The sequence below is a fragment of the Ambystoma mexicanum genome, chromosome 3q (assembly GCF_040938575.1).
Source record: "Ambystoma mexicanum isolate Mex_15411 chromosome 3q, UKY_AmexF1_1, whole genome shotgun sequence".
NCBI classification, from domain to species: domain Eukaryota; kingdom Metazoa; phylum Chordata; class Amphibia; order Caudata; family Ambystomatidae; genus Ambystoma; species Ambystoma mexicanum.
Window position 1 is genome coordinate 1,251,429,112 of NC_090926.1, and position 576,716 is coordinate 1,252,005,827.

At 49.2% G+C, this 576,716-nt stretch overlaps 1 protein-coding gene across 6 annotated transcripts; it reads left to right on the forward strand.

Annotated features, from left to right (window-relative positions):
* Positions 1 to 31,165: 31,165 nt before the first annotated feature.
* Positions 31,166 to 443,028, forward strand: KANK2 (KN motif and ankyrin repeat domains 2). Of its 6 annotated transcripts, none has more exons than XM_069604240.1 (14): positions 31,166 to 31,364; positions 33,523 to 33,583; positions 289,562 to 289,706; positions 365,558 to 365,673; positions 369,656 to 371,455; positions 380,275 to 380,469; positions 390,810 to 390,912; positions 391,528 to 391,752; positions 394,324 to 394,411; positions 394,701 to 394,920; positions 403,791 to 403,933; positions 406,735 to 406,935; positions 425,683 to 425,781; positions 439,561 to 443,028. In XM_069604240.1, exons 4-14 carry the CDS (start codon positions 365,637 to 365,639, stop codon positions 439,606 to 439,608), a joined length of 3,159 nt encoding a protein of 1,052 aa, XP_069460341.1. In that variant the 5' UTR covers positions 31,166 to 31,364; positions 33,523 to 33,583; positions 289,562 to 289,706; positions 365,558 to 365,636; the 3' UTR covers positions 439,609 to 443,028. The 6 variants fall into 6 exon arrangements, with proteins under 6 accessions (XP_069460341.1, XP_069460342.1, XP_069460345.1 ...); XM_069604241.1 differs by lacking the exon at positions 31,166 to 31,364 and adding an exon at positions 32,319 to 32,493; XM_069604242.1 differs by lacking the exon at positions 31,166 to 31,364 and adding an exon at positions 32,538 to 32,655.
* Positions 443,029 to 576,716: the final 133,688 nt, after the last annotated feature.

Consider the following 576,716-nt stretch of genomic DNA (forward strand, 5'->3'; position numbering starts at 1 on the left):
GAGTGGGCCCTGCCTAGTGACTTTTGCTCACCTGTGACTTTATTCTTCTTTAAGCCTATTGCAAGTGCTCTGGACCTTAGAGTGGTGTGTCTAACCCATTTCTGCTTTTTCTCTCCCTTTCTTGGAAACTACTAGAGTGTCATCTAACGTTAAGCACTCACCTCTGTTTTAATTAAGTGGTGTTTACTTAGAGTTGTCTAGATAGGAGAAAGGATTGAATCTACTTTCATTATAACTGTGTTGAAGTGCTTTTACTATATTTTTGCTAGAGTGTTTTTAACTTATGTGTATTTTAAATAAATAACTATATACTTTTGAAACCAAGCTCTGGTCAGTGTTTGCTTGTGCTATTGTGTTTTGGTACATATTGTGTATACTTTACATACTGCCTAACTCTTCTTGAGAGAAGTCTGACTGCTCAGCCACAGCTACCCGGTAAATCTGGGTGGTACAGACTGCTACCAAAGGGGTTTACTGCTCTACCTGTAGTCTTAAATCTTTTGCAGTGTTCCCCAAGGGAACTGCACAGGTTTCTGCCTAACACTGGTGTACAGCGGTGGGATTTGTATTGAGTATACATTTTATTGTGCTTTAGATACCTTAGTGCAACTAACCACAAAGCTTAGCACTGAAAAAGTAAAACCTCTAACATGTCAGTTATAGAAAGCTATAGTCAAGAGTCCCTTGCAGCCAAAACTGCTGATTGTTTAAGAGTGCTCTGTAAACATAAGGATCTCCTGACTAAGGGCAAGAAAATGGAGCTGATTGAAAGATTGTTAGCTAACCAAAGTCTGGGTGATGGTTCAGAGGAACCTACCACTCCAGCAACTGTAGATGACAGTGTTGAAGTTAACATGGAACAAAATGTTGATGTTTCTGAGGAAGAGTCAGAAGAGGAGGGTGAGGCTGTTGTAACTGTCCCCCCTAGGCCTCTGCCTGCTCTACCTGCTGTGCCTACTGGACCTTTACCAGGTCCCACATTTAGTCCTCAGTACTTTGAACTAGAGAAAATGAAGCTAGAATTGGAGTATAAGAAACTGAATGCTCAAACTGACAAAGAACTAAGGCTAAGGGAAATGGAGCTCAAGTATGACTTAGAAATGAAGAAATTATCTGTTGAGAATGTTTCTCTCTCTGGCTCCTCTAGAAGTTCCAGTCCTAAAAGACCCCGGATGCCTAAAGAATTGGTTGGTATGTATGAGCCTAAGTTGGATGTGTTGGATTGGTTGTCTCTGTTTGAATATAATCATGGGCTCCAGAACATCACAGGAAATGACTTACTCACCTGGTTGTTCTCTAGGCTTCCCCCTGTTGCAACTGATGTGGTAATGGAGATGGGGGAGGAGGATAGGAAGGACTATGAATGTGTGAAACTAGCTTTGATAGCTAGGTTTGGGAAGACCCCTTCCCAGTATCTTAAGAGGTTTAGGAACCTCAAAAAGCATGATGGTACCCCTTGGGCTACCTGGGTGAGTGAATGTTTGAAAAACTTAGAGGGATGGATTAAGGGTTACAAGGTGAACACTTATGAAGGTATGAAGAATCTCTTTATGTTGGAGTCAATTTATGATGCCTGCTCTCCTGAGCTCAGACAACACTTGGCTGATTCCAGGGAATTGGATTCCCGGAAACTAGCTAAGGCTGCTGACTTGTGGGTTGCCAACAGGGCCACTCACAAGGATTCTGGGGTAACTCAGAAGAAGGATGGGGAAAAACAGTCTAAAAAAGACTCCAAAGAGAATTCTAATAATTCCTATCCCAAAGAGGGCCCCAAACCACAAAATAACCAGGGTAAGCCACATGGGAAACCTAGTCAGGCTACTGTACCTTCTGGCCACAAGCCAGAAGGAGGTCAGAACAAGCCACCCTTCCAGAGAGCATTTGGACAATGCTATGTCTGTCAGGGTACTGACCATATCAAAGGAGATCCCAAGTGCAAGGGTAAACCTGCAGGGATCAGCACAGTCTCCTTAGCCTTCACTCCTGAGGATGAAGTACAGATGGCTAGTGCCCACTTTGAACTCTTTGCTGAAGAACCCTTGGGTCTTCAAGCAACTGTAAACTTAGAGCCTATGGGTCTGGTTAGTCCCCAGAATAGGGTTGTGTATAACTCCCTACCTGTTAACTCTAAGGTGTATTATGTGGACAGTGTTCTTGTCAATGGCCAGGATACTCCTGCCAGGAGAGACACTGGGGCCAGCAGAACAGTAGTGGATGAAAGCTTCTTTCAACCTGAGGATGTGGCCAAAGCACCCAAAGGTCCCACTAAGATGTCTGGAGGCCCTGTCCAAATGGTTCCTATTCTACCAGCCCTCATTCAATGTAACAACATGACAGTAAGGATCCCTGTCAGTGTTCAGACTGAGGTACCTGGGAAGGTCCTGTTAGGGAATGACCTAAGAACTCTAGGAGTAGTGTCACATACCCCCAGGCCTCCCAGTATGGAGAAGCAGAACTTAACCAAATTGGCTAGGAAGGCTACCTTGAAGGACCCTTCTAAGCCTGTGGGACCCTCTACTGAGAACCCCACTACAAGCCCTGGTGTTAGTAAGTTGACCTCTAACCCAGGCACATTTCAGGATAGTATGCTAGGAACATGGGCGCCCCAACCAAGCTCCATCATTGTTCCCCTAGTCTCAGAGTCTCTGACTCCCCCTGCTTCTGAGGAAGAGGTGGATAGACCAACTAGGCCCCTATCTAGACCCGAGAGAACTGGTAATTCTCAGTGCTGGTGGAAAACCAGAAAAGAAAAGTCTAAGGCCAAAAACCTTCAGACTGTTGGACCTTCTACTGAAGACCCCAACTCAAATCCTAATATTAGGGGGGAAACTCCTAAAATAGGTAAGGGTAGATCTAAGAGGAAGGGGAAGCAGGTACATTGCCTAACCCCAACCCCTCCAACCAAGAGGCCTAAGACCCAACCTGCTCCCACAAGAGAGGTGGTGAGGAACCTTGGAGGCCCCTCTAGATCTAAGGGAATCCTTTATAAGGACCCCTTCAAAAAGCCTAACATAGGTTCAGAAGTTGTCCCAACTTCTGAGGGACTGGTCAACCAGATCCCCTATAACAAAAAGACTGATGTTCCTCAAAGGGTTTGTAGGTCCTTTAGCTTGCAAAAGAAAACCTTTGAGTTCTCCCTTAAGCAAAGGTCAAGGTGTCACCATCAAAATGCTGATGGACTCTCTAGGATGTATATCATCGACTAGAGGTATGAGGTTCATCCAGGAGTGGATTAAATCCTCCTGTCCCTTAGTCTGGGGGGGGCGAGTGTTAGGGAGAATTCTCTGTTTAGGCTGAATTTCCCTACCTAGTGAGTCCCCCAGCAGCTTTGCTGGATTTCTGGGGTTTAATTTTTTCTCCTGCCAAGAGTGAGACTCTTTTACCCTCACTCTTGGACATGTTGAACTGTGTTATCTTGGTTAAACCTTGTGTTGAATGGGCTATGGGGTCTTTTACTCCATAGGGCCTCATGTATTTTTGTGGTGTGGGTCACACAGCACCCTCTGTGCCGTGACCCAGGGGTGTCCTAGGGACTCCCCAACATAGACTCCATACCCTGGGACTGACTACTGTCTCCCAGGGCATGTAAAGTCACCAAAGACTTTGCTAGTCTTGAATCCTGAACAGAACCAGTACAAACCATCATATTGTGGACGTACTGGCTGGGGCAATTCGATTGCCCCAGGGTCTGTTAGTCGAGGGGGCACGTCTCCGTCCCCCCTGATCGAGTTTTGGCTGGTGGCAGTGGAAACTACTTTTTATATTCAACCGCGAATATTTCCCTATGGGATTTCCCATTGTTTTAGGCTAACACATTTAATTAATTATTTACGGTAGCCTTAAACATACCGCCGGTTTATATATTTATTTTTATAACTCCGGTTGGGACTTTTTGCCAAAACTTGATTCTAAAATGGCGTTGGTGTTCGCCTCTGTAACTCTGACCCAAAGTGGAGCCCTTTGTTCCACTTTTGGCGGGCTTCTCCACAGAAGCCCTCCAAAGTGGTGCCACTCTGTCTGGGGTACTTAGGAGGGGTGGAGGGGGATTTAGGCACCCTGGACTGAGTTACCTTGGTAACTCAAGTCGCACTCCGTCCTGATTGGCCCAAGTGGTGAGCCGCCCGGCTCACCACTTAGCCTGTTTGAGTGACAGCTAGGCTGGGTGAATGGGGGTTTGCTGCATAAAAGCAGGGCTTTGGGGACTGGGACTTCAGAAGTCGCCACAGGACCAAGAATCCGACGAGGGAAGAGCTGAGCCGACCTGCTTCGACGACACCACCCGGTGGAGCCCTGCTGAACCGTCTCACCACTTTTTCCCGACGACCGAGGAGAACTCTTAACGGAGTGGCTCCTTCCCTTGACTGGTGGGGACAACCAGTTTTCGCCTTCTTTCCGTTCTTTGAGGTATCTCGTGGCCGCCTTGCCTGTGCCAAGCACCCCGGCAACCGGAATACCACACTTTACCCCCATACCGCGAAAGTCGGTACCAACCCTTTAACCGGAGGACTCCGCGGCTGGTTTCTTCCCGGGCAGTGCAACGACCCTCTTCTTCTGCTCTTCAGCGAGAACTTCTTCTCCCCTGACCGACGTCGAGCCCTGCTGCCACTGCCTGGAACAACTGCCACCGCTGGAGGATCCTTTCCGCTTAAGGTACTGTGTTCTGCCTGGCTTCCCTTGCTACCGACTGTACGGGGTAGATTTAGTCCCCGGCTTCCGAACCTGGGAGTGCCTGGGACACTTTGGCTAAACTTTCTGAGCCACTCTAACCTCTTTTTGACTCTTTGCAAGACTTTGAATCTCTAACTAACAGTGTGATCTTGGGCACATTTTCGCTCCGGCTACTCTAAGAGTGGGCCCTGCCTAGTGACTTTTGCTCACCTGTGACTTTATTCTTCTTTAAGCCTATTGCAAGTGCTCTGGACCTTAGAGTGGTGTGTCTAACCCATTTCTGCTTTTTCTCTCCCTTTCTTGGAAACTACTAGAGTGTCATCTAACGTTAAGCACTCACCTCTGTTTTAATTAAGTGGTGTTTACTTAGAGTTGTCTAGATAGGAGAAAGGATTGAATCTACTTTCATTATAACTGTGTTGAAGTGCTTTTACTATATTTTTGCTAGAGTGTTTTTAACTTATGTGTATTTTAAATAAATAACTATATACTTTTGAAACCAAGCTCTGGTCAGTGTTTGCTTGTGCTATTGTGTTTTGGTACATATTGTGTATACTTTACATACTGCCTAACTCTTCTTGAGAGAAGTCTGACTGCTCAGCCACAGCTACCCGGTAAATCTGGGTGGTACAGACTGCTACCAAAGGGGTTTACTGCTCTACCTGTAGTCTTAAATCTTTTGCAGTGTTCCCCAAGGGAACTGCACAGGTTTCTGCCTAACAATAACTGATTTCTTTTCACGTAGTCGTAGTGAAAGTGAGGGGGATGAGCCGCTGATTATTACATTAGGTCCCCCCCCCCAGTTTGGACCCCTCCATAAGGATTCTTCAGAGAGTGGGCACAAAGGCGACATTCTCCTGGAGAAAGTCGAGCGACTGCGGAAGCACAGGTACCTAAAGTATTGCGGGAGGATCCTTGACCGGATGGATTCCCTGACTGCGGCTCCCGCTCTATATCAGTCTCCAGAAGAGAATGGGCATAATGAGTCTGAGGATTATCCCATCCTCTCAAGTTCAACGGAGTACTCTCACCATCCTCTGAAAGAACGGAGTCCTCCCGCCATGGCCGTACTTAATTTTGTGCTAAACTCCTTAGAACGAGTCTTTGAACTTGTGCGTGACGGAGTAAAAGCTCACATTGTACTGGGGAGACCCCCGGCCAGTCCATAGAGCCGAGGTTTGCTCCGGAGTACTTTAAGACGAGATAGCTGCACCTTTGAGATAGATGGGGGTGAAGATTTATTACTCCAACACCAATCAATAAGGACAACTCAATAGTTTGGCAAAGGGAGTCCGTTTAATGACAAGTACAAAAAATGGGGAATCATGGAAATCAGCAGTGATGCGATAGTCCGTCTCGCTTCAACTCCAATGAACTTCATACAAACAGTGACATTTATACTCAAAACGCGTCTTAATCGGACGTGTAACACTCAAAAGTTAATAAACATTTCTATTGGTTAGGAAAGGGTAACTTTATTATAGGTGCTATATCTGTATATGGTAACGGAGTGAGGGTATTGGGTAAACACTGTCAGGTGGGCATCAAAGCCATTCCTTCAAAAATGACTACTGTAGACGTCACTAAAAGTACAACGTCTCATTGGTTCTACTAACTACAGGACCCTAGATTATTTGGTCCATTGGGATTGAGTTGGCATCAACCCATGCATATCTTCCACGTCCCTTAGCAGCACTCAGAACGGTCAACCAGGTGCGGGGTGCCCCCCTCAGTTATCTAGCCTTTCTCCAATTATAGTTACAATCAATCATCGCTTCAGCAACTATGTGTCAATTATCTCAATGTGGTTGGCCTCGAAACTGCATCTTCTGTCTGGAAAAGTTCCGATATCTTCTGCTGGGGCGGATGCCAAGCGTAGGTGTAAACCCATGCTCTTCTCGCTCGGCTGGTCATGTGACTTATACACCATGAATTTGTCTCGTTTCTCTCAATTTCTGTATTTGATTCTTATTTAGCTCAGCCACCTGCCTACGCCTCCTTATCTCGACCTTTCAGAGACAGGATATTCTGTGCTTACGTTTCAATTATACGTAGCTACTGTTCCTCTTCTTATTAGCTTGACCTTGGCTCTTCTGGCACGAGTTGCTCTTGCTGAGTTTCGATTCAGCCATCTCTTCTTGGTTTGCTAGAATATGAATCTCCGATCATTTGGCCTTCAGTAACCTAGGTGGATTCTGCTTCATGGTGCAAAGTGGACTCATACTTATAATACTGTGCTTCGTTTTGAGGTAGATTATATACAATGGTGCATGCCGCGCTATTCTTCTACTTAGCATAGCAAGCTGTACTGTTTTCTTTGCCTTCTTGCGGTTTCAAGCGTATGTACGCTCTAGCCACTCGGCTCTTGTGAAGAGAGTGGATGTGCTTAATAGTAAGATTCCAACTCAAGACTGTCCTATGTTGTGTATGGATTCGGCAAACCAATCATTGTATCTCAATAATCCCCCTCAAGAGTTTTTGAATGAATCTTCTAAATTAGGGATGATCTTCTGAAGGGTGGACCATAGAGACAAGCTCAGCTTGAACGATCCCTAGCAAAGGTAACGAAGTGGAGGCTGGAATTTGAGATGAAGGTCTCCCTCTTGAAAATCGAAACCATTTTGGAGGGAACAAGAAAAGTCATTTAAAAGGAGTTACACGGCAGCATTAAAAAAAAAGAAGCAACCAAACAATAAAATACACAAGAGTTCCTCCTTGAGATGTATTTGATCCATTTGATCCATTAACTCAACAGAGGTACAGGAGAAGTATGAGCAATCAAAGAACGGGTGTAAACCGGTCGACTGTATTCATTTTGCTTACAGCTTAACTCTCTTTTTGTTTTGATAGCTTTCTATCACTTTTAGGTTCACAATCCCTTTTCTCATCGTGTTTCGTCTCTGTGTCATTAATGGGTCATTTCTTCTATCTGTGAGTCTGTCCGAGTCCTCGTGACGTCACCATTCGTCTTCAATTAGGACTTTTTTGGTTTCCTCTGGGACGGTACTTAGGCAATCTTCATTTCGTCTCATTTGCTGGTCGGGTGTTCTCAGTGGATACCTTAATGTCCATGGTTTTCTGGGTATTGGTACTTCAATAGGTGTTGCTCTTCTGATAGGTACTGGATAGAGCCCTACTGCGGCTCTCTGCTGGTTTATTTGCTCATCATTCGTCACATATTTTGGTGTGAACGTTCTGGTACTTCAAAATGGGCGACTTTCAGGTCGGGCTTTATTTGGGAACTCCTCTACAACACATTACAACTAACGGACATTAAATGCAATATGGATCTTGTAGTGAATCAGAGCCAGAGGACGTAGCCGAACGCCAATTTCCTCCAAGCCGAGGAGCCTCAAAGAGCAGAAAATAATACACGGCCGGGACTAGAGTCCCTCATCTCAGGGACGGCTTGGCCAGCAATTCTAAAAGTTCAGTCCCGCTCTAGCCACTCGGCTCTTGTGAAGAGAGTGGATGTGCTTAATAGTAAGATTCCAACTCAAGACTGTCCTATGTTGTGTATGGATTCGGCAAACCAATCATTGTATCTCAATAATCCCCCTCAAGAGTTTTTGAATGAATCTTCTAAATTAGGGATGATCTTCTGAAGGGTGGACCATAGAGACAAGCTCAGCTTGAACGATCCCTAGCAAAGGTAACGAAGTGGAGGCTGGAATTTGAGATGAAGGTCTCCCTCTTGAAAATCGAAACCATTTTGGAGGGAACAAGAAAAGTCATTTAAAAGGAGTTACACGGCAGCATTAAAAAAAAAGAAGCAACCAAACAATAAAATACACAAGAGTTCCTCCTTGAGATGTATTTGATCCATTTGATCCATTAACTCAACAGAGGTACAGGAGAAGTATGAGCAATCAAAGAACGGGGCTAACCCCAGAGGGATTGCTCCCATATTTAAGTTGACAAAAAAGGTGAAGGCAAAGACGAAGCTAACACCTGATTTGTGAACAGGGATTAGTGCATCAATATGTGGTAGTCTGCAAATATTGGCGTAGACAGGGTAGGGCCTCAGTAGGCAAAGGCCTCCAAAATCTGTAAATGCCCACTCGCTAGTGCTGTTTGGGCATTTATAGATGTTAACGGAACTTCGATGGGCCCAACGACATTAGATTCGGGCCCCACTTTTTAGACAATCCTGGCCACGCCTCTGGTCTGCGACATGAGTGCACCTCTTTCAGGAAGGGTGAAGCAACCATCAACTTCCCAGGCCTGTCGGACGGATTTGGAAGTAATGACTATGTCTGAGATGGTGGAGAAACAGGAATCGATTCTTCTTAGGTTGCCTGAGCAACCTACTAGCGCTCAAGCGTCACAGACAGAGCAAAATAAGGATCCCGAAATATGTATGTGACAACAAATTAGTAATAACCCATTGCAGGGTATCAAGAGGGGTCCTATCTTTGCAAACCAGGCCTCCTCAGAATGGTCCTTTACTTCTCAATCTTTTCAGACAGAGATAAGCAATGACTCAATATTTGGCATAACAAAATGACCATCTGGCAATTCAGTGCATGACATTTTGAGGGGTCTCCATAATGTAAATCAGTCTTCGCAGCAATCGGAGCCCAGGTCCTTTGATAGCCAGACAGGCCTGCACTCTGTGCTCGAATGACAACATAAGCATGATCGAAGCTGGACCAGACCTGCTAATGGAAGTTTTAATGGAAGTGTGGAGGAGGAAAGAGGCGCCTTATTTTGGAAGCAATGTTTCCGCTTGAAGACCAGATTTGTCTGAACAGGAAAACGCTGCTGTCTATTTTCAAAGGGGTTTACAAACTTAGCTATATTATTTTCATTTAGTTTCGTTTAGTTTATTATTTGTAGAGTGCACCTAACCCTGAAGTATCTGGGCTCTTGAACGTAGTAGGTTGTTACAGGTACAAAGACAAGGAACATTTGAATGGGCCGGTGACACGTGTTACGTATCGGTCAGCAAGCCGGCATAGGAAATGTATACAAAGAGGATAATACATATATACAGTTGCAGTTAATTAAGAACAACATATACAGGTGAAAAGCAGAGTTATAAATGAGCAGAGTTGGAGACGGTTGGTACTATGTTAAATATTAATTTTGCTGGGCAAAGAGCCATGCTTTTACTTTGGATATAAAGGCCCAGAAGTAAGGTTCGGCCCTGAGAGCTACAGGAAGGGAGTTCTAGAGCTTTGCTGCTAGCCCCGGAAAGCTGTGTCGAGGAGGAGCCAAGTACCCCCACTCCACCTGCCTCGCCTACATTACCTGAAAAGTATGAACCAAAGTATGTGATGTATACTACACCAATAAGAAAGCAAGAAGATGAGCAACGACTCTGTGCAGTACCCATAAGAATACCTATACCTAAGAGAATATGGGAAGTAAAGTACCCATTAAGGAAACCATACCTACATCCAAGACAATATGATGGCCATTTGAATGCGATTCCCGATGAAACAAAAAACTGAATGACCAAGATGAATGGTGACGTCATACGAAACTGAATTAACCCCATATAGAAGATAACCAGATCAAAGAGGCAGACGATTTATGAAGACTGTAGAGTTATGCTCGGAGACAGGTGGATGCTGAAACAACAATTTAATCACTGGTTGAAGGATAGCGTTATGTTTAAGGGAATTACTATCAAGTCCTCCCGCTTAACTTCACCGGTGTCTTGGTCTTCCAAAATATAACGACGTTAGTCCTGGTCTGGTCTTATCTTGAGGTGTCCGGATAGGCCCACCACTCTGGTTCTCCCCTCTCTCCTTTCTCCGTGTCCTGTGGAATGAGAGCAACCCATTAGTTTGGTTTGGCGCCCTTTTATCATAACAGGAGGTTTCAAACCCCCTTCAATCACTGGGAGCCTGGGCTAACCCCCTTCTCATTGGTTCCTGGGACGTTGTCCCGCCTCCCTTAAAGGTTGCCGCCCCGGGCTGTCGCCCTTCCCGTTTCCCTTGAGGTGGTGAGGGTTCACGTTGGCCATGCAGCCGTGGCCGCGTGGTGTAAGGACGCATTCGGACGATGGGCGTCCTTCTCCAGCCACATGAAGTCCTGGCTCCATCAGAAGGAGCACGGAGGCGGCGATCCGGTTGCTGCTCTCCTGCGTCCCGGCACCACCGCGAGCACGGCTCCCCGTTCCCCGGACCGGAGCGGAACCCAGGTGAGTGTTCCGCGGGCCCGCCGCGGCTGTCCGCAGAGGCTTCTCTCGCGGCTTCGCCGCGGCTGTCTATATCGGCTCTTTCCGCAGCGTCGCCGCGGCCGCCAGCAACGCGGCTGTATGCGGCGGCTTCCCCCTTCCTTGCTATACCGGGAAGGGCGGGCATGGATAGGAGGGCGGGTATGCCGCCAGGGTGTCCAGCGTCTCCGGGCTCGTGCGGGTTGAGTGCACGCCGCGGCACCACCCGAGGCATGACTCCACACATCCCCATCCCGATCCTAGGCCGTTCGGGCCAGGGTGAGCATCTAGACAGATAGTCCGCCACTAGCTGGAACCTGGCAGGTCTGTGCAACGTGATGAAGTCGAAAGGCTGAAGGGAGAGAAACCAGCGGAGAACCCTCTGGTTAGTGTCCTTATGCTGAGCCAGCCACTGGAGGGGGGCATGGTCGGTATACAGGGTGAACCGGCGACCCAGCAGATAATACCGGAGAGAGTCAACGGCCCACTTGATGGGCAAGCACTCCTTCTCAATGGTCGAGTAAGCCGCCTCGTGGGGCAACAGCTTCCGACTGATGAAGCACACCGGTTGTAGATCCCCTCTGGTCTCCTGCGACAGTACAGCTCCTAGTCCCTGGTTGGAGGCGTCTGTCTGTAAAAAGAAATGTTTCTGGAAGTCCGGACAGCAGAGGACCGGGTTTGACGTGATCTGTCGCTTCAGGTCCGCTATGGTGTTCAAGGCACTTAGGTTGTTGGTCAGATTGGGATTTCCCTTGAGCCTTAACGCGTCTGTCAAAGGTGCGGCCACCGAGGAGAAGTCAGATGTGAATCTCCTGTAATACCCGATCAACCCCAGGAATACTCGTATTTGTTTCCTGTTGGTGGGAGTCGGTATATCGCGTATAGCCTGGGTTTTGGACAACTGAGGTTTAAGCACTCCCCCACCCACTATGTGGCCCAGATATTTGGTTTCGTGGGTTCCCATCGTAGTCTTCTTGGGGTTGATATGTAACCCTGCCCTCTGTAAATCAGCTACTACTAGTTCCAGATGGTCCAGATGCGACCCCCAGGATTGGCTGTACACGACAATGTCGTCCAGGTAAGCAGCAGCGTATCCAGCATGCGGTCTTAGTATGATGTCCATCAGCCTCTGGAACGTGGCGGGGGCCCCATGGAGTCCAAAGGGTAGAACCTTATATTGGTATAAGCCTTGTGGGGTGGAAAGGGCAGTTTTCTCCCTATCCTTGGTGCGCAGGGGTATCTGCCAATAGCCCTTGGTTAAATCCAGAGTACTTAAGAATTGGGCTGCTCCAAGGCCCTCCAGTAGTTCGTCCATCCGAGGCATTGGATAGGCTTCGTATCAGGACACTGCATTTAACTGTCTGTAGTCCATACAGAAACGGACCGAACCGTCCGGTTTAGGAACGAGCACTATGGGGGACGACCAAACGCTGACAGATGACTCGATGATATCCATCCGTAACATTTCATCCACCTCGGATTTAATGATGTTCCGCCTGGCTTCGGGTATCCGGTACGGTCTAAGCCTCACGGGTGGTCCGGGGTCCGTTTTGATTACATGTTCAAGCACGTTGGTTCGTCCAGGTAAGGAGGAAAAGGCGTCAGCATAGGGGAACAGCCTGTTCCTAATGTCCGTCTTCATTTCGGGGGAAAGGGTGTCACCCCAGTTGACTGCATCCAGGGTATGGGGAACGGTGTTCAGGATTTCTTCCGATTCGGGTTCCTCGATGCTCACAAAGGTGCCCAGAAGAGGCTCGTTCCATTTTTTTAGAAGGTTGATGTGATAGACCTTTTCTGGGGTAGTTCGATCGGGTTGTTGTACCCGGTAGGTCACTGGGCTTAGTACATCAATGATCTTGTAGGGCCCTCTCCATCTGGCTAAGAGCTTGTTGGTGCTGGTAGGCAGGAGTACCAATACCTGGTGCCCTGGGCTGAAGGTTCTCATCCGGCTCCCCTTGTTGTAATTTCTTTCTTGAGTTGTTTGGGCATGACCAAGGTTGTTCTGGGCCAGTGTACGTAATGCGGTTAGGTGTTCCTTTAATTCCTCTGTATACTCGGTTAAGGACACCTCTTCCGTGGCTTCCCACTCCTCCTTAACCAGGTCTAGTATCGTCCGAGGTTGTCTCCCAAACAAGAGCTCGAAGGGAGAAAAACCGGTGGAAGACTGTGGGGTGTCTCTTAACACCATTAACACCAGGGGGATCGCCCGATCCCAGTTTTTCCCGGTTGGTCCCGTCACCCTTCTTAGCATTTTTTTGATCGTCTGGTTATATTGTTCTACCAGCCCATCAGTTTGGGGATGGTATACTGAGGTTCTCAATTGTTTGATCTGAAGCTGTCCACATATTTGTTTTAGGAGGGTTGACATGAAATTAGTGCCCTGGTCGGTGATTATCTCGGAGGGTATCCCCACTCGGGCAAAGAACGGGATTAGTTGGTCGCATAATACCCGGGCCGATGTTCCCTTTAGGGGAAAGGCCTCTGGGTAGCGGGTGGCGTTGTCGACTACGACCAATAAGTATTTACAACCGCGGCTGGCTGGTTCCAGGGGTCCCACTATGTCCATGCCGATCCTCTGGAATGGGATCGAAATGAGGGGCATTTTCTGTAGTGGTGCCTTGGCGGGTAGTACCCCGCTGGTAAGCTACCAGGTGGAACAATTCTTGCAATGTCGGGCTACCTCCCCGTAAATGCCAGGCCAGAAAAACCTCTTTAGAAGATTTTGTTGGGTTTTAAGGGAGGCCATGTGACCCCCACAGGGATGATTGTGGGCCAGTTGTACTATAAGACGGTGACTCTTCGGTAACACTAATTGTTCTTTTACGGCGTCATCGTCACCCTTATACCTCCGGTATAGGAGACCATTGCGTAGAAGGAACCCTGGGCCACTGGCTAGGTTGGGTTCCCCTTCCCGGGCTGCCCTTTCCCTGGCCACACGTAGGGTTGGGTCGGTTAGGGTCTCTCCCCTTATGGTGTCCTCGTTATCTTCAAGCTTCCAATCGATGGGTCGGGTCATATAACTGGCCTGACACCATGCCATCCGGGTCCGCCTTTTCCGCCCTGGTAGGGGTTCCCGGGAAACAGGGTCCGTTCCCGTAACATTGGATTCGGCGGGTACTTCTCTTCCCTTAGGTCCCTTAAGGTCTGGTTGAAGTGGGGAAGGTCAGTCCCAATTACCACTGGGGTGGGAAGACTAGGTAGGACGGCAACCCTCAAGAGAGTGGAGGTTTCTTTTAAGTCAATCACTACATCCTTCATTGGGTAACACTTGGTGTCCCCGTGAATGCATCGGATAGGTACCGTTACGTTAGACAAGCAGGGAGAGTTACTCACGGTTGGTGATATGGCCGTCTGCCTGCTGCCGCTGTCCAAGAGTGCACGTGATGGTCGGCCGTCGACCCGAATGTCCACCACATAGGGTCCCAGGATGCCCTCCTCGTCTATTGGGTTCAGGTAACCGATGTCCATGGGTTCAACCGGTCTTCTCCTGGGACAAAACCGGGCTATGTGGCCCCACTCGTTGCACTCATAACACTGCGGTTGCTTGTAACCAGGTGTCGGCATTGGGGCCTTCTCTTCGCTTCCTGGTCTCTTGTCCTCTGGTCTCCTGGTGTTCTCGTCTGAGGGTTTCCACCTGAAGGGTAGGACTCGGCTACCCCTAATCACATGGGGGTCGGAAACCGGGATGGCAATGCGGGCTGATACTCCTGTGGGTGGTAGCCGGAAGTGACCTGCCTTCTGATACGCCGACGCTATGTCCACTGCTTCGGTTAGGGTGGGCCGATGGTGCTGCCTGACCCATTTCTGCATTTGCCCGGGCAGGGCTTCTATGAACTGTTCCAGTATGATTTTATCAAGCAGGGGTTGGTTAGCTGGGTTTGGAGCCAGCAACCACTTCTCGGCTAGGTCTTTTATCCTATAATACAGCTGGCTTGGGCTTTCCCCAGCCCTGAGTCTGGCTTCCCTTAGCTGGATCCGGTATGCTTCATCATCCAGTCCTAAACGGTCTAGCACTGCGGCCTTGATCTCTCCGTACGGCGTATTGCCGTTGGGGTTTACCGCCTGGTAGGCGCCCTGCATCACCCCAGATAGAAGGGGGGCGACATACTGACCCCACCGGTCCGGAGGCCATTGCGCGTTCCTGGCTATGCGTTCGAAACTGGTAAAGAAAAAGGCAGGGTCCTCCCCGTCCCTATACTTCTGCAGGAGGGCCGAGGGCACCAGTGGTTGGTTTCTCGTATTGGCTACTGCATCCGTGAGACGGGTTATGGTCTCATGCTGTTTGTCCTGCGCAGTGGTCTGTATAGTACCCTGCAGCTGGATGGCCTGTTGAAAGGCTTGCCGATCCGCAGCTGCTTGTTGTGACTGTAGCTGCACCATCTGTTGCAATTGCTGTTGACCCTCTGTCAGGGTCTTTATCAATGCCTCCATAGCGCTGTCAGAATCCCACCTTCGTCGCCAGTGTAGAGTTATGCTCGGAGACAGGTGGATGCTGAAACAATAATTTAATCACTGGTTGAAGGATAGCGTTATGTTTAAGGGAATTACTATCAAGTCCTCCCGGTTAACTTCACCGGTGTCTTGGTCTTCCAAAATATAACGACGTTAGTCCTGGCCTGGTCTTATCTTGAGGTGTCCGGATAGGCCCACCACTCTGGTTCTCCCCTCTCTCCTTTCTCCGTGTCCTGTGGAATGAGAGCAACCCATTAGTTTGGTTTGGCGCCCTTTTATCATAACAGGAGGTTTCAAACCCCCTCCAATCACTGGGAGCCTGGGCTAACCCCCTTCTCATTGGTTCCTGGGACGTTGTCCCGCCTCCCTTAAAGGTTGCCGCCCCGGGCTGTCGCCCTTCCCGTTTCCCTTGAGGTGGTGAGGGTTCACGTTGGCCATGCAGCCGTGGCCGCGTGGTGTAAGGACGCATTCGGACGATGGGCGTCCTTCTCCAGCCACATGAAGTCCTGGCTCCGTCAGAAGGAGCACGGAGGCGGCGATCCGGTCGCTGCTCTCCTGCGTCCCGGCACCACCGCGAGCACGGCTCACCATTCCCCGGACCGGAGCGGAACCCAGGTGAGTGTTCCGCGGGCCCGCCGCGGCTGTCCACAGAGGCTTCTCTCGCGGCTTCGCCGCGGCTGTCTATAGCGGCTCTTTCCGCAGCGTCGCCGCGGCCGCCAGCAACGCGGCTATCCGCGGCGGCTTCCCCCTTCCTTGCTATACCGGGAAGGGCGGGCATGGATAGGAGGGCGGGTATGCCGCCAGGGTGTCCAGCGTCTCCGGGCTTGTGCGGGTTGAGTGCACGCCGCGGCACCACCCGAGGCATGACTCCACAAAGACCAAAAAAGTACTAAGAATAAGTGCCATCTTGGAATCACGATGAAGAGACTTATGCCATAAGCATGATGAGGATACTTAGTTTAAACATGTACAGATGCAATGAAACGCAAGCAGCAAAGCAATCATGAAGCTAGCCAAAAGCTTATAGTGAATAGATTGCGGCAAGCGCCAACATATACATATATACCTCATAGATATATATGGATTGAATAAAGAGTGAATGTTCCACTACGTATATAGCAGTCTTGAACAACGAGGAAGGCCTCAATTCAGTGTCGCAGTTACAAAAGAAAGTGAATTAAACAGAATATATTTCAGCTAAGGAGTTGGATGAACCAAGAGAGCTAAGGTCTTATCAGAACTGGAATTGGCTGACATTGGATACAATTAATGTGAAAGAACAGAAGCTCCTGTTCAAGAAGGTCAAGTGAAAACAAAAGACGTCCGAGGACTATTGGAGAATTAAATCAAATACACGAAAAGGCTCAAATCGTGGTGACCTCTCACGTGATGGAAAAAAAGTTGGATGCATGAGAAGATCACACCTGCGCACTGAAGCTAGACAGTACCCATACTCCTTAAAAAATCCCAGAGAACAGTGCAGACTCAAGGCCAACTTCAAACACTAATTGATACTGAACCATTGAGGTGATGATGGAGTGTACTTTTAATTGGTGGAAAGCTGGTACAAGCTCACCCGCACCTGGCTGTTCAGTCTGCATGCTGACGGGGTTAGAAGCCAACCAATTGTAGAGGACCATGTAGTTGGGGGTCCTATAGTTTGTGTATCCAATGGGACGTTGTACATTTAGTGACATTCATAGTGGCCAGGGAGGGAGGGCTTAGTTGCCCCACCTGATTTTAAGTATCCAATTATTTCTCTGTTACTCCATATAGATATAACACCTATGCTTAGTTATTCACTTAGACCCAATCCCGCTTCCCGAAAGGTTTTAGAAGTTTGCCACATACAAGGTCATTGGTAATGACGCAGGTCAACACGTCAGCTATAACCAATTTTGGGTTTAAGTACCCAGCTTTTTTATGAAATGATCGAAAGTTGAGTATCGAGCGATTGCTGATGTTCGCTGTACTCCCTGTTTTAGTTACTTGCATTAAAACAGACAAACTTTTGCCAAGCTATTTGAGTCGTCTGAATTATTGATGTATGAGCAAGAATCTGAATCCCCATCCATCTCCAGGATATTGCTACTCATCTTAAAGGGCTGGAAGTCTCCAGTTCACTTGGTTGCAGAGATTGATGGTTAGATAAGATACCATCGGCCGCAGTGGTCGAAGTGGGCAGGAGCGATCGGGAGCGGTGCTCCTCTACTTCTTTCAATTAAGTTTTACCGTTCCTATACTTTTATTTGAAAAACAAACTGTTCTGGAATGGTTTCGTTTTAAAATAAAAGTGTAGGAAGCAGTTAACTTGCACTTTCAGTGCAGTGAACTGGACGTTCCCTTAGAAAGCAGGTGCATGTGTTTTGCGGTTTGTATTGTGCATGGGAGGAGGTATGGTGATGGGGTTTGTGGGGAGTGGTGCAGGCCAGTAGGGAACATAGTTCCACTACTTCTTTTCGTACACTTCGACCACTGATCGGCCGTCAACATAAGTGACTTTAGGGTCTCGGCAATATCGCACAACCTTTTCCATTCGGCTGACAAGACGTGAAGCTCCCTGTAGATCGTGGTTAGAATAGGACAAAAACCTTGCAAGGATGGTGTGACTGGACCCCTATTTTAATTTAGGAACCCCCCCACATCTATGCGAAGTGGATCGGAAAGCAGCTCAAAAGGCGGTAACCCTGAGGGTCTGAAGACGAAAACATGCGAACGGTGAATGAATAAGACCAAAGACAATGGCAAAAGGGATGCATGCGTAGTAAATAACGGAGAGTAACGGAGGGAGGCGGGATAAAATATAATGCAAGAGTAAGAGCGTAAAATATATGTATATGGGGAAAAGATATTGACTTGAGTGCTGCAAAGTTAAATATGAGGAAAATAGTCGCTCTGAGGATACGCCCTGTTCCTAGACTTTAAAGAGTGCTAGCAGAAGCTTTAATTCAGAGCCCCCTTTACGAGGGACATATAGAAGACGAGAATAGTTTAAAGACTTTCTTAAGGGAATTGGCTTAAGTTGCCGGTCAAGTTTGTCTGTTTTGTCTTATGTGGTTGAAAAGTGTGATGACGTCAGGTTTGAAAAAATAAATGTTTTAAGTGATAGAGAAACGAAAGATTAATTGAAGAGCCTAGGGGGAGGGGGGAAATGTGGCGTTTAAGCAAAGGCCCAAACAAACATAATCGAAAGGCCCACTGGAAAAAGGACCAGTCAACCTTCCCAAAACCTTCCCACTGAAAGTTGGCCCATTAAGGCAGACCATGTGGATGTGTTTCTGCAGTTGAAACCAAGAGAAAGCTTTAAAAAAAAGGAATAGGGGTCTAGATTGGAAAGGCACATTACATTGCTGGCTGAGAGATAAATGCACCATTTTCACTGAAACTGCCACCCATCAAAAGGTGCATTATGACAACTCAGACTCACTTTTTAGCATGAAAAGGAATAGCAGAAATAAACAGCCCTCTACTTTCAACTGTCATATTTAAAAAACAATGCTGTGTGATGTAACGGTTTTATGACACGGCACACTCCAGCCAGGGACTTCTTCCACTGTCAATGAATGTGGCACACAATAAAAACGCCTTTTGATTTTTATTTCAACCCTGGGTTCTTTATTGAGAAGGCCACCAACCCGTCTCACACCCACCTTAAGAAACACCCCGTGTCGCAATGGACTATGAACTAAGCCAGTGTGTAACAATGAAATATTTATTAATTTTAGGATTCAAGGACAAATCAGAGGAAAATCAAATAATAGGGCAGCAGCCGCCACTGTTGTGGCAATACAAATGCAACAATCTTACAACACAGTTAATTCAATATTCCTAACATAATCTACATAAACCTTTAATGGAAAACAGAAGCAAACAGATGGCTTTCAAGTTCAGCACTCCCCCCTGCAACACTCCCCCCAAACACCTGCTAACTCAATTCTTAGTGGATGGAAGTAGTGGCAAGGAGTCAGTAGGAAGAGGGAAAAATCGAAATGGGAATCCAGCCCACCACCCCTTGATGGGAGGCCAGAAACTAAATTGAAAACCTTATTTAAGAGCAAAATGGCATACTCGGATTTTACTTATTATTTGTGCATCAGTTTACAATTGCTGGGGGATAGCTAGGGCAGAAATGTGTGTTGTTGCACTTAAATGGTAAGGAGGCTTACAGACTACTGAGCAGGGCACCAAGGCAATGTGAACACAGGTAAGAAATAGATTTTGAGAAAAAGACGGAATGTAAAAAGGAACACACGCGGCAGAACAGCAATACTTTTCTACACAGAACTTGTGATGACAGACAGGCCCAGAGGAGGGCTGAACTGTCAAAATCGAAAATCGTTTTTTAGGATCAGAGACACAGGCACATAACAGATAGGATTCTGAGGGAAGGGGCTTACTCTTACAAGGATGATAGTGTGGGTTTTTCCTATGGGAAATGAAAATCGGAATTTATAGAAAAGCACAATGCACAGGAAAATTTGGTTTTGCTGCACTAGACTATTTCTGTTGATATGATATGGGATTTCTAACTCTCCTATACACAAGTGTTTCAAGGTGCGACGAGGCGGGGGGGGGGGGACAAAGGGAGACAGACAACGATCCTACTAGGCCAGGTGTCATTCAGATCACGCAAGTGCAAGGGTAGGGGCACTGGGAAAAGTGCAGGGGAAGGGGAGAGGGGAAGTGCAGTACATGGTTAGTAGAATACAAGATAAATAATAGGGCCAGCTGATGGCAAGTGCAAGGAAGTGCGATACATGGTTAGTAGAATACAAGATAAATGATAGGGCCAGCTGGTGCCAAGTGCAAGGCAAGTGCCGGGAGAAGGGGCTGTAGGATACAGAGACAGTCCCGTAGTGCAGGTAGGCAGTGCAGGGAAGAGTGGCTGGGCCAAGGACCGAGATCGGTGAGTGGCCCAGTTGCAGATTCAGTGCAGGTTCAGTGATTTTAGCAGGGGAGAGAGGGAGAGAAAGTGGAGGCAAAGAGGAAGGTTTTGAGGTGCTTCCGGAACCGGAGATGGTTCTCCTCAAGTTTCAGGGAGGCAGGAGACTATATTTTAATGGCTATGATTAGTAAAAACACTCGACAAAATTGTTATTTTCGAAAGGCAACAATAATGGACGTGAATTTTCAATGGGGAAATAAATTGATTTACTTCAAATGATACTAGGGACTTACACAGATAACTGAAAGAACTAGAAAAGGAATGTGCTACCGGACCTAGATTAACACAGATTTTTCTATGGAAAAGGTGAACAGATGATACTAGCAAGTCGAGATCTTCAATAGGATTTTCTAAGAGATGTAGGATTCAAAAGAGGGGGTATGCAATATGGGACTTTCAATGGGATTTTCTATAGGATGCAAAATTAAAAAGAGCTGGATATGAAGTTTATGGGTACTGGGTGATGTGATACTTACAAGGTTTTGGGACTTTGGAGGTCTCTGGACAGCGTGGCCAAGGGATCTGGTCACGGGGACAGCGGGGTCAAAGGATCTGGTCACTAGGACAGCTGACTCTCCTGGATGGGGTCAGCTGGGCATGGTCTGATCTCTGTGGATAGCGGGGTGGGTCAGCTGGGCATGGTCTGGTCACTGGATCAGCTGCCTTTCCGCCTTTCTCCCTGGATGCTTGTGCATGTCTGGATCTTGATGGGTGGTTCTGCCTGGAGCTGGATGGGTGGTTCTGCCTGGATGGAATCAGTTGCCTCTGGATCTGGTTTTTTGGTCTGCATATCCCTTGTGTTTCCCTGTCTCCCCCTTAAATAGCCAGATCATTGGTGGACAACCTGGGGGGTGGAGGGGGTGTACCCTGGACTTACCCCTTTGCTGAAATAGGGCAGTCTCCCAGTGTCCCCTCTTTTCGCTGGGCTGATTGGTTCAGGGGAAATGACATTATTTTATGTTTGTGCATTTATGAGTTTCTTTGTATCCCCAAAGCTACTTTTTATGAAAATGATTTATGGAGCAAGACTTCAAATCTCTACTAGTCACCATCATGAAAAATAGATATGCAGATTCGATATGTCACAGGGAATTGGACAGTCCGAACGCCAACTCTGTGTGATGTTGCATTGCCCTTTGGCACAATTACGTCATTTTCATGAACAGCGTAAAATTCTGCAAATAGCTACACAAATGCCCACCAATATCTCACATCTTTTCATCAAGTTTCATGTCTGTGCCATTTATAATTCACCCCGAAATGCATTTTTCCTGCCCTTCCAGTTCACCAAGTGGCAGAAGCATGCCCTTGAAAAAATCCCATGAAATACTGGCTGCTGGGAAAAATGTTTTAATATACAACCGTTTTTAAAGCCAATGGGCTGGATTAGTCACTGTGTGGGTGTCCTGCAACTCCTACAGCCAAATTGTCTTCCTCCTGGATCAGCTGGTACAAAGGACATCTTGGGAAATGGGTGCGGAAGGAAATCGCACCTCTGTGTCAACACTGGGCTTTGTCTTGTCTTTTTGGGCATTCCTGCCTACCAGTCCAGCAGAACCAATAATTATCACACTGTCCGTTCCAGCACATGTCCTTGCAGCATCGGTTCACTGGTAGGTGCGAAAAGTGGGAGGCAAGCCTTCCTGTCAAACTGGTTTGACTGGAATTCCTGGCCCTCAGCCAGGCTGATTGAAGTCTGTGGGGGGAAAAAGATATGATATGGTAGGTTATTTATAACGTGCTTAATACCCAGAGGTTTCTAAGCACGGATGGAGGGATCGAACCTGTGTTGCTCCGTGTCATCTTACTTCCAAGGCAAGCACGTTGCGCCTGAGCTATCTTCCTGAGCATAATGTACATGGGTTTGCAGCCCCTCCACGATCATTCTGTGCAAGCCCCAGCTGTCATTTGACATTTACCTTTAAACAACATTTTTGCTTATTTTCCAAAAGCAAATTCGCACATGTGCCGTTTTTTTTCTTTCTAGTTACACATGCGGTTCTATAAATCACAGGACTGTTTTCCCATTAATCTTTGGTAGTGCTCTTTGATGTACTGTTAGTTCATGGACACGCAAGGATTCTGTAAAGAATTTTGAATAGGAAAAGAAAGAGAGCCACGCTACGTCTTTCCTTTGCTCCGATTTGATTGCAATGATTTATTTCAAAGGAAAACAAAAGCTGTGTTCGCGTGAAAACAGAATTCTTTGCTCTTCAAGTATTTTGTCAATAACATAACGCCGTTCTGCAGATGTGTAATTATTGCCATACTTCTAGGCAATCAGATGAAATACATGAGGATGGCTGAGTTTCAATCTAGTGCATCACTTTGGAGTGTTTAAAATGGAAAAAATAACAAATTGTAATGCCGCCTTGACTGCTGGACGCAGCTTTTAGTTTTCACATGGCAGAACAGCAAAAGGTATCCGTTCTGAATGCAGGTCATTTTTCATATGATTGAAATGAAATGAGGCAAATGCAGCCATTCCTTGGGTGGCAGTTTGAAGCTCGCCACATATGTACCAATTAGACAAAAGCACAGTCGTCATTGTGGTCTTATTTAAATGTGGCTTTTGATGGGAAGGGGGATTCTGCGTTGGGCCTTAAAATGTACTCCACAGTGAAAAGAAAGAAGAAATCCACTGATGCATAAGCAAAGTGAACCATGATCAGTAAAATACAAAGTATTTAAAGAATAAAGGCTGATGTTGGAAAATGCAATATGTGAGTTCATTTCAGCCAAAGACAATCGGTGGGTCTCTGGGCAGAATCTTAAAATGTCTTCCCCCACTAGAAGCCTGTTGGCCTCTAGATCTGGAGAGGGAATTCCTTTGAAGCTCTTGCATCCCAACTATTTACAACTGCAATAAAGTGTGACCTGCCCTTAATGGTGTTCAAAACAAACTTCCTCCGTTGCCAGACCTGTTGTCTCTGAAGGTTAATTTCTATGCAGGACAAATGGCCTTGCCAGTGCGTGACTGAAATAAAAACATGAAGAAATTAATTAATGAAAATACAGGACTCTGCGCCAACAACTCAAGTTGAGTTAAATCTTAGATTATGCTTTATTGATCATCCATGACCTTTTACCTGCCGACGCGTGTGACTGTTTGTATTCCAGGAACTGATTGATATTGGGGATTGCACCCCGTTACTACTACATGGACAAATAGTCATAAGAACTGGTTACATCAAATTTCGGCCCGGATTTGAAAAAGGCTCAGTGGAGCCGAAACATGTTATCAATTATGGGCTCAATGGTCATGGATGATCAATAAAGCATAATCTAAGATTTAACTCAACTTGAGTTGTTGGCGCAGAGTCCTGTATTTTCATTAATTAATTTCTTCAACGTATGGGACGGTTAGGCTTTTTACCGTCCTTATACAGTTGACCTGCGACTTCATTGACCGGATTTTGAAACTTTTAATCTTGCACGTATAACTATCGGGATTGTAAGGAGTCGCCCTGGTGGAGCAAGGTTTTTCAAAGCCACAGTTTTTCAAAAAAAAAAAAAAGAAATAAAAACATGGTCTGCAATCAAGGGAAGCTGAACTCTGGAACAAAATACAAGAAAACAGAAGGTTTTTGTATCAAAACGGTAGTCAACTTCAGATAACAGGACAGAATGCCAGATGGAAGCATGGCTTTGTGACATCAAAAGGACCGGCCTGGCTCATTATCTGCAGTGGGAGATCTCTGTATAGCCGATGCATCCCAACTATTTATGACCTGCAGCCCGCCAACTTCAAACAACAAAGAAGCTAATGGATTTTACCCCGGCCTTATGAAAACCACAGTCCAGGACGCTCTGGTCACTTCCTGGCGAAGAATAGAAACTGGCCTGAAGAAAGGAGAGCTAAGATTTGCATACATGTGAGGATTTCCCATTAGTTTAAAAGGACTATCACAATTGTTGCCTTTTCTCAGCAACCACAAATCGCACTGCATCCATTTATGTGTCATGTTTAAGATAATTTGAAGCTAATTTTGTTGAAATTAAATGTATCCACATGAGACTTATGGTAATAGCAGGCTAAGTTGGTGGAGGGTAAATTAGGTATTTGGAGAGTAAATTGCATGTTCATAATTATCATGCTTTTTGTATAAACGTAGAAAAATGGACACATGCCCGCACAGCATGGTGCAAACCCGTCTGTCATTTTATGAAATCCCCCATGATTAGCTGAAGCAGAATATATATATATATATATATAAAAAACAAAAGGGAGGACTGGAATCCATTCTGGGGCGCAGCGGCACTCCGGCTGTGCTCGTAATGAAAAACTCAATCTTCCCAACAAATCCACAAACAGTCAGTGTTTGCCGTGCAGCCAAAAGCGTCCTTTATTAATTCAAAGTACATGGACAAGGAAGGCAGCAGCAGTTTAGCACAAAAAAGGAACGACGCGTTTCACCCAACTCGGGCTTCGTCTGGTATGTGACAGGGAGAGAGGACTGCAATATTATAGACATTCGTGTGTAAGTCCCTCTTCAGTGTTTAGCACTTGGGTGGGTTAGCTAGTGAAAAACAAGCAAACGGCCATATTGGAACATTATGAATGTTACTGCTGTTCTCTATCAATGCCCATGTTGGAATAATGCTAATGAGAAGTCAATGTTTTTAACGTTTTTAACTTACCCTGAAATCCTCCCTAAACTGGATTGTCCCAAGTGGGTTAAAAAGGGATGATTTATATGGGATTTAAAGTTATACATATGATCCGTTCGAATATCCGCCTTTGGCATTTTCTTTTGTGCTGACCAAGTTTCATCTTCCGAGGTGGATAAGTTGGATACTCGGTACTACACATGACATTACAATAAAGTGCTATGTGCTTTCGGGGTGCATATTATAAAACTACACATGATTCATATATATTAAAGTGCTATGTGCTATGTAAACAAGGATGAACTGTTCAATGATAAAGTGCTATGAGCTATCAAAATGCATATTATGAAACCAAGTATGATTGACACATTGACCTATGAGGCTGTGTGTTACCCTTGCGGGTTTCTCTTTAGTATGTCTATGTCATCTAGGTTTCAACATTTGTGAAAAGAATATGTGATGGTCAAGACATATTATGTGTGTTCTTAATAATATATATGGATCTGAATCTTGAAATTAATCTATTATGACAATGGAGGCTGTGTGTTGCCCTCGCGGGTGCCTCTATGGTGTAACTAGACCAACCTAAATTGTGGCTTTCTAGACAAAAACAAGAAGGGACTTGTGATGTTTGTATCCTGATCAGAGCACAGACAGTTTGTTACCCTTGCCGGTGTCTGGCTCAGATCAAACAATAGGATAAGATCATAATTATAATCTAAAAGAGGGGTAACAATAGTGGGTACACAAACTGTATGTTACTCTTTCCTGTTATTTTAGTGACATCTCTAGTGTATTAAAGTGCATAGTGCCATCCATTGGAATAACATCTCATAATTAAAAAGCAAACATATTTAAATAAATAGCCCACGGTTTCACAAATAGAGTCATTAGATGGTAATAAAACAACAAAGGGTTAAAGATTAAAATGCAAAATGTTGGATGAGACAATCATATGTTAAAACCTACACGTTTTCAGCATTTTGATCACAGTATCTTTAACATTAAAATTGTCACCTTTTCCCTTTCTTGATCTCGTTAGTCATATTTTGAGGATCACTACAGCCCATAAGTATTCTTAAAATTTCCATAAAAATCACAAATTTAAAATTGATACATTTTGCATACCAATGAAAGCAACACACTTGGTCTATAAATGCATATCATTCTCTCCTATTTTCCAAAGAAATGTTTTATATGAAGCTAAGATTTTAAAAAATGTATACTTATTGGAAAAATCAATAAAAAATAGGTGCAAAAAACTGCAATCTGATGTGTGGGCATCCAAAACGTACATAGTGTACTGAAAACCTTGACTTATTGTTTTTGCACACCGCCTACAGAAAAATAGAAATTAGTGGGAAAGTTTCACATTCAAAAGACCTGGAATAAGCAAAGATATACATACAACACAGTATAATAATCATGATAATCATAGGATTTAAGATCCCAGGAATACATATAATTATTTGTCACGATTGTGACCTCCCGGATATTTAGTGTTAAAATCTACTATATATCTTGATTCCATTTGTCTCAATGTCTGCAATCGGTCCCTTCCTCTTGGATGGATTCCCACTGAATCAATGACAAAATACTTAAATGATCTAATGTCATTTTGGTGAACCTCTTCAAAATGTTTGGCAAGTGGATCGGACATGTCGTGATTCTTGATTGCACGTAGCTGTTGAAATATTCGTAGGCTGGCTTCCAATTTTGTGCTGCCAATTTACCATAGATTACATGCACACGTAATCACATGAATAACAAATTGTGTGAAACACCTCAGATCTTGTTTGATCTTAACTTCTTTCTTAGTTCGAGGGTGTAAGAAAATGTTGGTGTTCATTGGTGTAAAAACCTGATAGTTTTGTAAACCCGGCTGTCATTTTATGAAATCCCCCATGATTAGCTGAAGCAGAATATATATATATATATATATATATATATATATATATATATATATATATATTGAAAAGACAAAGAGGAAAAGGGGAACCGCACTCTCCGCGGACAGAATAAAGGTGCCCAAGTGAACAAAAATAGCACAGTTCACAACGTAGGAATGGTCATAAATTTTATTTAATGGGTAATACAAAAATAGAATAAAAACACGGCCGGAAAGGCAGCAGCAAAAACAGAGGCAGGACGCCCAGAGGCAGGACCCACACACAACGTGTTTCACGCTCAACTGAGCGCTATACACACACATATAGACATAGAGCGAGAGAAAGATATATATATATATTTATATTATGGCAATTACTAGTGCAAAGTTTTGCCATGTAGCTGATTTCTGGCTAAAGTTGACATTTATAAAAAGGGGGAATTTCAAATGGGAGTTGCAATATTTCTGTTGTAGACTCCTGAACCAATCCTTAGACAGAGGATAGGTCTGGGGGTTGGAGGAAAATGTGAACGACCAATCAAAGGTGCGAGAATTCTTGTAGGGAACTGCCCAATATTGAAATCTTGATGGTGTCATCACTAGTGTATAAAGTGGATGCACTATGAGAGAAGGGGGAGCTGCTAAAAAATGACCAACTGTAGAGCTGATTCAAAATATTACCAACAGAAGGAGCTGCAAAAATATTACCAAGAGGGACATCTGCCCAAAAATGGCAAAAGGAGATTTGCTGAAGTTCTGTCTGGTTGGAAATATTGCTGGGGAGACTAGACAAGCAGAGGCTGTGATTCTTCACTTGAGCCAGAGAGAGAGAAGTGTTACTGTATATTCATTTAATTAATTCCCCTTTGGCAAAACACTCCGGGTGATTTTTGTTAACATTTGAAATTAACAAAGCTCTTTCCCAGTGTACACTTCTCAGAAATAGCGTGTTTATCTTCCTCACGCTCACCTGCTGATGATGTGGAGTAGTCCGATTCTGATGGCTCAGCTGCCGGGTCGGATTTCTTGCTTCGGATGGAGCCCTTCTTCTCGAAGAGATAGGGTCTGTTCCGGGAGGTAGCCACTATGTCCAGAGGATGTCAAAACAAAGGGACAGCAACAGCCCATGCAATGGGAAAAGCCTCCTGGCACAGAAACCCCTGTAGTAGGTGGGCTGCAGCGTTATCAACAGTGAGGATCTGTGAAGCAGTCTTCCCAGAGTCAGAATGAATATTGAAATTCCCCACAGGGGCAGCAGAATGGTAAGCGCTGCTGACAAAGGAAGGCCAGAGTGAGCTGGGAGAAGCACTCAGAGGGGGGCAGCAGCAGGATGAGGAAAAAAGGAGCAACAGAGCTGAAGAGAAGCACGGGAATGAAGGCAAGCAGGGAGAACAGGAGCAGGAAGAGGGACAAAGGAATGCAGGAGTGGAAGGCAGAGGAGAGAGGAAAGTACTAGCAACTTACGCGTAGGACACAAACAAGGGTTGCAACGCGCCGGCTGCATGGAAACAGTGAACTAGGTAGAACGGAGGGTGGCCATATTGCAAATAAGCTAGACCGCAACTCGTGCTATGGCACCCAGGCATGGAGGAACATTACAATGGCGGTGCGTCCATCTATCCCAGAGCTTCCAGAACAGATTGGTTATGATATATATATGATAGGTTATTTATAACGCGTTTAATACCCAGAGGTTTCTAAGCGCGGACCCAGGGATCGAACCTGTGTTGCTTCGTGTCGTCTTGTTTCCAAGGCAAGCGCGTTGCCGCTGAGCTATCCTCCTGGGACGAAACACTGAAAACTATAGTCTGTAATATAATTGGGTAATTCTATTTTTCCTGTTAATCCCGACATCTATAATATATATTTCCTGTTCACCGGCCTGGTTCTTGGCTCATTGGTGGCACAGGGGGGAAGCATGGGCATAATTTTAGGGGGGACGGGGGTCTTTGTCCCCCCCAACTTTCATGGCACACTATTTTGTCCCCATTCATTTCAATGGGGCACCTTTTCTTCAGAGGTCATGTCCCCCACAACATTTTCAGTAAAGTTTCTCCACTGGGGGGAAGGGCATCAAAGGGGCAGGAAATGTGTCTGAAATAGGGCTGAATAAAGAATTGACGTTTTTTGTGTGACACCTTGATTGGGGAGGGAAGGAACTCCCCATGTTGAGGGTGGCTTCTCCATAAACTGTTACAGTATATAAGGGGGAAACTAGGACTACATGTTCCAGAATGCAAATTTAAAACCAGGACTGGATTATTTAAAACCAGGACGGGCCTAGCCACACCTGATTGGAATTGGGCATGCTGGCGTTTATAGTGCAGCTTGAATAACAGAAAACTCCAAGGAAATACTTGGCATGGGCCGATGGTATCGATCGTCCTTTGTGATTGGACGCCAGTAGGGCTACTGCGGCCCGAACGGTGATGTACTGGTCTTTGGACCGGTCTCGCTTGGAAATAGTTTTTAACTTTATTTATTTATTTTTTACATTTGTAAAGCGCCTAAGCCCAAGGGCATCAGGGCGCTGTTGCAGACCAGAAGCATTCAATGCTTGGTAGTACATGAGTAAATGATACAGGTGGTAGAGGGGTGTGGTTGAGATGGAGAGCCGGGTTTTCAGGGCTTTAAATAAGGACGCAATCGTGTGATGTCATTAATACCAGAAGAGCGGACAATACCAGCGCTGCCGAATTGAGCCTTGGAGATAAAAAAAAGTGGGGCCGTTCCTCTACAATCCCTGTTTGAAATGATCCTCAGAAAAGAGTTGCACGCCTCCTCTCTGGGGCTGAAGTCTTTAGAGCGGGTACATGGGGGCCCTGCTGTGGAGAGCAGCATTAAACCTTCCAAAGGGGGGTTCCGTTTACAATCCCAAGGCGTGAATCAGGTGCGAGGAAAGTGCGACCTTTTAATCCCGCCAGAAATTTTCCGTTTATAAATTAACTAATATCTGACAGCTGGTGAAAGTACATAATTAGAATGCTGCTTTTCGAAGGGCGGGGCCGGGACTCGAACCTGCATCTGACTGCCTTTCCTTGATAGACGCGTTGCCCCTGAGCTATCCTTCCGCGCGAAGTTTTGTCCTGATGGTATCTGACATGGACCTGACTATTGCTGACCCCATGCTGAACCCGGGCAGGGTAGGGTTAAGAAAAGAGTGTGTGCCTGGGACTGGATTGCGAATCGGGCGAGCGGGGGATCTGAACCATTCTTTATTTCATCGCGCGGGTCCCCTGGAGAGGCGCTGGGAGCCCTGGAAATCAGAGGCCATGTAGGCGCTGTGGGTCTGCAGCGGACACACTCAGATGTGTGATTATTAAATGCACGGAACCCCAGGGGGTCTGCCTGCACACGTTTGGGAGATGTTGGTCGCCCCCCCAACCCCCGGCCCCCGCCCCAAGTCTCCGGTGGCGAGTTCCCGAATCCTTGTATGCCTGGTTGCCACCCAAGAGTGAGTGAAGTCGGAGCACGTGTCCAGCGCACACTGGGAACCTAATCGCCGCCTTTAGGTACTTTCTGAAGTATCCATGATCGGAGCCATATCATCCGCTGAGATTAAAAGGAACGCATCTTTTATTGCCCTGCTTTCCTGAACGCCTTTTTCGTTACCCCGAGGGGGAGGACTTTTCAGCGCCCCTTCACACCCCCAGTCCGCCCTGCTCTGAGTGGCCAGCAATGTCCAAAAGTAGCCCTCTAAAATAGTGTTATTAGCAGTAATACTACAAGGCAAGAGTAATTATTAGTTCTATGGAAGATATTTCTAGTATGGGCTGATCAGATGGATATAAAATCCGGTGTGTAACCCCAAATCCCTAATCACAGAAGCCATCGCCATCACCACTCCCCTCCCGCCCCCCCCCCCCAGCAGCCTCCAGATACGGGCACGCGACCCCAGTGTCTGGAAATAGACAGGGCCGGTTCCTGGATTTATATTTCCATCTAGGTAAACGATCTCCTGTTTCTTGGGAATCCGAGAGCATGTGAGGAGGGGGGTCTGCTGTGTGGATAGCGCCCGGAAGCCCCGTTCTGCGCACCCTGGGCGCTACATACTAGCTGAGTATCCGCCCCTGCTTTACACAGGCCCGGTGCCTGGCTGCAGGGTCGCTCTCGGGGCAGACAGAGCCCCCCCGTGTAGGCTTTCCCCTCGGCCTCAGGGCTGCTTTCATGCGGAGCTCTCCAGTGTGTCTTGAATAAGGTCCAGACTGTTTAAGATAAACACTGTGTGCCCCCCGGATTGGCTCTCGCGGAGCCGGCTGTGGTTTCCTCTCGAGGGAGTGGGGGGGGCTCACATCTGGTTGCTGGACTCCCCCCCCCCTCTGTTAATGGCAGTGCATGGGGCACACACCCCACACACACACACATGCGTGTGTTTTTGATGATAAAACTTTGTACTTTACTTCAACTGCGGGATATGAGAGGGTAAAAAGACACCTTTAAGAATCGAGCGTCAAGAAGGAAGAAGGATTGAGGGAAAGACATGTTTCTTAGATGAAGTGATTCACCCCCTGGCCCTTTAAGAGGCAGCGCAGCTGGGAGTGTCCCTGGCTCCCCGGCCCCGCTCAGAGCTGGAGTAGGATGGGGTGCAGCGCCAGAGCTGGGGAGCCGCTGGACCAGGCGCAGCAGCGAAGAAGGTGAGACCAATGGGAGGCTGGTGCTGAGCTGTTAGGCATCAGCAGAGGAGACTAAAAGGGGGGTCACAGGAGCCAGGGAAGGCGAGTTGCTGAGCTGGAAGGAGGGCTGCTGCTGAGCTGTTAGGCATCAGCAGAGGAGACTAAAAGGGGGGTCACAGGAGGCAGGGAAGGCGAGTTGCTGAGCTGGAAGGAGGGCTGCTGCTGAGCTGTTAGGCATCAGCAGAGGAGACTAAAAGGGGGGTCACAGGAGGCAGGGAAGGCGAGTTGCTGAGCTGGAAGGAGGGCTGCTGCTGAGCTTTTAGGCATCAGCAGAGGAGACTAAAAGGGGGGTCACAGGAGGCAGGGAAGGCGAGTTGCTGAGCTGGAAGGGAGGCTGCTTGCTGCTGCTGCTGCTGCTGAGCTGTTAGGCATCAGCAGAGGAGACTAAAAGGGGGGTCACAGGAGGCAGGGAAGGCGAGTTGCTGAGCTGGAAGGGAGGCTGCTTGCTGCTGCTGCTGAGCTGTTAGGCATCAGCAGAGTAGACTAAAAGGGGGGTCACAGGAGGCAGGGCAGGGAAGGCGAGTTGCTGAGCTGGAAGGAGGGCTGCTGCTGAGCTGTTAGGCATCAGCAGAGGAGACTAAAGGGGGGGTCACAGGAGGCAGGGAAGGCGAGTTGCCGAGCTGGAAGGGGGGCTGCTTGCTGCTGAGCTGTTAGGCATCAGCAGAGGAGACTAAAAGGGGGGGGGTCACGGGAGGCAGGGAAGGCTAGTTGCCGAGCTGGAAGGGGGGCTGCTTGCTGCTGAGCTGTTAGGCATCAGCAGAGGAGACTAAAAGGGTGGGTCACAGGAGCCAGGGAAGGCGAGTTGCTGAGCTGGAAGGGGGGCTGCTTGCCGCTGCTGCTGAGCTGTTAGGCATCAGCAAAGGAGACTAAAAGGGTGGGTCACAGGAGGCAGGGGAGGGAAGACGAGTTGCTGAGCTGGAAGGGGGTGCTGCTGCTGAGCTGTTGGACTTTCGAAGACGAGGGAGACGCTGGTTTCGGGTGCAGCCGCGCCGTTAGGCACCATAGGAGCGGGCATAGCCAGGATGCCGTGGAGCTGCAAGGGGAAGGGTGCTGACGTGCTGTTGGTCATCTAAGAAAGGCAGCGTAACGGGTAAAGTGTGCAGCAGCGTCCTACTACATCAGAGTAGCGGTGCAGAGAGGAGTGTGCGAGGGCTGGGTGCTGCTGGTCTGTTTAGCATTAAAAAAGTGGCAACGAGGGTTAACGTGGAGCTGACCTGTTGGACGCGAGAGAAAGGAGAGGTGCAGCCTAACGGTTAGTCAACAGAAGCGAGGGAGGGGTGTAGGGTTCAGTACAGATGGGGGGATATGAAAGCATGGGGGGCAGTTGCTGTGCAAGGGGGAGGAGGGAGATAGAGGGGGCAGGATGCTTCCGAGCTGTTTGTCATCACGGGAGGACAGGAGGGGAAAGGTGCTGCATGCCTGTTAGTCATCAGGGAAGGACAAGGGGGAAAGGTTCTGCATGCCTGTTAGTCCTCAGAGGACAGAAGGGGAAAGGTGCTGAATGCCTGTTAGTCATCAGAGGAGGACAGAAGGGGAAAGGTGCTGCATGTCTGTTAGTCCTCCGGGGAGGACAGGAGGGGAAAGGTGCTGAATGCCTGTTAGTCCTCAGGAGAGGACAGGAGGGGAAAGGTGCTGAATGCCTGTTAGTCCTCAGGGGAGGACAAGAGGGGAAAGGTGCTGCTTGTCTGTTAGTCCTCCGGGGAGGACAGGAGGGGAAAGGTGCTGCATGCCTGTTAGTCCTCAGGGGAGGACAGGAGGGGAAAGGTGCTGAATGCCTGTTAGTCCTCAGAGGAGGGAGCTCGGAGAAGGCACTGCCTAACTCTTGGAATAATGAACGACAGAGAGGAGTGGGTGTCGACAGATAAGGCGCTTCGCTTCTATATAGCGCTTAACCTTCATATGCCCCGACAATACCCCCACTCCCATTTCGTGAAACCCGCAATTAATCCGCCAACTTTCGGATAACTGTGCCCCCCTCTTTGCTGACTATGCGCAATGAATAGGGGACGGACCGAAAAGATATAATTTGGGGCGGGGGGTGACGGTGCATGTCGGGGACCGTCAGAGCTCATTGAGGCCGGAATGTGATGCGCCCCTCCCTCCTGTCCCCCCTCCCCAGGAGTTCACCGGAGGAGGCCAACTGTGCGGCTGCTGCTGTCCAAGGGGGGGTCCGCCGGGAGGTAAGTCGCTCGCCAGCCACTCGGCCTGTGTTCATTCTTGCACTCTTGTGGTGTTCAAGTGACTGTCTGCCTTTTTGTCGAGGTTCCGCAAACCCCCCCCCCCCTCAACGTACCTCCTCCCCCCCGCCCCCAAATATTGTGTTTTGTTGTATTTTAATGTTTGGTTTTACGGCACACACTGGCGCATTTCCATTGCCTCTGTAATGCATGGGGCATAGCGCCTCTGCACCGCTATGCTTATGATGTAGGCGCTTTTTCTGGAGGTAATGCCCTGCACCTTATGTTCAGGGCGTGGATGATAGCTCAGGGGCAACGCGTTTGTGGCAGAGCAGCGCAGGTTCGAACCCCAGTCCCGTGCTTAGAGGCTGGTCCATGGTATTAAGCGCGTTATAAAAGATTAATTTGAGAACTATGGAGTTGTGTGACACATGTGCACACAGATTTGAAAATAGTTAAAGTGCTACCCAGAAACGGGTGCACTCTGCAAACTTTGTTTCAGGAAGAAACAGTGGAAAGGAGCGACTTTTGCCATGCAGGGTCCATTGCAGCCCAGGCTCCACCTTAACTGTGGGCGCTGCCTTTACAGTTAAGGCGAGTGTCGTGAAGTAGTGGTGTATTGCCAATCAAGGTGTGCTTTGCTTGCATCCAGGAAACACTTCATGTGTGCTGAGTCTGGGCTTAGCCTTATTCTAGCTCCTATGACTGGCACAGACCAGCTAAAGAACGGTGGTGTGGAAGGTTGCCCAGAGCAGTGCCAGTGGTTGAGATTAAGTCCAAGCCTTCCACCCATCACTTGCATTTGCTTATTGTAGCTACTAAACAGAACACTTTTTACAAAAATAGTTTTTTTTATTTAATGTGTGCCCTTTTTATTTTTGTGTTGGTCTGCTCTTTCCGGCTATATTAGCTGCAGAAAGATATTTCATGGCTATGGTGTGTACGTGTTGTTCAGAAGGCCTGTTGCGTTCGCTGTCGCGCCGCGCGCAGTGCACGCGCCCATACGATCATTCTTGCACTTGTTCTTATTGTGGTCCAGGGTTTCCCGCCACTGGAGGTGGGTGACACCCAACATATGATTGATGTTTTTTTTTCTCCACCCTCAATATGTGCTTCTTGGGGTCTCCAGACACCCTGCGACTGGATTTATCTGTTACTTTTTCACCCAGTACGCGTGCATTGGTGACTCTGAACCTACTGTGCATTTGCACGTATCTCCAGGAATGGTTTTGAAAAGTGAATATCTCGAGTGCCCTTGCATTGTGTGTCCTTGCTGCGTATTGCTGTATACAGTACACCGCGCACTTGGTGGCTGCGTACATTTGTTGGTGTTGGGGTCTGTTTGTGTGGATGTGTCTTTTCTGCAAAGAGTGCATTGTTTTGCTGACTTGGACCGCCTGCCTAGGACCAAATATACCACTACCATGTGTTTTCTTGAAAAGTGAATTTCACGCGTTTGGTCGCTCCACTAGTTCAAGGAAACGTCATCTTGGACAAACTGCAGAAAAAAAGCCATCCTTTTTCCTGCAATCATTCATGAAAGTTCACCAAAGTTGGCATGACTTTTTGGGCGTAATCAGCTCATCTGGTCCCCGGGGCACATTCTGAGTCCCCCTAAAGGTGCCAGATGGAAAGCACTGCCATAGAAGTATGTGCTCCATTGCAACACATGTTGTCCACAGAATAAGGGGTCCCCTTGGTGGCGGAGAGAAGCCCCAGCGATACCACGCCAGAAGCGTTCCTGAGAATGGGGGTGTGAGACACTGCTTACAAGTGTCTCACCCGGAACCCACACCCCAAACACAACAGGGCACTTTGTGTGTCTCTAGTTTACTGAACAGATTTTAGATGTGAAAAATGGAAAACTCCGTTACTAACTAGACCCTTTGGGTGCCTTTTCCCACTGCTGGAGGGGGGGGGGATGATTGGGTCCTGGGACTGCAGGCCTCGGCCTCTATATATACTGTTGCCTGCTCGTGAGTGGTGTCTGTGTGTGTGTGTGTGTGTGTGGGCACACCCACACACGCTCGTAAGCTCAGAGCGCCATTTGCACAGTCAGGAAAGGCTGTATGTTGTCTCGCCACATGTGTGTGTTTATATTTAAATATAAAGGGAGAGTGACAGAATGCATGGATCCTTGCCAGTTACTGTTTTGTGGGTGCACCAATTTCGATTGGGTAACAATAGTATTGTATGTAAATATGCCATATGTAAAGCGCTTTAGATCAAAGCACTATATAAGAAACAAATGATCATACTACAGTGCCATTGTGGGGTTCAGTTGACACAATGATAAACCACGGGTCCACTAGCCAAGCAGGTCTGAATGGTGGCCAGAGCCCCCAGCGGTCATTATGGGAGGATAATGCCCGCTTTCCCGCTGTATGTTTTAGATTCCATATAATTCATCGCAGCCCCTTGCCCTGGAGCACCCAAACGTGCACCACAGGGGGGAGGGAGGGGGTTACGGATAGCGTTTTCCAAACGTGCCTTCTTCCAAGCTCGAGTTGTGAGGGGCAAGGGGGCTTCCGGGTGGGGGCGCAGGGAGGGAAAGGGCTGCAGCAGCGTGTGCCGAGAAGCAGTCTGATCGGTTTTCCGCGTGTTTGGCGCTTTTCCTGGCCCAGGCCTCTCTTGAGGAAGAGGAGGGTGGGTTTGGGGAGGCCTGGCTGGCCCCTTTTTTTCCTGCTGACCCGGCTCCTTCCTCTCCCAAGACAGATGTTTGTGATTAAGCCGGAGCCCCGGGACGCCTTCAAAGCCTCCAGAAGTTCGGGGCTTCGGTCAGAACCTTTGCCTGGTCGCCGGGGAAAGAGAAGGGGTCTAACCCCTCCCCCCATCCTTGGAATGGGAGAGTTGGTGTTATTTTGGGGGGTGGGCTTGGTGAGTTATACTTTGTAATAAGATCCTGCTGCTGGCTATATAACCGCCCCCTCGGAGTTCTCATTTCGCCGGCGGATTCCTGACATATTCCAACATATTAAAGCAGCGCCGGGCCAGGGGGGCGGTTTAATCACGTTTCACTCGAGCCCCATTTTACGGGTTTTCATTGTTGATGCTGTGTACCTAATTCCGTGCGGATGTGCGTGATGTATGCTGGGAAACCGTGGCTGCTTCTGCTCTCCTGCCACCGAGGGGCCATAATGGCATGTTAAGGACTCCAGTCTGAAGGCCAAGTGCTATGTAAAGGTCCGCGGACCCTTATGGTACAATGGGGCTTCACTCTTATTCCTTGAAGCCGAATGCGAAGGGGCAGCCTGGCTGGCCTAGTCACCCCAGAGACCCTACCCGCATGCGCACAGGCCCCCGTGCACGACCTCACCAGACAGCACGTGACACCACATGACTCCATGCACCAGGAAATCCTTTTGCAGGCCCGCGCTTTGCTTTAACTTCAGTTCGTTTTATGCAATAGAAGGGACCCACGACTACAACTCCCAGAATGCAGTTGGCGGAGAAAAGAAAGCCCAGGACTTTGGCATGCATAGATTATATCCAATGCCTGGCAGTGCTGTTCACTTCCCCCTTTGCCTGACCTTGGGATGTGACGTCATTGGCGAGGTCACATGGTCTAGTTATGATCACTGGCAGGGAATGGCTGCCGGTCTGCTTTAACCCCCACTTCCAGGGTCATGACTGCCACCTTGAAGGGCACCGGGTTCAGTTTAAGTGCCTGGCCATGGCACGCACATAGTGGCCAACATGACCCATTCCGGTCTGTAGGTGCTTATCCAGTCCTGGTGTTTTCTTTGCATTCTGGGACTTGTAGTTCTGCTTTTCCGATTATAATACTCGAGCTATAAGTGCCACAGTGCAATAAAAAAACCCGGACTGGATGCCCACCTACAGATTGGAATGGCAACTATGCCCACAGTGTCCAGTCCAGGGCGTGCCCCGTGTGTTCCACTCGGCGCGTGCAGGTCTGATGATGTCGCCCCCGGGTCTCTGGCTCCGTGGGGGATGGGGGGGGGGCATAAATGCAAACAATCCCATTTTTGGCGTACGTTGCATCTTTCAGAATGCGCGCCGACTGGTCGGTACTTCTCACCAAAGATGGTATTCGCGAAGAAATCCGGTGTAACTCGACACTGTGTCCCACTTCCAGCCCAGGGATGAAAGAGGCCTGTTTGGGGTTGCTGACTTTGCAGCGGGTGTGGTTAATCACCCCACAGGGTGCGGGCTGTGGGCCACCGGAGCCCCGCCCTCTCAGCCCCTCACTTCTCTCCCGACCCAGAATCTCCTCTGTTTGGAGGGGAGCCTAGAACTGTGTCTCGTGGCCTGGCTCTGCCCCTCCGCATGTTTTGGACTACGGCTCCTATGATCCCTCACCATTGACAGTGCTGGTTAGGTGGGATGGGAGTTGTAGTCCAAAACATCTTGAGAGTGAAAGGTTGCAGACTCTTCTCTTATTAGCCGGTAAGATAGCTCAGTGAGTTGAGCATTCGCTGCTACAATCTTATGTTGATGTGCATGTCGCAGGTTTGAATCCCGTGAAGTCCAACTCAGCCTTTCATCCTTCCGAGGTCGATAACTGAGTGCCCACTTCGTTTGGGATGACTCAGCGTGGAGGTGTAAGCGCTATAGAAATAAATCATTATGTAATGTAATTGTCACTTGTACAGCGCCTTTCACCATTGGTATGGCCTCAATGCGCTGTGGATGAACACCCTCGGGAGACAGAATCCAGGCATGGGAAGTTTGTTCTAGAATGCGTGTCTGCATTTTAGCCAATACGAAGGTTGGTAGGGGTGGCCAGGTCCCTGCTAGTCACCCATGTCGAGCAGGCAATCATCTAACAAATCATTATTGAACTAGTGTGAACGCCCGTGTGCACGGGCCTAGTGCGTGAGGAGAGAGATTCTCAGAGTGTCAATACTTATGTGGTACAATTGGTTGCATTTCTAAGGCAACAGCTCCCTCTAGCAGTCACAACAGGCAAAGCGGGCAGTTTCTACTGCGCATGACTGCATCGGACAAACATACATCTGGCCTTTTATTATAACGTATGATTACATTTTTCGATATTGAGTCTTCTCTAATTAAATGCAAACAAAACGGGTTCTTCTCACCCAGGAGATGTTGGGATTGTCCTCATGCCCGGAGTCTTTGGAGTCGTTGGTGCCCGGTGTTTGGAGCAGTAACTTTTCACTGTTTACATTGAAGTGGGCGTGCTCTGCTTAAAACCTGACTCGCGGAGTCAAGCAGAGTCTTTGGAGTGTCTGGAGACTCGGAAGTTCGGAGCCCGGAACTTCAGTGTCCAACATGGCCGCCCCCTGTGTTTGTAACAAACTGAATGGCCTCCCTCAACCGATATCTGCTTCTACTCATCTAAAGACGCGTGCTCAAGTGCGTCGAGATCTCGCATGGGAGAAGAAACACGGAGACCGAACTGAAATGAAGGAAAAAGCCAAGAGTGCATTACAAGCGCCAGAGGCTAAGCTCACCTGCCAGTGTCGGGGGTGTTTGATGTCACCAGCATCGCCTTCGCAGGCTTTCCAAGTACGTTCATCTCGGTGTCTGAGTGCACCTCCTTGCGGCTGATCTAGGCCACTGAAATGCACTGCCGCAACCTTGTTCTTTTGTGGTAAAGCTACCGAGTTTACTAACTCGGGAACACGTTTCTTCTTCTAGTTCCTCTGACCCGTTGCTCGACTGCTCATCTGTGATGACCCTAGACGCTCCTAATGCTGTGTGCGCGTCCGATGGACACTCAACAGCATACTAGACTGGTCGAAAGCAGGGGCGCTGCTAGAGGGGGGCTAAGGGGGCTGTAGCCCCTGATCTTTTGGTCGTAGCCCCGGATAGAATCTCAGGAGCTACAGTCAAAAGGCTAGCTAGCCCCCAGTCCCAACAGTACCGACATCAGCTTAGCCCCGGGTCTTTTCCAGACCTAGCAACACCCCTGGTCGAAAGCACAGGGAATCACGAGACCGCACATGTAGAAGACTCGAGTAGCCCAGGCACATACAACTACGATCCAGCCTAATGGCGACACTCTCTCGAAATCACAAGCACTAAGAAAGGTACTCCTGAGTCCCCATGTTGCGTGTCCTTGCCTGGCGTGCTGGGGATGGGCTCTTGGTCTGGCCTCTGCAGTCCTAAGGATACCTAAGGAGAAGACTGTGAACACTGGCCACCCTGCCTCTGAATACCGCTCCCAAGGCTCATTGCCTCTCACAACAACCACAGAAGCACTTCGGCGAAGGTCTCTCCTGCGCAACGTGATGCTGAGCCCGAAAAAGATGACGTCTTTCTTGCACCCCTGCTCGTTGCAATGAATCAAGACTTAAGCTGCAGATTTTGTTCTCAACACGAAGAAATTTGAAACACCTGGTCCTGTTTTGTAATGCTATCCAAGCCCTAAGAACAAAACGTCTATCGACATTTATCGAGAGTCACAAACACTTGGCAGTGAGGACTGCTGGCAAATGATGATCTATGGACGAAACAGAAAACGAACTTACGCCCTATGGCTCTTTCTAGAGGACCTGAAAGAGCTCTTAGCTATCACATCTAGCGGACTTGAATGACTGTCTGGCTGGAAGGAACTTGTTATACCCCAGGGGTGGGTTTTCGGCACTTACAATGTACTCTGATGTCTTGTACATATGACAGAGTACAACCAACACTTTGTGAAATGTTTGGGCAAAGAATAGAAGTCTGTTCTTTTTTTCTTTCTTTCTTTCCTCTATGTAATGATGACATGTTTTTAAAGGTTTATTGAAACCAATAAAAAGAGATTGTCCTCATGACCGGAACAGGTGTGTCCAGCCCTGTCCCGCCGCCCTCATCCACTCGGAACGGATCCACAGCTCACTCAGGTCTTCATCACTCCAAGCCCCTTTACCTATTCCCATCGTCCCGGCGACACGTCTCCGTTATAGCGGGGTAAGTTGCCTATCGCAGAGTCCAGTTTTTCGGGATAGGGAGTTTTTGCCGCAGACGAATTCTTCGTCGAAGTAGATTTCGGCAAATTTTCCGCAAATATGTGGGTGGGTTTATTAGAATAATGTAGGCGTGTTAAGGGGGAGACTGTGGGGGGGGGGTCTCCCCCGCATATATTTGCAGCAAAATCATCCTGTAAAAAAAAAAGACTATCGAATACCATGAAAAAGATTCAAGCAGATCCCATAGAACCACTGCAGCTCCATTGGAGGTCTGCCTCAAGACCTTTACACGCAGCCAATGGCTGGGCTCATTGACAAAAAGATGCAGGTTGTACGCGGAGGCCGCGCAACGTCAGCACGTGCCTCCTTTTGGGTTCCCTGCAGATTTGCCAAGGCAAGTGCACAAGCAAAGAGTAAATTAAGGCACAATCACCTTTACTCTTCACTTTTATTACGTTTCTCCAAAAATAGCGCCTGTGAATGACGCTTTGCAGAGGCAGGGGCAAACCAAAGGGGAATTCCATTCCTTTCCCACCTGCGTGTACCTCTCCAGCGGGTGTTCCACAAGGTGCTCTTCCAAGGCGGAGGAGGAAAGCGGGGCAGAGACGCAAAAACCTATGCACTGGAAGGGGACATACATGGGCTGGAGCACGCGCTGAAGGCATCAACGCATTCGCTTTTACGCTTTGATTGTGAGATCTGCCTGTCTTTACAATCGCCCCCGATGTCTCTCTGGTCCCGGCTTAGCTGACACCTGTCAAGCAGACCGGTGCTTGAGCTCTTCCTGTCTGCCTGCCATAGACATGGAAAAGGGACTTAGTCCTTTTCCACAGGCAGAAGCCATCTTTCTTTAATTACATTTTTTTTCATTTTTCATTGGGAGATCGACTACGCTAGCATTGCCGATCTCCCGATGAAAAATTAAGAAAGTAATTCTCACCCTCGGTAAACCCCGGGGTGCGAATAGCTTTCATGCCCTGCCAGGAGGGCAGACATGGCCTTTAATGGCCCACAATCTGAGCTGAGGTGCCTTAGCTTGGGCTGGCATGCTGTTAAAGTCCATGGCCGCCCTCATGGCAGGGAAAGAAAGTCATAAACCGTCTCTATCCAGAACATTCTGTCCCAGGACACTTTCTTTAGGACATCTTTCCAGGATGCTCTCTCCCAAGACAACGTCTCCCCAGGTAAATGTCTCCCAGAACGTTGTCTACCGGGACAATATCGGCCTGTCAGATATCTCCCAGTACAGTGGCTCTCCAGGGCGAGCTCTCTGTGGCAATGTCTCACCTGGTTATTCTGATCCAAGACACTCTCTCTCAGACCATATATTTCCAGGACGTTCTCTCCTGGGATGTCTGCTCTCCAAGGACACTCTCTTCTGGTATGATCTCTCCCAATAGGAGCTATGCTAGTATGATATCTCACTGGGACGAACTGTCTCTCCCAAGCAAACTGCCCCCCAGGGTAATAACTTCTCTCCCTGGGTAACCAGGCTGGCCGTCTGACCGTGGGTGGACGTCTGACGCTGTGTCTCTTTGGAGTTTGGAGGCAGGTTCTTGAACTAGTGACAGTTGTCCTGAAAAGAGATTGAATTCTAACCAAAGTCTGCAGTTCTTTAAGCAACAAACAGATTCTCTCACAATGGATGTGCTATGAATGCAGTTTGCGGGTTTCCATGTGTTAATATCCCCGTAAAAATATCGCAATACAAAAATATCGCCATATTTTTGCGGCGATATTGAGCCATGGACCCTGTGGGGGACACCCCCGCAACCCCTGCATTATTTTTAAATTAGTGGGGGCACATCCGCAACCCCGCTCCCACAAAATGATCCCCCTCCAAAAATATTGCCTATGGCGAGACAAACAACCATATGTACGGCAATATTTTTGGTGGGGATAACATGCACCAACCTGCCACCTAGCAACTGAGGCCAATTTCTCCCCTAAAGCATGTGGGGGGATCACCTCCTTCCTCAAAGAGAGGGCTATGAAAGTCTCCTCGGATTCTGCCTGTGCCAACCCCTATCACATCCAATGGGGTGTTCCACAGGGCTCCTGTATTGCCCCTACGCTTTACAACCTCTTCACGAGGCCGCTGTTCAGCCCCCTTGACTCCTTGTGCATCTCATATACCAACTATGCGGATAACACGCAGGTGCTCATCCCACTTACGGGAGACTTTGATGCGGATATGAACACACTCGCCGCCATTTACTCCACCATCCAATCATGGATGGCAGATAACTGGCTCTGCCTTAACACTGAAAAAACGGAGCTTCTGCTTATAGGGTCTCCCACTACTCTTGGCAACTTCGACATGCAGTGCACATCCTTTACCATTGATAATATTCCTATCAAGGTCTCGAACTATGTCAAAACACCGGGAGTCTACTTGGACTCAGATCTGACCATGGATAGACGGGTCAATGCCATCGCCTCCTCCTCAGCCTATTATTCAAAAGTGCTTAACGCAGCCAGACTCTTCATATCCCGCCAGAACTGCCTCACCATTGCTAGGGCGATTATTGGTTCAAGGCTGGATTACTGCAATGCCCTCCTCGCAGGAGGAAAAAATCTGGCCAAACTCCAGTTGGTTCAAAACATCGCCCTTAGGGCGGCCACAGGTACCTCAAGAAAGGACCACATCTCTGAAGTGAGGAGGCAGGTCCACTGGCTCCCGGTCAAAGAGAGAATCGTCTTCAAAACCCTTACCCTTACTCACAAATGCCTCCATGAGCTCGCACCCCTGTACTTGTCTCAGAGAATCACCAAGCACAGCGCCACTAGACCCCTGAGGGTGGGCTCTTCCAACATGATTCTCACACCAAAAACAAGGAAAGCTTGTGCAGGGGGGTCCAGTTTTCCTACACTGGCCGCTGCCCATTGGAACGCACTGCCTACTCATCTAAGAATGAAGGAGTCACACCAAGCATTCCGCAAATCCATTAAAACTAAGCTTTTTGTATAAAAGGTAAAATATATATATATATGCACCTCCCTGTATAACTGCCGTACTGCTTTCCTACGTATGCTTGTAACTATGGTCATACTTGGACTTCACTGACTCTGTATCTGGAACTAAGAAGAACTCTGGTTCCCCATGAACATTTTAATCAAAACTTACTACAATTTCTTTTAACAGCGCCTCGATGCCTCCAGGCTGCAAGTGCGCTTCACAAATGCAAATAAATAAATGTAGGGATACCGTTTGCAGTTGCACTAATCAGCTTTAGTTCATATATCACCAACCTAGGTCACTTAAAAAAAAAAGTTAAGAAACCGGCATTTTCCGGTCCACGAGTAGATCGTCTATGCATCACTGACTCCCAGTCACCACATGTGGTCCGTTTATCCGTGTGACGTAATGTACGTAATGTATAGTCATTCTGCTCAACCCTTGCTGTTCTCCCCCACCTCCTATCACTCTTTCAGCCAGCCGTTGCAGTGCACCATCCCTCCAACATCACGGACCACTTCGACTCTTAACACCCTCAACTTTCACTGCTTGCTATCACAGAAACCTGGCTCTCCCTGTGTGGCTCTGCCCCACTAGCAGCTCTCCAGACGGACCCTGCTACCATTTACCACTCGCCCTGACCTGTTGGGAAGGGTAGTGGTGTGGGGTTCCCTATCAATAAAGCCCCCAACACTGCCCCTCTACCCCGTTTGACATCGACTCTTCCTCTTGTGACCCCCGGTCCTCTGAACTCATCCCTCCTACTCCTCGCACTGTTCTGGCTCTCTATCGACCCCACCGTCCTCTGAACTCCTCCCTCCTACTACTCTTGCTGTTCTGGCTCTCTATCAACCCCCCACCCAGTCCTCTGAACTTGTCCCTCCTACTCCTCGCGCTGTTCTGTCTCCATCAACCCCATGGTCCTCTGAATTCATCCCTCCTACTCCTCGCACTGTTCTGGCTCTCTATCAACCCCCCACCTGGTCCTCTGAACTCCTCCCTCCTACTCCTCGCACTGTTCTGGCTCTCTATCGACCCCACCGTCCTCTGAACTCCTCCCTCCTACTCCTCTTGCTGTTCTGGCTCTCTATCAAACCCCCCCCCCAGTCCTCTGAACTCCTCCTTCCTACTCTCGCTGTTCTGGTCCTCTCCACTCCTTCTTCCCTGATATGAAGCTTCTCCTTGAGTCACTTCCTACAAACACCCCCTTTGTCACTCTGGGGGACTTTAACTCTGAAGCCACCGCCTTGAATTTAAATCCCTCTAATCTGACCACTCCTACTCTCCCAGCCCCCACTCTGGTAAGAACTATCTTTGACCTTGATCTTCTCTGTAATTCACTCTCCTCGGTCATTGACCCCGTCTGCCTCTAATCACTCCACTGTCCACATTCACTTCTTGGTCCCTCCACGTCTACTGCTCTTCTCGCCTCTTTGAGGACACTGAGGAAATTGAGGAAATTGAGGCAGGTCCCTGTTGCCCCTCTCCTGTCTCTTCCCCCCATTAATGCCCCTTCCATTGACCCTGATCTCTTTGACTTTCACTATGACCTTATAACTCCATTTCACCAACGCTATCCTACTTGCACATTCACACCTTCCCATCCCCATCCTCGGCCTTGGATCACCTCGGACCCTCGAACCAAACATGCATCATCAACTACAATGCTTGCGCAAGTTACAAAACTGCTACCTTACTCTTAGCCTACACACATTCCTTTACTGCCCTAACCTCTGCACTGGACTCTGCAAAATCCTCCTACGTCACAAACCTAATCATGTCCCTTCACAATCGCCCCATAAAATGTTATCTACCCTCCAATCGTTGCTCACACCTCCCACGGCAATATCCATCGCTTCCTCCCTTTCAGCTTATGACTTTGCTCACTACTTTTCCTCTGAAATCTGTGAGACAGCCCTCCTCTCTCCCCACCAAACCCTCAACCTATCCACCGCCTCCACCCAACACTTCTGCTCTCGACTTCTTCTGACCTACCTCTCCACCCATCTTATGCTCCTATCTACCATTTTCTCCCCAAATGGTCAAAGTCTTGCTCTTACCACTCTGAGCACTTTAAATTCTCTCTCCCTGCTGGACTCTTCCCTGCCTCCTTCAAACCTGCAACTCTCTTACCCCTATTGAAGAACCCTGCTTCTGACTCAAACGTCTCAGCAAACTATTGCCCAGTTTCTCTCGTTCCCCATTGATCAGACGTCCTTGAGTAGGTGGTCTCCAACCACATCACTAAATCCCTTTGAGTACAATGGCCTTGGAGACCCGCTTCCGTACTAAACACTGCACTGATGCATGTCTCCAGCTTTCTCTCTGATGCTCGCCACGCTAAACGCTCTTCTATAGGCCTCCTTTTGGACCTCTACGCCGCTTTTGACACTGTCGAACACTCTTCTCTCCTCTGCTCCTCGCTCTCCAAAACCTTGGGTTTCCCATATCTGCTCTTACCTGGGCCGCCTCCTACCTGGAAGGCCACTCCTTTTAAATGTCTTGGAACTCACACGTATCTTACCCCACCCCTTTCCCTGTCAGCGCCCCCCCAAGGATCAGACCTTGGACTTCTGCTCTTCGCCCGCTATACCTCTGCTCTAGGGAAACCTATGTCATCCTTTGACTTTCACTCTCCCCTTTTTGCTGATGACGTACACATTATTTTCTCAATTTCCTCCTTCACTGCAGGCGTCTCAGGGCACAATAAGAACTGTCTCACTGCAATTCATCACTGGATGGATCTCTGCTGCCAGAAGTCCTCTTCCTGCCGGCTTCCAATGCCCTTACCTCTCCTATCAAATTCCTGCCTGTCCTTCTTGCTCCCACACCCAAGGCTTGTGATCTTGGTTCCTCGTTGATAGCAACCTAGAGTTGCAACGATTCATCACTACCACTGTCACTGCTGCTCGTATTAACCTCCTCAACATTCTGAAACATTCTTACTCGCCACTCTACACAATCTCTAATCTCTGCTCTTGTGCTCAGCAAACATGACTACTACTCAAGCCCACTCCTAGGCCTCCCTCCAACTCCTCTCCCTGCTTCTTCCCTCTATACAAAGTGTTGAACTTGGCTACCTGCCCTCTCTACAACCTACCCAGACCCTCCCCCACTTCTACTTACCAACAAGATGCTGGCCAGCTTCTCATTCTCCACTGCCCTCTTTCTAAGTCCCTGCTCCTAGTCTGCAACGCTATCACTCTTCCTGCTCCTCAGCACCTGCCTGATTGCATCGCAGCCTAATCACCATCTTGAGCCTCCTCTGCACGGTCTCCCCGACCCATACCCCCCCCAGTGCCGCCTCTCATCGCAGGCTAATCACCATCTTTAGTCTCACCAACCCGTACCCCCCCCCAGTGCCGCCTCTCATCGCAGGCTAATCACCATCTTCAGTCTCACCAACCCGTACCCTCCCGGTGCCTCCTCTCATCGCAGACTAATCACCATTTTCAGTCTCACCGACCCGTGCCGCCTCTCATCGCAGACTAATCACCATCTTCAGTCTCACCGACCCGTGCTGCCTCTCATCGCAGACTAATCACCATCTTCAGTCTCACCGACCCGTACCCTCCCGGTGCCACCTCTCATTGCAATCTAATCACCATCTTGATCCTCCTCTTGTCAAGACTTGTCTTCTATCAGCTCCAGACTCAGACTCACTTCTACCCACTGAACCCTCTCTTACTAAAACTGGAGGAGGATCGTCTTTATCTAGTACCAGCCCTTTACCTGAGATTCTCCCTTCAGTAGCTTCTTGAATACTAGTCATTTTAACACTCATTTCATCAACTTTTTTATTTAAAAGAACATTTTCATTTATCACAACCCTCAACTCATCTCTCAACCCTTTTATCATTTCCTCTATTGCTTGCATGGTGGTCTAATGGGGTCTCAGCAGCTTGGGCAAAGTTAATTACTTGGGCCTTTCATTCTGTCAGGACCTGTCTTCTATCCAACGCGGAAGCTGCTGAGCCCCACAGACCCACCAAAGCGTATCGTTCTCAACTAACTTATAAGAACAGTTGAGTCTGTGACACCCTAGGGGGAAAGGGGAATTTGGATAACATAACAAAATCAGACACTGGAACTTGAACTTCCTTCAGGAGGTTAGCATCTGCATAGTGAGAGATTAACAGGTTGAACAAGTATACGTCTCTACATCAATATGTCATTCAAAACTCCATTAAATGACATTAACTTGGATTACCTGATAATCCTCTGCAATTGCCAAGAGGATATACATATATATAAATAAATATTTATTGTGATTGTATTTGTTTTCTCTGGTGAATTTCTCTTTTAAGGATTTATCATACAAAAAATGTAATAGTTCAGCAAGTGTTTGTCTTCCTTAATGATAAATGTTCACCATTTAAATCTACATGAGAAACTCTTCTTCTTTCAGGCTCTCCTTGAGACTCACATTTTTCAAATGAGGGAGTTCTTCAGTTTGCCTTACTGTTACAACTTAGAAATGTCCTGTCTTTCAGAATCAGAAGGCTGGAGCACAAGAACCTTTAAAATTAAAACTGGAAAGCGTTAATTTCCGTTACCAAAAACTGTTAATGTTGAATTCACTCTGAGATGTTTCTTTGTTCATAAATTCTTACATCCAGGTAAATTACAAAACTAAAGAATTGTCACTTGTAGTTGACATTAAATAGACGTTCACAAAAAATAGTATTGACAAAAAGGAAAGTCTCTGTAAATAGCTGATCTGTCGCCACGCACGCGCAAAAGCGTTCACAAGGGAAGAAGACAAACTAAACACGAACTGATAGTTTGTTTAATACAGACCGCGTAGCTCAAAAAAATATTTAGGCAACGGAAAACTAAACAAAATTCAAAAAGCGCTTACCTTATCTTCAAAAATAGACCTGGAGAGGACTTACACCTTGCTTTCCCTTCTCCGTCGCACGCGGATGAATCCAAACAGCTCCGACTGCTTTACCCGCGACTCAAAAAATGCAGCCACGCCAATCCCAACACAACGAAAGGAAGATGAAAGATTCACCTAAGAGTTAAGAGTTATAAAGCTAGTGTAACAATCTATGTTCTTTTCAATTCCAAAGGAACGGTGATCACAGTCCTTCCTGCAGATATCAGATAAACAACAAGACAACACTAACCTGGTCCAGTAGGAATTTGTAGAGCTGAATGGAAAGCTCACCTAACCTCCTCTCCCCGCGCCGGAGAAGCCCAGGTCGAGGAGGGGAAGTCAGGGAAACCCTTGTGGGGGAGAAAACCCTGCCGTGCCAGGAACTCGAAAGAAGCGATGGGCGAGTCTTGATTCCCCAGGAGTGACTTCGGGAGTTGGACTTGCTATCGCGAATTATCCTGATGAGAGAAACCAGGTGGTGATTAGAGAAGGGAGAGATTGCGGAAGTAGAACTCTAGTGAACGATATACCTTTAATTCTGAATGTCTGTTGAGGAGATGTAGGACGGCTTGCACGGAGTTTGTAATCTGTTCAGCGCGTTGGAAAAAGTAACTCCCTGTCCATGCTGAAGAGACTGAAGGATGGAGAAAGGTTAGTGATGGAACGAATGAAAGGATATGTATGCTAGGGGGGGGTACGGAACTATACGTACTGAAGAGTGTAGAACAAATGCCTCCGGTGTATGTGTGTGGAGAGCTGGTAGGGCGGAGGACCAAGGACAGAGGAGTCTGACACTGAGAAAAGGAGAGACGGTAGAAAGATTACAGACAAGCGGAGTCTTTGGATAGTAAAGAGAGCTAGCCTAGAATAACGAACTTACGGTGCGTGGCCTCTGAAAACAGTAGCAACGCGCTGGACCGAAGACGCCGCCGAAGGAAATCCATTCTGCGAGGTTGGGGGCGGAGTCATCCGACACTCCCGGATTCGGAAGGCTGGTGCGCTGCTTTTCCTTGCTACTGCCATGTTGGAGGAAGTAGAGGCGATGCATGAAACTCGTCTCCACCTGTGCCAGAAAGACCACGTGAGCCGCCCCCTAGAGGGAGCGGAGGGAGCGGACGTGACAGTATGCCCCCTCCGAAGGGCGATGAAACCCGGCTTGCCAGGGTGTAGCCGGTAGAACCTGCGAACCAAACGGGGAGCATGAACCGCTGAGGCGGGTTCCCAAGAACGTTCCGCCTGAGAATATCCCTTCCAGTCTATAAGGAACTGTAGCACCCCTCTTCTATAGCGTGAATCACAGATCGAGGAGACTTCGTATTCCGGTCCTTCACTTGTCAGGACTGGAGGGGGAGTTCCCTTCTTAGACACATGGAATCGGGATTGTACGTCAGGCTTCAGCTGAGAAACATGGAATGTAGGGTGTATGCGCTTCCAAGAAAAAGGGAGACGTAACTTGAAAGCAGCCAGACCCTTATTTTCAAGAACCAAAAAGGGTCCAAAGTATCTCGGCGACAATTTTGAAGGTTTCAAACTCTTGGGGAGATATTTACCCGACAACCATACCTTGTCACCAACTTGAATGGAAGGTGTGGGACTCCGATGCTTGTCGGCTTGTATCTTATAGCGTTCATGAGCATCCTTCAGAGCTTCCTGTGCATTTCGATGTCCTTGTTGAATGGAGGCTATTAACCCGTCTAAATCCGGATACGGAGTAGCCGTGGGAACAGTTGATGGGTACACCTCCGGATGAAATCCAAATGTACTAAAGAAAGGACTAACACGTATGGTGGAATGTACCACATTATTATAAGCAAATTCTGCTATAGGCAGTAAAGCCTTCCAATTATCTTGTAAAGCTGATATGTAACATCTTAGATATGCTTCCAGGGTTTGATTTAAACGTTCCGTCTGGCCGTTGGTCTGATGGTGGTATCCAGAACTGAGCGCTCTTGAGATCCCTAGTAAGAGACATATATGTTTCCAGTACTGTGACATGTATTGTGGTCCTCTATCCGAGATAATGACCTCCGGTAGTCCGTGGAGCGAAAAAATGCGTTCCACGAATACCCTGGCCATAACAGGTGCAGATGGAACAGATGGGAGAGGGATGAAATGCGCCAATTTGGTTAAAGAGTCTATTGTCACCATGATGGTATTACAATCCTCTGACCTTGGTAGATCCACGATAAAGTCAGTTGATATTATTTGCCAAGGTTTCGTAGGAATTTGGGTAAGAATTAGTTTGCCAATAGGAGGAATCCTTGGGGTCTTGGTTTGTAGACACACCGGACAAGACGCGACATAGTCCTGTACATCCTTGCGAAGCGTCGGCCACCAGAAGTGCCGTTGAATCTGTTCTGTAGTATTGAGAGTTCCTCTATGCCCGGCTGCCTGGAGTCATGACACATTTGAAGTACTTCTAGTTGTAGTTCTTGGTCGGGAAGGTACATCTTGTCTTCCTTGAAAAGAAGACCCTGATCAGCAGTAAATCCTAGTTCTCGAAGGGTATCGTCCCGATCCAAGTCCAGATTTCTTGTCCTTAGTGCTATCTTTTGAAGAAAAGAATGGACAACAGGCACTGTGACCAGGTTGGGAAACATAGGTTCTGGCTGAAAGGGAGCTCCTTTTCGTGGATTACTGCGGGATAAAGCATCCGCTTTGAGATTAGTCTTGCCCGGTATGAAAGTGAAGGTAACCCGGAAGGGTGAAAAAAAATGTGCCCATCTAGCCTGTCTACTATTGTTGGTTTGGGCATATTGCAGTGCTCGGAGGTTGTGATGGTCGGTTCTTATTTCAATGGGAAATAATGCTCCCAAAAGTAAATGACGCCATTCTTCAAAGGCCCTCTTGATCGCGAGCAATTCTTTCTCGAGAACCGTGTAATGTACTTCCGCCGGGGACAGAGTCTTCGATAGGTAAGCAATGGGTCTTTCGAACCCCCTGTCGTCCGGTTGTAACAGAACCGCTCCAATACACTGGTCTGAGGCATCTGATTCCACTATGAATCTGTGAAGCTAATCCGGCATTGCCAAGATAGGAGCTCTAGTGAATAAGGCTTTTAGCTCCTGAGTTTTATTTGTCCATCGAAATACAACCCCTTTCTTTAGCAGATGAGTGATGGGATGTGTGAGGGAAGAGAAATGAGGAATGAAGCGCCTGTAGAAATTCGCGAAGCCAAGAAACCGCTGTATTTCTTTAACTGACTTGGGGGCTGGCCAATCGAGTATAGCTGACACCTTTGAGGGATCCATGGAGACTCCTTGATCGGACAGAATATACCCTAGATATGCCACTTTGTCTTTATGGAATTCGCATTTCTCTAATTTACAAAGAGATGGTTCTTCTGTAGTCTGTGTAAGACTTCTTTAACATGAATGACATGGTCTGAAAGGGTGGATGAAAATACCAAAATGTCATCTAAATAGACAATGACAAAATGTAGGGATATATCTGCAAAAATGTGGTCCATAAACCTTTGGAATATTGCCGGGGCATTGGCTAATCCAAATGGCATTACACTATATTGGAAGTGACCGAATGGTGTCCGAAAGGCGGTCTTCCATTCGTCCCCTTTTCTTATGCGGATGAGGTGATAAGCACCGCGTAGATCCAGTTTAGTGTAGAGTCTAGCTCCTCTAAGCACTTCCAAGATATCCGGAATAAGCGGCATGGGATACTTGTCCGGCACTGTGATTTTATTTAATCCTCTGAAGTCAATGCAGGAACTTAACTCGGACGTGTTTTTCTTTGGAATAAAGAAGAGTGAAGCCGCTGCAGGAGAGGTGGATTCTGTGATTAAGCCACTTTCTAGATTTGTCTTCAGATATTCTTTCAGTGCCTCTTTTTCCTTGGCGGACAATATGTGCATGCAACCAAAAGGGAGAGGACTATTTGGAACCAGATCTATACAACAGTCATCTCTGCGATGAGGTGGTAATTCAGTGAATTCTGTCTTTGCAAAGAGCTGGTGGAATTCCTGATATTCCTGGGGAAGAGTGTTTACTTCGTTAAGAATCCTATTTGTGACACAAAAAGACTCTTGAGAGGGCTTGTTCTTGGATGTGGAGGCGACTAAGTTATGGCAGTTGTGAACACAATGTTCTGACCCCAAAAAAAGAGTACCAGCTGTCCAGTTAATAAAGGGGTTGTGTAATCTCTGCCATGGCAATCCTAAGATTACAGGATAATGCGCAGTCTTGATTAAATCTAATTTCAGGATCTCTTGATGTGCCGCTATTGTCATTGTGAGAGGAGAAGTGTGGTCTTTTATGGGACCGGAAGTAAGAGGGCTACCGTCCACACTCTCAACCGGGATCATTAACGCCTTGGGTACTTTTGGAATCCCCTGTCTAGTAGCAAATGTGTCATCTAAGAAATTTCCTGCGGCTCCGCTATCGATAAGTGCGGGCACGTTTTCCAATCTTGTGCTACCCCAGGCTAGCGTAACTCCAAGTACTATCACCTGGTTTTCCGTGGATAGATCCTGTTGAACCCTGGGAATGCTTTGAAGGGAACTAGTAACTCTGGAACCCTGCACCGTTGTTCCCCTTACGGCCGGGTGCTGGCGTTTCCCGCCTTCCTAGAGGGAGTATGGGGACATTCCTTGACCGAATGAGAGCTATCTCCACAATACATACAAAGTCCCTGAGTACGCCTTCTGGTACGTTCTTCCATGGATAAAGGGCCTCTCGTATTCCCAATTTGCATCGGCTTCTCGGAAGGAACTGGTCTAATAGGAGACAGGGTCCCTTCGGTGGTTTGTCTGCTCTTTCCTTTCTTTCTTTCTTTCTTTCTTTCTTTCTTTCTTTCTTTCTTTCTTTCTTTCTTTCTTTATTTCTTTCTTTCTTTCTTTCTTTCTTTCTTTCTTTCTTGCAGTCTATAGTCTAACTGCATAACCAGTGAGATGTATTCTGCCATATTATGTGGACGTGGGACTCGGGACACTTCGTCCTTTAAATCCTCTGAAAGTCCTCTTCGGAATATGGTCATCAAAGCTTCATCGGCCCATGCCGTGTCAGAAGCTAGTTGCTTAAAGCGTGTGATATAGGTAAGGAGATCCTGACTACCCTGTTTAAAATCCAATAACCTTTCCTGTGAGGCAATGGTTATCTCCTGTCTCCCAAACATACGCTTTACGCTGTTGCAAAAGGCAAGGTAGGAATCGAGTATGGGATTGTTGCTGGTAACTAAAGGAGTGGCCCAAGCTAACGCAGCCCCTGACATTTGGGCAATCATATGGCCCACCTTGTCTCTGTCTGTCGGGAAAAAGGCTGCCTTAAAGGCGAACTGTACAGAACAGGACTCGAGAAACTCCTTGACTGCATGGGGATTACCATCAAAACGTCCTGTGGGTAATGGGCCAGGAGGTACTTCAGAGCTATGGGCTGCTCGACCCACCTGTTGCCTTAAGCCGGTATTCTCTAGCTTCAATTGCTGGACCTCGGTTGACAGGGACTGAACCGCTGCCATTAATTGTTGTATTTGTTGGTCCATAACGGATCCTCTGACTCTACCAATAAAGAATGTGAGGCCGATATAGCCTTGAAAATATCAGGCGTTGCTAACTGTAACAATCTATGTTCTTTTCAATTCCAAAGGAACGGTGATCACAGTCCTTCCTGCAGATATCAGATAAACAACAAGACAACACTAACCTGGTCCAGTAGGAATTCGTAGAGCTGAATGGAAAGCTCACCTAACCTCCTCTCCCCGCGCCGGAGAAACCCAGGTCGAGGAGGGGAAGTCAGGGAAATCCTCGTGGGGGAGAAAACCCTGCCGTGCCAGGAACTCGAAAGAAGCGATGGGCGAGTCTTGATTCCCCAGGAGTGACTTTGGGAGTTGGACTTGCTATCGCGAATTATCCTGATGAGAGAAACCAGGTGGTGATTAGAGAAGGGAGAGATTGCGGAAGTAGAACTCTAGTGAACGATATACCTTTAATTCTGAATGTCTGTTGAGGAGATGTAGGACGGCTTGCACGGAGTTTGTAATCTGTTCAGCGCGTTGGAAAAAGTAACTCCCTGTCCATGCTGAAGAGACTGAAGGATGGAGAAAGGTTAGTGATGGAACGAATGAAAGGATATGTATGCTAGGGGGGTACGGAACTATACGTACTGAAGAGTGTAGGACAAATGCCTCCGGTGTATGCGTGTGGAGAGCTGGTAGGGCGGAGGACCAAGGACAGAGGAGTCTGACACTGAGAAAAGGAGAGACGGTAGAAAGATTACAGACAAGCGGAGTCTTTGGATAGTAAAGAGAGCTACCCTAGAATAACGAACTTACGGTGCGTGGCCTCTGAAAACAGTAGCAACGCGCTGGACTGAAGACGCCGCCAAAGGAAATCCATTCTACGAGGTTGGGGGCGGAGTCATCCGACACTCCCGGATTCGGAAGGCTGGCGCGCTGCTTTTCCTTGCTACCGCCATGTTGGAGGAAGTAGAGGCGATGCATGAAACTCGTCTCCACCTGTGCCAGAAAGACCACGTGAGCCGCGCCCTAGAGGGAGCGGTGGGAGCGGACGTGACAGCTAGATTACTACAATTTAGCGCAATATCAACACGCGCAACAGGAAAAAAGAACGCATGTTAAAAACAGCATCAATGATAACACGCGCATAAAAACACTGCGTGTCATTAACCTAATAGTCAAAAAAGATAAAAATCTAAATAAACTGGGTAAAAAGGAACAAAAAATGAAATAACTTTGAAAGAGTTTTACTTTCCACAAAGACTCCGTAGTTATTTATAGCTCTGGTTCTTGAATTTTCAAATTGCTGAACTTTTATCTTTCTCTGCACTGAAACGGATTCTTCTTTCCAAAAGGTTGAGATGAATCAAAAACTGGATACTTTAATAATACGTTTCTCTTCCACAAAGGTTTAAGGCCTAAACTAAGGAGATCACAAAAAACATGACTTGTACACAAGAATCCCAAAATGAAAGGCAGTTTAGAATGTTCAAGTTTTGCCTTTGTTTTCTCTCAACCAATCATGGCTCTGGCTCCTTTCCACCACCTTAGCTTGGGCTCCCAACTGCACTCTGGAAACTAAAGTTAAGGCCTACCCAAATAATAGAACGAAACTAGTCATAAATAAAATATTAAAACTTATTTCTTTCTCAGGGACCTACATTTGTTTATTATTCTTTATTTCTCGGAGACCTGCATTTGCCCAGAGACCTGACACCTCTGCACTGTCTCACCGACCCGTACCCTCCCGGTGCCTCCTCTCATAGCAGCCTAATCACCATCCTGATCCTCCTCTGCACAGTCTCACCGACCCGTACCCTCCCTGTGCCTCATCTCATTGCAGTCTCATCACCATCCTGATCCTCCTCTGCACAGTCTCACCGACCCGTACCCTCCCTGTGCCTCATCTCATTGCAGTCTCATCACCATCCTGATCCTCCTCTGCACAGTCTCACCGACCCGTACCCTCCCGGTGCCGCCTCCTCATAGCAGTCTAATTACCATCCTGATCCTCCTCTGCACGGTCTCACCGACCCATACCCTCCCGGAGCCTCCTCTCATTGCAGTCTAATCACCATCTTGAGCCTCCTCTGCACAGTCTCAACGACCCGTACCCTCCCTGTGCCTCCTCTCATCGCAGACTAATCACCATCTTCACAGTCTCACCAACCCGTACCCTCCCGGTGCCTCCTCTCATAGCAGTCTACTCACCATCCTGATCCTCCTCTGCACGGTCTCACCGACCCGTACCCTCCCGGTGCCTCCTCTCACCACCGCTTTTCTTAACGCTCGATTTAAACTTCACTAATTTGCCAAAGAGGGAGCTGCCCCTGTGCCCTTCCTACCCAACCCCCCCACTACCTCCCGTGATGCTTGATAACATCATTTTATATATTTATATGGTGATCTTTAGTTTGAAGCACTTGCCCCCCTTTAGGTAAATGGCCCCCGTTTTCTTGTGTGTTTCTTTCTTTTGTCCCTGGTCTATGCCCCCCTTTTTCACACCACATAAACTGGCTCCCTAGGTCTCCGCTTTGTGCGCTTGCACAGGCCGCCTTTGTGGGAACGCCTCGGCCATGCGTTATTGTCAATCATTTCTGATGAAATTCCCATCCCTGTTCTTCAAATAAATACATATATAAAACTGCTAGGACCTGTTTGTTAGAAGGGGAGTACACCAGTGGAGGGAAAGCTGAGCCCTGTTTCTGAACTCTATCATGGCGGCCAAGATTGGCTGCCAACAATACCTCTTCTCTCTATGCTGTGGTTGTGCGGGTATTGGAGTGGAGTGTGATGGTCATTTACAGTCACCCTCATGAGAAAGGTAGGACCATGCCCATCACAAGCACTGCATGGGCACCTGGCCTTAAATCCATGATACGCGGGGATGGCCACTTCCTCTGATGCTACTTCCTGTGACGTCATTTCCCGCTGCCTATGCTAATGAGCTCTGCGCTTCTGCTTTTTATGATTACGATGTCTTCCCGTAGAAAAATCTCTGTTGGTGGCAGTGCTTTCATTGCGCAGGCTCCCTCCCTCTGGAATACTGTCCCCAACACACCTGCTAAGGGAGTGAATCGCGCACTCTTGCAGCAATGCGAGTCGATTAACTTCTGTCCCACCCGTCTCGGCCACCCAGGTGCCCAATCCAATCGAAGGGGCTAATGATACTCGATGGAAGCGGCCGCCCCACAGTCTGCACCTTCTTCCCATCACAGTTTTTAACATCCCTTCCGGTGACGTCATGAAATTGACCCTGCTGGGGATTACAGTCTCAGAGCTTGGCCTGTTTTTCTAAAATTAGATCAAATCTCTTGTAGGTTCATCCTGGGTATAGGGTCTGGCAGTGCACAGGAGAGGGTGGGGCCTCATCCCCAGGGACCTTGGCCTTGTGACCTGCAGTCGGCCATTTTAAGGGATTTCTTTTGGCGGTACCATGCGGAGGGCTCTCGATCTCCGCTGGCTGACATCTTTTGATTGTCTTGACGGGGCAGGACTAAATTGTGATTTTCACTATGATATGATATAATAGGTTATTTATAATGCAGAGGTTTCTAAGCGCAGTCCCGGGGATCGAACCAGTGTTGCTCCATGTCGTCTTGCTTCCAAGGCAAGCACGTTGCCCCTGAGCTATCCTCCCGAGACTATGGGAGGGGGGGCAGAAATTCCCACACCAAGTGAAGCGAGGGAGCCGTACCAAACCCCATGACCAAAATCACATTTTACAGCACATTTAGAAGAAGGAATTGGAAAAAAGACCTAGGATTTACAAGCAGGTCTAAACGTATAACTTCTCAGCAACAGTCACCCAACCTGCTGAGTTGTCTTTGCAGCGTTCTGCTTTAGGATTCCCTACTTCTTCTGCAAACCGCCTTGGCTGGTTGCAATCAAGGCTGAGGTGGGTCTGCCCACTTTGAGGGGAGCAGCACGTGCTCGTTTTGATTCATGCCAACACTTCACCAAGCCTGAGCCCAGCGGGGGGTGGGGGAGGCAGGAGCTCTACTGCACCCAGCAATGTGGGAAGAGCCTGGGCTTGCGGAGTCTCTGTGGGGAAAAATGACACTCCTGTCCCCGTCGTTAAGGGAGAAAGGGGGGGCTGCTACCCCTGCCTCCCCCACCCCCCCCAAGGCTTCATCTGGCTGCATGCTGGGCAAGGGGACTGGGTACATAAAAGTGGACCCAGTATCGGGCAGGCGGTATTGCAAGACCAGCACAGCTGCCAAGTGACCCTGTGTTACATGAAACGCCTTCAACCAGTACTGGCTTCCCAACCCACAACACTTTGCATTCTGGGACTTGAAGTGTCTATATTCCCACAACAGCCACAGACCTTCAGATGCCTGCACGCAAAATGGTGTTGGCTGAAAAACCAGGACTGGATGAAGGTTTCCATTCGACACAGCTTCACTTGGAAGTTTGTAGAGTAAGTCAGGCCTTGGGTGGCTGTCTTCCATGTGGTCTGACCCTCCCCACGCCCAGCAGCGGTTCCAGAGAGTGCTCTGTGTAGGCACTGCAAGGAGGGACAAGAGGTACTGTGTCATAGCGGGGAGGGAGTGGTGTGTCGGGCCTTGGGTGGCTGTCTTCCATGTGTTCTGACCCTCCCCAAGCCCAGCAGCGGTTCCAGAGAGTGCTCTGTGTAGGCACTGCAAGGAGGGACAAGAGGTACTGTGTCATAGCGGGGAGGGGGTGGGGTGTCGGGCCGTGGGTGGCTGTCTTCCTTGTGTTCTGACCCTCCCCAAGCCCAGCAGCGGTTCTAGTGCTCTGTGTAGGGAAGGTGTACTGTAGTACTGTGTCTTAGCGGGGAGGGGGTGGGGTGTTGGGCCTTGGGTGGCTGTCTTCCATGTGTTCTGACCCTCCCCAAGCCCAGCAGCGGTTCCAGAGAGTGCTCTGTGTAGGCACTGCAAGAAGGGACAAGAGGTACTGTGTCATAGCGGGGAGGGGGTGGGGTGTCGGGCCTTGGGTGGCTGTCTCCCATGTGGTCTGACCCTCCCCAAGCCCAGCAGCGGTTCCAGAGAGTGCTCTGTGTAGGGAAGGAGTACTGTAGTACTGTCATAGCGGGGAGGGGGTGGGGTGTGTGTAGGGGGACGTGTGCCGGGGCAGGGGTCGTGTGCCAGGGCAGGGGACTGTGTGTTGTGGCCTAGGAGCCATCATGGCGCTGTGCACCAGGGCAGCTGGCTGGGGGCCAGCAGGGCCAGGAGTTGTATGCAGCAACTACTGTGTACACGGGCATGGTGCCAGCCGGGCATGGTGCCAGCCGGGCAGGGGCCCACCTCTGACATTCCAGGCAGTCCAGTTCCGTCACATTCCTGCTGCATTTTTTCCGCAATTTCATTGAAGTGGCTTCGCAGGTGGAACACTTCTTTCGGTTGCGTTTTTTAATACACACGGGTTTGGTGCCTGGAAAGCCGCTTTCCATCACAAGTGCGCTCTCCCAGAGTCTGAAAGGGGGTTAAACTTCTAATAAATTAAGGCAAAAAGGAAAAACAAACGAGTTCCATAAAACGCATACATAGTGTGACGTGCAGAACGCAATGCAGACGCTGGCACAGCCGAAGGACGCAGGCGCACTCTCCCATTGGCTGACTTCAAAGCAGAATGCAGACACCAGCGCAACAGCGACACCCAGTGGCCGGTCTGAGTACGGCATTGGCTGAGGTCACACCTTGTCACTAATTCAGCAGTACCACCTTGTGGCCATCCAAGTATTGCGTTGATCGGGGTCCCAAGCCATATGGACCACCCCAGCGTTAAGGTTTAGTGCCCAGGAACAGTGTGGCATTGTCAGAGGTTCTAAAGCCCACAACAGTGACACCTAGCGGCCATTCACAATACGGCATGTACTGCTGTCCTCAGAGCACGCTCACTGCACACTGGTGCAGCACTGGCACATGGGGCCAGAGTCTCCAAAAGTGATGCGATGAGCTCCTGCTTCTCATCACTTGCGGCAAAAAAAGGGAGCACCCCAATAATTCAGATATCCCTTTTCATCCATTTTGGGCATTTGCCCAAATCAGGGCGGTGTTTCTCTGCATTCTGAATTCACAAACGGGATGTGCTTTTAAATGTGCAGAAATGAGTCGCGTTTCCCTGCATGTGCTGGCAACAGGTGTAGTGGAGTGCGCAAATCAGGGCGGGGTCATTTCTGGCCTTGCCATGCATTGTTCCCTTAAGTGTGACCGCCACGGCTCAAACCGCGGCTGTCACACTTGCATTTCCGTACCCCGAACAAGGGTGAAAATGCATGGGTTAAACAGAGATGGGTGCTTTAATGGCCTGTCTCTGTGAAAAGCGCTCCCAGCAAGCACATGGTTGCTGGGAACCAGTCATGCATTGCATGCGGAAGGGCTGGCTGCTGCATATTTGCGCTCCTGTCCACCCTATCCTGAAATTCGCTCGTCACCTTTTGAGAAAAAGGTGACCGGCGCTTTTCTACAATGGGCGTAACTACAAAAATAAATATACTCGGAATCAGGCCTTTTTTTTTTATTTGCACTAATTTTGGCGAATCTGGACCACTGTGTCCGGTGTGAGGCACCGGATCAAGCAGCCACACGTGCAGCAGTGACACCCATTGGCCAATCCTTGTATTACGCTGCCTGGTTCCCTGGAGGGAACAGAGTGCTTCTCAAGGAGTCCTTTACCTAGCGGCTAGTCCAAACATTGCAGTGACTGCATTTCTGTAAGTAGCCTGAGACCGGTGTGCGAGCCAAAGGCGGTATCGAGTCGCAGTGTGGCATTTTCTGAAGGGTTGGAGGTAATGGCCATGTAGGAAGCAGTGGCATCAAGTGGCCAGTTAAAGTATTGCAATGGCTGAGGACCGGGTAACACTGCTAGATGGCAGAGCAGCACTGTTCACTCACAGTATGGCCTATTCTGTGCCACTACAGTGGCACCCAGCGTCCATTTATAGTATGACATTTTGGGAGGAATCAGAGAGAGCAGAAACTAATGCAGCAGCGACGCCTGGCGGCCATTTGCAGTATGGCATCGAATCACGTCATAATGTGCTGCGTGTCTGGTTCTTACACACAGGAACCTAATGGCAGCAAAGCCACGAAACTGGCGAGCGGGACTTGAGGGAATATTACCCCGAACGCTCTGGAAATTCCACCAGAAACCGCCTGTTGGAACATTCTAGAAATCACTAGCAGCTTCTGCCGACAGTTCTTTTAAGTTCCGTGGAGTTTTTCCACATAATCACCCAAGACACCCAGTGGCCAGCCACTTCGCGAATAAAAACGAACTGTGCAGTTTAATGTTCCCTTTCTGTTGAAAAGCCAAATTCCATGGAAGCTTCTAGAACTGTGACCCAGACTTTTGTGGAGTACCATGGCATTAATTTGTTATTGGTGATTTGGAAGTAGTAAATATTAAAGCACTGTTTACAGAGTGCGCTTGTGCATTATATGGACTATCACCCCTACGGGCTGGCCTCTTTACCTTTTCAACATGCAGATACAGCGCCACCTAGTGGCGGGACCAGAAACTACATCCCACAGTTCTTCAAATCAACACGCCTGTTTCGCGCCTTGAAAGACTTGTGTATAGGCGCGTTATAAATGCCGTATCCTATCACAACACTCTGTGCAGTGCGTTACTATGCCTCCGTGCTTTTGGCCACGCCCCTATTTGGAGTTTTACCCTCCCCAGTACCCATTTTTCCCACTGGTTTGGCCTTGACTTGAACCTCCAAGACACAGAATGTTTCTTATGTCAAAACAATGGGACCAAAATGAAACCAGCAAAGAAAAGTGTTGCAGAGGAGGGGTAAGAAAAAGCCCTCGGCAAAGTAGAGGCCAGGGGGCCTGTATGCCAGCCAATAATATGGCACTTGGCTAGGTGTCCAGGATCCATTGGGCAAAATGTAAAACCTGGTATTTTACGAGCAGTGGTGGACGTGTAAAATAAAGACCCAGTGTTACCCCGGGCTTAGCGCGGAGGGTGGGGTTCAGGGGCTGGGTGGGCAAGCTCTGATTGCCCCTTTGCTGGCAGCCTCCATCGTCCGGAACAGGTGGACAGATTCCTTGGCACCACTGTCTGCAGTGGGACACACTTGTGAGGGATGCTTGGCAATCACAGACGTGTTACCCCCCAACCCCCCGATTAGGGAGCGTCCTAGGTGTTCTGCCCCTCCTCTCCTTTCATCGCCTTCAGTTCTGTTCCTGTATGCCTATGGATGGGAGTTCGGGGGCGCTGGCTAGGCAGGGGACCCGGGGGCCATGGCTTTGCTCAGTGCAGGTGGCGGAGGGAGGGTTTCTGCTTTTCTGAGAATGAAAGAGCAGCAGCTTGGCTCTTTATTAGTTCTATAATTGACTCCTGATCCATTTTCAAAGGCTTCTCAGCCATGTACTTCCAAGCACGAGGCATGGTTATAGCGCAGCCTACTGTACAGGTGAGGAAGTACAGCCTGTAATTGCCCGTATTTAACATTCCGTGCCTGCAGAGCAGAGTAGATCCCCTCAGTGGCTGGGTCGAAAGGACATTTAGAATCGGTCAGGCACCAAGTGGACTCCTCGGAGGACGCAATGCAGGTTCTTTTCAGACGTTTTATTCAAGACTATGTGCAGGTCCAGAACGGGAAAAGAAAGTCTTCTCAACTCAGCCGGCATCCCTCCCCAGTTTCGATTTTCAGAGCTGTCCCAGGGGACTCCTGTCCGAGGGACGTCCTCAAGATATTTCAGATACTATTGGTGTTGAGTCTCACTTTGGCTATAATGAGTCCATGTTGTCAACTGGCGCTGCAGCAGGCCAGGGGGGTTTCTAGGAGCTTGGTTGCCCATTTGTGCTCCAGCACCTTGAAGCGTCCTCTATGCGCTAGATGGAATTACCAATAAAGATCTCAGACCAAATAACCGGACAGACTCAAGGAATATGGCAAAGTGCTACTTCAGGGTCAAATGGCAGAGATCGGACTGCTGCTTACACACTCGCACACAAACTTGATTACACAGGGGCCTTATACCCCAAGATGTGTCGTCTATGACATCATCCTACATGGCAAACTGTAAAACCTATGATATGATATGGCATTTATAACCCGCCTATGCACAAGTGCTATGAGCGGGAGGGAGGGATTAGTGCACTATTTGCTGTCTGTTATCTGTAGGGCACGCCTCAAACTACCTCTAAATACATAAAATAAAGTAATATGCCCCAAGCGGCGGGGGCATTACCAACTCAGGTAATGCCCCGGGCCTTAACGAAGGCCCCGGGGTATTACCAGAGTCGGTAATGCCCCCGCCGCGAGGGGCATATAGCTATTAGTAGCCCGGCCTGCAAAAACTGCGTGACCGGGGCACTAAAAGCTTTTGTTTTTTGTCCCGAAATGCTGTGCAGCGTTTCTGGGAAAAAAAAGAAAAGACCAAGAAAATGACCGCCGGGAAAGGGAAAACTGAGTCCGTTTTCACTTTCCATGGCGCCCATCGGGAGTGGACACACTGGAAACGAAAGCGTTTTCAGCGCGTCAGCGCCCAAGAAAAACAAGAAGGTAAGTGCGGTTGAGAGGGTTCAAGGGAGGGGAAGGAAAAAAATGAACAACAAAAAAAAAAAGGTACCTGGGTCCCCGGCGGGTGACGATGGAAGCCTCCAGCCATGTGGAGGCTCGGAGCGGAGCTGGCCCGCTCCGAGTCTCCACACAGCAGGAGGCTGCCATCATCCCCCACCGGGGACCAAGGGATAGAAGGTAAGTGGGGTGGGGAGGGCAGGGAGGAGGGAGGGAAGGAAAAAAAAAGCTTACCTGAGACCCCGGCGGGGGGCGAAGGCAGCCTCTCAGCAGTGGGGAGGCTTAGAGCGGGGATGGCCCCACTTCGAGCCTCCTCATTGGCTGAGGGGCTGCCACGCCCCCCACCGAGGACAAGGCAGCTGGAATCCCAGCCGAGAATCGAAGTATTCTCTGCCGAGTAAGGACCCGGCGAGAGCCAATTAGAATGCGTATTGCATTCTACTTGACTCTCGCCGGGTATTAATACTGATTATAGCGGATAAAATGGCAGCAGATTGATCTATGCAACATTGTATAGCAGGTTGCCCCATAGACCCACTGATTGGTTGGCATCCCACCCAACCTTGGACTTTTGGCTCACTTAGCAGCACGTAAGGAAATTGAAACCCAGGTGCTTGAGTCACGTCAGATTACTCCCCACTTTCCCAATTAGTCCATCTCTCATCAGACCAGCCATGAGGCAGAGTTTCCCATCTGTAGTTGACCTTGTAGCCCGCTCTCTATTCTGGGACATTCAAGGGTGTGTAAGCACACCACTATCTTCATCCAAAGCCTAATGAATGGCCTTTGTTTTCGACTTCTCAATCGCATGTGAAGAGACCACTAATTTGTCCATTTCGACCTCTTATTTACTGCTATTTGATGTAATTATACTGAGTCTCATTGCTCTTCTTGACCTCGAGAGACTTGCTCACTCTACCTTTTGCAGACTGTATAAACTTTTAATTATCCAATAATTGGCTTTTGCAGATATTTTCTTCTTTAATCTAAGAGAAAGGCGTCTCGCCCATGGCTTATTCATCTGGCTCCCTTTGCAGCTATTCCTTAAAATAGCATTGTTGATCCCAAGCCAGTACAGATTCCTCTTTGTTTTGCACATAAAGCTGTTCTTCCAGCGTCTCCTGACTCTTCAACCCTGGCCTGTTTCGGAGGTAGCTGAATTGAATCTTGACATGAGCTGGCATCCATTTCCAGTTATGGCCGCCCTTGTCATGTTACATATTCCTATATAGCAAACGTCTGTATGTCTTTTCTACCTTGTGTTACTGCGTATTTACACTTCTTGGTCAGCAAGTTAATTTGTCTTCGTTTGTATTTGTGATTACTTTATCATTTTGTACATTTTCCTCTTATTACGCCAGTTACATCGTCTCTCTTGTATTTTCGTATCGTTTCAGTATGGCTTTGTGTATTTGCTTTATGACATCACTCTGCCCTCATCAGGTTTCACTCAGTACTCCATGATGTCCACCGGTGCGTGCTCCCAGTGCGAGGGTACATTCTGTACGGCTGTCTGAGTGCATATTGTCTCCTATACACTCGATGCTGTACAGGGAAAACACATGGAGTCCCATATAGGGCTCTTCTCCTACTGTCCCAATATGACGGCGGTGAGGGGGCAGGAGTTAGGGATAATGCACCCACCTGCTCCTCTACACATTTGTTCAATTTTTTGTCATGTGGTCCAACTGTGTTTTAGTCCCCAACTCACTGCTCACTCGTACCTTTGTGCCTCACTACTGGTAGTGAATGGCTCTCGGGCTGGCTGTCGGTTAATCTCCTCCGTGACTTGCGACCTTTACCTCCCCCCTCCCCCCGCTTCTCTTCTAGACAAGAAATGGGCCTATGCTGAGTCACTGTCTGTTACTCTCCCTGTTCCTCCAGGGGGGGGATTCCTTCTCCTTTCTTGCAACTACTTCTACTTTTCCCCATTTACTCACCCTGCCTTTCCAAATGCTTCTCCAGCTACAACTCCTCCTCCCCCTCTGACGCACCTCCACCTCCACTGTCTCCTCTCCTCCTGTATCTGAACCTCGTCCTCCTCTTACTCCACTCTTCCCGCAACTGATTCTACTCCTCCACTGATGACTCCTCTCATTCTGCAACTGCACCTCCTCCTCCCCTCCTGACTCCTCTCCTCCTCCCACTCTGATGCAACTACTCCTGCAACTGCACCTCCTCCTCACCTATTGACTCCTCTCCTCCTCTGACGCGACTCCTCCTGCAACTGCACCTCCTCCTCCCCTACTGACTCCACTCCTCCTCCCCCCTCTTAATCCACTCCTCTGATGCGACTCCTCCTGCAACTGCACCTCCTCCTCCTCCCCTACTGACTCCACTCCTCGTCCCCCTCTACTCCACTCCTCCTCTGATGCAGCGACTCCTGCAACTGCACCTCCTCCTCCCCTACTGACTCCACTCCTCTGATGCAGCGACTCCTGCACCTCCTCCTCCCCTGCTGTCTCCACCCCTCCTACTTTTGCTCCTCCACTGCCTCCCTACTCCGCTTCTCCTTGTCTCGTCCATCTTCTCCATCCACTGCTCTGCTGCTCCAAACATCCCCACCGTGGTCTCCCCAGGCTACCCCTGTAACCACCTTCTGCTTGCGCTTCCGACTGATGTATGGGAGCTCTAGACATGAATCCTCCTTCTCACGTGATTGGTGGTGCTACTGCGACTTCCTAGCACCAGGTGTTTGCTGATTGGCTCCCTTCCTGCAAAGAAGTGGGCCTCTAAAAGGCAGGTCCGCCATCTTGGATCTGTCCTCCTGGCACATTCATGCTGGCTCGCGCGCACGGAGCCCTGAGTGGACCGTTCCTCCATCTCCCCTTGTGGCAGCGCCATGAAAGCCTTGGGAAAACCTCTGATTATTCTTAGGTTGCGTCAAGCACCCCAGGAGCACCGCCCCTGGATCTTCAGACACCGTCTTTTTCAGTGTTCTCTCCCATAAAGGGAAACCTTGGAGAATAGGATGGTCTCCAGCATTGCGCCACCCAGAGCTGTGGGGGAGTCCAGGGGACCCTTCCCATAGTAGGTTTCACAGGGAAACTTAACTAGCCCAGAATCACGTGCTGAGGGGAAACGGAAGAAAGACCGGTCTAAACAGACTGCACTTTAACCTTCCACTGCCAGGAGTTTAATTCTTTCTTTGCCAAATCAGGGCACTCTAATGGTTCACGCATACTAAGGGGGAGCAGGGCTCAGGAGATGGAAATATGTGGAGTTATGGTAATAAACTGGACCTCTGCGGGGTGTGAGTGGGTGCTTGCCCTGCTATGTTCTGCTTAGAGGAAGGGAAGCTGGAGTTTGGAATATCCTTAATCTTCAGCCCCCGCAGCCCTAGTTCAGGATGCCGATTCTGTCTCGGGTCTTCGTGGCGCTCCAGAGCGATGTGTGTCCAGAGTCTGTGGACTACAGACCGTATCCACGGTTTGTGATAGGGTAGCCAGCCACTCCCTTCTTCCCCAAGGTATTGCCCCACTTGGGGCACAAACTTAAGAGCTTGTCGGGACAGTGTGTTGCCAGCCCACCAGACATTCTCCGAACGTGCCACCCACTCAGGTGCCAGCCTGGTGCTCCTAGAGGCTCCTGGGCCTGAACGCCCCCTCCACAGGTCTCGCCCCACACCCCTCCTGCCAAGCTACACATGGGACCTCTCCATTATCGCACCCCAAGACTGATCGCCCCAACATTGTATTTGAACACTGTTGGAGGCGCGCAGTAGAGCGTTTTCCATCGCTGCACTGGGTTTGATGTACCCATACCTAATTAGTTCAATCCAAATGCCAGTGCCAATGTTGCCTTACTTATCCAGTCCACTCTACATTGGCTTCCGCTCCAGGCCAGGTTACTGTTCAAGACTGTATGCGTCATCTACAAAGCAGTCGCAAGTAGCCACCCACGTACCTGGCGGCTAAGCTCCACATATCTGGTGGCACACGCTCCTTATGCATCAAATCGACCAACCGGCTTGAATCCCAACTCGTCCAAAAAGAGAGGGCCTGCAAACGACCCGTCTCTTGCCATGCACCCACCCTCTGGAACTAGATTCTGGTGTTGGCTCGGGACGCCACCGCCATTCAACAATTTAAAAAATCTTTCAAAACCTGGCTCTTCAACAACACCTGACCAAGGACTAATTCCAATGGATGCACATACCGCGTAGTGCAGCGATACTATTAAAAGATGGCAGCCCAAATGCTCGCTGCCTACACTCTGCAAAGCGCTCCGCTGCTCTCGAGCTCGATCTGTGCTTTAAACAATAACATTATTTTAAATATCCTTTTTTCTCCAATAAACACTATAACGGCAACGGTAACAGTGGCGCTACTCTGAGGTGGATCACCACTGGCCCCCATCCTTGTTGGCATCCTTACGGTGCCGCCCCTCCTTTCAGGCCCAGTTCACTATTGGTAAAGCAGCCTTTTCTGGCATCTGTGGGCGTGTATTGGGAGATTTGCAGGGCAGCCACATGGCCGACTCCACATGCAGTCCACAAGCCCCACGCTATGGGTGATGGGACGATGACGTTTACTATGTAGCGCTTCATGCCAGATTCCTCCTGCTTCTTACTGACTTCATAGCCGGTGTTATTAACTAACTGGTACTAACTTTATCGACCTCCTGAAGGATGAATTTCAAGACCCCCCCTAGCCTCCTATTCGCTGGTTTCTGTCCACGGGAGAGTCTGCTAGTGATGGCTTCTTTAAGGTGAAGACATGGGGATAGAACACATGCCGGGCCTGGAGCGGGGACGTAGGCGCAAAGCATGCTGGGGAAAACGCTATGTGCAGCCATTTTGGTTGCTATTGTAATTGGTTATTTATTAATAACAAGTGGTTTCTAAGCGCGGACCTGGGTACTGGAACTGTGTTGCTCCGCGTCGTCTTGTTTCCAAGGCGAGCCCGTTGCCCCTGAGCTATCCTCCTGCGTTATGGTCTCTGGGTCACCTTAGATGAGGTTTAGATACAGAATTTGGCCCAGGAAGCGTGTACACGCACAGCGGCTCGCTGCCTTGGCATTTGCAGGTTCTTGAATATTTGGAGCTGTGCAAGCGGGTATCTTTACTTTGCCTTTCTTCTCTGCCGGTCTTCTTGCGTTGCATGGCTCTTTGGTCCTCGTTTCATCTGGTACATGTTGTCCTCTTTTATGACAGGCTGTTGCCTGCGTCAAGGCGAATGGATACTGGAGCCCCATTCGGCTCCAGTATCCATTCGCCTTGACGCAGGCAACAGCCTTGGAATTCGAGCATCACTGCATCTCAACCATTCGGCCATAATATGTGACATTCCGTCTACATTCCGAACACATATTACCCTTTGCCTTGAGAAGGAACTTTAAGGTTCTAAACACATGTCGGCTGACCACTTTCTAGACTATCTGTCTACTCTATTTTATTGCATCTCAAGTGTAAATTCTTGTAAACACAAGATTCTTTGAAAACCAATCACAGCAAGGTATCCAGGAATCTCTACTTTCTATGCCATTACAGAACATCCTCCTGCCACCCCCCCCCGCCATTACACAACACCCTCCTGCCACCCCCCTGCCATTGCACAAAACCTGCCCTGACATCCCCTCTGCCATTGCACATAACTCCCCTTCTAACCCCTCTGTCACTGTACATAACTATCCTGCCAACCCCCCCTGCCGTTGCACAACACCCGCTCCTGCCACCCCCTCTGCCATTGCACAGCACCCTCCTGCCACCCGCTCTGGCATTGATATGATATGGCATTTATAACGCGCCTACACACAAGTGTTTCAAGGCGCGACGAGGCAAGGAGGCGGAACAAAGGGAAGACGGAGACAACTATCCTACTAGGCCAAGTGACATTCAGATGGCGCAAGTGCAGGGGAGAGGGGTGGGGGAAGTGCGGGGGGAAGGGGAGGGGGCAGTGCAGTGCAGTACATGGGATAAACAATAAAAGTGCGGCCAGCTGGTGGCAAGTGCAAGGGTAAGTGCAGACAGCAGGTGTCCAAGTGCAGGTAGGGGGACTGGAGGCTTACAGATACAGACCCAAGTGCCAGGGTTGCCAGGGGGAAGTGCAGGTATGCAACTGGCAGGGAAGGGACTTGGGCCCGAGATCCGAGGGTAGCCAGGTGACCAGTGCCGTATCAGACAGGAAATAAGCAGGGGAGAGGAAGAGAGAATGCAGATGCAAAGATGAAAGTCTTGAGGTGCTTCTGGAACCAGAGATGGTGATCCTCGAGTTTCAAAGAGGCAGGGAGGCTTTCCAGAGGGAGGCTCCAGCCGAAGAAATAGATCTACCACCAACCCGTTGCTTGGAGAAGCGACTGACCCTGAGGGAGTTGGAGGCGGAGGAGCGTAGAGCTCGAGAAGGAAGATATTTACGAATCGAGAGTTGGAGGTATTGAGAGTTGGAGGTTTTGCACATCACCATCCGGCCAACTCCTGCCATTGCACAACACCCTCTTGCCACCTCCTCTGCCATTGCAGCACACACGCTCCTGCCAACCCCTCTGCCACTGCACAAACATTCATTTGGATCAGCATCTCTTGGGTTGAACTGAGAAGCCCCCCCCACGCACACTGAAAGTGGGCGTGGCGAAGTGCATGCCCGTACTATGCACGCGGAAGAGAATGAGGGTTTAGGAGGATCAGTCACCACAGAAAATGTAACTTTATATAGAAACCCACATGGTGCGCAACCAATAACCCCTTCTCCTCTTCCTCCTGGACCTGGAACCCAGCTGTTGGCTTTAGGTGCAAACCTCCCCTGACCTCGCCTTAATAATCTCTTCAACCCCAGACCCCCAACTCTGCTTTGAAGGTGATGTAAGGATGAAAGGCTTGGGGCAAATGCCAGAATTCCAATCTGCGACGGGCAAGTTAATGATGCATCTCTGTCGCCCTTACTTTAATGCATGAACTCGGTGAGCTATCTTTCCTGGATTAACACCTGTGATCTACACAGCCCCACTGAGCCATCCTACGAGCGAGCGAGGCTGGTGGCACAGAGCCGCTCCCGCCAGCGCACTGCCCCCCCCCCACCAAGCTGCAGGAGCCAAACTTCATCGTACCTTTGTGGGCCTCCAGCAATATCAATGCTCTAGTCCAGGTGTGCTGGTGGTCCCTGGAATGCAGAGACCCCTCTGCCACCCATATCCGTGTATGGGCCTACCCATGTATTGCCTCCTGGAAGCTCACAGCCCGGGTACTGGGACTCTGGGTTGCAGAGACCCCTCCGGGGTGGTAACTCGGCCTCATCACAACTGCTTTGGGTTTGGGGCCCATTCCGCTCGAAACAGTGCGGTTTGGAAAGTTACAGCTCTCCGCGCAGCGCACAGACTGCTTTCCGCGTAGTCAGGCGGAGGGTGTTTGTCTTGATCCAGGAAACGAGCATAAAAAGGCATATTCTTGGATGGCCATCAAAGAGGGGAATTCAAGAACTTGGACTGGAAGGGTCATCTTCTCCCTCCTGGAAGACAGTGGGTCCCTCCCCTTGGTATGTTCTGTACTGCTACTGGGGAGTAGTAGGTGGCTCACTCCCTCTTAGCAATGCCCCCGAAGCCCACTTCCTAAGGAAGGCACTTGACAGTGGGCTCATGAGGCCTGTGCCCAGAACATTTGGAGGTTGTCCTATTTTGTTTTCTGGGACGAATACAGCGCTATGCAGAACCCCCAAAACCTGGAGGACATTAAATCCCACCTGTGCACACACCTCTTGTCTGTGCCCGACTAGCTGTGTCCATGGGACTCTTCAATGTCACCCCCGCTTGCAGGATCCACCCCACTCCCTAATTGGTCTAGAATAGTCAGACTATGGTGCTGTTTCCCCTCAAAATCACTCTTGCGTCAAGGAGTGAGGCACTTGGGCTCCCCTCTCCGACCAGGCAACCCCAACTGCCCCCTACGCTTTCAGTAGATCTTTAAACAAGCATTGGCAAAGCCAATAGTTTTTGAATCTGGATAACTTTTTTGCTTTATACAGTTATTTATTTTGACTATGTATGGCATGGGGAAAATGAAGTTGTTTAATTCAATTTTATTTCATTGTTTTCATCTATGTTTTATGTAAAATATGTTGTATTGATGTTATGATATTATGTGTAAAGTTTATTATGTAAACTAAATCACATTAAATAAATAATAATGTATACAGTTCTAGGCATGAAGGCAGCAAATGCACACAAACACCAATGATTTACTTTGAAAATTCCAAAATGAGTTAGTGTTTTTTCGGGCTGCAAAATTCTGATATCCATGCTGCCTTATCCTGGAGGGTGTGGCTTTGAGGGTAGGATAGCTCAGGGGCAACGTGCTCGCCTTGGAAACAAGACGACACGGAGCAGCACAGGTTCGATCCCCGGGTCGGCGCTTAGAAACCTCTGGCTATTAAGCGCGTTATAAATTACCTATCATATCATAATCTGAAGGCGCTTGAGCTTTATAATTGTTCTTTACTAATGCGCTTAATACCGGAGATTGGTTTCTGAGCGCGGACCCGGCATTACTACTGTATTGTGTGCATTGGGCATTGGGCAAAACAGGGCCATTTCCTCAGCATTAGACATTGAGCAGCACATGCGCATTGCTGCAGCACTGAAACCCCTTGCGGCTCGAGCGTGGGTCTCTTCTGCAAGGGGGGGGCTGTCCCATTTCCAGTGCATCCTGGACGGTGCCCATTGCAATGGCGGAAGGGGGGGGGGTGCTGCTGCTTTGCAAGTGGTGGGTTGAAGAGCTGCAAGCGTGTTGGCCAAGCGTTCTGGAGTACCTGCCCTGAATTCAGTCTAGCCTGATGTGGTCTGGGCTGGAATGGCTGGGACGTCTCTGCTGTTTGCAGGTGTGGGCTGGAATGGGAGGGATGTCTGTGCTGTTTGCAGGTGTCAATCTGGTGCCTTGTCTGTAAAAAAACTGCTCGTGGTGTTGCATGCGTCAGTGTAATGTGGTATTGAAGGGCCTGCTGGGGGGGTGGGTGCACAGCGTGGCAGTTTGGCAGTTTGTGGACCGGTATATGGTGGAGCAGATTGGGCCAAGCTGTGGGGCATGTTGAGTCCATACTTAGGGGAGGAAGACGTGCAATGGCTGTAGAGGGGGTACACACCCAGTTGGGTGCCACTTTTGTTGTGGGTTATTTCTGTGACCAGTTGCTTGATGTCCATGGAATTGAGCCGTTCAGGTGGAGTCTCAGTGGTTTTCTTGGTGGCATGTGGGTGCCGGCCTCACAGAAGGATTTAGTTGTCTTGTTAATGGCTGCGGTTTCTGTGGTGTAGTCATGTGGCTTGTTGTGGCTGATGGATCAGGTAGAATGTAATCTTGTGGTGGCTGATGGATCAAGTGGAATCTTGTGGTGGCTGATGGATCAGGTGGAATGTAATCTTGTGGTGCCTGATAGATCAGGTGGAATGTAATCTTGTGGTGGCTGATGGATCAGGTGGAATGTAATCTTGTGGTGGCTGATAGATCAGGTGGAATGTAATCTTGTGGTGGCTGATGGATCAGGTGGAATGTAATCTTGTGGTGGCTGATGGATCAGGTGGAATGTAATCTTGTGGTGGCTGATGGATCAGGTGGAATGTAATCTTGTGGTGGCTGATGGATCAGGTGGAATGTAATCTTGTGGTGGCTGATGGATCAGGTGGAATGTAATCTTGTGGTGGCTGATGGATCCGGTGGAATGTCATCTTGTGGTGGCTGATGGATCCGGTGGAATGTCATCTTGTGGTGGCTGATAGATCAGGTGGAATGTCATCTTGTGGTGGCTGATGGATCAGGTGGAATGTAATCTTGTGGTGGCTGATGGATCAGGTGGAATGTAATCTTGTGGTGGCTGATAGATCAGGTGGAATGTAATCTTGTGGTGGCTGATGGATCAGGTGGAATGTAATCTTGTGCTGGCTGATGGATCAGGTGGAATGTAATCTTTTGGTGGCTGATGGATCAGGTGGAATGTAATTCCAAGCAGTGTAAGATAGACACAGAGACCTACATGAAGGCACACAAGATACAGAAGCCACCAGTCATCAGGCACGTTGGGCAGCTGCATGCACTCACGCAAACACACTCTCTCTCTCTCTCTCTCTCTCTCTCTCTCTCACACACACACACACACACACCCTCGCACATGCTCTAACATGCACTCACACATGCTCTCTCTCACACCCTGTTACACACGTTCTCTCACATGCACTCACATGCACACACTCTCACTCTCGCTCCTTCCCCCTCTCTCCTTCCCTCTTTCCCCCTCGCTCGCTTCCCCCTCAACCCCCTTCTTCCCTCCTCTTCCCCCTTCCTCTCTTCCCCCCTCTTCCCACTCTCTTCCTCTCTCACTCTCGCTAACTCCTTCCCCCTCTCTCGCTCTCTTCCTCTCTCTCACTCACTCTCACGCTCTCACTCTCACTCTCGCTAACCCCTTCCCCCTCTCTCGCTCTCTCCCCCTCTATTCCCACTCTCTTCCTCTCTCTCACTCACTCTCACGCTCTCTCACTCTCACTCTCGCTAACTCCTTCCCCCCTCTCTCGCCCTCTTCCCCCCTCTTCCCACTCTCTTCCTCTCTCTCACTCACTCTCACGCTCTCTCACTCTCACTCTCGCTAACCCCTTCCCCCTCTCTCGCTCTCTCCCCCCCTCTTCCCACTCTCTTCCTCTCTCTCACTCACTCTCACGCTCTCTCACTCTCACTCTCGCTAACTCCTTCCCCCTCTCTCGCTCTCTTCCCACTCTCTTCCTCTCTCACTCACTCTCACGCTCTCTGTCACTCACTCTCACGCCCTCTCACGCTCTCCCCTCTCTTCCCCCTCTCCCATAGATGCATTGAGCGCTGGGCGCAGCAAGTGGCGGAGACTTGGCAGTTGAGTGCAGGGAGGGAGCTGTCTGGAGATTGAGCCAGCTAGAGTGCTCCAGGTTGTGACTGCCTTGAACTTTAGCTTCATCGTAAAAGGCCGCTCGAGAGATGGAGGCCCCAGGCACCCACTTTCCTTGGCACTCTTCGTGGCTAGGCTGCTGTGCTCGGGGGCCCCTGTGCCCATGAGGGCAACCTACAGCGTGTGTCGGGCGGACGCTGGGGGCGTGGCTTGAGCGCATCATCTTTCCATATGGGGGTATTCATCATTTGGGTGTCCGAGGGTGGCCTGCACCTGCTCCCTCTGCTTGGGCAGTGTCCCGGCAGCTGGGTGCTCCCCAGGAGTGGGCGGAGCCTACAATGATTGCTTATGGGAATTCAGAACGAACATGGACGCCCGAAGCACGGAAGGGTGCAGCGCTCTCATGTGCTGCACTGGGTCCCGTCCTAGCAAACAGAGGACTGCTTGGCCAAAACTATTGTGGGGATCAACTGGTCCTTTCCCTGCACTCATGCGCCCTAAAAAGGGGTTCTCGACACTTGTGGTTTAGGGGCCGTCCCGGGGTGAAGCGGTTCCGCCCGCTGCTGTGCACTGCTCTGTTACTCCCCAGACATGTGCGCAAGGCATGACCTAGTACATGCATGCAGCTTGTGTGTGCGTGTGTGGGGGGGGGCGGGTGTCAACATCCGCTCCAACTTTCTGAATCCACCCCATGTCTTCAGGATGCACTGGTTGGCTTGCCTTATGGTTTGGGATGGGACCCTTCTGCCCTGAAATAGAAGAAAATAAACCAGCCAAAAACACACAAAGTGTGGAGAGCAACTTTTTGTGCTATTGCCATATTCTGCTATGGGACCTTCCACACTTTACAAGACCGTTTCATTTAATGTCAGGAATTCTGTAGGGCTGTAGTGGGAACAAAAAACACACGGCAACCACCTGTCAAGCCAATATGTGTTATACTAAAATCGCATAGTTGTCAAATTCATCCATTCCAATATGTAGGTGATTTTCTAGTCCTGCTTTTTTTCCTTTGCATTCTGGGACTTGTAGGTCTGCTTTTCCTGTTATCAAACTCACACTACAAGTCCCAGAATGCACATAAAAAACAGGACTGGATGAGCACCTACAGATTGGAATGGATCATGTTGGCAACTATGAAACTGGTCTAGAGTAAATGTTGGGATTTGAAAGGAGGGAAAGGTTCGAGTGTTAGAAGATACCTTTATTTTCAAAATCCACGCCAGGGTTTTCCAGGACTGCTGTGCCAACTCTTCTACTTTCTTCTCTTAACCAACATTCTCACTAAGAGCCGCCCTCGACTCCTCTCAACGCCTTGATCATTTCCCCAGGACCTCCACAGTGAAGTGAGTGGCTTCAAGAAAGCGCGGGAGGACTTGGTGCTTGGCCTTTCACTCTGGCCCAGGGAGCTGGGCTTTCTGCAACCAGTTGAGGCCCAAACATGTTGTCGGCAACCCCGTTTCGGCGCTTCACCCATGAAGCACACTGGGTTTGTTTTTGTTATTCTGCAATGGCCCCACCCAAAATAACGTTGTTTTTTAAAGCTTTCCAGCAGCGGGAGGCGGTTGAAGCGCAGATGTGTGGTGACTAAGATTACACAGAGGGTGCTCTGGGGGCACAGGCTGTTTGCGGATAGCCTCGGGCAGTCCATGGAGGGCAGCTTCAGGGGAAATATGGGGTGGAGTCTGGGAAAGCGGTTTGCTTTTCTCTGAGAGGGGAAAACCCTGTCGTTTCTGGCACCTCTCGCACGGACACTCCATTTGATCCTTCGGGGCTTTAAGTGGTCCGGGGCTAGCCAAGGCCAAGCCTCGGCAATCTCCAGAAATGGCTCCCGAGCCGGGGCCCTTCCAGGTCCCACCCTGACTAGACACAGCCATGCCAACACCTCGGGCAGCCCGTGTAGCCTCCACACTCTCCGACTCTTTCCCTGCCCTCCCTCGCAACCCAGCCTCCACACTTTCCCACTCTTTCCTCCCTTATACCCCAGCCTCCACACTCTTCCTCTCTTTCCTCTCTTGTACCCCAGCCTCCACACTCTCCCTCTCTTTCCCTGCCCTCCCTCGCACCCCAGCCTCCATGCTCTCCCTCTTTCCTCCCTCACACCCCTAGCCTCCACACTATCCCACTCTTTCCCTGCCCTCCCTCTCACCCCAGCCTCCACACTCCCCCACTCTTTCCCTGCCCTCCCTCGCACCCCAGCCTCCACACTCTCCCTCTTTCCTCCATCGCACCCCAGCCTCCATAATCTCCCATTCTTTCCTCCCTCGCACCCCAGCCTCCACACTCTCCCACTCCTTCCCTGCCCTCCCTCGCTCCCCAGCCTCCACACTCTTTCTCTCTTTCCTCCCTTGTACCCCAGCCTCCACACTCTCCCTCTCTTTCCCTGCCCTCCCTCGTACCCCAGCCTCCACACTCCCCCACTCTTTCCCTGTAAGCCGTCGCTTATGGATACTCTCCGTCTCTTTCCCTGCCATCCCTCGCCCCCCAGTCTCCTCACACTCTCTCTTTCCTCCCTCGTACCCCAGCCTCCACACTCTCCCTCTCTTTCCTCCCTCGCCCCCGAGCCTCCACTCTCCCTCTCTTTCCTCCCTTGCACCCCAGGCTCCACACTCTCCCTCTCTTTCCTCCCTCGCCCCCCAGCCTCCACACTCTCCCTCTCTTTCCTCCCTCGCCCCCCAGCCTCCACACTCTCCCTCTTTCCTCCCTCGCCCCCCAGCCTCCACACTCTCCCTCTCTTTCCTCCCTCGCCCCCCAGCCTCCACACTCTCCCTCTCTTTCCTCCCTTGCACCCCAGCCTCCACACTCTCCCTCTCTTTCCTCCCTCGCACCCCAGCCTCCCCACTCTCCCTCTCTTTCCTCCCTTGCACCCCAGCCTCCACACTCTCCCTCTCTTTCCTCCCTTGCACCCCAGCCTCCCCACTCTCCCTCTCTTTCCTCCCTTGCACCCCAGCCTCCACACTCTCCCTCTCTTTCCTCCCATGCACCCCAGCCTCCACACTCTCCCTCTTTCCTCCCTCGCCACCCGCCTCCACACTCTCCCTCTCTTTCCTCCCTCGCCCCCCAGCTTCCACACTCTCCCTCTCTTTCCTCCCTTGCACCCCAGCCTCCACACTCTCCCTCTCTTTCCTCCCTTGCACCCCAGCCTCCCCACTCTCCCTCTTTCCTCCCTCGCCCCCCAGCTTCCACACTCTCCCTCTCGTTCCTCCCTTGCACCCCAGCCTCCACACTCTCCCTCTCTTTCCTCCCTCGCCACCCGCCTCCACACGCTCCCTCTCTTTCCTCCCTCGCCCCCCCAGCCTCCACACTCTCCCTCTCTTTCCTCCCTCGCACCCCAGCCTCTCCACTCTCCCTCTCTTTCCTCCCTTGCACCCCAGCCTCCACACTCTCCCTCTCTTTTCTCCCTTGCACCGCAGCCTCCACACTCTCCCTCTCTTTCCTCCCTCGCCCCCCAGCCTCCACACTCTCCCTCTCTTTCCTCCCTTGAACCCCAGCCTCCACACTCTCCCTCTCTTTCCTCCCTCGCACCCCAGCCTCCACCCTCTCCCTCTCTTTCCTCCCTCGCCCCCAGCCTCCACACTCTCCCTCTCTTTCCTCCCTCGCCCCCCAGCCTCCACACTCTCCCTCTCTTTCCTCCCTTGCACACCAGCCTCCCCACTCTCCCTCTCTTTCCTCCCTTGCACGCCAGCCTCCACACTCTCCCTCTCTTTCCTCCCTTGCACCCCAGCCTCCCCACTCTCCCTCTCTTTCCTCCCTCGCACCCCAGCCTCCCCACTCTCCCTCTCTTTCCTCCCTTGCACCCCAGCCTCCCCACTCTCCCTCTCTTTCCTCCCTCGCACCCCAGCCTCCACACTCTCCCTCTCTTTCCTCCCTCGCCCCCCAGCCTCCCCACTCTCCCTCTCTTTCCTCCCTTGCACCCCAGCCTCCACACTCTCCCTCTCTTTCCTCCCTCGCCACCCGCCTCCACACGCTCCCTCTCTTTCCTCCCTCGCCCCCCAGCCTCCACACTCTCCCTCTCTTTCCTCCCTCGCCCCCCAGCCTCTCCACTCTCCCTCTCTTTCCTCCCTTGCACCCCAGCCTCCACACTCTCCCTCTTTCCTCCCTCGCCACCCGCCTCCACACTCTCCCTCTCTTTCCTCCCTCGCCCCCCAGCCTCCACACTCTCCCTCTCTTTCCTCCCTTGCACCCCAGCCTCCACACTCTCCCTCTCTTTCCTCCCTCGCCACCCGCCTCCACACGCTCCCTCTCTTTCCTCCCTCGCCACCCGCCTCCACACGCTCCCTCTCTTTCCTCCCTCGCCCCCCAGCCTCCACACTCTCCCTCTCTTTCCTCCCTCGCCCCCCAGCCTCTCCACTCTCCCTCTCTTTCCTCCCTTGCACCCCAGCCTCCACACTCTCCCTCTTTCCTCCCTTGCACCCCAGCCTCCACACTCTCCCTCTCTTTCCTCCCTTGCACCCCAGCCTCCACACTCTCCCTCTTTCCTCCCTTGCACCCCAGCCTCCCCACTCTCCCTCTCTTTCCTCCCTTGCACCCCAGCCTCCACACTCTCCCTCTCTTTCCTCCCTCGCACCCCAGCCTCCATACTCTCCCTCTCTTTCCTCCCTTGCACCCCAGCCTCCCCACTCTCCCTCTCTTTCCTCCCTTGCACCGCAGCCTCCACACTCTCCCTCTATTTCCTCCCTTGCACCGCAACCTCCCACCGTCCGGCCCTCCGTGTTCCCGCCTCTCGCGTGGGCGGGCCTCTGGCGCTCCACGTGGCTCAGGTTTCTCGCGGCGCCCTTCCCTCATTCCCTGGCCTGGGTCCTCCCGCATGGCACTGGTCTGCCGCTGGGCTCGTCTCTCCATCTTCCCTTGTGTTAAACCGTTTGATGTTAAAGGGACAGTGCCCTTCCCTGGCATGGACTCTGGACCGACGAGGCTGGAAGATAGCTCAGACTGTTCAAGCTCCAGTAGTAGGACCCTTGGCTCAGATCTTCCCCAAGTAGGCCACCTTTTTATCCTTGCTAGGTTGATAAAAGGAGGACAATGTGGTGACCTTATAATAATCCCCTTATTTGTGTAGTACATTTGTGCTAAATGGAACGCCCTTGTTCTGAACCGGGCCTTTCAACTATTTCATTTCAAGGCGGCCGCAAACTTCATTCATCCCCGCCCCCCTTCAACCGGATCAACTGCCCCCATATTGGCAGTCTTCCCATGAAGCAAAATACTTCTTTCATTTAGTTCATCAAATGTGTGTTTTGCAGAGTGCACATTACATGGTTTCCTGCCATCAGACTGTCAACCCTCTCAGGCCTCTTGCAGCAAGTACCCAGCAGAATCCACATCTCCTTGTTGCCTTTCACTCTGGTTTCCTCTCCATTCGCATCTTGCTGACCTGATGGCTTTTCAGTGGTCATTTAGTATTTCAGCTCCCTGCCCCGCAGTCATCTGCAGCCATTAAACCCGCCCGTGCATTCCTTTAGCTCTATGCACCCACAGGTGTTACAGACTAGTTGCCTCTGCCATAGGGAATTGGGGTCTTCTCAACTTCTTGAAATGGGCCCCCACGACCCCCGATTCTCCTATTCCTTCAGCAGGGCCAGTTTACTGGTGGGAACATACTAACCTCAAGGTTCAAATCGCAGGTTTCGCTTTAGGCCGGCATCCGGCAGCGGATGATAAAAGGCGGGCCCGTTTTAACCAGATGATAGGAGTGCTGCAAAGCGTCTTTAAGCTATGCAATGTACGTTTCTTGATGGTGGGCCAACAGGCCGCCAAAAGGACCCAACAAATAATTCTTTCATAAAAACGACCAGCGTTCATTTCAGATGTAAGAAGAAAAAAAGACATTTGGGGAAACCTTGCAGACATTAGTGGGGATGACTTTGTCACAGACATAGGGTCTGGATCATGGGATTTTTTGCACAGCTGAAAAATGACTTTGCTCTGCCGACATACACCCTGATTCATGGAACTGTGCAAAGTGTATTTTTGCAGTACAAAATGATTTTGCACTGACTTTTCACTGAACGAATAAACTTTGCACAGCTCCATGAATCAGGGTTTGTGTCGACGGTGCAAAGTCACTTTTCAGCAGTGCAAAGTCGCATTGAACCGCGCAAAGAAGTTCACGAACCGGGGCCTTAGTCTTTATAAGCAACGCGCCAATGCTTTGCACTTGTGCCACGCGCCCCAAATGTGCCGTGTGCGAGCACTTCTTTCGTGTTTCCGGTATGCACGTAATCTGCCATTTGGCTGTAAAACACAATGCACTTTATGTAGAAGCGCCTTATACATGCACAATGCATGCAAATAAATAAATAAATAAGGCTGGCGGCCTCCGTGCTTGCCGCGTGGGCCCTGCCTGCTGCAGTGCTGCAAAGCCTGATGTTGGGAATCCAGCTACTTGACTTGAACACAACGCCCCCCCCCCCCCTCACACACACTCTAGCCCCTGCGCTATTCCGGTAAAGGGGGGTGAGGGGGGGGTTGAGGTGTTTTTAATCCACTACAGTGTAAGTAGGAGGAGACACTTGAAAGTGTGTGCTCTGTTCTGCTGTCTTTCTGGTGTGTCTAATGGAACACAGGCCTGGCGAGGAGGGGGAGAGGGGACGGGGGGCGGGGGGGGTGGGGGGGGGGTGTATGTGTAGCGCCCGTCACTGCATGAGTTGTGCAACGCAGTCTGGGTTTTAAGGGTGTTCCTGAAACCGGGGGGCTGCTTTACTTTAGCCTTAGACGCCCCTCCTACTGTTTCCACGAGACGTCACTGCCTCGCTTCCTAAGGTTGGGGGAGGGGAGGCGGGGGTGAAAGGGCAGGTCCACCCCTGTGACTGAAGATGGGATGGGGCGGCACTGAAGCCTCGCGCAGCCTTTTACACACACCCCCAGCGGGAGGTCGCGGCCCCCCACCACTGACCCCACGCAGTCCTCTCCATCCAAGACACCCTGCGCCCAGACACGCGACTCTGGGGTGTCAAAGATCTGGGCACCTCCCTGCCATACGCCATGGCAGCGCCCTCTACCAAACCCCCCCCCCCCAGTCACCCAGCGGCGTCACACACCTCAAACATTCCCAGGCGGACGGTCCTTGCGTCTGCCAGTGCAGACATGGAGGGTCCTCCAGTCCCGGGCAGCGGTGCCACCCGTCACCACACCCAGAAGAGCCTCCAGGTGCACTCACCACAACCATTCATCTAATCATTCATGCGTTCCAGCCGGGAGGTGCCTCAATGGCGCGCCACTGTCAACTGTGCCTCCAGGCGCAAACCTCTCAGAGGTGCCTCCGGGCGCAAACCTCTCAGCGGTGCCTCCAGGCGCAAACCTCTCAGAGGTGCCTCCGGGCGCAAACCTCTCAGCGGTGCCTCCAGGCGCAAACCTCTCAGCTGTGCCTTGAGACGCTCTACTATCAGCGGTGCCCCAACCACACCACTCTCAGCGGTGCCCCAACCACTCCACTCTCAGCATTGCCTCCAACCACACCACTCTCAGCGTTGCCTCCAACCACACCACTCTCAGCGTTGCCTCCAACCACACCACTCTCAGCGTTGCCTCCACCCACTTCACTCTCAGCGGTGCCCCAACCACACCACTCTCAGCGCGGTGCCCCAACCACACCACTCTCAGCGCGGTGCCCCAACCACACCACTCTCAGCGGTGCCCCAACCACACCACTCTCAGCGGTGCCTCCATTCCTAGTGGGAGGAACCAACAAGCATTTACACACCCAAGTGGTGCACCCAATTCCCCCAAACTGTCCAGTCATCACCCGTCCGCATGACCCCGCTGGGCCCTAGAACAGGGGTGCACGAGGGTGCCGAATGTACCTCACATGCTGCCTAGCGTGCGCCGAAAAGTAAATGTGGGTGGGGAGGGGCGTGCAGGAGGCTTTGTCAACCCCCAATTTGTATTCAACACCTGGAAAAACAATAGGAATTTGAGGTGCACCTGTATTTGTATTTCAAACTTAAACTTTGTACAACACATTTTCCATTTGTATAATTTCTTTGCTCTTTTGGTAAAACATTCAGGAGTCCCGCTCCAAAAATGCAACGGGTGTTACTGTATGCTAATTAGAGCCCCTGCAGAGGCTGATGGTTCCATCACCGTCTTCGGCAATAGGAAACTGACCCGCCATGACCACCCAAGCAAACGCCATGCCACGTGAGCTCCCAACCATATGCCATGTCCTATGACCCCAACCAAACACCATGTCCCGTGAACCCTCCATGCAAATGACATGATCCCCCTTACCCCAAACGCATGCCACGCCCCATGACCCCCCAGAGCAAACAACATGCCCCATGACCACCCACCACGCCAAGCAAACGCCATGCCTCATGACCCCCATCCCCAACCAATTGAAATGCCCCCAACTAAATGCCATGCCCCATGACCCTCCACACAAAAGTCATGACCCCCTGTGGGGTATAAATGTAGCCCCAGAATGATATGAACTGGGAGGCCAAGCAAGGCCACTACTCCGCGAGATTAAAGCTGGCTGATGGATGAGACCCATTGGAACATGCAGGCCAGTCCAACACATTTAACTTTCCAACATGGGGCCTGTAAAATCAAGTAAATATCAAGGCTTGGTACCACCAAAAATTGGATCCGCCAGTCACAAGATTTAAAGATTTATTCTGCACAGATTCAAATATCAAGGCAGATAGCTATCTGGTTCACAGCACCTCACAGTATGTACCAGAAACACTGTGAGGGGAGTGAGTTCTGATCATCACAAAACATGCAGTATTTATGCAGAATCCTGGTAATAGCTCAGCCCATCTCCAAGCTAATAAGTTACAAATGTGGGTTTGTGCCCAGTTCACATGGCAAATACAACAATATTGTCTCTACATACTTCAAGTGTTTTCCAGCCTTCAAAATATAATGGTTACAACTTTGTTCTGTCTGGTCATGTTGGTTTATGCAGCTTAGGCTGATCCTAGTTTTAAGAAACAAATTCAATAGCTTATTGTTAAAGGTACACAGTTATAGTTTGTCTAACATTCAGTTCATGGCTAAAACTATTGATACAGAAAACCTTTAAATTAGAGTTCACTTTAGCTCCAAGGTTCCTTAAACATACTGACAAACTTAGTTGCCGTCAGCTTTGTGGATCTTTAGCTTTCCAATGTACACAGGATTCCTTCAGAAACATGCAGCATCAGTTCACATTCATTGTATAACGCTGTTTGTGAGAGGATGAGGTCTGTAGACATAGGTAACACTTTGAATGAGAGTTTGTTCTGACTGCAAGGTCTTGTTTGCACAGGACAAATTGTTTGCTCTGCCAGCCCTAGTGTTGACATAGGCTCAAAAGGTCGATTCTGCTCTAGCAGCAGAAAATATAGCTTAATCATTACTGGAGAGTGAGCAGAAATTGAATCCAAGATGGAGGACTTTTTCCAAGATGGCGCTTGAAGTCAGTTCTAATTCAGAACTTTGCAACACGGTTTTCCCTATAGAGCAACTAGGCTTAGGCCAATATAAAGCAAAAGGAGGCACTAATATTATTTCCCTTTAACAAACCCTCCTTTTGGCCTAAGCCAAGTGCTAAACTAAAACTAGTCGCTCTACGAATAACTCCAAGTCCCAATGTCCATACATCCTGAATCACATTCATCAGATATATCAATCGCCATAAGGTCTGCAGCAGAAATTTCCTTCATCACAAATTCATTAGTCATTCTTTCTGGTGCATGTACTTTTGATCCTAGCGTTCCCACAGCCTGTGCACAACATCCCCCCTAACATTGAGCATATGGTAGGAAGACATTGTATACAGCAACAACAGAACAACAGAATACCCAGAATTGTCAATAAGACCGAGAGAGGCTTCCTTCCCCAAGATCGTAAGAAGTCCCAGAAACAAGCACTAAGATCCCAATTTCCCTCGGGAACATGCACTTCTGAACTTAGGACATGCAGATTTTGTATAGCCTTAAAGATGGTTGGGGAGGAATCTTGTACGAAAACACAACAAGCGGACCCCACTAATTTACGTACTCCACCACGCTCAGCCAGGATGACGTCTAATGCCATCTGGTTCTGAAGGGCCACTAACCCTATTGCTTTCTATTCTAGAGTCATGTTATAGAGTATATCAGTGGTCCGGTTGATGGTTCTCTCCAGTACTCTCGCTAGACTTCTGATATCCTCTGAGTTCAATATTTGCCCCCAAAATGCTATGAAGGATTTAGCTACGTCACCCAGAACTTGTGCTGAAGTATCACCATTCTCGTCCCGCCTTGGACGAGCCTTTGAGATTTCTACAGTGCTAGCAATGAATACCCCGGCCAACAGAATCCCTAAATAATAGGTTCCCTGCCAATCCCTGGGTAACCATGGAAATGCTACATTACCGCAAACAAAGTAGACAGGTTCGCCTACATACAAAGGTCTGTCCTCACTAGTCAAGTTTGCAACGTTGGCACAACCCTTGAAATCGCCCATTGACTGAGTACCATTCCTCTGTATGCAGAAAGAAACTGAATCGGGGCTATGGGTAACCGTATAAGAAGGTGGCGTGGCATCCCTATTACCTATAGGGGCCATCTTAAATCAAATCAAAGATTGAAAAGGTCAGGACAGTCTATCAGAAGGCCTAAATGAAGCAATGTTAAGCTTGCTCCTATTTGCGAAGAGTGAGCATCCCAGTGGCGTTAGAACTCGTCTTTTGAATTCATTCCAATTTGTTGCATCGAAGTTCCCCGAGATGCTATCATTCCATCGGCCAAAGAATAGTGCCCTTAAAGAAGCATAACATGCAGTAGTAAGAGGTAAAGGATGAATATACCAGCCCAACCCTTTTTCCCCATGTTGCGGTAAATGAGAGCAGATCCAACAATTAGACTTGTTCAAAATGGCATGAGTTGCATTCATTATAAGCAGTAGAGTGTTATTGTGGTAGCTCTGTCTGTGTTGAGAGTGTCTAGGAGATAGAGTGTGCAGATACATGAAAGGTGTAGATACAGTAGGTACATTCTCAGTAGGCAAGAATGCTTTGAGCGGATGTACTTCTTCCATAAACCAAAAGGCGATTACTACTATAAACCCAGTTAACATGATTATAAGAAAACAATACGTCTTGCAAGACCATGTATTAGATTGTCCATTGTCTTTGCTGGCCACACAGTCATTTGTTCATTCCATACGAGCAGAAGCAATAACAGACATTTGTTCCTTTGAAGCTCTTTACAGATAAAGTTCTGCGAAAGGAAAACACTGTAGTTCGTTTGCTGGTGATCTCCTGATCAAGCGTTTTCTTAGTCTTTCCCTATCCCCAGCCACCTATTTTTCCTTCAATACAAAAGACAGGGCGAAGGACAAGCCCTATGATGATTTTCCTGTTGGCACAGCCGAACCGTGCAGTAAGTCTAACTCAGTGGACGCAGATTGTACCTTGTGACTCCTGGTACAGTGTGATCTGCGAACAGCGTGTCGTTGCTTCCTGATGGAAGTGATGAATTTACAGCAGAACCAAAAAATAATGAAGAAGGATCTGCAGGAGAGTGTGGAGATGAAGCAGCTGTTTCCCCAGGCCCCACAGGCTCAGGGAGTGTCTCAGAAGCACTCTCAGTACTGCTCAATGCTGAATGATTGCCGGGAGCAGAGCGAGTACGTTTCTCCTTATTTTCTTCGTCGTGTGGCAAAGGGAAAGGTATCCTCTTGACATGCGACGCGTAGATCCAGTGTTTCTTGCCAGCTACTCGTATCGCTGTCTGTGTGGCCAGGAGGACCTGGTAGGGCCCTCTCCACCTCGGTGCAAGACAGGATTCTCTCTCAAACAATTTAGTAAGCACCCAATCGCCAGGTCGGATGCTGTGACCTGGCCCCTCGTATTTTGCTGGGAGGGCTTCTCGCACCTGTTGATGAATCAAATACTGGTTTTTAGTCAACTGGTAACAGTATTCGGAAAGAAGTACATGCTCTATATCCCTCAGTGCCCTTGGTTTAGGGAGGTACCAAATGTTAGCTGGCCTACCCATTACCACCTCATATGGGGAGAGCCCAGTCCTAGTCTGTGGGGTTGTCCTCATTGACAGTAACACCATCGGTAAGGCGTCCGGACATTTCAAATTGGTGCCGGCACACGTCTTAGCAAGCTTGTTCTTTAAGATTCCATTGTGTCTCTCTACCAATCCAGCACTCTGAGCATGTCTGGCCGAATGGAACAGTTTATCGATCTGTAATCCTGCGCATATCTGTAGAATTACAGCAGCGATAAAATGTGGACCATTGTCCGACCAGATGACCCTTGGCAAACCAAACCTAGGAAAATATTCCGTAAGCATGGTTTTCGCCGTTGTCATTGCTGTGCTATCTTTTACAGGAAAGGCTTCAACCCATTTACTAAAAGCGCAAATAACAACCAAGACATATTTCAAATTATTACAACGCTCCATTTCAATAAAGTCAAAGTGGATCACTTCAATGGGGACAGAAGGTGGACCAAAACGACCCCTTGGTGTCGATGTGCCCTTCCTTATATTGTGCTGTAGACAGACCATACAATTCTGGACAAAACACTCAGCAGTTTTTGGGATGTTAGTGTTTACCCAGACATTTTCTAACATTTTGTGAATTTTCCTAGCACAGATGTGGGTGGGACCATGAGCCATTCATAGTAATATACGCATCTGGAAGCATCCATTTTCCCTCTAAACTATCCACCCAACACCCATCATCATCCAACCTCGCCAAGCCCTCAGCCCATATCTTGGTTTCCTCTAGAGTGGCATCTGCTTGGATATGTTTTATAGATTCAACTCCTTCATCTATGGTACAGACATTTGTGACTTCCCTTGTAGTATACATTTCTGAATAGAGATCAGTTGCAGTTTGTTTGGTTATCTGGTCAGCAAATGCATTCCCTTTACCTACATCATCTATGATTTTCTGATATGCTGCGCATTTCATAATTGCTGGCTGAGTGGGAAGTGCAAGAGCTGAGAGTAGCTGAACTATCAAGGTGCCATATTGGATTTTGGTACCATGTGAGGTCAAGAAACCCTGTTCTACCCAAAGTCTGCCAAAGTTGTGAACCACCCCAAAGGCATAATGACTGTCAGTATATATATTTATGGTAAGCCCTTCGGAAAGTTCACAAGCTCGGGTCAATGCTATAATCTCTGCGGACTGCATGGAGTTATGCGTGATTCTTTTGGTCTCTACAACTGTGCTCAATGTGGTGATTGCATAAGCAGCCGTGGATGTACCATCCGGAAGTTTGAAACAGGAGCTATCACAAAACAGTTCCCCTTGTGGATTGTTCAAAGGAGTATCTTTTAGATCAATTCTGCCTTTTGTCTCTTGCTCTGTGGTGTAAAGGCAGTCATGTGACTCTTCGTCACTGCAAGCAGTACCCTGTGGGAAAGGTAAAAGTTCATTTTGTATTTTGAGGTGCAGTGTAAAAAAGATCAATTCGTATCTCGTTAAGCGTGCGGAGGTAAGGTGTTGTGGTTGCATTCTATTTAATAGAACGTCTACAGAGTGAGGTACCAACCAGGTTAAAGCATGGCCTAGGACCATACCCTCGCTCTGTTTTACAGACGCAGCAGCAGCAGCAGCAGCAACAGCTCTCAGACATCTCGGCAAAGCGCATGCAACAGGATCAAGGGCGGAGGAAAAGTAGCCGCATGGCCTATTCTCCCCCACCATGTTCCTGCATTAACACAGCCAAAGCACATCCATCACGTTCATGCACATACAACTCAAAGGCCTTTTCATAATTTGGTGTGTCCAAAACTGGTGCTGAAAACAGTGCAGTCTTGATCAAATCTAAAGCTTTCTGGTGTTCCAAGTTCCACGGCAATGGCAAAGAAATGCGCTTCTTTGTCAAATCAAACATTGGTTTGATCACTAGTGAGAAGATTGGGATCCACTGTCTACAGTAAGAAGCCATTCCTATCAAGGCTCTGACTTCCTTCTGTGTATTTGGGACAGACATGCTAGAAATGATTTTAATCTGTTCAGGCGTCAATCTTCTTCCCTCCTTTGACAGGAGATAACCTAAATAGGTGACCTCCTGTCGCCAATATTGAAACTTTTTCAGTGAAGCTTTATGTCCATGCTTTTCTAGGTGAATAAGCAACAACACGGTGCCTTCCTTGCAGGCACTTTCTGAATCTGCAGCTAAAAGAAGATCATCGACATACTGAAGCAATGTGCAAGTGACAGGCAACTCGAGTGTATCAAGCTGTTCTTTCAAAAGCCCTACTATAAATGCTCGGACTTTCCGTGTACCCTTGTGGCACACGGGTGAATGTAAGCAAGCGTCCCCCTAAGGTGAACGCGAACAGGTATCTGCTATCCTTGTGTATAGGAATGCTAAAAAAGGCAGTCTTAAGATCTACAACACTAAAATGAGTAGCAGAAGCTGGAATCATTGTTAAATCTTTGTCACATCAGGTACAATAGGAAATTGTGGAGCAACAATCTTGTTGATAGCGCGTAAATCAATAATAAAATGAAAAGGAATTGCATTATCACCTTTCTTATACACCGGTAAAATCAGACTATTGCACAAACTACCTACAATTTCTTCAATTACCCCACGGTGCACAAAATCCGAAACTATACACATCAAAGCTTGCTCACCATCAACCAAGATCTTCTACTGAGGAATACGTGGCAACTTTATTCCTTGTTTCAAAATGATTTTGACAGGCTCAATCTGTAAAACACCGACATCATTATCATCAATCGCCCATGAACACTCGATAACGTCACTAAATTCCGGTGGCAAGGGTCTAGTCAGAAAATGTGAGACAGAAAATTGCTGTGGTGAAATTGTCATACGCACTCCATCTGAAGAAAAATAAATTACTGCATTTAATTCCTTCAACAGATTCAACCCCAGCAAGTACCAGAACACCCTACAGAAATATTAGTTTGCCCTGACAATGGAATGTCTGGATCCCATGAATGGTCAATGGAACACTTCTGTGCTCCTGTATCAATCAAAAATAGATGTTTCCTATTTCCCACTATTATTTCAATGTAGGGACCTTTCTGATTAACAAGAATAGGTGTCGGTTCCAAACCCTCCTTCAGGCAATCCTAGTGAAACAATATATCATCAAAGGGAAGGTCGTCAGAGAGGTATGCAGTAGAAGGATGATCAAAAATGTTTCTATTATCCACACTCGGTGACTGATTGTCTTGCAAAAAGGACTGAGGATTCTGAGAAAACTGGCTTCTACCAGGACCCCCTAACCCAGGGCAGCCTCTGGATAGTCTACCCATGATACCATATGTGATATTCAACCTCTGCTGGAGGGTCGGGCATTGTGCTCGCCAATGACCCTCTTGTCTGCAATAAGCACATTGGTTCGTGTGTACAGGACCCAACGGCATATTACCTTGTGGAACATACTGACCCCTAAACTGCGTACTACCTCTTCTAGGACCTCTAACAATCTGTTGCAACAACACCTTAGTTTTCAAGTCCCCCTCTTTCTTTTCAATCCTTTCCTTCTCATTATTGACTCGGTTTTCATAATACTGAGCCATATGCAATACTTCAGACTGAGACTTAGCTTGCCAAGCGCTCTCAGAAGTCATAATTTGTGACTGGATGTCAGGTAACAATCCACACACAAATTTGTCCACAAATAATCGTTTTCCAGACTCTGTGCTTAAATCTTGTCCACTAAAATCTGAAAATACTTGTTCAAACCGATTAAAGAATTCGGTAGCACCCTCAGATCTTCCTTGGACACAAGCAGTAAGTTTGTCCCAAGCAATCCTTTTCTCAGGAATTAAGGCTTTCAGTTTTGTCACTATTCTATCAGGCAAAGTCAGTATTACCTGTGGGGGTTCCTCACCAGCTTGTCTATCTCCATCTTGTCTAGCCATATTATCCCTTGCGTCCCCTAACCCTGGTACATCATCTACTGTCCTAATCTGTTTCCACAAATCAATGGGTAGGAGCACGGGAAATAACAAATCTATATCACTCAGAGTCAATATGGACGACTGTAAGACAGATTCTATCTCTTTATAAAACCCAGTCGGATTCTTTCGAATATCTGGGATAGATTGTCTGATGGTGTTCACTTCCTGTCTTGAGAACGGGACGTGAACAAATTGCGATACATAATGTGCAGCATCAGCTGGAACCTCAACGTTTGGGACAAATGTCGGAGGAACCTCTCTCATAGGCAACTGAGAAGTAGGAAACTCAGATCGCTTACTGAGCAACAGAGCTAAAGGAGTGTCGGACGCAAAAGCTCTCTTATAGACATTCACTAATTCTGCGGGACAACAAATCTTTCTTTTTATACATTCATCCTGCAGGTATTCTACCATGACCTGTATCATTTTCCTCTGCATTTCTGTCGTATACTGACTATATGTGTCATATACTTCTACGGGAGATATCGACATGTCTGAAATCCATCTAAGTGCATCTCTTGTGCAAATTCAGGTTCCTTGACTCATCGATTTACAAAGAGGAAGGAATCGTTTCTGTACAAACTTAGCGCCCAAATTATCACCATCTATTTCATCATTCCGCAACCTTTCTAACTCCCTTCTATACTCAAAAACCCTCTCAACGTGCTCATATACTTTCCCTTGTGGGATATCTTCATCATTCAGTTTGTTCCACATTACAGATAAATGAATTCCCAGCCCTTCAATTAAGACATTTTTCTCAAGAAAACTTTCTAGATTAGTGAGTGCAGCAAAAACATCAGATTGTTCCCCCTTCTCCATGCACTGCCTAGCCCATGCATTCAGACCTCGCTTTCTTCCCTTAGACACTGTATTACGAGTCACAATTTTCGATTCCGCTCCCTTATCAACTACAGGCAGAACAGAGCCACTTAGAAGAGAAAGATTAGACAAATCTTGTACACTAGGTAATGAAGATGCTATCACTGGTGTCAAAGACAAATCTACCAAACCCATAGCAACAGGCAAGGGTGGAGGTACAGGTAGAGGAGCTATGATAGGAGGAGGAACAATAACTGGAGGAAGAGGAGCAATAGGAGGAATGATAGGAGGAGCAGGAATTGCTACGGGAGGAGGAACAACAGCAGGAAGAGGAAAAATACAGGAATAGGTACATAAGGAGGTGGCGCAGTGGCACCAGGCCTCCGTTCATTTAGAAGCTTGTCAATTAACGCATCAGATGCATGAAAATCCTTAGACGGGTACATTTTCTGAACACCAAGTTGGGAAGCTCTATCCATATTTCTAACTGACTCTCACTGTTTTTGTTGATCATACAAAAGCGCTTTCTCAGCGTTCGTCATATGTCGGCGTGCATGTTTCTCTCTACTTTTAAGCTGCTGCATAGCTTCTCTTTTCCAATTTTGTAATACATCAGACGCTGCAGGTCTGGCTTTTTTCTTTAACAATATAGATTCTAAATATTCTATGCGAGAAATCTCAAATCTACCATTGATTGGCCACTGATGTTCGGAAGCATGCCTAGTTTGTCTGTGCCAAATATCATTAAACACTATACTACCAATGCCGTGCATACAGTACATAGTACACGCCGGCGACCCTTCCTGTGGTGCCGAACGGCCAAATTCCAAAGATTGTCTGTCTCTGCGGAGTAATGCCATGAAACAGGCAGAACATTTCTCAGGCATATCAGAATACTGGCGTTACCTGGTCAGTAATTGTACTCGCGAGGACAATGCGCCAAATCAAACATCAGGATACTTAGGAATCGGGGCACGACTCACCTGATTTAAAGGACAAAGGGAAGTCCGATCGGATTACTTAGGACAACAAAGGACCCTCGTCGCTGGCGATTCCGGCAAAAATACCACCTCGATATGGGGACCCTTGTCAAGATGCCATCTCGGACTGCAAGCTCACCGTCCAGGGATCGGGCCGTGCAGTACTGTTGAGGTGTTGCGTCTCATCCAAGAAGGGGCCCCCTTTCTCACCGTCTGATCCCGGTCCGATAGCCGCGTCAAATCTTCAACGAGATGGCATCAATGTTGAGGGTGCCTATTCGGGCGCCATCTTGTAAAATGAAGTAAATATCAAGGCTTGGTACCACCAAAAATTGGTGCCGCCAGTAACAAGGTTTAAAGATTTATTCTGCACAGATTCAAATATCAAGGCAGATAGCTATCTGGTTTACAGCACCTCACAGTATGTACCAGAAACACTGTGAGGGGAGTGAGTGCTGATCATCACAAAACATGCAGTATTTATACAGAATCCTGGTAATGGCTCAGCCCATCTCCAAGCTAATAAGTTACAAATTTGGGTTCGTGCCCAGTTCACATGGCAAATACAACAATATTGTCTCTACATACTTCAAGTGTTTTCCAGCCTTCAAAATACAATGATTACAACTTTGTTCTGTCTGGTCATGTTGGTTTATGCAGCTTAGGCTGATCCTACTTTCAAGAAACAAATTCAATAGCTTATTGTTAAAGGTACACAGTTATAGTTTTTCTAACATTCAGTTCATGGCTAAAACTATTGATACAGAAAACACTTTAAATTGGAGTTGACTTTAGCTCCAAGGTTCCTTAAACATACTGACAAACTTTGTTGCCGTCAGCTGTGTGGATCTTTAGCTTTCCAATGTACACAGGATTCCTTCAGAAACCTGCAGCATCAGTTTACATTCATTGTATAACGCTGTTTGAGAGAGGATGAGGTCTGTAGACATAGATAACACTTTGAATGAGAGTTGGTTCTGACTGCAAGGTCTTGTTTGCAAAGGACAAATAGTCTGCTCTGCCAGCCCTAGTGTTGACATAGGCTCAAAGATCGATTCTGCTCTAGCAGCAGAAAACATAGCTTAATCATTACTGGAGAGTGAGCAGAAATTGAAACCAAGATGGAGGACTTTTTCCAAGATGGCGCTTGAAGTCAATTCTAATTCAGAACTTTGCTATGCGGTTTTCCCCATAGAGCAACTAGGCTTAGGCCAATATAAAGCAAAATGAGGCACTAATATTTCTGTTTAACAGGCCGAGTGAATGCGAAAAGTGAGCCTCTCTCAACATTACAAAAATGGGTAGGCACCCAGGTGAAGAAAGGTGTGCCTAGAACTCAGTACTGCTGAATGTGCCCTGTGGATTCCAAAAGGCATGTGTTGCTGCAAATGCAGACTTCATGTAAAAAGAGAAAAGGCACATTATGACTAAACACACAGCAGCACAATGTCTGGGACTCCCAGACATTAAAATGCTGTGCATTTGGAAAATAAAAAAAAGAGTAGTGACGTATATCTAAAAGCGAAGCCAAGTGACCTATTTCATTTGACACAAACAGAAACACTTCCTTTCCTACACACAAAATGACACTATTGAAAAGGAAAGGCCTACTTGGACACCGGTTTTCCATGTTAAAAAATGACCCATGTGTGGGCAATTCGGAATAAACACTCATGTCTTTTTGTTAGGCAGAATCACAGTTATGTGGTAGCAGTGGCTGAGCAGCCAGACTTATCTCAAGAGTTGAGTGAGCAGTAGAACAAGTTACACAAAGGACGAACTAATACAGTGATTCAAATATACACTTACTCAAGGTTTCTTGGTAAAAGAATATACATTTATTTACTCAGTCAGTTCAAAAACATTACACTAGCAAGAGCAGCTGAATATCCACACTAATAAACCACAAGAATCCAACCGGTAAGTAAATGAACAAGTTTCGCTCCAAATGAAGTGGGAGCAAAATGGCACTTCAGATACTTAATAACGGGGGAGGAGGTTGGAGACAAGGTTATAAGAATAGACAGCCCAAATACATTCATAGGCAGGGCAAGGGTTTCAGTTAAATACAACCAGCAATTCTTCTCAATAGGCCTGGGCCAAAGTCAATGGTTCAGAGTCTTTTGTATAAGATAGCACAGTTCTGGTATATAACGGTTAAGTCTTTGCCACAGATTTTTAAAGGATTTGGCTAGGCAAAATGTTTGACAAATGTTTCGGGAAGGACAAGCCTTCGGAGTTGAGGAAAGTTTCATGCACTTTCTCGATGGCCGAAAAGATTTCCGGACCGCGTTTGCACAGTACCTTGTCAATGAAAAAAGCTGTAGCTGAGGCAGTTGTTCCTGGCTGTTCAAGCAGATCTCGCTGTTCTTGAGCCTCAGTCGTGGGGACAAGGAGGACGTCGGGAGGTTCCTGCACTGCCCAGGGAAGAGGCCAAAAGCTGTAGCAAGAAGTTGGTTTAAGATGTGAGTGCCTTAAAGTCCACGAGCTGGTTTCCTTCCCTCTGGCTATCAGGTTTTCAACAGCACTCTGATGAAAATTCGTCCAGATGGGGACGGTGTCCAGGTGGCTTGCGAGTTGGTTGTTCCTACCAAACTCAAGGGAAGAAGTTAACCTTGAAGGGCTTCTCTGTCGTCCGAGTTTCAGGCAATTCGGACCTGCAGCAGGGCTTCACCGGTCATCCAGGAGTTGCAGCAGTCCTCTTCCTTCCTCTCCTCTTTGGTTCTTTCGTTCCAGTGGTCGACTTTGCTTCCCAAGTCCCAGAGACCTGCTTTTAAACAGTTTTCCCCCATTCATTCCAGCCTAGCTGTCACTCACACAGCAGTGTGGCTGTCCTTGCCAGACAGCCAGCCAGCCAATCACGCCAGAGTGTATTCAGGTCTCCTAGAAGACTAAGCACAGGGAGTTTCGGGCACCTCCCTCACATCCTGTCCACCCCAGACACCCTGGCGCCAGAGGATGGCTTCAGCACTGAAGCCTGCCAAAGGCCAACAAACAAAAGGACCAAACCTGGTTTGACGCGCAGAGACAAACACAAGAAGGACCTTTCCTAAAAGAAATGGCAAAAAAAGATGACCGGAGTCTGTTTTTACAGATAGGTCTTGGGCGCCATATTGAAAAACATGGTTGACCCGATTTTGAGCTACCTTTGTTCGCGGTTGGGAAAAATCATGGTAGTTTGATCTGATCCACTGCCACCAGCCATTTAAAGTAGGAAAGGGTAACATTTGAATGTTACATGAGTGTTTTGACTCGGGGGAAGCTAGGCATCCCCTCCAGCACTCTATAGGAAGATAGTGTGTGCTGGGTCAGTAAATTTAAAGAGACTAAAGTCAATTTAACTTTACCTGCTCTGGGAGACAGTAGTCAGTCCCAGAGAAGGTATTTAAACCTTGGGGAGTCTGAAAGACACCCAATTGCCACTGCACGGAAGGTGCTGTGTGACACTCAGAAAAAGATGATGCCATGGAGTTTGTTTATAACACCATAACCAAAGTACACAAAAGTAAAACACACCCAAAATGCATGGAAGTGTGGGGAAAAAAAGGCTCACACTCTTCCCAGGTAGAAAAATCGAATCCTAGAATTCCAGCTAAGTTTCTGGAGGTCTCAAAAGGTAAGGGAAATTGGCACATATTGAGAATTATCCCTAACACTTTTCAACTGTTAGATTAAGGATATATATTTACACATGGAAAGAAGGCCCAAATGCAATGTATGGAAATAAAATGGATGACCTATAAAACACATTTTTATTTATTTATTTAAAAGGACACTGTTTTCAGCTTGCAAATGTGATTGTAGCTTGTTTTGCAGTATCCCCATGGAGCTGCTAGACAGTGTATCTGGATCTCACTTTTTGAGATCAAATCCATGGAAGGGGTCAGATAAGAGAATACCGGCCGGACCTTTCAGACTACTTTTACAATCCCAATAAACGGTGCCTGGCTTTAAACAGGCCTAATGGACTAAATTGCCAGCTGGAATAACATGGAGCCAAGCAGATGTCCAGGTCATGTGACTTTGGAGAAATTAAACTGCCTGGGTTTTCTGAAATGTGAAAGTAAAGGCTTTTTATATTTTAAGGTGTTTATATGGAATAACATGGTACTCAATTTCCCTGATAAAAAGAGAATTGCGCGTCCCATTAAGCTCATCCATGACTCATATTAAAGATCACACAACGCTTGTCAATTCTATATAAATATCAACATTATGCAATGTGTGTAATTTGAGCTGGAGATAAAAATGGGTTTGTGACACTTCTATAAATGACAGAAATACAAAACTTGGTGAGCTGATAGGAAGTAAAAGTAATGTGTGTTTTGGGAAGTTTGATATTCATAACTATTTGGGTGCATGAATAAACTGTAAAAAAAACAACGGCTTACTTCAGGAAGGTCATGCCATGGTCAAAGTAGTGTCCACAGACCCGGCATAAATCGCTGAATCAGAACATATATATTGTATGGGGTTATCTGTTAATTGAAGAAAGTTGTCATGTTGTGACTTTCTGAGAGAGAAAAATTCAACTTTAAATGTCATTTTAAAAAGATGCTTTTCTCTCCTCCCCTCATTATCCATAATCTAGACCTCCTGAAAACCTTGCCCTATCGGCTGGCAGGGGCCGGAATACAGAGGTGGAGAAGAAAATGAATGTCCAATCCAATGCGTCGGAAAATTCATAATGTGAATGTGTCATTGGTGCTATATAATAGCCTTCTGGGGTGGCCCGCATTGTGAGAAGGCATGTAGGCGGTGGCACACATAGGAAAAGGACCACAGAAAAGTCAGCAGGAGAAATAGCATATTTCCCCACTACCCTCTTTGGACTCGGAGCCCTTCTAGTTGCCAAACCTGTGAGTCTCTCTCCTGAGAAGTAAATGGGCCAAAAAACCTATGCAATCGGAATGCACCCACCCAGGAGGGTCTACAGCCACAATCCAGTCCCCTGTTCCTTGCCAGAAGAGAGCTGAGCATTTGCAGATCAGCCTAATAAAAGACAGGTCAGCAGTGAAATGCCAGGCAATTCTCTGAACACGAGTAACAACAACAACCCCAGGAATGTGGTTTGGCCTTTGTGGGTTTTCCAGCGCAATGCCAGGGGTTAAGATTCATTCTAAACCTTCCAGCCATCACCTCTTTGTTTTGCTTTGGGCCTTGGTGGGTGTCATCTTTGAGGTGCATCTGTGAGCTGCCTCAGAGCACAAAGAGCGAGGGGTCCACACCTGGAATGGATCTACTGGGCATGCGTGTTCCATAGAGGGTTGCACTGCTTGGATGGCCTTTGCTATTGTTTCAAGCAATGAGGTTTGACTCGAGGGTATGTTCCGGCTAGGGCCACCTTTCATCGGGGCTCTTTCACTGAGCAGAGAGAAGACTTGGCAGCGTCCCACCCATGATCAGACCACCGAAAGCCCTAGCCCCAGCCATCCAGTGGCGGTGCAGGCCCCACAAACCATGCTGGTGCCCTTCATTTCTCCAGCAGTTTGTGGCGTGTCCCCAATACACCAGTGGTGACAGGCAGGGGAAAAGGCTGGGCTGCTGGTGCCCGCACACGTCGGGGCACACTTTGACACTCTGGTCTCCTAGACCACCCAGAGGGTGCGAGGGTCGGCCTCATGCGGGCACGCAGCTCCCCTTGTTACCACCACCCAGCAGGTGCGGCTACCTGGTTGATCCTGCCAGTAGCATATGCTTGCCTCAAAGATTAAGCCATGCACGTGTAAGTACACACGGCCGGTACAGTGAGGCGGCGAATGGCTCTTTAAATCAGGGATGGTTTCTTTGATTGCTACATCTGTTACTTGGATAACTATGGTAATTCTAGAGCTGATACATGCCGACGTGCGCGGACCTGCTGGGATGCATGCATTTATCTGGGCTGCTTCAGCAAATCTGCTTAACCTCTGGACCATTTCTTGTCTCTGTGATGGCAATGACACTAACGGATGTCTGTCCGATCAATCTTTGGTGGTACTTTCTGTGCAGATCATGATTGCCACAGGTAACTGGGAATTTGGGTTTGATTCCAAAGAAGGTGCCTGGCAAACGGTTACCACATCGAAGGGAGGCAGCAGGCTTGCAAGTTATCCACTCCCTACTCGGGGAGGGAGAGATGAAATATAACAATTGGAATGAGTACACTTGAAATCCTTTAATGAGGATCCATTGGAGGGCAAGTCTGGTGCCAGCAGCCACGGTAATTCCAGCTCCAATAGCTTATATTAAAGTTGCTGCAGTTAAAAAGCTTGTTGTTGGATCTTGGGAACGAGCTGGCGGTCTGCCGCGAGGTGAGCTATCGAGTCCCTCGCTCTCTGCACCTTGATACTTCAATACTCCTGAGTGTCCTAGGGTTCAAAGAGTTTACTTTGATCAAATGAGCTTCTTCATACCATGTCAGTTTCTAGGAATAATGGAAAATGAGTCTGGTTCTATTTTGATGGTTTTCAGAATCGGGGCAGTGATTAAGAGGGACGGCCGAGGCAATTGAATTGTGTGGCTGTAGTAGTAACTTAGGGTGAAACCCCAATCGTTTCAAGATGTACACAAGTGTGAGAGCCCCTCTGATGAAGGTTTCATCCATAGGATGGAACCCACCCAGGAGGGCCCACGGTCACATTTGAGCTCTATGTACCTTACCAGAGGGGAACTATATATAACAACCTGTATCTGGTTACGCCACAAGGACAGCCCAGCAGCTTTTACGCCCTCTAGTTCTACTAGGGCAGGTTGTAGTACATTGTGGTTGCCCTGGGACAGTCCTAACCACCGCCATCAAGCGCTAGACAGCCATGAAAAGCCCCCCTGATCTTGAGCCTGTCTTCTGACCACTGATTCTAGAACCCGGGGTATCAGGACTTCCACGTGTGGCAGCTCTTCAAGAACCAGCGTGGGAGCCTCATGGCACTAGGACGCAGTACCTGAGCTCTGTCCTTAGCCGGGAGGACTCCTACACAAACAGCATTAGAGCTCCTTCCCAGCTCGCCCAGTACCAAGCGGGTCAGTACCGACGCCAGTAATGGTCGAGTACCTCTGTGTGCCCTAAGGAGCTTTGTGACCCCATGAAATGTGATCAAGCCCATTGTCTCCAGTTGTGCTAGAACTGTTAGGCGCTAAAGTGTGTTTGTTTAAATTAAATAGGTAGCCTTATCTTTTCTTATAAGTGCAGGAAATGGGCCGAAACAAGAGGGAGCGGCGTCACAAACCTTTTATTGCTGTTACTAATGTGGTAAAGTGGATCTTGCTCACCCCGCACCCTCCCCTTCCAGGGCTGAGCGCTTCAGTGTTGGACCACAGTCGCGTAGGCAAACTCATTGCTGATGTCTTGTTTTCCTAGGCCTTCTGCATTAGTAGCGCTCGGAGACCAAACTTGGGCCATCTAGGAACTAGACTGAGGGAAACCCCGTGGCACATCACCGATGCACCCGCAGCCTACACCTGAGAGAACCCGATGTGGGTCGAATGTGGCGACCACTTCACTGAGGCGGCGCATACACGGGCAGGGGGCGATTGGTGGCTGAGTCGTGGTTGTAACTAGAACCCGCAGCCCCCCATCCCCCTGCTCTGGCTGTTCCCGTACTCCTGGGCCTGGCTGTGTTCCGGTTCCAGACCGCGTCCTCCTAGGCTGAGTAGTGTGGGTTCACCTTGCTGCTCTTACCAGATCCCTACCTAATAAGTTACAGACAACTTTGTGTGTATGGAAAATTTGTAGGCCGTAGGCATTTTTTATTTTTCTTACAGAAAATCCATTATAACAAACATTACATATACATATGCTTTTAGGCACATTGTGTCCAGTTCCGAAGATGCTCAAGGCTCCTTCTGAGTCTTTGTTATTCCTGAGCCTTCGTTCCTGGGCACATGCCGCCTACGACGTTTCTTGAACCGTGTACCGAAAGAGTACTCGGCGTTCCTTCCTCTTGCTTATTCCTTCTTTTCTTGGACCGTGTACCGAAAGAGTACTCGGCGTTCTTTCTTCCACTTTGCACCATCTTGTACCGTGTACCGAAGGAGTACTCGGCGTCCTGGCTCCTGCCTGCACACCCCCACCTCTTCCGTTTCCTTTTTGCAGGGTGGGTTGGGTGGCAACGTTTTTCCTTTCCCTTCTCCAGGTACCAAGAGCATACCCGAGAGAGGTGAGCTCTTACCTGGTTTGTGCCGCCTCTCCTTTTCCAGGCTTACTTATACCCCCCCCAGCCTTTTGTTCCTTCCTGGGGGCGGCCGGGTTACCCCCTGACCTCCTGTTGTTATATTTCGCACCTACCCAGGTGCTGCTTCCTGCCCTTCCTGGGCCTTTGTTTCTTGTGGCGCCATTCGGACGCCCCTCCCTACACTTTCGCGCCGTTTTCCCCCCACCCCGCGCCTAAACTCCCAGACCCTCTATCGTTCCGCATTTCATGCGGCCTGGGTCATAGGCTGAGTAGTGTGGGTTCACCTTGCTGCTCTTACCAGATCCCTACCTAATAATAAGTTACAGACAACTTTGTGTGTATGGAAAATTTGTAGGCCGTAGGCATTTTTTATTTTTCTTACAGAAAATCCATTATAACAAACATTACATATACATATGCTTTTGGGCACATTGTGTCCAGTTCCGAAGCCGCTCAAGGCTCCTTCTGAGTCTTTGTTATCCCTGAGCCTTCATTCCTGGGCACATGCCGCCACCCCTGAGAGGGTGTCCTTTACACCCACTCAGGTCCCCCCCAAAAGCCCCCTACCTACAGCCTCTTGCTTGGAGAGCCCTAAAAATGTTGTTGGAAAAAACCCCCATCCCCACCTTTGATAGTTGCACTCCATCTTGGTGGAACATGTCTGGGTTGCTCCAGTGTAAACCATGTCTTATGAAGTGTAGACCTGTACTCTTGCAGTACTTCTCTACTGATTTGTTTAACTTTTTCCTCGCTGTCTCGATCGCATGTCTCTTTTGTGCCCCATGCCAGATCCTTCTAGGTATTATCTCTGACATAAAAATCTCTGTCTTCCACCAGCTGCGAGCCAAGCTATGCAGTGACTCGCAGATCTCTCTTTGCAATTTGCCCCTGTTCGTGCTCACCAGATCGTTCCCCCCTAAATGTATAACTAGGTACTCGGGGGGTTCCCTGTAACCTATTAAGTCCGACAGCATGTCGTGGATGTCCGCCCAGTGCATCCCCGGGAGGCCCCACCATGACGTGATTGTGTTCCTGAAATGTAGTCCTTGATTTACCTCTTCCAGCCACCTGCCTGCCCAGGTCACAAAAGAGTGCCCCACTATCCAGGCCGATTTGTAGGGTCCGACCTCTGTGGAAACGGGGGAGATAAATATTATATCAGTTCCTCCCTTATGTATCTCTTAAAACATTGCGATTTCCATCCCCCAATTCGTTTCACCCCCTTCGTCCCCAGGCCCCCCGCCCACGCAGAGGTTGCTGCCCCTATCCGGAAGGAGTGTGTCCCAAACTCGGCTGGATCCCATCCCGCCTTTGCCACTGCCTGCTTCAATACCGCTTGAAACTGATACCTGCTGAGCGTGCGGCCGTCCCTATGTATCAATAGCTGCCCGTCAGTTTCTGGTCGCAGCTCTAAAAATTCCCTGGTGATGCATCTGGGACAGTGGTCCTTCTCTCTGATGCAATTGAGATCTATCGCTCTCCCCTTCCCTGTTTGGTCTGTCTTAGATTTCCTTAGCATTATTGACATACCTTTGTCGCCCATACTGATATCTTTCCTTGCCAGGCCGTCTCCCGCCATTGTATTCCTGGCCACCAGTTCCCCTATTCTGAAAGCCCCGTAGGACGCTAGCGCGAATGCTGCCCTGAACAGCGCAGTTTCGTATGTGCTGCTGCATATATTAGGTAGCACTTTCAGTAAAATGATCAATTTCCCAAAATTGACCGGCCTTCTGCTATCTGGCTTCTTCCCCTCTAGCTTCGCCCATCCCCTCATCGCATACTTTATCTTATCGCTGTCAGTCGGGTCCGGTATGCCCGCCACTTTTGCGGTATATGCCACCGCCGCCAGATGCGCTGCTGCCCAGCTTTTCTTTTTACCATTGGCAAATGGCCCCTCCAGGAATTCACAGACTCCTTCCGTTGATATTTCATCCACCACTTTTACACCTCTTTCCAACAACACATCTTTTACCATCTTTGCGTACCGCTTACCCGTCTTGTATGTCAGGGCATTCCTGGTCAGCTTGTCGATGACCCTTTCTTTTTTCCACTCTTTTTCCACCACTTTTGAGTCGACCTTGAGGCCAACCGTGCTTTCCTTTCTAGTGCCTTCAACGGGACCCATGCCTTTCGTGGCGTGGGCGTCTTTTCTTTGTCGGCGTCCGGTCTCTGCTCTCTGAATCTCTCCCACTGAAAACGAGAGATTGCATCAGCTACCACATTTTCCTCTCCTGCGATATGCCTCACCCTTATGCATGTATTTAACATCAGGCTTTCCAATGTGATTGCCCTCATCAATTCCAACACTACACTGCATGATGCACTTCCCTTGTTTAACACATGCACTACCGCCATGTTGTCCGAACATACCGCCAACTCCTTATTGCTTAGCTCCTTCCCCCATGCGCATAACGCGACCCATATCGGGAAGAGCTCTAGTAGCGTTATGTTCTTCATCCATTCCGCCACCTGCCATGATTCCGGCCACTCATCTGCACACCATTTTCTCCCCAGTATTGCTCCAAAACCAAAACCACCGGCTGCGTCAGTGAATAACACTCTTCTACCTTCTTCATTCACTGGCGAGCGCCATATCACTGTACCCCTGAAGTTCACCAAAAATTCAGCCCAGACTTCTAAGTCTCTCTTGATTCCTCCTCCTAGTCTGACCCTGTGGTGCCCTTTGGTAGCACCTCTTGTCTTCAGCTCGATCCTTCTCTGGAAAACTTTTCCCTGCGGTATGACTCTCCCTGCGAAGTTCAGTTTCCCTGCCAGTGCTTGTAACTCCTTCACGGTTGCCTTGTTTCTTCCTCGTAGCTCCCGTATTGTTTTGATTAGCTCCGTCACTTTGTCCTCTGGGATCTGACACCTCCCCTTGTCTGAGTCGATCTCTATACCTAGAAACTGGATCACCTGTGTTGGCCCCGTCGTTTTCTCATCTGCCAGAGGAATGCCCCACTCACTCGTTATTCCTACGAATTTGTCCAGTGTTGCCTTGCACATGTCTGCCCCTTTGGGGCCAACAAATAAAAAATCATCTAGGTAATGTACCATCATGGACTCCCTCATCTCTTGTGCCACTGCCCATTGTAAGAATGAACTCACCCTCTCGAAATATGCGCATGGGATGGCACAACCCATTGGGAGGCACTTGTCGATGAAGTACTCCCCCTCCCAGTGCATACATAGCCATTTTTGTGATCCGCTGTTGACTGGCAACAGGCGAAATGCCGATTTGATGTCTGCTTTCGCCATCCATGCCCCTTCCCCTGCTTTTCTGACCAATTCCACTGCGTCTTCGAAATCTGAGTACGTTACTGTTGCTTCGCTCTGCGCGATGCCGTCGTTCACTGAGGCCCCCGGGGGGTAGGATAGGTGGGGTATCAACCTGTATTCCCCTTCCTCTTTCTTTGGCACCAGCCCTAACGGAGAGCACAATAATTCTACAAAGGGTAGGGCCATGAATGGGCCCTCCACCCTCCCTAGTTCTACTTCCTTCATGATCTTCTTGGTCACTATCTCTATGTTTTCTCTTGCTGATTTCAGATTCCTGGGAATGTCCCGCACCCCTTGGCCGGTGAACGGGATGTTGAAACCCTCACTAAAGCCTTGCCTGATCTGCTCTGCCGCTTCTTGGTCGGGGTAATCTCGGAGCCACTTTTCCATTTTCTCGATCTTTACCGGCGTGGCCCCTTTCCTGTTCCAGTTCCTACTTCCGTGTCTCGTCTCTTCTGCGGCTCGGAGCTGCAGCCCTAGTGCACTTGGAACTGCTGTGGTCTCCCTTGCATTTCTCGCATTTGTGGCTGAATTTGCACTTCCAACCCCAGCTGCATGGTACCCCTTTTTCAAAGCTCCTGCATTACCCCGGTTCTGTCCGAGCCGTGCTCAGGCTCCCACTGCCCCCCCCTTGTGTTGTTGGGGGCAGGCTGCTCTGCCATCCTCTCTGTTGCCCGAAATTTCCGCTCCGAAAACTCCGCTCTCTGTATTGGTCGTAACTGGAGTCGTATCTTCGGTTACTAGATCTGTAATCTGTCTTGTAATCGCTCTGCCAGTACTGCCTTCTCTGCTGACCACCTGTATTCCGCTCCTTGGAATCCCATTTTTCTTTCAGCACATTAAAGATGTAAAGGTTGAAATTTTCTTCGTCCCAACCCATGTCCGGGAAGCAGTCCATCTCTTTATGAAACTCATGGTCGTACTCTAGCCATGCGTCCCCCCAAACGCTGTGTGGACCTTCAGCACCCTCTGTTGATAAGCAACTAACGCTACCCTATCCTCCGGAAATTTCTGTAATATGATTGTCGACATTATTGTAAAGGCCGACATCCAATTATCGAAGTTCCTAACTACTGGCCCCTTTTTGAGTAAACTCTTTTCATCCTCTTTAATGTCTTCGACTGCCACATTCATCCCCCTTTTTTGACAATCTAATAACGTAAATATATCGATCAACTCTTTTCTCCAAATGTTTTCCTTTACTTTGTCATTTATGTACCAAGCCATCGCTTTCATTGACCTGCCCTGTGCATCTTTACCCATAGTTGGCCTGCCATACTTCGTCATGAGCGGTGCCCCGTCCTCTACCGTTACCGCCGTTGTTGTTGCCCCTGCCCCTATGTTTGGGCCTACCGTCGTGCTTTGCAGCGTCGCCACAATTGGGGCTCCTTGTGGCACTGGGACTACTGGTGTCCCTTGCGGTGTCGGGACCGGAACTTCCTTGGGCTCAACTGGTGCCCCCTGTGGGGTAGGGACCGGGGCCACTTTGGGTTCTATCCCTGCCCCCCCTACCCCACTCCGCTTTTCCTTGCTCACCACTCCTTTCCACTTTACCCAAGCTTTTAAATGATCCCTTTCTTCATCCTCACTGCTGGTTTCCTCTGACGAATTACCCAACCATCCTTCCTTGCTCTTCTCCCTCGTCTGCTGTTCCTGTCTGGGCGACTTACCCGAAACCGTGACGCAATTTTTTAACATCTTTACTATTTTATTCCCAATATTATTATTCACAGTACCTTTCTTTTTTTCTTTTCTCTTTTTCTTGCCCATCGTGTCCGTCTCCTCCTCCGTTCTCCCTGTCTCCGTTCTCCCCCTCTTCTGTCCTTGCGGCACTTCTTCCTCGCCCTCACTGCTGCTGTGTTTGATGAACAGTAGGGGTGATGCTGCCTTCGCCCTTTCTTCTTTCTACATTCCATCCAGCACCCATTGGGCTCCATACTCCTTCTCTGCTTTTCTTGCCCAGTCTGAGAATTCCCGGGCCCTCTTCGCTCTCCCATCCGCCATCTTTCTCGTCTGAATTCTGCCGGTTCTGGCAACTGCAACGATTCTCGGTTGTCGCGTTAATCTTAAGTGACGAACGCTGTATAAACTGCGTGCACCCGCAAGAACTCTGTTTATTGAAGGGTCGAAAGCGCGTGAGCCCGCAAGAGCAAACGTTTTTCCTTTCCCTTCTCCAGGTACCAAGAGCCTACCCGAGAGAGGTGAGCTCTTACCTGGTTTGTGCTGCCTCTCCTTTTTCCAGGCTTACTTATACCCCCCCGGCCTTTTGTTCCTTCCTGGGCGCGGCCAGGTTACCCCCTGACCTCCTGTTGTTATATTTCGCACCTACCCAGGTGCTGCTTCCGGCCCTTCCTGGGCCTTTGTTTCTTGTGGCGCCATTCGGACGCCCCTCCCTACGCTTTCGCGCCGTTTTCCCCCCACCCCGCGCCTAAACTCCCAGACCCTCTATCGTTCCGCATTTCATGCGGCCGGGGCCTGGGTCATAGCACGCGGGAAGAGGCGAGTGCGTGGGCTGGGCCCAGGGCCTCTTGGCGCTCTACGCGCCCGCTGACTCAGCCAGTGCGCTGAGCGGATCGTGTTCGCCCTCCTCTGCCAACGAAAGCGGGGCACTTTCTCGCCGCCTGTTTCGCATTAAGCCACGCACCTCGCTTCCTTCGCGCCCCTCCCTCTCTCCGTGAAACGAAGCTTAGTCAGAGCAGCGAGACCCTCCAGAGAGGAGGGCCTTATCGGGGGATTACGGACCGGCCCTTCTCCTGCCAAAGCTGGCCACGGTTTTATAGACTGCGCCCCTGGGGCCCGGCTGAGCCGGTGTGTCATTGGTGACTCACCCCTTCCTCCCAAAGCTATCCAAACATCTTGTAAATGTTGCATTAAGTACAAAAGTTTTTTTTTTTAAACAAGCTGCTCCAAAGCATTAAACTTACTGCAGGGAGGGCCGACGGGGGGGGGGGGGGCTGCAGAGCTCAGACTCAAAATGAGTACAGACGCAGAGTCAAAGTGCACTCCTGGCAGAGAGTGCGGTAACACCGTGAGTGAAGGGGACCCAACAGAGAGAAAGGCACGGTATACAGGGAGAGAGAGAGAGAGAGAGAGAGAGAGAGAGAGAGAGAGAGAGAGAGAGAGAGAGAGAGAGAGAGATAGTTCATGGAAGAGCGTGAGAGGAGAGGGGTGCAGTAACACAATAGGCACAGAGAGAGAGACATCCCCCCGTGCCTCCATCCTTGCTGCCAGGGCCTTATTATATGGGCGCATCCCCTCCTCAGTGGCCCCTGACACTCCATCATCCCCTGTGCCTCCATCCTTGCTGCCAGTGCCTTATTATATGGTGGTATTCCCTCCTCAGTGGCCCCTGGCACCTCATCCCCTGTGCCTCCATCCTTGCTGCCAGGGCCTTATTATATGGGCGTATTCCCTCCTCAGTGGCCCCTGGCACCTCATCCCCTTTGCCTCCATCCTTGCTGCCAGTGCCTTATTATATGGTTGTATTCCCCCCCCAGTGGCCCCTGACACTCCATCATTGCTGCCAGTGCCTTATTATATGGTGGTATTCCCTCCTCAGTGGCCCCTGGCACCTCATCCCCTGTGCCTCCATCCTTGCTGCCAGGGCCTTATTATATGGGCGTATTCCCTCCTCAGTGGCCCCTGGCACCTCATCCCCTGTGCCTCCATCTTTGCTGCCAGTGCCTTTATTATATGGTGGTATTCCCTCCTCAGTGGCCCCTGGCACCTCATCCCCTGTGCCTCCATCCTTGCTGCCAGGGCCTTATTATATGGGCGTATTCCCTCCTCAGTGGCCCCTGGCACCTCATCCCCTTTGCCTCCATCCTTGCTGCCAGTGCCTTATTATATGGTTGTATTCCCCCCCCAGTGGCCCCTGACACTCCATCATTGCTGCCAGTGCCTTATTATATGGTGGTATTCCCTCCTCAGTGGCCCCTGGCACCTCATCCCCTGTGCCTCCATCCTTGCTGCCAGGGCCTTATTATATGGGCGTATTCCCTCCTCAGTGGCCCCTGGCACCTCATCCCCTGTGCCTCCATCTTTGCTGCCAGTGCCTTTATTATATGGTGGTATTCCCTCCTCAGTGGCCCCTGGCACCTCATCCCCTGTGCCTCCATCTTTGCTGCCGATGCCTTGTTATGTGGCTGTAGTCCCTCCTCAGTAGCCCCTGGCACCTGATCCCCTGTGCCTCCATCTTTGCTGCCAGTGCCTTATTATATGGTGGTATTCCCTCCTCAGTGGCCCCTGGCACCTCATCCCCTGTGCCTCCATCTTTCCTGCCAGTGCCTTATTATATGGTTGTATTCTTCTCCTCAGTGGCCCCTGGCACCTCATCCCCTGTGCCTCCATCTTTGCTGCCGATGCCTTGTTATATGGCTGTAGTCCCTCCTCAGTGGCCCCTGGCACCTCATCCCCTGTGCCTCCATCTTTGCTGCCAGTGCCTTATTACATGGTGGTATCCCCTCCCCAGTGCCCCCTGGCACCTCATCCCCTGTGCCTCCATCTTTGCTGCCAGTGCCTTATTACATGGTGGTATCCCCTCCCCAGTGGCCCCTGGCACCTCATCCCCTGTGCCTCCATCTTTGCTGCCAGTGCCTTCTTATACGGTTGTGTTCCCTCCTCAGAGGCTCCAGGCAGAGGGGTGTTTAAGTACCCTATTTTGGGCTTTGGGTGATTAGACCACCCTGCATTGGCGTTAGGGCATAGGCTGGTGGCAGTGTTCAGTTAGTTTTGGCTTCACCAGTGGTGAAGGCTAATTCATCACGTTGGGGTACCTGTGTACGTTTGTGGTAGCCATAGTCCTACTCTTCCATTTAGTTTTTGGTGCTTACTTTGTTCAGGGAAGCCATGAGGTAGGCCTAATCTAGCTGTTGCGCACACGTGGGTTCTTTGTGAGCCCACCCATGCCCCATGTATAGTGGTTGGCACTGGTGTAGACCACTGGTGCGTCCTCCCCTGGGGCTGAATGCTGCTCGGCATCTTCTCCCAGGGTGGAGGAGTCCTGCTCGGCATCTTCTCCCTGGACGGAGGAGTCCTGCTCGGCATCTTCTCCCAGGGCGGAGGAGTCCTGCTCGGCATCTTCTCCCAGGGCGGAGGAGTCCTGCTCGGCATCTTCTCCCGGGGCGGAGGAGTCCTGCTCGGCATCTTCTCCCGGGGCGGAGGAGTCCTGCTCGGCATCTTCTCCCGGGGCGGAGGAGTCCTGCTCGGCATCTTCTCCCGGGGCGGAGGAGTCCTGCTCGGCATCTTCTCCCGGGGCGGAGGAGTCCTGCTCGGCATCTTCTCCCGGGGCAGAGGAGTCCTGCTCGGCATCTTCTCCCGGGGCAGAGGAGTCCTGCTCGGCATCTTCTCCCCGGGCGGAGTCCTGCTCGGCATCTTCTCCCCGGGCAGAGGAGTCCTGCTCGGCATCTTCTCCCGGGGCGGAGTCCTGCTTGGCATCTTCTCCCAGGGTAGAGGAGTCCTGCTCGGCATCTTCTCCCCAGGCTGAATGCTGCTGCTGTGCGTCTTCCCCCTGGGGCTGAATGCTGCTGTGCGTCTTCCCCCTGTGGGTGAATGCTGCTGTGCGTCTTGCCCCTGGGGCTGAATGCTGCTGTGCGTCTTTCCCCTGGGGCTGAATGCTGCTGTGCGTATTCCCCCTTGGGCTGAATGCTGCTGTGCGTCTTCCCCTGGGGCTGAATGCTGCTGTGCGTTTTCCCCTGAGGCTGAATGCTGCTGTGCGTTTTCTACGGGGGCTGAATGCTGCTGTTCGTCTTCCCTTGGGGCTGAATGCTGCTGTGCGTCTTCCACGGGGGCTGAATGCTGCTGTGCGTCTTCCCCTGGGGCTGAATGGTGCTGTGCGTCTTCCCTTGGGGCTGAATGCTGCTGTGCGTCTTCCCATGGGGCTGAATGCTGCTGTGCGTATTCCCCTGGGGCTGAATGGTGCTGTGCGTCTTCCCCTGGGGCTGAATGCTGCTGTCCGTCTTCCCTTGGGGCTGAATGCTGCTGTGCGTTTTCTACGGGGGCTGAATGCTGCTGTGCGTCTTCCCCTGGGGCTGAATGCTGCTGTTCGTCTTCCCTTGGGGCTGAATGCTGCTGTGCGTCTCCCACGGGGGCTGAATGCTGCTGTGCGTCTTCCCCTGGGGCTGAATGGTGCTGTGCGTCTTCCCTTGGGGCTGAATGCTGCTGTGCGTCTTCCCATGGGGCTGAATGCTGCTGTGCGTCTTCTCCTGGGGCTGAATGGTGCTGTGCGTCTTCCCCTGGGGCTGAATGCTGCTGTCCGTCTTCCCTTGGGGCTGAATGCTGCTGTGCGTTTTTCTACGGGGGCTGAATGCTGCTGTGCGTCTTCCCCTGGGGCTGAATGCTGCTGTTCGTCTTCCCCTGGGGCTGAATGCTGCTGTGCTTCTTCCCCTGGGGCTGAATGGTGCTGTGCGTCTTCCCCTGGGGCTGAATGCTGCTGTGCGTCTTCCACGGGGGCTGAATGCTGCTGTGCGTCTTCCCCTGGGGCTGAATGCTGCTGTCCGTCTTCCCTTGGGGCTGAATGCTGCTGTCCGTCTTCCCTTGGGGCTGAATGCTGCTGTGCGTCTTCCACGGGGGCTGAATGCTGCTGTGAGTCTTCCCCTGGGGCTGAATGCTGCTGTGAGTCTTCCCCCGGGGCCAGTGGAGTAACTTTGCTGAAAATGTTGGGGGGACCGGGGTGGGGTGGAGGGAAATTGGGTGTTGGCTCTTAGGGATCATTTTGGCCAGATTGTTTGATAAAATTTGGTTGAATGGTAGATTTGACTGAATTTGGTCACCCCCATTAGTTTGAAGCCGAAGATACCAAACATAAAGAGCCGGGGTGGCGGGGGTGTCCCCTGCTCCCCATGTTCAGTATTTTTGACTTCAGTGGTTGCAGAGGTGTCCCCCACTTCCTCAGCATTGGTGGCAGGGGACCCAACAAAAAAAAAGAATAAGGGACCCTGCAGCATCAGATCCGAACCGCGTTAGATGGATGGATCTGACCCTGCAGGGTACAGGAGAGGCAGCGGTTGGAGAAAAGGTAAGTAGGGGGGGGCTTATGAGTAAACTGGCGGTTTGGAGGGATATGGGTTTGGTTTTGTGTACCGAGGTAAAAATGTATTCGCAGCGAAAATGACTACGGTCAATTTCGCTGTTATTTTGTACCTCGGTCAAACAACCTAAATCCCTGAGGGATAACACTAGACTACTACACCACAAAAGTACATTGCTGACGTTCTGTTATAACTTTCAAAAGACTGGTGGCCTATCTTTAAAATTCAATTGGGCCCCCACACATCTTCAGCCAGCCTGCCATGCACCCAGTGACACAACATAACATTCGCAAACTTAATCCCAATTAGCATACGAACAATGAATTATTTAGAATTCATTCAGACACAAAAGCCAACACACATGCTTGCATACACTCTGACTCACACACAAATGCACCCAGCACCTCCATTGACATACACTGTGTGCACACATTTATATGTACATATCCAGTAACACATGGAAACAGTGGTGCAACATCCATTGAGCAGACTACACTTTATCACCCCCTGACCCCTGAAATTGTGGACTATGTTGACTTGACCTAGCTGAGCTATGAAGCCATGGCCGAAAGGACCAGATTCCCTGGAATGTCAGCAATTCCCTTGATTTATCCTTTCATTCAAAGGCAGAAACCATCGGTTAATGCAGTGCAGTGGGTGACCAAGTATAATTGGTATAGATTTTGAAATGCCACATATCTACAAACCTGGGTACTGCACAGCACCTTATATGTGTACGTGCTGATAGATTCTTTCTAAAAGATTCTGACTGATTAAAATTAAGGTATATTTTCCTGTGTTCAAATGGCTCCAAGCAGTGGAGTACCAAGCGGGAGAGGCAGGGGGTCAAGCTGCCCCCTGTGGCTCTTTTAAGAGCCAGACTGGGACATTTGTCATTGGGACACCTCTCCTGTTCAGCACATCAAAGAGGGCACCCAACAGCAAAGGTGTCCCGCTGGCAGGACAATGTGTGTTGAGCAATTCCTGCTCAGCACGCTCATTGTCCTGGCAGCAGGACACCTTACCCTTTGCTAAAAGGAGAGGTGTCCCGCTGCCAGGACAATGTCGCAAGGAGCTCCGGGCAGCAGAGGGTCCTCACATTGCTCTGTATCAACAGAGTATTACAATGTGAGCGATTAGGCACTGGTGGGAGAGGGGTAGGGAGGGGTACTATTAGCAGGGACTTTTGTCCCCTTAGAAATGTGCATGTGAGGGAGTGATCAGAAGTGAGAAGTGAGCATAATTCTGCAGGCTTTATGAAATAATGATTATTGCTTTAAAACCCAAGGAGAATTTGTTAGGCTCACATTAATCTGCATGATGCTATTGTGACTTTGCATGCAGGATGGGGAGAAGAAAACTAAGGTCATATTCCCATTGCTCAAAATATTTCTATGACAATGTATTACACGACCACAGTAGTGGCCGTGTAGTTACGGTTAAGTTGCTGTTTCCATAGGAAGAGCACTTTTTTGGGCGGCTTATAACTTCGCTCCCCCTGGACGAATCCTCACCAAACTTTGCAAAAAAGGATATGGGCCACTCTGAATTTTTTGCAAAGTTTGGAGATGTTTGGTGCAGGGGGGCAAAAGTTATAGGGGGGTCGCAAAACGTCTTTTTTTTTCCCATAGACTGAATGGGCAGGTACAGGGGCTTGGTCCAGAAAGCGTGCTTTTGTAAATTTGGTGACCTTACGTGCAGTACTTTTCTTTATAATTATCAAAAAGTAGGTCAGAAAAAATTAGTGATATCTATGTCCGCTCCACGGTCACACTTCCCTGTTCGGTCCACGAACAAGATACTGATTGGCTAAGGTGCTGGCGTCATGACCGCGGACACGCAATGTCTCTGCCCATTGGCTGCTGCGAGACGTGTTCTGCGTTAGATTGTTTGGATGCGCCCGACATCTTGGATCCGCCGAAAGCGGAGCAGCAACCAGCGTACACATGCTCTATTTATGAAACTCTTGCTGTGTCACAGAGCATTGGGAAAGGTTCAGAAAGTAAGACATGGGTGGTCAATGCATTTGTTCTGGGGGTCGGTCTTCATGATGTAATTTCTATGGACACCTTGTACGCACAGAAGATGTGGGGTGTAATAACGATAGCACTTCAGTCCATGCAGTGGACAGGAAACTTGTAACTGTTGAAAGCACACGCGTAGTGGTAGCCAACATTGAAATTGACAACATGCGGTGAATGCATTACTTTTTCCGATGGCTATTATATTCATTAGTACGCCGCCATGGGTGTCAAATGCTACAGCGGTTGTGGCCAGGGCCTAGAGTCTTGGATGCATGGCCGTTGGCCGAAGGCCTTACTTCCAAGACTGTAGGCCCTGGCCACAACCACCGCCGCACGTGCCACCCATGCATACACCCGTAGTATTGCATTTGAATTGACAAGTTGTGGGGAGTGCGTGCAGTCTTGGGTGCATGGACAAAGGCCATGCACCCAAGAACAAAGGTATAAGTACTAGACGTGGAAGCCACTGCACACCCATCCCATGTAAGATCTACAGACCTACAGCTAGGAGGGAAGCCTCTGGGCAGAGGTACTGAAGGATATCACACCTATAGAAAAACTACCACTACCACACATCACTGAGGTGTTTGTGGAGAGACCCTGCACTCTTGGGTGCATGGCCAAAGCCCAGTCATAGCAGTGCACTTACAAGTCAATATGGGTGTGGTGTAATGCCCTAGTTGTGTTGACACCCTAGTGTCTTAGCCTCATGGCTGCAGTCGATGGTCCGAAAATAAAATGTATAAGAAGCTAATTTACAAGGCGCATGGTTTTGACATGCAGCGATGGTTGTAGCTAGGAAGTATACTCCTTGTACCTTGGACGTAAGATGTAGATGGTAGGTTATACACCGAAGATGCAAGGGCCAGCCTACAGGCACTGCAGCATATTAGTACCATAGATTAGACGTGCAGATTTGCATGTGTAGCAAATGACTGCCAATATACTTACTCCTTACTTTGTTCAGAATGGTCATACAATTTTTAACTGCTTATCGTACTTGGCAGAAGTATCCTTTTTTCCATTTCTGTGATAACAGAAAAAGGTATGTTAGTCTTTGTATTTTTAGAAAATGTACTACATTGCATAATAGACAGTGTACCTTTTTTTTTTTAAACCTCATATTTAGTTTACAAACCAGTGTAATGTGCATTGCACGCAGTTTCTGTGTTTGCTTTTCTAATCCTTGGGTCTGGGGAAAAATATCCTTGTCGGATTTAAAAAAAAAACTTTATTTACTATAGTACTAACTACTTCCTTGTTTCCTTTGAGTGTTTCCTTAATCTTTCTGATTAATGGTATGTTTGTTGCCTTTCTGCCGCTTTTTAACAACAGTTAGATACCTGTAGGCGTATTCTACCTGTGCATTTGTTCCCAACGATCTGTCATATTCATTTATTTGTGTCATTCTTACATCCTCTTGGGTAGTTAGATACCTGTTGGCGTATTATAACTGTTTTTAGTCTTTCACATAATTTTTTGGCAATCTTGAAGTACACATTATTTCGTAAGTTTTGGCTTTAAGAACAATAAATACGCATTTGTTAGGTTAGCTGGCAACCTCTGCTTTAGAGTAATGGTGCTATCATTACATTCAAACCATCCACAATTCTTTTTAATGTATGCAGTGTAGTGACCTGCATTGGTTGTAGCTCCTGCATGGTAGATTATACCTACTCTAGAACCAATCCTGAGAGGTGTACCAGGTATTCGGAAGCGCTTGAGCTTATATAATTAGACAATATAGATAATTTAATTTCCCAAAAGGACTGCAGCACCCGTGGGAACAAGTGTACACCTCTTTTCCACTTATCAAAACACATGGACTAATAATTGTTCCACAAAAATCATGCAGCATGTAACAGATGGATAAAGAAGCATGAGACCATCACGACATTTATTCCATTTCAATGATACATCACCAAAGTGATTAGCAGTGGATACTCATCGACAAGACTTCCCAATGGAGCTTTGCTTTGAGAAAGACCTGTGAGGTCGAAACACGTGTTGGCATATGACTCTGCTGATTTTGGGCATATGACTTCGGGCACATGACTCTGCAGATTTTTGTACATGGACTTCGAATCTAATTAAAGAAATATTCTAATTAATTTCATGATGATTGTCAAACATGATTAGCACATCAGTTGGCTATGACTAAGTTGAATGCTATAAGACAGCGCACCCGACTGTGGAACAATTATTAGTCCATAGATTATACCTACTGTTGTAAAGGTTTTCTTTCCAAGTGACACTTGACCGTGTGTGAATCCAGTCAGTTTGCAGTTGTTTTTGGTGCCATCTGCATTATAACGTAGAAGCATAAGTATTATGTACGCACTATGTGATTGTATCAGTAATGTGGAGCAATTGTCTGAAATGCAAATAGTGCATAATCTGCCATGGTTTGCATTTTGTACAAGTTGTTGAAATGGGATGCTCTCACAATTTGGCATGGAAACATACACAAATAGCTCATTTGGGATTTCTTCCTGTATCACTTTGCTACAGAGTGTGCATGTATGTTTCCACATGTACGAAATCTGGAAGATTTCATTTACAGTTATGCTTTAGTTTTCCAATACTAATAGTATGTACATTAGAAATTCTTGTGGATCTTCTTGTGAGTTCATAGTGAATCTCATCATTCCAGCACAGTCGTTCAATTGTTGCCTTACTCCATGAACACTGTGTGTTGTCAGGATTGCTTGTTGCATTTCTATGCAGCACTAACATTTGCAAACACAATTGGTCTGTATAGTGCAGGTAAATATTGTTAACAATTGGTAGCAATTGAAAAAGAATATGCATTGCTACATTTGCATAGCAACTTACCCCACTTTCATTTGCAAATTTGAATGGTCCAGCAAGTTCTGTGTTGAGTGCATTTTTCAGATTTTCTGTTGCTTCTTTGCTGACGTGCCTGGTTTACATTCCCTAATAGGTTCTTCTATGTTTGCGGCAATTGATGAAACTTTAGCTTCTTTTCTTATCTTTGAGGAATTTGCTGTTGGATTCTGTTGCATTTCTGTTTCATTTACTTTTCTTTTACCACGTTTCACTTTATCTGGAACAGGGTATTGTTTCAGATGAAGAGTGTAGAGTGAACGCAATCTATTGTATTCTAGAATGCAAGGAATATCAGCTTTGACTTTACTTGCATCAAAGTTCATTAGCAACAGACCGTCAAGTGTACGTAAGCATGATAATGCTACGTAGCTCATGCCTTCCTTAAACACTGTCTTTCCTATATCTATTAATGCTTTGTCTAGGGTACGACCTTGGGATTTATGAATTGGAACTGCATATGCAAGAGTTAAAGAAAATTGCTCTCTACGTACATACATGTCTTTGAAGAGAAGGAATAGAGTCATTGAGCGCCCTATCCTTTTCACTTCTGAAAGTTTATCAAAGCGAATATTGACAAACTGAATGTTGCTATCACGTGGGTATGATTGAAAGCCAACAACTGTGCCCAGTGCTCCATTAACTAGCCCTTGCTCTACGTCAAGGTTACGTTTTAAGCATTACTCTACAATTTAAGGATAATTTCAATATTTTTTCTAACCCAGCTGTGTTGGAGATTGAATTTTCTAAACTATTTAGTCTTGTTGTGGCTTGCTCACACCTGGGTACTGCCATACCATGTACGTCTAGTTTGTCTGTGGCGCTAATTTCTATTATTGGTTGCATTTCTTTATTTAACATTGTTTCATTGAATTTGAAACCGCTTGCAAGAGTTGGCATTAAGGCCATACAATTGACATATTTGTGCGCTATTTGTTCCATAACATCAGTTGCACATGCATTATCGCCATAAAGTGCATGTATGTGCCAGTTTCTCAATACAACTGGTGCTTCTTGCGATAGTACACCAACTCTAATAATTTTTAAGATGTTGGCCTAAGTGAGATCTGCAGATTGCCGCATGTTCTCAGTTAATTCTCTGGATTGGAAATGTTGCCAAAGGTTAAAAGGTTAACATTACCTATGCTACCAACAGTTTTCCGGCAGAGTTTGTGGCCTAACTTTTTAAAAATTGGTTCACCTTTCACTGGTGTCAATTGTAGAAGATCTCCGAAAACGATAATGTGTTTCCCAGCAAAGAGTTCTTCGTTGTTACTTTTAAGTACTTCTTGCAATCTAAGATGAATCAAAGCCAACATTAGGTTGGAGACCATGCTCACTTCATCTATTAGTAGCATTTTCATTTGTTTCAATACTCTACGTAATTCCATTGCAGCTTCTGCAGAAAGTTGGTAGTAGTCTAATTTATTATGATGCTCTACTGGAAGCAGTAGTAATTGGTGTGAAGTGACACCGCCTATGTTGTAGGTAGCTAAACATGTGGGGGCCGTTACAATAGCTGACAGTTTGTTGTTTGTCAATTGTTGGAGGAACTTGCTGATGATCTTGATTAAGAATGTTTTCCCTGATCTAGCTTCACCACTGACGTACAACAGTATAGGTTTGTAATGTTGTCAGGTACAGTCTTTATTTTCGTGCTGTACACCATGTACAATTTGTTTTGTTACGTCTTCAAAAATGGTGCACTGATCGTTGTTAAGTATTGCTTGTTGTACAGTTAAGTCTTCTGTATCTTCTTGATACTGATACATGGTGTTTTCAACTTCTGCCACAGCTACTTCAGCCTCATTTGCTATTAGTGGTTGTCCTAGTGGTTCTTGACTTCCTGTTACAGAAGGTTGACTACTGTCGGAAGAGTCCTTATCTAGTTGGGCCTGAAGTTCTTCTTCCTGTTGCTGCTCATTGTGTACCATTGTTTTGTACTGCGTAAAGTTCACATTGGTGATAGCGCTTTCATTTGCTTTGAAAGCATCTTCATAGCAGTCATAGTTACCTAGTATGTCTTCCTCTTTTCTCCATGATTTGAAAAGTTGTAACAGAGACATGTAATATAACTCTTTCTGTTGAGGAGTTTTTTATGACAATTTTACATGATGAATGAAGCTTTGTTTGGTAAGTTTCACTAGGCTCCCTTCACAATCGGTCTCTCTATATCTACGTTTGCTTTCATCAGGTTTTACATTATTTTTGTATGAAAAGTTTTGAGCAATGTGGTATAGACACATGCTTTCCAGAGTGCTACTCCTGTTCGGATAGTATGTGTCCAGTAAATTGTTTTTTAGAATGTCTTGGCTGTTGGGATCATTTCTGGCAATTGCTTCTATGTCCTCATATGATTTTAGCACTCTTTTTCTAGATTTTGCATGACCAAGACTGAGCCATACTATACTGTATGATTTTCCAAACAAAGCAATACCGGTTAACAGATCTGCTGCTTCATAGGCGCCACATTCTCTATGAGAGAGCATTTTTATGCCTAGGCTGTATGATTTCTGTGATAATGTTTCGTCTGATGCTAGGTCATCCCAGAGGTCTTGAAGCTCTGTTTTTTTCTGCTTTTGTTAAGTAGGCTGTAACATATCGTGCAACAGCAGTTGAATTGTCTGCAATGTACTGCACATCTATGTTTGCATTCCATAAGAGGGCAATGATTGCATTTTAATCATTGATATATTTTGATTCTTCCCTTCTTTTTATGTAATACGTGTTTTTAGGTGATTTACCTTTAACACTATTTCGCACTGAAGACATGAAGTTGTTTACTTCACCTGTTTCTGTAACTGGTCTAGGGAAACCAAAGCGGTATTTGGTGTAGTATTTACCTTTATTTTTGTTTCTGTGGTGACAATATTTCCCACATTTGTGTCTTTGAAATTGTAAAATCTGCCCATGCAGCTCATTATGTGTCTGTTGTGAAGGGATTTCACAAGTGACATATTTTTGGATAAACTGCAAAACAGTGCTATCACTGTCGTGCCCAAACATCAGTGCACCATTGATCCATAACAGCATGTGAATATGTGGTGCTCCTCTCACTTGATATTCTTTTCTCCAAAAGAAGTGTTGCACTTCTCCAAGGGGAGGAACAGTTTTATTGCAAATAAAATGTAGCATGGCAATGAAACGATGATGGAAATATCTTGACACATTGACTGGATCTAGAGACAAAGTTCTCCAGGTGTTAATATATCTATGTTGTTTTTGTTGCTGTTTGCTATGCGTAGGAACTCATGTAAATCTTCCCATGCATATTCTGCACAACTTAGCGTAACAAACTAAGTCGGTGGCCCCAGGTTTCTGATCATACAACGCACGTCTCCGTGCCGTTGGAACCAGTATTCCTTTGTACCATGCATGTTCGCAAACAAATTTGTTATACTTAATTGTAAAACCCAATCTTTTTCCTGTACCTTTTGTATTAACTGCGTAGCTGACATATTTTGAAAATGGGTTCCAGATTTAAGAATGTGTGCAACTCCGTAACATAGTGTTGCTAGTTCACTTTCATAGAGTAGGTGAAATATGTATTCCACATTTTGTCTAAATCTGGGATCTTGCGAATACATTCGTAATGAGCGGTATCCTGATGCCCCAATCGGAGTGGGTCTATCATCGTATCTTCCACCTTTGCCAGTAGGAAATAGCAGTGGAAAAGCACGTACTTCTATACTTTTTTCCCATATTCTCATTGGTGACCCATTGGTTTGTCGCATTTGGTAAGTTTCTAGTGCATCATCTTTGCTTTCATTGGTATGCAATGGATGGATTGTGTAATGTTCCAAAAGAGTGGATACTGTAGCAGGATCCAGAAGTTCGAATTGTCCAGTTTCTCATGGCTCTTGAATTATTTCAGTTGTTTCCCTTAAGCTTTCATCAATATTTATTTCCTTGTAGTACTCATTATTCTCTTTCAGATATTGCAATGCTTGTCTAACTTTGTGTAAGTCCACTAATTGTTGCCAAATTTTTTTGTCCTTTGCTTGTTGGTACTCCATTTACCAAGACTATTAAAGAATGCTGTATTGAACGTTCCACTCCTAGAGTGTACATTTTTTGTTATATCTAATGGCAAATAAACTACTTCGCCACAAATGCCTTTCACCAATTCAGAGGAAGGTAATTTTGCTGTTTTTGGATGAAGGCGTATAATTGCTTGAAATGGGTGAACTGTTTGAATTATTATGCTCTCATACAAATTGAGCTGTTGCAAGATTTTTGTTAATGGAAACAATTCTAAATTATTTGTAATAGCACGTGAAGGAGTGTGGTTGTTGTCTAATTTTGAAGTACAGTAACTGCAACATATTAGGCGTTCAGTTAGTTCATATTTGATGTCTGCTAAAAGGTTGAGAGCTAATTCAAACCACTTAGATTCTTCATTGTCTTCTATTGTGTATGCTATGTCCACATTTTTTGTGTTCCTTTTGTAAAACGTTCTGCAGCAACACACACACACATGGTTTGGAACTTCCGCTGATGACCTTTTAAATTTTACTATTTCCTTTCTGTATGTGTGCAATAGAAGGTTGCTATGTGCAGAATTGTTGCTAATATGTTCGAAAACTGGTGCATTTTGTAAGTGGCTCTCACTTCCAAAATACTTTCTCTGAATACGGTCAATTTCTTCTTGTAAGTATTTGGGTGTACCATGCAGAAGAGTGGTATTTAAATTGCCTAATTCTGAAGCTGGACTTTTTGCATAGTATATTTTATACACTAGATTTCTTACATTGGAATGATGTATTGATATTCTTTTGATATCATGGAAGGTGCTTTTGCAAATAGGCCCAGAAATGCAGGCTAATGAATGTCCTTTTAGTCCTGTGTATTTCCGCACTGGACAAATATCTATATTTTGCAGCATTTTCCTTTTACTTTTGTCTTTACCTTTTACATATTGATTGAGGAAATGACGTAAAGATTTGAAAGCTTTGTTTGGAATGGCACACATTTAGGTGCACACCCATTTGTATACTGGACGGTGTGGTTCTGCTGAATCGCAAGTTAATTCAGAGTTTTCAGGGGATACTTTTGTAAGCAGTGTTTCTTGTTCCATGATGGTAGTATTGATTTTCTCATACCCTCGTCCACTGCTATGGATGGCAATTGTGTTTGTTTGATTTTGTTTGTATGCTTCTTCATTAAAATATGGCTTTGACTCCATTCACCACCACAAACATGTAAGAAATTATTTTTGTTCACATTCCGTTTATTGCTCAGTTTCTTTTGTAGTTTGGTGCTTAGTTTTGTTAGTGCTTTCATCCTATTTAAAACTAATATGAACAGCTTCCTTTTGAGAAGGATTGCACTGTCCACAAGTGCTTGTAGAATTAACTTGCTACGGTACGTTTTAAGGGGTGAGGATGATTTTGGTCCTCTTCTTAATAGATTCTGAAGGACTCTGTGACTAAACATTTTTGCTAAAATACTTTTTACTATGGGTTCTTCTTACACTATCAGGACTATTAGGAACATTGTTAGCTGTACTGGTAGCCGTTTTCTTGGACAACATTTTTGTGTTTTGTGACACATTTTGATGGAGGAGGTAAAGTTTTGGTAGTTGAGACTTCCTTTATTTTGCTAACCAACTGCATTAGCTGGTTTGTACCAACATTTTCTACAAACTCTACAACAGGTGGATGCTTACATTGGGCACCTTTATTTTTATTTGCTCTACTTCTGCATTCCTTTCTAAAGAGTTGCTTTTTGGTAGGCATTCTTTGGTGTCTGTTGACAAACTTATATACTTTGGTCTGTTGTCCAATGTATGTGTGCAGTGTGCATGTGGGCATGAGTCTGATGGGGAACCTCTTTGTCATGGTGTGTCAACGTGCATTGAACGCTTGCAATGATTTGGTAAGGCTACTTTACTGTTTGTATACTAGTACAATGTGCTTTAGATGAGAGTACAAAGTGGGCTACTTGTGATGAGAATCATTATTAATAACCGAAATGCCATAAACTTTCTACAGCAACTTCTTTTCACAATCTAACCTTCTAAGGATTACGTATGTTATTTGAGTACCAAACACACAGGGATTTGTCAGCCATTCCGCCTGTTATTCTTTGTTCTATAAATGGATATTTGTAGGTAGAATGGTTTAGAAATCAATGCTTGCTTTGGTGCCCAAAATAAACAAATAACCCACAAAGCCTCTTTAAGGAGTGATTACAATATAAAGGTTGTACTGTACTTACTTTTTTGTGCAAGATGACCAGGTTTCTTCGGATATGTCGTTTGCAGTGTAGATGCTGTTGATTCTCAGGAGAGTAGTCTTCACTGCGAATGAATTAAAAAAACAAAATCAATTACTTTGTGTGTTTGCAGCAGTGATGATACTGCAGACATTACTTGTGCTTCTTTCGTCAGGGGAAAGAACTTTCATATTTCAACCCAGTGGACGTGCACATTTCACTTCACTCTGTGCAGTCTTTGCATGGTACTTGCAATATGGTACTTGAAAGTCCTTCAAAATAGCAAAAGAATGTATGAGTATGTAAATGCCTTGTTATTTACAAGGTGTACTATGCATAGGAGAGAGGTTTGTAAGTGATATGGCATAGTACTAGATGGGGAAACATTTTCTACTTGTAAATTAAAAGCACGATGCCGAGAAATCGGGAGTCCCTCGGAAGGGAATGTCACCACCGCAATCGGGAGCGCTTACTATTCTCATACAATCACATTGCAAGTAGCATTACTGTAGGCCATACAGAGTACACAACTCCGACATTTTCACATACTAAATTAGTTCCGCCCTAAATAGGCATGCTTGCAATGTATGTACAGGTTATGCAGAAGACAGTAAGCAGTTGTGCGGTTTGTGAATGACAAATCGGACATCTTGCTCTTAAAAGGGGGAGCGCTGTTATGTATTCCCTATGCACATTTAGCGGCATTATTTTGTCTAAATTAAATCATAACGGTTCCACATGTTCTCTGATTAAAATATACATACTTGTACTCTATACTCATGCATGTGCACATGCATGGAGCTGTACGTAGAAATTCACAATACTTGCACAGTAGCTTGTGAAGTAGGTGCTTTGCTATGATATGCAACTTCCATTCAGAATCATCTACAGTAATTTTGAAGTGCGCATTGTTGATGACGGAGTTAGAATTAGCGATGTTCAATATGATTGGTGGATGGTTGTGTGACTGCTTAGTTGTGTCCAATGAGGGACTGGCTTTGGTACCGCTGTAGAAAGGGTGGAAGGGCTGGGTAAGAGTTACGTGCCGCACATACGCAACGCTTGTCCGCGGGTAGGGCATGTCACATACAGGCTTCTACAGCAAATCCTGCATGGAAAGGCGACTGTAGGCATCAGCCAATCAGATGTTCACATTACTCTTTTGTGTCAAAAGACAGTGTGCACACTGAAGATGGCAGAGGTGGAGAGGGGTCAGGGTTTTGGTGCTTGGAGACCTTTTTGTGCACGGCTTACAACACTATGCCGAGAGTAGGCATGTGGCACACCATTTCGATATGTGAGGAGTGGAGGTGATGTGGAGGGCTGACACTGGTGCCAAAGCTGCAGCAATTCTGCAAGTTTGTAGAGACATGCGTAGAATGACCACTCCTCATGTGGTAAGTTTGCACTACGGTGCTTGCCATTTGGGATACCTGAATTCACGTACTTTGCTGGCAGATTTGGTACAGTTGGTTGAAGCACTCATGACCATCTTCCCAACAACGAAAGTAATTTTTTCTGCTTTACTCCCTAGAGTACAATGGAACAACAATTCTATTTTGTGTCCAGATCAAAGTATTGGGAGGTGTATCTTCGATCGCAGCATGCATGCATTCATGCTACGAGCTGGTATGTTTTTTTGCAGCCACGATAACATTGTTCCAAGCAATGTGGATTACTTTGAAGGAGATGGTGTTGCGCTATCTTCTTTGGGAAATGCGATGTTCTTTTGGAACATAAGGCTTGCTTTAGAGAAGTTCCAGTAATGTTTGCAAGAGTAAAGCAAGGACAAAAAATACAAAAACATAAATAAAATACCAGATGTCTGTACGGTATCTGGCCCAAAAATAAAAAAACCGTCTTTCTTCAGAGGCTACCTTAAAGGGGAAAAAGGGGAATAGTACTTTAATGTACCGTCATCACGCTCTGATCCTATACATGTCTGCGAACATGGCGGTAGTTTGCAGCCAGCACATATCACCAACGGGGATTCAGGGGTGGAGACGCATGCAAATGAGAATGAGCGGAGCTAGGGATTGGTCCATAAAGTTCAGTTGGTGTGTTCTGACCGACGTACTTTAGTAAGACCGTCTTCTCCCTCACAGGAGACCACACATCCATGGCTTTCCATGCTCGAAAACAGATTATCTGGATTTTGGGAGACTCATGGATACATTGGTTGAAGGTGCATGCAGAAAGCTGCAGTTTATCTGCAAATCTCAGATTTCCTCATGTGGAAGTGCACTGGCATGGCGTGCGTGGCATGAGATGCCTGGACTTGGTATGCCTCTGTCTTACTTTACTGACAGAGTGTCCTCCAGATATACTGATCATTCATTGCGGAGGAAACAGTTTAGGCCATGTATCTGGAATTTCTTTGCCATTTGCAATGAAGGAAGGACTTGCGAAGCTCATGAACATGTTTCCAAATTGTCAAATACTTTTTTCCCGTATTGCACAAAGACAAATATGTCTGCGTTCTTCTGCGTTTGGTCCACAAATGGAGAAAGCGAGACGCAATGTGAATAAAGCTGTGTGTGCCTTTTAAGAGATGTTGGCATGTCCACTTTCCACAATGAAAACATTTTGTTTCGCGGGACTTTCATTTTCCGCAGAGATGGAGTCCACCTCACATATGCTGGCAATCAGATTTTTCTTTGCAATGTACAAAATGCATTGCGACCTCTTTTGCAAGCACACTAACCTATCTGACAACCCGTTTTCACCAATGCAGTTTTTGACCCACACAACACACAACCGAAAGGCTCTTTTCAGAGCCGCCACTTACTCCCAGCGTACACTTCATTGTGTTTGCTCCGCTTGCACGCTCCCTTTTTTCCCCTACGACTGTCCGCAAACTTTTTCAGAACTCTGCAGGGGTCTACGGCTGTCACTTCATAGTTCTATTGGTGTACTGAGAAAGGTGGCTCTGAAAAGAGCCTTTTCTGTAATTTCTGCTGTTTTTACGTTTATTGCTTAACAGCACACGGCACACTAGGAGAAGAGGCCAAAGGAGGGTAAGGAAGGGACACCAGCCACAGGGATAAGAAGGGGCAAGTGAACAGCGAAACATATAGGGTGAGCTTTATTTAGGTAAGGAGCAGTTCTTCTGGTGCTCTGTGACTGCAGCCTTAAAAACACTTTGAAAACTCTCCCCCCCTGCAGAGTACTGCATCACAATCCGTGCACACTACTGTCACCTTTGAAAGATAAGGGTCAACATCAGTGATGTCATCAATGATGTCATCTTTGATGTCCTGGGTGTTAGTCGTAGCAATGCATGTAGATGGTGCGAGTTATGGTTGCTTAGCTTACTATGATGGGGGAATGTGCAGTGGTTTTTGGTTTCACTGTGAAGTATAACATTACTTTAGTGACATTTTTTTTACTGAAAGTACATATATATGTATTACAGGGAACGAACGAAAAGAAAGGGGCTAAACAAGTGATGTCGTTATTGATGTCATCATTGACATTTGAGATGACCTCTTTCATGGTCTGGGTGTTAGTGTTAGCAGTGCACAGGGGCGGTGGCAGGGATGGGGGCTTAGTTTACCATAACTGTCGAATTTCAGGGGTTTTTCGGTTTTAATTTGAAGCATAAAGGAGAGGTGGAAAGTATTTTTTTAGTGAAGTGTACAGGTTTTTGTTAGGGCAATTTAACCATAATATAGTGTATGTTTAGTTTACTACGAAAGGCTGGTTTATTATGCAATGTGGTTGGCTTCCAAGGCATTGCCAAAAATAATGATTTAAGCACATGAAATGTAAAGCTAAACCTTAATAAATATCTATATCAACTAAACCTGGAACGATGTGCGCAGTCGCTTAAATTGTCCACATCCCAGTTTCACCATTTAACCAAGTGTGTGATCCTGAGCAAATAATTTAATCACATTGTGTCTTATCTTCAGCTCTGGGAGTGACTCTGATTCACTTCAAAGCTTATGTTAATGTATCATGCTACTATAATGGAAAAGCCTAATGACTATAGAGTTGCTCCACATATAACAAAAGTGCAATTTAGGTATTTTGCACCACAACATTATTTGTCACTTGGCTTATTTATGGCAACTTATTCTAAAGTCACTTTCATGGGGCCTCCAAGTATCAGACTGCTGATGCTCCTTGCAATGTCCTTTTCTGTGAAGTCACTTCTGTTGGTGCCATCCATTGGCAAATTAGGAGGTTTGCATGTATTTTTCCTCAGATGGCTTGGACAGAGCTCTAATAGATGAGTTTCCTGCATCTGGAATGATCCTGCAGTTTTATTTTTGTTGTTGTGTGTTAAAATGCCATCTTCCACTAATGTTACCAAAAAAAGTAGATTGGGGTGGGGGTGGGCGGTTTGGGGTGCCAATGAGACCATGTGGAATTCTACACACTGCATTTCATTGCTACCCCCTCCTCCCCTCCACTCTTACAATGCTGGCTACTCCCCTGCTTAGTTTGGTAAGTGAAGCATTATTTGGTGCCCTGTAACCTGAACCATGACACCCATTTACTAATTTGCACCAAACCACCCTGAAAAAGTTTCTGCAAAACTCGAAATACTTTTTGCCAGTTTGGTGAAGATTATTTTTGGCTGCAGGGGGAAAAGTTATACAAGGCTCCCAAAAGTGTGTTTTTAACACAAAATCCCATATGGTTCCTTCTGCACACCTAGAGAAAAAACTGCTTAACAAAGGTTCACCATGTTTGGAAGCCGTATAGCACTCAAATTAATTTCAGAGAATTTGCCGAGTACCACAGTTTTGGGTCACAGTCTTTCTGAGCTTGACTCTTTCCACTCTACTTGGGGAGGGCACATCTTCTGCCAACTTCATTTCGAAATTAGGATGGTGGTGCTTTAGTAGCATCTGAAAAGTGGCAAGACTCAGTTTAGCAGCACTGCAGAGCTGTGGCTTGCCACAGAGAATGCACCATTTGTTATGGTTAGTGTGTCTTCATACCTGGGGCCTTAATGTGTACTGTGAGCTCTGCTCACATTGGCCAAATGTGACACGCACCCTCACTAGGGTCAGCCCGAAGCCCAGCCCCCCAACAAACACAAACACAATTTCTTTAAAGTACCTCTACTCTGCTATCAAATGCTGCCCGGGCTACGTCTCATGTTACACCGACCTAACCTCTTTGCACTCACGCACCTCCAGACAGAAACCAGCAAGCTGAATGAGCTTCCTAGTTCCTGTCTGTGTGTCGCACGAACACAGACGGAAAGCGATTCTCTGCGCCGCGGCCCCTGGAAGTGCTGCTGCTAGCGTGGCAGCACAGGCGCCAGGCCTGCAACAACCCAGTTCAGCAACCTGGCTGCTGACTTTCAGTCAGACCAGCCAGGGTGAGGGACTGAGCCATGCAGGGCTTCCCAGCCCTGAATGTGTTGCAGCGCGGCTGGCAGGCATCTCAGCACTATGTAATGAGACAGCGTAAACCTTGCTGGGCAACCCAGCCGGGCTCGCGCGCTGTCCAATTGCATAATTGATGATTGCGGCCCCCCTGACCTCCCTCCAAAAGTTGTGGGGGACAAAAAGGCATGCCATAGAAGTAGGGGGGGACAAAACCCCCTTTCCCCCCCTATAATTACACCTATGCCTGAGGCTGAATACTGCTGTGCATTTCTCCCGGGGCTGAGTCCTGCTCTGCATCTTCCCCTGGGGCTGAATCCTGCTCTGCATCTTCCCCTGGGGCTGAATCCTGCTCTGCATCTTCTCCCGGGGCTGAGTCCTGCTCTGCATCTTCTCTGGGGGCTGAATCCTGCTCTGCATCTTCCCCTTGGGGCTGGACCCTGCTCTGCATCTTGTCCCGGGGGCTGGACCCTGCTCTACATCTTGTCCCGGGGCTAGACCCTGCTCTGGATCTTGTCCCGGGGCTGGACCCTGCTCTGCATCTTGTCCCGGGGCTGGACCCTGCTCTGCATCTTGTCCCGGGGCTGGATCCTGCTCTGCATCTTGTCCCGGGGCTGAATCCTGCTCTGCACCTTCTCTGGGGGCTGGATCCTGCTCTGCACCTTCTCTGGGGGCTGGATCCTGCTCTGCACCTTCTCTGGGGGCTGAATCCTGCTCTGCACCTTCTCTGGGGGGCTGAGTCCTGCTCTGCATCTTCTCCCGGGGCTGAGTCCTGCTCTGCATCTTCTCCCGGGGCTGAGTCCTGCTCTGCATCTTCTCCCGGGGCGAGTCCTGCTCTGCATCTTCTCCCGGGGCTGAGTCCTGCTCTGCATCTTCTCTGGGGGCTGAATCCTGCTCTGCATCTTCTCTGGGGGCGGAATCCTGCTCTGCATCTTCCCCGGGGGCTGAATCCTGCTCTGCATCTTCCCCTGGGGCTGAATCCTGCTCTGCATCTTCCCCTGGGGCTGAATCCTGCTCTGCATCTTCCCCTGGGGCTGAATCCTGCTCTGCACCTTCTCTGGGGGCTGAACCCTGCTCTGCACCTTCCCCTGGGGCTGAACCCTGCTCTGCATCTTCCCCTGGGGCTGAACCCTGCTCTGCATCTTGTCCCGGGGCTGAACCCTGCTCTGCATCTTGTCTCGGGGCTGAACCCTGCTCTGCATCTTGTCCCGGGGCTGAACCCTGCTCTGCATCTTGTCCCGGCGCTGAACCCTGCTCTGCATCTTCTCCTAGCGCTGCTGGCTGCTGCACCTGCCCCTGGAGCTCTTCTTTTGTGTCACCTCTACTCTTCTCTGGGTATTTTGCTGCCGGATCTACACCTGTGCGGTAGAACTGTGACCTACCTCCTCTGCCTGTTGACTTTGTCCTGTTTAGGTCTATGTGGACCATTGCACTCCCATGAATTGCTTCTAGGGTGACTGTGGGGGCACTTGCCGGCGCCGGGACACTTCTTGCACCCAGTCTGCGCCCGTGCATTTGAGAGGTAGACTGCACCTTGGCTTGCACCTGTGATTGTGTGTGCATTTTTCAGGTCATTCCTGGCTCTTCTGCTCTTGTGAATTCCTGGTTGCACTGCAGCTCTTTATAGAGACTGCATCTGTTTTACCCTAAATGGGGGAATGCCTTGGTGCTGTCACACTACCTTTGGTGGCTTTTGGCTCTGTGGTGAATTGCCCCCCCCCCCGCCATCTCCACCCGAGGCTGCACATTGACTGTGAGGTGCACATTTGCATTTTCCAAATATTATGGCCTAGAGTTTTGGGGTCACACTCTTTGGCATCTGGGGTCCTGTAACGCCTGTTAGTAACTGTTTTATTTCTGGTTCCCTTCTTTTCCCACCCCTTTAAGTGATATGATATGAGAGGTTATTTATAACGCGCTTAATACCCAGAGGTTTCTAAGCGCGGACCTGGGGATTGAACCTGTGTTGATCCGTGTCGTCTTGCTTCCAAGGTGAGCACGTTGCCACTGAGCTATCCTCCCGAGACTCCTTGTCTCTATATGTGATGTGTCCATCGCTAGATGGTGAATATATAATATAGGGCAGGTGTGTGCTGCGCCCTTTACGACCATGTACTGTTTGCATACTGTAATGGTCTGAGAGGCCACCCTCAACACAGGCAGTTCCTTCCCTCCCCAAGCGGAGTGTCACACAATAAACTGTTAATGTCGGTTCTCTATTCAGCCCTACCTCAGCCCCATATCACGCCCCCTGGAACCCCCCCCCGCCCCTGAGCTACCAATGAGCCCAGAACCAGGCCGGTGTACGGGGAACATATTGGTATTTATTTGGAGGATTGATAATGGAGTTCACACTAAACGACACACGCCACCTTCTCTGTGACTCCCAATGAAACCTCTTCTTACAAAAATAAATCACACATCTTGGTTGGGAGCAACGCAAATCACAATACTCTGCTTTCCACAGAGTTCACTTGGACAAATAATCAACATTGGTCATTGAGCAAAATCAGTTTACCTATGCAGTGCTGTGCAATTCCCATGTTCCTGCGCGCTTAACAGGCTAGCAGTTTACCTATGCAGTGCTGTGCAATTCCCATGTTCCTGCGCGCTTAACAGGCTAGCAGTTTACCTATGCAGTGCTGTGCAATTCCCATGTTCCTGCTCGCTTAACAGGCTAGCAGTTTACCTATGCAGTGCTGTGCGATTCCCACGTTCCTGCTCGCTTAACAGGCTAGTAGTTTACCTATGCAGTGCTGTGCGATTCCCATGTTCCTGCGCGCTTAACAGGCTAGCAGTTTACCTATGCAGTGCTGTGCAATTCCCATGTTCCTGCGCGCTTAACAGGCTAGCAGTTTACCTATGCAGTGCTGTGCAATTCCCATGTTCCTGCGCCCCTTAACAGGCTAGCAGTTTACCTATGCAGTGCTGTGTAATTCCCATGTTCCTGCGCGCTTACGCGCTTAACAGGCTAGCAGTTTGGCCTACAGATTTGTGCAGATGCGCATGGCAGTTATTATTTCACCCACACCTATGCTTTAAAATAAACACAAGCTGATTTAGCAGTTTGTTTTTCAGAACCCCCCCCCCACTTTGGTCTGTGTTGGGGAAGTCAGACAAACGCTGAAATGATTTGGGAATTTTGGATTTCAGACTCCTCCCGCGCTCCCCCCTCACCTCCCCCCACTTACAGGCCTGTATTGGGAAGCTGGAGAGAAAGATTGAGGAGGTTTTTAAGAATTCTGGATTTCAGACCCCTCCCCCCCACTTAAAGTCCCATGTCAGGGGGGGGGAGCTGGCAGTTTAGGGATTTTTTTTAGGTTTAGTTTAGGGACAAAGACACCCCTCTTCCTAAAAAGTTGCAGTTATCAGGAAAAACTAGGATCACCCACTTACATTAGTGTATAGTTTCAGCGCACAACAGGAATGAGCTTTGTTCATTTTTGAATTTTTGAGACCGCGGGTCTTATCATCCAAGGCCACACCGTGTGCCACACGTCGAACACACACACACACACACACACCACACACACACACACACACACCCACCCCCCCCCCCGGATCGGTCGGCAGGGGTTGCTGCTTCCGCTCCGCCCTGGGATCTAAACGGATTGCCCTTTGATGCCCTATGAGCCTGGCGAAGAAAGGCCCACCTTGCCACATTGCCCGGGCACTGCCACCATGGGGACCAGGGATATCCCACATCACACTCCTAGAAGCCCATCTTTCTTGCTTAACAGCCTCGTTCCTCTGCCTCAGGCCACGCCTACAAATCAATCCTACACAATTAAATACGAATAATGAATATTAATTTCATTAATTCCCCTTGGTAGAACCTTCTTGTGTAGGATTGATTGGTAGGCGTGGCCTGAGGCAGAGGAACGAGGCTGTTAAGCAAGAAAAATGGGGTTCTAGGAGTGTGAGGTGGGATATCCCTGGTCCCCATGGTGGCAGTGCCCGGGCAATGTGGCAAGTCGGACCTTTCTTCGCCAGGCTCACAGGGCATCAAAGGGCAATCCGTTTAGATCCCAGGGCGGAGCGGAAGCAGCAACCCCTGCCGACCGATCCAGGAAGGGGGTGGGGGGTGGGCAGGGTATGTGTGTGCGTGCGTGCGTGCGTGTGTGTGTGTGTGTGTGTGCCTGCGTGCCTGCGTGCATGCGTGCATGCGTGTTTTTCTTTTTCGTGTGGGCTTGGATGATAAGACTCGCGGTATTTACCCACCAACCGTCAGGGGGTGCCGACACGGAAGTGAAACCTACACATCATGGAAAGTGCCTGCAGACAGATAAGCAGGAGGTGCGGGGGCACCCCCACACAGGACCACACTGCTGGCAGTCAGGGCTGGCACAAGCTCGGTGCCAGGGCCAGCCGGCGCCAGGCCTCATGCTATGGCCAAACTATTTTCCAAGCTTTAGGTTTACACCTGTTTATTTTGATGTGTTTCGGTTAAATTATTCAACCTTACACCAACATGCACACATTAAAAGAGAAAAATATTCTCCACACACAAGTTAAACAAAAATATCAAAACAGTGTGCATGCATACTTGAAACACGTGTGTGTAGGTGTGCTATAAATGTCTTATCATATCATAATTCTCTAATCCATCAAACTGAAAGGCGTACAGATCCCTCCAGGATGACATTCGCTATATATCATCCTATAAAATGCAAAGTGAAAAAGGGAAGTAAAACAAAAGAGAAAGAAACTAAAAATGAACTGTTCCATGAATATCGGTCCCATGGCTCCCAGAAAGCTCAGGGCTTCTAGGTTTGGGTCTATTTGACCTAAATATTAGACCTAATCACATCTGCTCACATTTATTTAATCTTTTTTCAGTCTAAAATGCAGGAGGAAGCCCCCCCCCCAACTCGCCTTCAACCAAATCTATCTCCTTACCAACCCCATATATATTTAATTAAATTTGACCCAAAAAAAGATCAAAACAAAATTTGATCAAATGTTTTAGGTGAAATGTTTTCGGGTCAATTATGCTAATAGCTGCTGCTCTAGATTGTGGTGTTTGCTGACCACTCTCCAGTCTTAACCAAAGGTTCTCCTGAAGAAGGGGCTGCTTGTCCTGCATAAACCTACCACACAGCTGGACTCTGGGGTCATGGAAGCCTGGGCAGTGCATAAGGAGGTGTTCTCTTGCTTAGACCACCCTCCAGCATGGCATGGCATAAATACACATTTTCTTAGCTTGTTTCTCACAGGAGCGTACTGACCTCATTCCACCTCTTTTGAGGCGTTTCATCCTGAACCGGAAAAACTGTTCCTGCCAAAATGAGTTTGGGGTTTGGGAATCTATGAAGATATAAAGGTAGTGCCGCTAGTTGTAGTGTATCTGAAAGCGAGCATTGGCAACATCCAAGGTACAGGGCATTATAATACTGGAGAAGCAAGCATTGGCAAAGGCCATGAGAAGACCACGAATGGTAGTGTATCTGAATGCGAGCATTGGCAACATCCAAGGTACAGGGCATTATAATACTGGAGAAGCAAGCATTGGCAAAGGCCATGAGAAGACAACGAATGGTAGTGTATCTGAAAGCGAGCATTAGCAACAGCGAAGGTGTGCAAGGCATTATAATGCCCGAGAAGCGAGCATTGGCCATGAGAAGGCAACGAATGGTAGTGTATCTGAAAGCGAGCATTGGCAACCGCCAAGGTGCCAGGCATTATAATACCCAAGAAGCAAGCACTGGCCAAGGCCACGAGAAGACAACGAATGGTAGTGTATCTGAAAGCGAGCATTGGCCACGAGAAGACAACGAATGGTAGTGTATCTGAAAGCGAGCATTGGCAACAGCGAAGGTGTGCAAGGCAATATAATGCCCGAGAAGCGAGCATTGGCCATGAGAAGGCAACGGATGGTAGTGTATCTGAAAGCGAGCATTGGCAACAGCGAAGGTGTGCAAGGCATTATAATGCCCGAGAAGCGAGCATTGGCCACGAGAAGGTAACAAATGGTAGTGTATCTGAAAGCGAGCATTAGCAACATCCAAGGTGAGGGGCATTATAATACTGGAGAAGCAAGCATTGGCAAAGGCCATGAGAAGACAACGAATGGTAGTGTATCTGAAAGCGAGCATTGGCAACAGCCAAGATGCAGAGCATTATAATACCGGAGAAGCAAGCATTGGCCATGAGAAGGCAACGAATGGTAGTGTATCTGAAAGCGAGCATTGCCAATAGCGAAGGTGTGCAAGGCATTATAATGCCCGAGAAGCGAGCATTGGCCATGAGAAGGCAACGAATGGTAGTGTATCTGAAAGCGAGCATTGGCAACCGCGAGGTGCAAGGCATTATAATGCCCGAGAAGCGAGCATTGGCCACGAGAAGACAACAAATGGTAGTGTATCTGAAAGCGAGCATTGGCAACCGCCAAGGTGCAAGGCATTATAATACTGGAGAAGCGAGCATTGGCCATGAGAAGGCAACGAATGGTAGTGTATCTGAAAGCGAGCATTGGCAACCGCCAAGGTTCAAGGCATTATAATGCCCGAGAAGCGAGCATTGGCCACGAGAAGACAACAAATGGTAGTGTATCTGAAAGCGAGCATTGGCAACCGCCAAGGTGCAAGGTATTATAATACCCAAGAAGTAAGCACTGGCCAAGGCCACGAGAAGACAACGAATGGTAGTGTATCTAAATGTGAGCATTGGCAACAGCCAAGGTACAGGGCATTATAATACTCGAGAAGCGAGCATTGGCCAAGACCACGAGAAGGCAACGAATGGTAGTGTATCTGAAAGCGAGCATTGGCAACAGCGAAGGTGCAAGGCATTATAATGCCCGAGAAGAGAGCATTGGCCATGAGAAGGCAACAAATGGTAGTGTATTTGAAAGCGAGCATTGGCAACCGCCAAGGTGCAAGGCATTATAATGCCCGAGAAGCGAGCATTGGCCACGAGAAGACAACAAATGGTAGTGTATCTGAAAGCGAGCATTGGCAACCGCCAAGGTGCAAGGCATTATAATACTGGAGAAGCGAGCATTGGCCATGAGAAGGCAACGAATGGTAGTGTATCTGAAAGCGAGCATTGGCAACCGCCAAGGTGCAAGGCATTATAATGCCCGAGAAGCGAGCATTGGCCGAGAGAAGACAACAAATGGTAGTGTATCTGAAAGCGAGCATTGGCAACCGCCAAGGTGCAAGGTATTATAATACCCAAGAAGCAAGCACTGGCCAAGGCCACGAGAAGACAACGAATGGTAGTGTATCTGAATGTGAGCATTGGCAACAGCCAAGGTACAGGGCATTATAATACTCGAGAAGCGAGCATTGGCCAAGACCACGAGAAGGCAACGAATGGTAGTGTATCTGAAAGCGAGCATTGGCAACAGCGAAGGTGCAAGGCATTATAATGCCCGAGAAGCGAGCATTGGCCATGAGAAGGCAACAAATGGTAGTGTATTTGAAAGCGAGCATTGGCAACCGCCAAGGTGCAAGGCATTATAATGCCCGAGAAGCGAGCATTGGCCACGAGAAGACAACAAATGGTAGTGTATCTGAAAGCGAGCATTGGCAACCGCCAAGGTGCAAGGCATTATAATACTGGAGAAGCGAGCATTGGCCATGAGAAGGCAACAAATGGTAGTGTATCTGAAAGCGAGCATTGGCAACCGCCAAGGTGCAAGGCATTATAATACTGGAGAAGCGAGCATTGGCAATGAGAAGGCAACGAATGGTAGTGTATCTGAAAGCGAGCATTGGCAACCGCCAAGGTGCAAGGCATTATAATGCCAGAGAAGCGAGCATTGGCCACAAGAAGACAACAAATGGTAGCGTATCTGAAAGCGAGCATTGGCAACCGCCAAGGTGCAAGGTATTATAATACCCAAGCAGCAAGCACTGGCCAAGGCCACGAGAAGACAACGAATGGTAGTGTATCTGAATGTGAGCATTGGCAACAGCCAAGGTACAGGGCATTATAATACTCGAGAAGCGAGCATTGGCCAAGACCACGAGAAGGCAACGAATGGTAGTGTATCTGAAAGCGAGCATTGGCAACAGCGAAGGTGTGCAAGGCATTATAATGCCCGAGAAGCGAGCATTGGCCATGAGAAGGCAACGAATGGTAGTGTATCTGAAAGCGAGCATTGGCAACAGCGAAGGTGTGCAAGGCATTATAATTCCCGAGAAGCAAGCATTGGCCATGAGAAGGCAACGAATGGTAGTGTATCTGAAAGCGAACATTGGCAACCGCCAAGGTGCAAGGCATTATAATACCCAAGAAGCAAGCACTGGCCAAGGCCACGAGAAGACAACGAATGGTAGTGTACCTGAATGCGAGCATTGGCAACAGCCAAGGTACAGGGCATTATAATACTCGAGAAGCGAGCATTGCCAAGACCACGAGAAGGCAACGAATGGTAGTGTATCTGAAAGCGAGCATTGGCAACAGCGAAGGTGTGCAAGGCATTATAATGCCCGAGAAGCGAGCATTGGCCATGAGAAGGCAACGAATGGTAGTGTATCTGAAAGCGAGCATTGGCAACCGCCAAGGTGCAAGACATTCTAATACCCAAGAAGCAAGCACTGGCTAAGGCCACGAGAAAACAACGAATGGTACTGTATCTGAAAGCAAGCATTGGCAACATCCAAGGTGCAGGGCATTATAATATCGGAGAAGCAAGCACTGGCCAAGGCCACGAGAAGACAACGAATGGTAGTGTACCTGAATGCGAGCATTGGCAACAGCCAAGGTACAGGGCATTATAATACTCGAGAAGCGAGCATTGCCAAGACCACGAGAAGGCAACGAATGGTAGTGTATCTGAAAGCGAGCATTGGCAACAGCGAAGGTGTGCAAGGCATTATAATGCCCGAGAAGCGAGCATTGGCCATGAGAAGGCAACGAATGGTAGTGTATCTGAAAGCGAACATTGGCAACCGCCAAGGTGCAAGGCATTATAATACCCAAGAAGCAAGCACTGGCCAAGGCCACGAGAAGACAACGAATGGTAGTGTACCTGAATGCGAGCATTGGCAACAGCCAAGGTACAGGGCATTATAATACTCGAGAAGCGAGCATTGCCAAGACCACGAGAAGGCAACGAATGGTAGTGTATCTGAAAGCGAGCATTAGCAACAGCGAAGGTGTGCAAGGCATTATAATGCCCGAGAAGCGAGCATTGGCCATGAGAAGGCAACGAATGGTAGTGTATCTGAAAGCGAGCATTGGCAACAGCGAAGGTGTGCAAGGCATTATAATGCCCGAGAAGCGAGCATTGGCCATGAGAAGGCAACGAATGGTAGTGTATCTGAAAGCGAGCATTGGCAACATCCAAGGTGCAGGGCATTATAATACTGGAGAAGCAAGCATTGGCAAAGGCCATGAGAAGACCACGAATGGTAGTGTATCTGAAAGCGAGCATTGGCAACAGCCAAGGTGCAGAGCATTATAATACCGGAGAAGCAAGCATTGGCCATGAGAAGGCAACGAATGGTAGTGTATCTGAAAGCGAGCATTGGCAACAGCCAAGGTGCAGGGCATTATAATATCGGAGAAGCGAGCATTGGCCACGAGAAGACAACAAATGGTAGTGTATCTGAAAGCGAGCATTGGCAACAGCGAAGGTGTGCAAGGCATTATAATGCCCGAGAAGCGAGCATTGGCCATGAGAAGGCAACGAATGGTAGTGTATCTGAAAGCGAGCATTGGCAACATCCAAGGTGCAGGGCATTATAATACTGGAGAAGCAAGCATTGGCAAAGGCCATGAGAAGACCACGAATGGTAGTGTATCTGAAAGCGAGCATTGGCAACAGCCAAGGTGCAGAGCATTATAATACCGGAGAAGCAAGCATTGGCCATGAGAAGGCAACGAATGGTAGTGTATCTGAAAGCGAGCATTGGCAACAGCCAAGGTGCAGGGCATTATAATATCGGAGAAGCGAGCATTGGCCACGAGAAGACAACAAATGGTAGTGTATCTGAAAGCGAGCATTGGCAACAGCGAAGGTGTGCAAGGCATTATAATGCCCGAGAAGCGAGCATTGGCCATGAGAAGGCAACGAATGGTAGTGTATCTGAAAGCGAGCTTTGGCAACAGCCAAGGTGCAGGGCATTATAATATCGGAGAAGCAAGTATTGGCAAAGGCCATGAGAAGGCAACGAATGGTAGTGTATCTGAAAGCGAGCATTGGCAACCAACAAGAGAAGGCAAAGCACTGTATGTTATGAGGAAGAACACACTGGCAAGAGCCAGGAGAAAGTGCATTTTGAGCAACCAAGCCATTGTTCAGTGTCGGGAGAGTCATCTTATCTTCATTATTGTCTTGTCTTCAGATCATATTCAAAACACACTTCTTCTTGGGATTGGTTGTACTAGGTCCTGACGTCAGTACATGATTAAACATTGGTAGTGAAAACATAATTAATTGCTGGCAATAACTGGCCTAAAACCTTTCACTTTAAGTATGATTGCACATGGTTCTACTGACGTATTTTGGAAAATAGAGACAGGTCTGCTTAAACAGGCTTTTTCTTTGAACCACAGATAGCCATCTCCATGCCACTGACTCCTAGCACCTTAATTTAATTTTAATTTATTTCATGCTCCCTCTGATGACATGGAAAAATACTTAACTGTCGGACCCTGGCCTCGGGCCTTAGGTTAACTACCACCAACCAAATGACTAATCCCCTCTAAAGATTTTAATACAAACGGCCAGATAACACCTGTTCCCTGGCAAGGACTGTGTACCATGCCCTGTTTGTGCAACCTTGTTACTAAATGACTATTCATTTTCCCGTCAAGAATGTCCCTGCCACTTTAGAATGACTGTGGAGAAAAGCACCCCCTGTATGAGTTTGTGTTTGTGTTGCATTTGCATTTTGATATTGCATCTTCATACGTGATTTATATGGATTTGTGACACTATCCCAGTTTTGCTGCATATAGCCGGTCCACTAGCACAGCGAGTAGAGCGCTCTCTTTGACATCTGTGCATAGCCTGCTGACGCAGGTTCGAATCCCGGCGGGGCCAAACTCAGCCTTTGATCCTTCCGAGGTCGATAAATGAGCACCACACACCATGGGTAGTAGTAAGCAGCGCTCAGATGCCTGAGGGTTCGTAGCGCTATATAAATACAAATTATTATTATCCCCCTCATGCCATCAGTATGGTGTGCGCAACAGGAATCCCTCGCAATAGAGGGGACCCTCCTTGACCACCCCGACATTTGCACCTAGGCCGAGGAAAGCACCCATAAAGGACTTGTGTTTATACTATAATAGACTTTTATGTGTTTTGAAGTCAAGAAACAGAAGCGTCTGTGAACGAGTGGTAAAGAGCAATGGCATAAGGGCTGGGAAGGGTCCCAAAGAATTGTGAGGTTGTGAAAAGCTGGAAGATTTGAACCGTCGGGGAAGGGAACCCCTGTGCCTTGTGAACTGTTCTGAACTTGGGGAGGGGAAGCTGATTACAAGCCAAGAGCTGGAAGAAGCTCTGCACTTTACTTTGAACACTATTCATTTTGATGCTGACATCCCTACACATTGTATACAGTTAGACGTGAGGGCAAGTGTAGGTTTTGGACACAGACAGACATTTGCTTTGCACTTCCTGACACAGACTGTCGTTAGTTTATTTGCGGTAGGGGAATCCCACCTTAGCATAGAGCAAGTTAGGCCTTACTCCATCCCATATTTTGAGTTAATAAAAGTTTATGGAGAAAACGTGAACCTGCTGTCTGTCGCTACTTCGTGATGCCTTCACAGTCCTAGCACAGCCTATTCAAATGTCTTAATGTCCCCTACTACACACCATGTTGCTACTGGCATTAAGTGTGTGCAAGAAATTGTCCGGAGAAAATATGTCATGCTTTTCTTGTAGCATGGTCTCTTCAAACAACATACTCGATTCAGTAGTAAGACCTTAAATATTATAGCCTCTTTTTTAACGTTAAGTGCTGTTCACACTTACCACTCAAGGCCTGATTCATGGAAATTGATGCAGAAATCCCACAAGGGCTGCGCACCGAGCAGGCCACTGTGCGCGCACCGAGCAGGCCACTGTGCGCGCACCGAGCAGGCCACTGTGCGTGCCTGCGCACTCAATGAAAAATGCGCACCCCGCATGTTCATGGAATTCACAGATCAAAGTAACCATATTAGCAAGTGGTGCCTGGAACGCCCCAGACACGCCCACATGCAAAGCATAAACAACCAGAACAGCTACCTTTTTGAGCGCTCCCCCAGGCACGAATACACGCAGCCTTCAAACAGTGCATGGGGGTCCCCCGTAACCAGACCTGCGACTCGGGAACCCTTTGCGGGATCCCCAGCAACTGAACCGGCACCCTGACATAATGCGTAAAAAAAAAAAAAATCATAACTCGCCAAGAACTCGAGAAATCTGCTTGCGAACCCCCTTAAAACGTTCCTTCACTCTGCTATACTGCTTACTTGCACCCCTATGTTGCATCTGAACCCTGATTGAGTACACGCACCCCAAAATTTGAGATGCAACCCCACCTGCCCGCTGCAAATCTTATGCGCAAGTGTACTTTATGTCTGCCTTCGGATGGCGGATCAAATGAATTCCTTGGGTGGCCATTTCCCAGCCGAGACATTGCGTGATTGAGTCCATGAATATGTCTCGTGCCGCGTAATTCTGAGCATTCGAGAGACTACCTGCAGGCCATCCCTCGGAACGCCCACTTTTTCGCAAGTGCTTACCATTTTTGGTGTTCCGACCTCTTCCCAGCCCTCTGTGCAAGCCATGCCCACGCTCTGCTTGGAGTCTTGCGCAAGGTACTCGACGGCTCGCACAGATATGCCGAGACAGCGCGAACTCCACATAAGTCCGGGAAAAGTACCACGCATTCGATTCCATGAATCGACCAGGGTGGATTTGCGCACACAAGTACCCTATTTTCCATGCAGATAATTCCATATATCGGGCCCAATGTCTTTAAACAAAGACTAGTTGGTTTTCTTACAATTTAAGCTCAACTTTGCACTCAGCATGTTATGATTGCCAGCCTCCGTAGGGATTACTTTAAAGTGTACACACTTTTCAAACAGTTCCGGTGATAGTACGAAGTAATCGATACAGGAGGACATGGTTCCGTTCTTCCAAGTCCTTCTAGCCGGGATATCTCCCCGTATATTCCCACTCCTGAAAAAGATAACCATTTGTTATAGCTGAGAATCTTTCTCCGAGGCTTATCCCCAAGACATCCCTGCCTCCCGGCGTGTCCGGCCATACAGTCGGAATTGAGATCCCTTGCAAGAATAACGATTCGATGAACTTTATCGATTCGCTTAAGTTTATTTTCGGTCAAAGACATAAAAGTAATGTGACAAGCATTTCATAATCGCAAACAATTTCATAGTACATTATAAAATCGGACACAGACACTAACGCACTTCTCTCTCCTTCAGAAAACATGTGATCACATATTTCTACTGAGTCCGATTTGGGTGGCACAGAGGTCCGGTAGATGCTCACTGTACCAATCGCGATGGATGATGTATTTCCCTTCATGTGGCATTTTAGGACCAGCAAGCCATTGGCCACACTCGATAATAATTTAACCCGTTCTATACAGGTGTTTCTGAGCGCTGTCCGGGGTGCGTGTACTCAATCAGGGTTCCTATGCAACTTAGGGGGGCGCGTCAGCAGTGTAGCGGGGTGCAGGAACATTTTCATTTCCCGAGTTACGTTTTTTAAATTTTTTATACGTATGTTGTCGGGGTGCCGGATACGGTTCTGGGGGACCCCACGTAGGGTTCCCGAGTCGCAGGCCTGCTTCCGGGGGACCCCCATGCACTGTTTGAAGGGGGCGTATATTCACACCCGGGAGAGTGTGCAAAGGGAGCTGTTCTGGTTGTTTATGCTTTGCGTGTGGGCGTGTCGGGGGCGTGCCGGGCGCGACTTTCGACTACGGTTACTTCCAAGAATATGGCCGGCCTCCATGAGTTTGCTTGGCAAATTGTTGGACAGTAGACTCGCCTGTTGAGCCATGGCTCTTGCAAGAGTATGTCACTGCTCTCAAATATTTTTTGGGGGATGCCCCGTGATTTACAACACTACTGGAACCTTTTGTATTGAAAATTGGAATGTGCAATGCCTTCAATTTGGCCTCTGGTTTGATTGATGTGTGTGCCCTTAATATAGGCGCTGGCTGCTTTGCATAAAACCAAAGTGCAGTTTGGGAACCTAGGAATGGCCGCATGTTATTAACCATGCCTGGTGGTGGCTGCTGGAGGCTACATCGGGGGTGGGGGAGGAGGGGGGTTCCTAACCCTCACTGAGCTCGGAGGGCAAATACCGGGCTATGAAACGAAGCGAGTTATCAGTCCCAGGCGCCCAGGGCTGGCACTGGGTGGGCACGTCGCCCAGTGCAGGCCGTGCTGGCGGAACATCCCGGGCCGGGCGCCAGGGTACATTATTTTGGGTAATGACAGATGGTAACATTTCGCCAAAGGCCGGGCGTGGCGGGCAGGGCTATAACTGCAATAATGGCAGGGTGGATTGGGAGCGAAAGAGGCCCTGGAAATCCTGTTCAGAGTGGTCCTCACATTACACTTTTTCAGCCAGCCCAAGCCTTTTGCTACGAGAAAATTCACAGAAAAGAGACCCAGGGGGCAGAGGCCCGGCGGGATCGCTCCAGTGTTCCCTACAGGCCAGTCCACCCCTGCCCAGGGTGCAGAGGCCCGGTGGGATATCTCCAGAGTTCCCTGCAGGGCGTTCCACCCCTGGGTGCAGAGGCCCACTGGGAAATCTCAAGAGTTCCCTGCAAGCCGGTCTCCCCCCTGCCCAGGGTGCAGAGGCCTAGCAGGAAATCTCCAGAGTTCCTTACAGGCCAGTCCACCCCTGTCCAGGGTGCAGAGGCCCGGCGGGATATCTCCAGTGTTCCCTACAGGCCAGTCCACCCCTGCCCAGGGTGCAGAGGCCCGGTGGGATATCTCCAGTGTTCACTACAGGCCGGTCCACCCCTGCCCAGGGCGCAGAGGCCCGGTGGGATATCTCCAGAGTTCCCTACAGGCCGGTCCACCCCTGGGTGCAGAGGCCCGGCGGGATATCTCCAGTGTTCCCTACAGGCCAGTCCACCCCTACCCAGGGTGCAGAGGCCCGGTGGGATATCTCCAGTGTTCCCTACAGGCCGGTCCACCCCTGGGTGCAGAGGCCCGGCGGGATATCTCCAGAGTTCCCTGCAGGCCGGTCCACCCCTGGGTGCAGAGGCCCACCGGGAAATCTCCAGAGTTCCCTACAGTCTGGTCCACCCCAGGGTGCAGAGGCCCGGCGGGATATCTCCAGAGTTCCCTGCAGGCCAGTCCACCCTTAAATAATGGCCGACATCCGCCGCGGCTCTCCTCTTATTCCCAGGACTGGATCGAGGTGCACTGGGAGAGCTGGACGTGAACCTAACTGACAGGTTGTGTTGAAGGACGATTCGAGATGCACACGCAGAGTTGTGTGTGGGGGTCTCGGTGCTGGATGGGTAGAGGTGTCTCCGGGTGGTGTGTGTGTGTGTGTGTAGTCGTCAGAATTGCCATGAGTTTTCCAGGGCAGTATTGATGTGCACTGGCACAGCAGTGTGTGGGTATCGGAGCTGGATTGGCAGAGGGTGTACAGGGCACGCTCTCCCAAGTAAGGGTTCCAGCTGGGATTGTCTGTCTCTGGAAACCTCCTGTCCGCCGCCCCCATCCCCCACTCCCCACCCAGCCCCTGGCCCCAGACGCATCCATCATGTCCTGGTCCTGGGGAGTATGTTCTGAACGGTGCCAGGGGCAGGAAGGCCCCGTGTGTTTATGAAACCTGCTATTCGTCATGGAGGCTGAGTCAGGGAGGAGTGGGGGCTCTGGGGGTGGAAATATGTTCCTAGGTTTGGGGTACTTTAACAGAACAGTCTCTCTAAGGAGGGGGCCGGGGGCGGATCATTGTGAGCAGCCTGCAGCTGTGGTGCCGGAACACTAGTGACATGTGACATGCGTGAGGACATCATCTGAGCACCAACGTGTGGACTGAGCAGAACCCCTGCATTTACTGCCAAGTCCAGCTTCTGCTCTGGTGCAGCGGTCCCCCACTACACTAGGGTAGTAGAGCCTCACAGACCATGTCCAGCTTCTGCTCTGGTGCAGTGGCCCCCACTACACTAGGGTAGTAGAGCCTCACGGACCATGTCCAGCTTCTGCTGTGGTGCAGCGGCCCCCACTACACTAGTGTAGTAGAGCTTCACGGACCATGTCCAGCTTCTGCTCGGGTGCAGTGGCCCCCACTACACTAGGGTAGTAGAGCCTCACAGACCATGACCAGCTTCTGCTCTGGTGCAGCGGCCCCCACTACACTAGTGCTGTAGAGCCTCACGGACCATGTCCAGCTTCTGCTCTGGTGCAGCGGTCCCCACTACACTAGTGCAGTAGAGCCTCACGGACCATGTCCAGTTTCTTCTCTGGTGCAGTGGCACCACTACACTAGGGTAGTAGAGCCTCACGGCCCCATTACACTACACTAGTGCAGTAGAGCCTCACGGACCATGTCCAGCTTCTGCTCTGGTGCAGCAGTCCCCCACTACACTAGTGCAGTAGAGCCTCACGGACCATGCCCAGATTCTGCTCTGGTGCAGCGGCCCCCACTACACTAGTGTAGTAGAGCCTCACAGACCGTGTCCAGCTTCTGCTCTGGTGCAGTGGCCCACACTACACTAGTGCAGTAGAGCCTCACGGACCATGTCCAACTTCTGCTCTGGTGCAGCGGTCCTCCAGTACACTAGTGCAGTAGAGCCTCACAGACCATGTCCAGCTTCTGCTCTGGTGCAGCGGCCCCCCACTACACTAGTGCAGTAGAGCTTCACAGACCATGTCCAGCTTCTGACCATGTCCAGCTTCTGCTCTGGTGCAGCGGTCCCCACTACACTAGTGCAGTAGAGCCTCACGGACCATGTCTAACTTCTGCTCTGGTGCAGCAGTCCCCCACCACACTAGGGTAGTAGAGCCTCACGGACCATGTCCAGCTTCTGCTCTGGTGCAGCAGCCCCCACCACACTAGGGTAGTAGAGCCTTAGGGACCATGTCCAGCTTCTGCTCTGGTGCAGTGGTCCCCCACTACACTAGTGTAGTAGAGCCTCACGGACCGTGTCCAGCTTCTGCTCTGGTGCAGCGGTCCCCACCACACTAGTGCAGCAGAGCCTCACAGACAATCATGTCCAGCTGCCGCTCTGGTGCAGCGTCCCCCACTACACTAGTGTAGTAGTCTCATGGACCATCATGTCCAGCTTCTGCTCTGGAGCAGCGGCCCCCACTACACTAGGGTAGTAGAGCCTCACAGACCATGTCCAGCTTCTGCTCTGGTGCAGTGGCCCCCACTACACTAGGGTAGTAGAGCCTCACGGACCATGTCCAGCTTCTGCTGTGGTGCAGCGGCCCCCACTACACTAGTGTAGTAGAGCTTCACGGACCATGTCCAGCTTCTGCTCTGGTGCAGTGGCCCCCACTACACTAGGGTAGTAGAGCCTCACAGACCATGACCAGCTTCTGCTCTGGTGCAGCAGCCCCACTACACTAGTGCTGTAGAGCCTCACGGACCATGTCCAGCTTCTGCTCTGGTGCAGTGGTCCCCACTACACTAGTGCAGTAGAGCCTCACGGACCATGTCCAGTTTCTTCTCTGGTGCAGTGGCACCACTACACTAGTGTAGTAGAGCCTCACAGACCATCATGTCCATCGACTGCTCTGGTGCAGCAGTCTCGGTCTCCACTATACTAGTGCAGTATAGCCTCACAGACCATGTCCCGTGCTGCTCTGGTGCAATGGCCCCCACTACACTAGTGTAGTAGAGCCTCATGGACCATGTCCAGCTTCTGCTGTGGTGCAGCAGTCTCCACTATACTAGTGTAGTAGAGCCTCACAGACCATCATGTCCAGCTGCCGCTCTTGTGCAGCGTCCCCCACTACACTAGTGTAGAAGTCTCATGGACCATCATGTCCAGCTTCTGCTGTGGTGGAGCAGTCTTCACTATACTAGTGTAGTAGAGCCTCACGGACCATGTCCAGCTTCTGCTCTGGTGCAGCGACCCCCAATACACTAGTGTAGTAGAGCCTCACAGACATCATGTCCAGCTTCTGCTGTGGTGCTATGGACTCCACTATACTAATGTAGTAGAGCCTCATAGACCTTGTCCCCTTCTGCTCTTGTGCAGCGGTCTCCACTATGCTAGTGCAGTAGAGCCTCAGGGACCATGTCCAGCTTCTGCTCTGATGCAGCGTTCTCCACTCCACTAGTGCAATAGAGCCTCAAGGACCATGTCCAGCTTCTTCTATGGTGCAGCGCCCCCACTACACTAGTGTAGTAGAGCCTCAAGGACCATCATGCCCAGCTTCTGCTCAAGTGCAGTGGTCTCAGTCTACACTATATACTAGTGTAGTAGAGCCTCATGGACCACCATGTGCAGCTTCTGCGCTGGTGCTGCAGTCTACATTGTACTAGTACAGTAGAGTCTCACGGACCATTAGGTCCAGCGGTCTCAGTCTCCACTGTATTAGTGCAGTAGTCGCAGCCTCTCCCGCTCACCCGCCATCTTCCCACCTACGACTACACACATCAGCCAGCTAGCCACATACTGCAACAGCCTGGCCTCTGCCACAAGTTAATTCTGCATTCTGTCTTGTCAGGGGGGATTTTCCTCCCCCATGTTAGTTTCAGTACTCTACCTGGGGACCAGGCCTCACTGCTTATCCATACCAGCACTATAAATGACCAGCAAGCCTTATATAGGGCCTGGGTGGCTCCCCCAGTTCCAGCTTGTCGCAGCATATGTGAGGTTTCCACGGAGGGACAGTTGGTAGTAGAAATCTCTTGGAAACCACCATTGGTGTCATGCATCTGTTTGCATGGGCGGACAGTTTTGTGTACAAATGTCTTTAGCAACTACAGGGCTTCTAATGGGCGCCAGTTTCTCAATTTACAGACAGCCACTCTCTTTGATAAACCCTCTGTGGCTGTGGAATCCTTGTCCGAGTCCGGCCACAGTCATTTAGTAGTGTTGTGGTAGCTTCGGTATTAGATCATTGGTTTAGAATGTGGAACGTAGGGACGTAAGGGAGGTTCTGTGAGGGACGTTGTAAGCGGAGGTCCTGGGCATGTGATGGAAGGAGCTATGACTATAGCTGGTGTATTAATAAAGAAACGTGCTTATCATACAGAATCCGTACTAACTTCAATTTGGCGACGAGCTCCAGCGGAGCAGACCCACGTCGTGTGTCTGCATCGGTGTTGCAGAATCTGGGAGAAGCAACATCAGTTTCACCATTTCTCTTGGTCCTACACAGGAGCGCTGAGCGTACAAGGTAGGCACACAGCAACAAAACAGGGGCCCCACTCGTCCATGCAGGGACTCATGTGTCCTGAATATTGGGAGAGTAGTTGCAGATGCGTGCTAAACGCATAGGGAGCAACTATTGAAGGCCTCAACGTCGAACTGAAGAGATTTGAGGAAAGGACCTCAAAGCATCAATTTACACAATGCCATCTTGGAAACGGCAGAGAGTGATAATACTCAAATTGCTCTTCCTCAGCCCAGTGGGGAAAAAACAACATGTTGTGGTGTGTAGTTAACAGGAGTTTACACACATTATTACTGTGGCAATGCAAGGAATCACAGTACATCCCCCGGAGAGTTTCCTCCAAAATGTGGGACAGCCGACAGCACCATGGCCGGAATGGAGGGAATATTGGCCCAATTATATAAAGACAGTAGAACCTGATGATCTTGAACAACTTAGAAGACAACTTGATAACTATTTTGCACCGGAAACTAATGTAGCCATAAATAGATTTAATTTTTATACCATAGTACAGAAAGAAGAAGAAACGGTAGAGAAATATGTTTCAGCATTGGAGAAATTAGCATGGACCTGTAGATTTGGTGCTGGCATAACAGAGGAATTCATACAAGATCAAATAATACACACCAAGTAGTCAACAATCCAGGACAATCGGTGGATAGTAGGAGATCCATCTTTACAACAAGCACTGGCAATTGCGAAGAGGACTGAACACACTTGGAGATGTTCCAAAGAAATAATGCCAACTACATGTACATGAGAGTCAGCGCGCGAATATGTCATATGAGGAAATTGATAAACTAACTGACACAAGAGCAACTACTTTAGGCTTTTCAGCAGAGGAGGCAAATGAAATCCTGGGGTTGATCAAGGAAACCAGCAGCACACTAAATGACACAGATCCAACCAGAAGGATAAAACAACTTGAATACACCATCAGAAAAACAATAAATCGCAAATTGCATGCAGTGACATTGGGTCATTATTACAAAGCACAAAGGATCCCAAGAGGCTTAAGAATCGGACTGAAGCCAACTCTATGTAAGGAAAGCAAAGAATTTGTGCAGAAATGGGAGCAGATCCTCAATAAATGTTCACTCGATCTGATTTTACTCACAATTAAAGAACTGTCTGTGAATTTACAGTCTCTGGAACAAGAGATACAAACTTTATCTGCAGAAATCACAGTACTTACAAGTAAGGAGTCATTAGAAGAAATACTCGTGGACATTAACTCAAGACTAGAGGGATATAAAACAGATTTAGAAGCAAGAAAAATAAGAAAATTCAGAAGGGATACGTTTGACTATCTAAGAGACGAAGTCTACACTTGGGCAGACAAATTTCAAAATCAACCTCAAAGATCACGCAATCCTAGCCCTAACTCGGAGAACAGCAGCTCAGATACAGACTCCAATAGAGACGAAAAGGCTGCACAAACCGAGCACCAAAGAGCAGAAGGAGGAAGTGCCTCTAGTGGGGCTACTCCCAGTACTAGTGCACCATCACGACAAATGTCTTTTTTAGACAACCAACAAGGAAGAAACGAACGAGGAGGGGCAAGAGGAAAGGGCACCAGAGTACAAACAAGACTCCAAGCACGAACAACGTAGTAGTGAATATCTCAAACAGAATACTTACAAAACAAGAGGAAGATGTTCTACAAAAAGGTCTAAAATTTGTACCGACTTATCACACCAATTTTTTCAATACTAAAGTGGAGCTACACAAATTGACCAGAAAGCTAAAAAGTTTTTTTTCGCAGAAATGGAGAATAGTAACTTTACACCAGAACCACCAGACTTAGTTGATTCAAACCAAAGAGCACGTTTTCTCCACCAATTAGTGTTCCAGCAATAGATATCTTTGATAAAATGGTTACAGCAGACCTCAAAAAAATCAAATATGGAGCACCAAAGAACAGGAACCTCAGTAGGGGAGAGATGTCAATTGTTCAAAATCTATATTCTGATGAAACGATCACTATAAGACCAGCCGTTAAAGGTGGTGCATTAGTGTTATTAAACACCTCAGATTACGAAAAAGAATGCAAGAGACAACTGGATAATCATAATGTTTACGCAAAAATAGATCACGACCCGACTATGGAAATACTAAAAGATTTAGATGTACTCCTCATAAAAGCAGAGGAAAGAGAGATGATCACAAGCAAAACTAAGGCATTTTTACCTAATTTGAAACCCAACATACCTCATTTCTATTTGTTTCCCAAAATCCATAAGAGTCTAATCAACCTACCGGGAAGACCAATAGTAGCAGCGACAGGCGGGATACTGCAACCACTAGGGACATATATTGACTTCTTTCTTAAACCTTTAATACAGAAAACGTCGACATACGTGAAAGATAGCACACACTTTCTTAACATCATAGAAGAAGTTCAACTGACGGAACATGACATCCTTTTCACCATAGATGTGGTAAACCTCTACATGAGTATCCCCCACGATCTGGGACAAGAAGCCGCCGAGTGGCTCCTTTTACAGGAAGAAGAGATAGGAGCCGTAAAAGAATTTATCTTGTCACTTCTTTCCTTTATTTCAATGAACTCTTACTTTGAATACAAGAAAGAATTTTATATTCAAACTTCCGGCACGGCTATGGGTGCCACAATGGCACCAGCATACGCAAATACATTTATGTATCAATTTTAGATGACCCATATTTTGCAAAAACCTGAATGGCAGAACAAGTTGAAAAAATGGGTAAGCTACATAGACGACATTTTTGGCATCTGGCAGGGAACAAGAGAATCACTTGATGACTTTATGATTTACCTAAATGGTATTTATCCTCGGATTCAATTTACCTCAGAGATTGGAAAACCGGGCATACATGATCTGGACATCCGGGTTAATGTACATAACCAATAGATCACTACCTCACTGTTCACCAAACCCACCGACAGAAATAACTTATTACGCCGCATGAGTTTCCATCCACAGAACACCCTGAAGAACTTACCTTATGGACAAATGCTGCGACTTAAAAGCATCATCAGTGATGAAAGAGAATGTGAACAAGAACTAGAGAAACTAAGTAACAAACTAAAGGAAAGAGGATATCCGAATGAAGATTTACAGGCAGCAAAACAGAAGGTTCAAAATATAACAAGAGCCAGTACACTTGTCCCAAAGGACACAAAACAATCTCCAACATTGGTATATGTGTCGAAATATTCTTCTCAAAGTATGCAGATTAAAAGATGCATAAACAAGCACTGGACAATACTTACGAGTGATGAAAGAACTAGAAATCTCTTTTTAGAGGCTCCAACTTTTGCGTACCAAAGATCGAGTAACCTAAGAGATCTACTTGTAAACACAAGGGACATTAGAACCAAAAGGAGTAAGTCAAAGAGAATAGGAACATTCCCATGTTAAAACTGCAGCAATTGCAATAACATCATCAAAGGGGGACTAGTCCCGCACCCATATACAGGTGAAAAGATTGCAATAAAAAGCTATGGAACTTGTAACACTGAAAATTGCATTTATTGCATACGTTGTCCATGCAGACTCTACTATGTCGGAAAAACTGGATGGAAATTGAGAATCCGGATGAATGAGCACAAGTCGTGTATCAGAAACAGAAACACTAATTCAGCAGTGGCAAGACACTTTAATGAGAAACAACATAATATCTCTCAAGTCAAGTTTCAAGTCTTGGAAACATTGGAAAATACAGACTCCAAAATGAGGAGACAACAAAGAGAAGCCTACTGGATAGATCGCCTAGAAGCCTTAGCACCGCGAGGACTCAATGAAGAGTTTGATCTCAATTGCTTTCTGTAATAATGATGTAACAGTGCATGCTCACCTAATCATGTGAAATACAATAAGATTGCAATGTTATACGTTTAACATGTCACAAATATATCATTGGCAGGTTTACCATGTTTAACGAAGGGGTCATTTTAGACTCCAATATCTCAGTCTTGAGAAGACTGTAAAGGATATTGAGGAAAAAGAGTTTCCCTTTCCATTTCCTTTTTTTGACTACATACATGTCTAAGTATTGATAGTGTATTAAGATATATTTTCATTATTTCATGATTACATCAAGAAGAACACAGACGTGACACATGTACCTCTAGCACAATACTTGTCATAATATTTGTTATTTTACAGCCTTACGCATTAGCTAGCCATTACACATCTACAACCTGTCTTTGACAGTGTGCAAGCCTAATGGCAATATATGTAACCTAAAGCCACATTACATGACATCATCCTTTACTTACACTTACTAGAATTCGAACACTACAGACACGGCAACTTATTACATAAAATTATAGCTTGCGGCTCTAAAATGCATCACGCGTATTTACTATGAAGACCTATTGCCCCAACCAACATGGCCGACACGTAAGTGTACGTACGGCCATATTGTTTTTCACGTTGCTAAGGACAACCATACAAACCGCGAACAGCACACGCCGTTCGCAGTCGACACAGCAGGACGCTGAAGCTGCACTCCAGGTAAGCCGTATAGATTGAACAGATATACGCGATCCAAGATCGCAAGATATTTTAAGTGAATTAGTAAGATTAACAAGAGCAGAAGCTAATAGAATTGCTCTCTTCATACTAGGCAGCGTTCGCTTGAAGATAACAACACGCACACAGACCGCGTGCATTTTGAATCTTGGCAATCAGGTTAGTGACAAAAAGCACATCACTCTAAGCATAGGCAAAAGACTTTTGAATGCGTTTGATGTCGTGAAGAATCACTTTTGGCACAATACGGGTGACATTGCGCATGAAAATAAGGCTATACTGCACTCAACTGAATGAGATGGTGCCAAAGCACATATGTGATTACGTAAATTAGAATTTATTTAAGTAATTATGCGATTAATCAAAATGGAATGTCATGGCCTATAAGGTATAATCATTATCATTTTAAGTAAAGTATGGGAATGCTTTGCTATGTCAGGAACACATGTAATGATGGAATCTGTTTCTTTTTCTTTTCTCTTTGTTCTCGCATTTTTGTTAAACATCTGTTTGTCCTTGTGGGCGCCCTGTTTAATTTGGCATAATTTGTTTTTTCTTGACGCACGATGCACTGTCGAATTATAATCTGATAATGTGGCGTGTTCTATTGAATGTGGATATTGCAAAAATTATAATGTGTGCAACACAGTAATACCCTGGCTCTGAAGAAGGAAAACTCCGAAATGCATTAGCCATACGGGTTTCACATTTTGCCTCATTCTTCAGCAATAACTTCATTGGTGGAGTTTAAACCAATGAAGTACAAAATAAGTTTCAAGAAGCTCTAATTTTGAAAATTAAATCAAGAACATAATGTTTTGACAAATCATCAATGTGTGTCTCATGGTTTATTGCAAACAGAAAGAAACTGACTAAATCCCAAGTGGGAAACTGGGGTGTGCGGCCCACACCGAAGGCATACATGCGTAGGTCTTTTCTCTCCAACTACATGTACCAGCCACGATTAGCAGTAGTCAAAAAGAAAAAAGAACCACATAATGAGAAAGAAGATCGAGAAAACCAGTGAGTTTAATTCCAAGAACAAGAGCCGAAAAAGCAAGTTTTGGAGGAAAACAAAATATTTCCATGAGAAACGCATACATGAGACAAGATGGCAGTGACGGCGGAGATAGATGTTTTAGATGTTGACGAATAGGGCACTACGCATCATCCAGACATTGTACAGTGATTGACAAGATATGCACAGCATGTCAAGGCAGAGGACATATTGCTGTAGCATGCAGAAGCAAGAAAAGAATATCAGTAATCTAAGAAGATTCAGATTCCGATGAAGAGAGGGTAGTAGTTGTGCGTGCTTCCAGAATAAGTAATGACGACGATTTAAAGTATCCTAATTGTGAAATAATAATAGAAAATTGGACGTTGGAGTTGGTTGATGGTTGTTGGCCGTATACAATTATCACAGAAAATAAGTGGTGACTTTTAACCTCAGAAGGTTTATTTAAAAAAAACGTAACCTGTCAGATATTCAGAACCCAGGAGGGTTTGAAAGGTCAATGATATATTTGATTGGATGTTTTACAAACAATGTGGAGTTCAAAGGAAGCTCAGCCGAGATAAAAATATATGTGGCCAAGAAAGGAGTAAATGTTTTAGGGTGGAAAGACCAAGCTAGACTTAAAATTCGCTTGGATCCCTGCGAAAGGGAACCTGTGCTGTATGTAGAAGAAAACAAATGGTGTGGAGACACCTGAAAGACCAAAGAAATATCGAGGCTTAGTACCACAAAATGAAATACACCAATCACAGGCTGAAAAGATACAAGTATCTCTTATTTCTGTACAGTCAAAGCAAAACAGATAGCTATCTGGCTCCCAACACCTTGCAGTGTGTACCAACAGGCACAGTGAGGAGTGAGAGTGCTGGATATCTAACCACAGGCATATTTATACTATTTCTGAAACATTGTCCAGCCCCTATCCACACTAATAAGTTACTGGCTAGAGTTTGTGCCTAGTTCACATGTCACATATTACAATATTGTACAAGGGATCAAAACAAGTTTGCATGTCAATGAAGTTACAATGAGATTGTTGGTTTCCTAATCCACGGTAAGCCTTGTCCCAAGAATCGCTACAATGTAGTTCAGCCAGACCACATGGTCTGCGTTTGTTTTCCATTGTCTCTCTGCTTATATTGGCAGTTCGTTCGAGTTACAAGGTTTCTTTACATTGGTCAACAGTCTGCTCTCGGTCAGCCTATACATTAACAGAACTCAAAGGTCATTCAGCTTGGCTGCACGTTGAAAAACCAGTCCACCATTTTAGAGAATAGAAACAAGAGTTGACATCAAAATGGCAGACGATTCTTAAAATGGCGGCGACTTCGATCAAAAAGCGGAACATTTCAGATGCGGTTTTCTGTGTAGCGCTAAAGGGCTTAGGCCAATATTCATAATAAGGCGGTAATATGCGAATACGGTTTAACACACCAATGCACAAGGTGAAGAGGCTTTCAAGGCAAAGTTGGGATAACTAAGAGGATATGCTAATAAGATCATTCTACAGCCCAATGTGATACCAGTTGAACACAATAAAGCGAGACCTGTTCTATTTGCGTTGATGGACAAATTGGAAGCATAGTTAGAGAGACTAGATAAGGAAGATGTGATTTAGAAGGTAGGGTCATCATTACGGATTAGCCCAATCGTGGTGGCAGTGAAGAAGAATGGCAAACTTTGAGTTTGTGTTGACTTAAGTGATCTGAACAAAAATATCCAGGGGGATCATTACCCAATGCCAGTTACAGTTGAGATGTTAAACTGTATAGAGGGAGCAGATGTTTTTACTACATTGGATTTATCCAATGCTTATCATCAAATCAATTTGACGGAAGATTACAGTGATTTGACAGCTTTCATTACTCTATTTGGAATGCTTAGATATAAAAGGATGCTGTTTGGGCTCACTTCAGCAGCAGCTGTATTTCAAAGAGCGATGACACAGGTGTTAAAAGAACTCAAAGGAACACTAATGTATCAGGACTATATACTTATAATCAGAAAGGGAATCTAAAGAACATGATGAAAGATTGAATTTGGTGCTAGAAGCACTAGCTAGAAAGGGACGTAAAGTAGAAAAAAGCAAATGTAAATTCAGAGAAAGTAAAGTTGAGTATTTTGGTCAGCTAGTAAGTGGTACAGGGTATTGACCAAAGGTGGATGCAGTAAATGCCATAAAAGAATGCTAAAGCCCCATTAGACAAGGATGGTATGAGGTCATTTCTAGGGCTGTGAGTATTATAGCAAGCTTGTACGTGACTTTACGTGCACCACAGAGCCTATACGGAAGCTGTTAAAAAGGACCAAAGTTTACATTGTATTGAAAGGTGTGTGGAAACATTTACAGATATTAAGGAGAGTATTTGTAACACTGTTAACCTAGGTGGATTTGTTGTTGGAAAGAAAACTATACTCACCATAGACGTGAGTGGTGTGGGTTTGGGAGCAGTGTTGACCCAGGTAGAGCATAAACGAGAGAAAGTAATTTGTGATGCCTCAAGAGCAGCGACGGAAGTGGAAGGAAGATACTCTGTGACCGTGAGGGAGCTATTAGCCTGTTAATTAGGGCATACATTATTTTCGCAAATACTTGTGGGGAAGTAAATTTACCTTGTGTACAGATCACAAACCTTTGCAATTGTTGACAGTGAAGGGTTTGTGTAAGGCCACATCAAGGTTATCAAGACTCGGTGTAAGGTTACAAGGTTATGATTTCACAGTCAGGTATGTGCCCGGTGTAAAAAAAATAGAGTAGCAGATATTCTTTCACGGTTGCCAGTTGAGATGAAAGAAAACAAAGAGGAAGATGAAGAAGAAGAAGAGGTAGTAGCAATTGTACAAAATGCTTTGTCTAGGAGTGAGTGGTTTAGATATTTACAGACTGATGAGTTGCTTAGTAAAGTAAAGGAGTTCGCCGGTAAGAGTTGGCTGTCTAAGAGTGAATTGGATGACAGGTGTAGACTATTTTGGGAAGTCAGGGGGGAGTGTTCAATAGAAGGTGAGGTGGTAGTAAGAGGTGACAAATTAGTGCCGCCAGGAGATTTGAGACAATATTTAATAGAAAAGGCTCATGAGGGGCATCCAGGATCTCCAATAACCAAACAAAATGTAAGAACAAAGAACTGGTTGCCAGGCATGGATTTAATGGTGGAGGGATTTGTAAGAAATTGTTGGATGTGCCAGAATTCTGTCAAGAGCTGTCAAATTCAGAAAATTGAAAATTATGAGGTAGTCAAACCTGATGTACTGTGGGAACAATTGGGAATTGATATTGTAGGACCATATCAACGACTTGGGAGAGAAATTAGATTCCTAGTAGTGATGGTAAATCATTGTTCAGGATGGATCCAGGCCAAATGGGTCAAGAAAGTTGACACGATTGAAATAATGACATTTCTGGAACAAATATTAAAGAGGGAAGGTCATCCGAAGAAAATAGTGAGTGAAAATGGTGTACAGTTTAAGAGTGTTGAAATGCAAAAATATGCACGCAAAGTTGGCATTGAGTGGACCTTTGCATCCCTTTATCATCCACAAACAAATGGGATAGTGGAACGATGCAATAGGGTAATGGTGGAAGCGGTGGAGCAAGCCGTGAGAAACAATAAAGATGTGAGAGAAGCTATTGAGGAGAAGTTGTGGTGTGTAAGGAGAAGTTGTGGTGTGTAAGGAGAAGTTGTGGTGTGTAAGAATATCAGTATGTAAGGATTCAGGAAAGTCACCATTTGCCATTCTGAGAGGCAGAGAATCCAACACTATTAAAAACCCTGAATGGGTCAATATAAGAAGATGTGTAGAGGATTTAAAGAAAGTACAGAGCAGTTCCAACGAAGGTAGTTTTAATAGTTGTAGGTTTAAGCCAGGAGATATGTAAGAGTAAAACAGGGTGCGCCTCCCTGGAAAGGTGGTTCTAAGTTTTCTGATCGTGTAAGAATAAGAGAGGTATTTGGCAGGTCTGTTCGAATTGAAGATGGCAGAGTTTGGAATATGGACAGATTAAGTAAATGGAGATGGAATGAGAGACAGATGAAGTTGAGTGGTTTGAAGAGGAAGGGGATGGATGGATGGATGGATGGATGCATGGAATCAGTTCTGGATGGAAGCTGGTTAGAGAAGTGAATGTTGACAGAAGGCTTGATAGTGTGACTGATGCGGGAAAGGTGAGAGAGATGAAAATGTTAGTGTTTGTGACATGGGTCGTAGAGTACGCAGAGCACCTGCGTGGACCTAAGACTATGTTATGGAAATAATGTATCACAGCATGTTTGATTGTAGTGATTCCTACGCAGATCCCCTACGTGGACCTAAGATTATGTTATGGAAAAAAAAGGAAGTGCCACAATGTTGGTTTTATTTACATTGCATAGATTGTTGATTGTAGCAACTCTTTTGCAGTGTTTTTGGTTTGCTCTGTCTGCACTGTTTTGAGTTGTTTTTATGTTTGTTGTGGGCGGGGGATGTGTTCTGGCAGCTCAGGGATGAGATCATTAGGTATTTATTGGTTTAGAATGTGGACTGTAGGGACGTGAGGGAGGTTCTGTGACGGACGGTGGTAGTGGAGGACATTCCCGGGGATGTGGGAAGGAGCTCGGACTACCGCTGGTGCATTCATAAAGAAACGTGCTTATCGTACAGAATCCGTAAGTACTTCAAGTAGATGGTGCGCCCCAGGCCTTCAGAAGCTTCACCGCAGGCTACATTTCTTTGTTCTGCCGTGCAGAGGTCGTTGATAATCTGCAGGCCACACGCCCCTTGGGCTGCTTTACTGCACAGTTTGCCAGGGACTCGAGGCACACGCCCAGGGTGTGGGGTTGCACGCACTCCGCTAGGTGGCCACGTCCTTGGCATTCTCTCGATCTGGGAGACCTGTAGTTCCGCAAGGTAGAGGTTCCGCAAAGCTGCGCAGGATGAGAAACCCCAAGAATTCTCCCCGCTCCTTCACTATCGGACATGGATGGTAACTTCACGCACCTTGACCGGGCGTGCACCAATCACTGCGCCGTGTGCTCCAGAAACCGCCTGTACTGTTTTTCAACGACCTTTTGCTTTTCGAACTTTAAACGGCACCCACATCAATGCATTTTTGTGACTGATATAAAGATGAGGCGTTTCCCAGCTGAAGGCAATTGCGGGGGGGGGGGGGGCACAAGGAGCGGAAGGGGGAGGTAGTCCTGGTAATACATACTTACTAGGATGTGGAATTTGCAGAGCCCCAGGTCCAGGGAAAGTACTTTATCCATAGAGGTAACGCGCCCTCCAAAGCAGAGCTCTCAGCTTCCCCTGTCCTGCACGTGACTGGGTGCCAAGGGTCTTGCTTGCTCCATTGCATTCTGTGAATCGTCCGGATTTTAAAATAAGACAAATTAAGCTGCAGGTGTGGCTGACCTCTACATTGGGGCAGAGTCGGGGACATACGTTTGAGCCTGTAGGGCTGGTGCAGAGTGAGTGGCTGGCTGCAGCCTGTCATGTGTCTGGCGAATCCCCGGGGCTGGGGTAGAGTCGGGGGCATGCATTTGAAGCCTGTAGGGCTGGCTGCAGCCTGTCACATGCCGGGTGAATCCCTAGGGCTGGGATAGAGTCGGGGCATGCATTTGGAGCCCGTAGGGCTGGTGCAGAGTGATTGGCTGGCTGCAGCCTGTCACATGTCGGGTGAATCCCTAGACCTAGGGTAGAGTCAGGGGCATGCATTTGGAGCCTGTAGGGTTGGTGCAGAGTGAGTGGCTGGCTGCAGCCTGTCACATGTCGGGTTAATTCCATCGGGATCGGGTAGAGTCAGGGGCATGCATTTGGAGCCTGTAGGGCTTATGCAGAGTAAGTGGCTGGCGGCAGCCTGCCACCTGTCGGGTGAATCCCTGGGGCTGGGGTAGAGTCAGGGGCATGCATTTGGACCCTGTAGGGCTGGTGTAGAGTGAGTGGCTGCAGCCTGTCACATGTCGGGTGAACCCTGGGATAGAGTCAGGGGCATGCATTTGGAGCCTGTAGGGCTGGTGCAGAGTGAGTGGCTGGCTGCAGCCTGTCACATGTCCAGTGAATCCCTGGGGTAGAGTCAGGGGCATGCATTTGGAGCCTGTAGGGCTGGTGCAGAGTGAGTGGCTGGCTGCAGCCTGTCATATGTCAGGTGAAACCCTAGGGGTGGGGTAGAGTCGGGGGCATGCATTTGGAGCCTGTAGGGCTGGTGCAGAGTGAGTGGCTGGCTGCAGCCTGTCACATGTTGGGTGAATCCCTATGGCTGGGGTAGAGTCGGGGCATGCATTTGGAGCCTGTAGGGCTGGTGAAGTGAGTGGCTGGCTGCAGCCTGTCACATATCGGGAGAATCCCTGGGGTAGAGTCAGAGGCATGCATTTGGAGCCTGTAGGGCTGGTGCAGAGTGAGTGGCTAGCTGCAGCCTGTCACATGTCAGGTGAATCCCTAGACCTGGGGTACAGTTGGGACATGCATTTGGAGCCTGTAGGGCTGGTGCAGAGTGAGTGGCTGGCTGCAGCCTGTCACATGTCGGGTGAATCCCTAGACCTGGGGTAGAGTCAGGGGCATGCATTTGGAGCCTGTAGGGTTGGTGCAGAGTGAGTGGCTGGCTGCAGTCTGTCACATGTCGGGTGAATCCCTCGGGCTCGGGTAGAGTCAGGGGCATGCATTTGGAGCCTGTAGGGCTGATGCAGAGTGAGTGGCTGGCTGCAGCCTGTCACATGTTGGGTGAATCCCTAGGGCTGGGGTAGAGTCAGGGGCATGCATTTGGACCCTGTAGGGCTGGTGCAGAGTGAGTGGCTGGCGGCAGCCTGTCACCTGTCGGGTGAATCCCTGGGGCTGGGGTAGAGTCAGGGGCATGCATTTGGACCCTGTAGGGCTGGTGTAGAGTGAGTGGCTGCAGCCTGTCACATGTCGGGTGAACCCCTAGGGTAGAGTCAGGGGCATGCATTTGGAGCCTGTAGGGTTGGTGCAGAGTGAGTGGCTGGCTGCAGCCTGTCACATGTCGGGTTAATTCCATCGGGATCGGGTAGAGTCAGGGGCATGCATTTGGAGCCTGTAGGGCTTATGCAGAGTAAGTGGCTGGCGGCAGCCTGCCACCTGTCGGGTGAATCCCTGGGGCTGGGGTAGAGTCAGGGCCATGCATTTGGACCCTGTAGGGCTGGTGTAGAGTGAGTGGCTGCAGCCTGTCACATGTCGGGTGAACCCTGGGATAGAGTCAGGGGCATGCATTTGGAGCCTGTAGGGCTGGTGCAGAGTGAGTGGCTGGCTGCAGCCTGTCACATGTCCAGTGAATCCCTGGGGTAGAGTCAGGGGCATGCATTTGGAGCCTGTAGGGCTGGTGCAGAGTGAGTGGCTGGCTGCAGCCTGTCATATGTCAGGTGAAACCCTAGGGGTGGGGTAGAGTCGGGGGCATGCATTTGGAGCCTGTAGGGCTGGTGCAGAGTGAGTGGCTGGCTGCAGCCTGTCACATGTTGGGTGAATCCCTATGGCTGGGGTAGAGTCGGGACATGCATTTGGAGCCTGTAGGGCTGGTGAAGTGAGTGGCTGGCTGCAGCCTGTCACATATCGGGAGAATCCCTGGGGTAGAGTCAGAGGCATGCATTTGGAGCCTGTAGGGCTGGTGCAGAGTGAGTGGCTAGCTGCAGCCTGTCACATGTCAGGTGAATCCCTAGACCTGGGGTACAGTTGGGACATGCATTTGGAGCCTGTAGGGCTGGTGCAGAGTGAGTGGCTGGCTGCAGCCTGTCACATGTCGGGTGAATCCCTAGACCTGGGGTAGAGTCAGGGGCATGCATTTGGAGCCTGTAGGGTTGGTGCAGAGTGAGTGGCTGGCTGCAGTCTGTCACATGTCAGGTGAATCCCTCGGGCTCGGGTAGAGTCAGGGGCATGCATTTGGAGCCTGTAGGGCTGATGCAGAGTGAGTGGCTGGCTGCAGCCTGTCACATGTTGGGTGAATCCCTAGGGCTGGGGTAGAGTCAGGGGCATGCATTTGGACCCTGTAGGGCTGGTGCAGAGTGAGTGGCTGGCGGCAGCCTGTCACCTGTCGGGTGAATCCCTGGGGCTGGGGTAGAGTCAGGGGCATGCATTTGGACCCTGTAGGGCTGGTGCAGAGTGAGTGGCTGCAGCCTGTCACATGTCGGGTGAACCCTGGGATAGAGTCAGGGGCATGCATTTGGAGCCTGTAGGGCTGGTGCAGAGTGAGTGGCTGGCTGCAGCCTGTCATATGTCAGGTGAATCCCTAGGGTAGAGTCAGGGGCATGCATTTGGAGCCCGTAGGGCTGGTGCAGAGTGAGTGGCTGGCTGCAGCCTGTCACATGTCAGGTGAATCCCTAGACCTGGGGTACAGTTGGGACATGCATTTGGAGCCTGTAGGGCTGGTGCAGAGTGAGTGGCTGGCTGCAGCCTGTCACATGTCGGGTGAATCCCTAGACCTGGGGTAGAGTCAGGGGGATGCATTTGGAGCCTGTAGGGTTGGTGCAGAGTGAGTGGCTGGCTGCAGTCTGTCACATGTCGGGTGAATCCCTCGGGCTCGGGTAGAGTCAGGGGCATGCATTTGGAGCCTGTAGGGCTGATGCAGAGTGAGTGGCTGGCTGCAGCCTGTCACATGTTGGGTGAATCCCTAGGGCTGGGGTAGAGTCAGGGGCATGCATTTGGACCCTGTAGGGCTGGTGCAGAGTGAGTGGCTGGCGGCAGCCTGTCACCTGTCGGGTGAATCCCTGGGGCTGGGGTAGAGTCAGGGGCATGCATTTGGACCCTGTAGGGCTGGTGCAGAGTGAGTGGCTGCAGCCTGTCACATGTCGGGTGAACCCTGGGATAGAGTCAGGGGCATGCATTTGGAGCCTGTAGGGCTGGTGCAGAGTGAGTGGCTGGCTGCAGCCTGTCATATGTCAGGTGAATCCCTAGGGTAGAGTCAGGGGCATGCATTTGGAGCCCGTAGGGCTGGTGCAGAGTGAGTGGCTGGCTGCAGCCTGTCACATGTTGGGTGAATCCCTATGGCTGGGGTAGAGTCGGGGCATGCATTTGGAGCCTGTAGGGCTGGTGAAGTGAGTGGCTGGCTGCAGCCTGTCACATATCCGGTGAATCCCTGGGGTAGAGTCAGAGGCATGCATTTGGAGCCTGTAGGGCTGGTGCAGAGTGAGTGGCTAGCAGCAGCCTGTCACATGTCAGGTGAATCCCTAGACCTGGGGTACAGTTGGGGGCATGCATTTGGAGCCTGTAGGGCTGGTGCAGAGTGAGTGGCTGGCTCCAGCCTGTCACATGTCAGGTGAATCCCTAGGGGTGGGGTAGAGTCTGGGGCATGCATTTGGAGCCTGTAGGGCTGGTGCAGAGCGAGTGGCTGGCTGCAGCCTGTCACATGTTGGGTGAATCCCTATGGCTTGGGTAGAGTTGGGGCATGCATTTGGAGCCTGTAGGGCTGGTGAAGTGAGTGGCTGGCTGCAGCCTGTCACATATCGGGTGAATCCCTGGGGTAGAGTCAGAAGCATGCATTTGGAGCCTGTAGGGCTGGTGCAGAGTGAGTGGCTAGCTGCAGCCTGTCACATGTCAGGTGAATCCCTAAACCTGGGGTACAGTTGGGGGCATGTATTTGGAGCCTGCAGGGCTGGTGCAGAGTGAGTGGCTGGCTGCAGCCTGTCACATGTCGGGTGAATCCCTGGGATAGAGTCAGGGGCATGCATTTGGAGCGTGTAGGGCTGGTGCAGAGTGAGTGGCTGGCTGCAGCCTGTCACATGTTGGGTGAATCCCTGGGGTAGAGTCAGGGGCATGCATTTGGAGCCTGTAGGGCTGGTGCAGAGTGAGTGGCTGGCTGCAGCCTGTCACATGTCGGGTGAATTCACTAGGGCTGGGGTAGAGTCAGGGGCATGCATTTGGAGCCTGTAGGGCTGGTGCAGAGTGAGTGGCTGGCTGCAGCTTGTCACATGTCGGGTGAATCCCTGGGGCTGGGGTAGAGCCAGGGGCATGCATTTGGAGCCTGTAGGGCTGGTGCAGAGTGAGTGGCTGGCTGCAGCCTGTCACATGTCGGGTGAATCCCTAGGGCTGGGATAAAGTCAGGGGCATTCATTTGGAGCCTGTAGGGCTGGTGCAGAGTGAGTGGCTGGCTGCAGCCTGTCATATGCCAGGTGAATCCCTAGGGCTGGGGTAGAGTCAGGGCCATGCATTTGGAGCTTGTAGAGCAGGTGCATTGAGTGGCTGGCTGCAGCCTGTCACAAGCCGGGTGAATCCCTAGGGCTGGGGTAGATTCGTGGGCATGCATTTGGAGCCTGTAGGGCTGGTGCAGAGTGAGTGGCTGGCTGCAGCCTGTCACATGTCGGGTGAATCCCTGGGGTAGAGTCAGGGGCATGCATTTGGAGCCTGTAGGGCTGGTGCAGAAGGAGTGGCTGGCTGCAGCCTGTCACCTGAATCCCTGGGATAGAGTCAGGGGCATGCATTTGGAGCCTGTAGGGCTGGTGCAGAGTGAGTGGCTGGCTGCAGCCTGTCACATGTCGGGTGAATCCCTTGGGCTGGGGCAGAGTCAGGGGCATGCATTTGGAGCCTGTAGGGCTGGTGCAGAGTGAGTGGCTGGCTGCAGCCTGTCACATGTCGGTGAATCCCTAGACCTGGGGTAGAGTCGGGGGCATGCATTTGGAGCCTGTAGGGCTGGTGCAGAGTGAGTGGCTGGCTGCAGCCTGTCACATGTCGGGTGAATCCCTCGGGCTCGGGTAGAGTCAGGGGCATGCATTTGGAGCCTGTAGGGCTGGTGCATAGTGAGTGGCTGGCTGCAGCCTGTCACATGTTGGGTGAATCCCTCGGGCTGGGGTAGAGTCAGGGCCATGCATTTGGAGCTTGTAGAGCAGGTGCATTGAGTGGCTGGCTGCAGCCTGTCACAAGCCGGGTGAATCCCTAGGGCTGGGGTAGATTCGTGGGCATGCATTTGGAGCCTGTAGGGCTGGTGCAGAGTGAGTGGCTGGCTGCAACCTGTCACATGTCGGGTGAATCCCTGGGGTAGAGTCAGGGGCATGCATTTGGAGCCTGTAGGGCTGGTGCAGAAGGAGTGGCTGGCTGCAGCCTGTCACCTGAATCCCTGGGCTAGAGTCAGGGGCATGCATTTGGAGCCTGTAGGGCTGGTGCAGAGTGAGTGGCTGGCTGCAGCCTGTCACATGTCGGGTGAATCCCTTGGGCTGGGGCAGAGTCAGGGGCATGCATTTGGAGCCTGTAGGGCTGGTGCAGAGTGAGTGGCTGGCTGCAGCCTATCACATGTCGGGTGAATCCCTCGGGCTCGGGTAGAGTCAGGGGCATGCATTTGGAGCCTGTAGGGCTGGTGCATAGTGAGTGGCTGGCTGCAGCCTGTCACATGTTGGGTGAATCCCTCGGGCTGGGGTAGAGTCAGGGGCATGCATTTGGAGCCTGTAGGGCTGGTGCAGAGTGGCTGGCTGCAGCCTGTCACATGTCGGGCTAACCCAGGGATAGAGTCAGGGGCATGCATTTGGAGCCTGTAGGGCTGGTGCAGAGTGAGTGGCTGGCTGCAGCCTGTCACATGTCCAGTGAATCCCTGGGGTAGAGTCAGGGGCATGCATTTGGAGCCTGTAGGGCTGGTGCAGAGTGAGTGGCTAGCTGCAGCCTGTCACATGTCAGATGAATCCCTAGACCTGGGGTACAGTCGGGGGCATGCATTTGGAGCCTGTAGGGCTGGTGAAGAGTGAGTGGCTGGCTTCAGCCTGTCACATGCCAGGTGAATCCCTAGGGCTGGTGTAGAGTCAGGGGCATGCATTTGGAGCTTGTAGAGCTGGTGCAGTGAGTGGCTGGCTGCAGCCTGTCACATGCCGGGTGAATCCCTAGGGCTGGGGTAGATTTGTGGGCATGCATTTGGAGCCTGTAGGGCTGGTAAAGAGTGAGTGGCTGGCTGCAGACTGTCACATGTCGGGTGAATCCCTCGGGCTGAGGTAGAGTCGGGGGCATGCATTTGGAGCCTGTAGGGCTGGTGCACAGTGGGTGGCTGGCTGCAGCCTGTCACATGTTAGGTGAATCCCTGGGGTAGAGTCAGGGGCATGCATTTGGAGCCTGTAGGGCTGGTGCAGTGAGTGGCTGGCTGCAGCCTGTCACATGTCGGGGGAATCCCTAGGGCTGGGGTAGAGTCAGGGGCATGCATTTGGAGCCTGAAGAGCTGGGGTAGAGAGTGGCTGGCTGGAGCCTGTCACATGTCGGGTGAATCCCTAGGGCTTGGGTAGAGTCAGGGGTATGCATTCGGGGCCTGTAGCGCTGGTGCAGAGTGAGTGGCTGGCGGCAGCCTGTCACGTGTCAGGTGAATCCCTAGGGCTGGGGTAGAGTCGGGGGCATGCATTTGGAGCCTATAGGGCTGGTGCAGAGTGAGTGGTGGCTGGCTGCAGCCTGTCACATGTCTGGTGAATCCCTGGGGTAGACTCAGGGGCATGCATTTGGAGCCTGTAGGGCTGGTGCAGTGAGTGGCTGGCTGCAGCCTGTCACATGTCGGGTGAATCCCTGGGGTAGAGTCGGGGGCATGCATTTGGAGCCTGTAGGCCTGGTGCAGAGTGAGTGGCTGGCTGCAGCCTGTCACATGTCTGGTGAATCCCTGGGGAAGAGTCGGGGGGCATGCATTTGGAGCCTGTAGGGCTGGCGCAGAGTGAGTGGCTGGCTGCAGCCTGTCACATGTCTGGTGAATCCCTGGGGAAGAGTCGGGGAGCATGCATTTGGAGCCTGTAGGGCTGGGGCAGAGAGTGGCTGGCTGGAGCATGTCACGGGTGAATCCCTAGGGCTGGGGTAGAGTCAGGGGCATGCATTTGGAGCCAGTCGGGCTGGTGCAGAGTGAGTGGCTGGCTGCAGCCTGTCACATGCCGGGAAATGTCTGAGGTAGAGTCAGGGGAATGCATGTGTATCCTGTAGGGCTGGTGCAGAGTGAGTGGCTGGCTGAAGCCTGTCACATGTCGGGGGGATTCCGTAGGGCTGGGATAGAGTCGGGGGCATGCATTTGGAGCCTGTAGGGCTGGTGCAGTGAATGGCTGGCTGCAGCCTGTCACACGTTGCGTGAATCCCTAGGGCTGGGGAAGAGTCAGGGGCATGCTTTTGGAGCCTGTAGGGCTAGTGCAGAGTGAGTGGCTGGCTGCAGCTTGTCACATGTCGGGTGAATCCCTCGGGCTGGGGTAGAGTCGGGGTATGCATTTGGAGCCTGTAGGGCTGGTGCAGAGTGAGTGGCTGCTGCCTGTCACATGTCGGGTGAATCCCTATAGCTGGGGTAGAGTCGGGGCATGCATTTGGAGCCTGTAGGGCTGGTGCAGAGTGAGTGAGTGGCTGGCTGCAGCCTGTCATTTGTCGGGTGAATCCCTCGTGCTGGGGTAGAGTCGGGGCATGCATTTGGAGCCAGTAGGGCTCGTGCAGAGTGAGTGAGTGGCTGGCTGCAGCCTGTCACATGTCGGGTGAATCCCTGGGGTAGAGTCAAGGGCATGCATTTGGAGCCTGTAGGGCTGGTGCAGAGTGAGTGGCTGGCTGCAGCCTGTACATGTCAGGTGTATCCCTCGTGCTGGGGTAGAGTCAGGGGCATGTATTTGGAGCCAGTCGGGCTGGTGCAGAGTAAGTGGCTGGCTGCAGCCTGTCACATGTCGGGTGAATCCCGAGGGCTGGGGTAGAGTCGGGGGGGGTGCATTTGGAGCCTGTAGGGCTGATGCAGAGTGAGTGGCTGGCTGCAGCAGGTCACATGTCGGGTGAATCCCTATAGCTGGGGTAGAGTCAGGGCATGCATTTGGAGCCTGTAGAGCTGGTGCAGAGTGAGTGGCTGGCTGCAGCCTGTCACATGTCTGGTGAATCCCTGGGGCTGGGGTAGAGTCGGGGGCATGCATTTGGAGCCTGTAGGGCTGGTGCAGAGTGAGGGGCTGGCTGCAGCTTGTCACCTGTCGGGTGAATCCCTCGGGCTGGGGTAGAGTCGGGGGCATGCATGTGAACCCTGTAGGGCTGGTGCAGAGTGAGTGGCTGGCTGCAGCCTGTCACATGTCGGGTGAATCCCTAGGGCTGGGGTAGAGTCAGGGGCATGCATTTGGAGCCTGTAGGGCTGGTGCAGAGTGAGTGGCTGGCGGCAGCCTGTCACCTGTCGGGTGAATCCGTGGGGCTGGGGTAGAGTCAGGGGCATGCATTTGGACCCTGTAGGGCTGGTGTAGAGTGAGAGGCTGCAGCCTGTCACATGTCGGGTGAACCCTGGGATAGAGTCAGGGGCATGCATTTGGAGCCTGTAGGGCTGGTCCAGAGTGAGTGGCTGGCTGCAGCCTGTCACATGTCCATTGAATCCCTGGGTTAGAGCCAGGGGCATGCATTTGGAGCCTGTAGGGCTGGTGCAGAGTGAGTGTCTGGCTGCAGCCTGTCATATGTCAGGTGAATCCCTAGGGGTGGGGTAGAGTCGGGGGCATGCATTTGGAGCCTGTAGGGCTGGTGCAGAGTGAGTGGCTGGCTGCAGCCTGTCACATGTTGGGTGAATCCCTATGGCTGGGGTAGAGTCGGGGCATGCATTTGGAGCCTGTAGGGCTGGTGCACAGTGGGTGGCTGGCTGCAGCCTGTCACATGTCAGGTGAATCCCTGGGGTAGAGTCAGGGGCATGCATTTGGAGCCTGTAGGGCTGGTGCAGTGAGTGGCTGGCTGCAGCCTGTCACATGTCGGGGGAATTCCTAGGGCTGGGGTAGAGTCAGGGGCATGCATTTGGAGCCTGAAGAGCTGGGGTAGAGAGTGGCTGGCTGGAGCCTGTCACATGTCGGGTGAATCCCTAGGGCTTGGGTAGAGTCAGGGGCATGCATTTGGGGCCTGTAGCGCTGGTGCAGAGTGAGTGGCTGGCTGCAGCCTGTCACGTGTCAGGTGAATCCCTAGGGCTGGGGTAGAGTCGGGGGCATGCATTTGGAGCCTATAGGGCTGGTGCAGAGTGAGTGGTGGCTGGCTGCAGCCTGTCACATGTCTGGTGAATCCCTGGGGTAGACTCAGGGGCATGCATTTGGAGCCTGTAGGGCTGGTGCAGTGAGTGGCTGGCTGCAGCCTGTCACATGTCGGGTGAATCCCTGGGGTAGAGTCGGGGGCATGCATTTGGAGCCTGTAGGCCTGGTGCAGGATGAGTGGCTGGCTGCAGCCTGTCACATGTCTGGTGAATCCCTGGGGAAGAGTCGGGGGGGCATGCATTTGGAGCCTGTAGGGCTGGCGCAGAGTGAGTGGCTGGCTGCAGCCTGTCACATGTCTGGTGAATCCCTGGGGAAGAGTCGGGGAGCATGCATTTGGAGCCTGTAGGGCTGGGGCAGAGAGTGGCTGGCTGGAGCATGTCACGTGTCGGGTGAATCCCTAGGGCTGGGGTAGAGTCAGGGGCATACATTTGGAGCCAGTCGGGCTGGTGCAGAGTGAGTGAGTGGCTGGCTGCAGCCTGCCACATGCTGGGTAAATGCCTGAGGTAGAGTCAGGGGAATGCATGTGTAGCCTGTAGGGCTGGTGCAGAGTGAGTGGCTGGCTGAAGCCTGTCACATGTCGGGGGGATTCCGTAGGGCTGGGATAGAGTCGGGGGCATGCATTTGGAGCTTGTAGGGCTGGTGCAGTGAATGGCTGGCTGCAGCCTGTCACACGTTGCGTGAATCCCTAGGGCTGGGGAAGAGTCTGGGGCATGCTTTTGGAGCCTGTAGGGCTAGTGCAGAGTGAGTGGCTGGCTGCAGCTTGTCACATGTCGGGTGAATCCCTCGGGCTGGGGTAGAGTCGGGGTATGCATTTGGAGCCTGTAGGGCTGGTGCAGAGTGAGTGACTGCTGCCTGTCACATGTCGGGTGAATCCCTATAGCTGGGGTAGAGTCGGGGCATGCATTTGGAGCCTGTAGGGCTGGTGCAGAGTGAGTGAGTGGCTGGCTGCAGCCTGTCATTTGTCGGGTGAATCCCTCGGGCTGGGGTAGAGTCGGGGGCATGCATTTGGAGCCTGTAGGGCTCGTGCAGAGTGAGTGAGTGGCTGGCTGCAGCCTGTCACATGTCGGGTGAATCCCTGGGGTAGAGTCAAGGGCATGCATTTGGAGCCTGTAGGGCTGGTGCAGTGAGTGGCTGGCTGCAGCCTGTCACATGTCGGGGGAATTCCTAGGGCTGGGGTAGAGTCAGGGGCATGCATTTGGAGCCTGAAGAGCTGGGGTAGAGAGTGGCTGGCTGGAGCCTGTCACATGTCGGGTGAATCCCTAGGGCTTGGGTAGAGTCAGGGGCATGCATTTGGGGCCTGTAGCGCTGGTGCAGAGTGAGTGGCTGGCTGCAGCCTGTCACGTGTCAGGTGAATCTCTAGGGCTGGGGTAGAGTCGGGGGCATGCATTTGGAGCCTATAGGGCTGGTGCAGAGTGAGTGGTGGCTGGCTGCAGCCTGTCACATGTCTGGTGAATCCCTGGGGTAGACTCAGGGGCATGCATTTGGAGCCTGTAGGGCTGGTGCAGTGAATGGCTGGCTGCAGCCTGTCACATGTCGGGTGAATCCCTGGGGTAGAGTCGGGGGCATGCATTTGGAGCCTGTAGGCCTGGTGCAGGATGAGTGGCTGGCTGCAGCCTGTCACATGTCTGGTGAATCCCTGGGGAAGAGTCGGGGGCATGCATTTGGAGCCTGTAGGGCTGGCGCAGAGTGAGTGGCTGGCTGCAGCCTGTCACATGTCTGGTGAATCCCTGGGGAAGAGTCGGGGAGCATGCATTTGGAGCCTGTAGGGCTGGGGCAGAGAATGGCTGGCTGGAGCATGTCACGTGTCGGGTGAATCCCTAGGGCTGGGGTAGAGTCAGGGGCATACATTTGGAGCCAGTCGGGCTGGTGCAGAGTGAGTGAGTGGCTGGCTGCAGCCTGCCACATGCTGGGTAAATGCCTGAGGTAGAGTCAGGGGAATGCATGTGTAGCCTGTAGGGCTGGTGCAGAGTGAGTGGCTGGCTGAAGCCTGTCACATGTCGGGGGGATTCCGTAGGGCTGGGATAGAGTCGGGGGCATGCATTTGGAGCCTGTAGGGCTGGTGCAGTGAATGGCTGGCTGCAGCCTGTCACACGTTGCGTGAATCCCTAGGGCTGGGGAAGAGTCCGGGGCATGCTTTTGGAGCCTGTAGGGCTAGTGCAGAGTGAGTGGCTGGCTGCAGCTTGTCACATGTCGGGTGAATCCCTCGGGCTGGGGTAGAGTCGGGGTATGCATTTGGAGCCTGTAGGGCTGGTGCAGAGTGAGTGACTGCTGCCTGTCACATGTCGGGTGAATCCCTATAGCTGGGGTAGAGTCGGGGCATGCATTTGGAGCCTGTAGGGCTGGTGCAGAGTGAGTGAGTGGCTGGCTGCAGCCTGTCACATGTCGGGTGAATCCCTGGGGTAGAGTCAGGGGCATGCATTTGGAGCCAGTCGGGCTGGTGCAGAGTGAGTGGCTGGCTGCAGCCTGTCACATGTCGGGTGAATCCCGAGGGCTGGGGTAGAGTCGGGGGGGGTGCATTTGGAGCCTGTAGGGCTGGTGCAGAGTGAGTGGCTGGCTGCAGCAGGTCACATGTCGGGTGAATCCCTATAGCTGGGGTAGAGTCAGGGCATGCATTTGGAGCCTGTAGAGCTGGTGCAGAGTGAGTGGCTGGCTGCAGCCTGTCACGTGTCAGGTGAATCCCTAGGGCTGGGGTAGAGTCGGGGGCATGCATTTGGAGCCTATAGGGCTGGTGCAGAGTGAGTGGTGGCTGGCTGCAGCCTGTCACATGTCTGGTGAATCCCTGGGGTAGACTCAGGGGCATGCATTTGGAGCCTGTAGGGCTGGTGCAGTGAATGGCTGGCTGCAGCCTGTCACATGTCGGGTGAATCCCTGGGGTAGAGTCGGGGGCATGCATTTGGAGCCTGTAGGCCTGGTGCAGGATGAGTGGCTGGCTGCAGCCTGTCACATGTCTGGTGAATCCCTGGGGAAGAGTCGGGGGCATGCATTTGGAGCCTGTAGGGCTGGCGCAGAGTGAGTGGCTGGCTGCAGCCTGTCACATGTCTGGTGAATCCCTGGGGAAGAGTCGGGGAGCATGCATTTGGAGCCTGTAGGGCTGGGGCAGAGATTGGCTGGCTGGAGCATGTCACGTGTCGGGTGAATCCCTAGGGCTGGGGTAGAGTCAGGGGCATACATTTGGAGCCAGTCGGGCTGGTGCAGAGTGAGTGAGTGGCTGGCTGCAGCCTGCCACATGCTGGGTAAATGCCTGAGGTAGAGTCAGGGGAATGCATGTGTAGCCTGTAGGGCTGGTGCAGAGTGAGTGGCTGGCTGAAGCCTGTCACATGTCGGGGGGATTCCGTAGGGCTGGGATAGAGTCGGGGGCATGCATTTGGAGCCTGTAGGGCTGGTGCAGTGAATGGCTGGCTGCAGCCTGTCACACGTTGCGTGAATCCCTAGGGCTGGGGAAGAGTCCGGGGCATGCTTTTGGAGCCTGTAGGGCTAGTGCAGAGTGAGTGGCTGGCTGCAGCTTGTCACATGTCGGGTGAATCCCTCGGGCTGGGGTAGAGTCGGGGTATGCATTTGGAGCCTGTAGGGCTGGTGCAGAGTGAGTGACTGCTGCCTGTCACATGTCGGGTGAATCCCTATAGCTGGGGTAGAGTCGGGGCATGCATTTGGAGCCTGTAGGGCTGGTGCAGAGTGAGTGAGTGGCTGGCTGCAGCCTGTCACATGTCGGGTGAATCCCTGGGGTAGAGTCAGGGGCATGCATTTGGAGCCAGTCGGGCTGGTGCAGAGTGAGTGGCTGGCTGCAGCCTGTCACATGTCGGGTGAATCCCGAGGGCTGGGGTAGAGTCGGGGGGGGTGCATTTGGAGCCTGTAGGGCTGGTGCAGAGTGAGTGGCTGGCTGCAGCAGGTCACATGTCGGGTGAATCCCTATAGCTGGGGTAGAGTCAGGGCATGCATTTGGAGCCTGTAGAGCTGGTGCAGAGTGAGTGGCTGGCTGCAGCCTGTCACATGTCTGGTGAATCCCTGGGGCTGGGGTAGAGTCGGGGGCATGCATTTGGAGCCTGTAGGGCTGGTGCAGAGTGAGGGGCTGGCTGCAGCTTGTCACCTGTCGGGGGAATCCCTCGGGCTGGGGTAGAGTCGGGGGCATGCATGTGGACCCTGTAGGGCTGGTGCAGAGTGAGTGGCTGGCTGCAGCCTGTCACATGTCGGGTGAATCCCTAGGGCTGGGGTACAGTCAGGGGCATGCATTTGGAGCCTGTAGGGCTTGTGCAGAGTGAGTGGCTGGCTGCAGCCTGTCACATGTCGGGTGAATCCCTAGGGCTGGGGTAGAGTCAGGGGAATGCATTTGGAGCCTGTAGGGTTGGTGCAGAGTGAGTGGCTGGCTGCAGCCTGTCACATGTCGGGTGAATCCCTCGGGCTCGGGTAGAGTCAGGGTCATGCATTTGGAGCCTGTAGGGCTGATGCAGAGTGAGTGGCTGGCTGCAGCCTGTCACATGTTGGGTGAATCCCTCGGGCTGGGGTAGAGTCAGGGGCATGCATTTGGAGCCTGTAGGGCTGGTGCAGAGTGAGTGGCTGGCGGCAGCCTGTCACCTGTCGGGTGAATCCCTGGGGCTGGGGTAGGGTCAGGGGCATGCATTTGGACCCTGTAGGGCTGGTGTAGAGTGAGTGGCTGCAGCCTGTCACATGTCGGGTGAACCCTGGGATAGAGTCAGGGGCATGCATTTGGAGCCTGTAGGGCTGGTCCAGAGTGAGTGGCTGGCTGCAGCCTGTCACATGTCCATTGAATCCCTGGGGTAGAGTCAGGGGCATGCATTTGGAGCCTGTAGGGCTGGTGCAGAGTGAGTGGCTGGCTGCAGCCTGTCATATGTCAGGTGAATCCCTAGGGGTGGGGTAGAGTCGGGGCATGCATTTGGAGCCTGTAGGGCTGGTGCAGAGTGAGTGGCTGGCTGCAGCCTGTCACATGTTGGGTGAATCCCTATGGCTGGGGTAGAGTCGGGGCATGCATTTGGAGCCTGGAGGGCTTGTGAAGTGAGTGGCTGGCTGCAGCCTGTCACATATCGGGTGAATCCCTGGGGTAGAGTCAGAGGCATGCATTTGGAGCCTGTAGGGCTGGTGCAGAGTGAGTGGCTGGCTGCAGCCTGTCACATGTCGGGTGAATCCCTAGACCTTGGGTAGAGTCAGGGGCATGCATTTGGAGCCTGTAGGGCTCGTGCAGAGTGAGTGGCTGGCTGCAGCCTGTCACATGTCCAGTGAATCCCTGGGGTAGAGTCAGGGGCATGCATTTGGAGCCTGTAGGGCTGGTGCAGAGTGAGTGGCTGGCTGCAGCCTGTCACATGTCAGGTGAATCCCTAGGGGTGGGGTAGAGTCGGGGGCATGCATTTGAAGCCTGTAGGGCTGGTGCAGAGTGAGTGGCTGGCTGCAGCCTGTCACATGTTGGGTGAATCCCTATGGCTTGGGCAGAGTCGGGGCATGCATTTGGAGCCTGTAGGGCTGGTGAAGTGAGTGGCTGGCTGCAGCCTGTCACATATCGGGTGAATCCCTGGGGTAGAGTCAGAGGCATGCATTTGGAGCCTGTAGGGCTGGTGCAGAGTGAGTGGCTAGCTGCAGCCTGTCACATGTCAGGTGAATCCCTAAACCTGGGGCACAGTTGGGGGCATGCATTTGGAGCCTGCAGGGCTGGTGCAGAGTGAGTGGCTGGCTGCAGCCTGTCACATGTCGGGTGAATCCCTGGGGTAGAGTCAGGGGCATGCATTTGGAGCCTGTAGGACTGGTGCAGAGTGAGTGGCTGGCTGCAGCCTGTCGGGTGAATCCCTGGGGTAGAGTCAGGGGCATGCATTTGAAGCCTGTAGGGCTGGTGCAGAGTGAGTGGCTGGCTGTAGCTTGTCACATGTCGGGTGAATCCCTGGGGCTTTGGTAGAGTCAGGGGCATGCATTTGGAGCCTGTAGGGCTGGTGCAGAGCGAGTGGCTGTCTGCAGCCTGTCACATGTCGGGTGAATCCCTAGGGCTGGGATAGAGTCAGGGGCATGCATTTGGAGCCTGTATGGCTGGTGCAGAGTGAGTGGCTGGCTGCAGCCTATCACATGTCGGGTGAATCCCTAGGGCTGGGGTATAGTCAGTGCCATGCATTTGGAGCTTGTAGAGCAGGTGCAGTGAGTGGCTGGCTGCAGCCTGTCACATGCCGGGTGAATCCCTAGGGCTGGGGTAGATTCGTGGGCATGCATTTGGAGCCTGTAGGGCTGGTGCAGAGTGAGTGGCTGGCTGCAGCCTGTCACGTGTCGGGGGAATCCCTAGGGTAGAGTCAGGGGCATGCATTTGGAGCCTGTAGGCCTGGTGCAGAGTGAGATGCTGGCTGCAGCCTGTCACATGTCGGGTGAATCCCTGGGGTAGAGTCAGGGGCATGCATTTGGAGCCTGTAGGGCTGGTGCAGAAGGAGTGGCTGGCTGCAGCCGGTCACCTGAATCCCTGGGGTAGAGTCAGGGGCATGCATTTGGAGCCTGTAGGGCTGGTGCAGAGTGAGTGGCTGGCTGCAGCCTGTCACATGTCGGGTTAATCCCTTGGGCTGGGGTAGAGTCAGGGGCATGCATTTGGAGCCTGTAGGGCTGGTGCAGAGTGAGTGGCTGGCTGCAGCCTGTCACATGTCGGGTGAATCCCTAGACCTGGGGTAGAGTCGGGGGCATGCATTTGGAGCCTGTAGGGCTGGTGCAGAGTGAGTGGCTGGCTGCAGCCTGTCACATGTCGGGTGAATCCCTCTGGCTCGGGTAGAGTCAGGGGCATGCATTTGGAGCCTGTAGGGCTGTTGCATAGTGAGTGGCTGGCTGCAGCCTGTCACATGTTGGGTGAATCCCTCGGGCTGGGGTAGAGTCAGGGGCATGCATTTGGAGCCTGTAGGGCTGGTGCAGAGTGGCTGGCTGCAGCCTGTCTCATGTCGGGTGAACCCAGGGATAGAGTCAGGGGCATGCATTTGGAGCCTGTAGGGCTGGTGCACAGTGGGTGGCTGGCTGCAGCCTGTCACATGTTAGGTGAATCCCTGGGGTAGAGTCAGGGGCATGCATTTGGAGCCTGTAGGGCTGGTGCAGTGAGTGGCTGGCTGCAGCCTGTCACATGTCGGGGGAATCCCTAGGGCTGGGGTAGAGTCAGGGGCATGCATTTGGAGCCTGAAGAGCTGGGGTAGAGAGTGGCTGGCTGGAGCCTGTCACATGTCGGGTGAATCCCTAGGGCTTGGGTAGAGTCAGGGGTATGCATTCGGGGCCTGTAGCGCTGGTGCAGAGTGAGTGGCTGGCGGCAGCCTGTCACGTGTCAGGTGAATCCCTAGGGCTGGGGTAGAGTCGGGGGCATGCATTTGGAGCCTATAGGGCTGGTGCAGAGTGAGTGGTGGCTGGCTGCAGCCTGTCACATGTCTGGTGAATCCCTGGGGTAGACTCAGGGGCATGCATTTGGAGCCTGTAGGGCTGGTGCAGTGAGTGGCTGGCTGCAGCCTGTCACATGTCGGGTGAATCCCTGGGGTAGAGTCGGGGGCATGCATTTGGAGCCTGTAGGCCTGGTGCAGAGTGAGTGGCTGGCTGCAGCCTGTCACATGTCTGGTGAATCCCTGGGGAAGAGTCGGGGGGCATGCATTTGGAGCCTGTAGGGCTGGCGCAGAGTGAGTGGCTGGCTGCAGCCTGTCACATGTCTGGTGAATCCCTGGGGAAGAGTCGGGGAGCATGCATTTGGAGCCTGTAGGGCTGGGGCAGAGAGTGGCTGGCTGGAGCATGTCACGGGTGAATCCCTAGGGCTGGGGTAGAGTCAGGGGCATGCATTTGGAGCCAGTCGGGCTGGTGCAGAGTGAGTGGCTGGCTGCAGCCTGTCACATGCCGGGAAATGTCTGAGGTAGAGTCAGGGGAATGCATGTGTATCCTGTAGGGCTGGTGCAGAGTGAGTGGCTGGCTGAAGCCTGTCACATGTCGGGGGGATTCCGTAGGGCTGGGATAGAGTCGGGGGCATGCATTTGGAGCCTGTAGGGCTGGTGCAGTGAATGGCTGGCTGCAGCCTGTCACACGTTGCGTGAATCCCTAGGGCTGGGGAAGAGTCAGGGGCATGCTTTTGGAGCCTGTAGGGCTAGTGCAGAGTGAGTGGCTGGCTGCAGCTTGTCACATGTCGGGTGAATCCCTCGGGCTGGGGTAGAGTCGGGGTATGCATTTGGAGCCTGTAGGGCTGGTGCAGAGTGAGTGGCTGCTGCCTGTCACATGTCGGGTGAATCCCTATAGCTGGGGTAGAGTCGGGGCATGCATTTGGAGCCTGTAGGGCTGGTGCAGAGTGAGTGAGTGGCTGGCTGCAGCCTGTCATTTGTCGGGTGAATCCCTCGTGCTGGGGTAGAGTCGGGGCATGCATTTGGAGCCAGTAGGGCTCGTGCAGAGTGAGTGAGTGGCTGGCTGCAGCCTGTCACATGTCGGGTGAATCCCTGGGGTAGAGTCAAGGGCATGCATTTGGAGCCTGTAGGGCTGGTGCAGAGTGAGTGGCTGGCTGCAGCCTGTACATGTCAGGTGTATCCCTCGTGCTGGGGTAGAGTCAGGGGCATGTATTTGGAGCCAGTCGGGCTGGTGCAGAGTAAGTGGCTGGCTGCAGCCTGTCACATGTCGGGTGAATCCCGAGGGCTGGGGTAGAGTCGGGGGGGGTGCATTTGGAGCCTGTAGGGCTGATGCAGAGTGAGTGGCTGGCTGCAGCAGGTCACATGTCGGGTGAATCCCTATAGCTGGGGTAGAGTCAGGGCATGCATTTGGAGCCTGTAGAGCTGGTGCAGAGTGAGTGGCTGGCTGCAGCCTGTCACATGTCTGGTGAATCCCTGGGGCTGGGGTAGAGTCGGGGGCATGCATTTGGAGCCTGTAGGGCTGGTGCAGAGTGAGGGGCTGGCTGCAGCTTGTCACCTGTCGGGTGAATCCCTCGGGCTGGGGTAGAGTCGGGGGCATGCATGTGAACCCTGTAGGGCTGGTGCAGAGTGAGTGGCTGGCTGCAGCCTGTCACATGTCGGGTGAATCCCTAGGGCTGGGGTAGAGTCAGGGGCATGCATTTGGAGCCTGTAGGGCTGGTGCAGAGTGAGTGGCTGGCGGCAGCCTGTCACCTGTCGGGTGAATCCGTGGGGCTGGGGTAGAGTCAGGGGCATGCATTTGGACCCTGTAGGGCTGGTGTAGAGTGAGAGGCTGCAGCCTGTCACATGTCGGGTGAACCCTGGGATAGAGTCAGGGGCATGCATTTGGAGCCTGTAGGGCTGGTCCAGAGTGAGTGGCTGGCTGCAGCCTGTCACATGTCCATTGAATCCCTGGGTTAGAGCCAGGGGCATGCATTTGGAGCCTGTAGGGCTGGTGCAGAGTGAGTGTCTGGCTGCAGCCTGTCATATGTCAGGTGAATCCCTAGGGGTGGGGTAGAGTCGGGGGCATGCATTTGGAGCCTGTAGGGCTGGTGCAGAGTGAGTGGCTGGCTGCAGCCTGTCACATGTTGGGTGAATCCCTATGGCTGGGGTAGAGTCGGGGCATGCATTTGGAGCCTGTAGGGCTGGTGCACAGTGGGTGGCTGGCTGCAGCCTGTCACATGTCAGGTGAATCCCTGGGGTAGAGTCAGGGGCATGCATTTGGAGCCTGTAGGGCTGGTGCAGTGAGTGGCTGGCTGCAGCCTGTCACATGTCGGGGGAATTCCTAGGGCTGGGGTAGAGTCAGGGGCATGCATTTGGAGCCTGAAGAGCTGGGGTAGAGAGTGGCTGGCTGGAGCCTGTCACATGTCGGGTGAATCCCTAGGGCTTGGGTAGAGTCAGGGGCATGCATTTGGGGCCTGTAGCGCTGGTGCAGAGTGAGTGGCTGGCTGCAGCCTGTCACGTGTCAGGTGAATCCCTAGGGCTGGGGTAGAGTCGGGGGCATGCATTTGGAGCCTATAGGGCTGGTGCAGAGTGAGTGGTGGCTGGCTGCAGCCTGTCACATGTCTGGTGAATCCCTGGGGTAGACTCAGGGGCATGCATTTGGAGCCTGTAGGGCTGGTGCAGTGAGTGGCTGGCTGCAGCCTGTCACATGTCGGGTGAATCCCTGGGGTAGAGTCGGGGGCATGCATTTGGAGCCTGTAGGCCTGGTGCAGGATGAGTGGCTGGCTGCAGCCTGTCACATGTCTGGTGAATCCCTGGGGAAGAGTCGGGGGGGCATGCATTTGGAGCCTGTAGGGCTGGCGCAGAGTGAGTGGCTGGCTGCAGCCTGTCACATGTCTGGTGAATCCCTGGGGAAGAGTCGGGGAGCATGCATTTGGAGCCTGTAGGGCTGGGGCAGAGAGTGGCTGGCTGGAGCATGTCACGTGTCGGGTGAATCCCTAGGGCTGGGGTAGAGTCAGGGGCATACATTTGGAGCCAGTCGGGCTGGTGCAGAGTGAGTGAGTGGCTGGCTGCAGCCTGCCACATGCTGGGTAAATGCCTGAGGTAGAGTCAGGGGAATGCATGTGTAGCCTGTAGGGCTGGTGCAGAGTGAGTGGCTGGCTGAAGCCTGTCACATGTCGGGGGGATTCCGTAGGGCTGGGATAGAGTCGGGGGCATGCATTTGGAGCTTGTAGGGCTGGTGCAGTGAATGGCTGGCTGCAGCCTGTCACACGTTGCGTGAATCCCTAGGGCTGGGGAAGAGTCTGGGGCATGCTTTTGGAGCCTGTAGGGCTAGTGCAGAGTGAGTGGCTGGCTGCAGCTTGTCACATGTCGGGTGAATCCCTCGGGCTGGGGTAGAGTCGGGGTATGCATTTGGAGCCTGTAGGGCTGGTGCAGAGTGAGTGACTGCTGCCTGTCACATGTCGGGTGAATCCCTATAGCTGGGGTAGAGTCGGGGCATGCATTTGGAGCCTGTAGGGCTGGTGCAGAGTGAGTGAGTGGCTGGCTGCAGCCTGTCATTTGTCGGGTGAATCCCTCGGGCTGGGGTAGAGTCGGGGGCATGCATTTGGAGCCTGTAGGGCTCGTGCAGAGTGAGTGAGTGGCTGGCTGCAGCCTGTCACATGTCGGGTGAATCCCTGGGGTAGAGTCAAGGGCATGCATTTTGAGCCTGTAGGGCTGGTGCAGTGAGTGGCTGGCTGCAGCCTGTCACATGTCGGGGGAATTCCTAGGGCTGGGGTAGAGTCAGGGGCATGCATTTGGAGCCTGAAGAGCTGGGGTAGAGAGTGGCTGGCTGGAGCCTGTCACATGTCGGGTGAATCCCTAGGGCTTGGGTAGAGTCAGGGGCATGCATTTGGGGCCTGTAGCGCTGGTGCAGAGTGAGTGGCTGGCTGCAGCCTGTCACGTGTCAGGTGAATCTCTAGGGCTGGGGTAGAGTCGGGGGCATGCATTTGGAGCCTATAGGGCTGGTGCAGAGTGAGTGGTGGCTGGCTGCAGCCTGTCACATGTCTGGTGAATCCCTGGGGTAGACTCAGGGGCATGCATTTGGAGCCTGTAGGGCTGGTGCAGTGAATGGCTGGCTGCAGCCTGTCACATGTCGGGTGAATCCCTGGGGTAGAGTCGGGGGCATGCATTTGGAGCCTGTAGGCCTGGTGCAGGATGAGTGGCTGGCTGCAGCCTGTCACATGTCTGGTGAATCCCTGGGGAAGAGTCGGGGGCATGCATTTGGAGCCTGTAGGGCTGGCGCAGAGTGAGTGGCTGGCTGCAGCCTGTCACATGTCTGGTGAATCCCTGGGGAAGAGTCGGGGAGCATGCATTTGGAGCCTGTAGGGCTGGGGCAGAGAATGGCTGGCTGGAGCATGTCACGTGTCGGGTGAATCCCTAGGGCTGGGGTAGAGTCAGGGGCATACATTTGGAGCCAGTCGGGCTGGTGCAGAGTGAGTGAGTGGCTGGCTGCAGCCTGCCACATGCTGGGTAAATGCCTGAGGTAGAGTCAGGGGAATGCATGTGTAGCCTGTAGGGCTGGTGCAGAGTGAGTGGCTGGCTGAAGCCTGTCACATGTCGGGGGGATTCCGTAGGGCTGGGATAGAGTCGGGGGCATGCATTTGGAGCCTGTAGGGCTGGTGCAGTGAATGGCTGGCTGCAGCCTGTCACACGTTGCATGAATCCCTAGGGCTGGGGAAGAGTCCGGGGCATGCTTTTGGAGCCTGTAGGGCTAGTGCAGAGTGAGTGGCTGGCTGCAGCTTGTCACATGTCGGGTGAATCCCTCGGGCTGGGGTAGAGTCGGGGTATGCATTTGGAGCCTGTAGGGCTGGTGCAGAGTGAGTGACTGCTGCCTGTCACATGTCGGGTGAATCCCTATAGCTGGGGTAGAGTCGGGGCATGCATTTGGAGCCTGTAGGGCTGGTGCAGAGTGAGTGAGTGGCTGGCTGCAGCCTGTCACATGTCGGGTGAATCCCTGGGGTAGAGTCAGGGGCATGCATTTGGAGCCAGTCGGGCTGGTGCAGAGTGAGTGGCTGGCTGCAGCCTGTCACATGTCGGGTGAATCCCGAGGGCTGGGGTAGAGTCGGGGGGGGTGCATTTGGAGCCTGTAGGGCTGGTGCAGAGTGAGTGGCTGGCTGCAGCAGGTCACATGTCGGGTGAATCCCTATAGCTGGGGTAGAGTCAGGGCATGCATTTGGAGCCTGTAGAGCTGGTGCAGAGTGAGTGGCTGGCTGCAGCCTGTCACGTGTCAGGTGAATCCCTAGGGCTGGGGTAGAGTCGGGGGCATGCATTTGGAGCCTATAGGGCTGGTGCAGAGTGAGTGGTGGCTGGCTGCAGCCTGTCACATGTCTGGTGAATCCCTGGGGTAGACTCAGGGGCATGCATTTGGAGCCTGTAGGGCTGGTGCAGTGAATGGCTGGCTGCAGCCTGTCACATGTCGGGTGAATCCCTGGGGTAGAGTCGGGGGCATGCATTTGGAGCCTGTAGGCCTGGTGCAGGATGAGTGGCTGGCTGCAGCCTGTCACATGTCTGGTGAATCCCTGGGGAAGAGTCGGGGGCATGCATTTGGAGCCTGTAGGGCTGGCGCAGAGTGAGTGGCTGGCTGCAGCCTGTCACATGTCTGGTGAATCCCTGGGGAAGAGTCGGGGAGCATGCATTTGGAGCCTGTAGGGCTGGGGCAGAGATTGGCTGGCTGGAGCATGTCACGTGTCGGGTGAATCCCTAGGGCTGGGGTAGAGTCAGGGGCATACATTTGGAGCCAGTCGGGCTGGTGCAGAGTGAGTGAGTGGCTGGCTGCAGCCTGCCACATGCTGGGTAAATGCCTGAGGTAGAGTCAGGGGAATGCATGTGTAGCCTGTAGGGCTGGTGCAGAGTGAGTGGCTGGCTGAAGCCTGTCACATGTCGGGGGGATTCCGTAGGGCTGGGATAGAGTCGGGGGCATGCATTTGGAGCCTGTAGGGCTGGTGCAGTGAATGGCTGGCTGCAGCCTGTCACACGTTGCGTGAATCCCTAGGGCTGGGGAAGAGTCCGGGGCATGCTTTTGGAGCCTGTAGGGCTAGTGCAGAGTGAGTGGCTGGCTGCAGCTTGTCACATGTCGGGTGAATCCCTCGGGCTGGGGTAGAGTCGGGGTATGCATTTGGAGCCTGTAGGGCTGGTGCAGAGTGAGTGACTGCTGCCTGTCACATGTCGGGTGAATCCCTATAGCTGGGGTAGAGTCGGGGCATGCATTTGGAGCCTGTAGGGCTGGTGCAGAGTGAGTGAGTGGCTGGCTGCAGCCTGTCACATGTCGGGTGAATCCCTGGGGTAGAGTCAGGGGCATGCATTTGGAGCCAGTCGGGCTGGTGCAGAGTGAGTGGCTGGCTGCAGCCTGTCACATGTCGGGTGAATCCCGAGGGCTGGGGTAGAGTCGGGGGGGGTGCATTTGGAGCCTGTAGGGCTGGTGCAGAGTGAGTGGCTGGCTGCAGCAGGTCACATGTCGGGTGAATCCCTATAGCTGGGGTAGAGTCAGGGCATGCATTTGGAGCCTGTAGAGCTGGTGCAGAGTGAGTGGCTGGCTGCAGCCTGTCACATGTCTGGTGAATCCCTGGGGCTGGGGTAGAGTCGGGGGCATGCATTTGGAGCCTGTAGGGCTGGTGCAGAGTGAGGGGCTGGCTGCAGCTTGTCACCTGTCGGGGGAATCCCTCGGGCTGGGGTAGAGTCGGGGGCATGCATGTGGACCCTGTAGGGCTGGTGCAGAGTGAGTGGCTGGCTGCAGCCTGTCACATGTCGGGTGAATCCCTAGGGCTGGGGTACAGTCAGGGGCATGCATTTGGAGCCTGTAGGGCTGGTGCAGAGTGAGTGGCTGGCTGCAGCCTGTCACATGTCGGGTGAATCCCTAGGGCTGGGGTAGAGTCAGGGGAATGCATTTGGAGCCTGTAGGGTTGGTGCAGAGTGAGTGGCTGGCTGCAGCCTGTCACATGTCGGGTGAATCCCTCGGGCTCGGGTAGAGTCAGGGTCATGCATTTGGAGCCTGTAGGGCTGATGCAGAGTGAGTGGCTGGCTGCAGCCTGTCACATGTTGGGTGAATCCCTCGGGCTGGGGTAGAGTCAGGGGCATGCATTTGGAGCCTGTAGGGCTGGTGCAGAGTGAGTGGCTGGCGGCAGCCTGTCACCTGTCGGGTGAATCCCTGGGGCTGGGGTAGGGTCAGGGGCATGCATTTGGACCCTGTAGGGCTGGTGTAGAGTGAGTGGCTGCAGCCTGTCACATGTCGGGTGAACCCTGGGATAGAGTCAGGGGCATGCATTTGGAGCCTGTAGGGCTGGTCCAGAGTGAGTGGCTGGCTGCAGCCTGTCACATGTCCATTGAATCCCTGGGGTAGAGTCAGGGGCATGCATTTGGAGCCTGTAGGGCTGGTGCAGAGTGAGTGGCTGGCTGCAGCCTGTCATATGTCAGGTGAATCCCTAGGGGTGGGGTAGAGTCGGGGCATGCATTTGGAGCCTGTAGGGCTGGTGCAGAGTGAGTGGCTGGCTGCAGCCTGTCACATGTTGGGTGAATCCCTATGGCTGGGGTAGAGTCGGGGCATGCATTTGGAGCCTGGAGGGCTTGTGAAGTGAGTGGCTGGCTGCAGCCTGTCACATATCGGGTGAATCCCTGGGGTAGAGTCAGAGGCATGCATTTGGAGCCTGTAGGGCTGGTGCAGAGTGAGTGGCTGGCTGCAGCCTGTCACATGTCGGGTGAATCCCTAGACCTTGGGTAGAGTCAGGGGCATGCATTTGGAGCCTGTAGGGCTCGTGCAGAGTGAGTGGCTGGCTGCAGCCTGTCACATGTCCAGTGAATCCCTGGGGTAGAGTCAGGGGCATGCATTTGGAGCCTGTAGGGCTGGTGCAGAGTGAGTGGCTGGCTGCAGCCTGTCACATGTCAGGTGAATCCCTAGGGGTGGGGTAGAGTCGGGGGCATGCATTTGAAGCCTGTAGGGCTGGTGCAGAGTGAGTGGCTGGCTGCAGCCTGTCACATGTTGGGTGAATCCCTATGGCTTGGGCAGAGTCGGGGCATGCATTTGGAGCCTGTAGGGCTGGTGAAGTGAGTGGCTGGCTGCAGCCTGTCACATATCGGGTGAATCCCTGGGGTAGAGTCAGAGGCATGCATTTGGAGCCTGTAGGGCTGGTGCAGAGTGAGTGGCTAGCTGCAGCCTGTCACATGTCAGGTGAATCCCTAAACCTGGGGCACAGTTGGGGGCATGCATTTGGAGCCTGCAGGGCTGGTGCAGAGTGAGTGGCTGGCTGCAGCCTGTCACATGTCGGGTGAATCCCTGGGGTAGAGTCAGGGGCATGCATTTGGAGCCTGTAGGACTGGTGCAGAGTGAGTGGCTGGCTGCAGCCTGTCGGGTGAATCCCTGGGGTAGAGTCAGGGGCATGCATTTGAAGCCTGTAGGGCTGGTGCAGAGTGAGTGGCTGGCTGTAGCTTGTCACATGTCGGGTGAATCCCTGGGGCTTTGGTAGAGTCAGGGGCATGCATTTGGAGCCTGTAGGGCTGGTGCAGAGCGAGTGGCTGTCTGCAGCCTGTCACATGTCGGGTGAATCCCTAGGGCTGGGATAGAGTCAGGGGCATGCATTTGGAGCCTGTATGGCTGGTGCAGAGTGAGTGGCTGGCTGCAGCCTATCACATGTCGGGTGAATCCCTAGGGCTGGGGTATAGTCAGTGCCATGCATTTGGAGCTTGTAGAGCAGGTGCAGTGAGTGGCTGGCTGCAGCCTGTCACATGCCGGGTGAATCCCTAGGGCTGGGGTAGATTCGTGGGCATGCATTTGGAGCCTGTAGGGCTGGTGCAGAGTGAGTGGCTGGCTGCAGCCTGTCACGTGTCGGGGGAATCCCTAGGGTAGAGTCAGGGGCATGCATTTGGAGCCTGTAGGCCTGGTGCAGAGTGAGATGCTGGCTGCAGCCTGTCACATGTCGGGTGAATCCCTGGGGTAGAGTCAGGGGCATGCATTTGGAGCCTGTAGGGCTGGTGCAGAAGGAGTGGCTGGCTGCAGCCGGTCACCTGAATCCCTGGGGTAGAGTCAGGGGCATGCATTTGGAGCCTGTAGGGCTGGTGCAGAGTGAGTGGCTGGCTGCAGCCTGTCACATGTCGGGTTAATCCCTTGGGCTGGGGTAGAGTCAGGGGCATGCATTTGGAGCCTGTAGGGCTGGTGCAGAGTGAGTGGCTGGCTGCAGCCTGTCACATGTCGGGTGAATCCCTAGACCTGGGGTAGAGTCGGGGGCATGCATTTGGAGCCTGTAGGGCTGGTGCAGAGTGAGTGGCTGGCTGCAGCCTGTCACATGTCGGGTGAATCCCTCTGGCTCGGGTAGAGTCAGGGGCATGCATTTGGAGCCTGTAGGGCTGTTGCATAGTGAGTGGCTGGCTGCAGCCTGTCACATGTTGGGTGAATCCCTCGGGCTGGGGTAGAGTCAGGGGCATGCATTTGGAGCCTGTAGGGCTGGTGCAGAGTGGCTGGCTGCAGCCTGTCTCATGTCGGGTGAACCCAGGGATAGAGTCAGGGGCATGCATTTGGAGCCTGTAGGGCTGGTGCAGAGTGAGTGGCTGGCTGCAGCCTGTCACATGTCCAGTGAATCCCTGGGGTAGAGTCAGGGGCATGCATTTGGAGCCTGTAGGGCTGGTGCAGAGTGAGTGGCTAGCTGCAGCCTGTCACATGTCAGATGAATCCCTAGACCTGGGGTACAGTCGGGGGCATGCATTTGGAGCCTGTAGGGCTGGTGAAGAGTGAGTGGTTGGCTTCAGCCTGTCACATGCCAGGTGAATCCCTCGGGCTGGTGTAGAGTCAGGGGCATGCATTTGGAGCTTGTAGAGCTGGTGCAGTGAGTGGCTGGCTGCAGCCTGTCACATGCCGGGTGAATCCCTAGGGCTGGGGTAGATTCGTGGGCATGCATTTGGAGCCTGTAGGGCTGGTGCAGAGTGAGTGGCTGGCTGCAGACTGTCACATGTCAGGTGAATCCCTCGGGCTGGGGTAGAGTCGGGGGCATGCATTTGGAGCCTGTAGGGCTGGTGCACAGTGGGTGGCTGGCTGCAGCCTGTCACATGTCGGGTGAATCCCTGGGGTAGAGTCAGGGGCATGCATTTGGAGCCTGTAGGGCTGGTGCAGAGTGAGTGGCTGGATGCAGCCTGTCACATGTCAGGGGAATCCCTGGGGTAGAGTCAGGGGCATGCATTTGGAGCCTGTAGGGCTGGTGCAGAGCCAGTGCCTGTCTGGAGCCTGTCACATGTCGGGTGAATCCCTCGGGCTGGGGTAGAGTCGGGGGCATGCATTTGGAGCCTGTAGGGCTGGTGCAGTGAGTGGCTGGCTGCAGCCTGTCACATGTCGGGGGAATCCCTAGGGCTGGGGTAGAGTCAGGGGCATGCATTTGGAGCCTGAAGAGCTGGGGTAGAGAGTGGCTGGCTAGAGCCTGTCACATGTCGGGTGAATCCCTAGGGCTTGGGTAGAGTCAGGGGCATGCATTTGGGGCCTGTAGAGCTGGTGCAGAGTGAGTGGCTGGCTGCAGCCTGTCACGTATCAGGTGAATCCCTAGGGCTGGGGTAGAGTCAGGGGCATGCATTTGGAGCCTATAGGGCTGGTGCAGAGTGAGTGGTGGCTGGCTGCAGCCTGTCACGTGTTGGGTGAATCCCTGGGGTAGACTCAGGGGCATGCATTTGGAGCCTGTAGGGCTGGTGCAGTGAGTGGCTGGCTGCAGCCTGTCACATGTCGGGTGAATCCCTGGGGTAGAGTCGGTGGCATGCATTTGGAGCCGGTAGGCCTGGTGCAGAGTGAGTGGCTGGCTGCAGCCTGTCACATGTCTGGTGAATCCCTGGGGACAAGTCGGGGGGCATGCATTTGGAGCCTGTAGGGCTGGCGCAGAGTGAGTGGCTGGCTGCAGCTTGTCACATGTCTGGTGAATCCCTGGGGAAGAGTCGGGGGGCATGCATTTGGAGCCTGTAGGGCTGGGGCAGAGAGTGGCTGGCTGGAGCATGTCACGTGTCAGGTGAATCCCTAGGGCTGGGGTAGTGTCAGGGGCATGCATTTGGAGCCAGTCGGGCTGGTGCAGAGTGAGTGGCTGGCTGCAGCCTGTCACATGCCGGGTAAATCCCTGGGGTAGAGTCAGGGGAATGCATGTGTAGCCTGTAGGGCTGGTGCAGAGTGAGTGGCTGGCTGAAGCCTGTCACATGTCGGGGGATTCCGTAGGGCTGGGATAGAGTCGGGGGCATGCATTTGGAGCCTGTAGGGCTGGTGCAGTGAATGGCTGGCTGCAGCCTGTCACACGTTGCGTGAATCCCTAGGGCTGGGGTAGAGTCGGGGCATGCATTTGGAGCCAGTCGGGCTGGTGCAGAGTGAGTGGCTGGCTGCAGCTTGTCACATGTCGGGTGAATCCCTCGGGCTGGGGTAGAGTCGGGGTTTGCATTTGGAGCATGTAGGGCTGGTGCAGAGTGAGTGGCTGCTGCCTGTCACATGTCGGGTGAATCCCTATAGCTGGGGTAGAGTCGGGGCATGCATTTGGAGCCTGTAGGGCTGGTGCAGAGTGAGTGAGTGGCTGGCTGCAGCCTGTCATTTGTCGGGTGAATCCCTCGGGCTGGGGTAGAGTCGGGGGCATGCATTTGGAGCCTGTAGGGCTGGTGCAGAGTGAGTGGCTGGCTGCAGCCTGTCACATGTCGGGTGTATACTGAGGGCTGGGGTAGAGTCGGGGGGGGGTGCATTTGGAGCCTGTAGGGCTGGTGCAGAGTGAGTGGCTGGCTGCAGCCTGTCACATGTCGGGTGAATCCCTAGGGCTGGGGTAGATTCGGGGGCATGCATTTGGAGCCTGTAGGGCTGGTGCAGAGTGAGGGGCTGGCTGCAGCCTGTCACATGTCGGGTGAATCCCTAGACCTGGGGTAGAGTCGGGGGCATGCATTTGGAGCCTGTAGGGCTGGTGCAGAGTGAGTGGCTGGCTGCAGCCTGTCACCTGTCGGGTGAATTCCTAGGGCTGGGGTAGAGTCAGGGGCATGCATTTGGAGCCTGTAGGGCTGGTGCAGTGCGTGGCTGGCTGCAGCCTGTCACGTGTCGGGTGAATCCCTAGGGCTGGGGTAGAGTCAGGGGCATGCATTTGGAGCCTGTAGGGCTGGTGCATAGCGAGTGGCTGGCTGCAGCCTGTCACATGTTGGGTGAATCCCTGGGGCTGGGGTAGAGTCGGGGGCATGCATTTGGAGCCTGTAGGGCTGGTGCAGAGTGAGTGGCTGGCTGCAGCCTGTCACATGTCTGGTGAATCCCTGGGGCTGGGGTAGAGTCGGGGCCATGCATTTGGAGCCTGTAGGGCTGGTGCATAGTGAGGGGCTGGCTGCAGCTTGTCACCTGTCGGGTGAATTCCTAGGGCTGGGGTAGAGTCAGGGGCATGCATTTGGAGCCTGTAGGGCTGGTGCAGTGCGTGGCTGGCTGCAGCCTGTCACGTGTCGGGTGAATCCCTAGGGCTGGGGTAGAGTCAGGGGCATGCATTTGGAGCCTGTAGGGCTGGTGCATAGCGGTGGCTGGCTGCAGCCTGTCACATGTTGGGTGAATCCCTGGGGCTGGGGTAGAGTCAGTAACGTGCTGTTTAGTCTGTGGATCTGCACAGTAGGGGCCGTTCATTTACAGATTCGTCCGCTCCTTACACCCCTTCCCCTTCTTGAATGCACTCTCTCCAGTGTCCCCCTACCCCCGCCCAGTAATCTGTGTTGTTGCCCCCCTGCTCCTGAACTGGAGAGCAATGCTGGGGACTCGCTCGGGGGTGGGAGGGGGGGGTTGGTGATGGTCGTGCTGATGGGGGTGGGGGGGGAGCACCCACCCTGACCTCCTGCTTAAAGCAATAAACAGCTGCCAGCTGGCGCTGCCAGGGCACACATTTCCTGTCCTCTCTCCCCACAGAGACCCCAATTTTGTTGCCATTTGCGTTAAAGTGATGAGTGAAATGTAATTGAGGCGAGGAGGTAGGCCGTGGGGGGGAGTGGGGGGTTAGGGGGAGCTGTGGAGGGAGGAGGGAATGAAGTGGGTAGGGCTGGACTGGGAACCAAAAGAGGCCCTGGAAGTGACGTTCAAAGTGGTCCCATATTACACATTTTGGGCAAGCCCAACCCTTTTTCTTTGAGAAAATGTGGAAATAAAATACAAAAGAGACCCAGGGTGCAGAGGCCGACCGGGAAATCTCCAGAGTCCCCTACAGGCCAGTCCACCCCAGGGCTCAGGGTGCAGAGGCCTATCGGGAAATCTCCAGAGCTCCCTATAGGCCAGTCCAGCCATGCCCAGTGTGCAGAAGCCTACCGGGAAATCTCCAGAGCTCCCTATAGGCCAGTTCATCCCCGCTCAGGGTACTGAGGCCTACCGGGAAATCTCCAGAGCTCCCGATAGGCCGGTCCACCCCTGCATAGAGGCCTACCGGGAAATCACTAGAGTTCCCTGTGCGCCAGTCCACCCCTGCCCAGGGTGCAGAGGCCCAGTGTTCCCTACAGGCCAGTCCAGGCCTGGGTCGGGTGGGTGGGTGGGGCTGGTACCCGAGGATTGGAGCTGGCACTGGGACATAGCAATGCAACGAAGAATTCGGCCGGAAAGAGAGTGAAAATGCAGCCACCCCTTCCTCAGGTCACTGCGTTAGAAATGGCAATGGAGTCTCACTGTCCTTCCTCTCACTGTCCGGTGCACTTCAATGGAGTGACACTCCTTCCTCTCACTGTCCGGTGCACTTCAATGGAGTCGCACTCCTTCCTCTCACTGTCCGGTGCACTTCACTGGAGTCTCACTCCTTCCTCTCACTGTCCGGAGCACTTCAATTGAGTCTCACTCCTTCCTCTCACTGTCCAGCACTTCACTCCTTCCTCTCACTGTCCGGTGCACTTCAATGGAATCACACTCCTTCCTCTCACTGTCCGGTGCACTTCAATAGAGTCGCACTCCTTCCTCTCACTGTCCAGTGCACTTCAATGGAGTCTCACTGTCCTTCCTCTCACTGTCCGGTGAACTTCAATGGAGTCTCGTGCACTTCAATGGAGTCTCACTCCTTCCTCTCACTGTCCGGTGCACTTCAATGGAGTCGCACTCCTTCCTCTCACTGTCCGGTGCACTTCAATGGAGTCGCACTCCTTCCTCTCACTGTCCGGTGCACTTCAATGGAGTCGCACTCCTTCCTCTCACTGTCTGGTGCACTTCAATGGAGTCACACTCCTTCCTCTCACTGTCCGGTGCACTTCAATGGAGTCGCACTCCTTCCTCTCACTGTCCAGTGCACTTCACTGGAGTCTCACTCCTTCCTCTCACTGTCCGTGCACTTCAATGGAGTCTCACTCCTTCCTCTCACTGTCCAGCACTTCACTCCTTCCTCTCACTGTCCAGTGCACTTCAATGGAGTCTCGCTCCTTCCTCTCACTGTCCAGTGCACTTCAATGGAGTCTCACTCCTTCCTCTCACTGTCCGGTGCACTTCAATGGAGTCTCACTCCTTCCTCTCACTGTCCAGTGCACTTCAATGGAGTCTCACTGTCCTTCCTCTCACTGTCCGGTGCACTTCAATGGAGTCTCACTCCTTCCTCTCACTGCCCGGTGCACTTCAATGGAGTCTCAGTGACCTTCCTCTCACTGTCCAGTGCACTTCAATGGAGTCGCGCTGTCCTTCCTCTCACTGTCCAGTGCACTTCAATGGAGTCTCACTCCTTCCTCGCACTGTCCAGTGCACTTCAATGGAGTCTCACTCCTTCCTCTCACTGTCCGGTGCACTTCAATGGAGTCTCACTGTCGTTCCTCTCACTGTCCGGTGCACTTCAATGGAGTCTCACTCCTTCCTCTCACTTTCCGGTGCACTTCAATGGAGTCTCACTGCCCTTCCTCTCACTGTCCAGTGCACTTCAATGGAGTCCCACTCCTTCCTCTCACTGTCCAGTGCACTTCAATGGAGTCTCACTGTCCTTCCTTTCACTGACCAGTGCACTTCAATGGAGTCTCTCCTTCCTCTCACTGTCCAGTGCACTTCAATGGAGTGTCACTGTCCTTCCTCTCACTGTCCGGTGCACTTCAATGGAGTCTCACTCCTTCCTCTCACTGTCCAGTGCACTTCAATGGAGTCTCACTCTCCTTCCTCTCACTGTCCAGTGCACTTTAATGGAGTCTCGCTCCTTCCTCTCACTGTCCAGTGCACTTCAATGGAATCTCACTGTCCTTCCTCTCACTGTCCGGTGCACTTCAATGGAGTCTCACTCCTTCCTCTCACTGTCCAGTGCACTTCAATGGAGTCTCACTGTCCTTCCTTTCACTGTCCAGTGCACTTCAATGGAGTCACTCCTTCCTCTCACTGTCCAGTGCACTTCAATGGAGTGTCACTGTCCTTCCTCTCACTGTCCGGTGCACTTCAATGGAGTCTCACTCCTTCCTCTCACTGTCCTGTGCACTTCAATGGAGTCTCACTCTCCTTCCTCTCACTGTCCAGTGCACTTCAATGGAGTCTCACTCCTTCCTCTCACTGTCCAGTGCACTTCAATGGAGTCTCACTCCTTCCTGTCACTGTCCAGTGCACTTCAATGGAGTCTCACTGTCCTTCCTCTCACTGTCCAGTGCACTTGAATGGAGTCTCACTCCTTCCTCTCACTGTCCAGTGCACTTGAATGGAGTCTCACTCCTTCCTCTCACTGTCCAGTGCGCTTCAATGGAGTCTAACTGTCTTTCCTCTCACTGTCCAGTGCACTTCAATGGAGTCTCACTCCTTCCTCTCACTGTCCAGTGCACTTCAATGGAGTCTCACTCCTTCCTCTCACTGTCCAGTGCACTTCAATGGAGTCTCACTCATTCCTCTCACTGTCCGGTGCACTTCAATGGAGTCTCACTGATGGCTGTATAGGCTTCACTTGGTCCCGTAACACTGCCCCCCCACATACACGTCAATAGAGTCTCCTCCTTCCCATCTCACTGGGTGCATAAGCTTCACTCACTCTCGCCACTGCCCCTTCCGGTTCAATGGAGTCTCGCTCCTCTACCCCGTCACTGCTTCCACACGCTTCAGTCACTCTCGTTACTGCCCCCTTGGTGCACTTCACACATCTTTGGTCATATGCCTTCATATGCTTCAGTCGTTCCCGTTACTCTGGGCTTTAAGTGGGCCTGGGCTAGTCGGGGTGGAGCACTGGCACTCTCCAAAAAGGACTCTTGAACCAGGACTCTGCTGGGGCTCCCCGTACTAGGACCAGATACGCCAACTCCCTCCGGCAGTCCGTTCTGTCAAAGAGCTGCATGGTTAAATGGCTACTTACGGGAGTCCACGGACCTGATTACAAAAGATGGAGAGGCCTTGGCACCTGCTGATGCCTCTCCTTTTTTCTAATCTGAAGCGCCTACCCCCGCCTGCAGCCCTTTACCCATGGGGCACCCTGAATGAAAGGGCTGCCTGCTGGGGTTGGCTCCTCTCAGGTTGAAACAAAGGGAGAGCTGGGGCACACTGCTATCATTTCTTTTGTAGCGCCAGGCCTCGCCTTTTTGTTTCTTAATCACAGGCTCCAGCCCCCACAGGCAGCCTGCCAGTGGGGCTTGGAAAGGTGGGGTGCACCAAAGGAATGATAGCAGTATAAGTGTAAGCAGTGAGGATCGGGGAGAAGTGTAAAGCTTCATTGTTATATGCAGATGGAAGGTGAGTTCTCAGATTAGACTGAAAAACACTAAGAACAAATGGGGGGGGGGCGGGTGGGTCCAGTGTTTAGGGGCTAGAAGGACGAAGGAACGAAGGCGAGAAGACGCACATGGAGGCTTCGGAACAGGCTCTGGCAATGGAGGGGCAACGAGTGACATAAGAGAAGAAAGATAAACTGGGGCGCTGCCCCGACACACTCATGTCCACACAGTCTGCTCACTCTTTCCCTCATGGCTGATCTCATACACATCAATTGACTCACTTTGCTGGCCACATGTATATCGATAGAGCCTCCCTCACTCCCCTGCCCCCATAGATCAGTGACGCCTCATCACTTTAGCAGTGTCTCACTCATTCTGCATATCACTGGCGTCGTACGTCTCGCTCAATCATCAGTCCTGAGACTCGGGTAAGTCTTAATAAGTGCAAGGTAACATCCGGTAAATCCTTAAAATGGTAAGTGGGAGGACACACCGGTGCCCATACCCAGGACCCATCGCTCCACCTGTCTGGCGCGGGAACACTGGCTGAGGCCTTCTGATGTACACGCCATATACATTCTAAATGTGGCATCAAACTCCTGCAGCACTCACCTGCCCAGACAGCGATCCATAACGCAGATCCTACAGTATCCAGTGACATTGGAGTCTGCCTCAGTACTAAACTTCACAAGTGCCAAAGCCCATTGGGGTCTCACACATACGCCACCTCACTGGCTATAGAGGTCATTAGAATCTTGGATAGTGGTGCCACAGGCCAATGACGTCTCACCATTGCCCATCTGGGGTCCCTTAGAAGCTGGCTGAGCCGGCCTTGGCACCCATCGGTTGCTCTCCCCTCTCCCTGCCCTGTGTGGGCCCCACTCTTCTTCCTGTCTGCAGCTCTATCGCAGGGCCCTTATCTGACTGATAGGGGCCCGTGTTGTGCTTGTGCCTCGGCCAGCCCTGTGTAGTTGTCCAGGTTTCCGACTGGGAAAATGTCAGTCATGCCTTAAAATAGACGCTGCCACCCCCCCCCCCCCCAGTCCAGAGCATTCTCCACGACAGGCTACAGGCCCGTCTGACTCGGGCCTGTAGAACTCTGTCTGAGGCTCTACGGGCCCCATTCTTTTCTTTCCGCGTCCCAAATGTTATGCCTGGCCCTTCTTTATCTGTAGAAGAAAACATTGAAAAGCAATGTTCTATGGTACAATAACGGCCCCTGAGTCCTGCAGTAGCAATACGGACTGGAGGCCAAAGATAGCCCCACTGACGAGAAGGACCCCTTTATCTGTATTTACTCTACTTGCATAATTGTGCCTTAAAACTATCCAATAAATAAATAAATATTTTGTGGCATTACTTGTCTAACTTCTCCCAATATAAGGAGTGTGTGTTGTTGTATTGTTGCTTTGACTGTGTATTCATTTGTGTCCGTCCCTAGTTGCTAGAGTCCTGGCTTGCCCTACCTACTCACTGCTTGATCCTGGGTTAAGCGCCATAACTCCCCTTGCCTCTCTCAAGCTTCTTGGGTTCATATAGGAATAAGGTCCTTTTGTGGGGTGGGGGGGGTGGGGTGAGATGCCGGTATGTTCAGGGTACCGAGGAAACCTGGGATAACCGGGATGGCAGGAGAAAAAGCAAAGACCAGGAGTGTGAGGATGGAGGGGGGTAGCGGGGGCGCCTTAAATAGGAAGGCTCTGTGGTATGGGTTCTGGGGGACACTGCGCTATAGGGGCCAGAGAGATTTATTGTATACATTCTTTCCCGAGAGATTTAGCGGGAGCTATGTTTCTGGTTCGCGGAAGGGCCGGTTTTCCGTCAGCAGTATAGGATGGCGTTATACGTGATCCTTTGCGTTTCAGGCGCAGCACATGGCCGATGGCCGTGGCTAATTCTCTTAGAGCCGCTTGCTTGACTGGCTCCTCTCTAGCGTCCCTTTATTTGGAAGCAGGGAACTCGCAGTGCCCTCTTCAAAGAGGAAACCCGTGCCAGGCGACTAACGCCCGATTGCTAGCTCGCAAGAAGCCGGACACATGGCAAGGGTCGCCCTGTTGCAGCACCCTATAACAGAACCTACTACACTAGCTGCGCCCACGCCATCCCTGGCTGATCTAGAATTCTGTCTCTTGCGCTCCCTTCCTTGGCGTCCATCTCTCTCTTTCTGTGCGGGCGGGGGTCGCGTTGTCTGGCGTGTGCTTTCTAGAGCTACCCCAGCCGTTGCTGAACGCTGTGTGACCAGAGGCAAAAAACATGTTGGGGAGCAGCGTTTTTTTTGTGTACAAGCAGCTATAACATGGGGTTATTTATGTGCCTTAAAATGGTAAGCAGCCTCTTTACACAATTTTACTATGTTCCTTAATAGGTATTTTAATCATAATAATGTTACACTTTTCGTACTGAGTAAAGCACATTATTAAAATCGAGACTAGCATTATACATTTTATCCTGATTGAAGATTATTATTCAAGATGGAGAGTTTGGTACATTCTTACTTTACTCTTTAACGATAAGGCTATGAGAGAGGAGGAGAAGAAGGCAAATAGCACCAGTGAGGATTCCAGCCTGCTTTGCATAAAATCAAAGAACATTTTGGGAACATGTAAATGAGCACAGATCTACTCTATAGTTGGCCAATATGTCACTCCTAAAAGGATTGTATGCTTGAATTCTCACGTGCATACTGGTCTTGGTGCTCGTTTAATTTTTCACAACGCTTACCCGAACATTCAAATATTAGTAATATTTAAGCAATAAGCCCCAAGCCGCGGGGGTGTTACCGAGTCAGGTAATGCCCCGGGGCCCATAGTTACAGACCCGAGCAAAGCGAGGGCCTTAACGAAAGCCCCGGGGCTTTAGCTGATTCGGTAATGCCCACAAAGTGAGGGGCTTATTGCTATTAGTACCCCGGCCCGCAAGACCAGGGTACTACTAGCATTCTTTTTCTGTTCCGAAATGCTGCAGTGTTTCGGAACAGAAAAGAAAATATATTTTTTTTAAATGGCCGCCAGTAAGGGAAAACTGAGTCTGTTTTCCCTGTCCATGGCGGCCACCGGGAGCGGACGTGATGGGGACAGAAATGTTCCCAGTGTGTTTGCTCCCAAAAAAGAAGATAAGTGGGGTTGGGAGGGGATTGTTTGCAGGGGAGGGGGGGAGGATGAAAGGAAACGCTTACCTGAAACCTTGGCGGGGGAGGATGGCACCATCCAGCCGTGTGGAGGCTCGAAGCAGGTATTGCCCTGTTTTGAGCCTCGTCATTTGCTGAGGGGCTGCCACCTCACACCGGGGATGAAGATTCGAGGGATTCTGCATGGGGTATGGACCGGGTGAGAGCCAATCAGATTGCCAGGGACGTCATTTGGGGGTCGCCATTGAATGCAGTTGCGACCCCTGAGGTCTCCCTTGCTACCCCTAGAAAAAAAAAGTTTAACTTATTTTTAAACTTTTTTTATATGAAAGCTCCTGGGCTGTGGCCAGTGTAATGTGGCTCTTTATTTCTGGAGTGGCTGGCTTTCTTGTTCCATGCCTCTTTAAAAAAGACAGGGGCTTGCACTAGTGTAGCACTTTCAGCACTGACCCTAAATAAGAAAGAAGAGGAATACCAAATAATGTGTCTTTCTGGAATTGTTTATTTCCAAGCACACTTCAGGGGGTGAGTCACTGATTTAGGCTGTTCTTAAACACCTCAACTCAGCCTTTCACCCTTCTGCGGTCAATAAATGAGTACCTACACAGGGTGGGTGATATTGTTTACATATTTGTTCTATAAAGTGCTTAAGCGTAAGTGCTATATGATAACATGTCATCTTTTGGCTTTGGACGGCTGCTTGCATTCACAGTAATTTGGTAATATAGTCCTATACACACTGATACTAACAATACATATGGTGATCCATTCTTGTATGAAATGTATATAACATTATAGTGATATAGCAACCATATTTTTCATAGTGTAATTAGGAACAATATGTGATGTCACTTCCTGTTTTGTCAAGGGGTGAAAGGTCGTGTTCCATTGCTTCTTGTGATGTCACTTCGAGGTGGGGAGAGTAAATGACATCACTTCCTGTGATATCAGAGGTCAAAGGTCATGTGATGTCACTTCCGCTACTCCTGGCATTTTGGCAAAATGCCATCCCTGCCATTGCATCTAACAATCTGATTGTCTCTCGCCGGGTACTAATGAGGCATATGTACTCCTGTGGAGGGCCTTAGGCTTTGCGTGTGAGACTAGAATGGCTATGAAATCACTCTCCATTGGCATACTAAGGCCATCCCCGGCCTGGGTCTCTCCGTTCCTAATGCACAGACATCCAGACAAGAGAACTGCATGGGTAGGGTGCCATGATATCTGTAAAGCATTGCATCCTTTTGCCCATTCTGATGTCTGCCGCTCCGCTGCAGTTGCTGAATCTGAATGGCGGAGCGGGTCTGTAGAAGTCCATTCAGGACCGGGAGGGAGGCCTCCTCTCGCATAGGCTTGCTGTTTCTTGCTAGAGAGATTGGAGCTGCCACCAAAGGCCCTGTTGTAGCCAGGCCCCCTAACTGTAGACACTTGCAGCCTCACGCTCCTTCCAGTTCTAGGCTCCAAGCTTCATTGTTATCACACTTATCACATCACACACTCCAGCCTGGTGTTTTGGACAAGGCCAGCGGTCGCCGTGTGATTTGTGGCAGAATTTATTCCAGACCGGCGGGGGGGGGGGGGGTTGAGTAATTTAACTTATTAAGCCTGACATTTGTCGGAAAGGAGTTGACGGGAGGACATGGGGGGGGGCATATGTGGTGAATTGCCTTCCGCTCTTTGACAGCGCCAACATTGTGATGGGGTGAGGAGTTGAGCTTTTCTCCAGCTTTGCAGGGGCTCATACGCTTCTGTCATGTAACAGTTTATTGAGAAGCCACCCTCAAAACAGGGCGTTCCTGTCCTCCCCACTCAAGTGGTTAGTCAGCAAACTGTTCTTTTTTAGCCCTGTCTCAGACACATGTCATGCCCCTTGGATCCCTCTCCTCTGAGCTAACAATGAGCCAAGAACCAGGCCAGTGTACGGGAATATATTGGTATTTATTTAAATGAATAGAAATTAGCACGAAAATATCAATAACACCACTTTATCCATGGCACTACACAATCAACTTCACAAACGTGAGTTAAAAAGAACACAATCACAATTGTACACTTTCTGCCAATTTCACTTCACGAAATAATGACACTGATCAATAATATCATTATGGCCCACACCTTTGGTTTAAAACAAACGCAGAGTGATTTATCGCTTTGTGTTTCAGACCCCCCCCCTTGCTTTGGTCTATGTTGGGAAGTCAGACAGAAAAATGGGAATTCTTTGGGGAATTTTGTATTTCAGACCCCCACACCCCCTTACTGAATGGCCTGTGTTGGGGAAGCTGGATAAAAAGGTTGGAAGGATTTAAGAACAAAGACACCCCTCTTCCTTAGAGAAGTTGGGGTCAGCTGGACAACAAGGATTACCCACTTAAATTATAGGCTATCATTTTCAGAGAACACTGGGAAGTGAGCTTTGTTAATTTCGAATTTTAACAAAATTCACCCCGTAGTGTTCTGCCAAATTGGGAATTAATTAAATTAATATATTTGGTTACATAGGATCTACACAGGTTTGATCACCCCTCCCCCCCACTATTAAGGGAAAGGATTCAAAGCAGTCAGGACCCCCCCCACCTTACCTTTTGGTTTTCTTGAGCTTAGTTCTACTTGCATAGCAAGCCTTTGTTTAAGTTTCAGGAAAGCCAGCTGCATCTCAGGACACTCTGGAAAGATAGGGCAGGGGTCTGGTCACGCCACACTCAAAGATGGCCTCCCGCTGTGTAAGCGTTTTATAACGCGGCACACTCCAGCCAGGGACTCCTTCCACTGACAATGAATGGGGCGCACAATAAAAATGCTTTTTATCTTTCATCAACTTCTGGTTATTTATTTCACTAGGCCTGCCAACCCGTCTTGCACCCACCTTAACACCCCGTGTCACAGTGGACGAAGAACCAGGCCGGTGTGTAACAATATGATATTTATACATTTTATGGTCAAATGAAAAATCAAGCAAAATCAAACAATTGGGCAGCAGCCGCTGAGGTTGTGGCAATACAGATGCAAAAATCCCCACAACAAGTTAATTCAAACTCTTAACCTAATATACAGAAACCTTTTAATAGCAAGCAAAAGAGAAATCATTTTTAGAAACACCAGATAGCGTTCAAGTTAAGCACTCCCCCTGCACACTCACCCCCAAACTCCTGCTAACTAAATTCTTTGTGGATGTAAGGCAGTGGCAAGCAGTCAGAAAGAAGAGGGGAAAAATCAGATTTAGAATTCAGCCCACCACCCCAAGATGGGAGGGCAGAAAAGAAATTCAAATCTATTTAGGAGCAAAACTGCATAATCGGATTTCACTTGTTACTCGCACAGCAGTTTACAACTTCGGTGGGATAGCTGGGATAGAAATTCACGTTGCTACACTCGAGTGATAAGGAAGCTTACAGATTACTAACAGGGCACCAAGGCAACATGAACACAGGTAAGAAAATTGATTTTGGGAAGTAAAAAAAAACAGAAATGCAAAAGAAAACACATGCGGCAGAATGGAAATTCGTTTCTACACTGGGCTTTTGATCACAGGCAGCCACGGAAAGGGCTTGGCTGACAAAATCGCTAATCGGTTTTCAGGACAAGGAACAGAGGCACATAACAGATAGGATTCTGATAGAAAGGGGTTACTCTTAATGGGATTTTTGGGTTTTTCTCTGGGAGAAATGCAAATCGGAATTGGTAGGAAAGCACAATACACAGGAAAATTTGGTTTTTGGTAGCACAAAGACTAGTTCTGTTGATGCTATCTTTTAATGGCTATAATTATTAAAGAAAGGCACTTCGCATGAGGTGGTTGATATCGAATGGCAACCAGCTCACCGTGAATCTCTTTATTGGGGGAATTAATTGATTGAATTGCAAAATGGTGCTAAGGATTTAAGACTATGAAAGGACTTATCAAAGGACTGCACTAACAGACATAGGCTAATACAAATTCATCTATGGAAAGGTGAACGCATTATACTGTCAATTTGGGACTTGAATGGGATTTCAATGGGGTGCAAGGGTCAAAAGAACGGGATATGTAATTTGGGGACTGGGTGATGTGATACTTACAAGGTAAGCTTGAGTCTGGGATTTTGGAAAGCCAGTGAGGTCTCTGGACAGCTAGGCCAAGGGATCTCGTCACTCTGGATGGCTGGTCTAAGGGATCTGGTCACTGGGACAGCTGGGTCAAAGGATCTGGTCACTGTTCTCTCCTAGATGAGATGCTGGACAGCTAAGCAAGGTCTGGTCACTGTGGACAGCTGGATGGGATGCTGGGCAGCTAGGCAAGGGATCTGGTCACTGGGCTCTCTTGAATGGGAGCAGCTGCCTCCTCTCCTTTCTCCCTGGATTCTTGTGTGTGCCTGGATGGATGTATCTCTGCTTTCCTGGATCTTGAAGTCTGAGTTTCAGTGGATTGTCTTTATCTGTCTCCCCCTTATATAGCCAAAATGACTTCACCAATTTTACAAGCCGGGTGGGGGGTGCTCTGGAATTACCCCTATCCTAGGATAGGCCAGCCTATTGGTCCTCCCTCCTCCCCCTGGGCTGATTGGCTCAGGGGAAATGACATTGTTTGTGTTTGCATTTATGACCTTTCTTTGTCTATCAAAGCTACTTTTTACAAAAATGAGTTATAGAGCAAAACTTCACATTTATACTAGCCACTGCCATTAGAAGTAGATATGTGGGTTCAATAGGTCACAGGGAATTGGACAATCCGGCCGCCAGCTCTGTGCGAGGTTGCATTGCGCTTTTGCACATTTTTGCCATTTTTATGAAATGCATAATATTTAAAATTCTGCCAATTACTACACATATTCCCAATTACAATTTGCATCTTCCCACCTAGTTTCATATTTGTCCCATTTATAATTCACCCTGAAATGCATCTTTCATGGCCATTTCAGTTCACCAAGTGATAGAAACATGCACTTGGTCTCTTTACATTTGTCTAAAGAATCACATGAAAATCTGGCATAATACAAAATTACTACTTATTAAGGGTGCTGGGAAAAATGTCTTAAAATACAGATGTCCTTTACTGTTGATGGGGTGGATTTGTCACAGGTGTGGGTGGTGCTGCAAACCCCCACAGCAAACTGTCTCTGCCAGACTCGGCTTGTAACAAAGAACTTTTATGATGCCCTTTGAAGTTTTGATAGTTCCCCCTTCAGAGTGGATGCTGGAGGAAATCCCACCTCTCGGTCATGCACCAGCCCTACTGGCTTCCTTTGTTAATTCTTGCAGGGCTGCCAGCTAGTCTAGCGGCCGTGAATCCTCACACTTTTGGCCTTTTCATGTGTCCTTCTGGGCTGGTTCAATTATGGGTGCAACTTTGCAGTGGGAGGAAGGGCTTGGCCATTGAATTCTGTGCCCGGGTCCAAAAAAAAAACAGTTTTACTGGTTTCTTAGTCTTATTCAAGGAAACCAAATTTTGTGGGAACAAATATAATGTACATTAATTAGGTAGCCATGTCACTGCAAACCCCCCACCCACATATTCAATAATATTTCTGTGAGAGCAAAAGCTGTCATTTGACATTTGACTTTGAAACAACATTTTTCTTATTTTAAAGCACAGATTCACACGTGTGCAGGCTTTTCTTTTCAAGTTGCAAATGCGGTTCTGCAACCCACGGGATTAGGTTTCAATTAATCTTTGGTATGACTTTTCTATGTACTGTGGCTTCATGGACATGAAAGGATACTGCAAATAATTTCTTTGATATTGACATGGTGAAAAGAGAGAGAGCCGCGCTAGTTCTTTCCTTTGCTGTAATTTGAGTGTGATGGTTCACTTTAGAAGGATACAAAAGCTGTGTTGAGTGAAAAACAGACTCTTTGCTCTTCAAATACTTTATCAGTAAAACAATGCTGTTCTTGAGATGTATTGCCTCCCTTCTTGGCAATCAGATGAAATAAAGCATGCAGGGTGTGTTTCAGTGGAGCGCACAACTTTGTGGTGCTTAAAATGAAAGAAAGAACAAATTGCAATGCCATCTTGAATGCTGTGCGCAGCATTTAGTCTTCAAAGGACAGAACAGCAAATGCAGAGCCATTCTTTGGGTGGCAGTGTTCAAAGTCGCCACACATATAGTAGACAAAAGCACAGGCGTCATTGTGGCATTGTTTAAATGTGTTTTTGGTTGTAGGGGAGTTCTGCGTAGGGCCTTAAATGTACCCCACAGATTTCCACCACAAGACCCAGTCAGCTTTGAGGCCTTCCTAAATATAGACAGCTCCACCCAGATGCACTCTCAGAAATCTCCTCTGGTTCTCCTTACAGCTGTCAGATGGTAAGTTTCAGCAGCCTGCCTGATGGGCTGTCTCTTCTCTCTGTTCTCCTGTCTTTCTCCTTTTCTGTCTCCCCGGTTTTTGTGTCTCCCTGTCCTAGTGCAAACCCACTTATATAGCAGCAATGACATCAACAATTTTACAATCTTGTGGAAGTATCCTGCAATAATTCCTGCCACTAGGATTGGACAGTTACTCCTCTCTCTCCTCCCAATCCAACTTCCAAGTCAGGATTGGTTTAGGAGTCTGGAGCACCATATGGCAATTGCTATTTGTAATTGCCCCTTTGTTCTCCTTTCAACTTTTGGCAAAATCTAGTTATGTATAATTTTAATAGCAACTGCCATACTAAACATATTTTCTGATTTAGCTGATCATGGAGAATTAGATAAGTCGACCACCATATCTGTACGATGTAGCATGGTCATGTGGTACATTTCTGCCATTTCCATAAAAAGCACAACAGTTTTGAATATGTAAGTTATGAAGCATTTCCCTAAGTTCATTTTCCACCCGCTCACCAACTCTCACATTTGGAACATGTTCAGATCAGCCAGAAACCTAGTTTAACTGGCTATTAGAGTTCCCAGAGTCACAGGTAGATGCATTTTATATCCCCAAAATCGCCTAGAAATGACATTAATAAAAAGGTACAAAAGTGCAATCAATCCACATTATGGTTGCTGAGAAAAAGGCCTACATGATAATAGTCCTTTTAACTTAATAGTGAATCTTCCTGTGGGACAAATGGCAATTTCTGCTTCCGATCATTTGTTTTCACTGGGTCAGCCTGTACCTTAATCAGTCTCCTTTGTGTTTGCAGCTTGCTCTTTGAAGTAGGTTCCCCCATTTTCACATGTATTAGTCATGCTCCGGCCAAGGGTGACTTTCCTTGAAGTCCCTGCTTTCATAGCCAGCAAGTCTGGAGAGCACTGCATTTCGACGCCTTTGGCAGGACGTTTTATTGTGGTTGGTCATTAAATGGGAGATGTGACATCCAGGCTGGAAGTCTGAGTTTTCCTTTGTCCACAGCCAGAAACGGGGTCTGCCTTGGGCTGACATTTTCCATGAAGACAAAGTGGCTCTTCAAATGTCACTGGAGTTTGTAGGTGAAACATAATATACATCGCTTTTGTCAACCCACACATCATGACATTGTTCCGTGAGCAGTGATATTTTTTTTCACTTTTGCTTTTTAAAGCTGTTTTTATTTGTACACACCTGTGCAGGTCATTTTCGTTTTAATTGTTTAAAAATCCTGTTTTCCATATGACAGGGATCTTTGATTCCTCCTTTTGTAAATTAAAATGCTACTTGTCTATTGGTAATAACAAGTAGGCCCCTTTCCACATGGCTCTTTGACTTTACTTAAAAAACAAAAACCAGGCCAGGCCGTTTTTTTTTATTCAGTGTTTAAAATCTTACTATTCATGTTAAAGGGACTTCGTTTTGGGGCTTTTAAATGCACCCCACACCAGCATGCTGCACTGCTCCTCATCCCAGGGCTATAAATGGGACCATATGGTCCTGGTCCTTGCGTGGCTGCATGACTACCCCTTCGGACACTCATCCTGTTCAGGAACCCCCTGCATCACCGGCAAAGCAGTCACAACCAAAACACCACCATGTCTGGTCGAGAAACGCAGTATCGCTGGAGGCCAGCACACGACCAGAATCCACAACATCACTGGGCTGGAAACAAAGTGCTTATACGTCAGGAGAGCAAAAAGGGGCAAGGAGGAAAAAACCCTTCTTGTCTGAAAATATAGCAACACCAACAAAAGGATGGGAGAAGCAAGAGGGACACGGCATGACATTAATTGCAGTCCATGTGTCCAGGACCTTGGAGTGCAGCGTACGTGCTTCTCTTGTTTATGCAACAGAACTAATCCAAGACTCCAACTCCCAAGATACACAGAGTTGAGGTGTGGTGTGATTCTGGCAGTCTACTCTGAACCACCACCAGCAGCAGCAGGAGGGCAGCAGGTGGTCCAGGTTAATGGCATTGCCTCAATCCTGGCACCAGGAAAGGGAAGATGGCAGTAACCTGCTAAGAACTGGTCTTTACCGAGCTGAAGTTCTGAGGACCTTGGGCCATCATCACTGGGATTTTGACGACCCTAACATTAAGCAGTGATGCCCCCTGCTCCCCAAAACATCAATCATTGTGTGGATGCTAGATTGTGTGCCTGTCTCCCATATAGGAATGAAATCCACAAAACTGGGGAAGGGAGTGAGCCGTGGGGGACTCCACGTGAGAGCGAGTCTATTTTCAGAAGATGGGATGGAAAACCAAATGGAGTGCCAGTGGGCAGGAAGGTCTTGGGCAGTCCAGGGTTGGTCCTGACTCAGCCCCGGCCTACCATAGAGCACGCTGGAAGGGTAGATGGAGTTGAAAGGCGCCACACATTGAGCATAACACACCAGCATTGCAAACCGCACTAGAGCCAACACAAAGTGGACTCTGTCTCCCTTCAGTGGGCCAAGGCAGCCTGTGCAGGGTCCAGGCCCCTTGTAGTCTTAGCAAGTACCCAGAGCTAGAAAATGCCTGCTGCTGGAGGGGTGCAGCATCAGACATGACGCAGGTGCACTTACCCAGAGATAGAAAATGGCCGCTTGCTGGAGGCGTGTAGCATCAGACATGACGCAGGCGCACTTACCCAGAGCTAGAAAATGCCCGCTCGCTGGAGGCGTGCAGCATCAGACATGACGCAGGCGCACTTACCCAGAGGTAGAAAATGGCCGCTCGCTGAAGGCGTGCAGCATCAGACATGACGCAGGCGCACTTACCCAGAGCTAGAAAATGCCCGCTCGCTGGAGGGGTGCAGCATCAGACATGACGCAGGCGCACTTACCCAGAGCTAGAAAATGCCCGCTCGCTGGAGGGGTGCAGCATCAGACATGACGCAGGCGCACTTACCCAGAGCTAGAAAATGGCCGCTCGCTGGAGGCGTGCAGCATCAGACATGACGCAGTCGCACTTACCCAGAGCTAGAAAATGGCCGCTCGCTGGAGGCGTGCAGCATCAGACATGACGCAGGTGCACTTACCCAGAGCTAGAAAATGGCCGCTCGCTGGAGGCGTGCAGCATCAGACATGACGCAGGCGCACTTACCCAGAGCTAGAAAATGCCCGCTCGCTGGAGGGGTGCAGCATCAGACATGACGCAGGCGCACTTACCCAGAGCTAGAAAATGCCCGCTCGCTGGAGGGGTGCAGCATCAGACATGACGCAGGCGCACTTACCCAGAGCTAGAAAATGGCCGCTCGCTGGAGGCGTGCAGCATCAGACATGACGCAGTCGCACTTACCCAGAGCTAGAAAATGGCCGCTCGCTGGAGGCTTGCAGCATCAGACATGACGCAGGTGCACTTACCCAGAGCTAGAAAATGGCCGCTCGCTGGAGGCGTGCAGCATCAGACATGACGCAGGCGCACTTACCCAGAGCTAGAAAATGGCCGCTCGCTGGAGGCGTGCAGCATCAGACATGACGCAGGCGCACTTACCCAGAGGTAGAAAATGGCCGCTCGCTGGAGGCGTGCAACATCAAACATGACGCAGGTGCACTGGACAGTGTGTCATTGGGGCAAAGCAACCCAACACTGGGCCGTGCAGGGATGTCTGGCCTCCCAGGAGGGGCGCCATGTTGGCATGGCCTCACACTTGCAGTTGGTGATGGTGCTGCTGCTGGTTGGCAGCTGCGGCTGAGGCCAGAGCAGGGACACATGCATACCTGCCTAACCTCCGGAATTTTTTCGGAGACTCTGGAATTTTAAGCATTTCTCCGAGTCTCCAGAAAAGTCCTGTGAATCTCAGGAATTTTGAGATTCTTTCTGGTCCCGTCCTATTCTCTACCTGATTGGCTACCGGCGGCAGCCAATCAGGTGGAGAATATGACGGGACCCGGAAACGGCGCGAAATGTGTCATGCCCACTGCCTGCACCACTATAATAATAGTGCTTTCAATCCATGTTATTGGATTGAAAGCAGTATTATTACGGCGGCGGTGCCACGTTCATTTTGCTAACCATACATAGCACTGAAAATCATTCATTCAATGCTATAGTAAGCAAACTGAAGGCGGCGCCGCCGCAATAATGGTGCTTTCAATCCAATGACATGGATTGAAAGCACTATTATTTCGGTGACGGCGCCGCCTTCCTTTTGATTACTATAGCATTGAATTAATTATTTTCAATCCTATAGTAAACAAAATGAAGGCTGCAACAACCGAGTTTACCTTTTTGACAGGTGGGCGGGGCGTGTGGGCGGAGCCGTGTGCAAATGGGCGGGATCTTGTGTGGCTGTGGGCGGGGCAAACATCTCAGGAATTTTGATTTTCTAATGTAGGCAGGTATGGACACCTGCGGGTCCAAGGTGGTAGCACCCGGCGCGTTCCGTCCTGTCGCCATGTTACAGCGCGCGCTGCGAAGGGCCAAACAGTGGCAGCGAGTGCTTTACACTCATCATTTTTGGGGGGTTGATTTGCTGTTGAAAGCTGCGCGCACATGTGGCTTAAAAGACGCACACGCTCTGCATTTCCTAGAACAGGGGAGTCAGGCGTCTTGGCAGTTCTTTTTTTTCCGCGGTTGGGCGCGAGGCGCTTGAATCCTCCCGCGTTCTCAGGCTCGCGCCAGCTGGTGGAAGAGTCTGGAAAACACAGGGTCTCCTGGGCTTGGGACCGGCCCAGGGAGCTGCGGTCCATGCGAGACTCCTAATGGGGTCCAGACCGCCACTCCCTCGGGCGCCGCGGAGGCGCCCGGACAGCCTCGCAGCGCTATGAACAGTCCGTCTAGGGCCTACCTGGCCCCAGGTTCATTGCAGCCTCCCCGTGGCGTTGCTCTCTGCTGAGACAGGTCAAGTCGTGGGATGTGGCGCACAGTTCAGCATTACAATGGTAATGCTGATGTGTGCCTGTCATGGTGTAATGACGTGAGCACAAGGTAGTGCAGTCTTCTGCAGTCACTCGTCAGGCCTGGTAGCCTGCTGCCCAGTGCCCCCCCCCCGGTAATGCTGTACATTTTGAACAGAATAGTGAAGGTTTACTCTATGGCAATGCGGTGGTGCAGTATTCTTTTCACACACAGTGGTGCAGTATTGTTTGTTTGGCAATGCTGTGGGTTTCACACTCAGTAGTGCATCATTGTTTGGCAATGCTGTAGGTTTCACACACAGTAGTGCAGTCTTATTTGGCAATGCTGTCGCTTTGGCTTTCACACAGTAGTGCAGTATTCTAAGGCAATGCGGTAGTGTAGTATTCTTTTCACACACAGTAGTGCAGTATTGTTTGTTTGGCAATGCTGTGGGTTTCACACTCAGTAGTGCATCATTGTTTGGCAATGCTGTGGGTACTCAGTAGTGCAGCATTGTTTGGCAATGCTGTAGGTTTCACACACAGTAGTGCAGTCTTATTTGGCAATGCTGTGGCTTTGGCTTTCACACAGTAGTGCAGTATTCTACGGCAATGCGGTGGTGCAGTATTCTTTTCACACACACCGTAGTGCAGTATTGTTTGGAAAGCCTTTGGTTTTGGCACATAATGATGCAGTGAATTCCACACAGTGCTGTGGATGTGTGCACTGCAGTACAGTCTTAGATAATTCTACTGATAATGGGGCTGCCAACATTTCTGTGGCAATGCTGTGGGCGGGTGCAAGCTCGTGCCCCTGTGCTGCCAGCATGACCCATGTGTGCAATGCACTTGGCTGGCATTTTGCCCGCCTGCCAACCATTTTGATATGGGTATTATTAATGTTATTTAATGGGGCCTCTGTGGGGTAGCACACTTTTGCCCCCAGGGCTGTAAACTTCATGAATTTGAGTGTAATCTTTATTGTCAATTAAACCTTTGTTGCTGTTTGCCCGGGAGAATCCTGTGTTAGGCAGAATCCTGTGCAGTGCCCTTAGGGACCACTACACACAATTAAGACTACAGGTGGCAATACAAGTTTTTACCTTTGGTACAAGCCGGTACTACTATGTCATAGTGGTAGCAGTGGCGGAGCAGCCAGGCTTATCGCAAGAATATATGAACAGTAGCAGAGATTACACAAAGGGACCACAATTACTGTGACTCAAGCAAACACTGACTCAAGGTTTCAGGTAAAAAATACAAGTACATTTATTTTTAAACCATTTGTTGTAAACACGACACTAGATTAAAACCACACGAAAAATATACTACAACTAACCAATTCACTTTGTACAGTAAGTCTCAAGGTAAGTACCCTGTGTTTGAATGGACCGGTGTTATGAACAAAACATGTTACCGTGAATACGATTGCGATCACTTTTTCACAGTTCGGTCTAATAACTAAACGCGCATCTGTGACATGAGATGCTACCGGGGCATAAGCACACTTAGCACCTGAGATACCCAGAGGGAGTTGGAGGCAAAAATCACAGGCAATATTTTGGTTAGCCAGGCAGAATCGAGAAACACTCAGAGACAGGAGTTCAGAAGTCAAAGGGCCGGAGCCAGGGTCGAAAGACACCAGGACCTGTTGCCGAAGATCACACAGACAGGCAGTTCTCGATTCAACGTAGCCAAGAGTACTTTGATATTGTCAATGTTCGGAAGCAAAAGTTATAAGAAGGAGGGAAGACAAGGGCAAGCCTTGAAGATGAAGAAAAGGGGTTCACCCAGTTTCCTCAACAGAACACAGTACCTTATTCCAATGGTGCAGCTGGTGCCCTGGCAGTTGTTCCTGTTGGTTTCCCGCAGACCCACGATTCCTGGAGCTTCGTCGAGAAGGAGGACGTCTAAAGGGGGTCTGCACCACACAGGGATGAGGCTGGCAGCAGCGACGTGGAATAAAAGGTGTGCTCCTTAAAAACAGGATAGGCTCTTCAGGTGGCTATCCAGACCACTACAGCAGTGTGCAGCGATTTCGACCACGCAAGAGGATCCTCTGGCTGTAGAAGATGAGCTGGTTATCCCCACCAAGCTCAAGGGAAGAAGACTCCGGGCTGGATCTTCTCTGAGTCGTTGAAGGGTAGATAGCTCAGGACTGCAGCAGGACTTCACCGGGACGGGGTAGTTGCAGCAGCCATCGTTCTCTCCGCTTCTCTTCGGTTCCTTGTAATTCCAGTGGCGACTCTCAGACTTCTAGCCCAAGAGAGCTGCCTTTTATGTGCAAAACCCCCATTCACGCAGCCTGTCTGTCAATCACACAGCAGGGGGGTTGTCCGGCCCGGACAACCACCTCAGCCAATCATGGCAAAGTGCGACTTTGGTTTCCTAGGATACCCTGTGCAGGGGGTGACTACACCCCTCCCTCACATTCATCCCACCTAGACACCCAGGCGCCTGGAGGAGGGCTTCCGAGCAGAAGCCCGCCAAAAGACAGTGAACAAAGAAGGCAAACCTAGTTTGCCGCGCAAAGTAAAACACAAGAAGGACTTTAACAAAAAGAAATGGCAAATAAACCCAACCGGAGCCAAAAGAAAGACGATTTGGTCAGCGGGTTTAAGTTCGAGGCTAATATAATAGCCTAAAACAATACCACGTTTATCTAATATAATCGTGGCAGAAAATTTAGGGTAGATGCCACTGCCACCAGCCAAGTCTAAATGTTAAAAGAAAGAAACAATGCTCTAGGAGGTACAGCTAAAAGGGATACGGAGTAACCCTTTCCAGTACTCCATGGAAGTACTGGGGTGTACTGGATCTGTGGTTAAATAACTTAGTAAAGTTAATGGCAACTTTACCCTTTTCTGGGGGACTGTAGTCAGCCGCAGAAATGGAGTCGGTGGGAAGTCTAAAAAGACAACCCTGTGCCACGGCACTGAAGGTGCTGCGTAACACACAAAAGAAGTGGACTACTGAAGTGGTGCACCTCAGAGTCCACACAACAACTGAGAAATATACCTGGCAAAACACAGGTAAGGGTGGGGGAAAAGCTCACACTCTTACCAAGTGGAAAAAATAAACTCCAGAAGTCCAGCAAAGCTGCTGGGGGACTCACTAGGTGAGGGACATTTGCCATCAATGAGAATTCTCCCTAAGACCCTGATTCTGCACGGGCCATTAATGTGTGTATTGGCCCCCTGTTCTTTCATGTTACCTTGCTCGGCTTCTGTACTTCACCAAATCCGCACTGTGCTTAAAGCTCGTCCAAGGAGCCTTGTGCCCCCCTCCGGGGGGGGGGGGGGTCACCTGGCCTTGGTGGTGTGGGCTAGCGCGAACAGAGGGAAAGGTGTTCACAGGGAGGTAGACTGCTATTATATATGGACTGTCTTCAGGAGAGAGGTGTCGTGGGGGAGGATGGCTGAGCTCCTGTGGGCACTGGGATTCCCGGGCAGTCTGGGTGTTAGAAGGTGGAGATGAAGTAGTTCTGGGTGTGTGAGGAGCTCTTTGTGCTCAGGCATCCTGCAAGACATTGAGCTTAAAATACATGCCCTTCCTATATGTCACCGCAGGCGAGTTCCTGCATGATGATCCTGGGGTTGCCAAGCAACAATCCAAGAGTAGGCCATGAGAGGGGATGCTGTTGGTAAAGGAGCGGGATGGGCAGAATGTTGCATCAGGCTCCTAGAGGTAGAGTTCGCAATGTCTGTTCCGTATAGCGCTTCGCGCCACAGTAAGGCCGCCTCACAGCGCTGAGCAGCGGGAAGGGAACCTTTCAGGGTGCAAGCCAGCCATGCAATCGCCAGTGGACCCAAATATCAGGAATGCGGGTACTTCAGCCGCCAACTCCCAGCTCTAGAGTGGGGATAAGCGGCTGACCCTGGGCACATTTCAAGGTCGGGTGGCTTCCAGCGTGCACACAAGGTCTGCTGGGGACACAGCAGCGAGGACCCAGCAGACCTTGGAGGCATCCTGGGTGGTCGTGGAGACTGGGTACCTCTTGGGTAGTCCCCTCCCCTCCTTTGCAGCCCCCCCCCCCGAGCTGCAGGTGCCTGGTTAGGTTAGCAGGCCTCAGTAAGGAGAACAGCTCGGGTTAGCGGGTGGCCTGCTCCTTCGGCAGCACTGAAAGATGTTCAGGTCCAAGTCCCAGGACAGCCTCCAGGCCCAGACTGGGGCGCCTCAGCCTGAAACACAAATTAATTAGCTCCGAGGAAAATGTGTATATTCGTGTCCAACGGCCCTATCACTAAAGTGTACATCCTAACCCGGGAGCGTGTCTTTCCTCCAGACCAATGTGCACAAACCTGAAATCCAATGCGAATGGGTCCCAAACGCCCCCGCCCCCACCACCCCAAGAGCCCTTCCCCAGTGAGTGAGCGCCTATTTCGCACCGGCCTTTGCAATAACCATTGAAAGGAAGTTCATCCCATCTGAGTGGCGGATTATGTCTGCTAACGTTGCCTCTTTTTCATGCTTGATTGTGTTCCATTCAGTGATGTTTCAGAAGAATGACAAATAAGACTAAAGATCAGTACCCAAAAGAGCAGCTCCTGGCCTACCCTGGTCAGATAGCACAGTGACCTAAGCGCTCGCCCCTGATATCTGTGCACAGCCTGCTGTGGCAGGTTCGAATCCCGGCAGGGTCAGCTCAGCCTTTCATCCTTCCGAGGTCGATAAATTGAGTACCGATATAGTCTGTGGGATAAAAATGGGCCTCGTTACGAGTTTAGAGGTAAATGGTGAAGTTGGTGGTTACTATGTTACTGCCAACTTTACCACGACACGACGCCATATTACGAGTTTGGGAGTGGATGGTTTGCTTCCAGGAAAATCCTCCCTGATCGGAATTACCGCCAATTCTGCCAAAAAAGCCCTATAGAATAAAATGACTTGTAATCTGCTGGTAACTCGGACTATAAGTGGTGTTAACAGTAATTCAGTTTGGTGGTATCTGGGTGGATTTAGCACCAAACTCGTAATGAGGCCCATTCTTCTCCCTTTGAAGTTAAGTGACTGCTCACGTGACGCTCAGCATCAACAGAGATTGGAAATTCAGCCGCGTGAAGGAACATGGGCATTGCCATGGAAACGCAGGAGCCCAGGTCTGTGTCCCATTGCAACCCTCCCAGCGCTCCATTTTAAATTTCAATAAACAGAGAAAAATACTTGTTACAATTAATTTTTATATAGCGCAAAAAAATGAAAGTGGATGTATACAGACACAATTACCCAAAAATCAATACGATAAATAAAGACAAACATGTTGACAAAATAAATATCATGAACCCGGGAGCTTTGATTATATATAAATCCTAGATCTATGATATGACGTTTTTATTTGTATCGCCCCCATACCCAAGTGTGTCGGAGCGCGGCGAGGCAAGGGAGGGGCTCAGGGGAGAAACAAAAACAGCGATCTTACTAGGCCCAGTGACATTGAGAACGCGCAAGTGCAGGGGAGAGGGAAGGGGGAAGTGCGAGCGGTAGGGGGAGTGCAAAGTACAAGGGGGAGGAGTGGAAAGTGCAAGGGAGAGAGAAGGAGTGGAAAGTGCAAGGGAGAGAGGAGTGGAAAGTGCTGAGCAAGGGATAAAACAGCTGGTAGTGCAGCCAGCATGGTGGCAAGTGCAAGGTTAAAGCGCGGACAAGGGGTGTCTGATAAGTGCACGTTGGGGACTGTAGGGTTGCAGATACAGACCTAAGTGCAAGGGTTGCCAGGAGGCAGTGCGGGTATGTGGCTGGGTGGACAGGGACCTGGGCCCGAAAATCAGAGAGAAACCAGGTGCCCAGAGCCGAAGCAGACAGATCAGCAGGGGAGAGGAAGAGCGAAGGCAGAAACAAAGAGGAAGGTCTTGAGGTGCTTCCGGAACCGGAGATGGTTCTCCTAGAGGCATTAGTTACAACGACCCTCCAAACAGCGCTGAGAGCCGGTCCTATGTGTGCAACACTTCTATGCGCTTTGACCTGTGTGCCCCCAGGAGTTGGGTATCCACAGCTCCACACAAGCCATCCTCTCTTCCGACTTATTTATGAGGTGTTTTCGCGGAGGGGGGCATTGCCATCACTACACACTACATGTTTACACACTACATGTTTACACACTACATGTTTTTAAAAGCCCTCCAGGGAAGTCTGGGGAAAGCGGTGGTAATTTGCTGTAGCAGGACTCATGGTGGACTTCTTGGTCACCACCGGACCTTTGAGTTTCCCAAAAATGCTCACCTTAGGGTATGTTATGAGTCACTGTAAAGTGCAACTTCCCCATCTCCATGGCTTCTTGGCGCTGCATTGCTCCGGTTGTCCCAATCGGCAGCCCCCATTGCCAATGCTTTTCCTGAGTCCATGTACCTCATATCCCGATAGTTGGTGCCGATTAGGCATGGCACGTCCCAGGCCCTACCCACCCTACCACAGTAGGGGCCCTGCCTAGGCCAGGGGTCACCTTCCTTCTTCACTACCTTGTTACCGTCCAAGGGGCATTTTTCACATTCCCTTTGCCCTCACACAAGGAATAATTCATTTTATTTAATGAAAAGGTCACTTTTCTGTTCTGCCATGTAGTGCATGAGGGGTGCCCTTCAAGCACAGGTGGGCGAGCCTGTGACTCACCGCCCCCCAGAAATGGTCTTTTGCAGAACAGAACTGACAGAATTCAGACTGCACAGGCAGGAAATTCAAGGAACGACGGAAAAGGACAGGAAACCTCATGAAAGTACAGGAGACCGCAGGAAAGTACTATAGGCCAAGGGAAAGTATCAGAGACAAAAAGGAAAGTACAAGAAACAACATGGAAATGCATGTGACAGAGGGAAAGTACCGGAGACTAAACCAATGTACAGGAAAAATGAGAATTAGATTAAGCGGAAAGTACTGGAGACGACATGAAAGTACTGGAGGCCACGGGAAAGTGTCAGAGCCAAAAAAAGGAAACTACAGGAAACAACATGGAAGTGCACGTGACAGAGGGGAAAGTACTGGGGACTGTAGGAAAGTACCAGAGACTAAACCAATGTACAGGAAAAATGAGTATTAGATAAAGTGGGAAAGTACTGGAGAATGCAGGCAATTATGGAGACTGTAGGCAAGTACTGGAGGCCAAGGAAAAGTATCAGAGACAAAAAAAGGAAATTACAGGAAACAACATGGAAATACCGGCGACAGAGGGAAAGTACTGTAGACTGCGGGGAACTACCGGAGACTAAACCAATGTACAGGAAAATGAGCTTTAGAGAAAGTGGGAAAGTACTGGAGACAACATGAACGTATTGGAGTCCTTGGGAAAAGTACTGAAGCCACAGTACGTAACTGGAGGCTGTGGGAAAGTACTGTGAAATACAGTAAAGAACAGCAGGCTACAGAAAACGATTTACTGAAAAAACACATTGAAGTACTGCAGGAAAGTGTAGGCACCTGTTGGACAGGGTGTGTACCTGCAGGAAAGTGTAGGCACCTATTGGAAAGGGTTGTACGTGCAGGAAAGTGCAGGCACCTATTAGACAGGGTGTGTACCTGCAGGAAAGTGCAGGCACCTATTGGACAGGGTGTGTACCTGCAGGAAAGTGCAGGCACCTATCGGGACAGGGTGTGTTTAGTTTATTATTTATAGAGCGCGCCAGACCCTGGGGCATCAGGGCGCAAAAGACAGGAATATGCTCAACTTAGTTACAAGTACAAGGTAAGTAGGAAAGTACAAGGTCATCAACAATGTTACAGTAGGCAGGTATATATATATGACCGGATCAAGGTCAAGAAACAAAGTTACAGGGTGCATGTATACTGGATAGTCATAGGATTATAATATACAGTTATATACAGTGTGACATATCAGGTCAAGTGGCACCAAGAACATTACATTGCAAAAAGAGAAACCCAATTCAAATATCACAGTAATGAGGTGTGCACAGAGCACTTCAATCACATAATGAGTAAGTTCCGGGAGCAGAGGGTAAGCGTCAGGTAGGTGCGTCAAGAGTCGTGCAGGTCAGGGCAGTTAGATGTCATTTGTTCTCAGCCACTTGGTCAGGTTCTGTCTGAATTTAGCAAAGGGCTGAGGTTCTATTAGACAGGGTGTGAACCTGCAGGAAAGTGTAGGCACCCAACTGTCGAAAGTGCCGGACACCACAGCGACGAACAGGAGAGTTCTTGAAAGTATTGGAAGCCGAAGGAAGGTACTGCAAGAAAGTACAGGAGACTGCAGGAATAAAAATCCCCAAGAAACAGAGGCAGCATCTTGGTGGTACGGAACACAGCGCGGAAATACCGGCGAAGGCATGAAAAGGAGGCGGCAGCAAAGCAGAGGAGGCTGCAGAGAAGCAAATGCCAGAATGCGGAGGACATTCGGTATCTGCAGAGGGCAGCAGAAGGAAAATGCAGAATGCAGGAGAGGGGATGCAGATGGCAGCAGAAGGCAAATGCAGGAGAGGGGGTGCAGAGGGCAGCAGAAGGAAACTGCAGAGTGCAGGAGAGGGGATGCAGATGGCAGCAGAAGGCAAATGCAGAATGCAGGTGAGGGGATTGTAAGGAACACACGGTGACATTAGTAAAGCTAGACACACGTGATCACAGTTCAAGGGTGTTTATTGAACCTAATAATGGGTGAGATAAACGCCTAATCTAAACCTAAATCTAAGATGGGAACAAGCTACGACCATCAAATAATAAGGCAGTCCTAGTGGTGTCTGGTCAAATAAACAGGGCCTATACGGAAAAAAAATATTGCCAATCCTTATTACTAGTTACAAAAAAGAATGTGGGATAATGTTGACCAGAAAAGAAAGAAGTGTTCACAAAACGATTTGTCAAGATGGTCTGCCTTCCCCATGTTTGAAGCCCAAGTCGAGGCGGGACTCTAGAGCATAGCCCACTCCTGGTCCTCGACAGCACAAGGTTGACAGTTCAGTTCCACGATATCAAAATCCCTTCAGAGGCTAAGTCTCTTGCCTACAAAAGTCTCTTGCCTTAGAAGGTTTACTGATTAGAAGTAACAAACAAACGTTCTCTCGATTGCTCATCACCCCTAGGATCTCCCTCGGCTCGGATCCTCCTTACAAAAACAGGCCTCCCTCCGTCCGGTTCACTATGGCATTTCTTCTACACAGAGTATGTATTCCTAATACAGTCCATGTATTGCTCAGTTTTATCAGAAAGCAGGGTTTATTTCTCTTTAGTTTTCTTTCGGCATCCCTCTGTCGGGTTCAGATTTGCCAATTACACAGTTCACAATCTCTGTCGGGTTCAGATTTGCCAATTACACAGTTCACAATCGTAGTGGAAAGTGGGGTTCCCTTTCCCTAGCGTTCCTCTGGCAAACGGGTAAGAGACTTTTGATTGTACAAGGGATTTGACTTGACACTTGTAGGACCACACCGGCGCTTCACACCACCCTTTCCTAGGGCCTTCTGGTTGTTGTAGTTTCAAAAACAGGTCCCGGTCAGAGCCTTTTGAATGAGCACCCATGTGGCGCCAGAGCCCTCTGCTCCTGGACCTTCTCTAAAGTCCAAACATACACACACGTCGTTTTGTCTTGCATTCAAAATGTTGCTACTCGCAACCTTGGTTTAACGCAGTTTGGTTTGATATCAGCTTCCTCCGACTCGCTGGCTTTTCTGAACCCGTTGGCTTCTTTGTTCTCTGGAGTCAAGCATAGTACCACAGTTACCAGCTTGCCTCTCCACCTGCGTTATCAATGCGGGAGGCCCCGTGTACCATTGACATCTACCGCTCCCCACGCCCCACGCCACCTGTAACTCTCGGCCTTATGAATTCCCTTTCAGAGGCTTCACAGCTCTGAGTTGAAAAGGGCAAGGACACTTCCCCCTTCGCCGTCCTTCCAGGTCTCACCACTTTTCTACTCCATTTGAACTGCCGGTTTGGTGTAGCTGTCTCCTCATGCATTCAGCCTTGCTCAGTTTTCTTTTGTGCTCCTCCTTTTATCCCTGTGGGGAAGATATAGTGCCGGCAGGTGTGCATGGTTATTTTCAATTGTCTGGCGGTGCCTGAGCGAGTGTTGGGACGTGTCACAGAATGTTGGGACTTGTCGGGTAAACGGCTCTAGTGTTAGTCCTTTGTCTGTAAGAAAGTGTTTGTGTAGTTAAAGGGGGAGGGGTAGAGCTTCCAAATATCCTACTGGGTAGGATGGGGAAAAGGTGTTACAAGGAAGGTTATAACCCGTCTCAACCCTTAATGTCCCACTTCCACTTCCCGAAGACCTCTCTCCCAGGTGATCTTCCCCCACTGGTCCACCCCAAGGAACTGGGTCCAATAGCGATGGCCGTGTCTTGGCCACCTGGAAGACAGATCTCCGGGAACCAGCCAGTGAGACACCTTCAGGTTTCTCACAGGATGCAGAGGGTAGCAGAAGGAAAATGCAGCAGAGGAGATGCAGAAGGCAAATTGGAATGCAGGAGAGGGGGGTGCAGAGGGCAGGTGAAAGAAAATGCAGAATGTGGGACGGGATGCAGAGAGCAGCATAGGTCACGTGCAGAATGCAGGAGAGGGCGTGAAGTGGGACAGCAGAAGGAACATGCAGTAGAAGGGGTGCAGAGGGCTGCAGAAGGCAAATGCAGGAGGGGATGCAGCAGACAGCAGAAGGGACATGCAGGAGAGGGGATGCAGAGGGCAGCAGAAGTCAACTTGAGACTGTGGTACGGCAGAGAACCATGCTCCGAAAGGCCCAATGGGACAGCGCTCTAACCAACGCCACTCTGAACTCCCCTGGCCTTCCGTCGTATCAAAACGGAACAGCTGCATGGTCAGGCGTCGGACCGAGGAGACAAAGAAGTGGCAGAGGAAAGTGTTCGGCAGATCATCATGAGATGGCCACCCCCAGCGCATGATCAGAGTGCGAGGTGAGGTTCCAGCTGGGCCTCCAGACCCAGCTCAACAGTAATGGCAGCGCAGAGAGGAAGGGGGACAAAGTGGGCCTGGAACCATCAACTGCGCACAGTGTACGTACTTAGCGAGGCAGCCTGAAGACTGAGCACACTGCGTGACGAAGCCTGGCGGTAGAGGCCCAGCTGAGAGACTGCGGACAGGGAGTTGGATCCGTACCTTCTTTACGCTGAGGGACAGGAGGAGAGTGGGACTGGCCGGTCGGGAGACAGGGGAGACCGTTAGTACCTGATTCCACCGGGAGAGGTGGGCAAACCAAACGGCACAAGAGGGTGGAGATTGTTGAAAGAGGAAGGAACAGTAGCAGACCACGGAATCAGAAGGTCATCAACACCCTGCCAGCCTAACGAGTATACACGCTACAGATCCCAACAGGCCATTAAGACCTGCTAACAGCGCTGTGGCAGATGCCTCCTGATATTCAGATAACAGTACCCGCACCTTGCTCCTCACAAGGCATCCTAATATATGAGAAGGAGGTCAATAGCGATAAGGGGCATTGATGCAGGACCTCACATACCGCTAAGCCAGCAAGGTTACCCAATTGTATTGCATAGAGTCAAATCTGAGGGGGTTTAAGCAGACGGCAGAACTCCTGAGTGAAAGATGTTGAAAAAAGAAGCAAAACCTAAAGCGGGAGCAGGAGACATTAAAGCACTACTGGGTATGCAAGATCAATAGAACGAGAAGGAGAGGAATGCCAAGGAGACACAGGTGGAGGTCCACCCACCGCCTCTCGGGACAAACACGCCATCCTCATTTACCAAGGATGATCTTGTGGAAATGCTCTCCATGCTGAAGCAGGACCTCACTAAGGAGATCAAAGATACTAAAGAAGCAATGGTCAAAACTGTCGCAGAGCTAAACTCCCACATGATGGGATTAGAAACAAGAGTGAACAAGGTCAAAAACACATTGTGCGAGCAGGCCCATGATCAGGCGGAGCTCAGCAACAGATTGCTAGGCATAGAGGAACAACTGGAAAACATACGGACGAAGCAGGAAGACCTTGAAAATAGAGACCGAAGAAACAATATCAGGATACGACTAATACCACGAGATATTATGGATCAAGATTGAGGAATGGGCGGAAACAAATCAGATTCTCTGCTTTCAGCAGTTTGGTTTCCGAAAGGGTATGGGTACAGAAGTAGGTGGACTAATATTTACCCTCCTCCTGGATAAAGCGTGTAAGAAAGCAGCGAGTCCTATATACTTAGCCTCGTTTGATCTTTCTCACGCTTTCGATAAAGTTGATCGGGTAAGATTGTGGTCAAAGCTGGCTTTAATGGGGATTCCTTCAGGACTTCTGACTATACTCATACACTTGCCTTAAGATTCTGCCATTCAGATTAATTTAAATTTGTCAGGTGACCTCTCACGGTTAATACAAACAGGCAGTGGGTTGAGACAAGGGAGCTTGTTTGCCCCAACACTATTCAATCTATATATATATCGGATGTTGATGGGCCTTTAACAGTAGCATCCCTAGTCTCACCAAGGATAGAGGGGGTAAAATATCCTGGACCGCCTCCGCTGATATCCTTCTGATTGATGCTACCCCAGTAGGTCTTCAGCGGAAACTGGTGGCACTGTCGATTTATGTGGACAAAAACGGTCTTATCATTAACGTGAAAAAATCTGTTGTAATTATCCTTACAAATAAGAAAAAGATATCTAGTTTCAAATGGAAGATCACCTGCTGTTCTTTACTTAAGGTCAGATCTCTCTGTTATTTAGGCTTTCCGATCTTTAGTGGATCTACGATCCATACGTATTGCAACTATTATCTAGACAAAGTAGATAAATTGATCTTCCAAATGAAAAATGTTGCTACTAAATACTGCAAATATTCAGTGACTCCGTTAATTAGGTTTTACAACCTTAAAGTTCTGCCTAAACTCCTATATGGATTTGAAATTCTGCCTTTTCCAACTCATCGACTGGCTGAGTCAAAAATACGGCGAAAAATACTGTATTATTTTCCGAAGGCTGTTCCAATGTCTGCTATTCATTTTGAGTTGGGCCTTCTCTCCGTGGATAGTAAAATGAGTTGGAGAAGATTGACTCTATATCGCAATCTTATTGTCCCAAAAGATAATACCTTGTACAGACTTATGGGTTGCAGATTAAGAACTGGATCCACGACATCAAAGTGGTTGCTGAACTTACAAATAGATTGTTTGAACTGTCTAGACTCTATCTGTTTTACTTCCGATACTCTGATATGCAACCCTGTGAGGATTAAGGACAAACTCCAATCTCTGGACTGGTTGGAATCCATGGAAACGATTGGGGCATCCAGGATATATAATCAGATTGTGTATGAGCGTAAGAAAATTGGAACTCCAGAGTCATATTTGGTTAAATTTCCTGTTCCCAGAAGGAGGGATGCATATCTGAGATTTCGTTTCAATGTTTTGTTGACAGAGGAAATCTTAGAAATTCGCTTGGGTGCAACACAGAGAATTCCCTGTCGTTTCTGCCATTAATCACTGAAGCACCTACTATTGAGGTGCCAGGCATTACCTCTCCAACGCCTAGAGGCATTTGGTAAATGTGTCCACGATCCGTCAGGGGTTGATGCTGAAGACCTTTGGTGGAATATGCTATATGGCAAATTCAATACATTGAAACTGGCTGTAGCAAACTTTTTTGCAGAAAGTTTGTAATCTGCTAGCTGAAAGTTAGCATTAACAAATGTAATTTTAAAGGGAAGTGAACTCCATGAAGATTTCGGGTTTCCTGTGTCTTTTGAACATTTCTGACCTAGGAATATTAGATATGATTGCAAGTGTGTATATGTTGTCTTTGAACATTTTTTTACTATAAGGTAAATTTAAAACTCTTGCCGATATGGTTTAGGCTTAATCATCAGATGAGATGTTGTATATAGTGAATGTAAAATAGGTTTTAACTGGCCTGTTTTTATTAATCAATCCAAGATTGGATATTTCTCTTTTGTATAAAAATTATTTTGTCTTTTCTTTTGTAAAGGTTTATATTGTTTAAACCAGACGCAAAATAAAAAAAGAAAAAATTATGGGTCAAGATGTAGCGGACTATGTGCGAGAAATGTTTAGAATGCTCTTGGATCTCCCTTACTCAGCAACAATAGAACTGGACAGAGCGCACGGAGTCTACACAGCAATGCAACAGCGTTGCAATCTTTTGCCAGATGTACTGTCCAGGGTTCATTTTTTCAACAGGAACAGATAATAGCAGCAGCTGGAAAGAGAGAACCGGTGCAATTCTGAGGCACACACATCTGGCTATATCAAGACTTAGCACCATGCACCTTAGCGAATAGGTGGAAATTACATGTAGTAACGGCCTGGCTACATTCACAGAAGATCAAATATAGGTGAGATGTCCCCTGCAAACTACTATTTGAAGCTCAGAATCAAAGATCCGCAATAGGGTCCGAAGAGGAAGCGGCAGAGCTGATGAGTTCGACCCTAGGGGACTCAAACAAAGAGGGACCATGATGACCATGATGAGATCTAGGCTGGACTGACGGAAGCAAAAAAAGGAGACAGAGAAGAAATAGAATCCCAGAGACATCACCTGCTGCAGCAGGAGAGTGACTAGGACAAGAAGGCTACTGCCTAGTGCAATGAAGGGCAGACTACAGCCCAATCCCATCATGAGGGAACTGAGAGTGTCTGAGAAAGATGAGAAGTCACACACACGTTACTACTGAGATCACAAATCGATGGGGGGTGGGGAGTTTGCCATGAGGGAATAGCGCCCAACCAAATGTCATTTCAAATGATAAACAATTGGCCTTTTTTGGTTCAAGAAGTTAGACTCGATCAAAGATTGTTGCAGTGTTTTGGGGTTTTATTTTTGTTTTCATTTTTTGTTCTTGCTTCTCGGCGCTCCACGTACTTGCGGTTTCCCAACCATTATGTCCTTCAACTGGTTTTACGGGAAGCTCTCCCCGTCTCCCAACTTGGCTGGATAAAGGAATCACAGCTTAACATACCTCATGGTGGAGGCCCCTGACATAAAGTAAAATCCAGCAGCCCCCTCAGCAGCGGCAGATCCCACCCCCATCTCATGTGGTGTCCCCCAGGGCTCTTGTGTCTCCCGAACTCTATACAATATCTTCACCTAGCCCTTGTTTGATGATTTGGACCATCTCGGTATCACCTACACTAATTATGCAGATGATACACAGATCCTCCTCCCGCTTTCTGGGGATCATGCGAAAGACACGGAATTGGTGAACAAGGTATATCTTATCATCCAGGCATGGATGGCCACTCATGGCCTCTGTCTGAACGATGATAAGACATAGTTGATTATCCTGGGCACCCAAGTCAATATTAAAAAACTAGGCCAAGAATTCTCTTCATTCAACATAGATGGGAATATCATCCAAGTATCCAAGAATGTAGAAACCCTGGGATTCTATCTTGATTCTACCCTATCACTTGATAAACAGCTAAAATCCCTTGCCTCCTCCACGGCTTACACGTGCAAACTGATAAGAGCTGGTAAACCATTCCTCTCCAATAAGAGCTGCTTAATCCTGGCTAGAGCCTTAATTCTCTCCAGAATTGATTACTGCAACGCTCTATATTCCGGAGCTAATAAAACAATAACTCAAAGATTACAAATACTACAAAATAATGCCCTGAGAGCAGCACTAGGCGTAACCAAAAGATCCCATATCTCCTCCGCCAGACGCCATCACAATTGGTTGACCACGGAGAACAAAATAAAACTCAAGATGCTATCCCTGACCCACAAAGCCCTTAATAACTCCGCCCCTAGATACCTGATTGACAAATTCCACAGGAGAACATCTCTCAGACCGACCAGAGCTGTCAATTCTAATTGTTTGACAATACCGAACTTTAGACTCACTACAAACGGAGGAAATAGCTTCCCGGTAAAGGCTGCAAAAACCTGGAACTCACTACCACAAGACTTGAGAGTGGACTTGCCCTACCTTCGTTTCAGAAAAAATGTCATTCAACTCCTCACCTCGACTGACCTCAGTTGACCTGTGTCACCTACCTCCTACTGGAATCACTTGCACTAATTCTTGACTCTATACATCTGCAACTCTGATTGACCTTACTTGAAATTTGTATATTTTGTAATTATTTGTGTTCCAGAGACCTTATTGTATTCTCTACTGTACGTTATGCTATGATGTAACCTGTAAGTTTTACATTTTCTTGCCACTGCGCCCTGCTACCCTTGGGTCTGGCGCGCATAAAAAGTGAATAAAACAAACAAACAAACAAAGTGTCTGACCCTAAATGTGCGGGGTCTAAACCCACAATAAAACCAAAAACTGTACTACAGAGACTCTCCTCCTTGGAGGTGGACTTTGCATTCCTACAAGAGACCCCTTTGTTAAAGGAAGATGAAAAGCGTCTCATAAATAAAGGGCACACGCAAGCGTATTTCGCAACCAGTGGCCTCCGGAAACTGGGAGTAGCCATTATGGTTCGCAAAGGTATCACTTTACGAACAAGGGAAGTCTTGCGAGATACACAAGGGAGATATTTGCTGTTCAAGGGGACCTGGGGGGGTCGCAAATTCACACTGGGGATAATATATGGTCCTAACGAGAAACAGGCAGCGTTTTTGGGGGGACTTTCAGAGAAACTGGTGAACTTCATATAAGTAGACGCAATACTAGGGGGCACTTTAATTGTGTGGTAGACCCAACTATGGATAACACATTGGGACCCACCAATAATGACAAAAACAATTATTCTGCCATGACAACACTGCTGAGGGATTTATCACTGATAGAGACCTGGCGCTTTATCCACCCGCGGGAGAGGGAATACACCTTGTTCTCGGCGGTATATGGGGGGGCTTCTCAAGGCTAGACATGTTCTTGGTCTCCTCTACCCTTATTCTGTCAGAACAGGAAATAGAAATTCTACCAAAAGCACTCGCAGATCATTCTCCTTCAAAGCTGGACATGGACCTAGGGCAGGGCACTCCACGACAAACCCCCCCTCTTGGTGATTCAACGAACCTATCCTAACGGATATGACAGCTAGAGTGTCCATAGAGTGGTCTATAATCCACTATTTTCCGGATAATATGACGGCCGCATGGATATACGCAATGTATGGGACACAGAGAAAGCAGTCTTCAGAGGAGTGATCATACGACAAACGATAGCCTGGGGTAGAAATCAACGTTTACGCCAAAGTGGGCTGGAGGCAGTGATACAAGAGAAAGAAAAGGCACACGCATCGGAAGTCGGCAGGCGTATATTGAGAGACCTCTGGATAGCTAAACAAGCCCTGGAAACTCACATGATCGAGGAAGGCGGAACAATCATTGCTTAAGACAAAGCAATATTATTACTCCAAGGGCAACCTGGCGAATAAACTTCTAGCAGCAAAACTTAAGAAGGTGGTAGCCCATAATAACATTGGGGTTCTGAGGACTGAAGAGGGGAAGAGGGTGGTCACGGAAGCAGGGAAACTGAAGATCATGGAGGATTATTGTAATAAAACCTCCACCCCACATCAGAAGAATATTCCTCAAATCCAGAATTTCATAAATCTGGCGCGTCTTCCTCAAATCTCTGAGGCAATGAGAGACACATTTGAGAATCCTAGATCGACCCAAGAAGTCATCCAAGTCATACGTTCCCTCCCAGCGGGAAAGGCCCCCGGCCCAGACGGGTTCACCAATAGATTTTACAAAGCTTTTGTGGGGCCCTTACTCCCACAATTCACCGCTCTATTCAACTCCTTCTCCAAATCGGGGAAAATAGCCAAATCAGTGGCGAGAAACCATGACCACTCTGCTTTTAAAACCTGAGAAGGATCCCGAGAACTGCACCTCCTATCGTCCCATAGCCCTTTTGAGCACTGACGCCAAACTCTATAGTAAGATCCTAGCCACAAGATTGAGCGAGGTTCTCCCTCATATAATAAATGATGACCAAACAGGGTTCATTAAAAATAGAGGGGCCCATGACAATATTAGAAGAGTGATAGACCTAATAGCACTGGCTCCGAAGCTCCCAGGGGGATTATCGCTCCTTTCCCTGGATACTTTCTCCAAGCAATTTTACTAGCATATGGGTTTGGACCAGTCAATAGCAAACTAATACTAATTCCATCCATCATAATCAAAATCAATGACACCAAGACAAAGCCAATTCCCCTGGGCAGGGGAACGAGGCAGGGGTGCCCACTACCCCCCCCAATCTTTGCATTGGCCATGGATCCCCTTGCTCAAATGATTCGGAATAACCCTCTCATAATAGGCCCGAGGTACGAAGGCAACAAACACAAAGTGGCGCTCTATGCAGACGATGTAATTTGCTTCCTCCAAAAGCCCATGCAGTCAATCCCACCTCGTCTGGATCTCCTGGTGGGCAGTCATAATGTCGACAGTCAAAATGTCGACAGTCAAAATTTCGAAAAATAAATGTCGAAAAAAATAATGTCGACAAACAAAAATGTTGACATTTTTTCGATATTTTTTCGAAATTTTGTATTTATTGTATGAATAAATAAATAAATATATATAACTAAGATGTGTTGGGTATGAGGGGTGGGGGGTGTGGGGGGGGGGGTGGCAGGGGGTCTTTGGTGAGAGGGGGTTGGGGGGGACCCCCCAATAGTAAATGATACTCTTTTTGGTTATTTATTTATTGAAAAAATAAATAAATAAATAAATATATAATTAGAATGTGTTGAGTATGAGGGGTGAGAGGGTGGTTGGGAGGGGTGTGGGGGGGTAGAAGGTGGGTGTTGGGTGAGGGGGGGTTGGGGGGGACCCCCCCAATAGTAAATGATACTCTTTTTGGTTATTTATTTATTGAAAAAATAAATAAATAAATAAATATATAATTAGAATGTGTTGAGTATGAGGGGTGGGAGGGTGGTGGTGGGGGTGTGGGGGGGTGGCAGGGGGGTGTTGGGTGAGGTGTTGATAGTTCTAAGTGACATTTTTTGTCGACATTTTTTTTTCTAAAAAATGACTTTTTCCATTATAAGTATAGGATGTCGACATTATTGTTTTCGAAAAAAAAATTTCGACATTTTTGTTTGTCGACATTTTTTTTTCGACATCATGACTATAAACCGGATCTTCTTGGGTGATTCTTTACTGTCTCAGGATTTCACATTAACCCACAGAAGTCAGTGGTTTAATGTGAAATCCTGAAACCCAATTAGCAACGCAATCGGCCTTTCATTTTAAGTGGGTGAGCGAAGATTTGGTATTCCTGGGAGGGCATATCACCAAATCCTACAAAACCCTCATGGGGGCTAATATCCCACAGTTATGGAAAGAGACAAAAGCCACCCTGAAAAGGTGGGAAATCAGAGAAATGTCATGGCTAGGAACACCGCAATTAAAATGACAATCCTACCCAGACTTATTCCCTCCGAAAAGGAGTTATTGATTTACAGAAAGCAATAAGCCAATACATTTGGGAAATTAAACCACCCAGGATTTCACGCCACACTCTCCTTAGATCGAAAGAGATGGGAGGATTAGCAGTGCCGTCAATACAGCGGTACTTTTGCACAGCCCAGATTGCGCCAATGCTGGAATGAATACTGGTGGACAGGAGAGCAAAATGGAAAACGATAGAGAAAGATTGCAGTCGCAGCCCCTTAGCCCATTTGCCGTTTGCATCGAAATCTACCAGGGTGGGCGTGCTAGAACCCCCTTGTACTACCCTCTGTATCTGGGATAGGGCTTGTGCACAACTGGGGGTTAAAACAGGACTGTGACCAATGGCACTGGTATTACAGAACCCAGAATTCTCCCCAGGCGTGACACAGGAGATATTTATATGGTCGGGATCACTAGGGACGTTAACAGACTTAGGGATCTGTACAAAGATGGTCTCCCCCTCATATTCATAGAATGTAAATAAAAGTGACTCTACCTAAAACAGAACGCTTCAGGTACTTCCAAATCAGACACTGGGTTTCCAACCCTCGAGTAATGCAGGCGGGCACACGCCCCCCGTGGGAATTGAACTCCAGCTCTCAGAGGGACAAAGTATCGGCAAAATATCCTGCTGCGACCGCCTGCTAGAAAAGGCCCATATTGAAGACAAACTCCCTTACATGACGCGATGGGAGAAGGATGTACGGGCAGAGATACCAACAGACTCATGACATAAAATACGGACGGAACCTCCAAAAGCCCAAGATGCACAGCGTTTAAAAAATGTGCGATCAAACTCTGCCGCAGGTGGAACATGAACCCGCAAAGACTACATGCGATATCGTCGGACTACCCAGATCGATGTTAGCATGGATGTGAACAGCTGGGGGACTTTATACATATGTGGTGGGGGCAATGTCTCACGACACAGACACTTATTGGCAAGAAATCAAATCAAAGATAAAAGACATCACGAGCCTCACTCCCTATGTGTCCTTGTATCTTATTACCAGGAAAGGTGCCGACGATGGCGCGTTTCCGGCGTCCGGACCTAGGGCGGCTCTAATAACACGGCATCTAAACTAAATCGAGCACGCTTCTGGAAAACGAGAGGGGCCGATTTTATCATATTGGTGGGTTAAGATTTGGGAAATCGTAGCTATGGAGAACCTGACCGCACATATAACTGATAAATTGGCGCGATTTTCCCCAAATCTGGGCCCCATTTTTTTTTTTGTTCGTGCAGGACATGGAGCACATGTTTTTGAGACCAGAGACTCTGAAGCATCTATTACAAAACGAATGCACTGAGCAGGCTGGAGACCTGGGGGACACAGGGGTACAGTGAAGGAAGTGCACGCGCAGTAGCGGCATAGTGCGCGGTACAGAAACACTGAAGGAGCCAATTATGATAATTATTTATTACATTTCATATCATTTGTTAACCTTATTACTTAATGCTTTTGTTGGGGGGGCAAATCAGTTTAAGAGAGATTATGTTGACACAATGCGGTGGTGGAGATTTCAATAAGAGATATATTTGGAGAAACACAATATTATGATTGTTGGAGATGGAAACTGGTGGCCATGTCAAGATCTAGAGGTGCGAATGAATAAAATGCTGGTATACATTAGAACTATAGCCCCCAACCCGCTCTGCAATGCGCACTGTGCCTCAGAGGATATAGTGCCTAACCTGCTAGCTAGCTCTCGTAGCGCTCCTCCATCCCATCACCCATCTCACCTGGCCTCTCAACCCCTCTTGCCTCTCTGATGTGCGGGCTTTGATATGCTTCTGCTCATGAATGTTACCTGCAGGTGACGTGGTGTTGGCACGGTATCAGGTCATAAGATCCCTATATATATATTCGCTGTATATAATGTCGCCGGGAAAAGGTTGTGGTGACATTATATAGGCGACCATATAAATAGGGACAGGGGCAGCAGGGGTTGCAGGGGTGTCCCCCACTCCCCATGAAAAAAAAAAGGGTTTGAGGCTTGTGGGGGTGTCCCCCGAATGTTCCATGTAATAATGTCCCCACAAAAAACTGCAATTTTTCAGCGATTTATTTTTTTAATTTTTTTTAATTTTAATTTTTAAATGTTTTGTTATTTTTTTTTTCGCATGGCGCTATATTAGAGGGGATATTATTACATGGAACCATTGGCACCACACTGCTCCCAAAGGGCCAACATCCATTTTGAAGTCGGGGGAAGTCCCGCCCTTCCTTTGACGTGCATAGGGCGGCGGTCCCGAGCTGCTCGCTACTCTCCAGGCTCCGGGAGCGGGCCTCGTTCCGGCGTACCAAACAAGGAAGATGCTGCATCATGTGCTGGGACTACCCTCTAAGTCTTCCCGCTTTGAGTAGGGATTGTGAGGGAATGATGCATTCTGGGCCTGCGAGATAAAGTGCAATCCACCCTGAGAGGGAAGCAACACAGGGGGGCGCCAGAGTGATTTATAATTATAATTGTTCTTTTATAACGTGCTTAATACCAGCAAGTGGTTTCTTAGCGAGGGACCGGGTTTCAAACCTGTGTTGCGCTGCGTCGTCTTGCTTCCAAGTCAAATTGTTGCCCCTGAGCTATCCTTCCTACCCCAAGAAGAGTTGGGGATGCAAGTGGGCAGGGTGCGCAGTAGTGCATGCTCCGCTAGGTGGAAGTTAGTTACCCGCTGGATGGATTTTACAAAAGGAAAATGAATGTGTAGCGGGATCGGGCAGAGCGGGAATCTTGTGGCTCTGGTGTCAAAGTTCCATCGGAGGGGTTGGCGGTGTCAAAAATTATGACCGCTCCAAGAAGACCCGGGCAGTAGTCCTGCTTGATTAGGATGGCAGTGACGGTCAGAATGTGAGTGAACTGATGGGGACAGACGGTCCAAAACACGGAGTAGGTTAACTCCGGCAACCGTAAAAATAGAGTTTATGAACTGGTTGAGTAGCTTGAGGTGGCTGCCTACCAGGACCACCAGTAGGGGTTCAGGAGGGAAAGATAAAGGAGAGGGCAGAGGGTTTGAGAGGAGTTTATCATCCAGCCACACATGAAGGGAGGCCTCAGTGAAGAGATGCTAGGAGTGGGCACTTGGGATTTCTGCTTTTGTGTTCTCTAGAGGTCCACGTGCATAGGCCTCTTTTGCTGTTATCTCTTCTAACTCTGGAGTGATTCCATCTTGCAGGTGATCTCTAGGGTGGGGCAAGCTTAGGGCATTGCCTTCAAATACATTTTAAGAGGTAGTCATTAGAAGAGAGGATTGGCCCACTGTATCAGAAGCATCTGAGGGCCCCAAGAGCAGAAGTAGAGGCGAGGTAGGAGTAGAGCAGAGCGGGGCAGGAGTAGAGTAGAGCAGAGCGGGGCAGGAGTAGAGTAGAGCAGAGGTGAGGCAGGAGTAGAGTAGAGCAGAGGCGAGGCAGGAGTAGAGCAGAGGCGAGGTAGGAGTAGGGCAGTGGCAGGAGTACAGCAGAGGCAGGAATAGAGTAGAGTAGAGGCAGGAGTACAGTAGAATAGAGGCAGGAGTAGAGGTAGGAGTAGAGTAGAGTAGAGCTGAGCAGAGGCAGGAGTAGAGTAGAGGCAGGAGTAGAGTAGAGGCAGGAGTAGAGTAGAGCAGAGGCAGGAGTAGAGTAGAGTAGAGCAGAGTAAGGAGTAGAGTAGAGTAGAGCAGAGTAAAGAGTAGAGTAGAGCAGAGGAAGGAGTAGAGTAGAGTAGAGCAGAGGAAGGAGTAGAGTAGAGCAGAGGAAGGAGTAGAGTAGAGTAGAGCAGAGCAGAGCAGAGGAAGGAGAAGAGTAGACTAAAGTAGAGTAGAGTAGAGGCCGGGGTAGAGCAGAGACAGGAGTGAGGAGACTGGCAATATGGACAAGCACAGTGTCTGAGAAGGAAAGCCGAGAAGTGATCCAGGCTAATGAGGATGGGTAGAGACCAGGGTGGGGCCTGTGGGTAATTTTAATGTAAAACCTAGATTGCACAGGAGGGGCCATGTCACCTGTGTGCACCGTTTTACTTTTCCAGCACGTAGAGTGAAAAAAGAGCAAAGTCGCCTTTACACTTGACTTTTCTGCTACCTTTGTATAAATGCTGCCTGCAGTTGGTGGCAGACGGAGCCATTTACAATGAATTCCTAGGGATGCCGCCTGCCTTCTGCCAGTGGGTAATTCCAAGCGGACGCCATAGGAATCTATTGCATTACCGCCAGCATGAAAATACATGAAGGCGGTAGCGCAGCCACCCCTCTCCGCCCACGTGAGAAGAGCATCAGATGTGTAAAGTCCATCCTGCCTCCCCCCCCCTCCAACTTCCCCAGACAAATTATTGAACATCTTGCATGTTGATAACAGCGCTGGTAAAAGTGTACCTCTAATTTCACTGCCGCAGTTGTTACTGATATGCCAGGCCCTCAATATGACGGCCATATAGGCGGTGAAAGGGATGGATAGCAACCTCTCCGGGACCTTGGAGTAATGTTGGAGAAGGGCGACAGGCTGGTAGCTGGCTAGGCTGGGTCCGGCAGTGGCGTGTCCAGACTCTTGAGTGGGGTGACCCATGTGGGGCGAGTACTTATGCAGGGGTGGCATGAAGTACGAGCGCCCACACACAGACCTCTGGATAGCATTACTTTAATATGTGTCTCCACAACCCATATCTACTTTTATTGCTAACATTAGTGTCTTACATTTCATAGTGCACTGTGTCTACCCAACTGAAGCCGCCAACAGCACACCACTTCTCCCACTCCCTCTCCACCCGACTAACCCTACCCGCCCTCCTTCCTGTTTACCGATCCACCAGAGCGCCTGGGAACCAATTCCGTTGGTGACGGTGCACGGGGTGGCCAATCATATGCCAAGGGTAGCACGTGCCCCCCCCAGGCCCCTCCCTGGACACGCCTATACGTGTTGGGTTCTGTACGATGAGTACATTACTGGCCACCATGAAACAAGCTGGGAGAATCCCAGTGTGAAGTGATAGAGGGAGGAGGTGTGGCCAAAAAAACGGGGGTGGCAAGTCCTTCACTGGGCCGGTCAAGTGGCACAGCGAGTTTCGCTTTGACATCCGTGCAGATCCTGCTGACGCAGGTTCGAATCCCGGCAGGGGCAAACTCCCCCTTTCATCCTTCCGAGCTCGATAAATGAGCACCACACACTGGGGGTAATAATAAGCAGCGCTCAGATACCTGAGGGTTCGTAGCGCTATATAAGTGCCAAATTATTATTCTTATTATTACTGGCTGTGCACCAATGAGGTCTACAGAACGGGTAGGCAGACCAAAGAATGGGGGCACGTTTTGATAGGGTGAGGGAGGGCAAGAAAGAGGGTAGAGTAAGAGAATGAGAAAAGGGCTGGTGTGAGGGGGGCAGGGAAAGCAGTGAGAAGAATCCGGGCCTCCCTGCTCCCTCCTATCCCCTCTCCTGGCTGCAGGAATCGCGTCCTGTTGCAGCGCCCTCTGCTGAATACCTTTCCTGCGTCCAAAACCCATGCTTTTAAGGCAAGAGTTGTTTTTGGAGACTGGACCTTTTGGGAGGTAGTAACGGGAAGCAGACCTCGGAGGTCTGCGCAGCTGAGCAGGCAGGCCAGGGACTGGAGCCCCCGCCGAGACTGGCAGCACATCCGGAAGGGAGGCGCAGGGGGCAAAGCAGCAGCCCACCCCGGCAGTGTGGGCTCAGGTCCTGCACACGCTGTCCTTGGCTAGGTTTGCAAATGCTTCTGAGTGTGGGAGGGAGAGAAAGTGCTGGGAAGGAATGGGGAGTGACTGAGGAGGAGCCGAGGAAGGTGAAGAGGGCTGTGGAAGGAATGGGCCGTCCCAGGGGTCCTGGCGGGGCTATGGTGAAGTGTGGGGGGAAGTTAGCAAGTCTGATCTGAAGGGCTCATCCAACATGTCTATGAAGATGGAGACGCCCCGGACCCACACGACTGCAGTAACTCCTGCAGCCTCTGGAACCAAAGGACACAAGACTCCCTCACCTGAGATTCCTAGACAAGCACTAAACCACGTGGCAAATGTGCCGTCCAGGCCCTGATCATCAAATATGTAATAAAAAAAACATATTTCATAGATTTCCTAACAAGCATTGCTGGTAAGACAGCTCAGTGGGTTGACCGCGCACTGCTGCAATCTGTGTGATCTGCAGGCCACAGGTTCGAATCCCGGCAAGGTCAACTCTTCCTTTCATCCTTTTGAGGTCAATAAATGAGTACCAACTTCAGTTGGGTGATAGCTGTATGTAAATATGTTTTATGTGCATACAGAGTTTTGGCGAAAGTGCTATATACATAACACATCATTATCACCATGATATGATAGTTTATTTATATAGCGCCTATACACAAAGTGTTTCAAAGCGCTTCAAGGCAAGGGAGGAAACGAGGGCAAATACAATGACATTCTTACAGGCCGTGAACAGTAAGGAAGTGAAATTAACTATCGGACTCGGCCTGACGACATTTCAGATAGTGCAAGAGCTAAGACATAGATAAGGAAGGGAGGGGGAGAGTGGGAAGGAAATGGAAACAGACAGGCGACTACTGTACTAGGCCTGACGACATTTCTGGTAGAGCCAGAGAAAAACGAAAGGTGAGGAAGAGGGGTGCAGAAAGGGAGGGGAGGAACAAAACAAGCGACTATGATACTAGGCCTGACGACATTTCAGATAGTGCTGGGGGGGGGAGAATAACGGGAGGGGAAGGAGACCGGCGAGGTTGCTATCATAATAGGTCCAGTGACAATTCTGATAGAGTAAGTGCAAAGAAGAAAGGGAGGGGAGACGATAGGAAAAGGGAGAAAGGGAGAGGACAAGAGAACAGAGTAAGCAGTCAAAAAGAGTGGAGAACCAAGAGAGGAGAGCAAACACAATTGCAGAAGTCAGTATTAACACATAATGTTGCAAGCCAGAATACAAGATGAAGATGGGAACAGCATGATTCAGGGCCACGATGAGTACAAGAGGAAAAGGAAGTCCAGCATGAGCGTTGAGAAAGAGTGGCGCACCGTGAATGAATGAAGTCCATAAAAGTCAAATCCAGCATTGGCCACAAGACTGTGATGGCGAAACCAGAAAGTATCAGGACAGACTCCTGCTGAAGTAGGCTTGAAGTGGGTGAGGGGGGAGCAGGGTAGAAGAATCAAGCAAAACGGGGAACACCTGTGTGCGAGAAGGTGTGGGGGCATAAGGGAACATCACAGGGGGGCCAGAGGGGGCGGGGTAGTGGCCTGTGGGGACAGAGGGAGTAAACACATGTTGGTGCATGCTTACCTGATGTCTGAGCAGGGGGTCGGGCCCTGGGTCCTCCTGGTCCGAACAGGTCCAAACAGGAATTGCCATTTTCTTTGTCTGTCCTTCATTTCAGACGCCTGGGAGAGAGACACCCTCGATATAAGAGTTGCGAGCAGGAAGGAAGGAAGAGGCAGGGCTAAGAAGGTGGGTGGTGTTTAGGCCAGGTGACCTAGATCCACTTGCACCTGCTCCCCATCTGCCAAGGAAAAGAGGCTGGTGGACTCCTAAAGTAGGGAAAAAGAGCGGCAAGAAGGAAGGCACCAGGTGGGCAGGGCTTGCTACGTGGTGAAAAAGAGTGGCAGGCAGGAAGGCACCAGGTGGGCGGGGCTTAGGCCAGATGACTGAGATCCACTTGCACCTGCTTCCCATCTACAAAGGAAAAGAGGCTGGATGGCTTCTAAAATCAGGAAAAAGAGTGGCAACCAAGAAGGCATCAGGTGGGCGGGGCTTTGATTTGATTTGTTCTGGCAGCCGGCATATACCTTAAATTACCACAGGCTGGGTGGGTGATGTGGGTAATCGGATGCAGATTAACACTATGCAAACTGGCTCATGTAAACAGGAACAAGGAGTGAGGCAATGGTGCAGCCTCAGGCCCACCCTGTAAAATTGTAGTGCAACATTACGAGCAGTGACCTCAACTCCCGGCACTGCAATACCAAACAGCAAAACTCTTCAACTCAAGCCCTGAACAATATATCACACAACTGCAGACTTAGTGCAGTGGCGCCCGACAGATTCCCAGGCAGGACGGGCTTGGACCAGGCCCTGCCGAAGCAGTACACGATGCACTGGAAGGCAGGACGGGCTTGGAACCGGCCCAACAGAAGCAGTACACGATGCACTGGAAGGAAGGACAATGCACTGGAAGGCAGGACGGGCTTAGAACAGGCCCTACAGAAGCAGTACACAATGCACTGGACGGTAGGACGGGCTTGGAACAGGCTCTACAGAACAAGCAATCGATGCACTGGAAGGCTGGACGGGCTTGCAACAGGTCCTACAGAAGCAGTACACGATGCACTGGAAGCCAGGACAGACTTAGAACAGGTCCTACAGAAGCAGTACACGATGCACTGGAAGGCAGGATAGACTTAGAACAGGTCCTACAGAAGCAGTACACGATGCACTGAAAGGCAGCACGGGCTTGGAACAGGTCCCACAGAAGCAGTACACAATGCACTGGAAGGCAGGACGATGCACTGGAAGGCAGGATGGGCTTGGAACAGGCCCCACAGAAGCAGTACACAATGCACTGGAAGGCAGCACGATGCACTGGAAGGCAGGATGGGCTTGGAACAGGTCCTACAGAAGCAGTACACAATGCACTGGAAGGCAGGAAGGGCTTGGAACAGGCCCCACAGAAGCAGTACACAATGCACTGGAAGGCAGGACGATGCACTGGAAGGCAGGACGATGCACTGAAAGGCAGGCCGGGCTTGGAACAGGCCCCACAGAAGCAGTACACGATGCACTGGAAGGCAGGACGATGCATTGGAAGGCAGGACGGGCTTGGAACAAGCCCCACAGAAGCAGTACACAATTCACTGGAAGGCAGGATGGGTTTGAAACAAGCCCTACAGAAGCAATACATGGAGCACTGGAAGGCAGGATGGGCTTGGAACAGGCCCTAAAGAAGCAGTACACGTTCCACTGGAAGGCAGGACGGTCTTGGAATAGGCCCTACAGAAGCAGTACACAATGCACTGGAAGGCAGGACGGGCTTGGAATAAGCCCTAAAGAAGCAGTACACAATGCACTGGAAGGCAGGACGGGCTTGGAACATACCCTACAGAAGCAGTACACAATGCACTGGAAGGCAGGACGGGCTTGGAATAAGCCCTACAGAAGCAGTACACAATGCACTGGAAGGCAGGGTGAAGCACACCTCGTGTGTGGTCCTGACATTTCAGGACGAAGCAGTGGAAGGCTGGACGGGCTTGGAATAGGCCCTACGGAAGCAGTACACGATGCACTGGAAGGCAGGACAGGCTTAGAACAGGTCCTACATAAGCAGTACATGATGCACTGGATGGCTGGACGGGCTTTGAACAGGTCCTACAGAAGCAGTACACGATGCGCTGGAAGGTAGCAGAGGTTTGGAACAACAGGCCCTACAGAAGCAGTACACGATGCAGCACTGGAAGGCAGGACAGGCTTAGAACAGGCCCTACAGAAGCAGTACACGATGCACTAGAAGGCAGGACAGGCTTAGAACAGATCCTGCAGAAGCAGTACACGATGCACTGGAAGGCAGGACAGGCTTAGAACAGGTCCTACAGAAGCAGTACACGATGCACTGGAAGGCAGGACAGGCTTAGAACAGGTCCTACAGAAGCAGTACACGATGCACTGGAAGGCAGGACAGGCTTAGAACAGGTCCTACAGAAGCAGTACACGATGCACTGGAAGGCAGGACAGGCTTAGAACAGGTCCTACAGAAGCAGTACACGATGCACTGGAAGGCAGGACAGGCTTGCAACAGGCCTTACAGAAGCCGTACACGATGCACTGGAAGGCAGGACAGGCTTAGAACAGGCCCTACAGAAGCCGTACACGATGCACTGGAAGGCAGGACAGGCTTGGAACAGGCCCTACAGAAGCAGTACACGATGCACTGGAAGGCAGGACAGGCTTGGAACAGGCCTTACAGAAGCAGTACACGATGCACTGGACGGCTGGACGGGCTTTGAGCAGGTCCTACAGAAGCAGTACACGATGCACTGGAAGGCAGGACACTGGAAGGCAGAGCTACGAAAGCTGGAATGCTACAGATCACTGGCGCAAAACTTCAAAGTTGCAGAGTACAGTAAACAAAAACAGTACTGAGGCACAGGCAACACTCTCTAAATACAAACTCAGCGACCACAATCTAGAAATAGGGACTGGCTGACGACTCCCAAACAAGATGTAGAGGGAGGACAGACACTGCCAGCAGTGTGACGTAGAGATCGAGGTTAAATGCAGAGACATCCAGGACACTGCTTACCCACAGGCTGCGAGAATAAGGAAGTCTGTGAAAGTAAAAGAGGACAAGACAAGAGCAGCTCTGCAAAAAAAGTCTGTCCCTAAAAGAAGATGCAGTGCGTGGAGCATTGCGGGTTTTAAGAAGAAATACCGAAAACCTAAATGATCCCTATTGGAGAGGATGTAGAAATGTATCTCTCCTAGATACTTCCGTTTTATAAAGCTCATCTATCGCCCGGCGGCATCTCGGCGCAATAGGAGGCAAGCGCAATGGCAAGGCGGGAAAAGTGGCTGCTAATAGTTGTATTATATTTTATTGACTTGAAGGTGGGTCCAGCCGGTGGCTGGTCACTACGCATTGCATCTGGTGCAATGCATTACTCCTGTAGGTGGAATTCTATGGTCTATTAACGCAACGGATTGCATTGTGTTAGCAGCCCAGGGGATTGCTGAGGTGGCAACAGGGTTGTAGTAGAGTAGTAGTGGGATATGAGCCGGTAGTTCCCTGCTATTGCCTGAAGAGGCTAGGGTATGATTCCATCTGCTCTCGACATACATATATAGTTTCAAGGCCCAAGCTGGTGTTGCAGTGGCATACCGAGGCGCATTTCCTCATTTGGCGGTTGGTGAGGGCTGCAAGGTGATGCAGAAGTGGGCCATGCCACTGCGATTTCCTACAACGGTAGAAGAATGTAGCCCAGATAGCATCACAGTGGCACCCTAGCAGCAGGTTTCCCTGTTTGAATTAATAGTATGGGTTGCAAAGTGGTGGCAGAAGTGGGATCTGCACCTGTAACTCCCTGCTCTGGCTTGAAGTGGTCATGCTATATGTCCATGTGATCTAAACAAAAATATGTAGTGTCCAGGCTCAACCTGGTGTTGCACTGGTATCCGGAGGTGCATTTTCTAATTTGACGGGTGGGGAGGGCTGCATGGTGATGTAGAGGTTGGATATGCCACTGCCATTTCCTATGACAGTAGAAACATGTAGTCAAGATAGCATCGCAGTGGCACTCTAGCAGCAGGTTTCCTTGTTTGAATGTCAGTATGGGTGGCAGAAGTGGGATCTGCAACTATGCACAATCATGCAAGAGCATCAGACTTTCAAATGTAGACAAATTCAGAGCCGAGCAGCACAGCACTTGAGGTGTCTGTTCGACAAAAATTGTGATTGTATTCCTTTTTTTATTAATGCTAATCTTTTTTGTATAAATGTTATCGCCACACTTACTCAGTTTGAATCCCAGCACCTAATTTAATTGGCACTCTTGGTTCCTTGGTAAGTATCTTTGTAGCACATATTAAAGCGACTGGGGCAAAAGGCAAGAGTTTGCTTCTGAAATTGTCGAATGTCCTCTTCCGCGTGTAGAATGTATTATCTCCAACGAAGGAAATTGTTCCTGGATGGCGCCATGCTGCACCAGGCAGCTTCTTAAGATGGCGACCATCTTAAGGAGGACTCTGGTGAATTCTGTGTATTTTGTGATGTCACGTTGGCTCTGCCCTCGGCTTGCATTCTCTGCTTCTCTGCGGGAGCTATTGCAGGCAATAAAGAAAGGGGTTCTGACACGCACTTCCTGTGCATGGATGCTAAGCTTTCCACAAATCCAAACCACTCGGCAGTACAAGCTTTCAGAGCATCACTAAGTTGTAAATCTTTTTGATTGGCTTTTTTGTTCATTTATTAGAAACTTGTATTGGGTGAAATAGAAAAGGGATACAGGCCAAGACATATTTTGAGCAGAGCAGTGACTATATCAGAGTGTGTAAGTGCGACGATGGGGAGGTTTCGTTGCAGGAGAATTCGTCAAATCGGAATTCGTTTAATTATTTTACACAAATGTGGCCGTATTATGTGGGGGAAGTCAAGGTAATTAAGGTGGGGTAGCTGGGGGGGGGGGGCATGTGTGTGGTCTCCCCCCGCATACATGCAGCCAAATTGAATAAAAGAAAAAAGAAATTCTATGAAATTGGATTCGAGGATTTCTCCTCGATGAAATGACATGGAACCTTCTAGAGCACCCACTGAAAACAGTTGACATAGAACCTTCCAGAGCACCCACTGCAAGCAGTTGACATAGAACCTTCCAGAGCACCCACTGAAAACAGTTGACATAGAACCTTCCAGAGCAATCACTGAAAGGAGTTGACATAGAACCTTCCAGAGCACCCACTGCAAGCAGTTGACATAGAACCTTCCAGAGCACTCACTGCAAGCAGTTGACATAGAACCTTCCAGAGCACCCACTGCAAGCAGTTGACATAGAACCTTCCAGAGCACCCACTGAAAGCAGTTGACATAGAACCTTCCAGAGCACCCACTGAAAGCAGTTGACATAGAACCTTCCAGAGCACCCACTGCAAGCAGTTGACATAGAACCTTCCAGAGCACTAACTGAAAGCAGTTGACATAGAACCTTCCAGAGCATCCACTGAAAGCAGTTGACATAGAACCTTCCAGAGCACCCACTGAAAGCAGTTGACATAGAACCTTCCAGAGCAATCACTGAAAGCAGTTGGCATAGAACCTTCCAGAGCACCCACTGCAAGCAGTTGACATAGAACCTTCCAGAGCACTCACTGCAAGCAGTTGCCATAGAACTTTCCAGAGCACCCACTGCAAGCAGTTGACATAGAACCTTCCAGAGCACCCACTGAAAGCAGTTGACATAGAACCTTCCAGAGCACCCACTGAAAGCAGTTGACATAGAACCTTCCAGAGCACCCACTGCAAGCAGTTGACATAGAACCTTCCAGAGCACTCACTGCAAGCAGTTGACATAGAACCTTCCAGAGCACCCACTGCAAGCAGTTGACATAGAACCTTCCAGAGCACCCACTGCAAGCAGTTGACATAGAACCTTCCAGAGCACCCACTGAAAGCAGTTGACATAGAACCTTCCAGAGCACCCACTGCAAGCAGTTGACATAGAACCTTCCAGAGCACCCACTGAAAGCAGTTGACATAGAACCTTCCAGAGCACTCACTGAAAGCAGTTGACATAGAACCTTCCAGAGCACCCACTGAAAGCAGTTGACATAGAACCTTCCAGAGCACCCACTGAAAGCAGTTGACATAGAACCTTCCAGAGCACCCACTGAAAGCAGTTGACATAGAACCTTCCAGAGCACCCACTGCAAGCAGTTGACATAGAACCTTCCAGAGCACTAACTGAAAGCAGTTGACATAGAACCTTCCAGAGCACCCACTGCAAGCAGTTGACATAGAACCTTCCAGAGCACTCACTGAAAGCAGTTGACATAGAACCTTCCAGAGCACCCACTGCAAGCAGTTGACATAGAACTTTCCAGAGCACTCACTGAAAGAAGTTGACATAGAACCTTCCAGAGCACCCACTGAAAGCAGTTGACATAGAACCTTCCAGAGCACCCACTGTAAGCAGTTGATAGGCATTCAATGCCTGTTTATGCAGCCTCCGTCTCAAACTACCCAAAGTAAACACAGTAGTGCTTTATTTGTTATTTATTACATGTATTCATTAGTATTTTTACATGTCTTGCAATGTATGAAACCGCCATAAGGCGCAGTACATTAATCAACTAAGCGCTGTTGCACTTCCGCACGCGTGAGTGCTATAAAATAGTGCTTTCCTAAAATCCTTCGTAGTCTGGGGGCTCAAGGAGCAGCCCCTCCTTTCCATATGATCTGAAAATCTCCTCAATGGTCTAAATGTGGGGTCACAGATCAAATTCCCACTCCAAATGGAACCTAATATGTCATCGCCGTAAGGCCCGACCCTCAGGGCACCAGAGCTCCCGATCGGCCTGAAGTTGAATTTTGAGGGGTAACCACTCGGCTTCAGCTGGGTCAAGAAATGTTGGACCTTGTCAGCCTGACCAAAAATGCACGTGTGTGTGGACCCATAAGTTGGGCGGAAGGCTGGTCCCTCAAGGTCTGAGGGGCTCTTCCTAACCTCCTGATGAGGGCTTCACTCGCTCACTTATCTCTTGGAAAAGGAGCGCTCTACACCCCTTGAGCTGCAGCTCTTCCTTTTGGGCTTCTGCTCTGAAATGTTCATCCCTTCGATACCCTTCATGAGTGTAGCCAGAATCGTACCTCCCCCCCCTCCATCAGTATGCCTTGATTTGCTTGGGAGGACTGCGACAAATCAACTTCCGGGACACCGGTGGTCCAGGGAAGAATATGGTTTCTAAACCATCAATCAGCCCCACGCCTCTAGTACACCAGAAGGGATCCGAACAGATTGGAAACACAAGTCAATTATAAACCTCCTTGTCCAATTTTGGTAACGTGGACAGAACAGCAGGCTTATCTCCGCAACGTCGTGGATCATTGGTTAGTTGCAACACAGCAAAAATACAATTATATCCCAATGATAAAAAGGGACTATTCAGTCAAGGTCTTATAAAAATATCTACTTTATTATTATTCAACATGCAGTTCTCGCACACTACAAAATACAACCCAGCCTGTAAAGGAATGCAGAAGACAGTTTCAAGACGGAAAAAGGATGCACCCTGGTTACTGACAGGAGGGTAGTCGGTAAAGTAATTAAGAACAATAGTTCAAGGATACTTGGTTTCAGCACAAAGGGAGCAATGGGTCGTAAAATGTCACCAGGGGCCTTTGAAGAGGACCAGGGGGACAGAACCACAATGTACCGTGTGCTTAGTTCTTGGTGCTCGACAGTGTAGAGTCTGTTTCAGAGCGCTTTGCACCGTCTGCGACAGACTTCAAGACTGGAGACAGCTGCAGGTATCAGGCGGCTGGCAGTTCGGCGAGTGAGGCTGGAAGGACGCCTGCAGGCTGGCCTACATGGCGGCTAAGTTCAAGAATCGTTGACTCGGTGCTGGTTGGCCGGTCTGAAGCACTGGTCGAGGCGTCTCAGACAACGTTAATGATTGCAGCATGACAGCAGTCAGCGCTGCAGTCGGTTGCAGCTCGAGGGGCTCGACTGGCTATAAAATGTCCTTTAAGGCGGACGGCCCAAAGCTCAGTAGAATGTTGCAGGCACCGGCCTTTAAGGCGGACGGGCCAAAGCTCAGTAGAATGTTGCAGGCACCGGCCTTTAAGGCGGACGGGCCAAAGCTCAGTAGGGTGTTGCAGGCACCGGCATTGTCCTGGGTTTGGTTCAAAGGCTCTCTGGCACTTCCCACCTAGGAAGTTTGCTTGCAGAGCCTAGCAGGGCACACTGTGTGCTGGCTGGGTAACAGTTCTGGAGCTGCTTGGAGGTCCTCTGGATTCTGTATCACCCTCTGTTCCCTGGGAGATGTTTAGGGGAGGGATCTTGCTTCCCTCTTTGGAAATCCTGGCCATCCTTCACTGGCAGAAGCTGTAAGGCAGACCGTACCTTCAGCCACGGTCCAAATGAATTCTTCTTATTACTCCTTGCAAAGTGTTCAGATGGTCTGCTCAAAAGAGGAGCTCGACCCTCTTTTAAAGCCAAATGTGCCACAGTGATTGGTGTAGGCTAAGCCTACCTTAATGAACCAATCCTGGGTCCCCACCAACAATCCCCTGTATGAGTGGGGTCCTAACCAGAGTGCTTTGCAAAAGAAAAGGTAAAGGGGAGAAAACAGGTAATACTAAGTCCCACCCATTTTCCTGTCGTGGATCAAAGGGTCTCGCTGGTCAATTGAAGTCTCTGTGGCTCCTGATTAAAGCATTGGGTCTCCTTTGAAGCTGTGGCGAGAACAGACTTTCTGTCTCCATCAAATCACACACTCCTACCCTCTCAATTGGGTCCTCCTGCGGGGGTTGCCTACTGTAAACGCATGTACCAGACACGACAGCTTACAGTCATTGATACTTTAGGGCGGGAGCTGGCTTCAGGTTGACACAGTGGACATGAAGGGGGTGTTGGGGTTTCCTATCTCCTTTGTTTTAGTCTCTGCAGCCAGGCCTCATGTGGGCCTGTTTGAAGTATATTCTATTAGTATGTTAATTGCTCCCATCATCTGCAGAGGGTAAAAAAGCGGACAGAGGGGATCCATTGCGCCTTTGATACTTAATTAAATTGGCCATGGTAGGAGGAAGGTTTTGGCCCTCTCCCTTCTGAGGTGAATCGTGTACTTCAACTGTCAGATCCCAACTAAATATGACAGGGAGGACAGCACCTGTAGGCGGTGTCCACCCAGAGTATACAGGTATTTGTGCATGTCATGTGGTGAGCATAGGAAAATGTGTGCGGATTAGCCCCACACATTTTCCAGAGGTTGATCTACCCTCATTCAATTTCATATCGGATTTTTAAAAATGCCGCCCACACTTTGACCAAACTATTGAAGAGTCATCATCCCCCCAAAGACGCGACTATCAAGGTGACCGGTTTCTCACATCATTCCTTTATGGAAGACTCCAAATTAATTATAATCACTGCCATTGCTCTGGGTAACCTTCCATGCCATTATTATTTAGGCTTTCTGTGCCCTTTCAGAAGGTAATCAGCCATATGCAAATTAGTCTTGGTCCTGCCACGAATAGGAGCATTCCGGCCCCTTCGGAGATTGGTCCAAGTCCCCTCTCCATGGGAGCACAAGCAAACCCAAACCTGTTTCGGCCTCTTTGGCCTCACCAGTGACCTGCATCTGGGTTTCCTGGGTGCCACGAGCAAGGGATCTGAGCATTTGCTCTCTCACCTGGGGAGGCAAATGAAAGTGACGCGTGACAGGCTTTGGATTCATCGTAGCCAGTTTGGAATTCCTCCAGCCAGTCTTCCATGTCGCTTGTTATTCTCCTTCTGCAGGAGATCTTCCAAACCAGTCTGGGTCCCGTGACTAACGCTGGGTCTCATCCCATCCACCCTGGAACAACACCCTCCCCAGCCATGTTTCAGCCCTGTTGGGCCCCATCACCGAGGTACAGCTCGACCCTCCTCCCCCCAGACCCCCTAAGCACAAGGCCATCCCCAGCAGTTACCTCAGAGCTGCCTGGGTATGGGGCCAAGTCTATGCCCTCCAATGGCGGGCCCATGACTACACATGAAAGCACTCAAACACAGCTCTGCCCTGGAACCCTGGCAGCAGGGCTGGCGTGAGCCATCTGCTCAAACACTCCAAAATGTTGACAAACATATTGTCGTGTAGCCCCAGGCGGAGTCATCAGAAGATGTCCCCAGCTGCGTTGGCAGCATCCCTCATGCTGGGAACAAGAAGTGCCTTTCACTCAGACTCTGTATCTTCAACTGCACTTCTGAGAATGTGTAAAGTGTGGTAGGTCCCCGTTGACCAACCATTTGCCACTTGCGCTAGATTCACTATTCTCCTGGTTCACAAATCTGTCCACGGTAAGGCACCGCTCTCCCCTCCCATATCCAACGCTACAAGCCTTCTGGTAATCGCCGCTCTGCCTCCTCGACTACCCTTGCGTACTCGGAGAATACTAGAAGCGGGCTATCTATCTTAATATACACTGGAAGATTTCTAACCTATAAATCCCACATTCTAATTTGTGGGTTGGCTACCGTTAGTCAGAAATATAATGTGCCCAAAGCCCAACTTCACAGAACAGTAAATAAGCGCCACGCCACACCGTAACTCAGTACACAACGATTCAAGTCACATGGACACAATATTCAGACCATTAATTTCAGACATACGATAGCTTCACTAGATAGCCAACATATGTTTCGACCCTTGAAAAGGTCTTCCACTGGGCACTTTCTCTCTGATATGGAGTTGGTGTCAACAATAACACAATAGTCTTGCCGGTAAAACCGGCAGGCTGCCACCAAACTTGCAAATATTTCCGGCACCCGCGGGTTGGCAATTACCGGGTCATTACGGCCCCGACGCACCCGGTAATTACCCATTTGCGGGCGCCGGATAAAAATGCTCCCATTCCCATTTGAGCCCCATAGGGCTCACTGGGGAGGTTGGATGCACCGGCACCATTCAGAATGGTGCCCGTGCATCCGACGTGCTCTGCTCGCGGGTGCCCGTATGCTCACCAGGCCAGTCCTGGCAGGTGGGAAGGCACCCGCAAGCAGAACTCGTAGTTTGCTGGTCCGGTAACAACGGTAACAGCAAGCTTATAATGAGGTCCAATGTTACGATTGATCTCAGGATCACAAGAATCTCCTGAAAACACTTGTGCTTAACGTCACTCTGTCCTCATCGTGATGGATACTCTCATATGGTTCAATCCCAGTTGTTAGTTGCGTTCTGCGGCGTTCCACATTGCAACACGGAATGCCGCGGATTGAACTAAAAGGGTCCTTGGGCTTAACAACCCTGGGTTGTTGGAGCCAATAGCTTGGATTGAACCATATACGAGTATCCATCACTCCATGTTCACAGGCCTTGCAAATTGAGGACATAGTGAATTACAGCATGCAAGTTTTAAGAGATTCTCGCGATGAAGAGATCGATCGTAATATTATGTTATTGTTGACACCAACGACATATCAGAGGAAGTGACCTGAGGAAGGCCTTTTCAAGTGTCGAAACACGTGTTGACTGTCTAGTAAAGCTATCATATTGCTGATATGATTGGCCTGTGTGTTGTGTCAATGCAACTTGAATGTTACCTATTGGGTTATGGTGGGGTGTGGCGCAAGTGGTCAGGCTATCGCAACTATATACCCTTGTGTTATGCAACTTTACAGGCAGATCACTATTGTGCGGCAAAATAAATGGACCTATTAAGCAGCCCCCGGCATACATGGGGGGGGTGTACATGGCGATGGGAGACATTGGAGGGCTTATGGGACATGAGGGAAATAATGCAAGCAACCCCCAACGTGCTTTCAAATGGATCTGTCAGCAACCCCCCCCTCCCCACCGCCACCCAAATAAATGGGCAGCTGTCTCCGCTCTCGTGTGGCAGCCTCTGCTCGGCGGGGGGCGGGTGGGGCGTGTGTTCTATTGCCCCCTCACTCTTGTCATAATTTTGCCATTGTATCCCTCTTTACCGTGGCTCCTAATTGCTCCAATCCACTGCCCCCCCAATCACCCCACTGACGTCCTCCCCCCCCGCTTTCACTCGTGCCTTCCCATTCGGACCCCACCCCCACCCCCTGAGCCCATCTCCCTCTTTTTATTTCACCCCGTTTCCTTCTGATGCTTCGCCACGATATCTTCGGTATCGACCACCCCCCCTCTCCCGCCCCCCTCGCCTTCCCTTCGCTGTTTCCCCTGATTACCCCCCCCCCCCCCATCTCCAGCTGTGGGAGGCCTTTATAATCCCCCGATTGCCTCCCCCCCCCCCCGCTCCAGCTGTGGGAGGCCAGTCTTTATAAGAAGCCTCTTTGTCCCTGGCTCGCATTCTTGGGCCCAGCACTGCCGGAGAATACTGTATACAGCCTGCTAAAAATAGCCCCCCTCCCCCTTCCTCAGCTGCTCCTATCCCCATGCACACCCCCTAGCCCAGGGGACAGTGACCCCACCTGATATGGAACCCCATAGCACCAGGGGCCCCTGGCCCAACCTGGTTTCTCGCTCTCCTCCTCCAACTTTACCACTCCTAGCACCAGGGGATCTCCCCCCCCCCCCGCACCCCGGTATGGACTCCCCTAGCACCCGGGTCCCTGACCCATCTAGTATAGCAGACCCCCCCCCCCAACAAACGCTCCCTAGCACCAGGGGATCTGGCCCCCACCTGGTATGGACTCCCCTAGCAATGGGGTCCCTGACCAATCTAGTATAGCACCCCCCACCCACGCTCCTAGCACCAGGAGACCTGGCCCCCACCTGGTATGGACTCCCCTAGCACCGGGGTCCCTGACCTATCTAGCAACCCCACCACCCACGCTCCTAGCACCAGGGGACCTGGCCCCCACCTGGTATGGACTCCCCTAGCACCGGGGTCCCTGATCCATCTAGTATAGAAACCCCCCTCCCCCACGTGGACTCTGCTGGCACCTCGTCCCCCTTTCTCCATCTAGTGTGGGCCTCCTAGTACCCGGCCCCCTTTCTCCATCTAGTGTGGGCTCTCCTAAAACCTGGTCCCGTGTGGACTCTCCTAGCACCCGGCCCCCTTTCTCCATCTAGTGTGGGCTCTCCTAGCACCCGGCCCCCTTTCTCCATCTAGGGTGAACTCTGCTAGCACCCGGTCCCCTTTCTCCATCTAGTGTGGGCTCTCCTAGAACCTGGTCCCGTGTGGACTCTCCTAGCCCCAGGTCCCCCTTTCTCCATCTAGTGTGGGCTCTCCTAGCACCCGGCCCCCTTTCTCCATCTAGTGTGGGCTCTCCTAGAACCTGGTCCCGTGTGGACTCTACTAGCACCAGGTCCCCCTTTCTCCATCTAGTGTGGGCTCTCCTAGCACCCGGCCCCCTTTCTCCATCTAGTGTGGGCTCTCCTAGAACCTGGTCCCGTGTGGACTCTCCTAGCACCAGGTCCCCTCTTTCTCCATCTAGGGTGAACTCTGCTAGCACCCGGTCCCCTTTCTCCATCTAGTGTGGGCTCTCCTAGCACCTGTTCTCGTATGGACTCTCCTAGCACCAGGTCCCCCCTTTCTCCATCTAGTGTGGACTCTCCTAGCACCTGGTCCCGTGTGGACTCTCCTAGCACCAGGTCCCCCCTTTCTCCATCTAGGGCGGACTCTCCTAGCTCCAGGGGCCCTTGACCCCAGCAGGACAGCAGGACATTGCTCTGCCTAGGGTGCACTGACCGGGAAAAGGTGTGATAGAAGCAAAGGGAGGAGCACTGGTGTAAGGGCGGGCGCGGGGCATGAGAAGGTGTGTAGGCGAGCGAAAGAAGCAGTTCTAAAGAGTAAGCAAAGGAGGGAGATTTAAGGGAGGGAAGAGTCAAGAGGATGGGTTTCAGAACAGGATCGACTCCTGGGGTTCAGCCCGTACCCACACCATGTCCATTCCGCCTCAAGTCAGAGCCCCTCGCCATCAACAATTGTCCTCCACACTCCCTAGCATCCTCTGACTGTGATGCGCCAGTGCCACACTCTCTAGCATCCTCTGGCTGTCATGCGCCAGTGCCACACTCTCTAGCATCCCCTGGCTGTCATGCGCCAGTGCCACACTCCCTAGCATCCTCTGGCTGTCATGCACCAGTGCCACACTCTCTAGCATCCTCTGGCAGTCATGCGCCAGTACCACACTCCCTAGCATCCTCTTGCAGTCATGCGCCGGTACCACACTCCCTAGCATCCTCTGGCAGTCATGCGCCAGTGACACACTCCCTGACATCCTCTGGCAGTCATGCGCCAGTGCCACACTCCCTAGCATCCTCTGGCAGTCATGCGCCAGTGCCACACTCCTTAGCATCCTCTGGCAGTCATGCGCCAGTGCCACACTCTCTAGCATCCTGTGGCAGTCATGCGCCAGTGCCACACTCCCTAGCCTCCTCTGGCAGTCATGCACCAGTGCCACACTCTCTAGCATCCTCTGGCTGTCATGCGCCAGTGCCACACTCTCTAGCATCCTCTGGCAGTCATTCGCCAGTGCCACACTCTCTAGCATCCTCTGGCTGTCATGCGCCAGTGCCACACTCCCTAGCATCCTCTGGCTGTCATGCACCAGTACTACACTCCATAGCATCCTCTTGCAGTCATGCGCCAGTGCCACACTCTCTAGCATCCTCTGGCTGTCATGCGCCAGTACCACACTCCCTAGCATCCTCTGACAGTTATGCTCCAGTACCACACTCCCTACTATCCTCTGGCAGTCATGCGCCAGTGCCACACTCCTGCAGTCATGTGCCAGTACCACACTCCCTAGCATCCTCTTGCAGTCATGGGCCAGTACCACACTCACTAGCATCCTCTTGTAGATATGCGCCAGTACTACGCTCCCTTGTGACCTCTGGCAGTCATGCACCAGTACCACACTCCCTAGCATCCTCTTACAGTCATGCGCCAGTACCACACTCCATAGCATCCTCTTGCAGTCCTGCACCAGTACCATACTCCATAGCATCCTCTTGCAGTCATGCGCCAGTACTACGCTCCCTTGTGACCTCTGGCAGTCATGCACCAGTACCACACTCCCTAGCATCCTCTTGCAGTCATGGGCCAGTACCACACTCACTTGCATCCTCTTGTAGATATGCGCCAGTACTACGCTCCCTTGTGACCTCTGGCAGTCATGCACCAGTACCACACTCCCTAGCATCCTCTTACAGTCATGCACCAGTACCACACTCCATAGCATCCTCTTGCAGTCCTGCACCAGTACCATACTCCATAGCATCCTCTTGCAGTCATGCGCCAGTACTACGCTCCCTTGTGACCTCTGGCAGTCATGCACCAGTACCACACTCCCTAGCATCCTCTTGCAGTTATGCGCCAGTACACCACTCCCTAGCATCCTCTTGCGGTCATGTGCCAGTACCACACTCCATAGCATCCTCTTGCATTCATGCACCAGTACCACACTTCCTAACATCCTCTTGCAGTCATGGGCCAGTACCACACTCCCTAGCATCCTCTTGCAGTCATGGGCCAGTACCACACTTCCTAGCATCGTCTTGCAGTCATGCACCAGTGCCACACTCCCTAGCATCCTCTTGCAGTCATGGGCCAGTACCACACTCCCTAGCATCCTCTTGCAGTCATGCACCAGTACCACACTCCATAGCATCCTATTGCAGTCATGCGCCAGTGCCACACTCCCTAGCATCCTCTTGCAGTCATGGGCCAGTACCATACTCCCTAGCATCCTCTTGCAGTCATGCACCAGTACCACACTTCCTAGCATCCTCTTGCAGTCATGCGCCAGTACCACACTCCCTAGCATTGTCTTGCAGTCATTTGCCAGTACTACACTCCATAGCATCCTCTTGCAGTCGTATGCCAGTGCCACACTCCCTAGCATCCTCTGGCTGTCATGCGCCAGTGCCACACTCTCTAGCATCCTCTGGCTGTCATGCGCCAGTGCCACACTCCCTAGCATCCTCTGGCTGTTATGCGCCAGTGCCACACTCCCTAGCATCCTCTGGCTGTCATGCGCCAGTGCAACACTCCCTAGCATCCTCTGGCAGTCATGCGCCAGTGCCACACTCTCTAGCATCCTCTGGCTGTCATGCGCCAGTGCCACACTCCCTAGCATCCTCTGGCTGTCATGCGCCAGTGCCACACTCCCTAGCATCCTCTGGCTGTCATGCGCCAGTGCCACACTCCCTAGCATCCTCTGGCTGTCATGCGCCAGTACCACACTCCCTAGCATCCCCTTGCAGTCATGCGCCAGTACCACACTCCCAAGCATCCTCTGGCTGTCATGCGCCAGTGCCAAACTCTCTAGCATCCTCTGGCTGTCATGCGCCAGTGCCACACTCCCTAGCATCCTCTGGCTGTCATGCGCCAGTGCCACACTCCCTAGCATCCTCTGGCTGTCATGCGCCAGTGCCACACTCCCTAGCATCCTCTGGCTGTCATGCGCCAGTACCACACTCCCAAGCATCCTCTGGCTGTCATGTGCCAGTGCCACACTCCCTAGCATCCTCTGGCTGTCATGCGCCAGTGGCACACTCCCTAGCATCCTCTGGCTGTCATGCGCCAGTGCCACACTCCCTAGCATCCTCTGGCTGTCATGCGCCAGTAACACACTCCCTAGCATCCCCTTGCAGTCATGCGCCAGTAACACACTCCCAAGCATCCTCTGGCTGTCATGCGCCAGTGCCAAACTCTCTAGCATCCTCTGGCTGTCATGCGCCAGTGCCACACTCTCTAGCATCCTCTGGCTGTCATGCGCCAGTGCCACACTCTCTAGCATCCTCTGGCTGTCATGCGCCAGTGCCACACTCCCTAGCATCCTCTGGCAGTCATGCGCCAGTGCCACACTCTCTAGCATCCTCTGGCAGTCATGCGCCAGTGCCACACTCTCTAGCATCCTCTGGTAGTCATGCACCAGTACCACACTCCTTAGCATCCCCTTGCAGTCATGCGCCAGTACCACACTCCCAAGCATCCTCTGGCTGTCATGCGCCAGTGCCAAACTCTCTATCATCCTCTGGCTGTCATGCGCCAGTGCCACACTCTCTAGCATCCTCTAGCTGTCATGCGCCAGTGCCACACTCTCTAGCATCCTCTTGCAGTCATGCGCCAGTGCCACACTCCCTAGCAGCCTCTGGCTGTCATGCGCCAGTACTATGCTCCCTTGCGACCTCTGGCAGTCATGCACCAGTACCACACTCCTGCAGTCATGTGCCAGTACCACACTCCCTAGCATCCTCTTGCAGTCCCTGGCATCCTCTTGCAGTCATGCGCCAGTATCACACTCCCTAGCATCCTCTTGCAGTCATGAGCCAGTACTATGCTCCCTTGTGACCTCTTGCAGTCATGCGCCAGTATCACACTCCCTAGCATCCTCTTGCAGTCATGCGCCAGTACCACACTCCATAGCATCCTCTTGCAGTCATGCGCCAGTATCACACTCCCTAGCATCCTCTTGCAGTCATGCGCCGGTACCACACTCCATAGCATCCTCTTGCAGTCATGCGCCAGTACCACACTCCCTAGCATCCTCTTGCAGTCATGCGCCAGTACCACACTCCATAGCATCCTCTTGCAGTCATGCGCCAGTACCACACTCCCTAGCATCGTCTTGCAGTCATGCGCCAGTACCACACACCCTAGCATCCTCTTGCAGTGATGCACCAGTACCACACTCCATAGCATCCTCTTGCAGTCATGCGCCAGTACCACACTCCCTAGCATCCTCTTGCAGTCATGCGCCAGTACCACACTCCCTAGCATCGTCTTGCAGTCATGCGCCAGTGCCACACTCCATAGCATCCTCTTGCAATCATGCACCAGTACCACACTCCCTAGCATCCTCTGGTAGTTATGCGGCAGTACCACACTCCCTACGATCTTCTGGCAGTCATGCACCAGTGCCACACTCCCTAGCATCCTCTGGCTGTCATGCGCCAGAACCACACTCCCTAGCATCCTCTTGCAGTCATGCGCAAGCAGCACACTCCCTAGCATCCTCTTGCAGTCATGCGCCAGTACTATGCTCCCATGCGACCTCTGGCAGTCATGCACCAGTACCACACTCCTGCAGTCATGTGCCAGTACCACACTCCCTAGCATCTTCTGGCAGTCATGCACCTGTACTACACTCCTGCAGTCATGTGCCAGTACCACACTCCCTAGCATCCTCTGGCAGTCATACACCAGTACCACACTCCCTAGCATCCTCTTGCAGTCATGCGCTAGTGCCACACTCCCTAGCAGCCTCTGGCTGTCATGTGCCAGTACTACGCTCCCTTGCGACCTCTGGCAGTCATGCACCAGTACCACACTCCTGCAGTCATGTGCCAGTACCACACTCCCTAGCATCCTCTTGCAGTCCCTAGCATCCTCTTGCAGTCATGCGACAGTACTATGCTCCCTTGTGACCTCTTGCAGTCATGCACCAGTATCACACTCCCTAGCATCCTCTTGCAGTCATGCGCCGGTACCACACTCCATAGCATCCTCTTGCAGTCATGCGCCAGTACCACACTCCATAGCATCCTCTTGCAGTCATGCGCCAGTATCACACTCCCTAGCATCCTCTTGCAGTCATGCACCGGTACCACACTCCTTAGCATCCTCTTGCAGTCATGTGCCAGTACCACACTCCTTAGCATCCTCTTGCCGTCATGCGCCAGTACCACACTCCATAGCATCCTCTTGCAGTCATGCGCCAGTACCACACTCACTAGCATCCTCTTGCAGTCATGCGCCAGTACCACACTCCCTAGCATCCTCTGGTAGTTATGCGCCAGTACCACACTCCCTACGATCCTCTGGCAGTCATGCACCTGTGCCACACTCCCTAGCATCCTCTGGCTGTCATGCGCCAGAACCACACTCACTAGCATCCTCTTGCAGTCATGCGCAAGCACCACACTCCCTAGCATCCTCTTGCAGTCATGCGCCAGTACTATGCTCCTATACGACCTCTGGCAGTCATGCACCAGTACCACACTCCTGCAGTCATGCGCCAGTACCACACTCCCTAGCATCCTCTGGGAGTCATGCGGCAGTACCACACTCCCTAGCATCCTCGTGCAGTCATCTGCCAGTACCACACTCACTAGCATCCTCTGGCTGTCATGCGCCAGAACCACACTCCCTAGTATCCTCTTGCAGTCATGCGCTAGTGCCACACTCCCTAGCAGCCTCTGGCTGTCATGTGCCAGTACTACGCTCCCTTGCGACCTCTGGCAGTCATGCACCAGTACCACACTCCTGCAGTCATGTGCCAGTACCACACTCCCTAGCATCCTCTTGCAGTCCCTAGCATCCTCTTGCAGTCATGCGACAGTACTATGCTCCCTTGTGACCTCTTGCAGTCATGCGCCAGTATCACACTCCCTAGCATCCTCTTGCAGTCATGCGCCGGTACCACACTCCATAGCATCCTCTTGCAGTCATGCGCCAGTACCACACTCCATAGCATCCTCTTGCAGTCATGCGCCAGTATCACACTCCCTAGCATCCTCTTGCAGTCATGCACCGGTACCACACTCCTTAGCATCCTCTTGCAGTCATGTGCCAGTACCACACTCCTTAGCATCCTCTTGCCGTCATGCGCCAGTACCACACTCCATAGCATCCTCTTGCAGTCATGCGCCAGTACTACACTCACTAGCATCCTCTTGAAGTCATGTGCCAGTACCACACTCCCTAGCATCGTCTTGCAGTCATGCGCCAGTACCACACTCCCTAGCATCCTCTTGCAGTCATGCGCCAGTACCACACTCCCTAGCATCGTCTTGCAGTCATGCGCCAGTGCCACACTCCATAGCATCCTCTTGCAGTCATGCGCCAGTACCACACTCCCTAGCATCCTCTGGTAGTTATGCGCCAGTACCACACTCCCTACGATCCTCTGGCAGTCATGCACCTGTGCCACACTCCCTAGCATCCTCTGGCTGTCATGCGCCAGAACCACACTCACTAGCATCCTCTTGCAGTCATGCGCAAGCACCACACTCCCTAGCATCCTCTTGCAGTCATGCGCCAGTACTATGCTCCCATACGACCTCTGGCAGTCATGCACCAGTACCACACTCCTGCAGTCATGCGCCAGTACCACACTCCCTAGCATCCTCTGGGAGTCATGCGGCAGTACCACACTCCCTAGCATCCTCGTGCAGTCATCTGCCAGTACCACACTCACTAGCATCCTCTGGCTGTCATGCGCCAGAACCACACTCCCTAGTATCCTCTTGCAGTCATGCACCAGTGCCACACTCCCTAGCATCCTCTGGTTGTCATGCATCAGTACTACGCTCCCTTGCGACCTCTGGCAGTCATGCACCAGTACCACACTCCTGCAGTCATGCGCAGGTACCACACTTCCTGGCATCCTCAGGCAGTCATCCACCAGTACCACACTCCTGCAGTCATGTGCCACTACCACACTCCCTAGCATCCCCTTGCAGTCATGCGCCAGTAACACACTCCCAAGCATCCTCTGGCTGTCATGCGCCAGTGCCAAACTCTCTAGCATCCTCTGGCTGTCATGCGCCAGTGCCACACTCTCTAGCATCCTCTGGCTGTCATGCGCCAGTGCCACACTCTCTTGCATCCTCTGGCTGTCATGCGTCAGTGCCACACTCCTTAGCATCCCCTTGCAGTCATGCGCCAGTACCACACTCCCAACCATCCTCTGGCTGTCATGCGCCAGTGCCAAACTCTCTATTATCCTCTGGCTGTCATGCGCCAGTGCCACACTCTCTAGCATCCTCTAGCTGTCATGCGCCAGTGCCACACTCTCTAGCATCCTCTTGCAGTCATGCGCCAGTGCCACACTCCCTAGCAGCCTCTGGCTGTCATGCGCCAGTACTACGCTCCCTTGCGACCTCTGGCAGTCATGCACCAGTACCACACTCCTGCAGTCATGTGCCAGTACCACACTCCCTAGCATCCTCTTGCAGTCCCTGGCATCCTCTTGCAGTCATGCGCCAGTATCACACTCCCTAGCATCCTCTTGCAGTCATGAGCCAGTACTATGCTCCCTTGTGACCTCTTGCAGTCATGCGCCAGTATCACACTCCCTAGCATCCTCTTGCAGTCATGCGCCAGTACCACACTCCATAGCATCCTCTTGCAGTCATGCGCCAGTATCACACTCCCTAGCATCCTCTTGCAGTCATGCGCCAGTACCACACTCCCAACCATCCTCTGGCTGTCATGCGCCAGTGCCAAACTCTCTATCATCCTCTGGCTGTCATGCGCCAGTGCCACACTCCTGCAGTCATGTGCCAGTACCACACTCCCTAGCATCCTCTTGCAGTCCCTGGCATCCTCTTGCAGTCATGCGCCAGTATCACACTCCCTAGCATCCTCTTGCAGTCATGAGTCAGTACTATGCTCCCTTGTGACCTCTTGCAGTCATGCGCCAGTATCACACTCCCTAGCATCCTCTTGCAGTCATGCGCCAGTACCACACTCCATAGCATCCTCTTGCAGTCATGCGCCAGTATCACACTCCCTAGCATCCCCTTGCAGTCATGCGCCAGTACCACACTCCCAACCATCCTCTGGCTGTCATGCGCCAGTGCCACACTCTCTAGCATCCTCTAGCTGTCATGCGCCAGTGCCACACTCTCTAGCATCCTCTTGCAGTCATGCGCCAGTATCACACTCCCTAGCATCCTCTTGCAGTCATGCGCCAGTACCACACTCCATAGCATCCTCTTGCAGTCATGCGCCAGTATCACACTCCCTAGCATCCTCTTGCAGTCATGCGCCGGTACCACACTCCATAGCATCCTCTTGCAGTCATGCGCCAGTACCACACTCCCTAGCATCCTCTTGCAGTCATGCGCCAGTACCACACTCCATAGCATCCTCTTGCAGTCATGCGCCAGTACCACACACCCTAGCATCCTCTTGCAGTCATGCACCAGTATCACACTCCATAGCATCCTCTTGCAGTCATGCGCCAGTACCACACTCCCTAGCATCCTCTTGCAGTCATGCGCCAGTACCACACTCCCTAGCATCGTCTTGCAGTCATGCGCCAGTGCCACACTCCATAGCATCCTCTTGCAATCATGCACCAGTACCACACTCCCTAGCATCCTCTGGTAGTTATGCGCCAGTACCACACTCCCTACGATCCTCTGGCAGTCATGCACCAGTGCCACACTCCCTAGCATCCTCTGGCTGTCATGCGCCAGAACCACACTCCCTAGCATCCTCTTGCAGTCATGCGCAAGCAGCACACTCCCTAGCATCCTCTTGCAGTCATGCGCCAGTACTATGCTCCCATGCGACCTCTGGCAGTCATGCACCAGTACCACACTCCTGCAGTCATGTGCCAGTACCACACTCCCTAGCATCTTCTGGCAGTCATGCACCTGTACCACACTCCTGCAGTCATGTGCCAGTACCACACTCCCTAGCATCCTCTGGCAGTCATACACCAGTACCACACTCCCTAGCATCCTCTTGCAGTCATGCGCTAGTGCCACACTTCCTAGCAGCCTCTGGCTGTCATGTGCCAGTACTACGCTCCCTTGCGACCTCTGGCAGTCATGCACCAGTACCACACTCCTGCAGTCATGTGCCAGTACCACACTCCCTAGCATCCTCTTGCAGTCCCTAGCATCCTCTTGCAGTCATGCGACAGTACTATGCTCCCTTGTGACCTCTTGCAGTCATGCGCCAATATCACACTCCCTAGCATCCTCTTGCAGTCATGCGCCGGTACCACACTCCATAGCATCCTCTTGCAGTCATGCGCCAGTACCACACTCCATAGCATCCTCTTGCAGTCATGCGCCAGTATCACACTCCCTAGCATCCTCTTGCAGTCATGCGCCGGTACCACACTCCTTAGCATCCTCTTGCAGTCATGTGCCAGTACCACACTCCTTAGCATCCTCTTGCCGTCATGCGCCAGTACCACACTCCATAGCATCCTCTTGCAGTCATGCGCCAGTACCACACTCACTAGCATCCTCTTGCAGTCATGCGCCAGTATCACACTCCCTAGCATCCTCTTGCAGTCATGCGCCGGTACCACACTCCTTAGCATCCTCTTGCAGTCATGTGCCAGTACCACACTCCTTAGCATCCTCTTGCCGTCATGCGCCAGTACCACACTCCATAGCATCCTCTGGCAGTCATGCGCCAGTGCCACACTCTCTAGCATCCTGTGGCAGTCATGCGCCAGTGCCACACTCCCTAGCCTCCTCTGGCAGTCATGCACCAGTGCCACACTCTCTAGCATCCTCTGGCTGTCATGCGCCAGTGCCACACTCTCTAGCATCCTCTGGCAGTCATTCGCCAGTGCCACACTCTCTAGCATCCTCTGGCTGTCATGCGCCAGTGCCACACTCCCTAGCATCCTCTGGCTGTCATGCACCAGTACTACACTCCATAGCATCCTCTTGCAGTCATGCGCCAGTGCCACACTCTCTAGCATCCTCTGGCTGTCATGCGCCAGTACCACACTCCCTAGCATCCTCTGACAGTTATGCTCCAGTACCACACTCCCTACTATCCTCTGGCAGTCATGCGCCAGTGCCACACTCCTGCAGTCATGTGCCAGTACCACACTCCCTAGCATCCTCTTGCAGTCATGGGCCAGTACCACACTCACTAGCATCCTCTTGTAGATATGCGCCAGTACTACGCTCCCTTGTGACCTCTGGCAGTCATGCACCAGTACCACACTCCCTAGCATCCTCTTACAGTCATGCGCCAGTACCACACTCCATAGCATCCTCTTGCAGTCCTGCACCAGTACCATACTCCATAGCATCCTCTTGCAGTCATGCGCCAGTACTACGCTCCCTTGTGACCTCTGGCAGTCATGCACCAGTACCACACTCCCTAGCATCCTCTTGCAGTCATGGGCCAGTACCACACTCACTTGCATCCTCTTGTAGATATGCGCCAGTACTACGCTCCCTTGTGACCTCTGGCAGTCATGCACCAGTACCACACTCCCTAGCATCCTCTTACAGTCATGCACCAGTACCACACTCCATAGCATCCTCTTGCAGTCCTGCACCAGTACCATACTCCATAGCATCCTCTTGCAGTCATGCGCCAGTACTACGCTCCCTTGTGACCTCTGGCAGTCATGCACCAGTACCACACTCCCTAGCATCCTCTTGCAGTTATGCGCCAGTACACCACTCCCTAGCATCCTCTTGCGGTCATGTGCCAGTACCACACTCCATAGCATCCTCTTGCATTCATGCACCAGTACCACACTTCCTAACATCCTCTTGCAGTCATGGGCCAGTACCACACTCCCTAGCATCCTCTTGCAGTCATGGGCCAGTACCACACTTCCTAGCATCGTCTTGCAGTCATGCACCAGTGCCACACTCCCTAGCATCCTCTTGCAGTCATGGGCCAGTACCACACTCCCTAGCATCCTCTTGCAGTCATGCACCAGTACCACACTCCATAGCATCCTATTGCAGTCATGCGCCAGTGCCACACTCCCTAGCATCCTCTTGCAGTCATGGGCCAGTACCATACTCCCTAGCATCCTCTTGCAGTCATGCACCAGTACCACACTTCCTAGCATCCTCTTGCAGTCATGCGCCAGTACCACACTCCCTAGCATCGTCTTGCAGTCATTTGCCAGTACTACACTCCATAGCATCCTCTTGCAGTCGTATGCCAGTGCCACACTCCCTAGCATCCTCTGGCTGTCATGCGCCAGTGCCACACTCTCTAGCATCCTCTGGCTGTCATGCGCCAGTGCCACACTCCCTAGCATCCTCTGGCTGTTATGCGCCAGTGCCACACTCCCTAGCATCCTCTGGCTGTCATGCGCCAGTGCAACACTCCCTAGCATCCTCTGGCAGTCATGCGCCAGTGCCACACTCTCTAGCATCCTCTGGCTGTCATGCGCCAGTGCCACACTCCCTAGCATCCTCTGGCTGTCATGCGCCAGTGCCACACTCCCTAGCATCCTCTGGCTGTCATGCGCCAGTGCCACACTCCCTAGCATCCTCTGGCTGTCATGCGCCAGTACCACACTCCCTAGCATCCCCTTGCAGTCATGCGCCAGTACCACACTCCCAAGCATCCTCTGGCTGTCATGCGCCAGTGCCAAACTCTCTAGCATCCTCTGGCTGTCATGCGCCAGTGCCACACTCCCTAGCATCCTCTGGCTGTCATGCGCCAGTGCCACACTCCCTAGCATCCTCTGGCTGTCATGCGCCAGTGCCACACTCCCTAGCATCCTCTGGCTGTCATGCGCCAGTACCACACTCCCAAGCATCCTCTGGCTGTCATGTGCCAGTGCCACACTCCCTAGCATCCTCTGGCTGTCATGCGCCAGTGGCACACTCCCTAGCATCCTCTGGCTGTCATGCGCCAGTGCCACACTCCCTAGCATCCTCTGGCTGTCATGCGCCAGTAACACACTCCCTAGCATCCCCTTGCAGTCATGCGCCAGTAACACACTCCCAAGCATCCTCTGGCTGTCATGCGCCAGTGCCAAACTCTCTAGCATCCTCTGGCTGTCATGCGCCAGTGCCACACTCTCTAGCATCCTCTGGCTGTCATGCGCCAGTGCCACACTCTCTAGCATCCTCTGGCTGTCATGCGCCAGTGCCACACTCCCTAGCATCCTCTGGCAGTCATGCGCCAGTGCCACACTCTCTAGCATCCTCTGGCAGTCATGCGCCAGTGCCACACTCTCTAGCATCCTCTGGTAGTCATGCACCAGTACCACACTCCTTAGCATCCCCTTGCAGTCATGCGCCAGTACCACACTCCCAAGCATCCTCTGGCTGTCATGCGCCAGTGCCAAACTCTCTATCATCCTCTGGCTGTCATGCGCCAGTGCCACACTCTCTAGCATCCTCTAGCTGTCATGCGCCAGTGCCACACTCTCTAGCATCCTCTTGCAGTCATGCGCCAGTGCCACACTCCCTAGCAGCCTCTGGCTGTCATGCGCCAGTACTATGCTCCCTTGCGACCTCTGGCAGTCATGCACCAGTACCACACTCCTGCAGTCATGTGCCAGTACCACACTCCCTAGCATCCTCTTGCAGTCCCTGGCATCCTCTTGCAGTCATGCGCCAGTATCACACTCCCTAGCATCCTCTTGCAGTCATGAGCCAGTACTATGCTCCCTTGTGACCTCTTGCAGTCATGCGCCAGTATCACACTCCCTAGCATCCTCTTGCAGTCATGCGCCAGTACCACACTCCATAGCATCCTCTTGCAGTCATGCGCCAGTATCACACTCCCTAGCATCCTCTTGCAGTCATGCGCCGGTACCACACTCCATAGCATCCTCTTGCAGTCATGCGCCAGTACCACACTCCCTAGCATCCTCTTGCAGTCATGCGCCAGTACCACACTCCATAGCATCCTCTTGCAGTCATGCGCCAGTACCACACTCCCTAGCATCGTCTTGCAGTCATGCGCCAGTACCACACACCCTAGCATCCTCTTGCAGTGATGCACCAGTACCACACTCCATAGCATCCTCTTGCAGTCATGCGCCAGTACCACACTCCCTAGCATCCTCTTGCAGTCATGCGCCAGTACCACACTCCCTAGCATCGTCTTGCAGTCATGCGCCAGTGCCACACTCCATAGCATCCTCTTGCAATCATGCACCAGTACCACACTCCCTAGCATCCTCTGGTAGTTATGCGGCAGTACCACACTCCCTACGATCTTCTGGCAGTCATGCACCAGTGCCACACTCCCTAGCATCCTCTGGCTGTCATGCGCCAGAACCACACTCCCTAGCATCCTCTTGCAGTCATGCGCAAGCAGCACACTCCCTAGCATCCTCTTGCAGTCATGCGCCAGTACTATGCTCCCATGCGACCTCTGGCAGTCATGCACCAGTACCACACTCCTGCAGTCATGTGCCAGTACCACACTCCCTAGCATCTTCTGGCAGTCATGCACCTGTACTACACTCCTGCAGTCATGTGCCAGTACCACACTCCCTAGCATCCTCTGGCAGTCATACACCAGTACCACACTCCCTAGCATCCTCTTGCAGTCATGCGCTAGTGCCACACTCCCTAGCAGCCTCTGGCTGTCATGTGCCAGTACTACGCTCCCTTGCGACCTCTGGCAGTCATGCACCAGTACCACACTCCTGCAGTCATGTGCCAGTACCACACTCCCTAGCATCCTCTTGCAGTCCCTAGCATCCTCTTGCAGTCATGCGACAGTACTATGCTCCCTTGTGACCTCTTGCAGTCATGCACCAGTATCACACTCCCTAGCATCCTCTTGCAGTCATGCGCCGGTACCACACTCCATAGCATCCTCTTGCAGTCATGCGCCAGTACCACACTCCATAGCATCCTCTTGCAGTCATGCGCCAGTATCACACTCCCTAGCATCCTCTTGCAGTCATGCACCGGTACCACACTCCTTAGCATCCTCTTGCAGTCATGTGCCAGTACCACACTCCTTAGCATCCTCTTGCCGTCATGCGCCAGTACCACACTCCATAGCATCCTCTTGCAGTCATGCGCCAGTACCACACTCACTAGCATCCTCTTGCAGTCATGCGCCAGTACCACACTCCCTAGCATCCTCTGGTAGTTATGCGCCAGTACCACACTCCCTACGATCCTCTGGCAGTCATGCACCTGTGCCACACTCCCTAGCATCCTCTGGCTGTCATGCGCCAGAACCACACTCACTAGCATCCTCTTGCAGTCATGCGCAAGCACCACACTCCCTAGCATCCTCTTGCAGTCATGCGCCAGTACTATGCTCCTATACGACCTCTGGCAGTCATGCACCAGTACCACACTCCTGTAGTCATGCGCCAGTACCACACTCCCTAGCATCCTCTGGGAGTCATGCGGCAGTACCACACTCCCTAGCATCCTCGTGCAGTCATCTGCCAGTACCACACTCACTAGCATCCTCTGGCTGTCATGCGCCAGAACCACACTCCCTAGTATCCTCTTGCAGTCATGCGCTAGTGCCACACTCCCTAGCAGCCTCTGGCTGTCATGTGCCAGTACTACGCTCCCTTGCGACCTCTGGCAGTCATGCACCAGTACCACACTCCTGCAGTCATGTGCCAGTACCACACTCCCTAGCATCCTCTTGCAGTCCCTAGCATCCTCTTGCAGTCATGCGACAGTACTATGCTCCCTTGTGACCTCTTGCAGTCATGCGCCAGTATCACACTCCCTAGCATCCTCTTGCAGTCATGCGCCGGTACCACACTCCATAGCATCCTCTTGCAGTCATGCGCCAGTACCACACTCCATAGCATCCTCTTGCAGTCATGCGCCAGTATCACACTCCCTAGCATCCTCTTGCAGTCATGCACCGGTACCACACTCCTTAGCATCCTCTTGCAGTCATGTGCCAGTACCACACTCCTTAGCATCCTCTTGCCGTCATGCGCCAGTACCACACTCCATAGCATCCTCTTGCAGTCATGCGCCAGTACTACACTCACTAGCATCCTCTTGAAGTCATGTGCCAGTACCACACTCCCTAGCATCGTCTTGCAGTCATGCGCCAGTACCACACTCCCTAGCATCCTCTTGCAGTCATGCGCCAGTACCACACTCCCTAGCATCGTCTTGCAGTCATGCGCCAGTGCCACACTCCATAGCATCCTCTTGCAGTCATGCGCCAGTACCACACTCCCTAGCATCCTCTGGTAGTTATGCGCCAGTACCACACTCCCTACGATCCTCTGGCAGTCATGCACCTGTGCCACACTCCCTAGCATCCTCTGGCTGTCATGCGCCAGAACCACACTCACTAGCATCCTCTTGCAGTCATGCGCAAGCACCACACTCCCTAGCATCCTCTTGCAGTCATGCGCCAGTACTATGCTCCCATACGACCTCTGGCAGTCATGCACCAGTACCACACTCCTGCAGTCATGCGCCAGTACCACACTCCCTAGCATCCTCTGGGAGTCATGCGGCAGTACCACACTCCCTAGCATCCTCGTGCAGTCATCTGCCAGTACCACACTCACTAGCATCCTCTGGCTGTCATGCGCCAGAACCACACTCCCTAGTATCCTCTTGCAGTCATGCACCAGTGCCACACTCCCTAGCATCCTCTGGTTGTCATGCATCAGTACTACGCTCCCTTGCGACCTCTGGCAGTCATGCACCAGTACCACACTCCTGCAGTCATGCGCAGGTACCACACTTCCTGGCATCCTCAGGCAGTCATCCACCAGTACCACACTCCTGCAGTCATGTGCCAGTACCACACTCCCTAGCATCCCCTTGCAGTCATGCGCCAGTAACACACTCCCAAGCATCCTCTGGCTGTCATGCGCCAGTGCCAAACTCTCTAGCATCCTCTGGCTGTCATGCGCCAGTGCCACACTCTCTAGCATCCTCTGGCTGTCATGCGCCAGTGCCACACTCTCTTGCATCCTCTGGCTGTCATGCGCCAGTGCCACACTCCTTAGCATCCCCTTGCAGTCATGCGCCAGTACCACACTCCCAACCATCCTCTGGCTGTCATGCGCCAGTGCCAAACTCTCTATTATCCTCTGGCTGTCATGCGCCAGTGCCACACTCTCTAGCATCCTCTAGCTGTCATGCGCCAGTGCCACACTCTCTAGCATCCTCTTGCAGTCATGCGCCAGTGCCACACTCCCTAGCAGCCTCTGGCTGTCATGCGCCAGTACTACGCTCCCTTGCGACCTCTGGCAGTCATGCACCAGTACCACACTCCTGCAGTCATGTGCCAGTACCACACTCCCTAGCATCCTCTTGCAGTCCCTGGCATCCTCTTGCAGTCATGCGCCAGTATCACACTCCCTAGCATCCTCTTGCAGTCATGAGCCAGTACTATGCTCCCTTGTGACCTCTTGCAGTCATGCGCCAGTATCACACTCCCTAGCATCCTCTTGCAGTCATGCGCCAGTACCACACTCCATAGCATCCTCTTGCAGTCATGCGCCAGTATCACACTCCCTAGCATCCTCTTGCAGTCATGCGCCAGTACCACACTCCCAACCATCCTCTGGCTGTCATGCGCCAGTGCCAAACTCTCTATCATCCTCTGGCTGTCATGCGCCAGTGCCACACTCCTGCAGTCATGTGCCAGTACCACACTCCCTAGCATCCTCTTGCAGTCCCTGGCATCCTCTTGCAGTCATGCGCCAGTATCACACTCCCTAGCATCCTCTTGCAGTCATGAGTCAGTACTATGCTCCCTTGTGACCTCTTGCAGTCATGCGCCAGTATCACACTCCCTAGCATCCTCTTGCAGTCATGCGCCAGTACCACACTCCATAGCATCCTCTTGCAGTCATGCGCCAGTATCACACTCCCTAGCATCCCCTTGCAGTCATGCGCCAGTACCACACTCCCAACCATCCTCTGGCTGTCATGCGCCAGTGCCAAACTCTCTATCATCCTCTGGCTGTCATGCGCCAGTGCCACACTCTCTAGCATCCTCTAGCTGTCATGCGCCAGTGCCACACTCTCTAGCATCCTCTTGCAGTCATGCGCCAGTGCCACACTCCCTAGCAGCCTCTGGCTGTCATGCGCCAGTACTACGCTCCCTTGCGACCTCTGGCAGTCATGCACCAGTACCACACTCCTGCAGTCATGTGCCAGTACCACACTCCCTAGCATCCTCTTGCAGTCCCTGGCATCCTCTTGCAGTCATGCGCCAGTATCACACTCCCTAGCATCCTCTTGCAGTCATGAGCCAGTACTATGCTCCCTTGTGACCTCTTGCAGTCATGCGCCAGTATCACACTCCCTAGCATCCTCTTGCAGTCATGCGCCAGTACCACACTCCATAGCATCCTCTTGCAGTCATGCGCCAGTATCACACTCCCTAGCATCCTCTTGCAGTCATGCGCCGGTACCACACTCCATAGCATCCTCTTGCAGTCATGCGCCAGTACCACACTCCCTAGCATCCTCTTGCAGTCATGCGCCAGTACCACACTCCATAGCATCCTCTTGCAGTCATGCGCCAGTACCACACACCCTAGCATCCTCTTGCAGTCATGCACCAGTACCACACTCCATAGCATCCTCTTGCAGTCATGCGCCAGTACCACACTCCCTAGCATCCTCTTGCAGTCATGCGCCAGTACCACACTCCCTAGCATCGTCTTGCAGTCATGCGCCAGTGCCACACTCCATAGCATCCTCTTGCAATCATGCACCAGTACCACACTCCCTAGCATCCTCTGGTAGTTATGCGCCAGTACCACACTCCCTACGATCCTCTGGCAGTCATGCACCAGTGCCACACTCCCTAGCATCCTCTGGCTGTCATGCGCCAGAACCACACTCCCTAGCATCCTCTTGCAGTCATGCGCAAGCAGCACACTCCCTAGCATCCTCTTGCAGTCATGCGCCAGTACTATGCTCCCATGCGACCTCTGGCAGTCATGCACCAGTACCACACTCCTGCAGTCATGTGCCAGTACCACACTCCCTAGCATCTTCTGGCAGTCATGCACCTGTACCACACTCCTGCAGTCATGTGCCAGTACCACACTCCCTAGCATCCTCTGGCAGTCATACACCAGTACCACACTCCCTAGCATCCTCTTGCAGTCATGCGCTAGTGCCACACTTCCTAGCAGCCTCTGGCTGTCATGTGCCAGTACTACGCTCCCTTGCGACCTCTGGCAGTCATGCACCAGTACCACACTCCTGCAGTCATGTGCCAGTACCACACTCCCTAGCATCCTCTTGCAGTCCCTAGCATCCTCTTGCAGTCATGCGACAGTACTATGCTCCCTTGTGACCTCTTGCAGTCATGCGCCAATATCACACTCCCTAGCATCCTCTTGCAGTCATGCGCCGGTACCACACTCCATAGCATCCTCTTGCAGTCATGCGCCAGTACCACACTCCATAGCATCCTCTTGCAGTCATGCGCCAGTATCACACTCCCTAGCATCCTCTTGCAGTCATGCGCCGGTACCACACTCCTTAGCATCCTCTTGCAGTCATGTGCCAGTACCACACTCCTTAGCATCCTCTTGCCGTCATGCGCCAGTACCACACTCCATAGCATCCTCTTGCAGTCATGCGCCAGTACCACACTCACTAGCATCCTCTTGAAGTCATGCGCCAGTACCACACTCCCTAGCATCGTCTTGCAGTCATGCGCCAGTACCACACTCCCTAGCATCCTCTTGCAGTCATGCGCCAGTACCACACTCCCTAGCATCGTCTTGCAGTCATGCGCCAGTACCACACTCCCTAGCATCGTCTTGCAGTCATGCGCCAGTGCCACACTCCATAGCATCCTCTTGCAGTCATGCGCCAGTACCACACTCCCTAGCATCCTCTGGTAGTTATGCACCAGTACCACACTCCCTACGATCCTCTGGCAGTCATGCACACTCCCTAGCATCCTCTGGCTGTCATGCGCCAGAACCACACTCACTAGCATCCTCTTGCAGTCATGCGCAAGCACCACACTCCCTAGCATCCTCTTGCAGTCATGCGCCAGTACTATGCTCCCATACGACCTCTGGCAGTCATGCACCAGTACCACACTCCTGCAGTCATGCGCCAGTACCACACTCCCTAGCATCCTCTGGGAGTCATGCGGCAGTACCACACTCCCTAGCATCCTCGTGCAGTCATCTGCCAGTACCACACTCACTAGCATCCTCTGGCTGTCATGCGCCAGAACCACACTCCCTAGTATACTCTTGCAGTCATGCACCAGTGCCACACTCCCTAGCATCCTCTGGTTGTCATGCATCAGTACTACGCTCCCTTGCGACCTCTGGCAGTCATGCACCAGTACCACACTCCTGCAGTCATGCGCAGGTACCACACTTCCTGGCATCCTCAGGCAGTCATCCACCAGTACCACACTCCTGCAGTCATGTGCCAGTACCACACTCCCTAGCATCTTCTGGCAGTCATGCACCTGTACCACACTTCCTAGCATCCTCTGGCAGTCATGCGCCAGTACCGCACTCCCTGCTCAATCCTCCTCCCCACCTTTCCAGGTGCCTTGCGTGCAGCCCGCCCCGTCAGCACCCAGAGAGCTATAGAATAATGGCCATCTGATCTCCAAAATAAGGCCCTGGATAGCTTCCCTGTGTCCAGGGGCACCTACCCTCATCCGGTATCCCCCCCCCCGCACCAGGTGCAGGGGCATCCGCCTTGCTCCAGGAACCATGCCTTCTCCTAGCATATCACTGCCGGGTTCCATAGTTCCCTCCACTCCTTCACTCCATGCCACCCTGCCTGGACTTGCCCACCATCACCAGCTCATGCCCTGTGAACTGAAACTCCTTTTATTGACAGACCACAGATCGACCCAAGAATTCGCCCCTCCACCACCTGCAAGGTGAACCCCTCCTTCTCCTCCAGCCGTAAAATCCCAACACTGCGCCATCATCCTCATCCAGTGGAACCCTGAACAGTGAGCAGGCTGCACCCTGATGGGCAACCGGGCAAACGCTTCCAATTGCTGGTCGACAGCAAGACTGGAACTCACAGTTCAGTCTAGAGTTAACCTGCAATGACCGGAGCCCCTCCATCTCGTAGTAACTCTGCACTCCTCGCACAGACCACTGCGCCCGCAGAAGACAGCCAAAGTGGGATGGGTACAGTTGCAAGGATCAAGTTCAAGACCCCCTGCATTGTCAACAAAGCTTTATGGGGCCTGGCATCCCGCTACATCCAACTCTCTCTTCCTAAACATCTTCCTGCTCGCGCTCTCCACTCATCCACCTCCAACTCTCTGAAGGTCGGACGCCAAACAGAGAGTTGGGGCAGATCTATCTCCTTGGCTGGGGCCTTTCTCTGGAACAGCCTCCCTGCCTCTCTCAAACTTCAGCAGAACCACCTCCGGTTCTGGAAGCAACTCAAGACCTTCCTTTTCTCTTATGCATTCTCTCTTCCTCTCCCCTGCTGATGCACCTGACTGTTCCGTCTACTGGTCACCTGGTCACCCTCTGAACTCGGGCCCAAGCTCCTGCATGTCCAGTTGCCCTTGCACTGCCTCCGGGTTCCCCAGCACCAAGGGTCTGTATCTGCAACCCTACAGTCCCTTCTCTCTACACTTATGACCCACCCGCTGGCTTCACTAGTGAGTTATCTGCACTTCCTCCTTCCCCTCCCACCCCGGCACTTCTCCCCTTCCCCGCACTTGCGCAATCTGAATGACACAAGGCCTAGTAAGATCGTTACTTTGTCCTCCCTTTGTTTTCCCCTCCTTGTCTTGACGCGCCTAGAAACACTTGTGTGGAGGCGCGTGCCTGATATTACCGCGTGACCTTAAAAGTCATCCACCACCCAGTCCTGGTCTTGAGAGCCCACCATCTCCCAGTCCTGGCCTTGGGCCCCGCCACCTCCCAGTCCTGGCATTGGGCCCCCGCCACCTCCCAGTCCTGGCCTTGGGCCCCCGCCACCTCCCAGTCCTGGCCTTGGGCCCCCACCACCTCCGAGTCCTGGCCTTGAGAGCCCAACACCTCCCAGTCCTGGCCTTCTGCCCCTGCCACCTCCCAGTCCTGGCCTTGGGCCCCTGCCACCTCCCAGTCCTGGCCTTGGGCCCCTGCCACCTTCCAGTCCTGGCCTTGGGCCCCTGCCACCTCCCAGTCTGGGCCTTGGGCCCCCACCACCTCCCAGTCCTGGTGCCCCCGCCACCTCCTAGTCCTGGCCTTGAGAGCCCCTGCCACCTCCCATTCCTGGCCTTGAGGGCCCCTGCCACCTCCCAGTCCTGGCCTTGAGGGCCCCTGCCACCTCCCAGTCCTGGCCTTGAGGGCCCCTGCCACCTCCCAGTCCTGGCCTTGGGCCCCTGCCACCTCCCAGCCCTGGCCTTGGGCCCCTGCCACCTCCCAGTCCTGGCCTTGGGCCCCTGCCACCTCCCAGTCCTGGCCTTGGGCCCCTGCCACCTCCCAGTCCTGGCCTTGGGCCCCTGCCACCTCCCAGTCCTGGCCTTGGGCCCCTGCCACCTCCCAGTCTGGGCCTTGGGCCCCCACCACCTCCCAGTACTGGCGCCCCCGCCACCTCCTAGTCCTGGCCTTGAGAGCCCCTGCCACATCCCAGTCCTGGCCTTGAGGGCCCCTGCCACCTCCCAGTCCTGGCCTTGAGGGCCCCTGCCACCTCCCAGTCCTGGCCTTGAGGGCCCCTGCCACCTCCCAGTCCTGGCCTTGGGCCCCTGCCACCTCCCAGCCCTGGCCTTGGGCCCCTGCCACCTCCCAGTCCTGGCCTTGGGCCCCTGCCACCTCCCAGTCCTGGCCTTGGGCCCCTGCCACCTCCCAGTCCTGGCCTTGGGTCCCCACTGCTACCCAGTCATGGTCTTGGGCCCCTGCCACCTCCCAGTCATGGTCTTGGGCCCCTGCCACCTCCCAGTCCTGGCCTTGGGCCCCCGCCACCTCCCAGTCCTGGCCTTGGGCCCCCGCCACCTCCCAGTCCTGGCCTTGGGCCCCCGCCACCTCCCAGTCTGGGCCTTGGGCCCCCTCCACCTCCCAGTCCTGGTGCCCCCGCCACCTCCCAGTCCTGGCCTTGGGCCCCTGCCACCTCCCAGTCCTGGCCTTGGGCCCCTGCCACCTCCCAGTCCTGGCCTTGGGTCCCCACTGCTACCCAGTCCTGGCCTTGGGTCCCCACTGCTACCCAGTCATGGTCTTGAGAGCCCACCACCTCCCAGTCCTGGCCTTGGGCCGCCGCCTCCTCCCAGTCCTGGCCTTGGGCTCCCACCACCTCCCAGTCCTGGTCTTGGGCTCCCACCACCTCCCAGTCCTGGCCTTGGGAGCCGACCACCTCCCAGTCCTGGCCTTGAGAGCCCACCACCTCCCAGTCCTGGCCTTGGGTCCCCACTACTGCCCGCCACCTCCCAGTCCTGGCCTTGAGCCCCCGCCACCTCCCAGTCCTGGCCTTGGGCCCCCGCTACCTCCCAGCCCTGGCCTTGAGAGCCTGCCGCCTGCCAGTCCTTGCATTGGGTCCCCACTGCTGCCCAGTCCTGGCCTTGGGCCCCCACCCCCTCCCAGTCCTGGCCTTTGTCCCCACCACCTCCCAATCCTGGCCTTGGTCCCCCACCACCTCCCAGTCCTGGCCTTGGTCCCCCGCCACCTCCCAGTCCTGGCCTTGGGACCCCGCCACCTCCTAGTCCTGGCCTTGGGACCCCACCACCTCCCAGTCCTGGCCTTGGGACTGATCGCCACCTCCCAGTCCTGGCCTTGGGACCCTGCCACCTCCCCGTCCGGGCCTTTGTCCCCACCACCTCCCAGTCCGGGCCTTTGTCCCCACCACCTCCCAGTCCGGGCCTTGGGACCCCGCCACCCCCCAGTCCGGGCCTTGGGACCCCGCCACCTCCCAGTCCGGGCCTTGGGACCCCGCCACCTCCCAGTCCTGACCTTGGGACTGATCACCACCTCCCAGTCCTGGCCTTGGGACTGATCACCACATCCCAGTCCTGGCCTTGGGCCCGATCACCACCTCTCGGTCCTGGCCTTGGGACTGATCACCACCTCCCAGTCCTGGCCTTGGGACTGATCACCACCTCCCAGTCCTGGCCTTGGGCCCGATCACCACCTCCCAGTCCTGGCCTTGGGCCCCCGCCACCTCCTAGTCCTGGGCTTGGGCCCCCACCACCTCCCAGTCCTGGCCTTGGGTCCCCACCACCTCCCAGTCCTGGCCTTGGGTCCCCACCACCTCCCAGTCCTGGCCTTGGGCCCCTGCCACCTCCGAGTCCAGGCCTTGGGCCCCTGCCACCTCCGAGTCCTGGCCTTGGGCCCCTGCCACCTCCGAGTCCTGTCCTTGGGCCCGATCACCACCTCCCAGTCCTGTCCTTGGGCCCGATCACCACCTCCCAGTCCTGTCCTTGGGCCCGATCACCACCTCCCAGTCCTGGCCTTGGGACCCCGCCACCTCCCAGTCCTGGCCTTGGGACTCCACCACCTCCCAGTCCTGTCCTTGGGCCCGATCACCACCTCCCAGTCCTGGCCTTGGTCCCCCGCCACCTCTCAGTCCTGGCCTTGGGACCCCGCCACCTCCCAGTCCTGGCCTTGGGAACCCACCACCTCCCAGTCCTGGCCTTGGGACCCCGCCACCTCCCAGTCCTGGCCTTGGGACCCCACCACCTCCCAGTCCTGGCATTGGTCCCCACCACCTCCTGGGGATCTGTGATAACATAACCTCTCTGGGAGTTCGGCGTCCCAGGTCGGCCACCTCGGGGCCCTACCACCTGAAAGTCAAGGGCCTGCTGGGGACCCCCTACGCATTTATGGGGTTGTTTGAAAGAGCTCCTATGTACCTGGAGGCCATATGACCCAACACCCAAGAGATGGCCTTCCAACCAACGTGCCACAGACCCGCCTCTTGGGGGCAACATCCGTGAATGAGTAGACCCGCTGCTGTCATCTAACCTAGAAGGGTTCCCTTATCATTGAGTCTGCTGGCAGGGGTGGATGGGAGGTGTAGTCCCAAACAGGTATGGCGAGCCAAAGGTTTCAGACCCTCGTGCCAGGCCTATGGGTCTCTCTCCATCTTACGGCGAGTCTCCTGATTTCATCGTGGGTCTCCTGATTTCATCGTGGGTCTCCTGGCCGGATGCATCACTGTCGGGTGGATAAAGTGTTCCCCGGGGATTCGACCCTGATATCGGCTTGGTGGGCACAGATTTCAACAGTGACCACTTAACTCGCTGAGCTATCCGACTGTTGAGTCTTGTGACTTTGTGGTGCGCCTCTCAGTATCCTTGAATGACGGTCAAATTAAGAGGCGCTCATTTTATCGAGTGATGTTATCGATAGCCACGTGACATCAGCTGTGCCACGCGCGGGTTGGTTTTATCTTGACTCTCGGGGTGTCCTGGCGACGTTCTCGTGCTTGATCATTTTGCGATCATATCACCAGGCCACGTGACCTGCAGACCACGGAGCGGCCATTCACTCCAGAGCAGCGAATACGCGGATTTTGTTTGCCTGAAGAATGCACTTCCCAACCCGTACACGTCTGCCCTTTTCTTCTTTACCTCCCGGTGACTCCTCCTAGTTCTAAAACATGAATAACCTTGCGGCCCGCCCCTTCGCCTCCCAACAATGAGCACCCGATGCATTGGGTGCTTTTTATAAAATGCACAGGCTTGCCAGTTTATACTACCTCTGCTAACCAGATTGCTTTCTGTGACCTTGGCATTAGGGAGTGACCTTATAACAATAATACTGTGGTCTTGTAAAGCGCCCTTCTGCCACTCTGTTGGGCAACACAACCCACCGAATCCGCCTTGAAACGATGAAACGCTGACTTGGCATTGGCAGCTTGAAAACACACGTACCTTTGCAGCATGCGCCTTTGCCCGCTGAGCTACATCGTCGAGTGGGTCTTTGCACCAAAACACCAGTTCTGATAACGGAGAGCTTCAGCCAATGTCACTAATCTGTGTTACTATTGAAACCTGTCACCTTCAGGCCACCCGTAGATCAGTGAGCGGAAGGTGCGTTAACTTACTGTGCTATTTTACAGGGTTTGCACTTGCCATTAAACACATACATGGGGTTGGCATTCACTTGGTGTCCTTTCTCCCCAGGATTCAAACGCGCCCTACAAGATTCACATTAAAACCCGTTTGCAAGTGCAGTAACCCACCGAGCTATCTAAGCAGGCTTCACGTTTACAGTCTGGACACAGCTCTCTGCAGCTGGCATTTTAACGGAGCCATTTCATGCTGCTTTTTACGCTCCATTCCCTCTGCTTTCAGAGGCGGCAGGGGGCGGCGATCACACCCTCACACCAGTTGTTAAATGGGTCATGAGCAGTGACGTAATGTGACATTTTCCATAACACTGTCCCATAACCAGAAGATTATGGAAAGAAGAAGAAGAGGGGGGAGGAAGGCGGGAGGGGCCGGCCCCAGTGATTCAGCCTCCGCTGCGCCCAGACTTTGGGAGAAACACATGTTTTCGTCTTGAAATAATTAAAAAGCCTGCCAGAGAGACGGGAGGAACCCAAAAATACAGCCACACGGCAGTGAGGGCTGTGTCCCGCACTGGAAGAAACCTTGGCTCGACCAGGACGCTGCTACGGGAGCGCTGCTGCGGCCGGTGGGACCGGGGTCCTCTGGAGCAGGAGACCGACGACTGAGAAATCTGGATACATTCCAGAGAATTCTAGTAGAAGACTTCATCGAAAGATCCATAGCTCCAGATGCCGATACTTGTTTGATCCTCCGAAAGAGCAGTCGCTCTAGAAGCCGATGCGGAACAGTGGATATTTTGTCGACGTACCAATTTCTCCGTTTGCTGGGATCGAGTAGTCGAGATTGTGTCGATTTACCAATTGCTCTGGAAGCTTGAAAGCTAATATGGAGTAGTCGTGATGATCTCCTGATCAATGGAAAGTCTACGCTATACTGGCCTTCCGGATGCTGTTGGTACCAAGTAATCGTCACGTCGTCGCTATAACAATAGCCAAATATCTCTGCAGGCAATGCACTTTCTACGTATTTATCGCTCTGGACTGACATACTAAGCACTTGATACTTTGTCAATTCACCGATCCAACCAGACGATGGGATTGAGTAGTCGCGACTTCGGCGATGGTGCATTTGTTGCAAACTCTAGTAGTAAGTAATTAACAACTGGACTTCGTAGGCTCTGGACGCTGGCTCTTTGCATTTGTTTATAACAATGGGCATTCAGATATGAGACACTTATTGTGATTTACATCGGTGATTGATCCCTAACGGAGTACCGGAGAGTACCCGTGCGCGACTTCGGTGATCTTCACAGCGATCCAAGAGTTGTAAGTAAATCCATCCGTAGCACGTCCTACTATCTGGGGCTCAGTCTCTCCCCATTCCTGGAGGCAATCCCCCACCAGAATGGAAGGACGCCTTGTTTGCTGATGAGTTCCAGGCAATTGCCCTGGAGGGATAGCCAGGGGGATATTGGAGGGATTTTGGGGGATGGGGGATGTTCACCAATATCAAAGTGTTGGGAAAGGACCCCTAAAATGGAAGGAAAAATGGCAGCCATTCTCTTCTCCGAAAGAGATTTGGTTGCGTGATGACAAAACAAGTTGGGAATATTAAGGTTTCCTGAAGTGCGTGAAGCGACCAAGTATTTTAAATGTTTTTAGCTGTTCATAGTGCAAAGCACTGTATTAAGGCCACTTCTTTCTGTTATGCTGATTTATACCGCCCACGGCTACCACCCAGGGGCCGTCTCCAGGCGCTCGCGTGGCTCTGCAAGAGAAGAGGGTGGGTGTGTTAGTGAGGACAGGGTGATGGGATAGGCTCAGAACCAGGAGGTTCTGTGTGCGTTCTCTTGCGTGTTGGTTGGTTGTGTGGCCCAGCTTGTTGTAACCATAGGGCTAAGACTCATTGCCTCTGATGTATGTTAGTGTCTTTATGTTGGGTGTGTAGGTCGTATGCAATTAAGGTGGAAGAACGGTTGCGCACCCTGGTTAATTGGATCCTTAAGGGGGGGTGTCTAATGTTGCGGTTGTCTGTTAGGTGTTTGATGGAGTTGTGTTGGTGTGCGTTTGTGTGCAGTGCGGATGGATTTATATGCACTGGTATGTTCAGTCTAAGGTTATGAAAGTTGGTCGAGTCTGAGAATTACATTAATTTGAGGTGTGTCTATGTGTAGTGGGGCTAGCCCATAGTCGTGTATAGTGGCGTAGGTTATGTTGGAGGAGCAGGAATGGGGAGAATTGGTTAGTACATTGATTACTCTCGACAGTGACTCAGAAGTATGTCTTCAGCGGCGATCCGGTTGCCGCTCAGTGGTACCCTCCAACACTCCTTGTTGTGGTCCGTTTGCCAGCCCGCCTCCTCTCCAAACATAGAGGCTAACTTCCCCCACTGATCTTTCGAAGTACAATGGGTTGGTTGCGCCTGCTATGTTACTAGTTACTCGGCAGGGATAAGTTGGAGTAATTGTGCTTTGACCTGGTGTGAGATTGGCTGCTAAATTATATTCTATTGTAAAAAAAAAATGTTTAAGGCGCCAACTCGCCCGCAGGCGTCAGGGTGTTGGACGCACAGATGGTTTCAGTAAATTTGGAGGAAGTGATGCGTAACTGAGAGACCCTAATTATCAGGGTGAGACATTGTTAGTCTGATGCGTCAATTTACTGTGTTACATGGTGGTCTTTCCTGAAAGCATACATTTTGCGTGTGGGGTGTCTTCCCCTGAATCTGTCTGCTGTGGGGTAGGCTACTATTCGCCAATCTCTCTAGCTGTGGCGTATAACCGGGGAGGAGGGAGGAAGTGGGTGAACGGGTATTTTTTGGTCCTCCTTGATTTCGCCAGGTCTCTTAGTGCGTTTCTTTCTGTCCTCCTTGCTTTGATGTCATTGTCCATTTGTGCTTGTCATTGGCCGTTGAATAACCATGTTTTAGTCATTTTCTGAAGGCGAGGAGGTCTTCTGCGGTTCTAATTTCTTTGGGCATTGTGTTCCTCTGAATTTCCTCTTTTCGTATCGTTTTGTCTTCATTTGCAGTTCGTCGCTTGATCTTAGGTCGCTTCTTGGCTGGCAGCGGCTGATTTTGGCCTGGAGGACTAAGGCTCCCTGTCTGTGTAAGGATTTATGGGCAATGCAGAGGGTGTGGAATTTGAAGCTCGGAAGGGTAGGAGTTCTTTTCGTACCCTAGAGCTGATGGGTCCTCTGAAGGTAGAGCATGAAGCGTAAAGGTGCCTGGGTTTTATTGAAGCAGCGAGAGGGGCGGATGGAGGGGGATGGGTTGGGTTGTAGACACTTCCTGGCTCCTAGTAGATTTCATCGAGAGGTCCCAGTGCGGTTCAATGCCACCAGCCGGTTTCACGAGTCTGAAGGGGACCTCATGAATATTAGTCTAGAGAGGAAGTCAAGGTTCTAAGGGACTGTTTTATTGTGATTTTGGTGTTTCAGAGAATGACTGTTTAAGATAAGCGGCGATGAGCTGGATTTCAATGCTCATTTCTAGCGGGAGGACAGGAGTTGTGCTGGACACTTGTTCGTTTATCCGGCGTGTCGTCAGCTAAGGGGAGGCTTTGATTGGTTTCTCTTTCTTTCATATCTTTCAAGTTGGTTTGTCAAAGAGCCAAGTCTTGAGTTGTTTCCGGAACATTAGGTGGTCCACTTCCAGGTGGAGATGTTTAGGTAGAGTTTTGCAGCCATAAAGCAGAAGGAAGACCTTCCTCATCGATTCTTCGTGAAGTTCGGGACTAGGACAAGGGCCGCATTGCTGCACCTCTGTGTTCGGGTACGAGCGGTGCGCTGCAGCTCCCTTGCGAAGCAGTGCGTGCTCTTCCATGGTCGGAGTGTTGTGCAATGCAGAAGGTTCGGATATTCATCGGTTTCTTTACGGGGGGTCGTGGGGAATGCGTAGTGCTGGTGTGATAGGCTTGAATCTCATCACTCTGAGGAGTACTCTTGCCACTGCATTTGGAACAGCTTGTGGTTTCCTCATCAGGTAGTCTGGGAGTCCAAGATCAGGGCTGTTGGCCTGGTCTTAGCTGGCAGTAAGCGACCACGCGGACATGCACCAGTGTGACACTAGAACCCGGCATGGTTTCACTGGATTGGCGAACATGCATGGCTGTCTGGCATGTGCTGGGGACAGTGAATGAGGGCGTGCAAGACTGGGCGAGAAGTAGTGGAATTTAAATGTGGTTTTGGAACCACTAATCACAATAAGTATCAGCCTAAGTAATAATATAATGCAGGGAACAGAGTGACCACCACATACATGTACATACATGTGCCAGGGACCACAGCAACAAAACCTGCTAGACACCTCCACTAACTTCTATAAAATGGCCACCATTATACCAGAGCTTTCTACAGAAAGCATTTGATCTGCATCCCTGTTAGCTGACTAACACCAGGTCCTGTCTCGATTATGCATCTCCAAGAGCTTTAACAGAGAACTAAAGCTCGCAATAGCTAGACCTAAAATTGAAAGCTCATTTTATGAATGTCAGAGACTTGCTACTGGCACTATGCACTCTGTGGCTGCTTATGAAGATGGGGATCTGCTCCTCAAACACTGCGATTGGATGCCAAGAAAAGAAAGGGCGAGGGATCATTGATGAACTCTGTGGGTACAGGGACGGAGACCCAACTGCACCGTGCAGAGTGTCTGCACCTTATTTGCTCTTAAGCCTTGTCTGCTGAATATGCCTTATTCCGCTCTTCCTTTCTGGGTTCCACATCCCTTAGAGAAGCCGGGGACTTCCGGCAGCTGTACTGGTGGGGTATCCGAGTCTCCATTACTCCTAACCCAGAACTGGCCCCTAGTTCACGCTGGTGTGCCTGACTTCCGGGAGCTGTACTGGTGGGGTATCCGAGTCTCCATTACTCCTAACCCAGAACTGGCCCCTAGTTCACGCTGGTGTGCCTGACTTCCGGGAGCTGTACTGGTGGGGTATCCGAATCTCCATTACTCCTAACCCAGAACTGGCCCCAACTCGGCGCTGGTGTGCCTGACTTCCGGGAGCTGTACTGGTGGGGTATCCGAGTCTCCATTACTCCTAACCCAGAACTGGCCCCAACTCGGCGCTGGTGTGCCTGACTTCCGGGAGCTGTACTGGTGGGGTATCCGAATCTCCATTACTCCTAACCCAGAACTGGCCCCAACTCGGCGCTGGTGTGCCTGACTTCCAGGAGCTGTACTGGTGGGGTATCCGAGTCTCCATTACTCCTAACCCAGAACTGGCCCCAACTCAGCGCTGGCATCCCTGACTTCCGGGAGCTGTACTGGTGGGGTATCCGAGCCTCCATTACTCCTAACCCAGAACTGGCCCTTAGTCGGCGCTGGTGTCCCTGACTTCCGGCAGCTGTACTGGTGGGGTATCCATGTCTCCATTACTCCTAACCCAGAACTGGCCCCTAGTCGGAGCTGGTGTCCCTGACTTCCGGGAGCTGTACTGGTGGGGTATCCGAGTCTCCATTACTCCTAACCCAGAACTGGCCCCTAGTTGACGCTGGTGTGCCTGACTTCCGGGAGCTGTACTGGTGGGGTATCCGGGTCTCTATTACTCCTAACCCAGACCTGCACCCTAGTCGGCGCTGGCGTCCCTGACTTCCGGGAGCTGTACTGGTGGGGTATCCGAGTCTCTATTACTCCTAACTGAGAACCGGCCCCCAGTCGGCGCTGGTGTGCCTGACTTCCGGGAGCTATACGGGTGGGGTATCTGAGTCTCTATTACTCCTAACCGAAAACTGGCCCCTAGTTGGCGCTGGTGTGCCTGACTTCCGGCAGCTGTACTGGTGGGGTATATGAGTCTCTATTGCTCCTAACCGAGAACTGGCCCCTAGTTGACGCTGGTGTGCCTGACTTCCGGGAGCTGTACTGGCGGGGTATCCGGGTCTCTATTACTCCTAACCCAGAACTGGCCCCAACTCGGCGCTGGTGTGCCTGACTTCCGGGAGCTGTACTGGTGGGGTATCCGAGTCTCCATTACTCCTAACCCAGAACTGGCCCCTAGTTCACGCTGGTGTGCCTGACTTCCGGGAGCTGTACTGGTGGGGTATCCGAGTCTCCATTACTCCTAACCCAGAACTGGCCCCTAGTTCACGCTGGTGTGCCTGACTTCCGGGAGCTGTACTGGTGGGGTATCCGAGTCTCCATTACTCCTAACCCAGAACTGGCCCCTAGTTCACGCTGGTGTGCCTGACTTCCGGGAGCTGTACTGGTGGGGTATCCGAATCTCCATTACTCCTAACCCAGAACTGGCCCCAACTCGGCGCTGGTGTGCCTGACTTCCGGGAGCTGTACTGGTGGGGTATCCGAATCTCCATTACTCCTAACCCAGAACTGGCCCCAACTCGGCGCTGGTGTGCCTGACTTCCGGGAGCTGTACTGGTGGGGTATCCGAGTCTCCATTACTCCTAACCCAGAACTGGCCCCAACTCAGCGCTGGCATCCCTGACTTCCGGGAGCTGTACTGGTAGGGTATCCGAGCCTCCATTACTCCTAACCCAGAACTGGCCCTTAGTCGGCGCTGGTGTCCCTGACTTCCGGCAGCTGTACTGGTGGGGTATCCATGTCTCCATTACTCCTAACCCAGAACTGGCCCCTAGTCGGAGCCGGTGTCCCTGACTTCCGGAAGCTGTACTGGTGGGGTATCCGAGTCTCCATTACTCCTAACCCAGAACTGGCCCCTAGTTGACGCTGGTGTGCCTGACTTCCGGGAGCTGTACTGGTGGGGTATCCGGGTCTCTATTACTCCTAACCCAGACCTGCACCCTAGTCGGCGCTGGCGTCCCTGACTTCCGGGAGCTGTACTGGTGGGGTATCCGAGTCTCTATTACTCCTAACTGAGAACCGGCCCCCAGTCGGCGCTGGTGTGCCTGACTTCCGGGAGCTATACGGGTGGGGTATATGAGTCTCTATTGCTCCTAACCGAGAACTGGCCCCTAGTTGACGCTGGTGTCCCTGACTTCCGGGAGCTGTACTGGTGGGGTATCCGAGTCTCCATTACTCCTAACCCAGAACTGGCCCCTAGTTGACGCTGGTGTGCCTGACTTCCGGGAGCTGTACTCGTGGGGTATCCGGGTCTCTATTACTCCTAACCCAGACCTGCACCCTAGTCGGCGCTGGCGTCCCTGACTTCCGGGAGCTGTACTGGTGGGGTATATGAGTCTCTATTGCTCCTAACCGAGAACTGGCCCCTAGTTGACGCTGGTGTGCCTGACTTCCGGGAGCTGTACTGGCGGGGTATCCGGGTCTCTATTACTCCTAACCCAGAACTGGCCCCTAGTTGACGCTGGTGTCCCTGACTTCCGGGAGCTGTACTGGTGGGGTATCCGAGTCTCCATTACTCCTAACCCAGAACTGGCCCCTAGTTGACGCTGGTGTGCCTGACTTCCGGGAGCTGTACTGGTGGGGTATCCGAGTCTCCATTACTCCTAACCCAGAACTGGCCCCTAGTTGACGCTGGTGTGCCTGACTTCCGGGACCTGTACTGGTGGGGTATCCGAGTCTCCATTACTCCTAACCCAGAACTGGCCCCTAGTTGACGCTGGTGTGCCTGACTTCCGGGAGCTGTACTGGTGGGGTATCCGAGTCTCCATTACTCCTAACCCAGAACTGGCCCCAACTCGGCGCTGGTGTGCCTGACTTCCGGGAGCTGTACTGGTGGGGTATCCGAGTCTCCATTACTCCTAACCCAGAACTGGCCCCAACTCGGCGCTGGTGTCCCTGACTTCCGGGAGCTGTACTGGTGGGGTATCCGAGTCTCCATTACTCCTAACCCAGAACTGGCCCCAACTCAGCGCTGGCGTCCCTGACTTCCGGGAGCTGTACTGGTGGGGTATCCGAGTCTCCATTACTCCTAACCCAGAACTGGCCCCTAGTTGACGCTGGTGTGCCTGACTTCCGGGAGCTGTACTGGTGGGGTATCCGGGTCTCCATTACTCCTAACCCAGAACTGGCCCCTAGTTGACGCTGGTGTGCCTGACTTCCGGGAGCTGTACTGGTGGGGTATCCGGGTCTCCATTACTCCTAACCCAGAACTGGCCCCTAGTTGACGCTGGTGTGCCTGACTTCCGGGAGCTGTACTGGTGGGGTATCCGGGTCTCCATTACTCCTAACCCAGAACTGGCCCCTAGTTGACGCTGGTGTGCCTGACTTCCGGGAGCTGTACTGGTGGGGTATCCGAGTCTCCATTACTCCTAACCCAGAACTGGCCCCAACTCGGCGCTGGTGTGCCTGACTTCCGGGAGCTGTACTGGTGGGGTATCCGGGTCTCCATTACTCCTAACCCAGAACTGGCCCCTAGTTGACGCTGGTGTCCCTGACTTCCGGGAGCTGTACTGGTGGGGTATCCGGGTCTCCATTACTCCTAACCCAGAACTGGCCTCTAATTGGCTTCAGTGTGCCTGACTTCCGGTCAGCACTGGCAGGCTATGTATACACACTGGCTTGATAGTGTTACTCTGGGTGGGCAGTCCTGGCCCCAGGCGGCTGCCTGAATATACCATGGGGGGAGGGAGGGGCAGTCCTGGTGCGAGTGGCATGGCGAGGGAATCGGCAAACCATTTTTGGGCAATTTAATACAGTAGAGTTGCGTCTCTTTAAATGAGGGGAACTCCCCTCTATATTCCCTCACCGATATGTTTGAATCTGTATGTTCACAATTCCTTTTTTGAACCCACAAATCCATTTTTCTATACACGATTTCCCTAAAAATCATATATTTTAGCTAAGGTGTTCTCATTTACATGGATGGGTTTCCTAAAAATCTGGCCATCCTTGACAGACCAGCTGATCGCCCCCCCCCCCCCCCGCCCCCTCGATCTATCCTCTTCCAAAAGGATGGGAACTATGTTGGAAGCGCCCTCTTCATATTTCATTTGAGCCTATATCACGATATTACTAAATATCTTCAGCCCCTCCCGTGGGAATGAAATGTTCAATCTTTAGGGGCGACCCAAGATTTGGGGTATATGGTCCAGAGTTGTGGAACAAGCTCCCAATAAAAATTCCAGCATTGAAAACACTTACCGCCTTCCGAAAAGCTGTGAACCCCTCTTTCTTTTGTTAAGTTTGGGAGACCGGGTAATGCAGCCAGCGAGTCCGGGTACCAGTGCTGTGGAACTTGGAAGGACTTCTGTAGGAGATGGTGGATCCCTGTGGACCCCTGGCCGGTCCCTCAGCGGATCCCCTTTCTGTTCCAGCTGCGCCCAGATACGATGCAGTTCGTCGGGTGCGCGTTATATGCATTTAAACATTTCAAGGACATAAGGGACATTGACAGGAGCCCGATTTGACCAGCAGCTATTGACTCCATGACGGCTCCGGCCTACATTCCAAAAACAGCGCCTTTACATGTACCAACTTCATCTTTCCACAGAAGCCTGCATGTCCCTGAAGCTTTGCAGAGTGACACCGAGGTGGTTCAATGTGCAGGGAGGAGCATAGGGCCTGCATTCACCGATCCCTTACGTAGCGAATTGATGTACTCATTCAATCATCAGACCGTGCTATGCTTCTTGGACATTCATAAGCTCCTTCTCTGTTTCTATCCATGTATTCATTCATTATTTATTCACACATGTACGTATTCATCTGTTCCCTCTTTCATTGTTTCAAACCCTGACGTCTGTATTCATGAGTAAAACTGCATCCAAGCACTGATTCACTCATTTAATTCACGAACCATTGAATAAACTCACTTAACAATGCACTGCACGATTTACCCATTCGTTCATGTATCCATGTTCATTCTTTTGATTCACGCACATCGTCTAAACTGTGCCCACCCCCCCCCCCAGAACTCTCACTGCCCTTCATTTAAGTGTACAGAGGAGTGCACCCCAAAGCAGTGTCTCTCCTGTTAACTAGTAAATGTCTGTTGCTGCAAGACCTGCCCAGGGATCCAGTCTATCCGACCAGCCTATGGCGGGAATTGGCACAACCCGCGCAGTCCCCAGTTACGCACAATAGGAGGTGAGATTGGCCTGCACATGGACGGCGTCAGGACCTTTCAATTTTTCAAGTTGAAATGTGCCCGAACTTCGGGGTTCTCCCTCACCCCCCCCCCCCCCAGCAGCAGTTTCCATGCTGGTAGTCTTATGACATAGTAACAAGCTCCTTTAATTCAGGATATTCATTGTGCGCTTTCCAGAACACACCTTACAGACTGCCTTTGCTGATGCCCTGAGGCCATCAACTCCCTGGCGCCTCTGCGTCTTGATGCCCTTTTTCTCTGGTTTCGTCCGCATTAGCCCCTTGCTGGCAAAGAGTGATACATAGCTATTCAGCTGACATTAGTGTTTCAGCTCCCCGCTGACTGTCTGCCCTGTGATAGTCTGTGGCTGTTCACCCTTTCTTTGGCTCCATTCTATTTATTTATTTATTCTTACATTTGTGAAGCGCCCAAACCCTGGGGCACCAGGGCGCTGTTGCAACCAGTTCCATGAAGCAAAGCTTGAGTCGACATTACACACGTATAAAGCAACGCGGTAAACAATGTTTGTCCCGCTTAAACTTTGGGCTAGAGAGTGCAGGGCTGGGGGGTTTCGGGTCGCTATGAATCTAAACGGTTTATAGTGATTTTTTTCGACAGTTAAAGTTTCTACATACAAAGGTTTCGACACAAAAGCATCGAAAAAAAGTTTCGAATGGCTCCCGTTTTCTTTTTTTTTTTAAAACTATTTTTTTTCTATAGGAAACTAAAATAAAACCTGTAACATGAAAAAAAAATGCATTTGAATTTTTTTTTCTCAAAACTTTGTATTCGAAACTATTTTTTGAGAAATATAACTAGACACCAATCTAAACGCCAGAGTGCCTTTTCTTTTATATATTTATTTACTGTAGCATGACTACTGACATCTGCATGACCTCTTGGCGCTTTGGGTCCTGTCAGAGAAGCAGGGCGCGTGGTTTCGTGGGTTGTGAGCATTGTTCAAGTGGTGAGGCGAGCGGGCCGGAGACGCGTCGTCACGTGGAGAGATGCGTGGGGGTGCGTTTTGCTGAGGTGGCGCCGCGAGGCCGGCGGGTCAGCGAGGCTGCGCTCTGTGGCCGGAGCTGGTCGACGTGTTGAGAGAGCATTTGCTGGTGTGTGCGGCCGAGGTGGTGATGGGAGGTGGAGCGGAGCAACTCTGCGCCTTATGTGGCGGCGAAGTCTCACCCTAAAAATAAAAGGAGCCTTGCAGCGTGCTTGGCTCTGTTTGAGGAAGGTGGGCGTGCGTTCCTTATCAATCTTTCATTCGGTCATAATGTAGCAGCATTTGCACGTATTCCTGCCCCCACCCACCTCCCTCAGAGTTTCAAGCATCTCAAACAGTGACTTAAGTGGTATGGAAAACCAGCCGGGGCTCATCAAGCTGATGTGGCCTGCGGGGGTGGCGCCTGCCCAGGCCATGCCCCCTGACGATCCCCGGCCTAATGGGCTGCAAGCACCTCTGCCAGGCAGCCCTTTGTCTCCCCGTTGGGGAGAGGGTGCTGATCTCTGCATCTATTACATCAAGGGATGCCTGGCTGGGGGCAGTGCCACGTGTGTGCAGCCTTAATGATGGCACTGCCCCTGCTCAAGCAGGGGGGCAGCAGCACCATTGAGGCTGACAAGGTGAGGCTGGTGCCGGTGGAGTGACACACTACTGTTGGGGTGGCGCTGGCAAATATAGGCCACACGACAGGCCTTGACCCCCCTGCGTGAAGATCTCCCGCGCATCGTCCGGGATTAGATACATCAATAGAAGCGGATCCATTAGCCCATGTGGCGCCAGTGAAGAAAGACAAGAGACCACTCACAGAAGTACACGCACTTTGCCCAGATTTCTGTTCAGATGCGCAAACGACTACAGTGCATGACTCGTTACCACAGGATACCTCATTGGAAGAGATGGCAAAATCAAAGTCCATCCTGAAGAAGGCTGATGTAACAGGAGCGCTATTCACCTGCGCATTTGGCCGAAACACAGTTGTGTCGACAACGTATTAAATGGCAGGGTTTAACAAAAACTCTGTTCAAATGGGTGACTGATGAGGCAGCTTTTTTAGTTTGCCCCAATAGAGCTAGAGGGGTTGCTTCTCACAAATATGAGTCACTTTTGGGGTGTTCTAGTTTTTGATTGTTATGTATATGAAATGTACAATATCTGTTTTTCTGTGTAACACTGGTTCCTGTACTATGATGTCTTGTGATTTCACACTTTTCTTCATACATGTGGTAAATGGAATAAAAAGAGTGGGTCACACTGTTTATCCAGGTCAGCCCTGATCACCTTTGCATACATATAGATATATGATAGCCTGGGGAGATCAGGCATTTGCCAGGTGCCCCTTTATATATTCGGGGCTGCCAGAGGACAAGAAGGGGCCCCGGGATCATACTTCTGGGGTGGCGCCTGTTGGAATTGAAGTTGTATTCGGGGCACTAGGGGCTATAGCTTACTATAGAAGTGACAGCTTCTCACACGGCCTGTTAGTGTGCAACAATCCTACCCGGGCAGGGTTAGTGGATTTCAAACTAGCCTGCGCCCATTCACTCAATGGCCTCTTTGCAGCAACTGTACATTTTGTACCCGTTGCCATGGGGCTTGAGCGTGTAGCGTGAGCTTTATACGCAGAGGTTTCTAAGCGCAGACCCGGAGGTCGAACCTGTGTTGCTCTGCGTCGTCTTGCTTCCACGGCGAGCGCATTGCCACAGAGCTATTATTATCCTGTCCCGTAGGATAATCTCACCTGGGAGTAGATCGCCACTCTAGTCTTTGCCTGTAGGGGCCTCAACATTTTGTGGGAGGAGGCAACCACTCCATTCCTTGCCTGTAGGAGGACTCGGCATCGCATGAGAGGCGGCAACCCCTACTTTCCTGAGCTGCAGGAGGACTCCGCATCGTATGAGAGGAGGCAGGAGGCAACCACTCCTTTCTTTGCCTGTAAGAGGACTCAGCATCGCATGAGAGGAGGCAACCCCTCCTTTCCTTGGCTGTAGGAGGACTCAGCATCGTATGAGAGTCGGCAACCCCTCCTTTCTTTGGCTGCAGGAGGACTCAGCATCGTATGAGAGTCGGCAAACCCTCCTTTCCTGGGCTGCAGGAGGACTCAGCATCGTATGAGAGGAGGCAACCACTCCTTTCCTGGGCTGCAGGAGGACTCAGCATCGTATGAGAGGAGGCAACCACTCCTTTCTTTGGCTTCAGGAGGACTCAGCATCGTATGAGAGGAGGCAAGCACTCCTTTCTTTGCTTGTAAGAGGACTCAGCATCGTATGAGAGGAGGCAACCACTCCTTTCCTGGGCTGCAGGAGGACTCAGCATCGTATGAGAGGAGGCAACCACTCCTTTCCTGGGCTGCAGGAGGACTCAGCATCGTATGAGAGGAGGCAACCACTCCTTTCTTTGCCTGTAAGAGGACTCAGCATCGTATGAGAGGAGGCAACCACTCCTTTCCTGGGCTGTAGGAGGACTCCGCATCGTATGAGAGGAGGCAACCACTCCTTTCCTGGGCTGTAGGAGGACTCCGCATCGTATGAGAGGAGGCAACCACTCCTTTCCTGGGCTGTAGGAGGACTCTGCATCGTATGAGAGGAGGCAACCACTCAGGGGAGCCGACTTATACATTTCCCAGGGGGGGGGCCAAATAGAGGAAGTGACATCAGTGGCAGTTATATGACCGCAAATATGCATGTAGTCACCAACTTTGGGCACAGGGGTAAGGCGCGGGGGGCGCATGCAGCGCAGAACAGTGGAAACATTGGCTAGCATGCACTGCATATACTAAAGTCAAGTAAGAAGGAGGTTTATGCCTTCCAGTTGCATTCCAATAGGCCATCACTGCCCCTACTCCACCCCTCTAGAATCATCCAGGTTGCAGTAGGCCTCCCTCAAAAGGCAGAGCAACACAACTAGGATGGAAGATTAAATGCTTGCTAAACAGAAGGTACAGCTGCAAGGTGGAGGACCACCACCAAAAAGAAGTTCCCAATTCAAGGGAAACGAGAAGTAAAGACGTTTCCCGATTTAAAAAGTACCAAGCAAAACGTGTGTGGTGCCATAGTTCAGTAAAACATCAACAATTCAAACTTACAATAGTGCTGGAGTAGATTGGCCGGCCACTGTCATGTCACATGGGGGAGACCACCACACGGGGGAGACCACCACTAAAACCTCAGCCAGGTGCAGAAGACCACTGCTCCAGTGCAGGATCTGAAGAGCAAACCAGGCAGTGAGGATAATACTCCACATGAGCCCAGTAGAAGAACCAGATGCCTGCACTGCCCAGGAGGACACTGCTGCCTGCACTGCCCATGAGGACACTGCTGCCAGCACTGCCCATGAGGACACTGTGCTGCCTGCACTGCCCATGAGAACACGGCTGCTTGCACTGCCCATGAGGGCACTGCCCATGAGGACACTGTGCTGCCTGCGCTGCCCATGAGGGCACGGCTGCCTACACTTCCCATGAGGGCACTGCCCATGAGGAAACTGTGCTGCCTGCGCTGCACATGAGGACACCGTGCTGCCTGCACTGCCCATGAGGACATCTTTAAATCTACCTATCCCATTAGACTTGTCACACCAGTCTCCTACTCATCCTGTGAAATACCTCAGCTAAAATATCCCTCTCCGATAACCGTACACTATCTATACACTTCATATACAGACCCCCTGGCCCATTAGGCACTTTTGAAGATGATCTAACTAGCCTTATAGCCAACAACACTAAAGACCATTCCCAAACCCTACTGATGGGAGACTTCAATCTCGGCTTTAATAATACTGATAACAAACATGCAGAGTCAGTTGCAGCCTTGCTAAAGGACCACAGTCTTGACCAGAAAGTCCTCTCCCCTACACATATCAAAGGAAGGACCCTTGACTGGGTATCTGACCGAACTGCAATGTCAGCATTACCGATATGTCCCACAAACATGGACTGATCATTACCTAATAACCTTCTCTGCCACACTAGATCTTCTTAGCCCTAAGACTAACAACATGGCACCCCCCCCCCTGACCAGAAGTAAGAAGGATATAACTGCTGAAAACCTTATCCCTCTTCTCCTTCCAGCTATTTCTGGATTGGAAAGTAACAATCCCGACTCCTTAGTAAATACTTTCAATGATGCTATGACTAAAGCTCTAGACGCAATTGCTCCAGCTGCGTAAAGCTAAACAGGAAGCCCATTTAAACACCTGTTTTATGCCCCACCTCAAATCTCTAAGATTACAAAAAAGAAAACTCCAATCTACTTGGCGCCACTCACCCTCTGAAAATAACAAAAGCAACCTAACTGAATTCGCCAAATTCTACAAAAAAGAAATAATCAAAACCAAGAACATCACTTTCAATGACAGGATTGTGAAAGCTAACTCCAATACTAAAGAGTTATTTGCCATCCTCCGTGAATTGGAATCCCCTATTCAACCGTTAGACAACGCCCCTAAGAATAAAGAATGGTGCACCACTATACAAAATGCCCTATCAAATAAGATCTCCTCTCTTCAATGCAAAATTGCAAAAAAAAGGCCACACTGTCACCCTCGGACCAACAAATACCTCAACCTCAGGAGAATAGGACAACCACACCCTTCAAATTCAAGACCATCTCCATAATTGACACACAAAAAAATAATACTCTCCCTCAAACCCTCAAACTGCAAGGGCGACTCATGCCCAGCACAAATCATAAAGGACGCAGCAAGAGACCTAGCTCCCTTTATTTACAAGCTCATAAACACCTCCTTTAAATCGAACACGGTACCTACCAACCTCAAAGAATCTTGGGTCCTCCCACTACTTAAAAAACAAACCTTGGACCCCACTATCCCTACGAACTATAGACCTATCACCATCGTGCCATTCTAACTTAAAATCCTAGACAGAGTTGCCTACATACAAATTCAGGACTAACTGGAAGCCAACCACCTGCTCGGCTCACGGCAATCTGGTTTCCGTCCACTCCATGGCACGGAAACAGCTCTGTTAGACCTCAAGACACAAATTGAGGAACTAAAGGACAATGGTAAATTAGCTTTGCTCCTCCTACTGGATTTGTCGGCAGCTTTCGACTTGGTGGACCATGCAGTCTTCTGCCACCACCTCAAATCTGCCGCCAACTTCTCCGGAGATGCTACAGCCTGGGTCCATCCTTCTTAGCGAATCGCACTATGCGAGTCTTCTCCACATCCGACTCTGCTGACCCCATCAAAATAACCTGTGGCGTCCCACAGGAATCTTGTGTCTCCCCCACCATGTACAACATCTTCACCAAGCCTTTGTTTGACAAGTTGGACAGACTGGGTGTCACCTACACGAACTATGCAGACAACACCCAGATCCTCATACCCCTTTCAGGCGACTTCGAGACAGACTCAGCCTTGGTGAACAAGATCTACACCCTCATTCAGGCATGAATGGCCTCCCATGGCCTCTGCCTGAATGACGATAAAACGGAGATACTAATCTTAGGCTCTGAAGCAAACATCCAAAAATTAAGACCAAACTACACATCCTTCAGCATTGATAACAACCCAATCAAGGTGATGTCTGTGGTTAAAACCCTTGGATTCTATCTGGACTCCTCCCTCACTCTCAAGAAGCAAGTTAACTCCCTTGCCTCTTCTACTACTTACACCTGCAAACTCATCCGCGCATCTAGACCGTACCTCTCCAGTGCTAGTTCTACCACCTTAGCCAATGCTCTTATCTTGTCCAGATTAGACTATTGCAACGCCCTGTACTCGGGAGCCAATAAATACATCACAGACAAAATCCAAAGGCTGCAGAACAATGCCTTGAGAGCAGCACTGGATATCCCTCATAGAGAGCACATTACTAAATTCAGGAAAGAGGTTAACTGGCTGAAGATAACAGACAGAATCCTCCTAAAAACAGTCTCCTTCACATCTAAATGTCTTATCAACCTAGCCCCCCGTATCTTGTGGAAGAAATCAATAGGAAAACATCTCCTAGGTTCAAATGCTCGACAGCGGGAGGAACCAGCTTCCCTGTCAAAGCTGCTCACTGCTGGAACAAGTTACCTCTTGACTTCAGAACTGAACAACCTTACCCTATGTTCAGATACAAGATACTCAAATGGATACGTGCAAACGACACATAACCTGACTTACACCGATCCCTCTACACTGGCCCAGACCGAACCTTCTGTATCCATGAACTACTCTGTACTCTAGGTCACTGAGCATGTACCATCACCAACTAGGCCCTATATGATACATAGAGCTACTAGATTGACTCATAAACTTGATTATATATACTGCCTATATTGAAAAACTTGCTAGAGTGCCCTGGATATCCCAAGTTATGTCGTGCACCTGTATATATTTCTGTATATATCGTTGTACATATTCTTGCCTATGTGTTTTATATATTCATGCCAAACACTAATGAAGCTTAAGATTTCTTGTGTATACTGTTGCGCCCAGCTACCTAAGGGTGTGGCGCGCATTACCAAATAAATAAACAATCAAACTGCTGCCTGCACTGCCCATGAGGGCACTGCCCATGAGGACACTGTGCTGCCTGCGCTGCCCATGAGGACACTGCTGCCTGCGCTGCCCACGAGGACACTGCTGCCTGCACTGCCCATGAGGACACTGTGCTGCCTGCGCTGCCCATGAGGACACTGCTGCCTGCACTGCCCATGACGGCACTACTGCTTGCCCTGCCCATGAGGACACTGCTGCCTGCGCTGCCCATGAGGACACTGCTGCCTGCGCTGCCCATGAGGACACTGCTGCCTGCAGTTCACATGAGGACATGGGCTGCCTGCGCTGCCCATGCGGACACTGCTGCCTGCGATGCCCATGAGGACACTGCTGCCTGCACTGCCCATGACGGCACTACTGCTTGCCCTGCCCATGAGGACACTGCTGCCTGCGCTGCCCATGAGGACACTGCTGCCTGCGCTGCCCATGAGGACACTGCTGCCTGCGATGCCCATGAGGACACTGCTGCCTGCAGTTCACATGAGGGCACTGTGCTGCCTGCACCGCCCATGAGGACACTGCTGCCTGCACCACCCATGAGGACACTGTGCTGCCTGCACTGCCCATGAGGACACTGCTGCCTGCACTGCCCATGAGGGCACCACCCATGAGGACACTGTGCTCCCGGCACTGCCCATGAGGACAGTGCTGCCTGCACTGCACATGAGGGCACTACTGCCTGCCCTGCCCATGAGGGCACCACCCATGAGGACACTGTGCTGCCTGCGCTGCCCATGAGGGCACTACTGCCTGCACTGCCCATGAGGACACTGCTGCCTGCACTGCCCATGAGGACACTGTGCTGCCTGTGCTGCCCATGAGGACACTACTGCCTGCACTGCCCATGAGGACACTGTGCTGCTGGCACAGCCCATGAAGACACTGCTGCCTGTGCTGCCCATGAGGACTTGGTGCTGCCTGCGCTGCCCATGTGGACACTGCTGCATGCACTGCCCATGAGGACACTGTGCTGCCTGCGCTGCCCATGAGGATACTGTGCTGCCTGCGCTGCCCATGAGGACACTGCTGCCTGCGCTGCCAATGAGGACACTGCTGCCTGCGAGACCATCACTGCTGCCTGCGTCCATAGGAGGCAGGCTCTACTTCAAGCCTTGCCTGCTGACCTCTGAAGCCTCCGCCTGTGGGAGGAGACCAATGCCTGCCTCTCACTCTTGGAGCACCACCTCACAGCAGGAGACCAAGGAGCCATGGGGGGCCATTGCACGTCCTGGCAGGAGACGCCCACTCCGTTCTCCACCTATATGCCCCCACTCTCCTCAATAGTGGACCGACACTTGCCCTCAACCATAGGAGGGTGCTATACAGTGCGAGAGAGGCCAACCGCTGAGCCCATGCTGGGTGTGCGGCTAATCCCCACCCATTTCCACGCTGGCTCGCCGCAGAACAGCCTTGGCGACCCGGGTGGTGAATACTCGAGTTCGGGTAGGGGCCCTTTGTTCTTTGAACCCCAAAGGTACGCCCCTTTGTTGGAGGGGGCAGTATGTCCTGTATTTGTCCCTGGTGGTCTACGGTGGTTGGTTGACACTTGGTATGCTTGCCGTAGCTGCAGGGCAGCAGCACATGGCATCTCGGTCTGCGGCACACTGGCCGGGGAAGTAAGGAGAGCCACGGTGCCACCGTTCTGTCTCCTGAACTGGTGACTTCTAGAGTCTCCGGCAGGTGATTACTAGTGATCCGGTCCCAGCTTCCTAGCAACTGGCAGGTGATGTGGCATCACTGTTATTCCCCGGCGGCTTCTTGCTGGCTTGGGGAGCGATGTCACAAGAAGAAACAAGAAAACACTGGCAAGTATCTTGTTGAGATATGGCATGAGGCAAAGGTGGACTGCCCAGAAATAGAATGGCCCAAGGGAGGTAGGCATTGGGACCCTCTCAACTAGCACCCTTCACCTCAGGGGTAGGACTGGCCCTGAGTTTCTCCCTGGTAGGCCTGGGTAGGGTACCCATCCCCTCTTAACAAGGCCCGGCTACTGGCCTTGCCACTGTAGGGTGATCAGATATTTCCACTGATATGTAATCCTGTTTTACAGGAGCACCGGGATTACCAGGATCTGTGCTGGGAAGCGAGTGTCAAGGAACTGAGTTAAGCCAGGATCAAGGGTGGGAAATATCCCACTCGCCATATTGCTGGTAGCGCTTCTCCACAACATGTCCCCCCCAAACCCACCCCCCTCAACTGATTTGTAAAACAAATTATAAAATGCATTTTTACTTACAAAGTGCATTTATCCAAATAAGAAAGGAATACATACATAGCACAACCAGATATTTTAGAATTAAGCAAGAAAAAATTCCAAACTTCCATACAAATCCTGAAGATATAAGAGAACGAATTTCTAACTATAAGCTATTCCTCTTCTATAGAGTGATCCGTTACCCTTTTTTTTAATGTGCATGAAAAGACAGAAGATTGAATGCTCGTATGAAGTTAAACACTTGTTGGGGATGGCATGCAGCTGTAATTCAAACCTATAATTCGTGACAAGGAGATCCAATCTGATTCATCCAGTATTTGCTGTCTTAAAGAAGACCTCCTTTCCCTGGAGGAAAGGGAAGACCCTCCTGAAGGCTGTCCTGGTGTCTAGGGCTTTGCATCCATTTCCAGGATTTAAAAAATAGTTATCCTTTTTAAACAAAGTGCAGCATACCCGCTTTTTCCCACTGATATCTGTGTATACATGGATCCGGGTAATGAAATTGTTGTGGGAAGCTTGTCAACTTCCCACATTTGAAGTTTTCTTTTTTCCTCTCTTAACAGATTTGGCCGTAAGTAAGAAAACTGGAATCAAGGTGGCCGTCCCTGGAGCAGGAACGAAAGGAACCGAGCGGAAGGGAATTAAGAGAACGTTTCTCAGATCAGTGTGATGTGGCAAATTCTCAAGGCTCAAACATCGTCGACTTAGGTAAGATCACACATTCTTCCCATGTAATTTTGTTAAATCATGTTGTGGTTCTACTACCATTTCAATGAAAAATCCAGGATTTACCAGCGAACGTGTTACTTAAGTGGAGTCCAGATGAGCCCATCTTGGGGGCACACTCCCTCAAAGACTGGATGGTTATTTAAGCAATAGGCGGCGTATATCACATTGAAACCCGCCCCCATACTTTTTAGATTGCATGGTGGGCATTGTGCGGTCAAAGGAAAAAGTCCTCTGCCCAAGGTCCCATAGGAGGGTCTAGGATTGTAAATTCTGTTTATTGGTGACAACGTTGGTTGTGAGAAGATAAAACCGCCCATTCCAGTCTTCAGACAAATCCGGCATCAAATTGTCACAAAGGGGACCCTCACACTCTGATTGGCCACAAGCCAAGGAATCTCAGGCCATTTAAACCTCCAGGAAAACCCCTGGTCTTGAAGCAATTTAAAGGCACTTGTAATTTGTGTTAATGATACATAATAACGTCGCGACCTCGCGGCATGTACATTTCCTCTTTGTGAATACACAGTGGGGTAACACTTCGATGATCGGCAAAAGCCCCCAGACTGCAAAGTAAAAGATGTCTGAGATAAAGTGTTATCGGTGTTGCGTTGGGCGCTGTGCTTCTAGCATAGTCATGCCCCGGATGCCAGCGGTAGGGCGGTGGTGCCTGGCAATCTGCCCTCCTTGGCTGTTGGAAGCATTTTCGTTACATATGGTTTCTCCACAATACATGATGCCGTGGGAATTCCCCCTCAAATACTAGGCCTTGCCTTATTGCGGCCCTGCTGGCCCTCTTTACCCGTGCCAGGCGACTTCAGCTGTCATCCTCATACTCCCGCCCTCACGCCGCTGCCACCCTGATTCGCCCATCCTTAGCCAGCCCATCTCTGGTCCCCTCCTATCAATGGAGTGAGTTTTTGGAAATTGTCCAACTTCAGTTTTCCATAAGAACCATAAGTAACACCAAAGACCAGCTCATTGGTCTGTTCTGCGATCCGACATGTGGAAATCCGTAATACCGCAGAAAATCGCTACTGTGGTGGTTTCAAAATGCTGAGGCTTGTCTGGAAGTTGACATATTTTGCTCCTGCCTGGGGTATCCACACCTTAGACGGCATAGGAAAGGGAAGGGGTAAACAGGAGGGTAAATAGGGCACGGATAAGCCAAGCATCGGGGCCCAACTGGAGGTGGGACAGATTAAGGCCGGATAGTACATGGGGTAGCTTTGGTGCATCTAGATCACAGATCAGGAATGGAAAAATCAGAAGGAAGGTGTCGCAGCGGGCCTTAAAAAGAAACCTTGACTGCAACGTTGGACAGGTGCTTATAGCGTCTCATTGGCTAAAACCGACAGAAATGTGAGCCACCTTCTCAACGGGAACTGGAAAATTGATCAGTTGTGGCAACTGGATAAGGACGATGGGGCCATGCCATATTTTGGTTTCTTGTTGGTTAGTATTTGCCTTATTAGATGCCGGCACTTTTCCAGGGAAGGGATGACGGAGGGTTGGGAATGCCAGCGGATACTCGAATCAAGGAGAACCTTGGCTCGCAAGGCGTGAACCCGATCCACAATCGTCCCTCAGACGGGACCTTCTCAGATCCGCACAAACATCGCATTCTATTTACTCTCGGAGAAAAGGAACAGTTGGCGTTTTCAACAGAACGGGCACATCATCTGCAGCCGCTCTGCGTGCCAGGGCCCGGCCCTCCACTTGCACCCTTCCTCAAGTGCACTTAAGCTTGGCTTCTTGATGCAGAGTTTGCACGTTGACCCTCAACAGATGTGCACAACTCGTTTCTTCTTTTGTCGTCTGTGCAGACCACATTTAAACACTGACTTGGGGCGCTTTCTTCAGTCATTGGGGAAAGGCTCTGATTGCTTACTGGTAATCTGCATTACTCCGAGTCCAGCTCTTCCTCGTCACAGTCCTTCCTGGAACTGGGAAGATAGCTTGCAGGTGATGTGTTCCAGGACCACGCAGAGCGACGCAGGTTCGAATCCCGGTCCTGTGCTTAGTGACTGTTCTGAGGTTTTGATCACGTAATAAACGATTAATTTTCCCATGTGAGGCGTCGGCTCATGTAAGGACGGTGAAGAGGAATATGGATGAGGACAGGGAATTCTGGTGATAAGTCATCAGGAATAGGCAAGCTTCCAGTGTGGAAACGAGTTGTCCAATGGCGAGGCAGCAGAGCAACTCGTTGCTATTTTTACCATCTCATTACTCTTCTCCTTTGAAAAGATTTCAGCCATCATTGTGGGTCCATATCACACCAGTTTTAGGCTCTTTTAATTTCCCCTCTCCGTTCCAGATTTTGGAGCAGTTATAGAACTATTAATTATTTCCTTTTCCGTCTGTGTGCTCCAACAAAATGTCGTGCGCGGCGGCGGCCATTTTGTTTCTGAGATGTCCATCGAAATCCAGGATTCGGGACTCGCCTTTCCGCGCCTGTGGCCCTCCATCGCCTGCAAACCTCGGAGCAGGGAACCCTGCACGGACAGCTGTGCCATCTGGCCAAAAGGACCAGGTTGGAAATCCGATCAGAGTGTGAGAGCCGCGGCCGGAGCCAAGGAATGCGGGCCGGATCCTTCCCTCCGGACAGCTGACTTCGGCTGGGCCCCGGCCCAGGGGATCCCGGCTCGGTACAGACTGAGCACGTGTTATCTGCCGCTCGGTTTGCAGGCTTCTACGGGTCTTTCTAAGGAAGTTTCAGGTGGCGGGGGGAGCTCTTTCCGGGATAATTGGTGAAGGAATTATTTAGGAAATATGACCACACTGTAACTATTCCATGCACATGGTTGACCTTCCCAGAGGATTCTGGCCGGGGGGGGGGCGGGAGTTTCCCTAGGCCACATCTCGATCCAGCGGGGCAGGAATTGCCGCGAGCATTTGGTGTTTTTCATACTTTGGTTACGTCCCAGGAAGACAGTTCCTGTTTAGAGGCCCTACAATTCGCCACGTTTTTTTATTTTTCAGACCGATCTGTAATTGGTCTTTTCAACTTTGTCATCGTTTATGTATGCCTGTAACATTTGAGTTTTCCAGAGCCCAGTTACCCAAGGGTTCGGAGCGAGATACAAATAATAAACAAATACACATATAGCCTGGTTTACATGCTGACGGCTTTGACAGACCTTCAGTATCTGGCGCCCAATGTCAATGGCGACATTGACTTTACCTATACAAGCAACAGTCTGGCAATGCCAATGTGAGCCGTGTGCTTGACACCACGTGGACACATGGGCATTAGGCAGCACCAGTTTAGTGCTGCTATTGACCTTATTTACGGTGCTATATTCAACAACAAACCGCATTGAGAAATGTCTGTAGAAAACGGGCGAAGTTACATATGAACTGCACACTCCATTTCAGGGAACTGATGTTTGTATAATTGAAGAAATAACGCATGCTCGTCTATTTTGTGTGGTTATTACAAAGGAACGCAGGATAAGTGACGTACAATGGCGTGGTCAGAGCTTCTGATGTGTAATAAATGATGCGAGGAAATGATGGTTTCATTTTCAATGTGATGCATCGAGGCAAAGAGGACATCCATGTCAATCTGAATGAGTCCCAGCACAAAATCCTCAAAGGATTCTGTGGAGTGTCACTCATCACCACAGAGACACCTACATGCAACCTCACTCATGACCTCAAAGACTCCAATGGTGCCTCACTCATTCCTGGCCTCGATTCCCTCAAAGGCCACTGGAAAGACTTCAATGAAGCCTCTCAGACTTCCCCAGTGTCTCACTTATTGGCAGCCTTGTCTGAAAACCTTCAATGGAGTCTCACTCTTTCTCCCACATGGGCTTCAATGGAGTTTGGCTCATTCGCAGCCCCAACAACCTCAAAGATTTATTCTGACTCGCTTCCATCCTCAATGACCCCAGAGACATCAATGGGGTCTTACTCTTGCCATGCCTGGACTTCTCTCCTAGGCTTCAATGGGTCTGCACTCATTCCCTCTTACCTTCATTTGGGAATGGCTCTCACTGGCGAGCCTTGGACGGGAGCCGAGGGCACAGATGCCAGTACACACTGGCGAGCCTTGGACAGGATCTGAGGCACAGATGCCAGTACACACTGGCGAACCTTGGACAGGAGCCGAGGGCACAGATGCCAGAACACACTGGCAAGCCTTGGACAGGATCTGAGGCACAGATGCCAGTACACACTGGCGAACCTTGGATGGGAGCCGAGGGCACAGATGCCAGTACACACTGGCGAACCTTGGATGGGAGCCGAGGGCACAGATGCTAGAACACACTGGCAAGCCTTGGACGGGAGCCGAGGGCACAGACGCCAGTACACACTGGCGAACCTTGGATGGGAGCCGAGGGCACAGATGTCAGTACACACTAGCGAACCTTGGACGGGAGCTGAGGGCACAGATGCCAGTACACACATACATGCCAACATCCTGTGACCAAAAATCTGTAGGAATCTTAAAGTTTCAAATATAGTCCGCCAAGGAGTTAATGATAAGAATAGGACGCGTCAGCAGGCCATTGTCATTGAATGAGCCCACCGTCGCGGGTGCATTCAATGACAATGAGGCGCCTGCCACCATGCCAGCTCGGGGGAGCCCTTGAAAGACTCCCCCGAGCTGGCGCAGTGGGGGGCTAATGGCACCTATTTGTCAAAGGCACAAAATGCGGCGGAGGGGCGCATTTAGCCTGCCGCCATGGGTGCCTTTTACATCAAAAGCATGCATGCCGCACCTTCTCCCGCTACGCCAGCTCGGGGGAGCCCTTGAAAGACTCCCACGAGTTGGCTTGGCGGGGGCTAATGGCGCCCTGGAGGACATGGCGCCGCGGGCGGTAGCCCGGCTGCCCCCCCCCCCACCCCTCTACACCAGAGGATGCTGATCATTCTGTGCCGGGCCACAGACGGCCAGGCTTAAAACCTTTTTTACAAATAATAATTCTTTTTCAAAAATCGGTATTTGTTGCCACTAAATCGGTAGGCAGTAGGACTGCTTAAAAAGCGATATCCTACCGCCTAAATCGGTAGGGTTGGGAAGTATGGATACAGATGCCAAGATACACTGGCGAACCTTGTACTGGAGCTGAGGATATACATGCCAGTACACACTGGCAAGCTTTGGACGGGAGGTTAGGGCAGATGTCAGTACACGTTGCAGAGCCTAGAACAGGAGCTAAGGACACAGAGGCCAGGACACACTGGGAGCCTTGGATAGGAACCCGAGGGCACAGATGCCAATACACACTGGTAAGCCTTGGACAGGAGCCGAGGGTATACAGATGCCAGTACACACTGGCGAACCTTGTACGGGAGCTGGGGGCACACTTGCCAGTACACACTGGCAAGCCTTGTATGGGAGCTGAGGATATTCATGCCATGAGATCGGATCCCTGGGCTTGAGGCCAAGGATAAGTCTTGCAGTCCTGTTCTGGATAAGTTGCAGAGGGCGGAGAGTAGAACCAGGCAGATTTAGAAAGAGGCTGTTGCAATAGTCCAACCTAGAGAGAACCAGAGCTCTGGAAACAGTGAGCTCTGGAGACAGTGAGCTTCTGCGGGAAGACGAGAAAAGGAAGAATACCTCTAAGGAGGTGCAGCTGGTCCTTCTTGGCAAGGTCCATGATGTGCGGAGTGAGGGAAAGGGTGGAGTTGAAGATGACACCAAGGTTGTTTGCCTCACAGGAAGGCGAGGGTAGAGGGCCCAAGGAGGGTGGCTAGAGTGCGAGAGGGGAAGAGGGAGCAGGAGTCCCATTGAGAAGGATCTACGTCTTACTGACGTTAAGGCAGAGATTGTTGCGCACCAATCCTGAATCGCGGATAGATAGTGAGGAATGAGCGAGAGAGGAGAGGAGGCGGATGGGAGCCTGAAGGAGAGCCTGAAGGAGAGCTGAGTGTCATCTGCATAACACTGAAAGTTAGAGGAGAAGGTAGAGATCAGGTCGGCCAAAGGGGCCAAGTAGACATTGAAGAGCCAGGGTGAGAGGACAGAGCCCTGGGAGACACCACATGTGTAGAGAGAGGTGGTGGAGTGAAAGGATCCAAGTTGTACCTGGGAGGGTCGGTCCAGGAGGAAGGACGTCAGCCATTCCAGATCCTGATCCATGTTGCCCAGGTTCTCAGAGTCAATTGATCAGGATGTAGTGGTTGACCGTTCCAAAAGCAGAAGAAAGGTGAAGGAGGATGATGATAGAAGGAATGCTGGAGTTCAGATTAGAGAGCAGATCTTCACGGGTGTTGAGGAGAGCAGTTTGCGTGCCTCTGGCTGCTCTGAAGCCAGACTATGGAGACAACCAACAGATTCAGTGTAGAGAGTAAGCTGGGAGATGGCCAGCTTTTCCAGGAGTTTGCCCAGGAAAGGAGTGATAGAGATCGGGTGATAGTTTGCCAAACAGGTAGGATTGGCAGAAGGCTTGTGAGGAGGGGCTGCACCAGGGAGTGTTTGAGGAGAGGGGGAAAGATCCAGTGGCGAAAGAGTGATTGCTAAAATCGGCCAAGGCTGGAGCGAGGGTGTCCATGTGGTCCTTGATAGTTCTGGAGGAGCAGGGGAGCACCTGTTTTGATGACCCTTTCATAGATCAGACTTGTCTAAAAACATCGTCCGGTGTAGTCGGAGAGAAAGAGGAGAAAGGAGGTGGAGAGGGAAAGGTGGCCAGAAGGGGGCCACGAAAGGTAGAGGAAGAGGAGAGCGACAGCAGGATGCCTTGAGGTTTAGTAATGAAATGAGAGGCCAGAGCTGTACAGGGGGCCTGGGAGGGAACAGGACTGCTTGCAGATTTTAAAGAGTTCGGCCATGTTGTTAGAGGCCGCATAGACGCGGGTTTGGATGTAGACTCTCTTCTTGGACAGGGCAGAGAGTCTGTATTGCCTTTAGAGCAGTTTGTCCGAGGATGCACCCGAAGCCTCCACTTCCTCTCAGCCGCGCTGCACTTGCGTTTCAGGGCGGCGGGGTCAGAGTCATATCAAGTTGCACTTGGAGATAGGCTTCAGACGGATTCTCATGACAGGGGCAAGGATGTCCACAGCGTTGGTGATAGATGCAGGTTAGAGAGGGCTGTGTCGGGGTGTGAGTCAGTCGCAGGAGTAGGAGGAGCAGAGAACGTAGAGGCAGAGGCATCCACTGACACTTGCTTCATGGACCCGAATGACCGCGAAGGTAGGTGACAGTACTGGGGTGGGCGGTACCTGAGGACAGAGAGGAGTGGTGAGAGGGTTAGAGAGGGGGAGGTCTGATGAGATCAGAACAGGCAAGGTGCGTCCGTCAGAGTGTGTCGGACCAGAGGGTAGAATGGAGAGAGAGGGTTGAACAGGAGCCGAGGACACAGATGCCAGTACACACTGGCGAGCCTTGGACGGGAGCTGAGGGCACCCATGCCAGTGCACACTGCCGAGCCTTGTACGGGAGTGTGGGGCACAGATGCCAGTATGCACTGGCGAGCCTTGGATGGGAGCTGAGGGCACACATGCCAGTATACACTGGCAAGCTTTGGACTGGAGCTGAGGGCTCCCATGCCAGTATACACTGGCAAGCCTTGGACGGGAGCTGATCGCATAGATGCCAGTGTACACTGGCGAGCCTTGGACAGGAGCACACATGCCAGTTCACACTAGTGAGTCTTGGACGGGAGCTGAGGGCACCCATGCCAGTACACACTGGCGAGCCTTGGACGGGAGCTTAGGGCACAGATGCCAGTACACACTGGCAAGCCTTGGACGGGAGCTGAGGGCACCCATGCCAGTTCACACTAGTGAGTCTTGGACGGGAACTGAGGGCATACATGCCAGTATTCACTAGTGAGCTTTGGATGGGAGCTGAGGGCACAGGTGCCAGTACACACTAGCGAGCCTTAAACGGGAGCTGAGGGCACCCATGCCAGTGTACACTAGCGAGCCTTAAACGGGAGCTGAGGGCACCCATGCCAGTGTACACTGGCGAGCCTTGGACGGGAGCTGAGGGCACCCATGCCAGTATACACTGGCAAGCCTTGGACGGGAGCTGAGAGCACAGATGCCAGTACACACTGGCAAGCCTTGGACGAGAGCTGAGGGCACCCATGCCAGTGTACACTGGCAAGCCTTGGACGGGATCTGAGGGCACAGATGCCGGTACACACTGGCAAGCCTTGGACGAGAGCTGAGGACACCCATGCCAGTATACACTGGCAAGCCTTGGACGGGATCTGAGGGCACAGATGCCGGTACAGATGCCAGTATACACTGGCAAGCCTTGGACGGGATCTGAGGGCACAGATGCCAGTATACACTGGCAAGCGTTGGACGGGATCTGAGGGCACAGATGCCAGTATACACTGGCAAGCCTTGGACGGGATCTGAGGGCACAGATGCCAGTATACACTGGCAAGCTTTGGACTGGAGCTGAGGGCACCCATGCCAGTATACACTGGCAAGCCTTAAACGGGAGCTGAGGGCACCCATGCCAGTGTACACTGGCGAGCCTTAAACGGGAGCTGAGGGCACCCATGCCAGTGTACACTGGCGAGCCTTGGACGGGAGCTGAGGGCACCCATGCCACACTGGCGAGCCTTGGGCGGGAGCTGAGGGCACCCATGCCAGTATACACTGGCAAGCCTTGGACAGGAGCTGAGAGCACAGATGCCAGTACACACTGGCAAGCCTTGGACGAGAGCTGAGGGCACCCATGCCAGTATACACTGGCAAGCCTTGGACGGGATCTGAGGGCACAGATGCCGGTACAGATGCCAGTATACACTGGCAAGCCTTGGACGGGATCTGAGGGCACAGATGCCAGTATACACTGGCAAGCGTTGGACGGGATCTGAGGGCACAGATGCCAGTATACACTGGCAGGCCTTGGACGGGATCTGAGGGCACAGATGCCAGTACACACTGGCGAGCCTTGGACTGGAGGGCACACCTGCCAGTAAATCCACCCTCTTGTTGAATTCGTTGGTTCTGTTTTACATTTTTAGGAAATGTTAATCCTCTGGAATGCGGCGTTTTTTCTTATCTTTATTGACTCTTGGCTGACCCGAAGGTGGCAGAGTGCGCCGTGTGCACAGACCCCCCCTGCCCTGCTTCTGTAATTCCCCCTTCCCATAGGAAGCCCCCTCCCCCTCAGACAGTGCCACTGAGCAGTGCCCACTCACACTGGTGGCAAGTAGCCCGTACCCGCTGGGCAATGGACGGGAGGTCCTCCCGTAGTGTTTGCCCGCGCTGGACGCTGCCTTCTATGCCCACAGTTCAGGACTGGCGTTATCGCCTCTGTGGAGAGGTGCTGAGGCTGGACAGGCTGTGCTTGCCCGTGTGTCTGCCCAGGGCGCCCTGGTGCCTCTGCACAGGCCAGGCGTACAGTGATCACCTCGCCCACGACCAGCTGCTGCTTTCATACAGACGAGAGCTGGAGTGGTTGTCACCTCATGCTTGATGTGGAGGGTTGTACAGGTAAGGGCTGGAGTGGTTGTCACCTCATGGCTTATGTGGAGGGTTGTACAGATAAGGGCTGGAGTGGATGTCACCTCATAGTTGATGTGGAGGGTTGTACAGGTAAGGGCTGGAGTGGTTGTCACCTCATGGTTGATGTGAAGGGTTGTACAGGTGAGGACTGGAGTGGTTGCCACCTCATGCTTCATGTGGAGGGTTGTACAGGTAAGGGCTGGAGTGGTTGCCACCTCATGGTTGATGTGGGGTGTTGTACAGGTGAGGGCTGGAGTGGTTGTCACCTCATGGTTGATGTGGAGGGTTGTACAGGCGAGAGCTGGAGTGGTTGTCACCTCATGGCTGATGTGGAGGGTTGTACAAGCGAGAGCTGGAGTGGTTGTCACCTCATGCTTGATGTGGAGGGTTGCACAGGCGAGAGCTGGAGTGGTTGTCACCTCATGCTTGATGTGGAGGGTTGTACAGGTGAGGGCTGGAGTGGTTGCCACCTCATAGTTGATGTGGAGGGTTGTACAAGCGGGGGCTGGAGTGGTTGTCACCTCATGGTTGATGTGGAGGGTTGTACAGGTGAGGGCTGGAGTGGTTGCCACCTCATGGTTGATGTGGAGGGTTGTACAGGTGAGGGCTGGAGTGGTTGTCACCTCATGGCTGATGTGGAGGGTTGTACAGGCGAGAGCTGGAGTGGTTGTCACCTCATGCTTGATGTGGAGGGTTGTACAGGCGAGGACTGCAGTGGTTGTCACCTCATGGTTGATGTGGAGGGTTGTACAGGCGATGACTGGAGTGAGTGTCACCTCATGCTTGATGTGGATGGTTGTACAGGTAAGGGCTGGAGTGGTTGCCACCTCATGGTTGATGTGGAGGGTTGTTCAGGTGAGGACTGGAGTGAGTGTCACCTCATGCTTGATGTAGAGGGTTGTACAGGTAAGGGCTGGAGTGGTTGTCACCTCATGGTTGATATGGAGGGTTGTACAGGTGACGGCTGGTTTGGTTGTCACCTCCTGCTTGATGTGGAGGGTTTTACAGGCGAGGGCTGGAGTGATTGCCACCTCCTGCTTGATGTGGAGGGTTGATGTGGAGGGTTGTACAGGTGAGGACTGGAGTGAGCGTCCCCTCATGGTTGATGTGGAGGGTTGTACAGGTAAGGGCTGGAGTGGTTGTTACCTCATGGTTGATGTGGAGGGTTGTACAGGCGAGGGCTGGAGTGGTTGTCACCTCCTGCTTGATGTGGAGGGTTGTACAGGCGAGGGCTGGAGTGATTGCCACCTCCTGCTTGATGTGGAGGGTTTTACAGGCGAGGGCTGGAGTGGTTGTCACCTCATGGCTGATGTGGAGGGTTGTACAGGCGAGGGCTGGAGTGGTTGTCACCTCATGGCTGATGTGGAGGGCTGTACAAGCGAGGGCTGGAGTGGTTGTCACCTCATGGTTGATGTGGAGGGTTGTACAAGCGAGGGCTGGAGTGGTTGTCACCTCATGGTTGATGTGGAGGGTTGTACAGGCGAGGGCTGGAGTGAGTGTCACCTCCTGCTTGATGTGGAGGGTTGTACAGGTGAGGGCTGGGGTGGTTGTCACCTCATGGTTGATGTGGAGGGTTGTACAAGCGAGGGCTGGAGTGGTTGTCACCTCATGGTTGATGTGGAGGGTTGTACAGGCGAGGGCTGGGGAGGGGGTGTCACCTCCTGCTTGATGTGGAAGGTTGTACAGGTGAGGGCTGGGGTGGTTGTCACCTCATGCTTGATGTGGAGGGTTGATGTGGAGGGTTGTACAGGTAAGGGCTGGAGTGGTTGTCACCTCCTGCTTGATGTGGAAGGTTGTACAGGTGAGAGCTGGAGTGGTTGTCACCTCCTGCTTGATGTGGAGGGTTGTACAGGTAAGGGCTGGAGTGGTTGTCACCTCCTGCTTGATGTGGATGGTTGTACAGGTGAGGGCTGGAGTGGTTGTCACCTCCTGCTTGATGTGGAGGGTTGATGTGGAGGGTTGTACAGGTAAGGGCTGGAGTGGTTGTCACCTCATGGTTGATGTGGAGGGTTGTACAGGTGAGGGCTGGGGTGGTTGTCACCTCCTGCTTGATGTAGAGGGTTGTACAGGCGAGGGCTGGAGTGGTTGTCACCTCCTGCTTGATGTGGATGGTTGTACAGGTGAGGGCTGGAGTGGTTGTCACCTCCTGCTTGATGTGGAGGGTTGATGTGGAGGGTTGTACAGGTAAGGGCTGGAGTGGTTGTCACCTCATGGTTGATGTGGAGGGTTGTACAGGTGAGGGCTGGAGTGGTTGCCACCTCATGTTTGATGTGGAGTGTTGCACAGGTGAGGGCTGGAGTGGTTTCCACCTCATGGTTGATGTGGAGGGTTGTACAGGTGAGGGCTGGAGTGGTTGCCACCTCATGGCTGATGTGGAGGGTTTCACATGTGAGGGCTGGTGTGGTTGCCACCTCATGGTTGATGTGGAGGGTTGCACAGGCGAGGGCTCAAGTGATTGTCACCTCATGCTTGATGTGGAGTGTATGCAGGCGAGGGCTGGAGTGGTTGCCACCTCATGCTTGATGTGGAGGGTTGCACAGGTGAGGGCTGGAGTGATTGCCACCTCATGGTTGATGTGGAGCGTTGCACAGGTGAGAGCTGGAGTGGTTGCCACCTCATGGTTGATGTGGAGGGTTGCACAGGTGAGGGCTGGTGTGGTTGCCACCTCATGGTTGATGTGGAGGGTTGTACAGGTGAGAGAGAGCTGGAGTGGTTGCCACCTCATCGTTGATGTGGAGGGTTGTACAGGTGAGGGCTGGAGTGGTTGCCACCTCATCGTTGATGTGGAGGGTTGTACAGGTGAGGGCTGGAGTGGTTGCCACCTCATGCTTGATGTGGAGTGTTGCACAGGTGAGGGCTGGAGTGGTTGCCACTGTATGGTTGATGTGGAGAGTTGCACAGGTGAGGGCTGGAGTGGTTGCCACCTCATGGTTGATGTGGAGTGTTGCACAGGTGAGGGCTGGAGTGGTTGCCACCTCATGGTTGATGTGGAGGGTTGTACAGGTGACGGCCGGTGTGGTTGTCACCCCATGGTTGATGTGGAGGGTTGTATAGGCGAGGGCTGGAGTGGTTGTCACCTCATACTTGATGTGGAGGGTTGTACAGGTAAGGGCTGGAGTGGTTGTCACCTCATGGTTGATGTGGAGGGTTTCACAGGCAAGGGCTGGAGTGGTTGTCACCTCATGGAGGGTTTCACAGGTGAGAGCTGGAGTGGTTGTCACCTCCTGCTTGATGTGGACGGTTGTACAGGTGAGGGCTGGAGTGGTTGTAACCTCCTGCTTGATGTGGAGGGTTGTAGAGGTGAGGGCTAGAGTGGTTGTCACCTCATGGCTGATGTGGAGGGTTGTACAGGCGAGAGCTGAGTGGTTGTCACCTCCTGCTTGATGTGGAGGGTTGTACAGGTGAGGTCTGGAGTGGGTGATACCTCCTGCTTGATGTGGAGGGTTGTACAGGCGAGGACTGGAGTGGTTGTCATCTCGTGCTTGATGTGGAGGGTTGTACAGGCGAGGACTGGAGTGGTTGTCACCTCATGGTTGATGTGGAGGGTTGTACAGGCGAGGGCTGGAGTGGTTGCCATCTCATGCTTCATGTGGAGGGTTGTACAGGCAAGGGCTGGAGCGGTTGCCACCTCATGGTTGATGTAGGGTGTTGTACAGGTGAGGGCTGGAGTGGTTGTCACCTCATGGTTGATGTGGAGGGTTTTACAAGCGAGGGCTTGAGTGGTTGTCACCTCATGGTTGATGTGGAGGGTTGTAGAAGCGAGGGCTGGAGTGGTTGTCACCTTGTGCTTGATGTGGAGGGTTGTACAGGCGAGGACTGGAGTGGTTGTCACCTCATGGTTGATGTGGAGGGTTGTACAGGCGAGGGCTGGAGTGGTTGCCACCTCATGCTTCATGTGGAGGGTTGTACAGGTAAGGGCTGGAGCGGTTGCCACCTCATGGTTGATGTGGGGTGTTGTACAGGTGAGGGCTGGAGCGGTTGTCACCTCATGGTTGATGTGGAGGGTTTTACAAGCGAGGGCTGGAGTGGTTGTCACCTCATGGTTGATGTGGAGGGTTGTACAAGCGAGGGCTGGAGTGGTTGTCACCTCATGGCTGATGTGGAGGGCTGTACAGGCGAGGGCTGGAGTGGTTGTCACCTCATGGATGATGTGGAGGGTTGTACAGGTGAGGGCTGGAGTGGTTGCCACCTCATGATTGGTGTGGAGGGTTGTACAGGCGAGGACTGGAGTGGTTGTCACCTCATGGTTGATGTGGAGGGTTGTACAAGCGAGGGCTGGAGTGGTTGTCACCTCATGGCTGATGTGGAGGGCTGTACAGACGAGGGCTGGAGTGGTTGTCGCCTCATGGTTGATGTGGGGTGTTGTGCAGGCGAAGACTGGAGTGGTTGCCACCTCATGGTTGATGTGGAGGGTTGTACAGGTAAGGGCTGGAGTGGTTGTCACCAAATGGCTGATGTGGAGGGTTGTACAGGTAAGGGCTGGAGTGGATGTCACCTCATAGTTGATGTGGAGGGTTGTACAGGTAAGGGCTGGAGTGGTTGTCACCTCATGGTTGTTGTGGAGGGTTGTACAGGTGAGGGCTGGAGCGGTTGTCACCTCATGGTTGATGTGGAGGGTTTTACAAGCGAGGGCTGGAGTGGTTGTCACCTCATGGTTGATGTGGAGGATTGTACAAGCGAGGGCTGGAGTGGTTGTCACCTCATGGCTGATGTGGAGGGCTGTACAGGCGAGGGCTGGAGTGGTTGTCACCTCATGGATGATGTGGAGGGTTGTACAGGTGAGGGCTGGAGTGGTTGCCACCTCATGATTGGTGTGGAGGGTTGTACAGGCGAGGACTGGAGTGGTTGTCACCTCATGGTTGATGTGGAGGGTTGTACAAGCGAGGGCTGGAGTGGTTGTCACCTCATGGCTGATGTGGAGGGCTGTACAGACGAGGGCTGGAGTGGTTGTCGCCTCATGGTTGATGTGGGGTGTTGTGCAGGCGAATACTGGAGTGGTTGCCACCTCATGGTTGATGTGGAGGGTTGTACAGGTAAGGGCTGGAGTGGTTGTCACCAAATGGCTGATGTGGAGGGTTGTACAGGTAAGGGCTGGAGTGGATGTCACCTCATAGTTGATGTGGAGGGTTGTACAGGTAAGGGCTGGAGTGGTTGTCACCTCATGGTTGTTGTGGAGGGTTGTACAGGTGAGGGCTGGAGTGGTTGCCACCTCATGCTTCATGTGGAGGGTTGTACAGGTAAGGGCTGGAGTGGTTGCCACCTCATGGTTGATGTGGGGTGTTGTACAGGTAGGGCTGGAGTGGTTGTCACCTCATGGTTGATGTGGAGGGTTGTACAGGCGAGAGCTGGAGTGGTTGTCACCTCATGGTTGATGTGGAGGGTTGTACAGGCGAGAGCTGGAGTGGTTGTCACCTCATGCTTGATGTGGAGGGTTGTACAGGTAAGGGCTGGAGTGGTTGTCACCTCATGGTTGATGTGGAGGGTTGTACAGGTGAGGGCTGGAGTGGTTGTCCCTCATGGTTGATGTGGAGGGTTTTACAGGCGAGAGCTGGAGTGGTTGTCGCCTCATGCTTGATGTGGAGGGTTGTACAGGTAAGTGCTGGAGTGTTTGTCACCTCATGGTTGATGTGGAGGGTTGTACATGCGAGGGCTGGAGTGGTTGTCACCTCATGGCTGATGTGGAGGGTTGTACAAGCGAGAGCTGGGGTGGTTGTCACCTCATGCTTGATGTGGAGGGTTGCACAGGCGAGAGCTGGAGTGGTTGTCACCTCATGCTTGATGTGGAGGGTTGTACAGGTGAGGGCTGGAGTGGTTGTCACCTCATGGTTGATGTGGAGGGTTGTACAGGTGAGGGCTGGAGTGGTTGCCACCTCATGCTTGATGTGGAGGGTTGTACAGGTGAGGGCTGGAGTGGTTGTCACCTCATGGTTGATGTGGAGGGTTTTACAAGCGAGGGCTGGAGTGGTTGTCACCTCATGGTTGATGTGGAGGGTTGTACAAGCGAGGGCTGGAGTGGTTGTCACCTCATGGTTGATGTGGAGGGATGTACAGGCGAGGGCTGGAGTGGTTGTCACCTCCTGCTTGATGTGCAGGGTTGTACAGGCGAGGGCTGGAGTGGTTGCCACCTCATGCTTGATGTGGGGTGTTGTGCAGGTGAGGACTGGAGTGGTGGCCACCTCATGGTTGATGTGGAGGGTTGTGCAGGTGAGAGCTGGAGTGGTTGTCACCTCATGCTTGATGTGGAGGGTTGTACAGGTAAGAGCTGGAGTGGTTGTCACCTCATGGCTTATGTGAAGGGTTGTACAGATAAGGGCTGGAGTGGATGTCACCTCATAGTTGATGTGGAGGGTTGTACAGGTAAGGGCTGGAGTGGTTGTCACCTCATGGTTGATGTGCAGGGTTGTACAGGTGAGGACTGGAGTGGTTGCCACCTCATGCTTCATGTGGAGGGTTGTACAGGTAAGGGCTGGAGTGGTTGTCACCTCATGGTTGATGTGGAGGGTTGTACAGGTGAGGGCTGGAGTGGTTGTCCCACATGGTTGATGTGGAGGGTTTTACAGGCGAGAGCTGGAGTGGTTGTCACCTCATGCTTGATGTGCAGGGTTGTACAGGCGAGGGCTGGAGTGGTTGCCACCTCATGCTTGATGTGGGGTGTTGTGCAGGTGAGGACTGGAGTGGTGGCCACCTCATGGTTGATGTGGAGGGTTGTGCAGGTGAGAGCTGGAGTGGTTGTCACCTCATGCTTGATGTGGAGGGTTGTACAGGTAAGAGCTGGAGTGGTTGTCACCTCATGGCTTATGTGAAGGGTTGTACAGATAAGGGCTGGAGTGGATGTCACCTCATAGTTGATGTGGAGGGTTGTACAGGTAAGGGCTGGAGTGGTTGTCACCTCATGGTTGATGTGCAGGGTTGTACAGGTGAGGACTGGAGTGGTTGCCACCTCATGCTTCATGTGGAGGGTTGTACAGGTAAGGGCTGGAGTGGTTGTCACCTCATGGTTGATGTGGAGGGTTGTACAGGTGAGGGCTGGAGTGGTTGTCCCACATGGTTGATGTGGAGGGTTTTACAGGCGAGAGCTGGAGTGGTTGTCACCTCATGCTTGATGTGGAGGGTTGTACAGGTAAGGGCTGGAGTGGTTGTCACCTCATGGTTGAGGTGGAGGGTTGTACATGCGAGGCCTGTAGTGGTTGTCACCTCATGGCTGATGTGGAGGGTTGTACAAGCGAGAGCTGGGGTGGTTGTCACCTCATGCTTGATGTGGAGGGTTGCACAGGCGAGAGCTGGAGTGGTTGTCATCTCATGCTTGATGTGGAGGGTTGTACAGGTGAGGGCTGGAGTGGTTGCCACCTCATGGTTGATGTGGAGGGTTGTACAGGTGAGGGCTGGAGTGGTTGTCACCTCATGGTTGATGTGGAGGGTTTTACAAGCGAGGGCTGGAGTGGTTGTCACCTTATGGTTGATGTGGAGGGTTGTACAAGCGAGGGCTGGAGTGGTTGTCACCTCATGGTTGATGTGGAGGGACGTACAGGCGAGGGCTGGAGTGGTTGTCACCTCCTGCTTGATGTGGAGGGTTGTACAGGCGAGGGCTGGAGTGGTTGCCACCTCATGCTTGATGTGGGGTGTTGTGCAGGTGAGGACTGGAGTGGTTGTCACCTCATGCTTGATGTGGAGGGTTGTACAGGTAAGGGCTGGAGTGGTTGTCACCTCATGGTTGATGTGGAGGGTTGTACAGGTGAGGGCTGGAGTGGTTGTCACCTCATGGCTGATGTGGAGGGTTGTACAGGCGAGAGCTGGAGTGGTTGTCATCTCATGCTTGATGTGGAGGGTTGTACAGGTGAGGGCTGGAGTGGTTGCCACCTCATGGTTGATGTGGAGGGTTGTACAGGTGAGGGCTGGAGTGGTTGTCACCTCATGGTTGATGTGGAGGGTTTTACAAGCGAGGGCTGGAGTGGTTGTCACCTTATGGTTGATGTGGAGGGTTGTACAAGCGAGGGCTGGAGTGGTTGTCACCTCATGGTTGATGTGGAGGGACGTACAGGCGAGGGCTGGAGTGGTTGTCACCTCCTGCTTGATGTGGAGGGTTGTACAGGCGAGGGCTGGAGTGGTTGCCACCTCATGCTTGATGTGGGGTGTTGTGCAGGTGAGGACTGGAGTGGTTGTCACCTCATGCTTGATGTGGAGGGTTGTACAGGTAAGGGCTGGAGTGGTTGTCACCTCATGGCTTATGTGGAGGGTTGTACAGGTGAGGACTGGAGTGGATGTCACCTCATAGTTGATGTGGAGGGTTGTACAGGTAAGGGCTGGAGTGGTTGTCACCTCATGGTTGATGTGGAGGGTTGTACAGGTGAGGACTGGAGTGGTTGCCACCTCATGCTTCATGTGGAGGGTTGTACAGGTAAGGGCTGGAGTGGTTGCCACCTCATGGTTGATGTGGGGTGTTGTACAGGTGAGGGCTGGAGTGGTTGTCACCTCATGGTTGATGTGGAGGGTTGTACAGGCGAGAGCTGGAGTGGTTGGCACCTCATGGCTGATGTGGAGGGTTGTACAAGCGAGAGCTGGAGTGGTTGTCACCTCATGCTTGATGTGGAGGGTTGCACAGGCGAGAGCTGGAGTGGTTGTCACCTCATGCTTGATGTGGAGGGTTGTACAGGTGAGGGCTGGAGTGGTTGCCACCTCATAGTTGATGTGGAGGGTTGTACAAGCGGGGGCTGGAGTGGTTGTCACCTCATGGTTGATGTGGAGGGTTGTACAGGTGAGGGCTGGAGTGGTTGCCACCTCATGGTTGATGTGGAGGGTTGTACAGGTGAGGGCTGGAGTGGTTGTCACCTCATGGCTGATGTGGAGGGTTGTACAGGCGAGAGCTGGAGTGGTTGTCACCTCATGCTTGATGTGGAAGGTTGTACAGGCGAGGACTGCAGTGGTTGTCACCTCATGGTTGATGTGGAGGGTTGTACAGGCGATGACTGGAGTGAGTGTCACCTCATGCTTGATGTGGATGGTTGTACAGGTAAGGGCTGGAGTGGTTGCCACCTCATGGTTGATGTGGAGGGTTGTTCAGGTGAGGACTGGAGTGAGTGTCACCTCATGCTTGATGTGGAGGGTTGTACAGGTAAGGGCTGGAGTGGTTGTCACCTCATGGTTGATATGGAGGGTTGTACAGGTGACGGCTGGAGTGGTTGTCACCTCATGGATGATGTGGAGGGTTGTACAGGTGAGGGCTGGAGTGGTTGCCACCTCATGATTGGTGTGGAGGGTTGTACAGGCGAGGACTGGAGTGGTTGTCACCTCATGGTTGATGTGGAGGGTTGTACAAGCGAGGGCTGGAGTGGTTGTCACCAAATGGCTGATGTGGAGGGTTGTACAGGTGAGGGCTGGAGTGGTTGCCACCTCATGATTGGTGTGGAGGGTTGTACAGGCGAGGACTGGAGTGGTTGTCACCTCATGGTTGATGTGGAGGGTTGTACAAGCGAGGGCTGGAGTGGTTGTCACCTCATGGCTGATGTGGAGGGCTGTACAGACGAGGGCTGGAGTGGTTGTCGCCTCATGGTTGATGTGGGGTGTTGTGCAGGCGAATACTGGAGTGGTTGCCACCTCATGGTTGATGTGGAGGGTTGTACAGGTAAGGGCTGGAGTGGTTGTCACCAAATGGCTGATGTGGAGGGTTGTACAGGTAAGGGCTGGAGTGGATGTCACCTCATAGTTGATGTGGAGGGTTGTACAGGTAAGGGCTGGAGTGGTTGTCACCTCATGGTTGTTGTGGAGGGTTGTACAGGTGAGGGCTGGAGTGGTTGCCACCTCATGCTTCATGTGGAGGGTTGTACAGGTAAGGGCTGGAGTGGGTGCCACCTCATGGTTGATGTGGGGTGTTGTACAGGTAGGGCTGGAGTGGTTGTCACCTCATGGTTGATGTGGAGGGTTGTACAGGCGAGAGCTGGAGTGGTTGTCACCTCATGGTTGATGTGGAGGGTTGTACAGGCGAGAGCTGGAGTGGTTGTCACCTCATGCTTGATGTGGAGGGTTGTACAGGTAAGGGCTGGAGTGGTTGTCACCTCATGGTTGATGTGGAGGGTTGTACAGGTGAGGGCTGGAGTGGTTGTCCCTCATGGTTGATGTGGAGGGTTTTACAGGCGAGAGCTGGAGTGGTTGTCGCCTCATGCTTGATGTGGAGGGTTGTACAGGTAAGTGCTGGAGTGTTTGTCACCTCATGGTTGATGTGGAGGGTTGTACATGCGAGGGCTGGAGTGGTTGTCACCTCATGGCTGATGTGGAGGGTTGTACAAGCGAGAGCTGGGGTGGTTGTCACCTCATGCTTGATGTGGAGGGTTGCACAGGCGAGAGCTGGAGTGGTTGTCACCTCATGCTTGATGTGGAGGGTTGTACAGGTGAGGGCTGGAGTGGTTGTCACCTCATGGTTGATGTGGAGGGTTGTACAGGTGAGGGCTGGAGTGGTTGCCACCTCATGCTTGATGTGGAGGGTTGTACAGGTGAGGGCTGGAGTGGTTGTCACCTCATGGTTGATGTGGAGGGTTTTACAAGCGAGGGCTGGAGTGGTTGTCACCTCATGGTTGATGTGGAGGGTTGTACAAGCGAGGGCTGGAGTGGTTGTCACCTCATGGTTGATGTGGAGGGATGTACAGGCGAGGGCTGGAGTGGTTGTCACCTCCTGCTTGATGTGCAGGGTTGTACAGGCGAGGGCTGGAGTGGTTGCCACCTCATGCTTGATGTGGGGTGTTGTGCAGGTGAGGACTGGAGTGGTGGCCACCTCATGGTTGATGTGGAGGGTTGTGCAGGTGAGAGCTGGAGTGGTTGTCACCTCATGCTTGATGTGGAGGGTTGTACAGGTAAGAGCTGGAGTGGTTGTCACCTCATGGCTTATGTGAAGGGTTGTACAGATAAGGGCTGGAGTGGATGTCACCTCATAGTTGATGTGGAGGGTTGTACAGGTAAGGGCTGGAGTGGTTGTCACCTCATGGTTGATGTGCAGGGTTGTACAGGTGAGGACTGGAGTGGTTGCCACCTCATGCTTCATGTGGAGGGTTGTACAGGTAAGGGCTGGAGTGGTTGTCACCTCATGGTTGATGTGGAGGGTTGTACAGGTGAGGGCTGGAGTGGTTGTCCCACATGGTTGATGTGGAGGGTTTTACAGGCGAGAGCTGGAGTGGTTGTCACCTCATGCTTGATGTGGAGGGTTGTACAGGTAAGGGCTGGAGTGGTTGTCACCTCATGGTTGAGGTGGAGGGTTGTACATGCGAGGCCTGTAGTGGTTGTCACCTCATGGCTGATGTGGAGGGTTGTACAAGCGAGAGCTGGGGTGGTTGTCACCTCATGCTTGATGTGGAGGGTTGCACAGGCGAGAGCTGGAGTGGTTGTCATCTCATGCTTGATGTGGAGGGTTGTACAGGTGAGGGCTGGAGTGGTTGCCACCTCATGGTTGATGTGGAGGGTTGTACAGGTGAGGGCTGGAGTGGTTGTCACCTCATGGTTGATGTGGAGGGTTTTACAAGCGAGGGCTGGAGTGGTTGTCACCTTATGGTTGATGTGGAGGGTTGTACAAGCGAGGGCTGGAGTGGTTGTCACCTCATGGTTGATGTGGAGGGATGTACAGGCGAGGGCTGGAGTGGTTGTCACCTCCTGCTTGATGTGGAGGGTTGTACAGGCGAGGGCTGGAGTGGTTGCCACCTCATGCTTGATGTGGGGTGTTGTGCAGGTGAGGACTGGAGTGGTTGTCACCTCATGCTTGATGTGGAGGGTTGTACAGGTAAGGGCTGGAGTGGTTGTCACCTCATGGCTTATGTGGAGGGTTGTACAGATAAGGGCTGGAGTGGATGTCACCTCATAGTTGATGTGGAGGGTTGTACAGGTAAGGGCTGGAGTGGTTGTCACCTCATGGTTGATGTGGAGGGTTGTACAGGTGAGGACTGGAGTGGTTGCCACCTCATGCTTCATGTGGAGGGTTGTACAGGTAAGGGCTGGAGTGGTTGCCACCTCATGGTTGATGTGGGGTGTTGTACAGGTGAGGGCTGGAGTGGTTGTCACCTCATGGTTGATGTGGAGGGTTGTACAGGCGAGAGCTGGAGTGGTTGGCACCTCATGGCTGATGTGGAGGGTTGTACAAGCGAGAGCTGGAGTGGTTGTCACCTCATGCTTGATGTGGAGGGTTGCACAGGCGAGAGCTGGAGTGGTTGTCACCTCATGCTTGATGTGGAGGGTTGTACAGGTGAGGGCTGGAGTGGTTGCCACCTCATAGTTGATGTGGAGGGTTGTACAAGCGGGGGCTGGAGTGGTTGTCACCTCATGGTTGATGTGGAGGGTTGTACAGGTGAGGGCTGGAGTGGTTGCCACCTCATGGTTGATGTGGAGGGTTGTACAGGTGAGGGCTGGAGTGGTTGTCACCTCATGGCTGATGTGGAGGGTTGTACAGGCGAGAGCTGGAGTGGTTGTCACCTCATGCTTGATGTGGAAGGTTGTACAGGCGAGGACTGCAGTGGTTGTCACCTCATGGTTGATGTGGAGGGTTGTACAGGCGATGACTGGAGTGAGTGTCACCTCATGCTTGATGTGGATGGTTGTACAGGTAAGGGCTGGAGTGGTTGCCACCTCATGGTTGATGTGGAGGGTTGTTCAGGTGAGGACTGGAGTGAGTGTCACCTCATGCTTGATGTGGAGGGTTGTACAGGTAAGGGCTGGAGTGGTTGTCACCTCATGGTTGATATGGAGGGTTGTACAGGTGACGGCTGGAGTGGTTGTCACCTCCTGCTTGATGTGGAGGGTTTTACAGGCGAGGGCTGGAGTGATTGCCACCTCCTGCTTGATGTGGAGGGTTGATGTGGAGGGTTGTACAGGTGAGGACTGGAGTGAGTGTCCCCTCATGGTTGATGTGGAGGGTTGTACAGGTAAGGGCTGGAGTGGTTGTTACCTCATGGTTGATGTGGAGGGTTGTACAGGCGAGGGCTGGAGTGGTTGTCACCTCCTGCTTGATGTGGAGGGTTGTACAGGCGAGGGCTGGAGTGATTGCCACCTCCTGCTTGATGTGGAGGGTTTTACAGGCGAGGGCTGGAGTGGTTGTTACCTCATGGTTGATGTGGAGGGTTGTACAGATGAGGACTTGAGTGGTTGTCCCCTCATGGTTGATGTGGAGGGTTGTACAGGCGAGGGCTGGAGTGGTTGCCACCTCCTGCTTGATGTGGAGGGTTGATGTGGAGGGTTGTACAGGTGAGGACTGGAGTGGTTGTCACCTCATGGCTGATGTGGAGGGTTGTACAGGCGAGGGCGGCTGGAGTGGTTGTCACCTCCTGCTTGATGTGGGGGGTTGTACAGGTGAGGACTGGAGTGGTTGTCCCCTCATGGTTGATGTGGAGGGTTGTACAGGCGATGACTGGAGTGAGTGTCACCTCATGCTTGATGTGGATGGTTGTACAGGTAAGGGTTGGAGTGGTTGCCACCTCATGGTTGATGTGGAGGGTTGTTCAGGTGAGGACTGGAGTGAGTGTCACCTCCTGCTTGATGTGGAGGGTTTTACAGGCGAGGGCTGGAGTGATTGCCACCTCCTGCTTGATGTGGAGGGTTGATGTGGAGGGTTGTACAGGTGAGGACTGGAGTGAGTGTCCCCTCATGGTTGATGTGGAGGGTTGTACAGGTAAGGGCTGGAGTGGTTGTTACCTCATGGTTGGTGTGGAGGGTTGTACAGGCGAGGGCAGGAGTGGTTGTCACCTCCTGCTTGATGTGGAGGGTTGTACAGGCGAGGGCAGGAGTGGTTGCCACCTCATGGTTGATGTGGAGGGTTGTACAGGTGAGGGCTGGAGTGGTTGTCACCTCATGGCTGATGTGGAGGGTTGTACAGGCGAGAGCTGGAGTGGTTGTCACCTCATGCTTGATGTGGAGGGTTGTACAGGCGAGGACTGCAGTGGTTGTCACCTCATGGTTGATGTGGAGGGTTGTACAGGCGATGACTGGAGTGAGTGTCACCTCATGCTTGATGTGGATGGTTGTACAGGTAAGGGCTGGAGTGGTTGCCACCTCATGGTTGATGTGGAGGGTTGTTCAGGTGAGGACTGGAGTGAGTGTCACCTCATGCTTGATGTGGAGGGTTGTACAGGTAAGGGCTGGATTGGTTGTCACCTCATGGTTGATATGGAGGGTTGTACAGGTGACGGCTGGAGTGGTTGTCACCTCCTGCTTGATGTGGAGGGTTTTACAGGCGAGGGCTGGAGTGATTGCCACCTCCTGCTTGATGTGGAGGGTTGATGTGGAGGGTTGTACAGGTGAGGACTGGAGTGAGTGTCCCCTCATGGTTGATGTGGAGGGTTGTACAGGTAAGGGCTGGAGTGGTTGTTACCTCATGGTTGATGTGGAGGGTTGTACAGGCGAGGGCTGGAGTGGTTGTCACCTCCTGCTTGATGTGGAGGGTTGTACAGGCGAGGGCTGGAGTGATTGCCACCTCCTGCTTGATGTGGAGGGTTTTACAGGCGAGAGCTGGAGTGGTTGTTACCTCATGGTTGATGTGGAGGGTTGTACAGATGAGGACTGGAGTGGTTGTCCCCTCATGGTTGATGTGGAGGGTTGTACAGGCGAGGGCTGGAGTGGTTGCCACCTCCTGCTTGATGTGGAGGGTTGATGCGGAGGTTTGTACAGGTGAGGACTGGAGTGGTTGTCACCTCATGGCTGATGTGGAGGGTTGTACAGGCGAGGGCGGCTGGAGTGGTTGTCACCTCCTGCTTGATGTGGGCGGTTGTACAGGTGAGGACTGGAGTGGTTGTCCCCTCATGGTTGATGTGGAGGGTTGTACATGTGAAGGCTGGAGTGGTTGTCACTTCCTGCTTGATGTGGAGGGTTGTACAGGCGAAGGCTGGAGTGGTTGTCACCTCCTGCTTGATGTGGATGGTTGTACAGGTGAGGGCTGGAGTGATTGCCACCTCCTGCTTGATGTGGAGGGTTGATGTGGAGGGTTGTACAGGTGAGGGCTGGAGTTATTGTCACCTCCTGCTTGATGTGGAGGGTTGTACAGGCGAGGGCTGGAATGGTTGTCACCTCCTGCCTGATGTGGAGGGTTGTACAGGCGAGGACTGGAGTGGTTGTCACCTCATGGTTGATGTGGAGGGTTGTACAGGCGAGGGCTGAAGTGAGTGTCACCTCATGGTTGATGTGGAGGGTTGTACAGGTGAGGACTGGAGTGAGTGTCCCCTCATGGTTGATGTGGAGGGTTGTACAGGCGAGGGCTGGAGTGGTTGTCACCTCATGGCTGATGTGGAGGGTTGTACAGGCGAGGGCTGGAGTGGTTTTCACCTCCTGCTTGATGTGGGGGGTTGTACAGGTGAGGACTGGAGTGGTTGTCCCCTCATGGTTGATGTGGAGGGTTGTACAGGTGAGGGCTGGAGTGGTTGTCACTTCCTGCTTGATGTGGAGGGTTGTACAGGCGAAGGCTGGAGTGGTTGTCACCTCCTGCTTGATGTGGATGGTTGTACAGGTGAGGGCTGGAGTGATTGCCACCTCCTGCTTGATGTGGAGGGTTGATGTGGAGGGTTGTACAGGTGAGGGCTGGAGTTATTGTCACCTCCTGCTTGATGTGGAGGGTTGTACAGGCGAGGGCTGGAGTGTTTGTCACCTCCTGCTTGATGTGGAGGGTTGATGTGGAGGGTTGTACAGGTTAGGGCTGGAGTGGTTGTCACCTCCTGCTTGATGTGGAGGGTTGTACAATTGAGGGCGGGAGTGGTTGTCACCTCCTGCTTGATGTGGAGGGCTGTACAGGCGAGTGCTGGAGTGGTTGTCACCTCATGCTTGATGTGGAGGGTTGTACAGGTGAGGGCTGGAGTGGTTGTCACCTCCTGCTTGATGTGGAGGGTTGTACAGGTGAGGGCTGGAGTGGTTGCCACCTCATGGTTGATGTGGGGTGTTGTACAGATGAGGACTGGAGTGAGTGTCACCTCATGCTTGATGTGGAGGGTTGATGTGGAGGGTTGTACAGGTGAGGGCTGGAGTGGTTGTCACCTCATGGTTGATGTGGAGGGTTGTGCAGGTGAGCGCTGGAGTGGTTGTCACCTCCTGCTTGATGTGGAGGGTTGTACAGGTGAGGGCTGGAGTGAGTGTCTCTCCTCCTGCTTGATGTGGAGGGTTGTACAGGCGAGGGCTGGAGTGGTTATCATCTCATGGTTGATGTGGAGGGTTGTACAGGTGAGGGCTGGAGTGGTTGTCACCTCATGGCTGATGTGGGGTGTTGTACAGGTGAGGGCTGGAGTGGTTGTCACTTCCTGCTTGATGTTGAGGGTTGTACAGGTGAGGACTGGAGTGGTTGTCACCTCCTGCTTGATGTTGAGGGTTGTACAGGTGAGGACTGGAGTGAGTGTCACCTCATGCTTGATGTGGAGGGTTGATGCGGAGGGTTGCACAGGTGAGGGCTGGAGTGGTTGTCACCTCCTGCTTGATGTGGAGGGTTGGACAGGTGAGGGCTGGAGTGAGTGTCACCTCATGCTTGATGTGGAGGGTTGATGTGGAGGGTTGCACAGGTGAGGGCTGGAGTGGTTGTCACCTGCTGCTTGATGTGGAGGGTTGCACAGGTGAGGGCTGGAGTGGTTGTCACCTCCTGCTTGATGTGGAGGGTTGATGTGGAGGGTTGTACAGGTGAGTACAGGCGAGAGCTGGAGTGAGTGTCACCTCCTGCTTGATGTGGAGGGTTGATGTGGAGGGTTGTACAGGTGAGGGCTGGAGTGGTTGTCCCCTCCTGCTTGATGTGGCGGGTTGTACAGGCGAGGGCTGGAGTGGTTGTCACCTCATGGTTGATGTGGAGGGTTGTACAGGCGAGGACTGGAGTGGTTGTCACCTCCTGCTTGATGTGGAGGGTTGTACAGGTGAGGGCTGGAGTGGTTGTCCCCTCCTGCTTGATGTGGAGGGTTGTACAGGTGAGGGCTGGAGTGGTTGTCACCTCATGGTTGATGTGGAGGGTTGTACAGGCGAGGCGGGAGTGGTTGTCATCTCCTGCTTGATGTGGATGGTTGTACAGGTGAGGGCTGGAGTGGTTGTCACCTCCTGCTTGATGTGGAGGGTTGTACAGGTGAGGGCTGGAGTGGTTGTCACCTCATGTTTGATGGGGAGGGTTGTACAGGCGAGGGCTGGAGTGGCATCAGATGTCTGGCCGGATCTCAGGACCCGGCCTGCCTCAGCCCTGACCAGGCTATCCCGAGCCCCTAGATTTGCAGAGGGAAGCTGGGGGCTCGGTGAAGGAAGCTGGGGGCTCGGTGATCTTATCTGAGCTGTGCTCCTTTTCCCAGTGGTCCTTTGTGCATCTGCAGGTCCTATTCGCCCAGCCTGTTTCTTTCTTCTGGCCTGGAGGGGACACCACGGGAATCAATGGGCCATGAATATAACTGGGGCGGGGGCCATGACTGCTGAAAGCAGGCTCTCTACATGCTGGGCACACTATTGCTTTCCAAATGTGCATTTCACACTTTCATAGAAAACAAAGTCATTTCCAAACTAAAAAGTCCTGCTTTTATTCACTAGTTTTCTTTGAAATGTTTTTTATTTTTTTCAGACTACCCCACATACTCTGTAATTTGTGTGCCCCTCTGTGTTTTATCACAGGTTATATTTATAAAGTTGTTATATGCTTGCCAAACTGGTTAATCACAAATACATGCTTCTGTTCTGCTGACAGCAGTTTTTAGGAAATTAAACTGTGGGTTCATGGGTGCCAACTTTCGGAAATACCCCCAGCTACGCCCTAAAAATAAGCATATAAGCCCAACCCATGCCCTGGACTAACGCATTTGAAGGAATTGCAAAAAGTCCTACGATTAACAACCAGTTTTGAATATATAACATCTCAGCAACGGTATCTGAACCTGCTGAGCTACCCTGATCGCCTTCTGCTGTAGAGCTTGTCTATGGATCCCTTAATGCCTTAATGTACTAAAACGCACTGCATTAACAAGTGTTTTGGGCGCCCCACTGCCATGGAAGTGATTTGAAGTGGAATTGATGTACAGTGTGGAGTTTGGAAAGAAGCAGCATGAAAGAAATTGCGCCATTTTTAAAAATATTATTTTGAACATTTTCTTTGAGTGGAGTCCAACTGCCAGCTACGCCTCCTCGGAACTCCGCCCCTACCTTAAAACTCCACCCCCACCACGGCCCTTGTGGGATCCCCCTTTACATGTTTTCCATTTCCACCTCTAGGTGGGTGCCACCCCAAAACGGTCCTCGGAGAACACCCTACCCCAAAGAGATGACTTCCAGCTTGGACGCGCTGCCATCAGGCTGGCACTGTTCTCTTGGGTGTTACAACAGTGCACTCCGGGATCAGATTCACCCATCGCTGGCGTACATTGGGACTCTGCGCACGTTTAACCAAATGAAAAGCTATTCATTGGGAATGCAGAACCTCAGAGTGGCACACAGCACACATGCTTTGATAATACACAGGCACGGGCAACAAACATTTGCTCATTTACATGGACAGAAAATAAACAGGGCGAGTGGAGGAAGGGAGGGATAATACTCACCCCTGAGTCTGTTAATTAAGTCTCGTCTCTGGTTTATTATAACGAGAAGCAATACCTATTTCTTTGTTGCATGTCGATTTTTATGCTGCATATGAAAGCCTCCAACTAAGTATGTTCAAAGCTGAATGAGTACCGCAGATAATCCATGTGCAAGTAGCATGCAGTAACATGCTTGAAACACATAGTGAATTGACCAACCTGCTGACTTGAGGATATCCGTAAGCAACTGCCTGATCAATAAGCTTCGGGGGCTTTCACACTCCTAGACGACTGAGCGCCAAACAGTGACCGACCTACCCCCATTTGGGGTATTACCCATCCCACTCAGAGGGCCAAGGAAGGAGAAGAGACTGGGCAAAAGGAACACCACCACAATGTAACCAAAGTATGTAACCTACTATGTAAGACCGTAACCTAATGCAAGATGCAACCACTGTAACCAAAGTATGTAACCTACTATGTAAGACCGTAACCTAATGCAAGATGTAACCACTGTAACTAAAGTATGTAACCTACTATGTAAGACCGTAACCTAATGCAAGATGTAACCACTGTAACCAAAGTATGTAACCTACTATGTAAGACCGTAACCTAATGCAAGATGTAACCACTGTAACTAAAGTATGCAACCTACTATGTAAGACCGTAACCTAATGCAAGATGCAACCACTGTAACCAAAGTATGTAACCTACTATGTAAGACCGTAACCTAATGCAAGATGCAACCACTGTAACCAAAGTATGTAACCTACTATGTAAGACCGTAACCTAATGCAAGATGTAACCACTGTAACCAAAGTATGTAACCTACTATGTAAGACCGTAACCTAATGCAAGATGTAACCACTGTAACTAAAGTATGTAACCTACTATGTAAGACCGTAACCTAATGCAAGATGCAACCACTGTAACCAAAGTATGTAACCTACTATGTAAGACCGTAACATAATGCAAGATGTAACCACTGTAACTAAAGTATGTAACCTACTATGTAAGACCGTAACCTAATGCAAGATGCAACCACTGTAACCAAAGTATGTAACCTACTATGTAAGACCGTAACCTAATGCAAGATGTAACCACTGTAACTAAAGTATGTAACCTACTATGTAAGACCGTAACCTAATGCAAGATGCAACCACTGTAACCAAAGTATGTAACCTACTATGTAAGACCGTAACCTAATGCAAGATGCAACCACTGTAACCAAAGTATGTAACCTACTATGTAAGACCGTAACCTAATGCAAGATGCAACCACTGTAACCAAAGTATGTAACCTACTATGTAAGACCGTAACCTAACCTACTATGTAAGCAATGCTTGTAAGCAACCATCTTAAGCAAAATGCACCTAGATGCCTCGGGGTTCGGTGCGCTATACACATGTCTAAATAAATAAATGTACAAAGTTGGGAAGTGGGCCGCATTAGATCTTTGGTGTAGTCTTCGTACCGTGCTAGCCATCGGACACCCATTTTAGGAAATCTAAAAATGCTGGTATGTTCATGAATCGATTATAGAGAAGGTAGAGAGGAGCGTGGGGGGCGGGGGCTGTGTCTTGGCTCCGACTCTCATGTGTATTTTCATTAGCAAGTTGATAGAAATGCCTGCATCATTACTCACTAACTCTCCAGAGTTGGGTCCAGGCATGAGACCGCTCCCACTGGTTGCAGATGATGCAATATTAATTTCCTTAACAGGAGCTGGTCTAAAAAAATAATTGGAGGTTGTTGACGCAGGTTGTACATTTAACGGTTGGTGATCAACTCGGGTAAGACAAAATGTGTTCCACGGCAGAGCTAGGAAGTCCCCTGAGTTGCACCTTATCATGGATGGCTCTAGTATGGATCAGGGGTCGGTCTGCGATTACCTTGGGATGAGGCGCATGGGAAACTGTAGCTGGTCCGAGCAGACAGTGAAGGCATGCTCCAAACTGGAAAGATACTCCATGCCATTCGCAAATTTAACCACGCAGCGGCACTTGACGGTGCTGCGCTGTGGTAGGTTACACAACAGCTGTAAAGTTGGCTGATTTATTGTCCCTGGGTGGTGGTCCAAACCTCTCAAATCATGATGTTCATCAATAGGGCTTCCCCATCTGTAATTGACAACAGAGCCTAGTCAACATCGAGCTTATAGGCATTTGGTCATTTCGAGGTTACTAATGCTAGATGAGCCGTCTCCTGGCGAGGTTACTAATGCTAGATGAGCCGTCTCCTGGCGAGGTTACTAATGCTAGATGAGCCGTCTACTGGCGAGGTTACTAATGCTAGATGAGCCGTCTACTGGCGAGGTTACTAATGCTAGATGAGCCGTCTACTGGCGAGGTTACTAATGCTAGATGAGCCGTCTACTGGGACTAGCGTGTATTTGATCAGCAAGCAAGGGAGTGCCCACGAAAGATATCTCGCTGTGGTCACCCACCTCCCGTTGATGGGCCGTTGTACATGAAGTTTCGGCTCTGAGTGTTACCCGTGGCACCCTTGCTGCACACATGGAATGAGACACATTCGGACGCGTGCCCCAGCTGTGGAACCCGCAGAGATGCCTGCACATGTCCTGCGTTTTTGCCCTGAATGTACCCATCCAAGTTCTTTTTATCTGGAGACTTTGGTTTTATGAATTCAATGTGCACTTTGGTGATGAGGCCACTGAGATTATTGGAATAACAGTGTCCATGAGTAAATTCATCCAAAGATCCTTACTAAGGATGACATCAATTTAAGATTGAATATAATGCAAGTTTTAAATTGCTATAATATTTTAAGGCATATGAATTTGTGAATGCTTTGGGTTGTCTTGTAATTGACCATTTTTTAATTGTATTATTTCATGTTGTAAGACATAGTTTGCCGAATCAAGCATGTGAAGAAGGCTATCTGGAAAGGTAGATTGGTAGACCAGAAATTGAGAAAATCAGCCTCTTTTCATCGAAACCCCTCCTGAGGGAAGTAAAATACATAAGGCTGGGGGTCCAGCTCAGGGGCAACGCGTTTGTCTTAGAAGCAAGACAACGCAGAGCAACACCAGTTCAAATCCCGGTCCTGCATGTAGAGACTGGTCTCCAGTATTAAGCATGTTTATTAAGGAGGTATTAATTTAATGTACGAGCAAAACCAGCTTCAATGACCAGGCCTATAGGGAATGTATAGGATAGCCTGGTTAGTTCAAAAAGCGAGAGAAAACCAGATTCACATACCAAAGGAAAGAATATTGAGGTTCAGGGGTTCATTTAATGCAGAGGTTCTTCAATAAAGTCTGATTCCCTTTTCCCCAATTCCCTCTTCCCCTGATGCATGTTTGTCCATGGGGGCGTGTCTGATGGAATTAGTTGACCTATAACAGTTATAGGTGAGATGGGAGAACCTACCGCAACCCATGCTAAAAAGGGTTTACAAACCCTTCAACGCAGCAACCGCTCCAAGATGTTCATGAAGAATTTCAGAACCAGCGTTTACCCTGAAGAAGCCTGCAGCGGATGCCGAAACTCCAGAGGGATGCCCTCTATCCCTGAAAGAACCAGGCCAACCAGCAATAGGCTAGTTGTTCGAAAATGATAGATCTCCTGACTGGGGTCTTTCCAAATTCCCTGAACCCCCAGGACAGAGGGCTTGTCCGGCACTGATCATTCCAGAGCCTCCAAAAAACAGAACATGGGCACCAGAACCGCTCTTGATTTTTGAGTCTGAATTTGTATGTTGGGGTCATCTGGAAAGGAGAAAAGGTGTAAAAATAAAATAAAAACCTAGGCCACAAAGCTGAGAAAGGCTTTTGTGTTTTGTTTGGTCTGAACACCAACTGAAGGACCAAGGATGCTATGTATTGAGGCATGAGACAAGAACATCTACATCAAAGGACCCCACAGACCCCATATGAGTCAAAACGACTGTTTGGCGTAGCCCGAAATCACTGTCATCCAGTAGATGGCGGGAGCACCAGTCCACCCGCAGGTTGCAAGAACCGGATTGGAATTCCACCCCAAACATTTATTTCATGAGGTAGGCAGAACCTCCAAAATTCCTTTGACATATCTGGCAGGTCCTTTGGTCTCCTGACCCGCGAGACGGTTGATGTACTGCACTGTTAAAATGCAGATCCTGCAACGGTGACTAGCACACGTTCCTCTGTGTTTGGCGAAAGACCGGACTGCAAAGGAGTAAATCTGGTCCGAGGGTTCATCTGGGAAGCAGGAAAGTCCAGGACTGACCGAGCCAACCATCCCATCCTGACCTGGTGGCATCAGATTCCAGCAATCGGTCTGGGGAGGAACCGAAAATGGCTTCAAAGTTACGTCTCAAAACATTGTTTGCAATGAGAAGGACAGAAGACCACTCATCCTGGATTGAACTCCCCAACTATTCCCCAAAGATATTACTGGGAGCTTCCAGGTCCTCCTCATGTCCTCACCGATGAGACATAGCTTGTCTGACAGGAGTAGAGGGAGGCGTTCTCTTAGTCGAACACTCCATGAATTGTGAGGAGCGGGAAGGGCTAGATCCTGATTTCTCTGAATTCATTATGAAACTCAAAGACTGTAAAGCATTGATCGTACCATCCAGATGCGGTCTGCATTCCTCCGGGTCTTTGGCCATGAAGAAAATATCCTCCAGAGGCATCCGAAAGGCGATCGCCAGACGTAAGAGTTCGGTCAACACCAAGGAGCCAATGAGAAGGGCCAGCACTCAACAAAGAGAACCAGGATTGGCTAAAGATGCCACGCGTAAGATGGTGGCTACCTGTCATCTATGTCAGTGTGTGAGACTCCATGAAAGTGAGTGAGGGGTGTTGCACCTTAGAGTGAGGCTTGTACCCAATGGAGGGTGCCTCCAATACCTACTGAAGTGCACAAAGACCGGTCCTCTCCTCTCCACCACCAACAAAGCGTGCTTTTAAATAGTTGAGCAAGAGGAAATTGCCAATTTTGCATATAAGGGCCAAGGGTGCAATTGGAGAAAGTTTGCACTGGTGATATGATATGATAGTTTATTTATATAGTGCCTATATAGAAAGTGTTTCAAAGTGCTTAAAGTGCTGCGTCTTAGTTTTAGAAGCATGTTCTTTCAATGGTTGTGGATCAACGTGATTTTACCGAACCGAACAAATCGGCCCCCGATTTTCAATTTTCCGCAAATATATTTGTAGCGGGAGATCTCCACAACCCCCCACCTTACCCCTATACATTTTGTATTCACTTTACCCCCATATATATATATATATATATATATATATATGTATATATATATATATATATATATATATATATATATATATATGCGGAAAATTGGGGGTCGAACTTTTGGGCGTCAAACTTTTGGGAGTAGGTAATTTTGTACAATACCATGGTTGCCATGGTGCTAATTGGTGGAAAGTTTCTGCAGTACCGGCCCACGTTTGAACCCCGGAGATGGCGCCGGCCTGTGTTACTTCGCTCCCACTTTCCGCCTCCCCCCTCCTTATGAAGTATCGCGTACCACGTCCGCCAGCCAAAACTGTTTACTTTCAGAGGAGTTCGCTTCCATCTACAGAACTGGAGTTTTTTCCCCCTAGTCCTGTGTGAGACTCTTTGCTGTTTATTTTATGTTAGAACCCAGCGTTTTCTCATCCGCCCGGGTCTCAAAAATAACCTCTGGGATGAACCGAAAATAGGCAGCGGAAAGTTATTTTTTAGATGCCCAGAACAAATCTCCCCCCTCACTCCCCACCAACAAAGACTAAAAATATGGGGCTATGGGGGCGGGGGTGCAGGCTGGAGCAGGGGATAGTTGTCTTAATTATTTTGGCTGCATGACTTCCGAATCAGTCACGTGATCTGGCTAAAAACTGGAGTCAACAAAGCTGTGGGCGCACAGTGGTTTTTGGGGGGGGCAAAGGGAGCTGGTAGGTGGGGGATGAGCCACGGGGGTGGTGGGTGGGGAGGTGCACATTGGAGAGAGTTGGTGCCATGAACTGGAAGGATGTGTTGCGCTTCTGTGATTTACACCGCACACCACATCCAGGTGGTGTGGCGGATCGGAAACAGAGGTAGGGTGTTGTGTTCGTCGAGAGAGAGGGACACTGCAAGATGGCTTTTCTGCTGTGTTGATGCCTGCCGTTTGGAGATACCCAAGTACTGTGTGGGGTTCCGTTTCTAGATTGTGTCGGGGTATAGAAGCAATGGGTGTCATGATGGGACCCGCGTGTGCGCGTTTTCTACGGTGCATTGGCCGCAGCAGTGACAGGACCAGATGTACAGTTCTGTTGTTTGAGGTCTGTAGGGCAGTATTTTATATTTCTGGGGTATTTGTATTCATTTGAAGAACATGGATGCCAATTTCCAACAGAAATGACTTACAATAACAGATGGCGGAGGCGTTCCCCCAAAGGGCGCCTGTACAATAGCTCAAAGATCAGAACAAGTGGTGACCCTCTTTATGATGGTGTAAAAAAGTGGGACATAGACCACGGACAAAACCAACAAAAAAGATATACAGGAAAACGGGTGACTTACAAAGGTAACATTACCCTCAGGAGGCAAGTGCATCAAACTAAAGAGTACTAATTAAATACACAAAAATGTTATTATTAGGCGTCACTGGAGGCAGTGGTGGGGTCAGTTAAGGAGGATTGGGGAGAGGGTCGGCGCAGCTCCCTCTTTAACAAGTAAGTGAACTTTAACCTAAGCTTATGAAAAGATCCACAGTTGGGCTGGCTTTGATTGCTATGGGCAAAGGTTTCCAGTGGAGCGGGACAAGTAGGGATAAAGGGTGGAATAGAGGGGTGGTACAGGGAGGGTATGGGACGGTGAGGTTGAGTGCAGTGGAGGATCGGAGGGCCCGAGATGTTGAGGAAACTGATGTACAATCAGACCGCTACTGAGTAGCAAGACCATTGACGGGTTTGTAGACTAGGAACGTGAAGACTGGTTGTGCATATAGAGTCAAGCAGCATGTTATCGGTAGGTAGAAGTGGGGGGCGGGTATCCTCGTAGGTTGTAGAGAGCGTGTGCAGCAAAGTGGAGAACTTTGTCTAGCGAGATGAAGGAGTAGAGGGGAAGGCCAAAGAGTAGCCATGAGAAGTAGTCCAGTTTGCTGAGCACAAGAGTGGGGATTAGAGTTTTTATAGACTGGTTAGTAATAAAAGGAGACATTTGCTGAATGTTGAGGAGGTTAATACGAGCAGCAGAGGCAGTGATAGGGATGAGTCGTTGGTTACAGGTGGCTATCAAACAGGACCCCAGGATTGCGGTCCTTTCGAGGGAGCAAGAAGGTCATGTGGTAAGGAGACGGGAGGATAAGGGTGGCGTTGGAAACTGGAAGGAAGATGACTTCTGTTTTTGAAGAGTTCAGCGGAGAGCCATCCAGTGATGGACTGCAGGGAGACTGTTTGTAATCCGTACTGCAATGGCTGGGGCGGAGGAGGGAAAGGAGAAACAGGTTTGAGTGGCATGATGAAAAAGGTGGCGCTGAAGCCAAAGGATGGGATAGGGATGCCTAGTGCAGAGGTATTTATTTTAATCTTTTTTAATTAATTGGTTTGTTGTTGAAAACAACTTTTGAAATATTTACAACCAGCAATAAAAGAAGAATAATACAGCATCTATCTATAAAGACATTATACCAATTGCAACATTTTTACAGTATAGTTACAATTTTTTCTTTAACAAAAAAGAAAAATCACGACAACCACAATGTTAACATAAATATTTACATAACTAAACGTCTTAGTCAAGCATAAACCCACTTATCAATAGTTAGGGAATCGTTATAAGAGCAAGCAAATTATGTAAATACCATTTGATGGCTGAACTCACGTCCCGGATTATCTATGCTTTCCTTCACACTTAGTGCTACTATTTTGGCTCAAAATCTGGGACTGTGGCTTCAAGGAAGTGCACAATCGCAACCTTTATAGCCAATCTGGGACTTGTAAACACTAATTTCCAGATTGTGGGCAAATCCCACTCAGAGAATGCCATAAAAACATTTTGAAAGAATTTCGTTCAGAGCAAATTTAGACCGGGACATACCACAATCAAGTGTTGCAGAGTTTCTATTTGCTGTTTATCTACACAATATCGACAGTAATTTTGGTTTGTGGTAATTTTGTTTCTCCTCTGCAATATTTCTCGTGTGTGCCATAAATTAAGACTGAATCTCATAAATTGCCGTCGTATATGGGAAGATGGACATTTAATTAGATATTCAGGCATCACACTGTGCCTTTTTAATCTAAAAACTGAGATGTCAACGTCTTTATACGTCTGACAAGCCGCTAGATTCCTAATCCAGTCACATTCATAGATTATTTTTTTTTGTGCTAAATCTGGATTGGCTACCAATGTCTCAATACTCACTGCAGCATCAGCCATTTCATTAAAGAGTAATGTACACCAATCTCTGGCGAATCCAGTTAAATTGGAGAGCAAAAACTGTGCTACAATACCTAATACATTCACGGTGTTAAGTGAAATTTCCAAATCTGGCAACAAGGATCTTGGCTTGCGAGGTCAAAGTCTGTAATTTAGATTGTAGTGCCCAGTTCTCAATCTTCATTTTAGCGGAATGGGTAAAAATGAAGCCCAAATATTTGCAGTGTTCTACCACTTCAAGTGCCTTATCTTGGATTGTCCAAGTATAGCTCTTTATCTTACGCTTGAGAGAGTTATGACATACTAAAATTTGCGATTTTGTTGGATTTATTTGTAAATGATTTTCCAATGTATACTGATTCAGTTTATTTAACATTTGTTGTAAACCCGATGGCATTTGAGAAAGCAATACCAAGTCATCTGCGTAAAGAAGATAACTGACTTTACTGTTACCCAATTTTTTGGGGGTCGCAGCAGATGTTTGTAAAGATGTCTCCCATATCGGATATAAAAAAGTTAAACAAACTCAAAGCCAACGGGCACCCCTGTTTCAGTCCTCTCATGGTCGGAATAGGTGCAGAGAGTATACCTTCATAGGTTAATCGTACCTGCATTGTTGTCCCTACATGCAATAACATCAGAGGAATTAGTAGGGACTTGGCCAATTGCGCTTTTGCAGCTTTTTATAGAGCAGCGCTCTATCTACAGAATCGAACGCTGCCTTAAAGTCAGTAAACGCTATATAAAGAGGCTGTCCTCGCATAGCATAGTGGTTCTTAATCAAATTTAAGCACATTATATTTGCCATTGTTCCCAAACCAGCTACAAATCCCGATTGGTTACTGTCTCTTATTTGCATTTGAATGGTCCACGCATTAAATTTTATGGTCTGCCGAAAACTTTTCCTGAAACATCAAGACGGGAGATCGGGCGATAGCTACTAGGTGCTTGGCGATCACCCTTCTTGAATATAGGCACAGTGATAGAATGCGTCCGTGTTTTCGACAGAGCTTGGGCTGCATTGACTGCCGAAAAGATGGTATACAGTATCGATGTCTGCCTCTCAGGATGAAACTTTAAATCATAGTTTGAGAGACCGTCTGGTCCAGCTGCTTTAGAATTAGATGCTGTTTTTATTAATAGAAATATATCTTCATGATCAAACTCAATCACAAACTGGTCATCTAAAACATTAGCATCAAAACAATTCGCACCCTGAGGAACTGTATATAGCTCACGGAAGTGCTGTTCCCAGGATTGTTCAGTCACAGCATTTGCCTGAGCAGCAATTTGTGAAGCCCCCGTGGCCCAGTTAATTATAGACCACATTTTTGCGGTATTCTTTGTTGCTAGAGGACACAACATGACAGCACCATCATTTTGATACATCTTTGCACGATGACATTTTGCTCAATTGGTGTATTTCAGCTTGATTTTCTTTACAAGTAGACATCTAATGTCCGGAGGATACCTATAAGCTTTTCTCAATTCACCCCGTTTTTCAGCTTTTCTTAGTTTTATAACCAAGTCAAAGCTATGTCGATGTTTACTTTTTGGCTAGGAATTTGATCGAGGATTCTGAAAAAGTTGCATTGTATTGCTATATTGCAATGCCATATTATCTACATCAGTGGGGTTTTTCTGTATAGAATTTACCATGTATTGATTAAATTGATATAAGGTATCCTCCGACCATGAGAGTCTACTGAGGCCCTGATTCTCCCGTAGAGCACCACTTTGTTGACCAATATGACCACCTTTTCTCAGATCTTTCCATTTCATTGTTAAGATTCTGTGATCACTCTGTTTGACAGCATTAACCACAAAACTCTCAACAGTTGGGAGTAGAGTGTCACTCATGAAAATGTAATCAATAATTGATTCCAATTGGCCATTGTGCCAGGTTGCCCTCGGGGGTGTATCTTCTTTAAACATACCATTTCACATGTATAAATGACGGGATTTGCTGAGCATATGCCATCTATATACTCTGCCCCCACTTGATAGAATTTTCTTGGTATGGAGATTTATATTTAAGTCTCCAGCCACAATCAAGTGGGAGACTGCCGTGTCCATGGCAACCAGATCAAGGAATGTTATTATGTCATCGAAAAATGCATTATCATCTATAGCAGCCGCATTCCAATAGATATTAAGGACCGCATAGCCAGTTCCCTCAACTCTGACCTTTAACAAGAGCATATGCTTATTTGGACAAGCCCATAGTTCCGATGAGACTCCCTTACATATTTTGATAGCTGTGAGTAGACCAGAAGATGGTCTGCCCGAGGATGGTCAATAAGCAGCATTGACATGTATGTCAAAGCCATTCCACACTGGAGGATCTATGAGCCAGGTCTCTTGTAAAATAATTAAATCATGCATTCCAAGCTGGTTTGGGTCATTATTAAGGAGGTGAGTAAACCCTCTGGTGTTAACGAAAGCTGATCCTGCCAGCAGACAGGATTTCGTTAAAGATGTTCATGGGCACATTTACAAGGACACATACTAACCTTTGGAATTTCTGCGTTTATGCCCCGCTCTGATGACCCCCCCCGTTTGTTTTACTGAGTGTAATTGGGCATTATCAGAGGGTGAGCTTGTAGTGTTGTTTTCTATTATAAGCTCAAAGCCCAAATTAAATAGATGTGCTTTAGCTGGCCAAATCATATTTTGCACCACCCGGGAGTTCAACCGCAATCTCACAGTATTGAGATTCTCATCTCTCACGAATTCCACATATTCAATATCAGGTGATTGGATATCCTCCAACTGCGGTATTTCTGAGAATATGGCCATGACAGATTTCCTATTGAGGTCATATAGCTTGTAAGGTGCTGGTCTACAGGCCAAGATTCGGGAGTACAATGGCGGTCTTTTTTCCCCGTGGCTTCGGGACATGGATTAATGGGGTCTGATTATTACCGTTGTTGTGTCTCGGTAAATCATTTTTTGTTTTCGCCTGTATTTGTTTTAGTGCTGTCTCTATCAACTCCATCATTTGCGATGCCTTGTCACGGTCTTGTGGAAAGGAATCTCTAGGTGTTGCTTTTGTGTGCAGGTTTCCTCTGGGATTTAAATCATCTCCTGCTACTAAAGAATTTACAAGAGGTTGATTTAAGGGCAAGTGTGCTTGAGTATTGCTCCCTCTAATTTGCAAAGGGTCCATATGATTTGGTGCCTTTTGTTGTACCTCGGACCTTCCATCATGCTCATTCAGTCTACTTGGTACCAATGAGTTTATTGTGGTCACATTATTTGACCTTGCGGGAATTGGTGCATATTGACCAGACATATATGCATCAACTGCCGTTCTAATTTCCAGTCTATATGCCCGAATGGCTTCTTCATTTCTCATGTCCGCCACTTTTCTTCTGTGGGCACATTATCAGACTCTAATGCTGCCTCTCCACTTTTCTTCTGTGGGCACATTATCAGACTCTAATGCTGCCTCTCCACTTTTCTTCTGTGGGCACATTATCAGACTCTAATGCTGCCTCTCCACTTTTCTTCTGTGGGCACATTATCAGACTCTAATGCTGCCTCTCCACTTTTCTTCTGTGGGCACATTATCAGACTCTAATGCTGCCTCTCCACTTTTCTTCTGTGGGCACATTATCAGACTCTAATGCTGCCTCTCCACTTTTCTTCTGTGGGCACATTATCAGACTCTAATGCTGCCTCTCCACTTTTCTTCTGTGGGCACATTATCAGACTCTAATGCTGCCTCTCCACTTTTCTTCTGTGGGCACATTATCAGACTCTAATGCTGCCTCTCCACTTTTCTTCTGTGGGCACATTATCAGACTCTAATGCTGCCTCTCCACTTTTCTTCTGTGGGCTTCCGGCATCATGACGGTTTACTTCCTTCATCAATGCATCCAGAGGTGCATAGTCTATAGGCTGAGATAACGCATGAGCCCGGATAGTTTTAACTTGCATCTGCTGTTTGTATTCTTTTTTATTGTTTGCGATGCCACAATTATACTTTTCTTTGGCAATGTAATGGCCTTAAAAAATTGTTTAGAGTGAGAATTTGCTACAAATTTAGTAGCCGCTTCTCCGCGACTCAGCGGCGAAGAGGCAAAGAGGTACTTCTGGTACTTCGCCTGGTGCGCGCGTGCTAGTGCGCGCGGCCTGCCAAATTTAACTGCTTCCTGGGCTCGGGGGCGAGGCTTCAGCCGATAAAGCTGTATAACGGCTATTTTCCGCACGTTGGAAACAGCGTGGAGCACAAATCCAAAAGAACGTCCAGAGCAACGAGGCAAAGAGGTACTTCAGGTACTCAGGTAGTGCAGAGGTATAGAGGGTGAAGTGCTGAGGTCCAAGAACTAATCGTGATGAACACCAAAAGGTTGGGATAACTCTACCTAGTGCCGAGGTATAGAGGGTGAAGTGCTGAGGTCCAAGAACTTATCGTGGTGAACGCCAACAGGTAGGGATAAGTCTACCTAGTGCAGAGGCATAGAGGGTGAAGTGCTGAGGTCCAAGGACTAATTGTGGTGAACGCCAACAGGTTGGGATAACTCTGCCTAGTGCCGTGGTATAGAAGGTGAAGTGCTGAGGTCCAAGAATTAATTGTGGTGAACGCCAACAGATTGGGATATGTCTACCTAGTGCCGAGGTATACAAGGTGAAGTGCTGAGGTCCAAGAAATAATTGTGGTGAACGCCAACAGGTAGGGATAAATCTACCTAGTGCAGAGGTATAGAGGGTGAAGTACTGAGGTCCAAGGACTAATCATTGTGAACGTCAACAAGTTGGGATGAGTCTACCTAGTGCAGAGGTATAGAGGGTGAAGTGCAGAAGTCCAAGAACTAATCGTGGTGAACGGCAAGAGGTTGGAATAAGCCTACCTAAGCCAGTGGTATAGAGGGTGATGTGTTGAGGTCCAAGGACAAATCATGGTGAACGCCAACAGGTTGGGATAAGTCTACCTAGTGCAGAGGTATTGAGAGTGAAGTGCTGAGTTCCAAGGACTGATCATGGTGAACGCCGACTGGTTGAGAGGTGGGGTCAACGGTTTGCGAGTTCCAATAGATTTTAAAGGATCAACCTTCCAGGTAAGAGACGATCTAGGTAAGAGCAGAATTGTGAAACCCAAAATCCTGGAGAGTGAAAAGGACTGTGTCAAAAGTGGCAGAAAAGTCCAAAAGGTTTGAAGGAGGCAGGGAAAGGTCCGGCGGAAGAGAGGGGGGTTAAACAGCTCCTATAGAGATAAGAGCACGTGATTGAGACTAAGTCTTTGACCATTTGGGCAGGAAAAGGGTCAATAGGAGCACAGGATGGGTTGGCACTGTGAAGGATGGGTACTAATTCAATAGGACAGTTATGGAAGAAGCAGTCGAGAGTAGCAGAGGTGGGGGTGCAAAGGTGGGGGTGAGGTGGTGGACGGAAGGAGGTTTGGAGAGGGAGAGAGTGGAGGGCTGTGAGTCACACATTTCTAAAGATTTTAGAGGAAAAGTAGTGAGCAATCATTTGCAGAAAAGGAGGGGGTGATGGATATTGGCTTTGGAGTTGTGAGCAAAGATTGGAGTGTAGATGATCGTTTTTGGGGTTCATTGCGAAGGGAGGAGATTAGGTTTGTGAAATAGGAGGATTTGGCAGAATCCAGTGCAGAGGTGACAGCAGCAAGGGGGAATTCGTGTAGGCTAGCAGTAGGGAAGGGGTCTGATTTGCGTTGCGTCATTGCTCATGGTGCATGTTTGTTTTGAGGGTCTGAATTTCAGTGGTGATCCAAGCATGAGGACTGGGACGGGAAGGTGCAAGCGGGACAATGTTGGCCACATGGATTCATACGTGCCTAGTGAAAGTCAGAGAAAGCATGGTTAATGGAAGAGGCATTAATAGGGAAGAGAGACAGAAAATAGGAGCTTGCATCATCAAGGTGAGCAGCAAGAGTCCTGCCTGGATTTCCTCATAGGTACTGAATAGGGAGGATGAGGAGTAGAAGGTGCAGGGACCGAGATGTTCAAGTGAACAATGGAGTGATCATGGAGAAAGGAGTCCATGTGGAGGTCAGAGGAGGAGAGGAAGCCGAGGTCAAGAGCTCCTGCCAGAGTGGCTAGGCTGTTTGTGGGAGGAGTAGAGGGAGTGGTCAGATAGCAGAGATTTAAGTTCAAGGGATGTGGCTGCAGAGGGTTTAGGGGGGTTAGTCCCCCAGCATCACAGTGGGGATGTCGGCAGGAAGTGACTCAAGGAGAAGGGTCAGATATGGGAAGGAGTTGAGAGGACCAGGGGATGTAGAGAGCCAGAACAGTGAGAGGAGTAGGAGGGAGGAGTTGAGAGGACCAGGGGGTGTAGAGAGCCAGAACAGTGAGAGGAGTAGGAGGGAGGAGTTGAGAGGACCAGGGGGTGTAGAGAGTCAGAACAGTGAGAGGAGTAGGAGGGAGAAGTTGAGAGGACCAGGGGGTGTAGAGAGCCAGAACAGTGAGAGCAGTAGGAGAGAGGAGTTGAATAGAGGTATATTCAAAAGAAGAGGACCTGATGTCAGAGGGGGATAAAATAGGAAACTTTGAGGGTCATATTGATGAGGAACCCCACAACGCCTCTCTACCCAACTGCTCGGGGAGCTGCTAGCTCAGCTGGCATGATGGGAGTTCCAGGTTTCTATGACGTTCAGAAGTGAAAGGTGAGGGTGATAAGAGTTAAATCAGTCATGTACGAAGTCTCGTTGCAGAGGGATTGTGCATTCCAGAGGCCCAGATCCTCATCCCCCTCTCTGGCATCCATCACCGAGACACACCAGAATCAATTGCATCTTTGAATCAGTCCAATCCTGGATGGCGACCCATGGGCTCTGTCTGAATGACGATAAAATGTAGCTCTTCCTTGTCAGCAACCTAGCTTCCCTAGAACCTGAATACTCCCACTTCACCATTGACAACAATACCATTCCGGTCTCCCCACTAGTGAAGACCTTGGGCGTCCACCTGGACTCTACTCTCTCACTCATCAAACATGTGAATTCCATTGCCTCTTCATCAGCATATAATGCCAAACTCCTCAATGGCTGCCCCCCATACCTCTCCACCGACAATTGCATCAAAATCGCCAGAGCCACCATCTGCTCGAAACTGGATTATTACAACTCCCTCCTCGTTGGCACCTCCAAAGGTAACCTGCATAAACTGCAAACTGTTCAAAACAATGCCCTCCGCGCTTCCCTGGACCTAATAAAATCATCCCACTTCTCTCAAGCCAGGAGAGACACCAATTGGCTACCAGTGAAGGACAGTATCTCTTTCTAAATTCTTACCCACCGCTGCATCAATAACACTGCTCCCCAATACCTCTCATAGTGTATCACCAAATCAACCTCTTCCAGACGCACCAGAACTGCCGAAGTCAGCCTCCTGCCCACATCTAAGTTCAGAAGAACCAGAGCAGGAGGTACCAGCTTCTCTGCCCAACAGGGGCGTTGCTAGGGGGGGGGCTAAGGGGGCTATAGCCCCTGATCTTTTGGTTGTAGCCCCGGATAGAATCTCAGGAGCAACAGCCAAAAGACTAGCTAGCCCCCAGTCCCAACAGTACTGACAACAGCTTAGCCCCGGGTCTTTTTCAGACCTATCAACTCCCCTGCTGCCCAAGCCGCCGCACTCTGGAACACCCTCCCGCCACACCTCAGGATGGCGAACTCTCGATCTAATTTCAGATAAAGATTCAAAACATTTCTGTTTAACTGATCGTGCTTGGAACCTCTGTGCAAACCTAACTTGTACGTATTTGTAACCATGCCTCTAAGCTCGCAACGCCTTGACGTCTTCGGGTTTTCAGCACGCCCTTATTTGAGGGGGCAGGTGCAGGAGGGAAGGAGGAAGATGGGGAGACTGAGACTGATGCAGAAGTTGGACCAAATTGAGGCTGAAGGCTTTTGGGAAAAGAGAAGCAGGAGGGCGAGTAGACGGAGAAATTGAGCGTAATCAATTTCCGTCATGTCGGTAGAAGGAATGGGGAAGTGAAGACAATGAAGAAAGGAGCGAAAGAGGGCAAGAGAGAGAGATTGTGAGACGGGCTAGAATTTACTAACCTTGGTCCTGTGATGTAACGGAAGCCCTACAGTGCATGGATAGTCGATGGGTGGAAGGATGCCTAGGCGTGGAAGCAGGAATCCGGTAAAGGGTGAGCTGGAAATTCCTGGCTTAAGCAGAGGTTCTGGTCCTACGCCCTTCCGGTCCTAGCAGGCTGAAACAGGGAGCTGCCCTTTGCGGACGCCTAGGCGAGGAGGAATAAGAAAGGCAGTGTGTCACATGTCTCTCTGGGAGCCAATACCAGTGCTCCAGATGGCTTCTACACTTGCAGGCGGAGTCCCGGGTGTTGTAGGCACAGTGCGCTTTGTTTTCTAGGCAGCGCCCTCAGATGGTGCACACATTGCTGCGTGATTTGCATAGTTGCTCAGCATATAGTGTGTTTGGTGTGAAGAACAATGTTAGTTTCGGAGCAAGCAAAACTTACCCAGGGCAAACAAATGATCTAAGATCCTAGGAGGCAAAATACAGTGGAGTAACAATTCAACTAGGGCAAAAGGTTCAACTAGGCCAGCCAGTTTATTCAGTGGGGCAACGAACCAGGGCAAACATGTCATAAATTGGGGCAACAGTTTTTGACGTGCAAGGGTCTACCAGTGGAGAGGGAAGCAAGGCGTAGTCGTTCCAAATATGGAACAATCCTTTTGCAATGGTGAAATGCCCGATTTTTGTGTGGGGACTATTTTTAACTTCTCCTTTGTAAGTAGTTTTTCTGTTATGTAAGCTAATGGGTGAATAAGAACAGGACCTTGGAACGTCATGGCAGTCCCTCAGAACATAAGGACCGACCCACGGATCATTTGGACTTACCCACGGATCATTTGGACTTGCCCACGGATCATTTGGACTTGCCCATGGATCATCTAGACTGGCCCGTTGATCACCTAGACCGGCCCACGCATCATCTGGACCGGCCCACGGATCATCCAGACCTGCCTATAGATCATGGTGACCTGCCTACGGATCATGGTGACCTGCACATGGATCACCTGGACTGGCCCACAGATCATCTGGACCGACCCATGGGTCATCTAGACCGGACTGTGGATCACCTAGACCGGCCCACGCATCGTCTGAACTGGCCCACGGATCATCTAGACCTGCCTACGGATTATGGTGACCTGCCTACAGATCATGGTGACCTGCACATGGATCACCTAGACTGGCCCACGGATCATCTGGACCGGCCCATGGATCATCTAGACTGGCCTGTGGATCACCTAGACCGTCCCACGCATCAACTGGACAGGCCCACGGATCATCTAGACTGGCCCACAGATCATCGGGACCTGCCTACGGATCATTGTGACCTGCACATGGATCATCTGGACTGGCCCACGGATCATCTGGACCAGCCCACGTATCCTCTAGACTGGCCTGTGGATCACCTAGACCGTCCCACGCATCATCCGGACAGGCCCACGGATCATCTAGACTGGTCCACTGATCATCTAGACTGGCCCACGGATCATCTAGACTGGCCCACGGATCATCTGGACCAGGCCACAGGATCATCTGGACCGGGCCACAGGATCATCTAGACCAGCCCACTGATCATCTGGACCGGCCCACGGATCATCTGGACCGGCCCACGGATCATCTGGACTGGCCCACGGATCATCTAGACCGGCCCACAGATCATCTGGACTGGCAAACAGAACATCGGGAGCGGCCCACGGATCATCTGGACCGGCCCACGGATCATCTGGACTGGCCCACGGATCATCTGGACTGGCAAACAGAACATCGGGAGCGGCCCATGGATCGTACAGCCCTCGGTTCATTATGATGTGCTTTCAGAACACTAGGGCAGATCCTGTGCCCACCAGCACAAGCCCTGCAGGCTCTGCTGAGCAGGGGCACCGAGTACGGGGGGCTGCGGGGCCCTGGCGCCCCCCGGCAGACTTAAGTCGGGGCTGAGCGCCCCCCCGGCCAATGAGAAGAGGCCCTTTGTTCCATCCATACTGTGTCTCTCTCTGGCGGCCGGGTAAAAGCCGGGGAAAAACGATGTTTAGAAATTGTGGGACAGATGCAAAGTAAGAGCCTCTTGCTTTGCATCTGTCCCTCAATTTCTAAAACTCGTTTTGGGTTAGGTATACTTCTACATCTGTGCACCGGGGTGCATGTCATGATGCCTGCCTCCAAGGAGCCAAACCAGGACCGGCACCCTCAGAGACAGGCACCATGCATTCAAGGAAAGTCCCAGCAGCCCCAGATGGGGGCCCTTTGGACTCAGTCCTGGCGCCGTTGGCGTCAGGCTCATAGGGGACATCAGTCCTGGCGCCATCGGCGCCAGGCTCATACAGAAGTAGGTTGGGAGTAGTGCTTGGTGTAAACTTACCTGTGCAGACCATGCTGCAACTTCCAAGACTGGAAGGAACTATTTTTCTAGGGACTACTTGATCTCTAGGGTGTGACCGGTGGAGGAATACATATTTCTGGGGGAAGAATACATACCTGGAACTACTTGAAAGGCTATTTAAGCCACACCCAAGCAGCAAACCACGGTTCGCGTTGTTCTGCACTTAGCAGCTGGACGCTCACCGTGCCTGCACCTGCCTTGGTCCTCCATCACGCCTGCCAGCATCCTGGCAGGCGTGATGGAGAAAAGGGAAGAAGAAAGGGAAGGCGTAAAGAAGAAAAGGGAAGAGAACAGGTGAAAACAAGGACCTTACCTGATACATCTGCACTCCAGATTCTGCACGCCGACGATCCTGCAAAGAAGGCAAACATTTTAAACGCGCATCGAGTCGCGCGCAGCACGCTGCATTTCACTCACCTGCACGTGGCGTTTTCGAGTCCTGCGACGTCCATCCAGAGCTTCCACCGCCATCCAGCACCTATTGGAAGGAAGGAGAAAGAGAGGTGAGAAGGGAAACACGAATCTAAGTAGAACTTACCTGTGGTTCAATTCCCTCTCCGCCTTCGGGTTTGTGCCATACCTTCGGCATCTCAGCACCCCGGCCCCTAAGGGGAAAAGAAACAGACATTGTATTAGTGAGAGCATGTGAGAACATTAGCAATAAGCTCACTCAAGACTTACCCATTTGCAAGAGAGACACAGCAGCTCTTTTCGGGTCGGCGCCTTACCTCCGGCATTGCCGTACCCCGGCCCCTATGGGGAAAAAGACATTGGACATTAAAGGAGATACTTAAAACTGCAAAGGAATCTCTCCGGAATTCTTACCAGAATTTGGCTTCATCCAAATCGCTTGCAGCCCGGAATCTTCTCCAGCACCTGCGAAAGAAAAGAACAGATGAGTGAATATAAACCCAAACTTGCCATAAACATTTGCGGTACGACGGGAATGGACAAACTAGTTTAAACTCATCAATCCAGTGAAGTAACTGGAATCACAACGCGCCCCTGCATCAGAAGCAGGATGGAGAGCTCGTCATTTTGGTCCCTTAGGTGAGTCTTCGCAGGGAATCCCAAAAGGGTTTCACGGAGGGAGAGAAGGGAAGTGGGAGGTCGGAACATCACCCGCAGACTATTAACCCTTCCTTTTCACACACAGAGGGATATTCCTCCGAGCCAGAAAAGCCAGGTTGGGGAATCCAGTCCAGTCCATCTTCCAGGTCTTACGCATCGCTGCAGAAGAGGTCACAGCAGTCCCAGCCACGCCCGCGCCTCCGTGGGAGCCAGGTGAGCGTTACAGTGCACAGATGTAGTGGTACACCCAACCCAAAACGATTTTTAGAAATGGAGGCACAGATGCAAAACAAGTCTGTTTCTCAATTTCTAAAAATCGTTTTGGGTTTGGTGTATTTGTACATCTGTGCACCCCTCTTGGCAAGAGGGGTGAACAGATGTAGAGGTACACCCAACTCAGAAGGATTTTTAGAAATGGAGGTACAGATGCAAAGCGAGGGAGGGGGCAGGGAGCAGGGGCAGGGAGGGGGCAAATGAGACTGTTTGAATGTCTCTGAGTGTGCACGTGGTGAGGGTGCATGCTATGGGCGGGGAGCAGAGGTGTATGAGCCAGCACTTTCTAGTAGAGCTGCCATATTTGAAATGGGGCAATGCTGGTACTCCTCAGTTAGCTGGCTGTACTCTTGATGGGATAGTACTGCTGTAACAGGGCTTCTATAATTGTTGAATCTTCTCAGCGATAATACTATGCTTTTGTTGAGGCAATGCTAGTTCATCTTAGTGGGGCTGCTATACTTTTGATGGGACAACATCAGCACTTCTCTGTTGAGCTGCTACACTCTTATTGACAAGGCCCCAGCCCTTCTCAACAGATGTATTACTTTTTATTTTAATTGGTTATTTATAATGCGTGTACTACTCAGAGGTTAGCGCGGACTGAAGGAGCAAACCTGTGTTGCGCGGTCTGAGGGAGCGAACCTGTGTTGCGCGGTCTGAGGGAGCGAACCTGTGTTGCGCGGATCGAGGGAGCGAACCTGTGTTGCGCGGACCGAGGGAGCGAACCTGAGTTGCACGGACTGAGGGAGCGAACCTGTGTTGCGCGGACCGAGGGAGCGAACCTGTGTTGCGCGGACCGAGGGAGCGAACCTGTGTTGCGCGGACCGAGGGAGCGATCCTGTGTTGCGCGGACCGAGGGAGCGAACCTGTGTTGCTCTGTGTCGTCTTGCTTCCAAGGCAAGCACGTTGCCCCTGAGCAATCCTTCCGATAAGATCTAAAGTACATTTAATGATACAGAACCAGAACTATTGAGCAAGTCGTCATCGTCAGATTAACTCAACTCTGTTGTGGTTATACAAGAGCTCATATATTTAAAGGGATGGAATTACTCAAAATGTAGCAGCACTATTCAATAACCCAAAGTTCTTAAGCATAGTTAATGTGAAAAAACTACACTTCTCACCGTTGGGACAGTACTGCCACTTCTCACAGAGGCTTCTACACCTTTTATGGGGCAGCACTGATCCAGCCTACTGCTCACATGCTCGGAATTGTCATTTCTCAGCAGGACTGCAACACTATACCATTGTGTTCTGTATGTTGAGTGCTTCTCCACCATCAATGTGGATTCATGGCTCTCTCCCAGTGTCTAAATAGTAGATCTGTCTACATTCAATTGGCAACTGGCAAGTCCGGAGCTGCCTGCTGTCCATAAACTGCCGCTCAGGATGTTGGGAGCCGTGGTGGAGCAATGGATAGAAGGCTCAAGCCTGTCTGATAGCAGAATCAGCAGGGTCTTAAAACCTGCTCACTCCTTCTGGAGGGGCCATGGGGCAAAATGAGCCTGATCCCACATACAGGGGGTTGTTACCCCTTTATCTCTCCTGAATGAAAGAATTAGCTCTCCCAGACACAAGTTATCACCCCTGCACACACACTGAATGAATATGGTATGGATCTATAGATAGAGAAAACTGGAGTGACAATTCAGAGTGTTTTAACAGAAATATAATTGTCTTCCCAGATGGGAGACTGACTCCATTAATATACATGGGGTCACTGAGATGACCAAGAGTGCAACTGTACATTCAGTTGTGAGATTACCAGCAACAGTTGATACTATGCTCGAAGGAGTGAGGTGCCCACTCAATATATCACACTGTTTATAGGTGTGAGACCCATCCTGAATGCTTGCCCAAAGAGCCTTGGCCAGAGTTTCACACTGAAGAAGTGAGCATGTGATCCGGGGTCTGCAGCCCACAACACGCAGGGGATTCCCATGCTCCCCCTTGTGAGATTTGCACCAAATTAGTAAGATTGTGCTCCAAGGTAGGAGGCACGCGCACAGTCTTTGCTCTGAGGTTTGACACACTCACAGGATGGGACGGCATTTCGTTCTCCCATCCTAGTTGTGTTGCTCTGCCTTTTGAGGGCTACTACAACCTGGATGATTATAGAGGGCTGGAGTAGGGGCGGTGATGGCCTACTGGAATGCAACTGGAAGGTTTAAACCTCTTTCTTACTTGACTTAAGTATATGAGGTACATGCTAGCCAATGTTTCCACTGTTCTGCGCTGCGCGCGCCTCCACCCACCCGTGCGCCGTTGCACCAAGTTGGCGACTACATGCTTATTTGCGGTCCTATAACTGCGAGTGATGTCACTTCCTGTATTTGGGCCCCCCTGGGAAATTCATAAGTCGGCTCCCCTGCTGCTGAGGGAGGCAGCTCTGCACTGGAGCGGACAGTCCTGCGATGGGAAGAATGAGGCTGACTAGGGAGGAGCTGGTTCAAGCGGACAGGCATAGAATGTATCCTTTTGATGCTAGCTGCAGATGGGGGTGCCAGGGCCTGGAGTTGCAGCTGTACGTTCTGCCACCTGCTGGGTGCTGTGATGCATCAGGACACCAAGGGTGGGGACAGAGAGGAGAAGGTGGGCCGGCACGGAGGAAAAGCAGCAGAAGGAAAGTACTGGGGCGCTGGGGGCAGCCTGCATCCGAAGGCCCAAGTTTAGGGATGCCGCAAGAGAGGCACGAGGAGGCAGTTTCTAGGCAGGGAGGTGGGGGCAGTATGCATCTGCAGGCCAGAGGTTAGGGATGCCCAGTGCTTTAAGTGGGGTAAGAAATTGGGGGGGGGCTTCGTTTGGGGGTGTGGCTTTCATTGTGGGCATGGCCTAAAAGTGCACAAATCATAGTAAGGTGGGCAAACAAATATATAAATGTATGTGAGCATTTATGTTTGTATGCGTGCTACCATGTTTTGTGTACTTTTCAAGCCTTATAAACATAGCAATGTTATATATTTATATGTTTATAAAAAGGTGGCTTGAAAAGTACACAAACCATAGTAAGGTAAGCACACAAGTGTGTCCTTACCTTACTATGGTTTGTGTACTTTTCATGCCACCTTTCATAAACATAGACATTTGTAACATATGTCTATGTTTATAAAATATGGCTTGACACGTACGCAATTCAAGGCATCTTTTATAGAGCGTTGTCAAGGTGGCTTTGTCCGTCGACAAAGCTTTATAAAAGATGGCTTGAAACGTACACAATTCAAGGCATCTTTTATAAAGCTTTGCCAAAGGAGAAAGGCGCCTCGGGCTCAGTGATCTCTGCTCAGAACACATAGATCACTGAGCCTGAGGCGTCTTTCACCGAGGGTCAGTGACCTGGGGAGGGCAAACAAAGGGGCAGTAACTTCCTCTGATGACCCTGATGAGGGGTCATCAGAGGGAGTTACATTAACTGACAGAGTGCCAGCCAGCCTCAGTGTCATTGTGGCTGGCTGGCACTTCTGTCAGCTTGCCTGAACATAATGACGGGTGCATCTCCCGTTGCGGCTGCGGCCACAGCGGGATAATGCGTCCCGCCAATGTTGTGTGGGACCGGGGGCCCGGCAGGGTCCTGGCTCAACCCCACTGTCTGTAGACTGCCGGGGCCCAGCCCCTGCGGGCCCCGGCCCACTTAAAGCACTGGGGATGCCGCAAGAGAGGCACCAGGAGGCAGTTTCTGGACAGGGACAGGAAGACACATCCTTGGGAATTCAGAAAGGAGGTATAACAGGGGTCTGTAACCTGAGGCTCTCCAGATGTTTTGGACTATGACTCCCAGAATCCCTCACCACTGGCTATGCTTACTGGCTATATTCTGTTATTAGGATTTCCACCGCGTCCCACTGTCATTTGCATGGTCCTCAGACAGACATGGACTTGCCTATAGGGCAATGCCTCAAGTGCAGGTCCAAGTGTGTATTTTTACATGTGTTTTAGTGTTACAAGCCAGGTTTTTGACCATAGTGGGGCAGTTTGAGTTACTGTGCAGTAGGTACTAGTGACCCGTGTTACTAAATAACATATGCTATAAGATGCACACTTTTTAACAAATTTTACAAAAAAAATCCCCACTGGGTACTACTTCAACAGTCTGTCACAATAGGAGCGAATTGTCATTGGCTTCTGTGGTTCACTGTTTAATTGGGGCCCGAGCCAGACCTGTGCTTTCGCGAGGCGCGCCGGCGCATGGGGAAGCGGGGTGGGTCTGCTTAGTTTGGAGAGAGGTTGCGGTGCCTTATTTGAAGTTGCAGGTCAGAGATACTTTGAGCACTACGTGCTTGTGCGTTTCCAAGGTGTGACGTGTAGGTCGGCTTTGTGTCCAGTGGGTCAGCCTTCTAGTGTGGCCGTTTGTTGGCTAGGAGCTGTGTTTGTCAATTGTAATTAGAGATGTACGTTTGTGATTTTCAAAGTCTGGGGAGAGGGCAATTTTCTGAAACGCTGTTTGTGAATGGCTAGTTTGCGTTTGTGTGAGTATGGCGGAGAGAAATTGAGGGTTAGTCAAACGTTGGCCAGTATTCATGGGTTTCCCGTAGAGCTTTCAAATGAGTGGTCTGGCTATCAAGAGGTGCTTGGCTTCAATGGTTGGTGTGTAAAGATGTCCCGCGCTGCGGTATAGATCTCTCGGGATACAATAGAACGCGTTCTCTTAAGGCTTTGTCGCTGCATGATGTGACGTCCTTCACCCTTTATAGTTTCCTGAGTGCTATGTGTTGTGCTCTAGGCGGATGTTCGGGGGCCGGGTTGTGTCTGTGTGTGAGAATCGAGCCATTGAGAAATGGTGCTTCCCCGGCTTGGGTGTAGGTTACACCAGTGCTATTGGTAATTATAGACAAAACATCTGGAGAGCCAAAGGATGAAGACCCCTGTGGTGCAAGAATACCACTTCTCTGGGGTGGGCGGCTCATACCTTTTGCTGACCTCACAGTGCAAGCCCCTCCCACTTTTCTTTCTGTGCATCTCCCGTTTACATGAACCTCATGCCCTTATCCCCACATGACTCTGCAGCCTCCCTCCTCACCAGGTTAGTCTCCCATGGCTCGAAGGCTTCCCTCTGCTCTTCTGAGGCCTTTTCTGCTACTTCCCGAGTCCTTTAGCGCTCAACCTTCCCCCGGGCACTTTTTAGTTTTGGCTTCCATTGGTGCACTGGATGAGATATTCAGAAGAGAATAGAGGTTGGACTTCACTGGTCAAAATACAACCAATATTGTGAAAGGAGGAAGTCCACTTGTCTTCTGCAAAAGGCTATCAGAGGGGAGCGTGAGTTCATAATTTGCCAATTTTTCCTAGCACTGAAAATGTGTTGTATTGTATTTGTCATTTGCATGGCGCCAATTGTACCATTGTTACAGTTTCAATGCACTGTTAGTGGAACCAAAGTCTTGAGTGTTGGAGGTTCTGGGGCGCTATTCTGATGCGTGTGCATTCAGCCGAGAAAAGGCTTAGCAGGACTGGCCAGGCTCTGGTAGAGAAGCAACCCATGTAGTCAGGCATGTGGCTGGGTGCCGAGAAGAGCAGTGGTGGTGTCAGTGCTAAAGACTCGCTATGTGTTCAGCGTGCCCGAATGTATAATAGGACTGCACTGAATTCTGTTGTCAGGGCTGCTGAGGCATGGTCAGCTGTAAGTAGGCGGAGAATTTATCTGAACCCGATGACCAAATTCTTGTTGTATTCCTTGCTGTATCCTGATGTGTGTGGTGAGCCATGCCTGCGGCCGGTGCAGTGGTGTATTATACATGCCTTGCCAACTTGGTGGTGAATTGATGTCAGGAAGCCCCCTTGGGTATTTGACTTCTCTGTTGGTTCTTGTGGCTATGATAACTATGTTTAGTAGCTCCCTCTTCGTCTTCGTCTTGAGGCGGACCTCCTAATATTCCGGAAGCTCCTCAAGACTTTCCTTTCCACCTCCTCCTTCTGTTTGTCTCTCCTGTGCTAATCTCACAGTCGCTGAGATTGGTGACGAGGGCCCTTATGTGTCCTGAGGAGTTCTGGCCTGCCACACCCAATCGCCCCTGCCTCTTTCTACACATAGCACTTGCCTTGGCACTTCGCCGCTGTAGGCCTGCACTTACCCATTTATTTTTACAGATGAAAGTGCCCTAGCACTTTCTACACTGCGCAGTTACACCTGCTGCTCACGCATGAGCGTGGGCACTCCAGCACTTCCCACCCTCCCCTTCCCTACACTTGCATGTTCTGAATGTCCACAAGGCCTAGTAGGTTCGTCTTTATCCCCCAGTGTGTTAATGGTTTTTTATCCCATGTTCCCTCCCTGTTGCCCTGTGGGCGCTTTGAAACACCATTTACTTGTTGTATAAGTGCCTAACAAATGCACAATAAATTTTAAAAAATGCAAGTCTTTGCTTCAACTAATCACCACAGGATGTGCACGGGTGATGCTTCCAAGTTCTTCTAGCTGGGCCGGGTGTGCGATTGTGGAGGAGGTGACATGGGTTCTAGGCAGTGTTTCTGCAAATGTTGTGATTACTCTGTTTCTATAGGGGTCAGGTGCATCCATTCCTCAGTCTTGTGATATTACCTCTATTGGTGCTGTGACGTTGGAGGGAAGGCAGAGTTGTGATGGGTAAAAGAGAGATCAGTGTGGTCCATGCCGCCGCAAACCGTCTGCACCATCAGATTTTCAGTAAAAAAAAGAAAGGCCGGTGACGTCACGAACGCAGCCTGGGGAGACAGTTTATGTGCTCAGGATATTAGGGGTTTTCATGCTAATGCAGTAAAGGGCCAGGTTTTGAGGGCTTTTTTTGAAGGAAATGTAGTTTTTGGTGCAGCGGATGTACAGAGGAAGGGTGTTCCAGATGGGGGGCGCAAGCATTGAGAAAGCCGAACCACCATCTCTGGTGGAGTGGTGCGGTGGGATAGCCAGGAGGAGAGCCAAGCCCGATCAGAGGTTTCTGCGGGGCTGGTAGTGGATGATTTTGTTCTGAAGGAACTCTGGTCCTGTATGATGGAGTAGTCAGTGGGTGATGCACATAGCTTTGAAGGTTGCTCTGAGGCTAACTGGGAGCCAGTGCAGGGGTCTGAGTGCTGGGGTGATGCATTTTCTGGGCGAGATGGTGAGGGGCAGTCTGGCTGCTGCTTTTTGGATACGTTGACGTTTCCTTAGCTGGCCTGTTTGGATGCCGTGATAGTGGGAGTTGGCATAGTCCAGGCGTGAGATGAGGATGTCCAGTATTGCGGAAACTCTTTGAGGATAAGAGAGGTAAGGAAAGATTTGCTCTAGGATGCATAGGTAGATGTCGCTGGTTCTGGATACAGAGGTTATGTGCATGGAGAGGGATAGGACTGTGTCCATGGTGTCCAAGATTGTTGACAAATGAGGAGGAGGCAGGGGGGCTCCAAGGGTGGCCGGCCACAGTAGAGGTTGGGGAATCAAAGCACCACATAATTGATCTCTGATTTGCGCGGCTTAAGGATAAGGTGGTAGATAGTCACCCACTGGTCGATGTCCGAGAGACAAGATGCGAGGTCGGGAGGTGGCGAGGCTTGGATATTGGGGATTTTAAAAATCATCTGCATATCGTCTGCATAGTTGTAGCAGGTAAGGTTGTGTGTAGTGGATGATTGCTGGCAAAGGGATTAGGTAAAGGTTGAAGAGTAGAGGTGAAAGGGACACTCCTTGCAGCACCTCTTTTGTGACTGGGCAGGAGACAGAGGAGAAAGGGGGAAAGAGAACAAATTGTGAGCAGTTGGAAATGAAGGAGGAGATCCAATTAAGGGTGGTGTCTTGGATGCCTAGGGCGAGGAGCCTGTTCCTCAGTATTGTGTGGTCGATTGTATGAAAGGCCGTGGAAAGATCCAGGAGGATGAGAGCGGCACACCCTCTGAGTCGGCAGTTCTTTTTAGGTCATCCCAGATGGAGACCAGGGATGATTCCGTTCCACAGAGGGTCGGAACCCCGACTGGGCAGGGCCGAGGAGACTATTGGCTTCTCTGAAGAGGCCAAGTTGCTTATATGCTGCATGGTCAATTAGTCTGGCAATGAAACAGGTATGTATTGGCAATTGGGTGGTAGATTAATGTAGAGAGAGGGTTGAGGCTGGGTTTTTTGAGAAGCAGTTTTACGTGCAAGGTTTCGAAGGCCTCTGGGAAAATCCCTGATGCAAGTGAGTTATTTACAATGGAGCGGGTTACGCTGCCAGCGCAAGTGGAGGTTAGGATCTTTTTTAGGAGGGCAGGGGTCTTCAGGTGAGCCCAAGGAACGGCTAATTGCTAGATAGTTGTCAAAATCAGCCTGGGAAAGAGGGGTGAAAAAGGTGAATGTTGGTCAGAGGGTGAGTTGAGGGTGAGTGCTTATGGGGTTCTGATATTCGTTAGCAGGATCAGAGCTAGTTGCGTGATGATGGTATGGTGTATTTCAAGCGCTATGTTATGAAAGTGGTTGGAAAGTTCATCACAGAGTGCTTGTGCATTCGTGGACGGGGGGGTTAGGCAGCTCGGGGAATTGAATTCCGCAAGGATTTGGTGAAGCTTCCTGCATGGATTTCTGGAGATTCTGTTCCCATAGTGTTTTTTGCTTTCTTCATTTAGTACAAGTAGGCCCTGTTCAGTCTTGCAAGGGCCGTTTTGTCAGTCGGAGTGGGGATGGTCCTGCAGGCATGCTCTACATGATGCTTGAGGGTTTTTAGCACTTTGGGGGAGCAGGTGTACCACTTGTGGTAAGGGGTCGATCGTCGGGAGGGGCAATGGGACGGTGTGTGGGGGGGCTCATTGTTTTGCCGAGCCATAGGTCAAAGCGATCGATGGAGGGGTGTCCTTCCTTGCAAGGGAGATCTGTAAGTGTATGAAGAAGGTAATTGGCCAGGTTTGGACTGACTATTGATTGGTGTAGGGAGGGTGGCTGGGGATGATGAGGGATTGATTGGTGGAAGTGATGGGGTGGGGTGAAGGTATTAAAATGAGAAAGGCATAGCATGGTGATCAGACCAGCAGAGGGGGCGAGGCATCAAGAGGGAGATTTGACCAGTTGTGCAGAAGAGTGCCTCTAGGGTGTGTCCTGCATCGTAGGTCGGGTTGAGACCAATTGAGATAGACAGAGAGCTTCCAGATTGTCGGTGAGGGAGCGGGTAATGGGGTTGGCAGAGGCATAGAACCGGATGTTGAAATCTTCTAGCATAGTGCGTGCAGGGTGCTGGATCAGTGTGGGTGAAAGGGAATCGCAGAGAGATTCGGCAAAGGGTTTGTCGTAGCCAAGGGGCTTGTATAGGAGAAGGAAGCCGTGGGTGACTGTAGTGCAGAGGCAGAAATTTGCGAGGAAGGATTTGGCGTCACCAGGAAGGCTCTCCTTGGAAATTACTGACAAATGAGGTTTGTGGAGGATGGTTAGGCCTCTCCCGCAGTGCTGGGCCAGTTTTATATGAGTAGGGTGTAGCCAGGAGGGAAGGTTTCATGTGCAATGGGGTAGGAATCATCAGAGAACCAGGTGTCGGTAATGAATAGGAAGTCTGGGTTTTCAGTCGATATCAGGTCGAAAATGTTGTTTATTTCGGCCAACTGATCTGGCGCTAATGAGTATGCCGAATAGGAGAAGAGGATTTTGCTATGAGGAAGACACCGGGGAAGGGGGCTGGTTGCACATGTGGGTGGGAGGAGCAATGTTGACAGAGTGTTGTGGGAGGTTCAGAAGGGGGTAGGTTTAGGGGAATATTGGTCAAGCACAGGTGTTTTGAGGGGGAATTGAAGAGTGCTAGGACAGGCTTGGAAGTAGGCAGTGAGGGCTTGAAGAGTAGGGTTGGTGTGCAGGAGGTAGCCCGTGGAGGAGGGAGCAGTGGGTAGCTGGCATTTTGCCCACGGTCCATTCTGAGTGGTTTGCGGGCACTTGAGGGTCACATGGGTGTGTCGGAGGGTAGGTGGGTTTGCAGACGGGGGGTGTTGGCGAGGGTGGCGCGTGCTGCACTGAGGTGAGGGAAGTGTGAGTTAGGTGTATGTTGGGGTGGGGTGGGCAGCGGTGAGTTGGAGGTCGAGGTGCAGTGTGGCATTACCACCGGCTGGGGTGAGGGAGGGTTCAGCAGTGGTGGGAGGTTTGTGGAGCAAGATGCATGGTGGGCTGTGAAGGTGGGGTAAGGGGTGTTTGCACGCCAGTGAGCTGCCCGAGCTGCCTTATTTCTGTGTGAGGGGTCGGGTTGCATGAGGGTGGTCTGAGGTGGGGTTGGGCAGATGGGGAGTGGTCAGGGAGGGATGTTTGGGGAGGTATTGAGGGGGTTATGGCGAGTGGCACACCTGTGGGCTGCCCTGGTCACCTGTAGGGCAGAGAAATGTTTGCTGTGGGAGGGGTTGGGGGAGGAGCTGAGAGAGAGTAGATTATTCATTGAGGAGAGGCAGGGAGAGGGGCTGGATGTGGAGTGTCTTGGGACCGCATAGCCATGCGGGGGTAGATTCGATAAGCATAAACTATGGTATTGCACTTTAGCCTAGCGGGGCCCTGCGCCCAAAATTGCATTTAGCCCTTCTGTGGTGTGGAACTGCCCTTACATTCATACTGCTGCTTTTCATACCCAGGTGCTTCACGATTGTATGCTAACTGCCAACAACCACTCTGCACCTACCCTATCCTATCCACGTACACAATGTATTTCCATACGCTCTATACTGTGCTACTTAGATCATTTCTTTATACTATGAATTTCCAATACCCGACCATGATACCTAACTCACTTACACATGAGTCCCCACCGAATCTTCACAAACCAACTGATATGATCTCTGCACCCTGCACTGTCCGTCAGAGGAACCTCAAACTACGTGCAAGGCTCCCAAGGCTTTATGACCCTTTAACCAAATCAGCCCACATCAAGACTATTACTAGCCCCCACAGCCCCTCCCAGCACCCCCTTCAACTAATAAGTAGACTCTATCGTGAACCTATCCACACCCAGAAAGACACGCATAAATCCTCATTATCACTTTTAAAACCAGCACAACCTGAGACCAAGGAAGCACTGATAAACGCCCGCCCCATGGTAGCCCACGCTACAGACATTGCCGACCTACTCTACAACGAAGACTTGGACTTCTTAACCCTTACCGAATCCTGGCTACATCCAACAGCAGGCCCCGCAATTATGTTAGCCATACCAGATGACTATACTCTACTAAGACTCGATCGTACCGCCTCTCGAGGCGGAGGTCTTGCCTTTATTGCTAAAACTAAATTCCCTCTGACCATTGAGTCACCAGCCAACATAGGATCTTGTGAATCCATAACTGCAAAGTTAACCTTATCTAATACACAATCCATCTCCATTCACCTTATTTACCGACCACCTGGCCCCTTAGGGTCATTTGAAGAAGACCTCATAAATATCCTATCAAATAAAGTCAAGAACTCCTCACAAAGTATAGTATTAGGAGACTTTAACCTTGGTTTTAGCGACCCCGCAGATGCTAACGCCACAATAATTAATAATACCTTAGAGGAGCTGGGCTTTACCCAGATGATTACAGAGCCCACTCATACCAAAGGTAGAACCCTGGACTGGCTAGCTGTGCACAATTGCCCAGTCCTGATCTCTTCTATACTTCCACAGCCCTGGACAGACCATTACCTGATCTCGTTCAACCTAGAGGCGACACCAGCGCAAATTGACAGCATAGCTCCAGCTGTTCAGACCAGAAATAAAAAGAACATCACCCCTGAAAATGTGATCCCATTAATCGCACCGACCTTGAATGCCATTCCGGACCACACAGATCCCTTAATGATAATGATAATGATGTGTTATATATATATAGCACCTTAATCCAAAGCGATGGTAGACATATATAATAGAGTCATGATCTCATCTCTTGATGCCATAGCCCCACTGAAGTTAAAAAAGAGCAAACCAAGAAAACACATCAACGCCTGGTTTTTTCCTCATCTTAAAGCCCTCAGACAGGAAAAGCGATGCTGTGAAAAGATTTGGAGATCACTTCCCTCAGAAAAAAAGAAGAAAAACTTGAGTAGACTAGCCTCTCATTATAAAAAGGAAATCATCCTGGCCAAACAAATGTCCTACAGCACTCGAATCGCACAAGCCAAATCCAACACCAGAGAGCTCTTTACAATACTAAAAGAGGTTGAATCTCCCATCCAAGCTCCTGACTCGTGCCTCAAGGATAAAAACTGGTGCACGGGTATACAAAATGTCCTAGCTATCAAAATCTCCTCTCTCAAGACAAAGATAAACATTAAAAAGGATTCCCTTCTCCCTTCCACTAAACCCAGCATCCCCGCCCCTAAAATGATACACCCAACTCAGACACACCCCCCTGTGCACATTACCCATTTTAACTTCCACAGAGTATCCACCAAATAGGTAGAAAATGTCATTCTCACCCTCAAACCTTTGAACTGCCATGGGGACCTATGCCCCGCACAATTGATAAAGGATGCGGCTCGTGATCTCGCACCATTTATTACCAAACTAATAAATGCGTCATTCACATCAGGCAGCGTACCTAACAATCTGAAACAATCATGGGTCCTCCCCTGCTCAAAAAACCAAATCTAGACCCCTCTACTCCCACTAATTACCACCCCATCACCACAGTACCATTCCTTCTTAAAATCCTCGACAAAATAGCATACCTTCAAATCCAACATTACCTTGAGCACTTCCATCTCTTAGGAGTCACACAATCGGGTTTCAGGCCTCAACACGGCACCGAAACCGCACTCATAGATCTTAAGGACAGATAGATGAGCTGAGAGATCAGGGTAAGGTGGCACTACTGCTACTTCTCGATCTCTCGGCTGACTTCGACCTGGTCGACCATGAGGTCCTATGCGACCACCTTCAAAAAGCCGCACACTTCTCTCAAGAGGCAACTGACTGGATCCAATCCTTTCTAAATAACCGGACGATGAGTCTTTTCCCCACTAGCAGCAGCCGACCCAACACCCATCACCTGTGGCGTGCCTCAGGGATCTTGCATCTCCCCAACCCTGTATAACATCTTCACAAAGCTCCTTTTTGATGATCTAGATGGTCTAGGTATGACCTACACGAACTATGCCGATGATACCCAGATCCTCATCCCGTTGACGGGGGACTATGACAAGGATTTGGCCTTCGTCAACAAGGTGTACCTCATCATCCAGGCATGGATGGCCTCACATGGTCTATGCCTGAATGACGACAAAACAGAACTCCTCATTCTAGGGTCCTCACATAACCTTAACAAACTAGACCAAAAATACTCCTCCTTCGTAATTGACAACAATAAGATCACGGTAGCCAAGGAGGTCAAAACCCTTGGCTTCTACCTAAACTCCACTCTCACCTTCAGAAAACAAGTTAATGCTATGGCATCCGCCACATCTTATACATGCAAACTTATCAGAGCAACCAAACCTTTTCTCTCCCCGTCTAACTGTATCACCCTAGCCAGGGCTCTGATCCTGTCCAAGTTGGACTATTGCAACGCACTTTATGTAGGATGCAACAAATATATTACGGACAAAATTCAGATCCTTCAAAATAACGCCTTAAGAGCGGCCCTCAGTATCTCAAAGAAAGCCCACATTTCTGATTCTAGAAGGTCTGTCAACTGGCTTTCTACCAAAGACAACATATTCCTCAAATCGGTTTCCCTGACCCACAAATGCCTCCACCAAGCAGCCCCTCAATACCTCATCACTAGATTCACCAGACCTACTGTCTCTCGCCCCTCTAGAATAGCCAATTCCAATCTCCTCCTGGTGCCCAGGTTTAAACGATCTATGTGGGTGGGAACAGCTTTCCTGTTAAAGCAGCACAATACTTTAACTCCCTTCCACCTCCTTGCAGGGAGGACCTCCCCTACCGCCTATTCAGAATTAAGACTATCCACTGGCTCAAGATTCACGACACATAACGGCCTCTTGCTCTCCTGCTGCCCTGATGCTCCACCACTATGATTGTATATATGTACATTTAGGCTGTCAATTGCTCAGTGTAGATACCTTGTCATGAGACAACTGATTTATTGTATATAGTATTGCTTATATTGTATATTTCTGTAACCCATGCCTCATCGGCGTGCATTGCTTCTTTTTGACGCGTCCAGCACTGTAACCACGGCTGGACTTCATTCTTTGCATGTAACCAAGCTTTGCAATCCTCTTGTTGCCTCTGCGCCTTGCTACCCCTCTAGGGGTTAGGTGCGCAATATAAATAAATAAAATACAAATACAAATACTTTGGCAACAGCAACGGGCACCCCACCGAGTTGACTTCGGCACAGTAATGGATACGCTTATAGATTAACTTGGACTTTGGTACTACGCTGGTAAAACCTGGATTACACTGTGGCAGAGCGAGGCATGCCTATAGTATGAGCACACAGACTCAATTATTTCAGTGAGAGCGAAAAGCCCAATCTTGGCAATAGCTACCCAAACACTCTTAAACGACTGACACAGCAGTGCACACACTCAACAGTTAACGTTGGCAGTTGTGTAGAAATCACCAATGGTTAAGTATGGTAATGAGAGGTAAGGCCTAGATACATCCCTGTCAACAGCAACACAATTACTCAGAGACCTTTTGACTTTTGCACCTTCAGCAAACAGCTTAGGTACTATAATTGGGACACCTAGTTTTGTGGCTGTTAGGGGGATTGGAGAGATGCCTGGATTTGACACACAGCAGCAAAATGGAGAAACAACCAGACCTGGTAGAATAAATGAAAGGACTGCCCCTTTGCTCTATGCATGAGGAGAGACAGAGGAACATGGAGCTAAACGTACCCTCCTGCTGTGTTTAATGGTTGATGATGCGTCCCGCGCATTTAGAACACTGACCACTGTGAATACTTTGTACTCGACTGTGGCCCCTATTGGGGTGGTCAGGAAATATCCCCAAGGTTACGAGGGGTTCATGTTGCACGCACCGTATTGACAACTGGGGGTGGCAGCAAACTGGGTGACACGTTACCATATTCATATATATCAAAGTGCAGTTAATTATGGATGGAAAATGTTTTAGAATGTATACATATTAGTTTGCATGTGCGTAGGAAGATAAAATGTTAAACCCACCAAAATGTAATAACATAAATGCGCATTAATAGAAATACATGGAGAATTCATGAATCGCAATATAGTGGGCTTTCACAAATGAATCAAACCAACGGTAGTCTGGATTGTTTGCAAGATGAACTTTGACTGATAAGCGCAGCTGCAGAAACTGGCCATGAGGTTTATGGTTGCGATAAAGCGGCAGCGTATTTAGATTAGAATTTTCACTCAGACTAATGACCTGGTGAATGAGATACCATCACTAACTCAGAGAAATCCTTTACCCAGCCTTCCTCATATCACTGGGAATATTCATGCGAACCATGTGCAAATCAAGAGTTGGGGTTTAAACGGCTTAGACCAGTTATTGATGGTAATGAATGTTTCATTACTAATTTTTAACAATGTGCTGATGTCATGACCTACCATGAGTGAATCCTGAGAAGAGGTGTGTTATGAATATGACTTGAAGATGACTATTAAGATAAAACTGCCCAATGAAAATGTAGGAATTGGGGAAGACGGGATTTCTTTTAAGATGTTTTTGTCCAATCATGTTTAGGGGTGCATTGCAATAAAGTATCTGAGAGCTTTTTAAACAGTTGCAAAATTGTATAAAAGATGTCAACTAATGTGGTTTGTTGAGACTTCGGTTAGTTTGGTCCTGCAACACCATCTTACTGCTCCCCCGATAATTGTACAATAAACTTGCTTAATGTACAACGGTGCACTCACTTAAGTGGTGGACCTGTTTGGGTTAAGGTGATTAAAGGCCCATCGCACACCTGGGAACCATATTTGCTTACGATGTACACCATTACACCCTATTCAGCTGTATGGCGATGTAATGGTAAAGGATACGTGACCCAAAATAGCAGAAATATACTCTGTGGGTGTTGCCACAAAAGTGAGCATGTCACCGCATGTCACCGCCAAACAAGGATGATGCAGTATCACCCGCATTGCCAGTCAGTTCAATTAACTTAAAATGTAAACTGACAGTGCAGCAAATGAGGCCAATGATGTTTGAGACCTCTGTGAGCAATGATGTGGGTGATCCTTCCAGAGGTGGGCATCAAGCTTGAGTCGGTGGCCCTGAAGAAGTCTTGGCTCATCCAAAAAATCCTTAATTATTTATATTATATTTGTTTTTAGCGCTTATAAAGCACTTTTTTCACCCTACAGTATCTTGGGCACCATAAATCGTGGATCAGGATTTGGATCTTATCTCATGAAGAACGCTTGACTCCATGAATATATTGACTATTTTTGACCTGCCGGAACTTGAGTCCAGGTTTCTAGTTGATACCTGAAGGCTTGCTGACAGTTCTTTTTCTTGAACGATGTGGTGACCCCATCCCAGCTTACCCACATAGTCATTTGATGATGTCTGTATCACCACGCCAATAAAACGGACTCTGTGTTCTGACGGACTAGTCGCTAATCAGAGATTGAGTAGGTTTAGATTGTTCCTCTATTGCTAATGCCGGAACCCCCGACTACAGGGCCACAAGGCCATGACAGTGCCTGGAACCAATTTGATCACTTTTTACGAATGAATTGTATTTATATTTGTATCTTTTGTTGATTTTCTTGCTTCAGTTAAGATTTGGGAGAGGACGTCATGAAATGCCAAGTCTTAAAATGTGGAAGTCTGAGTCATTCCATGTTTTTAAAAGTCAAAACACTTTCATGTTTCAAATGTTGGGGGTGACAAAACATAAAAGTAAAATCTAGAGAGAAAAGACAGTTTGAAGTCTCATGCCTTCTTTTATTTAATGTCTGAGAATGAAGGAGAGATTCTGCTTATTGTATTCATTGTAATGGGCACAGTGGGATTTGAATGTGAGGCACGCAGTCCCTTCCAAGCCAACAATTGAATTCTTCACTTATGCTTACATACCGACATGCTCCATTCAATCCGTGAGATGGCAATCCCTTCCTCGTTTTGACATTGTATTCAGAGATGTCCCTCTATAAATCCAAGACTACAAGTCCCAGAATGCAAAGAAATCACCAGGACTGGACTAGTTCTGGGCGAAATTGCTTGTTTCCGCTGCACCAGCTGCGGAAATGAAATCTCTCAGATTTTGATCCGCTTCGCCCATCTCCTACGTTCCACCATGCCTCTATATTCGCATTACATTTTTGCACTAGTCTGGTAGTTTGTGAAATGCAAAATATTTGCATCGCGCGCTGGCTTCTCTTATCCCCCTTACAGCGAAATCTGCGGAACCAAAGCAAAAGCTTCACTTAGACGGATTCGACTGCATGCAGTGCATTTTGTACTGTAGTGAATCCAGCGACGTCATCACTCCCTCACCAGGGCAGTTCTCTTCCCATGTGGCATGGGAAGGACAGCCACTACCTGATTCTGACCCTCGGTGTGGCTGCCTTAGGGAGGATCACATAGGGGGAGACAACCTTCATGTGAGGGAAGGAGACTCACTGGCAGGACCCTGGTATCCCCCTTTCCACTCAGGCTATGACACTCACTCTTTAAATCCCCCAACCTGCATTGCATATTTCGACAAAGAACCCGTTCTCCCACTTAGTACTGACTATGAGGCTTTTTCCCATTCTCATTATGGAAAGACTGAAACAAGAAAGATTGTGGAAGTAATGTTGAGCACTGAACTAGAGACACACTCTAGTCATCGGAAGTATCCTCTAGTGGCCGGGACATTCAAAAGCCTGGCACCGCAAAGAAGATGGAGATCGAGGTGAAGCAGAACCACGTCCAGAGAAGGGAGCAGGCCAGTGGCTGTCTGCGGCGTCGCTAGAGGCTGGAAAGAAGGTACACCGTCCAAGAGCCTGCAGCAGGAGAGGCTGCGAAAAGGAGGCCACGGGGAAGAGGGTACCGAAGAGCTGACGGGACGCTGTTAGCAAGATGAGACACCCCGGAGAAGGAAGCAAGGACTGTGGAGAACACCGAAGTTGACACAAGAGACCAGGAGCCCAAGCAAGGGTAGTGGGACAACAGGGCGCTTTGTAGTCTAGACCGTGCAGCACACGGAAGTGGTATGAAAGCAAACCCAAGCAAAGGAATAGGAACACTAAAAGTATCAAGAAGGGAAACCAGTGAAGAGGGGTTGAAGACCCCAAGGATAATTGACCAAAACTGACATATGTTGAAGACCTGGCAGCGAGTATACCAGGCAACATGTGGAGAGTCTGGGACCTGCACCCAAATACAAAGTGGACATGGTAAAGGTACAAAGGAAGACTCATACCCTTTTGGTACAACCTGGTGTGAAAGCCCTGGCAAGACGTTATACCAGGCATTGGAGAAGGGTGAGAACATGAGGAAAGACTCATACCGCTTTGGTGCAACCTGCTGTGAAAGCCCTGGCAAGAGAGCATCCCAGGCATGAGGAGTGTGAGAATACGAGGGAAGACTCATACCCCTTTGGTGCAGATTTACAAAGAAGCCCTGGCAGGAGAGTATACCAGGCATAGAAGAATGGTAAAAGTACAAAGTGAAAGTTGTGACAGCCTGGCAGGAGAGTACATCAGGCAATGTGATGTACATTAAGAGTTGGGAAGAGGTAGAGTGCCCCCTTGAGATTGTGGACACTCTAGGGAAAGGGAAGCATACCCCCTGAGCAAGACACCAGTAAATTGTGTAATCAAGGAGCAACAAAGAACCCCTTGAGTTTTTGAAATCTAGGGGAATGGAGCTATACCCCCTCGATTGGAGAACTATATAATTCAAAGGCTGAGAAACTCGGAGGTAGGGAGCGATCCTCCTGAGACTTGTGAACCTTTGATTATTGTTTCTTTTTTAACCCTTTTGGAACTTTGTGTTGAGCTGTGGAAGGAACACCATTCAATTAGTTGAGAGACTATAACCCCTTTTCACATTATCTTTGGTTTAGAATGTAAGGGTCAGGTTAGGATTTAGGACACAGGACGGAGAACTCTTTTGCTTTTGGACATTCGGACATTGACATCCTTTCGTTTCGTTGAGGCAGGGAAATCCCTCATAGTGATGGGGGGGATAGGTCTTTCTCCAACCCTCTTTTCTGTTAATAAAAGTTTATAGCAATCAACACAGTGCCCTAGTGCATTTCGCACGAGTCTCTTTCGCGCGCACACACACACGCGCGTCCATTTCGGTTTAGCTCATGAATGTGCGCATGCGTTTAGCATCGCATTTTGGGGAGCCACAGAATAGGTTACGTGGGCAAAACCTGCCAATGGCAAGCAAAGCTCAAAAGAAGCGGCACAACACAGCGACTGGCGAAATATTATGCCTGGCATGTGAAATTCCGGTGACAGTGGAACCATAATGGTGATGCCGCGGAACGCGCGGAACCGGAAACCAGTGCGTATTCTGCCAGTTTCGATTCGCGGGCAGAATTTCCACCCAGCACTAGACTGCAGACTGAAATGGAAAAAACCATATGCATATAGCGCCTTAATGTCACACAAAGCGCTATCATGAACCGTGTAGTCTGAACATTATAAACCATCTGCTTGTTTAGGCTGTGGCATTTCATACTGCCACATCCTCTACTAGCCGCCCCCCACCCACGCCAGGCTCGGGTCCTGCAAAGCATTCCTCACACGCAAGATCATCATTGGCGGTGCGGGTGGGGAGGGGGGGCGCCGTGGGAGGAGGGAGAGGGAAGGTTTATTTCTGGAATTCCTGCTCTATTCACATTTTCTGCACATGGGCAGCTGCGCCTGATGATCATATGAGTCGCATGGATGAGTTGGAGAGGTGGGGGCGAAGGGGCCTGTGTGCCAGCTGAGGAGCACAGCACGAGGCTTTCCTACGACCGTCACTGGGAGGTGGTGTCCTATAGGCTCCCAGGAGACAGAGCCATGTGTGATCCTATAGGCTCCCAGGAGGCTGAGCCATGCGTGATCCTATAGGCTCACTTGCACAGGCCAGGGCCCTGTGTGGTAACCACTCAGAGATGGGGTCCTATAGGCTCCCAGGAGACTGAGCCATGTGTGATCCTATAGGCTCCCAGGAGACAGAGCCATGTGTGATCCTATAGGCTCACCTGCACAGGCCAGGGCCCTGTGTGGTAGCCACTCAGAGGTGGGATTCTATAGGCTCCCAGGAGACTGAGCCATGTGTGATCCTATAGGCTCCCAGGAGACAGAGCCACGTGTGATCCTATAGGCTCACCTGCACAGGCCAGGGCCCTGTGTGGTAGCCACTCAGAGGTGGGGTCCTATAGGCTCCGAGGAGACAGAGCCATGTGTGATCCTATAGCCTCACTTGCACCGGCCAGGGCTCTGTGTGGCCGCCACTGAGAGCAGGGTTTTTTCAGGCTCTTGTGGGTACAAGCCAGACCCCGCTGCCTGCCACTTGGGCTCCTAGAAATCCACTGGAACACGTGGAAGCCTGTACCTGTCTGTCATTGCAATGTTTGCCAATGCAGGTCCAGGAGCAACAGTTGATTACATGTGGCCCCCCTAACTTGCACGCCTGTGTTGATTGTACACATACTGGAGCCAAACCATTTTTGAATAAGATAAGGAGGTTCTTTGTCAATCCAACCCTCACCATAGACTAACCCCTAAACTCATGAACATGATACCCATCTACCATTGGGATCATATTTATCAAACACATGTAAGGTGTGATATACAGCCTGGAGTCTCAAAACTATTCCTAAGGGCGATTCCCGATCTGTCTGTGGACGCCAGTCCATGGACATATGTTAATATAGTGATCTTACTGTTACCCAACATAGGGGTGGAGAGACTGTGCATACTTTTGTAGGGAGCCATTTCCGAGCCCGCGATTACATTTTTCACACAGACCTGCCATACAACTATTTGACTTAGCACTACATTTTCTTTTCCACATTATAACACTGTATCAGTAACAGTATATAAGCATCCCAATATCAGCATTCCGTGGTACATTCGGTACGTGCGTGACGCCATCTTTGTTTATTCATGACGTCACGCGTTGGATGCGCGTGACGTCATCGCGCGCGGACGTTGCTCTGCGTGGCGGTCCGCAACAGAAAGAATGTCATTGAAATGAGGCGTTTATCTGAAGACCTCGGCCGCGCCGGAACGGCTCAAAGGATTGATCCCCACACTGAGTCTTCGCCTATATTACACCTCTTCTAGAATCATTTCAATTGTTATAACGCGGAGATGCGTTATACACCCGTTACAATGGGCATCTGTGCCACGCATTAATCAGCCCTAGTTTTCTCTTAACACCTTCAAGCGTGATGACGTGGTCGGGTGGGTGGGTTGATCCTGTTACGTGCTACGCCTATGATTACTGGGTTGCCATAGTTCTCAACCATTTGTGTTGCAAAGGCGGGTGAAATCGCCCGATTTAGTTTTTAGCGGGTGAGGCACCCATTGGAATGAATGGGCGTGCCGGAGGCTTGGCGGCTGAGTCAGCCCTTTACAAGGCGGGTGACACCCGCCAAAAGCGTGTGAGTTGAGAGCTATGGGTTGCCTTTACGTACTATTTTAAAATAATCTCGCAATCTTTTGCACTGATATTTCGCTACGGCTCCAGACGGGGGCTCAACACCATGGCAACTCGCAGGACATTTTTTTACCACATTTGAGTTGGGCGCCCGCTCCAATGGACTACAATGTTTATCAACAATAGATCCAACAGAACATGATTTTTGAGATGACAGCATTTTAACTAATTCTGTATTACAGTGGTGATGTATACAGTCTCACTAGCTTAGATCATATTATTAGCTATTTTTTCCGGATAATTTGTAAGTACTAAAGAATTCTTTCAACACTATCTCGCATTGAATTGGAGTTTCGAGTTGCTGTCTGACGACTCTTATTTGACTCAGGCGCTTGCTGTAATTTGTGGCTGAGACACATCAACCTGACCTCCGGTATGGTTCTTGGTTTTACTTTACCGTGTGAACTTTCCTTAGGAGATTAATGGTCACTACATATCTCACTGGTTATTTTTCAGATGAGGCGGACACTGACCATTGGGTTCACGAAACCCGATGGGAACTACATTGCTCAACCAAAACAACATGTTTCCTAATAAGGATTCAGGTATGCCCTCTACTCGCTTGTTACGCCTTCATTCAAGATGGACACTATCTATGTAGTCCACATGAATCGCCTAGTTCTTAAATTAATTTCATCCTTATTCTAGGTTGATGAATTATAATCATTGGAAATAGGATAAGCTTCATCCTCTGGAGTGTCATGTCTTTCTACACGACCACTAATGTAATTCTTAATCATTCTATCATTGAATAAGGGCCCCATGAGACGCTTATTTCTAATACAATAATTGGTTCACGCGCATGGGTGATTTTTATCCACAATACCCGCAATCAGTTTTACAGTCACAAGGGACGCACACCTGCAGTTATCATGGCAATAACTGGTGGCAAGTCAGTTGGTTTTGCATCTCTTTTCATAGGTTCTAAAATATTTGAGCCATAGGAGCGTTGATCTTATTCTCATAATCCAGATGTGAAGACTTACCAATAATGTCAGAGTTGCACGTACATATATTGTTTTCTTTTTGTCTCTGTTCTCATTTTTGACCAATTTGTTTCACTCCCTGCTTCTGGCCTGAAATGTGGTATGTTTGGTTTGTGTTTATCTTTGCTTGCATCACTATGTGATATAAGTGTCATGCAATATATTCTTTTAATATATATGTTTCTTTTTAATGTTTCAATGCACCATTCATTCCAATGTTTTGCCTAACCATGGTTTTGAATGCACTTCTTATCAAAATTTGGTGGATATTGTGTTATGTTTATGATGATTAACAGCCTTGAGAACGACCAGGTGGTCGAAACACTTGTCGGCTGTGTACACCATAGAATAAATCCAATACTGCAATAGAACACAATTTGTAAGAATACCAAGATTTTTAGAGACACGACATCCTGTCGCTTTTCCCAATTCTTTGATCCTTTGTTCACACTTTTCAAACCCAAGTGGGTGGTTTTGGGGGAATAGGTTGTCCGCTGCCGGTTCAGAATATTAACAGTTCTTAAATCTAGAGTGGTCATTAGCGCACGTTACTCATATCGAGCCCACTGAGTTGAATCAACTTTCTAAATACTTGTGTGATTTGGTCAATTCACCTGCATATGAGATCATGACTAGGGGGGAACGGGGGTGGGTGAGTGCAAGATTGTTGCTCCTAGGTCAGCTGATGCAAAAAGGGTGCCCCCACAGTCCACATCCACCTTGGTGCTGCGCCCCCACCGCCCTAGCCAGGTGCCCCCGCAGCTGCTCATGGACTAGCCCAGTGGCACAGACGGCGTGTGGTGAGGGTGAGTGAATGCATTTATCTAGCACACACCACCTGAAGGTGCCTCTTGGCACTTATTCCCTATACCCCTTCAACTGTGAAAGTGAAGGAGGCGCCAATAAATGGCACTTTATCAGTGCCCTAAATGAGTGAAAGGTGACGCGAGTTGTTAATGACCAAGGGGAGGGCATTCTAGACCATTGGGGCTTATGCTGTAAAACCCCTTTCTGGCCTTGATGTATACTCCGGTCACTAAGGCCTTAGGCCCTGATTCATGGAATTATGTGCGTGTCAAACTGATAATTTTGCGTGCCATTCTGTGTGCAAATCCCTCTTTGACGAATGGGGATTTGCGGGCAGAATGGCACACAAATCCCCGTTTTACACGCAAATAATTCCATGAATCAGGGCCTTAGGCTGAAAGGAAAGAAGACAGACGATGAACCAGAGCGCTTCCAGTTGGAAAAACAGTTGCTGGTGACTGACTTTATCTGGAGAGTGAGGGCCATGCCTACTCAAAGGGCCCGATTCGTGGAATTATTTGCGTGGAAAATAGGGTACTTGCGCACCAAACTGAGTGTAAATTCGCGTTCGTAGATTCATGGAATCGAATGCGCTGTAGTTTTCCTGGACTTGTGTGGAATTTGCGCAGACTCGGCATGTCTCTACAAGCCATCTAGGGCCTTGCGTGAAACTACACGTAGGGTATGGGCGTGGCTTGCGCAGAGTTCTGGAAAGGGGGCGGAATAACGAAAATGGGGAAGAACTTGCTCAAAAATGAATGTACTTATGGATGGCCTGGAGGCCGTCCCTTGCACGCCCACAATTGCACAGCAGGAGACATATTCATGGATTTGATCGCGCAACCTCTCTGCTAGGAAATGGCCACGCAAGTCCTTCATACTATCCGCCACCCGAAGGCAGGCGTTAGTACACTTGCACATAGGAATCGCAGCATAGAAGTGGGGTTGCATGTCAGATATAGGGGTGCGTGTACTCAACTGGAGTTCTTATCTAACCTGGAGGTGTGTGCACAGTTTAGCGGGGTGCTGGAACGGTTTACAGGGGTTTGCATACAGAATTCCTGATCAGTCAGAGTTCCGATGTTTTTATACGCATGTTGTCAGGGTGCCGGATACAGTTACGAGGAACCCCACGCAGGGTCCCCGAGATGCAGACCTGCTTGCGGGGGACCCCACGCCCTGTTTGAAGGGTGTGTGTATTCACGCCCAGGGGAGCGCACAAAGGTAGCTGTTCTAGCTGTTTATGCTTTGTGTGTGGGCGTGTCAGAGGCGTTCCGTCCGCGACTTGTGCTTATGGTTACTTTACACTGTAAATTCCATTAATACGCAGGGCGCGAATTTTTCATTCTGCCCGCAGGCTCAAGCAGTGTCCTTCTCGGCGCGTGGTCCTTGTTGGATTTCTGCGCACATTTCCATGAATCGGACCCAAAGTACATTGCATGATTTTTTACTTTGTCCACTGTAGAGGTTGGTTCTCTCTTCTGGCTGCCAAAGCGAAACCACTCAGTCTTAGCTTTGTTTAATACAAGTAAGTTATTCATCATCCAGTTTTTGACTAAAAGCAGAAACACTTGGAGTGGGCAGAAATCCTGCCCTTACGAAGTTCAACATGGCCTTTTGCCCTTCACGGGTCCATATATCGAGTGCTTTTCTAAACAGGGTAATAATAACGCCTGTTATTAGAGTGCTTAGAAGCTGGAGGAGGGGGTCTCAGTAAGATCTAGACTGCGCTCTTTGATTTGCGCCATTGATCTAGAGGATCAGGCTTAATGATGACAGGGGGTTAGGGAAATCTGAAAATCTGAAGCGACTGTGTTCGGGGCACAGTTACCACCCCCCCACCCCCAGAGCGATGTCTCCTGAGGTAACAAGCGTTGGCAGGGTTTGATTGTTGGAGTGGGGAAGATTGTGTAGCCATGCATTTGGGGGCGTGCAGGTCCTGTAACAGCCCACCAGCTCAAGCCTAAGGAAGGTGAGGGCTCGCTGCCACCCCTGAACATGGGGATTATCGCTGTACACTCCGGGGTGTTAACAGCTTTAGCTTATTTTCTTTTCCTACAGAGGATCTGCTCTGTGAGTATCCTGCGTGCAGAATATCCCATTTTATAAAAAGATGGCGGCGACTTTCGACAAGGGACTAAGTCCCCTTTCTATCTCCATGGCCTGGAGCCTGTGGCCAGGACAATGCCTAGAGTCTAGACTCTAGCAGATGAGTTTCTGGGGAGAGTGTGGGTGCTGTTGAGGCAGAGAGGCCTGCACTCGTCCTGGAGGGAGTCAAGAGAAAAAAACCTGCTTGCGACCTGAGGGGGGCAGAGAAAAAGCGGGTGGTTACTGATAGATTCAGCCCACATTCCCGCCCACTGGAATGGCCACAGATGCACTTCCCCGCACGTGACTACACCACAAAGCTTTTGAGTTTTGCAAAGTTCTGCCCGGCAGGGTTATATCACAGAAACCCAAGTGGCAGTGTTCTGAGGAGCTCGGCCCACCCTTGAAAAGTCACCCCAGGGTGGCACTGGCACAGCACCCAGGCGCCCACGTGCACCGGGAGCATGGCCACTCCCCCGTGACTTCCTGGCTGCGCGCCGAGTGAGGCACTCTAGGCCCCTCACCCAGCAGAGCTTTTAGGGGCCTGCTGAAGTGCGCTCTGACGGATTCCCAGGGTTCATTTTCAATGTTTGTGATCTTTATTACGTCGGTCACTAGGCGCCAAGATCGCAGGGCCCTCTGATTGGCTGGCTTGGCATACACGGCGGTGTCTGCAACATCTCTCAGCTGCCGCGTGCAGCACCTCTGCCCCCCACGAGCACCATACATGGGCAGGTGGCCGCCAGGGCTCTGCGCGCGGGCACCAGGCATACCCTTCCGCCTGAGCGGGGGGGGGCTAGAGAAGGGGAGCAGGGGCCAGAGGCCTCCAGCTCCTGGAAGCAGCGTCGAGGCGCTCCAGCATCACCAGTCCGGTGCATGGAGTTATGGCCCATGGTGTTGTGCATTTTATCAGGAACGGGGCGTGGCTTCACAAAGTATGGTTGGACGGTGGCTTTATAAAGGAATGTAGTCAGTGCTAGAAATGGAAAAAATGTGGCGGGGCATCGCAATGGCCGGGGGAGGAGTTTGGAGCGGAGTTCATAGGGGCGGAGCTGCCAGTTGAACTCTGATGAAAGGCAATGTTCAAAAATGATAGTTTAAAAATGGTGCGATTTTCTTTTATTTATTAAAAAGTACACACGCAGCATAGTAAGCGTACCTTACTAGGGTTTGTGTTCTTTTCAAGCCATCACAGCATGCTTCGTCTGTGTCAAAATGCATTCGACACCCCAAACTATAAATACCAGAATTAATTTGGGAAATGATGAGGCCTAACAAGGCCGAAACATGTCTGGGGGTGCTTGTGGTCTCGTGCAGAAGGGATGTGACCTAGAAGTTCAGGCTGGACTGCCCCTTCTGGGGTGGGACCAAGCCTGTTTTGCATATGCTCTTTCCCCTTCTGTAATGGCTTGGCAGGCGAAGAAGGATGGTCTGGAGGGTTGCCCAGAGCAATGCCCGTGGTTCTGATTAATTCCAAACCTTCCAGCCATCAGCGCCTCTGTTTTGCTATTCTGAAAGGCTTGTAGGGCTGGGATAGATTAATTCAGGTGTCAGACGAGCGATGGCATTCTCTGCTTTTCGGCCTTGGGCTAGGGTTGCCATCCGACTGTGCCAGGAAGGAAACCCTACTCCACTTTTGAGCTTTGTTGTTAGCTTAGTTTTAGTAAAGGTATGTTATTTAACTCTGATTGCATATGGCACCAATTCACCACCCTAGTTGTTTCAAAGCACCAAATCCTTCGCAAATTCTATTGAATTGACGTGACACAAAACTACAACTCCCAGCAGGCTAATGGTGACGTGAAAGCCCAGGACTGGACTGGTGTCCCTCCTGACATGAGGACAGGTGGCGGCCCCGAACAAGGTCCAATGTGTTGTCGACTGAAGTGGTCCTGGGGAGAACTCTGCTTGAATTATCGAGCTTAACACAAAAAGGGGGGTTGTCCCTGCAGGAGATATGTCGCCCTTATCAGCCTAAATGTTTGCTGCGTTCAGCGTCTTCTTTTCTGGTAGCAGTGCCGTTTTACCGACTGGAACTTTGTGGTGGTCGTGCCTTCTCGGTGGCAGGGTCCAAACTTGGGAACTCCCTTCCTCTGACTTTACGCAGCCTGCTGACTTCCACCGATTTAAAGCATCTCTCAAAACGTATTCACAAAAATCTGCCAAATTGTTTGTTCATTTCTCATGTTAGCGCCTTGACGCCATTGGTTATTAGTTGTGGCGCTATACAAGTGTGATGATGATGATGATGAGGCGACCAGTAAATAGCAGTGTTTTCAGACCTTGTGCTTGAGCTTTCCACAGAGAGGGGTCCTGGCCACGTTGTCGGCAGTTCACATGAATAAAGGACTTGTGCTACCAGTGTTTATTCCTCAGACTCTTCTTGTTGCCCCCCCATCTATCCCCCTTCATGTTTGCTCAAAATTCTAACCGCCATTTTCTAGATGCTTACTCCATTTTCTCTTTTGTATCCTGCAGGGTCGCAGCCAGTGCAGAGTCCCGCCCGAAGGTTCCGGCAGCTTCCATGAAACAGTGAAGAAGGCGACCGCTCGACAATATGGCGCAGGTGCTACACATGGAACCCGCCTTCCCCGGTACGCCAAAATGAACGGTGCAATAAGGCAGGCTGTGGCGAGGGCGGAATTGTGGAACCTACCACTTTAAGCTGTATATGTCACGTATGGGTAGGTTGGTCACTCGCCAACATCTGGGGAGGGTGAGAGCAGTGGCGTGTCCAGGGAGTGACCTGGTGTGGCACGTGCTACCCCTGCAATCTGATTGGCCACCCCATTATCCTAAACTATGATCTTTAAGTACGTGCCACCCCTGAATAATCAGTGCCCCACTTGGGCCACCCCAGTCAAGAGGGCCTGGACACGCCACTGGCTGAGGGTCCCTCTGTTGGTACCTGCCCTCATTTCTAAGGACCAGACTCAATGCTTAGCCACCCTCTTCCCAATTCCATTCCTCTCCCTCAGATCCGACCCTGTATGGCTGTAATAGGAGGTTAACCTGTCCCCTTTTACCCCAAAAAGTCCCCCATCCTTGCCTATGAAAAAGGGGTAACGGCAGTGTGCCCAGACAACAGAATTGCAAAAGACTGGAGGAAAGCCCAAGGGTGTTTCAAATTCAACACATCCGTTAAAGATTTTTATAATTTCAGATTTTTAAAAATAATAAACTTCCCAAATATTATGACGTTGGTGAGCTTGCTATGGTTTCATATCAGCAAATTAGCAGAAAAACATGCAGAAATTAGATTTAACCTTGTACTAACATTTCCCAAAAAACTTTTCAAAAGCATATGTTGTTTTTTAACTGATATTATTTGTCTAGAGATTTTAAACAGAAAGAGACATTAGCTGTAGTTTATAAACATTTCATGCCACTTTTGTAAATAAGCCTTAATATTTGTTAAATAAACCGCATAGATTCCCATTTTTATGAAACTGGCTGAGACGCTTGATAACCTTTCACCCAACAATGCCAACATTTTAAGAAGTCAAAGATATATATTTTTTAAAAGACAACTATCTGAAAGCTCCAAAGAACCGCTGCAACATTTCAAAGCGTCCAAAGTTAAATTATTCACTTCCCCTAGCGGTATAACATCTTGCAAATAATTTTAACGTGGTGTGGCAAGACTGAGATGCTCCTCATTGGGACACCCGCTCCCCCTTTTCCTCTCTCTCTCTCTCTCTGGCCGCCCACTCTGGGCCCTCTTCCTGCTCCTTCCTGTGAGGCTAAGAACCTTGGGATCATCTTCGACTCCACCCTCTTCTTCTCTCCTCACATCTCTGAAGACTCTAAGAAGTCAAACTATCAGCTGCACCTCCTCAAAGGTATTCTGCCTTTTCTCACTGTACCCCAGAAGCGAACAGTCTCCGGAGCTCTGGTCTCTCCAGGATGGACTATTGCAACATCCTCGTTGTAAATCTTCCTGCCTCTACTCTTTGACCTTTACAACTCATCCAGAAAAGGGCTGAATGACTTGTCCTTAGCGTGAAGCCCAGGGATCGTATCTCTCCAGCTCTGAAATCTCTTCACTCGCTCCCCGTGGCTGCAAGCGTCAAGCTCAAAACCCTCTGCATTGTCCATAAGGCTTTCTGGGGCCTGGGACTGCACAACCTCCAACTCTCTCTTCCCAAACCTCTTCCTTCTCGAGCTCTCCGCTTATCCACCTCCAACTCTCTCAGGATTAGACGCTTCTCCAAGCAGAGTTGGGGGCAGATCTGTCTCCTTGGCTGGGGCGTCCCTCTGGAACAGTCTCCCTGCCTCTCTGAAACTTGAGCAGAACCATCACCGGTTCTGGAAGCAACTCAAGACCTTCCTTTTCTCTTATGCATTCTCTCTTCCTCTCCCCTGCTGATGCACCTGACTGCTCTGCGCACTGGTCACCTGGTCACCCTCTGAACTCGGGCCCAGGCCCCTGCATGTCCAGTTGCCCTTGCACTGCCTCCGGGCTCCCCAGCACTTAAGGGTCTGTATCTGCAACCTTACAGTCCCTTCTCTCTGCACTTATGAGCCACCCGCTGGCTGCACTTGTGAGTTAACTGCACTTCCTCCTTCCCCTCCCCCCTGGCACTTCTCCCCTTCCTTGCACTTGCGTGATCTGAATGACACAAGGCCTAGTAAGATCGTCGTTTGTCCTCCTTCTGTTTCCTCCTCCTTGTCTTGTCGCGCCTAGAAACACTTGTGTACAGGTGCGTTATAAATGACTTATCATATCATAAGAGGTATGTTCCTAAGAGGCAGGAATATCCTGGGCAGGTACATAGGAGCCAAGCATACGATGGGCAGGTTCACAGGAGGCAGGCATATCATGGGAAGGTTTATAGGAGGCAGGCATACTCTGGGCAGGTTCATAGGAGGCATGCATATCCTGGGCAGGTTCATAGGAGGCAGGCATACTCTGGGTAGGTTCAAAGGAGGCAGGCATACTCTGGGTAGGTTCATAGGAGGCAGGCATACTCTGGGTAGGTTAATAGGAGGCAGGCATACTCTGGGCAGGTACATAGGAGGCAGGCATACTCTGGGTAGGTTCATAGGAGGCAGGCATACTCTGGGCAGGTGCATAGGAGGCAAGCATATCATGGGCAGGCTCATAGGAGGCAGGCATACTCTTGGCAAGTTCTTGGGAGGCAGGCATATCCTGGGCAGGTTCATAGGAGGCAGGCATATCCTGGGCAGGTTCATAGGAGGCAGGCATATTCTGGGCAGGTTCACAGGAGGTAAGCATATCCTGGGCAGGTTTATTGGAGGCAGGCATACTCTGAGCAGGTTCATGGGAGGCAGGCATATCCTGGGCAGGTTCATAGGAGGCAGGCATACTCTGGGCAGGTTCATAGGAGGCAGGCATATCCTGGGCATGTTCATAGGAGGCAGGCATACTCTTGGGAGGTTCATAGGAGGCAGGCATACTCTGGGCAGGTTCATAGGAGGCAGGCACACTCTGGGCAGGTTCATAGGAGGCAGGCACACTCTGGGCAGGTTCATCAGAGGCAGGCATATCCTGGACAGGTTCATTAGGGACAGGCAAATCCAGGGCAGGTTCATTGGAGGCAGGCATATTCTGGGCAGGTTCATTAGAGGCAGGCATATTCTGGGCAGGTTCATTAGAGGCAGGCATATCCTGGGCAGGTTCATCAGAGGCAGGCATATCCTGGACAGGTTCATTAGGGACAGGCAAATCCAGGGCAGGTTCATTGGAGGCAGGCATATTCTGGGAAGGTTCATTAGAGGCAGGCATATTCTGGGCCGATTCATTAGCGGCAGGCAAATCCTGGGCAGGTTCATTAGAGGCAGGCATATTCTGGGCAGGTTCATTAGCGTTAGGCATATTCTGGGCAAGTTCATTAGAGACAGGCACATCCTGGGCAGGTTCATTAGAGGCAGGCAAATCCTGGACAGGTTTATTAGAGACAGGCAAATACAAGGCATGTTTATAAAATGCATAGTTTATCAGCTGCACCAGAAGAGCCAGGTGTGTTAAAAGGTTGTTTATTTTGCCTCATCTTAATTATGTCGGTTTTCAGACTCTTCGCTAGGCCTGTTGACTCCCGGTGACTTGTACTTTGCAGCAGTTCTTAGACAATTGCTTTTTTTGATCGACAGGATTAAATCAATTCAGATTCCTCCCCACCCCAAAATAAAAAGGCCTTGGAGTGGCCATCAAATTCCCAAAAGTAAAGAAATAGCACCTCCCCAGAGGGCTGATGGAGGGCGCTCTGAACAAATACAAAAATGCAATTCTTTGAAGTATATTTCAGAACTTTGTTTTGCATTTCCTTAGGTACATTATTGGCAACTGACCCTAACGAGCAATGTACAAACACCTGGCACTTCGCCTGGGGAGGCGAGTCAAGACTCAAGCTTAAACAAGCTGAATTAAAGGTCCAGCTTTTATATCAATCTTGAAGGCTAATCAAGCCTGCCCATGTTCTGCTCAATGGGCCCCCGGGGGCAACAAGCCTGGCCTTTCCTGTTCAGTCGTAGCATTGTGTACTCTACCTGGTTTCCAGCTCTGTTTTGTCTGTCTGATTATATGACACTTTCTTTTTGTTTTGTTCCCTTTAGGGAAGTCTAACCCGATATCTCCTACGAACTTTGGTGGGAAGGACCCGGACGTGCCATATTCGGTGGAGACCCCGTACGGCTACCGACTGGACCTTGACTTCCTCAAGTATGTGGACGACATCGAGAAGGGGCACACCATCAAGCGAGTGCCCGTTCACCGCAAGCCTCGCTACAGCTCACTGCCCAGGGGCTACACGGGCTCGTGGTGGACCTCCACTGAGTCGCTCTGCTCCAATGCCAGCATGGACAGCCGGCACTCCTCGTTCTCCTACTGTGGCCGCGGTTTTTACCCGGCGTATGGTCTGGAGAACCGGCCACCGCTCATGAGTGGCCTTAATGCCAGGGTGGAGAAAACCCTACTTGATGCCAAGAAGAAGCTGGAAGCAGACCACGGCGACATGGCTGATGGAGGCCGGGCCAGGTTGTCAAGTTTGGGGAGCCTGCATGGTAGCAGATCTGGGTCCACCAGCTCACTGGTTGGAGCCGGACTCAACCAGTCATTCTCCAAGATGTGCTCCCAAAATGGCTCCCAGTCTGGTGCCTCCGGTGTGTATACACCAATGAGTTCCGGCCTGTCCACTCCAGTGTCGCCAACTCCTCTGCACCTGCAGCACGTCCGCGAGCAGATGGCTGTGGCCCTGCGGAAGCTCAAACAGCTGGAAGAGCAGGTCAAGATGATACCAGTACTGCAGGTCAAGATCTCTGTGCTGCAGGAGGAGAAGCGCCAGCTCAGCGTGCAGCTGAAGAGCCAGCGGTTCCTGGGTCACCTGGGTGGATTCGGCAAGACCAAGTCCAGGGGCGAGCTCTATATAGACATTCCAGAGGAAGGGGCCGATCGGGGGCGCAATGAAGTGGGTTCTCCACCGCCACGTGGTAGCTCAAGGCAAGAGTCTGGTTTTGAGACGGCTGAGGGGTCTGTGATATTAAGCCCCCAGCCGGTTACGAGGAAGGACATGAAATCGATAGGGATTGGGACCGAGGAGGTTGAGATGGGAAGTGCATGTGACATGAAAGGAAGCAAGGTCGCAAAGAGTCCACCAGAGACGAGGAGTTTAGGAGTTTCTGTGAAGGAGCAAGACTTGGGGATATCGTCGGTGGCCACCAACCTTGAGGTGGACAAACAGCGCCAGATGATCCAAGCTTTATCAGCCAAGATAGCCGTGCTGGAGAAGCAGCTGAGGAAAGCTCTTCATGAGCTCCAGGTGGCCCAGCAGAGGTTGGAGCAGCAGGTGAAGACTACGGAGGAGAAGGGCCTGGATGCAAAGCCGGTCATGGCTGATGCCATGAGCATGACCAGCACGACATGGCAGCAGGACCAGGGCGACCAGTCTAGGGGGAGCAGAGAACTGAGTTCCCACCGACCTCAATGTGAGCAAAGGACAGTTGGGGTGCAGGTTTATACGGCGGAGCCCCCCATGGGTCTCCTCTGGAAGCACCAGGAGGTCCCCGTGAAGTTGGACACAGTAAAAGTGGTGCAGGCCCCGCGGGAGCCCGAGATCGCTGCTAGCACCTCTACCGGGGTTGAGGTGAAGCCACAGAGGGCCCAAAGTTTGGAAACCAAAGAGTCATTTGTCAGTTATAAAACCTTTCAGGCGAAGGAAGTCGAGGGCCGGAGCACCGTCCCCACCTCACAACAGGAGGCCCCGTTCACCATCTACAGAACAGACGAAGTCATGGAGACCTCCTTCCCGCAGCCCTCCAGTCCCACCGGCAACATCTTCCACATGGTGAAGAAGATCAGCATCACGTCACACCGAGAGACTGCGGCCGGTGACGTCAAAAGAGCAGGTGCACAGAAAGGTAGGACCTCCAAGAATTAACTTCTACTTTCAATGGTGAGAGGCTGATGTATATCTGTAATAATGGTCCTCAGAATACAAGCACTTCTAGGGTTTATAATCTGGAGTATAATCCCCCAGTGAGGCCCCCCCATACGGCAGAAATATAGAATGCATGGTAGCCTGCAATACCAGTATAAAACACTATACGGTGATGTTCTCCTTGCAGGCTAGTTGTGAGATCACTACTGACATGTAAAAAGAAAATGACATCACTACTGTGCTGTAATCAGTTATTACACTTCAGTTGTGACATTATAAAGCCACTGCGTGAGCCAGCACAGAGCAGAATTCCAGCTGCCCCATGCAACACTAATACGTGACTAATTCTTTTTTTGTAAAATCGCTTTCTGTGTCACTTCACAGCCATACACCGGCAAGGAACTGCGAATGGTAGTATGTTTATTGCGTGCACTGCCGGAGGTGAACACGTGGGAGCTAGAACCTGCATGTCATTGCCTATTTTAATATTATCACACTGAATAAACCACACAGGTTAATTAATTGTACAAGTTTAAAGAGAGCCAGCGTGCGTTGTTTTTTACTCAATCTCAATCTCACTTGCTAGGTAACAAAGTGCTAGGCATGTGTCAGCTGCTATTCAAATGAAGACATTTCTTCATTAGGGTTTCTTTGTTTAGCAGGTGCAGGTTTAAAATACAATTATTCTTTAGATTCCCCTATTCAGAGTTTAGATACTATATCCCGCTCCGTTTTTTTCCGGGGGATATAAAAGAAACAAGAACAGTCTTAACCTATGAAGTTGTTGATTTGCACTACGTTAGAGTGTTCTAAAGCCGACCGGTTTCTGTGGTAAATTGTAGATAGGCCACTTCTTCAGGGCTATGTCGAAGCGCCAGCCTGCGTGCCGTATTGACTTCTTATGCAGCGTGGTCTGCAACAGTTGTAGTTCTACACCCTCTCCATGTTTCGTAGTAGCTTGGTACTTTCTGGGATGGGTCGTGGGTACACGTTGGACAAGGCAGCCTGTTACCTTAGTTTAAAGCACAACATGAAAAGGTTTTTTAGATACATTTTTTATAAAACTGCTTAAAATATTTTTCTGCGACACATTGGAAACTGCATGTTTTATAGCCAAACCAATTCTACATTGATTAGACGCGACAGCAACTGGAAGATCTCTTAATATACATGAAGCAAGAGAGGCCGCGTTTTAGAGGAGATGGTGGTGCGCGTGGCCATGAGTTAGGAGGGGGGATACCCCACTACTCAACATAAGTAGAATATGGCAACTCGCCTCAGAGTTCCGCAGCCTTAAAAAGGGACTCTTCAGTGCCTTGCAATATCCTTACAAGGTATGCTAGGGGCTAGACCCCGCAACTCTGGAACGAACCTGCCCTCCTGTATTCATGTGTGCACGGCTGCATGTGCGGTTTACATTAGAATTTGACATGTACCTATTTTACCACCTTCCATTGCAAGTTTGGAGTAAAAGATGTTTTCCCTGTAAACCTGGAGTTCTCATTGCCCACTGGAGTATTTTTAGGTAGGAAAAAAAACATTTTCATTTCAAAACGGCGGGTGTTTTTGTTGCAGCACAGGCTTTCATTGTCTCCAGTCATTATTATAAATGGAAGAGCTCTGTTTTAAATCTTACAGCCCAGTCTCTGGTCACCCAACAGACCCATTGCGATCCTGCGTGGCATGGCTGCTCGTGTCTCTACTTTGAGACATATACCATGGCTTTATCGAAGACAATTACTCCCTGGTAATTTACTTCGGCAAAATCACTTTGTGGAAGTATTTCTTTTAGGGTTAGGGAGTATAGGGAGGTTTCACACATCAGTCCAGGCCGCAACCAGGGAAGGCACTTGCCTATCAAATATGCCTTTTATTTTTTGGGTGTAATTGACTAATTGTATGGAGCACCCCAGGCTGATTATCCAGAGGGCTGGCTGTATGTATGAATTGCAAACTAGGTGGGAAGCAACGGCTGAAAGAAACAGTTATAGCATGAAATCCGATGGCTACGCTTTAAAGGGTGGAATGTTAAGGACCTGATTCATGGAAATGCATGCAGAAATCCAGTGGGGGGCGCGCGTTGAGAAGGACACTGTGCAAGCCTATGCGCAGAGTAAAAAATGCGCGCCCTGCATATTCATGGAATTTACTGCTCAAAGTAACCGTATTCACAAGTCGTGCGCGGAACGCTCCCGACACACCCCCACGCAAAGAAAAAACAGCCAGGACAGCTACCTTTGCATGATCCCCCGGGCGCAAATTCGCGCACCGTTCAAACAGTGCATGGGGCCTCCCGCAATTTCTCTTCGTAAGTGTACTTATGCCTGCCTTTGGGTGCAGATAGTATGAAGTACTTGGGTGGCGATTTCCCGGCTGAGAAGTTGAGCCATCCAATCCATGAATGCGTCTCAGGCCGCGCAATTGTGAGGTCATGAAAGGCACTGCCTGCAGGCCGTCCCTCGGAACACCCACTTTTTAGAAAGTTCTTCCCCATTTTTGGTGTTCCGCCCCCTTCCCAGCCCTCTGTGTAAGCCACACCCACGCTCTGTGTGCTCTCTCACATAAGGCCCTGAACGGCTTGCAGAGACGTGAAGAGCCTGCACAAACTCCATGCAAGGGCTTACATGTGGTTTGGCGCCTAAGTCCCCGATTTTCCTGGAAAATAATGTCATGCATCGGGCCCTTTGGCTGCAGTTCATAGGGTGTGGCGAGGGGATACAGGAGTCTACAGAAAGTGAGTGTTACCTGTGCGTCTCCAGATGTTTTGGACTACAACTCCCATGATCCTTTCACATTTACTCTGTTGGCTGGGGCTGATGGGAGTTGTAGTCCAAAACATGTGGAGAGGCAAAAGTTGTAGACCCCTCAAAAGGCTGGTTCATTCTAGGTTAGGAAGGTTCTGAAGCGACGCCTTGGCCACAGCTGCCCTTCTGTGCGTTTACCGCCATCTAACCTTCCCGGGGTCTACATCTGCTATTGCCCACCTTCATTTAACCTGCTATTGATTATTACTTATAACTAGATATCAAGTGATCACCCTTTCTGTTTTTCCGTCCGCTCACATTTTCATTTTTCTTCTCCACCAGCAGGTGGCGCTAAATTTCACTCTGTGAAAGTGATGTTGTCACAGTGTATATTGGTGCAGGGGGCCAGAGCCACACTTAACATATTAACTACACCTGTAGTTCTGCACTCCCAAATACGTCCGATATAGGATCTGGGGTACAGAGAGGAAAATTGATTTGCCCAGGATCACACCATTCAGCTCAAGCTGGGACGCTGGGACTAAAGCTCCGTTCCCCGGGTTACACAGATGACTGGCCAGCCACAAGACCACATGTTTTCTCGCCGGATCCTCCTGTGTACAGCTGCATCCCAAGATCTCCCTCGTGCACTCAACGTGACCCAAACTACAAAGGCATCCTTGTCCTGTCTAAAAGATGCACTTCCCTGATAATAAAAAAAAAAGAAAGTTTGCAAGAGTTTGGCAACCTCTTGTCCACACGTGACTTGGAAATAACACATGGACCCCACTCCCTGTTCCTACAGACGGGCACACTGTCCCTTCTCTAATGACGTCACGGTCCATTGTAGGCCAGTCACGCAGGTGTGCGCTGGTGTGTTGCAAAGGGCATCACTCGCGCAATATAGCAGGAATGTGCACTTCAAAGCAGATGTTGACATAGCCAGTAGCTGTGGCTTTTGCATAGTGAAAATACTGTGTGTTCAGGGACCCTTGAAGGAGCAGTGGTTTAGGAGTACAGACGAAACATCTCTGAGAATGAGCATTTTGGGGGAGCCTGCGGAAAGCTGGAAGTGGGGAGCACCGCGGATGGGGCAACAGCAGGGGAGGGGTACAGCTGCGACTGTGCCGTGCCTGCGGAAGGCAAGAACGGGCATAGACTGCTTGACAGGGGGAGTTGCTGAGCAGGAAATGGCTACAAGGTCAAAGTGTACTAATGGGCATCAGAGGTGCCAGTAGCACAGTAGGGAGTGGCACAGAGTCGATGCAGGTGGATGGGGAAGAGACACTGACATCATGTGCCCAGGCTGGGCTCTTGAACCCCAGCAATAGCCACCAAAGGCCGTGCAGTGCCAGAATACACCAAGAAGTGGCCTTGGGCTCAGCTGCAGCCACCATGGCACAAGGTGCGGACTGGGGGGCCTGCATGCAGTGGCGTCGCTAGTGGTGGGGCTGCCCCCCCCCCCTGTGAATCCCTGTGCCTCCCCTTGTGCCCCCCCTACCTAAGACGAGCAGTGACCATGTTCTCCCCCTACTTTTTGTCTTTGGCCCCCTCTGTGCCCTCCTAAATTTGATTCCTGGCGACGCCACTGCCTGCATGCAGCCTTGTGTGGCCACCACCTGCCATCACAGCACACACTGGGGCCAATATCTGCCCTGCTCCCGTGTTGGTCATCAGACTGGGAAAGGCAGATAACCATCATTTCCGGAACTTTGAAAACTAACAAAGAAATTGAAAGCCGGATGTGTGCCATGTGTGTTGAATCCCAGTAGGACAGAAACTTTGATGGTGGCCTCACCAAGTCTCTCCTTTCGCCCTTTTGACTTCTGCAGCTAATACAGTGCAGTGGCTCCCGACTGATGCTGACGTTCTTTCGCCCCCAAGTTTGTCATAAATTCTTATTTTGACCAAACTGTTGCACTGAGGAGGCTGCTCTGCTGGGTTATACCTGTGAACCCCTTTATCCTCTGCCTTATGCAGGCTCTGCTGTAGTAGCAGTTACGTGAGCATTGGGGACTAGTCGCTACGGGGGCATCGGTGACTCCAGAAGGTGCCAGATGCACACCTCATGCATGTTGGAAAAAGAGACCACCTTACATACAGCTTGGGGGAGGGGGCTTTAAAATATAATAGCCTTGGGTACATTTCCGGATCACAGGACGGGTGAAATATGTGGATGAATAGGGGGAAATGGATGGATGCAACGGGTCAAGTATGTGGATGGAACGGGTCAAGTATGTGGATGGAACGGGGAAGTATGTGGGTGGAACGGGTGGAGTGGATAGATGGAACTGACGAAGTGGATGGATGGAACGGGTATAGTATGTGGAAGGACGGGTGAAATATGTGGATGAACCGGGAGAAATGGATGGATGAAACGGGTGAAGTAGGTGGATGGAACAGATGAAGTATGTGGATGAAACAGGTGAAGTATGTGGATGGAACGGGTGAAGTATGTGGATGGAACGGGTGAAGTATGTGGTTGGAACGGGGAAGTATGTGGGTGGAACGGGTGGAGTGGGTGGAACGGGCACAGTGGATGAAATGAAAGGTGTGTGGACGAAACGGGTGAAGTGAGTAGAACGGATGAAGTATGTGGGTGGAGCCGGTGTAGTGGGTGGAGCCAGTGTAGTGGGTGGAACGGGTGAAGTGGGCCGAACGTGTGAAGTGAGTGGAACGGAAGAAGTAAGTCGATGTAACGGGTAAAGTGGGTGGAACGGATGAAGTAGGTGGATGAACGGATGACGTATGTGGATGAACTGATGACGTATGTCAATGGAATGGGTAAAACTGGGTGTAAGAAACGGGTCAAGGAGGTAGATGGATGATGCATAGAACGGATAACGTGGAAATGAGCAGACCGGATGATGAAGACATGTATAGATCGGACGAAGCGCATTGATTAGAAGGAATAGATAGAACTGATCGATCTGATAGTGTGCTTAGAACTGAGTGAGTACATAGCACGGATGGAATGCACGGAACAGATAGAGGGCACGGAGTGGACACTTACACAAATGACTCGAGAGCATGGAACGATCTGAAGTGCATAAACCAACATAGAATGGTTGGAGTGCATAGAATGGTTGGAGTGCATAGAATGGCTAAAGTGCATAAAATGGTTGGAATGCATACAATGGAGTGTATGGAGCGGTTCGGAGTGCATGGAGTGGTTCAGAGTGCATGGAACGGCTGGAGTGCATGGAACGGCTGGAGTGTGCTCGATCTCAAGCACCTAAGGTAAACCACCATATCACATCTCCACGCTTACTCCCTTATTTGCACCACCACTCAACTAGAGCACAGCGATACTATGACACCATTCGGTATAGCTGTTCTCATACCGTCATCTGCCTCATACTCCCCATCATCCTAACTAAACACAGCTGGTTACACACCCTCCAGCCTATGCGTTCTCCTCAGGCCTAACGCAGCCAGAGTCGTTCTGGATAACAACCTGCCAAAACGAACACATACTCTTGATCTCCCAACCATCACACCTACCGCTAAGAAGCAGCTATCACACGAATGCCACACATGCTGCACACATATCCGGTGCTCACAAGCACCTTATGACTCTCTCTCTCTACTGACTTGAACTTCGGTTCCTGAGGGTGTTCAACCTACCAGCGCCTTGAGATCATACCAATGGTACATAAGGCGCTATATAAATGCAAAATAACATAACATAACATCCTCTTTCACACACTGCAATAATATCCGGCAGATGCCCACCTTGAAAATAATCCTTACCAGCGCATGGAGATTCTCGATCCACGCCTCGCACCTCTGCAACTCTGCCACTAAGCTTCAGGGGCCTCCAGAAAAGCTTTTCTTCAGAGGGCCAGTCAAACCCTCATTCGTTCAGTTGCATAGCCACATTTGGCATTGCAATGCATCTGATTCACCCAGCCAAGTAACTACAGCAGTGTGACATGTGCCACCTTTAAATAACATGTAACAATTACAATGAAACACATTATTATTATCAACAAACCATTTATATAGCATCAACCACTGAGTGAATAGTCTCGCAACACTTTAATTGTGGCTTTTATTATCAGGCAACTCATTGAAACTCATTTTACAAAGCTCAGGATGATAAAAGGCTGGGTTAGATATAACAGAATCCAAACCTATAAACTGCTTGTTGCATTGAGATCTCTGCAGCAGCCACTCAATCAATCTCTTACTTTATTTCAGAAAACCCATAAATGTGTTGACAAACATCATAAATAAAACACAGCGCTTCAAATTGAGCAGGAAAAAGTAAAAAACATGAAATTGGTGACATTTAAAATCCATCAAACAAACTTCATTAGGATTTCAATGAAATCAGATTAAATCAGATTCATGCCCTCCGGAAATAATGTTCCTTTCTAGGGGTTTATCCGAAAATGCCCATTAGATGGCAGGCCTGAACTTGCTACACATGGATTCCTGTATTAATATGAAAATTAAAAGAAAGAAAGGTCATCGCTGACATTAGAGGCCATATTCAGACATGTTTGTATCTGAATATGATCCAAACTGAAATATGTCATACGACATGTACTCCTTAATAATTTATTTTTTGGACCATGTATTTTAAAAAAGGAGCAGTCTGGAGTTAATGATTGGATTCCTGGAGCTACAGAGTGGCACACATTCAGTTAGGGGCTTGTCAGAGAAGATCTGAATGGACTACTGGATGAAATGGTGCATGGCATTCCAAATATCCCCCATCAAACACAAGTCTTTTCAAGTTGTATTGGGGAAGTGGACAAAGGAAAGGACACTTTGATTCCCATAATGCAAAGCTTTCAGGAAAACCTAATTGTCCATTCAGTTATGTCTGTGGTTTGGAATTCCAAATTCCCATCAAATTAAATATCCAGCTCTTTTGCGCGGCTCAAGAATCTCTTTAAACATCTGCTCAGTAAATATGCAGACGTCATACCTTTACCAAGGGAAACCTTGTAACTTAATTCTAATCTGCGTGAAGAGAAGCTCTGTTTCCCCCCAAGTGTTTTCTTAAAGGTTGCCCAGTTCTTTGCTTTCCCCACAGCTTTGAATATGAATATACAGATAAACCTGCCTCTGTCCCCCATGTGCCTTCCCCTACCTCTCCTGTACACCTTGATTTATTTTCGCGTTCAGAAGTGCATGTCTTGGGGTTCACTGCAAAATTAATTGAAGCTCTAATCTTGCCCCTTGTCAAGTAATTCTAGTCCTGATTTGATTTATTGCTTTTTTATGTGTAGTTTTCCTTTTCTATTATAAATTCAGAACTACAAGTTCAAGAATGTAAAATGAAGCCAAGGGCTGGTTCAGCATAATCTGATTCCTCTGATTAAAAAAATGATGAATAGTATACATGATGCAATATAAAATATATTTCTCTCTACACTGGAAAAAACACAGTTGCCTGTCATTTATTTTTTAGGGAAAGCTTGGGTAAGCACTGATAAATACAGGTTTGGAAACATTCTGAGAACCCTGCAAACGCACCACCAGAATTGGGAAACAGGAAACCCTAGATATAATCATAAAAATATAAATGGTGCATGAAACCTTTACTCGGGTAAGGCTGATCTAAAAAAAAAAAGGAAAAAGGTTTAAAGCAAGTATTGTCGCAGATCACTGGTACATCTCAATACGCATGTTTGCAATATTGCCAAATGTTCCTTCTAACAAAATCATCACTATATTTAATTCAGGAGTCGATTTCTCCTCTTACAACCTCTATATAGAAAACTGTTGAGGGCCCTCGACACTAGGTTTGAATTCAATAACCGTATCCAAATGCGTGCTGGATTCAAGGAAACTAGAATTCATTAACGTGGGTGCAATTATTTTCTGATGTAAATCCTTGTGCAAATGGCAAAAAACATGAAACATGTATTCCTGTCTGCTCAAACCCTATAGCACCATGATTTGGCTCCATGGCTAACTAGCTTCATGATTTAGGACATGTTATTCGAGGCGCTTGGATCTTTCTCCAGTTTTCCCCTGAGAATCCTTGAGGCATTTGAATTAAAAATGCATTTTGTACTTTTGCTATCGCTCTTCACAGAGGCCCTGGAAGCCCTGCCGAAGCACACAGTGCCTTGCGCACCGCCCGGCGCTTCATATCCAGATGTCATCAAAGCTGCCAAAGATCAAGCGTCTGCACCACACTCCATGCGGTGCCCATCCCCGGGGGCAGCTGCAGAGTCGATGGCGGGGGAGACTAAGAGGACTGCACCCGGTGGAGACGAGGAAGACCCAGGTAATGGACCACAAAGTGGTATCGCACCGAAATGCATTTGCCTGTTGAGTTTGGAGTGGCAGCCAGTTTGTGAGAAGTGTTTTCTCCTCTTGAGGCGGGTATCTGCTATCCAGGACCTTGCTCAGAGTGGACAGTGGTGGCGGTGCACTGCTCCCTTAGAGCGATACTGAGACCAGTCCAAAGTTGGAGTACAGTCCCCTTTGGCATCACATCCTTATTACATCTTACTAGACCTCCAAAGGTTCATTGACTCCCTCGCCACACCACAAAACCCTGCAAGACCAGATGGTGCCAAGTCCTGCCCTGATCCCAAAATACAGCAAAACCAGTGGTGTCCACCTCCTTCCCTGACCCCAAAACCTTGCTGAACCAGATGGGTCTAAGTCTTGCCATGATCCCAAAACCCTGCAAGACCAGACAGTGCCAAGTTCCCCCCGGATCCCAAAGCCAGTGGTGTCCATCTCCTTTCCTGACCCCAAAAACGTGCAAGATCCGATGGGTCTAAGTCTTGCCCTGATCTCAAACCCTGCAAGACCAGACCGTGTCAAGTTCTGTCTGGATCCCAAAGCCCAGTGGTGTCCATCTCCTTCCCTGACCCCAAAAACTTGCAGGATCAGATGGGTCTAAGTCTTGCCCTGATCTCAAACCCTGCAAGACCAGACCGTGTCAAGTTCTGTCTGGATCCCAAAGCCCAGTGGTGTCCATCTCCTTCCCTGATCCCAACACCTGGCAAGACCAAATGGCTCGAAGTCCTGCCCTGATCACAAACCTGCACCACCTCACGGTTCCAGATCCTGGCTGTATGAAAGTGCAAAGATAGTCCTAGAAGCACCAGTCTCGGGCTCGCCTAGAGGGCAATAGGGCAATTCCCAACATGCTAGCGTGTGCCAGTTTTTCTGGTAAAAGTGGGACCTTTTTTGGCCAAATTGGGACAATTTGAAGAGCTACCTCACTGTGCAACTAGTAGTTTTGACCAGTGTTACTGAAAAACATTTCTCTTAAATGCATAATTTGCAACACATTTGACCTAGAAACTATCGCTGGCATACTACGCAAACAGTCTGTCTCAAATGGAACGCTTTGCCATTTGTGACTGTGAGCCACTTTTCCATTAATGCCAGAGCCAATTGTATGCCCCCGCCCCTCACCCATCCTATGGTCAGGACACACCCGTGGAAGACTGGAGAGGTCACTATGCCCATTAAACCAAGCAAAAAACCTTCCTGGAAGTAAATCCCCCTCCCCCCCCAATACCCGACCATCCATCAGTCTATTGTATAAATCTGTGGAAGATGCCTTTGACCCAACGCTCTCCACCAAGCCTTTGTGTATTCCACTTAGAAGACCAGAGGATTCCACCGATGCTTTTCACATCTTTCAAGACAAATCTCCACATTCTAGAGCATGGAGCAGCTGCATCAAAAATTCCTTTAAGACAAACGTGCACATTCAGAAACCCTGTCCGCCGTTCACTCTTGCTCAAGAATACAAGAGCAGCATTTCTGTAACTGTGAAGAAGATCTGTTCTGTAGCTCCATCCAAATTCATTCACCGCCCGACTGCACAAGTAGAGATGCCCTGTAGCGCCCTCCAAATTCACGCACCTACCTGGAATCCAAGAGTGGGAGTTAGGTACTCCATTCAAATTCGTTCAAATCTTCCAGAAGACAAAAGTGTGTACAAATCCCTAATTTAAAATGTAGAAAAGCGACCATGTTAGCTAACAAAAATCAAGAAAACGTAAAAAAGACAATGCAGGATTTGGGGTCAATTTCTTTTACTATATTAGACCAGTTTATTGATTGTTTTGTGACTCCTGAGGGTCTGGGGGGTTTTCTGGTGTATATCGTTCTGTTGGCTTTGTTATGATTATCACATGATGTTATATTATGTACACGCTGTTTCTCTGTTATGATTATCACATGATGTTATATTATGTACACGCTGTTTCTCTGTTATGATTATCACATGATGTTATATTATGTACACGCTGTTTCTCTGTTATGATTATCACATGATGTTATATTATGTACACGCTGTTTCTCTGTTATGATTATCACATGATGTTATATTATGTACACGCTGTTTCTCTGTTATGATTATCACATGATGTTATATTATGTACACGCTGTTTCTCTGTTATGATTATCACATGATGTTATATTATGTACACGCTGTTTCTCTGTTATGATTATCACATGATGTTATATTATGTACACGCTGTTTCTCTGTTATGATTATCACATGATGTTATATTATGTACACGCTGTTTCTCTGTTATGATTATCACATGATGTTATATTATGTACACGCTGTTTCTCTGTTATGATTATCACATGATGTTATATTATGTACACGCTGTTTCTCTGTTATGATTATCACATGATGTTATATTATGTACATGCTGTTTCTCTGTTATGAACGTTTTGAAAATAAATGTTATAAATATATATATATATATAAAAAAAGACAATGCATTTGAACATAAAATAAAAAATACAAACAACCTCAAAAATGTTGATGAACTAAACTATAAAAATACTGAAAGATCAGGTAGAAACTCCTTGTGCAGCAGAAAGTCAACAAGATTTCTACAATAGACTCCAGACACTGACTTTTCCAACTGCTGGTAGCCTTTTCGGATAAACTCCAGAATACTCAAGCAGCTGAAAAATCACCAGGACAAAAACAGTGTAAGCAAATATTTAAAAAGAGTGAAAACACCTTCCGCCCCCAGTTTTCAGCAGATACCATTTCACTATGTACGTTTATGATTTTCCACTTTCATCAAATAAGAAACAAAAAAACATAAAAAAGAAATGACAAAATATAAACCGCTAGGAACCTGTGGGATGAATTTTGGCTTGAGTGCCGTAAAAGGAATTAATTCTGTATTTACATAGTCCGAGATCTGTGAACCTTTCTTTCCTTATATGGAATCTTTGCAGCAGGAAAAGATAATCTGCCCCGAAGATACATTGGAAATGTCCGCGTAAATTTTCTTGGCAAGCAAGCGCTCTTTGCTTTTAGAGCAGCATACGTGGTAATAACATACGACACTCTTCGAAAGATCTGGGTTTGTTTGTTGAAGGTGGAACTAGTTCACTGATTTCAAGGACGCCTCTGACAGCCCATCGGCTGAAATGGCCAAAGAGAACCTACAATTATGGTGAAACCATAGAACGCTTATGACTCATCACACAGAAGGCATCGACGACTGGCAATGCAATCGAAGGCTTGCACATATGCTGTAGAACTCCTCGTCCCATTACTATAGAAATTCATAACTGCAATTCCAAATGGACAATCGAAGAACGGCTTAAAATAAACCAAACCGTCTCAGCTCAACCACAACGAAAAGACGAACGGAAAATATTAGAGGCATTCAAGCAAGACGTCTAAACACTGTACAGGGTTATGGAGCATTGCCAAGGGAGGGCCACCTAAGCCATGTTCCATTCCTTTTCAAGTTTTGCACATGCTTTTTTAAAGAAAAAACACATAATGTTGCAGGCCTTTAAGAAAGCCGCCCCTGTTCTTCAATTTTTGAAAGTTTTAAAATTAAAGATAAACCACATAAAAAAATTACCAAAATATATATTTTTTCTTTTGCGAGATTTGAGTCTACTACCCTTTCCCCCTTCCATATCAATGCCTCTTCACCATCCACCATGCCACCCACATCCATGCACTCCTATGATTTGAATGCTGGTAGATGTCAGGACCTACCAGCCTTTCTCGCACCCCATTATTGCAGTGTTAGGAAGGTTTTCTATGTTTTCTATGTTTAGCAACTTCCCCTCCATTTCTATGCTTTTGTTTTTTTTTAACTCTGTCCTGACTTCTTCCAGTGAAATGAAGCCTTCAGCTTCAATCCACTTCACTTTTGCTCTGCAATAGGGAAACTGACCAGTCCTTGAGCCTGTCAGTACTGGGAAATGGTTTCCTTTTTCTTGATACGTTATCTATTGTTTGGGTAACCTCTTACCATTGCACAATGCATCTTGCAATACAATGCAATGGGGTTTCTTTTGTATGACCCTAGTCTCCACTCAAAAGCAAGCCTGCATACATATTCTTCTCAGCGCCTCTATGCCCATGGGTTGCAGCGCGCTATACAAATACTAAAATAAAATGAAAAATAAAGGCATTTTATGATTACTTTAGATGAGCCTAAAGACAAGCTGGTGGCTGCAGTTGCATTTTGACCATTTCTGCAATACGTCTACCGCATTTAGCTACTAACTGTGGCTAGTGTCCTAACATGGGCGTGCCACAAGATATATGCTTGTTTTTTCAGCCATCATGTCCTGTGGCCTTATTCCTGCCCTGTAGGTAAGGCAAATCCTTTTATGGTAATGCATTGCCCGGGAAAGCCTTGGTTTTCGTGGTCTAGTGCAGGGCCATGTGTGTGTGTTCTCAGGAGGTGGCCTGGGACTGTCTGGTCCCAATCCCCATACTGGTTCCTGAATGTCTGTGTGCATGCATGTTCCTGAATGTCTATGTGCATGCTTGCATGAGACCCACAGTGCCCCCTGACTGGTCCATTGCTGGTGAGCATGATTGGGCAGATCTCGCCATTGGAGGGCTGCCTCTGGATACACGCCTTGGCTTTGGATAAGAAGGGATGTCCCGTAGCCACGCCAGAGAGAGCCTGAAGAAATCTTGCAAGGAGTCGAGCATCCTGCGTTGCTGAAGACGAGTGAAGAGACCGTGGACCCGACTGAAGAAGTTGTGGCGACCAACTTCTGCTGCTGTCCTGGAAGTGCCCTGTCTGGCAAGTGATCTTTAGACGTCCTTCAGTGGAGCTTAGACCCTTGGAGTGGAGGGAACATCCACTTCAGATGTCTACACATTGGGCTACCGCGCTGCAGATGTCGCCGTTCCGCATTCTGGCCCAGAACTTTGGAGGTTCACAGCTTATTTAAGAAGGATCATCTCTGTGGAATTTTGGCGTTCCAGCATCCAAGGGACCCAAGATACGAGGCGGACTGACCGCGACAACTGTATCCCCTCCTGTTGCCGTGCATCAGTGACAATCGCCAGAAACTGCTTTCCCACATCCAGTTGTGTGCTGAGAGGAGGCCTGCACCCGAGTGAGCTGTATTCTTCAACTGTAACATGTTGCACCAGCCTCTGCGGCCGACCAGGGATTCACTCGGACCTGCAACTCCTGGGCACTAAGGTTCAGAAGACCCTCTGAAGACCTGCACAGTCCCAATAAAAATCGGAGTAGGCAGGGTGAGTTACAGTTGTACTTACCTGAACCCCATCTCCCCCTTCCTAACTTTGAAAACATTTACAGTAGTTTGGCCTTGCCATTGCTTGTTCGCACAAGAAAACTGAAAGTCTGGGACAGTTTCATTCACTAGAATAGACACTTACCTGACTTTTGGAACTTTTTTCCCATCCACAAGACCGTTCTCCTAACTTCTTCCTGCCTTACAAAACTACTTGGAACTTTGTGAACTTTCGGGGCACAAGGCCCCAGTCCACTTGGGGTTGGACTTCTAAAGTTAGGGGTGTAATCTTGTGGACTGCCATCACAAATCTAACCATTTCTTTCCTTTCAGCATTGTGGGGTGGGGGTATTATGGTTTTATTGTACTGGCTACTGGGACTGTATATATGTATTTTGTTATTAGTTTGTGTGAGATTATTACTTGTAATGTCTGTTTGGCCATAAATAAATATTGTATTTTTGTAATTACTTGTCCAAGTGTAATCTTTGATTATTTACCTTGTAGATTCATTGTAGACCCTTGACCTGGCACACCCTTCCTGAGACCTTTCTCCACCAGGCCAGAGTATAGAAATCCAGTCCTAACACTGGGCACTGGCATAGCCTGGTAGCTCCCCTGGGAGAGGTGTCGGCAGGGGTAATAAAATGCAGACAGGGCACCCAGCCTGTTGTTGGCATCCCAAGGTGCGTCACTACCTGCCTAAACCTAACAAGCGACCAGGCATTCACAGCTACAATTCAAAATGTTGGAACACCCGAGGCAATGTGAAACACTTCAAACGTTCTCCAGCCTCCCCAACCAATGTATCTCAACTATTGGGCCCTATTCCCTTCAGTGCTTACACCTGTAAAGTGGGCCGACATTTCGATCATGCCCGATACCGACACCCGGTTGCTGTCCATACCACCCTGGCAATGAAACTCCAACAATTCCCCCAAATTAAATTTTTGTTTTGGGTCTGCTCCCACTTATTAGAATTCTGTAGTACACAGGACATTTCTCTGCATAGTTTCTTGAAAGAGGAAGACATCAAGGCTCGCCTCTTCTAGCGATGACCTCACCTTGGATAAACCCGACATGGATTAAGGTGGAAGCTGTTTATTAATGTGTTGTCAAGACCGATCCGTCTCAGCACCTGGACTCATGCCCATTCCCTCATTGCAGGACATATATTATTATTATTAAGGTATTTACTGAGCGCGGGCCTGGATTTGAGAAGCAAGAGAGCGCTTTACAGAGGTATACAACAATAGATACACAACAAAGCGCTTTGGGGGTATACAATCCCTATCGTACACCAGCTGGAGGTGGGAGCCCGGACATGGTCAGGGCTCTGGTAGTCCAGATACATGGTCTGAGGGTATTTGTGTTTTGTGGTCTCTGGGCTGCAGTGGACTTGGGGGTTAGCTTGTTTGAGAGTCTCGCTTTCGAGAAACGGGGGAAACCCCTAGCCAGAGCCACATTCATCTGCTTTGGCTCGTGAAGCTGTTGCAGGTGTCGGAAGCCGTGCAGTGACTCATGGTGGCCATGGACAGGGAATAGGTGTCCACTGGGTCCATCAATGGGCTACCCTCAGCAGCACAGTGGCAACTAAGTTATGGGGAGTGGTTCAAGGAACAGGTTGGCAAAGGTGTGCTGGGGACTTCAGGAAGGATGCCCACCGTGGCTAGTAAGGAACTAAGAGGTACAGCAAAAGGCTGTTGTGTTACGCTGGGCTCTTCCCCTTTGGAGTGACTACTAGGGCTTTAGACTCTTTCCATCATATTTAAAGAGACACCAGGGCCACGGTGGGGTGTGGGGGGTTAAAACTACTTGGTACCGGTGATAATTTCCTGGCCAACTGCCGGGTGAGGGACATGGCTCCAGTATCCAGGAGAGAAGGTGTTGAGGCACATGGCTCCAGTATCCAGGAGAGAAGGTGTTGAGGCACATGGCTCCAGTATCCAGGAGAGAAGGTGTTGAGGCACATGGCTCTAGTATCCAGGAGAGAAGGTGTCGAGACACATGGCTCCAGTATCCAGGAGAGAAGGTGTCGAGACACATGGCTCCAGTATCCAGGAGAGAAGGTGTTGGGGCACATGGCTCTAGTATCCAGGAGAGAAGGTGCCGAGACACATGGCTCCAGTATCCAGGAGAAAAGGTGTTGAGGCACATGGCTCCAGTATCCAGGAGAGAAGGTGTTGAGGTACATGGCTCTAGTATCCAGGAGAGAAGGTGTCGAGACACATGGCTCCAGTATCCAGGAGAGAAGGTGTCGAGGCACATGGCTCTAGTATCCAGGAGAGAAGGTGTCGAGGCACATGGCTCCAGTATCCAGGAGAAAAGGTGTCGAGGCACATGGCTCCAGTATCCAGGAGAGAAGGTGTCGAGACACATGGCTCCAGTATCCAGGAGAAAAGGTGTTGAGGCACATGGCTCTAGTATCCAGGAGAGAAGGTGTTGAGGTACATGGCTCTAGTATCCAGGAGAGAAGGTGTCGAGACACATGGCTCCAGTATCCAGGAGAGAAGGTGTTGAGGCACATGGCTCTAGTATCCAGGAGAGAAGGTGTTGAGACACATGGCTCCAGTATCCAGGAGAGAAGGTGTTGAGGCACATGGCTCTAGTATCCAGGAGAGAAGGTGTCGAGACACATGGCTCCAGTATCCAGGAGAAAAGGTGTTGAGGCACATGGCTCTAGTATCCAGGAGAGAAGGTGTTGAGGTACATGGCTCCAGTATCCAGGAGAGAAGGTGTTGAGGTACATGGCTCCAGTATCCAGGAGAGAAGTTGCCATGACTGTGCCGTGTCACTCTTAGAAGGATGTCATGCCTGTAGGAGGTTTAGACTCTTGAACCCAGGACTCTGCCGGCGGCTGAAAGGGTGTCACTCTGGAGCATATTCCACAGTGTCTTCTAGAAGTATAACCAATTTCAGAAAATGCTTCTACCTTAAGGAGTTCCTAGGGACTGTGCAGCAAGGTGAGGGGGCGCTGGTCGTCCCTCTCTGATGTAGGCAGAGATCTTTCCTGCTTCTCTGGGGTGTGAGAGGACGGCATAGCTCTGGACATGGGCAGCCTGGGTGAGGGTTCAGTGTCAACAGCGACCCTAAAGCCTGGCTCTGCCTTGGGTGCATTAATCACGCACCCATTAAGGGACTGCCTGGGAGGTGTTAATCCCTGCCTACCAGCAAAGCACTCAATGAGGACACTTAGAAGGTTTTTGGTGTTGGTCTGCACCATTTCTGGGGCCTTCAACTAAGTCAATGCAGCCGAAGAGCTGTATGGCAAATGGGGTTGTCCCAAGATGAAATGTACATCTGAAAGCAGAGTCACACTGGTTTGCCACTTTTCAGCCTGGCGGCCCCGTGGATTGCCGACTACCAGGCTTGTGCAGGGTGGCTCTTCTGAACCAGGAGCGGGCAGTTCACGTGTTCGGGCATCCAAGGGAAAAGATCAGTGTTTGCCTTTACCCCTAAGAGGGGTCCCCAGTGTTTAGCTATCTGGGTGTTTTATGAATTGCAATCCCCATCAGCCCTAGCCAGCATAGTCAATGCGGCTGCTTATATTCATAGGCAAAGCACCAGGCATGACTAATGCAGCGAGCCACCATCTGTTTTGCTTGGGGCCTACAGGGCTAGAAGCCAGGTTTAGGGCAACCTCTAGCCACGGGTCACTCCTGGGACTCCAGCGCAGCTGACCCTTCCATCGGAGTACTCTGAGGGGCACACTTACTAGATCTGCCATGCATTTGGCAGGTCTAAGAAGGACCACTGTCCCAGCAGAAGAGCCCCACCCTTGAGTTCCCCGCCCAACACCCTTAGCCCAGCCCCTACACTACAATCCCCCCTCCACAGTGAACCATGAGTGGTCTACTAGATACTGCGCATCCTCGAGTTACCCTCCCGTGCATGTCCCGCCACTCCCTGAGACTCACAATTCTACAAGCTTGCGTAACCTCCCTCCCAGTCCCACATGCCCCTCCAAAGCAAGCCTCTTGCTGCTCCTTCCGCTTCAGTGTTCTGTTTCAATTATGATCCGGAAGTGACGCGAACAATGGCAAAGCACATTGGGAAAATGAAAGATGAACCTCCAGCCTCCTGAAACAATACCAAATCCCCAAGAATTACTCTAAACAAGTGTGTAGGAAATCCCTACCTACTCCCAACTTGCATTTATTTATTCTATTTACTTTAGTGTAGTTTCCATGTACTGCACTGCCCCTCCCCTTCCCCCTGCACTTTTTCCCTCCCCTGCCCCCTCCCCTGCGCGATCTTGATGAACCCTGGCCTAGTAGGATCGTTGTCTCGGTCTTCCCTCTGTCCCCCCTCTCTTGCCTCGTCGCGCCTTGAAACACTTGTGTATAGGCGCGTCATAAATGCCATATCATATCATGACCACATCTTCTAAAAACAGGAGCTCCACCTCCCTGTCCTACCAGAAAACTAGTAATCATCAATCTTCACATTTTAAATGGTAATTTCTTGCTTTCAAGTTCAGTCTTTAGTGTTGAAATTGTTTTACATGATGACCAGATACAACCTAAATGACTGTATATATCTTAAACCTTTAATTATCTAATTCTATTTCTGGCCTTTCCTATATTTTATTCAACATTATCAATGTTTGTTGTTTATAATTTAGCTGTTTACGCATCCAAAGTGTCGTCTCCTTCCCATAGCACAGGAGCAGAGGTTCCAAAGTGCCATCCATCCTCCGGTCCCCTTAAAAGAGCACAAGATGAGAAACCCTGTACTATTGTCACGCTCCTTCCTAGACCGCAAGGGAAATTGCTCTGTCGCGCACCTTATCTCAGAAGCCCTGCCCTACCCCCACCCACAGTAAAGTAACTCCATTGTAGACACACTGGAACCTCATCCGCCCTCCCCATGCCAGAGCAGGAGTAGAGGTTTCCATACCTCAGTAGAATCCATGAGCGCAGGTTGGTGTCTCTCCATCCTTCATACACCTATGCAGGATTCTACATGTCCATGTACCCTGTCCATCCTTGAGTACAAGCGTAGATGTTCCCGCCTACCAATCTTTAAAGATTCACCGTGCTTTTCCTTCAACCTTTGCTAGATGGGACACCTTTTCATGGCGGCCATCTTGTATTTCAGCCTCATCCCTTGTCGCCGTCCGATCCATCATGAGGCGGAAGGAAGAGGGAGCAGATTCTCCAAACACCAAGAAGAACCTACAGTTTGTGGGAGTGAATGGAGGGTAAGAGTAATATTTTGCTTGTCCTTCCTATATTGGTCGGTACATGAGTTTAGTCACCGCCTTTGATGTTGATTTGTTTTAAGTCTAAAGAATTGACCAAAGAGAACAGCATTGGTATTGGGGGTGAGGGTACATTTCTTTTAATGAACACCTTGATGGAAGTCTACATGCGCCAAGACGCTAGAAAACAGACACCTAGTGGACTGGGCCTAGTGTTATTGCAATTTAAAACACACACAGGTTGAAAAGAACAGTCAAGTAAGTCAATACTGCTGTGTTTATATAGCACTAGTTGATGCATATAAAGTCAAGCAATTTGTTGGATTGCTGTTGTGCAATATATAAAAAGCAAATGGTATTTTAATGTCTACCCTTCGTGTTAGGTGGCTGTGGCAGCCATCTTGGAATAGTGTCATGTGCGTTCTCTGCAATAGGGGCCTTGGCTGCAAACCCCTCCTCTGCCGATCCACAGGAGAATATCATTGGATGTTCTCTAGAAAGCAACTTCTGCAATGCTTTCATAGAAGACATAGCTCCCATTTTCCTCCCACAATACTTGGCTTCAATGTCAAAGCTTCAGTCTGGGCTTAATCTCGCTGCCCCTCTCTGATCCAGGTACGAATCCACATCGTCTGAAGACTCCGGCACTGCAGAGAACGTGTCTGACAATGAAAGCACAGAGAGCGAGTACCACGAGGCGAGCGAGGGTGCCCCACTGGGGTCCGAGGCCGAGAGGCGGAGCAAAGAGGGGCAGAGGGTGCCGGGAGCAGCGGCTGAAGCAGCAGCACAACCCGTAGCAGCAGCTGCCCACACAACGGTGACCGAAGAGACCAGGACAAGGTAACCCCAGAGAGTTTCATGTGGCACCTGGGCTCTTCCATTGGGCCACAGCTCCATCATCCGCTGGTGTTTATTCAGCCAAGAGTTTACCCAAATCCTGGGTGGGCATTAACCCCAGTTCAATTGGACAGTCAGATTGAGGAGGGCGAGCTCGAGGAAGTGGTAGAACTGTGACAGTCTGGGTTCTGAGGGAGGGAGAACGGAAGGACAAAGTTACTTGAAAAACATAACGCTTGGAATGATGCTCAGCCAATCAGCGAACAGGGTACGTGGGCTGGTGCTGGCAGCATGTGATTGCATCCAGGTCTGTCACTCTGCCCTGTTGGCCCTCATCTTGTCTCGCCGCTCGAGTGAAGCCCCCGGCTAGGCTCCACAGCTGTTAGTCACATTTTAGTGCTGAGCGGGTGGCTTTACAGCTCCTCACGTCATCGCAGCTTCCCTCCTTCCTTATTTATTTATTAATTGGACATTTGTATGGTGCCTATACACAAGTGTTTCCAGGTGCCACAAGACAAATTCAGAGTTTGGGGGGACATAGGAAAGAAACCGGACAAATTCAGGGGGGCATAGGAAAGAAAACTACGAAAACAACAATAACGAGTATATCTGTCTTATGACAATCCTACCGTGCAAGTGCAAGGCAAGGTGGTAAGTGCGGGTGGAGAGGGAGAAGTGCAGGGGGGGCAAAAAAGTGGAGGGGGCGAGAAAGTTGCCAAGATGGCAAGTGCCTTGGGAAGGAAGGATATGTGTGATGGACAGGGTGGAGCAGGTTGGACCAGTCCGGGGAAGGGTGCCCAAGTGCAAGTGCTGGCAAACGATGCTGGGAGGGCTGGTTTGGGCGGGGATTTGGCCCCTGTATAACTCAGAAGGGACCAGGCCCCAGTTGCAGAGTGACATCATCACGGGAGGGGGAGAGGCAAGGAAGAGGATAAAAGGAAGGTCTTGAGAAGTTTCCAGAATTTAAGAAGATCCAGCTATAGTCTCAGGGGGCAGGGAGGCCGTTCCAGAGGGAGGAACCTGGCGAGGAAAGGGATCAACCTCCCACTCTCTGCTTGGAGAAACGTTGGACCAGCAGAGAGTTGGGGTCAGAGGACCAAAGGACTCTGGCCGGGAGGTATTTAGGGAGGCAAAACTGGATGAAGAGAGGCCCCAGACCCCAGATAGCCTTGTGGATGGTGCAAAGGGTTTTGAACTTGATGCTTGCGGTCACTGGGAGCCAGTGGAGAGACCTTTGGTAACGTCTCTCGCAGTGAGCTGTATGCCATACTGAATCCAGCACTTACTGTGCCTCCTTCTCGCTGCCTGTGTTTAATTTATTTTCTGGGTGGGTGGTGGGTGGTCCTGTCAATACGCACTCATCTTCAGCTTCACTTGGCCTCATCACATTGGGCTGGAAGGCTATGACCAGCTGGGAAAGTCCTCCGTAACAGCCATTAACACTTCAATGGCTGTCAAGGAGGACCCAGCTATCCTACAATTCAGGACACAATGGGAAAAGGGCCTGTGAAAGAAACTACCAGAAAACCTATGGAACATTATATGCAAATGTACTACCCAGGCATCTATAGTGTATCAATTTTAAGCTTTAAGCGACGATATTGCTAAACACGACTAGGATATGATATGATATGATATGATATGATATGATATGATAGGATATGATATGATAGGATATGATATGATATGATATGATATGATAGGATAGGATAGGATATGATATGATATGATAGGATAGGATATGATATGATAGGATATGATATGATATGATATGATAGGATATGATATGATATGATATGATATGATATGATATGATTGGTTATTTATAACGCGCTTAATACCCAGAGGTTTTTAAGCATGGACGCGCGGATCGAACTGTGTTGCTCCGCGTCGTCTTGCTTTCAAGGTGAGCACGTTGCCCCTGAGCTATCCTCCTGAGATCTTTTGGGGTGGCTAAAATGGATTCAAATACCCTAGGTTGTTCTCGGAGAAGTATTCAGGTCAGACTTGAGGATGGAATAATCCCTGTGTTTGTAAATAATTAGACTTATCCTTTTGCTAATGCTCGCCCCGGGGTGGGGTGATACAAAGGTCAGGATATTCCGGGTCCAATGATATCGGCAAACTGTCTTGGTTTACTTTTGCATGCCCGTAAAGTGGGTGTTTTTAACTGGTCTCTATGATCATGGTTGTTTAACTTTCACATGCTCAAAGGATTGGTTTGTGCTGATCTATCGGAGTTAATCTTTGTGACTGTGATCACTGCATTAAGCACCTGTGCAATGGTCCAGATTTAACATTTAAACACCTGCGAACAAGTTCAATTAGAAAAGGTTGTTGCTGGGCCATTGGCAAGGAACACAATTAGTATGACCAATGGGAAGTAGGATTATTAGTGTGGTCAATGGAAAGGAAGGGAAGACTATTAACCTAGACAGTTGAAAGGAAGACTATTATTGGGCCAGTGGCAATGCAGATGATCATTAGGGCTGATGTGAAAGGTGAATCTATTGGATCAGAGTCTGTGGGTTCATATAGCCCCATGCCCAGATTAACCCCTATGTCTCTCTGCAGTTTGGAGCTGAGTAAGGATCTCATCTCTGCCTGTGTGACGCTGCAGAAGTACCTGGAGAACCGTGAGGCTGTCCCTGATGCAGAGATGGTAAGAGTTCATGCGGGCTCTCGAAGGTCTTCTAGTTCAGTACTAGCGAGTGCAGCTCTGCCATTGCTCCTCAGTTCTGCAGGATTCCTGCTGCTCCAATACAAGGGAGCACACAACGCCCTGCTAGTGCACCTCCACCCTAGCCAGCTGCCGTACTGTGGTTCTGAAGCAGCTCTGCTAATGCAACTCATGCGATTCAAAGGAGAAGTGATGGCGTGCAGGGAAGTCTCCCAGTTCGCCAGTTTGTGAGTCAAGATAGCAGCGCTCACCCTTTCTTCTCACCCCACAGAAAGCTGCATACACCACCGTGATGCAGGAGTGGCTGCGGATCCTGCGACTCCAGGAGGTGGACGTTGAAGTGGTCCGACACCACATGGCCGTCTTCAGGGCAATCTCCCCCCCACTGCAGGAGTACATCATTAACATGGCGGATAGCAACGGGAACACCGCCCTGCACTACACCGTCTCGCAGTCCAACTTCGCCATCGTCAAGATACTGCTTGATACAGGTAAAAGAACTGGGACAACCAGGTGGGGAATTGAAAAGCAATGGGGGAGGTGTGGAAGCCAGCAGTCACTTTCTGGGGGATTTGGGGCACCAAGACAAAGCCCAGCCAGCAACGCCCATGGACGCTGCGAAGGGAGTGCACAAGCCATTCCAGGGCAGAGCCTGGAGCAGGAATTGCCCAGGCCTCCTGCTTTGGACCATTCCCATCCCACCCATGGCCAGGGTCTGACCATACTCACTTCCCCTAACCCCCACTTATTAACAAGGAGCTTAATTTGTGGGTGTATTTGCCAGGCTGAGCGCCAGGACTTATTTCTTAGCACAGGCACTTAATTCAATTATAATGTGGAACTTTGGCAACTAAAATTTCTAAAGTGTCAGTCAGTCACAATCGCTCAACATGTAGTAATAGTGTAATCCACGCCAGCGCTGCTCTGTGTGTTATACCATTTCATGAACAACAATGAGCTCCAATGTGAGCACTGGGTCATGCCGTAACACACTGTTCTAGTCATCCCACATGACACTGGTCCCACTCCGCTGCTGTCAGGACGGCTTGCACCACCGCAGCAAGGTGAGTTGCTCAGGCGTGTGGTGCAGGCAGTAGCCAGAAAGCTACAGTACCAGTGGCAGATTACTAGCTCAGCGGCCGGGTGCGCAGGTACGTCTATGTATGTCTATGTGCGAGTGGCAGAATGATGCTGGCTTTGGTGCACTTCTGTGCGGCGTGGGGCACTTAGCGGGCGCATACAAGGCTTTGTTAAACCCGGCAATTCCCTGTTTCTTCTGTTATGCAGCCAGAATGGGGTTCACTAATATGCAGGTGTGTGCCAGGCTGCCACACCACTGAGTCTTAAACACACACTGGTACATGACTGATCTGTGCTGCACAATCGTCAGTGCTATTAGTAGGACAGATTGGCACCTGGCACAGAGAGAACAAGACAGTCACCAGTCAACAGAACCATCAGAGGAGCAAGGCCAGGGAAAAGTTGCTGTCGTTGGGTCCTTTCCTCTAACCCTCACAGTGTGGCTGGCGAGCTGCTGGCACGCGTCGGAGCTTTGGTACTACGCTGCTCTTCTTCCTCTTCCTGGAGGTTGGTGGCTGGGCTGGCTGGCGGCTGGTGCACCGCTGGGCTGGTGTGCTGGGGCACCGCAGTGCTCCACGAGGTTGCGGTGGCACAGGCTAGTGTTGTCCTGAAGTAATTGCTTAGAGGGAAGCCAGCACAGGCATAACATACCTGGTAGGTGCTGGTGGGTAACGCCTCTGCTGTTCTTAGTGCAGCTTCCCGAAGCAATGATCCTGTAGTGACCGTTATATATTAATCTGCTCTGAAGGGTAGTGGGCTCCCTTTGCTTGCTTTATTATTATCCCGTCCACTAGGGCAAATATGGCTTCTGAAATGCTTTTACCATTTGCTAAGCCACTCAATTACCATATATGGCTTCTGAAATGCTTTTACCATTGGCTAAGCCACTTCAATTACCATATATGGCTTCTGAAATGCTTTTACCATTGGCTAAGCCACTCAATTACCATATATGGCTTCTGAAATGCTTTTACCATTGGCTAAGCCACTCAATTACCATATATGGCTTCTGAAATGCTTTTACCATTGGCTAAGCCACTTCAATTACCATATATGGCTGACATGGAGCACTTTAAGGCGTCCTCTGAGAGAAAGCTAAGATCGTGGTCTGCGCAGCAGGCACCCCTGGACTATGGTACTCCTCTCTTGCATAGGCTGCTCTGTGATAAGCGGGTGGCTGAGGTTATGGTCAGGAGTAGCCGCAGAAGACTGCGGCTCCTTGCGGAGAGGCCCGACGACGTGCATGGTCTTATTCGGGTCTCCCCTATGCTACCCATAGGGGTAAATAGAGAGGACAAGTTGTGTAAGCATGTTTTGGCTCGTCCACTCGGAGGATCATCTATTGGTTATCATTCAGTAGATGTACAATCAACGTCCTACGGTTATGGATTTGGCTTTGCAATCCCCCCTGAAATCTATGGATGATGTTATTTCTGCGTCCCTTGGTCAAGCTCAGCCAATCACTAAGGTTGCAGAGGCTGGCCACTCAGGCCTTGAGTTGGTGGTGTATTAAGGAGAGGATTATCTCTGATCTAAACCGACGTGTCACCAGCTTAGACTTCTGCCAAAGGGAAGACTCTGTAGATAAGTTGGTCTCTCACGTCTGATACGGGGAGTCAAACTGATTGGAGTCATGTACAGGTTCCTCCCATTGGGGTGCAGATGGCCTGTCAAACCAACTCAACGGATGATAACATCGTGGTCACCTTTTCTGGAAAAGGCATGGAACATCGGTTGACCCCGGCTTGCCCTACCCCTGATGTGGCTTGAGTTTAGCACTGCCACATCGTCAGTGCCAACTTCTTCGGGCTTGGTGGCCCTGAGAGATAACTTAGTTAATTCTTCGCAAGGTTGTGACATACGTAAAAAAAAAAAAATCCAAAATGCCGCAGAATGTGGACTCGCACGAAGGAGCTTTTATTATGGATCATCGGAGCGTCATCATCACTAATGTGGCCAGATCAGAAAGGCACAGGACCAGGCAGGCACTGCAGAACAAGGTCTCGTCATGGCTACATGCAAAGGTGGGACGGGGCTGTATAAGGCGGCAAGAGCTGAACCTGTTGCAGCGGGTTCATAGTCCCGACTGGTGTTCCGAAGCTCACACAGACTCACTCTATCATCATTGGATGGGGTACGAGCGACCTTCCCGCTTTTTGGCATCGGCTGCTGAGGATTATCAGTCTGTCACTGATGTCTAAGGTGGGAATTGTCCTGGACTGATGTTTTTACTTTGCTTTGTTGACACTTGGCATTTACCTTTTGTTGAGTTTTTTATCCGTCGCTGCTATGTTCGATTTTGTAATGTCTTTTTCTTTTTTCTGTTTTTAGCGCTTCTATGCCTACGGGCCGTTGTCCCAGCGCTATATAAATACATTTTTGTAAACATTTTAAAAATGGCCACTGCCAAGGAGGAGTGCCTGTGCTGAGTGCTTATCCATTGAAGATCTCGGAGCGGTGCTTAGCAGGCAGCTTAATCAGTTTGCAAATGCAGAGGAAGTTATTACCAATCGCGTCACTATGTTAAGAAAGCACTTTGGCTCGATTTTCTCTTGATAGGCGGCCAGACTGTTGCACTTTCCACCTGTGGCATCAGAGGAAGTTGATAACGAGGAAGGGGAACACAGCCCGACAGGTCTGCCCTCTTTGCCAGTTTTTAGTAACGTAACACATATATTAGTCTTCGGGAGAGGTGTGAGATGGCACTGAATTAATTCAAACAAGTGTATATTGAACCTGTACTGGACATGCTTCTATTTTGGTAACAATGAAAATAGGATCTTTAATTAAAACGAACAAAAATGCACACAAGTAATAAAACACCTACCGCCCCCTCAGCCCCCCCCCCCACAAGGAAAACACTGAATAAGCAGACTTTACACTAAACCTGCCTCTCGCGGATCCAGTCTTGGATGTCGAGTGCATACTTGAAGCTCAACCCCTCCAAGACCGAGTTCCTACTCCTCAATAACAACACCGAACACCCAGACATACAGAGGAGGCTATCAACCATGAAACATGGGGGCTTCACACCGAGTTCACCTCCTGCGCCAAGCCCCCCTGGTTCCACATTGACAATCACCTCTCCTTCAAGACACACATAGCTAAGAAAACTCAGACAGCGTGGTATCAGCTCTCCCTCCTGCAGACAGCCAAGCCCTTCCTGCCTCTGGACAGCTTTAGATCCACGGGTCAAGCACTGGACCTATCCCACCTGGATGGGGGCAATGCTCTCCTCAAAAGCCTCACAGCCTCCCTTGTGCCTCTGAGAAGTGTCCTACACGCAGCCACGTGCCTCGTCAAGGATCTACACCGATACGGCCACATCACCCTGGCCCTCATCGACCTTCTCTGATTCTGCTTTCACATACGCATCACCTTCAAGTCTTGCTGTATCATCTATAACGCTGTCGCCCTCAAGTCACCCACCGGTTTCCTGGCGAAGAAACTCAGCATCTCCAGCAGACAGCGCACCACCAGAAGCCAGGACGCGTGCAGAATTAAATCTGCAGCTGAAAAAAGGAAAGGACCAGAAAACGAGCTTTCTTTGCCTATGCCCCAAGACTGTGAAACCTCCTCCCCTGATGGCATCAGACTCTCGCCCATCCTCCTAAACCATCACGCCGCCCATAGTGTCACCTGACTCGCTAGACACCGCACGCCCCTCTTCTCCCTGCCACCCGGTACAGGCTGTATCCCCAGCTGTATCCCTCCTCTGTGCCCCTCTGTATCCTTCGTCCACTGTATATCTGTTCCGTTACCTCTGAAAAGCACTATGTTATGCCTCTGTAGTGTTGCATACTTCAGTAAAGTGCTCCGTCATGTATCTGGATTGTTGTGAACGCTCTTTAAAGTGCTCCGTTCCTTCTCGAAGTTAGGTCCGTGCTCAAAACTAATAAAAATGAACACACTCGATTTGAAGACAGGGGTATGGCAGGCAAGAATTTAATCGGCAACTGTTCAAGTTCAATAAAGGAAGATGCCTTTTGAAGGTTAGAGAGTGGGGTCTTGCAATTCGCTAAGACCCTTTAAAACAGGCGAGGTGAAAAGGACCACTTCAGATACCTTTTAATTATTTGTTCTAGGGGCTCAACAGTGTCAAGCCAGGCTTCTAGGAGCTTCTTGATGTAGTGATTCGGCGTCTGCTTGGTGAACTCGCCGACTGCAGTAACGGCACATGGCATGATATAATGTGGGGCAGGCAGGCGATGTCTGCACCATAGAGGTTTGAGGCCTGAACCAGGGCTCAAGGCTGTTCATTGACTTCAGTCCAGTATATCCAGGGGCACACTGAGTCACTTCTTCGGCCCTTTCCAACTAGGAGGGTTTGTACAGTGCACTTACATGGGTCGTTACCTCCAGTGGCAGGGTCCTTGGTACCAGTACATCAGTGGCAGTAGGCCTTGCCCATACAGCAGTTTCACCCCACATGTTCCCGTGGGATAAGTAGGGAGAAGAGGTTTCTTCTGTCTTCACCTCTCCGGCGGAGGACTTTGGTCCCAATAGAGCTGTCGCTCCTTTTCAAAACGCTACAGTGGATTGACCAACAGCACGCCTGTCAAGAATCCAATCCTGTGTGTCCTTTGCTTGCTTATGTCATACCCAGAGTGCCTTGTCTGCAGGAATGTGAGAGGGGCATGACGTTTTTAGGAGCCTCTGCAAAATCCAAGCTTGTGGAACCTCTCTCTGGACTAAACCACTCCTGAGCTTATCTATCTTCACACCCTTCCTCTGTCTCCCCACTTCAAAAGGACCCCAGCAATCAGTACCCACAGCAAGAGTGACAGTTCCATTCCAGGACTGCCCAGGAGGCCTTAGATCCCAGGAGACCTCCAGGGGAAGGCTCCTAAATCCTGGAGGAAGGCGTTGACCCTCCTTGGGTATATCAGGAGTATCTTTATGGGCTGGGACCCCCACGTTTGTTGTGGGTACATGCAGGCCTGATGGCTAACACACCCCGCCACAAATGAGTCACCCCACCAAGCTGACACTAATATGACATCCAAATGCTTGTGGCTTTATAATTGTGTGATCCCATTAGCCAACATGTCATAATCGGGCATCGATTATATTTATTGAAGAATCCATTGCCACCAGGCTAGCAATGGGCACACAATCATTATATTATTTTTAAACAGAGGTTGTTGCAGTTTTTAAACCACCTCTGCATGGTGGGTCTTTGGGACTCAGCGGCTGAGTTCAGCAAAATACATGTGACCTTTAAAGCTGCCACTGTTGAGTTGCTACTGCTGGGGGATGTCGGGTCCATTGCACTCTTCACTTTCTGGCAGGGTTCATTTATCAGAGCAACTCTGATGAGCAGAGCTTGCTTTCAGAGCCCAAATTACCCACACACTTCTTTTGCTAATAACCGAAGCGGCTGGGGGCTTCCATCACCGAGTGTCCCTGCTGAGCGCGGTCCTATAAAATGTCCTGAAGCGCTGCTTGACGGGCACGTTCACGAGCTCAGTGCTGCTTTTGTCTGCATTTTCCCCATCACTTTCCGATATTGAGGAAGCACTTTGACGTGATTTTCTGTGGATAGGCGGTCAAAATATTCCACTTGCCATCTATGGAATCCGAGGAAATTCAGAACGAGGGGCATGGGTACGAGGAAGCACACAAATACTGTCCTGTTTTAATTTGATTTGGTAAATCACACATCTTCAGCTGTCTGGAGAGGCTACCGCAACCCACAACCCGAAATATATTGCCACTGTTGGGGGGCAGCAGTGGCTGGGAGCAGCCATCCTAAAGTGGCACACGTGTGCTAGAACATATTTGGCCCTTGGCACTCATTCATTAGCAAGTGCAGCGCTGCCCTTCTGTGGGGATTGAATGAAGTCTGCAGTAACCCCATGGTAGCTCAGTGTCCTCCATTCCAGGGGCTTTCTGGGGTCCTCCGCCCCCCCCCCCCACATGGCAACTATAGTGATCACCTGCTCTCCCGCACCCTCTGGCCTAAGGGGCAGAAGGAAGGGGTTCTCTGCATGTCTGCCCTGAGTTCTCCCTTCACACCGAACCGATTCTGCGATGCGTTCCTCGGGCAAGTCCCAGGAGGAGAGCGAGTTCCTTGATTGCCCCACACACCCTTTTATGATATTTCAATACACGTGGTAATCTGGCAGGTTGGGGCTGCGCCCCACCCTGGCCAACATCCACTGCACACAGAGTTATTCTTGCCCAATTCCTGTGACCCCACCAGTGTCTCCCCTTTAAAACAATGAACACAATCAGATAACACTTGATACAATTTGCATATTTATTAAAGAACAAAATGTAGTCGCACGGGTAATTCAAGGAACAGAATTGGCCCTTTACAGGTTCGGTGGTAACCGTAAAACATGCGGTATTGTTAATACCACTGTATTACCGCTCCATGTGATTATGGGTTTAGTAACCCGTAAAACTAAACAAAGCGCCTTGAGGTTAGACATCCCAGGCGGGAATTCTGGCTATGCCCAATATCCGTCATGGGGATTAACAGATTTTCCACATGTGGCGGTAAGTGACTGTCACTGCGTGCGGTAATAGTAAGTCCGCTGTGCAAACAGCGTCCCATTTACACATTTGGGAGGCCCGGTGGTTTCCATGCTTTCAAGGGAAACGTTTTGCGTCACTGGGCGCGCGTGCCGAGATTAGAACGGAAAGGAATTGCGCTATGGCCGCAAAAGACTGGTTTATTGCGATGCACGATATACAGTTGAAGTGCAACAGAGTTTCCCTGCAGGTACAGCGCGCCCGCCTTTAATGGAGGGGTGTCCTGGAAGCACTGTCAGACAGGGGTCGAGTCCTCCATGCAGGCTCCTGCTATAGGTGAAACATTGGGCTTACGAAAAGTCGGCCTCGTGTGATATTAAAAATAGAACTCCTTTGCTATAAGATCTCGCCCCCCCCCTCCCCGTCGCCGTCTGGCGGAAAAAGGAAACCAAAAGGGAAGATCTACCCAACAATGACATGTGGGTGCACTGCCATACTGGTTTGCAAAGGCGTCTCCCTTGCTTTTTATTCACCTAGATTTTAATGGGGTGACCTGTTTCAATCTAGAACAAAACCGCCCCCAAAAAAGTCGGGGATAGCGAACGGGGCGGATCGAGATCTTTAGTGGCCCACGCGCACCGCTAGATGCGGGCATCAAGTTGTGATTAGTTGTATGCATAATTGGGAGGTTGCCCTCCAGTTAGTGCAAAAGGTGTTCACTGGAGTTGTCAATCAAAAATCAAAAGCAGCTGGCACGTGTTTCGAACCACACAGCGCTTTCCCAAGGTTATTCAGATGGGCTCTGATGAGGTCATGAGGATGCATTTTCTTGTTTCTGGATTGGAGCACGTGGGGCTTACTCGGCTTCTGTTTTGGATGAATTCCTTGGAATGACTTGGAGTGCTGTCCAAATGTACAGAGCGCTCTCAAGGTTGCTTGAAAGGTAGGTAAGGACGGCGGGGGAGGGTCAGCTCGCCGGAAGCACCCGGGGATCTCCTCCTAGTGCAGCTGGAGGTGAGGCGACAGGACTTTGAAACTTTGAACTCTTTCACCAGTAAGCCAGCCCACCCATTGGCCGGCCCCTCGGCCAGCTGAGCTTTCCTCCAGGGATCTAGGTCTACTCTTCTATGTAGAGCACCCAGAAGGCCAGCCACTGCTTAGACTGCCCCTTATTTCAATTGAATGTTTCTGTAAATAAATGCTATTTTGTCTCTTGGAAAACATTTTATTGTGGATAATTGTATGCGAAAAGGCGATGGTGCTTCCAGTCCTGACCATAGAGGCCCAGGTACATTAATTCTATGAGAAATATCAGTTCCTACGGAACCTGCAACAGTGCCCTTGAAAGGAAGGCGCTACGGTGGCTACCTGTGTATGCATGCATGCATGGATGAATGGATGCATGGATGTAGGTAGGTATACGATTTATAAGCAGAAACCTAGCTGGTAGGCAATGGAGCCCAGCAATAGGGGGCACTCCAAGGGCTTAAAAGAAAGGGTGGGATGGGGGAGCTCCTGTGTAGCGGGAGAGGTTGAGGGGGTGCACTCAACGTGTTTGGCCATATGTTCTTTGAAGTGTAGGGTCTTCAGGCCCTTCTCAAGTGTAGGATGGCGGAGACCAACCATAGCAAGGTTGGTACCTTGTTGCAGCGACTTAGTGCATGGCAGACTAATGTCCATTTCCTGTCCCCCCCTCCCATCTCGCAGTGCTTTGTGTGCAGTTGGCGATGTTGCGGCATATTAAGGACACGTGATGATCTCTGTATTGCTGCAGTGACATGACCTGTGGGGCTGTTTCTAGGGTTGTGCAATGTGGACAAGCAGAACAAGGCCGGCTACACGGCCATCATGCTGACGGCGCTGGCCGCCTTCCGGTCCGAGGGGGACATGGACACCGTTCTCCAGATGCTCCGGTTGGGCGACGTCAATGCCAAAGCCAGTCAGGTGGGTCTTGCGAGCCCGGCACTGTGAGGAAGTTTGCACGGCGTCTGCCACAGCTTTGCCTGATCTCTGTGCGATGGAAGCTTGCACTTCTACTGTGCATGTTGAAGGTTTTCCTCTGCCTGAAACGGTGTCAAGACATTTCATCGAAAACAATTGGTCGACAGGACATTTGGTCGACGTAATTTCATCGAAAACCAAAAGGTCGAATTTTTTTTAAAATTTATATATATATTTTTAAGGTTGTAGTTTAGGGAAAAAAAGGGTTTTTTAGAAAAAAAAGGGGGTTGGGGGGGACCCCCCCCGAAAAAAATAACAAATAAAAAAATTCGACCATTTGGTTTTTGACGAAATTGGTTCGACCATTTGTCCAGTCGACCAATTTTTTTCGATCAAATGTCTGCTAACCATCTGAAACGGTCTGTGTGTGAGTGAAGCTTGCAGCGCTGCGTGTCCTTTATCCACTCTTAAAATGGATTTCTAGTGCCTGGCCGGGTGAACACATTTCAGGGGGCCACCCTAGATCTGGAGAACAGGGATACTCTGGGAGGTTATCCAACCCCAAATAAAAGTACGCGTGGAGAGGGGTTAGGGCTTAGACTCAGTAGAGTGCGAGTGGGGTCAAGGGTCCACAATGAGTCCACACAGTGAGGCACACAATAGACGGGTTAAGTACAACAAAACTCTATTATAGGCCCAACAACACACACTAAGAAATGACACAAGCAGGAAGTACGTTCACACAGCACTCAATTATAAAACATATGTAAAGTCACCTTTAGGTTTGTAGGAATGCATACAACGTAGTCAACACAAAATAAGGTAAGTAGGAAAACCGTAGAATGGAACCAGTTCACAATAATGATGCCCTCACTTTATAAGTCCAGTTCCTAGGATGTATGGGGCCTGGTGCCGAAAAGTCACAAAGCTTCTTGTTAGGAGAGGGGACAGATGTAGAAAGAGTTCTTGTGGTGGTGAAAATGTTCCAGAAGATACTTCAACAATGTTACAGGTCAGCAACATTATTTTCCTATCTTTAGGTGTAGCTTTTAGATCAAAAGTCAAAAAGCGATGGAATGGAATAAACCAAAGTTTATTCTAAGGTTTATTATAGGGGAGACGGGGCCGGCTGAATGCTTTACGAGTACTTGCCGCCCTGACTCTGATTTTACCGGTGGACTTGTAGGTCGACTGGGGGTCCCTGGCTGTCAGTATTTCCGCCATTTGGTCCGATGCAGGTTGCCTACGTGTTGTGAGTCAGAGGATTTCTCTGGTCCGGTGCAAGTGCAGGATGCAACCACTGGCGAAGAAGACAAGCAGGATTCAACGATGCAGAACTCTCCTGGACACCTCACAGGACACAGGGAAGTGACTTCCACCCAGCCGGTCACCGCACATCGATGATGGCAGGCATCTCTCCAGGCTTGGTTGAACAAGACCTTCCTGGACAGGATCACTTGATGCTGAGAAGCTGAAACTCGACAGGAAGGCGACTTGTGGCACCAGCTGGGGATCATTGAAGTTCCGGGCGATAGCGCAGAACGGCTACACTTCTGGCGAGGTAACCCACTGGAGAGCTGGTCAGTTCACCAGGTCATCCAGGGACACTTCCGAAGGCTCGGGTAGGCAGAATCCTCGAGAAGGCATTGAGACTCGTTGGTCCCATCAGTCCGAGGGTTGAAGTACCTGAGAGGGTATCAGGTTGTCCGGCTTCACTGGGCCAAGCATGGGAAGGGATGCCAGGCCTCTCTGGGAGTTGTCCACGGATCTTCAGTTGGCTGCTCTTCTACACAGGATACTTGGCTCCGACGCTGATCTGAAGAAATTTCTTCTAATCCTAAATCCTGGCTGCGAGCAAGTACAAGCCCACCAATGGTAAGGATCTGCACCATTCAAAGAGCCAGCAGTGGTCCAATCAGGGACCACTGTGGGTTTCACTCATGCCCCACACCTAGACTCTCAGGCACCACGGATGTGAAGTGGGAACTGACAGTCCCACCCATTTCCTGGGTCCACATGCAAATGGCATGCAGTAACCCATGACAGCAGCGGCTTTCCCAGGCAAATGGATGACCATGTAAGGGATTTCCTGACCTGAGAAGGCAGGAAGAAGACCAAATAACAATATGGCTAGAGGAAAAGCGCAAACTCTCATGGCACGGCCATTTTGGGACACTAGCCACGTTTAGTAGCTAGACACGGTACACTCGAATGTGCACACTAAAATAAACACAAACATTTAAAAAATGTATCTGCTTCCACCAGCTTGCTTTTAGGCACATATAAAAGTAACCAGAAATCCCCAGTGTAAAAAATTAGGGTGATGCAAAAGTATCCCCACTGCACTGCATTGTAAGATGCTGTGTGCACTGTGTAAAAGTTGTCCAAACAGGTACAAATGTAGTGATTCTGAAGGACCGATCAGTTTCCCCATGACAAAATGAGAAAAGGCCAGGGGTGTGAAGCTGAAGGTTTCACTTCCCTGTAAGCAGTCAGGACAAGGTTAAAAACAAAAGCAAAACGTTTGGGGGTCCACAGAATAGAAGGAAAGGCGCCCAAAGAGAAATCTTTCCGAAAACCCACTGGGTATGTATGGGCCGCTTACACTCCTGGTGTTTGTTGCACCTTTTCTGTGTGTGAAAGAAGCTTGCACTGATGCTTCCTGTGTTATACCAGTTCTGTGTGTGGGAAGGTTGGACATTGACTGCCTGTGCTGTATCAAACTTGCCATTTTCCACAGATGTGTTTGTCGGTTTGCTTGGCACTCTCAGCACTCAGACCCTGTACCCTCCATGTCTTCACAGGCTGGGCAGACTGCCCTGATGCTGGCCGTCAGCCATGGTCGTCTGGATATGGTGAAGGCGCTGCTCTCCTGCCACGCAGACGTGAACGCCCGGGATGATGATGGCTCCACCGCGCTCATGTGCGCCTGCGAGCACGGCCACGTGGATATCGTCCGAGTCCTTCTGGCCGTGCCCGGCTGTGACGTGACCCTAACTGACCATGTAGGTTCCCAGTGGGTGCCTCTGCCTTAATGTTTATCACATGGTTGCTTCCCTGTGTGGATTTAAGTGTCTGGCCTTCAGTCCAGCTCATTGTCTACTTGCACAATCCACATTCACAACACCACAGGTTTGGCAGGGTCACGTGGCCATTGCACAATCTGAGCCGCTACAAAGTGGATGCACCTGGCTTTAGCAAAGGTCCTGCATCACCAATCGCCCAGCTGCACCCAAGCAACCATTCAGGGTAGATATATTCTAAGGTCTACACAGTTTATTTATTTATTTATTGTGCATTTGTAAGGGGCTTATACAGCAGGTAAATTGTGTTTGCAAGCTACAGAGAAACACAGGAGGAGGCTTGGTTGCTGAATGTACAGGGTTTGTTGAAAATTGGAGCAGACTCGGCTTCTAGCCCGGTTGTCGAAAGTTCACGAAGCAGTAAAGGGGGCTATCTGGGAAGGGCTCAGCGCAGGGATCTTGCAGGGGGCATGTCCAGGCTTTTATTTTTATTAATTATTTATTGAGTGCGGACCTGGCTTTGGGGGGCAACACAGTGCTTTATAGGTCATGGTGCAAGTATACAGTGAGGACTGCAGAGATATAAGGGAGCAGGGAGCCCCCAACGGGGGGTGGAGGGGGGCTATTGGGGAACAAGGGTTCTACAAGCAACCAGGGGAGGTAACTGGAGACCGCATATCACCCAGTCGTAGGCATGCAAATTTGTCTGCCCAAACACTCTTTACAACTCTGCCCCTGCATGGAGGGGGGTACCCCACTTTCCCCTTGTTTGTCATTTACCCCTATGTAGCCCCCAACCCCACAAAACCTTCCCTTTTTAAAAAAATTCATGTTAACGAATTGCATTTTTCCTGTAGCATGTACCATACAACTATTAACTTATGAGCCGTAAAAACCTGCCCCCCACCCACATACCTCCCACCTGTCCCTCTCAAGGGGTCATGGGGGTTCAGTAAAGGGCTTGAGGGTCTCCTTTTCAGCCTCTGGGAACACAGAAGACATTGGGGCTAACTGGGGCTTGAGTTCTGGGCACCGGTCAGAACACCTCGGCCCGGCACGGTGGGAGAGAGCGGGTTAAGGAGGCCAGCAAGCGGAGAGAACCATACGCCCAAAGGAAAGCTCTACTGAGCACTGGAAGGGCGTGAGGCATGGACACATTGGAAGCCCACCCTTAAGTGGTGCTTAATTGCACAGGTGGCGGGAGGTGCAGAATGCTGCTAAAGGGATAGAGTGGCAGGGGAACATTTCTTGGCAAGGAAGAAATGAAAGCACAGGACATAATGCTGAGAACGAATAATAAACTCAAAAATCACCTGCAGATGAACCAGTCCGTAATCGTCTGTGTCGGTTTAGCAGTGTGTCTCTTTCTAGATATGTGTGTTGGTCAGTTTCTTAAGTGTGTATGTCTCAGTCTGTCCCTTTGGCAGTTTGCTTGTCCCTCTTGGGTTTTTCCTCTCTTGCAGGCCGGCTCCAGGAATTTGCCCCAAACGAAGTGCTGGCGTTGATCCAGATTTCCCGGGTCCGTGATCCAGCAAAAAGTCTTCCCAGATCTGGAAAAATAAATGTCCACCCCTCTATAAAAAACAGTACAGAGCAAATGGAGAAGCATGGAAAATAGTGTTGCAACATACATCTACCTACTTCCCTTCCCATCTGCTCGCCCCTTTCTATTATATCCAATCCTCCTTCACCTTTTACCCCCCAGTCACCTTCCTTTCGGTCCACTAACCACCATTCCCATTTTCCTCCACTCCCACCTACTCCCACCAGCCCCCAGCATGCCTTTCTAGGCCTGGCTGGGGAGAATCGAGGGTCATGCCTCCTCTTCCTCTGAGAGGGCTGAGTACCGAGGCCTCCAGTCTTTGTCCGATCTCAGATGGCATTTACCTAACAATGCCTTCCTGAACACTGTGGCTACCCCCAGCAGGCCCCGCAGGAGATGCATGTGGCCCCTCCATCTTGTTGTGAAAGATAGAGTCCCCCACCCACTCCAGAATACTAAAAGGAATAGGAGAATTTGTTTTTGACAAAATAATATTTGAAACATAATAGTTTTTTTTTTGTTGCATTTTTGCAGTACATTTGAATTAAGTTGAGGGTGTGAGGGAGTGCTAGCATGTAGAGGAGAGTGCTAGGCCTGGGAGAGCTGCATCGGGAGGCAGGCGGCGCAGGTTGAGATGTTTTCGGCATCCTTGTATCGCTCCTGATGGGGTGTGGCAGTGAGGAGAGGGCCGTGCTCGCCTGCCATGGCCCTGTACATCATTGTCTGGTACATACGGTTTACATACTGGTTATAATATGCAATTGTCTTTGATGGCTTTATGTTTGTTTTTACTTGATTTGCTATTGTGTGCCACCAATGTTTTCAGTAAATGTGGCCTGATATTTTCAAAGAAATATGTGTCAGTGTTACTCGCGGCCCTGACACTTGCACTGTCCATCTATAACCATGAGTGAGGCTTTTTGGAATAGCTTATAATGCAAACTTAATCACTTCTAGAGGCACCTCATTTTAGCAGTTAAGTCATAGTGCAGTTAAATGATTTGTCTAGGATCACACACTTTTGGTTAAGTGGTAAAGCCAGAATTTGATACTTGACCACGCATCTTCCAAGCTCAAGTTAGTACAAATATGTGTTGATGTTTGGTTTTGAATACTTAAAATAATACTCCATTTGATGGACTAATTTAAAAATGCACAGGTCACATGATATATCGGTATTGTACAAAATTACCTAATATAAAAAGTTCGACCCCCAAAAGTCTGACCCCCAATTTTCTGCATGCATATATATATGTGGGGGGGGGGTAAAGTGAACAAAAATGTATGGGGTAAGGTGGGGGGCTGTGGGTGGCCTCTCCTCACATATATATTTGCGGAAAAATGAGAAAAAACATGAAAAAAAAATCAGACTTTTGGAGGTCGGACTTTTGTATTCAGTAATTTCACACAGATTTGGTAAATCAACCTGACATGACAATGTATTCATCATTGTAGAAATGTGTTGATGAAAAGAGTAGGGGGGGGGGCACTTTGTTTTGAATCCTAAACTGCACAGGAAGGGTCCACTCCTGGTTGCACATTTTGCAAAAGGGGACATTCATTCATTTTGTTTCTCCCACATAATGGAAAGGAAAAGAGTAAAACACATGCAAAATGCGCTTTTGCTCTTCACTTTTCCACCAAGTGTCTGGAAAAGTGTAAATCACTGCCACAATCATCAAATGTGGTAGCCATCCAGAATGGATTTCTTTGAAATCTGCCTGCTTTTTATCAGTTGTAAAAGTAATAGGAATCCATTGGTTTTCTGCCAACATAAAAATACATGCTGGTAGAAAACCAATCGAATTTGGCAGGGGAAATGTGCCTGCCTGTTCACACAAAATCCTTTAGCTTATAAAAAGTGGTGTAAATGCATTTAATACCTGGCGACCGGGAATCTTTCGCCCAGCGTTCCTTTCCTTTGTTCCCGGATGGTGGGGTGTGTGGCAGCTCCCTGCTCCAAGCCACCACACAGCTGGGGGCTACCATCCTCCCCACCGGGGATTCAGTTAGTGTTTTCTCCCTTCCGCCCCCCACCCAAACAATCTCCTCCCTGCCCTCTCAACCCCACTTACCTTCTTTTTTGGTCCTTTTCCGGGAGCTAACACGCCTGGAACACTTCTGTCCCCAGTGCGTCCATGCCCGATCCGCACAAGCCGTCATGGAAAGGAAGAAGGGACTACTTGTAGTCCCTTCTTCCTTTCCATGACGGCCTTTTTATTTGTTTACTTTTTTTACATTGAATTTGAATGGCTGCCATGGAAAGGGAAAACGGACTCCCCATTGCTTTTAGTACCCCGGTCTTGCGGGACATTACCGAGTCAGGTAAAGGCCGGGGCCTTCGTTAAGGTCCTCGCTTCGCTCGGGCCTGTAACTGTGGGCCCCGGTGCTTAACCTGACTCGGTAATGCCCCCCGTTTCAGGGCTTATTGCTTAATTAGCGCCTCTTATTCCACTCCGTTTGACTAGAAAAATGACCCCTATGATTGTAGCTTTATTTTCCACATCCTGTATGGAAGCCTACAAGCTCCAGCACAGAAATGTATGAGAACCTACAAAAAAGCTCATACAGACACAAAGTGGAATGAAATGCATGACAAGGTCGTTGTTTCACACATCTTGTTCTGTATCCCCTTAATTTCTAATCACCTGACAATCACACCTAAATAGCTTTCTAAAACCCTATATAATAAGAAAAAAGTGCCACAGCACTTCCCTCACTGGGAGGGCCTGTGCAGCCTCTGCTGTTTGTATTTGATTGTAGACGGGCAGAGCAAGGGGTGGCGTGGGCATTTGACCCCTGTGCAAATGTTAAATACACCTCTGATTGCACTCTTTCGGAAATATTTAAATATCACTTTTTAATTTTTAGATGGACACCTTTAATAATTTGCCCGCAACATTATAGGAAACGCTTGTCTCTCGTTTTGTTTTACGGGTGTTCATGTTTCATTTCTGGCACTGCCTAAACACCCGTGTTAGGCAGAATCCTGTGCAGTGCCCTTAGGGACCACTACACACAATTAAGACTACAGGTGGCAATACAAGTTTTACCTTTGGTACAAGCCTGTACTACTATGTTAAAGGGGTAGCAGCAGCGGAGCAGGCAAGCTTATCTCAAGAGTATATGAGCAGTAGCAGAGATTACACAAAGGGACCACAGTTACTGTGACTCAAGCAAACACTGACTCAAGGTTTCAGGTAAAAAATATAAGTACATTTATTTTTAAACCATTTGTTATGAACATGACACTTCTATTAATTCAAAAACCACACGTAAAATACACTACAACTAACCAATTCACTTTGTACAGTATATTTCAAGGTAAGTACCCTGTGTTTTAGCAGACCGTTGTTGTGAAACAAAAGACATTACCGGGAATACACTTGCGATCACTTTTTGACAGTAATGACAGTTCGGTCTTACTAAAGAAACGCGTATCCGCGGCAAGAAATGTTACCGGGGCAAAAACACACTTAGCACCTGAGATACCCAGAGAGAGTTGGGGGCAAAAATCATAGGCAAGGCAGACGGAACCAGAGAACACTCTTAGACAGAAATTCAAAAGTCAATAGGCCAGAGTCAGTGTCAAGTGGAACTGTTGTCGAGGATCACACAGTCGTATAGTTCACGATTCAACTTAGCCAGGAGTACTTAGATATTTTCAACAGAGGAAGCAATAGTTATAAGAAGGAGGGAAGACCAGGGCAAGCCTTGGAGGCGAAGAAAAGGGATTCACCCAAATTCCTCGAGCAGAACACAGTACCTTAGTCAATAAAGAAGCTGGTGCCCTGGCAGTTGTTCCTGTTGGTTTCCCACAGACCCACAGTTCCTGGAGCTTCGATCCGAAGGAGAACGTCTGGAGGGGTCTGCACCACACAGGGATGAAGCCGGCAGCAGCGGCGGTGAATAAATGGTGCGCTCCTTAAAAACAGGAGAGGCTCTTCAGGTGGCTATCCGGACCACTACAGCAGTGTGCAGCGATTTCGACCACGAAGAGGATCCTCTGGCTGTAGAAGATGAACTGGTTATCCCCACCAAGCTCAAGGGAAGAAGACTCCGGACTGGATCTTCTCTGGTCGTCGAAGGGTAGATAGCTCAGGACTGCAGCAGGGCTTCACCGGGACGGGATAGTTGCAGCAGTCGACTTCTTCTCTGCTTCTCTTCGGTTCCTTGTAGTTTCAGTGGCGACTCTGACTTCTAGCCCAAGAGACCTGCCTTTTATGCGAAAATCCCCCCATTCACACAGCCTGGCTGTCAATCACACAGTAGGGGGGTTGTCCGGCCTGGACAACCACCTCAGCCAATCAAGGCAAAGTGCGACTTGGGTTTCCTAGGATACCCTGTGCAGGGGGTGACTACACCCCTCCCTCACATTCAGCCCACCTGGACACCCAGGCGCCTAGAGGAGGGCTTCTTGGCAATAGCCCGCCTAAAGACAGTGAACAAAGAAGGCAAACATGGTTTGCCGCACAAAGTAAAACACAAGAAGGACTTTAACAAAAAGAAATGGCAAATAAACCTGACCGGAGCCAAAAGAAAATGTATTTGGTCAAGCGGGTTTAAGTTGGAGGCTAATATAATAGCCTAAAACAATACCACGTTTATATAGTATAATCGCGGTAGAAAAGTTAGGGTAGATGCCACTGCCACCAGCCAAGTCTAAATGTTAAAAGAGCGAAACAATGCTCTAGGAGGTACAGATAAAAAGGGATACGGAGTAACCCTTCCCAGTACTCCATGTAAGATGGGGTGTACTGGATCTGTGGTTAAATGACTAAGTGAAGTTAATGGCAACTTTACCCTTTTCTGGGGGACAGTAGTTAGCCTCAGAAAATGGAGTCGGTGCGAAGTCTAAAAGACAACCCTGTGCCACGGCACTGAAGGTGCTGTGTAACACACAAAAGAAGGGGACTACTGAAGTGGTGTACTCCAGAGTCCACAATCATAAACACAGGTAAAGACACATGGCAAAACATGGGTACGAGTGGGGGAAAAGCTCACACTCTTAGCAAGTGGAAAAAATAAACTCCAGAAGTCCAGCAAAGCTGCTGGGGGACTCACTAGGTGAGGGAAATTAGCCATAAAATGAGAATTCTCCCTAACACTCATACCCCCCCCCAGACTAAGGGACAGGAGGATTTAATCCACACCTGGATGGATCTCATACCTCTAGTCGGTTAAAAACATCCTAGAGAGACCATCAGCATTTGGTGGTGACTTCCTGCTCTGAGATCAATGGAAAAATCAAATCCTTGCAGGCAGATTGACCATCTGAGTAACTTTGGGTTTTCCCCTTTCATTTGCATCAGCCATCTCAAGGGTCTGTGGTCAGTCTGAATGATGAAGGTAGATCCATACAAGTATGGTCTAAACCTCTTCAGTGACCACACAATAGCAAAACATTCACGTTCTGTTGTTGCCCACCTTGTCTCAGGATCCTTTAACTTCCTGCTGATGAAACAAATGGGGTGTTCCCTACCTTTCTCATCCAGTTGACTAAGGACTGCACCTATACCTACATTAGAAGCATCAGTTTGTACAATGAAGGGTTGGTGATGGTCAGGAGCTCTTAGGACTGGAGCTTGACAAAGGGCTTTCTTTAGACCTTCAAAGGCTTGATTGCACTCCTCATTCCACCTGACCTTTTTAGGGAACTTGGGAGAGGAGATGACATTCAAGGGAGATGCTATGGTCCCATAGTTCTCCTATGAAGTTCCTGTAATACCCAATGAGACCTAAGAAGGCTCTCAGTTGGGTTTGAGTAGTAGGGGTAGCCCAGTTTTGTACAGCTTGTACTTTGCTAGGCAATGGCCTTATTTCACCTCCTCCTACCTCATGTCCAAGGTAGACCACTGTACTCTGACCAATTTGACATTTGCTTGCCTTTATGGTCAGATGGGCCTGTTCCAGAGCCTGCAATACATAGCCTAGGTGTTCAATAGGTTCTTTCCATGTAGGGCTGAACACTGCAATGTCATCCAAGTATGCCATGCAGAAGTCCTCCATCCCATTCAGAACTTGATTGACCATCCTCTGAAATGTAGCAGGTGCATTTGTTAGTCCAAAAGGCATTACCTTGAATTGGTAGAGGCCAGCTGGGGTGGAGAATGCAGTTTTCTCCTTGGCATGTCCTGTCAGGGCTATTTGCCAATAGCCTGACGTTAGGTCAAATGTGCTGAGGTACTTGGATGCACCAAGTTTGTCCAGCAGCTCATCTGTCCTAGGTAAAGGATCGGCATCAGTCTTGGTGACTGCATTTAGAGCTCTATAGTCCACGAAGAATCTCAACTCCTTGGATCCTGCTTTTGGTACAAGCACAACTGGGCTAGACCATGGGCTAGTAGAGGGCTCTATAACCCCGAGATCAAGCATCTTGTTGACCTCATTCCTTATATGGGTTCTTACATTGTCTGACATTCTGTACCCCCTGCTTTTGACAGGCAAACAGTCACCAGTGAGTATGTCATGCTGGCCCCAAGGGGTCAAGCCTGGTGAAAGTGAGAACAGGGAGGCAAACTGATTCAACAGTAACTTGCACTCATCCTGCTGGTCAGATGTGAGACTGGAAGAGAGATTAACTCCTACCACTTGCTCATCTAAAGGTAAGCCTCTGAGAAGGTCAGGTAGAGGTTCACTTTCCTCCTCCTCCTGAGCTGAAGCTAGAAGCAAAGCTCCCATGTCAGGTCTAGAGACATAAGCCTTCAAACAGTTGGTGTGAAAGACTCTGGGAGCCTCCTTAGGATTGCCTAAGTCCACCAGATAGTTCACCTCTCCACGTTTACCCACAACTTTGAAGGGTCATATCCATTTGTCCTGCAAGGCCCTCTGCCTTGTGGCGACCATTACAAGAACAAGCTGGTCTTGAGTAAACCCAACCATGTTAGCCTTCTGGTCATGCCAATGTTTGACCAGAGCTTGACCAGCCTTCAAGTTATCACTTGCCTCTACCATCATGTGTGACATTCTCCTCCGGAGACCTATCACATAGTCAGTCACTCAGACTGGCTTGGGGGAAGGAACACTCTCCAACCCCTCCTTAATCAGGGCCAATGGACCTCTGACTGGATGGCCATAAAGAAGTTTGAAGGGACTGAATCCTACTCCCTCCTCAGGGACTTCTCTATATGCAAAGAGAAGGCATGGCAGTAGAAGGTCCCATTTTCTCTTAAGGGGTTCTTCTAAAGCACCTATCATGCTCTTCATAGTTCTGTTAAACCTCTCCACCAACCCATTGGTTTGAGGATGGTAGGCAGTTGAGGACTTGTAGGTGACTCCACAGGTTTACCACATGGCTTGCATGTAGTGGGACATACAATTTGATCCCCTGTCAGATATCACCTCCTTAGGAAAACCTACTCTGGTAAAAATACCAAGTAGGGCCTTAGCCACAGCCGGAGCTCTAACAGTCCTCATAGGTATGGCTTCAGGAAATCTAGTGGCATGATCCACTACAACCAGGATAAACCTGTTGCCTGAAGATGTGGGAGGGTCAAGAGGACCAACAATGTCAATCCCAACCCTCTCCAAAGGAACTCCCACCACTGGGAGAGGCACCAAGGGTGCCACATTCTTGGCTCCACTCTTGCCAGAGGTTTGGCAAGTGTGGTAGCTCCTGCATAATTTGTCTACTTCTGAGCCCATCTTAGGCCAGTAGAAGTAAAGAGAGAGCCTTTCCTTGGTCTTCTTAAAACTTAAGTGACCAGTCAAAGGTATCTCGTGGGCTAACTGCAGAAACTGGAATCGGTTCACTAGAGGTACTACACATTTTTTGCAGTCTCCAGGGGTTAACTCAGTCGGTTCACTGTAGAAGAGGCCATCTTCACAGTGCAACCTATACTTCCCAGGCTCAGTCCCATTGAGCTGAGATGTTGCTTGCAGGCGAAGACCTTCAATGGTAGGACACTCTTTTTGTCCCTTGCTGAAATCTACTCTGTTGGGTCCACCTTCTGCCAGTAAAGACTGCAGCTCAGGATGGTCAAAAGGGTCAAGATCTCCTACCAGAGTAAGATCTTCTGCTAGATCTGATTCCTCAGTATCTAGCTGAACCATACAAGGTTGAACCTCACACTCAGCCTCAGGTGGTGGAGGAGTCACAGATGTGACCTTGGACAGCTTTGGAGATGTCCTTTTGGGCACAGGAGTGCTTGCTGGTTTCTTGCTGGCAGACTTGGGTTTTCCCTTTGTCTCTTTCTGTCCTGCAATAGCAGTAAGTCAGTCCTGTAGACTTGGGGTGATAGTTTCCTCTATCATATCCCCAGAAGAGCCTCTCAAGGTTCTCTCCCTTGCAGACCTTGTGAGCTCCTGCTTCGTTCTGTTGGGGGATCTTGGGGTACTGAACACAACTCCAAGAGCTTTAAGGTCATTACCCAGCAGGACCCTCCCAGGTACGTTATTCTGCACACTTACAGGTATTCTGACAGTCATGTCATTACACTGGATGAGAGCTGGTAACTGGGGAAACATTTGCACAGGGCCTCCAGCTAACTTGGCTAGGTGTTTGGGTGCCTTAGCAACATCCTCCACCTTGAAAAAACATTCATCAACCACAGTTATGCTGGCTCCAGTGTCCCTGATGGCAGGGGTTTCCTGACCATTCACAAGAACACTATCTTTGTAATACTCTTTAGTATTATCTGGGATTGAGTTATAGACATCTAAGTTCTGCTGTTCCCAACCACCCAAGGACACTAAAGGAACACTAGCTGAGACTTTCATGGGCTCATCAGCTAGTAACTGAAAGTTTCCACTGGCCATAGGTACGTCATCCACCTGTGAGAAGGCTAAGGAGACAGCGTTGATCCCTGAAGGTTTACCCTTACATCTGGGATCTCCTTTCACATGGTTGGGTAACCCACAAACAAAGCATTCTCCAAATGCTCTCTGGAATGGGGGTTTGTTCTGACCCCCATCTGGTTTGGGACCAGATGGTACACTAGCCTGATTCGGTTTCCCTTGTGGTTTACCCTGGTTATGTTTGGGGCCCTCTTTTGGATTGGAATTAGTGGAATTCTCTTTGTTGACTTTCCTTGGCTGCTTTCCCTCATCCTTTTTCTGAGTTACCCCAGAATCCTTGTGAGTAGCCCTGTTGGCAACCCACTAGTCAGCAGCCTTAGCTAGTTTCTTAGGATCTATCTCCTTTGAATCAGCCAAGTGCTGTCTGAGCGCAGGTGAGCAGACATCAAAAATAGACTCCAACATTACAAGATTCCTCAAACCTTCATAAGTGTTCACTTTGTAACCCTTAACCCAACCATCTAACTTTTTCAAACATTCACACACCCAGGTAGCCCAAGGGGTACCATCATGCTTTTTGAGGGTTCTAAACCTCTTAAGATACTGGGAAGGGGTCTTCCCAAACCTAGCTAATAATGCTAGCTTCACACACTCATAATCCTGTTTATCCTCCTCCCCCAACTCCATTACAGCATCACTTGCAACAGGGGGAAGCCTAGAGAAAAGCCAGGGCGTCAGCTGATTCCCTGAGATACCTTGAATCCCATGATTGTACTCAAACATTGCTAACCAATCCAAAACATCAAGTTTAGTCTCATACATACCAATCATCTCCTTTGGCATACGGGGTCTCTTAGGGCTGGAAGACCTAGAAGACTCCGGGAGAGAAGCATTTTCTACAGACAGTTTCTTCATCTCTAGTTCATGATTCAGCTCCATTTCTCTGAGCCTTAACTCTTGATGTTTCATGGCAGTTTGTGCATCAATACATTTCACTTCCAATTCAAGTCTCATTTTCTCAAGTGCAATAAACTCAGGAGTAAGTGCAGGACCTGTGAGGGTCCCTGTGGACAGAGGTTGTGCTTTCTGAGCAGGCAAAGGAGTTGTAGGGTTTCCTAACAAGGACTCATCTACCTCTTCAAAATTAACACTCTCAGAATCAGAAACATCAGTATCCACATTTGCTGGAGGGGTAGGCCCTTCTGACCCACTCTCCAGACTTTGTTTTCCCATTAACTTTGCAATCAATTCAGATTTCTTTCCTTTACCAGAGAGACTCCTCTCCCTACACATGGTTCTCAAAACCTCAGCCGTGTAGTTTAAGAGACCCTCTTCAGTGTAGTTTTCCATATTTGACATGATTTCTTGGTTAAATTAGAATTAGTGGTGTTAGCCTTGTGGTTAGTCGAACCCAAGCAATAGCAGCACTCTAAGTGTAATCACTCTACTTCCAAATCCTCACCGCTGTACACCAGTGTTAGGCATAATCCTGTGCAGTGCCCTTAGGGACCACTACACACAATTAAGACTACAGGTGGCAATACAAGTTTTACCTTTGGTACAAGCCTGTACTACTATGTCATAGTGGTAGCAGTGGCGGAGTAGCCAGGCTTATCTCAAGAGTATATGAGCAGTAGCAGAGATTACACAAAGGGACCACAATTACTGTGACTAAAGCAAACACTGACTCAAGGTTTCAGGTAGTAAAATATAAGTACATTTATTTATAAACCATTTGTTATGTACACAACACTTCTATTAATTCAAAAACCACACGTAAAAAATACACTACAACTAACCAATTCACTTTGTACGGTATACTTCAAGGTAAGTACCCTGTGTTTTAGCAGACCAGTGTTGTGAAACAACAGAGGTTACCGGGAATACACTTGCGATCACTTTTTGACAGTAATGACAGTTCGGTCTTACTAAAGAAACACGTATCCGCGGCAAGAAATGTTGCCGGGGCAAAAACACACTTAGCTCCTGAGATACCCAGAGAGAGTTGGGGGCAACAATCATAGGCAATACTTTTGTCAAGGCAGACAGAACCAGAGAACACTCTTAAACAGAAATTCAAAAGTCAATAGGCCAGAGCCAGTGTCAAGTGGAACCGGGTTCCTGTTGTCGAGGATCACACAGTCGGATAGTTCACGATTCAACGTAGCCAGGAGTACTTAGATATTGTCAACAGAGGAAGCAAACGTTATAAGAAGGAGGGAAGACAAGGGCAAGCCTTGGAGGCGAAGAAAAGGTATTCACCCAAATTCCTCGAGCAGAACACAGTACTTTATTCAATGAAGAAGCTGGTGCTACGTCAGTTGTTCCTGTTAGTTTTCTGCAGACCCAAGTTTCCTGGAGCTTCGATCCGAAGGAGGACATCTGGAGGGGTCAGCACCACAGCGATGGTGAATAAAAGGTGCGCTCCTTAAAAACAGGAGAGGCTCTTCAGGTGGCTATCCAGACCACTACAGCAGTGTGCAGCGATTTCGACCACGAAGAGGATCCTCTGGCTGTAGAAGATGAACTGGTTATCCCCACCAAGCTCAAGGGAAGAAGACTCCGGACTGGATCTTCTCTGGTCGTCGAAGGGTAGATAGCTCAGGACTGCAGCAGGGCTTCACTGGGACGGGATAGTTGCAGCAGTCAACTTCTTCTCTGCTTCTCTTCGGTTCCTTGTAGTTCCAGTGGCGATTCTGACTTCTAGCCTAAGAGACCTGCCTTTTATGCGAAAAACCCCCATTCACACAGCCTGCCTGCCAATCACACAGCAGGGGGGTTGCCTGGCCTGGACAACCACCTCAGCCAATCATGGCAAAGTGCGACTAGGGTTTCCTAGGATACCCTGTGTAGGGGGTGACTACACCCATCCCTCACATTCATCCCACCTAGACACCCAGGTGCCTAGAGGAGGGCTTCTTGACAGAAGCCTGCCAAAAGACAGTGAACAAAGAAGGCAAACCTGGTTTGCCGCGCAAAGTAAAACACAAGAAGGACCAGAGCCAAAAGAAAAAGTATTTGGTCCAGCGGGTTTAAGTTCGAGGCTAATATAATAGCCTAAAACAATAACACGTTCATCTAGTATAATCGCAGTAGAAAAGTTAGGGTAGATACCACTGCCACCAGACAAGTCTAAATGTTAAAAGAGCGAAACAATGCTCCAGGAGCGACAGATAAAAAGGGATACGGAGTAACCCTTTCCAGTACTCCATGTAAGATGGGGTGTACTGGATCTGTGGTTAAATGACTAAGTAAAGTTAATGGCAACTTTACCCTTTTCTGGGGAACAGTAGTCAGCCTTAGAAATGGAGTCTGTGGGAAGTCTAAAAGACAACCCTGTGTCACTGCACTGAAGGTGCTGTGTAACACACTAAAGAAGGGGACTACTGAAGTGGTGTACTCCAGAGCCCACAATCCCAAAAACAGGTAGAAGACACATGGCAAAACATGGGTAAGAGTGGGGAGAAGCTCACACTCTTACCAAGTGAAAAAAATAAACTCCAGAAATCCAGCAAAGCTGTTGGGGGACTCATTAGGTGAGGGAAATTAGCCATAAAATGAGAATTCTCCCTAACAACCCAGCACCCAGGATTTACATCATACTTTCCAAACAAGACCAACAGTACACATGGTGCATTCTGTTTGAATGCAAACTCTGTTAAATTACTCAAACAGTATGAGGTTATCAAGTCAGTACTTAGTTTGAATTATGAAATGTTCTGGCAGAGTAAACTAAGCTTCCACACAGACAAAGATACGTTCTATTCTGGTCGAAACCCCATTGGGGTACGCATGAGAAGATCTGAAACAGGTCCATTCTTGCCATCCTAGCCTTACCATTTTGAGGTAGGGCCTTGTTAGACCAGCTCAGTGAGGTGCAGCTCGATTCCCTAGGAGTAGCAAGCAATATGCCCACATCTGGGCATATACATGTTCATTTATGGAGACAAACTGCAGCCATTGGGCTTCTGATTAGGTATGTATAGGCATTTGCCAGGCACTGCCACAATGGTACCAGATGACCATAAGATGGGAACAGCTGGGAAACGGCGAGAGTACCTTGGCGATATGATAGCAATGCCTGACAAATGTCTCTCTACGCAAGCCAAAGCGGTTGACTTTGCGATTGCTTGTTTTAAGACAGGACTTCAGTACAAGGAACAGAGACATTGACACAGATATTGATTATAAAATCACCTGGCTGAAGACACACATATAGATACTTTGATTACACCAGGAGCTCATTTATAGATGCAATCAAGTAATTAAACACTCAAAAGAATGCTTAGATATTTAACACTGGCAGGCCCTATACAGCACAAAGATTGGTGTTACTTTGTGACAGAGCTTGTTCAAAGAGTTCCAGAAAGGTGACATTTTTGTTGTTATGTAAGAAGTGGTGCAGTCACACTGTGTGATATTGTAAGTTGATGGTATAAGTCTGTACTACACAAGTTGGTAGGGTGGCTGAGTAGCCAGGCTTATCCCAAGAGGGGTAAATGTGAGCTGTAGAGCTGTACAGATGAAATACGTCAATACAAGTAAATAAGTAACACTTAAACTCTGAAGGTTTCAGTTATAAATATTTATTTATTTATACATCAGTTTTAGTTAAGCATTCTTAAAAAAAAATGCAATTTTGTGTACCAGCCAAGCAAACTTTGGAATCAAGTTACAAAGTCAATAAATTGGTGAATACTCTTTAGATATGCTAATACATTTTTCCTACATCCTGAGGTGACCTCAATAACAAGGAAAGTATTGCATTTATCTTAAACAACAATATATATTTTTAGCCTTTTGGTTTCAGGAAGGAAGGGTTAGGGAAAAAGAAAGGTTAGAACATACTTTCTTATAATGTGAAGACAGTCTGAATCCTCTAATGAAACCTAGGTAAGCCTTTCCCAGCAGTGAAAGTGTTCAACAAATTACAACCTACGAGGGGACAAGCAGTGCCGAAGCCAATAGATTCAGAAGGGTGCCTTTAAGGAGCAAGGACAGCCAAAGTCAAATGGACCAAGTCCATAGTTCTGAGGAACTTATTCTTGGGTAACGTCTTTCACAAAGTCAGATAGTTCAAGAAACTCACTGAAGGAACACAAGCTGTTAGGCCTGTGCAAGGAGAGTTGGGATCAACTCCAAAAGGTAAGCCAGTTCACTTCTCAAGTGAGAAAGCATGATTTATTGCAATACGGTAAGTACCTCAAGCCCCCACAGTACCTCTGATTTGAAGAAAGTGGTCCAGCTGGATTCCGTTTTGCCACAGCCAAGCAGACCCTTGTTTATGGACTTCAGTTGTGGGGACAATAGGGAGGACTTCTGGTGGGCTCCTGCGGCAGCACTCGGGAGAGGACTTTGGCAGCTATGGATTTTCTTGAATTCAGTGGCTCTTTGTGGTTTCTGCTCTTCACAAACAGCACTGATGCAGAACAAATCTCCAGTTGGACTGTCCTTGCTCCCTCGGTCCTGGACTCTGGTGAGGGGACTGTGGATCAAGATTCCCTGCTTCTGGAGTGTCCTTAGGAGGCTCCTGGAGCTTTTGGCAGACGACGTTGCACTCAGTTATGAACACTCAACCCCTGGCATTGGGCTTTTGCAAGACTGCAGAGGCACAGCAAGTCGGGGGTTGTGCAAAAGTGGCGTTTGTTTCAGGGCTATTTGGTGCCACTAACTCAAGGGGATAAGTCGTTCTGTCCAGAGCTTCTCTGTCGATTTGAAAAAGGAAGTCAGCACAGCAGCAGGACTTCACCAGGCACTTCGAGGTCCAGGAAGTTGCAGCGGGCTTCTTTTCATGATTTCTTCTTCGGATGTTTCTTCCATTCGTCGACTCTGCTTGTAGTCCCAAGAACCTCGCCTTTTAAGCTCGTTCTCATTCATTCACAGCCCTAGCCTGTCAATCACCCAGCAGGGTGGCTGTCCTTCCCGGACAGCCAGCTGGCCAATGAGGACTGGTTTCGCTCAGGCACACCAAGAGACAAAGGACAGGGGAGTTTCGGGACCTTCCCTCACTTCCTGTCCTTCCAGACACACTGGAGCCAGGGGCTTGAGGGCTGAAGCCTGCCAAAGGCAAAACACACAAAGGGCTCAAACCTGTCAACACACAAAGTAAAAGCCAATAAAGACCTCACAAACAGAAAATGGCAAAAAAAGAAGATGGGGCCATTTTGACAAAATGGTCATCCATGGGTGTTCTAACCCTCAGCACTCCACACAAGCTATTGTTTGCTGGACCTACAAAGTAAAAATGTAAGTAAGATCCATTTTTCCTTACTATTCTTAGGAACAGTAGTTCACCCAAGAAAATGTATTTTTCTATGACACTGCACAGGGAGTGATGTGTGTCACTATCCAAAAAGCAGATGCCTATGGAGTTTGTCAGACTCCAACAACAGTGAAAACGTAAACTCCTAGTCAGGAAAAAATTCAGGAGGGAGTAAAAAAGGTCCCACTCACTCAGGAGTTAGAATTAAAAAGTCCTTAGTCCAAACAAATATCTGGGGATCTCTAAGGTGGAAGGGAATTGCCACAGAAATGAAACTTCTCCCTAACATTGGTGGAAACGGGTGGTAATGCCATGGGCTCTAAAATAGCCATGGCTAGTCATTGGGTGGGTAAATGACCAAACACACCCATAGGATGCGTGTTTCTCCTCACATTTTATCTCCATCCGATCTGCGTTCCACTGCATGAATTCTTGGTTGCACAGAATAGGCAAAAGTCTCTGAAACAATTATAACCAATGGCATTGCTCTGGCAAGCCTTCCATACCATTGTTTGCAAATCAGCCTCGGTCCTATGGGAATGTGAGAAGCCCTTCCCGAGCTGCTAGACCACACGGCCTAAACTTGCATGTGGCTGCTTGTGTTCCAGTGCAGAGGGGACATGGTCTAGCAATTAAGATTAAAGACCTTTTGGTGGCAGCACCAAGAGTCCTTTTCTAATGGCTTGTCCCCTTCTGTAATGGCACAGACATACACATAATTATGGCATGGACTGCTGCGTAGAGCAACGGTAGTGGTAATGTTTCATTCAAAGTCTTGCATCTATCACTTTTTGATTTTACTAGACTCTCCCCTCCAGAATTACATGTTTGTTACTACCAAGCTCATCTTTTCACTTATACTCAAGTAGTTAGTTAATGCAGCAGCACATACACTTTCAATGTAATTTGTAAGGGCCCCCAGTCACTTGGTGCACCTTCTGGAGAAATCTGTGTTCAAGCAACATCACGTGTCATTTATTGTTTGATATTATTAACCATTTTATTGAGCATGATTGAAAAAACGCTATATTCCAGCAAAATATAAACAAACTTTGAATTACAGAAAGCAAAATTGTGATTTTAGGTTTGAGAAAATAGCTGTTGGCACCCTTCTTGAGCATGTGTGCTACCTCGCTTCGAGATGTGAATAGCCCTCCATCTCCCTGGACATTTGGGCTTTCATGGCTGTGGGGCATACATCATTGTCTAGAGGAAGCAACCAAACCCCAGCAGCGCTTCCGGCAGTGTAGCCTCTCAGAAGGATGTATACAATTTGCCATGGCACAAATGTTCGCGGCCGAATTGACCGCGGTCAATTTGGGCGTGAAGACAATTTTGCCGCAGCAAAATCCGGCCAAACTTAAACAACCCACGGCCCCCACTACATTCCCCCACCGACCACCTACTTACCTTTTTGGCGTCTGCTCATCTTCTGACCCTGCGGCGTCAGATCTGTCCCACAAACGCGGGTCGGATCCAATGCCGCAGGGTCCGCTTTTCTTTTTTTGTTTGTTCCCGTCCCCCGCCTCCAAACCTCTGCTACCCCCAAAGGCCATCACTACCAAACATAGGGAGCGGGGGACACCCCTGCAACCCGCGCTCACCATGTTTGGTAGTGATTACCCAATTTTATCATTTCCAAACGATCAAATGGTACTGGCCGAATTCGGACAGATTTACCATACGATCAATTGGAAACAATCCGTTTGGGTACTACCTCCCAGAACGATGTCTCTGAGTTTGCTGCTGCATGTTTAGAGTGAAATCCACCCCCACTCCCTCGGCCCCAGTGATGTTTAACACCACGGGCATGGCCTCCTTCCTAGGGCGGGGTAGGGGCTGGGCTTGGGGGACCTGGCCCCCCTGATGGAGTCGGGCCTGCTCTCTTGCCTCACTCTAGTGGTTGTTTATATGCAGGGGTGTTTGCAACTCTCTTTGTGTCTCTCTTTCGTTTCCCATGGACCTCTTGATTTTATAATATATGTCCGCGTATGCCTGTGGGCCTACTAGTATATGTGTTGTTCTCTCTGCTTGTTGCATAACTTAATTGCTTCTTGGCGATTTTCGCTAGGTTTCCTGGCGAATCTGTCTCTTTGTTTGGCTGTCTGGGCACATGTGTACGTGCCCACTCTCTCTGCAGGAGAGCGCAAGGGATAACTCCCCATTTCTTTTTGTCTCCATTGTCCAGGATGGAAGCACAGCCCTGTCCATCGCCCTGGAAGCTTCTCAGAATGACATTGCTGTTCTCCTCTATGCGCATATGAATTTTGCCAAGCCACCTTCGCCGGTAAGTGCCAACTTCCTCGGTGCGTACCCGCTTGACTATTCTCTCGCTTTAACTGTGATGATTTTAGGACAGACTTTAGAAACAGCACCATGACATCAGCAGGGCAGTAGGTCTCTCTCGAAGCTTGCAGACCCCAGCAGTGTTGGCTAAAACGGTCATCTGCACAGTGCACTAAGCCATTAAAGTGTTCCACATTGGTCCACAAGCATTGCCCGAGCCTGCCCATTAGTGCCAAAGAACTCACAAGTTCCTGCCCTGAAAATCCTTGTGCTGTTCCTGTCACCATGCAGTCATGGAAACAAGATGGCCGCCAACCCTATGACCCCAAAAGACTGCTTCTACCTCCGCCCCTTCCTACTTAAACTACAGACCACTGCATGTCCTGGGCACCGGTCACAGCACTTCCTGCCCCAGCGGTTCATCCTCTCCCTGCACTCATGGTGGAAAACAAGATGGCGGCCTCACGGCCCAAATGCATGCAGTATGTTCTTGTTAATGTCTGGTTATAAATTAATCTTAACACCCACACCACAGCCCCTTGTGCCAGTCGGCACACTGTGCACCGTGCACCATTAGGAAATAATGTCTACAAAAAAACTCCTGTTCCAAATAAGGGTGCCACAAAAGCAGCGTGCCCTCGACTGCCTGCCATGATGTCCTGTGAGCATATGGCTCTCTCGGGTGTCCTTATAGTTTGTCCTGAAGTATATATGGAATATATTGGGACTGTGCAAACTGGATATAGACTGGGACTGCCATCATGGGAATATATGGAGGTATACAGTACTCAGATTTTATTACTAGGAAATGGACTGAGATTTGGAACACTGGGTTCATAGTAGGTTTGCCAAACTGGGAGCCCGCTGGATTTGTATAGATCGGATGTCTACTGGCATTTTGCAAACTGGAAATACACTGAAACTGTGTAACTGTGAACTAGGGTTATACTGGGATTGGGTAATGGTAAATTGAAAGTATTTTCTATGGACTACTGGGCAAAATAGGAAATTGCTGGGCTGGTAAAATGGCGACTTCATTGCAAGGTGACTGGTATGCGTAGGCTAACATTGTCAAACTGGTTGTATAGTGAGGTTGTCCAGAATGGTTGTGTTTTGGGATTATGCAAACTGGATGGTGAAATTGGAAATATTTTGTGTTGCTATGATAATGTACTGTAATTCTGAAACTTGGAAAATCCTGAGAGTGAACAAACGGGAGAAGACGAGGGTTGTCAAGCAAGAGGTATACTGATATAATGCAAGCTGGACATATGCCGATGAAGACCTGTGTAAGGGCTCAGCAATGCGAGGCAGGCAACTGTTTGATTGTTCAAAACAGGTTCACCATGAATAGATCGAATCCGAATTGACCGAGGAAGAAAAAAGTTATTTTTTCAAAAATAACTTTTGGTTTTGTCTCCCACGGACATTTTGGACCACCCGCTTCCCCCACCCCCTTACTTAACTTCTGGCAGCACACAGCAAAGTGTGCTGCCGCCGCCGCCGCAATTCCTCTACGATGCCGGTTCCCTTCACGCACATGGAAGGGAACCTGCGATGCAGGGTCCTTTCCTTTTTTTTTCTTAACTTTGTTTGTCCCGCACTTTTCTTTTCATAGAAGCAGCAGACACCCATGCAACTCCTGTGGCCCTGGAATGTCGATCAAGGAGAGCCGGAGACACCCGTGCAATCCCACCTCCCTTTGATCAAAATATTTGGAATTCAGTATTTTTCAATGCTCTTTTCAGCAATTTCTTCTATTTTTTTTTAATGTATGTTATGGCACTTCAACACTTCAAACAGGCAAGGCATTCCTCTGAATATCTCTCAAAGGGAGCAGCCTATTTGCCTCTCTTGTCTGTCTGCCACAACAACAATCTTGGTTTGCCTTTATGACCCACTTCGCTCTGATACTCAAAGACTTTGGCAATATAGATTGTGTTAACTTCAAATTGTATTTATGAGCAGCAAGTTCGCCTTCCCCAACTTTGCTTTCATCTTTCTGCCAACTGTTAGCCACATAATTGTCCAGACGCCTTGGTGCCACGCTCGTGGCTTCAGGTAATGCTTGCACACTTGTATCTTACGTAAGGTTAAACATCTATTGTGCTCACAGTCTTAGTTGGAAGTTTTTCTGTCTTTTAGAAAGGCTGCTTTCAGTCTTAATAGGGGAATACTTTTGGCTTGGGTAATGCTTGCTATCGCTTCATTTGTAGATACAGTGCTTAAACACTTCTTTTCTTTTATTAGTATTCAACATTCGCATGATTAAAGATGAAAAGGTCACTCTTTCTTTGGAATGGGAAATTAGGCACACACGAACACTTCTTCACATAGTTTACAGCGTTTAAATGGGCTAACAATGGTTTTCTGTAGTGTTTGCTTTTCACGTATGTGAACGAAAACTACTAATAACACACAAATGCTACTTTCCCACTGTCAAAAGTTCAACTAACCACTTCAGCTCACTTCGGCTTATATGTGAGTGACGCTTGGACTGGATACAGTTGCCGGCAGTGTTCACGCAAGCGGTCAGAATGCCAGATTTGACTCACCAGCTTCTTTGATCGTTGTTCTGCGGTTCACACAACTTCCACAGCCTCTGGCACAATGTCTACTGCTTCTGGCTTCGCAGGGACCCACACCCTTCCTCGCTGAAGGTGTCTCAGGCCCGTCCACTCAATTAAGTAGCCCCTCTCGCTCCTGAGACCCACGACTTCACAGCAGCTCTTCTCCTCGGTCTCAGACTTGCTTCTTGCTGCGCAATCTCAGCAATTAGACTCACATGGGGAAAAACAGTCTTCCTGCACGCCCTCCTCTGTACCGCCTCTGCACTTCAGAGTTTAGAGGCACAGGACCCTCGCAGTTTAAGCTGGTAAAATCTGCTGCATCAAAATCCTGGCGTCCCTTTGGTTCTCCCACTTCTGCTGGGATTGACAACACCACGTCCTCTTCTTTTTACCTCTGCTCCTACAGCGCTCACTCCAGCCACAGTTATAGCTCCTTACAATTGCCTGTACCTCGGGTGGGCTTTTATGCCTCCCAGATTCCTTCAGGTGTGGGCTATTAGTCTTAATTGGCTAATTACTGCTACATCATGCCTCTTCAGCCCTCTTCCTCGTCCCAGTACTCATGGGTTTATGGGATTTGTAGTCCCCAACAACAAAGTTAGTTATTTTATGTAACTGCTTGATTTTAAGGGTAGATTTATTTCCCCTAAAGTTATTTAAAGATTAACCATTAGAATGTGTTGTAGAGAAAGACAATTTAAGGTAACATTTCTAGATTTCGCTACATTATACCTTTGTTAATAAGGAGGGTGTTCGTCCTGAAATACCTTGAAGGGTCTTTCTGTTGGTAAGGTTGGCTCAGGTTCTACATCATTCAACATCATTCAACATCACAAATCTTATATGTGGTTCAGATACATTATAATGTCAATAAGCCATTGCTTAATTTGGCAACCTTGAAAGGTTCTGCCTTTCAAAGGACAAATACTGTGTCTCATCCCACGGGACCTCCCCACCACCTTGAGCCTTGTCTCCTCCCAGGTGATCTTCCTGCAGTACAACACCCCCAAGTTCAGGATTAGGAAGTGTCTGCCTTTTCCCGGCCCCCTGGGAAGAGACTTTAGACAGGGTTTCCGTGAGGGATCCGTAGGATTCTTTACACATGGATGCTGTAAATTGAGAATCAAACTGGGATGTTAGAGAGTGGAACAAATCTATGTGATCACTGCACCACCTGTAATTTCACCGACAAAAATGGCGATGACCATTGCGGCACAGTGATCAGATAGCTCACTGTGGCCCGCATCCACCACCGCGCTCCCCCGCCCTAGCCACTTACCTTAACTGCGGGGCACAGCGAAGTGTGCCGCTTTATTCCCTCGATTGTGCAGCGTCAGTTCCCACCCACTTACGTGCATCGGCGTTGATGCCGCAGGGTCCCTTTTTTCTTGTTTTTCTTTCCCTAAATTTTTCTTGTCCCCCGCTCTCCATTTAAAAGAAGCAGAGGACACCCCCTGAACACCTGCCACCTGCCGACCCCCATTACCACGACTAAGAGGAGCCGGGGGGGGACCCCCGCTTCGATTAGTCACAGTAATGGGGGTCAGCATTTTTGTACTGGATAAAGGCACAGTGTTAGTCCCGGCCGACATTCTAAAGTCACAGTAAATGTATAGTCCCGACTGGAATTATGCTGGGAATGTACTCATATACTCTACATTGGTCCAAACTGTTGATTTAGTGGTATTAAGAAAACTGGGAATATTCTGGGAATGTTAAAGCTCTGAGTAGAAAAGGATTGCCTTTGAATAGGTTCTGGTTGGCCAAACTGGGAATATGCTGGGATGGGCAACTATGCTCCATCTGCTAGGATTCTACACTTTGTAATTGGTTAAACTGTCATATCCCGGGTTTGTTAAACTGGGAATATAGCTGGCTCTGGAAATGGGAGGATCCTGGAAGTGTGTAGTTGTTAATATGCTGTGATTGGGCAGACTGTAAGTATACTGAGGTTGGAAAACTGGGCCACAAAGCCGAATGGGATTAACACACACACTGACACTGATTAGACCTCTTATCAATGTTTTATTAAGGATGGGTAATAGATGTGTAGTGTCACTAAATAGAAACCCGAGCTCTCCTAACATCCGTTCCGTCCGTTCTCCCTCCACTTTTACCAGAGAAAAGAATAGAGGGTTTTCCTGGGTGCCCAGATGGGTTGCAGGCAACAGTCCAATGGGCCTGCATTCTTCACTTGGGGAAGAAGGGTGAAGTGGGATGGGTGATCTCCATCGTCCGTACCAACTAGCAAAACAGCAGGATGGCTTCTCTTTGAATTCCAAAATGAGCAAAACTAAAAGAAGTTTCTTGGGCAAGAATCCGGGCTCCCTCGTGGCAATCCTTGTGCTTTCTGTCTCCGTCTGGAGATGTTTAAGTGTCCTGTGCATCTCTTTCCTCGTCTCCGATGGGGTTTCACTCTCGTTTTGTCACTTCCTTGGTAAAGTTCTGCTCCAGATGTTACGTGCTGCCACCGTTCAGATCTCTGTACTGTTGGGAGAAGGCTGGGAGCCACAAGGCTCAGTATCAAAGACTTCTTGCTGTGTTCTGGCTGGTTAGCCTGGCTGAGTGGAGGTTCTTCTAATTCTACTATGGGGGCCTCTTCCAGATTCCCTATTTTCATGCTTGCTACCCATCTCGCGATTCTGTAACAATTTAGTTGTTCAGACACCCTCTTCTATTCCCGTTCATTCTGCTGCTATGCTGGACCCCACTCCAAACTCCTGTCACCTCCTCACTGCCTCGTCATGTGCTTGCTCCTCCTCTCATCCACAATTCTGGTCCACCAAGTGCATAACTTACCTGAAGTATCATCCCTCTCTGTCTAAGCCTTCCCAGGATGTTTCTCCTCCGTCTCCACCACCTCCCAATGATGCATCTATGCTTCCTCTTTTCATTATCGATGCCACCAACTCCTGCTGTCTCACCACCTCCTCCTCCTGTTGTCTGATCTCTTCCTCTTGATGCATCGCCGCCTCCTCTTGTTGATCTTTCCTTATTCCCCCTCCTTCTGTTTCACCACTCTCCTTTCTGATCACTCACTACCTTCCTTAGATGCTTTCCCATCTTGTCCTCCTGTTGTCTTACCCCCTATGCTCCCACCTCTTCCTGCTTGTGTTTCAGCATCTCCTCCAGTTATCACCACCTCTTCCTGTTTTGCTACCGCCTCTATTCCTTAATGTCTGACCACCTCCTGTTTCCCCATCACCTCCTTTTGTCTCTCCACCGCTTAACACTTTATCTACCCGCATTCTTCATCTACTGTTTTCACCCTCCTCTTCCCTCCAAAGTACCTCCTCTTCTCCAGCCTTTTCCTTTTTTTAGTAACCTCCTCACCTCCCCAGTTGCCCTCCTCCACCCCATTTCTCCCTCTGGACTCCTGTACCTTTCTACCATTTCTCATCCAATTTCATAGAGGGTTGTCACTTTTTGTCCAGACCTCCCCTCTCTGACTGTTTTTAGGATTGTGTGTTGTCCTGTTATGCAATGTGATAGGTATAGGTTATTTGTCAGGCAGTCCTCTAACCACATTGGCTGCTCCATTCCGATACCTTGAAGATCCATGGGATGAGCTGAAGTCTGGGGCTGGCATAAATGTTGCCATAAGCCTAAGTGACTGGAAAGGCTGAGGAGATGAGAAACAATTACACATTTCATAATATCATAATGCAACTTTAAAACTTAAATCTTCATCTCTGGTATGTCCATCCATCTGATACAGATGGTGTCAGTAGTGGGATCTACAATACGTACAATGTCCAACTCGCAAACACATGAAAAGCCAAACACAGAATTGTTCTGTTTGCTGGCAGAACTACTAGTGTTGAAGCTTGGTGAAATCACTTGATGGCAAGATAAATTCTGGTAACCACTAGATAATAATAAATACCTTCTATCAGGAATAAATCCCATTATGGTACACTGCAATCTAAAGAATGAAAAAAAGAGCCAAGAACATGAGGGAGGCAGTCATGCCTTTGACACAGTGCCCTTAAAAGGAACCAACTGAAGGCCTAAATCTCAGCCAACCTTTAGGAGCAGCGAACAGGAACAAAGACAGCACATATAATGAATGGTAACGCAAGTGGCCTATCTGGAGGAAGATTGTCATGGGATATTTCTCTTCCCTGGAAATTTCCTTAGGATTGTGAAAGCAGATTTGATTTATATACAGAATGGAACAATGTTATGTTGATCAAGAAAGGACGTACATTAGATACAAAATGAAATTTGACAGAAAGCAATGAGCTTCTTACAATGGGGTGAGTTTGAGTGACATTCTGACCAGGTTGCAGAGGGAAGTAAATGGACAGTCAAAAGTGACAATACATGGGTGGACATATATAGATTAAGAAGAACCAAAATTAGACGTGTTTAAGTGCAGGCAGGCGGTACTACCAGCTGTGCTAGGGATGTGACTATGATGAGGAAGTGCTAGAGTGGAGGCAGAGGAAGTGAGGGACAGAGGCAGGTTAAAGGCAAGGTGAACATTTTTAGCTAGAAGGCAGAGGAGAGGTAGGCTAACAGGGCAGCTCAGAGATGAGGAGGTAGGCTTTTAGTGTGATTTTCAGAAAATCCCTGTGGACTGTTCCTTGGATGTCCGGGGGAAGAGAATTCCATGCGAGTGGAGCAACAAGAGAGTAAAAATGAGATGAAGCACAGGGAGGACGAGGAGTTACAAGGGTAGTCAAGGAGGTAGGTTGGAGATTACGAGAAGGCTTATAGAGTTGGATATAGGAGGATAGCTACAGTGTTGCCTTACCATAGATAGATTTGTGAAACAGGAGAAGATATTTAAATCTGGCCCTGTTTTGGCATCCTCAGCTATCCAGTCTGGTGACGGTACGGGGAAGTAGGTGGTCTGGTGACGGTACGGGGAAGTAGGTGTAAAGTGAGGGAGTCCAAAGAGAGTCCTTGTAGAGAAGTTGATGATCTTGTTGTGAGGACAGAAAGCATAGTTGAGGAGACCAAAGAGGATGCTGGCACAGTAGTCTAGTTTAGTCAAGACTGGTTAAGAGATGCTTGGCAGTGTTGAAAGGAAGGAGGTGCCCAATTTTCCTAATATTTAAGAGGTTGAAGGGAGTTGCCATTGACGTTTTGGAGATGAAAGTAGAAGGGTCATGGATGACGCAGAGGTTTCTAGCTGAAGAAATGTAGGGGAGGGTGTCGGGTAGGAACTGGATAGGCAGGGCCAGAGATAGGAGAGCGCTTTTGGCAGGGAAGAAGAGCACCTCTGTTTTTGTAGAGTCTAACATCAGAGTGAAAAGCTATCAAATATTTAATGGCAGAGAGACAGGTGGAAATTCTGATAGAGATCAGAGGAAAATGCATCGAAAGAGAACATTTGTGTCATCCGTGAAGAGTTGGTACAAGAACCCAAAGGAGAAAATGAGTGCCTCAAGAGCAGAGTTGTAGAGTGTAAAGAGGAAAGAACCCAAGACAGTCATGTGGAAAATGAACATGTGGAGGAGTGAGTTCGAGGTGTTGTTGGTCCAGGAGATAGAGAATTGGTGAGGTGCCAGGTAGGAGTCCATCCATGCAAGGGGCCGATTGTGTATCCCTAGAATATAGTATTAAGGTGATCAAAGTGATTGACAGTGTCAAATGTAGTACACAGGTCAAGTAGAATTAGGATGGAGGATAGGTTTGAGTGCTTAGCAGAGGCAATGAAGTTGGACACATTCATGAGAGCAGGTTCTGTGGAGTGGAAGGAGCGTAACCTGCGTGTAGGGGGTTTAAAAGTTTGTGTCTGTATAACAAATTGGTAAGACAGTTGAACATAACTCTTTCGAGTACTTTAGAGTAGTACAGAAGAAGAGATGCAGGGTCGGGTCAGCCCCTTGCTTTTTTAGGAGGGGAATGACCATGGCTGTTTTAAGAAAATAGAAGGAAAGCAAGCAGAGTCAGAGGACAGGTTGAAGAGTTCAGCCAGGTGAGAGGCCACTAAAGGGGCAATAGGCTTGACTAGCTCCAGATCAAGAGGAACTAATGGGGCCTGAGGGGGAAGCCTTCAACAGTAGAGCTAGCCCTTAAAAAGAAATTCAGGGCAACAGAGAAGTAAAGGTATTTCTTGGTTTCCCAGTTCATTCAGCCAAGAAACAAAGATGTCGAAGCTAGGGGTCTGAGAATGCAGCAGATACCCCCTCTTTTAAACAAGCACTTTGACAAACTGTGAGAATTACCCAAACGGCCCAACGGAGAGTGCTCCTGTGCCCAGGAACCAGGTTGCACCTTAATGATGAAAACCTGGCAAAATAACTATTTTATTAGAATGTGCTTGGTACAAGGAGAGAGAACACTGGTAGTTACAGTGAGTTTTGTCTTGTGATGAAATAGTGTGTATGTTAAATGAGGATTCCACAGGCATAGTAATACATAAGAAACACGTGAACGGTATGTTTCTGGACTTAGTTGTATTCCTGTGCAGAGAGGGTGTGGTCTGGCGGTTCAGATGAACTGCTCCCATTGGTGGAGACTAAGTCTCATTTGCATATGTCTGGACTCCTTCTGCAATGACACGGTTGGGCTAAAGAGTGATGGAAAGGAAGCTGCCCACATTTTCAATGCATCGCTTGTTCATGTCGGCACTGGAGACTGGTCATTTCATGTTAGCAAGCCATGATCAAAACTGGCAAGGACATATCAAGTGGGTGTTGGAGAAATAGTTTTCTTGTGCAACTTACCTTCCGTGGATTTCAAAGGAACCCTCGTCATACTGGCCTGTTTTTTTGGTATCCTGGTTGGCATTTACAGGTTTGGTTTACAGTGTGGGAGGGGGGTAGACTACTTCTCCCATTTGTATTTTCCTGTACACTTACTTTGAAATGTACAGTGGGGTGTTAAAGGGGCCCTATTTCTTTTTGTCTGGCAACATTGCTTATGCCATTGTGATGTGCCTGGGACAGGCTGTTGGCAGCAAACCTCTTGTTTGCAATCACATAATACAGATTTGAGTGCCACATTCTCCGAATTGTTTCCCCATGTGGTTTAGGTCCTGTCCTTTTGGTCATCTTGTTCTTTGGGCATCTGGTTTTTGGTCCTCATCTTTTTGGTCATCTTGTTTTTGGGCATCTTGTTTTTGGGCATCTCGTTTTTGAGCATCTTGTCCTTTTGGTCATCTTGTTTTTGGTGATCTTGTTTTTGGGCATCTTGTTTTTGGGCATCTTGTTTTTGGGCATCTTGTCCTTTTGGTCATCTTGTTTTTGGGCATCTTGTTTTTGAGCATCTTGTCCTTTTGGTCATCTTGTTTTTGGTGATCTTGTTTTTGGGGGTCTTGTTTTTGGGCATCTTGTTTTTGGTGATCTTGTTTTTGAGCATCTTGTCCTTTTGGTCATCTTGTTTTTGGTCCTCCTGTTTTTTGTCCTCATTTTTTTGGGCATCTTGTTTTTGGGCATCTTGTTTTTGAGCATCATGTCCTTTTGGTCATCTTGTTTTTGGTCCTCCTGCTTTTGGTCATCTTGTTTTTGGGCATCTTGTCCTTTTGTTCATCTTGTTTTTGGTCCTCCTGCTTTTGGTCATCTTGTTTTTGGGCATCTTGTTTTTGGGCAACTTGTTTTTGAGCATCTTGTCCTTTTGGTCATCTTGTTTTTGGTGATCTTGTTTTTGGGCATCTTGTTTTTGGGCATCTTGTTTTTGAGCATCTTGTCCTTTTGGTCATCTTGTTTTTGGTCCTCCTGCTTTTGGTCATCTTGTTTTTGGGCATCTTGTTTTTGAGCATCTTGTCCTTTTGGTCATCTTGTTTTTGGGCATCTTGTTTTTGGGCATCTTGTTTTTGAGCATCTTGTCCTTTTGGTCATCTTGTTTTTGGCCCTCCTGCTTTTGGTCATCTTGTTTTTGGGCATCTTGTTTTTGGGCATCTTGTTTTTGAGCATCTTGTCCTTTTGGTCATCTTGTTTTTGGTCCTCCTGCTTTTGGTCATCTTGTTTATGGGCATCTTGTCCTTTTGTTCATCTTGTTTTTGGTCCTCCTGCTTTTGGTCATCTTGTTTTTGGGCATCTTGTTTTTGGTCCTCCTGCTTTTGGGCATCTTGTTTTTGGGCATCTTGTTTTTGGTCCTCATGTTTTTGGGGATCTTGTTTTTGGGCATCTTGTTTTTGAGCATCCTGTCCTTTTGGTCATCTTGTTTTTGGTCCTCCTGCTTTTGGTCATCTTGTTTTTGGGCATCTTGTTTTTGGTCCTCCTTTTTTTGGGCATCTTGTCTTTTGGTCCTCTCGTTTTTGAGCATCTTGTCCTTTTGGTCATCTTGTTTATGGTGATCTTGTTTTTGGGCATCTTGTTTTTGGGCATCTTGTTTTTGAGCATCTTGTCCTTTTGGTCATCTTGTTTTTGGTCCTCCTGCTTTTGGTCATCTTGTTTTTGGGCATCTTGTTTTTGAGCATCTTGTCCTTTTGGTCATCTTGTTTTTGGCCCTCCTGCTTTTGGTCATCTTGTTTTTGGGCATCTTGTTTTTGGGCATCTTGTTTTTGAGCATCTTGTCCTTTTGGTCATCTTGTTTTTGCTCCTCCTGCTTTTGGGCATCTTGTTTATGGGCATCTTGTCCTTTTGTTCATCTTGTTTTTGGTCCTCCTGCTTTTGGTCATCTTGTTTTTGGGCATCTTGTCCTTTTGTCCATCTTGTTTTTGGTCCTCCTGCTTTTGGTCATCTTGTTTTTGGGCATCTTGTTTTTGGGCATCTTGTTTTTGAGCATCTTGTCCTTTTGGTCATCTTGTTTTTGGTCCTCCTGCTTTTGGTCATCTTGTTTTTGGGCATCTTGTCCTTTTGTTCATCTTGTTTTTGGTCCTCCTGCTTTTGGTCATCTTGTTTTTGGGCATCTTGTCCTTTTGTTCATCTTGTTTTTGGTCCTCCTGCTTTTGGTCATCTTGTTTTTGGGCATCTTGTCCTTTTGTTCATCTTGTTTTTGGTCCTCCTGCTTTTGGTCATCTTGTTTTTGGGCATCTTGTCCTTTTGTTCATCTTGTTTTTGGTCCTCCTGCTTTTGGTCATCTTGTTTTTGGGCATCTTGTTTTTGGTCCTCCTGCTTTTGGTCATCTTGTTTTTGGTCATCTTGTTTTTGGTCCTCCTGCTTTTGGTCATCTTGTTTTTGGGCATCTTGTTTTTGAGCATCTTGTCCTTTTGGTCATCTTGTTTTTGGTCCTCCTGCTTTTGGTCATCTTGTTTTTGGGCATCGTGTCCTTTTGTTCATCTTGTTTTTGGTCCTCCTGCTTTTGGTCATCTTGTTTTTGGGCATCTTGTCCTTTTGTTCATCTTGTTTTTGGTCCTCCTGCTTTTGGTCATCTTGTTTTTGGGCATCTTGTTTTTGGTCCTCCTGATTTTGGTCATCTTGTTTTTGGGCATCTTGTTTTTGGTCCTCTTGTTTTTGGGGATCATGTTTTTGGGCATCTTGTTTTTGGGCATCTTGTCCTTTTGGTCCTCGTGTTTTTGGGCATCTTGTCCATTGGGCATCTTGTCCTTTTGGTCCTCTTGTTTTTTGGGCATCTTGCTTGTTGATGCCTCTCGGTCAGAAACCTCCATATGAGGCCATGCATCTTCCCAAGATTCATCCTTGGCTTCCCGGTCAGTGTTGTGTGCGACTGGCACTGGTTTAAACTGGGATTGGTTCTTCTGGTACCAATCTACCTTTCTCCCAGGGGATGTCTTTTGCTGGGCAGATAGGGGTGGGTACTTGGCTGTCCATGATTGGACAGCCACTGCTTGTTTGAATGATACAGATCCTTCTCATTGGTGGGCTGAGGCAGCCCCCTGCCTGGACTATGGATGAGGCGGGAGGATCAGGAGCCTTCTGGGAGTCACTCCTTGAAGCCAAGAACCTAAAGACAGAATACTGCACTGAGTGAACCAAGAGGACGGCATCGGAAGGAACCAACATTGTGGAAGGCAATCACAGGAGGCCTCTGCTTTGGCTCTAGTGACCAGGTCATTGCCTGCAACAGATGCTCCTCACCTGGAACAGGGACCTGCCTAGAGAAGGTTTTATGCCACCACTAAGATCGGAACCTGCCAGCCCCTGGCCAGGTTTCCTTCGCCACCTCATCTTCCTCCTGCAGTGTCTTTGGTGTCCTCCATGGTGGGAGGAGCAGCATTCCTTGTCCAAGGTTAGCTGGCCTGTCCACCTGGATGTCTTTTTGAACCACATCTGCTTTGGAGATCTGAAATTGCCGCCCCACCCGATCCAACGGGAACACCGACTTTAACTATTGCACCTGCAACACGAGGACCTCCTGCGTTGGGACCAAAAGAGTGCGAGTGGCCCCAGCGATTCTGACTTATTTGGGGCAGGAGAGTTCAGGGCCTGCATATAAACCACTCTTGGTGCCCCACTAGTGTAATAGTGATTGCATGGGTGTAACACTTAGCTTACCTGGCTGTGGGTGGTGGGGTTCTAGCCCAGGATTCTGCAATGGGGATTACTGAGTGTACGGGTTGGGAGTGTCCCCGTTTTTCTTTTTCCAAACCCATCATAGCCAGTGCATTATTATCTTTGTTAGCTGCCTGCCTGTTGGCTTTGACCAAGTCCTGCGCAGGGGGGCTTTTGATGCATCTTAAACCCCTTGCCTGTAGACTCCACTCTATAAGAACACAGGACCCTAGTTAGCTGGTCATGGAAGGACTGCTTAAGGTAACTGCATTTTATTTATATGGCAGGTTGTTGTATATTGTTTAAGCGATTATTATTTTATTTTTCTCTCCACTTTACTTAGTACAGTATTGCTATTATTGTTTAACAAAAATGTGCACTAATAAACAACTTATGTGGACCTATATTGCTTGGCTATTTCTAAGTGTTAACTATACCAACATACCAAACCCCTAATCTCTGAATTCTGCCTTGCTGCTCAGCCCTCCCTACCTAGAGAGAGTTTGGCAACACCAGGTGTGAAAAGCCCTTACTCACCCACTATGTTGGCCTCTCAGAACCAGCACACAGTGGTACTTCTAAAATCCCTCTTGACAATGGGCATAATGCACTTTGATAACTGGACATGAGGCCAACTGGTAATGATGTGATGTGTTGGGTTTGTTTGCTGGAAATTTGCAATGGTGTGCTAAATAGGCATAATGTAAACTGACCTGTAATTGCTACCTGGGCTCAAGCATACTTTGGTAAACGCCAGTGAAGCTGAGAGTCATGACCGATGTGAGTTTCAATGTTTCATATTTCGGTGTGTGTTTTGTTTCTAATTTCATGACTTGTTTTTATTTTTTTTATTTTTTTTAGAGCTCTCCCAAAACTCCAAAGGCACAGACAACAGACTCCACCAACTAAGTCTAGTGGGAATGAAAGAGAGGCATAGACCTCCCCTCCCCACCACAGGCCATAGACTGAACACTTACATCCATCATGGGATGTATTTTTCCCATAAAAACGGACAATGGTAAAGTGGGAACCTCTGCGTCACACAACCTCATCCAACCTAGGACGGAACACATTGTATATCATGGATAATCGACTATGAAATAACCTAAAGGAACAAGAACGCAGCCCAAATAAGCTTTGTTACTCAGGCGGCAGCGTACAATAATCCGCAGCAGGCACGGAAACCACTCCACCCTGTCGAGAGCTCTTGAAGTTGTTCTGGATCAAACCAGCTGAGATATATATACAGACTGCACCATTAGATGCTTCAAAGTCAGCTGGGATGTTCCTACATGGGTGCTCTGCAGATGATGATGGTGGTGGCGGAGGATACGGAGGCTTAAAGACCTTGGAAGGTTAAAGAGGGAATGTGCAGTATTATCTGGTCGACCGCGGGGAGCAGATCACCAGCTGTCCTCCAATGCATAAAAGCAAGAAAGAACATGGAACTCTTCCAGAGAGAGAAATAAGCTCAGTATAATGCAATAGTGATAATAAGTATAATAATATTAAAGTTATTTTTACAAAGCACTGCGGCATCGCAAGACTTGAGCTAGGCGATGTTCATATGAAGTATGGGAGCCTTGTTTCCATAAGAAGTTGATGTTTTTTTCAGGAGTAGGCATGGCAGTGGGTGGAGCGGCACTGTGGTGGGGTTTCTGTACTGTTCTGTTGTGAATGTATAATGGAGAGTCAGGATCATGCTGTGCAGAGGTGGTCCAACTCATGATCTGGGCATTTCACCCATAGAGTTTGGAAGATGCAGCCCCTGTCCCTAGTGCTGCGAGCAGATGATATCAATTTGCTGGAAACTGCATGTGATGCTCTGGTATAGTTCTGTATCCTCACTGAAAATCAGTGCTGTCACTTTAAGCAATAAGGGGATTTAGCTCTTGCAGACCATTGGATCGGTCCCCCGGAGGACAAAAGGTCATTCATCCACAGGGCAGCAAGTATCAACGGGCCTCGTTCTTGAACTACAGTGTGGTTAGAAGGACAATCTGGCCCTGTTCTCGCCGTCACCGAAAGCTCAGATGAGAAGACAGAGCGGGCTCTGTTGTTTTCAAGAGAATGCCAAGGACGCTGCTCGGACCTTATCCCTTGCACCAATGAAGTATGTCACTGAGCAGTGGCACACAAGGGCTAGCTGTTCCTGGGTTCTGCCTGTCGCTCGTATGCTATCCTACGTGTCGCCATTACCCGCAGATCTTGTCAATTTAAGGGGGGGAGGGAATATAGATGACTATGGTTGGAGCAGGTCCTCGAGAAAATAATTTAATATTTGATTCACACCATGAAGAGGACAACATTGTTTCTTCTTGAATCTGGTACATTCCGGATTGTAAATCTCAGAGCGTATTGGGGAAGAGGGAAGACCGCCAACCAGGGCCATTGAAACAAGCACACAATGTGCCTTAAAGCAGAGCAGTTTCATTGTTGCTAAATGTGTCGTCTTGACGCGGGTTAGCAATTATCCACACTGGTGCTTGCAGATCTAGGATGCAAGTGGGAGGTCTTCTGCTTTGAGGATTCACGGAGCGATGCATGTGCGATTGCCTCCCAAGCTGCAGCGTTGAGACCCGGAAGGAGCAGTCATGGGAACACACAAGGTCTTCAATGGCTTGTTGTATAGAAGTGGACCAACCGAAGGAGAAATCAGGAGAATCTGACCAATGGGTGACCCCTCTGTCACCTTACTAGCCTGTTACGAAATCTCCTAATCCCCCCATAGGTCCGTCCGTCTCCAGCCGGAGCTTCTTCCACGAGCTCCCAGGCTTGTGTCTGGGAGCTCGTCTTTAGAGAGAGAAGCTGAGAGTCTCAAGAGCTGTCGCGCATGGTCCAGCCGGGGGACACCAAGAGTCTCAAGAGCTGTCGCACATGGTCCAGCCGGGGGAAGCCGAGAGTCTCAAGAGCTGTCCCGCATGGTCCAGCCGGGAGAAGCCGAGAGTCTCAAGAGCTGTCACGCATGATCCAGCCGGGAGAAGCCGAGAGTCTCAAGAGCTGTTGCACATGGTCCAGCCGGGGGAAGCCGAGAGTCTCAAGAGCTGTCACACAAGGTCCAGCCGGGGGACACCAAGAGTCTCAAGAGCTGTCGCACATGGTCCAGCCGGGGGAAGCCGAGAGTCTCAAGAGCTGTCGCACATGGTCCAGCCGGGGGAAGCCGAGAGTCTCAAGAGCTGTCACACATGGTCCAGCCGGGGGAAGCCAAGAGTCTCAAGAGCTGTCGCACATGGTCCAGCCGGGGGAAGCCGAGAGTCTCAAGAGCTGTACTTCACTCCGATCCATGGTTCGCTTGAGAGTATAGCATTAGCCAACTGCAATAGCATTTGTTCAATGAAACAGGACTGGTCCATATTTAAATTAAGATAATAGAATTGCTCATTTGCACCTTTCTGTAGATGCATGTTCCTTTCATCAGGCAGGAATGAAGAATTGCCTTAACCCCTTAGGTGCTGAGGACATATATATCCATCCTAATGTACATAGGAAATCCTCCAAGTCTGCACTTAAGAGGCTAAGAAGGGACTTGGCGCTGCCACAGATGCGTGCGACTGGATCATTTCATCTGCCCGGTTTGGGGGAGATCCTTGGTTACCTCCAAACAAACCCTAATTGTGTCCAATGATGACATGGTGTAGATTTCCTTTTCTGGAACATGCCTGATCTGGGTAACATGGATGTACAGAGAAGATGTCACGCTAACGTGGAGGACATCCTGAGGGGTTCTGTGTTATGCTCTGGCATAAAGAATGGTTCCCGAGCACCAGAGGAATTTGAATGAACGGCTCTTGCAGAAATCTAGGAGTGTCTTTCTCCAAAACATCTTCCATCAAAACCCGTGGATATGTAATGCCTTCAAACCTGGGGAAGGGTGTCTCGTCCACACCTTTGCATGCGTTGTCAATGCTAATTACCCATCCATACATGGAAATGTGGGGTTTTGTGGGTTGTCCATGTGCTGCATCGCATCTGGAGAGTCTGTCATGAGGATTTTCCCTTTCCACAGGTTTCCCAGTAATGATATAGAGCTCTCTGCCAAGCCCTCCCCCCACTGCCCTCCAGTACTAGCCAGGGTACTTTTGGGGAAGTGCTGCCTGGTAACTATCTAAGAGTATCATTCTATGTAGCGTGTTCATCTGTACAGTATATCATCACTCGTTGGTCATGTAACCCAGAAGCTGTCTGCACCTGTGCTGTTATGTCGCGCGACATCGCGCACGGCCCATTTCTTATTGAAAGGGATCGTCGCCAATGCCACTGTTTACACACCATCCAAGTCCAGTTAATCTTGTGTAATCCAAAAAGAATAAAAAGAAAAGTGATGTAAAAGATGCTTCTCCTTGTCTTTTCTACTCTGTTGATGGTGGTCGGGTGGGCCGTTTTAACCCCTCAGCCAGTGCTCATTTGCCATCTCTCTGCTTACGGGAATCGGCTGTATGTGGTTTTTATCGGAGTGAAATACTTTCTTATACGTCACCTTTGGCAAAATAACTTTGTGAGGATTTTCGTTTGTTTGTTTGTTTTTAAAGGGGAACACCCCCACGCACCGTTCCAACCTCCTATTGCCCTTAATACATGTATATGTTTACTTGTAGACTTGGATGAAGCAATGGTACATGCAGTAAGTGGGCCGCCCGCCAAGAGTCCGGACTCTGGAATGGCACAGCAATGGCGACCAGTTGGGCCCCATCGCTCCTGCACTTCAGGAAGGAACAGAGAGTCCTGCGCTTCAAGGAACACCTCCTGGCCTGTTGCCCTCTCCGATAGCACCAATCGGCCCTCCTGCCCCATTCCCCCATCTCGTCGCCCCCCCCATCCTCCCCATTGCGCATGTCCATTGCTGCATGTGTGCTGCCTATTGTACATGCATACATGCATGCCTGGGGCACAGGCACTCAGTAGTTGTCAAGACAAATGGGGGTCAACAAATGAGCAGCCTGGATTGGCCTGGGGGTCATTATGTCCGGGTACTGTGCAGTACCTTGGACGCACCTGCTGGTCTCTGTGGCGATTGGGTAGAGCTGCCGGGTCTTGGGACCTCATTTGGAGCTGAAGGAGCAGAAAGCGTCTGCACATGGGCTTGTGAGGAGGGGGCGCTTCTGCTCAGGTATGGGTGGCCTGCTCAGGTAAGGGTCCTTAACACCAACAGGCAAGGGGCAGACTGGAAGGGCCAGTGTGGGCGGGACAAAGGTTGAACTGCTCTGTGTGTCTCGACGGGGGCTGGTTCCTTTTTTTTCTTATATTTTGTCTGGAGTGTATATTTCCCTCTGATGGGAACTCGTGGACAAAACCGCAAACCTTTCACGGGAAGGCGTGACGGCACATAGAGACTGAGGGCCTGATTCTGGGGTACGTGCAAAAATAGATAGGTGTTGCTACATGGAGGAGCAACACTTTTCTTACAAGCGTCATATGCTGTTAACCTAAAGCCTCGGCTTTTGCATGTGCCTGATTTACGGCTTGACACCGGCCCTAGCAACCATCCTTAATTCAAAGCAGGCACTGCTGGGGCCTTCTGCCTCGCACGGCCCTTCCTTTGCATGTTAAACAATTCTGTCTTGCAGGGCCCTTGCTTTGCATGGTGAACAAGGCAGGCACTGCTGGGGACTTCTGTCTTGCACGGCCCATGGTGAACAAGGCAGGCACTGCTGGGGCCTTCTGCCTTGCACGGCCCTTCCTTTGCATGTTAAACAATTCTGTCTTGCAGGGCCCTTGCTTTGCATGGTGAACAAGGCAGGCACTGCTGGGGCCTTCTGCCTCGCACGGCCCTTGCTTTGCATGGTGAACAAGGCAGGCACTGCTTGGGCCTTCTCCTCGCACGGCCCTTCCTTTGCATGTTAAACAATTCTGTCTTGCAGGGCCCTTGCTTTGCATGCTGAACAAGGCAGGCACTGCTGGGGACTTCTGCCTTGCACGGCCCTTCCTTTGCATGTTAAAGAAGGCAAGCACTGCTGGGGCCTTCTGCCTCGCACGGCCCTTGCTTTGCATGGTGAACAAGGCAGGCACTGCTTGGGCCTTCTCCTCGCACGGCCCTTCCTTTGCATGTTAAACAATTCTGTCTTGCAGGGCCCTTGCTTTGCATGCTGAACAAGGCAGGCACTGCTGGGGACTTCTGCCTTGCACGGCCCTTCCTTTGCATGTTAAAGAAGGCAGGCATTGCTGGGGCCTTCTGCCTTGCACAGCCCTTCCTTTGCATGTTAAACAAGGCAGACACTGCTGGGGCCTTCTGCCTTGCACGGCCCTTCCTTTGCATGTTAAAGAAGGCAGGCACTGCTGGGGCCTTCTACCTTGCACGGCCCTTCTGGGACCTTCTGCCTTGCACGGCCCTTCCTTTGCATGTTAAAGAAGGCAGGCACTGCTGGGGCCTTCTGCCTTGCACGGCCCATGGTGAACAAGGCAGGCACTGCTGGGGCCTTCTGCCTTGCACGGCTCTTTCTTTGCATGTTAAACAAGGCAGGCACTGCTGGGGCATTCTGCCTTGCACGGCCCTTGCTTTGCATGTTAAACAAGGCAGGCACTGCTGGGGCCTTCTGCCTTGCACGGCCCTTTCTTTGCATGGTGAACAAGGCAGGCAATGCTGGGGCCTTCTGCCTTGCACGGCTCTTGCTTTGCATGTTAAACAAGGCAGGCACTGCTGGAGCATTCTGTCCCGCACGGCCGTGCCTGCTGAGGCGTTCTGCCTTGCGCAGCCGTTCCTTTGCATGTTGAACAAGGCAGGCATTCTGCCTTGCACGGCCCTTCCTTTGCATGTTGAACAAGGCAGGCACTGCTGGGGCCTTCTGCCTTGCACGGCCCTTCCTTTGCATGTTAAAGAAGGCAGGCACTGCTGGGGCATTCTGCCTTGCACGGCCCTTCCTTTGCATGTTAAAAAAGGCAGGCACTGCTGGGGCCTTCTACCTTGCACGGCCCTTGCTTTGCCTGGTGAACAAGACAGGCACTGCTGGGGCCTTCTGCCTCGCACGGCCGTGCCTGCTGTGGCGTTCTGCCTTTCACGGCTCTTGCTTTGCATGGTGAACAAGGCAGGCACTGCTGGGGCGTTCTGCCTTGCACGGCCCTTGCTTTGCATGGTGAACAAGGCAGGCACTGCTTGGGCCTTCTCCTCGCACGGCCCTTCCTTTGCATGTTAAACAATTCTGTCTTGCAGGGCCCTTGCTTTGCATGCTGAACAAGGCAGGCACTGCTGGGGACTTCTGCCTTGCACGGCCCTTCCTTTGCATGTTAAAGAAGGCAAGCACTGCTGGGGCCTTCTGCCTCGCACGGCCCTTGCTTTGCATGGTGAACAAGGCAGGCACTGCTTGGGCCTTCTCCTCGCACGGCCCTTCCTTTGCATGTTAAACAATTCTGTCTTGCAGGGCCCTTGCTTTGCATGCTGAACAAGGCAGGCACTGCTGGGGACTTCTGCCTTGCACGGCCCTTCCTTTGCATGTTAAAGAAGGCAGGCATTGCTGGGGCCTTCTGCCTTGCACAGCCCTTCCTTTGCATGTTAAACAAGGCAGACACTGCTGGGGCCTTCTGCCTTGCACGGCCCTTCCTTTGCATGTTAAAGAAGGCAGGCACTGCTGGGGCCTTCTACCTTGCACGGCCCTTCTGCCTTGCACGGCCCTTCCTTTGCATGTTAAAGAAGGCAGGCACTGCTGAGGCCTTCTGCCTTGCACGGCCCATGGTGAACAAGGCAGGCACTGCTGGGGCCTTCTGCCTTGCACGGCTCTTTCTTTGCATGTTAAACAAGGCAGGCACTGCTGGGGCATTCTGCCTTGCACGGCCCTTGCTTTGCATGTTAAACAAGGCAGGCACTGCTGGGGCCTTCTGCCTTGCACGGCCCTTTCTTTGCATGGTGAACAAGGCAGGCAATGCTGGGGCCTTCTGCCTTGCACGGCTCTTGCTTTGCATGTTAAACAAGGCAGGCACTGCTGGAGCATTCTGCCCCGCACGGCCGTGCCTGCTGAGGCGTTCTGCCTTGCGCAGCCGTTCCTTTGCATGTTGAACAAGGCAGGCATTCTGCCTTGCACGGCCCTTCCTTTGCATGTTGAACAAGGCAGGCACTGCTGGGGCCTTCTGCCTTGCACGGCCCTTCCTTTGCATGTTAAAGAAGGCAGGCACTGCTGGGGCATTCTGCCTTGCACGGCCCTTCCTTTGCATGTTAAAAAAGGCAGGCACTGCTGGGGCCTTCTACCTTGCACGGCCCTTGCTTTGCCTGGTGAACAAGATAGGCACTGCTGGGGCCTTCTGCCTCGCACGGCCGTGCCTGCTGTGGCGTTCTGCCTTTCACGGCTCTTGCTTTGCATGGTGAACAAGGCAGGCACTGCTGGGGCGTTCTGCCTTGCACGGCCCTTGCTTTGCATGGTGAACAAGGCAGGCACTGCTGGGGCGTTCTGCTTTGCACGGCCCTTTCTTTGCATGGTGAACAAGGCCGGCACTGCTGGGGCGTTCTGCCTTGCACGGCCCTTGCTTTGCATGGTGAACAAGGCAGGCACTGCTGGGGCGTTCTGCTTTGCACGGCCCTTTCTTTGCATGTTAAACAAGGCAGGCACTGCTGGGGCTTTCTGCCTTGCACGGCCCTTCCTTTGCATGTTAAACAAGGCAGGTGGCGTTCTGCCTTGCACGGCCCTTGCTTTGCATAGTGAACAAGGCAGGCACTGCTGGGGCGTTCTGCCTTGCACGGCCCTTGCTTTGCATTGTAAACAAGGCAGGCACTGCTGGGGCGTTCTGCCTTGCACGGCCCTTGCTTGCTTGCACGGCCCTTCCTTTGCATGTTCATTTGCATGTTAAATAAGGCAGGCACTGCTGGGGCGTTCTGGCTTGCACGGCCCTTCCTTTGCATGTTAACAAGGCAGGCACTGCTGGGGCATTCTGCCTTGCACGGCCCTTGCTTTGCATGGTGAACAAGCAGACACTGCTGGGGCGTTCTGCCTTGCACGGCCCTTGCTTTGCATGTTAAACAAGGCAGGCACTGCTGGGGAGTTCTGCCTCGCACGGCCCTTGCTTTGCATGGTGAACAAGGCAGGCACTGCTGGGGAGTTCTGCCTCGCACGGCCCTTGCTTTGCATGGTGAACAAGGCAGGCACTGCTGGGGCGTTCTGCCTTGCACTGCCCTTCCTTTGCATGTTAAAGAAGGCCGGCACTGCTGGGGCGTTCTGCCTTGCACGGCCCTTGCTTTGCATGGTGAACAAGGCAGGCACTGCTGGGATCTTCTACCTTGCACGGCCCTTGCTTTGCATGTTAAACAAGACAGGCACTGCTGGGGAGTTCTGCCTCGCACGGCCCTTGCTTTGCATGGTGAACAAGGCAGGCACTACTGGGGCGTTCTGCCTTGCACTGCCCTTCCTTTGCATGTTAAAGAAGGCCGGCACTGCTGGGGCGTTCTGCCTTGCACGGCCCTTGCTTTGCATGGTGAACAAGGCAGGCACTGCTGGGGAGTTCTGCCTCGCACGGCCCTTGCTTTGCATGGTGAACAAGGCAGGCACTGCTGGGGCGTTCTGCCTTGCACTGCCCTTCCTTTGCATGTTAAAGAAGGCCGGCACTGCTGGGGCGTTCTGCCTTGCACGGCCCTTGCTTTGCATGTTAAACAAGGCAGACACTGCTGGGGTGTTCTTCTTCCCCCCAGCTCATAATGTTGATGCTGGAAACTGGAGGGGATAATGGTGGCTTCCACTCCAATTTTTGCCACTGCTTAGAATCGTTCCAGGATGCTCATTTTTGCAACAGTTTGATCGCGATACGATTACAGTTTGAATCTTTGACATTATTTTGTTTACCTTCTTTTATTAGAATTTGTGTTTAGCGCTGGACCTACCAAGTGGGCCTCGGAGCACCTTACATGGTTCAAATACTGAAAAGGTGGGAGTTGAATAGAAAAGTTACAAACTGTTTTCAGGAAAGGATAGGAAGATTAGGATGGACAAGTGAGAGCAGTGGAGGAGGGTGGGGTTATATGTTGGGAAACAGGTATGTTTGAGGCTCTTTCTGAAAGTGGTGATGGAGGGTGCACTGCAGCTGTGAAGAGGTACGGTGTTCCATGTCCCGGGTACTCAGTGTGTAAATACTTGTTTTTGTGTGCATGTGAGTTTGCAGAGTGGATGGTGTTGGGATGGCTTGTCTGGTGTTTGTGTGTCTTTGAATGAAATGCAGAGTCCTTTGAAGGGAATTCTCTGGGGTGGGAGCAGGGCAGCAGCGATCAATGCTTGGATGGGAAGAGGATGCGGCTGACTGCAACAGCGGGGGTGATGTGTGAATGCTTGGATGGGAAGAGGATGCGGCTGACTGCAGCAGCGGGGGTGAAAGTGTGAATGCTTGGATGGGAAGAGGATGCGGCTGACTGCAACAGCGGGGGTGATGTGTGAATGCTTGGATGGGAAGAGGATGCGGCTGACTGCAACAGCGGGGGTGATGTGTGAATGCTTGGATGGGAAGAGGATGCGGCTGACTGCAGCAGCGGGGGTGAAAGTGTGAATGCTTGGATGGGAAGAGGATGCGGCTGACTGCAACAGCGGGGGTGATGTGTGAATGCTTGGATGGGAAGAAGATGCGGCTGACTGCAACAGCGGGGGTGATGTGTGAATGCTTGGATGGGAAGAGGATGCGGCTGACTGCAACAGCGGGGGTGATGTGTGAATGCTTGGATGGGAAGAGGATGCGGCTGACTGCAGCAGCGGGGGTGATGTGTGAATGCTTGGATGGGAAGAGGATGCGGCTGACTGCAACAGCGGGGGTGATGTGTGAATGCTTGGATGGGAAGAGGATGCGGCTGACTGCAGCAGCGGGGGTGAAAGTGTGAATGCTTGGATGGGAAGAGGATGCGGCTGACTGCAGCAGCGGGGGTGATGTGTGAATGCTTGGATGGGAAGAGGATGCGGCTGACTGCAACAGCGGGGGTGATGTGTGAATGCTTGGATGGGAAGAGGATGCGGCTGACTGCAGCAGCGGGGGTGATGTGTGAATGCTTGGATGGGAAGAGGATGCGGCTGACTGCAGCAGCGGGGGTGATGTGTGAATGCTTGGATGGGAAGAGGATGCGGCTGACTGCAGCAGCGGGGGTGATGTGTGAATGCTTGGATGGGAAGAGGATGCGGCTGACTGCAGCAGCGGGGGTGATGTGTGAATGCTTGGATGGGAAGAGGATGCGGCTGACTGCAGCAGCGGGGGTGATGTGTGAATGCTTGGATGGGAAGAGGATGCGGCTGACTGCAACCTGAATGCTTGGATGGGAAGAGGATGCGGCTGACTGCAACAGCGGGGGTGATGTGTGAATGCTTGCTGACTGCTGCATATTTTTTCTGGCTTGCAGGGCAGCAACGGTGCTGTTAGAGAGTCCAGTGAGGAGAGTCTTGCCACAGTTCATCTTGGACAGAACTAGTGCTTGGACTGCGGTGTGGAAGTTGTCAAGGGGAGGTATATGTCTGACTTTGAGTAGGAGATGTTTTGGTAAATTGCATGTTTTGGTGACAGCGGCTATGTGGTGTGTGAAGGAAAGGTGGGGGTCGATGGGGAAGCCAAGTGATTTCACAGGTGTGGAGAGAGAAATGTGTGTGTTGTCTGTGGCAAGTTCTTGGATCCAGGGGGTGAGGTCAGGTTTGTGCTTTGGGGGGCAGATGAGATGCATATTTTCCTCTGGGGGGAATTCATGGACAAAACCACAAACCTTTCACGGGAAGGCGTGACGGCACATAGAACCTGAGGGCCAGATTCTGGGGTTCGTGCAAAAATAGATAGGTGTTGCTACACGGCAGATGAGGAGGTTTTCAGTTTTGGAAGGGTTGAGTTTGATGATGTGTGTGGCCATCCAGTTGGTGATGGTGGAGAGACAGGTTTTGAGGGTGTGGCGTTGTGAAGGGGATGACATTTGGAAGTAGATTTCTTTGGCGTCTGCGTATTGTTGGAAATGGACGTTGTGTTTACTAAGGGTCTGCCCAATGGATTCAACATATAGGTTTAAGAGGAGTGGAGATAGGGAGGAGACTTGTGGGACCCTCATACTTGACAGGGGTGGGGTCTGATCGATAAGGGGGCATGGAGACAAATTGTGTCCAGTCAGTGAGGAAGGAGGGGAACCAGTTGAGTACGGTGCTAGTCATCCGGTGCGCTAGGATGTCTAGTAGAGTGGCGTGGTCGATGGTGTCTAAGGCTGTGGAGACGTCGAGGAGTACGAGTAGTGCTGTGTCTCCTTTGTGATGCTGCAGAGGTCATCGAGGATAGGAAGAGTAGTGGCCTCAGTGCTGTATCCAGGTTTAAAGCCACATTGAAGGGCTTGAGAAGGTCGTTTGTGGTGATGTGTTGTTGCAGTTGGGTAGTTACAAAGCATTCCATGATTCTGGCGAGGTATGGTATGATAGTAATGATGGAGCGTGGCGTCGAGGGATGTTTTTATTAGGCTGGGTAAAGGTTTGTCTTGTTTTGAGTGCAGTCGGGATACTACATGCGAGAGACAGGAGTGGATGATGTTGAGCCAGTGGGGAGCGAGGTTGGTGATGCAATTAGATGCAACTTGCGGTGGGCATACATCATCCAGGAAGTGTGCAGGTTTTGTTTAGGCAGTGAGGATGTCGATGGGGTGGAAGGTGTTCCCATGTGTTGGAATGTTTGTGGATGGGCGTGTGAGTGGGAGAGCTGAGGTGGGCTGTCCTGATGTGTAATTTTGAGTTGAACTAGTTCATGAGGGAGTTGCATACTGCAGTGGACGGTGGTTTAGAAAGGGACTTGATGATGTTGAATAGTTTTTGGGTACGATTGGTGGCATATTGAAGTTCTTGGCAGTAATGGGCGGCTTTGGCATTGCGTGTGGCTATTTTGTATTTGTAGCAGCAGTGCCTGAGCATTGTCCTGGTTTCTTTTGCCAGGCTCTTTCTAGGCATCTGACTTCCTGCTTGATAGAAAGGAGGGGACTGTTGAACCATAGATTGTGGTGGGGGTTGTTGTGGGTTTTTTGTAATTTTGACTTAGTGTCTGTGTCATGATGGTGGTGTATTGGTGGAGTAGGGTGGGGACAGGAGTGTGTGTGGATGGGGGAGGTGGATGAGTGGTGTGTCTGGCTGTGGGCCGATGGGGATGTGTGCCAGATGGTGGAATCTTGTATTGTGGTGTGTGTGAAGAGGATAGCAAAGTGGTCAGACCGCGATACCAAGATTCGATTATCCACAGAGACAGGGCTTTTGCTTGCAATGGAAAGGTCCAGGGTGTTGGCAGAAACGTGTGGGGGCTGGGGGTAGGTGATGAGTTGTGTGAGGTCATAGGGCGGGAGGGGAGTGAGGATAGTATTCAGTATGGAATTGGTGTCTGGAAGTTGCCACGGTAGATGATACTGCAGGGGGAGGTGTGCTCGTTAGTAGTGAAGTCAGTCCAGGTGGTGTGGAAGTTGAGATTCTGTGCAGGAGGGCGATAAATGAGGAGGAGAAAGGTGGGGTTTGGGTGTGATGGATTCTCCCCTAACAGCACCCCCTCACTCTGCTGCAACCTCCTTTCCCACTCTCCCACCTTCATGCCTGATGCTTTTTCCACACATACGCACTCATCCATCACAAGAAGGGTGGGTTTCACCAGGTGCGGGGAGGGTGCGGGAGGGGTGACACTCAGTAGCACCTTTGAAACTACTGCAGCGGTGATTAGACACAGTGCAAACAAAAGCATAAGACTATTTAACGCCACTTTATATGCTGCTTTATAGAGCAACGACAATTGGATTTCAAGGGCGATCAATAATCACGGATAAAGGCATCACTTTGTGGCGGGTGACCCTGAAGAACCATAATAGACCACTGTGGCCCGCGTTTGGAGACTTTTCTTGCACTTTATTTATTTACACATGTATATGGCACATTAGGTCCATGTGCAAACAGGCGCATATACGACAAATAAAAACAGCAAGAAAAATCAAATAAAAAAACACATGGACCTAAACATCTACAAGAATAAACAAGAGAACATAACTGAACTACAGTAAAACTACCATCAAAACACCAATCATAAAGTGGTCCTAAAAGACATACATTATAAAGGTCCATGAATAGGTGAAAATCCATTTGCATGGCACTAGAAACATGTTCATAACTTCTGCCAAGTACCCTACACCTAGATCATAAAATGTCCAGACATAAAATTTAGGAAACATTTGAAGTGGCACCGGAAGCAGGATCTGCCAAATTCCTTGCAACAGTTATAAAGCCTCTGTCATCGACCACAATTTTCAAGTTTGAAGAAGCCTTCAACAAACTTTTTCATGTTGTCACGAATCCCAGGATGGCGTCACTGCTTCCAAAAGGAGAGCCCTTTCACATGAGGCCAGGGTGATGAGGCCACTACCCAATAGTCCTCAGGGGCTGGGGGGGAGGGGTGGTACTCTCAGCATTTGGATCTGATGGGAGGAGAAAGCCCCTCTGGGACCAGTAATGACTACATTGGGAGAACATGGTATTCCCACTAATCACATGACCCTAGACCCTCTTCCCACAGTTACCCCCCCTTTCCTTGACCTCATTCTTCTTCAATCATACCCTATTTCACTATGTACTTTTCTAAAGCAGTCCAAATAGAAAGTACTGAGACGAGGAAGAGCCTTACTGATTTACCACTTCAGTACTCAGTACTGAGATGAGGAGGAAGTGCAGAGCAATACCGAGTAACCATTGGAACCACTTTTTCCAGTCTAGTGGTTCACAACAATTGATTGGAAGAAACAAAATAAAAACTGAACAAGGACTTGACTGGAGGAACTGCGAGAGCCAGGACAAGCCCAAAGTGCAAGCGGGTGCTTACCGGGATGCTGAAAGTGAGGAGAGTCTGAGGCCTGTACAAGACGTGAGGACTGCACGGCCAGCGGGCGGACCAAGACTCTGGTCACCCCAGAGACCCGGAAAGTGCGAGACTGCGAAACCATGCTGTCTGGAAGTAAAGCAGACTGGGGAGCTGATGCAGAGCAAGGAGAGTTCCGGGAAAGTACTGGAATCCCGCGAAGGAGCCCAGCGATCTCAAGGGAGACAACGCTCATGCAAGCCACACCACAAGGTATGCGGGTAGCCGAGAAGGCTCTCAAGGCTCAAGAAGGTGGTTGCACGAATCGGAATGCTGGGAAAGGAGGGTCTGGGGCCCTAAAACAGTGGGAGGAATGCAAAGAGGTACATGGTGTTGTACTAGGGCTTGGCAGGAGAGTAGATCAGGCCCACAGAAAGGAAAACTAATGCTGGAATTGCGAGTCTGGGTCTTGCACCCAAATGTGCATCCAGGCTCCTCCTCTTCTTCTTCACAGTACCTGATGAGAGGGAACCAGGTCTGCTCACCAGGGTCCGGGACTCAATACAGCTTGGGAAGTGCATCCAGGCTACTCTTCTTCGTCACAGTACCTGGTGAGAGGGAACCGGGTCTGCTCACCAGGGTCAGGGACTCAATACAGTTTGGGAAGTGCATCAAGGCTACTCTTCTTCGTTGCAGTATCTGGTGAGGGGGAACCAGGACTGCACACCAGGGTCAGGGACCCACTACATCTTGGGGAGTGCGTCCAGGATGTTATTCAGCGCAGTGTGTGGCAAGAGGAAGCCCAAGCTGCCAATAAGGGTCTGGGACCGCAAGGAACACACCTGTAAGCCTGAGAATAGCAGGGGAAAGCGAGACACTTCCCCAACAGGTAAGGGGGGGCTGAAAAAACATTGGGAACATCTTACCAAGATAAGAACTGCCTTTTGTCCAAAGGAAGGGAGTTATTCCTCTGGACCAAGAAGGCATCTTTGGATTTAGTTAGATGAGTGTGTAAGGGACTGAGTTAGCATTTTGACATTGGACATTGGGACTTTTGCTATGGACATTATGACACTAGTTATTTCCGTTGAGGCAGGGAAACCCATCTTAGAGTTAGGGCAAGATAGGGTTTTGTTTTTCCTTTTTACCCTTAAATAAACATTTATAGCAAACACTATGACCCCTCTGTGTCAGTCTTCCTTCTGCACTCTTATGATATACTCAGAAAATTAGGAGGATTGCTTCTACCCCAGGCCACTACTATGCAATATCTGTTTGGGGAGCACAGCCATCAATGTGTACCCTTCACAGGACTCTCATATCATGCAGTCTTATAGTGCCAGGGGGTGCTTTCTGATGCTGCCAAGCTAGCACTTTATTCCTCAAAGTCTCTCTTGCTCCTTTCTTACAGGTGTCTCCACCTTGGTGAGGATTATATTCCTTTTATCCACCACTAGGCCCCTCTAATAACGATCAGTGGTAATAGGCATTGGCGTTTTTCCCACGCGTACATCCCTTGTAGTAAACTATGCGGTTATCCCCTGTGTCGCATTAGCAGTTCTAACTGGAGATGGATGAAGCAAAGTCGATCCACTAGAGGTTGCTGCACAGGCTGTCGCAGGAGCTGGCATGACCAATGAAAAAGTCAACCTGCCTTGGACTCCAACACTTCCTTCCCTGGCCACCCTAATACTACCAACTCCATCCAGGGCAGCTTGACAGTGTGTATCCTCCCTTCCCAATGGGGACTTGGTCACACCTTGCTGCGAAAACTCGAGCCACTGGCGGAACCCATTTAGATTAGCAAACTGATATGAGGTTATATACAATCCACTCCTTGGCAAGTTGCCAGTAGCAGGGACATTTGTTTCACAGTCCGTTTTACGAAAACATAACCTTTCACCGGACTTTCTTTCTTTCTATTAGTTAGCTAATTCTTCAATGGCGGATTCCTGAAGGGGGATACCTGCCTGTTGTGCAACTGGTATGAAACACTGGAGAAATCCTTCTGTAACAGTGTTTTGTTTTCAATTACAGCATTTTGTATCATTAATATAACAGCCATCCAAGGGACAAGTGGGTCTTCAAACACACCCTGACGAAGGCGGCCCCAACTAATATTTTGCCACCGAAACATGGAGAACTGGGGAGTCGGTCTTTACACTAGGATCGCCCAGACATCCTTGTAATGCCACGCACTCCTTGGCAGACCCTTATAAAGCGCCAAGAACTTGAATACTGAACATACTTGATGTTCACCCAAACGCCTGAAAAGTAAACTACAATTGACAAACGTTACATTGTGCCAAGTATATGCGTGAACTAACAACCACATGAGTTTCAAAAATGGATGAATTTAGTGATGATCTGAATTGCCCCCAACCTGATGCATGGGATCCCCAATATTGAGATGTGTGCTCTGGGATTTCTATCAGCCTGTGACAAAACCAGGCAACCACACATTGCGGGTCTACTATATTAGAACCTTTTGCCTCTATGTTTTTAAACTACATTTTGTGTGATTGCAAGGTCCTGTCCCTTGGACTGCTGTTATATTCATTAATTGATGTATGGATACAAAATGCTGTGATTCAAAATGTAACACTGTTTTCTCCAGTGTTTCATACCAGTTGCACAACAGGCGGGTATCTTCTTCAGGAGTCCGCCATTGCAGAAATAGGTGTAACTAATAGAAAGAAAGAAGGTCTGCTGACCAGTTATGTTTCATTGGCATATTTTACCCCTGTTTTTGCTGCTAGTCGGGGTCCCCCTACCTTTTGTTTACTCACAGTCCCTCTTAACCTGTATTGACAAAACACAAAGACTTTGGGGGGATTTAGGAGGAGCTGTCCCCACTTCTCTAATTAGAGATAGCGGCGAAGGTACACCCAGCAGAAGCAATACCATCGGAGGACCCTACATGGATTCCTCCCGATAGAGCCCCCCAGGACTGATCTAAGCCCTCCTGCCAGACCCGGCCCTTTATTTCTTACAACGCGCAACGGCATAACATTGCTGTCGCGCCACGTGACTACATCCCAGAGGCACCAACATCACGATGGGGCTCTTCCACATCGTCGAGCTGCCAACCGGGTCAAAAAAGGGTCACACATCAAGAAAATCTAGTATTCTAATCTGAGGGGCATTTCAGGCGCAACGTGCCGCCTGCCTGAAAATCGAGGAACCCACATGTCGACAGAACTCCACGTGCGGCGTCACGGGGCTCCCAGGTCGGGCAGCGCAAGGCAGGGAGCAGCAGCACGCCCGCCACGCTGCTCCCAGGCGGCAGGCCGCCACGTGACCGCTCGCGGCAGGAAGTGTGCGCCCATCCCAGTGGCCATTTCCGCTACAGGCTGGAGGAGCTTTATCCCATTTATCCGTATTTACCTGACACGATTTGCATTTTTTTTTACACGTTAGTTGAAAAGAGCAATGTATTATGCCTCTAACTTTTTCTAATCGATCAGGGCTTATTTTTTAAAGGCTACCATTCTTATACACGTTTACTAAAAAAACACTTTTTTGGCATTTCTTCTAAATTAAATATCAATGTTTAATGTTTAATAGGTGTTTCCAGTGCTGGTCATTGGGCCGGCTCTCGGTGGATCCGAGATCTGGCACCAGATGTGTAGCCGGATCTCGGGATCCGGCCAGAGTCAGCCACCCAAGCCCATGAACCGCGCTGGAAAACGTAAAAAAAGAAAGAAAGCGCCCGCAACGGCAGCATTGTCTTTTACCGCGGCTTTGGCACTGGTGTGTAATGCACAATGCTCCCTCCATGTACAAGTGAAAGGAATAAGTTGTACATGTAGCGAGCATTGTGCTTTACACACCAGTGCCAGAGCCGCTTAAAAGGCAATGCTCCCCTCGCGGGTGTTTTTTTTTTTTCGTTTTCTTTTTTTGGCACAACAAATGAGCCAGGGCTCATCAAGAGGGCCTGGCCTAACTGCAGGGGTCCTGCTGGCCCGTTAGGCCATGCTCCCCCGAGGAGACCCGGCTCAATGGGCCACTGGCACCCTTGCCAGGCAGCCTTTTGTAGTGATCAACACCCTCTCACTAAGGGGAGAGGGTGTTGATCTCTGCATTTATTTTGTATAGGCTTGCCTGGCAGGGGACGGCGCCTCGCCTATTGAGCCTTAATGGTGGCGCTGCCCCTCGCCAGCTGGGTAGGGGCAGCGTCACCATTAAGGCTGAAAAGGTGAGGCCACTGGAAGCAGAGGCCTTTTTCCCTAAAGACTGAAACTCCCGCAAATCCACGGGAGCTTCAGTATTTAGAAAGCAAGGCCTCTGCTTCCAGCGGCCTCACGTTTTCTCCATAATGGTGGCGCCGGCCCACGTGCATCACTTGATTAAAGGGATGCCTCGCAGGTGCGACGCCACCATTGTGGCTGAAAGGCATTTTTTTCTGGAGCCTGAAGCTTTCGCACACGAGGGAGAGCTTCAGGCTTCAGAAAAAAATCCTTTTCGTGTAGTGGCCGGGGCTGGCAGGGGAGATTAGTGGGCCCCACAGGGCCCCGCCTCAAATCGAAATTTCGGAGCCTACTGGGGCTGAGCCCCGGCAGGCCCCGTCCCACTAAAAGCCCTGGCCGGCGGTAAAAGGCAATGTTGCCTTTGTGGGCACTTTTTTTTTTATCTGACCGGATGGCCACTACCAACCCCGCCCCCTCTAGACCACGCCCCCTCTGCCCCCCCCCCCCCCCCCCAACTCCTCCCCCACCCTGGCACTTGTGGGATCCCCCACCACATTTTTTCCATTTCCACCACTGGACCGTGTTTCTGGGTGTTTTCAATGTAGAACGTACGTCCTTCCTTCTTAAGTAGTAAAAGTTATAAATCAGAAGCCCCAGCTCATTATAGTGTGTACCCCCTTTTTAGTTTTGGCTATAAGGCAGGGGGGGGCACAATGCTTCTGATTTGCTCACCCGTTGACTGCCCATAGCCATGCTAATCCCTGTGGCCATTCCCACCCAGTTCCTGCCCCTCCCCGCCCAGAACACATCCACCTGCTGTAGATCAAGGCTTAAAATGTAACTTTGCACGTGGTGCAAAGCGCTAATGGTTTAATTCAGTGGTGTGCAGTGTCCCAAAGGGAGTACAGTGACTGATTTGAATATAAAATATATGCAGAAATGACATCGAGAGGGGTGGGCACCAGAAATATTTCGACTCAAAGCGAGGGCTCAGCAACAACATTTTTGAAAGTTTCTCAAACCGTGTTGACGAATTTTGTCTGAAAACCTGTTCTACCACCTATCTTCCGGAAGATGGCGCTGCAGAACAACAAATAAAGTTATGCATAGCAGTAGTGCTTAGTGAGGATGGGACTATACAACACTGCAGAGCACTATTGAACTAGCCGTGTGTTGGCCCTAGGGCGACGCTAGGCGGCGCACTAAGCAAGGACAGAGGTGCAATGGTACAGCTATGTGTGGGGCCCAGTAGGATTGAGGTGCAGGTGGTGGAGTTGCGCAGATGTGTTGGGTGCCAGCAGCGATCCATCAGGAGGAACTGAAGCAGCCGGGGCGTGTTGCATGTGGGACTCCTAGATCGGTAGCACGGAGGGGGTGCAATTCTGATTTGAGGTGCATTGGCAGAGCTGTCCGTGCACATGCCGAGGGGCTCACGGTTTACTTGGTGGGGTTTCCTCCAGAGAATTTATATGGGCTGCGGAAACTTATTTGCACGATGTCCACTTCAACTCCCCGGGAATGCACGAGGGAATTAGTTTCAAACCAGGAGTAAATCGTCAATTTTAAAGCACTTTGGGTCACTGAGATTCCCCGAAAGCTCGATGGGGTTTAACGCCAACACATACCCATTTATTGGAACTGGCAAGGGTTGGTGTCAGGTACGTCATTTAGGGGTCGCCCCCGTGGTCTCCCTTGCTACCCCTAATAAAAAAGAAAGAAAAAAACGAATTGAGGCTCTTGGGGTGTGGCCAGCAACATGTGGCTCTTTGTTTCTGGAGTGACTGGTTTTGGGATAGCTATAACCGTTCAGATAGCTCTGTGGGTTTATTTATTGAGTGCTGATCGCTCACTGCTGCGATGTGCGAGTAATCTGCAGGTTCGAATCCCAGCAAGGCCATCTCAGCCTTTCATCCTGCTGAGGTCAATAAATGAGTACCAACACAGGCTGGGTGATATTGTATGCATATTTGTTCTATGAAAAACAACTTAAGCGTAAGTGCTATACAATAACATATTATCATTTGGCCTTGGACGTCTGCTTGCATTCACAGTAATTTGACAATATGGATCTATACACACAGATATTAATGATGCATAAGGTGATCCATTCTTGTATGAAATGTATATCACATTAGTGAAATCATAACCATATTTTTCGTAGTGTACTTAGGAACAATGCTATTTGATGCCACTTCCTGTTTTTTCAAGTTGTGAAAGGTCGTGATTCATCGCTTCCCGGGAAGTCACTATGGGTTGGGGTCAAATGACATCACTTCCGGTCATGTCATCAGAGGTCAAAGATCTTGAGGCTAGGGGTGGGCCACTTTTTTTTTGGTGTTCAGGCCTATTTCTTGTCCCAGTCCGACCCTGCCCTTGAAGCAAAAGAGGCCCTGGAAAAGATTTTCAAAGTGGCCCCATATTTTGACGAACGAGCCAGCACAGCGCATGAGCCCAACCCTTCTATGAAGCTATTGGGAGTATCCTCCCAAAATATTTTGAATAAAATTCGTCAAATGAGTACATTTAAAGCATGTTTTTTTTTGTTGGTGAATTAGTTTATTACAATCTTTTTACACATTAAGACATCAATCTTCATACATCCTATTCAGGCGCTCTTCAGCCTCACTCTTTACGTATTAAAATACACACTAACACTTCATATAACGCTGTAATCCTAGTTCACATTCTGTGAGGATGTATTCATTATGTTTTCTAAAAAGTCTATTCCTGTACATACCAGTGCTGGTTAATCGCCATAAGGAAACATATTCCACTATTCATCTACTGACAGTGATCTTGCGTTTGTTACATGTTCCAAGAGCTAGAACGAGGGGCCAGTTGACGAAGCAGGACCTGATGTTCGAAGGTGTTTCACCGTCTCTGAAGTCTCTACCGCCTTGGTTGTCATATTGTCCCTTCATGTATGGCCGCTCCAGTGTGTAGTATATGTTCAGTCTTATCGGTAGGAGCTGGTTACGATGGCAACTACTTGGGAATCTCTGTAGATATTCCGGGAACGTGTTTAGAGCGTGCGGTTCATTCGCGCATTTATGAATGAGTTCTATTGCTCTCTCAGTTCTAAGGTGTGGATCCAGTCTGCTCTTTTGAGTTTTTGTTTTACTCCACATGAATTATTAACAAGTGAATCCATGGTCGAATCCAATTGTTCAAAATGCTTTGTGCATTTATATTTCCACAGGTCTAACAGGGAGCGATGGTTTCCTGAACTCATTCACTTTAAGATCCTATACAGAATTGGTGGAATGTCCATTGATATTTTCCTCAGGAGAGATAGTGATTTCCATATTACAATGGAGTGCAATGATTGGAGCCCGAGTTTTGCTCGTATGGCAACTATTGGCAAACTCTTTGGTACTTTCAGTGTCTTTTTCCAAAACAACCTCTCTAGGGCATTCAGCGTCTTCCACGGTAGGTTCCGAGTGGTCTCACCTCTGAATGTTAGAATTGGATCTGCCTTTTGTAGGTAGAAAGTACGCACGGGCAACACTGAGCATCGTCTGAATCTTGCATGGAGTATTGAACCTTGAGATGCTAATATTTTAGCTTTTTGTTTTAACTCTAGGTACCAGATCTTTTCTTCGATTGATTTATTGAAACTTACGCCTAAATAGCAAATTGGATCCAAGCCTGTGGCCAAAAAAAAATATTTTTGACTTATCAATGTGCATAGTCAAGTCGTTAGCTGACATATAGTTTTGTAAAGAGATGAGTAGCTGTGTAGTCCAATCTGGGTTTGGTCCAGTAGGACTAAATCATCAGCACACATCACAGCAGAAATTGACTGGTTATTTAGCTTGGGTGGAAGTGTGATTTTTTTTTTTTCTGTATGGCTTCGCGGCGATCTGCTAAGTATAAGTTGAATAAGGTGGCAGCGAGCTGTAACCTTGTTTTACTCCTCACTTGATGTTTATTCGTGATGAGAGAGCACTTTCATTTCTTAAGCGGACGCGCAATGACGTGTTGGTATGGAGTGCTTCAATGGGTTGCAACAGCTCTCTTGCACATCCCCAGGCCCGTAATGTTGCCCATAATTCCGCTCTACAAAGGCCAGGAATAAGTTGTGTTCCGTGTTTATTGACTCTAGTTTCAGTAGGCTCAGGATGATTAAATTAAAGTCGGTACCTACTCCCTTCATGATACCACTTTGTCTCTGGTCAGGTATGGCGAGGGAATTTTTTGTAAGTGGGACAGAAAGAGTTTTCCTATGACGTCCAACAGCGCTATTGGTCTGTAGTTGACGGGATCATATCTTCGGCCTTTCTTGAAGATTGGAACGACAATCGCCAAAGTCCATGATGTTGGTAGATTTTCAAAGTGGCCCCATATTTCGCCAAACGAGCTAGCACAGCGTGTGAGCCCAACCCTTCTATGAAAGTATTGGGAGTAGTCTCCCAAAAAATGTTGAATAAAATTAGTCAAAATTAGTACATTTAAAGCATGTTTTGGACATATATGGATTAAAAAGTCATGTTTTAAATACGTTCACGATCTCTCAAGGTAGTAGATGTCAGAGTGACCTGGGACGTTACACATTTTGCAGATGAGAAAAACAAATGTATCTGGTATTATAGGTGCCCAGACAACATGCATCCCTAATCCATTTAATACTATTCCCGTGCTGGGACGGGCACACAGATAAAAGACATTCTTAAATGAGCATTGGCAATGGCAACAGTTTTGGCTTTTGTGTAGGCATGGGAAAAGCACTTGCCAGCCACTGCCGTAGTGGTATTAACTGCCCATTGATGGCAGCAGCTGCATAGTGGTGAGAGTACCTGGGCATCGAACATCAATGCCTGGTGAATGTCTAATACTTCTACACAAGCCAAAACGTTTGGCTTTGCCAATGCTTGTTTTTAACAGGAAGTGGAAAGCAGACCTGGTTGACATTACTATTTCACCAGTTGTGCTTTTACAGTTCCAATTATGTAATTAACTCTCAGAAGATTGCTTTGAGAAAACGCTGGCAGGCACTTTAAACACAACGCTTGCTGGTAATGCTTGAGAAAACCAGCTCAAAAATGTACCAGGATGATGTGTTTTTGGTAGAGAGGGGCAGAAAATGGGTGGAAATGGTCATACTGATTAGCATATGTTGGAGGAGTTTTGCTAAAGTCCACCTGGAGGAAAGAATCAACTATCCCTTGGTATACAGGTCCCAACTCGTAGTATAAGTCTGTACTACCCAAAGGATTGGTAGAATGGCAGAGCAGACAGGCTTATCTTTTGGGGAGGATGTGAGCTGTAGGTAAGGGCAATGAACCCAGTTAATACAATAGCCCAAAGGAACTCTGACACACTGGAAGGTATATTAATATATACATGTATTTTATATACACAAGGCAGATAAGTAAATGCTCTTTCAGACTAACCAATACACATAAAAAATAACAATAATACTTTAATAAGATAACTGCTTCAATAGTAGTTGCTTGCGCTTATAATTGTTACAGAAAATTACACTGACAGTTCTACCGTATTACTTGTAGTGCCGCACACTTGCATTTGTTACAGAGAAATGATAGTTTCATTAATTTATAAAGTCACATAGGTAAAGTATGCAGGAAGGAAAAGGAGGGTTATTCAACACTATTAGCAGTAGTATATTTCACAGCAACACCTTTCAAGGCTCCTAATGCTTTAGAAGTCCAATCCCAGGCTATCCAAAAGTTCATCAAAGTCAGTATAGGAGGAGAGCAAAAGTCTTATGCAGCAGCAGAAAAGGCCAAGACCCTCAAGATACTTCGGTTACTTAAATAAAAATGCTTTAGTAGGATAACACAAGATATCAGGACCCTGCAATGGACTCCCCAAAAGGACGCAAGCTGCTAAGCCAGGAACAGAGGTATTGGTAGGCACCCAAACACCTTGTAATGCACTCCAGTCGCTCTGGAGCGACTCTTCGGCTTGAGGTAAGTTCTACCTTGAGACCCACAGTACCTTAGGTTGGATTAAGCAAATGCAGCTGGATTCCCTCCGGTGCAAAAGCGACAGAGCCAGTCTCGTGATTCCTCGTTCTGGTGACGAAAGGGCGGCCTCTGAATGGGATGTCACAGAAGCAGTCGCGAAAAAGGACCCTCTGCAAGGATCTCTTCGGCCTATAGTTTCTGCGTCTTTTTATCAGCTTCAACAAGGGACGGTTATCACCCGGTCAATGTTCTCAGTTCTTCAATCCTGCACTCTGGTGAGGGGACTTGGATGAGTGGGATTGTGCCTCTGGAGGTGCAACTTGAGCTCACCAAAGTTCTAGCCGGATTCGTCCACGCAAAGACACTGCACTGCAAATGGGTCGGAGGTCCACCGGCATTCACGTTTTTACAGCCCCGGAGGGTCACGGCACCTCAGAGGATGGCTTGATCTGCAGTTCGTCATGGGGCTGGTTGGTCCCACCAGCCAACGGAAAGGAGTCGTCCTCTTTGGAGCTCCTCTGTAGATAAGAAAACAGGGTAAAGACAGCAGTGGTTGCTTCACGGCTACTGGAACGGTCTGCGGGGGACGTCTCTGGTCATCTTCAGCTTTGGATCTTCTGTTCCAGTGGTCGACTTGCCTTCTGCCTCAGGAACCTCATTGTTAGGAAAGATTACATATTTGAATGTAATTTTCCCTCCATGTGTCAACCCCCAAACCTTTTGCTGCTGTTCTACACCCTGATTTGACCTTTGCCAGAGAAGCACAGCCCTCAGCCGCACTCCTAAGGGCTTTCGCTCACTTCTTATGGGGAAACTGACATGCCCTCAAGACAGCCAGTACTGGGAGACTTTGTTTCCCTTAGTCCTTTCCTCATGTTGCAGCTTGTGTGCAACATGTAACAAGAGTGCAATGTAACTTACTTTACAGCACCCTTGGGTCTCTAGTCATTCCAAAGGCCCTAGGAACTCTCACTGGACTTTTTATGAACTGTGCAGATATATCACGGAAAGGACTGGTGGCAGCTATCATTTTTCTTATGTTTTGAACCCTTTCCTGCCATATTATCTGCGCTTACCGTGTTTGGCACGAATAGGTGCCTGGCTCCAAAATGGCCATGCCACGAGGTTCTTTGTCCTGTCCTTTGGCCATCTTGCCCCTTCACCTTCCCCAGGTCGAGCCGACCCAGGTCATTCCTTATTTGGTCATGCACTTTCCCAGGAAACCCAAAGCTTTTGCGGGCTTCTGCATGCCTTGTGTGTGTGCCTCCAGGATGTCGGCTGGGATGTCTGTTCCCAATACACATCCTGGGTGCCAGAGAGTCTGGAGTGTCCTGAATGCCTGGGACCACTGTGGTCCGTGATTGGTCCACGTATGGAGTGAGTGTTTGTGAGCAGATCTCCCATTGGGTCCTCTCCGTTTTGGCACAAAGGGAACTTTGGATAAGAGGAGGCCAAAAACACCACTACCAGGTCGATCTCCTGAGTTCACACGAACAAAGGATAAGGAGCCAAGTATCCTGCAACAAGAAGCCGAGTCGGGGAACCTCTGGTGACCCGCTGGAAGGTTTGGCACCCTGAGCCTGCTGTCGTCCTGCGAGACCCCTCTGCATCTGATCGTCCTAGAAGGTCTGCGAAGGCGCTTCGACCCATTGGAATAGTAGGGCCAACTATTCCCGGAACCTTCATCAAACCCTGCAAGTAAGCCTCTTCGGAAGTGTCCCTGGGACAACCAGTGGGCTGACCAGCTTACACAGGAAGTTTGCTCTATCACCGCCGCGGTTTTGAGGAAGCCCTCGAAACCTTGTATACTGCTTGCTCGTTGTCCACGGCACCCTCACACTGAATTTCGTACACTTGGCATTCCCAGGTCTGAAGTGAGACGAGTGCGCCCGGACCAGAGTAAACGCGGTTACCGTGTTGCCCTGCTGTGGAAACAACCTGTGCAAGTTCGCTGCACTTGTGACCCTCCTGACCCTCAAGCCTGCTACAGCTGAAACTACACAGTGTCGAGACGTCCTGATTGTCGTATTCGAACCTGCCAGCGAAGTGGACTGAACTGGCGAAGTCTGGGTCTGCCTGCATCGGGACCGGTGGGTGAGTAGTCCATACCCCAACCGGTGGCCCCTAGCGCAGGAGCCCATTTCTTTTCCACTGCGGTTGCGAAATAGCGACTCTATCCCGCACTCTCAACCTGCCTCTGCTCGCAGGTGGAGGTCCTGCTTGAATAGCGGGGACTTGTACTTCATCAACCTTATCCGCCTTCCTGAGCTGCTAGTGACCCTTGAAGAGACCCCATTTTGTCCAGTGGCACAAGCGTGTGCATGTACTATTGAGCATAAGGCTCCTCTCGTCATAAGTCTTGGACTGCCTCTTAGTTAGTTGTATTCTTGATGTGGAACATATTTTGTGCTTTCTAATCCGTTAGACCGCTCTGGTCTTGTATATATATCATGTTGATTGTGAGGTGTTGGTTTACTTCAGTATTATTGTGATTCTTTGCTACGGTCTATATTACAAAGGCCTTGTAATAAAGGTGTCTATATTTTTAATATAACACCTGTCTGGAGTAATTTGTAAGTGTCCTTGCTCTGTGTGCTCATTGAGGTCTTTCAGTCACCCTCACTCCTCTTGAGATTTAGTCTTGACCGCCTGCCATAGCTACCCTGATTGGTCTGGCTTGTCCAGAGGTTACCCTGTTCCAAGAAAGTAGGTTGGCCTTCTGAACCTCTGCCCCTCCAGGTCAGAGTTCAGAAATCCATCTTAACCCACTCACTCCCCTACAAACTCTCCCAGCACTTGACAGAAAGGGGTGGGTGGCTGTCCAATCAGGACAACAATCCCACCAGTGGGAACCGGTTCCATTCAGGCACATCAGACAAAGGACAGGGGAGATTCTAACTCCTCACCTGTTTCCTGTCCTCACAGACACACTGGAGCCTAGGCGGAGACACCTAAAGGTTTCAGCCAAAGGCAAAACACAAACACAGACCTCCCCCTCGTATGAATGGTAGAAGAAGGGCTAACCAAGGACAACCATGCAAGAAATGGTGAAAAAAGAAAGGAGCCACCATGTTAGCACATAGGTGACCCTTTGGGGCATAACTGAGGCCATGAATACAGTCTGCTGTAAAAAGAAATAGCACCAAAATGTGGTAGAACACACCCACTGCCAACGGCCATAACTATAGGGTTGTCACTGTGACTAGAAAGTCACAGGAGCAGAGAGAAGAGGGATACTAGGTATCCCCATAGCACTCCACATAAGGTGGTGTGCGCAAATCCCTCATAAGGTTATGTTTTAGTAAGGATACAAAGTATCCCTCTTTTCTTAAGAACAGTCGTTTTTAAGGATAGTCAAAGAATATCAAAGGAGAACCCAAAGGGTTCCCAGCAGCACTGCACATAGGGTGGTGTGTGCTCTCAAAAGTGTAACACAGATGCCTTAAAAACATATGGAGGCAAGTAGACTCCATAGTAAAGGTAAAACACAGAGAACAGAGTTCTAAAAGTCAGAAAAAATAAGAATGAATGAGGGGAAAAAGGCTCCCCTCATTCAGGATAGACAGAAAAAGGTCCAGAAGTCCAGCAAAAGTGCTGGGGGTCTCACTAGAAGAGGGGAATGGGGATAAAACAGATAGATAGCCCTACCAGCATTGCCGAGGGCAGTCAATGGGTGGGTAAATAACCAAACAACATGTACAGGCTTTGTGTCCCGCCTCATATGCTATTTCTCCATAGCTGTACTCTAATGAAATAGTTTCAGCTTACAGGTGGCACTTTAGCCAAAACTAACAAAAAGGTTGACTTGGTATGAGATTAGGGAGTCCTGCCAATGAACCGCCTGCAGTGTCCCGTCAAAGTGGCTCAGCGCCTGTGCGTTCAACCATAGTGGTACGTTCATCAGTGGCTCAACTTCGCCAATTACAACCTCTTTGCATGTTGCACTTCTGGTTAAGGTACACTCAGTATTAGAGAGTTTATCCTAACTACTCATGTAACATTGCTTATGTTACCCTCACTACATTTAATGGCTGGTGGCAATGGTTTAATGTTCCTACCATTGTGCGTTGTTACCGCAGACTGAATCCTCAGCTGCAGTAGTGCACCCATGGGAGCCCATTTTGTCAAAATGGCCCTGGTCTTCTTTTTTCGCCACTTCTTGCTTGTGAGGTCTTTCTTGGGTTTTTGTGAAGTCTTTCTTGGGTTTTACTCTGTGCACCAAACCAGGTTTAACTCTTTTGTTTGTTTTGTCTTTGGCAGGCTTCAGTGCTGAATCCTGCCTCTGGCTCCTGTGTTTCTGGCAGGGCAGGAAGCAAGGGAGGTTCCCGAAACTCCCTGTCCTTTGTCTCCTTGGTTACCTGAATGCACCCAGTCATGAGTGGCTGTCGGGCTCTCCTTGCAGGACAGCCACCCTGCGGTGTGAGTGACAGCTAGGCTGTGCTTCAATGGGAGGAACCGACATAAAAGGTGAGGTCTCTGGAACAGAAGGAGAGTCGACCACTGGAAGAAACATCCGCTTAAAGAAACTGGAAGAGAAGCTTGCTGCACCCTCCTGGACCGTTCAACTGCCCGGTGAACCCCTACTGCAGTGCTGAAGGTCCAATTTCGTATCGACTAGAGAAGCCCGGAATGGACAACGTCCTCCCTTCGGTTGGTGGGACCAACTGACCCCAAGATGAACTTTGCTGGAAAACCTCTGCTGCTGGCTGTACTTCTTTGCTGTTGCTGGTACCGAGTGCCAGGTTCAGGAAAACCAGAATTGAGTGTATCGTCTTTAAACCAGGTCCGAGCTGCAGGAAGATCCTGAGGACCTTCCCAAAGCAGGACAACCCAAGCCTGAGCCACCTCAACAGAGGGCTGGACAAGGGGAGCTCAGAAGGTGTCCAAGAACTGTGGTGGTGCTATTGACCATTAGCTGAAACTGAAAAGTGCTGATGAATTAGAAAGAGCCCATAGACGCCGCCAACCTTTGAACTTCAGTGCAGGAGTCCTCCAGACCTCCTCCCTCTTGTCCCCATGACAGTCTTGACTATAGGGGTACATACCTCTTTGGTCTGTAGCTTGCTTGTTCTCACTGGAGACTTGCAGTAGCGTTGCATGCAGCCCTGCCCTTCACAAGCCTAACAGCTTGTGGCCCTACAGTGATTCCTTTCTACAAACTCTCTTTTAAACATTGTGCAAGACTTTTGTGCTATCTGAAGAAGTGCCTCAGCTCACTAGACATTGTGCAAAGTGACTTTGGCTGTTCTGGCTCCCTGCAGACTCTTCTGACCCACTGACTTTGGTTTTAACTGTTCGTCATAGGTGGTGCATAAGTTAACTTGTATTGCTGGGAAAGGTCTGACCTAGACTTCATTAGGCTCTGAGAACCTGTGAACCTTTTTCCTTCCCTAACCTTTTCCACAACCTCAGTATTGCCTTAAGTGTAAGAAGTGATATATCAATGTCAATGTCCACAGTGTCCTAGTAAAAGGGTATCTACTTGCTTAACTTAAATCTGAGTAAGTGTTATGAAGTGTATTTTTATTGCATATTGCTCTTTCTAAAGAAGGCTTATTTAAAACTGACAGTTAAATAAATAAATAATTATTTATTTTATAGAAAACCTTGAGTATAAGTGTTATTTGGATACTTGTAATTGTGAATCTCAGTGTTGCATCTCTACAGGTCACATTTACCTCTCTTGAGATAAGTCTCTACCAATGTGTGTAGTACAGACCTATGCCAATAGGTGGGTTACCTATTACCAAGAGGACAAGACTTATGTAATCTCCCACAGGGTTACTACATACAATCTTGCCTAACACTAACATCCGCTAGAATGATTGGCTGTGGAAAGGTCAGATGCACAAAGCAAGGTGATGAGTCAAAAGGACAAGTACGAGATGGCTCTCGCCTCCTGGCAGGTGGACGGCACTAAATGTGACAGCTTGCTGACCGCAAACCCCACATTCAAACAATAGCCATATTTTTCATTACAAAACATTACTGTTTAGCTGGGGCAATATGTCACACAGGACTTCCTGGTTTGTGGTCCTCGCTTCTGGTCCACTCTATTCTGCCTTTTCCTGCCCTTTGCTATATTTAGCAGGGATTTCACCAACTACAAAACCAGCGAAGCAGGACCGTGATCTCAAGAAGCTACAAGAATACTTTGATGATGTCAGGCCTAGCACGTATATAACTATTTACTGAGTCATTCAACACAGAGTACAAAAGATGTGCCTAGATACAAGGTCCACCCTACGGGGCCATTACAGGCGGGAGCCATTAAGCTCCTTCTTGTCGCTTAGAAGAGCCGAGTTTGCTTGAAACCAGCAGCGACAAGAGCTACTTTTGGCTCCTCAGGCCAACTGATGCAGAACAAATGCACCTATGTGAATTCACCTCTGTGCATTTGGGACAATTGATATGAAAGCTTAAGAAAAAATCTATATGACTTTTAAATCATAGGGGATGCAAGAGGGTCATACATAATAACTCTATGAACTAGCTCCTCGTTCCCCAGTGGTAGCGCATGGTCACTAGTTAATGCTGGATACCCATGAGCTGCTCTCAGCCCCTCATTCTCCAGTGGTAGCTCCTGGTCACTGGTTAATGATGGATACCCATGAGCTGCTCTTAGCCCCTCATTCCCCAGTGGTAGGCCCTGGGCACTGGAGAATGCTGGATACCCAGCAGCTGCTCTTAGCTCCTCATTCCCCAGTGGTAGCTCCTGGTCACTGGTTAATGCTGAATACCCAGCAGCTGCTCTTAGCCCCTCATTTCCCAGTAGTAGCTCCTGGTCACTGGAGAATGCTGGATACCCTGGAGCTGCTCTTAGCTCCTCATTCCCCAGTGGTAGCTCCTGGTCACTGGTTAATGCTGGATACCCAGCAGCTGCTCTTAGCCCCTCATTTCCCAGTAGTAGCTCCTGGTCACTGGTTAATGCTGGATACCCATGAGCTGCTCTTAGCCCCTCATTCCCCAGTGGTAGATCCTGGTCACTGGAGAATGCTGGATACCCAGGAGCTGCTCTTAGCTCCCCATGACAATTTTTTAACAAAAGTATTATAGAAGGGTGTTATGCAAAATGGGAATGATCCTAGCTTCATTCTTTCCATCATCAAGAAGTATATAAGAACCAGCATACCACTCAATGTGATTTAACAAATTTAATCTGGGTTTGTCTTTGTATTTTAAAGCTTTAAATACTTCCAAAACAATGGCTTGTGACATTTTCATTTATGAACGTGCATAAAAACCTTTGACTTTTACCATAAAGCAAAACGTTTTTTGTGCCAAACAAGCAGACCTTAAAATATTATTTTCTGAGGCCTGCAACGTATGGTCCTCTCTCTTCTGTCTAGCAACCGTTCCACCCAAATGGCCTACATAAGAAGAAAGATCAAGTAATGGGCTAAACGATAACCAGCAGCATGCAAGAAGGCAAGCCACACAGAAGGCAGCAGAGTAATGTAAGATATATTAGATGATTTCACCGGGCTCACTGTATCGTCTGCTGGCAAATCCAGGATACAAACATGAACGTTCCATAGTCTTGAATTTGGATACTTATTCACCTCTTAGACTAACAGTTTATGCCATCGTTGGAAGCGATTGCCTAGGTTTTACAACACCCATCTAAATGAACCAATTTCTAGACCTTCACCATACGGAAGATATGTTAGTTTTTATAGTGCCCCCTATTTAGCACAGGTACATTGCTGATAATAGCAGATGTTGTTCTGCAAAACCAAGTACATATGCAGGCAGGTTTATAAACTTCAGACATAGGAAAGGCTCATCCAGCCTTGCTGGAATGTGATTTAATTTTGCATATGAACACATATCTCTACAATGGATGCTTCACACACTGAGCTAACTTCTAAAAGATTGTGGCATTCAATTTATCAATATGCATTTCAACTTTAGCTATTGCACATGATAATATAATTCCCACAGGAAAGAAAGAATGCTACAGAGTTGTGCCATAAGGAACACACAAACTATGCACCCATTAAATATCCTGACGTGTGCTATTTAAGTCTGGTGAACAATGGAATCTTATTTATTCAGATCAGCTAGCCTTTGGGGACCCCCTCCAAGGCGGGGGCCCTGCGCAAGTGCCCCTTTTGCCCTCCCATAAAAACATCTCTGCTCATTCCCCAGTGGTAGCTCCTGGTCACTGGTTAATGCTGGATACCCAGGAGCTGCTCTTAGCTCCTTGTTTCCCAGTGGTAGCGCATGGTCACTAGTTAATGCTGGATACCTAGGAGCTGCTCTTAGCTCCTCGTTCCCCAGTGGTAGCTCCTGGTCACTAGTTAATGCTGGATACCCAAGAGCTGCTTTTAGCTCCGGCTTCCCCAATGGTAGCGCTGGTCACTGGTGATTGCTGGGTACCTAGGAACTGCTCTTAGCTCCTCGTTCCCCAGTGGTAGCTCCTTGTCACTGGTTAATGCTGAATACAAAGGAGCTGCTCTTAGCACCTCGTTCCCCAGTTATAGCCCCTGGTCACTGATTAATGCTGGATACCCAGGAGCTGCTCTTAGCTCCTCGTTCCCCAGTGGTAGCTCCTGGTCACTGGTTAATGCTGGATACCCAGGAGCTGCTCTTAGCTCCTGGTTCCCCAATGGTAGCTCCTGGTCACTGGTGATTGCTGGATACCCAGGAGATGCTCTAAGCTCCTCGTTCCCCAGTGGTAGCTCCTGGTCACTGGTTAATGCTGGATACCCAAGAGCTGCTTTTAGCTCCAGCTTCCCCAATGGTAGCGCTGGTCACTGGTGATTGCTGGATACCCAGGAACTGCTCTTAGCTCCTCGTTCCCCAGTGGTAGCTCCTTGTTACTGGTTAATGCTTGATACAAAGGAGCTGCTCTTAGCTCCTCGTTCCCCAGTTATAGCCCCTGGTCACTGGTTAATGCTGGATACCAAGGAGCTGCTCTTAGCTCCTCGTTCCCCAGTGGTAGCTCCTGGTCACTGGTTAATGCTGGATACCCAGGAGCTGCTCGTAGCTCCTACTTATCCAGTCTTAATTTCGATCCCTGTTCGTGATGTCTGCAAAATAGAACTTAGAAACGATTCCACCATAACCATATCTTTAAACCCACTGAATATTAATGTGAGACGCTCAAAAAGGGAAAATCAAAAACAATACATTATTTTATGTCCATGACCATGGCTTCATGAAAATCAACGCAACAAAATGTTAGCATGTGCCAAATCTCTCTGATATAAAACAAAGAGGCAGCGCCGACCAGGAAACGCACTGAATCCACCTCTCCGTAAACTATGCTGTCATCGCGTTTTCCCATGCATCCCATGTCGTCTCCAAACTGAATACAATCCATTCACGAATAAATCAGTGCCCCAACACGTCAATAAAATGAAATCGCCAAAACTGGTGTGACAAAATAGGTGTGTGTGTGTGTGTGTTTACAGACTGGCAAAGCCTCACCTCCTGGTACGGGGGACATCAGGCATGCAGACAAGCAAATGTAACAAGATAGGTGTGTGTATACACAGCCTGGTAAAGCCTCACATTATGGCAAATGAGACAAGATATGTGTATGTATACACAGACTGGCAAAGCCTCACCTCGTGGTACGGGGGACATCAGGCATGTAGACAAGCAAATGAGACAAGATATGTGTGTGTATACACAGACTGGCAAAGCCTCACCTCGTGGTACGGGGGACATCAGGCATGTAGACAAGCAAATGAGACAAGATATGTGTGTGTATACACAGACTGGCAAAGCCTCACCTCGTGGTACGGGGGACATCAGGCATGTAGACAAGCAAATGAGACAAGATATGTGTGTGTATACACAGACTGGCAAAGCCTCACCTCGTGGTACGGGGGACATCAGGCATGTAGACAAGCAAATGAGACAAGATATGTGTGTGTATACACAGACTGGCAAAGCCTCACCTCCTGGTACGGGGGACATCAGGCATGTAGACAAGCAAATGAGACAAGATATGTGTGTGCACAGACTGGCAAAGTCTCACCTTATGGTTCGGGGGGGGGGCTACATGCATGTAGACAAGCAAATGAGACAAGATATGTGTGTGTATACACAGACTGGCAAAGCCTCACCTCGTGGTACGGGGGACATCAGGCATGTAGACAAGCAAATGAGACAAGATATGTGTATGTATACACAGACTGGCAAAGCCTCACCTCGTGGTACGGGGGACATCAGGCATGTAGACAAGCAAATGAGACAAGATATGTGTGTGTATACACAGACTGGCAAAGCCTCACCTCGTGGTACGGGGGACATCAGGCATGTAGACAAGCAAATGAGACAAGATATGTGTGTGTGCACAGACTGGCAAAGTCTCACCTTATGGTACGGGGGACATCAGGCATGTAGACAAGCAAATGAGACAAGATATGTGTGTGTATACACAGACTGGCAAAGCCTCACCTCCTGGTACGGGGGACATCAGGCATGTAGACAAGCAAATGAGACAAGATAGGTGTGTGTATACACAGTCTGGCAAAGCCTCACCTCGTGGTACGGGGGACATCATGCATGTAGACAAGCAAATGAGACAAGATAGGTGTGTGTGCACAGACTGGCAAAGTCTCACCTCCTGGTACGGGGGACATCAGGCATGTAGACAAGCAAATGAGACAAGATAGGTGTGTGTATACACAGCCTGGCAAAGCCTCACCTCGTGGTACGGGGGACATCAGGCATGTAGACAAGCAAATGGGACAAGATATGTGTATGTATACACAGACTGGCAAAGCCTCACCTCCTGGTACGGGGGACATCAGGCATGTAGACAAGCAAATGAGACAAGATATGTGTATGTATACACAGACTGGCAAAGCCTCACCTCGTGGTACGGGGGACATCAGGCATGTAGACAAGCAAATGGGACAAGATATGTGTGTGTGTGTACACAGACTGGCAAAACCTCCCCACCTGGTACGGGGGACATCAGGCATGTAGACAAGCAAATGAGACAAGATATGTGTATGTATACACAGACTGGCAAAGCCTCACCTCGTGGTACGGGGGACATCATGCATGTAGACAAGCAAATGAGACAAGATAGGTGTGTGTGCACAGACTGGCAAAGTCTCACCTTATGGTTCGGGGGGGGGTGAGGGGGCTACATGCATGTAGACAAGCAAATGAGACAAGATAAGTGTGTGTGCATTCCTCCCCTTATGGTCTTTGTTTATTTAGAGTGGAGACGAATCGCACCTGAAATGGCAGCGCCTGAGCTCAGTCGTCGTCGAGCACTCATCACCCAGCAGAGTCAGCAGTGCACTGAGATCGGCCCGGGCAGCCCGTGCTTTGCACTCCGCACCTGTGCATGTGATGTGATCATGCAAGCACAGCAGAAAGGGCACAGGTGTGGGTGATGCCCCTCAAAAACATGCAGGCGTGAGCGACGGGGCTGGCAAAGCCTGTCTGTCCCGTGCAGAAAAGAAATGCAGCAGCCAGTAATTGGCGAACCACCCAGGCTGGCCTGGATGTTGGTTCCAAGCAAGAAAAGATACCCTATGCCCCGAGGCCTCCAGCTCCATGACCAGTGCACCAGGAATAGAGGGAGGTGGGCTGTGGTTAGGGCTGGGGGGGGGGAATAGACATGTGTACGATATTCCTCTCTCGTTGTGGTGCTCCTTCATGTATGCAGGGGACATCGCCTGTCTCTCTGCCACTGAGGAGGTCCTTTGGCAAAACCAAAACTGGTGACTTTGCCAATACTAGGTACAGAGTGTAGGGTGCCTTAGATAGGCAGGTTATATCCAAAATAACGTATTCGGATTGGGTTCCTTCTGTGCCACAGGCATGTCCGTTTGCGATTAATCTATCCAGCGTTCCAGTGGGAACTCCCGCAGTATTTAAGAGTTTTTAACTTTCTCGATCCTTTATCGTTTGTAAATATAAAGATTATCCCCCAGAATGCGCCAAACGTAGACCAGTCTGAGCAATATCTACTTGGATCTAGTGATCTGCAATAGTTGAATCTCCAGATGTTTTGCACTACAGCTCCCATCAACCCCACCCACATAGTGAATCGAGTGGGATGATGGGTGTGGTAGTCCAAGAAATCTTGACAGCACGGGTTGTCTAAACCTTAATCTTTTCTTTAAAGTTCCACTTAGGACACGGACATTGTACTCCCAGGGAACCTTAATCCTAAACTACCACTGGCGATATTTCTTCTCTTGTACGAAGGTTCCTTGAATATATTTGATTCTTATAACTGAAACGCTAGCAGCATGCAATGCATCTTTTGGGCACCCCTTTTTTTCTCTGTTGCTTCTTAGTATATTGTGTTAGAATTCTTCGTCCCTCTGTATAGCAATTGATTGTAATATCACCCGGCACGCAATGCACCCATGACCTCAATACGAGACCCCCTGTCTCGGTGAGCCCGTTTCCGATAGTCCTAAAGAGAAACTAAGGGCACCTCTCCATGCTCTCCACAGAGTGGCGCTAGACCAAATCCCCACTGCCCACGCAGAAAGTCTTGGCCTGATGCTGGGTGAGCATGCTATGCTTATCTACGCTTGTACGGCCTGTAGAAGCATAACATTGGCAGCGAAGTAGCGCTGTATGTCTGCTCACCTGGGGTTTGAAAGGTATGATATACCAGTCATCAAATAGCACAACAAACGTAGACAATATGGAGGTTGTTGAGACCGAATTCCAATTTGTGGGTACTGTAGGGTCATTTTTAGGGCCCCCTCAACGTTTTGCCTTTCCCCTCTATTTATTTGAGGGGGTGGGGGGGCAGAGTGTTAGTGACTTATTTGCGGTGGCCAGAGGGACTTCTCCTGAAGCGCCCCTGCCATTACGACTCTTTTGACCTTACGTAGGGTATTGGGTCAACCCTAAGGCATCCAGTGACAGGGTTGCCGCTCAACCCTGTCACTGGATTTAGGGTGATCCAATCACCCTGCATCGGTTTTAGGGAGTAGGTTGGGAGCAGCAGTGCTTTGGTTTTAGCGTCACCAGGTGTGCAAGCTATTTGATAGTCCAATGTTCCTTTTTGGTAGCCATTGGGGCACCAGTGCATTTCTTTTAACGCCACATTCAGGCATTTTGTAGATTAAGGCTCCCTTTAGCCACCACAAAGTGGCCTTTCAGTGGCTGTTCTGGCCACAAGGACTCTTGGTGAGCCCACAATGGCGGCCTCCATATTGATTGACACTGGTTTTGAGCCGTGTAAGTCGCTCTCACTTCCTGTGGTGCTGGTCTAGGCTGATCGACAGTCCTTCTGATGAACGGTGTGGTTGGCCAACTGACCCTTAGCCACCCCCCTAGTGACTGGTGGGATGGTCTTAGGCCAGCGTCTTTTTGCAGTGGACGGTCATGGTTTCCTCTTCCGCTGCTTGGAAGAAGCGGGTTTGCTGACCTGCTTAAGGAATATTTCCCCTCGATTCTTGCCGTCTTTGCCTATTTAAATCCCTTACTTGGCTAGACTGCCTGGGTACAGTGTTAAAAAGAGCTGCTCCTGACCTCCTCAGACCCAAAATAGCATTATCATTTCAGCTCATATTTGTTGCACCTGAATAATGGCAGCAGGCTCTGTGAGAGACTCCTGTAATGCGTTATTTATCATCAACCATTGTATACGTGGCTGACATGCGATGAGTCCTTTGCTGCAATAATATGTTATGTTATGTTAGCGGTACTTGTATAGCGCACCGTCACCAACGGAACTGGTCCCCAGGCGCTCTGGCGGATCTGTAAACAGGAAGGGTGGGGGTAGGGTTAGTCAGGAGGAGGGGAGAAGGAGAGTGGGAGAAGTGGTGTGCGGTTGGCAGCTTCAGCTCGGTATACACCGAGTGCTGGGCTTTAGTGCTAGTATCGGATCGGATGAAGGCCTCGAGTGCTGTGGGTGAAGTTTATGTGTTGTTGATGCGGTGTGGTAAAGTGCGTGCGGATTGCTGGGAGAGAGATGGTTGTGTGGTTTTGTGTGGGTGTAAGTATGCAGAAGATTGAGGGTTGGGTTAGTGGGGTCTGTATCCTGGTTCAGGTACTTATGATTCCGTTAGAGTTGTAAACCTGTGGGTTCAGATGTTGCTGGTTCTTCTGCAACTCTGAAGACTACATTACACACAGTTATGTTTGTTTTCTCCATTGACCATGTACCTAAAGGGAACTAACTGCACCACCCCACACTCCCCACAGTGTGGCATTAGACGCAAAATGCACTGCCTGTTCACAAAGTTCAGCCAAACCAAAGAGGCAGGGCCTTCTATGCCATCCCCAAGGTGGCGCCTGCAGCCTAGTGATAAAGGATCCTGTTTTTAAGTTTGCATACACTGGTTGTTCTTCCCAACCAGAGATTTGGTATTTGTGACTAATGGGCTCTCCCAGGGACGCCATGCATGAGCAAATAAGTGTCTGGCACTGATATCGATCAACACGTGATGACGCTTGAGGAGCCGTCGATGCCTCAAAATCACCAAAAAATTGAACCTGAAGCACGGTGGTGAGGAGCACTGCGGACACAAGAAATGCCAGTCTGAGATCTGCCAGATTCCCGTGATTCGTCAAAGATCCACTGCCAACCTAGATGGGCACAAAACTATTGGTGATGGAGCATCAAAAAAGGTGGGTGTGGCCACCCGCTCTGTGACAGCCATTGCAGCATTTGTGGCACAGCTCTGTCACAGCTTGAACATTCAAAATGGTGCCTTTGTCCAGGACCATTAAATGAATGGGCCACAGGGGTGCAGAGCCGAGAGACAGGCTACTGATGTGGCCACTGCAGTGGAAAAGGCGGGGAGGCAAAGCGGGCGGGAGGGGTGAACTGAGGAACATCTTCGGGGGACTGCGTAAGTGCCCAGCTTGAGGCAGGTGATCATGAGCTAGAGAAGGACCATTGGGAGAGCTGGAGAGTACCGCCAGGCTGCAGAAAGCCTTACAGAGAGGAGTCAGGAAGGATGGGGTCAGAGGCCTGCAGAGAAGGGCTAAGTAAATACATGGCCAGGAGGGAAACCACACGTTCCTGTGAGAGTACCACCAAGAGATTAAGAGAATTGATATCTGCTGGCACCCGTATTCCAATACTAAGAGAAGGCAGAAGAAGAGACCTGAACTAAGATTGATTGATTGGGTAATACATTGCTCTACTCCTCTATCACTGCTGCTCTGGATGCTCTTGCCCCTGTCATGAGGATCTGTTTGAAGCCCAAAGCCAAGTGCAATTCTTGGTATGATTCTGACCTAACTACACTTAAACGTAAGTGTAGGGTGGCTGAGAGGAAATGGAGGGACTCCTGCTCATTCTCTGACAAACTGGCCTGCCGCCTGCTCCAAAGGCAATACCGACTCTCTGTACGCACCAAGAAACAAGTCCATATTCAAGCCTGTGTCTCCGCGCCTTGAATAACTCAGCCAAACTCTTTAAAATCTGCAAGGAGCTGGCCAACCCTGCTGCAGTATCCACCCCTCCTCTCGCCTCTCATGCTCTTTGCAATGACCTTGCCTCACACTTTATCTCTAAAACCCAGGACATCTCGTCCTCGCTTGTCCTCGCTCTCCTCCGCTCCCCTCCCCTTCTCTGCTTGCTGACCCACCCTCAGCTACCACTCCTCCCTCTTACTCGTCCTTTCCTCTTTTCTTCCCTGATCCGGTCACTAGACAAGTCAGATCTATGAAAGCCTCATCAAAACAGGTCCACTCGTGTTCCTCTAAAACCATTAAGGACCACATTGATACCCTTGCACCAGCCTTTGCAGATTTCTGCGACCTCTCCTTCGCCTCTGGGTCTTTCCCCTCCCTTCTGAAGCCCTCCCTCATGCACCCTCTACTCAAGAAACCCACAGCCGATCCTTCTTGTCCGGCTAACTATCGTCCAATTTCCATTACTCCCTTTTTGGCTAAGCTCCTGGAAAAGATTGCCATCTCTCATCTTAACCTTAATTCTGGCTCTGTCGGCTCTCTCCGTGATCACCAATCCGGCTTCAGAGCTGCCAGAAGTACGGAAACTGCTCTCCTGAACATCCGTGAAGACCTGCTCTCCAACCTTCACTCAAACACTCCCTCTGTTCTTATCCTACTTGATCTCTCCTCTTCTTTCGATATGGTCAACCACACCACCCTGCTCAACCGTCTCTGTGATAACCTGAGTATCACTGATCAGGCTCTGGCCTGGCTGACCTCTTTTCTCTCTGATTGACCCTCCCAGGTACAACTGGGATCCTTCCTATCCTCTAGCTCCCTCTCTACCTGTGGTGTTCCCCAGGGTTCTAACCTCTCGCCCTGGCTTTTCAACAAATACTTGGCAACTCTCGCCCACTGCATTTCCATCTTCTGCTCTAACTTTCAGTGCTATGCTCATGATACCCAACTCATTTTCATGCTTCCGTCATCTCTGACTGTCTAATTGCCATTCAAAATTGGTGTGCCGCCAATGATCTGTGTCTAAATGCCGACAAAACTGAGATCCTCCTCATTGGCACATCCTTTCCCCTCACTCTCTGGCCGGCCTCTCTTGGCCGTCCACCTGCCCCTACCTGCGGAGCTAAGAACCTCGGGCTCATCTTTGACTCCACACTTTCCTTCTCTGCACACATCTCTGACGTCTCTAAAAGTCTAACTTCCTTCTGCACCTCCTCAGAGGTATTCTTCCTTTCCTCTCCTTCCCTCAGAAGCTCACTGTCTCTAGAGCTCTGGTTCTCTCTAGGTTGGATTACTGTAACAGCCTCTTTCTAAACCTACCTGCCTCCACCCTGCGACCCTTTACAACTCATCCAGAACAGGGCTGCGAGACTTGTCCTTGGCCTCAAGCCCTGGGATCGTATCTCTCCAGCTCTGAAATCCCTTCATTGACTCCCAGTGGATGCAAGGATTAAATTTAAAATCATTTGCATTTTCCACAAGGTTTTCTGGGACCTGGGTCCAAAATACCTTCAACCATCCCTCCGTAAATACCTCCCCTCTCGAGCCCTTTGATCCTCTTCCTCTAACTCCCTCAGAGTCAGTCGCTTCTCAAAGAAACGAGTGGGGGGGGCAGATCTCTGTCTTCTGCTGGGGCCTCCCTTTGGAACTGCCTCCCTGCCAACCTGAAACTTGAGGAGAACCATCTATGGTTCTGGATGCTCCTCAAGCCCTTTCTCTTTGCCTCTGCCTATGCCCCTCTTCTCCCCTGTTCATATGTTTTCTCTCTCGGCACTGCATTCCTGGCCACCCCCTGTCCTCAGGCCCAGGTACCTGCTTACCCTGCCACCCTCCCGCACTGCCTCTTGGCCATCGCTTGCACTGGGGCCTCTAGCAGTACCAATACAGTTCCCCCCATTTTTCCTCTGCACTTTCCACTTTCTCACCCCTCCCATGCACTATCCCCCTTTTTCCCTTCCCCATGCCCTTGCGCGTTCTCAATGTCACTGGGCCTAGTAAGATCGTTTGTTTTTGTTTTCTCCCCTGTTTCCCCTTCCCTTTGCTTGGTCGTGCTCTGAAACACCTGTGTATGAGCGCGATATAAATAAAATATCATGTCATAATGCATGTTGATAACAGGAAGACTTATCGATGAACCATCTGGAAGCATTATCAAAGTTTCAGGCATGCAGGGAAGCCAAGTCTGCACATTGATCAGAATCAGTTACGACCATCGAAGAACAGGAGTCCCGAGACCACAGGCACAGTGGGAAACATGGAGTCACCAGGCCACAAGCACAGCGGGAAACATGTAGTCACCAGACCACAAGTAAGTGGGAAACATGGAGTCACCAGACCACAAACGCTGCAGGAAACATGGAGTCACCAGACCACAAGCACTGTGGGAAATATGGAGTCACCAGACCACAAGAACTGCAAGAAACATGGAGTCATCAGACCACAAGCACTGCGGGAAACATGGAGTCACCAGACCACAAGCACTGTGGGAAACATGGTGTCACCAGACCACAAGCACTGCGGGAAACATGGAGTCACCAGACCACAAGCACAGCTGACAACATGGAGTACCCAGGCCACAAGCACTATGGAAAACAGGGAGTCACTAGACCACAAGTACAGTGGGAAACTGAAGGATCTTGAAAGTGCCACTTTGAACCCATGGAAGAGAATTTGAAGTTTTATTAATATTATTAATAAATGGTATTTATTGAGGGCACACCTAGCTTTGGGAAGCAACAGAGCACTTTACAATCATAGGGGGAACAACATGGAGAGGGGAGCAGAAGAAACAAGGGAACGGGAAACTAACAGGGGAGGTGGAAGATGGACCATTTGTCAGCAGGGCATCTACAAGCAGCCAGTGGTGGAAATAGTGGTGATCATATCACCCAGTGTCAGGTAGGGCGAGGAGTGGAGGGTGGGTGGACATATGTATACTAAAAGGAGTCATGCTTTGAAGAGGAGGGTTCTGAGGTCTTTCCTGAACTGTAGAAGCGAGGGACATGTCTTATGTTGACAAGGAGGAGGTTTCAGAGTCTTGGGGCATAGACAGAGAAGGCCTGTCTTCTGGGTCTTTCCTTACTGTGACGAGTTTAAGTCTGCAAATGTCTTTTCTGGTGGACCGCAGTCCTCGAGAGATGCTGAGCTTCACTGTGAGGTAGCTTGGTGAATTCCGGGTGACAGCCTTGCAGATGATGCAGCAGGATTGGAAGATGATATGGCTTGCAGCAGGAGCCAGTACAGTTTGATGAGGATCTGGGTGATGTGGTCAAAATTGTGGATTTGGCAAGCAAATGATACTACACTCTATTTAATTAAATTCTTTAACTCTAAACATAACTTATTGGCAGAGGGATCATGAAATAGTGTAAAGGCTCAGATACTCTACTTTGAGAAAAGGAAGCGTCCTTGAGAGCTGGGTTTGAACCTCCTACCCATTGCTGTACTCTTTTTATGTCACATTTATGTTTTCAATTGCCGGTGTGGGCATCATACTGTAAAAGTGAGGTTCTGTGAATGTTTTTCATAAACCAAATATTGCTCTGGAGGTCAGTCCTTCTACAGCCAGATTGAAACGTGTACATCAGTGATGAAGGCTTTTTTTGTTTGGTTAATGAGTCTGGCCCCATACTGGTTGTATGATGTGTTGCCTGAGGGACAGGCCGTCTTGCAGTGATTACTTTATTGCAAGCTATTGCAGCACTGAATGGGCCACCATACTAATATGGAATAATGTGCTACTCTCCTGCAAAGCACTTCATTCAGGATCTGTGACCTATGGCCTCTTGCAAAGTTTGGATACCTACCTTCCAGGTGGGCAATTCCTATCATTTGGAATTGAAAGTGCCGCCCCCATCAGATCTTTAAAGGGCTTTTTTGAGGACCACTTTCTTTTCTTGTGCATTGGAACGTCTCAGCTACTTCGCCATGTGGTGCTCTCCAGTTTTCTGGTACTGCACAGTGACTAAAATGATCAGGCTTGAGATGATTGCCAAGCTGAAGGAGCTTTATGTCACTGGGTTTGCTGTAAAAGATCGCCTAACTCTGCTATAACGCTCAACATGTTCCTGGTCTTCTATCACAGGGTCCATCAGAGAGGGAAAGTGCATTCCCAGAAGAGTATAACTAAGCATCAAGACAAGTAAGTGCCGTAGGCGCTACTCTATATGAAACATCCAATACCTCCCATGGGTCTGTACACTATAACCGCCTTTTTCTAGCGTTTCTGTACTTTTAGATGCCTGTCTAACATCAGATTTACTTCTTCAAATAACCAACGGTATTGGGTTCACAAATGGAGAACTATACGGCGCATGCAAGCTCGTTGTTGGAAATGGCGCACTGTGACATACATCGACTGTTACTCTTGTGTTTGCTTGCGAGTAATCTGGGTGTTCAGTACTGCATTGTGGCATCCAGTTAAAATGTCAAACATTTTTTCGAATGCAATTTCGAAAAAAAGAATGGTGGAAAAAAAATGTCGAATGTCTTTTTTTTATTAGTATTTTTTTTTTTGATTTAGCTAGTAAAAATAAATTGAAACAAAACGGTGGGGGTGGGGGGGGAACCCCCCATTGAAAAAAAAATTGAAATTTTTTTTTCAGCATTTTTTTTCGACATTATGGCATTTGAAAAAATGTCATGCGACATATTCACTATAAACCCTTGTCATTAGGTCATTTTCCAAGATATTACAAAAACACTAAAGGGAATGTATGATAGGCGCCTTATGAAGGAACAGCGTACCAGACAGTGGCAAATGGCACTTCGTAGTGTGTCAGCCTTATTTACAAATGTACAGGCCGGCTGAGGGGTCTAAAAGGGAACATTGGTGCAATATTGATGTACAGAACAGTAATGGTGTGTTTCTGGAATGTCCTAGGCTCTAACCTGTGCTTTGTGACGTAAACAAGAAGTGGTGTACACAAAACACTATCGAGACAGGAGAGGATTTTGCAGCTATGCTGTTCACTGAAGAAACACCCATTGCGTTTGAAATGTTCAACAGGATGGCATTGATTGTGGCAGAGAGTACACCTGTCTCTAAATCCATAACTGCAACGTCTGGTAAACAGCCAGGTCAGCGGTTGTGTGCTTTTCTGACCATGGTCCCGTAGGACTAGTCATCTCTGAAGGAATAATGGGCACAGCCATCTTCAAGGGGAATATTGTTTGTGGGGAACTGGTGCCACAATGAGGAATAGATGTGTACCCAAAATCTCCAGAAAATGAGGGGCAACGGGCCAAACCCTCACTCAGCCGGGGAATTCAGGGAGAGTCACCAGATCCCAATCCCGTGGAAATGGAGTGAGTGAAGAATGTTCAGAAACCCCAAACCTAGGCTGGGCTGCTGGATGGCATAACACGCTTTTGGGCAGGGGTCTTTTGAAAGACGATGTTTGCTCCCAGATAACTTGCCAAGTGAAAACGGTGCTTACAGTGGGCAAGAAACAGGATGGGGCTGTGCCAAAGATGTGAGCAGGGCCCGTGGGACTCTACTGGGCGCTCCCGCCGCTCCCCATTTCCCTGTGGAAGGTATCTACTGCAATGAATGGCAACTGTGACCGTTTCATCCGCATCACATTCATTTCCCCTAATCAAGAACACCTTCTGCTGAGTCTTTGCTAATCCCCAGTTCAGTGCTGCCCGTGGCCATTACACACACCTCTGCCACCGACTGCAAAGCCAGGCCTCTGAGGGCCCGGCTTGTGCTAGGCGGGCGTCCCCGGACTGCCATGTCTCTGAGAGATTCTGGAGCCAAAACAGTGGGGTTATGGGTCAATTCAACATTCGATTGGGTGTCAAAAAAGTAACTATATGTCGAAATGCCACACTTAAGTACAGAACCCTGTTTTCTCCTGGCAGTCTGCCTTTAGTGGGGGGAGGGCATACAAGCAGTGGTGATGAGCCCTCACACTGGCGCCACACTTTCTCCACTGCTTAACAAAACTCACAACAATATCATTAATTCTGTGGGGTGTGCGTGAAGCAATGCAACTGTGTTGGCAGTGTGCATGGCACGGTGATGGCAGAGAGGATGGCATAGTGGCCCTGGTGTGAGATACAGTGTAGGACACTAGGCCTGCCGCCCGCTGACCTCGAGAGCTGTGTTCATGCTGTGAACCCAAGGCCCCCATTACAGTAGTGTTTTGTGTTGTGGGCCCTCACTTCGGGTGTGGAAACGCTTCTATTTGTGTTCAGGTATGTACTGGGTTACTTGGGTGCATGCTGTAGGTGGGCCACCCCCCGTGTACCATAAACTGTGGTACAAATGATCTTGTATGAGTTCAAGCAGCATGCACACCACGGCTATACTCCCATCGTAGAGTGTGTACATTGTTGCAAATACCCCATGTCTGCAATAGTTATGGAGCACCCTCCTACTGAACAATGTTCACTATTTCGGCCTTTTCCTAATATGCGTTGCCAATAGGCCTATGGTATGGCACACGTTAATCCTCTTCATAGTGGATGGACAAACCCTGGCCTGCCCATGAGCTGTTGCGATTATGGCACGCAATGCCCTCATACAGCCAGTGTTGGCGGCCACCTCAGCGCAGGACTGTTTTATTCTACCACGAATGACGTGGGGGGAGGAGTTGGTCTCTAGTTATCTGGTGCACTGGCCAGGATAGCTCCACACTATTGTGCATTTAGATATTGCTCCTCAGAGCGGTCCAGCAATGCCACAATGAAAAACGAAGCTCGCTCTATTCTGGAGCCCACAATCTTGATGCCTGGTCTGTCCTGCCCATACGAAGGTCAGGCAAGAGGCTGATTGGTCCTAAAAGTCACATGACTGTTACCCTGCAGAAGGAGGAGGAGGAGCTCTGTTTCCCACTGCGTTTTCCCCTCAGTCAGCCGGCATCCACTCCTCAGAAGGGCACAGTGATGCCAAAAGGAAGAACGAAACTCCCTGCACCCTGGAGCTGGATCTCAAAAAAGAAGATTCTCCATCTGAATGGAAGGCCTGTCACAACTTCCCCCCATACCAAGGTCAGGCAAGCTGCTTGATTGGACCGAGCAGTCACAGTGACTGTGGCCTCTGGAAAAATGTCTCTGTTACACCCTGAGGGGCCTAGTGAAAACACAGGAAGAACAAAGCGTACTGTTGTGGCCTGAATGGATGACAGGACACTGTAGGATTTCTAACAGTCTTTATTGACTGACAACAAGGGAGAATGTCTTAAGACGGACCGGTGGCGCAGGGCGCTTACTCACTGTTCACTGCCCAGGTCCTGTGCTTCCCCAGTTACTTCACTGTGGAGGGGTTGTGCTCACCGGTGGCACGCCGTAAACTCCTAGGGCCCCCATGAAGCCTCCAGTGGCTGTGGTGTTATGCCCTAAGAGCTGTGATGATGATTCTCGAGTTGACTCTCCTTTTTCCTGTAATCAGGAGCAGCGCTCCTGTACGACCGCTCTAGCTGGCAGCGCGCCAACTCTCCAGCGGGAACGTTTTCCCGCGGAGCGTGGGCTCGCGAGATCCCGTCTATCGAGATCTCGCGAGAACACGCTCCCGCGATCACGTGATGTCCCCACACACCTCCTCTGCTGGGAAAAAAGAATGGGAGGTCACTCCATGATGAAGTCCGCATATTTCCCAGGCTTCCTTCTCTCTCTCTGGGGCCTGCCTGGATCCGGGTATGTAGCGGGATCGATGAAGTGTCCTTGGGAGGGTGCTGGTGATTCGGGATCTCTTTGTCCAGCTCCTTGCTGTGATCCCCTGGGTGTGGTTGGGGAAAGGGAGCTTGCGAAGTCGTTGCGATGTTGCGGCTCTATGATGTCTCCACTCGGGAGATGATGGTTCTCGTATGGCTCTTGGCAGATCTGATCTCCTCCAGTGTCTCCAGGGGAGTGTACAGTATCATCTTTCCTGCGGTACATGGCTACCCTCTCTAGGTTCCATCTCCTGCCATCGCTGGTGCGGATGTGGTTTGTCCCTCTCTCCATGACGTCTATGGGACTGCTGTATCTGGAACCTGTGGAGGTGTCCTTGTGGGGAAGTCGTATCTTCACCAGATCCCCTTTGTTGACTTGTGTGTGTCGAGCGGCTCGGCGCAAGTCCCCCTGTGCTTTCATTGCTTCTTTGTTGCGCTGCATACGGCACGTTACGTCAACCATGTCAACGTCTTCGTCGGCCCTCACTTGCTGAAGCCATGGTGGTACCAGTGAGGATGCCGCCCTTCTTCCCCTCAGCAGATGGAACGGGGACACACTGGTGACGGCGTTGGGGGTGAGACGGTGGGCCGCTACGGCTTCTTTGACCGTCTTGTATGGGTCTAGGCCCGAGGCGTGGGCCCGTTGCAGCGCCCCTTTGATGAAGCGGTTGGCCCGCTCGACTAGGCCATTTGCCTGTGGGTGGTATAGACTTGCTTTCCGCTGTTTGATGTTGTTAAGCTTGAGAAATTTTTCCATTTCTCTGGAGACTAGTTGGACTCCGTTGTCCGTGACGAGTTCTTCGGGCAGGCCCTCCCGCTGAAATATGGCGGTGAGGGTTTCAATGACTGTTCCCGTGGTGATGTCCGGGGTGAAGTCAGCTTCCACCCATTTGGAAAAGTAGTCGACCAAGACTATCCCGTATCTGTGCTCAGGGGGCATGTTGTCCAGCGGCCCTATGAAATCCAGCCCCAGTTTTCGCCACACCCCTTTGGGGACTTCGGTGGGCAGCATGGGGGCTTGCCTCACAGCTAGGCGCTTGTCGCTGTTGGAGCATTCGTGGCACCTATCGACCATCTGCCGAACGTTCTGGTCCATACCTGGCCACCAGTATGCGTCGCGTATCCTTCTTCTGGTCATGTTGCACCCTAAATGGCCCGAGTGTGCTCTGCACAGTATGACTTTACGGATTCCGCTGGGTGGGATGATTTGATCACCTCTGAGAATGAGACCGTTCATGGCGGTAATTTCCTCATTCACCTTCCAGTAGGGACGAAGGCCTTCAGGGATCGCTCTCTCGTTGGGCCATCCATTCCGAACCCAGGTGCTTACGTGCCTTAGAGCGTAGTCCTGCTCGAACTCTTCCTGCCAGTGGCGCTCGCTCATTTCCATGTACTCGACGTTCCTCAGGTCGCCGATGGACGCAACGACACATTCGTCTTCCAGGAATGTGGTGCCGGGGGCGCTTTGGTTGAGGAGCCTGGACATGCAGTCCGCTTGTGCGTTTTTCAAGCCCGCAATGTGTTGTATCTCGTAGGTATACTCTTGGAGCTTCGTGGCGATCCTGGCCAGTCTGGGGGTGGCCGTCTTGGTGCCGCCCGGGCTCAGCATGTGAATTAGCGGCTTGTGATCGGTGATCAACTTGAACTTTGTCCCCCATACGTATGATCTGAAGTAGTCGACGGCCCAAGCGCATGCCAACATCTCTTTCTCTACCGTAGAGTAATTCTTCTCGGATGAGGATAATGCCTTGGATGCAAATGCCACAATGTTCTCTGTGTCGCCTTTTTTTTTCTGGGTCAAGGTGGCCCCTAGGCCATATGCGCTGGCGTCAGTGGTGATGTAGGTGTCCCATTCAGGGTTGTATGGTTTAAAGCACGGCGCGTGTAGAATCCTATTCTTGATTTCGCCGAAAGCCTCGTCTTGTTCTGGGCCCCAAGAGTACGCTGCCCCCTTCTTCAGAAGCTCCCTCATGGGAGACGTGGTCTCAGAGAACCTGGGGACGAATTTGGCATAGTACTCAGCTAGGCCTAAGAATGAGCGCAGTTCCTCTTTAGACATCGGCGCCGGCGCCTCAGTAATGGCCTCCATGAGGTTCCTCTTGGGACTCATCCCATCCTCGTCGCCAGTTATGTTGTGGCCTGAATGGATGACAGGACACTGTAGGATTTCTAACAGTCTTTATTGACTGACAACAAGGGAGAATGTCTTAAGACGGACCGGTGGCGCAGGGCGCTTACTCACTGTTCACTGCCCAGGTCCTGTGCTTCCCCAGTTACTTCACTGTGGAGGGGTTGTGCTCACCGGTGGCACGCCGTAAACTCCTAGGGCCCCCATGAAGCCTCCAGTGGCTGTGGTGTTATGCCCTAAGAGCTGTGATGATGATTCTCGAGTTGACTCTCCTTTTTCCTGTAATCAGGAGCAGCGCTCCTGTATGACCGCTCTAGCTGGCAGCGCGCCAACTCTCCAGCGGGAACGTTTTCCCGCGGAGCGTGGGCTCGCGAGATCCCGTCTATCAAGATCTCGCGAGAACACGCTCCCGCGATCACGTGATGTCCCCACACGTACTCAATCCTGGAGATGAAGCCCAACAAAGGACCCGCCGTCATGACTACCATCCAAACCGAGTTCAGGCAGCCTAGCGGTCTCGTGGCACACCCATAGAATTAGTCCCATTGCTGAGCATCTTGGCAAAAGGCCACATGGCTGAAGGGCATGACCGCTGCACTCTAACATCCCGACTAAAAACTCCCCCATAAAGAGCTATAATGAGGGGTACCTTTTCAGAGGTGTGCCATGTCTACTGTATTCTTTTGTGGTCCATTCACCCATTTTGCTATTATCTCTAAGCAAGCTAATAAACTGTCTTTTAAGTGCATCTAATAATTTACACCTGGATTCCAAGGCACTGTGTTTTTTATGTGCATTTAATGATGTGGGCCTGACCCCCAAGGCAACGTATTTTTATGCGCATTGAAGAATTTGCATCCGGGCCATAGGAGCCTGTCCTTTATGTGCATTTAATAACTGAAAGGACAGTCTGGCCTTGTATGTTTGTGTGCTTGTAAGTGACCTAATCCTGCGCAATCGCACAACGGACAGGAGATGCAGGGGTCTCCCAGCTAGTCGACTCCTTCCCCCCCTCCCTGCAGCACAGTGAAGCCCGCCTTCTTTAAAGGCCACGAGACCTGCCTTCACATCACTATGGCCTTAGCGCTTCCCTCCCACGTTTAGCAACATTTTGTCATCAAAACCCCCTGGAATAAAGGTATTAAAATGTCCGAAAGACATTTAAGAAACAAACTACAAGAAAGCCTAATACCACTTGCCCAGATATCTATTAGAGGGCGCTAACGCAAAAGAATAGATAGCAGACATACTTCTATATACCCACTGTGCAGCTCAACTACATGAATATTCACCATAAACACCTTCCTTATTCAAGACCCCACTACTATCAATGGTGGGCTAAGACGAGAAAGGGTTTGGGCCAAAATGGCAGATAAAAAATGTCTAAATGCATGATTTAGCCGATATTCGACCGTTCGAAAATTCCAAATGGCCGAAAGGTTCGACCCGATAGTGAGCAAGGGTGTCCCCCGCACCCTTGCTCACTATATTGTGAGCGGGGGATGCCGAGGTGTCCCCCGCAGCCATCCCGCAAATAGGAAAATTAAATAAATAAATAAGAAAAGGACCCTGCAAGGCCGGTTCCCGATCACGAAAGAGAAAGGGAACAGGAATTGCAGGGACACAAGGTAAGTAGGGGTGTGGGGGTGTGCGTGGGGTCCAAGTTCTAAATGTTCTGGGGACAAAAGACCGAAAATAATCTTGGGTCTTTTCTCCCTCAAACATTTGGATCGCGGGCTTTCAGCCCCAATCCAATGGAAAGCACTATCACAAACCTAATCATAAATATTCCTCTGGAGGTGGCATCCAACATGCTCATCCCATGGTTTGGCCACCAACTGATCCTCGGGAAATGGAGTTACCTAAGACATCCCCTGGCAGCAAACAGGGACCAGAAGCTGACCACCCCAATGGCATTCAGACCACTTCATAAGGTCACTAATTTGAATTGCCACAAAACGTTTCAAATAGCCATTAATCAGTATTTTAACCAGGATCTCTACTTACTGGTAGAGTCAGCGAAAATAGAGGTTACAAGAATGCTAGATTCCTAGAAGCCAGGAGCAATTTTAGGCATGCAGTCCACTACACTAGAGATTACCAGAATGCTAGATACCTAGCCGAAAGTAGCCCTACTTACTGGAGGAGTCAACAAATCTAAAATTACCAGAATGCTAGATACCTAGCTGACAGGAGCACTACTTACTGGAGGAGACACCAAACCTAAAATTACCAGAATGCTAGATACCTAGCCAACAGGAGCCCGACTTACTGGAGGAGTCAACAAACCTAAAATTACCAGAATGCTAGATACCTAGCCAACAGTAGCCCCTCTTACTGGAGGAGTCAACAAACCTAAAATTACCAGAATGCTAGATGCCCTAGCAGGCAGGAGCCCAAATATGTGATGGAGTCCACGAACCTAGAGATTACCAGAATGCTAGATATCTAGCAGCCAGGAGCTCAATTTACTGGTGGAGTCCACAAACCTAGATATTACCAGAATGCTAGATACCTAGTAGCCAGGAGCCCAGCTCACTGATGGGGCCCATGATCCTAGAGATTACCAGAATACTGGATACCTAAGAGCCAAGAGCCCTACTTACTGTTGGAGTCAATAAACCTAGAGATTCCCAGAATGCTAGAAACCCATTCAGCCAGGGGCTCAATTTACTGGTGGAGTTAACAAACCTAGAGATTACCATAATGCTAGATGCCCATTAACCCAGGAGCTCAATTTACTGGTGGAGTTAACACACCTAGTGATTAACAGAATGCTCGATGTGTAGCAGCCAAGAGATCAATTTATCGGTGGAGTCAACAAACCTAGAGATTACCAGAATGCTAGATGCCCATTCAGCCAGGAGCTCAATTTACTGATGGAGTTAACAAACCTAGCGATTAACAGAATGCTAGATATGTAGCAGCCAAGAGCTCAATTTACTGGTGGAGTTAACAAACCTAGAGATTACTAAAATGCTAGATGCCCATTCAGCCAAGAGCTCAATTTACTGATGGGTTAACAAACCTAGCGATTAACAGAATGCTAGATATGTAGCAGCCAAGAGCTCAATTTACTGGTGGAGTTAACAAGCGTAGAGATTACCAGAATGCTAGATGCCTCGCAGGGTTATATGTGATTTAATCATTTAGCAAATAATGAAAACACAACATAGTGGTGCCAAAATGAATGTATCATTTACAAAGCACGCCTATCAACACAATGGAGTACATGATACAATTGTTACATAAATAAATCCCGCGGCCATCACCACGCAAGGAAACTGAAGCATATTTACAAATGGTCTTGTGAGTGCCAGGATTCTTACACAGCAAGTTCAACTGACATATATCAGTTACGGCTGAATGCACTTCGAGAAAGAGACATCCACTTGTGAGAGGATTACAAAATAGTTTCGGACAGGTAGGAAACGTATTTCAAACACTAGAAAACATTACTTTTAACACTAGAAATGTAAATAGAGTAACCTAGTACTTTAAACTTTAGTCAGTATAGTAATTGGGTGCCATTATTTTTGCAGAGTACATGACAAACAAACAGCAGATGGAATTTGTACAATCTGAAAAGGGGGAAGATGATATACAAAGGGTACATTTTTAATAATGAGCTTGAGAGAAACAGGGGTGATTGATGACAGAAAATCTAACCGTATTACATGAGACGGAAGACAACCATTTGCCAGAAGCGTCCAAAATAGAAATGAAAAAGAAAATAGCGGAATTAAAGGTTCTGGCTGAAGGAGAGTTGTCCAGTGGAAGCGTAGTTAAACAAATATGCCAGAAAATGCCATTTCATATTGCAGGACAAATGCCAAGTATAAAACTACTCCAACAAGGCATTTGTTAGAGAAGAGAACAAAAGGAAAATCATCTGCCACCCCCTCAGTCCTTTGAAAATCTTCAGATTAACTGATGAACCAAAGCCACTGACAAAAACGAACAATTTCTCTTATATGACAATTGTAAAAATGAGGAAAGAATAATGGTGTTTGGGACCCAAAAAGGTATTGATTACATGAAAAACTTGAATTATGCAGTTTACATGGAGAAATAAAAGATACAAACATCCCGTTTATTTATGCTCTGCTGCCTTCCAAGGTTTTCACTGAATGTTTACCCACATTTTCACTGCAGTAAATCCAACGGTGCCAGAAACAGTAGTGATATATTTTGAACTGAAGCAATGAAAGCGCTAAAACAAACATCTTCAACTAAGATACAAGGGCGTTTCTTTCACTTTACAAAATCAATGTGGCGAAAATTGCAAAAGATTGGCCTTCAAAGTAAATATGCAAATGAGCCTGAGCTTCCATTAGCATTTGTACCAATGGAGGAGTTTGAGCATTACTATGAGGTTATCACCCAGAGTGATCGCTACACGAAAAACTAACAAATATTAGCACCCTTGCTTGATTACTTTGATGGTAATTGGATGGGACAATTGACTAGTAGCAGCAAAAGACGTCTCGCAAGATTCCCAAGAGAACTATGCAACCGTTACAGGGCATGTTTGAATTGTACACCCAAGACTGATAGCAAGAGGGATGGCATAACAGCTTGCACCATTCAACACTAAATCCCATGTTATGGAACTTCTGAAAAGCATTACAAACTGGGCAATCATTCCAAGAAGTTTAAACTGCACAGGCCATATCAAGGGAAAACATACCATTTTCCAAAAAAGAATGCAGAGATGCTTCTTGACGCCTAAGAAAATGTGTACAAAGCTATGGAAAAATGGATGAAATTACCTATCTACATATTAAACTTACCATACTTTGACTTGAAAGTATCAATCCATGTGTTGCACCATTCCCCAACAAGAAAAAAAGCAATCCAAAAACCATGTCCAAGAAAATCCATCCGAAATCCAAGAAATCCCCCAAAAAATACATCCAACGGCATGATGAAATCCATGGGGTTTGCAGTTTCCAACAAAAAATACAGCAATCCATGAACCATGTCCAGGAAAAACAATTTGAAATCCAAGGAATACCCCTAAAAAATACCCAAGGCGTGATGAAATGTATGGCTTTTGCAGTTTCCAAGAAGAAATACAGCCATCCGAGAACCATGTTCACGAAAAAAAATTAAAAATCCAAGGAATCCCCCCAAAAAACATCCAAAGATGTGATGAAATCCATGACTTATAAAGTAAAAAAAATACAGCAATCCAAAAACCAGGTCCACGAAAGTGATCTGAAATCCAAGGAGTCTATGAAAAAAAAACATCCAAAGGCGTGATCAAATCTATGGCTGTTCCAGTTTCCAACGAGAAATAGAGCAATCCAAAAACCATGTCCATGCAAACTGATTTGTAATTCGTCCCCGAAAAAAACATCAAAAGGCATGATAAAATCTATGGCTGTTCGAATTTTCAACAAGAAATAGAGCGATCCAAAAACCGTGTCCACACAAACCAATCCGTAATCCAAGGAGCCCCCGAAAAACCAAAAAAACTTCCAAAAGTGTGAAGAATTCCATGGCTGTTCCGGTTTCCAACGAAGAACCTGTGCACGTCATCTCTGCAATCCTACAAAGCCCGAAAACACTGACGATTAAAAACAATGCTCTCTAGTGTCTGGAGACGTGAACATGCACATATGCCTCGAGTGGTTTAAACGGGAGCTGCTTTACATTGTATTTGTTATTTTTCGTTAATAAAAGAAACATTTTGCAATTATACCTTGGAAAAATGCCTTGCTTTTTTTTAATGCTTTATTATCAATGAAACACTTGCGTATGAGCGCGATAGAAATAAAATATCAATATCAATGGTTACCCCTAGCAGGCAGGAGCTCAATTTACTAGTGGAGTTCATGAACCTAGAAATTATCCGGCTGATTGGATAGCACAGCGAGTTGAATGCTCGCCTCTGATATCTGTGCCCAGCCTGCTGTGGCAGGTTCAAATCCCAGTAAGGCCAACTCAGCCTTTCATCCTCCAGGGGTCGATAACCTGAGTACCACTCTGTGGGATAATAATGTCATCTATTTGGTCAGCGCTCGGAGACCCATGGGTGTGCAGTGCTATATGAAAAAATAGATATTACTATTATAAATGCCAGATATGTAGCAGCCAGGAGTTTAATTTGCTAGTGAAGTCGACGAACATAGGCATTACCAAAATACTAGATACCTCATCTAACTGTACAATAGACCGCATGTTAAAGCCTTCCTTTTTCAACATGCACCCTCCTGCCATTTGTCTAACACTTTTTAGTTTGAAATCAGAAATGTTGGGAAAATAGGCTGCATTTTTTTCTTCTAAATCTGCGGCTTCGTTCTTGCGAGAAAGCATGTCTGTTCTTTTAGTATGCGCTGCACATTTTATGACTGCGACAGTCAATGGGAGTCTTAATGCCTCAATGAGTTTATCCAATAGGGCAGCATGTTGCACTGGAGTGCCGTCTGCGCAGAGGAAGCCCCTCCTTTTCCAGCGTGAAAAACCTGCATGCACAATTGACGTCACATAGGTGGAGTCAGAGTTCACTGTCACTTCCTCATCCTCATATCTTTGAAGTGCAGCAATAAGCGCCACTAACTCTGGGCTTGCGACTACCTAAAATTCACCCTCTTGGTTCAGCTTTACTACCGTTGATCCAGTATGCCTTTCACCAGTTGTTTGATCAACTTTTGAAGACCCATCAATAAAGAGAACTTCCCCCCCTTCCAAGAGCATTTTCTCTAACACAGGGGATATCATCATACAATTCCGTATACGTTGTGCAGTCAAGTACATAATCATCCTCCCCTACTGGTTCTGCTATGAGCATTGCTGGGTTCACTATTCTGTACCTAACAATTTCTGTGAAAGGGCTGCTGTCATAACTTCTCCATTTGAATGGGAAAATTGATAAAATGCTTTGTGATCATCTGGAATTCCTAACACAGGAGCTGTACTGATTGCCTTTTTTAATTCCTCAAATCCTTCAGTCATTTCATCTGTCCATGTTACCTTACTTTTCTCTACCTGTGCTTCTTTGAGTCCTTTTAAAGGTGGTCGGATATATGTGCTGTAATCAAAAACCCATGCCCCGCAGTAGTTACATAGGCCTAAAAATTGTTGCATTTCCCTAATTGTTTTAGGTTCTGAAGTCTTCATAATTGCTTCTGCTCTTTCAGGTGTCGCTTTTCTCCCATCTTGAGAGATTAACTGTCCTATATACAAGACTTCTACCTGACAATATTGTAGCTTTTCCTTGCCTACCGTATATCCTTTCTCTGCTAGTATTTATTTATTTATTCACATTTATATAGGGCGCAGCAGCCCAGAGGCATTGTGGCGCTGTTACAGACAACAAGCTTAGTTACAAGGTATAATGCATATTTACAATAGGAAACAGAAATGAACAAGTGGATAAGGGGAAAGGGGCGGTGGATAGAGGGAGTGGGTGTTATCAGTTAAATATGTGGTCTTTAGCATTTTCCGGAAGGCTGTGAGGGATGTCTCAGCTCTGAACATGATGGGTAAGGCGTTCCAAAGTTTAGGAATTCCAATAACACCTGCTTTGTTCCTGTTAATGTGGGGGAAATGTAGCTGGTTGGAGTAGCAGGTTCTTGTGGGGTGTGTGGAGGAGATTATTGAGATGGTCTCAGATAGGTATGAGGGAGCTGAGTGGGTGACGCATTTGTGCGTGAGTTTAAGGATTTTGAAGGTTATCTGATCTCTTACAGGGAGCCAGTGTGCTGCCTGCCTAGCTTGTGGGATGCGATCTCTTTTGGGAATGCTCAGTGCAGCTCTTAGAGCATTATTTTGAGTGACTTGGAGTCTATTTATGTTTTTTGCTGAGGTGTCCGCTAAGAGGGCATTGTAATAGTCTAGTTTAGCCGCAGTGGTGGCTCTAGCTATTGACAGTTGGGTTTGGACAAGTAGGGTTTTACCGCATTTATAAGTTTGATGGTGTGAGCGGAGGCCGAGGCGATGGTGCTGACCTGCCTTGTCATAGATAGGGTGGAATCTATGTAAACCCCTAAGGTTTTTACAGAAGAGGATACAGGGATAATGGTATTATCTATGCTGAAGTTGCAGTATTGGTTTCCTAGTCTAGCTAGTGTAGTTTTCGGACCAGGAATAATGATCTCAGTCTTATCTCCATTAAGACAAAGGCCATTAGCCGCAATCCAAGCTTGGCTGGTAGTGTATATGAGATGTAGGGCTTCTGCATCTTGGTCATAGGAACCCGGAGAGAGGTAGGAGTACTTGTGTATCGTCAGCATAATTTGTGTAGGATATACCAAGTGCATCCAGTTTGTCAAAGAGCGGTTTAGTGAACAGGTTATAGAGCGTGGGAGCTGTGCAGGAGCCCTGGGGGACTTCACAGTGGATAGTGGTGGGAGCTGGATAAGCCTGATTAGAGAAGACCTTCATGACTCTGCCTTCCAGGAATGATGTAATCCATGAGGATGCTGCTTTGGAGAACTTTGCGGCATGGGTGAGGTGTGAGGTTAGAATCTTGTGGTCCACAAGATCAAAGGCAGCTGAGAGGTCCAGAAGTAAGATTTGTGCAGGCTTGCCTTTGTCCATGATTTGAGTGATTTGGTTTTTAATTTCCACCAAGGCCGTTTCAGTGCCGTGGCCTTTACGGAATCCCGATTGTCTTTTCCCTACGATAGAGGTAGATTCAAGGAAATGTTGAATCTGGTTATGGGCCTCTTTATGCAGGATTTTTAGGAGGAACGGGATGGTGGTTATGGGCTGATAGTTATTGGGCGAGGCAGGGTCTAGCGTGTTTTTTAAAAAAAGGGGCCAACCCAAGCTTCTCTAAGGCTTGCCGGGACGTTGCCTGTTTTGAAGGAGGCATTGATGAAAGCAGTTAGGAGAGGGGCAAGGGAGTCGGCACATTCTTTGACGATATTAGGTGGACAAATGTCACCTTTGCACAGAGATGGTTTGAGGTGTTGGAGGAGGTTGATGACTTCTGTTTCTGTGACGTCACGGAATGAGAATAGCACGTCGTTGGAGTTCATGGTGTCGGCACTGGCTGTGGAGGCAGGTTCTTGTGTGCTAGGGCTTTGTATTGCTGCCTAATATTTGTTTGGGGTAGGTCAATTTTGCTGAGCATGGAAGTTTTTATACCTGAAGACCAAGCTTTATCTTTAATGATTTCCTCAGGGCTAGTGGGCACGGTGATGAGTTCGTTCAAAATAGCAAAGATTTCTTTGGTTTGGGAGTTGGCTTTGGTGATCTGTGAATTGAGGGAGTTTGATTTGGCTTTGATAGTAGCTGCCTTGTATTGATCAGAAATCATTTTGAAGCTTTCCTTGGCCTGGACATTTGGGTTGGCTTGCCAATAGATTAGTGCTTCTCATTTGCTCCTGCGTAGAGCCTGTAATTCCTCAGTAAACCAAGAGTTAGAATGCAAGGATTTCTTTTCTTTTTTGCATTCGATCGGGGCTATGGCTTCAATAGCTTTAGTAAGGGGGTCCTTGTAAATGGCCGCCAAGGTGTATGGGTCATTAGAGAAGGAGGTTGAAAGTTCAGGGACATCCAGGTAGGGAAGAAGGTTTTTCCTTATTCAGTTGTGCAGGAGGCGCATAGGTGATGAGGTATCGATTCTCCTGGTCATTGTGGCATAGGTTGAGACAGGTGGGCTGTACCTTATGGCACCCTCCCAAGATGGTGCTGATGCACCGCAGTAGCATTTCAGTTGTCCAGGACTCTCACGAAGGTTTTGCTCTGCCCACGTCTCTGGGAACTGCTCATTTTGATTACCTACACAGAGCATGTTGCGTTGCTACGTTTCATAGCGAACGCATGTAAGTGATTCTCTCTGTCCTAAGCTCCTAATCTCTCTGTTCCTCTTTGTGTGCCATTCATAGTTTCTCCCTCTCTTAGCATTCCCTCCTCTAGCGGATCACCACAGCTTTCACTATGCTCCATTCCAGCGTCTTGTAATTTTCCGGGCAGGAACGCCAGATTATCGTTCCCATGAAAACGGTACCAAAACCTGATCCGTGCTATAACATTCTAACTTTCTTCTTAGACAGCTGATGTTCTGTGCCCTTTCTCACAAGTGCTCAAGCAAGCCGCTCCTTGTTAACATGCCTTCAACAGAAGGATCGAATCCTACTAATCTCTCGGCGAGTCAGCCGCCATTACCAGCACAGCTTTCCATTGCCAAGCAACAGGGAGGCAGGGAACTTTACCGTATTACCTTGTTCACTGCTTTCAAACCCTAACATCTGTCTCTTCTAGACACATGTCGTTCCTCTCTTTACTGACTTCAACTGCCAAGCCCTTCTTGAACAACCACCCACGTCAGAAGGGGTATTTAGTCTTCTTCAGCCTTTGCTCGCTTTGCTGTATTTCCTTTGAGTCTTAGTGTACTTATTTCTATCTCCTGTCATTTCCTTCAGTGTACCGCTTCCAGACTACAAGGAAATTGAGATCCCATCACATTCAAGACTCAGCTGCCACCCTAAGCTGCTGACAAGCTCTGAATCCAACCACAGAAGACGCAGGGTTTTCTTCCCCATAAGGCTTCCCTGGAAGCCCTGTGTTCCTGCAACCTGTGTTAGGAACAGGGGAACAGGGCGACCAGGCGGATTTTCAAAGCTGCAGTACTGCTGCTTCTGATTCAGATTAGTGCAAGACCTTTTCGGATATTGTAAAGCATATTTGCATGTCATAGATCACAGATAGCAACACCCATAGTTATTGGGATGGATCAGATACAGCAGTTTGGCTGCAGTGCAGTCCCTCACTTCAGAGGTTCAATCTCTCAACCAAGAGAATGCCGTTCTACCACAGCAAAATGTCCATGTCCCCTTCCAGCGGGTAGGTTTGACAGTAACCCACATACATTAAAAGAATTTATGGAAGCCTGCACGGTTCAGTTTACATTCAAGGCCGCCTTTTTCCCTACTTACCGTGACAGAGTCGGCCATATGATTGCCCATTTGGCAGGTCCAGCATTGGCATGGGCCACACCATTAGTGACTATGAACCCCCTTCCGGATTCATTTCCAACATTTGTAAATAGTTTGAAAGCCATGTTCGGCAGACAGGAAATAACTATAGCTTCTCAAGAACGTCTGTTAGATTTTAAGCAAGGATCCCTGGATCTACTCTCCTACATAACCAGCTTTAAACAATTGGCAACCGATACGTCATGACCAGATGATGCTTTAGTCACCTTGTTTCGTTGGGGGTTTTCCGAGGAGTTGAAATACGAGGTTTCTCGGGTACCCCGATCTCCCAATCTAGCTCAGATGATAGCATTGGTAATGCAACTAGACTACCATATGCACAAGCGACACGCAGAAAGTTAGAAACATAGATACACCCAAGCCCCCCTTGAACCTTCCACTACATCCAGCAGAACCCCTCCCACTGGGAGGCCTGTAGTATCGGAAGAACCTATGCAATTGGGTTCTGCCCAAGGACCTTTAACCCCTGAAGAATGAACCCGAACACTAACTTCAGGGTTATGTATGTATTGCAGAGAATTCTCACTTACTCCGTGATTGTCCAGTGCCACCACACCAAAAGTCCGGAAACGCCAGTGCCCGACCATGAGGGGAACCGCTGATCGGGTTCAAACTGTTGGTTCCCCTATTACTAAAATATCTGCTTTCCCTTCTGATCAATCAGACCCTTTCATGATGGTGGTACGAGTATCGTTTTCATGGGATAACTTGGAAGTCACAAGTGCCTGCATTAATCGACAGTGGGGCCGCAGGCTATTTAATGGATGATCAGTGGGCTGCGCAACATGGGGTCCGTCCTGCTTTGGAATCAGTGGCCGTCCCTGAAGAAAGTGTGGAAGGCAGTCCACTCACATCCAGACCTATCAAGGAAAACACTCTTGCTCTAAGAATGTCTAAGTCATTCCACCAGGAACAAATCCTTCTGGATTTGATAAAGACTGCTGACTACCCCAGTATTCTGGGTCTGCCCTGGTTGCGGCTACGCAACCTGTACGTTAACTGGACCGCTGGACACTTCTTTTCTGGGTCAGAATTCTGTCTATCGCGTTGTCTACCCCGTGAAGCCATTGGATTCCATATCCCATCCTCTGCAGACAATGGCCCTTCCACCGCCACGATCCTTAACCATGTACAAGACATTCCGGAGCCTTATCTTCCATTCCAGGATGTTTTTGCCATATCAGAATACACAGAGTTACCTCCCCATCGCAGGGATGACTGCACTATTGACCCAATTCCGGATCAACCGCTGCCATTCGGCAGAATGTATATCCTCTCAGCCAAGGAGAAGGAGGTACTCCCAGAATATTTGCAGACAAACCTACGCAATGGGTTGATCGCTGAGTCTACATCACCCACGGCAGCATCTTCGTTTTCTATTCCTAAAAAGAACACCACTGAGCTGCGCCCTTGTATAGATTTCTATGGTCTGAATAAGATAACGGTACCAGATAGTTATCGTATGCCCGTAATCCTAGATATCCGCAAAGCTGTCAAAGACTCTAAAATCTTCACTAAGTTGAAACTGGGTGGGGCATATCATCTCATCAGGATACGGCCGGGGGATGAGTGGAAGACTGCCTTTCGCACTCCATTCAGGCACTATGAGTACCGGGTGATGCCCTTCGGCCTGTCCAATGTCCCTGCAGTGTTCCAACTATTTATGGATAATATATTTGCTGACATTCTTCTCCATTACGTTGTGCTATACCTTGACGATATACCAGTCTTTTCCTCGTGCCAGGAGAAAAATACTCGACATGTGCAGGAAGTATTGAATTGTCTGAAGAACAACCATCTCCTTTGCAAACCCGAAAAGTGTGAGTTCAATCAGACTAGTGTGTCCTACGTAGGTTACATTCTATCCGCAGAAGGGATCTCAATGGATCCGGCGAAGGTCTCTGCGGTTCTGAATTGGCCACCTTTAACCTCAGGTAAAGACATCCAACGTTTTTTGGGTTTTGCAAATTTTTACAGATGCCTCGTCCCGTCATGCTCTGATGTTGTTCGTCCTCTGACCCAACTACTGAAAAAAGGTGTTCCATTCCTATGGTCCAGGGAAGCCCAAGCCGCCTTTGACACCCTCAAGACAGTGTGCACGTCTGCTCCTATTCTTCTATCAACTGATCAGAAGAAAAGATTCATCTTAGAGTCTGACTCCTCACAGCATGCACTAGGGGCTGTTCTGCTTCAGCAAAATGCCCAGGGGGTCGAGTGTCCAGTTGCCTGCTTACCCAAGACACTATCTCCATCAGAGTTGAACTACACTGTCTTGGAAAAGGAGTTGTTAGCTATTAAGAGAGCATTTGAAGAATGGAGACATCTACTGTTGGGTGCTAAGTTTCCAATTGCTGTTCGTACCGGCCACCACAACTTTAAGGCACTTCAGTATGCACAGACACAGAATAGCGGCCAAGCTCCAAGTTCAAAATTGAATTTACCTTAATTCTCGGCAACCTATGAGCAGATGCCCTGTCTCGGAAGGAGACTATCCCGCTTCTGCGTTTTCATTCAGAACCCATATTTCCCAAGGCTATATTTGTTAATTTGGTGCAGGACTTTCTACAAAAGGTGGCATTGGAGACTTCTACGCTTGAAACCCTCAACCCTCGATTCCAGTCAGATCACAATCTGGAAGTGGATCAAGATTGTTGGTACCACCGGCAGACAGTCTTGTTACCCAGTGATGGGTTAAGAAAAGAGGTTGGTGTCCTGATTCTCCTGTGGCTGGTCACTGTGGGGTCACTGGTACAACCAGCCTACTGCAAAGACACTTTTGGTGGCCTACTTTGCTTTTTGATGTCAAGGAGTATGTCTCCTCTTGTACAATATGTTTATAGACCAAGAGCCCGAGACGAGCTCCGTTGGGGGATCTGATTCGTATGCCTCTACCCGATAAGCTGTGGAAAATTATCTCCACAGATTTTATTGTGGACTTACCAAACTTCGGGGGTTGTAACACAATCATGGTGACGATTGATTCTTTTACCAAGCAAGCTGTATTTGTGCGATTGACTAGAGTGCTTCATTGAACATGTGTTTTCTAGACATGGAGTGCCTGAGACCATTATTTCGGACAGAGGGCCACAATACACGTCACGTTACTAACATGTTTGTGCCATTTTGAAGATCAAAAGGGCCCTTAGATCTGGCTTCAACCCCCAGACCAATGGCCAGATGGAATGGCTCAATCAGACCTTGGAAGATTACCTCCGCTGCTACATCTCTGCGGCACAGGATAACTGGTGCAAACTCCTGCCTTTGGCCGAGTTCACGTACGCCAAATACGACGCATTCCTCACTCAAGTCCAGTCCCTTTTATTGTACTTATGGCTTCCACCCAGCCAGCTTCCCGACTGGTGCATCGCCGACCATGCAGATTCCAGATTTGGATGCTTTACTTACCGGTGTCCAGCAGGCTCATAAATCGGCCACGTCGGCTCTTCAAGTCGCCCAGGACCGTGTCAAGTTGTATGCAGATCGTCATCGCTCTCCAATGCCTGTCATATCCATCGGTGACTCTGGATGGTTTGCATCTAGGTTCATGCCCCAACATCTTGTGTCCTCCAAGTTATCTCCCAGGTACTTTGGACCTTTTTGCGTTCTGGCCTGTTGGGGGGAGGCGACCTTTCTTTTGAAACTACCACCGTCCTAGTATCGGATCCACTCTGTGTTTCATGTGTCTCAGCTGAAGCCCAACGTGCCTGACCGATCTGGTCGTGGAACTGTTCCTCACCCTCCTCTGATCTCCACGACTTCTGGCCCCGAGTACAAGGTTGCTGGCATTTGTGACTCCCGATACCGACGGGGCACTTTGCAATACTTTGTTGATTGGGAGGGTTATTTTCTGGCTGATCGTTCTTGGGAACCGCTTCAGCTGTGCATGCCCTCACCTGATCTGCCGTTTTCACCTGTTTCACCCCGGCAGGCCGGGGAGGATCTCCCCGTTGGAGGGGGCCTACTGTCATGAGGCATCGATTCTGCTGATTATTGTGGCATAGGTGGAGACAGGTGAGCTGTACCTTATAGCACCCTCCCAAGAAGGCGCTGGTGCGCTGCAGTAGCCTTTCAGTTGTCCAGGACTATCACGATGGCTTGGCTCCGCCCATGTCTCTGGGAACTGCTCATATTGATTCCCTACGCAGAGCCTGTTGCGTTGGTACATTTCATAGCAAACGCATGTAAGTGATTCTCTCTGTCTTAAGTTCCTAATCTCTCTGTTCCTCTTTGTGTGCCATTCATAGTTTCTGTGCAAAAGAAAATTGGATGAACTCATCCAACTAAGTCTGGCGCTTTCCGTAAAGGCTCTTCTAGAGTTTATTCATTAGTTCTGATGCTTGTCAAATTTTAATCAAAGTTCTTATCAATTCTTAAAGTATATGTATATTTTCAGAAAAGGTTGACATTCGTGAAAAGTTGATTCAGAGAAGATTCTAAATTGCAAATTATAGACCGCTAGGAATCTTACAGAAGAAGCAGACTTGTTTGGTTTTTTTGTGTGGTTGTTTTAATGCCAATGCATTTCGGAGCGTTACTCCTTCTTCAGGGCGTTACCCACACTATTATATTCAACTTATACATCAGTGCGAGACAATCAATTTAACAAGAAAATAAATCAAAGTGTACATCAGCGGTTACATTAGTGTTACAATGGTCCCATATTTTAGGAATCACAAATTAAATATGGTGCGAGAAAGTTCGATTTGTTGCACAAGTCCATACATATTGATTCCACAATCAGCCATTTTGTTGACAATTAGTCAATGTGTACCAAACAAAATAATTCAAAATAATTCAATAAATACGTACATACCCATTGATGGTAAAATCCAGAAGTCAAAAGAGATGGTTATAGGGGAGGAAACAACAATATGACATCCTTATTAGATTGGTGTTATTCAAAAGTTATGTAGATGAGCTTTAAGTTCATAGTGCTATGCGTATCTCTTGTTAAATTCAATTACCTTCGTAATTTCCTATGGTGCCTAACACCATTTCAAAGTAGTGAACTCTGTAGATGAGCTTTAAGTTCATAGTGCTATGCGTGTCTCTTGTTAAATTCAATTACCTTCGGAATTTCCTATGGTGCCTAACACCATTTCAAAGTAGTGAACTCTGTAGATGAGCTTTAAGTTCATAGTGCTATGCGTGTCTCTTGTTAAATTCAATTACCTTCGGAATTTCTTATGGTGCCTAACACCATTTCAAAGTAGTGAACTCTGTAGATGAGCTTTAAGTTCATAGTGCTATGCGTGTCTCTTGTTAAATTCAATTACCTTCGGAATTTCTTATGGTGCCTAACACCATTTCAAAGTAGTGAACTCTGTAGATGAGCTTTAAGTTCATAGTGCTATGCGTGTCTCTTGTTAAATTCAATTACCTTCGGAATTTCTTATGGTGCCTAACACCATTTCAAAGTAGTGACCTCTGTAGATGAGCTTTAAGTTCATAGTGCTATGCGTGTCTCTTGTTAAATTCAATTACCTTCGGAATTTCTTATGGTGCCTAACACCATTTCAAAGTAGTGAACTCTGTAGATGAGCTTTAAGTTCATAGTGCTATGCGTGTCTCTTGTTAAATTCAATTACCTTCGGAATTTCCTATGGTGCCTAACACCATTTCAAAGTAGTGAACTCTGTAGATGAGCTTTAAGTTCATAGTGCTATGCGTGTCTCTTGTTAAATTCAATTACCTTCGGAATTTCCTATGGTGCCTAACACCATTTCAAAGTAGTGAACTCTGTACATTCAGTGGTTCGACTGCCAATAACAAAGATAAAGATCACATGTAGTGGATTGCTGCTAGTCATTCTGAAAAACACGTGCGGGGTGCCGTGTGCCTTTAAAAATAAGATTCAAGGCTTACCCGTATAGATACTTCCTTGTCTATGAACGCTCTGTTAAAAAATGGCATTGATTCTGCTGGTTGTTGTGGCATAGGTGGAGACAGGTGGGCTGTACCTTATGGCACCCTCCCAAGATGGCGCCGGTGCGCTGCAGTAGCCTTTCAGTTGTCCAGGACTATCACGATGGCTTGGCTCCGCCCATGTCTCTGGGAACTGCTCATATTGATTCCCTACGCAGAGCCTGTTGCGTTGGTACATTTCATAGCAAACGCATGTAAGTGATTCTCTCTGACTTAAGTTCCTAATCTCTCTGTTCCTTTTTGTGTGCCATTCATAGTTTCTCCCTCTCTTAAGATTCCCTCCTCTAGCGGATCGCCAAAGATTTCACTATGCTCAATTCCAGCGTCTTGCAATCTTCCGGGTAGGAACGCCGGATTGTCGTTCCCATGACAATGGCAACAAAACCCGATCCGTGGCTGCCATAACATTCTATCTTTCTTCTTAGACGCCCGATGTTCTGCGCCCTTTCTCACAAGTGCTCAAGCAAACCGCTCCTCGTTAACTTACCTGCAACAGCAGGATCGAATCCTACTAATCTCTCGGCGAGTCAGCCGCCATTACCAGCATAGCTTTCCATTGCAAAGAAACAGGTAGACAGGGAACTTTCCACGTTCCTGTCTCCGTATACCTTGTTCACTGCTTTCAAATCCTAACATCTGTCTCTTTTAGACACATGTCATTTCCGCTCTTTACCGACTTCAACTGCCAAGCCCTTCTTGAACAACCACCCACGTCAGAAGGGGTATTTAGTCTTCTTCAGCCTTTGCTCGCTTTGCTGTATTTCCTTTATGAACCTTAGTGTACTTATTTCTATCTCCTGTCATTTCCTTCAGTTTACCGCTTCCAGACTACAAGAAAATTGAGGTCCCATTCAAGACTCAGCTGCCACCCTAAGCTGCTGACAAGCTCTGAATTCAACCAGAGAAGACACAGGGTTTTCTTCCCCATGGGGTTTCCCTGGAAGCCCTGTGTTCCTGGAACCTGTTTTAGGAACAAGGAAAGAGGGTGACCAGAAGGATTCTCAAAGCCGCAGTACTGCTGCTTCAGATTCAGGTCAGTGCAAAACCTTTTCAGATATTGTAAGCATATTTGCATGTCATACATCACAAGTACGGTCATGAGTCGAACAGAGTCTTCTCTGCAAATTTCCTCTGTCTCACAGCAGACTAAAATGTCCTCCGCGTACTGAATTATTGCACTTTCGAGCTGAACATTACCAAAGTCCATCTGGAATACCCTTTTAAAGAATGCGGGGACTTTCACTACCCTTTCAGGCAGATATTTCTATACGAAAATGAAGTAAAATCTTGCGTGTCCTCATGGAGGGGAATTGAGAAAAATGTGTTTTGTAAATCTATAACTGTAAAATATTTGGCCTTTGATGGGATATTACATAATATTGTTATGGGATTTGGGACTAATAGAAACTCTGCTTCAACAATATTGTTTAGAGGGCGAAGACCCTGGATAAATCTCCATGACCCCAGAGTTGATTTGCTCACTGGGTACACAGCTGTGTTACATGGGGACACAGATGGCACCAATATTCCCTGCTTCATTAAAGAGGACATTGTCTCAAATATACCTTAATCCGCTTCTCTGGACATGGGATATTGTTTTGCACATGGCACAATTGCTCCTGAATTAAGCTTGATTTTAACAGCTCCTACTCTTTTCAATAGGCCCACATCATATGGACTGGAAGTCAATCAAATAGTCCTGAAAAAATACAGTTTCTTTTTTACCATCGCCATTCTCTGCAGCATTTCCATATTCTCCTCTTTAATCCAATAAGTGAGACTTATAAAAAAAAACAAATTGATCATCCTAATAATCATCTGTAAAAAAGATATTAATCTATCAAGTTTGTCAACCTGTATCCTTCACCGAGAGCTATCACTGCTCTCCATCCCATCCCCTCATCATCTGTTTTGTGGACTACCACACTTTCCACTCTGACCACTGCTGATATAGGTATTTCTGCTGTAAACAAAAACCTTTCAGGTCTTCTCAATATCTTACCTACCAACTTGGGTAACCGTGATAATAAAACAGTTACTCCATATAAAAATACTTTGGATCTAAAGGGACTCCTCACAATGCCTTCTGGCTAATATAAATTCTTTCACAGTCATGTAATGCATCCCTGGAGTTGCGCACACTATTCCTTTGTCAGTAAAACATATCGTCATATTAATTTCGTCTTCCGGTCACGTAATATGTTAACTCGTGTCTGCTGAGAATATAATAATGGCATAGACCTATAGAGATTACTACTTGTCTGTAAAAGGAACTCCACTCATTGCCCGAGGCAATCCCTGCACATTCATGGCAATGCCTGACATTGGGACTTTCTCTCCCAGACACAGGACCAAGTTTCTCCAGTGTCTTCAAGGAATGAAAATGTCTTACCTCCTATCATTACCTTAACCCTTGGTTTAGTTTAGTTTAGTTTAGTTTAGTTTAGTTTAGTTTATTTATAAAGCGCATCCGAACCAACCCTCAGGTAACTGGGCGCATAATCATGTGTACAGCAGGGTTACATATCGTTGCACGCACATCATAGTACAACAGACAGAGCGTACATTGGTCCAAGCTCTGAATATTTACATACAAGAGTAAAATATACCGAGAACAGTATGTACAGAGAATATGCAAAGAGAAAAAAAAAGTTACACTTGGGGGTCAGGTGTCACTGATAGTACTGAACACATAACGTCACTCTGTGGGCTTTCCTATTGTGGATATAGATTTATCCCTGTACGTGTGAAAGGATTTCCTCCTACTACATTTACAATCCCGAATTTAGGTGCAGGTGTTTACAGTATTCCTGTATTTGTGTTCCATTGTGATACCATAGCCTGTTGTGTCTGCGCTTGTTGGCCTTGTATCTGTTGTGTTTGCATAGGTACTTGCTGTGATTGCCCTTGTGGTGACTGCATTTGAAATGGAGCTTTCTGTATTTGCTGTGGTTGTGGCGCTCGTGTCTGATTCTGTGTGTGATCATGGGCATAATACACGTGTGTTTCTGTATTATATTGTTGAACATAGACCATCCCCCGTCTTGGAGCTTGCCAGGTTTGCTGCATGCCCCCTCTACTTCTATGTCCTGGCTATATGTCCCACTCTCCCACAGTTCCTATATTGTTGCGGCTGTCCGCCCTTGAATCCTCTGCCTCCCTGAGGGTTCTGAAATCCACTTTGTCCTCCCCTAGGTCTATTCCCTCTTCCTCTCGGCCACAAATTTTGCCCACTATGATTCATAGGGTATACTACATTCGCTGGTTGCATCTCTTGTGTTACCACACCTTCACTACCGGTAACTACCACTCCCTCTATGGCTAGATTTGACCACTGTTTCTGAACTAACTTCACTTCCTCCTGCTTTCTACTCTCAGATTTCTTCTTGTTGTTCTCTTGTAACAATAGGCAGAGATGCATGATAGTCAACTGTATTTTTGACCATAGATTTGCTTCCATTCCTACCTGTTTCTTCATCTGCCGCTGCACTGGCTCGGGCAGTCCCTGACACAAAATGTAGTAAAATAATGCCACCATTTTGTGCCACTGTTCTCTCATCTCAAGACGCCATTGCTGTTGAATATCTTGAATAAAGGCAACATGATTTCATCCACTCTAACTCATAAATCAATTTTTCTCCAACAGAAGTCAAACTAGGTAATTTACATTTCAAATGATCCTTGTCCATTTGTGGCCACAGAATATATTGTGGTCGTCTTTCCCCTTTCTCTAATATTGGGAATTGTGAAAACCCTGATCCATGATCATACCTGTCAAGGAGTTCCCCCCTTCTCACCTGGGTCCGGTGTTTGCCGGTGTCTTCGATCGCTGCCTAATTGCGAACGCTCCTGGTCTTGAACAGCGCTGCTCGAGTCTCGTCTGGTTCCAGGTTGCGTTTAGTTCCAGGATCGCGGAGTCCAGGAATCCGGGAGACTGGGAAAGGCTAGAAATGCCGGAACCAGGAAGGGGGAAAGAGACAGGAGTGGGTAATAGCACTGGGACAAAGGAAACAATGCCGCGAGCTACGAACACACGTCTGGGCTACTCTGCAATAGCATTGAGACGCGCGGAGCCGCAGAAGGCGTGGTCTATAAATAGATCACGCCGCGTTCAGCGCATGGAGCGAGCAAGGGCTACAGCTCTGAACAGCCATGTTAGAAGTAGTACGGAATGTAAGCCCCGTTGAAACAAGGACCAGGAGGTCCAAAAGTGGCGTGATCTGAAGTTCATGACAATACCCACCTACACTCCTTGTTTTCCAGGTGGTGCTAGTCTTGCCTGTTTGTCTCTGTCCTGGCCGTGACCTTAATCTGCTTACGTAAGGCGAGGATACATCCCCTGCACTGTGTAATCGTGCTGCTTGTGATCGCTCAGTGTATGGTGTCAGTTCTGGTGTTTTTTTCTTTAGGGTCCTCTAGGTCTGACTATTATACCCCTTTTTCTACACTTGACTCATAAAACCACCTGCGCCCTCTCTTCGCACTTTCGCATTTTGTTCCCTTTCTTCGTCTGACATCTTTATGCCCCAGCTTGTATGGCTTTCGTCCCTTTCCACATCATCAAATCTAGTCTACTTAAAGACAGCATTCAGTGCTCATCTGTTATGACGTCATCTGGCCTGTCTACTTTTTCCTGGGTTTAAAACAACCACAGAAGATGATTGTTCAACATTTGGCCCCACTTCAACGAATGCCGTAGCATTCTCAAAAAAGCCAATAATTTTAGATTGCCTATCAACCTGGGATAATTGGCTTTTTTTGTACACAGTCTTTTTAGTGTTAACCATCATAACCAATGGGCTGCGCATTCGTTTACCATTGTAAGTCGTCCCACTATGTAAGCCGTAGCGATGTTGATTAAGGTTCTTCATAACAATGATACGTACAGGAAGTGTTAAAGGGTGGTGCGGAGAGCATCGGCCACAACTCCGGCATGTCCTAGAAAGCAAACTCCACCGAGATGAAAGCCGCGTACACCGCTCTCACCCAAGCACCAAGCGGGGGGAGAAGATGGGATATTTCCAATCACATATGGGGAAGAAAGAAAAACACCAGACGCCCCAGGGGGGAACAGAAGAAGGAAAAGGTGGGCGAGACAGAAAAAATATGATGGAATATCATGGTCTGAGGTTGGATACAATAGAGAACCCACAGCACCCACACAAGTTTAACAAATGGTATGCCGACATGAGCACAACGGCAAAGCAAACCACAAATGAAAGTTGCTATGTATGCTCCTTAATACCCCACGTCTATGTATGCTCCCAAAGTGCTACTGGTTGTGTGGGTAATAAGTCTTCCGAATAGGGTCTGTGAGTACATAGGCAGATTTATGGAGATGGATTGTTTTTTCCAGACCAGGCCCTGGCCCGGTCATTCACACAGCAGTGATGTGAAGAGGAAGGCAAGAGATACAGTGTTTAGTTCTAACCCTCTCCTGCTTCTGCTTGTTTATTGGGCGTCTGGGCTACCTGTGTCTGTTCTGACCTCGGTGTGGATGTTCAATTCTGCTTGCATATACCTCTTAACGGGTTAATTCCGTTTGTGTCATTGTCATCGTGTTTCTAGCGTCTCAATATAAAGCCTTCAACATTCTCTTTGGTCTTACACCCATCTTTATCCCTTATTTGCCTATATAAATCCTCAATCCTTTTGCCTATGTTTTTTGTTTCCTGCTCGTCAGCCCATGTTTGTATTCTCGGTATTCCTTGCAGCTCCCTGCAGGGCTGTTGTGACCCTCTTTCTTCCTCAGATCGTTCTCGTGCTTCGATCGGCACTATACTTAGTTTAAATACTCTATCTCATCAACCTTTAGTCCCCTACTTCTATTCAACTCTTCTTCCCTTCTCTGCATCTCTTTTATTTCTTTTCCCTCTTGCCTTCTTTGCAACCTATGTACTTTCATTCTTTGTATTTCTATCTCCTCCCGTTTCGTCTCTTCTAGTCCCTCCCGTTCTTTCTTTTCCTTGTACCTTCTTCGTTCTTCCTTTTGTGTCCACTTTTTCCTTCTCTTCTTTGTATGCTCTCTCATGTTCTCTTTCTTTCTTTTCTCGCTCTACTCTTGCTTCTCTTTCTTGAACCCCATCAATGCCCTTGTCTAGCTTAACTAATATCTGTCCTCCCATCCATTCATTCTGTAATATTGTTACTCTTGTAGCTTTGTCTTTTAGTTCCCTTTGTCTCCTTGCTTCTTCCTCTATCTCCATCAGTCTATATTGCCTGACCTTTCTCTCATCACGCTGTTTACTTTCATCGCGTGTTGACATATAATTGCCTTCTCTGCTTTTGCTCCCTTCCATATTGTCCTTGCTGTTATAAGCAAGGAGCTCGTATGTCGGATTAACATACCCCACTGCTGCTTCCACAACCCTAAAACGGGCAGATTTTTCTGTAATTTCTTCCCCTTATATGTAGCATGCAAATATGTTGTCACGTGTCTCAATACTCTTTTTGACAACAAACGCTCCTGAGGCCACAGCATGAGGATTTTATTAGTTGTGCCTCTGACCCACTCCACATGATATTGCCTTATCTTGGGCGTATATTTCGTCAGTGTCCTGCATAGGTGTAAAAGAGGTGTCTCCCCCAGGATGACAAGTCGATCTCAACTGTCAATACTTACCAGATTTTGTGTCCTTTTAACAAGTATACCACACTGATTAATTTGAGCAGGCACCATCAATCGCCGCTTATTACCAAAAAAAGATTTTTTTACTACTGTTAAAATCTATGCAATGATGTTCTTTTTGTTCCTTTGTTTACACTTTCTAACAATTTTCGCCATCTTGTTGTTTTATTATTGATATTTTACGAATCTCTTCTTTATTTATTATTATTCTTTGATTTTTTTCCCTCCTGATTGATGTCAATCTCTTGATTTAAAAATCTGTTGATCACCTTAATTTTTTACTATCGATTTATATCTCTTAATCTAGACACAATAACATTTTTATACTGACATTTTTATAACCCCATACACATGTGCACTTTTGAATTTTCTGCGTACGCCTTCCTTTACTATCTTTAGTAAATGTATCTCATCTCTCTTTTTATCCTGTTTTGGAGTTTGATATGCACTCTTCTTTTTGGCATTGCCTCAGGAATCATTAACACCCCTACTTGGAGTCTTTTTTAGTGCGTACCCTTCCTCCGTTCTTGGAACCAGGAAAACAAGGCATCTATTTCTCTTCTTTCTAATCCCCCAAAATCCTGTTGCTTCTATACATATATTTGCAATACAGTCCCTCCCCCTTTTTTTGCCACTTTCAATGCTCTATTTACATCCGTCGCTCAGCTCGAGTCCCTCGGCATCGACTCTTCCCCAATCGAACAGTTCATCTTCAGTCCGCAGGGCAACTGTGGGGACCGGAAAGAAATTTCGTCAATGGGGCACCTGTCAACCAAATCTTCTTACATGTGTTTTGTGTGCCGATCTCCACAGGAAGCTCCACGGTTTTCTGGCTAATGGCGGAAGTGAAAGAGAGTCCGAGAGTCTAGATCTGGGCCTAGGTCGATTAGACCAGAACCCATCTGTGCTACCAAAATGTGCTCTAGCACCTTGAAGCGTCTCATGTGCGGACAGACTCAAAGAATATGGCAAAGTACTACTTTATTATCAACATGGAATTAAGTAGAGAAATCTGGTGCACAACGGGCTGTAGTCCACACACTCCCGCCACATTTCAATGTGCATCAGCTATGACCGCACCCTAAGTGGATAACTGTAAAACCTATTGAAGGGAGGGATTGGTTAAGGGAGCATATGTACCTATAGTATATATAAATGTTAATACCATCATTGGGTGCCCCGTATCTGTTAGGCTCACCTCTGACCACCTCTAAATACATATAATACTGGTCATAGCGGACAAATGGCAGCGGCTTGATCTTTGCAACATTTTATAGTGTGTTGCTAAATAGACCCTCTGATTGGTTGGTATGCTTTCTCAACCTTGGACTTTCGGCTCGTTAGCAGCACGTAAGCAAAACGAAACCCTGGGTCCAACAGTAAGATCGGACTACTCCCCACTTTCCCAATTAGTCCATCTCTCATTGGTCTAGCCCTAAGCCAAGGCTTCTACTTTGTAGTTGGCTTTGCAGTCTGTTATTTACTCTGGGACTTTTAAGAGAGTGTAGGTACACCATTATCTTCATCTGGAGCTTAATATATATCCCTTCTTTTCGACTTCTGAATCACGTGTGAGCAGACCACAAATGTGTAAATTTCAACCTTCGATTTACTACTATTTGATTCAATTAGGCCGGGTGCCATTACTCCTCTCGGCCTCTAGACACTTGCTCACCCCACCTTGCATAGGCTCGTCACATGTTTAATTGTCCAATACTTCGCTCTTGCAGATGTTTTCTTCTTTGCTTAATAAAAGAGAAATATGTCTTACATATAACAAGTGGGGTTCTGGGAGTCCCTCTACCGGCATGAACATGGCCCATTTACCTGTTCTTGGGTGGATGGCCCACGGGAGAATCTCAGCCAAGTCTTTAGCTCACTGTCCCTTTCACAGCTGAGAAAAATACCTGCATATCAGTCTTTGCCCTGCCCAAGCGCAGTCCAGTACCGAAATGCTAGGCAGTTCTCCTGTGAACAAGAGTACTAACAGCAACTCCAGACATGTGTTTCAGCCAAGTGGGGCCTCATCAGTGAGGTGGAGCTGTGCCTCTCTAAGAACAGTGAGCCAGGGGTCCACGTCTGGATTCCCCTGGTAACTTAGGGTGAGACCCAAAGTTACTTTATTTGCAAAACAAGGGGGGTTCTGGGAGTACCTCTACCAGCATGAACATGGCCCATTAACTTTTTCTTGGGTGGTTGGCCACCGTAAAGTCTCAACCAAGTCTTTAGCTCACTGTCCCTTTCACAGAGGAGAAATATCCCCACATATCAGTCTTTGTCCTGCCCAGGGGCAGTACAGCACCAAAATGCTAGGCAATTCTCCTCTGTACACGAGTACCAACAGCAACTCCAGGCACCTGTTTCACACTAGTCGCGCCCCATCAGTGAGGTGCCTCTCTAAGAACATTGCAAAAAACAAGGGGGGTCCTGGGAGTCCCTCTGCCAGACATTAGTCCCGGTTACAAGAGCCTTACCCAGATTCTTTAGCTCACTATCTTTCACAGAGGAGAAATATCCAAAACATATCAGTCTTTGTCCTGCCCTAGGAAATTCCAGCACCTAAATGCTACGCAATTCTCCTCTGAACACGAGTACCAGCAGCATCCCCAGACACGTGTTTCAGTCTGGTTGGACCTCATCAAAAGGGCAGAGCTGTGCCTCTCTAAGAATAGTGAGCAAGGGGTCCATGTCTAGATTCCCCTAATACCTTAGGGTGAGACCCAAAGTTACTTAAAGTATAGCAAAAAACAATGGGGTTCCTGGGACTCCCTCTGCTGGACATGAGTCCCAGTTACGAGAGCCTTACCCAGATTCTTTAGCTCACTATCCACCTCTGGATTCCTCTGGTAACTTAAGGTGACCCCCAAAGTTACTTAATATGAAAAACAAGGGGGGGTTCATGGAGTCCCTCTACTGGCACGAACATGGCCCATTGACCTGTTGTTGGGTGGATGGCCCCTGGGAGAGCTAAAGACTTGGTTAGACTCTGCGGGGGCCATCCACCCAAGAACAGGTCAATGGGCCACATTCGTGCAGGTAGAGGGACTCCCAGAACCCCCCATGTCTTACGTACATGGCTTATACTTTTGACGCCCTTTGTGCCTTGCAATTATTCCTTGATCCCAGGCCAATGGGCTCCTCCTTATTCCTCACATAAAGCTGTTTTGCTGGTGTCTCCCGACTCTGAAACCCTGGTCTGTCTTTGAGGTAGCTTGATTGGTTTCAATACGAGTCCGGCATCATGGCTGCTCTAGCCACGTTATGTTTTCCTCTGCAGCAAGCTTCTATTTGTCTCATCTACCTTGCGTTTCTGCATTTATACACTTATTAGTCCGTAGAATACTTTATCTTCTTTGCATATATGATTTCTTTGTATTGGTTACATGTTTCTCTTGTTTATTCAGTTACACAAATACTGAAGAGTAAAGATGTAACGTTTCAGTCTGCCTTTGTGTCTTTCCTTCATGACATCACTCTGCCCTCATCAGATTTCACTTACAGTTATATGATGTCCAATGGTGTGCACCAACATCCTTCCATTCTTTCAGTGCGATGATACATTCGGTATGGTTGTCAGAGTGCATATCGTCTCTCATACGCATGATGCAGTATTGGGATGATACCTGGTGTTCCACAAAGGGCTCTTCTCCTGCTGTTCCAGTATGATGGAGGTGAGGGTGACAGGAGCTATGGATGACTTGTCCACCTGCTCCTCTACATTCCTCTGAGACATGGACATATTCTTGACTTTTGCTGGCAGATTCTCCTTCCCATTGGTCCTTTTGGTTGCAACATGAACCCTTCATGGCCGAATATCATTCTACACATGATCCTCAGCTGTTCATGTGGCATGGTCAGCCTGCTGTAATGCAGAATTGCATGGCCTCCATTTAGAACTCGATGCTGTCAACATAACAGTGTAAAAGTATATGCATTTTGCGTTATAATGTTGGCCTAAGCACGTACACATTGAACCTCACCATCGTGGTTCCCGAAAACGCTATCTTGGCTGCTTTGCTCTCATTTCCGAGTTTTCATTCTGAGCGTGGTGAAAGCTCACACAATCACTGCTTCGGAAACCCTTCTGACATGCCCCTGCACAGGAATGTTGAAACTACTGATCATGTCGTTTTTCTTCTGTTTTAGGGCCTCATTACAACTCAGGCGTTAAGGGTTAACGCCGTCGTTAACCCTTAACGCCTGATTCCGATTTTAACGGCTGCTTTTAGCAGCCGTTAAAATCCATGGCGCTAACCTGCCATGATGCTAATTACGCCACCGTAATTTACGGTGGCGTAATTAGCGCCTTCCCCACTCCCATTATGCCCTATGGGGCAAAAATGGGAATGAGGAAGGGAAAATGGGAAATGGGGATTTACCGCCCCACTCACCTTTGAATGGGGCGGTAAATCCGCCATCCACCATGGTGTAAACATAGTTTACACCATGGTGGTAAAGTTGGCGTAATTACCGCCTGGGTCGTAATGACCCCCTTAGATCCGTGAAGTACTGGTACAAACGTAGCTAATCTGTAAATTAGGTGCCATCCTGACTCCTTTGACTTTTTCTGCTTTTCCGCAGCTAATTGTGAATGTGCATACAGACAATTAGCACAATTCACAGCATATGTTGTTCTGAAGGAACGAGCTACTGAGTAGAAACACAGACTGACCTTTTAGTCTAACAATAACACAGATAAAGTAGCGTGAGGAATGTTACCTTGTCCTTAGGAACATGATATACTCCTACCCCCCTCTCCGCTCTGCTTCCCAGACATTAAATTGTCTGCAAGATGATGTTGAGTATTCTAGCACATGTTGCCATGGTAAAATGCCCACGTCTGTAGGTCACAAGCCATCGTCACGTGATGAGCTAGCCCAAATTCATCATGGTATTCCTAATGTGTATTAAACGCATCGACTCCCCTGTCTTAGTTCACTTTTTCTATGCCTGTATAAATGCATTGCAAAAACTGTGACCACTCGAGTGTGAATAAACTGTTGTTCATATATTTGTTCCTCGTGACTGGTGTGTCTTGATTTCTTTGCAGTAGCCTCATATTTTTGGACTAACAACGGGCCCTGTCAAGCATTGTGATCAGACTTGGGCCTGCAGTCATAGTGGCACTTTGGAATCGCCCTCTCATTTTAAAGCTCTAGAACAGGAGTCTGCAACCTTTGGCTCGACAGTTGTTTTGGACTGCAACTCCCATGAGCCGTAGTCAGCAAACTCAAGGAAGAGGGATTATGGGTGGAGGGTGCTGACTCGTACGCTAGAAGGACCATTGCGACATCGGTCAATGTTCAATAGTACACATTCTTTTCTGTTTGCAGCAACGACATGATATGGGTAGGCCTACCAGGAAGGTGTGGGTTAAACCCTTGTCGAGAAGCCATAACTGCCTACTAAGGCAAGCGTAAAGTTCCCTTGCTCACCCTAATAACTGTGCAACAAGTTGGGCAGGGGCTCCAATGTGAGGGCTTGTGGGGAGCTCAAGGTAAGCACACACTTTTACAGTCAAACAGAAAAGAAATAAGAGAAGCACTAAGTAGCAGTGATTATGGAAGATGGCCGCGGCTGTGAGGAATAATCGCCGCCTCAGCAAATATGCTATTGCAGTTCCTATTGCAGTCTCACGACCCGTTAGCTGACTTGTACAATGCAACAATAAAATGAAAAAGAAGTAAAGGGGCTGTAAAATAAAAGGAAAAGACCATTGGCCATCTTGGGGGGAATACATTTTGACAGGTGAAGAAACTGTAGGTTAACACACACACATTCCCGCCACATAAAGGCAATATTGAAATAGGGAAGTTCACCTCTTTTACCTGGACAATTTAATGTGCAAAATTAGTAGAATAAAGGAAGCCAGGTGAGCTAAAAACATATCATAGATCTCAAATACATATTTATACAAACACATTAATAGGCAATATAGACACCACGTATAACATAAACTAACATTAAATTCAACATGTAACCAATACAAATTTGTGAGTAGCTCTACTTTTCATACAAAGTTCTATTTAATGCGACTGTTCCAATAGAAAATGAGATTAGTGCCTGTGCTGTCCCTGCCCATCATGGCATTGCCTTCCAGATCAGTGCTGCAGATTAGTGCCTGTGCTGTCCCTGCCCATCATGGCATTGCCTTCCATATCAGTGCTGCAGATTAGTGCATGTGCTGTCCCTGCCCATCATGGCATTGCCTTCCATATCAGTGCTGCAGATTAGTGCCTGTGCTGTCCCTGCCCATCATGACATTGCCTTCCATATCAGTGCTGCAGATTAGTGCCTGTGCTGTCCCTGCCCATCATGGCATTGCCTTCCATATCAGTGCTGCAGATTAGTGCATGTGCTGTCCCTGCCCATCATGGCATTGCCTTCCATATGAGTGCTGCCTGCAGATTATTGCCTGTGCTGCCCCTGCCCATCATGGCATTGCCTTCCATATCAGTGCTCCTCTGAATTACCTGGGTCTTTCATTAAAATGTCCAAAGTTATGCATGTCTGCACCCAGGCCTTGCCCCAAAACATGATTACTAACCCCCTCAAGTGACGCTACTACCCCATCCTTTATTAACACAATGGGAGGGGAACATTCAGAATCGCTCAGATTAAATGATGGTTCATGATGACCTCTGGTTGGCTGGGCTTGCTTGCATTGTTATTATCATTAGGGAATTTATTGAGCACAGACCCAGCTGTGGGAAGCAACAGAGCACTTTACAAGTCATTGGGGGAAGGACACAGTGAGGGAAGCAGAGTGCATGGGGTTCATACAAGGGGTGTGGGGCAAACAGGGGAGGGGTGCAGCAGAGAATTTGGCAGCAAAGGATCCACAATCAACTGGGACAGGGACAGGGACAGGCGGGGGGGGGGGATATTTCTCAGATGCTTTCGAACACCACATTGAATTAAATTGCAAGATGCAAAGTTCCAGTGAAAACCTACTATCCCGTTTGGACACATTAAATAGAATTAAAACAAAGTTGCAGTTATGGCACGAGGGGGTAACTGCGTGCATCCCTGGAGATGTTTGAGCAGATACAGTAGGTGTAAAACTAAGACACAGTTAAGCTTTCACAAGTGGCCAAGAGATATTTAATCATGAATGATTCAGAAAACATGTGAGCAAACTGTTACTATCGCGATTGACGATTATAGACTATGCATACATCTCCAAATGACCTCCCCTTAAGAAGAGTGAGGAGTTGAGGAGCGACTGAAGTTTGCAATTGAGCTTCAGCGATGTACCCGTCAATGCTTTGGGGTTCAAGTAAAGCAAGACTATCCAATCATTTCTAATGCGGCGGTATTGTGTTTGCTGCCATTGTCCACAATGCATCTGTGTGAACCTGTCAATACTAACATCTATCAAAAACTTCAATAGCGTAAATACATGCCACTATAGAAATTAGTGTGTAAAAATAAATGTACGTTTATTCGAATTTTTCTAACTTGTTTAACAATGTATATGATATTAACAACCAGGAGCAAGTCCATGGCCAATGAGGCTTGAAAAGCATCCAGAATGCGGCAGTAACCGCTGGTATTCTCTTGGTCACTCGAACGCCACCCTCCAGGTGTCGGCCATTTTTTTCAGACTGCCACTCGCCCAACCTCATCCTCGCCCCACCTTTACTCTCACCCCCGTCCTGTTCTCTCCATGCCTCCACTTTCTTTCTCAGCCCCTAACCCCACTGTCCTGCTCCTCTCCTCTGGTCCTGGTTTCTCCTCATCTCAGCCTGCTGCCATGGAAAGAGCTAAGGGACTACTCCCCTTTCTCTTTGCCATGGCGGTGCCCTACTTTATTTTTGATTGTGCACACACACAATTACCACAGCACCCATGACCCATGCACAAAATACCTTTTAAAAACTATTAGCACCTGGAAGGAGCCTCTAGGTTGCTAATGGTGATAAACCCCGCAATGGTGAGCTGGCCTGACCGGTACCGCCAGGGAGACCTTGCGTGCAGCCTGGCTGGCTATTGCCGGCCCTGCCATCCCTCAATTTCAGGCTGTATGTGTGAGCATGCCACAAAGTTATAATGGGTCCTCAAGAGTGCCATGAGTCAAACACGTCCTAGAGATAGTGTATAGTGACGCCTATCCAAAACAGAGGGATTCTGGGTGCGTTGCCGGCTGCTAACCGACTTTCATTAATTACTGCAGTGGTGAAGCTTTGGACTAACGTTATGGATACATTGAATGAAATCGAAATGTGTAAATCATCAATAGGCATGTTTTAGTGTTTGTTTCATTTTGAATTCAAACTTTATGTATATTTACAGTTGTGTGTGAAGTTACATTTTAACTATACCACGTTTGAATAAATAAAAAAAACATATATACATATATATATATATATATATACATATATATATATATATATATATATATATATATATATATATATATATATATATATATATATATATATATATAATAGTACATGTGAGTGTTTTTGCTCTGTCCAGGGAGCTACCCTTGTGAAACACCCTGTGTAAGATCGTCAAGAAGGGGAAATGTCACCTCATATTTCAAAAACGTTCAAAACGTATCTTTTCTAAGCAATAGTGGCACATTGTGAGGGCCATACCGTCTGATAACGGCCCTGGGTCCAATTTAACATTACAACCCTGTATGTCCTGAAGAAGGGAGCATTATAGCCATTAGCTTTCCAGGTAACTAACCAATGTGGTAAGGGCCAGTAACAACAAACACATCAACAAATAACACAACTAAGATGATGGAGGAAATGAACATGGAGAGCAGGGGTCTGTGTCAAGCTGCTCTTCTATTCCCTGGGCAGAGCAGGGTCCATCAGGAGAGTCGGGGAGAGATGGAGCTGCACTACAGGTTTGCAGTGGAGTGGGCTTGGGATCCAGGAGCAGCCAGGTGAGAATGGGACTTTGTGGCTAAAGACAGGGGGGAGTTGGAGACAGGGTGTGAAGCAGTGTGGCAGAGGCCAGGAGGGTACTGTGGGCGGCTGTAAGCAGCTTCCAGCTTGCTCAGAACATAGGCCTGGCTCATGCAGCCAGCGGTATTGCTTGCAGCAGTATCCCCAGCATACCTCCTTCTCTAGGACCGCCCTTGTAACTCTACCTGTGACAGAAAGAAACATACTAGAAACACTGCAAAGCAGCCCTATTCGAAAAGAAAATTACGTTAAGTATCCAACAATCCTGCTCAACCTTCATTACCTGTAACACTCAGCTGGAAGGGAGGGTGGCTGCTGCTCCCGGGCTGCAAAAGAGGGTGACCTCCTACAGCCCGGCCCATTTTATGGGCTGCCCCAGTTGCAGCCGGACCCTGGGGGAATGCCCCTTCCTCCCCCTGCAGAAGAGGGTAGGTGTGCGGGATGCAGGGAGCCAGAGGGGCGGCCCACTATGCTGACTGTCCCTCTAGCGCCCCCTGCGTGGGCCTGGAAATCCGCTGAGTAGCGTGCCTGGCTGACGCACCCATCCCAGGCGCTCATTAATCCCTGCTTGAAGTCAAGCGGGCTTTAGTACAGTCAGTGCCAAGAAGCCACTGGTCGTGTAAGGGCACGCTACATAGCTGCATTAAGGCCGAGAAGAATCTTACATTGTGGATAAACACCTCAGGCTAGAATCCCTCAAACTTGGGGTTCAGGAGAGAAGAGAGTGTGGGGCCTGTGATTTGCTCACTTGCCTAATTATTCATCCACGAAGATGGACTGTGCTGTAAGCTTTCGTGGCCAGGCTTGGAAGCCAATGTTTGCTATCTTATATCACAGGGGGCATAGAGGGAATGCCCTCTGTTTTCCATTCACTCAGCAGCCATAATCAGGAATGCCCTCTGTGCATTCATGTGGCGGTCACAAGGATGATATGATAGGTTATTTATAACGCGCTTTATACCCAGAGGTTTCTAAGCGCGGACCCGGGATTCGAACCTGTGTTGCTCTGTGTTGCCTTGCTTCCAAGGCGAGCACGTTGCCGCTGAGCTATCCTCCCGAGACGGATAGCCCCTGTGCACGTGTAATCTGCCTGCACAATGACTATACAACAACGCAACATAACCATGCACACTTATTTTAGAAACTGCGAAAGAGTCGGTGTAATTAAGTCACTGTTTGTGATGCAAGACCCCAACAGGCTTCTTTTCGCATAAGCTAGGCCGTAGTCGGTCCATACACAAACAGCAACGCTCTGAGCTGCTTACGGATTTTAAAACCCTGCCGCCTGCGAGACAAGCTGCTTATGGCATCATTGTATAAGCTACTTGAACGATAATGTGAGACAAGCTTCTGTGTAATGCAGCATACGCCGGAGTGTCCGTTGAATGAAAGGCAAGAGGCTTACTCTACTCCAGAGCTCAAAAAGCGATCCACAAGAAGCAGGGAGAAGTGGGGGCCATCTCCCATACTGTGGAAAGACGCAGACCCCCAGCCAAACAAAAGTAGTAGAGTAAGTAAATGAGGGAAATAATGAAGCATTATTGAAAATGGGGATAAAACCAATCACGATGTGGGAGGGGGCAGGTCTGGGAGGAACTTCCTTGACAAAGGAAAACAAGGAAGTGGGGAAAGACTTGTTTGGACACCTTGCCCTAACGCCACCCTGTGTACCCTTACTGGCCGATTCATGGAATCAACGTGCGCCGAAAAAACGGCGCACGCGTGTGAAAATGTGCGATTCGCAGTGAAATAGCGAAAATCGCAGTGCAAGTGCGATTATCGCAGTGCAAGTGCGATTATCGCACAGAAAACATCGCACATCTATTCATGGAAGTCCGTGCACGCGCAAAATGTGGGATGTGCGCTGAAAAAGTGCGCGGCGCACGCTGGCGCACAGGTCATCGAACGCCGTGCGATAAGGCCACAGCGAATTCGCACATAGCGCGGCGCACATAACAAAAGTAGGCGTAACACGGGGCGTCACACGCAGAATGGGGAACAACTCGTGAAAATGTGGGCGTCACGGGGGAAGCACAGGAGGCAAGTGCGCAGAACGCCCACACGCTCGCCTACAACACGTATTCATGGAATCGAATAGGGAAAAACAGTGCACGGCCAAAGACGCGCACAGGCCAATACATGTCCGCCACACGAAAGCAGGCGGTAGCGCCCCTGCGCAGGAAAAAAATGTGCGCCAAAGTTCTACACGCGCGAGAAGTACCACACGCGATCGGGCCCGGGGGAGCGTGTGCGTGTATTTCAGGGGTGCGCGAGAAGTTTCACACGCGATTGGCCTGGGTGCGTGTATTTCAGGGGCTTGCGGGTGTTTTCACACGCGATTGTCCTGGGTGCGTGTATTTCAGGGGTGCGTGAGAAGTTCCACACGCGATCGGGCCTGGGGGAGCGTGTGCGTGTATTTCAGGGGTGCGCGAGAAGTTTCACACGCGATTGGCCTGGGTGCGTGTATTTCAGGGGCTCGCGGGTGTTTTCACACGCGATTGTCCTGGACGCGTGTATTTAAGGGGTGCGCGAGAAGTTCCACACGCAATCGGGCCTGGGGGAGCGTGTGTGTGTATTTCAGGGGTGCGCGAGAAGTTTCACACGCGATTGGCCTGGGTGCGTGTATTTCAGGGGCTCGCTGGTGTTTTCACACGCGATTGTCCTGGGCGCGTGTATTTCAGGGGTGTGCGAGAAGTTCCACACGCGAATGTCCTGTGCGCGTGTATTTCAGGGGTGCGCGAGAAGTTCCACACGCGATCGGGCCTGGGGGAGCGTGTGCGTGTATTTCAGGGGTGCGCGAGAAGTTCCACACGCGAATGTCCTGTGCGCGTGTATTTCAGGGGTGCGCGAGAAGTTCCACACGCGATCGGGCCTGGGGGAGCGTGTGCGTGTATTTCAGGGGTGCGCGAGAAGTTCCACACGCGAATGTCCTGTGCGCGTGTATTTCAGGGGTACGCGAGAAGTTCCACACGCGATCGGGCCTGGGGGAGCGTGTGCGTGTATTTCATGGGTGCGCGAGAAGTCTCACACGCGATTGGCCTGGATGCGTGTATTTCAGGGGTGCGCGAGAAGTTCCACACGCGAATGTCCGGTGCGCGTGTATTTCAGGGGTGCGCGAGAAGTTCCACACGCGATCGGGCCTGGGGGAGCGTGTGCGTGTATTTCAGGGGTGCGCGAGAAGTTCCACACGCGAATGTCCTGTGCGCGTGTATTTCAGGGGTACGCGAGAAGTTCCACACGCGATCGGGCCTGGGGGAGCGTGTGCGTGTATTTCATGGGTGCGCGAGAAGTCTCACACGCGATTGGCCTGGATGCGTGTATTTCAGGGGCTCGCAGGTGTTTTCACACGCGATTGTCCTGGGCGCGTGTATTTCAGGGGTGCGCGAGAAGTTTCACACGCGATTGGCCTGGGCGCATGTATTCCAGGGGTGCACGAGAAGTTCCACACGCGATTGGCCTGTGTACGCGATTCCATTGTACCAAAGGTCCTGACAGCGCAGGCGCGTCTGTGACGTGACACGCGCGGGCGTGTCCCTGTACCCGGGGGAATGTTACAAGACAAAAAACTGCACGTCCGAGTGTCAGCCCGCGTAATTGGAGGATAGTGCCTCAGTGCGTATACGCGGAAGTGACGTTGGACGTGTGGTGCGGTTTAAAAGGTGCGTGTAGTACGTCATTTCCTTGTACGTGCTTCCCGTGGAGAGCGAGTGGGTGAAATCTGTACTTCTTGTCGGTTCACACGCGATTTACTTCACAGCGTTTCTAGTTCGTACTCCCTGTTACCTCTGTCAGTATTTTTCTGATTTTCTCTTCGACCTGTTTCCTCAAACAGCGTTGACTTCTCCTTTTGTCCTGTCTCCTCAGACAGTGTACAATTCTTCTTTTGGCGGGGGTGTTGCCAACGCGCACACGCGCGTATTTTTCATGCTCTTTTCCCAGGCAGACGGTGAGTCGCGCACGTATTTACCAACTGTGCTAGGCCCGTGTGTAGCGTACCCCTTCAGAGGTCATTGTAGGCTGCGTGTGACACGCATACGTTCATTTTTGTGTTTCTGGGTGCCACAGCATAGCAGGTTCCTTTTCCCACGCACGTGGTCTACGAGGGGTCGCGTGCACGTCATTTTCTGTTTTAGGGGTGCCTGTGCGTTGCGTGACCCGTCATCTTTCCCCAGGGGTTACATACAGCCTTGCTAGAGCACTTGGGTACGAATTCCATCTAGTACCCTACCCCTTTGACCCCCAATTGCCCAGGACAATTGTCCACTGCAACTCCCATACGCACAACTCCATCAGTGCCATGGCTGGGAGGCGAGCAAGTGGTAAGGGTGGCAAAGGTGGCCGAGCCTCAAGAGGTGGGCGTGGTGGGCGCGGTAGGGGACGTGGCCAGGATTTGCAGACTCCCCCAAGCCCCCCACGTGTGGAGGACCAGTCAGGGACACACATCCCCCCCCACCCATGGTTGAGGGAAACGTGGCTGACACCATCCCTGCTCAGCCCTTGTTGGACCGGCCCGTTGTGGCACCTGACCTAGCACAGGGTGACTCCCAGGCTGACTTCCAGGTCGCCAAGTCTAGGCCACGGGTGGCGGCGCAAGCCAGTGTCACCAGGCCACGTGGTACAGGGGCAGCCATGTCATCTGCTGCCCCGAGTAGGCGGGGTGGGGAGGCTGCAGGGGCAGCTGCAGCTCCGTCCACCCCAGCTCTGACTCCCCCAGCAAGGACAGTGTTGGTCCCGGTACATCAGACTGAGGTTCCCCCTGCCATCATCACACTTCAGCTAATGCCTGCAGAAAGTCATGTGGTCAGTGTGCCATCGCACACTACTACTACACAGTCCACCGATGCTCCTGTCTCTAGTGTCCAGAGCGGCGTAGGGCACTCCGGATCCCCACCACCCACAAAAAGAAAGAGGAAGAGTGCTCGTCCAGTACAGGCTGATTACCCCGACACGGCTACACGGTCCGGCACGCCAAGGAAGCCTAGCTTCAATGATGCCCAACTGGATGCACTTGTGCAGTATGTGTCCGAACATGACGCCGAAATGTTGGTCACTTCAGGGTGTAGGATTACACCTGCTCGACGTCAGGCACACTGGCAGTCCATCGCGGACAGCATAAGTGCCCTTGGGTTTATGAGGCGCACAGCTGTTGAGTGCTACAAGCGCTGGAACGACCTTAAGCGTAGGGCAAAGAAAAAGCTGGCCTCAAGTCATGCCGCAACTCTGGTGACTGGAGGTGGGTCTCCACAAGAGGACATAGAACTCACTCTACATGAGCATGTTGCTGGGACCTACGTCACAGAGGAGCAGATCCAAGGTGTGGGAGAACTGCCAGATTACGAGGCATTGTCCGGTGAGTGCACATGCATGTGTGTGTGATCCATGTGTATGTAGTTTGTGGGAGGGGTTCTGGTTGAGTGCCAGGTCAGGGTGTGTGTGCCTGAGTGTTTTGTCCCACCCATGTGCTTCATCCAATGCATACTGCGCCCCGGGATTTGGGTATTACAGTATCCCTTCTGGCCACAGTAGGCGTTTTGCACTACATTGCGCCAGTTGCCCTTGAAGTGGCATCTTGCTACCACATTGTTCCGTATTTAGCTGTGTTCATTCAGGCTGATTGTAGGAATTCACCTGGTTCTACTGCGCATCACTCTGCCCTATTGTCAAATATATGACATGCCCATGGTACATGCCATCTGTGTGATGGCATGTGTCATGTATGTGTATTGGACATGCCACTCACAGGCCAATGTGTGATGGCACTGCTAGCCAGCATGCAGCTGATGTGTTGCTCTCCCATCTTGGTGTCATCAGTGTCTGACATTTTCCTCCCCTTCCAACTCATGGACAGTGCATGCATGGGAGGGTTATAGTCATGTGGGACATGTGTAAATCAAGTACTGGTACTGTAGCTTGTCTGGCCTAATAGCGTGCCATGGTGCTAATGCCTGTTTCCATTTTTTGTCTTTCTTGTTTTTGCAGAGGATGACGCACCTGATGCTGTTGAGGGAGAGGAGATGGTGCAGGCCCAGGAGGGATCTGAAGCACGACCAGGCACCAGTGGGGGACGTGGTTTGGTGGTGGGGGAGAACCCTCTCTTGCTGCAGGCCATACTGTCCCAGGGTGTCCCTGGCTGCACCTCCCCAGAACTCTTTTCAGGTGTTGATTCGGATGAGGCCTATGTGGATTCGCAGGTATGTGTTCATGGAAGGGATACTGTTCTGTCCGACCCACCTGCACCAGGGGTAGAGCCCACTATGGGGATGTCAGTGTTGGTAGGTGCGCCTGTGGTGGTTACGGATGCAGGGCCACACTCCGCAACATCTGATCCTGTTCCTGGGCCAGCAGTTCAGAGGGGAAATGCAGTCTTGCAGCCTCAGGCAGTGCCGACACAGCAAGGCGCAGTTCGCCTTGCCCCAGACAGGTGTGGTTCCCCCCCAACGCGGTGGCCGTCCGCCACCAGGCAATACCGCATGGGAGCAATCCATTTACGGTATGGCCAACCAACAGGCAGCATCACCCGAAATGATTGCTCAAGCCATGGAGAGGGTGGCCACTTCCATTGTCCACCCAGAAAGGCAGATGGAGCTACTACAGCAGGCAACAGACTCCATTTGCCAATCAGTCGGGGAGGACATGTTGGCGTCCAACAGGGACAGACAGGCGGCCCTGGACAATCTGAGGGAATCAATTTCTATAGATGCCCACGGACAGAGGGAAGCCCTGAGGGGAGAGGTCCGGCACCTCAGGCAGACTCTTGTGGACCTTGAGGCTTCCACTGTCACCAGGACGGAACAGCTGCTGGAGCGCGTCACCCGTACGCTCTCAGCAGAGATGCAGGCAACTCGGGCAGAGGTCCGGGCAACACGTCGGGTGTTGCATGGGGATCTCCGCACCATATCCCTCCAGAACGAGGCCTTCCAGGCCCGCATGCTTGCTGCCATGGAGGACCAAACTAGGGCATTGCGTGGGCTGCCTCCCATGGCACCACCACCTCCTGTGGCAGCAGCAGCAGAGGTTGAGGAGAGCGAATCCAGCAGTGAATCTCCCACTATTTAGTAGCCGTGCAGGCCATGAGCCCATGGAGGTGTTTTTTTTTCGCAACATTCACGCAGGTGGCTGTTGGTGGGCCTCCCCCACCCCCCTGGCCCACACATGGCCATTTTTGATTTTTGATTTTTTGTTGCAGTGTGTTGCCTTGTGTGGCTCCCGTGGGCATCCACTGTATTCCGGCTGGGCACATGCAGGCTTGTCCTGAGTTTGGGTTAGATGCTTGGGTCAGTGAGACACACACCCCTCCTGCTTCCCGTTTCCATGGGCTTGCAAAGGGTGTGCCCAAGTGACAGTGAATTACACAGTGACGTTGGACTCCCATGAGCTGTGTGGGCAGTCTGTAGTCAATACTGTGTATACATTCCTAGTGCATATTGTTGTTGTACTGTGCACTGCATGGTGTATTGATGTGTGCTTGTGCATCCATGTCTCCCTCCTGATTTGCAGGTTCATTCCTCATGTCTTCACAAGGCCGTCCACTTTGGAGATGGAGCTCATGTTGTGAGCAGTGGACTTCCAGATGTGCGTGGCAACAACACTGTACAGTTGGAGGTGGTGGATGTGCTGGCATTCTCATGTTGTAAGACTATGTATCCTTTGCCTTAGTACTGTCATGTTTATGCTATGTCGATTGTATTGTGGTAAGTATTTGGTCATGTGTGTTGTTGTTTCTACATTCATGTGGGCATATTGTGTGTGGCCAGTTTCCATTAGGGACACTGTACTTTGTGACACGTGTCATGTTTTGGGGATGACTTTGTTTGCTCTCACATGGCATGTCATGCCATGGTGTGTTGGGTGGCGGTGCTGGGGAGGGGTTGGGTGACATGGCACTGTTGTCATGTTGTGTCTTGCAAGGGGGTAATGATTTTAGCAGCATAGAAGTGTGTCTTTTGAACACAGCATTGGTGCTGTTTGTGTAGGTTGGGAAGCACACAATGGAACACTTCCAGATGTACAATCTCAGGCTGGTATGGTTGTGACAGTTGACTGTCCATTGACACATCATAATTGTCAGTAACAATCATCATTGATTGTCAGCTGGTATGTGCCAGGGCTGTGTGCACTCCACAGGGGTGTGATTTTATGTGAAGTAATTAGCCACGAGCTGCGTACGGGCTGCCTCACCCCGTGCCCTTTCCCCTCCCATGCGCAGTGGGCATGCATGTGGTTGGGGATGTGGGGGCACCATCATGTCCACGGCCAGGCCCCGGCGTGTTGCAACGTTGTGCAGGACACATGCTGCCACTATGATCCTGCACACTACTGGGGGAGCGTATAACAGCTGCCCGCCAGAACGGTCAAGGGAGCGGAAGCGTGACTTGAGCACTCCGAATGTGCGCTCATGTGGGTGCTGAGAGGGTAGGCACTGTCCCCTGGGGAGGTGGTGATGGTTATCATCAGTGGGGTTGTGACATTACTCAGTATCTGACATGCATGCATGCGCAGTGGCATTTATACTCACCGAGCAGCCATGTATCGCCATGCCGCCCAGCTTCTATGTCCCGGTTTAGGGTAGACATTCTGTAGATGAAACTGTCGTGGGTGGAGCCTGGATAGTTGGCGTATACTGAGGTGATGATTCCCTTGGCATCACATACTACCTGGGCGTTGATGGAATGCCAGTGCTTGCGGTTTCTATAGATGTGCTCAGTTGCCCTGGGGGGACGTAGAGCCACATGGGTGCAATCAATGGCACCTAGCACTTTGGGGAATTGTGCCACCCTGTAGAAGTCCTGGGCAACAGCCTGCCTTTCTGCAGGTGTTCTGGGCAGGTATATGTGCCTGCGGACTGATGGCCGTGCAGTGATGATGGCCAAGACCTGGTGTAGGCAGCGTGACTGCGTGGCCTGTGACACCCCCCCTACTATGGCACTTGTCCGCTGAAATGATCCAGTGGCCAGGAAGTGCAGTACATTGAGGACCTTCTCCAGGGGGCTGAGTGCTTGGGAGCACAGGGTGGTTGATGTGAGGTCATCCTCCCACTCACTGACCAGGTCGAGTATTATGTGAGGTGGAAACCTGTACCTCCCATACACATGGTCATCAGGCATCCCAAAAAGGCTGGTTCTGGGTGTAAAAATTCTGGCCCGGACTATCCTCCTCCTCCTCCTGCGGTATCCCACGGCCACTGCTGCTAGGAACGGTATGTTCATCCTGGCGTCTGAGCTTGTTTGTTGTTTGCGTGCACTTTTATGCTGTGCGGGTGGACGTACGCCTACTTCCTGCTGGCGTACGTGTTTCCGGATTGGCCACGTTCGTTTCCATGAATACGTGTTGTAGGCGAGCGTGTAAAACTTCCCGCGCAGCCCTGGAATACCCGCACCCAGCCCAATCGTGTGTGGTACTTCTCACGCACCCCAGAAATACACGTACCCCGCTCCCCAGGCCCGATCGCGTGTAAAACCACCCGCAAGCCCCGGAAATACACGTACCCTGCTCCCCCAGGCCCGATCGCGTGTGAAACCACCCGCGAGCCCCTGAAATACACGTGCCCAGGCCAATCACGTGTGGAACTTCTCGCGCACCCCTGAAATACACGCACACGCTCCCCCAGGCCCGATCGCGTGTGAAACCACCCGCGAGCCCCTGAAATACACGCGCCCAGGCCAATCGCGTGTGGAACTTCTCGCGCACCACTGAAATACACACACCCAGGCCATTCGCGTGTAATACTTCTCGCGCCCCCCTGAAATACACGCACACGCTCCCCCAGGCCCGATCGCGTGTGAAAACACCCACGAGCCCCTGAAATACACGCGCCCAGGCCAATCGCGTGTGGAACTTATCGCGCACCCCTGAAATACACGCACACGCTCCCCCAGGCCCGATCGCGTGTGAAACCACCCGCAAGCCACTGGAATACACGCGCCCAGGCCAATCGCGTGTGGAACTTCTCGCGCACCCCTGAAATACACGCACCCAGGCCATTTGCGTGTAATACTTCTCGCGCACCCCTGAAATACACGCACACGCTCCCCCAGGCCCGATCGCATGTGAAACCACCCGCAAGCCCCTGAAATACACGCGCCCAGGCCAATCGCGTGTGGAACTTCTCGCGCACCCCTGAAATACACGCACACGCTCCCCCAGGCCCGATCGCGTGTGAAACCACCCGCGAGCCCCTGAAATTACACGCGCCCAGGCCAATCGCGTGTGGAACTTCTCGCGCACCCCTGAAATACACGCACACGCTCCCCCAGGCCCGATCGTGTGTGAAACCACCCGCAAGCCCCTGAAATACACGCGCCCAGGCCAATCGCATGTGGAACTTCTTGCGCACCCCTGAAATACACGCACCCAGGCCATTCGCGTGTAATACTTCTCGCGCACCCCTGAAATACACGCACACGCTCCCCCAGGCCCGATCACGTGTGAAACCACCCGCAAGCCCCTGAAATACACGCGCCTAGGCCAATCGCGTGTGGAACTTCTCGCGCACCCCTGAAATACACGCACACAGGCCATTCGCGTGTAATACTTCTCGCGCACCCCTGAAATACACGCACACGCTCCCCCAGGCCAGGTCGCGTGTGAAACTTCTCGCGCACGCGTGTTCCCGACACCCGTAATACGCGTTCCCCGCTTTGCGTTTGCTGTTTGCCAGTCCGGTAAACTGGTACAGGGTTGGCGCAGCCCTTTGCGATGGTTTTGCGATCTTGATGGCTTTTCCTTGCGCGAGGGCGTTCTTGGGGGCGTAACTGGCGCTGCTGCAGGGTCGCTGCGCCACTCTGCGCCACGTCTGCTTTTGGAGGTGGGAATCCATGAATACGCTGTGCGCGGAAATTGATTTTATCGCACGCGGCTGGCGCAGACATTCGCACGGGCACGCTGTGTGCCAGCCGCGTGCGACACTTTTGAGAGGAATTACATGAATCGGCCTGTAAGTGTTTATTATTTTTCCTTACATCGCAGCAGACTTTTGGCTAGGAGTCACTGGTTGCTACCATATTGCACTCGCAGACGACCTGAGAGTGCTGACTCAGGACATTCGGCCAGTCCAAGGTTACTGGGATAAGGCCGTCAGCTCAGTGCCAGTGGATCCCGCCACTATGAACTGTTTTGCACAAAAGATTGTTTATCTTCAATGGAAGTTGTAATGGGGTGGGGGCCTGTGCCGCCCGCCTGAGGAGGAGGCCACCAGAATTACACCCTCTCTGCCATGTTTTACCCGGAACTAGTTAGGCAGGTGACACCCAAATGACATGGGGCCTCATTCCGAGTACGGCGCTAACCAATGGCGCTATTAACGCCTTGGTTGACGCCGTACCCGGACCGGCAGCGCCTTGGTGGATGGCGGAATCACCGTCCCATTCCAAGGTTGGCGGGGCGGTAATTCCCCATTCACCAAGGCTCTTCCCCATTCCCAAATGAGCCCCCATAGGGCTCAATGGGAATGGGGAAGATGCAAATAACGGTGACCGTTCATTACGGTCACCGTTATTGGCTTGGAGGCCCCTTTGCGCCCTCGACTTTAACACCTGCTCAAAGCAGGCGTTAAAGGCGAGGGCGCAGAGGGAACTCGGAGTATGGCGGTAAGGGAATACCGCCACCGGTCTCGTTACCGGTGGCCGCTATCCCTTACCGCCATACTCGGAATGAGGCCCATGGACATAAATAAAGGACTAATCCCAAGGAACAAAGAAAGTGATTGTTCTAGATGGGGTGGGGACAGTGGACCAGAAGATCTGGTAAATGCGTATTGACTTTGTGGGGTCAGTTATGGGGAGAGGAACAAACAGTGCTCATCGGGCATGTTAGTTGGGCCGGAAATGGTTTAATGCTAGCCTGCTGTCTGTTTATCTAGCAAGACTAAATGTAATAAACCTTTTTGCTCATCCATAAAGAGAAATAAGATTATAGATGTTTGACATTTACAATACATTGACATACTATATAACATATCCCCCACTATAAGGCTATAATCTAACTTGGTTTCATTGTGATTTGTGGGGTCTAAAAGGCAGCTCCAGGATCAAATTAACTGCCTCTAGCCACATTGGGCCTAAGAGTGCAGAAATCCTTTTTGTAATTGGAAAGCACATTGTAGACTGGCAGAAAAAAGGGCTGTAGTTCATTTCCAAACTGCAAGTACATGAAAACACTGTTTCCTTCGATAAAACAGAGAGACCAGGGAAAGGAGGGCCTTCTGCAGATTGAAAACCAGAAACATGGAATAGGAGAATACAATGCAGAAGATAATTCAAAGGCCTGAAACTACTTTCCATTACCTTTGACTGAGGTCTAGAGGGCAGCCTCACTGACACAGGGAGCAAAGAATAAAGGGTAATTTAGCCAAAACAGAAACCGTTACCCTGAAAAGGAGTGCATGTGCAACTTAGAACAAAGAACACACAGGAAAGCGGCTCCATTTGCCAGAGTCATGTGAATATATATCCGGATGTAGAGATGAACATTGAAGGCATGATGAAAGATATTAAAACAAAAAAAATGCCCCATGTGTGAAGAAATTGTAACATTTCTAATTTCCAGTTTCTGTTCAGAAGAATTGGCTTCAGTTTCTGTTCAGAACACTCAAAAAGTGACAATCGCCCTATCTTTGATCTATCTAAAACATATTTTTGAAGCCACAGCAGTGACCAGGAAGGAATTTATGCTGGGTTGGGGTCAGCAACTGGATTTATTAAGGCAGCCCTTAATGGGTTGACCTTTCTAAAATACTTGGATTTAAAACTCAAATTCATGGTCATTTGCCTCAGCTAATGACATTTGACGGACACCAGAAGGTGCTTTATGAGTCAGGGGTGGAGTTGTCTTCTGCTGCATCAGAAGATAAGCAGACCCAGGGTCCGGCCACTGACTTTACAAGAATGTTAATGGATTTACACCAGACCAAAACCAACAAAGGAAGCACATGGCCATATGACATGTTCAGTTTGAAGAAAAGAAATGTAATGTGAAATTGAAGGAAATATATGCATGTCAATAATTGCCATAGGAGTGTTTGAAGGATCCTACTTTGTTCATTTTCTCAGTAACCATAAGTCGCAAAACAATGGTACAAATATAATTGGAAAGCTTATGAGAAGACCGTTCTGTTGACACCACTCCACTAAATATTTGACTTTGGGAGCCCAAGCTACCTCCTAACATAGGTTTCTAGCTTCCCACAAAATATCATGAAGCTGCGATTCGGAGAGATGATAGCTCATTAAATTAGATATCTGTATAGAATATTTTGTGTCGATAAATGTTTTAATTATTGAGTAATTTGCAAAACAAAATGTGTTTGAACCTCCAACCTTGTGCCAACAGGGGACTTATTTCATTAAGTCCGACATGATGAGAAGAATTCCAAAATATGTGTATTGTTAGGTTTAGCTAGAAATTTGAGAAAGTTGCCACGTTGTAGTAGTGCAAAATTTAAACTATGAAAATGCTATCCCAGATGGGTGGAGTCATAAGTTAAAAGGGATGATGCCTAGTAAATAGTAAATAAAAGGTCCTAATCAGAGAACAGGGGAGCAAAGCAGATGTCCAATCCAGATCAAGAGGCAATAAGATGGCTCATCCTAATTTTAATAATTTGTGGTGTGGTTCATATGTTATAAGGTGTTGCACAATGGGAATAAGGAGGGCTATCTGATATCATCTGAGGTGGACCCGTTGACAAAATTGCTGGAGGAAACCAGGAGACTAAAATCTGACTGGGATCTATACAAGGAGAAGCAAATAAAGGGATTCATGCTTTAGGCCATTCTTGACTGAACCTGGAGATGCCCCTAATCCAGTCGTGATGTTTCCCCTGAGTATCCAGAAGCCTTGAGCACTTTTCCCTATGAGATGAAACCCAGAGATATTTAATGTAAGTAAACTTGTCCAACCAAACCAGGTCTTGTGGGATCTGTTTGATTTAATATTTTCCCATTATGGTTTGGGTGGGCCGACTAAGTAGACCCTTAGTATTTTTACTATATAATAATTTAATGAACTCCCCTATAGCTGTTAGGAAAAATCAATGTGTAATTTTCCCTCCATTTCTGGAGCCCCCAAACATTTAGCTTTTGTTTGGCTATCCAATCCTGACTTTTGTCATTGGAGCACAGCCTTCAGCTGCGCTCCCCTGGGCTTTTGCTCACTTGTTATGGGGAAACTGACACGTCCTTAAGACTGTCAGTTCTGGGAAACTATTTTTCCTTTAGTCTCCTACTATGTTGCTATTTCTTGGTAACTTTTTAACAGTGCACAATGTACCTTCCAGTACCATGCGCTGGGGTCCTGTTATTACCCTAGACACCCTCGAAGGATTTTTTGGAGAATGTACAAGTGTACCTGGGACGAACTGGTGGCAGCAGTTACTTTTTATAAGTGTTTTACTTCTTTTTACAGGAACACAAACACTTGGCAGACCCAAGCCCAGTCATAGGAATTAGACGGGAGAGAGTTTCTGATAGTTTAAATTTGGCTTGTCCAACCTTTTTGAGTCAGCGCCATTGAGGAACATTCTGCTCCCAAGTGGGACGGCAAGCTTAATTGCAAGCTATTCCAGGAAACTGTATCAGATAAGGAAGCAATGTCACATGACATTTGACAGCAATGGCATCACAGGGAGCAACAATAAAATGAATTGTAAATTTGGTTTAAAATCCGGAAAAAACCCAAAGAAAAAGCGGTAATGAAAATGTACAGCCTCCCATGTGCGTCCATTGCCGTTACATGCCTAGTGCAGGATCAAATGCCTCACTAATACCATCTAATGTCAGATAACACTTCACATGCCTGTTATAGCCACCATATATGTCAAATGCAGCTTCAAAAGTCTCAGTAATTGCATGTAATGATGTTAAATGCCACATATACCAGGTAGAGCGACCATGTGTGGGGCACAGGTTAATGCATGTTGTGTCATCACACGGTATACCAAGGGCACATTCTAATGCCCCAGTAATGCCATCTAATGCTAGTCCATGTCTTGCATCCCTAGGAGATTAATCATATGTAAGGGCCATCATCACACATGCAGCTGGCACTAACATATGCCAAGTCTAGCTTCAAATGCCTCAGCAAACATCCTGCGGCAGTTTAATATCTCAATCATTGCATAGTGCCCATGGGTACGGTAAGTCCTATCATGTCCAGGTGCTTTCACAGGCATGCCCCAGCACCTTCCACAGTCAGACCAAACGTATCATCCACTCTCACTGCATTTGTACACACAATATTGAGCAAGACCAATTCTACAGAACAGAATGAACACATCTAGATTAGTGTTTTGCCACTTTTGGTTTGAAAAAGTGATTCAGTTTACACGTATTACTTGTTTATTCTTTTTTGTACAAATTCATATGAAAACTTTACAAATCTACACAACTGTATTAGCACCACAATTCCTTTTTACTGATGATTTCGTGCTTCTCTTGTTTGAATTATTTTCGAAATCCATACATCTCTAGTCTTAGAGCGTTCTGCTACTGCTGCCGTCTTCCACTCTCACTGCATTTAAGGTGCATGGCACTGCCAAGTGCGGCCTGCCAGTCTGTCTACTGCATTGGTTCCCAAGTCAGAGAGCGCTGGCGCATGGTTCTACCACATCAAGAAAAGACTTATGCTCTTCGAAGGCTGCTCCAGCTAGCACCATGTTGTCAATGCCCTGACATGGTGTGGAAGTAAGAAAAGGGTTCCCTCCCCTTGCCCCTTCACCAGCCATTCAGAATCCTCTGAGGTTATAGGGTAGGGCAGAGGTGGGAATTACAGAATGTAAACATGGCTCTCCCACCCACGTTTACTTTCTGTTTTTCAATGCTTGTGGGGCAGAGAAACTCGCTAGGAGTACTGCACTGTGGCCTCAGTCCACATGTTAGAGAAGCATGGTTTAAATGCATGTGGCAGCTGTGCAGAAAAGTCATGGCATACCGGCATTAGGAAAGGGTTCACTTGCGTGGCTCCCCAAAAAGAGAATAAAACATATGAGGGCAATATCTACTACTTTTAGGTACTGGAATTAGCCAATGAATGGTTGCATGGCAAGCTTGATTTGTGATCTAACCTATCCTTAACGTCTAGCGGCTTAATTGTCTGTTCGGTATTGTTAGCGGTGTCCAGTCACCACTGCCCCGTGAGCCCCACACTCCTCCGAACACAAAGACATAGAGACGAGGTGCTGGTCGTGTGAGCTCCCCGGTGGCTCTGAGGCCGCCGGGAATGCCCCGTTTATTTATAGCCGCACGCAATGGCGTGGACGTCACTCTGTTGCGTGCGCGCCCTTAAAGGGCCAGCGTCACACTCCTCCTTTTCCATAATAATCAAACTGAAAAGCGAGGATCTAACTAACACACATTAACAGCACACATTAACAAAGCCCAAGTGACCCCCGTTTATTGGCACCCGCCCTGGATCCCCAGTGGCACCCCAAATGAACAGTGGTACAGTCTGTATCACGCAGAACCGACTTCTTAGTCCGTCACATAGTCTGTAAAAGGGGCAGGTTTCCCACACCCTGTTCTCAGGGGGTACCTCCTGCCTGTCTCTCTGGCCGGTGTACCTTTGCCTGGACCACCACGGGCCGGAGACTCCACTGGGGAGGGATGACCCCCCCTTCATCCGGTGCTTCCTCCGGGCCAATTCCTCAGGAGTGTCCACTCTTGGCTCACCCAGCCCCTTAAAGAAGCTGGCGTTTCTGGTGACGGACTCAGTTCCTTCAGATTCGGTTACCATCAATCTCTTGACCGCCACCACGCTCAACGTAGAGGGTTCATACGTGAGGGACAGCTTGCCCTGCGGGTGACGATTCTTCACAAGCACTTCATCGCCCGGGGCAATCCGTGGCGGTCTTAGGCCTCTCCTGTTGTTCTCCATTTCTGTCCTCACTCTGCGTTCTTCCTCCACCTGGTCATTATTGATGACAGCCGGCTCTCACTCGCCCACCTCCGGTATAATGTCCCTCGGGCATCTCTGAAATAGTGTTTCCGCTGGTGCCACACCCGTAGACGAGTGTGGTGTGGTCCGATATCCCTGTAGGAATACATACAGTTCCCTTTGCAGGCACTCTCCCTTTCCTTGCGCAATCCTGAACACCTTATTCAGAGTGCACATCATGTATTCTGCCGCCCCATTCGCCCGAGGCCATAGCGGGGTGACCTTCATTTGATGGATGCCATAGTCCTCCTCATAGTCATAAGGTCCGCAAAGCTGTCACCCTGGAACGGAGCACTGTTGTTGGAGCACAACACTGTGGGCAGTCCATGTGTGTCAAAAATCTTCTCCAGTGCCACCACGACTTTGTCAAAAGCCGCCGACTCCACAAACTCCACCTCTGGATATCGGGACTATTCGTCCACTACTACTCGGAAGTGTGTGCCTCTTGTTGTTGACCCAAAGTCGGCATGGACAACTTCCCACGGCCTTGTTCCGTGGGGCATGGTCTCGATGGATGGCTCACGTTGTGCTGGTGAGGCTGCCTGGCACCACACACAGGATGCCACAAACTCTTCCACTTTTCTCTCCAGTTCCGGGAACCATACCTTTTGCCTGAGGCAGGCTTTCATTTTGGAAGCTCCCTGGTGCCCTTGGTGTGCCAGGGCGATAACTTGCTGGACCTTTGCATTGGGAATCACAATCCTGTCTCCCCTCAGCAACAGGCCTGAGTCAGAGAACGTCAGCTCCTCCCGCACTCTCCAGAGCTGCTCCAGCGCCACCTTCGCCTCATTTGTCCTTCGGCCTAAGGCTTCCAAAACGGTCTTCCAAGCCCCTTGTTTCATAGCCGTTCTCAGGATGCCAAAACGCTCATCACTCTTTGACGTTAGTTCCAGCTCCTCCACCTGCATTGAGTTTGGGGTGGACGTTTCTATCACCAGCCGGATGTGCTCCTCCGCCTCCTCCGTGCCGGTGGAGGGTTGGGCACCCCCTCTCGGGTGCCTGGAGAGGTAGTCAGCCGCATTATTGCTCCCTGGGCGGTAGACCAACAACACTCCAATGCTCTATCCTCACCAGTGATTTAGACGAGGACCCCGCCATAATGGGAAGCAGGAGTTTGTGGTCTGTAATTACAGTGACGGGTCTCCCCAAGAGGTACAGGCGGAAATGTCTGCAGGCCCACAGCACGGCCAGTGCCTTGCGCTCTATTTGCGAGTATCGCTGCTCAGTCTCAGAGAGTGCGTTGCTGGCGTAGGCAATCAGGTGGACCTCCTGGTCCCTACAGACTTGCGTGAGCACTGCCCCTAGGCCGTACAGGCTGACATCCACAACAATCTCAGTCTGCAGCCCTGGGTCGAAAAACGCCATGATGTCATCAGCAGCTAGGGCGCCTTTGATGTCGTCGAAGGCCGCCTGCTCGAGTGGCCCCCATTGCCTTGTGGTGTCTTTCTTTGTCAGGGTCCTCAACGGCTCGGAGCGGGACGCCAGGTTCCGGATGAAGCGGCCACAGTAAGTGACCATGCCCAGAAAGCTTCTCATCTCAGCTACATTCTCTGGTGGCCTTGCCTCCTTAATGTCTCTCACCTTGCGCGGATCAGGTGACACTCCATCCGCTTTAAAGACAAACCCGAAGAACTCAATTGTTATCTTGAGAAACTCGCACTTGTCCCTGTGCAAAGTGAGTCCCAGCGAGCGTAGGCGCTCGAATGTCTTAGCCAGGCGTGCCAGATGTTCAGCCCCCTCGCAAAAACCAGGATACCATCGCTGATGTTGAGGACTCCTTCCAGGTCCGCCAATGCCCCTCTGATGATGTTCTGGAACACCTCAGCCACTGAGGAGACTCCAAAACTCAGTCTTTTATACCTGTACAGGCCCCTGTGCATGGTGAACATTGTTATGTATCATGATTCTGGGTGTAAGACCACATGATGGTACCCAGCTCTGAGGTCCAGCTTGGAGAAGAACCTCGCCCCTGTAGTTCTGTTATGATATCGTCAATGGTGGGGGTTAAGTGCCGTTCCCACTTTATTGCCTTGTTAGGGAGGCGCATATCCACACAGATTCTCACTGCATCGGGCTGCTTGGGCTTGCGGGCGATTACAATGGGTGACACCCACGGGGTCGGGCCCTCCAACTTTTCGATGATGTCTAACCCCACTAGGTTGTCCAACTCCTGATCCACCAGGTCTCTGAGGTGGAATGGCACTCGCCGATATTTGAGCGCCACGGGTTGAATGGACTCATCTATGTGCAGCCGTACGGGTTCGCCCGTTATCTGTCCATTGCCTTCAAACAACGGCGCATGCTTGTCCAGTAACACCTGTATGTCGTCCAGGTATACTGAGTATGCAAATGTCACAATCCCAAGGGCCTCCGCCACAGCACAGCATAGCAGGGTATTGTTGCTTACTGGTATAACGTAGAACCGGGCCCGGACTGATGTGTTCCCATACTTCATGCTTGCCACAAATGCACCATCAAGGGGAATAGGCTGGTCGCCCCCAAAAGTGAAGATGCGCGGCTTTGGTGCAGCCAGGATCAGCGGGGATTGCATGGTGTCATAGGGCCTCATTACAACCCAGGCGTTAAGGGGTTAAGGGTGCCGTAAAAGGTGTTAGCGCCGTTAAACCCTTAACGCCTGATTACGAGGTCCCTTTGCGGGTTGCACTTTAACACCTGCTTTTAGCAGGCGTTAAAAAACCAACCCGCAAAGGGACCTAGGAGCTAATTACGGCACCGTAATTTACGGTGCCGTAATTAGCGCCTTCCCCATTCCCATTGAGCCCTATGGGCCAAAAATGGGAATGGGGAAGGGGCCATGGTGAATGGGGAATTACCACCCCGCCAACCTTGGAATGGGGCGGTAATTCCGCCATTCACCATGGCAGAGTTGGTAATTTACTGGCGTCAACCATGGCGCTAATAGCGCCATGGTTAACGCCAGGGTCGTAATGAGGCCCATAGTGTTCCCTGGCCATTACGTTAACTGACGCACCAGTGTCCACAAGCATCGGTATTGAGTCCCCGTTCACTAGCACGTTGCACCTGGGCTGTCGTTTGGCATTGGCTCCCAGGACACCCACACTGGATATGAAGAATATGTTCTCTTAGTCTTCTTCATCTTCGTCGCCCTCAGGCAGGACGCCATCATCCCCTTGGTCTACCTGTGCTACGTTTGATGACCTCTGGGGGTGGAATGAGCTAGTCCGAATGGGCCCTCTGGGGACCACTGTGGGAGTCACGGCCCTGCACATCCGGGCATAATGGTCAGCACCCGCACACCGGCCACACATTTTTCCAATGGCCGGGCACTCTGCTGGGTGTGGGAGATCATATCCACATTTTGAGCACAAACTGTTCACTGCTTGTCCTCTCGGTCCCTGTGCACCCGCCGGGCGTCTGGGTCCATGGCCTCTGCCGACTGCGCAGATGTCATCTGCTTTGCTGGGCCACACTCCAGCCTCCATCCTGGTTGCACACAGCTCAGAGACCTCATGGCACCTCCCCAGTTCCAGAATACGTGGAAGGGTGATGCCTGGCTCACACAGGATTTGACGACGCAGTTTGCCCGACCCACACCCCTGGATGAGTTGGTTTCGGATCATGGTGTCTAGGTCATTCCATGCACATGGTACTGCCAGTCTGCGCAGCCTCCCATGGAACACGTCGAGAGTCTCATCATCCTTCTGACGTGCAGCCCCCATCAGAAAACGTTCATAATCTGCATTCGCCATGGGCAGAAAATGATTGTGGAGCGCATCTTTGGCTGCCGTAAATGACCCATCCTCTGGTTGAAGGGACAGAAAAATGTTGTGGACTGCAGGGCTTGCACAATATAGGAGGATGACCAACCTACTGTCATCATTGTCTCCATTGTGACCCGGAAGTACATCTGTAATCTGTCCATCTACATCTTCCACCTCGGCCCCAGACTCGATGGAGTGCCCGAAACATCAAACTCAGGCATTGGCTGTAGGGCGCCAGGTGGCTTGGGTAGTGGTCCCGGTGGCAGGATGGGTGGCGGCTGTTTGGCTGCTGCAGGAGAGGCAGATTGTTGGGCAGCGGCCGCAGCTTGGCTCATGATGTCAAGCACACAGGCACCCCTGGGATGCAAAGAAAATGGGGCTACAACTCACCACCACACCACTCAGTGCCCCACTGTAAAGGATGTTCCTGGACGTGGCCACTGGCAACCCATAGATGTCAAATATTCCTCAGGTGTAGGAAGGAAGAAGCAGTTCCACAATGTAGCGGATCAGGTAGCCAGGCAAAGTAGAGGATCCAAAAATTGAGTAGGGTGGGCCCCAAGCATACACCCAGTAGGCCTTCCTTGGTTCCACACCCAATCACTCGGTGAAAAACAGTGAAAAAGCAAATTAATCACACTGAAAATGGCATGTCTCTAGTAGCTATCCACTACTGGATTGTCCAAAAATTTGGCCTGGATGGCTCACCGTTGCTTCCCAGGGCCTATTGTGCAAAATGGCTGCCGACCGCGTGTGTTACTCCCCTCTCCGTGGCATATTTTGGAAGGAACGCCTCACAGCAGATCATCGTGCACCTTTCCAAAGATCACTGCCTGAAAGTATCCTACGCTCGTCGCCACTGTTAGCGGTGTGCAGTCACGCCGCCCTGTGAGCCCCCCCACTCTCCTGAACACAAAGACATGGAGACGAGGTGCAGGTTGTGTGGGCTCCCCGGTAGCTCTGAGGCCGCCGGGAACGCCCTGTTTATTTATAGCCGCTCGCGACGGAGTAGATGTCACTCTGTCGCGTGCGCGCCCATAAAGGGCCAGCGCCACAGGTATTATTGTAACCCGTAACACTTCAGACAGAAAATCTGGGATTTCCTGGACAGCTGTCAGACATAAGAGCCCAAATTGGCGTATGGGTGAGGGAAAGGCGGTGGACACAAAACAGAAGAAGAACAGGGTGTTTAGGACATCCTGCAGAGTGCCCTATTTTCATGAGAACGTGGTGGGGTCCAGCCGCGAGAGGAAGGGATGGTAGAAATTACTACGAAGAAGGTTTAGAATGGATCAAAAAAGGCCAAAACTGTCCCTGTTCCGCAAGATTCCACACCAACCCCCTGGTAGAGACCCGTAGTATCAAATGCTTAGAGGATGATGTCATAGCCCTTTTCATTGTGAGAGGGTTTATTTAGAGGTAAAACAAGTCATGGCAGCACGCTACGGTCAAAGAGAACCTTCCCTTATGGACAACGGTCTAAGCAGGCAACTGCCCGGCCTACAGACTTACTTCTGCATGGTTCCCTGAGAGCTGTGCCCAATGCTTCATAAATCGAAAGGCTGCTGATCTCGTTGCAGCGGGACATCCTTTAGAGAGAAATGACGCTATGTTCACAATGACTATAATACTAGTGCTGTACAACGGAAGGATGCAGTAATAGGGTATAATAATTCAGATACAATTAAAAGGATTGACTGTTAAGGGTACACTTGCATGGACATGGTGCGAGTGAGAGTGTACAGAGGATGCTACACAGACAATTTCCCTAAGGTCCTGTACTATTAGACCATCTCTATAAAATACTTGAGCACCAATTTAAAAGTTCTCGAAGGGCGAGCGATTCAAATTCTCCCAAATCACATGTTTATTACCCCGATAGTCAATTCATTTTACTCACTATCATTGTAGTGACCCCTCCAACCCATGAGACCACAAGATGATTCTCTTTCACATAATGAATAACTACTTAGGAGATTCCTACAAAGTCCTATACCTCTATACCACTCCCTCCCAAACTACGCATACTACTTTCTGCTGTATTAAAATTGACAGCACTCATCTGGACAAGGTACTGCTTATAATAGTTCACTTATTTGTAGGATGATTAATGCGGCACTGTTTGTTTCTGCCCCTAAGCATGCATAACGAGTGAGTTGGATCCGCTCAGTGCATCTTCTCACTGATCTCCAGTGATCCACTGAAACTTAGCGACTCATCCAGGTTGGTTGATCAGAGATCTAACTCAGGTGTGTGCTACAGAGTGAAGAAACCAGGAATGCCAGGTCAATCATTCTAAACATTTCGCTGGTTATTCTCCCATTAAATAAATGGACTCTATAGCACAAGGCCTTGCTAGTTTTCTACATGGGACATTCTATCCTGCAGCGGAAATGTCAGTGCATGTAGCTATTGTTTTGTGCTCCTAGGCTGGCTGCAAATTGTGACGCACCTTGTCTGGCAGTGCCACAGGCTTTAATGGCACTGGCATTAAAACGAGGCTCAGCCTCACGGTTGTCCTCGTTAGCGGCAATGAAACAGTGGACATTTCCACACTGTATGTGGTAGCTTTATGGGAATGCCAATATCTGGTATAATTCAATGATGCTATGACTAGGCAGTGGCAATCTATGACCTCATTGAAGCCAACACTGGCAGAGACAAAATGGAATATCCAGTGCTGCGCTTTCAATAGGAGCTGGCAGACCCAGGTTCTGCATCGTATTGGTATCTTGGCTTGCAGATCGTGTCCTCTGGAGGGTGTTTTACGTTAGCAGTGTCCCCCTAAGGGGGCATCCAGGTGATGGCTCTACATGCAGCACCAATGTGCTATGATGTATGTTTTAATAGATCATGCTGCTCAGATACCTCAATCCGCAGGGACAGAAAGTCACGTGTGTTCAATTGCAATGGGTGATCTCTTCCTGTTGTCATTTGGCATAGGCACTTCTGATAGTTTGTAATCACAGCAAGATTTTTTATAATTGGTTATTTATAATGCGCTTAATACCGAAGACGTTTCTAAGCGCGGACCCGGGATTCGAACCTGTGTTGCTCTGCGTCGTGTCGCTTCTAAGAAGAGCGTGTTCCCACTCAGATATACTACCCATGCCAAGATGAAATCTAATGGAGAAAAACTATAAGCCAAATATGGAGATACAGTAGTACCATTATGATTTGCCTAGGACCAAATGCAGAATCTCTTCCACTTGAACGCAGGCAAGGATCTTGCGGAGGGACATACAGCTTGATGTGTTGGCTCGATCTGCTGGTATGTACAGGTGGCACTATTTCATGTACACCGAAGCCAGGCTGTCACTGATGAAACCTTGGCGGGAACCATCTTCCCGCCCTTTTCCAGATCGAGGCTGGTTATATACGAATTGTTCGTTTTACAACTGTTTGAATTACAATTGACCTTTTCACAATTGACTGAATTGTGAAGGTCAATTGTAACATATATGTGGGGGGAAACCCCCACAACCCCCCACCCAACGCCAAACCCCCCAAAACTCCTATATATATGTGTATATATATATATATATATATATATATATATATATATATATATATATATATATATATATATATAATACGGTCAATTGTGAAAAGGTCAATTGTGACCCTTTAAATTCGGTCAATTGTTCATTCGAACAATTGTAAACGAACAATTTGGGTAATACCTCTAGGCTAGCTATAGATTCTTGGGTCATCATTGGCAGTCATAGGTTTCATATGCTGTTGGTTGCCAATGCACTTGGGGTCGGATGCGCCCCTCCATCTCTGCAGCAGATCTGCAAAGAGACCGCTGGAAGGCTTCCTGCAGGCAGGGGCCCCTAATGGCTTGCAACTCAGCTAGACCCACTGGGCCAGGAAAACATGGCTCAATGCTCGGTCTCACACTGGTACCTGGAATTACATACTTGAGCAGATTAATTAATTACTTATTCTTTTATACTTTTCACAATACCGCAGACCGTTCTCTAAGCGCAGCACCTAGAACCGAACCTGTGTTTCTCTGTGTTGTCTTGCTTCGAAGACAAGCTTGTTGGCCGTGAGCTATCCTCCTGGCACTGCGATAAGGCAGGGTCTTAACAGGAACAGGCAGTTCTATGTGTATTTCTCGCTCAAGAACTTATCGTTGACACATTCAAAATGTACTGCTTGTTTGAACGTGGTATTACATAAGCTAACATTAAAAATGGTAATATGAGGGTCTCCTTATATGATATGCTATGATGTGGTATTTATAACGTGCCTGTACACAAGTGTTTCTAGACGAGACAAGGAGAGGGAAACAAAGGGAGGACAAAATAACGATCTTACTAAGCCTTGTGTCATTCAGATCGTGCAAGTCCGGGGAAGAGGGAAGGGAAGAAGTGCCAGGGGGGTAGGGGAAGGAAGAAGTGCAGTTAACGTACAAGTGCAGCCAGCGGGTGGCTCATAAGTGCAGAGAGAAGGGACTGTAGGATTGTATATACAGACCCTGAAGTGCTGGGGAGCCCGGAAGCAGTGCAAGGGCAACTGGACATGCAGGAGCCTGGGTCCGGGTTCATAGGGTGACCAGTGCGCGGAGCAGTTACGTGCATCAGCAGGGAAGAGGAAGAGAAAAAGTGGAAGCGAAAAGGAAGGTCTTGAGTTGCGTCCGGAACCAGAGGTGGTTCTGCTCAAGTTTGAGAGAGGCAGGGAGGCTGTTCCAGAGGGAGGCCCCAACTGAGGAAATAGATCTGCCCCCAACTCTCTTCTTGGAGGAGCGTCTGACCCTCAGAGAGATGGACGTGGATGAGAGGAGAGTTCACGAAGAATGATGATTTGGAAGAGAAAGTTGGAGGTAGAGTGATTCCAGGCCCCAGAAAACCTTGTGGACGATGCAGAGGGTCTTGAACTTGATCCTTGCAGCCACGGGGAGCCGGTGAAGAGATTTCTGAGCTGTAGAGATAGGATCCCTGGGCTTGAGGCCAAGGACAAGTCTTGCAATCCTGTTAAGGATAGGTTGTAAAGGTTGAAGAGTAGAGGCAGGAAGATTTAGAAAGAGGCTGTTGCAATAGTTCAGCCTAGAGAGGACCAGCGCTCTGGAGACAGTGAGCTTCTGGATGAAAGTGAGAAAAGGAAGAAAACCTCTGAGGAGGTGCAGCTGATAGTTTGATTTCTTAGAGATGTTAGAGATGTGAGAAGAGAAGGAGAGGGTGGAGTCGAAGATGACACCAAGGTTCTTAGCCTCACAGGAAGGAGCAGGAAGAGGGCTCAGAGTTTGCGGCTCTGAGAGTAAGAGGAAAGGAGGGAGCGGGTGTCCCAATGAGGAGCATCTCAGTTTTACTCGCATTGAGGCAGAGATCACTGGCGACACACCATTCCAGAATTGAGGCTAGACAGTCTAGTATGAGAGATGAAGCAGAGGTGGCTGAGGAGAGCCTGAAAGAGAGCTGAGTTTCATCTGCATAACATAAAAAATTGGAGCAGAAAGTAGCAATGCGGTGGCCAAGAGGTGCCAGGTAGTGGTTGAAGAGCCAGGGAGAGAGGTTAGACCCATGGGGAGCACCACAAGTTAAGAGAGGGATAGAAGAGAGGAAATACCCCAGTTGGACATTAGAGGGTCGGTTGGTGAGAAAGGAGGTCAACCAGGCCAGGGCCTGATCAGTAATACCAGGGTTGTCGCTGAGGCGATTGAGCAGGATACCATAGTTGGCCATGTCAACAACAGAGGATAGATCAAGGAGAATGAGGACAGAAGGGAGATTAGAGTCAGGATTGGAGAGCAAGTCTTCACAGGTATTCAGGAGAGCAGTTTCCGTGCATCTGGAGGCTCTGAAGCCAGACTGGTGGTAATGGAGGCAACTAACATATTCAGTATGTAGATTAAGCTGGGAGATGGCTACCTTTTCCAGGAGTTTGCCCAGGAAAGGAGTGATGGAGATCGGGTGGTAGTTTGCCAGAGAAGAAGGATCGGCAGAGGGCTTCTTTAGAAGAGGGTGCACAAGAGAGTGCTTAAGGGGGAGGGGAAAGTTCCAGTGGCGAAGGAGTGATTGCAGAAATCGGTCAAGGCTGGAGCAAGGGTGTCGATGTGGTCCTTGATGGTTCTGGATGAGCAGGGGAGAAGCTGCTGTAGAGGAGGAGCCAAGTGCCTCTATCGGACGTCCCGCTCCCATTTTGCCTATATGTTGGCAGCGGGAAATTGCGCCATGCGCAACACCAGTTAAGGTACCTATACCGCAAAGAGTCCTTGAAACAAGGTATCCATTGAGAAAACCCTACATGATGTATACGCAAAGAAATGACAGTCTTCTGAAGGAAATTCCAGAAGAAGTGTGAAGATGAGTGAAAGAGAAGACTGGTGACATCACATGAAGCAGAAATGATGCACCCAGAAAAGATGCCAATGAAGAAGGTGAATAGACCTTAGAGAATCTGATGGCGAAGTAAAGAATTGAGCAACATTTCATCAGCAAAATGAAGATTGCACGTGCGGAGAGCACTGAAGAAAATGCAAAGCCGTTTTATAATTGTACAGATGCAGTAACGCAAGTAGACTAAGTAATCATAAGGCTGGCTATACCTAGTGAATAGAATGCAGGCGGTGCCGCCAATATATATATATATATATATATATATATATATATATATATATATATATATATATATATATGTGTGTGTGTATAGAATCTGGATGTTCCACAACACATTTTAGCAAACTTGGACCCCATGAATAGAAGGGCTGAAGAAGAAGATTCAAGAAGACTTTTCTGGCCCTGTGTCAAAAGTTGGGGCCACCAAGAACCAGGTTATCTAGTCGAGAAGATACAATGAACATGAGAAGTGAGCCAAGCTCCTTTTGAGGTGTAATGGGAAAAACACTAGAAGTGCCAGATTTTATTCAGAATAATAGTATTAAATACAACGAAGGAGCTCAAAACATGGTCTCCTGTCACATGATCAGATGAAAATAGACTTTGGGCAAGCTACATAAGGCCATGATCACACTCCCTTTTATTCTCAGGCACAGTGATCCTTTGCAAGGCCGAATTCAAAGAACTAATTGAATGGCAGACAGCAGGAGTGATGATGGATGTTGGGCTAATTGGGCGGGGAGGCATGACTAACCCAACCATCCAGCCCCTGGTGTACCAGCTTGCATGCTGCTAGTGAGTGAAATATTCCAGAAGGGTACAAGCGTGTCAACCAATTATAGAGGGCCACGTAGCAAACAGCCCTATAGTTGGAGAAGCCAAAAAAATGTTGTGTATTAGTATGAGACGGAAGATGACTTGGAGTAGGGGTGGACATCGCTGTCACAATCCAGTCCCCCATAGAAAGTATATGTAGATGTTCCCTTTAAGCCTACCACATCTCCTAGTAGGTTTTCCTATTTTGCCACGTACTATGACGTCACTCATGACATGTTTTTATTATAAATGTGTGTTTTTTCATGTGAATCATTGAGAGACTTATGACTGTGCGGCGTGCGTTGATACTCCCTGTTTTAGACAATTGCAATTAAAACAGTTGCGTTTTTGCCAACTTCCTGTGTTGGTCTGATTATTGATGTATGAGTAAGATCTCCATCCCCATCCATCTCAGATACTGTTACCTCATCTTAAAAGGCCTACGGGTTCACTTGGTAGCAGAAAGAGGATGGTTCAGGTCCGTCGGTTAGTAGGCTTTTAGTATTTCTGGAAAATTGGACATCCCCTGCCATTTAGCCAGAGGTCCTCCAAGTTTCCTGTGGAGAGCAGGCGATATAGAACTCTTGCAAGAAAATCAATATAGGTGGGACAGGTCCCTCTTTCACGAAATCCCTTCTGGTATCAACCACAGGCGCTGAGCGGACCGGAGGCGACGATTGCGACTGGATCACTAGATCAGTTTTGATGACTAGACTTCATTCAATTCCACAGTTGAGAGTATTGAGATTGGAAGATTTTGAATTTGTTGAACCATTGAAAGTGACAAACTCTAACACATCGGCAATACATTGTAAATTCTTGGCAACTGCAAACATGATAGGTAACTTTAAAATCAACTTGCTGGAAGCTGATATTGAAGTGGATGCCGACCCAAATATGGCTGACCCTAAATGGCCACTGTTACCGTTAAGTACTCACACTGACGAAATTACAGTGCCACAGCTACCTAAAGGGAACTGTGCAAATGGCTGATATACAGAATGTCCTTAAGTGGCTTGCAGAGTCTCTCCCCGCTGTGTCACTAAGACAATGAGATCATTCTTTAGTCTCATGGAATTGTCAGGGATTTAGCCAAGCTGCGGATGGCTCTATCCCCTCGTTGGCAGGGAATACCTGTATTGGTCTCCAGGAGACTTGGCTAACCTCTCGGGCCCTATTAAATGGATATGCTATCCATCAGGTATTAGCTAAAAAGGGTCCGAGGGGAAGACCATATGGGGGACTGCTAATTGGGATATTACATCCATTAAAGTCTACTCGTATCCATTCTAATATGGATGAGTTTGTGATAGCGGTCAAGTTAGAACTCCCCGGTAAAGATACAGTTATTTTTCTGAAACTTATTCTGTGTAAATCAACGGTAAGTATCGAAAGTCAATTAAGACTAGTCACAATGGGGGATGTTACTCCACTGATGCACCTGTGTAAGACACTGCCAAAAAACGCACCCAAGCTCAAACAGTATAGTGCGGAATGGGTAAAGGGTACAGCAGACAAAAAGTTCATGCCATGGCCACGAGGGGGATCGCTGTTAAAGGCAGTTTTGCAACACATGACCACATACTTGCATGCTGTGTACAGAGGGAAGAACATGGAGAAAAGGCTAGCTAGTTTAGAGCTCTGGAAGATGTCTCAGGAGGAACAGAAAGACCCGCCTCATGAGGACTGGATGCTTAATCAGTGCAGGGAGGAAGGTGCTGAGCCTTCTGCTCCCCTTACCTCGCCCAAAGTAAATGGCGATAATACAAAAGATGAAGGATTGTATCCATTAAGGAAATTAAAAGCGACAACAGGATATAGTCATCTGATACATGAACCGCCTACTTATAGCAGTGACAACAGTTCAGAGGAAAGTAAGAGAAAAGAGGAGATCTTTAAGGTCTTACAAGACAAAGAGGAGAAAAGCAAATAACCACATGTGACCCTAGATATAGAACGAGAGATTAAGAGATGGAAAGGAGAAAAGGATAAAGCTGACGAGGTAACGCTCGTACAGAACAAATGGATGGATGGACAGATATTGCTCAAGCTCGATGGGAAAAGTATTGAGGAATTTAGGCAAAGGGAAGATCAAGACGAACAGGATAGAAAAGACAGGGAACGAGAGAAATGACTGAAGGAGGATGAATATAAGAAAAAGAATAGACAGAGGCTAGAACAAATATATCAAGATGAGCAGCAAAAGTAGGAAGGAAGGGCAGAGGAGCAAATGAAGTATGACAACAGGCAGAGAGCAATCAAAGAACGAGATAGGCAGGAAAGGAAGAGAGAAGAGGAGGAAGCACAGAGATTAAGGGATAAAAGAATGCAAAGATGAAGGGACGAAGAATTGCGTAGAGCAATTAAAAGAAGGGAAGAGAAAATACAAGAAGAGGAAAGGGTTAGACGGGAGGTTAGAACGCAAAGGGAATTAGGCAGAGAAATGGAGTGGAGGAGAAGACAAAGGGAACGTGATATTGATCGCATTCAGAAAGAATTAATAGAGCTGAATCCAATAATATCATGGAGTCATATAGAGAAGTTTCTCCCTTCGTAAGGAGCAACGTCAGGGCCATCTAAAGTTACATTAGATGAGAATTTCAAGATAGGCAGCATTGGAGATAGGATCGATAAAGCCTATCAAGATATGAGGACAAGAGGTGTATCGGTGAGTAGAGGAAAAGGAGATAGATCTACAATCCCTCAATCACAAGGCGAAGAAGGAAGTCTGTTTAGTCTCGAGCATAGAACCTTGTCCTTAGACAGGCTGACCTTAAATAGGCATGAAAGAGACGAGAGTCATACTAGTTGGGGACTAGATATGTCAGATGAAGAGAGAGAAACCTTCCGTGGGGAGGTGGGAGAAAGTGCATGCGGTCCAGAGGGATGTCTGCAGACAGACAAGGATGTGAGATGATCTGATATAGAACAGCCTAAGGATAGGATGCCAGATCCCATGGCGTACCAAGAGCAACCTAAAGGACGATTGCATAGTGAGAAGGGAGAGTCGCCACCATATGTAAACAGGCTGAGGTCATTGCCAGGTAGAAGGCAATCAGGAACCATTTTTCCCACTATGGATAGGCATACTATGGAGCCGATTGCGGATTTGGGTTCACGCTGTTCCCTTTATTGGAGAAAGGAGGGGCCAGACTGCAGTATATTCCCTGGCCACAAATGGATAAGGATAATTTAAGATGTAAACTCCATAGTTTAACGGCGGGTGCAGGAAAATTGATTTACGAGCTAGAAAAGATGACAGGAGTAAATACTCTGGCTATAGGGGACATTAATGGTCTCCTAGCAGCCATTCCTGGTGAAAGGGCTGATGACATTTGGACACAAGCAGGTTATTCAAGTGTCACGGCACAGAACACAGCTCATGACGGAGCGCCATTTAATAATTGCAGAGCAGATGTCTAGAGGGCACTCAGGGTACAATATCCTGATACGTCAGATATGGGTGCAATTATGGCACGTAAGATGAAAGATGACGAAGAACCACTTGCTTACATTCAAAATATTCAGGAACGATGGACTTTGGAAACTAGGGAGCCGTGGGGGAAATCAGTGCCAATGTTCTACCACATTTTGTGTCAGGGATTACCAGAGCAAGTACAGAGACAGCTTAAGAAACTAGTGGGAATGGAAGCAAAGCCATGGGCAGAGATACAGTTGACTATAGCACTTCACTGCTAGCTGTTACAAGAGAAAAATAAGAAGGAAGATGCTAGAAAACTTGTGGAAGCCAAGTTAGTTTAGAAGAAATTGTCAAAGTATGCCATAGAAGGCGCACCACTGGAAAAGGACTGGAAACGCAGCAAGTGGTGGTGTAGTGGTTAATTTGTGCCGGTGTGCGTCGGTGGGCAACACCGGCACAGTTTTTTTGGCACTGGAACACTTTCTGGCCCTTCATCACAGCTCGCTGCGCAGCAGTGCCCAGGGGATGAAGGCATTCATCAAAGAAAGGTAACACTTAAGAGTTAACTTTCTTTGATGAATGCAATCGCTCGCTGAGGCCATGCTGGCAGTGCCCCAGCTACAGGGTTGGATTGGCCCGTGGCAGATCCGAAATCCTTAGAGGCGAGCGAGGAGCTGGGTTTCAAGCCCAAGCCTGGGCCGGTCTCGCGCAGGCTCAGGGCTGCCTGCAGGCCCTTTCTACTCTGATCTGCTCTGCATGATCAGGGCCTGCATGCAGCGAGTCGGTGCGAGACACCAGGGTGCCAGGTGAACTGATAGTGAAGGAAGATGTTACTTTTTTACAAAACACTGGGAGCGGGCCTCAGCCGGCTCCGCTCCCCGTGTTTTGTAAAAAAGTAACATCCTGCAACAGCTCGCCCGCCCTTGACGGGCGGTGCCGAGCACAGAGCTGCAGAGAGACAGGGAGATAAAGTCAGCGACAAGCAGAGCAGGCTGTAGCCCTACTTCATGAAGGAGACTGGGCATTGGGAGCCCATCTATGTGAGGGGGTAGGTTTGCCCTTTGACCTCTGCTCTGTTCATGACGAGTTCCCGTCGATGAAGGGTCCGGCGTCGATGTGGTCCAGTGAAGGAAGGGTTTTCGTTCCAGACAGTGATGCACATTCTGTGAAACATATTACAGTTTAATTTTCATACAGTATGTGTTTCAGAATATCTCTTGGCTAACACTGCAGTTAAACTGCAGATAGTCATATAACAAGAGCTCCCGTCTATTTTTGCTTAATTAGTAAGTGGTTCTGGATGCAACATTTCTGCACTTCACGAAAATTCCACAGGCAATTGGCTCTCTGTGGAGGCGGCTGTGTGCACAAGCTGTGGCAGGAGGGTGGATGGTTGGAGTGAAGGGCACTTTACCCTCACCCCCATGTGCACTGATCCACTGCTTTGCTATTCGTTTAGGCATGTGATTTTTGTGAAGCACTGCTTAGCGGGCGGGCGCTTCACGGTGTGCGACAGAAGCACATTGTTTGCAGCCTAGAGTACAATATTCCTTGATTGTTTTAAGAGCGCCCCAGCCGCCCCAAAACACATCTACGCGCAAATGAGCTGCTTGCCTTGCTGGGGTTTCGCTGCAGAATTTCTAAATAAAAATATGCATGGATGAGAATAGCAATAAACAAATAAACAGAAATATGTTCATTGAATAGCATTGCGCCAAGTAGGTTCTCAACCTAAAACGCATAAGTATTATGTACGCGGACATGCTTTAGGGAGAAATGGGAACGAAACATGCAATCTTTTTTTTTTTTTTTAAACATTGAGCTGATGTCGAAATGCAACATGCACTCGGTCTAGAATAGATGCTGACACTGGATTGCCTCCGTAACCTTCTATGGATATAAATGATGAGATGCCATGGTAAGTGTGATAACTCAGTGGGTCGGCGTCCCTGCTCGCCAAAAACACCACCTCATTGGACTTTTTGAGCTTGCTTTAAAGGAGCCTTACCATCAAACTTTGCACTTGAAGCACAAGTTCTTCTCAGAGTTAATGGGCCTCATTACGACCCTGGCAGAAGACCATGGTGTTATTAGCACCATGGTCCATGCCGGTAAATTACCGACTCCGCCATGGAGAAAGGGGGAATTACCACCCCATTGCAAGGTTGGCGGGGCGGTAATTCCCCCTTCCTCCATGGCCCTTCCCCATTCCTATTTTTGCCCCATAGGGCTCAATGGGAATGGGGAAGGCGCTAAGTACGGTGCCGCATATTGCAGCACCGTACTTAGCACCAAGGTCCCTTTGAGGGTCCCTACTTTAACGGCTGGTAAAACCAGCCGTTAAGGTCGGGTCCCGCAAAGGGACCTCGTAATTAGGCGCTAATAGGTTAACGGCGCCACAGCCTTTTACGGCGCCGTTAACCCATTAGCGCATGGGTCGTAATGAGGCCCAATGACTTAATTGGCGCTGTAGGCGTGCTACTGGTGTAATAAAAATGTGTTAACCAGGTTTGCCTTCAGCCACTTGATTTATTAGCACTATGCATGTCCTTCACTGAAGTCCTGTTAAAAACAAGTAATGGCAAAGCTAACAGTTTTGGCTTTTGTATAAGTATTAGGCATTTGCCAGACACTACTATTAGATGCCCAGGTATTTGACCCATTTTTCACCTACCATCTCTAGCCAGGTAATACCACTATGGCTGTGCGTGGCAAGTGCCTTTCCCATGCCTACACAAAAGCCCAAACTGTTGGCGTTGCCAATGATTTTTACCCATGAGGTGAAGCTCACCTGGCTCTCTGTGATAATGCTAGCATGTAAATCGATGGGTCCATATGGAAACTGAGTGCAAAGCAGAAAGAAGATGTTACACAAGCTACTAGTCAGCAGGGGGAAACACTGGAACACTTGTGGCAGCTAAAATATGTGTAGGTAATTAGGAGGCATAGATTTCATTGGGCTGTTCATGGGACAGCCAATCAAATGCACAGATTCTGTAGTTTCTGTATAACTTCCACATTGAACATCGGCGTAGCAGCGGGACCTTTATTTTCAGGCGGTGAAGTGTGCATGGTGCCTGTCCTGCTTTATGTGCAAGGCAGCACTATGGGCGCTGAGGCAGAAGATAAGAGGGCTATCCCGAACAGAACCTCCACTTCAATATGAATAGGAACTCACATAGCAAAGACGTAGTGGCCAGTGGCCATATCCTAGGTCATAGCAGGGGATGTAGAGGGGGGAAGGGGTCTGACCAGGATCACAAACCTTGGCTCAAATAGTTGGATTTCAAGTTCTACAGTAATAATATCTTGTAGAGTTTACTTACAAAAAACACACATTTCTAATTAAAGCCACATGACAGCATGTAGATCCGTATAGCAAAATCTTAAACCAAAAGAATATTATTGTGGTTTTAATGTTAAACTATAACTCCCAGAAAGCAAGATAATGCCAACCTGAAAAATCTAGTTAATCCCACAGTACTTTCAGGTATTTAAAACATGTAATAAAATAAGTTGTGAAATAAACGAAGATAGATGTGGTTGCTCCCTCCGCATCCATCCCACTACTAGCCAGTGCCAGCAGATGAAGCAGCGCTAATTATGTGACATGTAACAGTAGCAGTGTGATGGGCTGGGTGTGGACCGATCTAGCACTGAGCAGGGCCGCTGGCACCGCAGCGCCGCCCGGGCTGGCATTAGTGATCCAGGATTCCTTGGGCACTGGCACTTATTCTTTTATAAATTAAGCACTGGCAGTGGGTACATCGCAGCCGAATAATCAACACCAGAAGCACCAAGGATGGAATGGGTTTACGCCGAGAGGCAGAGGAATGGGCTACAAAGGACGTGGTGGATTTCAGAATAATCAGGCTGGTTTTCAAAATAACCAGACGGGTTTTAGAATATGCAGAATGATAATCAAAATGTGCAAGGAAGTTTTAATCAGGGGGGCTAGTCAGAAGAGTGCCCCCTGTATGTTGGTCATGTGGAACGACAGGGCACATCGCGTGAACATGTGGGAGCCAAGTGTATTTACAGAATGGGAAATTCTCAAGAGGGGTGACAGCTTATCCTCCACCATATAGCTCACAAAATAGGAACTGGTTTGCCTAAGATCAGACAGTGTATCAAGCACAAGTGCCACAAATGCAACAGGCATTGCAACCACAGCAAGCACCATTGAATCCGCTGCAAGGGCAATCACAGCATGCACCCATGCAGATACAGCACAGTGCCAATATGGGAGAGTTATTAACACGTAAAGTAGAGGGTGTCACTGTTTATGGACTTCAGGCCCCTATGATGTAGGCCTATTGGAGGGCAGAGGGGAGGTTAAGATTAAGCTGAAGCCAGGAGCAATTTTATCTCGAGCAAGACAGTACCCCATGTTTCGAGAGGGGGATGGGGGTATTTTTAAGACTATATCAGCCATGATGGAACAGGGTATCTTAGTGACATCAGAGTCACTGTGTAATACTGTTGTGTACCCTGTGAAGAAATCGAAAGGGGGGTCATGGAGACTAATTCTTTTTTTTTAATTGTATGTGGTTTATACAAAGTAAACCTTTACAAAACAAACTAAAACTTTTTACATTAAAATACTGAAGCATGTAAAATCAGAAATACTTTTTAAAAAAAAGACCAAGAAGAAAAAATACCATATTTTCGCATTTGTTAACTGCATTTGGCTTTTCGCCCGTATTTAACAGGCCTCTTGTTCAAGTTCAACAATATTTTTTCCTATAGCTGCCAAACCACAAACTTCTGTTAGAAAGTTCACCACGGCAAGTTTAAGTGCATTTAGTTTTCCGTGCAACATGTTCCACCATAGTGTTTCAATAAAAACCCTAGAGGGGTCGTGGACGAATTTACCAAAAGCCACTAACTGCTGTGGAGCTATTGCTTCACACTCGAGGAGTAGATGTTTAAGTGATTCGATAGTCGTTCTACAATGGCAAAAACAACAGGGGATTTGTTGTATAAATATTGAACAGGGTGGGGGCAAACAGACACCTTTGTCTGAGACCATTACTTGTTTGAATTAGTTTAGAGAGCTCACCAGGCATATTCAGTGTTACTCGAATGGCTGAGTCCTCATGGAGATTAATGAGAATAGCCAAGAGTCCTGAGGGAAGCCCCATATCCACCTTATCAAAGGCGAGCGAGAGATCAATTGACGCCAGATAAATGGGAGTTGCTGTTTTCTTACAGGCCTTCTCTAAGTGTAGACAGATAATCAGCCCTCCTATTTCCGTACCCATGCCTTTTCAAAAGCCAAACTGTTGGATAGGTAGAATCTTATTAGTGTCGGCCCAATCCACAATTCCCTGTAATACCAACCCAGCAAATATCTTTGAGTCAGCGTCCATAACGGAAATCGGGCGATAAAAGGTTGGGCAGGTTCTATCCGCCTTTTTATAGATTGGGACAACATATGATATCCTCCAAGACTGTGGAACTACCTGAGTCGTTATGATGTCATGAAAGAGAATATATAACGCTTTAGCCCAATGTTCAGGGTTTCTCTTTAGTGTATTATTTGTCAACCCATTAGGACCAGCCGCCTTTGAATTATTCGTCCCCTTAATCAGATTTTCAATATCTAATATGGTGAACTCACAATTCCAATGCCCCCTTTTAACAGCCACCAATTCATTTGTCATCTCCAATTTTCCTTTATAGAGTGTAGAGAAATATTTTTCCCAAGTATCTTCCTGTACATTGACCGATTGTATCGTCACCTGCCGATTTTCCATCGCATTTATCAAGTACAGATCTCTCGTCCCGAAGAGTCTCTTAGAGCCTCGAGCATGATGGTATTATCATTATCCAACAGGACCATCTTATGGTTTTTCAACCAATTTTTTTTACCTGTTTAATTCGAAGGATTTGTCTCCTTTTTCTAACTGATCTAGATTAGATTTAAGTATTGCTCGAATATCACGATTTGCCAGATTTTTCTTTTGCCTTACCAAAGGTTCATAAGCATGAGCATGATAACATTTCATAATACTATATATACTAATAATAATAATAACATAATATTTGCTTTGTTTCACAGACCTATCATATCATTGACATATTCCGTAAAGTAAGATACCGAAAAAAGGTGCGATCTAGTTGACAGAGGCATGCAGTGATATTCATGTACAAAAACGGCATTACATGTGTTTACATTACCCTCATGCCAGATTATACGATTACCCCCACAAGAAACAGTAGCTTTCATCCGAATAACTCCTTGATTAGATGTTACTGTATTCCATACCAGTTTAGCCTCAAGGAATCTATGATCACTCATGTTAGTTTCAGTTATACGGAATTCCACACATTGAGCGGAAAGGGAATTCGACATGAAAATATGGTCAATATGTGATTTATGAACACCGTTCGACCATGTATGCTCATTTACAGAGGAATTAAAGAGAACATTAATGTGAGTGAAGCCCCAGTAATCAAATAGGTTTCTCCAAATCGGACCATTGGTTGTCCTATGTTTCAGAGCAAAAGGAGCCCCCTCAATGTTCCCCGTGTTCGACATAGGTCTTATCACCGAAGAACCCATCTTTTTCCGAATTCCTTCTCCATATTTAATTTCAGAATTGAGATCCCCTGCGTTTATGATATCTAATCCTCTGTATTTGAGCAACATGGACGATATACATTTATTTAATAACAGGATAACATTGCCTAACAGTTCTAGAGGATTCCAGTACACATTCAGCACAAAGATGAAACGTGAATGCAGTGTACTTTCGTATTCCAATACAACACCCAAAGAGAAATTGAAACATTCCACAGATTCCAAAATTCGTGTACCAACTGCTATTTTAACCGCAATGAGTAAGCCTCCTGCCGGTCTACCACGGAGCCCCATTTTAGCAAGCAGATGTCTACATTCAAAGCCATCTAGTTGTAAAGGAAAAGTGAGCCATGTCTCCTGTATACATATCAGGTAAAATAATTTGAATTTGTCACATAGTGTTTCCGAATTCATTAGATTCGAATAACCCCTAGAATTCCATGATAATAATTGCCATAGGTCATTATTATTGCTCCTGGCTTCAGCTTAATCTTTTTGTTGCATATTTTGAATTTGTGAGATGGACTCTCTTAGAGACAAGGCAAGCCAACTCCAATCCAGGTCCTCTCCCCCTTGGAAGCGTATTAATTTCCTTTGATCTATGTATTTCTTCCCTAGGTTGGTTGGAATTGGCCTTCTAGGACATCAGATCCTTCCCATTCTCCCACACATTACTAAAGATCAGGATATCATATCCCATTCTGTTAAATTGCTCTGTCTCCTGTATAATCAAGTCAAATATCTTTTGAGAATTTGGGACAATATGGACATGATCAAGACGCGTAGGATGGATAAAGTCCACCTGACAGATATCTGCCGAAGAAATCAGCCTCAAGCGGGGAACCTCATTAAAGAGAGACAGAACACGGGGTCTATTCAGGGAAGATGGGCCTCCAATGTCACACAAATTATAGAGTAAGATGCTTGGATATTCAGAAAATGAAACATTCCGCCACATTGTGTTCCTCGGGTCACTATCCTTGATATGAAGGGGCCTAGCCGATTCATATTGTAATGATTTCCCCAATTCCTGAGGTCCTTTGAATTGGGTCGTTACATGCCTGTCGATAGATTGTGCGGAGGCGGTCCCCCCCATCCCTTTCAGGTTCATCTCTCTGTGCCTACCGACCCCCATGCATGTGCTGTTTTTCACACCCCCCCTCCCATCAGCTTGAAATTAGTAGACATTTCGTTTTGGCCCCAGGTGGAATTTCCATTTTTTTTACGGTCACTACCCACCAAGTCCTTGTTTCCAAACAGTGCTAGATCTGGTAAAAGGTCCATTATAATTATTTCAATGGTATTCGGGAGATCTGGGTTTTTTACATCATTCCTAGTGGGGGAATGATGTGCTCCATTTAAGAATGATGTCAGTTCCCCAGTCACCGCCTCATCATTAGCAGACTTTTCTAGTTTAGATTCCATTTTCCCCTCTGTTCCATCTGAACCCTGAAATTTTGAAGCCCCTATAGATAAAGGGGCATGATTTAGATCTATGGGTTTAGAGGAGAAGCCCAATCTATTTAATTCGGCAGAAGTCGTAGGATATTCAGCCATCAGACTTGAGAGTTCCTGTGGCGATATTTGTCGAGAGGTCAATTTCTCCAATACCTTATAAAAATTAGAGAGTTGGAGTTGTTTTATTTTCTTATTCTCCCCCCCCCGTTTGCTGTATAGTTGGTTTCCCATTAACAGTTCCTTCTGCCATTTCTCCACTGCCCTGTTTCATATAACCATCCTGCTCTTTATTTGTATTTTTCTATTTTTTCAGATTTATTTTTGTTTTATTGTTTCCCAGAGTTGTTCCTAAAGTGGGATTTGTGATATCAGTATTATGGAGTTGCAAGGCCATCCTGCTTTCTTCATTTAATTGTATTAGATCCGATAAAGCAACTTCATTTGATGAAACCTTAGATTCTTTTATCTTAGTTTCCATCTTAACAGGCTTCGATCCTTTATTTATCATCCTCTTTTTTGCTTTTAAAGCCAGGCATTTTTGCCGCCTCGAGAGGAAGTAACCCTGCCCTCCTACACTTCCACCATCCTCCTGTTTTTTAGTTAAATCTTCTCACCCCTCTGGACCTTCATCAAAGTTCATAATATCAGTTAGAGCGGATGGGCTATCTGGGCTCTCATTGATATTTTTTTTCCTTTTCCTTAGCCGGCAGCATCGTCCCCAATGTGATTCTTGGGGTGGTGTTCCCAATCAATCTTAATAGGCCTTGCTCCAATTTGGTCATTTTCAATGAGAGCTCATTGACTGCCTCTATGATCCTCTTTTCTCCTTCTGCTTCTGATTTAAAGGCACTATTTCCACTTTTATCCTTGGTCATATTCATCCCATTCCCCAAGGATAGCACATTCGCAAAGCTAGGTCCCTCCTTTCCAATAACCATAGTTTGACATCCTTGTGATTTAGTTATTGGGTCTATTAGTGCTGTGACCTTCTTCGCCATGGGGTCTATGCCGTCAACTTTACCCACTAGAAAGCCTTCCACTCTACTAAGTTTTAGTTGGGATTCCAATACAATCCTTTTTAGGTCTCTCATCTCCCAATGGGTAAGCTCGTGTCCCTTGTCAAGGAGATTCAATATCTTTGAAATCACTGGGAATGATTCCTCAAACTTATCATTGTTTTCAGGTATCGGAGAGCTTGTGAGGGAGACCCCTGATGTTAGTGGATTGATAGCGAGTAGGGGCGGCGCTGTACTGGCCAAGTTCTCAGGCACTATCTGTCCCACCTGTTCTCCCATAGCACTTTTATGATCACCTCCCCAAATTTCCTTTGCGCCAGTAAAGATTGAGGCCGAAGGTAAGGGGAATATCGCATTTGCTGAAAACACTCTGTGGGGTGTTGTAGTGATACACACAATTGCAAATTTGCCAATCAGGACTTTAGATGACAGCATTAGCCGTTTATTCAAAGTATATGCCAAAAATGCTGACAGTAGTCTGTTGTAGCACTTCCATTACGCAGTAGTGAGCTATAAGGAATATGCAGGCCTAGTAGGGGTGGTAGGTCACATTATGCATTGTAGATAGACAGGCAGGGCGAAGGGCCCAGCTCTGTAGCTAATAGACATTATTATGGAACATTATGGCACCTATATAGCGCTTAGATAGCCAATCTTAAGCGCTATGAACACTAGGCTATGAGTGCATGCGTTTTAGAGCTTGCTCACATGGGCTTAATTCATCTCGACTTTCTAACTGTAACCCTGCATGGATATGTAAACTAATCTTCTTTTCTCTGGGAAGGCACTGATAAGACATTCCTGAGCTTTCGCGCAGATGGGCACCAAGCAGGGAGGGGCACAGAAAAGGCGCACAGTGGAAATTCACAGAGTTGGGTTTTTCCATGAGCAAGCCTATATTTTGCACAGGGAAAGTTCTGGAACTGTGCGTCATGGACTGACAGCACGAGATTATAAAAATGCATGCCCACATGACTCAGGTGGGAGATCGATCTGTGGACTTGGTTCGAGCTAGATCAAGTGTCCGGAATCTGTGGCTCTGTCGGCACCCTGTAGCGCTGTCCTCTGAGCGGGGCTTGTTACAGCTAGCTTATGAGGGCCAGGGTCTCCCAGTGCTGATTGAAGGGGCGTAAGACTGTGTTTCTCTATGTTTCTCTATGCTTCTCTAAGTTCTATGTTTCTCTATATTTTGCATTTCTCTAAGTTTGTGTTTTGTAATCTTCTCTAACTTGAATCCCAAAATGTTGCTGAAATTCACTGTTTAGAATAAATACTAAAACGTTTTGAAGGTGTCATTTGTCACTAGCATGAGTTCACTGCTCGGCACAATAGAACCTGTATTTTGGGCTGAATTGGGTAATTTTTGCTCTAAGGGCTGGTCCCGAGAACGATTTTCCCAATATCAAGACAGGTGTTAGGGTCCTCATTTGCGGCAGAGTGTTAAAGAGATGCACGTTATCAATTCCATTCCGTGCTGCATTTACTGGCGTAGATGGACCCCGGGAAAGACTAGTACGCTTCCCTAGTTCCATCTTTACTGTTTGACCCATCATTGAAACATCTAGATTTATTTCATTTGTCTCAATATTCACTTCCTCATTGAGTGGTTGGTTTTGTGGCTCTCTTATACTCAAGAAGCTGGACTGAATGGGGATCTGAGATTCAAAGGACAAGCCAGGAGGCACAAAAGATATATCTTCCTCCCCCAGAAATTGCCCCCCCCATTTTTGTGTGTATTTGTGAGTGCATATACGAGAGTTCAACCTCTTGTTTCATTTCAGCCTTTTTTTGTTTTCATTTTCCTCAATATTCAAGTCCCAGGTACTTTCTTCTTCAGTCATGATATTTACAGTGAGGACCTTAACTTTTTGTCCATCTGTCCCCTCCCCAATTTGAATAGATTCATGGGATTCTCTAAATGATTTCACCTCAGTCCCTGTGCATGGGGTAGAAAAGTTGTTATCCATAATCAGTACCTCAACTGGAGTCTTTGCTAAACATACTTTCCCATTCCTCAACACAGTTGCCATTTTGCCTACCTAAAAAATGCTGTTTACACTATATCTTATCAATAACCACACTTCCTCCACCCCCACTCACCAACTCACCCTCACAGCCGAACAGCCAAACAGCCAAACAGCCACTTTGTACGCCCACTTCGGATGCGCGTGCGCACCGGGGTATTAGTATGAAATGGCGTGGGTGGAGGCAGGCTGAGGGCTCTGCAGGAGGCGGGGTAGAGTAGCTGCAAGGAAATAGAGGGAGTAGGTTCAGAAAAATGTGGGTGGGATGAGCTTGGTTAGATCTCTTAAGCCGTGGCGAAGCCGTGGCACTCACAAAAAGGAAAACAAGTTTAAGTCCAAATTACTTGAAAATAAAGGAATGGAAGTCCAGAAAGGCAGCGTTACGGCAAGCATGCAGGATTCCTCTCGCCGACGGTGTGCCGAGGTAAGAACAAAAGAGCAGTCCCAATGCAAAGTCCAAGCAACCGGCAGCCAAACAGCCACTTTGTACGCCCACTTCGGATGCGCGCGCGTGGACACGCGTGCACCTGGGTATTAGTAGGAAGTGGCATGGGTGGAGGCAGGCTGAGGGCTGTGCAGGAGGCGGGGCAGAGTAGTTTAAAATAAAGGAATGGAAGTCCAGAAAGGCCGCGTTATGGCAAGCACGCAGGATTCCTCTCGCCGACGGTGTGCAGAGGTAAGAACAAAAGAGCAGTGCCAATGCAAAGGAGACTAATTCAGGACATGAGGACAATTAACCAGATTGTAGAAGCAGTTTCCTTTAGTTCCGAATCTGGTGACGATACTATGTAGTATCCCAGCAGAGGAACGATATTTCACAGTGATTGACTTGAAAAATGCCCTTGTCTCAATCCCGTTGCATAAGGACTCCCAAGACCTTACGTCATTTACGTTTTGTCAGACTAAGCTAAAGAGCACTTGTCTGCCCCAAGGGTACTGTGAGTCTTCATCGATCTTTAATAGGGTCCTGCAGATGGACCTAAGGAACATTGATTTGAAAAGTGTGGTGCTGCAGTACATAGATGACATTTTACTTTGCAGCATGACAGAAGATGAGTGCAGGCAAGACTCGATTCGGCTAATGATCATTCTAGCAGACAAGGGATATAAAGTGGACAAGGGGAAATTGCAATATTGTCAAGAAGAGGTGTTGTATATAGGTCAGTTAATCTCACATGAGGGGAAGAAAGTTACACCTGAAAGAGCTGAGGTGATAATGAAAATAGCAAAATCACACACGATAAAGCAAAGACAGCAGTTTTTGGGATTGTGCAACTATGTTAGAGCAAGGGTATTTGATTATAGTTCATACAAGACCCCTTTTACAGGCTCTGAAGAAAACCCAAGTGAACGAGGAAAAAGTAGAATGGACTGAGGCAATTTGTACAGCACCAGTTTTAGGAATTCCCAACTATTCTGAGGAGTTCTTTTTATTTTCGCTCACAAATAGGACAGTTATGACAGCGGTGCTTAAACAGAGGACTACACTAGGGTACAAACCTCTGGAATATTATAGTGGGATTTTGGATCCAGTTATGAGAGGATAATTTCCTTGTGAACAATCACTGGCAGCAGCCGCCTTCACCATTGAGAAGTCTACCAGCATTGTGATGGCGTGTGCTATGATGTTGTTTGTTGCGCATGCATTGTCTGCCATTTTGGAGTAACCTAAGGGTACTTTGACATCTTAGAGGGCTTCTGCATATGAGGTAGTCATATTGAATGCAGAAATCAAAGTAGTCAGGTGCAAAATAGTGAACCCTACCACATTTGTAGCTGAGCCTGTGGCAGCAGGAGAGCATGTGCTTGATTGCTTGAACTACGAGGAGTTCTATGATGATATCCCAAGAGTAAAGGTGAATGCGCTAGCAGGTAGAGAGGTTCTCTTTATTGAAGGGTCTTCAAAAATTGATCAGACTGATGGGGAAAGGCATTCAGGTTCAGCTGTGGTAAGGCACAGAGCTAATGGGGAATTTGAAGTGGTAGCAAGTGCAAGACTACCGTCTCACATTTTGGCACAAGCAGCTGAATTGTTGGTGCTTATTGTCGCGCTCGAGAAACATGCAGGGCAGGAAGTGACGGTGTACAGTGACTCCGCCTATGTGACGTCAACCGCGCACACAGGGCTAGCACGTTGGAAAAGGAGGGGCACTCCAGTGCAACACGCAGCATTATTGGACAGGCTTATTAAGGCACTACAACTCCCAGTAGCCATCGCAATAGTTAAATGCGCAGCACATACTAAGAGAACTGACTTTATCTTACGGGGTAACAAAGCCACAGACGAAGAAGCCAAAAGGGTTGCATATTCACCAGATATTTCAAGTTTTGATACTCCAAATGTAAAAGAAAAAGTAGTCACAATTATGATTGTAAATGAAGGGTTTAATCATTTGTCCAGAACACAGTTGATGGAGGTTCAAGGCAGTATAGTGTATATAGGTATCTGATAGTGGTGGTGTGCCCCTTTTTGAGATGGATTGAAGCAGGTCCATGTACACACCCTGATGCCACTTGTGCTGTGAAGTTTTTATTTCAAGAAGTCTTTCCTAGATGGGGAGCATGAGAGGTGCTGAGATCTGACAATGGGCCCCATTTTGTTAATTAAGTATTTGAACAGATCAGCTTATTGCTTAGCATAAAAAACAGGTTTTCTTCTGCTTTTCACCTGCAAGCGAACGGGAAATGTGAGAGACTCAAAGGTTTTCTCAAAGAAAGAATCGCTAAACGAAAATTGACACTGAAGAAGGGATGGCTGTATTGCCTGCCCCTTGCGTTATATGCATTAAGAATCAGCCCGGGTCGGACCACCACCTCACACCCCACGAGTTAGTAACGGGGAGGTGAATGAGAATCTGTCTCCTCCATCGAGGAGCAGAAGGGATGCCTAGACAACTGCACAATTGTTTGGAAATGAGTTATGTACGTATTTCACATGTATGACCGCTAGTATCTCTGTCATTTCAGATCAACTCAAGCACAAGGGGTGTTGGTCTCAGGACACAGATGAAGACGATTCAGCAACCGGATGTAAAGAACTATTACCTGAGCCGAAAATATTTATTGGAGACCCAATCCTAGTGCGCAACTTCAGAAGGAAGAGGCACAAGCCCCATTTTAGTGGAGACTTTGTAGTTGCAAATGTCACCCCCTCAGCAGTAAAGGTCCACAAAAGGCGCCCCTGTATACAAGAAGGCGACCCTGAAGCCGTATGTTGGTGCGACCAATGCATCCCCACCCATTGATTTGGAAGCAAGACAAGAAGAAGTAGTTCAGCACGTGCCGACTCGATTGATGATGAGTAAGAAGGACGCTAAGATTGCTGATTAAATAAATGCAAGTGTGCATTTGGACTGTGGCTCACCACGGACGGACACTCTTTGAAGATATTTTAGCAGGAGTGCAAAAGTAAATGTTCTCGAGCCGCAGGAATCTTTGAATTGGACTTTAGAAAGTGTTGATGTGCTAAAAATGCCAGATCTCGACTTTGAGTTTGACGACTGGAAAGGGAGCAGTTTCCTGATTCATTCATCAGTGAGTTTCTCTTTGCTTAGACTCATGGCTCTATCTAATGTTGAGGCCCATCAATTACTTATCGCTATATTTGTTTACATACTTCAAGTTTATCCTGCTCTTGTTTGGCATAGTACTAACATTTGTGTGTTTCTGCAAGATCCTAAGAATCACCCTGCAATTAGAAGGTTACTTATGGAGATAATTGAGCAGATTCGGCAGCTACCTGAGCATCTAACGAGGCTGCCTGATTTAAAAAAGGGTTTTTCCTTCCTTAAATGTAGTACACAGGTAGAGGGGTACTGTTGAGAATAATGCAGTTCTAGAAAGTGAGCAAACTCGACGACATCAAGGGAAACCCCATTGGTGGAGTCTCATGTATTGGTGCATAATATATGCGTGTTCAGCATTTATCATTGTTTTTCTGATTTTACTAATCCAAACGGTCTACTTTGTTGGTCCCAGAAAGGTAGGAGTCCCCTTGATTCTTCCCACTCCAGTGACTTATGCAGAATTATCTGTTGTAAAGAGGCCAAGGCCATATGTAATTATCCCTCCACCAGTGACACATGTGAAGTCACCCACTATTCTGACCAGTGATCCTATGATTCCCCCTGTAGGATGTTCCGTTTTTTATATACTCCATGACCATTATGCATGAGCTCATTTGGCAAGAAAGAGACCTAAGAGAAGCACAAGGGAATATGATTATGAGTTAAATAATTATCTAGACAGTACAGCACATTTGGGGAATAACATGTAGTATCAGCACATGAAAGATGTGGGGAAATGAACCTCTGAGGAGGGTGCCTATGTTTGTGGTCTCCTACCTTATGCTATGGGGAAGTCCACGATATTCATAGCTATAGAAATAGAGGGCCAGACAGCTCATTGCTTGACTCGCCTTACACTCTGCCATACAAGAGGTCAGTTCCATGGTCGAACAGCATCCTTGGTATGGGTGACTGAATGGTCAGCTCCAGAAGAAGATGATTATGTTCCAGATTTGAAGACAAGAGCAAGAGCACACACCAGAGATATTGTGATAAGATACGAACAGCCTGGAATGAAGGGAGCAGGAATCAGATGGGAAATAAATAAAAAACTCAATTGCCAAGGAAAGGATGATGAATAAATACAAAGATGCAAGGAGAGAGGCCAGATGCAGATCTGGGAACAGTGCTTTCTCCAGATGGATGGGAAGTAGGCATAGTTATATGTAGAGCAGTGGCAGTAACAGGACATCACCCACCAGTTATACATCGTGTGGAAATTGATGCAAACCTCTCTGGCCAAAGCGTGCAAAGTTGCTGACATGGGTTGAAGACAAAGGAGGCCCGTTGCAGATAGTGCCTCTGGCTAGTGCAGAGCTATGCTTCAGAAATAATGGCACAAGAAAAGTCAGAGAGAATCAGCAGTGTGGTCGAATCTTAGATGTACCAGTAATGAAGGATGGAACAGTAGTGATAATGGACAACTACTGGGCCTGTGGATCCAGAGCATATATGAAGCTGCCCAAGGACTGGGGAGGGCTGTATTCTATAGTACTTGTCCATGTTCCAGGGTTGGTGATTCTGAAGGGTGACCTGGATATTGGAGAGTTTCCAAAAGAAGATACTCACCTGAGAAAGAGGGGATCAGCTGGATTCCTCAATTGAACAAAAAGAGAGAACTACTTTTCAGCTAAATCAATAGAAGCTTTCAATGACATTCCGCACGAACACAGGTTGTTCAGCCAGACTTCAGCGATATTCAAGACAATCTTCATGCCAGGGATCCAGACGATGGCGAATTCCAGATGGTTACAGATAACCAGATGGGATCTCCTGCAGATGATCAACACTACCATAAAGGAATGTAATGCTATCAAGGAAGAGCTGAGAGTCATAAGACTGATGACTCTTCAGAACAGATATGTCCTGGACATGATTACAGCTATGGATGGAGGTGTTTGTGCCAAAATCGGAGAATCATGTTGCACATTCATACCTTCTCACGATGAAGAGAATGGGACCTTGACAGAGGCCATAATGATGCTGATGAAATTGCACATCAAGATGGAAGATGAAGTAGAAGATATTGCAGATAACAGCTGGTTTTCATCAATCTGCTCATGGGTTCCACAATGGATGACGAACATCTTCAAGCTCCTTGGAGCCTTGTTGCTGATGATCATGTTTGGATTCTGTGTGATCAGAATAATAATCACACAGCGCAAGAAGACAGCAAAGAAAGTGATAGGAATGAAGATCATGATGGATGTCGAATCAGGGCTTAGGCCCAAAGAGCTGAAAGATGAAGAAATTAGAGACTATATAAAGCCAGTAGTCATGCACCTGAGGGAACGAAGTTCCTGTATCCAAGAAACCACAAGATGTATGTGGGAAGATGTATCCACTGCAGCCCGAATGGACAATGTAGTCTCATAACCTGGAGTATTAATGAGCATGTGAAATCAGCAGGATCTCTGAAAAGAGCAATGAAGATATGGACTCCAAAGAAGCACTTCTTCAGACAAGGATGTCTAGATGTGAAGACTGGTTGGAGATTGGTCGATAAATCAACCAGAGGGGGAGTTTAGAGGAGGAGACAAGTGCCTCTACTGGAAGTCCTGCCTCCATTTTGCCTATATGTTGGCAGCCGGAAATTGCGACACGTGCAACACCAGTTAAGGTACCTATACCGCGAAGAGTCCTTGAAACAAGGTATCCATTGAGAAAACCCTACATGATGTATCCGAGAATAAATTACACTCTTCTGAAGGAAATTCCGGAAGAAGTGTGAAGATGAGTGAAAGAGAAGACTGGTGAAGTCACATGTAGCAGAAATGACGCACCCAGAAGAGATGCCAATGATGAAGGTGAATAGACCTTAGAGAATGTGATGGTGAAGTAAAGAATTGAGCAACATTTCATCAGCAAAATGAAGATTGCACATGCGGGAGAAGCACTGAAGAAAATGCAAAGCCGTTTTATAATTGTACAGATGCAGTAACGCAAGTACACTAAGTAATCAAAAGGCTGACTACACTTAGTGAATAGACTGCATGAGGTGCCGCCAATAAATATATGTGTGTTTAGAATCTGGATGTTCCACGACGCATTTTAGCAAACTGCAACACCGTTATTAGAAGGGCTGAAAGTTTGGCACAGTAGAATAAAACAGCTGACAGCAAAGGAAGTTTCGATAAGGCTTGTCTGCCCTGTGTCAAAAGTTGGGGCCGCCAAAAACCTGATTATCTACTCGGGAAGATACAATGAAGGTGAGAAGCGAGCCAAGCTCCTGTTGAGGTGTAATGGAAAAACACTAGAAGTGCCCGGTTTTATTCATTTAATATTATTAAATACAATGAAGGAGCACAAAACGTGGTCTCCTGTCACATGGTCAGATGAATATAGACTTTGGGCAGGCTACACCGAGACCGGAAGATAAGGCCATGCTCACACTCCCTTTTATTCTCAGGCACAGTGATCCTTTGCAAGGCCGAGTTCAAAGAACTAATTGAATGGCAGACAGCAGGAGTGATGATGGATGTTGGGCTAATTGGGTGAGGAGGCATGACCAAGCCAACCTCCACCACCTGCGGTACCGGCTTCAGTGCTGCTAGCGAGTGGAATATTCCAGAGGTGTACAAGCGTGCCAACCAATTATAGAGGGCCACATAGCAAAGAGCCCTATAGTTTTAGAAGCCAATGAAATGTTGTGTATTAGTATGACACAGAAGATGATTTGTACTAGGGGTGGGCATAGCTGTCTACCTGACCTCGGAGTCCCAATCACAGTCCTGTCCCCCATAGTAAGTATACGTAGATGTTCCCTTAAAACCTATCACATCCCCTAGTAGGTTTTCTTATTTTGCCTCATGACAAGTTTTTACTATAAATGTGTGTTTTTTTATGTGATTCGAAGAGAGACATGACTGTGCAGCGTGCGTTGATACTCCCTGTTTTAGACAATTGCAATTAAAACAGTTGTGTTTTCGCCAACTTCCTGTGTTGGTCTGATTATTGATGTATGAGTAAGATATGCATCCCCATCCATCTCAGATACTGTTACCTAGTCTTAAAGGGCCTAAGGGTTCACTACTATGACGAGACTTTCATAGTTCAGTCTTGTCTAGAAACATTGTCTGCGGTAAACAGGGGAAAGGAGGAGAATGGAAGAGGAGAGACTGTATCATACAGGCCAGGAGTGGTACAGAAGGAGGAAGAGGAGGTAGAGGAAGAGAGGGTGGAGAGGAAGTTCTGAGTTTTAGAAGTGACATGAGAGGCCAAAGTCATGCCGAGGGCCTAGGATGGAACAGGAGAGGTAGAGACTGTAGCAGGATTGGCCAACTCCTTGCAGATTTTGAAATGTTCAGCCGAGTTGTTAGATGCTGCAGATGTAGGCTTTGTTCTTAGAGAGGATAGAGAGTCTGTACTGGCTTTGGAGCTGGTGTCAGGCCCGTTTGTCAGAGGGTGTGCCCGATAACCTTCACTTCCTCTCGCAGCCGCCCTCCTTTTGCGTTTATAGGGTGGCATGGTGGGAATTGTACCAAGAGTTGCACTTGGATTTGGGCTTCAAGTGGATCCTCATGACAGGTGCACGGACATTCAGAGTGTTAGAGATAGAGAGGTGAAGGTTAGAGAGGGCTGTGTCAGGGTGTGAGTCAGCCAAAGGTGCAGGAGGAGGAGAGAAAGTAGCGGTGAAAGCCTGAAATGACACACACTTCATAGGTCGGATGACCGAGAAGGTAGGTGGCAGTGCTGGAGTCAGCTTGACCTGCGAGTAAGAGAGAGAGAGGTGGGAATAAAGGAAAAAGTTATCACTCCAAGAGAGAGGAGTGCTGAGAGGGTTAGAGAAGGGGAAGTCTGAGGAGATCAGAACATCCAGGGTGTGCCCTGCAGAATGAGTCGGGCAAAGAGAATTGCAGAGGTTGCGAAAGAGTCCTAAAGAAGGGCTGGTAGTATCCATGTGGATGTTCAAGTCTCCAAGGAGAAGTTGAGAGGTAGAGGCAAGGAGCGAGGAAGAGAAGTCAGCCCACTCAGCGAGGAAGAGAGCGACCTGGCCAGGCACCTTGTAGATAGTGGCCACAGTGAAAGAGAGAGGCCAGGATAGATAGAGAGCCTGCAGACCAGGCATTCAAAGGAGGAAGAGTGCTGCACTGGGATGATGGAAGCTGGGATTGACGCAGGGAAAATCAAGGCTACCCCCCCGCCAGGTCGGTTGGTTCATGGTTCGGAGAGGATGTTATAGCCATCAGGAAGGAGAGTGTTGAAACTCGTGAAGGAGCTGGCCTTGAACCTAGTCTCGGTGAGACCGAGTACATCTAAATCAAGCTCTTCCAGGAGACGGCAAATGTCAAAGGATTGTTTGACAGCTGAACGAGAGTTGAGAGTACCAATGTGGAGCAGGTTTCTACATTTGAAGGACTTCCGGGGAGGGGTACAGGCCAGAGGTACACCCTGCAGAAGTGTTGGAGGTGCCCGAGGATGGGCAGAAGAGGAAGGAAGAAAAGGCAGGGTAGCCAGAGAGGGGGAAAAGAGTGGCAGAGGGGTGGCAGAGGAGGGAGCCAACATGGTGACCAGAGAAGCAGCAGTGGGTGCCAAAGAGGTGGCAGAGGAAGGCGATGGCAGAGGAGCCAGAGAGGGGTAAGAAGGGATAGCAGGAGAGGAAAGGAAGTATATAAGGCATGGGAAGCGTCTATCAAAGAGGAGGAGATTGGCCTGAGTGCCCTGGACCAAGACAGTGCCTTTTTAGCAGACATTAATGATGGTCTTAGAGGAGTGGAACGGGTCCAGGAGGGCCTCCCACCAGGTGCTACCATTAACGGGAGAAGAGGAAAAAGGAGAGAGAACAGAGACCATATGGGGGGTCGATAGGCCTGGAGAGGGAACGACAAAGAGTATGTTGGTGAGGTATCAGCGATAGGGGGGCCTGGGTTGGAGCCCAGGAGGTCTGTTTTGAGCTTCTTCTTGCCAGACCTAGTGAGAGGGATAGGATAGTCGATAGAAAAGATTGGTGAGACAGAGACACCATAGGGGGTGTGGGGAGGAAATAGGGGGGTAGGGAGAGGGGAGCCCTGACAGGGGAGGGAGGGAGGAGAGGTTGTGCAGGGTGGGGCAGACAGGAGGGAGGCACAGTGGGGGGGGACACAAGGGAGGGGGGCACAACAAAGAACAGGAACAACGGACCGACAAATCAGATGCAGTACTAAACCATCACAAAGAAAAGAGCACAACAGGGAACCTAGAATTAGAGACTGCAGGTGTAGTACAGAACCAAGGCAAAGCACAACAGGGAACCTGGAAGTAAAGAATGCAGATCGAATACAGGACCAAAAGCAAAACACAGAGGTCAACAGCGAACCTAGAAATGAAGAATGCAAGCAATTGCAATGTGATACCACAATCCGTGGATAGCAACACAATATCAATAACTGTAGAGAGCAAACAGAAAGTCAATACAGTCAACAAGGCACAGAACACAACAGGAACCTAGAAGAAGAATTCAGGCAATGCAAAGTAATGCCAGAAAAACAGTGGATAAAAACAGTGTCAGACTAGTACACAATAGATCGAAGAGGGAAAGGCTGAGAGGAAGGAAGGGAAACTTGAAGTAGGGAACAGAACAGGATGCAGGGACCTACGATGCGAGGGAGCACACGTGGCTAGAGAAACACGGGTAAGTTGTGCGCAGCAAGTTGTGGCCTAAGTATTTGAGAAAAGCACAATACAACACCCCCAGATCCGACTTTCCTAGAAGGGGGGAAAGGCTGCTTTTTCGAGCACTGCACAATACAACACACCCAGATTCGACTTTCCCAAAAGGGGGAAAAAAGAAGGCTTAGGCTTTCGAGCACGGCACAATACAACATACCCAGATTCGACTTACTAGATCAGTTATGCAGGTCGACGGCTGTAAGCTAGGTGCTACCATAGTGGACACCGGCAGACACCACTGGAGCTGGCCTTAGCCTCTGGTCCTTGGCTGAGACGCTGCCAAGAGGGGAAGAGGGGGCCATCAAACAAGGAAGCAGCTGGGACAAAGGGAAGGGGGAGCAGGCACACACGTGCTGTGGAGCGAGAATAACGCTTTTACGAATGTACAATTTACTGTGCCACGGAGCACCTGCCCCCACCTCAGCACCGGAGAAGGTGGCATTGCGTGATGATGGTGGAAATAGCCTGTGGGAACAGAGGGAGACAACACATGTTGGTGCACGCTTAACTGTTGTCTGAGAAGGCGTTTTGGCCCTGGGCCCTCTTGGTCCAAACAGGTCCAAACAGGAATTTACCTTTGCTTCAGACGCCTGGGTGAGAGATGCCCTTGATCTTAGAGTTAAGAGCAGAAAGGAAGAGGCAGGGCTAAGAAGGTGGGTGGTGCTTAGGTCAGGTGACCTAGATCCACTTGCACCTGCTCCCCCAGCTGCAAAGAAAGAGACTGGAGGGCTGCATAAGTAGAGAAAACAAGTTCTGTGATCATTCCAGCGGTATTTGCAAAACTCAGCCAGAATTACCTTCTGACAGATTCATGGTTTGTGTGATACTGTCACGTAACGCAACGGCAACGTTCTACCATCACTCATGTATTGCACGGCAGTGCGCATCGGGAGCCCTAGACGGAGAGTCATGTGTCCGTGTCCCTCATTTCAGGTACTGTGGGCAAGGCCTTCTCACGGGGGTCCCGGGAATAATCCAACAATCACATTGGTGACGAGGATGCAGCTGGGCAGTACATTGCTTCCATAGCTCGATCTGACACCTGCCAGAGGTATTAACTCTTGCGGGTAAAACAATGCTACCGGCTCCACACGTGGAGTGCTTGTGCGCCGTGAGGGCAATTTATGGAGCCCACAAGTGCTAAAGCCAAGCAGGAGGGCCACAACAGGGCAACATTTTTCTTCTTGCTTTACATTGCACATATGCTGTGCCCACAACTGACACTTCATTAACCATCCTGAGGTGGTCTGGAAGGGCCGACGTGCCAAGTGGTACACACGCAGGGGTTCCAAGAAGCACGCCTATGGGTGCAAACCATGGCCTTCGACCACAAAGAGAGTGCCTGTGAGGTTTTGCCACCATTAAAGTGCACCTAAGGAAGCAGACTGCAGCCTTTCGGTCACGTAGAAGGTGCCTGAGCAGTTTGCCACCATGAGTGAAGCAGGAGACCCCCAGGATGGCGACCAAGATGCAGCAGTGGCCCTGCAAACAAGAAAGGTCCCACGCCAACAAGGTACACTGGCCCCGATGCTAGAATTCAACACCTCAGGCAATCCATCAAAGCTAGGGCCGAAGTGGCTGCTCTGGATCGAGAAGCTAGACATGTACTTCAAAGCAACTGGCGAAACGGATGACGAAGCCAAAGTTGCAACCCTCATAAACTCAGCCGGTTCTGAGGTTTACAGGGTATTCCATGTCCCTTGCTCCCGTCAACAACTCCTACCAGGCTGCCAAGGACAGCCTCAAAGAACACATCATGCCACTGGCAAACCAAGACATTGAGAGGTTTGTCATGTGCGGATAGAAACAGAGAGAGGAGGAATCCCTCGACCAGTTCTACGGCAGGCTTCGGGACCTGGCAAGTACATGTGATTGGGAAAATGAGGACGGTATGGTGAGAAACCAGTTAATGCAAGGATGCAGCTCAGGAAAACTGCACCGACAGGTTTTACGTGAGCCAGGATTGTCACGGACCCGTATTCTACAAATGAAGAGGTCATATGAACTGGCAAAGATTTGCGTCACCAAAATGGACGCTGCAATCCAATCACTAAAAGTGGAGGACGCATGTGCGATCGGGCGACCACAAAATGCTGGCCCGTTGAGGCCGAGATGGCCCCCTAGGAGATCCGAGATGCCGCAGCCATGCCCCAAATGTGGCTACAACCTTCCACACGCAGGGGAATGCCCAGGGAAAGGGAGAGTATGCGGAAGCTGTGGAGCAGCTGCACATTTTGTGAGGATGTGCAGAGCCCCCACACCAATCTGCATTCCAAGAGGCCCCAGCAGAACGCCCACTGAGAACACCGCTGCAGCAGAAACAAGTGACAATTGTAGAGCAAGATATACGGAGTCTGGACCTGGCAGAAGAGGAGGAAGAGGAGGAAGAGATATTCTTCATCTCGAGTATTGACTCTCTCAAAAAGAAGAGGAAGAAGTCCATGTGCACAGTGGCCATAAATGGAACAGAGACACCTGTACATGTGGACACCGGAGCATCAGTATGCGTGCTGGCAACCCGCCACTATGAGGCATTACCTTGAGCCCCAACACTAGCGAAAGCACGAGCCAAAATATTTTTGTTTGGGAGGACTCGACCGTTACCCCTCAGAGGCAAGTTTGTAACCAAAGTTGCCCATGAGGGAAAAGGAATTTGAGCGTAATTATTTGTCACTGACATGAGCATGCACTCCCTACTGAGCTGCGCAGCAGCAGAGGCCCTCTGCGACTTTGCCCTCACCATATATGCCGTGGATATAAATGAGGTTCTTGAGAGGTTCACAACAGTATTTCAAGGTGTCGGTAAACTAAAGGGCGAGCCCATTAAGCTGCATTTAGATGAGACTATACGCCCAACGGCACTAAAGCATTGTCGAATACCGTTTCACCTCAGACAACAGGTGTAAAGTGAATTACAAAATCTGGTAAACATGGACATCATAGAAAAGGTGGACGTTCCCACCCCATGGGTGTCCCCCATCATTGTGGCTATCAAGCCGAAGCAACCCAGATCTGTCCGTATCTGTGTCGATATGAGGCTTCCCAAT

Bases quoted from the DNA above. Each gene is read 5' to 3' on its own strand.
- KANK2 (XM_069604240.1), top strand. From the start codon at position 365,637: ATGGCGCAGGTGCTACACATGGAACCCGCCTTCCCCG. The intron at 394,412-394,700 runs GTAAGAGTTCAT...CTCACCCCACAG, and splicing joins CTGTCCCTGATGCAGAGATG to AAAGCTGCATACACCACCGT. The intron at 406,936-425,682 runs GTAGGTTCCCAG...TCCATTGTCCAG, and splicing joins ACGTGACCCTAACTGACCAT to GATGGAAGCACAGCCCTGTC.